This window comes from Zalophus californianus, chromosome 10, assembly GCF_009762305.2.
Source record: "Zalophus californianus isolate mZalCal1 chromosome 10, mZalCal1.pri.v2, whole genome shotgun sequence".
In the NCBI taxonomy this organism is placed as follows: domain Eukaryota; kingdom Metazoa; phylum Chordata; class Mammalia; order Carnivora; family Otariidae; genus Zalophus; species Zalophus californianus.
The window spans coordinates 107,905,137-108,479,112 of record NC_045604.1 but is presented as its reverse complement, the minus strand read 5'-3'; the positions used below and the strand labels follow the sequence as shown (position 1 = coordinate 108,479,112).

The 573,976-nt window shown below is 47.6% G+C and overlaps 7 protein-coding genes and 2 long non-coding RNA genes across 23 annotated transcripts; 4 read left to right on the top strand and 5 right to left on the bottom strand.

The window, feature by feature from the left end:
* The first annotated feature begins 35,103 nt into the window (after nucleotides 1-35,103).
* On the top strand, nucleotides 35,104-46,664 carry NPTX2 (neuronal pentraxin 2). The gene is made up of 5 exons (XM_027614194.2): nucleotides 35,104-35,730; nucleotides 37,319-37,535; nucleotides 42,087-42,331; nucleotides 44,172-44,351; nucleotides 45,211-46,664. Exons 1-5 carry the CDS (start codon nucleotides 35,305-35,307, stop codon nucleotides 45,436-45,438), a joined length of 1,296 nt encoding a protein of 431 aa, XP_027469995.1. The 5' UTR covers nucleotides 35,104-35,304; the 3' UTR covers nucleotides 45,439-46,664.
* Nucleotides 46,665-62,624: 15,960 nt separating this feature from the next.
* LOC113933404 (phosphatidylinositol N-acetylglucosaminyltransferase subunit P) lies at nucleotides 62,625-63,029 on the bottom strand. The gene has a single exon (XM_027613444.1). The coding sequence runs from the start codon at nucleotides 63,027-63,029 to the stop codon at nucleotides 62,643-62,645; it is 387 nt and encodes a 128-aa protein (XP_027469245.1). The 3' UTR covers nucleotides 62,625-62,642.
* Nucleotides 63,030-174,865: 111,836 nt separating this feature from the next.
* LOC113931964 lies at nucleotides 174,866-176,912 on the bottom strand. Its single transcript, XR_003522931.1, has 3 exons — nucleotides 176,799-176,912; nucleotides 175,613-175,681; nucleotides 174,866-174,963 (listed from the first exon to the last, which is right to left on the bottom strand). It is a non-coding gene; the product is annotated as an uncharacterized LOC113931964 (long non-coding RNA).
* Nucleotides 176,913-191,009: 14,097 nt separating this feature from the next.
* TMEM130 (transmembrane protein 130) lies at nucleotides 191,010-208,459 on the bottom strand. Of its 2 annotated transcripts, none has more exons than XM_027609898.2 (8): nucleotides 208,226-208,459; nucleotides 201,676-201,981; nucleotides 199,983-200,142; nucleotides 196,803-196,969; nucleotides 195,903-195,987; nucleotides 194,560-194,762; nucleotides 192,712-192,824; nucleotides 191,010-192,367 (listed from the first exon to the last, which is right to left on the bottom strand). In XM_027609898.2, the coding sequence occupies exons 1-8, from the start codon at nucleotides 208,308-208,310 to the stop codon at nucleotides 192,179-192,181; spliced, it is 1,308 nt and encodes a 435-aa protein (XP_027465699.1). In that variant the 5' UTR covers nucleotides 208,311-208,459; the 3' UTR covers nucleotides 191,010-192,178. The 2 variants fall into 2 exon arrangements, with proteins under 2 accessions (XP_027465699.1, XP_027465700.1); XM_027609899.2 differs by having other exon boundaries at nucleotides 191,010-192,331.
* Nucleotides 208,460-212,409: 3,950 nt separating this feature from the next.
* On the top strand, nucleotides 212,410-326,295 carry LOC113932077 (transformation/transcription domain associated protein). 12 transcript variants are annotated; one of them, XM_035722076.1, is made up of 73 exons: nucleotides 212,410-212,540; nucleotides 215,074-215,240; nucleotides 215,650-215,699; nucleotides 221,148-221,258; nucleotides 222,239-222,343; nucleotides 223,311-223,394; nucleotides 226,238-226,294; nucleotides 227,726-227,851; nucleotides 229,263-229,340; nucleotides 229,534-229,622; nucleotides 230,503-230,599; nucleotides 233,079-233,217; nucleotides 236,392-236,470; nucleotides 237,984-238,218; nucleotides 238,917-239,277; nucleotides 239,365-239,462; nucleotides 239,928-240,122; nucleotides 241,136-241,327; nucleotides 243,683-243,848; nucleotides 245,488-245,744; nucleotides 247,813-248,013; nucleotides 250,765-250,916; nucleotides 251,859-252,058; nucleotides 253,441-253,658; nucleotides 253,780-253,977; nucleotides 254,563-254,823; nucleotides 255,315-255,476; nucleotides 257,491-257,587; nucleotides 258,887-259,008; nucleotides 259,318-259,488; nucleotides 262,883-262,951; nucleotides 265,333-265,386; nucleotides 265,512-265,532; nucleotides 267,175-267,294; nucleotides 267,538-267,657; nucleotides 268,061-268,225; nucleotides 268,322-268,503; nucleotides 268,732-268,930; nucleotides 269,361-269,489; nucleotides 271,261-271,527; nucleotides 272,838-273,044; nucleotides 274,290-274,448; nucleotides 274,553-274,687; nucleotides 275,490-275,600; nucleotides 276,984-277,130; nucleotides 278,635-278,848; nucleotides 279,418-279,543; nucleotides 281,444-281,590; nucleotides 282,309-282,508; nucleotides 283,129-283,250; nucleotides 283,570-283,783; nucleotides 285,935-286,114; nucleotides 288,252-288,398; nucleotides 292,040-292,159; nucleotides 292,380-292,667; nucleotides 292,811-292,948; nucleotides 293,564-293,676; nucleotides 294,119-294,254; nucleotides 297,081-297,272; nucleotides 299,707-299,902; nucleotides 300,546-300,811; nucleotides 301,391-301,491; nucleotides 305,174-305,375; nucleotides 306,559-306,723; nucleotides 308,173-308,263; nucleotides 309,739-309,938; nucleotides 310,893-311,154; nucleotides 314,570-314,795; nucleotides 315,695-315,912; nucleotides 318,315-318,499; nucleotides 322,582-322,785; nucleotides 322,873-323,067; nucleotides 325,270-326,295. In XM_035722076.1, the coding sequence occupies exons 2-73, from the start codon at nucleotides 215,141-215,143 to the stop codon at nucleotides 325,552-325,554; spliced, it is 11,619 nt and encodes a 3,872-aa protein (XP_035577969.1). In that variant the 5' UTR covers nucleotides 212,410-212,540; nucleotides 215,074-215,140; the 3' UTR covers nucleotides 325,555-326,295. The 12 variants fall into 12 exon arrangements, with proteins under 12 accessions (XP_035577969.1, XP_027466308.1, XP_027466310.1 ...); XM_027610507.1 differs by lacking the exons at nucleotides 265,333-265,386; nucleotides 265,512-265,532 and having other exon boundaries at nucleotides 239,368-239,462; nucleotides 299,707-299,935; XM_027610509.1 differs by lacking the exons at nucleotides 265,333-265,386; nucleotides 265,512-265,532 and having other exon boundaries at nucleotides 255,315-255,461; nucleotides 299,707-299,935.
* Nucleotides 326,296-343,340: 17,045 nt separating this feature from the next.
* SMURF1 (SMAD specific E3 ubiquitin protein ligase 1) lies at nucleotides 343,341-452,001 on the bottom strand. Of its 3 annotated transcripts, none has more exons than XM_027611281.2 (18): nucleotides 451,898-452,001; nucleotides 374,641-374,679; nucleotides 373,382-373,490; nucleotides 371,775-371,908; nucleotides 371,550-371,615; nucleotides 370,230-370,305; nucleotides 368,493-368,734; nucleotides 367,697-367,781; nucleotides 365,944-366,090; nucleotides 364,672-364,870; nucleotides 362,615-362,718; nucleotides 354,913-355,027; nucleotides 353,601-353,779; nucleotides 352,248-352,385; nucleotides 350,930-351,050; nucleotides 349,785-349,986; nucleotides 348,702-348,786; nucleotides 343,341-346,630 (listed from the first exon to the last, which is right to left on the bottom strand). In XM_027611281.2, exons 1-18 carry the CDS (start codon nucleotides 451,950-451,952, stop codon nucleotides 346,531-346,533), a joined length of 2,196 nt encoding a protein of 731 aa, XP_027467082.1. In that variant the 5' UTR covers nucleotides 451,953-452,001; the 3' UTR covers nucleotides 343,341-346,530. The 3 variants fall into 3 exon arrangements, with proteins under 3 accessions (XP_027467082.1, XP_027467083.1, XP_027467084.1); XM_027611282.2 differs by having other exon boundaries at nucleotides 348,702-348,777; XM_027611283.2 differs by lacking the exons at nucleotides 370,230-370,305; nucleotides 371,550-371,615; nucleotides 371,775-371,908.
* A 443-nt stretch (nucleotides 452,002-452,444) lies between these two features.
* Nucleotides 452,445-456,752, top strand: LOC113932333. Its single transcript, XR_003523041.1, has 4 exons — nucleotides 452,445-452,662; nucleotides 452,778-452,904; nucleotides 454,017-454,058; nucleotides 456,698-456,752. It is a non-coding gene; the product is annotated as an uncharacterized LOC113932333 (long non-coding RNA).
* A 14,668-nt stretch (nucleotides 456,753-471,420) lies between these two features.
* Nucleotides 471,421-499,820, bottom strand: KPNA7 (karyopherin subunit alpha 7). Its single transcript, XM_027613421.2, has 11 exons — nucleotides 499,664-499,820; nucleotides 489,802-489,890; nucleotides 488,691-488,819; nucleotides 484,532-484,614; nucleotides 483,804-484,072; nucleotides 482,105-482,187; nucleotides 479,915-480,178; nucleotides 478,221-478,454; nucleotides 477,033-477,215; nucleotides 473,809-473,955; nucleotides 471,421-471,534 (listed from the first exon to the last, which is right to left on the bottom strand). The coding sequence occupies exons 2-11, from the start codon at nucleotides 489,865-489,867 to the stop codon at nucleotides 471,421-471,423; spliced, it is 1,572 nt and encodes a 523-aa protein (XP_027469222.2). The 5' UTR covers nucleotides 489,868-489,890; nucleotides 499,664-499,820.
* A 13,767-nt stretch (nucleotides 499,821-513,587) lies between these two features.
* On the top strand, nucleotides 513,588-573,337 carry LOC113932715 (myosin-16). The gene is made up of 43 exons (XM_027612024.2): nucleotides 513,588-513,797; nucleotides 516,665-516,808; nucleotides 518,269-518,425; nucleotides 519,039-519,066; nucleotides 519,399-519,495; nucleotides 520,282-520,374; nucleotides 521,409-521,472; nucleotides 521,752-521,850; nucleotides 523,230-523,333; nucleotides 524,108-524,246; nucleotides 524,609-524,877; nucleotides 526,720-526,890; nucleotides 528,329-528,508; nucleotides 530,141-530,267; nucleotides 531,185-531,243; nucleotides 532,123-532,210; nucleotides 532,970-533,087; nucleotides 534,263-534,383; nucleotides 537,934-538,070; nucleotides 539,402-539,483; nucleotides 541,898-542,071; nucleotides 542,987-543,214; nucleotides 543,719-543,823; nucleotides 545,995-546,081; nucleotides 546,310-546,455; nucleotides 547,599-547,689; nucleotides 548,116-548,172; nucleotides 548,864-548,950; nucleotides 550,659-550,904; nucleotides 551,792-551,909; nucleotides 553,444-553,571; nucleotides 554,134-554,330; nucleotides 555,582-555,714; nucleotides 556,790-557,006; nucleotides 558,986-559,122; nucleotides 559,216-559,319; nucleotides 564,006-564,198; nucleotides 565,152-565,355; nucleotides 566,364-566,489; nucleotides 567,509-567,679; nucleotides 568,256-568,456; nucleotides 569,460-569,691; nucleotides 572,948-573,337. Exons 1-42 carry the CDS (start codon nucleotides 513,588-513,590, stop codon nucleotides 569,658-569,660), a joined length of 5,838 nt encoding a protein of 1,945 aa, XP_027467825.1. The 3' UTR covers nucleotides 569,661-569,691; nucleotides 572,948-573,337.
* The last annotated feature ends 639 nt before the right edge of the window (nucleotides 573,338-573,976 follow it).

Genomic DNA, 573,976 nt, shown 5'->3' with positions numbered 1-573,976 from the left:
CTGCCAAATGATGATCTTTTAATATCATCATTCCTTTTGCAATTATAAGTTGACTTTCTACAGTAAAAAATTAGCTTTCTGAAATTAAAGATTGTCTAAATAAATGAAAAGATGTTCATGAATCAGAAGACTTAGTATTGTAAGATGGTAATCTTGGTAATATTCCCCCAAATTGATCTACAGATTCAACACAATCTCTATCAGAATCCCAGCTGGCTTTTTTCCCCCCAGAAATTAACCAGAATTAAGACGTTGACTCTAGGGGCGCCTGGGTGGCTCAGTCGTTAAGTGTCTGCCTTCGGCTCAGGTCGTGGTCCCAGGGTCCTGGGATCGAGCCCCGCATTGGGCTCCCTGCTCCGCGGGAGGCCTGCTTCTCCCTCTCCCACTCCCCCTGCTTGTGTTCCCTCTCTCGCTGTGGCTCTCTCTGTCAAATAAATAAAATCTTAAAAAAAAAAAAAAGAACTTGACTCTAAAAGTGACCCTTCTCAGGGTCCCAGGGCAGCCAAAACAATCTTGAAAAAGAAGAACAAAGTTGGAGAACTAACACTTTCTAATTTTAAAACTTACTTCAAAGCTACATTAATCAAGACAGTATGGTATTGGCATAAGGATAAACATACAGATCAATAGTGTAGAACTGAAAATCCAGAGATAAACTTTTACATTTATGGTTACTTGCTTTTCAGCAAGACTGCCAAGACACCTCAGCGGAGAAAGAACAGTCTTTTCAAATATGGTGCTGGAACAACTGGATATTCAATAAGCAAAAGAAGGAAGTTTGATGCCTATATTTTCATACCATCCTCCAAAAAATAAAAATGGATAAAAGACCTAAATGTTTGAGTTAAAAATAAAACTGTTAGAAGGAAACATAAAAGCAAATCTTCATGACCTTGGGTTAGGCAAAGGTTTCTTAGATATGACATCAAAAATACAAATGACAAAAGAAAATATAGATAATTGGACTTCATCAAAATTAAAAACATTTGTGCTGCAAATGGTGCCATCAAGAAAGTAAGAAGACCACTCACCCACAGAATGGGAGAAAATATTTTCAAGTCATATACGTGATAAGTGACTTGTATCCAGAATACATGAATAACGTCTACAACTTAATAATAAAAAGGTCAGTAACCCAATAAAAAATGAGAAAGGATCTGGATAGGCATTTCTCCAAAGACATACAAATGGACAATGAGTATATGAAAAGATGCTCAGCATCATTAGTCATTAGTGAAATGTAATTCAAAACCACAATGAGATACCATTTCACACTCAGCAAGACAGCTGTCATCAGAAAGATGATAACAGGATAAGGAGGAACTGGAACATTCATACATTGCTAGTGGCAATGTAAAATGAGAAATGTAAAAGTAGTGAAGCTGCTGTGGAAAACAGTTTGGCAGTTCCTCAAAATGTTAAACACAGAGTTACCATATGCCCGCAAAATCACTCCTGGAGAAATCTACCCAAGAGAAATGAAAACATATATCCACATAAAAATTTGTATGTGAATTGTCATGAGTTTGCACACATAAAAATTTGGACACATAGTTCATAGCATATTTATTCATAATAGCTAAATAGTGGAAACAATCCATATGTCCATCAAGTGATGAAGAGATAAACAAAATATGGAAAACACAAGTGAGAGAAGCCAGTGACAAATGACCACATACTGTATGAATCCATTCACATGAGATGTTCAGAGCAGAAAAATATACAAAGAGAGAGAGAGTAGACTAGTGGTTGCTTGGGGCTGAGGGGTGGGGTGAGAAGTAAAGGGTGAGGAGAAGTGAAGAGTGACAGGGTTTCTTTTAGGGTGATAAAGATGTTCTAAATTAGAGGTGGTGATGGCTGCACAACTCTGTGACTATACTAAAACCACTTAACTGTATACTTTAAATGGGTGAATTGTATGGTATGTGTATTTTGTCTCCATAAAACTACTGAAAAATCAATATATAAACATAACAAAACCAAATATATAAAACTCAAGAACGTTTCCTCACCTTATTATTTATTTATATGAATGTGGACTCATGGATTCAACAGGTTATAATCCTTTGACATTATCATTTATTTGGTGCTCAACTTGTCCCCTACTTTGCCACCAGGAACATCTTCAAGCTGGCTACTGTGTTCTTTTGACATATGTTGATAATTCCTTGAGCATTTCTTTACTATTGTTTTCTTTCCCTCTTGGCACATGATACTTCAGGCTTATCTTGCATTTTTCCTTTCTAGCCTGGGGCCAGCCATTTTTCCAAAGAGCACTGGTTCCTTGGTGGAGAATAGTATTTAGAAACCAAGATCTGGGCACTAGGTGTGCTCACTGCTGGTGGGGTGTTAGTACTTCTCTCAGCAAATGGAACTGAGATTTATAGATATTTGAATCATCATATGTACATACATATACGCATGCATACATATCCATACTCTCACAATCTATATCCATTTCTATATCCAACTAGATTAAAACCCACAAGTTTACACTCATACCTCCAATTTCAACATAATACTGTAGGGTTCATTCCATCTTTCTCTCTTTCCATATTTGTAACTCCTTTCTCTGACAGTAAAAAACCTGATATCCATTATCCACAATAAATGTACTTTTTAGCTCAATCCTAGGATATTCAGAAAGTAATTTCAGAATTGTTAGCTCATGCTTCTGAGAAAAATGAAGCCTACTAATTAGAGTTCAATAATCACTTAGAGTTTTTTGTTTTTAGCCCAAGGGTATTTAGTCCAAATACTGTGTTCAAAAGTTAATTGGGTTAGTTCTTTTTCCTCCATCTCAGTGGTCATGTTATTCATTTGAATTATGGTTCTGTTATTTTTGTTTGTATTCAATTTTAGAATTCCTCCCCATCCCTGCTGATTTCCTTTCCTTCCTCCCTTCCTTCCTTCCTTCCTTCCTTCCTTCCTTCCTTCCTTTCCTTCCTTCTTAAATTCTTTCTTTTTGTGTGAAATATTAATTGTTCCAAAGGCAGGACTGAACAAAAAGTTATAGTCAAGGAAGTGTCATTCTCCTTCTCATTCCCTCTACCCTTGTCTCTTCATTCCCAGTCATACCCTGTAAGTAACCAGTCTCATTAGTCTTTAGTTTAACTTTCCTTTATTTCTTTCTGGTCAAATGAGCAGATAGATACATATTTCCTAATTTACTCTCTTCTTTACAAAAAAGATGGCATACTATAGATACTTTTTTGCACTTTATTTTTTTTCACTTAACAATACATCCTAGAAATTACTCTCAATCAATTCATAGAGATCTTCTTCATTTTTTACAGCAGCATAGTACTGCATTGTGTGAATGTACCACAGTTTGTTCCATCACTCTGCCGTGTGTACAGTTAGGTTGTTTCCAGTACTTTCTATTGTTGGAGTGTACCTTCAGGGAAAATTCTCAGAAGTGGAATTGCTAGGTCACAAGGTAAAAGCACATGTAGTTTTGTTGGCTAGACAAATTCCCTTTATGAGGGTTGTAATGATTTGTACTCCTATCAGGAATCTGTAAAAGAGCCCATTTCCCTTTATTCACACCAACAGTGTGTTATGCTTCTTAATTTCTGTCAATCCAACAATGAGAAATGGGTATTTCAATGTACTTTTAATTTGCATTTCTCTTATCATGAATGAGGTTGAACATATCTTTATACATATGAGGACCATTTTTATATCTTTTTCTGTGAATTCTTGGTTCATGTTTTTGCCCATTTTTCTTCTACGGTTTTAAAATTTCTTTTCCTCAATTTTAAATAGTTGTTTATATATTAGATATATTAACTTATCTGTGATACATGTTGAAATAATTTTCCAAGGTTGTTAGTTGCCTTTTAACTTTATGTATAAGGGGCAGTCTTCTTTCTTTTTTTCCTTCTTTTTTGGGGAGGGTGAAGTCTTCTTTCATGAAATTTATTAATTTTTCTTCTATTGCATCTAGGTTTTGAGTCATAGTTAAAAGCCTTTCTCTATATCCAGGTTCAAGAGAAATTCATCCATGTGTTTTTTAATTTTTTTAGTTTAATCCATATATATTTATTATAACACTAACTTACTAGATACTATCCATGTTTTATTTTAGTACTTGTAGGGTTTTATTTGAATTTAGATTTACATAGCTTTTTAATTTTTAAAAAAATTTTAAATTTTAATTCCAGTATAGTTAACATACAGTGCGATAATTAGTTTTGGGTGTACAATATAGTGATTCAGCAATTCTATACATTACTCAGTGCTCATCATGATAAGTGTACTCTTAATCCCCTTCACTTATTTCACCCATCTCCCCTCCCCCCCCGCCACCTCCCTCTGGTAACCATCAGTTTGCTCTCAATAGTTAAGAGTTTGTTTCTTGGCTTGTCTCTTTTTTGATTTGTTCATTTGTTTTATTTCTTAAATTTCACATATGAGTGACATCATATGGTATTTGTCTTTGACTGACTTATTTCACTTGGCGTTATACTCTCTAGCTCTATCCATGTTGTTGTAAATGGCAAGATTTCATTCTTTTTTATGGCTAATATTCCATTGTATATTTTTATACACACCACATCTTCTTTATTCATCCATCTATTGATGGACACTTGGGCTGCTTCCATAATTTGGCTATTGTAAATAATGCTGCAATAAACAAAGAGGTACACGTATCTTTTCAAATTAGTGTTTCTGTATTTTTTTGGCAAATATTCAGTAGTGGAATTACTGGATCATATGGTAGTTCTATTTTTAATTTTTTGAGGAACCTCCATACTGTTTTCCACAATGGTTGCACCATTTGCATTCCCACCAACTCTCTACATCCTTGCCAACACTTGTTGTTTCTTGAGGTTCAGATAGCATTTTAGAGAGCTGATCCAGTTGGAATTTATTCTCATATATGATATGAAGTATGAGGGATCTAATTTTATCTTTAAAAAACATTTAAAGACATTTATCTATTTTTTTTAAACAGGCGTGTGACCTGTATCCTTAAGGACACCTGTAACTTGTTTACATAGGTGGCCTTAAGGATACATAGGTTACACAGGTTTCCTGCATTTAAGTCCAATGTCAACGTTTCACAGGGATGCTCCCAAAGTCTGTGAAGTGGGTGGTAGCTGCTTTCTTGCTTCATAAAAGATTATGTCCCTTCTCCATCATGTTTTGTTATTCTTATTTTTGGTGGGTTTCAAGTAAAGGGGGTAGAGTAAAAATTGTCTTTACTCTGCCAACTTTAACTGGAAGTCTGTTAAAATATATTTTCATTTTTATTTATCTTTTAACTTTTTAATTTTAATTTTATTTTTTAAAAAAATTTTTTTTGAGAGAGCAAGTAGGGAGGGGCAGAGGGAGAGGGAGAATCTTAAGCAGGCTCTGCTGGGGCAATGTGGGGCTTGATCTCATGACCCTGAGATCATGACCTGAGCTGAAATCGAGAGTTGGATGCTTAACCGACTGAGCCACCCAGGCACCCCTATTTTATTTATTTTTTAAAAGGTTTTATATTTTTTTAAGTAATCTCTACACCCAACGTGGGGCTCAAACTCACAATCCCAAGATCAAGAGTCACATGCTCCACCGAATGAGCCTGCCAGGCGCCGCTGTTAAAATATATTTTTAAATATGACATTTTAGCTTCACTAAAAATAATTAAAAGTACAGTTTGAATTTTTATAAAAAGTAGTTCAGTTGGCTGGGAGTAGGGAAGATGCCTCCTGGATTAACAGGGGGAGTGTTAAGTACAAATGAGAATGTTAAGGTGGGGTAAGGCAGCTAGATTTCTAGTAAAAACAGGCTTCAGGGAGTTCAAAACCTATGGAAGTATGGAAAATTCCAAGTTCCCTCCTACAGTCCTCCAACTGGCTGAGTTAGCTTGTGCTATTCTTCTCAAATTTGCAATATAACCAGACGGTGGAGATAGTAAATAGTCACTGAGCAAAATACTTGTATTTTCTTAAATTATGCTCTGAATTATAGACCATCCTTCTGAAGACAAACCATGCAAATATTAGCAATATTCTTATTAATTGACTATTTATTTTTAAAGATTTTATTTATTCATTTGAGACTGAGAGATACGGAGAGAGAGAGCATGGGCAGGGGGAGAGGCAGAGGGAGAGGGAGAAGGAGACTCCCTGCTGAGCAGGGAGCTGGATGCGGGGCTCAATCCCAGGACCCAGAAATCATGACCTGAACTGAAGGCAGACGTTTAACCAACTGAGCCACCCAGGTGCCCCCAAACCTTCTGTTTTAATAGAAATAACAATTGGGTGGAAAAGCATCCTAACTTTTGCTCATTTCTTATGTGTGCTTCTTATTCAGAAAGTCTGACCATTGGGACCATGCTGGAAGTTACTCAAATTTCAGGTAGGAAACCTAGAAAGAAATAAATAGCTTCTGTGTATAAACTCTGTCAAACCCAACCTATAGTGTGGCCAGTATTAGTCACTAAATCTTAATCTCTAAGACTTTACTGAGGATTATTTTGTCAGATCAGATGTGCTGAGAGACATCCAAGCAACTTGGGAGCAGTTGGCACACATGGGGTAGGAAGAAGACACACTGAAAACAAGCGAATCCTTCTTCACAATTTTGCTCATTGCAGGCCTTCTCCCAATTCCAAAGGGATTGTAATTTGTAACTCTTGTGGTACCAAAGAACCGGCCACGCATCTTCTTCCTTTAGGAGGGGGTTGCCGTGAACAGCAGGTCAAGGAGTACAGGTGACCCTGACTTGTCATTCTGCCTTTACTCTTCAGCTAAAGAAGAAAGTACGTTCGTTGGGGAAGAGCATGTAGAGGAAAAGATCAAGCGTTCTCATTTTTATTTTCAAGTTTAAGGTGTTTTAGGGTCATCATCCAACCTTTGTGGAGTCTTCCCATAACATAGAAAGGGCCTAAATTAGATGAGCAATGCAGTTTCCAAACGGAGAAGAGGTCATCACTTGGTAACTGGGCCCATCTCGCAGCCCACTGCACGACCTCACGGACCAGGGGTCCCTGAGTTGTCTCTTTACCACTCACTTGGTAAATGCCTACTGTCTACTCGGTGTGCTTGGCAATGTACGAAGTGCCATAATCTTGTGAAAACAGTTTGGGGGATTTTTGCAATATTTCTGTGTCAGTCTGCTCTAGCTGCCATAACAAAATACTACAAACTAGGTGGCTTAAACGACAGAAATTTGTTTTCTCACAGTTCTGGAAGCTGATCCAAGATGAGGGTGCCTTTAGGGCGGGTTTCTGGTTGAGGCCTTTCCTTCCTCTCTTGTAGACAGTCACCCTCTTGCTGTGTCCCCACATGGCCTCTTTCCTGTGCCCATGTGGAAAGGGAGAGAGAGATCTATGGTGTCTCTTCCTCTTCTTATAAAGACACCAGTCTTATCAGATTAGGGTCCTACCCTTAGGACCTCATTTAATCTTAATTACCTCCCCAAAGGCCTAATCTCCAAATTGTCATATTGGGGGGTTAGGGCTTCAACAAATGAGTTTTGGGGGACACAATTCAATCCATAACAGTTTACTTCTGGTATTTTAAGATTCTTTTTTTTAAAGCTTGAATCACAGATATTTTTGGTCTAAGTGAGATTTTACCTATTGGATTACACATCCACCCTCACCTAAAGTATGTGGGATGACGGGGCAAATGGCATTAAGGACCCTTATACTTCCAAATACCTGGGTGTAAGCAAAGAGGTGGATCCACACAGTAATCACACCTATAGGGCCAGACATAAACTTGTAGGGTAGAGAGTCATTTCAACAGTCCTGCCAGAGATCCCTTACACTCCCAGCATGGTGCCTTGCACATAACTGGGCACTCCATCCGAATGGGCTGAATGAGTAATTGAACAAATGAGTACGTGAACAGTGATGACTTGTGGGAATGTGGGAAATGCCAAATGTGTAGGGTTTTAGTAAAAGGAGGCTGGCTGTCTCCCTTCTGTCTGTCATTCACACAATTCTGCGTTTGAGCCTTGAACATCTTATCTTGAGCTCTGGGTTTATTTTACTTCATGTGCTTCAGGAAGGGCAGGGCTCCCTCCAAGTCTTTGTGAAGTGAGCCTTAGATAAACTGCAGAGGTGTGAAAAGTACTTGTCTAAGAAGATCTATAAGACATTTCCTGTAGGTCTTTAATCTGGTTCCTCCAGGGTGTGTGGCATTGGCAGTTCACGGAAGTTCAATCAAATGCCGACAGGTGGGAATGGATTTCCTCTTTACACAGCTGGCTAGATGGTAAGTCTCTTTCTTTCTTTTTTCTTTTGTTTTGCACTGCTCACAAACTTATTTTGAGCTCTATCTAAGATGGCTGGGACTCCAAAGGATCAGACTAATGCTGTCTGATAATCAAGGACGAGGTTATTTTAAAAATCTGTTTAAGGGGTGCCTAGGCATCTCAGTCGGTTAAGTGTCTGCCTTTGGCTCAGGTCATGATCCCAGGGTCCCCCTGCTCAGTGGGGAGTCCACTTCTCCCTCTGCCCCTCTCCCCTGCTCGTGCTCTCTCCCTCTCTCAAAAATAAAGAAATAAAACCTTTAAAAATAAAAATCTGTTTAAGGATTTTGCCTATTTAACTTTAAACTGCATATGAGCTGCACTGCACAGGAAAAGTGTTCAGCCCAGGTCTACTTCACAGTATTACGTTAATGACAAAATATTTCATATTTTTTTTAAAAATTTTATTTATTTATTTATTTGACAGAGAGAGAGAGACAGCGAGAGAGGAAACATAAGCAGAGGGAGTGGGAAAGGGAGAAGCAGGTTTTCTCACCGAGCAGGGAGCCAGATGCGGGCCTCAAATCCCGGACCTTGGGATCATGACCTGAGCCAAAGGCAGATGCTTAATGACTGAGCCACCCAGGCGCCCCTCATAATTTTTTGAGCTATTTGGGATAAATTAGGCAAATTAAGTCTACCTTGCAAAACTGGAATTAGAATAAAGCTATTAGAGTAGGATTCTGACTCTAGCAAAACTATATAATTAAATGTAGAAGACTTAATAAATATTTGATAAACTCAATTCAATTTAACATCTACTGAGTGCCTACTATGTATGTATAAGGCATAATGCTCAATGCTACAAGGTTTGCAAGAAAAGAAATAATTTCTCAAGTAGCCTTGGCTTCCTAAGTATTTAATGTCACCATAATATGAAAATATATAGTGTCTTTTTAAAAATCAGCTTGTGCATTGTATCTTTAAGGACTCATGTTCCCCTATAAACAATTTTAATCCTACTGTACTTCAGAGGAGTTTTGTGGAAATGAACAATTATAAAAAGTTCTGACCTTAAGAATAGCTTGTAAAATGGTACAGCTTAAATAATGCTGTTAAAAACATTAATTTAAACAGGGTATTCTAGCTGAGAGCCAAAACAAAGGCACGAAATTCATTTACGGGCTTCTCTGCCAGAGGTACACATACACACTGTCATTTGCTGATCTAATTCTCTCTTCGGCTTGAAATGTTTTCCCTAAGCTCACACGGAGAAATCTACCAAGAGAGAAGAGAGTTCTCTCACCTACAAAACTCAATCTGGATTCAAGAGCAGATGGATAACGCTAGTTCTTCTCAAAAAGGCCCTTATTACTGATAGGATTCTTTCCCCACCCCCTTCCTGCGCTCACCAGAAGGCTCTATAGAAAGTCTCCATAATTTGCTCCTTTGTGTTTCTCATTAGGGCCTGAGAGGAACCCTATTGAGCTTCCCTGACATTATCTCTGTCCACCTGATGCCTGGGTGTTTTGAAATGTCATATTGTTTGAGGGATAATACCAGCTCTGATTATGTCAGTCACAGAGCTGGGCATGGAATAAGTAAGTGAAGACGGACTACAAGGAAGAAAATCAAGGTCATTCACACACCTTGAAGAAACTGGGCTCTCCATACTCTACAGGATGTTTGGGGGCCAAACTGGCATTAGCGATGCAATCCTAGGGTGAAGTCTATGTATGCAATTGGCAACAGACTTCTTGGCCCCAGTAACAAGTAAGTTTGAGCCCCTTCATCACCAAGAGGGGGAATCAGGGGCATTGAAGCCTCGTAACTATGACAACCACAGACAGCAAAAGAGAGCAGTGAGCTGGATCTGTCAAGGTTGACACTAGCACAGTCAAGGCTGATCTGTTCCCAGGGGAATGGGTTTGAAGACTGCAGGTGGCTCCCACTTGCCTCAGTGGGTAACTGTACTGTAGACCCTGCCAAAAAGTACAGGCACTTCCTTCTGCTGGTTGCTGATGCTTCCTTCCCATAGCGTGCTGACCATTGCTCACAGTCTGTGAATGAGAGTAGAGCCTCGCACCCACTTCCACCTTCCCAGCCAGAACTCATCACTGCTTCGCCCTCCTTGGCACTGTGGACTGGGCACTACTGGGCAAGGCCAGCCAAGTGTCTAAGAACATGCAGGGCCAGCCAACCACTCCAGTTCTCTCACCTACTCTGCCCTCCTAGGGTCTCACATCTCCTCATGGGATTCCAGGGGGGGAAAAACACAATTGACATGGGTCTCAGAGATGATTTAATCCCAAATCCGCAATCTCAAATGCCTGCTGAGATATGTGCCAGGTGAGCATGTAAATGTGTAAATCAGGCTTACAGCAACAAGGAGGTGTGGTCCCAGCGTCTGAACTGGTCATCTTAAAGGAATGCAAATTTAATACAACCCCCTGAAAAACCAAATCAAAACAAAATAATACGTACAGCCTCAAAAGCAAACAAACAAAACACACCTGTGGGCTTCCAGGGTCCCACAGGCCACTAATATGCAATTCCTAATCTGGTCTATGCCCTCCTCTTATGGATGGAGAGACCGAGTCCCAGCGGGAAAAGTTACTTGTTCCTGGGAAGGGCTAGAACCCAGACTGCCTAAATTTCCATCTAGGGCTGGTGACATCACAAAGCCTGCCTCATTATTTGCTGGGGGCCAGCAATGGATATTGCTAGGCTTCCAAGTCCCAAACCTTCAGATGTGTGCACGCTAAGCCCCGGCTGACCAGGACTGCCTGGGAAAGGCTGAGCCGGCCATTGTGCACAGGGTTTCCACACAGCCTGGATGGCCTCTGGCTCAGTTTCTACATATGTAACCTGGAGATGAAGCTTCCCAATTTGTTTACCTTCTGTCATGAGAGGTTTCTTACCATTTAGCTTCCTCGCCTGGAGGATGGGGGTTCTTCAGTCAAGGTTGCTGTGAGGATGTAATGAGCTGACCATGGGAAGTCCTGAGAACAGTGCCTGATGCACAGTAATTGCTCATTAAGTGTCTGTTAACATTGTGGGGTTCTTGTATTGGTGTTATTATTTGATGTGGTCTAAAACATCATTGGTAGATAAATGAATAAAGAAGATGTGGTAATTATACACAATGGAATATTATTCAGCCATAAAAAGGAACGAGATCTTGCCATTTGCAACAACGTGGCTGGAACTAGAGGGTATAATGTTCAGTGAAATCAGTCAGAGAAAGACAAATGCCGTATGATTTCACTCATATGTGGAATTTAAGAAACAGAACAAATGAGCAAAGGAAAAAAGAGAGAGAGAGAGAAACCAAGAAATAGACTCTTAACTCTAGAGAACAAACTGATGGTGACCAGAGGGGAGGTGGGTGGGGGATGGGGGAAACAGGTGATGGGGAGTAAGGAGGGCACTTGTGAAGAGCACTGAGTAATGTACAGAATTGCTGAATCACTGTATTGTATACCTGAAACTGATATAACATTGTATGTTCACTATATTGGAATTAAAATTTAAAAATAAGTAACATAAAAAATAAAACACCATTGGTAAAATTGAAATGTTACCCAGACACCTAACTAATAGGAAATGACTCAAAAGATGCTTCGTATGTGATTCACACAGCATACCAAGGAAAATTACAAGGAGAGAAATTACATGGCCCAGCCAGGAAAAGAGAATAATGAAAACCAAGTAGTGATGCTATCCAGGGTAAAACTTTTCACCAGCCAGGAAGATAAGAATTAAGCAAATTTGTTCTCAAGAAAGATAGGAGAGTTTTCTCTGAAAAAGAAAAATTGAACAATCTGCTTACTAATTTCTCTTAGGAAAGAAAATTTCTTTCAGTAAATACTTCATATTCAGAATGATCATGAGCCACAGAAGGCATTTTTTTCCTTAAGTGAACTGAGGGGCATTTTCCTCAAGTGAGCTGAGACAGAGTTTCTTGTAAATTAAAAACTGCCCCCCAAAAATGGAAAGTGGAGGCAAATTCATTTTGAGCTATTAAAATGAACGTACCTTCCTGACCGTTTTAAGCTGTTTGTCGCAGCTGAGTTGCTGTGTACAGGACGTGTACTGGGGAGTGTTCACTTCCAAGCCTTTGACTCTTTCTTCCTCCTCTGCCACAGTGGCTCAGACGTTTCTGCTTCACTTGATGTGCTCCAGTGCCCTCTCCAAGTGTCCATGACCCATGCTGGCAGCATGCTGGACTTTCTCCAGGGGTTGCGTGTGGTGTATGGATATCAAGGTGCTTCCACATCAACAAACTCTCCCTCGTGCCATCTTGTACCCCTCTCCCTGGGTGATCCAGACCCCCAGGATCCAGTCTCTATGTACCCTTCTCCTGGGGACAGTCACCTCCCTCCTTTGGCAGGCCTTCCACTTCCCCAGCTGGGTTGTATTAAGACTTGACCCTTGATTTTGGTCCAGTGCTGGGAGGGCCCGCAGGGGCACACCCTGAGAGGGGTACACATTGCCTTGAAAGGCAACCCCGCTTCTGCATGGTCTTCCAGCTAACTCCCAGCTGAAGGGGTGGGCCACCACGGCAGGGTCCTGGGGTTTCGAGGGATCTGGGGCTTCAAGGTTTTCAAATGCATCCACCAGAACGACCCCATCTCAATCCTCAGGCTGCCTCCGTCCCAACTCATGTCCTGAGTTGACACAGGAGACTTGCTGGGGTTGAGAACTCAGTGCATTTTGGAGGGCTGGGGTTACTCCCACGACAAAGTCCTGAGCCTGACTCTTCCTGCCTCATAGATGCAGGAGATAAGAGTCTCTTTCTATGCTGTTGAGGAGGCCCTCTGACTTTCATACTCTGCTTTTTATAGGCTTTCTCCAAGGCATCAACGGCCCCCGTTAAAAAGCATCTCATTTCACTGGGATCATTCATTTCGCTATAGTATTATTTTAGGCACTTAACCTCTCAAAAGCCAGAGATATTGGCCCTGCCAGGACTCCTTCCCCCATCCCAGCCCCATTCGCCTTCACGAAGGTCTCCCAGTTTTACCACGACAGCACATCAGGACCAGCAGATCTCCACCTGCCACTGATACGGCCTTAGGCCACCCCACCGGTGGGTGACTAAGGGCCAAAGTCCCATTTCAGAGTCTTCTTCCTTGGACCCCTTCTGATCCCAGCTGTCTTAGGTGCCGTTCCCCAGGTAACAGCTCTGAGACTGAGATTTGCAGTCAGCAAGTTTACTGGGGAGCCTCAGAGTCCCACACATGTGAGGGACTGTAAGATAAAGGAGCTGGGCTGTGATGTGGCTGCAACAGAGGCCTCAGCCTATTCCACAGGAGTTCTGGAGCTGGACAGCCCTTCACAGTCATCCTATCCTGCCTTGAGACAACAAGGCCCGAACCCTGAAACTGTCCCATTGACCAATCACTGGATGTGGCTGCCCTGGGGAGCAGTGTGACTTTAGATGAGTCAGCTGAGGACAAACCCCAGAGAGGTTCTCAGCTGAGAACTGAGGAAGGTCACCTCCCCAAGCAGTTGAGGGACAAGTGTCTTGGCCCTGGGGGGGCCGGAGAGGTGCATACACAGGAGGTATACGCATGGCATACACTTCTTTTTTTTTTTAAGATTTTATTTATTATTTATTTGACAGAGAGAGACCACGAGCAGGCGGGAGGGACAGAGGGAGAGGGAGAAGCAGACTCCCTGCTGAGCAGGGAGCCCAATGTGGGACTTGTTCCCAGGACCCTGGGATCATGATCTGAGCCAAAAGCAGACGCTTAACGGAATAAGCCACCGAGGCACCCTACACCCTTCTTTTATTAATGCAGATGGTGTCTCATCACCTCCCTCTCCCTGGGCCCCTACACACTGCAGCCAGAGACCTTTACAAAATGCAAATCTGATCACATGATGGCTGACCTGCCTAAAACTCTTTTATGGCCTCCCAATGCCCTCAGAATAACGTCCAGTTGCCTTAACATGACTCATAAAATTTTGCAGGATCTGACCTCTGCTTACCTTCGCGGCCTCATTTTTCAACGCTTCTCTTGAACGTCTGGCTTCTGATCTTAGGAAGGTCTTTTAACTTTATGGCTGCACCAGGCCTGTGCATGTGTGTGTGTGTGCACATGTGTGCCCGGGGTGGGGGGAGGTGAGGGGTGTCTGTCTGGGACACTCTTTCTGCCCCCACCTCCTCCCTTCCCATGACCATTCCCTCAAGCACCTCTGACTGGCTCACTCTTCCTTATCATCTAGTCCTTACCTCTCACTTTCTCTTAGAAGTCTTCCCTGATCCCCCAGTGTCAGTTAGGTGTTCCTCTTCTGTGTTCCTCATACTTCCGGTACTTCTCCAGCAACCATGCTGCTCATACTGTGTTTTAATTGTTTGCTATTCAGTCTCCCTGAGAGGACAATGACCATGGCTGTCTTGCCCACTGTTGTATTTCGAGATCCTTGCAGGGTGCCTGGTGCATAGTCTCCTAAACAAATGCATAAATATATGGCAGCCAGAGTGGGGGGCATGTGGACCATTTAACAGAAAGAAAAGACAGAAATAAACCACTGAAGGTAATTAAACTTTTGGTCAAACGGGCTTAGAGAGAGAATGGAACTAGTTCTCAGTGCAGGCTCTCTCTCAGCATGAAGGCCACTGGTATCTATCAAGCATGCGATGAAGGTGAACTCACCCAGCAGAAATGGGATTCAACACTGACCTTTACAGAAGAGCTCGGTGCCATTCTGGATGCAGGAACTCGGGGGGAAAAGGCCAGAGATCTGGAAGGAATCTCAAAGAAAGCCAACCAAGTAGTCAGGGAATTGAAGTGATTCCTGCAGAAGAAAGAGAGACTGGACAGCTTAGGACCCTAACTTAGAAGGTTTAGGCCAAAGGGCACGGGTTGAAGTCTCCAGAAGAACACAGGATATGAACACAGACTAACGCATGGTGGCTGAAACACTGGAATTAGAGGTATCCTGGAGGCCGACATGACATTGACATAGAGATGTAAGGAAACTTCACATGGCAGGAAGCAGATATATAGACTTCACTTCCAAGAAGTGCCAGAGGCACAAATGCGCATGTCCATTGCTTTGAGAAGGCCTGTATAGTCACAGCACTATCTCGCCTCTCCAACAAAGTGGGAGGCACGGAATGGAGGGGTCATCCTTCTCTCAGTGCAGGTGCTCCTCACAGTAGCCCCACATAGCCAGGGTTGCATCCAGCGTAGGCATCTACCTGGCGTTTGCTAACAAGTCCTTCAGTTACTACAAAGACACAAATAATTTGGCAAAGTACCTTGGACTTTAGTAGGAAAAAAAAGAAACTCTAAGTAGGAGTTTAGAGCACAGAATGCCTTCTGAATGTGACATAACGTCTCTGGAGAGCCATCTATTGTTTCGTACCTGTTTCCTTCTCTGTAAAATTGGACTGTGATGAGGATTAAATAATTCACTATACGTAATAACACAATCTCGGCCAGCCATTTACCTCTCTGGCTTCTTCATCTGTAAGAAAGAAAATGGTGATGCCCCACACGGGGTTGTTATGGGTATCAAATGACAAAGCACCTAAGAAGTTTCTGCAGGTGTTTTAAAGTGCTGTCTGTGAATTAGAAGATCAGAGTGTGTGCGTTTGGGGGTGGGGGGTGGGTTGTGGGAGTATATGTGTTCCTGTAAGCAGTTTATGTTGTATGTCTGTGTCTTTTAAGAATAACCTCTCAACACTCGAGCGATGTCTGGTATGTGTTTCCCGAGAGGGGATGAGTGGGTGGTGGAGATGCCAAACTGGTGTGGATGAGCCCATGCACAGACCCCCGGGGTGGGGGGCAGCATTTCCACACCCTCTGTGGAACAAGGGCATAAAAATCTATCAAAAGAGGAGGGATATCACCTCTCTTGCCTGTCGCCATCCCCAGCCCCTCAGGCCCTCACCGACCCCCACCTGAGGACACCAGCTGCGCCCTGTCATGTGCTTCTGTTCTGGCTGACATGGAATCCTTCTCTTCTTATACCAGGGCGCCAGATGCCAAGCAAACATAAAACTACACGCTCAGGTGTGCTCACTCTTATTTGGGGTGTTTTTGTTACCTCTTGAAAACAGACGTTTGTATCTGAATTGCTTCTACAACATTAACCAGGTATTCTGCCTGAGATGTTTTCCGTGTTGCAGTGCAGTAAAAGACAAACTCCAAAGCCATGACTTGCCGTGAATGTATAGGATCATCTCCTAACTCATGCTCCCTCTCTGCTCCTCTCTTAATATATACGCCTAGTATAGACAAATCACGCCTATAAACTGTGTACTTGAATCTTTTCGAGATGCCGTAAGTATGATGTTAACAATGAGAAATAGAAAGAGAAGGCTTTCAAACCTTGAAGCCGTGTTTCAGAAATAGTTACAGATAGAGATATAAACTATTAGGCCTCTTCCTAAGAGAACATGAGTAGAATGAAAAATCTATCTCAGTATAGATGAAAAAATATATACAGGTTGTTTTTTGTCTTTTTTTTTTTTTTTTGAAGAGTATTGGTATAATAAGGGGCTAACTGAACCCTGAGCACGTATACGTCTTTGGCATTTATGAACTACCAAATCCAAATTGCTCAATGACATCACTTTATTAGACCTCTTTATTTTATTGCTAGTTGCTCTGTACCAGGCACCATGTCCGCCACTTAACATAATAATTCATCTAATCCTCACACCCACCTCATGAGAAGATACTATCCATCCCATTTTACAGGAGAGGAAATTAAATCTCAGCAGTTAGGTAACTGGCCCCAAGTTACAAGAAGGTAGTGATGCCACTAAGATTTGAACACAGACTATGTGATCTAAAGCCGGGATTCTTAAACTCTATACAATGCCACTGCTGGCTGAGGGCTTTCTTTTTCAGGATCATGTTCACAATTTAACACAGTTATCTTTTTTTAAGATTTGTATTTATTTATTTGAGAGAGAGAGAGAGAGAGAGAGAGAGCAGGGGGAGGAGCAGAGGGAGAGGAAGAGAATCTCCAGCAGACTCACCGCTGAGCCGGGAGCCCAACACAGGTCTCGATCCCAGGACCCTGAGATCATGACCTGAGCCGAAACCAAGAGTCGGACACGTAACCGACTGAGCCACTCAGTTATTTTTCACATTACGAGAGGCGCTGGATTCATGGAGACAGAAAACAACAGAGTCCCCTGAGAAGGGGAAGTGAGCCACTGGCTGGTCCCTCCAGCTAGCAGACTGCTGTGCACGGGCTTCAATGTGAGCATCAGTCACACTTCTGCCTTAATAAAGTGAGATGTATGGTGTTATGGACTTTCAGAGTAAAGTTTTTGTCTCCTCATTCACTTGGGCATTAGCCAATGGGTTTCAGCCATTCTTCATCCCTATGCTAGGTAGAGTTCCAGGAAATGTTTTCCTCGGAATTCTGAAGGCAATACTGCACTGCCTTTTAGAGTTAAGTGTTGCTGTTGAGAAGTATGATGCCATTCCAATTCCCGATCCTTTGTGTGTGAGTTGCTTGTTTCCTTGGGAGTTTTGCTTCTAGGGATTTCTCTTTGTCTCCTGTATTCTGAAATTACATGATTACGTGCTTAGTGTAGGTCTGTTTCTGCACTGGGCTCTTGGTGGTCCCCTCAATCTGAGCACTGAGATTTCTTGGGACATTTAGAAAAATAGCTTTATTGAGATATAATCTACATACCATAAAATTCGCCCATTGAAAGGATACAGTTCAATAGTTTTTCGTATATTTATAGAGTTGTGCAGCTATCCCCATAATCTAATTTTGGAACATTTCCATCACCTCCAAGACAAACCTTGTGCCCATTTGCAATCATTCCCTGGTCTCCTCCACAGCTCTAAGTAACCACCCATCTACACTGGGGGCCATTCTTTTGAATTATCACTTTAATAACCATCCCTTGATCGTCTTTCTTTGTTCTCTCTTTCTGGAACATCTACTACTCAGGTATTGGATCCCTCGGACTGATGTTTTATTTCTTACATTTCCATCTTTCTTTTTCTGTTCTGTTCAAGGGATATTTCTTCAACTAAACCTCCACACCCTTTATGGAAAATTGTATTTCCACCAGAATATTTTTAATTTGTGAGAGCTCTTTTTTTTTTTTTTTTTTTTAATTCTCTGAACTTTTTTTTTGGAACATCCTGTTCTTTTTTTCATGAATGGAATATCTTCTTTTATCTCTGAAGATATAATTTACGGCTTTTTTGAAGTCTTCTGCTCTTTGCATCACTTATTTCCTCTTGAGTTTTTTCCTTCTGTTGTTTCGGTCTCTGACTTTCATAGTAGAGCTTCCTCAGACATTTGGTGACTGCCAACTCATACTCAGGAGTGAGGCACTCAAAAGTGTTTCTGTGAATGTGTGGCTATAGCTTATTGACTGGTGATCTGCACTAGGAGTGTTTCTCACCCCTGGCTGTATGTTTTCATCACCTAGGGGGCCCTTAAAACCAATACAAATGCCAAAGCCACACCTTTGAAGCATCTGATTTAATTGGTTGAGACTTTGTCATTCATATTTTTTTTCTAATATTTTATTTATTTATCAGAGAGAGAGAGAGCACAAGCAGGGGGAGCAGCTGAGGGAGAAGCAGATTCCCCGCTGAGCAAGGAGCCCAATGCGGGACTCCATCCCAGGATCCCAGGATCATGACCTGAGCCGAAGGTAGACGCTTAATGACTGAGCCACCCAGGCATCCCTGTCATTCATATTTTTAAACGCTCTCCAGATAATTCTATCGTACAGGGGGGAGAACCTCTGCAGAGGGTTGTGGGGGGGACTGATCCCTTCACTGGGGAGCCCTCAGCTACCAATATAGGATATATTTTTCCTCTGGGGTAATCAGATCCCTCAGAAAAGAAACTTGCATCTTTCACTTTGCGGGCTAGGCATCTGGCTGCTAGCATCCTGGGACCCTACTGGAAGAAGGGGCTGAGGGTCTCCCAGTCAGTATGTAAGTACTCATATAACTCTTGTTTTCTGTAGAGTGGTTGCACCCTTAACTTTGCCCTGCGTGCCCATGTCCGGAATCAGAGAGGAAATCTCTAGTCCGGTGGTTCTCATTGTATAGTGTCCAGATCATAGAAATTTGTTAGAAATGCAAATTCCCAGGCCCCATCCTGACCTGCTGCACCCGAAGTTCTGGGAGTGGGACCCAGCAATCTCCACGGGATTCTGATGCCTGCTCACACTTGAGAACTACTTCTCTGGGCTTCTGTTGGGGAGGGGGGCCACGCGGTTGTTCAGAGTGGGGACGGGGATCTAACAATCCAGGAGATCTTGTGCAGGCTCTCATCCCATCTTGGGTGTCTCCCGCACATTCACGTTTAGAATTACCTGGGCCCCTACCTCCGCAGCCTGAGATTCTGAATTGGAAAGAAGTGGTTTGGGGACTTTCTCCGATCTCCAGTTTTCCTTGTTCTGGTTTCCTAAGATATTTGCAGCTCCTCCATTTGCTTTCCAGGCCCCAGATTTTATTGTTCTCTCCTTTGCTGGGCTCTTTATCCTTGCAGCTCATGTCCTTTTTTGTCCCTTGGCTGCCATTTTAAGTGAGGTTGCAGGAGGGTATTTAATACACCAGGCTTAACCGAAGTCTCATGATATAGATTAAGTGAATAAAGCACATTGAGGGTAGAATAAAAAAACCCCAAAAGCCCCCAGGTTTCTGTATTAACAAAGGAAGGAGGAAAAAAAGAACAAAACCACGATATATGAGCTCATACATTTGTATGTGCTTGTACATGTATTTTAATACATGGTACGGATGGATATACTTCCAGCTGTTAATGTTACCTCAGGGGAATTGTGTTAGGGAGGTGGGGAAGTGGAGACAGGAGGATCACTTTATATTTTTATTTATTTACTCCTGAATTATTTGAGTTATTACAAAAAACAAGTATTACTTGTAAATTTTTTTTTAATGTTGAAAATGTATTTGCTTTGCACTAACTGACCTTTTCAAAGTTACGCAGTGACCTGTGTGACCCATCCAGTGGTTGGAAGGCCTGGGTTTCAGGAAAGAAGTAGCCCTACTCCCAGATGTTCTCTTAGATTTAGGCTGGGCCTGAACAAAGTCACCAAGATTCAAATATTAAGTCCCTGAAGTACCTGCTTCTATCCTTATATTTGGCATGGAATAAAAGAAGTGTTCTCACTCCTAGCTGCATATTAGACTTGCCTGGAGTACTGAAGAATGGGAGCACAGCAGAAAACAACAAAACACCTCACTGCTCCTCCCTTGCACTAATTAAATCCCCAGGCGATTCTAATGTACAGCAAGGGTTGAGACTCACTTATGTAGATATGATTTTAATCCCTTTTTAAAATCAGGATCAGCTGATCAGAAGGATCAGCTCTCTAATGTCACTCACATCTTAAAAACAGGTTGCTTTACTAGATTTCTTAAAACTCTTCAGCTTTCTGACATCACATAGCACAACACCAGGGAAGTTTTTTAGTCTGTGTCTTAAAATACTGCCTAGTTTTGGCTTTGCTAGAACCACAGTGATAACTGAGCAGTATATCTCATAGCATTTGCAAGCTGGATGCTCTCTCATGGGCCTTAGAGATAATGCAACTCTTCATTTTACAGGTGAGGAAATGTCACCCAGAGGTATTCCTTTACAAATTTACTGTATTGGGGGGGGCGGGGGGAGAATGAGAGAATGTGTGTGTGTGTGTATATGTGTGAGAGAGAGAGAGAGAGATGGAAAGTGAATGTTGTAAAAGACTTGTATTACTTTTACAAGTTTATGTAACTGGTTTATTCTATATTATGACAGGAACGTTCTCTAAGGATCAGTTTTACTTAACCTTGAAAAAAATCAGTCAAGGTCCAAATGAATTAAGAATTGCTCATCTATTCTTCCTTGTAGATTTGTACGAACTCAAGTCCTGGCCTCGGCCTCTTGCAGAAAACAAAGAATAATTTTCTTTAAAAAAATTCTGTATCTTTACCCAATGTGCTTCTCTAAGCTTCTTCCTTGCAACTTTACTGAAAGTATTTTGTTTCAGAGAGAAATCCTCTTGCCTTAACCTGCAATGTCTCCGAACAAATGGTGGCTATATGAACAAGGCATTAGATTGCCAGCTTCCATGTCTGAGAGCCATGGAAGGCTTGAGGTCAAAGTGTTTTCCTTATTGAGGTCAAAGTGAGTAAGAAGACAAGATAATTCACAGTAGGAAACTGGTTACTCATGTCATGAGCCAGGACCCTAAGTTCAGGAAGGAGGAAGGAAATTCATACTCACTGGATGAAAATTTATTCTTGGGTTTTCCTCGATTACATTACGTTTCCATGATGGGCCATTACAAATGTTCTATCATGGGATATGTTATCTCAAATGTACATTTATGGCTTTTCAGGTATGTCTGTTAACCTGTATGAATACTTATTATCAAATGCTTGTACTATTTAGATGTACATATTCCCACCTGTACAAAAGTATGATCTCATGGACATGATCTCATGCACGTGATCTCACTCGTACATTTATTTGTGTTGCATCACATGTATACATGATCATTGGCATATTTATTTTTTACTAAGTTTCACTGAGGTATAATTTTCATGAAATAAACCTCATGTATTTGAACTGTACAATTTGGTGACTTTTTTTTGTTTTGTTTTGTTGTGGGGGGAGGGGCAGAGGGAGAGGAAGAGAGAGAGTCTGGGCGTGGAGCCTGACTTTGGGCTCGATCTCAGGACCCTGAGATCATGACCTGAGCTCAAATCAAGAGTCGGATGCTTAATCCACTGAGTCACCCAGGCACCTCTGGTAAGTTTTTACATACGTATACACCCATGAAACCATTACCACAATCAAGATAATGAAGACATTCATTATTCCCAAGTTTCCTTTTGACCATCTGTAATCCTTCTCAGCCCCTCTCCACTCCAATTCCCCTTGCTGACCTGTTTTAATTTTGCATTTTGTAGAATTTATTATAAATGGGATCATGAGTATTACTCTTCTTTCTCTGGCTCCTTTCAGTGAGCATAATCATTTTGAGATTCATCCATATTGTTACACATATGGATAGTTCATTCCATCTTATTGCTGAGTATTTACCACAATTTATTTATTCATCCACTTATTGATGAACATTTGGATTGTTTCTACTTTCTGGCTATTATAAAGCCACTATAGACATTCATGTTCAAGTCTTTGTACGAACTCAGCTTTAATTTCTCTTTGGTAAATACCTTGAAGTAGAGTAGCTGGTTCGTAAGTTAGGCATAAGTTAAACTTTTTAAGAAACTGTCAAGCTTCCCCACAGTGGTTGTACCATTTTACAATCCTACAGCAGTACCCAAGAGTTCACCCTTGCCAACACTTGGTGTGGTTAGTCTTTTTTTAATTTTAGACATTTTAGTGCATGTGTAGAGGCATCCTCTGGTTTAAATTTGCATTTCCTCAATGACTAACTATGTTGTCTATGTTTTCATGTGCTTTTTAGCCATCTGTATATCCTCTTTGGTGAAGCATCTGTTTAAATCTTTTGCCAGTTATTAATTAGGTTGTTTGTTTTCTTATGATTAAGTTGTAAGAGTTTTTATATATTTTGGATACAAGGACTTGGTCAGATCTATAATTTGAAAATATTTTCTTCAATTCTATGGCTTTAAAAAAATTCTTTTAACAGTCTCTTTTAAAGAGCACAAGTTCCTGATTTTTGTGAAATCCAATGTATTACTCTTAAAAAATGGATTGTGCTATTGGAGTCATATCTAAGAAATCTCTGCCTAATCCAAGGTCACTACGATTCTCTCCTATGTTTCTTCTAGAAGTTTGATAGCTTTAGGCTTTATATTTAGATTTATGATCCATTTTGAATTATTTTTTAATATGATGTGAGATATAGGTCAAAGTTCATTTGGGCATAGATATAAAATATTTTTTAAATTTTTTTAAAGTTTTTTTTTATTTGTCAGAGAGAGAGAGAATGAGCAGGGGGAGCAGCAGGCAGAGGGAGAAGCAGGCTCCCCGCTGAGCAAAGAGCCTGATGTGGGACTTGATCTCGGGACCCTGAGATCATGACTTGAGCCAAAGGCAGATGCTTAACCGACTGAGCCACCCAGGCACCCCAGGTATAAAGTATTTTGTAAAAGACCTTCCTAGGGTGCCTGGGTGGTTTAGTCGGTTAAGCATCAGATTCTTGGTTTCAGCTCAGGTCGTGATCTCGGGTAATAAGATCAAGCCCCATGATCAAGCTTAAGTTTCTCCCTCTGTCCCTCCCCTCTCTGTGAGTTCGAGCTCTCTCTCTCTCTTTCAAATAAATAAATAAATCCTAAAAAAAAAAAAAAGACTTTTCCTTCTCCACTAAACTTTGCACCTTTGTCAAAAATCAATTGACTATATATGTGGAGTCTTTTTCTGGACTATCTATTCTCTCCATTGATCTATTTGCTTACCTTTACTCCAAACCACATTATCCTCATTACTATTGCTTCAAATAAGACCTGAAATCACATAATGGAAGTCCTCCAACTTTGTTCTCTTTTTCAAAAGCGTTTTGGCCATTCTAGGTCCTTTGAATTCCCATATGAAATTTAGAACTAGATTATCAATTTCTACAAAATAGCATGCTAGAGTTTTTATTAGGATTGCATTGAATCAGGGGTGCCTGGGTGGCTCAGTTGGTTAAGTGTCTGCATTCCACTCAGGTCATGATCCAGGGGCCCTGGGATAGAGGCCCATGTGGGGCTCCCTGCTCAGCAGGGAGTCTGCTTCTCCCTCTCCCTCTGCTGCCCCCCTGCTGTGCTCTCTCTATTAAATAAATAAAATCTTTAAAAAAAAAAGGATTGCATTGAATCTAGGTCAATTTGGGGAGAACTGACATCTTAACAATGGTGAGTCTTCCAATCCACAATCATGCCATATTTCTCCATTTATTTAGGTTTTAATTTTTCTCAGCAGTATTTTGTAGTTTTTAATGCACTAGTCCTGCACATCTTTTGATTCATAGATTTCTAAGCACTTCATAGTTTTGTTGCCATCATATATTTTTAAAATTTCAATTTCTAATTGCTCCTAGTATATAGAAATAGCACAGATTTGTGTCTGTTATCTTGAATCCTGAAGGCTTCTTAAACTCACTTATTTGTTCTAGTAGCTTTTTCTCAGATTCCATAGGATTTTCTCTGTAGACAATCATGTAGTCTCCATAGCTACCATTTCTGGTGTTCATTATTTCTTCATAGACCCATATTATCACTTGGTATAATTTTTCTTATGCCTGAAGATTACCTTTAATGTTTCTTGTACTATGGATCTTCTGGTGACAATTTGTCTCTTTCTTTTTTTTTTTTTTTTGTTTGTTTTTGTACGTCTGAAATGTCATATTTTGCTTTTGTTTTTGAAAGATATTTTCCTTTGGTTATAGAATTCTACACTGACAGATTTTCTTTCAGTAATTTGAAGATGTTCTGGCTGCTTGTGAGATTTTTTCTCTTTATCAGTGGTTTTAAGAAATTTAATTATGATGTGCTTTAGTGTATTTATTTATGTATATTCAATTATGTTTATTGTGCTTGGGGTTCACTGAGCTTCCTAAATCTATGAGTTTACAGTTTTCATCAATTTTGGAAAATTTTTTTTAAAGATTTTATTTATTTGACAGAGAGAGACACAGTGAGAGAGGGAACACAAGCAGGGGGAGTGGGAGAGGGAGAAGCAGGCTTCCTGTGGAGCAGGGAGCCTGATGCGGGGCTCGATCCCAGGACACTGGGATCAAGACCTGAGCCGAAGGCAGACACTTAATGACTGAGCCACCCAGGCGTCCCCAATTTTGGAAATTTTTAAGCCATTATTTCTTCAAGCATTTTTCCTGTTCCTTTTCTCTGTCCTCTGTTTTGGACTCCAATGACCTCACTGGCTTATTTTAGATTACCTAAAAAATAAATAACTGTAGCCTGTAGATGGGACACAGAAAAGGTAATGCAATTGATCTTTGACATATCATTGCAGATAAGATGGAGAAAGAAGTAATCAAGGTGAGACGGGTAATGTGCTGGGTAAGAAGTCAGAAGTTCTTGTTTGAACAGCACCAAAGTTAACTATGCAACTTTAGGTTAGCCTCTTTATCTTTCTGGACATCAATATTCTCAACTGTGAAATCTGGGAGTTGTTCTAAATGACACCTGAAATTCTCTTCAACTTACATCTTTTTTGATTCTGGGTAAATTTTGGTGAGAGGAAGGGAAAAGAAAGGACTGCATTCATTCTCATATCCTCACAAAAGCCTAGTATCCATTCATCTTCTCCTTTCTTAGTGTAATGAGTTTGAGCAATTTGAACTCAACAGAGTTAGGGAACTTGGTTATTTGGACCAATCCTCTCATTGAAAACAACTAAAAGCTGGATTTTTAAAAATTCCTTAAAAACACCAAAGAGCCTGACAAGGTTGTATGAAATTACTAGGAAAATCAGGAACTTAGAGAAATAAGCAGTATACTGAGGCCTCACTTGCCTATCCAGGGAATTGATTTATTATTGGCCTACATCTCTGAAGATAGAGATGTTCCAGTGACTGAGAATTTGATGACATAATTTATCTTCATCCAATGGATGGGATGATGACCTAAGGAACAGGATCAATTTCCACAATGAATTCCTTATTTAATATTAGTTGTGTTCAGGATTGGATGTTCTGTCTGGACCAAAAACTGTCATTTTATAACAGGGCTCAAGCTGAGCTTTTAGATCACTAAACTACTTGACATGACCTCTAAGTTCTTATTTCACAACCAGAAATTCTTAAGCCATATTCCCTAGTCCTTCCACAGGTACTAGAAAAGATAGGCAACATCGTTGGCCAGGCTCTCCCCTTCATTCTGCCACTTACTTTTCCAGTTGCTTTCATTTCTTCCAACAGTAAGGCATGTTGTGAAACTGAGTTGCAGTATCATTCTTTTCCAATCTGTCAGCTCAGATACTAAACATGAAACAGGTCAATGTGTTAGCTTTTAACTAAGCATTTCTGTTTTAGATTTGCCAAAATAGCCTGCTGAAGGCATGTGTTTATAATGATGATTGATGGATGATCCAACAAAACTTCACTGGGGTCACTTCTATCTCCCAGTTGCCAATATTGGCCCACAGGGTTGGGGGGGAGGTCATAGAAATAACTCCTGTTCAACCCAGGTCAACCCAAAGATTCCCCAAGTGCTGTGCTTAAAGTAAACATTATAGCTCTAGAATTATGGCAACCAGGATATAAGCAATGCTGGAGGTAAATGTTCTCATTCTTTTGTTTTGCATTTCCAAGAATCCATTTACAATGTCTGTTACATGTGCATCTATGTGGTTTAGATGATGACTGAAGTTCCATAAGGCGTGTTAATTGCAACTGATATAGAGAGAATAGTTGAGGCTTATCCCAGTGGAAAAGCCTTTTCAGGCCTGTTCTCTGTTTTCTGCTCCTTCTCCTCAAAGGATGCCCTTTTAAAGTTTCCATTCTCTGGAGCAAGGCTATTCTTCCATTCTCTAATTCCCTAAGAGGCAGTCAAAATCAGGAGGGCTTCTGTTTCTGCTGTTTCTCCTGGACTCACACATTTCCAATGTATAGTTAAAACTGCAATATAGTGGTCTCGCCTGTAGTTTTCAGAAGCAAATTAAGCTATTAATAAACCTTCTGGATCAAGAAGTTAGGAGTCTTTTACTCTAAATTGGTATATCACCTATTCATAGGAATGATGTTTGTGAGGCATAGAGCCCCTCTACAACATACATCTTTCACAACAAATACTGACCATTTACAATGTGCCAGGCACTATTCTAGAGCTAGAGACACAGAAGTAAATAAAACAAAGTATTTATCCCTTATCATTATCAGTTGAGATAATATTTTCTGGTCAGTTTACTCCGTGAGTATAATCTTCAGCAAGACTTGAAGCATTGTGAATTCCATTTATGTAATAATTTGAGGATTAACATTGAATTCAATTGCAGAGGAAATAGCAATCTTCCCACCTCACTACCCATCCCGCCATACCACCTAGCAAACACATATATTCTTTATACTTCCTGGTTTAGGTGCTTTCCAAACCAGGACTCAGGCTACTGCTTATTTGTTTAAAAATAAAGATTAAACATCAAAACATTAGCTGCAGTTTCAAGTAGCATATTCAATGCATATTTATTTTGTTATAGGCTTTGGAAATTGAGAGAATTCTTTTTAGTGCCAAAATAGCAAAGAAAAATATGAAACACAGTAAAAAGAATGAAGTCTAAGCTTTGACCTAAAATGCTACACATTGACTCCAATTCTTTTTGCTTTCATATGCCATGAGAGGTTTTTTTCTTTTGGCATTAAATTGACCTTATCTGTCAAATCCAAAGACTCAAGGCTGCAATACAGCATTATGCCTTTGTTCTTATAACCCTTTTACTACCTTATGTAGTTTTCAGGAAGCTAGACTTAAAAACCAATCATAACACAGTATCTCTTTCCACCGAAGATTTTTCCTTCATTTTAAGAGTTTTTAAATATTTTGTGATGAATTCCAACTGGGATTCATTTGAGCTGGGCAGTGACATAAAGATCACTTAACTGGCTCTTGCTGAAGAGGAAAGAAAATCTTAGTAGAATTTATTTATTTAGGCTGCTTATATTTAGGGGAAATGTTCTCCACCCGCTTCCACTCAGATGGGCTGTTCATTAGCTAGACTGAATCACGTAGCAAAAGAAGAAAGAGTCTGGTTGGAATAAGCTGCCACCTCTGCAACAAAAGCAGCAACGTACATGCAGGGTTTAATTCACTTCATGTGGTCTCAGGCTGAGTGGAGATGGCAACGGGACATCTGGAACATAGATGAACATATTCCCTGATGGAGGCTGGTAATAGTGCAATTCCTCTCTGATTAGCAATCTAAAAAATGCAGTCTCTTTGCACTTTCATTCAGCTAAGGTGAGGCTGTTCCAGGTATGAACATCAAGATTCCAGGGGGAATAAATAATTCAGCTGAGATGAAAGAGGCAATAAGAATTTTAGCTCAAAGTTCAAGGAGGCACTGAACCTAACATGGTGAGAATAAACAACACTGGAGAACTTGTTTTGGCTCTGGCCCTCTATTATCAATTGCTCTTAGGGCTCAGACGTCTGATAGTGCTAGGAGAGAGGTTCATTCTTTTAAATTTCACCTTAACCCCCACCAAGTGGTGTTATAGAGCCAGCAGAAAAAAAATGCTAACCCTTCCTCCACCATTTCTGTAACACTTCCATCTGGGTATCCATCTGGGAGAATTTCAGAAAGTCTGGAATGTGTAGACATTTCAGACACAAATTCCCACTTCCCTTTGCTCAATTAAAAACTGAACATTGTTACTACTTACACTTTGTTCATTCTTGCAAGTAGCTACTCTGGTCACCTGGCCAAAATAATGACCCTGACTTTCCCTATGGAGGCTAGGTGAGTGATATCTTCTACCAGAAATGAGATAAATTTATCTTAAGGTATCCTTGGAAACAGAGAACAGATTTGGAATAGAGGACTAAAAGTCAGACATTACTAACTGTATATCTTGTTTTTCTCCAATGGCTTTGACTTTTCCTTCTCTTGCCTGCTTCTTCAATACCCACCCAACATTTCCTATCAAGTACACCTTCCACTATCTTCTCTAAGGGCCAGTTTAATTCCCAACTTCTCCATGAAAAGGTCCCCTGCCAATCTAACATAGTGACTTTCTTCCTGCAAAATCACAGAACAAATCATACATTGAGCAAAATCTTCTCTGTTTCTCTGCAACAGCACTATCACTGTTGTGTACATCCAACAAGATATTTTTTGAAAGGAGAATGTACATCAAACCTAGGTGTTGCTCTCAAGGAGCTTGTAGTCCAGTAGAGAAGATAATTATAATACAGACTGAAAGTAGTAAAAGAAATAAAGAATGCAAAGATACACTATTGTCCTTGACTATGTCGCTTCAGATTGAGCAAAATCAGAGTAAACTTTGTGAAGAAGGTAACATGTATGCACAGCTGTGAAGGATGAATGGGTTATGTGGTTCTAGAATTGGCAGAAAGATCATTCCAGATGTAGGAAACAACCTGGGCTCCAAATCTGGAGGATGTAAAGTGTGGATCATGTGTGAAGAGCATCAGATAGCTTCCTTGGATTAGTGTGAAGTGATCAAGAAAGATAATAGAAAATGGGGTTGGATAGGAAACTGGGGGGGGGGGCATGCACATAATGGAGACCAAAGAGTTACAAATTTACATAGGGAAACATGGAAGTTTTCTGAGTAGAAAAGGTAAATGCTTCACAGGTGTGCTTCAGGAAAACTGACATGGCGACAGAGTATACGCTGAAATGGAGATGGTAGAGTTGGTGAATTCAGCTAGGAAGCAGTTGCATAGTTTAGAACAGGAGTCATGAGGTTGTAGCAGTGAATGTAGAGTTGACATGTTGTAGAAGTACAACTGGAACTTAGAAACTGACTAGAATTTGAATGGACTAGGAGGGTGGGAGAGGAGACACAGGTAGCTCCAAAGTTTTCAATTTGGATGACTTGGAAAGCATTAATACCTCACAACAGGGAATACAGGAGGAAGGAAGGAAAGAGGGACGAAGAAGAGAACAATGAATTTAGTTGAGGACATATTGAGTTAGAAGTGGTGGTAGTATTTCCTTGACATGTTTGTCCAGCATGCAATTGGTTTATTATGTTCTGGACCTCTGTAGAGATCAGGGATAGAGTCATTAACCTAGAGATCATAGCTAAAAACATAAAACTTGTTAAGGTAGAGAGAATAGTGGGAGAAAAGAGAGAGATAATGACAACTCAATTTTGGGCACATGTATTGAGGGGGTAATGGAAAAAGACCCAGGGTGGAAAGAAAGAGAAAGAGAGAAAGAAAGGAAGAAAGGAAGGAGAAAAAGAGCTCTGAAAGCAAGGAAGAAAGCCAGAAGAATACAATATCATAGAAACCAACAATGGAAAAGTTTTAATTAAAAAAAAAAAGCCATAGACAACAATGTTGAATGTTATAATGAGTTCCAGGAGAATTACAGAAAAATAATCATTGGATCTGCTGTGGCAAATTGTTGATTTTTAAGAAAGTTGTTTTTGAAGCGGTCAAGCATTTTAAAGGGTTAATGAGTAAGTGAGGGAGCAGTTCAGAGGAAAGAACCCTTGACTGGGAACCAGAGAACCTGAGTTCCAGCTTGGTCCCGCTGTTAGGTAGCCATACGACTTATTAACCCCTATTAAGCTATTTCCTAGTCTTCAAAATTCTATAAAATCCCTTCTGACTCTCACTTTCAAAGATTCAAGCAAGCTATCTGTGTGCCTAAACTATACGGAAATAGTGAGCTACAAACTGGATATAGGTCAATTTCACTACTTGTGAAACTCGTGTAAAAGCGAGGCACTTTCCAAGTGTTTCCTAATATAGAATAATTCAGACTATATTCTTCAAGTATTTTCTCCACGCAAACCTTCTTCCACCCTCCTCCCACCCCCAGTCTACTAGTCTTTACTTTTAAAAACAGAGCTAAGATAGTATTCCTAGTTTATCCAGCAACTTGTTCTATTGCTTGAAATCAGAGGGTGCCACCAAAAGCCTTTTTTGTTCATTGAAATCTGTTGGGTAGCATTATCAATCAATCCCCAAATCATGGCTTTCCAGCCACGTGTGATCATATACTCGTACAGGAACACTGTCTGAAACTCAAATGTCTCCTATCACATGCTCCCCAAATTAAACCAGAAATATGTTATTCAAGAAGAACCCAGATGCACTGAAGACAGAACATTTGCTTTATTTGGGGGCCTTGAATCTATTTGGATCCCATAGCAATACAAACTCAGAGTCACTGAAATGTTAAGTGGAGAAGTTGGGAATTAAATTGGCCCTAAGAGAAGATAGTGGAAGGTGTACTTGATAGGAAATGTTAGATCTTTTGGTTGTGTTCAGGCACATGGTCTAGTGATATGTTAGTATAGGTGTGAAATAGTTTGGCTGAATCCTATGATTAAACACAATGCCTTATTTTAACACGCACACAACATGCACACACACATACACACACACTGGGATAGGATAACTTTCTCTGAGACACCAGTAAATTTTCCTGGAGTTCTCAACCCTTGCCTTTCCTCCAAAGAGGGTGGCCTGTTCTTTCTCAAGAATTCTTGCTTCCACTTAATTCCAAATGGATATTGTAGAAAATAAAGGAAAAATTTAAACTTTGTTTCTGAAAGAACTTATACAACTCAGCTCTGAATTCAGTGGAGAAAAGGAGAAGAAAAGGACAATTATCGTCTATTGTGCACCTGCTATATGCCAAACATGTTCACATACATTACCTCACTAAGCCTGACAATAATACTTTGTAGTAAATTTAGCTTTGGTGTTAGAGATACGAAAAATGAGGCTCAGAGAAGTTAAGCTATCCTCTCAAGGTCAAATGGCAAGTTATAAAACTAGGATTGAAACAAGAGCTGAAACAAGACTCCAAAGCTCAAGCATTTTCTACTCTACTATGCAGTTAGTTCAGTCTAGTGAAAAATGCACTCTCGAAAATGTCTTAGCATTTTAGGCATAAAAGAGTATTTGTTACAATTCACTAGAGCCTACAAATTCTGTTGTATCTGCACTGAATCCTATAAAAAAAGAGAAAAAAAGAAAAACAAACAAAAACACCCCAAAAACATCACACACTCTTAGTTCCTCTCCCAACTGAAATTCAGCAGTGAGGACAGTTACTGAGTCATGTTCACAGAAAGCTGTCCTTGGATTCTGTTATTGAGCTCACACCCCCATTCTTGACTTCCCAAGTGGCACTGAGAAAGAGAGAAGGAAATGTAAGAAAGTATAAGATGGGATCCTCTGACACCATGGTGGAAATTAGCACATTTCCCAGAAGACCAAGATAAAAATGCATGTGAGAAGAACAAGGGAACCAAACAGATGGGGCAATAAAATGGAGGCGGAATGAGCTCATCAGGATTTCCAGCACACGGCTGAAGTCCATACTGGGCTCTCAGCTGACCTGGGAGCCAGGAGACATAGTGAATGAGTGGGTGGTTACTATGCTGCAGCATCAGTTACACTAAGAGATTAGGTGGAGCTGATTCACTGCAGCAGATCTGCACGACTTTTCAAGTGGAGGAAAATCTGTGGGCCCTGGTCTCTGCCACTCACATAACCGTCCTTATGGATAGCATGAGTCAGATATGTAGGATCCTTCAGGTAGACAATGTGGTTGTGCTGTGAGTAAACCAAGGACAAGCTTTCATGTCGTCGAGAGCAGGTTTCAACCACAGCTGGAGCATATCTTTGTGTGAAGGTTTACCTGCTGTACACACAAATACCCCACTTTCCCAAACTCATCATTGGCTACAGGTGGTTCATAACACAAACAGGTCAAGGCTCCGGAATGTTCATCACACTGAACAGTGATTCTTTTTCAAACTATCAGCTCTTGAGCATAGCCAGAAGGGTTTTTGGAGAATCTAGTCTAACCCCCTTGTGTTATAGACAGGAAACTGAGGTCCAGGAAAGAGAAATGACTCGCCCCAAACCACTTAGCTAGTGACAGAGTTGGCATTAGGACTCGGTCCCTCTCTTTCTAAGCCAGCAGACTTTCCCACTGCACCAGAAAAACAGAATCAAACCCTAAATAGCCTATAATACCCTTGTGAGCTAAGCCCTCTAATTATACTGCCTCCAAAGGAAATAACATCTTAAATGCCTCCGTCTCTCCATCTTTGGCAATTTCACTGACCATTTCTCATATTGCAATCTCTTTTCAGAAACTTAAGAGTAATTATTTTGGGATATATGCTTTGTTATTTTCATGTCTCCTTATACACTGCTTTCTTTGTTCAGGAGAAAATTAGAATTCTGGAAATACACTTGATTTTATTTAATTATTAAAGGAACAAGCATCTATTTCAAGTAGTTGCAAATATAAATGTATCAGGCTGTGTCTAGAATGGATATATGGAACAATATAGGCTATGTTACTCTATTTTCACATTCAATTAAGATCCACCTAGGCCTCAGGAAAAAAACAAAAACAAACAACAACAACAACAACCACAAAAACCCATCAGACCTATGAGTGAAAGCTGAAAAGTGAAATCCTTATCTGGGTAATTCTGGACATGTTTGGATTTGGTGCCTTACGGAATCATCTAAAATGTAGTATCTTATAGCATGCTTTGCAACCTTACTGCCTTCATCATTGCAGTTTGCGTATATAGGGGCTCATTGGAACTTCTGGAGTTTTCAAGGAGCTGAAGTAAGGATGTAGGGGGAATGGGCCTGTTCAAGGTCATATTTACTTTGTGAAGCTGACACCCCCTGGTGATGCGGACCCACAGTGGCATTAGCCCATTACCCACTTCCCTCCATCCCCACCCCGTACCTTTCCTACCAACGAATATTCTTACCTGAACCACTTCCACTGTCCTCTGCTTTAGGTGTTGTATAGACCAGATTTTCTGTCTCTCATGTTTCTCCATGAAGAGATTTTCACGAATAGAACTTTTCTTGTAATTTACTTATATTGTCCTTGAAAACCCCACAAGTATTTACATAACAGAAGCTATTGTTTTAAGTGCAAAGCAGGTCAAAATTTGGTTTCTGGAGATTAATCACTGCAGTCTATTTTATATTATCATAATAATTTCATTTATTTTGACACAATTTGTTTTCAGAATCAACCTCAGCTTCTGTGCACAAGCGACAAATCCATTTGTTTCTGGCATAATGGATAATGTGATTAATGACCTTGCCACAGGATTTCTTAAAAACACAGAGGGAAAAAAAATAAAGTTTCCATTTATGATGTGCAGTAACCACCTCGGTCTGTAGCTGTGCATCAAAATCTCTCTGAACTTGTTGGCAAGCCACAGCCAAGATTCTGAAACAAATCTGCTCCCGCCTTTTGGGGTTTCTGTCCATATCTGGGCTCTCCAAGAACGTGAGGCCCGCGGCCTCACACCGGGAAACTGGACCTGGGGGCAGTCGGCTTACGAGGGTGGGGCTCGGCTGTACTACGCGGTGCCATCGCGATGGCTGCACGCCGATGGGCCCACGGAGCCCAGGTCTTGCTGAGTGAGGCCACCGCCTGCGGGGCTGTCGCCGGCCCCAGCACGGGAGAGCACTGCGGGGGGCCTCGTGACGCCGGCTCCCGCGCCGTGGCCCCGGCGGAGGCGGTGTGCGCGCGAGGCTGTGCGGGCGCCCCCTACGCGCAGTCGGCGTCTGGCGCGCGTTTCCGGTCCCCGAGGACCTGAGAAGTCTTCCCACGGCGGCGGGCGGCGGGCGGCGGGGGGCGGGGCGGGGGGGGCGGGCCGGGGAGGTGGACGTGCACGCGGCGGGCGGCCCGGAGGCGGCCGTCGTGCGTCTCCTTCCCGCCTTCAGGGCGAGGCGGCCGCGGCCCGGACGAGGAGGCCCGCGCGGCCCGCGGGGGGCTCTCGACGGCAGCCCGGGGTTCGAGTTCCTCCTGGAGCTCCTCCTCACTTTCCTCACATGGGAAGTGGGGGTCCCTCCCCACGGGGGCGGCGGTGACCGCGGAGCGAGGCGTCGCGCCGAGCCGGAAGCTCAGAAGCCGGCCCGGGGAAGCTGCCGGCTTCTCTTCAGCCCGCGACGCCCGCGTCCTCGGGTGGGTCTGGGGGGCGCCTGGACACGCCAGCTAAGGCTCGCGAGGGCACCCGGGCGGCCTTTTTTTTTTCTTTTTTCTTTTTTTTTTTTACCTCAGTCCTCCTTTTCTGGGGGCCCCACAACCCCGCGCTAGCGCCCCCGACTCGGGCCCACACACGCGCCCGCCCGCTGAGAGAAGGCGCCCCCGCCCCGCCCCGTCGCTGACGCGCGCCCAGCCGGGCCAATCAGAGCTCGCGGCGCTGCGCCCCACGCGCCGGCCCCCCCCCCCACCCCCAGCTTAAGAAAGGGCGCGCGGGCCGGGTCGGACCAGATCGCTGCGCCGGGCGGAGACAGCGAGTTACGTGAGGCAGGCGGTTCCGTTAGCTCCGGCGCTCAAGCTGCCCTCGAGCGGCGCGCCCGGCTGCAGCCCGCAGCAGAGGCGCCTCCGCGGAGCGCCCCGACGGCGCCCGCCCGCCTGCCTGCCCGCTGATGCTGGAGTGAGCGCTGCGGTGGCGGAATGCTGGTGCTGCTGGCCGCCGGCGTGGCGCTCGCCGTGGCCGCCGGCGCCCAAGACGGCCCGGCGCCCGGCAGCCGCTTCGTGTGCACGGCGCTGCCCCCGGAAGCGGCGCGCGCCGGCTGCCCGTTGCCCGCGATGCCCATGCAGGGCGGCGCGCTGAGCCCCGAGGAGGAGCTGCGGGCCGCGGTGCTGCAGCTGCGCGAGACCGTCGTGCAGCAGAAGGAGACGCTGGGCGCGCAGCGCGAGGCCATCCGCGAGCTCACGGGCAAGCTGGCGCGCTGCGAGGGGTTGACGGGCGGCAAGGCGCAGGGCCCGGCCGCTACAGGCAAGGACACTATGGGAGATCTGCCTCGGGACCCCGGCCACGTCGTGGAGCAGCTCAGCCGCTCGCTGCAGACCCTCAAGGACCGCCTGGAGAGCCTCGAGGTAGCCGAGCGCGGGGGGCTCTGGGGGGCGCGGGGTGGTGGTGGGGCGCGTGGTCCTGCCCGCCTGGCTGTGCGGGACACAGCGAGCTGGGCTTGGGGTCGGGGGGCTTGCTTCTCTGTCGGGCTCGCGAACTTACTTGCGGGGCTCGCATCCCGCCCCCCACCCCGCGTCTTGCTGGAAGGAAAGGGTTAACTCCCCCCGCGGGCCGGGACTGTCCGCCGAGTGGCCAGTCACTAACCGAGGTCCGGGTGAGCGGACCGGGACGGCCTCTTCTTTCTTGTAAATGTCCGAGTGCCCTGGGGCCGGACGCGCTCCCAGAGGCTGTGCCGGGTGACGTGCGGCTGCCGCGTGCGATCAGCTGCCCCGGGCATCCCGTGTTTCCTTTTATAAATCAGGTCGGGCTGGACCAGAGCGGGCGGAGACCCCAGGGTCTCGGCGGGGAGGCGAGCGCGGGCGGGTCCCGGGCCACACACCGGTTGGCGCCTCGGAGGAAACCTGGTTTTAACTTCAAAGAAGCTCTGTCCGCGAATTGTGCCAGTTCTAAGGTGCCCTTCCAGGCTGCTCTGGGGGAAGGGACCTTCTTCCGTTTCTCTCTTGGAGGGTGTGTGCAGTTTGGAACTTGGCAAGAGAAATCCTCATTTAACTTCCATCTATACTTTCGAACCCTATTTAAGAAGTGTGGACGTTTCTGTTAAAGACGTTTACCAGAATACTTATTAACAAAACTAGGTTTCAATTACAGGTGGTAATTATTGAAAAATTATTTGAGGATTTCCTGTGGCATGATGGCTAAATTCAGTATTTCCAGCATCTGTATATCCCTTGATTCATTATGATTAATAGCAGCTAACATTTCTAGTTTACTAAATATATACTAGGCGTGTTATCTCATTTTAACCCTTGCAACAGTCCTTTGAAGCAGATCCTCTTAACTGCATTTTACAATTTGGAATGCTTAGAAAGGGGGTAAATAGCTTGCCAAGGATTCATGGCTAGCCAGTGGCAGACTGCCTCCAGAGCCAGCATGATGGTAGAGGAGTAAGAGACATAGGAAGTGAGGATTTAGAAACAGCATTCAAAGCAAAGATTCCTGGAATTCAGAACTGTCATGTTTTAGGTCTCTCATTTTCCAGTAACATCTCTGCAAGCATAGTTATTCACCTTTGTGCCATGGGACTTGGGGGCTGTTTTCACTTATAGATGAAAGCTCATCTGCTTTGAGTACCATTTGGTTAACTTTTTTTTTTTTTTTAATCTTCACTGTGGCCTTTACCCAAGGATGGTAGATAGTGATTAAAATTTTGACTTGTTAGCAAGAGGAGGAAAATAGCTTTCTGAGAGAGGAAAATGAAATTCGTAAGTTTCAAATACTGCAGCAAGGTAATTCTTGTTTGACTTTGAAATCCTTTCCATACAAAAAAGAAAAAGGCATCCGTGAAGTGCTCCCCTTTGTGCCATTGGCACGATTTAATACTCCCGTTTTGGAAGCTTCTCCCTGTGTGGTTGGGCTTTTAGAGCTACATTTCACAATTTCTTTTTAAATGGCCTTAATACTTCTCCCTCATGTGTCCCTCTCCCCATCTAAAAGCACCAGCTCCGAGTGAACGTGTCCAACGCAGTGCTGCCCAGCGACTTTCGAGAGGTGCTCCAGCGGCGACTGGGGGAGCTGGAGAGGCAGCTACTGAGCAAAGTGGCGGAGCTGGAGGATGAGAAGTCCCTGCTCCACAATGAGACCTCGGCTCATCGGCAGAAGACCGAGAATGCCCTGAATGCTCTGCTGCAGAGGGTGACTGAGCTGGAGCGAGGTGAGTTCTTGGCTAGCTTCTCTGTCGCCCTCTGGCTGACATCCCTCTCAGCCCCCCCCCACCCCCACCCCATTGTCTTGGTGTTTGGCTGCAGTGTAAGGGAAGCTGGGCTCAGAGCAGGCAGAGGGGGCCTGGCCCACAGCCACCCACTTACAGACAGGCAGTCACTAGGGCCCTTGAGGGAGTGGTGACCTCAGCACCGGACTCTGCTTCTGTTTGCTGGGGTCGGCTCTGAGGCTGCTCTTGGGTCATCTCCGAACCTACCTGTCCTACATGCAGAAAACCACAGCACTCTTTACCAATCCCCAGCTCTCCACTTTCCTTTCTCTGTTTCTCAAATGAAGTGTTGCTCTTTCAACTTGAGGCATCTCTCCTGGTGCACAGGGGTTTAGGGTTTCTGCCTGACAGTTGCCCAACTTAACGGCCTTGTTGATACATCTTCCAACCTAGTGGAGACAGAAGGGGCCGATTGCTGCTGGGAGCAGCCTGGTTTCCATCCCTTACAGTTACCCCCCGGGGTGTCTACAGTGCCTGACCCTGCATGGAGATAGCTCGTGGCTGTTTGAGCAAATGATAAGCGTGATTGAGGATGGTTGTCTCAGGAATTAGCCCCAACCCCAGACCCCTGGCGTTATCGGGAAAGCCAGTGCCCTCAGGACCCGCTTGGACAAACCACCTAACCCCGTCCTTCTGCCATGTGGGCATTTCAGCCACTTCTCATCCTTCGGCGGATTCTGAGTATCTTTCTCTTCTCGGCTCGCACTGTGGTGGCTAAGTTTCTTCCATGGGGCACAGGAAGGGAAGGGATTGAGGGCCCTAAGTGATTGAGGCCTAAACTGCCAGGTGGCCTGAGAGTGAAGTTTAAGTTTGCCGATAGTGGAGATGAGATGGTAATCTTCTGAAATGCACCAGCCTGACAAAGACAGTTTCTCGTTACTCCATTTCATGAACTGATAGGAGTACGTCCAGTTATGCCTTTAGTGACGCCGGCGGGGGCGGGCCAGATGACCAAGGGGATGGTGTCTCTGTTCCATTTTACAGCACCTCCCCAGAAGTCACAGGTCTCCTCCATCACTTTCTGTTTTCTTCCTTCCTTATCCTTCTCCATAAGGGGTGGGTGACTTACCCGTTAGACTTGGATTCTGGAGTTTCTGAAAGAATGTCCTCTCTGCCTCACCTCTGCTGGGTGACCTCAGGAAACTCCTGAGGTCTCAAGAGACTTCCCTGAAGGCAGAGCAGCTGCAGCCTTTCTTGCGGACAGGAGGACAGAAGGGCAGCATTAGGTCCAAGGTGAGGGTGGCTTGCCTCCCCTTTCCCCAGCCTCACCCACAGTGGAACCTGGGGACACCACAGTCACTTAGTATCTTGAAGGGGATAGCTGTAGCACGAAAAGAGAGCTCCACCAGAGACCTTGGTGGCTGTGTCTTGCTTGGCTCGGTGGCTGAATTGCTACAAGGATGTAGGTTAATAGAAGCCTGCTGAATTAGTGTGTGCTGAGCCCATCACCCCTGTGAGATAGGACTTCTCTTATACCCATTATACAGATGAGAAAAATGCCCTGAAGCTTTCGGCCAGAGGTGTGTCATTTGGGGAGAGGGGACTGAGGTGGGACCTGGGCCACCAGCTGGTGAGCAGCAACAACATGGCTTTGACAACCCAGGAGCTGCCACTTTGTGACTGTCCCTCCCATCCCCAGCCCAATTCCAGCACCCACGCTCTTGATACCTAGGTTTTACAGGGAGCCCTCAGAGCTCATCTGGCACAGAAAGGAGGTGTCCGTGTCCTAGTGAGCGCCGTGCCCCACAGGGCAGGGGCCCCTGACTGGCCTTCTTGTAGAGCCCCCAGGGCCTGGTACTGACCCACCAGGAGAGCTCTAGAATCCTGCTGTGTGCTCCACCCAGCTCTGGTATGAGTCTGGGAGAAAAGTGATCATTTGCCAACCAGTTTGTCTTCTGGGTAATTTTGAGTTTCTATCTGTCCTATTTGTGATGAGAATAAAGGGATATATAAACTCCCAGGCCCCAGATAGACCATGAGTGGAAAATATACTCTGTTCCTCAAAGCATCCTGCTGAGCCTGGAGGAAATGGACCTCAAGCATATGCAAAGTAGGGGGCTTTGGGGACTCTGGCCCTCAGTCCATCTCCTGCCTGTTATGGGCCTGTTCCGGGCCAGACACCAGGCCGTGACTTCCACATTCTGTGTTTTCTGTAACCCTTGCAACAACTGTGTGAGGTAGGCAGTAGTTATAGATGAGGGACTGACTGAGTCAGAGAGCCAAGTGCATTCCCAGGTCCAGCAGGTTGCAGAGCTGGGGTTGAACTTGGTGGTGACCCCAGAGGACAAGAGCCTGGAGCGGTGTGTGGGCTCCAGCCCCACTGAGCAGGAGGCTCCCCAGAGCCCAGGGATGAGCATCCAGTGCTGCATGCAGATGCTCGTGCTGCCTGATCCCACGGATGCTTGTTTTCTCTGTCGTGGGATCTGCTCGTCTGCAGGGGCCTCTAGGTTCTGGGCCAGCTGGCCAGGCACAGCCCACCTTGGAGTTGAAGTAAACATTGCCAGAAGACAGAACCCGTCTCTCTTTGGCCCCAGCTGCCCCCCATTTTCACTTGTCTGCCACCTGCAGCCTCTGATTTATTGGTCAGGCCTTTTAATGCCTTAATTGGTTTTAACGAAGTTTCCTCTAAACCTCCAAGCTGTTTGATATAAATAGAGGTCACCAGCTTTCGGGGTGTGGGCCCCTCCTCTGCCCTTTGGCTCTCCCAGGTCTAATTAAACCTATCCGTTGTCACCTAGCTAACGATATTACCGACACTGAGCCCTATTAAATCAGCAGGCCTGCCCACCTGCAAGGATAGAAGCCATTTCTCTTTATTAGCTAATCATGCCTTTGTGAAGAACATGGCCATTTGCAGATTAAGTACTAGTGGCTGCACATAGTTGAGCAAGGGACTTCCACTCCCTGCTCTGTCCTTCATTAGCCGTGTGACCTGGGGTAAGTCCTCTCGCACCTCCAAGACTCTGTGCCTCAACTGCACAACCCGCAGAATCGGGAAGTGGGGCTTCCTAGCCTCAGTTTTGCTTCAGCCTAATGCGGGCTCAGTCCCAGCCTGTACCCGGCCTGGCCCCCCTCGGCTTCCCCGGGTGACCAAGTCTTCCCAACCCTCGCCAGGTACTCAGCGGCCCCGCATACTGGGAGCTCGGGATGGACTGGGCAAGACTGCATAAGCAGCAGATTCAAGTAAATAGTACCTGTGAAGCCCAGAGGCTAGTCTTTCTCTGCTGCCTGTTCCAGACAGGTTGAAAGGGTGATGCTGGGCCCTATTGCTTTTCTTTGCAGGTCTTCCATGGGTGGGGGTGAACCATGGCCCCAAAGAGCTTCTCTCACATGTTATTTTCTATGAAAGCAAAGGAGTTTGGGAGATTGCAGGGGAGAAAGGCTCATCTTCTGGCTTCTGTTCTGTAGAAGGGGCTGATTCATGCACTCGAGACCCAGGCACTTTGGCTCCGGTGGTTCTGGGTCCAGAGAGCCTGCCTGTTTTTCACGGTGACCGAATCCATCTGGCCCCTCGTGGATACCTAATAAATACTTGTTGAATGAGCGAAGGGTGTTTAGGCTCCTTCACCAGAAGCATCTAGTCCCCAAATAAGATGGAAGTTTCTGCCGTGACAGCTCACAGAATCGGGTGGGACCCTGCAAACTTCAGAATCTGTGATAACTCGAGACGGGGACTTGCCTTTTGTGTGTTTATTTTTATTGTTAATTTTGAGCTTAAATCAAGACTATTAGAAATTACTTAGACCCATTTAAGAGTACCAGTGGCTTTCAAAGATTTTGGAAGTGCCATTTACATGGGGACAGTCAGGGGGTTCTCATCAGTCCCAGGCAGGCCCCAAGGGCTCAAGACTCTGGCTAGGGGTGTTAACCTCAGCGGGGAGGGACACCTCTGTATTTCTCTGCCTCTGGCACCAAACCACAGGAAATGGTCGACAGATGCAATCTTCTCTCTAGGAGGAAAGGGTGAATCATGAGCAAAGTGGTTCATGTAAGGGATTTAGTCCAAAAAGCCACTTCTGAGTTAAGCTGTAATGTCCAGGTACCAATGTGGACTCCTTTGCTTGGGTGCAGGGATTCTGTAGGGTGAGAAGTGAGGGGCTTACTGGCTTGACGAGTGTCTATCAAGTGCCCAGGTCCCTGTTAGGACTTCCTGCCTCTAAACCCAAGTCCAGCAAGGCCCTGACCACGCCCTTGCTGAAGGAGCTGAAGAGACCAGGATTTCAAGAAAAGAGCTGAAGAAGGGTTTTCTGGCTTAATTTAACCAGAAAATTAAATCCAGCTTGTCCCTACCCGCTTCCTCAAGCTTTCAAGAGCAAGGCCGCTCTTGTTTACTCCTGGGCTGGTAACACTTTGCACCATGGCTTCCTGGTAGCAGGCGCTCTGTTGCTTGAAGGACCAACATGGGGGAAGTTGGGGTCCGGGTGAGCCGTGGCTGTGGGCTACGCTGGTGGGGAGTAGGCTCACACACCGCCGCCTCTCTTCTCCACCCCCCAGGCAACAGCGCGTTCAAGTCTCCCGATGCGTTCAAAGTGTCCCTCCCCCTCCGCACAAACTACCTGTATGGCAAGATCAAGAAGACACTGCCTGAACTATACGCCTTCACCATCTGCCTGTGGCTGCGATCCAGTGCGTTGCCGGGCATCGGCACCCCTTTCTCTTATGCAGTGCCCGGGCAGGCCAACGAGATCGTGCTGATAGAGTGGGGCAACAACCCCATTGAGCTGCTCATCAATGACAAGGTGAGGCCTGCTTGGACACCACCTGCCCCCATCACGGCGGCAGTAGTCAGGATGCAGCCGCGTCTTGACAGCCGGCCTTCTTGGCGGGCTCTCCTGCAGGGCTCTCCTCCTCGCAGTGGGGACAGCTCTGCACTGACTCAGCCCCGCTCTGGCTGGCTGTCTGGATAGGGGGCAGGGGCAGGAAGCCGTGGCTGGTGGAGATCCGAGCTGAGTCTGGCCTAGAAAGGGGCACAGGCTCCAAGCCAGACGGTGTGGAAGGAACAGAGCTGGGGTCTCTGTGGGCCAGCCTGAATGGTCACAGGCCCTTGGGCCGCTGAGTGAGGGCTGCTCCCTAGGGCCATACTGATTAGGGAAGGGGGGTATGTGTATGTCTCTCTGTGTAGGGTATTTATCAGCCTATCTTTTGGGGGTGGTCTATTGAGGTACAGTTTACAGTAAAACTTAGAGTTTTCAGCCAACAGTCCGACCAGTTTTGACAATTGTGTGATTACCACAATTGAAATATGGAAATGTTTCATTTCTCCCCTCCTCCCCCCATCAAATCTCCTTATTCCCCTTTGTGGTCCGCTCTTGCCCCTACACCAGCCCATGACAACCACTGATCTGTTCTCTGTCCCTACAGTCTTGCTTTTTCCAGAGTAAATATCCCTTTTTAATAGACTGGCTGGTTTCGACATTCAAGAGCGGATCTTCTCAAGAACTCTGCTCTGGGCATCTGCGGGACCTCCAGGAACTCCACTTAAACTTCCATTCTGATGTCAGACTCAACATAGCCAAAGAAATGTGTCCTCACGTCCTTGCTGGAGCTGAGCGTTTGAGTGACTGTTCCAGCCCCCTGCTGCCTCTGCCCTGGCCCCTTAGTCTGCCGTTACTGAACCATCCTGGGGGTAGTTTAAGTGGTAAATGCTGTGGAATCTCCCTGCTGGGCTCCTTCTGGCGGTGACCATGTCCCCAAGCAGGGATTAATTGTTCTAAATAACCGCCTTGGACACAGCAGGGCCCAGAACCTTGTTTTCCTCTTGGGTTAGGTGGCACGTAAACAGCCAATTCTTGGGAGGAAGCAGCGGGTTGCTAGGATACCAGCAGTAACAACAGGATGGTACCCGGTTGGGCTGGTCTGTAGTGCTCACGGGACTATGTGCAGACAATGTGGGTCAAAATGCCCTTCCTCCGGTTCCATATGGGGGGGTCCCTGTGTGCACCCCCCAGCACACACACACTCCCACATAATTGTAGGCCTTTGGTCTTCTGCACAGGAACACACACACACACACACACACACACACACACACACACACACACACACACACACACACACACACACACGGCCTTTGGTCCTCTGCACAGGAACACACACACACACACACGTCCCCAGGTGCCATGATAGAATTTGAGCCCCTGCCTAGAGTGTAGATGCCTGGTCTGGCTGTTTTCCAGAGAAGCTGGCCCAGTAGAACCCTGACTTCCCTTCAGGCTCTCTGGCATGACACATTCAGGCCCAGGCATGGCAGGGAGGGGGCTTGTCCTTCACTTCACATCTGCTCTGTCTGCACAGCATCCTGGACCCTCAGCTGGGGTCCCCTTGAAAGCCGGGCCACCCTGGGGTCAGGGGCTTGTACCCAGGCTGCCTGCCCCTTTCCTCTTGGCTGTCTGTGTCACCCAGTGTCTCCCCCCATCCCAGGCGTTCTGAGCGGCAGAGCTGCCCATGTCACCCACAGTGCAGAGAAGGGGAGACGAGCCGGGACCCTGCATGATGGGAGCAGCAGGACCTCCAGCCTCTCTGCAGGTCACACTTCTGGAAACCCTGCGGGGACCCTCACCTGCATGTCACTGTCCACAGGTTGCACAGCTGCCCCTGTTTGTCAGTGACGGCAAGTGGCACCATATCTGTATCACTTGGACGACACGGGATGGCATGTGGGAAGCTTTCCAGGATGGGGAGAAACTCGGCACTGGGGAGAACCTGGCCCCCTGGCACCCCATCAAGCCAGGGGGTGTGCTGATCCTCGGGCAGGAACAGGTGAGTGCAGGGGGTGCAAGAGGGGAGCATACTGGCCAGGCGAGCAGCACAAGGCCACACTTGCAGGCTGCCCCGGGGCCCCTGGGGTCCCTGGCCAGCTGTCTGCCTGCCGGACCTGGCCACTGAGGCCTGACACCATGCTGTCTTGTGGCCTGAGGGGCAGAGGGCGGGCGACCAAGTTGGTGTGATGGGTCAGATAGATTGCAGAATGGAGTCCAACACAGGTGATCAGGAGTGTCCCTGGGGTCATGTTATCAGGAAGGGACTTTGGCTTCTCTCCAGGTGTTTGGCCTCTGCCAGGCACAGCTGTGATTCAGGATGCCAAGAGCTGACATGGCATCTTCCAGGAGCTGCTGGCTCAGTGTTTTGGGGCACTTAGGGCATGCCTGTAGGGTGCTCAGCCTCCTGAGGGAGATGGGGGTGGGAAAGTGACTTCAGAAGCTGCCCTCAAGAAACACCCTCTGGGAGAGGGGAAATGTAAGTTGCTTGTCTGCTACTGGGCAGATAAGAGTTGATGTTTCAGCCTGTGTTTGAGGTTTGCTGACGGCCCATTCCTCCCCTCACTTCCCTGGGAGAGGCTGGGAGTCTGGAGACCTGGATCTAGTGCTAGCTTTGGGACTTTGGGCAAATATCTTTCCACTCTAGTCTCGAGGTGGTTTCACGTGTCCTGGAGCTCCGGGATGTGCAGGAATCAGGGGTTAGGGGGTGTGGCCAGAGTTGGGAAAATGCCCCAGTCTCCCCATCTCCCTCCCAAGTTGGCATCCCTTCCGGAAGGCCGTTCACGGTCCAGGAGAATTAGCAGGTGTGTCTGCTTTTTGAACCTGCACCGATGTGGTTCTGCTCCCCCGCACCTTCCCAGGACACGGTTGGGGGCAGGTTCGATGCCACGCAGGCATTCGTGGGGGAGCTCAGCCAGTTCAACATATGGGACCGCGTCCTTCGTGCACAAGAAATTATCAACATTGCCAACTGCTCCACGAACATGCCCGGCAACATCATACCCTGGGTGGACAACAACGTCGATGTGTTTGGAGGGGCTTCAAAGTGGCCCGTGGAGACCTGTGAGGAGCGTCTCCTTGACTTGTAGCTGCCTCCTGCTCTGTCTAGGAGGCCGGGGCTGGGCTGTTCCTGTCGGAAGTGCAAGGCCACCTCCTCCCCCAGCTAAACTGTGTAAAAGCCCCTGCCAGAATGGGCTGGGGCCCCCGAAGCTCATTCCCAGGGACTCTTGGAAGGCCGAGGCTCTGTAGCAGCCCTTGTTACTGGATTCTTTGTTCCTTACCAAGATTGTGTTGTTTTGAGGGGGGAAGAAGCCCTGAGCTTGCAGGTGGGCAAATCGGACTTCCTGCTGGGGGTAGGGGGGGGATTAAGGCCCTTGAGGCCCCGTACAGAGCCCCTGTAATTGCTAGCGCATCGCAGCCTTGCCCACCCTCTTGGATCCTCGATGTCCTGTGTGCACCTTCTGTCTGTCCCCTTTAAAGGCTGTGCGGCCATCCTGCTGGAGTGTCTGTGTCCCTTGTGTATTGAGTATACCCTGCTGTCCCCTGAGCACGCAGCAAAGCAGCCCCCGCTGCTCACAGAAGGGCCTTTCTCTTGGTGTTCTTTACTATGCTCTGAGGAACTCTTCAGCTCGAGGAGGAGGGCAGGCTGCCCAGACCACGCCCTGCCTTCTCCAAGATGGAGGGGGCAGCCAGACCTCCAGAGGGGGCTGGGAGCTGGAAAGCAGAAGGGAGTTCTGGAGGAGGGCTGTGGCAGCTGAGCCTCCGCCTCTGTCACCTCTCCCTCCGACGGATGCTTTGATGGACTCAGCGCTGGGAATGGCTTCTTTGCAAAGTCTCTTTTCTCCACCGGTGCCAAAAGTTCAGTTGCAGCTTCTACAACCATTCGGTATGGTCAGGGGGGATTTATTTTTTCCCAACAGAGAACAGCCATTAGCAGCCTTCCATTTTTGATGTCTCGCCCCACTGTGAGGAATGTGCTACTTTTAATTCATGTTGATTCCTGTAAGCGTTTGACTGTCTCAAGTATTTCCCCCAGAACTTTTTCAGGAAATGGAAGTCATTTGGCTGATATTTGCTCGGTGACTCCAGGTTGCTTAATTTATTGGACAGAGGTAGTAACTTATTTTAAGAAGAGTGATGAAGTGGGGAAATTTATAAAGCTAAATATTATATATTTTATTTTTCATACATGTTTGAAGTGCAAATCTGTGGAAATTCCATTTGTAGGACCAAGTTGACATGCCCATCCTAACACTGTATGCTACAAGAAATCTTATGATGACGGAATTTTGATTAAAGTGCACTGGAAGATGCCTCTGTATGTTTGCTCCCTGTCTGGGGCTGAGGGTGGGGGGGTGGGGCTTTGCCACAGTCCACAAGCCTGGGGCCTGTGTCTGGCAGACCCAGGGGCACTGAAATGCTTGGAGGTAGGGGGGCAGTCTCCAACCGGCCCCTGTCTTCTCAACCAGGAATCAAACTTACCTAGATGACACTCACCTCCTTGTCCCAGGCGTGACACCTGTTGGCCACCTGCTCTGTGTTCTACCGTATGTCTCCTTCACTCCTAACAACCCCATGAAAGTGAATCCCGATTTGCAGGTGAATGCATAAAACAAATTAGACAGTGACTTGGATCACGTGGCTAGTTAAGGGCAGAGCTGGGGTCAAACCGGCCTATGGCTCTGGAGGCCCTGCCCCTGTTGTGATTTCCCTCGTGATCTTATGGCTGACTGGGAGCCGTGGCTCACTGCCACTGCCCAACATCCCCAGTGTTGTACCACATATCACTCACCCGGGAAAAACCAAACTTCAAAAGTCAAACTAGGTTCTACTGAATATGTGTTGCTTTCATACTGCCATGAAGTCAAAAAATTGTAAGTCAAGCCACTGTAAGTCGGGGACCATCTGTACACTGAAAACTACAGAACGTTATTATTTTTTTCTTTTTCTTTTTTTATATCTAGAACATTATATAGGAAAAGAGGACCTAAATAAATGGAAATATATCTGTGTTCATAGATTAAGACTTAATAGCGTCAGGATTGCCATTGTGGACACACAGTGGGGAAAAATTTGGCTCAGACGTCCAGATGATAATACCACACACACTCAGGGTACGAAAAGGTTGATCATATAATGAGACTTTCTGGGGAGATCAGGGTATTTGCCCCCAAGGCACCCACACAGGTCTGAAAATGGCTTGAGAGAGCAGAGAAAGAAGACTGGCTTGGTTTTTTATGGTGGTAAAGGGAGTAGGTCCAGAGTGATGATTCCACCGTGTGGTTTGCACAACCCCCTTCCCCTCCCCCAGCCCCCGGTACCGAAGGATAAAGAATTTAGACTCTTATTACTCGCCCAGATGTGGGGCATCATGGGAAGGGGAGAGGTGAGGCTTAAAAGCTGTCAGCAGTCAAACATCAAAAACTGTAGACCTGTTGTTATAATTCACCTCGGATGTTTGACTGATGGCTGACATGTGCCATGTTACCTTTAATTGAATTTGAACTTGTTTAAGTCAGTATGAGGTCTGTAGCTTAAGGTTGGTAGGGGAGGTGAGGATTCTGTTGAATGCCTGTTCAAGGGCCCAGAACTGTGTATTTCGAGAAGTGCAATGAGTATCTTGATCGCTGTTAAAAAGATCTGGAACTCTGAAGGAGAGGAGTATCTTGAGGTCTTGTATTGCAGCTTCAGTAAGTAGAGAGATACGTGTGATCTTCATTTATATTTTGGGTGTCTGTGGGACAAGAGAGTCCAGAGTTCTTTACCCCAAAAGGGGCAACCTGGCTCAAGAGTCAAAAAATGTACACATGGGTCAATTGTAGGCCAGGGCGCCCAGTGCTAAGATGACTCTGAAGTTTGGCCAGTTGTGCTGACCCTTGGGTCCTATTCTTCGGGGACATCCCGGTTAAGGGATAAAAAACAGCAGCACCCCCATGGAGCTCTAGCCTGTGTCATGGTGGTTATGCTATCTGTAAAGCATGAGAACTCCCTTTGCTGTTCACTCAACTGATGGCAGGTGGCTTCGAGGAGTCCGAGAGAGGAGTGACCTTCAGCACCAAGGCACCTGGCAAGGGTCTGAGGACAGGGAAGGCCACCCCCTGCTGCAGATGGGATATGCCAGAGGGTCCAGGGTTAGCTCTATTATGTAGCAGAAAGGCCTTGGTGGCCGTACTGAAATTATTGCTGGGATGTTGCTTTTATGACCCACAACATAGAGACAGCTGGGTATGGGAGGTCTCAGGCCAGGGCTTAGGATGACTACTATTTCCAGGATCTCATAGTATGCAACCAGCAATTGCAGGTCTAATGGCATATAGCGTGAGGCCAAGGAGTTTCTTGTATCAGAAGCCCACGGATAACTTAGGTGCTCCAGAGGCTCCAGGAGGCATGAGAGGGGGTTGCTGAGGCCTCTGTAGTGAAGGACCCTCTGGGGGTACTGTTGGGAATGCCTGTTGCATTGCAGTTCGCACAGATTCTAGAGCCTTTTGTTGTGGGGCAATTTGCAAGTAACACAAGTGAGCTTTAAAAGATTTGTAAATGCAGAATGCCCGGCTTCCAGAACCCAAAGAAGTCCTAGGAGATGTTAGGCTTGTTTAAATGTTGTGGATGCTGAGAGAGATGATAACTCTTTTTGGGCCGTGTCAGAGATGGAGTGGCCTTCAGTTTACCAAAAAATTCTTAGGGATTTAGCCGAGGTTTCAGGGTCTTGCAGTGGTGGGGGAGAGGGGACACTGATCTGCTAGAATTGAATCAAGACACAGGATTTGGGGCAGCTGCGTGGCTCAGTTGGTTAAGCGTCTGCCTTTGGCTCAGATCATGATCCAAGGGTCCTGGGATGAGCCCCACATAGGGCTTCCTGCTCAGCAAAGAGCCTGCTTCTCCCTCTCCGTCTGCTGCTCCCCCAGTTTGTAATAAATAATAAATAAGTTTTTTTTAAAGACATAAATAAAATTGGTTTTAAAAGACACAGGATTCAGTTTGACACACATGGATAAGTGTGGGCCAAGACCTATGACCCAGGACCACTTTAAGGAGAGCCCCAATCCCACATTCCTGTCCAAAATGCCAATTATCTAAACTTCCAACTCAGTTAAATCTATAACAGTGCCTCCCAAGCTGGGCTGCACTTGACTTGAGGGCAGGGAAAGGACACTAATTTGGGATTTTTATGATGGGTAGAAGGTAGGACTGGGGTGGAGTTTCTGTATAGAGTTTGAACTTCCCAGCTGCACCAACGGAGAGAGCACCTGGGCTTTCTCATCAGAGGGAAGGAGAGGCAAATGTCAAAAAATGGACTCAGAGAACTTATTACAATGACAGTACTCCCCAAATGGATCTGCAGATTAAACACCATCCCTATTAAAAGCCCACCTGATTTTCTTCAGAAACTGATAAGCCAATCCCAAAATTGGTATGAAAATGCAAAGGATCCAGAATAGCCAAAATAACCTTGAAAAGAAAGAACAAATTTGAGGTTTCTTGATTTCAAAACAGACTACAAAGCTATACTAACAAGACTGTGTGGCCCTGGCTTAGGGATAGACATGTGGATTAATAGAATAGTTTCAGAATCCAGAAATCTATACAGTTATGGTCAATTGATTTTTGGGGAAAAAAAAGTGCTAAGAACAGTCAGTGGGGAAAGCAGAGTCTTTTCAACAAATCCTGCTGGGTATGCATGTGCAAAAAAAAATGAAGCTGGTTTTCTACCTCACCATACATAGAAATTAACTCAGTAGATCAAAGACCTAAATTTAAGTGCTAAAACTATAAACTCACAGAAGAAAACATAGCTATAAATATTTGTGACCTTGGATTAGGTCGTGATTTCTTAGACATGACACCCAAAACACAAGCAGCCAAAAGAAACATTGATAAATTGAACTTCACCACAAGTAAACCTTGTCTGCTTCAAAGAAGACTGTTTAGGTGAAAAGTCTATCAGAGAATAAGAGAAAATATTTGCTATTGTATATCTGATAAGAAACTTGTATCCGGATTATGTAAAGAACTCTTAACCACTCAACAACAAAAGTGGACAAATAATCCAGTATAAAAATGAACAAAAGATTTGCATAGATCTTGCTCCAAAGAAGATACACAAATGACCAACAGCACATGCGAAAGTACTTGGTATCATCAGTCATCAGGGAAATGCAAATTAAAGCCACAAAGAGATACCACTTCATATCCACTGGAGACAGTTCAGTTGTAATTTAAAAATAAGTAAATAAATAACATGTTGGTGAAAATGTGGAGAAATTGGAACCCTTATACATTGCTGGTGGGAATGTAAAATGGTGCAGCCACCTTCAGAAAGCGTTTTGTCAGTTCCTCAAAAAATTGTAAATAGAGTTACCATATGACTCAGCAATTCTACTCCTAAGTATATACCCTAGAGAATTGATAGCACATACCCATGCAAAACTTACACACAAATGTTCACAGCAGTGTTATTCACAATAGTGCAAAAGTAGAAACAACCCAAATGCCTATCAGCGGATGAATAGATTAAAAAAGTTGTGATATATCCATACAGTGGAATATTATTTTGCAATAAAAAGGAAGAAAATACTGATAGATACTATAACATGGATAGACCTTGAAAACACCATGCTAAGTAAAAGAAGCCAGGCACAAAGGACCACATATTGTACGATTCGTTTATATAAAATGTCCAGAACAGGCAAATCCATAGACAGAAAGTAGATTAAGCGGTTGACGTGGGCTGAGGGTGGGTGTGGGGTTAGAGGGAAGTGGGGAGTGACTGCTCATGGGTATGGAGTTTCTTTCTAGGGTGATAAAAATGTTCTCAAACGAGTTGTGATGGTTGCGAAAGTCTGAATATTTTAAAAACTACTGAATTGTACACTTTAAAATTATGGGTGAGGGGCGCCTGGGTGGCTCAGTCGGTTAAGCGACTGCCTTCGGCTCAGGTCATGATCCCAGGGTCCTAGGATCGAGCCCCACATCGGGCTCCCTGCTCAGCGGGGAGCCTGCTTCTCCCTCTGCCTCTGCCTGCCTGCCTGCCTACTTGTGCTCTCTCTCTCTCTCTCTGTCAAATAAATAAATAAAATCTTAAAAAAAAAATTATGGGTGAATTTTATGGCATGCAAATTTTATCTCAGTTTTAAAAAGAAAAAAGTGAGGTTTTGAACCTGGGCAGGTGATAGATGCCATTTCCTGAGATGGGGAGATGGGGGAGGGCAAAATGCAGGTTTGAGCAGGAGGAGAATCAAGAGTTGTGTTTTGAACATAGATCTGACATGCCTACAACACATTTTTGTGGAGCTGTCTAGTGGGCAGTTGGATTTTGCAAGAGGTCATGGGTGGAGATGAAAATTGGGGTTAAAAACATGGTCCCCGCCCTCTAGGCACTCCCAGTGTGATTACCCGGTCTCTGCACCTTTTGAGAGTAAATGTAAAGAAACATAGGTGTGCTCATCCTTAAATGGACAACAGGCTTGTCACTGGTAGGAACCATACTCACGCACAAGCCAGTTTAATTCAACCTGCAGTTATGGATCCTGTTGTGAGTCATATTTAGAAGGATGGAACATGCACATGTTACGAGACTATTAAACCAGTTAAGCCAAATAAGCAAATCATTGTCTCTGAAAACTCAGGGGTGGTCAATGCTGGGGGAGGGGCATTTTCCACATTCAACTGCAAACTGAACCAACCCAACCATTGCCCTTAACCTCAGTGGCTCCTAGAGCAGCCAGTTGACTCCGTCTGGAGTTGGCGTTGGGCAATCTTACAGAAGGGACTTGAGTGTTAGTAGGGATTTCGATAGGATAGGGAAGCTTGTCAAGGCCAGGATTACGCACGTTTGGTTATAGGACTTTGTCCTTGACAGGCTGCTGGCTTCCCATTGTTTTCTCAAGGAAGCAGAGGGGCAAATTTACCAGGTGGTTTTACTCTTCTCTCCAAAGCAGTCCTGCTCTGTGTAGTTGTCAGTGCAAATACTCACAAGCACATTTTAAAGCCCTGTTCAAGCAGAAATAAAATACAGAAGACTGCAGCTTGTGGGTAGATTGACATTTCCTTGTCACTCATCATCAAGCACCAGAGAGCACATCCTGAGGGAATAATGGGGTCATATCCTGGCTTTCTGTGCTTAAGGGAATAGCATAGATCATGAAAGGTCTGTATCTCTGCTCAAGACTCAGGTCTTGCAAGAAATACCACATCTGTTTTCCTCCAAGACTATTAGGAGACATCCTGTATACAACAGACTAGGTGAAATGCATGTGCACAGTTTAAAAATAATCATAAATGAACATTAGTGTACCAACCACTCAGTTTAAGAAATATCTGGGGCACCTGAGTGGCTCAGTCGGTTAAGCACCTAACTCTTGATTTCGGCTCAGGTCAAGATCTCAGGGTTGTGAGATCGAGCCTCGCATCAGGCTTCATGCTGGGCGTGGAGCCTGCTTAAGATTGTCTCCCTCTCCCCCTGCCCCTCCTCCTCCCTCGCTCTCTCTCAAAAAAAAATTTGTTCAGGGTCTACTTTGTGCCGGGTACAATTCTAGATACTTGGTGGACATCAATGAATGAAAGAGAAAAAAATTCCACCCTTGTGGATCTAATGTTTCTGGAGGGAGGAAGTTGACAATAACTACTAGAGGCATGAGTAAGGAAATTATATAATTTGTGAGAAGTTGATAAATGCTCTGGGAAAAGGACAGGTAGAGCAGAGTAAGGTGAATAGGAGTTTGATTGTGGAGCATGGGCTTTACCATCAAGGTCGGTTGATGGGGTAGGCTTTATCGAGAAGATAATGTGTGAGCAAAGACTTGGAAGGAGGCAGAAAAACTGACCACTCAGATCTTTACAGCATGATCGGACTACAGGCTCTTCTGGGATTTGCTTTTTTAAATAAGTTAATATGATGCTTTTGCTCTTTCTCCAGGATGGTGTGTGTAGCTGTAATTCTCTAATTTTCACCACCGTGTATCTTTCTTTAATGCACATACTGCATCCATCTATCCGTTCTTCTGCTGATGAACTTCTGGATGGCAGATATCTACTAGTGCAACCTCCAAGAATTTTCTCTAGGGCTAGTGCCCAGGAGCACAATGGGTGGGCTGAAAGATAGGAACATCTTCATGTTGAACCAAGTGTTATGGTTTGAATTATGTCCTCCCCCCACCAAAAGATGTTGTAAGTCCTCACTGGCAGGATCTGGGCATGTGACCTTATCTGGAAATCAGGTCTTTGCAGAGGATGGAATTGAAATGCAGTCATTAAGATGAGCCCTAATCTAATACGACCGGTATCCTTTTAAAGATGTTATTTATTTATTTATTTGTCAGAGAGAGAGCTAGAGAGCACAAGCAGGGGGAGCGGCAGACAGAGGGAGAAGCAGGCTCCCCGCTGAGCAAGGAGCCTGATGTAGGACTCCATCCCAGGACCCTGGGATCATGACCTGAGCTGAAGACAGACGCTTAACCAACTGAGCCACCCAGGCATCCTATGACCGGTATTCTTATAAAAAGAGGAAATTTGGATGCAGAGACAGACAAGTGTGGAAGGAAGACAATGAAGACCTAGAGAATGCCATCAGTAAACCAGGGAACATCGGAAGCTTCCAGAAGCGAGGAGACAGGCCTGGAACACAACAGCAGTCACAAGTCCCACATTGTCAACTGTACTTCTGGCCGACAGGCTGCAAATTATGGTCCTTACGACCTGCTCCTTGGGTTTGGTAGTTTGCCAGAATGGCCCCCAGAACTCAGGGAGACATTTACTTACATTTACTGGTTTATCATAAAGGATATAGTAAAGGATACAGATGAACTGCCAGATGAAGAGACATGGGGAAAGAATCCTGAGCTCAGGAATTTCTGTCCCATGGGGTTGAGGTGCACTACCCTCCCCACACGTGGGTGTGTTCACCAACCCAGAAGCTCTCCAGACCTCACACTTGGGGGATTTCAATGGAGGCTTCATTACATAGTCAGGACTAATTATTAACTCTTATTTCCAGTCCCTCTCCAGGGTAGGGGGGATGACATTTCCAAGCATCTAATCAGGACTTGGTCTTTCTGCGACCAGCCCCATCCAGGGGCCTCATTAAAACAAAGAATTGCCTCATTAAAACAGAGGATGCTCTATCACCCAGGAAATTGCAAGGGATTTAGGAGCTCAGTGTCAGGAAGTAGGGTCAGAAACCAATGTGTGTGTATATATATTATTATTTCATAGTGCTTCACTTAGCTTTTTGGACATACAGAACAGAAAAGCTTTGGGGACCTACTGAACAGTTATAATAATTGTTTTAATGTCCTTGTCTCTTTGTTTTACCATCTATATCACTTTGGAGCCTGGCTTCCAGGAGCCCTGCCCCACAAGTCCTCAGTAGTCTGGGAGGAGTGTGTGCATCTCTGACTCTGTCTGTCCCTGGACAGTGGAATGACCGAGCTGTCTGCCCAAGGCAGGCCTGACTGGGAGGAGCTCTCTGATGTCTTTCCTTTGGGTACATGCTCCATGAGGGCCCTGTAGCTGTTGCCTTTTGGGAGCTGGCCCCATGTGGCTGGGACACCATACCCCTGCAGATGTGTTCTTACCCATGACTTTCCCCGCAGGAAGCTGTCCCCCAGGGCCACTGGGCTGCTGCAGACACAGCCTTTATTGTCCCCAGAGCAGCGCTTCAATTGGCTCCCAAGCCGGGGCCTCTGGCAGAGTGGAGGGGAGTGGGGGTCACGTTGTCCTGGGCCCAGGCCAGGTCTGCACTGTATCGGGGTGGAGGGATGAGCTCAGGTCTCCCCACTCTGTGAGCAGCAGAGCCCCAGCTGCCTCTCAGCCCTCAGAGAGGAGCTTCTGCCTGGGACCTCTCCTCACGGCCCCACCTCCTATCCTATTTTAGGAGTCTCCAGTGCAAGAAATAGGGAAATGGAATAAATACATATATTTGTGTTCCAGCAGAGAGAGGGGGAAGAGTGTAGATGGCTGCAGGGAGACTCTGAGAACAGTGTCTCCTGAGAACAATCAGATTCCCTGTTTACATGGGGGAAACTAAGGCCCCGGCCTTCTAAAAGAGCCAAGACTCGATCCCAGACCTCTTAGTGGTGTTCCACATGCTGGGTCGGCACACCTTACTCTCTTAATAATAGGATGTAATCTTTTTCACTCCCTAGAATGTAACTTAAAAATAAATGCAGCTTTTGGCTTACTTGTAAGGTGTGTATGTGGACCGGTTAACCTGCGACCCCAGGTGATGCGAACGGCCCGCAGGGAGAGCCCGGGGTCTCTTCCTCAGGCTTCTGCGGGAACGTTCAGCCCCTCCCTGGCAGTGCAGGGTTATAGGCTCTGCTTCCCTGCCAAGCTGAGACACACTTGGCAGCTACTGTCCACACGCCTGGCACACCCCGAGCCCTGACCCAGGTTGTGGCTAAGCCCTGAGCACATCCACGGGGCAGCACACTGCCGCTATCATTCACGGCCGCTCAGCTGGTCAGGGAGGGCCTCATGCCCTGAGATTACAGCAGGGCTGGGTGGCTGGGTTCTGGGCTCAGCTGCACTTGCTGTGTGGCCTTGAATAAGCCACTTCCCTCTCTGGGCTCTCTGGAAGGTGGCCCGGAGATCTTGACATCCCTTTGTCCGGGAACCCAGCTGGGGTGGGGGTGGGGGTATCTTTACAACAATCCCTGCTGAGGATGTTTCAGGGGGTTGGAATTCATTTAAGCCACGTGATATCCCTGAAAAGGCAGGCAGGTTTGTTATTCCCATTTCACAGATGAGGAAACAGACTCAAGCAAAAGAAGGGGCTTACTGATGCAGAGGAGGCCCTCCCCCCAGGATCTGGCCTTGGACATGCTGTCCCAAGGGCACATTTCATGCAGAGACTCAGGAAATGGGGGCAAGAGGTGGGGCACATACCCCCAGGTGTTACTGGAGGCATCTTAGAGCTCCCCCCCGCCCCCCCCCCGGGACTGGGGAGGGCCCCCAGCCATCTGCAGGCCCCCAGGGCAAAGCCCCATTCCCATATCCTCAGGTCTCTTCCTTCCTTCCTGGCTCCCTCTCTCCTTTTGCAAATATTTGCTATTGCTCCGTGAGGTGCTGCCATGGTTACAGGCATCCTGGGAGTTAAGGGTCCAAGTTGGACTTTAAACCTCTTTAAAATTCAAGATGTACAGTAAACAGCTGCTTCTTGAAAACTCAGTCCCACAGGTGACAATGTACCCATCGCTCCAGGCTGGGAGCCCTTTGCCGGCTGCGGGGTCAAGAAGAGTGGAGGAGGGGATCCAGGCTTCCACCAGGCCCCACAGCCCTGGGCGGGGGAGGAAGAGCTTGAGGCCACACAGGCCTCCCTAAGGGGGACACCCAGAGCTGATTTCTTCTTTGAAGAGGTGCCTCCTCTGGACAGGAGGGATCCAGCTTCCAGTGACCCCAGGGGGCTGGGGACTGGGGCCTGAGTTCTGATAGGGCACCCTCCCTCCCAGCTGTGTGAGCCTGGGCAAGTCATGGTTCTCTGAGTCTCAGTTTGCTAGTCTGTAAAATAAGGGCAGTTAGCTCTCTGGGGCTTATTTTGAGGAGTAAAGCCCTCAGATGAGGACATGCTTTCTGAGTGTGCTTGTCAGCAGACGGAAAACCTGGAAGTCTGGTTGTATCAGATGCAAACACCCAAGTTGCTCTGCACCAGTATCCCCTCTGGGTGACTTGGGGCCGGTGACTCCACATCTCCAAGCTGCCGTGTCCTGCCCGGGGAATGGAAGAACAAAGCACAGTACAGAGTTGTTCCGAGGATTGAAGGAGCCAAGATGGGTGTATCAGTTATCTGTTGCTGTGTAACAGAATACTCTGAAACTTAATGTCTGAAGCCAGCAACTATTTATTGTCTCACAATTTTCTGTGGGTCAGGAATCCAGGAGTGGCTTAGCTGGGTGGTTCTGGCTCGGGATCTTTCATGAGGTCGTGATTCAGACTCTGGCCGGGCCTGCAGTCTCTGAAGGCTTGACTGGGCTGGAGGGGCCACTTCCAAGGTGGCTGTTGGCAGGCCTCAGGTCCTCACCACGTGGGCCTCTCCAAAGGGCTGCTCACGACAGGGCATTTGGCTTCCCATAGTGATTGATCTGATGGCATGTGGTATCTGTTGTAACCTGATCTCAGGGAGGTGACATGCCATCACCTCTGCTGTGTTCTACAGGGCACACAGACCAGCTCTGGTCTGTGTGGGGGTCTACTCAAGGCTGTGCATTCCGGAGGCGGAGATCATGGAGAAGGGGGCATCTTGGATGTAGGCAACCAGCCCAGGAAAGGACTCACCCAGAGCCAGCACATCTTGTATGGGAGGATGTTAATGAAGGATGAACTCTCTCTCTCTCTAAGAAGACAGAGGAAAGATATATAGCATCACACACATAACCTATGTAACATAACAGGGCATGTTAAGCAGAGACATGGTAGATAGAAAAGCAAAGACCTAGACTTTCCTTCTACAGATAAGAATCACAAGGTCTGAGATAAACCATGAATTCTCTATCCAGTGACTTTGGGAATGAAGGGGAAATAAAGACATTCTTAGATGCAGGAAAACTAAGAGAATTTGACATTAGCAGACCTACTGAGAAAGACTGGCTGAAGGAAGTTCTTCAAGGAGGAAGAATCTTGGAGCCTCTGGGAGAAGGAGCACTGGAAAGGACATATGGCTAATACACAGTAGACTGGCTATGCCTCTCCTCATGAGTTTTTAAATCATATTTGATGATCAAGACAAAAATTGTAACACCATCTGTTACACTAGGTAATGACATCTAAAAGCAGGGAAGGTAAAGGGACTGAAACAGAAGTAAGGTCTTCACGCCTCACTCCCAAGTGGCAAACTGTCGGTACCAGGAGACTGTCGTAAATTACACATGTGTATTGTTTTTTTAAAGATTTATTTATTTATTTTAGGGAGAGAGAGAGGGAGCAGGAGGAGGGGCAGAGGGAGACAGAGAGAGAGAGAGAATCCCAAGCAGACTCCCCACTGAGTGTGGAGCCCGACGCGGGGCTCCATCTCATGACCCTGAGATCACGACCTGAGCTGAAACCAAGAGTCAGACACTCAACCGACTGAGCCACCCAGGTGCCCCAAATTACACATGTATATTATCACGCCAGAGCGCCAATACAAAAGCTATCCACAGACACTCAGAAGCACTGCGAGCAAATCAAGATGGAATATTATGCAGCTCTTCAAAACAATCTGATGCATCTGTAGGTGCGTGGACATGGAACAGACATGTGATAGTAAAATAAAACAAATTTCGAAGCAACATACATAATCCCTTTTGTGTAAAAGTCACATCTGTGTGTATGTGTTATTTGGGGTCCTCTGAGGAACAATAGCAGCATGGGATTAGACAGGATCCAGGTGCAAGAAGTGTATTGGGGACATGCCCGTGAGGGAGGGCTGGGATGCTGGCTGACCCCAAGGAGGAGAGGGGGGAAGGAAGAGAGGTTAGGTAGGACACGGGGTTGCATACTGTCCCCCCAAAAGATACAGCCAGGTCCTAACACTTGGTACCTGTGATTATGACCTTAGTTGGAAGTTGGGTCTTTGCAGATGTAATGAAGTTAAGGATCTGGAGAGAAGATCATCCTGGATTAAGGGTAGGCTGTAAATCCAATGACCAGTGTCCTGCTAAAAGAGAAAGATTTGACATAGGAGGAAGGCCCTGAGAACACAGAGGAAGAGGGCGTTATGCAGCCGCCAGAAGCTAGGACACAACCACGGAACAGATTCCCGCTGGAGGTCTCCAGAGGGGACCCACCCTGCCCACACCTTGATTCCAGACTCCTGTCCTCCAAACTAGGACAGAGCAAATCTCTGTGGTTTTGAGGCTCGCAGTTGGTGGCACTTTGTCCCTGCAGCCCTAGGAAGCGAGTGCAGGTAGAAGTCTCAGACAAGCAATTTCCCCGAAGTGGATGGGGTGTCCAGAAGCCGCACAGCAGGCAAGTGGGTGTCCGGATCTGACTCCCAGAAGATTACTGTTGACAGAGAAGCTTTCCAGGATGATGACAATCCCTACGACCCAACTGTGTCCCCACCCTCCCCCACCCCAATTCATGTGTTCACGTCCTAACCCGAAGTGTGGCCATATTTGCAGATGGAGCCTTTAGGAGGTAATTTAGGTTAAATGAGGTCATAAGGAAGGGGCCCCCATCTGTTCAGGTCGGTGTCTTATAAGAGGAGGAAGAGACACCAGAGTCCTCTCTCTACCACGTGAGACCGAAGAAAGCAGGCATCTGCAAACCAACGAAAGAGGCCTCAGAACAAAACCTACCTGGCCGGCACCTGGATCTTGGACTTCTTGCCTCCAGAACCATGAGAAATGAATGTCTGCTGTGCAAGCCACCCAGTCAGTGGTATTTCGTTGTGGCAACCCGAGCTGAATAAGACAGTGATGACTTCAGCTAACATTTTGGGACACTCACTAGGTGCCAGGCACTGTTTAGATGCTGAGGATGCAGAAGGAAATAAAATAAGGAGAAATCTCTGCTTTCATGGTGTTTATAGTCTAGTAAACAGGTAGAGCAATATATATACAGAATCTATACGGTATCTATTGGGAAGCCACTGGAGTATCCAGACGACAGCACTGTCCGACTTCGGTTTTAAGGGCAGCACCCCGGCTGCTGCAGGAACAGGCCGTGGGGCCCCAGGGAGAAGGCAAGAAGGACGGGGAGCCTGTCTAGAAATTCAGGACAGAAATGGTGGTGGCTGAGCCCAGGGGGTTGGCAGTGCGAAGGGCTTAGCTTCCAGACTGACTTGGAAGGTCGAGCCACCAGGGTTTCCCTGAAGGTTGGTGGTGGATGCGTGAGGAGGGCTGGTGAGGATGACTCGGGTTTTGGCCAGAGCCGGGGCGTGGTGGTGCTACGTGCTGACACGGAGAACAGGGGCAGTGGGTTTAGGGACGTGGCATGGCCAGTGTGGGCCCTGGAGCTGGAGGTGTTTGTAGGCATCCGGTGGGGGTGTACGTCTGAGTCCAGAGACCAAGAGTCAGGTTGGGGATAAGAACGTGGGAGCCGAGGCACAGAGATACCACACACCATACCCTTAAGGTTGACCGTTAAATACAGGATGGCCAGTAAAATCAGAATTTCAGATTAACAACAAATAATTTCGTAGCATAAGTATATCCCATTGGGGTTGGCAGACAATAAAGGAGCCAATAAACAACAAAATTATTTGTTGTTTATCTGAAATTCAGCTTTAATGGGACATTTTGTGTTTTTATTTGCTAAATCTGGCAAACTTTCATTTGCCAAAGCTTGCTTCCCACACCTAGGATTTATGGCCAGGTCTTAGGAAGAGGCCATCCAACCACCTCTTGGCTAGAGAAACACGGAGTCATCCCCTCACCCACCTCCCCTCTCTCCACTCCCACAATTTGGTTCCTTGTCTGCCATGTGCAGAACACGCTTCCCTATTACACCTACGTCCCCAAATATGAGGAATCAATAACAATTTTAGGGAGAAAAATACAGTTGTCATGGAAAAAAATGGAGTGAATTCAGAGTTCATTAGACAAGTTAATCAAATTGTCCAGCTGTGCCTTGCTGCTTCATGGAGCCATCTGGCCCTCCTGGATCAATGCCTGGCCTGGTGGGAGGTGGTTTCCAGGGGAGGAGGAGCCCAGAGATGCCAGCAGGTAACAGGACAGGAGGTCCTGGCAGAGCCCGGGGGGCCCTAGGGATGCATCATCCCACGCAGGGCAGGAAGCTCCAGTCAGGACCTCCCACCAACTCCCATACTCCTTCTTCCCTGAGCTCCATGTGCAGAAGAGGAGCAAAGGGGTGCCTTTGGCCGAACAGCATCTGCTATCCCACCCATGTTTCTTGGGCTCCTGATCTAGGACGGCCGGCCGCCCTTCCATGCAGTGAGCCAGCTGGACCAGGTTCCTGGCCTCACAGGGCTCCTGGAAAGGCCAGGAGAGGTGGTCAGCATAGGAGCAAGGACTTGCAGAATGACCTACCTTCTTGAGCTGCAGGGCTGCGATGCCCCCCCACCAAGTGCCCTGGCGGGCCCCAACCCCCTCATTCATAGGGGCAAGCCATCTGCTATCTTGGTGGGTGCCAGCATCAGGCAAAGCCATAATTTGCTTTGCTCACATGTCAGACCCCAGGGTCAGAAAGCAGGCTCACTTGTCCGCCAGAGCTCCTCTGCTCTGGATTCTCAGGAATCCACTCCTACCCCCCTTCTCCCTGCAGAAGCTACCATCTGGACCCAGGTGCCAAATGGTCACCCAGAAGTGAAAGCTCCTCTGTCACCATCCTGTGCTCTCTTATCTGTATGCGTCTTAGTTTGGGCTCCCCAGAAGCAGACCAGGAACAAGGGCTCAGGTGCAGGGGGTTACTGGGGAGACGCTCTAGGAAGCAGGGATTAAGGAGCAGGGAAAGCAAGGTGGAAAAGACAGGGAATCCGAGAAGGACGTGTTAATGAGTAGGTTCCCATGGGAACTGGAACTCACGATTGTCCCACCAAGAGATGATTTCTCCAGGCTATTCAGCCACCCTTTCCCATTCCCCCACAGCTGATGCTGAGTCCAGGAGTGTTAAGTCCCCGGATGTCTGGGCGTCCCGGCTCACAGGCCAAGCTCCCCCCCAGGCACCAGAGGGGAAGCTGCCAGCGTGTCTAGGGGCTGCCCCTGGGTGCAGGTGAGGCCAGGGTCATCTTCCCAAACTGGAATTCTGTCACCATTAAACGCTAACTCCCCTTCCCTAGCCCCTGGCAACTACCATTCTACTTTCTGTCTGAATTTGACGACTCTAGGGCCCTCATAGAAGTGGAACCATACAGTATTTCAATTTTGGTGACTGGCTTATTTCACTTAACATAATGTCTTCAAGGTTTGTTGTAGCAGGTGTCAGAATTTTCTTCCTTCGTAAGGCTGCATAATATCGCACTGTGTGTGTACACCACGTTTTGTTTATCCATTCACCTGAGTCTACACCTGGGTCGCATCCACGTTTTAGCTATTATGAATAATGCTGCGATGAACATGGGCGTACTCACCTGGGATTTTTTTTTTGGAGGGACTTCTTGTTTTTACTGATACTTATTTTTTTAACAAGTCTGCTATATGGTAATGCAGTATTTTATTTATTCTGTTCATTAATAACTAATACTCAAGAACTTTTATAATATTAATATAACTTAATCTAAAAGAATCAACCTACTTTGTTTACATTTCAATATTGGGTACGAGAGAGAGTCAAAATAATTACGGTCAAAATTATTATATAAAAAATTACAGTAAATGCTCGGTGTTAGTCTACGTACAATTTAGTTTTTGGCATAAAGTTATTTAGTTGCCAGGAAGAACATTTGGTTTACTTCACTAATAGGAATATCTCTTAATGCTGGGATGGCCTCTTCTTGGTATTTCTTCTGCTGTTGATTTTTAGCATAGTTATCTGTGATTGTATGAATGGAGTTGAGTGGAGAGGTGCTCATCATGTTTATTCCAAATAACAGTACATAACCAATTACTATAGTAATGAGGAAGTAGACGGGCAATGCAATTGCCCAGTATTTTTGAGGCCAATAGGTTAATCCTAAGGAGTTTAGCCAAGATTCAGGAATAAATGCCCACACGAGATACAGGATGAAACCAAATTGGGAGCTTAAGAAAAGAACAAAGCCATAAATCGCTCTTTCTGGCAATAGCGATGGTGAATTTTCCACCATTTTCCCTGTGGCTTTAGACAATCGCGACCCTTGCCGTCCCAGAGTGCGCGAGCGCCGGGGACTGCCGGATCGCTCTGCTCGCCGCCGCGGAAGAGCTCACCTGGGATTTTTTTGAAGTGACTTTTGAATGAAGGGTCTGTTTACAGAGTTAGAGGGAAGATTGAAGAACCAACAAAAAATGGTGATACACCCAAAGACTCCTAAGAGTGTAAAGTCATTACCACCTCCAGGCCTGACGGACAAGGTCAGGGAAAGGTGTTAGCAGAGTCCAGGGAGTGTTTGGGGCTGCCCAGCAGGAACCGGAGCTTCTAGAACCACAGCAAGTCAGAGAGGGAGCAGGGCCACTGGTGAAGGGGCAGTGATATCCTGACATACTTGCCCCAGCTATCAGATCTGGTGGGTCCTTCCGAAGGAGCCTGGGTGTACTGGTCAGCTCCTGTCATTATCATGCTGGTAACAAACAACCCCAGTATTCAGTGGCTTCAGACAACAATCATTTGTTCTCATGTTCAAGGATATTAAGATCAACTGGGCAGTTCTGCTCCACCTGTCTCATATCTCCTTCTGTGGCCCAGGCTGGAGGGGCCACAGCTGCCCAGGGTGGGTCCTTGTCACGGCTGCGCGAGCACATTCAAGCCTGTGTTCCTCATGTCCGTTAGCCTCCCATTGGCCAAGTCATTGGGTGGGGAAAATCACTCTGCCTGCCACCAAGCCATGGCAAGGGTAGGGAGGTGTATTTCTGCTACTGGGGAGTAAGGAGGAATCATGACCAGTAACCCATCCACTAGGGAGGGGGGATGGTCTTCAGAGTCAGGCTCCGGATGCCCAGGGAGGGGTGGAGGTTGAATGAGCAAGCAGAGAGTAGCCAGCAGGCCCCATTCCTCGGCAGCCTCATCCTACCTCCTCCCCAGGTGAGTCTGCATCGTCCCCCCTCCCTGCCACCGGCACACACGTTCCCCAGAGGGACTTGGCATGTGATGCTCTCAGCCGCCCTGGTCAGAGGCCGGGAAGGGTTAACTGGAGAGGTGCAGCAAATCATAGAGAGAGACTTTTTCAAATACTTGATAAATAAATCACCAACTCATGTTTAATTCAAAGGCCCCACTGCCTACAGAGAACACAGGGAAGAAGCAACCTTTCAATTAAAACAGCTCTGAGGGGCTTCTCCTGTTCTCCTGGGGCTTCCTGGCCTCCCCCTCTGGCTGGAGGCCCCGGCAGGGAAGGACAGCATGATCCTGCAGAGCTCCCGGGACAGCTTAGAATAGAATGCAGATCCTTCATCCAGGCCAGCGGGGGGGCCCAGCCTGTGCTCACCGGCCACCCTCCTCCCTGGTCTCACCATCCCAGATTCCCCTCCTCTTCTCCATAGCTCTTTCCTTACATGAAACCTGTGTAGGTTTTGCTGGTTTCTCTATCATCTGTTTCTCCAGTTAGGATGTCATCTCTGCGAAAGCAGAAACTGGGTTCGTCTCACTCCCTGCTGAATCCCTAGCATCCAGAACCGCGCTTAGCACACAGTAGGTGCTCAAGAGTTGTTTGTCTACGTTTGTGCCTTTCCTCTTCAAGGCTAAACACCCTCAGCTCCTCTGGTTTCGAGCGCGGGGTGGGAGGCAGAGCATCGGCTTGCCCCCCTGTATTTCTCAGAGCTTAGGTTTCTGAGGAGCAGCGAGAGTGCCAGAGGAATGGGGGAACCCACGTTTACAAGGGCTTGCAACAGGCCAGCGCCACGCTGAAGCACTTTGCATGGATGGTCCAGCTCATCTTCACCAGAGCCCATTTTACAGATGAGCAAACCAAGGCACATTGAGATAAAGTCACTTTTGTCAGGTGGCACCATTAGTAAATGTGGTTGAGGTGGGACTTGAACCCAGGCCCAGGGCTTCTAGAACAGGCCCCCTGAGTCACTCTTCTAGAAGGTGAGAGCTTTTTATAACTACCGGGTGCTGTGAGGGATGAGTTACCACAAACCTCAGGAAATCCCAGGTGGCAAAAGTCAGGCTCAGTGACGACAGAAAGACCAACTATTCTTGTAAGCTGTACTCAAAATAAGCTCTCAATCAATATTTTGGGCTTAAGACCTATTCTTTCATATTTGTCAAAAAGATATCCTCTCCCCAGTATAGCACTCTTTTTTAGGAGTAGGTCTAAGTGCCAGCATTCAGCAAACCTTGGGTGATTTATCTCAGCAATATCATGCAATTGATATTTTAAATCTCTACTTTCTCTATAAGAAAACTGAGTGCCCAAAAGGCTGAGTAACCCAGTGACCCTGCTAGGGAGTGTTGGAGTTCTGACCTCAGAATCATGTTCTCTCTACAGCAATCCACAGCGACTGTATTGTTCTTTGTAATCATCATCACCAACATTGAATGGACGCTTACTATGTGCTGGGCCGTGTGTTCAGCAACTGAGCATTGGTAATGCAATGTAATAATAGTAATAAATGAGTTATGAACTCATTTGATCCTCATTGCAACCCTAGGAGGCAAATACTATTTTTATCCCCATTTTAAGGGTGAGGGATTTAAGGTCCAGATGGTTAAGGAACTGTTTGAAAATGTAGGTTGTATTATTCCGGTGTGGTGAGGCCAGCAGATCAGGACACAATTGCCATTGAGGAGAGAATTTGTTACTCATAGTTCCCAAGAGGCAGGGGCATGCCCCGCCCCGCCCACACCACACTACGCCCCGCCCCGCCCCGCCCCACCCCACCCCACCCCACCCCACCCCACCCCACCGGTTACACAAGGAAATACCAGCATCAGTCCGGAGGAAGAGGGAGTCGGGGCAAGACGTGGGTGAGAGACTTGACTGTGGTTTGCGCAGGAAGGCAGGCTTAGGACTGGCTAGTTTGGATAATCGCAGAGGGCTCTGGAATGTAGGGGCTGTCGCCAGCTGTCTGGCAATTAGGGCAGGGGTAGTGGCCCAGAGGGTGAGAGCCTGATTGAGAAGGGGGTCAAAGGCATGAGCTCCGGATTGGTTGGTCTGCAGGTAGATGACACACTTGCAAGGTGAGCACTTTACTTACTGTGTCAGGGAATTGGCTAACCCTAGGAGGGGCAGTCTCTCCCGGGTCAGCAGGTTCCAGATGTCAAAACGTCATCAACCTATGGTTCCCCCGGGGTCACCCAGAACAGGACTGGAAACCTAGGGCCGCTCGTTCCAGAGCCCTTGCTCCTAGCCCCTCTACAATGAGATTTCCTCTCTGCGGCAAATACTTGCAAATACAGCATGGGAAGAACTCAGGGTGAAGTTATGACAAACACCAATGTCTGATTGAGATGAGCCCGGGTGGAGGTGGCATGTGGGACCGGGAGGGGGCCAGGAAGGCTGTTCGGGGCTTTTCTTCAGCCAGAGTCCCCAAGAGGGCGGTTATGAGCTGGCATCCATTGCCTTTTGCATTTGGGAGAAAACCAGCGCCACCTGACGAGCTTGACTCCCACCCGCATCGCAAAGAGCCCAGATTGGATCCAACGGTCCCCACTGCGTGGCTGGGCCACGTCCTGATTGTTCTGACGCGGGAGTGCCACCACCCTGCATCCAGATTATTGGGATAATACGCCTTATTTGGGTTAGGCAGCTGGAAGGGGAGGCACAGCCGGGATGGAAATAGCAACATCTGTTGGAACCTCCCAGGAGAAAAATTCTCCTGTTGTTGTATATTAAGTCATTAAAACACAAAAAAGAAAAAGGGACATTAATTTCCCCACCATATGCAGACAATATTTTAATGCGAAGGTACCAAGGGATGGACCACCTGCCTTGGGCTGATAGTCTGTGGGAGGAGTGTCAGGCATGGGGTGGGGGTGGGGAATGGAGGGGTGACCCTCCACAGGATCCAATCTGTCCCCTGCAGGGAGGGTCCAAGGAGCCCAGACTGGCTCTGCTCAATCCCATATTCCGAGTTTCTTTCTGCTTCCCAGGCCTGAGCTTGGCTTCGAGCCCCAGGGACCACACTGGGGTCTCGGGCTTGGGCTTATATCCCTGTCCTAGATCTTTTTAGAGGCCACGGGCATTTCCCTGAACCTGGGTTCCCAGCCTCCTGTGTCACTGAGATAGGGATTCCCCTACTAGCTGTCCAGCCTGATGCCAACCACCCCCTGCAGGACCTCTGTGAGTCATCTGCTGGAAGGAGGACAGGTTTTGGGTCCGGCAGTCCTGCATTGGAAAGCCTGTTCCCCCCCTTAACTGGCCATGTGACTTTGGTTGGGACTTGGCATCTCAGGGCCTCCATGTCCTCTTCTGTGAAATGGAGGCTGACGTGTAACACCTGGACCATGGGGTCTAGAGCTAGTGCTAGCGCTTATACCTAACGGGTGGTTTCCATTGCTGGGGAGCCAGGTGGAGTGTGCAACTGTTCCCTTACCTTCTGATGGATAATCGATGACGCTCCTTCTTCCTGCGCCATCGGGCTCAGCTGGGATCACTGCGGACAGAGTATGCAGCAGCGTCAACCAAGCTGGCTCACAAAGTGTCACCTTGTCACGTGACCCCTCGTTGCAGGGTCTTTTTGCCCCACTGCGTCTGATAGCTGGCTTCAGGACGCCCCGGCATTCTGCACAGTGAGTATGCCGCACACCCAAATGAGCCACTGCCCATTTCTGTATTGAGGGAGCAAATTACCTGTGGGCTCTTCCCTTGTCTTCTGCCTTCCCCGACCTCCTGTGCGGACAGAGCCTCCTTCCTGTTCCAACTCCTTAGGCACGAGGGCCCCATCCCTGCCCTGAGCTGGACATCTGCCCATTGGGTTTGGATGCGCAGAACAGCTTCCCCGGATAGTGCCTTTCCAGGCCAGGGCAGCCTTTGGCAAAGTCTGTTTGCATCTTGTGCGTCTTGTGCACAGTCACTGCCTTTCGTGTGCCTGGGACGGCTCTCATGAATGGATCAGAACCAACATGCTGGGCCGGGGTTGGTGAGAATGTGGTAGGCTTCCAGCTTCCCCAGAGTAGGAGAGGGGCAATTGTGGTAGCAGCCCACCGGGACGCAAACTGAAGTCAGCACAAGGCTCCCAGCTCTCCTGCGGGGAGCAGCTTCCCTGCAGAGACTCCAAAATCTTTGACCCCAGTAACGACATGGTTGGCCCACTGAGGAAATGGAAATTTCCACCCCTAAAATTCTCTGGACACTCTGGTGGTGTTTTGTGGATCAGATTCCTTGGCTTTTGACAAATTGAAGTTCATTCTAATGTTTTCCAGGGCCCACTCCAAAGCCCCCTTGATGGGCAGCCTCAAAATTGTGTAACACCATGGGCTTTGAGGGGGCCAGGTGTCAATTATTTTTGTTTGCTAGTAAGAAACTGGAAACCCAATAAATGGTATATGAAACAAGTAAGAAATGTTTTTGCTTCATGAAACGAGGATCCTGGGGACAGCAGTCCACTAATGTCATCAGAAATCCAGATTATTTCTACCCTCCTACCCAGCCATCCTTGGCATGAGGATTTGACCTCATGGCTACAAGACGGCTGCTGTGCCTCCAGGTATCATATCTGAACTCCAGACAGAGGAAAGGGCATTTTTGAATGGCTGATTTTGCTCTAAGAGCTTCTGCCTGGTCCTTTTCGCTTACATGTTAATGGCCAAAACTGGTCACTTGGCCATTCTAGCTGCAAGGAAGTCTGACAAGATGAGTATTTTAGCTTTCCGTTCTCTTTAGAAGAGGGAAAGCAAGCTGGGAATGGCTTTGGGCATCCGATCCTGTCTGGTTGCCAGAGACAGGCAGATCTGGCAACATCACTTAGAATGACCTTGCACAAAGTATTTATTTGAACTTCTGTTTATTCGTTTGGAAAATGAGGACGCCAACAGCACCTCCTTCCCAGGGTTGCCATGCCTGGAATACAGTACTTATTTAATACATGGCAAATATTATTATAATTATTATAATGGGAAAACAATATTTACGTAAAAGGCGGGCAGCAGGCCCAGTTAATGTATTTCTGGAAAATTACTGAACTATCCCAAATTACAGAGAAATATATTCCAGAAATCCCTGTAGAGGTAGCTTAGAGTTCTATTTGAAGAGGCCTGAGGGCTAAGAGTGGAAACCGCTAACCTGCTTTCCTTCGCTGCCTGTAGGGGAACAGAGCTGGGAGAAAGCAGAGGGAGAGTGTGCCCAGTGGGCTCCCAGCCACAGCCATGAACCTGCCTGGCCCACGCAGGACTCGGAACCGGACCACAAGACAGGGTAGCCCAGCCCACCCTTTTCCCCACCCCTATTCCCACTTCTTGTGATGCATTTTTTTGCTTCGAACAAACGGATGAAAGATGAAAGCAAGCTGGGGGTGGCCGGTCGGCCAGTGAAGAGATCTCTGAGCAGGAAGTAGCAGTTGAGCTGATCGCCCTTTGGAACGGCGGGCTGCTGTGCGGGCTGCTGTGCGGGCTGCCCTGGCTTCTGAGGTCCCGTGAGGGTGAGAACCAGGGAATGAGAAGAGCAGCCAGCAGAACTCCTGCGTAGGAGAGCCCTGATCTTTGCTCCTCTGGCCCAGCGAGCCCCCAGGGGCTCAAGAGGGGGAGAGTGGACGGGACTGACTGTTTGGGACACCTAAGACCATTCTGGTTGGGGCTCGTCTCCTAGGAGCCCGGGCAGCCCCTGGTCCTGAGGAAGTGACGTGGACGCCGTGGCCTGGGGTCGTGTAGAGGCAGCACCCACAGTCCATGAGGGCCGAGTGGGTAAGCGCAGTATCTGGGACGTGGTAGTGCTCCAGAAATCCAGGTTGGGGTGGGAGATGCCAGGCGCCACTCCAGGAGACACAAGCAGCCACAATTGGGTTGGCTGGTCACCCGGCCTGACTCACTGTGATGAATGGCTTCTGTCTTGCAACCTCCTAGCTGGCCCACCTCCTCCAGTGCTCCTTTGCAGCAGGAAGGCCTGGGAGGGACTAGACACAGCATCCTGACTGGTGAGGTCATTCACGCATATTGAGCATACATTAAGCACCAATCTGTGTGCACGGCCCTGGGCCAGACAAGGTCACGGCCCAGCACTGGAGGCTGCCAAGTGTCTGTATGTAGCTCTTGGTTTTCATTTAAAAATCTGCTGGTTTTCACCTCCAGCACATTCTTCTCAGAGATGACTCGTGGAGTTAGTCATTCAGAGAGACACAAAGGAAGAATTGAATTAGGAGTATTCATGTCCTAATGGCGAATCCAAACAGACACCAGGCAGCTGGCTGTCTTGGGGAATCAGCCGCCCCACGTGGGGTTGGATTTGGGAAAGAAGTCAGAGGCTGTTGCCTGACACACGTGTCCTCCTTCTGGGGCTTGTGGGCTAAGCTGGGATGGGGACTAGCTGTCCATCATTCCATCCTCCCCCTAGCAGCCCCCACCCACCCCCAGAGCCTGACCTATAACCAGATTTGACTCATTTATTTGATCTTCTCTTTAACCTCCAAGGTCATTCCTGCCTCAGGGCCTTTGCACTTGCTTTGCCCTCAGCCAGGGAATGGGTTCTCCCCCAGATCTTCACTAGGCCCTTTCTCGGGCTTTAGCGGTCAGCACAGACATCATGACGTCCTAATGAGAGTGGTCACTCAGTCTCTCTTTCTCCTGTTTTCTTCTTTACCAGCACTTACCTTGAAATGTCTCCTTAACTGCTTACTTGTTTACTATCCTTCTCCCTTCACTAGGGGGCAGGTGCTGTGACCTCAGTATCTATGAAGGAACGGTGCACACAGTAGTGCTCAGTAAACATTTTTTTTTTCACATTTTATTTATTTACTTGAGAGAGAGAGCAAGCAAGCACAGAGGAAGAGGGAGAAGCAGACCCCCGCGGAGCAGGGAGCCCGATGCGGGCTTCCATCCCAGGACCCTGGGATCATGACCTGAGCCAAAGGCAGACGCTTAATAACCGACTGAGCCACCCAGGCTTCCTGTGCTCAGTAAACATTATCGGGCAAGTGAAAGGACCCCATTTGGCAGATGACATAATGGAGGGCCAGAGGCTAACAGAGTTGTCAACATTCACAAAATGGGTCAGTGCCAGGATTCAAATCCAGGTCTTGAGTCTCCATGTCTTGAGCTCCCTCCATCTAGACCGGCTCTCGCGGAAGCTCTGGGTTTCTTTTTGTTTCTGTCACAACTTGCCCCTCCGGTGTCTTGTTCCCTAGAGAAAGGCAGTGACCTTGAGGCTAAGCATCCCACCTTTCTGAAGTCCCTGAAGTCAACCAATGAATGAATCACGTCCTCCTGGTAGGAATGCCTTCTTCTTTGGAAAATCCCTCTCCACAGTTACCTCCTCTGAGAAGCCTTCCTGCATTCCTGCAGAAAGACACCTGTTGCCTTTGAGTCCCAGCGCCGAGATAACACAGGAGTGACACCACAGGGAGGCCAGGTGGCAGGGAACCAACTCACAAGCCCCATGGAGCCATTTTAGAAGCCAGTCCTCCAGCCCTGGGTGAGACTTGCCACTGGAAGCTCCCTTGCAACCTCCTAAGCCCGAGATCCTAAGCCCGAACCACCCAACATTGCTCCCCAGTTCCCAAACCACAGAAAGCAAGCTCATTAGTGCTCTCGTTTTTAAGGTAAGTGTTGGGATGACTTTTTAGTGTAGCAATAGATAACTGAGGTAACATCTAAAAACCCCGCCGGATAGCATTGTGCTCTGATGGGATAACGGTGAGGTGGTGCTCCACACTGGGTCCTGGGGTCTGCCCATGGGATTAATTCCCATATCTCACTTTCCAACCCTATCCCTTCCCCTCCCAAATAAATCACTTGTCCTCAAATTCTTTTTTTAAATTTTTTATTGTTATGTTAATCACCATACATTACATCATTAGTTTTTGATGTAGTGTTCCATGATTCATTGTTTGCGTATAACACCCAGTGCTCCACGCAGAACGTGCCCTCTTTAATACCCATCACCAGGCTAACCCATCCCCCACCCCCCTCCCCTCTAGAACCCTCAGTTTGTTTTTCAGAGTCCATCGTCTCTCATGGTTCATCTCCCCCTCCGACTTACTCCCCTTCATTCTTCCCCTCCTACTATCTTCTTCTTCTTCTTCTTTTTTTTTTCTTAACATATCTTGCATTATTTGTTTCAGAAGTACAGATCTGTGATTCAACAGTCTTGCACAATTCACAGCGCTCACCATACCACATACCCTCCCCAATGTCTATCACCCAGCCACCCCATCCCTCCCACCCCCCACCACGCCAGCAACCCTCAGTTTGTTTCCTGAGGTTAAAAATTCCTCATATCAGCGAGGTCATGTGATACATGTCTTTCTCTGATTGACTTATTTTACTCAGCATAACACCCTCCGGTTCCATCCATGTCATTGCAAATGGCAAGATCTCATTCCTTTTTATGGCTGCATAATATTCCATTGTGTATATATACCACATCTTCTTTATCCATTCATCTGTCGATGGACATCTTGGCTCTTTCCACAGTTTGGCTATTGTGGATATTGCTGCTATAAACATTGGGGTGCACGTACCCCTTCAGATCCCTACATTTGTATCTTTGGGGTAAACACCCAGTAGTGCAATTGCGGGATCATATGGTAGCTCTATTTTCAACTGTTTGAGGAACCTCCATATTGTTTTCCAGAGGGGTTGCACCAGCTTGCATTCCCACCAACAGTGTAGGAGGGTTCCCCTTTCTCCGCAGCCCCGCCAACATCTGTCGTTTCCTGACTTGTTAATTTTAGCCATTCTGACTGGTGTGAGGTGGTATCTCATTGAGGTTTTGATTTGGATTTCCCTGATGCCGAGCGATGTGGAGCACTTTTTCATGTGTCTGTTGGCCATTTGGATGTCTTCTTTGGAAAAATGTCTGTTCATGTCTTCGGCCCATTTCTTGATTGGATTATTCTTTGGGTGTTGAGTTTGATAAGTTCTTTACAGATTTTGGATACTAGCCCTTTATCTGATATGTCCTTTGCAAATATTTTCTCCCATCCTGTCGGTTGTCTTTTGGTTTTGTGGACTGTTTCTTTTGCTGTGTAAAAGCTTTTTATCTTGATGAAATCCCAATAGTTCATTTTTGCCCTGGCTTCCCTTGCCTTTGGCGATGTTTCTAGGAAGAAGTTGCTGCGGCTGAGGTCGAAGAGGTTGCTACCTGTGTTCTCCTTTAGGATTTTGATGGACTCCTGTCTCACGTTTAGGTCTTTCAACCATTTGGAGTCTATTTTTGTGTGTGGTGTAAGGAAATGGTCCAGTTTCATTCTTCTGCATGTGGCTGTCCAATTGTCCCAACACCATTTGTGGAAGAGACTGTCTTTATTCCACTGGACATTCTTTCCTGCTTTGTCAAAGATTAGTTGACCATAGAGTTGAGGGTCCATTTCTGGGCTCTCTATTCTGTTTCATTGATCTATGTGTCTGTTTTTGTGCCAGTACCATACTGTCTTGATGATGAGAGCTTTGTAATAGAGCTGGAAGTCCGGAATTGTGATGCCGCCAGCTTTGCTTTTCTTTTTCAACATTCCTCTGGCTATTCGGGGTCTCTTCTGGTTCCGTACAAATTTTAGGATTGTTTGTTCCATTTCTTTGAAAAAAGTGGATGGTATTTTGAAGGGGATTGCATTGAATGTGTAGATTGCTCTAGGTAGCATTGACATCTTCACAATGTTTGTTCTTCCAATCCATGAGCATGGAACGTTTCTCCATTTCTTTTGTCTTCTTCAATTTCTTTCATGAGTATTTTATAGTTTTCTGAGTATAGATCCTTTGCCTCTTTGGTTAAATTTATTCCTAGGTATCTTATGGTTTTGGGTGCAATTATAAATGGGATCGACTCCTTGATTTGTCTCTCTTCTGTCTTGTTGTTGGTGTATAGGAATGCCACTGATTTCTGTGCATTGATTTTATATCCTGCTACTTTACTGAATTCCTGTATGAGTTCTAGCAGTTTTGCGGTGGAGTCTTTTGGGTTTTCCACATGCAGAATCATATCATCTGCAAAGAGTGAGAGTTTGACTTCTTCTTTGCCAATTTGGATGCCTTTGATTTCTTTTTGTTGTCTGATTGCTGTGGCTAGGACTTCTAATACTATGTTGAATAGCAGTGGTGAGAGTGGACATCCCTGCCGCGTTCCTGACCTTAGGGGAAAAACTCTCAGCTTTTCCCCATTGAGAATGATATTCGCTGTAGGTTTTTCATAGATGGCTTTTATGATATTGAGGTATGTACCCTCTATCCCTATACTCTGAAGAGTTTTGATCAAGAAAGGATGCTGTACTTTGTCAAATGCTTTTTCTGCATCTATTGAGAGGATCATATGATTCTTGTTCTTTCTTTTGTTAATGTATTGTATCACGTTGATTGATTTGCGGATGTTGAACCAGCCTTGCAGCCCAGGGATAAATCCCACTTGGTCATGGTGAATAATCCTTTTAATGTACTGTTGGATCCTATTGGCTAGTGTTTTGGTGAGAATTTTTCCATCCATGTTCATCAAGGATATTGGTCTGTAATTCTCCTTTTTGATGGGGTCTTTGTCTGGTTTTGGGATCAAGGTAATGGTGGCCTCATAAAATGAGTTTGGAAGTTTTCCTTCCATTTCTATTTTTTTGGAACAGTTTCAGGAGAATAGGTATTAATTCTTCTTTAAATGTCTGATAGAATTCCCCTGGGAAGCCATCTGGCCCTGGGCTTTTGTTTGTTGGGAGATTTTTGATGACTGCTTCAATTTCCTTAGTGGTTATAGGTCTGTTCAGGTTTTCTGTTTCTTCCTGGTTCAATTTTGGTAGTTGATACATCTCTAGGAATGCACCCATTTCTTCCAGGTTATCTAATTTGCTGGCATAGAGTTGCTCATAATATGTTCTTATAATTGTTTGTATTTCTTTGGTGTTGGTTGTGATCTCTCCTCTTTCATTCATGATTTTGTTGATTTGGGTCATTTCTCTTTTCTTTTTGATAAGTCTGGCCAGGGGTTTATCAATCTTATTAATTCTTTCAAAGAACCAGCTCCTAGTTTCATTGATCTGTTCTACTGTTCTTTTGGTTTCTATTTCATTGATTTCTGCTCCGATCTTTATTATTTCTCTTCTCCTGCTGGGTTTAGGCTTTATTTGCTGTTTTTTTCTCTAGCTCCTTTAGGTGTAGGGTTAGGTTGTGTATTTGAGACCTTTCTTGTTTCTTGAGAAAGGCTTGTTATTGCTATATACTTTCCTCTCAGGACTGCTTTTGCTGTATCCCAAAGATTTTGAACAGTTGTGTTTTCATTTTCCTTGGTTTCCATGAATTTTTTAAATTCTTTAATTTCCTGGTTGACCCATTCATTCTTTAGTAGGATGCTCTTTAGCTTCCATGTATTTGAGTTCTTTCCGACTTTCCTCTTGTGATTGAGTTCTAGTTTCAAAGCATTATGGTCTGAAAATATGCAGGGAATAATCCCAATCTTTTGGTATCAGTTGAGACCTGATTTGTGACCTAGGATGTGATCAGTTCTGGAGAATGTTCCATGGGCACTAGAGAAGAATGTGTATTCCGTTGCTTTGGGATGGAATGTTCTGAATATGTCTGTGAAGTCCATTTGGTCCAGTGTGTCATTTAAAGTCTTTATTTCCTTGTTGATCTTTTGCTTAGATGATCTGTCCATTTCAGTCAGGGGGGTGTTAAAGTCCCCTACTATTATTGTATTGTTGTCAATGTGTTTCTTTGCTTTTGTTATTAATTGCCTTATATAATTGGCTGCTCCCATGTTAGGAGCATAGATATTTACAATTGTTAGATTTTCTTGTTGGATAGACCCTTTAAGTAAGATATAGTGTCCTTCTTCATCTCTTATTACAGTCTTTGTTTTAAAATCTAATTTGTCTGATATAAGAATTGCCACCCCAGCTTTCTTTTGGTGTCCATTAGCATGGTAAATGGTTTTCCACCCCCTCACTTTCAATCTGGGGGTGTCTTTGGGTCTAAAATGAGTCTCTTGCAGACAGCATATTGATGGGTCTTGTTTTTTAATCCAGTCTGATAAGCCTGTGTCTTTTGATTGGGGCATTTAGCCCATTTACATTCAGGGTAACCATTGAAAGATATGAATTTAGTGCCATTGTATTGCCTGTAAGGTGACTGTTACTGTGTCTTGTCTGTCTTCCTTTCTGATCTATGCTGCTTTTAGGCTCTCTCTTTGCTTAGAGGACCCCTTTCAATATTTCTTTTAGGGCTGCTTTTGTGTTTGCAAATTCCTTTAGTTTTTGTTTGTCCTGGAAGCTTTTTACCTCTCCTTCTATTTTCAATGACAGCCTAGCTGGATATAGTATTCTTGGCTGCATATTTTTCTCATTTAGTGCTCTGAAGATATCATGCCAGTCCTTTCTTGCCTGCCAGGTCTCTGTGGATAGGTCTGTTGCCAATCTAATGTTTCTACCATTGTAGGTTACATATCTCTTCTCCCGAGCTGCTTTCAGGATTTTCTCTTTGTCTCTGAGACTCGTAAGTTTTACTATTAGATGTCGGGGTGTTGACTTATTTTTATTGATTTTGAGAGGGGTTCTCTGTGCCTCCTGGATTTTGATGCCCATTTCCTTCCCCACATTAGGGAAGTTCTCTATTATAATTTGCTCCAATATACCTTCTGCCCCTCTCTCTCTTTCTTCTTCTGGGATTCCAATTATTCTAATGTTGTTTCGTCTTATCGTATCGCTTATCTCTCGAATTCTGCCCTCATGATCCTGTAGTTGTTTTTCTCTCTTTTTCTCAGCCTCTTTATTTTCCATCATTTGGTCTTCTATATCACTGATTCTCTCTTCTGCCTCATTTATCCTAGCAGTTAGTGCCCCCATTTTTGATTGCACCTCAAATAATAGCCTTTTTGATTTCGACTTGGTTAGATTTTAGTTCTTTTATTTCTCCAGAAAGTGTGTCTCTAATAACTTCCACGCTTTTTCCAAGCCCAGCTAGTATCTTTAAAGTCATGATTCTGAACTCTAGGTCCGACATCGTACTAATGTCCGTATTGAGTAGGTCCCTGGCAGACAGTACTACCTCTTGTTCTTTTTGCTGAGGTGATTTCTTTCGTCTTGTCATTTTGTCCAGAGGAGAATAGATGAATGAGAGAACAAAATGCTAACAGGTTTACAACGTCCCCAGCAAATATACTGTATACAAATCAGAAAAGACCTGAAACCAGGGGAAAAGAAAGGGAAAGAAAGAAAAAAGAAAGAGGAAAAAAAAAGAAAAAGATAAAAACAAACAAAAACAGAACAAAACAAAAAACCCGAATATGATCAAATATGATCAGGCTAGTGCATAGATCAGTGCCACACACTAGATTTTGGGTGTATTTTGGTCTGTTAGAAGAAAGTGCCTCCTAAAATTTTAAAGGAAGAAAGACTTATATATGTACAAAATAAGGGTTGATACAATGAAGGGATGGAAGATGACTGTAAAGATGAAAATTATAAAAGGTTTATAAACAGAATTGATAAGTTGTTTGAAAGAAGAAAGAAGAAGATTTAAAAAAAAAAGAAAAGAAAAGAAAGGGAGAGACTGTAATCAGGCAGGAGACTAGAACAAAGCCATACACTAGTGATTTATGGTATATTTTGATCTGTTAGAAGAAACTGTATCTCAAAATTTTAAAGAGAGAAGAACTTATATATATATGCCAAAAATAAGGGTAACTACTATGATAAAATATGACTCTAAAAATGAAAAATAAAAAATGTTTTTTTAAAAAAGGGATTGATAATATGTTGGTTGAAAAAGGGAAAAAGAAAAATTCAAAAAACCCCACAAAAAACAGTTAAAAAATTAACTTTGAAAAACTAATGAATCATGGTAAAAAAGCCATGAATTCTATGTGCAGTATTCCCCTAGCACTGGAGTTCTCCCATTCTCCTTGATGGGTAAACTTGGTCTTGGCTTGCTGGCTGTTGGAGCTGATCTTCTGGGGGAGGGGCCTGTTGCCGTGGTTCCCAAATGTCTTTGCCGGAGGCGGAATTGCCCCGCCCTTGTCGGTCCGGGCTAAGTGCTGCTCAGGTTTGCTCTCAGGAGTTTTGTTCCCTGCAAGCTCTCGGTACAGCTTTGGAGGACCAGGGTGAAAATGGTGGCCTCCCACTCTCTGCCCGGAGGAGCTGAGAACTCGGGTCCCCGCTCCTCAGTGCACCCCCAGAGAAAAGCAGTCACTCCCGTCTCCCCGGTCTCCGGCTGCACTCTGTGCTCACCCGGCCTGTGACCGAGCGTTTCTATCTCTGGCACCCGACCCCATGTGGAGCCTCCAAACCCAGCAGATCCCTGCGGTGCGCTCCCGCGCCGCTCCTCCCGGGGGAGGAAGGGGAGTCTCCCCGGCTCTGCCGCTTGTTGGGTCCCTGCTGGAGGCGCAGTGGCCCGACCGGGCCACGGATCACAGTTTATGGCAACCCCGAGCTGAGAGCCCGCGCCTCGGCTCCGTCTCTGCAGCCGGCTTCCCCGCTCCGATACCTGGGAGCTCTGCCGCACTCAGGCACCCCCGGTCTTTCTGTGACCCCGAGGGTCCTGAGTCCACACTGTCCCGCGAGGGTTCCACCCCCCGCTTAGCCACTGGAGTAACGTCCCTCAGCGGAGCCGGCTTCCAAAAGGTCCGACTTTGTGCTCCGCGGCTCTAGCACTTGCCAGAAGCGGCCGACGGAGGCCCCCTCCCCCGCCGTCTATCCTCCCGAATATCGCCTCGGATTCACTTCTCCGCACGTCCTACCTTCCAGAAAGTGGTCGCTTCTCTGTTCAGAGAGTTGTTGCTACTCTCTTCTTTGATCTCCTGTTGGGTTTGTAGGTGTTCAGAATGGTTTGATCCCTATTCAGCTGAATTCCTGAGACCAGACGAAATCCAGGTCTCCTACTCCTCCGCCATCTTGCTCCGCCCCCTGTCCTCAAATTCTTGTCTCTGAGTCACCTTCTAGAAGCCCCAACGCAAGACACAGGGAATGTCAGAGCTCTACCGTGTAGGCCGGCCTCCCCTCGGAGCATCACTGCTACCCTGGGTTACCTATGGCCTCTGCACAGAGCGTGTTTGGGGACAGCCCATCCAGCCCCAGGGACCTGCTTCTTCTATGGGTCTCATGCCTCCCAGGAAACTCACCTCCTCCATCCTGGGTGGAAGAATGCCTCCTGAATCCAGGCTGGTATTGGCACTCAGGGCCTAGGGATCCCAAGGGCATTCCAGACCCTTCCCTCTCACCTCCTGCTCCCAGCATGCTGCTGAGAGTTCCCACCATGGCTTTCTCAAATCTGCCCTCCACCCCCACTCTGCAGCTGGCACAAATACAGTCTCCCCACAATGGATTCAGTTTCACATGTATGGAGATGCTGTGATAAATCACTTGCAAGTTGTTTTTTAAATGCGCTTGAGTTAATTCAAGTTTCTGTTTGTCCTCTAATGGTGTCTCCAGCCACAGACACTCAGAGCACCACCACCATCCTTGGCTATGTGGATTTTTCTGACATGACAAAGGGGTTCTACCACTGATTGAGGTTGGGACCCCCTAGTGGCACACAGGCCATTAACCCAGGGTAGCAATGTGGTGATAGCTGTGGGCAGCGCCGGGTCAGGAAGGGAATTGGGAGGTGGGGGATGTCCAGGTTTTCCAGCACAGCTGAGACTCCAGATGGGGTTGAGTTTTGTTCTGAAGATGAGGTCACTGAGGCCTTGGTGGTACTGCATTGGCTGTCCCTGTGTCAGGACTTGCCCCGGTCCTGGTTGTTGGTTTTTCTGCTCTTAATTTGGGGAGCTGCACATCTGGAACCCCCAACAGGGCTGCCGTCCTACAGTGGAGCAGGTTATAGACACATGGTCCTGGTAGGCTCCGTGCACAGGGAGGGTTTCATCCTGTCTTCCTGCTATTTTGATGCTTGTTCATTTGCTTGTCTGTGTCCCCCCCACCCCCAACCCTGAGCCCCATGAGAGCTGAGACCGCATCACCCCTGTACTGAATGCCTAGCTGAGCCCAGGCCATCAACACTGCCACCAGAACCATTGCATGAGCCACACGTGTGATCAAAATTCTCCAGTAGCCACATTAAAACAACAAATGCAACAGAGAAGATAAACTTTAATACTATATTTTATTTAATCCCAAATACCCAAAATGTTTGTCATTCCAGTGTAGGATCAATATAAAGATTTATTAATGAAATGGTTTATACACTTACCGCATATCTCAACTTAGACCCCTAAATTTTCACCAGAAATAACTGATCTGTATTTAGACTTCATAAAACTTGCTGGTGAAAAAGCAGATTCAAACGTCCCAAGTTGTTCCAAACATCCTTGAGAGTTTTCCAAGAACTGTGTCAAGCATCTACTTTAAAATGTAAATGAATGGAAAACAAACGAAATTTTTAAATGAAAAGTTCAGCTCCTCTGTCACACCAGCACATTTCAAGTGTTCGGTAACTGCAGGGGACCACTGACCACTGTACTGGGCAGCTCAGATAGAGAACATTCCACTGGGCAGAGACTTCTCTTGAATAGAACAGATCCCAGCCTTTGTGTGCTTTGGGCAGAGGCACTTATTAACAATGAATTCGGACCTGTCCGGACACTGCCTCAGACCCTTCCCTCACCCCTGAGGGGCTTAGGGTGGAGGCATATGCTCCACGGGGCCCCCAAATGCACCCCCACTCCTGAAACCTGTAATACCTTTGCAAAAACCCAAACACGGTTCTGCAAACAACGTGGGCCAAGAAGCCCAGAATAAGAAGGCAGATTGATTCAATATTCCCCCTAGACCTTTGTCTTCCAGATGGGGACTTGAAACCAAAAAATTTCAATAAGCTTTTCAGAGACAAATGCTTCCAAGAACATGTGAAAAAGCAAAGTCTGAGACAAGCAAATCTTTAAGCATTTCCCGGGCGGGGCCCATCGAGTTCATTTTTGGTGACACTTAAGGGCGGTGAGGGGCTGTCAGCGCATTAAGCCGGCCACAAGCTGCCACTTTAATTTACTTTCCGCGATTCCAGGGCCTTTGTCTCCTTGTGCAGATCTCCTCTTAGCCTCCAACAAATAAATAATTCATCCCCAAAGTGGCACATTTGCTGGTATTGCTTAGATTAAAATCCCTAAAATATGTATTTAATTTGGCTTTTGGTGGGGCCATTATCAGCCTCAGATAGCACTGAAATGAAAATAAAATCTGGAGCTCTTATGAGATAACCCGCAAGTCAACTCCGGACGTTCTCTGCAACTGGCCTCTTCCCGCTGTGGTCTCTCCTAATGACCGATCTGCAGACGGTGAGTGGCAGTATTTTTATAGTTGAGGCTGGTCTCTGGCCGAGGCCACCTAATTACCAGTTGGAGTGCGTGTCGCACCTGCTTCCTGGGCTAGCAGAACCGAGGAAATGTGCTATGTAATATTTATGGTTCCTGTAAAAATCACGGAATAATTTGTGGTGCTTGGCATTTGGTGTTATTTTCAAAAAGAGGCTCCCCGTCTCGGCAGAGACGCACCCTCCCTGCCACCTTCCCTGGGGTCAGGCGCACACGCCTGGGGACGGTCCCCTCCTCAGAGTCGTGCGCCAGGGCTCTCCCAGCTGGCCCTGGCCTGGGAATTTGAGTCAGTCGTGGGATTCAACCCCCATTTAAGGATGCTCAGAAACGTATTAGCGTTGCGCAAGTTCATGTGGAGTCCTCACTACTGTCCTGTGTTGGCCTTTATCGTGAGTCTGGTAGAAGCCAGATGAAATCAGGGAGGAGGGGAGGAGGGGAGAGGGGTACCCCAGGAGACCCAAGGTTCTGCCCACCTTCCTCCCTCTCTCCTGCTCTCCCTCCCTTCCTTGCTGTAACATTTAATAAGCACCTACTATGTGCCAGACACCCATAAATATGCCAAATACTGTGGACAATGGAGCCATGTCCTTGCCCTCAGGAAGCGCACGGCCTGGGGGACGACAGGAACCATCCTCAGGAATTGCATGTGTACATTCACAGTGGTGCCAAGTGCTACTAAGGAGCATCCAAATCATCCTGTTTCTCGAACATCTCAAGGTCCAGGGAGGCACCGGCTTTGGTCCTCACTGGCCTGATACCCACGTGGGTGCAGGGTGAGGACTCTGGACTTGGGGCATTCTGGCATGGCGACACCAAGCCTTTGGACATCCATGTCATTTGTGCATTCATTCATTCCCTCCACCCACAAGCGTTCGCTGGGGAGGGCCCTGTGCTGGGTGCTGGGCAGGCAGATGTACTCACAGGTGACTCTAACTTGGCAAGAAGACACCAGTGACAGAGGTGAGCTGTGGACGGTGAGACCTCCCTCTCAAGGAGGAGGAGGTAGTCAGTGTGGACGTCATTGAAGGCCACCCAAATGAGGACAAGCCAATGCTCTTTATCCAGAGCCTCTGACAGCAAGTAAGCCCCTGTCATTTGTATTTGGTAGAGGCCCAAAGGCGGGCTGCCGGTGGGCCACAGGGGAGGCTCAGACATGCCCGGACCGGAGGGGGGGTGGGGGCGGGCCTGAGGAAGTTGGAGGCAGGCTTACTAAAAGTGGGACATCCTGTGTGATTGGTTAAGGGAGCATATTTGGTTTTCTCTGGTTTGTCCTAAATTGGAAGCAGGAGGAAAGCCTAGAGAAGCTGCCAGTCGATAAAGTCCTGGCTGTCTGGGGCTGGTTGCAGCGGGTTGTGGATTCAAATTCTATCTCCATATATGGTCTGGCCCGTGGTTGGCATTTCAGTCTCTCATCCTGAGCGCCCCTGCTCTGTGCCATCCTTAGGACGAGCTCTTCTTGCCACGTCCTCCGTCTCGTCAGGACAGCATCACGGATGTGGATACATGAGCTGAGCCTGGAAGGGAGAGGAGAGATGAGTCGTCCTGGGGAAGGGCACTCGGGGTGGAGGAAGCGGCATCTGGAAGGAGCACAGGACCCAGGGACTAGGGAGCACCTGGGAGCAGGAGAGGCAGGGAGATGGGATGAGGACAGAGAGAGCAAGCACTGGGTCATCCGGCATCTGGATGTTAGGGAGCAATAGGGAGCCGCCCAAGGCCTTTGAGCAAGAGCAGGCTATGATCTGAAGTAGGTGCAGCAGGGGGACAATGCACCATTGCGGGGTCGAGGGTTGAGGGCCATGGTGGTGCTCAAGAGGAGATGGGGCCTCTCTGGCCAGGAGACGAGGAGCCTGAGCCATAACAGGGACAGTCAGCAGAGACAGGATGGACAGGGAGCCATTCCCGTGGGGGAGCCTGGGTGCGGAGGTGACCTGGAGCCATTCCTGGGTTCCACACAACAACCTGGGTGTCCCTAGGATCAACTCTCAAGATGTGTGTTACCATATTCTCCAGCTTCTCCCCATCAACGTTTATGACAGCATTTCTCAGAGTTAGTTGACAGTAAGCTCCCAAAACTCATTTGGCTGAATGCAAAATGCAGGTGGAGCTGGCAGACAGGCTGGGATGTCTCTTCATGGAAATGTGAAAGTCTAGCACCTCGTCGGCTTGCACAAATCACCAAGGAGGCCGTGGCCAATCCTTGAGCATCTCCAATTTAGTATTATAAATGAATGAATGACTGAATGAATGAGGGAGGGAGTGAATGAATGAATGATATAACAAAGCTCCTTCATCCAACCAGTGTGCCTCCTTGCAAAGCAAGAAGTCAGCTTCCTCAACGACGAGGATGTAATTTAGTTCCTGATGAGGCCTTGAGAGTGTATCATAATTAGGGAGCACTGTGGCAGACCAACCTGTCGGCCGAACAAACCACTTCTTTGTTGAGTTGAGCTAGGATGGTGATTTACCAAAGCGAAAACTAATGAGATTCCACAGTCACCAGCTTTTATGTGCAGCCATTTAATACCGGTGTAATTAGACGTGTGCATCCATAAATTGGACACAAAGCTGCAGAGCAGGCTTTTGGTATTGGTAGCAAATGCAAAAAAAAATAGGTAACAAAGCCGTAAAGGACACACAGTGCCCACTGTGTGCATGTGAAAGCAAGCCGCCATGGTGGGGTGTGTGTTTCCACAAACTTGGTGATCTGGGGTCTCTTCTGTGACTCTGCAATCTTGCCCTTTCTTGCCGAAGTCAGGCAGTGCCCCGATCTTGGTGGCCTCCCTGCGTCTCGACCGCAAATGTCGGTGAAGGCTTTGGACTGGCCGCGAGCATTTCTTGTACTTTGTGTGGCTTCCAGCCGTGTTTTTGGTTAATCACGGAACTTAAAATGAGATCAGACAAGATCTGACTTTAGCCTTTCTAAGCTGGCAATTTTGCAGAAGGCCCCCGGAATGACATTCATTACATTAATTGTCAAACCCTTTAACTACTGGATCTACCTGCAAGCAGAGAGAGGCTGCTGGCAGAGAGGATTGTAAGCCTGCTCCCTCCTCCGAGCCATTCCTTCACCTGTAAACGAGGGCTTTGGTCCAGGTACCGCCTGGTAAGACCCCCTACAATTCAAAAACCCTAATTATGCCCTAGGACATGACTTCTGTATTTGTCTTAGGCCCACGTTGTATGAACCAGTCTGGAATTTGGTGAAAAGGTCAAGAAACAGACACCCAGGAGTGGTTTGGCCGCTTCGTGCTCAAATGACTCTGGGGAGACACCCTTGTAATATTCATTTGCAGAGTCAGGTTGATTCAGCCTGGCCCTTGAGTCGTCACTTTGCAGCCCTGGAGGGAGAGTCCATTTGGGAGGATGAGCTGGGATTTTGGGGGGTAGCCTTCCGTGCAAAACTCCCAGTTCTTTGTAGCTGATCCTATTGTGTCGGTTGCCCTCTGGGGAGGCTTTGGGGGTGTGTTTTTGGGGGGAGGATCCAGGCTGTGGAAGGCCCCTGAGGAGACAGGCTGTAACCTCTCTAGCTGGGGCGGATTCTGTTGGACAGATAGAAAGAGACAAGGCGTTCTGTGTTTTCATCTGGGTGGCTACGATGTGTGTATATATGTGCAAAAATCCATTAGCCCTTGGAATGTCCTGCCTGATAAGTGTCTTTGTTTACCTGGAGGCCTTGGGCCATGGCAGACAGTCTAACTATATGGTTTAGGGTGGGGGCCTTGGGTCCCACAGGGTCAGCTTGACCTCCAGGGGGCTGGAGACCGAGCTCGGCCACATGGGGAGTCAACCATGGATCCCCAGTAAAGACTCTAGACACCAAGGCTGGGTGGCTTGCCTGCTTGGCTGTGCCCCATGCATATTGTCACGTGTGGCTGGGGGACATTAGCACAGCCCTTGACTCCACTGGTGGGCAACAACTGGACATTTCCATGGAATTCCATGTTTGGATCTTGTCTACACCCTCTCCCATGAGCCTCTTCCCTACACTGATTTTAATCTGTGTTCCTTCACAGTCATAAACCCTGACCTTGTGTGTAACAGCTCTTGGCGGATTCTCTGAGTCCTTTAGTGAATGATTGAACCAGTGGTCTTGGGGACCACTGGTGTCAGAAGGGAGGGTGGTGGTTTTGTGGACTGTTCCCCTAACTTTGAAAGTGGCCAGTCCCACAGTTGGATTTTCCACCATGTGCAAAATATACCCTCAAAATACACCCTCAGTCCCGTCACATTGGCCACCCACACCTGGAGCACAGGAGGGAGGACCAGGGAGGAGTCCCTCGAGGCCCTTTCTGGAAGCTACTTCTCTTCAGAAGAATAGGTCACTACCATCTGGGTCCCCTCACAGAAACCCCCACTTCCCTGTTTCGATGCCAGCAAGCAAACAGACACACTTCTGATCTACAGAGTTACGGACCCTCCTTGGGACGCGGCCTGTAGCTTCTCCCCAGTCACGTGTCCCAGGAGGGAAGCGAGCATTTCCAAGAACCTGACCCCCATGTGAGGTCCGTTTCTTTAGATCCCGCTGGACACTCATCCTCTGGTGCCCACAGAATCTGAAAAAGCAAGTGAGTTCTGGAGATAATTTATTAGAACAGTAGATAGCAAACAATTATGTGTATCTGTTGGTTTGTTTTCCACATCTGGTCACCAGGCCAAAGAAACATAATTAATTTTTTGGTTCCAAAGAGACAATTCCACCAATGATACACATCTTTAATTAGCCCAGCTCAACAATTGTGCTCCAGCACTTTATTTCAGGGAGCTCCACGCTGACACGTTAATGGAAGACGGTGCCAGGCTCCAGGGTAAGAATAAAAGTGATTGCACGGCCTGAGATGAAGGTGGTTGCTTACACAAGATAAGCCCTGGGTTTCATTCTAGAAGTGATCTAATCAGCTGCGCATCTAAGGGAAAAATGCAAATGGGCGAAGAGCAGTGTAGAATCCATTAGGAAAAGAGGGGGAAGGTAAAGCGGTTTGGGGACTGTCTTTAGGAAATCTCTTGAAGGTAATATTTTGTAAATGGTGGAAAATCCAATACAAACTAGCTTGAGCATACGGAACTCTTTGTCATCTTAGAAAACGAAAGAGTCCATGGGGTGCCTGACTGGCTCAGCCAGGTAGGCGTCCTGCTCTTGGTTTTGGCTCAGGTCACGATCTCAGGGCCATGGGATCGAGCCCTGCATCTGGCTCTGTGCTCAGCCAGGAGTCTGCTCCCCTACCCCAAGGAGTCCCCCTGCCCCAGCTCACACTCTCTAAAAAAATAAATAAATAAAATCTTTAAAAATATAATAAATAAAGAGTCCTGTAGGAGGCCTCTCCGAGCAGGCGCTGACCCAGTTTCTCTGCTGTTCTCTCGTCTCCCTCCCTCTGCTTGTTGGCTTTTTCCTCACACTGGTTTCCCTCGTGGTCACAAGAGGGCTGCCAGGAGACATGCAGCTGCAGGCTTCCTCCTTCTCATGGTAGTGGGGTGAGGAGGGGAGGGGAGGGTGAGCAGGAGAATGGCCTCCCACAGCCATCAAAGAGCCCCAGAGCAGCTTGGCTCTGAATGGACCAACATGGTCGGGGCCTGATTTGCTTTGGTGGATGACCCACATATGTACCAAATTACCTAAACTTAAGGAACCGCACAAAGAGAAGCTGAGCGTGGTTAGCAAGGAGGGATGCGTTGATACCAACAGCATGTAGGAACACCAAACGATAGGATAATTTGAGGGGAGCGTACTAGAGATGTGTCAGAGGTGTGAGCAGGGGAGAGGAAAACCATGAGGCTGAGGCAGTGCCCTGGGCTCCATGACTGCCCCAAGACCTGGGCGGGGGGGGAGGGGGTGGGGGGGGGCAAGAAACAGGCATGGCCACTGAGACTGGCATCAGAGGGGCCCGAGGAGAGAGAGCCACCTAATAGGACCTGTGGCCCTTGTCAGAAGAAACAGCCAGCTGGTGGTGATGATGATGGTCTGATGAGAGACAGCTGAGAAACAAATACCCAGACCCCACTCTCTTCCCTCACTTTATCCCCTGCTGGGCTCCCCATCGCCAAACCTAACCAGAAGGCAGACAGCAGAGAGCCACAGGGTATGGCTGGCACAGGGCAGCCCTGGGAAGAGAGCAGCTTGGAGGAACGTAGAGGAGGGTCCAGAGGGGAGGAGAGGGAATCCTGCACACGAGCAGCATGGCCCTGGGTGTGGGGCCGTGACACAGTTCCTGGCTCCCTCTCCGTACAGGACTGGGCAGGGGGCATCAACAAGGGGTCAGACCAGGTTCCCCAGCAAGCCTGTTGGTCCTGATGGGTGAGCCCTGTTGGACCGATGGGAGAAGTTTGCTCGCATAATCAACAAGTTGCAATGTGAAATATAAAGAGCCAGATCAGTAAGAGACTGCCAAACTGTTTTTCCAAAATGGTTGTAGCATTTTACGCTCGGGCTGACAACGTATGAGAAAGTTCTAGTTGCTCCGGATCCTTGTCAACATTTGGTGTTGTCAGTCTTAAGTTTTAGCCCCTAGAGTGGATGTAGAGTAGTATCTCACCGTGGTTTTAGTTTGCAGTTCCCTGGCAAGTAACACGATGTTGACCATTTTTTAATGTGCTTGTTGGCTATTCATGCATTTGCTTTTGTGAAGGGTCTGTTCAAATCTCTTGTCCACTCCTATGCTTTGAAGTGTGCCCTCTACATAAACAAACAAACAAACAAACAAACAAGTCTGAGTGTCACTTTCCCAGCTTCCCTCGCAACTAGGCTGCAGTCATGAAATCCGGGCTTGCCCAATTCGATGCACCCAGCCCCATCTGTACATTGTGAGGTGGTGACTGGAATGAGTAGGGCCAGTAGAGTCCATTTTGGCTTTAGTGGCTGTCATGGTACCAGTGGCCCCACACGTTGGTCAGTGACCTGTATCAGTGTCAAGTGAAGTCCAACCCACTGGATATTTTAGGGCCCAGCAGCAGGGGCCTCACCATGCCAGGCCTGTGGCTGGCTCTGACCCAACCTCCCCCAAATCCTGCCTGTGATCCTGGAGCCACTCAACCTCCTTTTAGTGACGTCCTTTCCTGCACAGCTTTGAGTGCGGTAGGTTGATGTATTGATTTCTCATTGTGTGGGGGAATGTCCAAGATTGTGACTTTCTCGGTCGGAATGAGAACCCCTGAATTAGCATGCCGCTCATCACTGCAGCCATTACAGGCTTGGCTGGCTTTCAACTTCTTTGCCAAAGGGCTTGACAATAAAAGACACTGTTGGAAATGAAATCTTATAATTGCCTTTTTTAAGGAGGGCTGTATTCCAAGGCCTGGATCTCCGCCCGCATTTGGATTTGGGGAACCAGTACCGTATGATAAGTATTTATTTTTAATAATCTGATAGCATGCAAATACATTTCCCATTCCCAGCTTCATCACTAACCTTTGTGTCCCTGACAAAAATAAGAACAAGCAAACAAAGACTCGACAACTAAATATGCAGCTGTGGTTTTCTCCATCACTGTTCTTTGGGAATTGCTAGAAGTTTCAAAGTTACAGACTCGGCACCGTGCCTTAAGTACATTTTGGGATAGCACTTCCCAGGGGTGGGTCTGGGTTTTGCAGGATCCGAGGCTTATATGACGTGGGGGGATGCTCGTTAAGAAGAGAATTCACAGCTACCACGAAAGCATTAGAAGCAGGTGTTGGAACAGGCCCTTGCAAGGGAGGAGCTTGAAAACTGAATTTCATTAGCTTCATGGTAGGTCTATTTCTTGCTACCGCTGCCATTCTTCAAACAGCAACAAATTCTGGAGCTGTTTGCTTCCTCCTGTGTCACTGGTCTACCAGTAGGTTAAATTGCCACCAGAGCTCTGGGCTTCCTCCACTTTGGTCGGATCCCCAAACGACCAGGGGTCGTCAAGGCCTGGTGAACCAGGGGACAGAGATTTCCACGCTCTGTGATCAGGGGCAAGTACAAGATGCACACTTCTGCAAGTGGCATGGGGTAACTCCTGCTCATTCTCAGCCAAGACACTGCCTTCCTGCCCTCCCTGGTCATGGCTCCATCTAGGGGAACAGGGCTCAGGCAGGTCCTCTCTTAGACTCCTCTGTGGTCACCTCTTGGTTTTAGAACACGTTTTGCCTGTGCAGATAGAAGTCCTCCAGCTGTCTCGCAGCCTTGGATGACATGTCACTCTCCACTTTGCTTATGTTCCACACAGCACAGGCCTGGCCTATATGATGCGAGGAGGCAGGAGCTTTACTGAGGACCCCGCCAAACACTGCAGACAGGGCAAGTAGCTGAATGTATGTGCTACATCCTCACAACCACCATGAGAGCAGTGGATGGAACCTCACCACGTGACCACATGACTCACTCCAAGACTTAACACTAAGGAAGACAGAGCCAGAAAAAGATTTATAGCATGATCTTACATTCAAGACTGTGTGTGTTTAGCCATAGATACAGTTACCATGAGGATGACTCCATGTCCCAAAGATGGCTGCAACCTCATCTCCTATCCCACCAGCTCTTGGGCAGTGTGACCTTGCCACCCCCCTGCCAAGGTCTGGGAAGATCTAATTCTCCTGCCCTTGAACCTGGGCTGGCCTTATGACTCACCCTTAACCGACAGAATAGAGAAGAGAGGGATGCCCATGACTTTGAGACTCTTGAAACTCTTCCTCTCCAGATGGTTCCTCTTGGGACCCTCCTTGTGTGAATTAGCGGCCATGCTGTGAGGAAGCCCAAGCTACACACAAGGTCATGTTTAGGCGTTTCGGGCAACAGTTCCAGTTGGGCCCAGCCTTCAAGACATCTCAGTTCAGACAGCAGATGTGTGAGTGGAAGCCTCTAGATGATTCCAGTCACCTGTCGCTGTTTGCATCTTCCTTGCTGAGGCCCCACACATGTGGAACAAAAAAATGTGCCCCGCATGGGGCATTTTGGGGGCTCAGTCAGTTGAGTGTCTGACACTTGGTTTCGGCTCAATTCATGATCTCAGGGTCATGGGATCGAGCCCCATGTCAGACTCTGTGCTTGGCACAGAGTCTGCTTGTCCCTCTTCCTCTGCTCCGCCCCCTCCATGGTCTCTCTCTCTCTCCCTCCCTCTCTCTCCCAAATAAACAAAATCTTAAAAAAAAAAAAAAAAGAATGTGCCATGCCTGAATTCCAGACCCACAGACACCATGAGCTTACTGAAATACATGTGTTTCGTGTCATCTAGCTTAGAATGGTTTGTTAGGCAGCAATAGATAATGAGATATATGGTGATATGCTTGTTCAAGATAATATGAGTAGAGAAGGGATGGGTTGAGATGTTTACCAGGCTGTTAACATTGGTCAGAGATGAGGGAAGACAGAAGAGGGAAGGAATGGGGGAGAGAGAGAAGATAAGCAAAAGTTTTCATGATTTAATATGCTTGTATATGATCCCATTTATGAACCTCTGTGTGTCGATGTGTAAATGTGTAGACATTCATGAAAAGATGGTCTCCAAAATGTGATAGTGATAGAATTTAGGTGAGTTTTCTTCCTTCTAGTTGTCTGTGTTGTTGCAATTTCCTTGACAATTATCAGGCATTTGTATATAATCAGAAAGCAGAAAATGTTTTTTACTAAAAAAAATATTTTATATATATATATATATATATATTTTAAGCTATCCTGGCTGGGTAAAGTGCCATACTGCCGTGAGTCAGCCATCCCCAAGCCCATGGCTAGGTGGGACCTCTCAGTTATTGACCATTTCTTGGACCAGGGCCCCCGGCCTGGTCTGCTGGGGCTCTGCAGTGCCCTCCAGGGATGTGGCCTTCTGGGGTGGCCTCCACCCCCTCCCCCACACAGCCCTGCCCTTCCTGGGATCCTCTGTGAGTCCCAACATTGGCCTGACCAGCCAGCATCCTGTTAGGTATGGCAACCACCCAAATGACCCTCACCCTCCAACAGGACCTGCTTTTCCTTCCACAAATAGTAGAAGCAGGCAGAGGAGGCAGGGGTTGAAGGCCTATCTCTGCATCCACACCTGCTCCTGGATTTTTTAAACAGCTTTATTGAGATATAACTCACACACTCTGTAGCACACACACTTAAGGTGGACAAGTCAATGATTTCTAGTATATTAAATTTTTAAAAATCATGATAAAATACATAAAGAAAATAAAAATTTGCCATTTCAACCATCTGTAGATGTATCATTCAGTGGCATCAAGTACATTCACAATGTTGTGTAACCATCACCACCAAAACTTTTTCCTCACCCCAGACAGAAACTTTGTACCCATTAACCAATAACTCCCCATTTCCCTCCATCCCCCAGCCCTTGGTAACCTCGAAACTACTTCCCGTCTCTACGAACTTGCCCATTCCAGATATTTCACGTGAGTGGAATCATAGGGTATGTGGTCTTGTGTGTCTGGCTCCTTTTGCTTGGTGTAATAATGTCTTCAGGGTTCATTGATGCCCTAACTCCGGTCAGTACTCCATTCATTTCTGTGGCCGAGTCACGTCCAGTTGTCTGGATGTACTCCACTGTGCTGACCCATCCATCCATTGGTGGACCCTTGAGTTGTGCCATCTTTTCTGCACCTGGCTTTTTCGAGTCCCAAGAGTGTGTTTCTCCTTTCAGATAACAGCACACGTTTACCTTGATCAGGACTCAAACTCTGTCTCGGGACATTTCAGGTCAGGGTCGGGCAGGGGGAGGGTGAGGAGGAAGAGCTGTGGATAGAGGTGGTGATCACGGGCTGCTGGCCCCCACCTGTCAGTGTGACCCCTGGTAGCAGCCTGTGGCTGACACAGAGTCTGGGTCATTCCCTACACTTCAACCTGAGCTCATTCCTTTCTCTGTCTGGAACTCAGTTTCCTTATAAATACGTCCTCGTGGGCTGCTGGAGTGGGCTGTGCAGATAGAGCACTTAGCCCAGTGCCGGGTCCGTGATGAGCACACAATGCACAGCAACCGTGACTGCTAGGCCATCCTGCAGCTGGTCCCTTCCACCATCTGCGTCCCTCTGCCTGTGGCTTTCCTGGCAGCCAGAGCCCGCTCTGATGGTGCCCGTGGCACAGTGGATGAGCAGGAAGTAAAGCCATCCACTTGTCCAACAGCCATCTGCCAACCGTGTGCAAACACCAGCTCTCTTGCATTTGGATGGGGTTATCCGGATGCGTGTTCCCAGAGTCCCCAGTGGGGTAGGCTGGGTTGGCATCACACCCTCTGGGGGCTGCCTTTTCTTCCCGGCCTCACTTCCCCCTCTCTTCTACTGGTATTCCCTTGGCTTCCTGAATAAACTACATGCACTGACATCCTTGTCTCAGGGTCTGCTTCTAGGCAGAATTCAGAGTAAAACCCTTGTCCTACTAGTAGGATGAGGATGAGGAGGGGGGAGCAACTGCAGCAGTAGGGGTAACAGTAAATAGGGTCCTATCTCAAACTCCACCTCCTCCAGGAAGCCTCCCCTGGCTGCACCTACCCCAGGGACCACCCTCTCCTACAAAGTTCCAGCACTTGTGGCTCTAGCCTTCATTTCCCTCTTCCGCATGTCTGCCTTATTTTATTCCCCATCTCATCAGCTGCATGTAGAAAATGCTAATTTCGTGGGCTGGCCCAGGGGGCTGACAACCGCATGCTCTGAATCTATGATGAAGCCATCCCGCCTTTGATGGAGACGGAAGATGAAACGGGGCTGGGGCGCATCCCAGGGAGATGGGGGCCCAGCATGCAATATTTAAACGGCCCTCTCATGAAAGGGAGCTACCCAAGCTCTTAACATCGGTGTTCAAGAAAGTCAGACTCGATTTTTTAGCTGCAGACTGATGTTTGGGTGCACTCCGTGTTTTAAATACTCATTTCTATGGCCTTGATACTTCAATTCATTTCCTTTCAAGTTTTACAAGCCCAGAGCGCTATCCTTGGCGCTTTGTGGAGAGGCGGGCTTGAAAGGTGGGGACTTGAACGGGGTCTGTCACAGTCCCTCGGAGGTCAGGAAGGCGGACGCCTTCGACGCAGAGATAGAATTGTGTGAGCAAAGCCTGAGCTACTTGTTGAAAAGTGTGAAGTTGATTCGGGGCAGCATGTATGTTCTTCCTCCGGCTCGTCCCTCTTTGTTTCCACTTTTTTACTGAGATATAACTTATGATACAGTGGACAGATCTAAGTGCACAGCTCAATGAATTTGTATGCATGTGCCCCCTGTAACCATGATCAGATGAGGATGTAGAACATTCTGGCACCCCAGAGGGGCCCCCGTGTCCCTTCCCATCCAGGACTCCATAAGGTAGTATCTATGTTCTACATTCTTATCTGATGGTGGTTACATAGATACATAATATATATTACGTATGTAATGTACGTAATATATATTATGTTATGTATCTATGTAATGCATATAATATATATGCATATAATATATATATATATAACACATATATAATTTATTAACTTTACTATTGTTATAAATTCTCTAGGTTGTCAGAAGGCCAGGTATATTCTCCTGTGGAAAAAAATAAAATACCCCCAACCTATTACATGCAATAACTAAATTTTCTCAAATGCTTGTAAATGTTAATATTCTAACTGGCACCAATGAATGATATGTCACTTGTTTAACTAAAATACCTAAATTAGACATGCACCTTAAAATGAGCTCAGGCCATACATTTACATTAATGATTGGAATATTTGGAATTTTTTTTCGGGATGATGAAACTCCTCGTATTGTGAGTGGAGAATTAACCCTTCTCTGTGTATATTGAACAAACTCTCTTTAAATCACCCCACTTTTTTTTCTCCTCACCCCCAAAGTCAGAGGAAAAAAATCAAACAAAATTATCAAATGCATGTATGGGTAAAGTTCACATTTAGATTTTTTTTTTTAATTAGTTTCAGAGGTAGAATTTAGTGATTCGTCAGTTGCATATAACACCCAGTGCTCATTCCATCAGGTGCCCTCCTTAGTGCCCGTCACTCAGTTACCCCATCCCCTCCCCCACCTCCCCTCCAAAACCCTCAGTTTCTTTCCAAGAGTTCAGCGTCTCAGATTTTTAAAAATTGTGGCAAAATACACATAACATAAAATTTACCATCTTCACCATTTTTTTTGAAAAAGATTTTATTTATTTATTTGACAGGGAGACACAGCGAGAGAGGGAACACAAGCAGGGGGAGTGGGAGAGGGAGAAGCAGGCTTCCCGCGGAGCAGGGAGCCCGATGCGGGGCTCGATCCCAGGACCCTGGGACCATGACCTGAGCCGAAGGCAGACGCTTAATGACCGAGCCACCCAGACGCCTCTCATCCTCACCATTTTTAAGCATGCAGTTCAATTGGGTTAAGTATGTTCACACTGTTATGCAACCAGTCTCTAAAACTTTTTTATCTTGCAAAACTGAAACTCTATACCCGTTTAGAATAACTTTATTAAAGTATAAATCAGACATTCTCTCACTTAGAGCCCTCTGAAGATTTCCCATTTCTCTTACAATTAAATCTAGGCTCCTAACTATGATAAAGGCCTCGCTGCATCAACCAGGGCTCTGGTGCTCTTGTTTCTTGGCCTCGTGTAGCCTTCTCCACCTCCAAATCCTCACCTGGCTAGACCCTTCGTTTTCCATTCTGTTCACCACCGTCTGAAGTGATCATGTTCAGAGATTGATGTGTGATTCACTGTCTGTCCACCCTACTGAATGCAAACGATGGGCTGCCTTCTTGATTACTAAGTCCTCGGAGCCTAGCATGGGGCCCGATATTAGTAGGTGCTCAACAAGGGTTTGTGGAGGGACTATGCAAAGGAACGCGGTGGGAGAGAAGACAGAAAAGGTACCCTAGAGGGGCATACAACTCACTGACCCAAACATGCCCCCCCGAACACACGCAGAAGCACCAAATGGGTGAAAACGGGAAGACACAAAAAATGGGGTGGTGGCGTATTAGTCAGGCTTCAATCAGAGCAGCAGAACTTCTAAGACCTCTACATACAAGAGACTTACCGTAGGTGGTCACGGGCTGAATTGTGCCCCCCCCAACCCATTCACATGTTAAAATCGTAACTCCCAGTACCTCCAAATGTGACTGTATTTGGAAATAGAGTGTTTAAAGAGGTGATTAAAGTTACATGAGGTCTTGGGGCAGGCTCTACTCCAGTCTGATTGGTGTCCTTATAAGAGGAGGGGACCAGGACGTACATAGGCACATGGGGTGAAGACCATGCAAGGACTCAGCAGGAGACCGTCTACAAGCCAAGGAGAGAAGCCTCAGAAGAAACCAGTGCTGCCTGCCTCTAGAACTGTGAGAAAATTAATTCTGTTATACAGTAGGGTTTACCCTTCCACCACTGGGGGCCCCGAGGGGGTTGTGGCTTGGCAGGTAGCAGGTAGGAGCAGGAGGTGAGGTGAGGGAGGCCACACAGACCAGGCCTGCCAGGAGATTGGGACTCGTGGGGACCGGAGAAGCGGGTGCATTGTGTTGCAGAACCCAGGACGTGGGGGCCTGTGGCTCAAAGGTGGAGATGCTGAGGGGCTGTGGCCAAGCCAGAGGATCGCCCCCACCTTCACCAAGCACCCCCACAGCCTGCTAGCCAGACCCGACTGCCCAGGGACACGGAGCCCAGTGACCCAAGGGGGAGTCGAGCAGCCTGCTGGTGGGAAGATGGGCTGCTTGGCCACAGGGTGCCATCCGTTTCTGGGACTCCTGCAAGTCGGGTACAAAGAGAAGCCCACAGGCAGTGCTTCTGGGGAGCTGACAGGTGCCCTGTGGCCCAGGTGCGCCGATGGTAGAGGTGGTGGCTGCATGGTGCACAGACGGCCCTGTCGTCGGGTCCTTGTTCCTCGTGGCGTTTGTTCCTTCCATGGGTCATGGTGGGTTGAATCAGTTGCTCACTTGTTGGAGAATGAATCCATGGATTCTCTTTCCATTGTGTGTGCTGGCTACATCTTAATGGGAGAGGCCACATCTGACAGCTACTTATCAACAGGCGTGACTGCATCTCAAAACAAAAGACATATATGTAATTTGCCACAGATAGCACAGTTGAGAACTACACACGCTACAGGAATGTTTAGAAAGATGCTACCATGAGAGCATCACAGCTTTTCCCCGAATAAGCTTAGCACACAGGACATCCACGAGCCAACCTCATATCAGAGACCAGCCAGGAGGCATCTTCTGTTTGGCTGAAATGTTATGATAGTTACAAAAAAAGATCCACAAACCTTAAGATTTGAGCTTCTTTTTTCAAATGTATTTTTAAAATCTCAAACCAAATGATATTTCAAGCAGACAGAGACTAATTTTCACATAATCCAGTGATCATCCATCTCGGTGGCTCACAGACAAGCATTCATTAGCTGTTCCATAATATACTGGAGTCAAAACTTATCACTTACATTAAGCATTGCAAATTAAAGGAAAGGCCTGATTTCCTTTTAACAGAATACTCCATATGCCACATCAAAATTACAGAAATAATTTGGTGTCAGAAACAGTTTAATTTCAGATGTTCTGCCAGTGAAACAAATTACTTTTACTGAATTGTGTTTTGGAGAATCCAGCTGACCCTTTGACACCAGAAAGAAGGATTTCCCATAAATAAAAGCTTCAGGGCATTTTCACTTTGTGATTAGTGATTTTTTTTCCCTCATGCCACCGGATTAGTAATAGCTGGGATTTGTGTTTCATATCAAGCCAGGAAATTAATCACACCATGTACAGGACTTCATGTAAAGAAATACTTCATGAGGTCCCATTTATTTCAAAAAGGAAAACGTAGTTAAGCCTTTAAATTAAATAAACGGATCAATGTTATAGCAATTACTAGGGAATGATTTGTCACATGGCAAGGAGAATGCATGGAAGATATGAACAGCTATTTCTCAGTTTAAGTTTATAACATTTCAAAATTCAGGAAATGACTTTTGTGTTCTGGTTGGGTTCAAATTGCAACATTAACAGAACCAGCCCATAATATAGCATTCCGAATTATAGAGACATTTAGATATTTTTTTTGCCAAAGTACAATGTTTTGGCAAAATGATCCACTTCTCTGTAATGCAATTAAAGCAGGTTTCACATTAGAGTTACATATTATGTCAGTGATAATTTTCACTACAAAGATATCATTTATACACCAAATCCAAGCACATAGCTTTGTGTGGCAGTTGAAAGAAGAGCCAGAAATTACTGAATTTAACGCAACAGGGTAATTTAGTATAAAAGGTGAGTTGCTTTATTCTGAGGTTGTTCCAAAACTAAGATCAAGCATCTGAGGCGTAACAATCTTTGAGAGTTCTCCCTCGAGAGTGTTAAATATGCTGATGACAAATTAGATCGAGCAGACTTTTCAAATATAAAATCTTCATGTCTGAAGAGCAGAACCCCCAATCAGAGATTTCTCCACCAAACTCATCCCAGCTGAACTCTTTGGTTTGTGCTTTTTTCCATGGTCCTCACTAAGTATCTGCTTTCTTAAGAGAGGGAATTTTGAGCATCCGTTAGAAAAATAATTGCATTGATTGAAAGAACCAGTGATTTTGAAAATCGGTCAACAAAGGCAGGAAAAAATATCAAGCATTCATCCTGCTCTTTCTGAATAAACATTCCCTGAGAATAACCAGATGGTTAGGGGCATTTTTTTCTTTGTAGAAATCTTCCAGCTTGTACTCACAGAAGAATGCATAGATATTGCAACCTAAGCAATGACGTGATCTTAAAAAGATGCCATCTGACACAAAACATGCCCCCGATGGGAGGACACGCTGTCACTCATGAAGTGATCTTGCCAAAAACTCAGCCTGAATCTGACAGGTTTTGGATTTACTTGATTAACTTACACACAGGGGACAGGGGAATGGGTTACGGGACACCAGGCGGCTGCCATCAGCAAAATCCAGATGGGGGAATCCAACAGAACCAGCAACCAAGTTTCTCCAACAAGTAAATCACAAAGGAGGGGGCAAAATAAAGAAGATCCAGGGAGGGGAAATCCTCCAGAATAAAAGAGACGTAGGATGATCCAGATGTGGACCTCATCTGGATCCTGATCTAAACAGCCTGTAGAAAATATATACATTTTTAAGAGAATTGGGGACATGAGAAATTTGAATGCTTCAAACTATTTGATGATATTGGGGACTTATAATTTTTTAGATATGAGGATGAGGTGGCTATATTTTTTGTTTGTTTTTTTTTTTAAAGCAAGTCCTTATCTGTTAGAGACACAGTAACTGAAATATTTACTAGCAAAAGGTGATGGTCCGGAGTTCACTTCAAAACAGCCCAGGACGGGGATGGTGGGGCAGAGATGGAACAGGAACATAACCAACCCCAAGCTCGTTCTGCTCCCAGCACAAAAGACCAGTTGTCAAGAGGCAAGATGTTAGGGTGAGGAAAGCATCTTTATTCAGGAAGCCAGCACACCAAGGAGAGGGTGGGTTCTTGTCCCAAAGAACTAAGTCCTCTTGCCGTAAAAGCCAAGTTTCTTTTATGTCAGCATTAAGGGGGACACGTGGGGGGTTGGAGTCAAAAGGTGATTGACTTCTGTAGACATCAGAGGAGGGTCGGGTAACTTCTGTGTCCTCAGTCAGTTGATCTTTGGGTACAGGAATCCGGCCATGCTGTCTTATCTCCTCGGGTGAGGTAGATTTTGGGTAAAAAAAAAAAACAGTTTTGCCCATCTGAGCTGTAAGTAAAATTCTTTCGATAATTAACATGCCTACATGATGGACTGATCAGAAGTTCCTAAGCTAGAGGTCACAGCAGCAAGGGAAATAGAAGCCACATGGAGTCAGACGGGCTAAGTTTCGCCACGTTATAGGAATGACCATGAGTTGGCCATTTATTGAAGCTAAGAGGGGGGTACTTGACATTCACTTTCTCTGTTGTTATTTGTATTTGAAATTCTCCTTAATAAAAAGAAAGGTGGGTTTGCTTTTTTTTTTTAATTTAAGATGCAATGAAGTTCCCCAGCTAGAAATGACTTTTCAACCAAGTTCAGAAGTTAATTTTCTTAATTGGCTAAAATACCTGATCAACAAAGAGGTTTTCTTTTTGTGGAAAAAAAAATGTGATTTTTCCCCTCAGGAAAAAAAAATCTGCCTAATATTTTATGCTTATTAAATAGTAAATTAAAAAAAACTATATATGCCCGGCTTGAGGACCTCAGTGAACCTAATGTCTTACACACCCCACCCCCCCATGATGATTTCTCTAGAATGAGACTGCTCACCCCACCCCCCACACCCGGGGTCCCTGTGCCTGCCAAGGCGGTTCCCTGGATGACTCAGCCTTTTTTTTAGGTGCCAACATCTCCAAACCTTCTTAGTAGCTGCCAGCATTCGACTGCCCTGTGCCTCCCTTCAGCCTTTCTGTGCATCTCTGAGGCCAACTCCGTCCCTGGCTGTCATGGCTTTGTTAGTTAAAATTGTTCATCCTGGTTCTTGAAGATATGGTTTGTAAATGAATCCTGCATCCACTGAAGCTGTGGTCATAAAGAAACTGCTAGTAGGTCAAGATTCGCCATCGCCCTTGCAGGTTTCTCTACGAAAAGATTTGCTTTTTGCTTAAAGGCATGCCCCCTCTGGGCTGCGGGGCCAGTGTTCCCGTGGGACTTCGTCATCTGCTCAGTTCGTCAAAATTCGGGTGATTCGGGTCCCCAGGAGTCAAAAGTTTTGCATTGCATGTGTTGAAATGATTTTCCATAAGTGTTCAAAGACCTGCCCTAAAGTGGAGGTCTTAACGGCTCCAGCAGGCTGGGCAGTGTCTGGGAGGAGGCCCAAGGTCATGAGCACCTCCCAGGATCTGAGGGGTCCTTCACTGCCAGCCTGGCCTGCATGTCTGAGTCAGCTGCTGTGGGAGCAAGCACCCTGCAGAGAGTAGGGAGGGAAAGTCAGCCCTGACACAGCATTTCTGAACCTCAGTTTTCTTGTCTGCAAAATGGGCATAATAAGGGTACCTACCTGTATTGGTTGCCCGGGGCTGTTATAACAAATGACCACAGACTCGGTGGCTTAACACAACAGAAATTTATTGTCTCACCATTCTGAAGGCCAGAAGTTAGAATCCATTTCATGGGCCTAAAATCAGGGTGCTGGTAGGATTGCACTCCTTCTGGAGGCTCTAGGGGAAGATCTGTTTCTTGCCTCTTCCAGCCTCCGATGGCTGCCTGCATTCCTTGGCTCGTGACTGCATCACTCCAATTTCTGCCTCTGGATCTTGTGGTCTCCTCTTCTTGTGTGCCAGGCATCCTTCTGAATCTCTCTTATGATTACACTTTGGGGAGCATGTTAGAAAGGCAGACTCCTGATCCTCACCTCCAGAGATGCTGATTCTTCAGTCCTGGGCGCAGGAATCTGCATTTTTGAGGCAGGTCAGGTTGGACTTGGAGAAGTGCTGTTCCGGGCTCTCCAGGATCACGCATCCAGACTTCCTTCTGTTCACCGGGGAATGAGGCTTCTGCCCCCTGCTCTATGGCTGGGCCCCCAGCCCGGGGGTCAGACTTCTGGACCCTCAGCCTTCTGGAACACACGCATCAGGACCCGTGTGCCCAGCGCCCCATGTCTGCTGTCAGAGGCTGGGATCCCCCAGTCCCCACCCCCCCTGAGTCAAAGATTGCGTGCAGGCGGTGTATGTGAGAGGTGTATCCATTGCCGTGGCGGTTACAACAAATTAGCACAAGTTTGGTGGCTTACAATACAAATGTATTCTCGCACAGTTCTGGAGAAGTCAGGAATCAATATCTCTGTGCCGAAATCTTGGTGTGGGCAGAGCTGCCCTCCCCTTGAAGGCTCTAAGGGAGAACCTGCTCCTTGCCCCTCCCAGCTCCAGGTGGCTGGTGTTCCTCAGCTAATCTCGGCTTCTGCCTTCATGTTGCCTTCTCTTCCCCCTGCGTCAGAGCTCCCTCCACCTCCTACTTTCGAGGACACCTCTGATTATATTTAAGGACCCACCCAGATATTCAGGATAATCCCCTTGAACCTGACCCCTCAGCCTAAGCCCAGAAGCCGTGCTCTGATTCTCCCCCAGCACCTTCGTCCGCGTGCTTGTCTCACGATCCCTGGAAGCTTGACCAATGGCCCGTGGAACCTGCTCTGTGCAGCCCCCTAGGGACAGAAGGGCCATGTCCCATACAGACACTCTGTCAGCAAGCAGTACTGGAGTAAGCGAACTGTCAAGCGGAGCTTGTGAACCAGAGTTTGTTGGAGTAAACTTTTTCTGAAGCCTGGAACCTTGCCCTCTTAAATGCCTACTTCTTTAGAGCTTTTATGAAAATGTTTCTGAAATGTGTTACGTATTCCCCAGCAGTGTCTTGAAACGGGAGCTCAGCCTTTTGCGGCTAACACAGTGATGGCTGTCACATGATTCTTGCTGTGTCACTGGACCAGCATGAGGCAGAAATGTGGCAAGGTGTCTGCTCCAAGCTGAAAGCACCGGCCACCCATAATGTCCGGGTTCTTAATTTTCCTGTCTCCTTCCTCCTGCCAGGGTAGCTATTGTTTGCATCTGTAGGCATCCCTCCTACAGGCAGACACCACCCCCCCCCTTCACTTACCCTTATTTTGACTCTTCTGGTAACTGTGGGCTGGGAAGTGATGCAACTGAGGCTTGTTAGCACTTTTTGCAGAAGAAGAGGTAATGGTCTCAAGGTAAGAGTCTCAAGGAATTCTCTGAGGACAATCATATTTTTTTTAAGATTTATTTTATCTATTTGAGAGAGAGAAAGAGAGAGCATGTGAGCAGAGGGAGGGGCAGAGGGAAAGGGAGAGAGAATCTCAAGCAGACTTCACGATGAGTGCAGAGCCCGACGAAGGGCTCAATCTCACAACCCTGAGATCATGACCTGAGCCGAAAATAAGAGTCAGACCCTTAATTGACTGTGCCACCCAGGTCCCCCAACAATCACCTTTTATTATTATTATTATTATTTTCTTATGTACCTTCCTCTACCACCAAAAAGAAACTCTCACCTATTTTTAGCTGACATCAAATTTTTTCATAAATTGAAATGGTTGCAAAGGATAAACTGTCGTATGCTTTGTAAATATTAACACTGTAAAAATAACACGATGAAATCACTCCTTTCAATGTATCCAATGAAATCTGAATGCCATAGCAATTCAATATCCATCATCGTTCATTTAGAAGATACACAACAAGTCTTTTTTAAATAGTCAAAAATGGGGCGCCTGGGTGGCTCAGTTGGTTAAGCGACTGCCTTCGGCTCAGGTCATGATCCTGGAGTCCCGGGATCGAGTCCCACATCGGGCTCCCTGCTCAGCAGGGAGTCTGCCTCTCCCTCTGACCCTCTTCCCTCTCGTGCTCTCTGTCTCTCATTCTCTCTCTCTCAAATAAATAAATAAAATCTTTAAAAAAAAAAAATAGTCAAAAATGTTGCAACTTCCGTGTCTCTCCCTGAACTCCTATTTCCGTCCCATTTCTCACAGAATTGCATCTTAATGTAATATATTTTTATGCTTGAAAGTATTTTATTAATCATCCTATCATAATTCTCTCAACAAAAAGTACAGAAGTTAAAATTACATTTTTTAATTACCTATGACCGTAAAGCTCGGGAGTTAAAAAAATTTTTTTTCTCCTGGTTTGAGCTAACAGTACATTTATGAGTATCCAATTTATCAAAACCAATTCATTACACATTTTTATAAAAATTATAAGCATAAAAATAAAATTTTGTTAGAACTGCATCTCTTAATGAAATAGATGAGGCTGTCTTTATTTTCCGTTAGTTCGTGAAATCCCCAGAGGGGTGTAGCTCTAGGCTATGAAGACCCAGAATTTAGCATTGATTTTTCGTCTTCTTTTTTTTTAATTTATTTATTAGAGAGGAGAGAGAGCATGAGCAGGGGGAGGGCAGGAGCAGAGAGAGAGGGAGCCTGATGCAGGACTTGCCCAACTATCCCTGACTTCACTCTCCGTTTTCAAAAGTGATGATTTAGAAAGTCTGTTGACTGTTTGCCACCTGAACACTGGGGTTTGTGATTTTCAATCTTTTTTTTCCCTCTCTCTCTCTCTTTCCCCCACCCCTTTTGCCATCCCCCTTCTTCCTTTTCTCCTGTCTTTTTGGGTTTTGGTGTTTTTTTTGTTGTTTTGTGGGTTTCTTTGAGATCAGATTTATCAAAGCATAATTTACATACAATAAAATTCACTTCTCTGCTTGGACATTTCTAAGACTTTTCACAAACGCCTACAGCCTGTGCTATGCCACAGTCAAGATATAGAGCATTTCCGTTGTGCTACAAAATTCCCTCGCACCCCTTTGGAATCGACCACTCCCCCTGCCGCACCCCAGCAACCACGGACATGCTCTCCATCCCTAGAGTTTTGCCTTCTCCAGATTGTCGTATAAATGGAATCATATGGCATGTTGCCTTTCGGGTCTGGCTTCTTTTCTCAGCCTGATACATATGCGATTTTACATATGTACCAGTTTGTTTATCCTCTCCCCAGTTGAGGGACACTTGGGTCATTTCCAGGTTTGGGCAATTATGATTAGACTTGCCGTGGAGATCAGAGCACAGGCCTCTGTGTGGACATAAGTTTTCATTTCTCTTGGATAAATGCCCAGGATCGAGATGGCTGGGTCAAATGCTAAGAACTTTTAACTTAGTGGTTCTCGGCGGGGGATGCTCTTGACACTCAGGGGACACCTGGTGGTGCCAAAGCCATCTTTGGCTGTCACACAGTGGGTGCATATGACAGGTCCCGAGGCAGAGCACTATCAGGCCCAAACATCAGCAGGGCTCAGAGTGAGAAAGCCTGGCTTCAACTTTTTAAGAAACCGCCACGCTGTACTCCAGAGCGGCTGTGCCAACAACAACTGAGATTTGGTGGCTCCACATCCTCGCCAGCATTTGTTTTTTGTGTTTTTTTTTTAAAGGTTTCTTTTTTAAGATTTTATTTATTTATTTGACAAGAGAGAGAGACAGCGAGAGAGGGAACACAAGCAGGGGGAGTGCGAGAGAGAAAAGCAGGCCTCCCACCGAGCAGGGAGCCCGATGCGGGACTTGATCTCAGGACCCTGGGATCATGACCTGAGCCAAAGGCAGATGCTTAATGACTGAGCCACCCAGGCGCCCCCCTTGCCAGCATTTGGTGCCATCGTTCTCTCCTTTTAAAAATATTGTTTATTTTAGCTGTTCTAATAGGTGCATAATCGTGTCTCCTCATGGTTTTAATTTGCATTTCCCTGATGACTAATGATGCTGAGCATCTTTTCATGTGCTTATTGATCATCTGTTCTCAGCTGACCCTTGTACCAGGCAGGGATTAGGGGGGCCGACCCCGAACTCCCACCCCCACAGTTGACAGTCCACATGTCACTTTTGACCCCCCCCAAATCTAATTGCTAAGAGCCTACCGCGGACCAGAAGCCTTACGGTAACGTAAACAGTCAATTAACACATATTTGGTATGCTGTGTCTATTATATACCGTATTCTTACAATAAAGCTAGGGAAAAGAAAATGTTATTAAGAAAATCATAAGGAAAGGGGCACCTGGGTGGCTCAGTCGTTAAGTGTCTGCCTTCGGCTCAGGTCTTGGTCCCAGGGTCCTGGGATCGAGCCTTGCATCGGGCTCTCTGCTCAGTGGGAAGCCTGCTTCTCCCTCTCCCGCTCCCCGTTTGTGTTCCCTCTCTCGCTGTCTCTCTCTGTCAAATAAATAAATAAAATCTTAAAAAAAAAGAAAATCATAAGGAAGGAACAAAAATACATTTACCGAACTGTACTGTACTTATTGAAAAAAAAATCTGCATATAAGTCGACCCGTGCAGTTCAAACCTGTGTTGTTCAAGGGTCAACTGTACTTGCTTTGGGGGTCTGCCCAAATCTTTTGCCCATTTTTTTTCCTGAATTACTTGTTTGTTTGTTTGTTTTTTATCATAGACATTTCTTATCTCTTTCCTATTTTAAGCCCTGTAACAATCCTGTGGAGCAGATTTGATAACTCAGATTTTATATGTGAGGAAACAGACTTTGAGATGTCATAGGACACGTGAGAGGTCCCAGGGTCTCTGACTGTGTCCCCCCCTCCCCCAGTTCAGACGTGTTTGGTGTCACAGCCCATGCGCTAAGCCAAATAGAGCCTCCAACCACTTTGGTTCCTCCCTTCCTTCACTGCTCTGTCCCTCACCCTCTCCTTCCCCTTCTCCTTTGGCAGACACATTCTTTCTTTGAATGAACAAGAAGGAAGCCAAACCAATTTTTTCAAGGAAACAAATTCTGTGTACTTCTTGGGGTGCCTGGGTGGCTCAGTTGGTTAGGCGACTGCCTTCGGCTCAGGTCATGATCCTGGAGTCCCGGGATCGAGTCCCATGTCGGGCTCCCTGCTCGGCGGGGAGTCTGCTTCTCCCTCTGACCCTCCCCCCTCTCATGCTCTCTCTCTCAAATAAATAAACAAATAAAATCTTTAAAAAAAAAATTCTGTGTACTTCTTGATGAATGCTGGCCTACTTCACTCAGGGGAAGAATTTGAGACCAGAAATTGCTTTGCTTCTCCTGGCCAGAACTTGTGCTGAGATAGGGGAGGGGGTCATATTAGGATTTTGACAGAGCCAAGGATTATCTGGATGAAAAACGTATCCCCACTTGAGCGGGAGTGTGCTCTCACGGCAAGAACAGAGGGGTGAGGTTACCGAAGGCCTTGATATACTAGATTCCAAATTAATAACTTAGCCGCCCACTTCCTTGCAAACCTGAGACATTGGCCGTGTTTCCTTGGCTGTGACTTAATAATTACAACCTGTGTTCCAAGGAAGGCTTCCTTCTTCTCTAAATGAGCAACATAAAAAGCCAGTTTCCAAATATGTGCAGCGTGAGACACATTTAGTGGAGTTAGCATCAGAATCTCATCAACAACCAAAGAAAGAGGGTAACGCTTGGGGAGGCTGCTGGTTGGATTGATTTGATGAAATTCTCCGAACAAAGCGTCAGGGTCTCCCGCCTGGCGGCACGTCTGCCAGCGCCCGCGATGCCGGCCGCTGGGGGGCGCAAATGTGTGCAGCTCCTGGGCGGGAGCGGGACAGGGTCCCTGCACATCGGAAGCACCCCCGCCCCGATCCCCGGCTGCTCCCTTATATCTTCTTCCAAACGTCCCCGTTTGCATGCACTGCCTGACGTCTCTTTTTCTTCCCGACACCCCAAATGTGATGTCTTTTCCGACACCATCCCGTTCTCCGACTTTCCACACACCAACCGGGTGCCCCACCATTCAGTCCTATTCTGACACTGACTCCCAGAGTTGGCACGGAGCCCGCGTGTGAAGGGCTCAGCCCCACAAGCTGGCCCCCCTCCTTCAGACACCGGTCACCAGTCCCAGCGGCCATCTGTGCTTCCGGCTGACCGGCCCACACCGGTCCTTCTCGGGTTTGATAGTTCACTAGAACAACTCACAGAACTTGGTAAACTCTTGGCTTACATTTACTGGTTTATTGTAAAGCAGACAATTCCAGTACAGCCATGGAAGAGGCATGCAGGCCAAGGTATGGGGGACAGAGTGCAGCGCGTCCATGCCCTCCCCAGGCACACCTCCCTCCCAGTGAGTCAGTGTGCTCACCAACCCAGGAGCTGTTGCATTTTTATACCCCAAATCTCCAGCACCCTTTCCCTCCCCAGAGACCGGGGGGGTGGTGAGGCTGAAAGTTCTCCCACCACCTGATCCCATATTTAGTCTTTCTGGGGACCAGCCCCCCCCCCCCGAAGCTACCTAGGGGCCCACCCTGAGTTACCGCGTTAGTGTAAGTCCAGGTGTGGTGGAGAATGATTATAGCAATTTGTGATGAGCGTCCTGAGGGAGCGCTGGAGGGACAGGAGTAACTCCGAGTTGGGGTGTGGCCATGAGCCAGTGGGGCCTGAAGGTGGATGGCACTAAAAGTAAAGGGATGGGAGGAGGGAGAGCTGGGCTGGAAAGAGGCTGGAATCAGGTGCGCCACGAGCCAGACCAGGAGCCGCAGGCTCTACCTCAGCCCGCCAGCCCCTCTCTCTGCTTGCCCTGCTCCGGCTGGGCCAGAAGGTTTGTGCGTATCGGCAGGAGCGGGCCCTCAGCTTTGCCAAGGCCTGGGGGAGGAGTGCCCTACTGGAAGATGAAACCAAGAGAGCAGAATCACCAGGAGGGTGGGTGGGGTCAGGAGAGTCGATCAGTCCACAATTCTGTCAATCCAGCTGCCATCAGAGACCGCTGGCGTTTGATCCAGGTGTCCCCACTAGGTAGCTGACCCCAGGGACGAGACCAAGCATTAGAAGCCAGGGCAGAAGGGCAAACGTGAGCACCCACCTCCCCCCGAAGGCCAGCCTGCCCCAGGCCCTGGGCCTCACAGTATTCATAGCTGCCCAGTCCCCCAGAGCTGCAGCCAGATCTGCCAAAAGGCTTAGGGGCCGGTAGCCCACTCCCCCCGAGCCATTATGCTGGGTGGGGCCTCCAGACTCTAACACTGACCCCAACAAAGGCCAAGGCCCCTGGGGTGTCCTGCCAGCCCCCTGGGGGAATGGGTGGAACCAGGTGGTTCTTCTGGAGTCATAATGACACTGCTGCAAGCCCCCAACCATTGAGGTTCCTGGGGAGCCAGAGCCTGGAGATACCATGACTCATTAGCTATTATTTTTAGTTTTATGCCACAGAAGATGTGCAGCCACGAGATCAGCTTAAATGTCTTGCTATAAAAAGGATGATGGATGGGGGGCGGTGGGAAAAGAGAGAAAGCAAGCCAGACAGACATGGACAGACAGAGACCAAGGGGAAGAAAATGAGAAAGACACCAAGATGTTAGCAAGCATTCCCCCTAAGCGGCAAGATTCGGACTAATCTTAAAATATTTCTATAAAGAATTTGTTATTTGTATAATAAAAAAAAAAATGCATGTTAAATAAATACACAAGGCACGAGGAAGCCCAAGAAACCACTCTTAGAGTCAGCGTTATGCTGGCCTTCTACCTAGTTACCAGCCTTGCTGCAAAGAAGACCACCTCTCTCCCAGGGACTTCAAAGAAAGTTCTGGAACCAGCATGGGCCACATATGCACTCCTGAAACTGAAGGGGCTTTCTCACCTCCTGGCATTTCCACCATGTAATCCCCGCTCCATGGACACAGGGCTGGTCCTTGTCACCAAGAGGATGTTGCAGAAATGAGGGAGCGTGGCTTCGGAGATCGGTCATAAAGGACACTGTAGCTTCACCTTGTACATCTTAGACCTCCCACTCCAGCCGAAGCCAGCAGCCGTGTCATAAGGCCACCCCAGCCGCTCTGTGGAGAACTGAGGCCTCCTGCCACCAGCCGTCACCAACACGGCAGCCACACGAGAGAACCTCATGGAAGGTGCTCCCTCATCACCCGACTGCAACCTCGTGAGAGACTGGGAGCCAGAATCACCTGGCTCAGCCACTCCCGAATCCCTGAGCTACAGAAACCAGGGGATTATGCACGCTTTCTTCGTTCCCTGAAGCCAGTGAGTTTGAGGGAATAGATAATTAACACAAGTGGTGACTTCCATTGGAAAGGCCTGGGTCACCAGCCCAGCCCCAGAGCCAGGGCTGTGGGCCGTCCTCCCGAACCACGGACCCGAGAGGGAGAGAAGACACGAGGCTGTGAGACCCACGAATCCGAAGGGGCTGGGGTAGAGGGGAGGTGAGTAAGGCTAGTGAAGGCCCAGGCAGTGTTGGTCCTGTTCTTATAATTTTAGTATCTTGCTCATCGTAGATTTCTTTTTTGCATCCCTTTTGATTTTTTTTTAAAACATTGCATTAAAATATTGCTTACCTTAATTGCTGAGTTTTGGGCACCCCTTAAACTGGGCGTCACTCACCTGACCTCCCCCTGGCACTCCTCTGTGGTCAGACCCCACCCCACCCACAAGCCTGCATTATCCCCCTCTGCCCCTTGTCCATGGGGGTGGGGAGGGCAGCGAGTCACCCCCCTGCTCACTCAGAGCACCCGGTGTGGCTGAAACCCCCGGCCCTGCGTATCTGGCCTTCCTGTCTGATCATCAAGAGCTCCGCTGTCAAACACGGTGGCCTCGCCACACGGGGCTACTGAGCACTTGACTAGTGGCTCGTCCAAACTGGTAAGCGCTGTAAGTGTGCGTCAGACACACCTCGGATTCCAAAATAATGTCAAAGTCTCCATTCTGAGTTATCGTATTGATTAGTGAACTGATCTCCTTTAGAAATAGTTTAGATACATCTATCACATACATATTATATATTTTAGATATATTCCTTTTTTTTTCCGAGGTGGCCCATGTTCTGTTTTTTTTTTTTCTTTTAAGATTTTATTTATTTATTTGAGAGAGAGACTGAGCGCACATGAGAGGGGAGAGGGTTAGAGAGAGAAGCAGACTGCCTGCCAAGCAGGGCCCCCGGTGCGGGACTTGACCCCGGGACTCCAGGATCATGACCTGAGCCGAAGGCAGCCGCTTAACCAACTGAGCCCCCCAGGCGCCCCTCATATTCTGTTTCTGTTGGGTGGCACTCTTCTGGAAACTTCTTGGCTTCTCTCACCAGGATCATTTCCTGAGTGCCCTTCAAAAGCCTGTTCTGGAAGCTAAAGCTGAATTTCCCTTGGAAACTCAGCCTCAACCATCCTAATTCATCCCGAGGCTGCCTGAACGCCCCTAACGTCATCCAGAAAAGAAGAGCAGGAAGGTGAAGATTGTAAAATATCGCCTCCAGTTTTGCTTCTCTCCTCATCGCTCCCCTCTGCGGGAATGGAGCCACCGACTGTTCTCCACCACTTTCTCTCTGGTCTCTCTCTCTCTCCCCCCACCTCGTGCTCTGTGCCCTTAGCTGGCTTCTTTCCCTTCCTGCCCACTATCGCGGCCCATACGGGTGTCCTCAAGCCGCAGAAGCATGCTGGGAGGAGGAAGAGGGGGAGACCTGGAGGGTGCAGCCAGGACCCCAGGGTAGAAGCCGCAGGACGCGGGTTTCAGCTCCAAGAGAAAGAAATGCATGCCGTGTCACCTGAGACAGGCCCCCTCGGGAGGTGGCAAGCCTGTCACCCGCTCTGTCTGTGCAGAGACCAAATGACCAGTACCGGGGATACACAGAAAGTGTGTTCCAGAAGCAGATTCCCAGGGATCCACACCCCTAGAGATTCTGACTCATCAGCCCTGAGGTGGGGCCTCCAAGTCTGAAGTTTTTAAAAGAAGCCCTAAGGACCACATTTTGAGAAGAAATTCCTATGCTGGCTGGAGTCAACGCTCGTAGGCTATGGGGCTAGGTGCTAAATTACTGTTTGTTGAAAGATTCAATGAACAAATGAATAATGAATGAATTTGAAGACATATTAATATTCCTCCGGCCTCCTCCTGTGTTGGGTGAGGGAGACAACAGCTCTCAGAAGGGAGCCTTATCTCAGCAACGGTCCTCAGGGGCCTGAAAAACTGGCTGTCTTCAACAATGTTTTTCTTTTTTTCCCTTTATTTGGAAATGTGTTTTATTCCAAAGAAAATATTTAGGAAAATTTATAGAGGTTTTTCCTGAGTCCACAAAGAGAAGTATTCCCATTTGGAGCTGATTTTTTTTTAGATCTAACATTTTTATGGGACAGACAATATTTAAAGTAATACTTTTTAAAAAGTAAAGTAATGTTTTTTAATTAGTATGCATCTAGTTGTTAAATATAGAGATAGCAAGTATTATTTTTTTCTAAAAAGTATAATACACTAGAAAAATTTTATTTTTTAAAATTTTTTTGTATGTAAGATACATTTTAAAATTTTTTATTTTTATTATTTTTTCTTTATAAACATTTTAATAGTTGACAATGAGCCCATGTATGAGGTTATTATAAATTTTTTAATTTTTTTAATTTAAATTCAATTAATTAACAGTGTCTTCCTAGTTTCAGAGGTAGAGTTCAGTGATTCATCAGTCTTTTTTTATTTTTAATTTAAATTCAATTAATTAACATATAGTGTATTATTAGTTTCAGAGGTAGAGTTTAATGATTCATCAGTCTTATGTAATACCCAGTGCTCACGACATCAAGTGCCCTCCTTAATGCCCATCACCCAGTTACCCCATCCCCCCACCCCCTCCCGGCCAGCAACCCTCAGTTTGTTTCCTATGATTAAGAGTTTCTTATGGTTTGTCTCCCTCTCTGATTTCGTCTTGTTTTATTTTTCCCTCCCTTGTCCTATGATCCTCTGTGTTGTTTCTTAAATTCCACATATGAGTGAGATCATATGATAATTGTCTTTCTCCCATTGTCTCATTTCGCTTAGCATTCAACAATGTTATTTTAAAAATCTGGGCTAATGTGACTTTAGGATAGAATTCTTCTGGCCTGAGCATCCTCAGCATTCACAGATGAGCCCTGGGTCTGAGTTAGTGAGAACGAACAGGCTGCTTTAAAGATCTCCATTGGTCATGTGTGTATTATTTGCTCGGGCCGCCATAATAGGATACCACGGAATACCACAGATGAGGTGGCTCAAGCCGCAGAAGTTAGTTTTCTCTCAGTTCTGGAGGCTGGAAGTCTGAGATCAAGGTGTCGGTAGGGTTGGTGCCTCCTGTGGCCTCTCTCCTTGGCGTGTAGATAACTTGCTTCTCCCTGTGTCCTCAGTAGTCTTCCATCCGTGTGTGTCTGTAACCTAATCTCTTCTTACAAGGACACTAGTCCAGTTGGATGAGGGCCCACCCTAGTGACCTCATTTTACCTTAATTCCCTCTTTAAAGACTTCATTTCCAAATACAGTCATATTCTGAGGTCCTAGAGGTGAGGACTCCAACGTAAGAACTGGGAAGGGGCCACAGTTCAGCCTGTGGCCATTTGCGATCAGAAATTTCAGATTTCTGGGGCACCTGGGTGGCTCAGTGGGTTAAGCGTCTGCCTTCAGCTCAGGTCATGATCCCAGGGTCCTGGGATCGAGCCCTGTGTTGGCTCCCTGCTCAGTGGGGCGTCGGCTTCTCCCTCTCCATCTGCTGGTGCTCTCTCTCACTCTCTCTCAAAGAAATAAAATCTTAAAAAAAAAAAGAAAAAGAAATTTCTGATTTCCAGAGAGTTGTGGGTCCCCGTTTATTGGAATGGAGCCTATACCCCAAAGCCCACAGAAGTCAGGGCTCCTGTGGACTCCTAGAACCTACACACACCCACAAAAATGAAACGAAGTCATTAACATATGCTTGCAAATAGCGTGATCATGACAGTGGTGCCAGGTCTGTGGTCTAAGGAGGTGGCACATGGGGTGGTTCCCTTAGTCACCACACGGGGTGGGGGGGAGGGCTCTGTCCCACCTGCTCGTCTGCGCCACCGAGACCCTTCCCGACAAGACCCCCCTCTCTGTGCACAACCTCCCCCTCCCTGCACTTTCTCTCCCTTTTCTCACATTTGGGCTCGGGGAGGTTGAGTCACTCTGAAGGAGTTTTTATTTTCATAATTATCAGCCCCACATGCTTCCCCGGTGAGACTCCTCACTTGAGCTGTGATAAACACAGCAACCGGAAAGTCACTTTATTAAACGGTAAATGTTTGCCACAAATCACAACTAAATTAGCCCTTGGTGGAAGCTGCACAGAAGCTCCAGCCCGCTACTTTCATTCCGCGAGGAAGGGAAAGGTAACAACGTACTCCGAACACTGTCTCATTAGGCTTTAAAAATCCCCGGCGTCATTCTGTCTTGCGGGTTCGGATGTGCTTGACAGAGACGCACGTGCGCATGCGCCTGTGTCGAGGCTGTTGCTAGTGCCTTTGCTGCGCGCCCTGGTGCAGAGATCCCCATCACAGCCCCCCTGTCCGTCAGTCCCGCTGCCTGGGGGCGGGGGGGGGGTGTGGAGTCGCCAGCACCCAACTGGCCACGATGCGGTGAGGGTGGGGGTGTGGGGGTGGGGCAGGGGAAACAGATCCCCCTCCACCCCTGTAAAGCAATGGCCATCTAGAGACCCAACGCTGCAAAAACTAAGCCAGGAGCCCCTCTCCAACATGTTCTTGGGCATCCCTGCTTCTCTCTTGGACTCAGTTTTTTCAGCTGTAAAATGGAGGAAATGGAGTAAAACAGCGGTTTTCAAACCATGCGTCGGAACCTTAACAGAGGCACCTCTGAGTTCCCTGTGATGATCCAGGGGAAGTCAGAATGGGCAGGCTCGGAGCTCCCCACTTCGCTTCCTCCCGAACAATTCTACCTTTACCTGTTTTGTATGACGTGGTCCTGGAGGGGATTTTTTTTTTTTTTAAGGGGTCGGAAGTCAAAAACTGTTTGAAATACACTCGACTTAATGGCCTCTAAGGAGGTTTCTGGTTCTAGGTTTCATGAGACTGTGATTTGATCATGGGATTCTGGGACCTGGACAGACTTTTAGTGGGGAAGGTTTATTCTCAAGCTGCTCTTCGGTGGATGATCACCTCCACACCTGTCTGGTGGTAGGGTCTTGTGACTCTGCCTGGCATCATATTAGGGCTTGCGGCTTGTTACTATATCTGATTGCTCTATGTCCCCCGGAGAGCCTGGTTATGGTAAGTCAGAGTAATAAGGGTGCATCCGTGTCACTAGTCCCCATTTCTGTGTCTGTGGCCGGGGTCACTAATCAATTACCATGCTTTCCTGCTGAGCCCAGATTGGAGCTCAGCATCCTTCTCATTCCATTGCTCTAGATAGCCCCACCAATTGATATGCAAAAGCATGCAAGATACAACCTATATGCCAAGCTTTTCTCCCTCCCTTCTTGATAGAAAAGTCCCTGAAAACATGCGGACAGGCCTTGTTGTGGCTTGTGCATGATGCTCTTCAAAGCATTTCCTTTCCTGTTCATAGGGAGCTTGGGGAAGATCTGTATCTGTGGCGGTTCATATCCAAGATGGCCCCAGTGGTTCTCACCTCCTGGCGTGGTCCCCTCCCACAATGAATACAGCTGACTTGTGTAACCAATGGGTTATTGTGGAAATGACAGCGAAATGACAGCATGACTTCAGACATTAGATCATGTAAGGCCTTGGGGCTTCTGCCTTGTTCTTTCTCAGTCACTCCCCCTGGAGGAAACCAGCCACCGTGTTGTGAGGATACTCAAGCTGCCATGTGGGGAGGTCCACATGCCACCCACAGCCAACACTTAACTTGCCAGCCACGTGGGTGAGCCCCCCCGAGAGCAGACTTTCCAGTCCCAGGCAAGCCTTCAGATGACAACAGCACCAAAAGACAGCCTGACTTAACCTTGTTAGTGACCCCCAGCTAAGCCATGCTCCCATTCCTGACCTACAGACATTGTGTGAGATGATAAATGTTTACTGTTCTCCGCTGCTAAGATTTGGGGTGATTTGTTACGCAGCCAGGGGTAGCTGCTACAGTATCTACATCCACACATGCTAGGGGGACTCTAGCACAAAGAGAGGTACCACGGTGATAACCATAAGTAATCGTGGATTGCCACAGAGCTCTGTAAATAGACGATAATTTGGCCCCAGACAAGGTGGGATGTTGGTAAGGAAATGGAGTGGGAGTTTCTTTGACGTGGCTGTGACTCACCCAGTGATTCCTCGCTATGGCAGTGTTGCTTTTCCTTCTACCTCTGCCCATACAAGCACATCTCTGACCGAATGTACTAGTCAAAACCAGAAGGCCTCAGGTCTCTCACGTCCTGAGAACTTATCATCTAAAATCACAATGAGGAGGCCTAAATAAAGAGAAAAGAGTGAGCGAAAGGAAGAAAAACAAACGTTTGGGTTTCCCACTGCCCTTTCTCTTCTTTTTAAAATACTTGTCCGTCACGATTATGAACCCTGAACCCTAACAAGTCACCGGCACTGCCAGTGTTTATTGCTTTGATGGGAGATCTTTTTTTATTATTTGTTTGGGCTGAAGCCAAGTCATAGATTTACTGCTTTGCTCATGACCGGTCTTAAAACACGTGATTTAAGCTGTCAGAATGCAAATAACTCCAAATATCCTCATAAATGGAGACACCAAGGAGGGTTTTATTGTTGGAAAGAAAATAGTGGATAAGAAATAATGCTGATAACAGTAAAATGGTCCCTGTACCTACAAAAGAAAAAAAAAAAAGAAAAAGAAAAGAAACACAGAAAGGAGGGAGAGAGGGGAGGCGGACGTTGTAACAGCTAAAATTCTGACAAAACTTAATTTTAAACTCTGGAGAACCAGTATGAGGCCCCTCATATACTGTCTGTGGGGGTCTATGAGGTTCAGCACCCACCTTCCTGACCTGCCTCTGGAATGTTTCCCCCCCAGCTGACCTACAAACACTTTATGTGGAGAGAGAGAGGGCCCCATGGCCTCACAGTGGGTCTGATCGATGGATTCTTGGCCGAGTATCGGCGACCCTCCACGCCCAGCAGCCAGCATGCTGCCCGGTCAGCCACAGCTGCTCAGCAAATATTTGTCCAGTGACCGACTGAATGAAAGATGGAAAAAGTGGCTCTTTTCAAACTCTTCCTTCAGCTGTGTCCTCTTTAACCACAAAGGACGAGTGCTAATGATTGCTATTTAGGATTAGATGGTGCCAGATCACCTGCTGGCAGCCATTACTCTCTGTTAATGGGGGAAGGGCCTCCAGGGAGCTGCTGAGTCCAGGATTACGGATGTATATAGATGTCACTTCTCGGAGTCAGGTCTGTTATCCCTGAGGTTGTGGCGGCCCCCGTGTGGAGCTGACTGCCATTCCAGATCTGCCGGGATTGCTCCCACCCCCCAGTAGGTACATTTGGATATAACCAAACCAATGAGCGCTGAACCCCGCTGCGTGCCAGGCGCTGCACCAGGCCGGGGAGACAAACATGAGAGACCCTGGGCCAGGGGGGTGAGGAGCCAGGAGTAAACCATGATGATGCTACATGAGGAACGGACACCTAAGTGGTCAGGGAGTAGGAGCAGGAGGACTTCATGGAAGATGCAGCCTTGGAGGTGTCCTGGAGAAGGAAAGATTCCTTAGGTAGACACAAGTGTCACACAGATGGGACAAGGTGACACAGACAGGACAGGGTGACACCGGAGCTAGTCCCACGCTCTCCTAAAGCCACAGGGGCCTGATTGCCAGGGCCTTGAAGCCAGGACAGAGGTATAAGCCAGGATCCTAAGAGCAGCAGGGAGTCTTTGAAGGTGTTTAATGGGTGTTTCAGAAAAGGGACTGGCAGGAGGGACCTTCATCTCCTGCCCCTGGATGGATGAGGCTGAGGCATAGGCTCTTGAGTCTGCGGGCCGGGTGTAAACCCTGGCTCTGTCACTTCCGGCGGGGACTCCCTGGGCAAGTTCCTGCCTCCTCTTGGTTCATTCCCATTCCTTCTATTGTAAAATTGGGGTGAGGACGGTACCTGCCCCATGTGGGAGGGCGAGCATGAAGTCCCATGATGCCTGTGAAACATTCAGCATTAAGTCTGCTCCATGACGAGCTCCCAATAACTGTCATTTCTTATAATTATTCCCCTGCAGCTCCTAACACAGGCCCAAACACATCCTGATGTTCAGAACATATGAACGAATGAATGAATGAAATCTAACCTCATTTTATAAACATAGGACCTGAGGGGTATCTAGGTGGCTCAGTCACTGGTTAAGCGTCTGCCTTCAGCTCAGGTCATGATCTCAGGGTCCTGGGATCGAGCCCAGCATTGTGCTCCCTGCTCAGTGGGGAGTCTGCTTGTCCCTCTGCCTCTGCCCCTCCCCCTGCTCTTGCTCTCTCTCTCTCTCTCTCTCAAATAAATAAATAAATAAAATATTAAATAAAAGAAAAAAACATAGGACCTGAGAAGGTCAGGTCGTAACTATGGCCTAGGGCAACATAGGTATCAAGGAACAAGTGGAGACAGATTTGTACATTAACCATTAAGAGTCAAAAAAATAACCCAGAGCCCTCCTAGACACTTCTGTGCCTTCCTCAAAGCTCTCTCAGGAAAGACGCAGTAAAGTGATGGTCCAAACTGGACTTGTCTCTGAGTTTTACCATATTTCAGTTATGTTAAAGTTCTTGTATTAGTCAGTATAGGAGAGGCTTTGTGCATTAACAAAATAACCCTAACATCTCAATGACTTAACATAGATTTCTTTCTAGTTCACGGTATGTATCTGGCACATGAAGGCAGGGCCCAGGGAGGGAGCGTATATGTTTTCTCCACGCAGTCACTCAGAGATCCAGGCTGATGGAGGCCCTCTCAATCATCCAGCCAGGGGAAGGAAAAAGCCTGGAGGATCGTGTCTCCTTTTCAGTGCCTCAACTCAGAAATGATATACGCCACTCCTTGTATATCATCGGCCAGATCTGGCCTAACAATAAGGGTGCAACCGCCATGAGCTGGGAAGGAAAGGCAAACAGGAGATTGATGAACAAGAGTAATATCCACCCAGTTCTTAATCCCCCCCCCCTTTATTTTTCTAACTAGAACATTTAACCAGTGCACCTCATTCGAAGGATCTGCTGCAGCTAGGTGGGTCAGATTTAACAGAAATCCAATTCGAAAATTTCTGGGCCTCCTCTTTTCTTCAGGGGGGTACTGAGTTTTGCTTGAATGACTGTTCTCTTTCTGTAGTTTATAGAGTCAGAGAGAGAGCATTACGGATTTACTGTGGACCTTGCTATATGTTTTATGCTTTGACTTTATGTCCACACTCATGTTCATTATAAGGCTGCTATTCCCTTACTTGGCCAATTTTATGGCTACAAATACAAGTTGGGTGGAGATCAGAGGGTTAAATTAATCTGACAACAGTATCTTTGCTTGCTATTACAGTGGAGCTTATAACATCAGTTGGGCTGATTTAACAAAATTTATAATGTATTCCGCAGTTGATGGCTTGAGCCTAATTGAACACAAATTTATAATACCATCCAGTGTTGTAATTAAAATGTGGTAAAATTAGCCCATCAAATATTGTATATACACACACTCTCACAAAGCCATCAACGGCTTTGTTTTGTATACGGTCAATTACATTTTCAAAGTGGAATCCTCAGAAGAATCCATCAGACGAATCGAGATGAAAGGAAACCAATTGAGGACTTAAGGCTGCTCTAAATTGACAAGGAAGCACTTGGAAAATTGTTTTCAGACAATGAGAGAAATTAATTTTCCAACGTGGTGATTTGGAGGTACAATTAGTCTCCCATGTTATTTGAATGACCACAGGATCATGGGAGCCCCGAGGTGGCTCAGATGAATGGAGAGGGAGTTGTCCACATATCTCTGTCTGGAGTCCAGGCCATGCAGGAAAGAGAAAACCAGATGATCTTCCCCCTAAAAAACGATGACATTAAAAAGGCAGATCTGCTGCAGGGATGGGTCATTGTGTGGGCTTCATTAACTACAATTGCTCTTTGCTATGTGATGATTTATTCTATCATGGGGGCATCTTCAGATCAAAAATTACATTCTGAGTCTAGAAACACTCCTTCCTTAAATATTTTAAAAGGAGAATGAAAGGAGCACCAGGACGCAGTGCTAGTGATGGGGAAACTGTTCTCGCCATCAGGGACCCATGTTTGCATTTTTATTAGCCTTCTGCTGAGGTAGAGCGGAGAGGCTCTTTCTTCAACTCAGAAAAGCAGAGGAAGGGACAGACTAATAATGAGATGTCTTGGTTGCTCCTCTTATTTGGGGCATAAGTACTGATCTGTTGCAGGCAGGGGCCCTTCTGCCTGAGCTTGCCCCACTCTCTCCTCATTCTCCCCCTGCTGGCATTGGGTTGAACCCAGAGTTAGCGGAAGGCAAGGCTGACCTCAACGTCAGTTCAGGGATTTCCCAAAACCACTTTCAGGTTCAATAATTCACTAGAACAACTCACAGGACTCAGGAAAAGCACTATACTTACTAACAGAGTTTTGTCAGAACAGAAGAATACAAAATAGAACCAGCCAAAGGAAGGCTTTGGCTTTTGTACAGGACAAAGTCTACCAGGAGCCCAGACGTGGAGCTTCTGTGGTCCTCTCCCCACAGAGTCCTGGACGATGTTTCCCCCTCCCAGCTGCGATGTGTGACGATACTCACTGAGCATATTGCCAACCAGGGAAGCTCATGTGAGCTTCAGTGTCCAGAGTTTTTACTGGGGTTTCATTATGTGGGCATGATTGGATCCCTGGCCAGCTGGCTGAACCCAGTCTCCAGCCCCCTCCCCTCCCAGAGGTCAGGCCTGCTATCCCCTGGCTGAAAGCCCCAGTGCCCTAATCACATGGTTGGTCTTTTCCCTGTGGCCAGCCTCCCCCCTGAGTCATCCCCTTCACTTAAACTATGGGGAGGTCTACCAGAGTCATCTCATTAGCATGCACGATCAGGTAGGAGGGGTCCATGAATAACAAAGATCCTGCTATTACTTGGGAAATCCCCCATGCGTAGAGGTTACCTCCCAGGAGCTGGGACGAAGTCCAGACCTCTCTTTAGGGGAAGCCAAATTCCTTACACGTAAGATGACGTTCCTGTTCCTCCCCGGGAGGAAGAACTAACTGGACCTCGTCGGGTTTTACCAGGCAGACCCAGCCAGAGAGGCCCAGAGAAGCCAAGCTCCTCTGCCCAGGACCCCCGAGTTGTCCAAATCACTCACACATCAGATCCTGTTCCTCCACCCTCATACCTGGAGCCGTACCTGCCTCTCACAGCGCCCTCATCTTTTTTTTTTTTTTAAGATTTTATTTATTTATTTTAGAGGGGGGAAGGGCAGAGGGAGAGAATCTCAAGCAGACTCCCTGCTGAGCACAGGGAGCCTGACTCAGGGCTCGGTCCCATGACCCTGAGATCATGACCTGAGCCGAAATCAAGAGCCGGACGCTTAACCGACTGACTGTGCCTCATGACACCAGTCGTGTTGGATTAGAGTTCGTCCTAATGACTTCATCTTGATTACATTAGCAAAGATCCCATTTACAAGTAAGGTCACATTCACAGGTACGGAGGTTGGGACTCAAACACATCCTTTTTGGGGGACGTGATACAACTCATAAGACAAAGGAAGATTCCCGGTATTTCTGTCTTGCTTACATCCTGCCCTGGATCCTGCTCCCGCATCATCCCCACCCCCACAAAAGTCCCTACTGGAAAAAGATGCAACGTCATTACTTGGCCCCACCCATAACCAGTGCTCGTGCTCACCAGCTAGAACCTGCTCTGTGCCAGGAACAAAAAAAAGAGACCCCAGTGCTGCCCTCGGGGGCTCCCGGGCCACACCCACTTCCACACAAGAGTGCCCCCTCCCTGGTGAGCTTGGGGATGAGGCCTCATGTGTGCAGCGGGGCCTTTCTGGGGGCCCCTGCAGGGCAGGCAGGGCATCGGGGGTCAGCGCCCAAGCCGGACGCCCACTTACACAGCAGTGGATGTCAGCGCGGTGCGGGGTCACCCATCTCTCTTGTGGTTGGCACAAGGTCCAAGCCTCCACAGAGAGGGTAACCGCCCCAACCAGGAACCCCGCCAGGGGCCATTCACGCAGGGCGCAGTGGGGTGGGCTGCCGTCTTCCGCCGGCGAGCTGGTGCTCTGGGAGGGGACGTCGGGTCCAAGCTGGGTCTGAGAAGGGCCCGGCTTTCACAGGGAGAACAGCTACATTCCTCTCAGTAAACAGGTTCTTAATGACTTTAATCTTTCCCTCAGGTTTTTGTTTCTTTTACACAAGCAAGTCAGCTCCCCCACCGAAGCCTGGGAGCAGGTGGAACAGGAAGTCTGATGAAAATGTTCTGGAATTAGATAGCGGTGATGTTTGTGCAATTTTACGAACATACTGAAAACCACTGAACTGCACGCTTTAAAATAGTGAATTTTGTTGGTATGTAAATTATGTCTCGATTAAAATTTCTCTCAAAAGGAAAGGGACATAAGACTTCTCAGAAAACTATAAAATATTTTTAGCGAGCAACATTGAAGATCAAATAAGGAGAGAAATACTCTCTGTTTGCATGGGAAGGATCGGGATTGTGTAGACGTCAGTTGCCTTCAGATTGATGCGTAGATTCGGTGCCTTCCCGATCAAAACCTGGTCCCATTATTTCCTCAGTCCTCACCAAGGATCCCACGCAGTTTAGGAGCCCCTACTCTAAACGAGCCTTCGCTAGCGCTCTGGTGAAGGATGAGCGAGGCGCTGTGCATGGAATCCCTTTGAGGGCTCCCTCTTCACGGTGCAACACAAGGAGGCCAGGCTCCGCAGACTCCCAGTCTACTCCAGAACGGACTCAAAACATAAGAGCAGCGTCCACCTGAAACAAATGTCTTGCTTTTGGTACAGCAGCCTTGGGGTACACCATTTCCTTCAGAGCAGGGGATTCTAGGCTTCCTTCCAGCAACCTCTGCATAACTCCATTTCCTAACCAGTGCCCCCCCCACCCCCAACTCCTCCCCCAAAGACGGACAGGCCCTGCTTTGCCCAGCTGAGAGCGATGCAGTTGGAGCCTTGGGAACTCAACCCAGAGAACTGATGGAGGGCTGAGCTCAGGAGAAACAGGCAGCGCCCAAGGCATCTGTGCTGTGCCAGACCCTGTGCTGGTCCCCAGGGACACAGGCCCCAAAGCTCCACTGCCAGTCCAAGAAAGCTTCATGGAGGAGGAGTCTTGAGCATTCCGATACTCATTCCAGGAAGCAATCGGCTCACTCCCCTCTATCCTGATCTGTGCCACCGAGGCAATGTGAATGTTTGGGATTTGCACCTGGCAGTCCTAGCCCTATCCTCTGGTGGCAGTGCCCAAATTTTTCTTGGGGATCCCCGCTCTTTCCGCTGGACATGGTCTGGCAGGCCTATTAATCAGGGTCTCCCATCTACCCCGGCCAGAAGTCAGACACACGTCTCTAGTGGGCCAGGTCGGCCAGAAGCAGGCAACACAAAGGCTGAGAACATTTAAGTCTCTCTCGCCAACAATAGACTCAGACTCACTGGCTCCTGGCACCAGGTCTTTGGAGCAGACATGGTCCTATACTTCCTGGCGCCCGCCTCTTCCTCTTGTCCTTGGGTTTGGGGAGTCACCATGTCTTTCCAATACACCCCTTTTTTGTCAAATTTAGCCAAGAGTTGGACTCTTGTGGTGGCTTCTCCGATCTCTACCATAAACGCCCCCACTGGGTGATAGCCATAGTGACTGTGGCGGCTTGGCCCTACCTTTGGGTCTAGGAGTGGACTCTCATTGGTCTAAACCAAATCACAGCATCCCATTCCCCTTGCCACAGTGATTGGTTTAAAGGCAACAGAAAGCTCCAGTTGGTCCAATAGCCCAGGATTCTTGTTTTGCTTTGGGGGGAAAAGCTCTCCCTGTTTTATTAGATGTGAATGAAGACATGTGCAGCAAGCCTGCAACCAGCAGGGGGTGCATCTCCAAGAGGAAGTCAGCACCGTGGAAGCAGAGAGACAGAAACAGTCTTGCTTGACCTCATTGAGCTACTGGATCAACCCTCACCTGATACCCACATACCTTTAAACTTTTCCCACAAGCTAATGAATTTCCTGTATTGTTTAAGCCACCTGAATTGGGCTTTCACACGCAACCAAACCTTCCTAACTACCGCGGTTGGTTCCCTATTGCCAATAGAGAAAGAAAGAGTCTGTCCCTGTTCTCATTTTAGAGCTTAGAAAACTAAAGCTCCAGGAAATAATGACAATGAGGATTTTAACCCGGAAACTCTGATCCTACCCATAGCTTCCTAGTTCAGCACACTTCCCTAAAGGTCCTTGCTTGCATGAAGAGAGAGGGGGCTCCCGGCAGAAAATACTAGAATGACAGCCCGTGTGTGGTGCCTAGGGCTAAGAGGAAGGAGAGGTTGAGGTCCATGGGGCTCAGGCACAGGGCCTAATTCAGAAACGGGGCAGAGAGGAGGCTGGACAGCTCAGTCTGTTGTGATTACAGTAAGGAGTGTGAACTGAGGAAAGGGTGTTCTAGAACAATCATTGTGGCCAGACCATGAGGAAGGAGATGGTGATGAGAAGGGATGGAGGGAAGAGCTGCATTCAAGGGTCATGGGGAAGGACTGGCGGTGTGACCCACTCTCCCTGGTGCGCCCCGCAGGACACCTGCAGGATGGGAAGGCAGCCCAGGGCCGGCTCCGAGGACGTGCAAGGAGGGGACAGCCAGGCCCTGGGCAAGCTGTGGCCCAGGTGCAGCTGAGGCTGGGAGTGCAGTTTCCCATCCAGACACTTGTCAGTTCTCCAGGGAGAAGCCAGATTCTGCTTCGGAGCTGGGGATGTGCCAGAGACTCGGGGAGACACTTAGCCAAACAGGAGGGCTCTGATCCAGGCCCAAACCCAGCCCTTCCCAACGCTTGGCAAGACCCTGACCCGGAAGGCCAGAGGGGCGGGGAGGGCCCAGGAGTTCATTCTCATTCTCAGAGTTGGTTCTGTTGACCTTGGGCTGTGGCTCATCAGAAGAGAGGATCTCCCTTACGAGGCCTGGTCGCAGACAGAAGTGTGGGATCCAGATGCCCCCAGCATCCTGGCATTCACAGCCAGGCCTGGAACGCGGGTCCTCAGGCCCGTATGGCCCGAGTGCAGCCCTTAGCTGGTTAGCAGCAGCTCGGGGCCAATTCAGTTTGACTAAATCAACACCACCTCCAGGCCTCACAGCCCTCGGCTCCCTTTCACCTGCGTTCTGCTCTGCTCAGCTCAGCTCCCCAAGGGCTGCGAGCTGCACCCCACCTTGGGCCTTTGCCCGTGTGGTTCCTTCACCAGGATGCCCTTTCGGCCAGGCCTGGCTCTTCTCCTTTGCAGGACCCTCCACGACTGCAGGTAGGTAGATCCTATGACGTTGTGGGTTTCGTGTGCCTGGACCGACAGCTCTCCAGATAGAACCTGCTTCACACGGGCAGGGCCACCCCTGCCACGACCGTCAGCTGGGTCTTACTCTGGAGGTGCCCCAGGATTTTGTCCCATCTCTCTGGGCCTCTCTCCCCACTTCAGGCCTGCCCCACAGCCGTGCCCCTCACTCCCCTTCTGGCTGCGAACACGACCCCACCCCTCCCCGTGGCAGAGCAAGCAGCTCACCTCCCAGCGCTCCGCACCCACCGAGGCCTCCTCGCTGGTGTCCGAACACGTCCAGGATGCTTTCATCCCAAAAGCTCCTCTTGGAACGCTAGCCGGCAGCCCTCGGTGGGTGCCTCGTTTCGGGGCTTCACTCAGAGACCCCTGTGTCAGCTTGCTGGGGCGGCCGTAACAGGCTACCACAGGCTGGGGGTGCTTAAGCAGGAACTTCGGGTCTCCTGGTTCTAGAAGACTGACATCAAAGTGTCGTCCGCAGGATTGGTTCCTTCTGAGGCCTCCCTCCCCTCTGTAACTTGCCATGTCCCCCGTGTCCTCCTGTGGTCGCCCCTCTGTGTGTGTCTGTGTCCTGATCTCTTCTTAGAAGGACACCAGTCACGTTGCATGAGGGCCCCCCCCGTGACCTCGTTCAACCTTAATCACCTCTTTAAAGGCCTGTCTCCCGTTACCTAGGGGGAGACATATAAATTTGCCCGGGACGCAATTCAGCCCAGAACAGCCTCCTCCTCAGAAGGAGCTCCTCGGACCAGCCCTGATGCCAGTCTCCTCCCCTGTCGTGTCCCTCTTGGTAGCACTCAGCGCCCCTGACAGACCTCCTACTCTCCCCCGCACCCCGCCCCTGGCCAGCCACGAGCACGGAGGCCCCTCAGGAGCAAAGACTGTCTTCTGTTTGTCTCTGCCATCTGCAAGTTGAGGGTGTTGGGTCGGGGGAAGGGGGGCTACTGTGTGGGCTCTCTTGGCCCCTATTCAGGCTGTTGAAACAGGCCCTCCTGGTCCAGGGAAGGAGGGCACTGGCTTTCTCTGGAACCTTCTCCATCTCATGCCTGTTGTTTGGGAGGAGGAGTGGCTGCCCATCATTTCTGAAAACAGAATTTAATGGGGTGGGTGAAAAATATCAAACTCTCAGCTCCACTGTGCCTGCCTGCAGCCTGGTGGGCACTGGCAGCTCTCCCCCCCCCCCCCACCAACCCTCCATCCCAAACCCGCCAGGGGTGGGCCATCCTGGGGAGCCGGTGCTCCCCATGCCCCCTGCCTGCACCCAGGCCCCAGCATGCCGAGGCCTCTGCTCCAAGGGGCTACGCTTCCCAAACTCATTGCCTAATTAGTGTTCTCCCATCAACCCCTGACAGGTGATAACAATGGTGCAGGAGACCCCTTCCATGGCAGGTGTCATGAAGGTCCCCAGCGCATCCCGGGCAGGAGCCCTGCACCTGCACGCCTTAATTAAGCAAGTTAATTACTTGCCAACTTACGGGCTTGATCAGGCCTTTTGCACGGAAGGCCTCTGGGTCTGCTTTGCATCCTCGCAGCCCTGGGGCATCCCTGACTCCCACACAGGACCCAGCTTGGGGCTCTCTGAGCATCCCAGAATCCCTGTTCATCATTCAGCCAAGAAATGGCGGCCACAGACTCATGGGCAGAATGAGCAAGGATGTTCGTAAAGCCCAAGGCACAGGGGAGGGAACAAGTATGTCATGAAAATGTTTTCAGCAACAAGTGCACCTCACTTGTTCGTGGAAAGAGCTCTTCTCATTTGCTTTTGTACCTACTGTGTGCCAGCGGGGGTTGGAGGCAGGGGGCTCCCAGGTATTTGCATAACAGCACAGGCGCTTGCTGACCTGGCATTGGCTCAGGACCCCAGACAACCCCTTTGTCCATTCTTTAGTCCCCCTTGCACAGCTGGCTCAATCCTGGCACCCTCTGCCCAGACCCAAGAGGTTCCTTCCATAATAAGGACGTGCATGGCCCCCACCCACATTGCTACTCAGCACTTCACAGTTTACAAACTCTTTTACACACTAGGTTATTGGAATCCTCTCTGAGAGATCTTGTGTCCACTTTACAGGTGAATAAGCTTAAGTGTAGAAGGGGTAAGTCTATTAGAACATTTCTGGTAGCAAATAACAGAAATTGTTCAGTTCAATTAGATTATGAAGCTGGAGGTGGAGAACAACTCATCTCTTGGGTCATACAATTGAAGATTTAGGAGTAGGGTAAATTGACTTCAGGTATAGTTGGATCCAGTTGTCAAAATGGGTCTTCAATAATCTATCTATCCTCAGTTCTTGATTCTAGGACCTCTGGGCTGGCTTTATTCTCAGGCCGACTCTGTCCTTAAAGTGAAAAAGGACCAGCAGCCACTCCAGGATTCTGTCTCCCCCGTGTATCACCACACTGGGCAGGTCAAAGTGAGGCGGGTACTAAGACATACCTCCTGCCCTTGATACCTTGCTTGAGGATTCACAGAGACCCTCTCACCTGCCCCCCCCAACTCCTGGCGCGGGCTGGTCAGGCTTGCTGGCCCAGGCTCCCTGGGATCACCTGCCCGATGGGGCAAGACATCAGACTCTCTGCTTCTCCGGAATCCCTCCACGCTGCTGCCCACTCTGTCCATACCACCATTACGTTTGTTCCGTGGCCCAGCCACTGTGCTCCGCTCAAGTCATGCACAGTTAGCCTCTCGTCTGTGGCCAAGGCCTGCCTCCTTCCCAGCGATGTGCGAACACTTATCACACAGTCCCACCAGCCGGTATGCATATGTCTCAGCCCTCCCCACCCAGACCCCAGGAACTCTCTAGAACAAGGCTCTTTTCAGCTCAGCTTCCCCACCCCCCAACAAAGGGCCTGGCACGGAGTTCTGAATGAATGAGCCAGTGGTGGACGAGGGTGTCAGCTGAGGCAGCCTTCTACACGCACTTGAGGCCATGGGGCTCCTGACCTCAGGGGGTACCAGCCAGCAGGGGCCCATCTGTGGGGGAGGACCTCCCAGCTCACGGGATGTGCTCAATAAGCACCTCCATCTGCAACAGCTCCCTGAACCCGCCCGCCAGGAACCCTGGGGTACATGGCACGTGTTGGTCCACAGAATGGCCACCCAGCATGGAGCTCCAACCACAGTGGAGGGTGAACCAGCAGCCTCAGCAATGGGCATGGGGGTCATTAGGAGACACTGTGCACTGCACCCAGAAGTGGGGACAGTCCCGCCCGCAGGCCAATCGCAAGTTTAATGAGCTGTGCCCAGCATTGGGGCCCCCCACTCCTGGGGCTACAAGACAGTTTCTGGAACCCCACTGCATCTATCTGTCCCCCAGCACCACCCAGAATTTGAGGACTCCAAGCTAGGCATGCCGCAGAAACTCAACAGATGTTTGTGGAAGCTAAAATGTCTCTCATCTGTCCATCTTGCTCCGTCTGTAACACTCACCTCTTCTTCCCTCTTGCAACTTCCTGAGGGATCACCCCTCACTATCACGAGGCCTGTAGCACAGGGAGGGATGGCTGCCACGGCTTGGGAAGCAGGATCTGCTTAGATGTTCACCTAATTTCAGTTTTTCATCGATAACGTGGAAATATTAGTAGCCCTCTTTCCATTGCAAGTGAAAGAAATCCAAGTTCAAACATTCTTAAGGAGAAAGAGAAATTTAAGGACTCGTGTTACTAAAACGTTCAGAGTGAGGACTTCAGGTACTGTTGGATCAAGGGGCACAAGCATGGCTCAAGGCTCATTCTCTTGGCTATGCTAGCCTCTGAATTGGTTTCACGTGGATGGGCTCCTTCTGTGCCTGTGTCGGAAGTTGCACTCCCCCCGCCCCCCACGCAGATCCTGAGACAAACAGTTGAGTGAAATCATTTATTTGTGAGATCTGGGGGCTAGGAAGTGAGACCGGGAAGGGAAGCAGCCAACATCATGTGCATTGCAAAGCAAATTTCCCCGCTGGGCACCTGGAGCGTAATCCCACAGGGGAAGTCTAGGAGACTGTTGAGAACATGCCTCGGGGTTGTTCTGCCTGAGGGAGCAGGTGGAGTATTTACCCACCAATGTTTATCCATCCATCCGGTTAACTCCTGGCACATGGCGAACCCACTTCTGCAGCCAGGGAAAGCTCTCAGGCAGAGTCACAGGCACCTGTAGGAAGCAACGTCTGGGGTTTGCTCTGTTTGGACCAATAGAGTCATGGTCTCACCTGACTCCCAGCCAATCACGTTCCAGCCAGGCTCTGGAATACGCTGAACGGTTAGTGTTTAGGTCACATGCTCCACCCCCCCAGACCCCCACCCCCGACCTTGGCACACACTGGCTGAGCCCATGTCACATGCTCACCCCAGCTGCTGGTGGTAGGGACCACCCTCCCACCCCACACACACTTTATGGCCAGAGATTGGGAGAGGGATGGTTCTCCTAGGAAAACGGGGGTATTATAACCAGGAAAGGGGGGGTTCTGGGAGGTGGGTAGATGGAAACCAGAGATGTCACCCCCAGAGCCCCATTGGGTCGTTTGGGCATTAAGGGCAGTCAGAGGCGGGGTGTGGGGCACGAGGCTCGGCACCTGACAGGCACCTGGGGCACATCCGTGTTACTCAGCCACCCCACACACCCAACAGCATCTGCGGATGTGCCACCCTCAGCTTGCTGCCTCGTCTCCCCCTTTTCCAAGCTTTCCTTTTTCTCCATCAGACTTTTGCATTTTTCTGGAATCTTGGGCTTTGTTTTTTTATACAGGAAAGAAAAGGAAAAGGAAAAAAAAATTGTTTAATGCTTCAAGTTGGACGCTGTCTTGCGAGGGGCTCGCTCCTTCCGGCGAGCCGGCTGCCCTCACCGACCCTGCGTCTTGCTCCCTAGACAGAGGAGGCCGCCGTGGGGTCGGGGACAAGGCCTCGGCAGCGGCGGGCGGCCGTGATGGGGAGGTGGCGGTCGCCCACTGCCCCATTAACTCAGCGAAACCTGCCCCGGCGTGGGCGAGCAGAGTCCTCTCCTCTGGTGTGGCCCTTGTCAAGGGAACTGTGCAAGCAGCGGACTAAATTCTGCAGCCTCTGGCTCAAACACAGCCTCCCCGTGGGGTCCCCTAAAGTCTAGCAAGGCTTCATGGCATTATTTTGTCGTCCCATACATGCTTAATTGAGCAACTTCTATCTGCCAGGCACTGTCCTAGGCATGGGCGATCAGCCAGTGAACAGAGAAGCAAAATCCCCTGGCTTCTTGGAGCTTACATTGTAGGGGGGATAACTAATATAAATAGTAAAAAATGATTAGGTAAGTTGCATGGTGTGTTAGAGGAGAGTAAATGCTATTAAGAGCTAGGTGAAGGTAGCAGGGGTCTGGAGTATCGGAGTGAGGTTGAGGTTTGTTTTTTTGTTTGTTTGAGGGGCGGGAGGGGCAGAGGCAGAGGCAGAGAGAGAATCCCAAGCAGACTCCACGATCAGCACGGAGGGGCTCAATCTCACCGCCCTGAGATCATGACCTGAGCTGAAATCAAGAGTTGAATGCTTAACCGACTGAGCCACCCAGGAGCCCTGGGAGCGAGGCTGAGTTCTAAGTGGGCCAGCCAGCGTGGGCCTTCTTGAGAAGGTGACAGATGAGCAGAGATTTGAAGGAGATGAGAAATGAACTGAAGGTGTCTGGGAGACTGGTGTCCACCAATGCGGATAGCCAGTGCAAAGGCTCTGGGGTCAAGCATGCCTCTCGTGTTCCAGCAGCAGGGAGACCAGTCGCAGAAGGGACTTAAGTGAAAAGGACAGAGGTTGGAAGTGGGTCCTGCCGGCCCTTGTAAGGACTTTGTGACACAAAGTTTGTTGACACAGAGTTTGTATTCTGTACAAGGACACACCTCGTGCTGTCCCTCCGGCGGCCTGCTGAGATTAGACTTGGGTCAGCAGTGGACTCAGGAAAGGCTCATGCAGCCCACCCAGGCTACTGAAGAGGGCGGCTGGGACCAGGGTGGGAGCAGAGGGGGGTGGATTCTGGATCCATTTGGCAGGAGGAGGTCCTAGGGATGGATTAGGCAGGGGACGTGAAAGCCAAGGAGGTGAGGCAGGTGGCCAGGGATTGGGCCTGAGCAACAGAGAGGCGAGAGCGGAGACATCCTTCGCAGGGCTTGGGGTGATGCGGGGAGGTACTGGGAATTCAGTGTGTTGAGGGGGGCTAAGTTTCAGGCATCCAAGAGAAAAAGTCAAAAAGGCAATTGTGTGTGTGAGTCTGCAGCGTAAGAGGGATACACTCAGGGGTCGTTGACTGATGGTGGGTTTGAAGCTCGCCAGGAGGAGGGTAGTCAGAGGGGAGAGGTCCAAAATCCAAGCCCTGGGGCCTGGCTAGGACTTCAGGGAGGGCCGGGGGAGTGACATAGAAACCTGCCTGCGAGGCGGGAAGCAAGCTGGGATGTCTGGTCCAGGAAGCCAGGGAAAGAAAGTTCTCCCAGGGGACCGGACTGAGCCCACGAAGCTTCGGGAGCATCCCAAGGAGCGGCGTGGGCGAGTTTGCAAGAGGCTGGGAGGAGAGAGCAGAGCCAGGGAGGGTCGTGTTGCAAAGCGGAGCAGGCAGATGGGCCACTGGAGCAGGGGGTGGGGTGGGGAGAGCTGTCTCAGCTGCGGCGGTCCCCGCACCTCCCGGCATCCACACCGTGGAGTAAAAAGAAAGGGCCCATTCCTGATGCGAAGTCGTGCTTCCACCGCTCACAACCCCGGGGGCTTTTACCAAATTCAGAAGGAATCCAGGCGGCCCACAAGCTACCAACGGCCACCCCCAGACAGATGTCACCACTTTCCCGCCCGTGACTCCTTCAGGCTGATGCAGGGCCTGGCAACCTGTTCCTGCCCCCTCCCTCCCCCTCCCTGGCTGAATAATTTAGGCACTATTCTAAGTTCAAACTAAATAAAGCAATTTAGAGTGACTAATTCCTTGTGAATTTTATGTTCCCCAAGCGTCTTTGCTGGTACCCATGCTGGGGACCATCTATCCCCCTGATTTCAGATGCTGCGTGGATTCTGGAAGGAGCTTCCAGGCTGAGATGGCCTCATTTCCAGCAGCAGGAACCACAGCCGAGCCTCCGCCTCGGACTTCTCCCCACCTGGCACAGGGCTTCAGGAGGGACTCTGGGATTGCAGTTTATAGGGGCAAGTTTGTGAGAGATGCCATCACCCAAATGGCCGTTCACAAGGCCATCTGAGGACTTCACAGTTAGAGAGGATGGAGGGAAGTTGCTGGACCGGGCCAGAGACCCCTTCTCAGAGAAGATGGGACCTGAGCAGGACCCTGAGAACCAGGGGCTTCGGAAAGGTTACGAGAAGCAGTGGGCACACCTGCTGAAGGACTTGGAGTGAGCAAACACATGGAGGAGGGTCTAAGAGAACATGAGTGGGGCAGGGTGAGGAGGAGGGAAGGAGCCCTCTCCCTGGTCCCATCTCTGGCTGCTCAAATCTGCCCCTGCTCCCCAGGCAGAGCCCTCTCCCTCTCTGGGCTTCCAGTCCCTCATCCTTCCCTGACACCAGCTCTGTCCCCACTGGGTGGGCAGAGAACACGTGTGTCCAGACTGGCCTTCCCCTAGACTGGACACTCCTTGCTGTGTTGGAGTCTGGGAAAAGGAGCATCCAAGACAGGGAACAGCCGGTGCAAAGGCCCTGAGGTCCAGCATGCTTCCATGCGCTCACACAGCAAGGAAGCCAGTAGCCAGAGTAGTAGCATCCCAGGTCTGATCCATAAGCTGGAGCAGAGTAGGAGCCTTCAGGATGACAGGTGAATGAATGGGGGAGAGGGAAAGATAGAGAGATATACACGTGTGGGGTGGACAACCTCTGTCCGGGTTTTACTCTGGCTATATTATGTTCCGGCCCTGAAATGTGCCTGCTGCAGGGTGCCGTGACTGTGGGGGTGGCAGGGGAGTCCTGCTCTCATCTTGTTGGGTCCCACGCAAAGCTGTTGGGAGCTGGATATCAGGACTCCGATGATGAACCAAGGCTTATAGCACCTGCCTGCCCTGCACACAGGCACCCTCACCCCCAGCATGGGAGCCCATCTTCCGTGTAAGATGGGGAGGTTGGGTGAGGTGTCTGAAATGGAGACAGGAGCACAGGTGTCATGGAACCGCGATCCTATAAACAGCACTGTGGGGGAGGGCTAGCTTTCCTTCTGCATGCAACTGGGAATGGCGGGAATGTCCCTGGAGACCCCAGGAAGTTCTGAGTCACCTTTGGGAAGGCACTAGAGGCAGGGACAGGGGCCTGGGAGCCCTGCAATCCTCAGCATCAGGCTCTGAGTTGGGGCAAAAAGCTGAACATGGACCCTCCTCCATCTGTGGGAGGAGCGAGGGCTGCAAGTGTGGACCCTGGAGGCTTCCACTCAACTGAGGTTCAGTGCTGCTTTATTTCCTCCAGAAGGAACCAAGTCCTAGGGCCAAAGGCCTTGATTGCTGAGAGACCATCAGCCCTGGAGGCAGCGATCCATTTCCATCTTAAAAGTGGGAAAGAGGCCCAGAGAGGTTGTGTGGCTAGCCAAAAGTCATGCAGCATGGGAGGGACTGAGTTGAGATTCAAACCAAGATTTATCTGGCTCCTGGAAGATTCTGCCAACCCGCTGCTTATCAGCTCCCTAATCCTGGTCTCAAGGAATGGAAGTTTTGAGGTTGGAGAGAGCATTCGATTTCCACCTTGAGGGGATGATTCTCCCATCCCCAGAGTTCAAAGGGGCCTCAGTTATTCTTCCTACTGTCAGATTTCCCAGGATGAATCAAAGGCACTAAATTTATTGTATTTAATGGGACTTCTCAAACATCCCAATAATGGCTCTGATTTATAGCCAACACGTTGTTTTAACCACATTACAAATGATAAAAATCAGTCCTGCAAGTGCACCTCAAGAGAAACTGTATTAAAGGAAGAAAAGAAGCGGTGAGATTAGATGCTGCATTAAAAGATAGAGTGATGGATTAAGGCCCAAAGCGTAAATTTAGTGAGACTCGCCAGAAAAAAGTTGGAGGGGCAGTAAATCCAAAGTGACAATCTGTGTACAATGTACCAATATTTGTCACTTTTATTATAGTTTGTTCAGGAGTTGTAGATGGGTCATTATTTAAAAAAAAAAAAAAGGCACAACGATGTCCAATAAAGCTTAGAAATGAAAGCTTCTTTCGCCATGGATACCGGCTAAAACCTCAAATCCAGCCCACTGTGTCAGATTGGAGTGTTACATGCTGGAAGTTTCTTCCTGTCATGTCTGGAAAACATCCCAAACCCAAAAAGTGTGGGGAAGGCTCTTGGAGGATCCCAGATCATGCCCCAGAAGACAGGGAAAGGTAGTTCCCACATCTCTTAAAGTGGCAGAACCATAACCCCCCCCCCCCCCCCGTGCGGGCACTCTCATTAATAACAGTGACAATATCGAAGTGTCTGACATTTCTCTTGGGCATTCATTCAAGGCGCTTCTGAGAGCAAAGGTGGCTAGACCCCAAGGCCCACTGGCTCTATTCTGCTTTCCGAGGTCACAGGTCACTGTCTCAATCAGAGATCCTGGAGTAGATTGGATCGCCGTTCCCAATTCTTCCCTCCCTGTGACAGGACGACGCATCCATGCTCTCTGCTCCGTGATGTGTAGAACTTTCGGCTGTCATACACATTCCTGCCCAACCACGTTGGCCTTGGCCGTGCGATATTCTTCAACAGATGCAAAATGAGCAGAGGCTTGAGACATGCCTGTGTTTCCAGAACAGTGAAGGCATGGGGAACCCAACGCATGGTGTGGAACCAGGCCTGGCTGATCCCAGCTGAGCCCAGACATGACCCAGCTGACCTGCGAACGCATGCACAGGGAAATAAATATTTTTTGCTGTAAGTCACTGGGATTTTTTTTAAAGACAGTTTATTACGCAGCATTATTGTAGTAAAAACTGACTGATAGACCTCAATGAGGCCTAATGGGCTGGGTGAATCCACCCGTCCTCCATGATGCTCCGTGAGTTCCCTACCCCATCTCGTTGTCCTTCCTGGTCCAAGCTGACCCATCCATCAACCAAAGTGGGTATTATCAGTCCTTGTAGCTCCAGGTGGAGTTCTAGATGCTTGTGGGAGATTCCTGCTCAAAGCCTCTATTCTAGCTGCTCCCGCCACCCACTGCGCCTTCCCCCCAGCTTTTTAGAAACCTCACTGTCTTAATCAGGTCTACTCTATCATTTTTTAAATGCTCTGTTTATTGAGATGTAATCTGCATGTGGTGAGAGGCACAGAGTTTAAGTGTATAGTTTAATGAGTTTTGACAAATACGTGCAGGGTAAATATCACCCAAGCCCAAATACAGAACACTGACCATCCTTCTTTAAATTTCAAATTGTTGGGGCGCCTGGGTGGCTCAGTCGTTAAGCGTCTGCCTTCGGCCCCGGTCATGGTCCCGGGGTCCTGGGATCGAGCCCCGCATCGGGCTCCCTGCTCGGCGGGAAGCCGGCTTCTCCCTCTCCTGCTCCCCCTGCTTGTGTTCCCTCTCTCGCTGTCTCTCTCTCTGTCAAATCAAATCAAATCAATAAATAAATATAAATTTCAAATTGTTTCTCCTTCCCCATCCCCCACTGCTCGATTTTTTCTTTTCTCATCATCTCTTAATTCACTTACTGATTTTTATGTGTATTTATCTAGTTATCTATTCTATCTTTACCCATTTACAATATTATTGTGTATGGTCTTTTTCACCAAAATAATGTAAGGTCCACAAGGACCTTGCTATCTCTCTTGTTCACAGACGTAACCCAAGAGCCTAGGATAGGGCCTTGCACACAGTAGGTGCTCAGTAAATATATTTTGAATGAGTGAATGAATCCCCACTTTACAGATGAGGACAGTGAGTAAATTGCTCAAGGGAACACCATGAGTTCGTAAAGGAGTAAGAAACTGAACTCAGGTAGTCTGGCTCCAGAGTACTGTGTCTGGTCAGGGTCTCATGCTGCTTCTCAAGAATGAAAAGATCCACCTGGTTATCCTGGCCCCAGGCCTACCCAAGAGTCCTGCCTTTTCCCAGGGCTTCCAGCCACCAACCTTCTTCATAAGTCTCCCGTTCTCTCTGACTAGCTCCTCAGGCAAAACATAACATCCCCTGATGGCGGAGATGGGCCCATGTGCACCTGTGCTCTGGACTGTGAGTTCATCAACTGTGGGGGCCATGTCTGGGTCACACTGAGGTCCCTGTGCCCACAAAGGGGCCTCCCCAGGTTTGCCTCCCAGGGTATATGCCTGTCGAGTGGATGGATAGATGGGTGGATAGATCGGTGGATCACTGGAGGATAGACAATTGAATAAATAAAAACATAAATATGTGTTGTGCTTTGCAGAAAATCTTCTGGCATTACAAAGTATATCACCCATGATGGAGACATAATAAGGCGGTGAAGGGTAGGTGGAGACAGACTTGAAAAGCAGTTGGCATTTGTTTTGGGGAGATCTGCCCCCGGAACCAGTCAGAGCTCTCACTCCACATGAACGCTGGCTTTGCTTAGAGGGAGTGAAGGGAAAATACAGAAGCAATGGGATTGCACGAACGCCCACGACAGTGTGGACAACCCCCAGACCTCACGTCTAATGCTCCTGCGCCTGTGTGTGGACCCGACCTGGTGGCTCATTCCTAATGAATAGTGTAAGGTGGAAGTAATTGCATGTGACCTCCAAGACTCAGTCATAAAAGGCATTGCTGCCTCCTTCCCCACCCCTCCTTCCTCTCTCTCTCAGATAACTGACTTTGGGGAAAGCCTGTGGCCATGTTGTGAAGACACTCAATCAAGCAGCTCTATGGAGGAATTCCCACATGAGGAACTGAGGCCTCCTGCCAACAGCCATGTGAGTGCACCATCTTGGAAATGGATCCTCAGTCCCAGTCAAGCCTTCCGAAGGTGGCAGAGCCCACCCACATCTTGACTGCAAAACCTCACAAGAGACCTTGAGCCAAAACCACCCATCTAAGCCACTCCCAGATTCCCAACTCTTAGAGACTGTGTGAGATAATAAATGTTTATTATTTTAAGCTGGTAAGTTTGGGGTAATTTGTTATGCACCCATAAATAACTAACCCACAGAGCAAGAGATAACTGACATGGCCGGCGTGCTCTCACAGCACTTCACAGGTTGTTGACATTCTAGACTATGACACGGTAAATGGCCTCTGCTCCAAGCTTCCTGAGTGTCCCTTTTGTCTTGGCTCCCCCAGCGACTCCCCTGGAACCCCCAACCTTCTCTTGACCCCCCCTCCCCACTTATAAGAGACTCATCCCTGGCCTAGCTGGGGTCCCGTAGGACCCTGGACCCTGCTCTGGCATATGGCCATGTCTACCCAGAGAGGTCGAAGTCCAATTCATGGTGATGTGCACTATTTTGATGCCCACCCCTGGCCCCACTCATTTTGGGGGTTAGCAGAGAGTCATCAGAGGGTCCTCATGGCTGTCTTCATAAGGGAGACCTGTGGTCTCTCCCTCCCCTCCCTGCCCTTTCAGGGGGACAGCAGACAGGGTTATTTGGGGAAAGATGTCTCCCCAGGATATCTCCCTAAGAAACAGGATCTCTTGTGCAAGAACCAGAGAGCTATTTGACTCCCACCTTTTCTGGAGCCCCTCGCCCTGCCTAATTACAAGCAGAAAACATCCTGCAGACAAATCCACATTCACCTATCTGCTTTCCATCCTTCCCTTTGATGGATATTCCAGGGGGCAGAGGGATGCCATCAGGGCATCACCGAATGAGGCTCTATATAGATCTGCCCATTAGGATCTCCCCCACCCCCCACCAATCGGGCATTTTCATACATTGCTGGTGGGAGTACAAAATAGTACAACCCTCCCATGGAGGGAAAGTTGATCATAGCTAACAAAATATCATGCATTTCCCCCCAACCCAGCAATCCCACTTCCCGGAATCAACCCTGAAGATAACACTTCCAATGATACTACATAGATAAACCGTCAAGTTACTGCAGCATTATCGGTAATAAGCACTCATACATCAGAGAGTGACCGAAAAGCCTGTGGTACATTCGCATAATGGATACTATGCAGTTGCTTAAAAAACAAAAAACAAAAAAACAAAAAAACAAAGATCTCTGGTTTCCAGGATACATTGTTAAGTGGAAAAAGCAAGGTATGAAAAAATACTTACTGTGGGGTTGTTTTCTGTATAAGAAAGAAAGGGAAAAAATACACATACATACATATGAGCTAATTTTTGTGAACAGAAACATTGCACAGTAACCTCAAAATTAACAAGATTGGCTACCCCCAGGGGGTGAGGTGGATGGGCTATTTCTCTGAATATACCTTTTTTTATACAGTTTTCACTTTGGCATCAAAAATTAACTCAACAGGGATGGGGGAAACGCCCCAAAATGATTAAGAACATAAATAAATGAACCATACTATATATCAAACTAATGACATAACCATGTAGAGGAGAACTTTAAAAAAAAAAAAAGTTAATCCCAGTTTCTTTTTAAAAATCCCCTCAAGGGAGCCATGTAAGTAATTGATGATTTTCTGGGGTGCCTGGGTGGCTCCGTCGGTTAAGCATCTGCCTTCGGCTCAGGTCATGATCCCAGGGTCCTGGGATCAAGTCCCGCATCCAGCTCCTTGCTCAGCGGGAAGCCTGCTTCTCCCTCTGCCTGCCGCTCCCCCTGCTTGGGGACTTTCTCTCTCCCTCTCACTCTGACAAATAAATAAACTCTCTTATAAAAAATAAGAATAAAAATCCCCTCAAGCTTCCTTAATTGGCAAGCCTAGTCCACAGTAGGGATTCAACAAATGCTTTGTGAAGTGAGCAAGAGAATGAATGAGTGGATGGATAGATGGATGGATGGATGGATGGATAAATCAAGGACAAAGGCAGGAAGCTGGGCATTCCCCTTAGCCCAGATGACTCTGCTCTGGTTAATCTCCAATGGGAGACACTTCTTAATAAAACAAGTGCTATTTTATTTGTTTCCTAGGGCTGCCATAACACAGAACCACAAGCTACGCAGCCTAACAGAAGTCTATTTTCTTGCGGTTCTGGAAGCTGGAAGCCCAAGTTCAAGGTGCTGGCAGGGTCGGCCCCTTCTTCGGGATCTCCTTGGCTCATTGATGGCTGTCTTCTTCCTGTTTCTTTACACTGTCTTCCCTCTGTGTGTGTCTCTGTGTCTAAATTTCCCCTTATTATAAGTACACCAGTCATCTTGGATCGGAGCCCACCCTGATGACCTCATCTGAACTTGATCATCTGCAAAGAGCCAATTTCCAAATAAGATCACAATCACAGGTACTGGATCTTTTTGGGAGTTACACAATGTAACTCCCAACACTTGCAGATGACCTTGACCTGGACAAAAGCATTGCTGGTAACCAGCAGGACTACTATAAGGATTAATTATTAATACGTATAAAGCATCAACAACAGTGTGGCGGGACATAGCAGGTACATGATTGGTTTTTTTGTTATCATTACTACTATTATTATATACTGAGTCATGGTCTCCATTCTCGTGAATATCCTAAGTGCTCGCCATTGAGCTGATACCACCCCAGTGGGGCACCTGCCAGGCATTTCCCGCCCTGCCCTCAATCACAGCTGCTTGCCAGGTTCACCAGACCCACAGCCCAAAGTGACAGATTTGGTGCTGCGTCTTCAGGCTCGGAAGAAGTGCAAGCCACTTATTAAAAAATGTGAAACCAAGAAAGAAAAGTACCAATGCCACAAGGACAAAGTTTATTTTGTGTTTCAAATGGCAACAGCCTTGACGCTCTGTCGTACGTACGGTCATCAAAGTTTCAACCCTCCAGAGCCTCCCCATAATATCCACAACCGTACACAGGATTAGCATCAAGAAGATGCCCAAAGAGCAAGCATACGTGCTGAATTGGCAGATATCAGGGTCCCAAGGATCAGAGAGGAAGGTCAGCATTGCTCACACTGCCCAGAGTTCTGCCCAGGACAGCCTAGGAGGAGGGTTGGGGAGGAGGGTCCCCTTTTAGCACCCGAACCACACAGACTCGTGGCCCATTTACAGGGAACTCAGGCTGGTGTCCATCCGGCTCTGCCCAGAGGTGTGTGCCCTCGATCCACAATACCCTCAGGGTTTGAGAACCTAGACTACCCCTCCTCTCTCCCCTCATCAAATATTAAGGAATTATGTCAAGGGGAGGCTGAAACAGGAGGCCGCCCTTGGGGGTGGGGCCGGATGGAGGGGGTTGGCGGGGAGGTGGGGCTGCAGCTCTTGGCTGAGTTTAAGGTACAGGGTTCCACGTGCCACCAGATGACAGAACGCATTTGTGCATGAAAAGAGAAGCCTCGGAACAAAAGGCAGAGAACAACACGTGTCCCACTCTTGGCCTTGGTGATGCTTGACATTTCTGGGAAATGAATTTAGCGCAAAAACCAACAATTCAAAACCTTGTGCCAAACAACCCGATGCGAATAGAACCAGTGGGGGAAGAAAACAACGTGAAGATGAAGCAGGTCCTAAAATAGCCCTCGTTTGCTGCTGTGTCCACACAAGCGGAGGGAGGCCGGTTGTCAAGGGAGCTTTATGAAAGCAGGAAAAGAGGTGGGAGCGAGGGCCCGACTATTGAGGGAGAGAGTGTGCGTGCATGGGCGGTGGGGCTGGGGGCTGGGGATGTTCTGCTTTATTCAGATTCTTGGTCTGTAAACTCCCAGCCAACTGTCCAAACCCAACTTCTGATTCCCCCGAGGGCCTGGCCACTCACCAAGCCGTGCCCGGGGTGTCCCGAGGACTCTCCTCCCCAACATGTCCCAAGAGGACGTGTTCTTTCACTGCCCCCCCAACACACCCCAAACTTGCTCCTCCCCACCATTCCCCATCTCGGGGGCAGGGCTGGGAGGGCGGTCTCCCCCTTGATCTTCACCTCTTCCAACCTGCCGCCTCCATATCTTCCACGTGGAGGCAGCCCTGGGCCGTGGGAATGGGTACAGGCTGGGGAGGCAGACAGCCACGGCTCTGGGTTCAAATCCCACTCTCCCCCTTACTAGCTCCGTGACTTTGAGCAGGTTTGTTTCTCTGAGCCTCGGTGTCTTCTTCTGTAAAATGGGAATGATGGCAGAACCTGTGTCCGACAGCAGATGGTAGGATTTGATGAACTTCAAACTTCCACTAGTGAAGAGCTGTGCCAGGTCCACATGAAATACTCAAAAACTGCTAACAATTATTATTGCTGGTTTTAGTATTTCCTTACTGTCAAATCTGCCCCATTTCCCTGTCTCCACAGTCCCTTCTGCAGATCTGCTCAGCCCACCTGTGTTCATTCTTTGCCCCGCCTTTCCTCTCCCTCTGGGCAGCCAGGGTGATGGTTGGCCAGGAGGGCCAGCTCCTGGGCAGGACCAACCCTGCTCCCCATCTCGGAGGTTCGAAGGACAGCCCCTGCCCTCCCTCCCTTTAAGACCGCTCCAGTCCTTCCTGGCCCCCAGGGATTCTTTCTTACCTTGAAGACGGTAGTGTGTTGGATAGCGTGCCCCCCAAATTCACATCCACCCAGCACTTCAGGCCGTGTGATCTTAACTGGAAATAGGGTCCTTGCAGATGTCATCGAGTTAAGTTGAGGTCACACTAGATTCGGGTGGGCCCTCAATCCAATGATTGGGGTCCTTATCAGAAGAGGACATGACAAACACACAAAATACCCACAGACGGCAGCCACGCAAGACACAGGTGGAGGTCAACGGGAGTGAAGCAGCGACCAGCCAAACAGGCCCGGGATGGCAGGCAACCACCAGAAGCTGGAAGAGGCAAGGAGGGAGCCTCCCCCAGAGGCTGCAAGGGAGGGTCACCCTGCCGACACCCTGGTTTTGCAACTCTGACCTCCAGAACTGTGAGAGAATAAATTTCTATTGTTCCAAGCCACCTGGTTTGTGGTGATTTGTGACGGCGTCCCCGGGAAACTAAGAGCCCCTTCCGCCTCGCCCTCAGCACCTTCGAGAGCCTCTGGGCTCCTCCTTAAAGACGCTTGCGTCCAACAACACAGGAGTCACACCGCCTCCCTGCCGACCAGCGGCCATGATGTGACATCGTGTAGATGTGTAATTAAACTTGTATTGATTACGATTTTGCAATTTCTTTTCCATATTGCACAGCCCATGATGGCTTTCTCCCAATGCAAGTGTTCTCTCTGCCTCGGAAAAGCCTGCAGCGCAGAGGCCCTGTACCCACGAGGCCTGGTAGGTGGAATACCCCCACCTGGATGCCTCCTCTCTTGATTCAAAGATGTCCCTGGAGCCACCTGGGTTGGCCTTTCCCCCGTTTGGTTGCTCTTCTTTTCCATGTATCTGATCAGTTCTCGTACCCTTCCCGCTTCCCCCTTTGTGCATCAAATTGGCCTCCTCCATAGGTCCTGGAGCCTTCCCAACCACCCCCAACGTACCTGGCAAGGGACAGAGCTAAGGGAGACCTGTCCGTCTGTCAGCGAGCAGGGGCTCATGAGTACTGCAGACGGAATGAATGCAGTGGGTCTGTGCAGGATGGGGGCCAAGGGAAAGCACACCGAGGGGTTTGGTTTGCTTTCTTCACTGCTGACTTGGAGACATTGCTGGTGACCTGTCTCCTCTGTTGGGGAGGCACAGGAACCCAGTTCCCTCCCACCTCGGGACACTTAACCTTCTAGCGTTTCAGGGTGTCCGCCATTTGTGGGCGGTGGGCTCACTCTTTCCACGGTGGCTGCCCCTGCCCCCCACAACCTGGACCATTTTATCAGATCGTTACTTGTGGAAATGGAGGTGTGTGGCAGCGAGGCGCCCAGCAGCGAGGCGCCCAGTCTCTACAGCTCTGTCCGTCACGAAGCTTCGAGATCTTTATGTCTATGTTGTATAACTTTTAACTTCTTTTTAAGTAAGAATTAGCTCAGAGGTAATTGCTTAAATCACACTAATGAAAATCAATACGGAGTAAATTCAATGTAAAGCAAAATTTATCCTGAACGTGTTCCTGGTCGCCTTTGAATAATGCAATGACAAAGCAACAATTCTACCTCCCAGGCTTAGAGTTTTTGTCGTTGGACATCTCGAAAGGAGATGTAATTATAGGCCCCATTTATGAAAAAGATTAAGGAAATTGGGGAATGGGAATTGGTTTGCAACAGTTGCGGAAATGAGATCAACGTGACTCTTAGGTCTGCATTTTTCTCGCTGTGTCCAGAAAGTTTCTCAAATCGCGCCGTTTGCTGGCCTCCCTCCCAGGCCCACAAATCAACAGCCACACGCAAGGTTGATCCAGAGGGAGTGTGGGAGCAGGAGGCTGAAGCGAGGCCCCAAGATGGAAGCCTGGGCCTCTCCACACTGGCGGGAGAAGGACTTGCTTCTCTCGAACCACGTTGCCAAGGATACGGCATCCAGTCCTCCGGATCTGAATGAAAGAGCCTGGTTTCCGGGGGGGGTTTGTGCATTTCATAATTTAGAATGTGTTTGGCTTTCATTTGCAGCCCGGTCTGCCAGCCGATCCTCCCCGCAGCTCTGCAAAGCTAACCCGTAATGAACACGAATAAATCAAACCTTCTCCACTCCAGCTGCCTCATGGGGAGGAATTTGGGGTGTTGGGAGGATCAGAGGATTCTCCTGGTCGGGGGTTCTCGAGACTCACCCTGGGAGCATCACCCAGGGAACTTGTACAAAACGCACGCTAATGATCCCCGCTCACAGAGTGAGGCCTGGCTGGGTTTTGCTGATGTTGCCCGATGGTTTTGGCACACACCTTGCTTAAGAACCTGGATTCCAGCACCCTTCCTTCTGGTGAAGCAACTGATGCCCAAAGTAGGGGAAGGAAGGTCTCCAGGAACAGCCCTGCGAAGGTCATTAGCTGCCTCTCCAGGCCGAAAACCCCTGGTAGTGCCACGGAGATAAGAGGCTCTGTCTCTTTTCGGCTGTGTGGCCTTGGGCAAGTTACTTGATGTCTCTGTGGTCAAGTTCCTTAGCTATAAAGTGGGGACAGTGACAGCACATCCTCTGGCTGGTGAGCTTTACAGGAGATCGTACACATACACACAGGCATGTGGTGGGACCTCCATCAGGGTCCAGTATTAACTTCATCGTGTGTGTTTGTTGGTCCCGCCTCAGAATGAAGAAAGTGGGGAAGGAGGGTCTTGGGGATGCCTTCCTGCCTCAGCTGGCCACTCCAGATGTTTCCAGGAACAGTCATTTCCTAGCCCGACCCTGGCCCGGCCTGTCCTCAAGAGAGCAGTGAGCCCTGCAGGGTACCCCAAGGGCCCTGGGTACACAGGCCTCCCTGCCTACTAGTTTCTGAGCCTGGACCTGTGCACACAGCTCCCCCTCTTTGGCTGTGTCATCTGTGCACTCAGAGCCCATTCTAGAAAGCCTCTGGAAACCCTGGGAAATTATTCCCCATCTTGGAGGCGGTACGAGTTTCCTGAGGCTGCTGTAACAAATTGTCACAAACTGGGTGGCTTATAAAAACAGAAATTTACCCTCTTGTAGTCCTAGAGACTAGGGGTCCAAAGTCAAGGTGTCAGCAGGGTTGGTTCTTTCTGGCAGCTCTGAGGGAGAATCCGTTCCATGCCTCTCTCTCTCTCCTGGTTCCTGGATGTTGTTGGCAATCCTTGGTGCTTCTTGGCTGGTAAGAGCATCATTTCAATCTCTGCCTCTTTCCCCCCATGAGCCTGTGTCTTCTCTTCTGTTTCTTGTAAGAACACTTGTCATTGCCTTTAGGGCTTGCTCTGTTGATCCAGGATGATCTCATCCCAAGATTCTTTATTTAATTACATCTGCAGAGATCCATTTTCCAAATAAGAGCATATTCCCAGGTTATGGGGGGCTAAAACTTGGATATATCTTTGGGGAGGGTCACAATTTACCCCACTACTGAGGGGATTTCAATCTCTGCATTTCCTCAATTCTAAGATTCCATTTCCTCCCATAGTTTAATGTTCCTGAAATCTGCACGTATCTCGAAACCAATGACCATCTCCAATGCAGTATTTTTGCCTCCCCCAAGCTCTTATTAAGTCAGGGGTGATTGTCTTCTTATCTATGATGACTTGACAAGGAGGAGGTGGGTAGCTCAAGGCTCTGGCCAAAGGAATGCTCTGGGGCCTCTAGGCTGGGCACTCTTCTTGCTGGAGGCCAGCCCTGTTGCCTCTCCCTCTGCCACATGCCAGCTAACATGGGGCACCCCGCTTGCATCTCGAAGGGTTCTGGACCAGATCTCCCCTGTAGGCAGGACCAGCCTAGCTTTCTCACCACCCCGGGAGGGCTGTTGGTTCTATGGCCTACACACCACAAACTAGAGCTCTCCAGGCCCAGAGCAGAGAGGATCGGCCTCTCCTTTGTTCATAACCCCCCTTCCTCACCCTCTGGGGCTCATTCCTGATCCTTTGAATGTCAGCTATAAATGTTACCACTTCAGAGAAGACCACTCGGTCCCAGGGAGTGTCCCTTCCCTCTCCCCTTCTCATCCCACCATGCACACACACAGCTGATCCCTCTTGATCATGAAGTGGTAATCATTTTGTTAATTTTTTGCTTTTTCTCGGTCTTCCCCACTGGACTCTAGCTCCGGGATGGCAGTGCCCAAAACCCACTCATTCACTCCAATTTCCACATTTCCAGTTGGCCACAGGAAGGGCCGAGCAAGAGAGTGAATGAGCAAATGAACACATGAATGAAGAATGAATGAGTGAGTGACTTTGATCCACACAACACCCCTGGAGAGATGTTTACAGCCAAAGGCACTGAGCTCAACAAGTCATGCCCAACGTGGGGACTACACCGACAATACGTGGGGCTCCCAAGTCCTTTTTTAGCAACAGACAAGCCTCATCAGATAGAGTTGGCCGTGGAGTCAGAGCTGACCCTCGCCCACAGAGGGTCCCCGTCAGGAGCAGCTCAGGCTCTGTGCCCTGAAACTCAGCTCTGGTCCTCAGGGTCCAGCCTGGGGATCCTGTGCAGGGACGGCTGAGACCCCCAGTCTGAGAGTCTCCTCACAGACCTCTCCCTACAGGGAGCAGGACTGACCCAGGGCTCCCAGCTGGTGACGGAGGGTGACAGGGTGGGAGATGGGGGCTCCATACCTCCCCAGCAGCCTTGCCGAGCCTCCCTTAGACTATATAGCGTTTAGGATGCTCCACCCCACACCCTCTTCCCCACTCTTGCCTTTCCCTCGGGGTCTGCCTTGCACGTGGGCGGACCAGGCCCCCCAGCTTTTCCTGACTTCCTCCCCATTTTTTCCCACAAGCGTTTCTCCTAATAAAATCCGAACATGGGTCATAGATAGCATCCATTCTTGGGGGGTGCAGAGGAAGGTCTATCTGCTTGTGAGGGGACCTATAGGGATGAAGCTCCCAAACAGCCACTCTCTGGGGGAGAGAGGGCAAAGATAGGGGGCCCCGGGGGAGCCCCGCGAGGCTGGCAATGTGCTGGCAGCTGGGCCTGATGGGCTGGCAATGCTGACAGGCAGAACCTTGCAATCTAGAGCACTTTCAATTGCCAGCATTCCAACTCAAACCGGGAGACGTGAAAAACGAAAGGCTCATGTAGTAACCGAAGAGTCCAGGGAGGCCTCCCTCCCGACCCAGGCGGGTGCAGGGCTCCAGCCTGGGGTTCGCGTTTCCCGAGAGCTGCCCACCCTCAGGGAGGCTCGCCACACGCCAACTTCCGGCTCCGCCAATCTGTGGGGAAGCCCTCTTGGAACGCTGTTTCTGATTGGCTTGGCTTGGGTCACATGCCCAGCGCTGACCAATCACTTTGGCCAGGGAGATCAAGTGTTCTGATTGGCCAGGCCTGGACCACGTGGCAGTTCCGCGCCGGGAAGCCTGGGTGCCGCTACGCAGTGAGAGGAGCTGGAGGGTGACCGCCGAAGGCCGCGCTTCCAACCCTGGCGGGGGGCGTCCCACCCTGCCAAAGCAGGGCAGAGTGGAGCCCAGGGCCCAGGGGGGGCCGTCCGTTATGCAGAGTCTGGGCTCAGACGGGGACAGGACCTGAGACATGCCCGTACATCCCAGAACTTTCCAGAAGCTCATGTCTTCTCTCCAGGGTCAGTGGGAACACGGTGAACGTGAGGAGGGTCGGGGTGGGGCAGACTGCAGCAGGGACAGGCGTGGTCTGGAGGAAACGGGACAGATGTGTGCGGGCCTCTTTAAGAAGGAAAGGGACGAGGCTAGGAGAGCAGGGGGGGCGGGGTTGGGTAGCAGCCAGGAGCTTGAGCCCAGACGCGCCCGAGTGCATACTTTATACGTAAATGTCCCCTGAAAAAGTCCACTGTGAAGCAAGTAAATAACTAAACAAGGAACAGAAGTCTGACCAGCCAGGTTAGTCTTGATAAATGGGTCTGTCCCCGCGGCCCCTCATCCCTGACACATCAGAACCCACAGCCACCTTTGATGCCTTTCACAACTGGGCCCCAGTATTTCCTGGTTTGGGACAGGAGGGCATTTGGATTTTTTTAAATGGCAGAATCTAGAAGCTAATTAGGCCATTACTCTTCAAAGATTTAATTTGCTTTGATGGGCCCATCTATAATCATATTTCCAAACAGCTTCTATTTAATTACTGCACAAAATGAATGAGGTCCTTGAGCAATTTGTGTCTGATAAACTCACCTCCTGTTTTAGTTCCCGAGACAAAGAAAGACACGGGGTGAGGGTGGGGGGGACCCCAGATGGAGGAGGTGGGGGTAGGGGCTGACATCTCAGGTGGCCATTGTCCCCCCCCCCCCCAGGAAAAGAGTTGTAGGGATCTCGTCTCTGAGCACTGAAGTTACAGCAGGAAGGACCCTGGTGGGAAAGGTGAGGCCCCCCTTGCCTCTGGAAGGGGATCGTCAGAGGTTTCGGGGTGGAAGCCTCAGGAGGGTAGGGATTTCATCCGGCTTCTTTACTGCTGTAGCCCAAGCGCCTGAACAGAGCTGGACAGAGCTCTAGGTGCTCAGTAAATGCCCGCTAAGTGGTTGCCCCGGGTGGACTTGACTGAAGTCTGTGTTCTTGCTCCCTGAGGTGTGGGAGAAAGGTGTCGATTGACACCATGGCCCTCCGCCATCTGATCACCTGATCGGCTAGGGGGTCTCTTGTAGCTACCAGAGCAGCTGTGGTCTGCAGCCACCCAGCACTCATTCTCCCTTCTTCTGGGGATGGCACCTTCACTTTCTTATGAGGGGCCCCCTTGCTCTCTGTACTCTGTCTTGGTGGGTGTTAGAAGTTGAATCGTCTCCCCCTCCCCAGATTGGTATGTTGAAGGCCTAACCCCCAGTCCTGGAGCGTGTGACCTTATTTGGAAATAGGGTCACTGCAGATGTCATTAGTTATGGTGAGGTCATGCTGGAGTCGCTGGGCCCCTAATATGACTGGTGTCCCTGTCAAAGGGGGAGATTCAGACAGAGACACACGCACTGAGAGGGACCACCACGCGAAGGCTGGAGTGATATTACCACAAGGCAAGAAACTACCAGAAGCTGGGAGACAGGCCTGGAATGGGCCTCCCCCAGGGCTTGCAGAGGGAAGATGGCCCCGCCGACACCTTGATCTTGGACTTTAGCCTCCAGAACTGTGAGACAATACATTTCTGGTGTGTAAGTCACTCCGTTTTATTTTTCTTTAAGTAAGCTCTGTACCCAGTGTGGGACTCGAACTCACAACCGTAAGATCAAGAGTCCCATGCTCTACTGACTGAGCCCACCAGGCACCCCCGGTTTGGGGTATTTTTAATGGCGTAAAAGTCCATAGTGGGCTAGTACCGTGGGAACGTCAGCCACAGTGCCCCCACCTGCTCTGGCCAAGATGCTGATCCAATGCCCCATCCCTGAAATTTGAATCCCAAGGTTGTCAAACGTGAGCCCTGCCATACTCCGCCAGCCGGCTGATTTTCCTGTGGGGAACCCCCCTCCTGCTTCGCCTTCAACCCCGAGCTACCTCAAGCCTCCTGATAAGGAGGGGGGCTTACTGTATTCAGAATTTTTTGTCTGTTGCTGGCAATCAGATGTTCCTGACTGACCCCAGAACCAGAGAGCTGCCCCCTGTAAGGCGGGTCCCCAGGCAGGGAGGGGACATGGGGGTTGCTCACTGTGGAATCATCTGCTCCTTCCTGCCCCGACCACACACATTATTCAGCTAATTTAGATATGTTTGGTTCAGGGATGCTGCAGGGAATAAGGCAGCAGGAAGAGAGATGATTAAATAAGCCATTTCAGTACAGCGGGGTGGGTGTTAGGACAGGAAGAATGGGGCCATGTGGGTGCACAGATGAGGGGCACCGAAATTGCTGTGGGTAGGGTGGCTGGTCATTAATGAGGAGGGAGCAGGGCTGCCAAGGGCAGGAGAGAAGGGAACTAGGGTGACCAGCTGTCCTGGTTTGCAGGGACTGTCCCAGTTTTAGCACTGAAAGTCCCAAGTCTTGGGAGGCCCCGTGGCGCCAGGTATCTGGAGTGTTGGTCTCCCCAGGATGGGGCACCCAGAGGATCGTGAGAGGCTGGAGCAAAGAGTGTAGGGCAAAAGTACACAGAAATTGAGAAGGGGCAGGATCATCAGGAGCCTTGCTGTTCATGGAGGAAAGTACGGATTCTAGCTAAGAGAAAGTGAACACTTGGGGGCGTCTCATGCCAGAGTGGGGCATGTTGAGCTCTGTGACTTTTCCAAGAGCCGCTCTGGCTGCTGCGTGAGGAATGGAGTATGGGGACATGTGGGGGCAGGCAGACCCTCTCACATGGGTGCGCTGTGGGCGAGGCCCCAGGTGGCCGTGGAGGTGATTCAGGCAGTGATTCTGAGCCTTTTTGGGGAGAGTGGTGGCAACAGACTGGCTCTGAGACCCTGATAAGAGCCATGGATGCCCTCGTCCCATAGATGCACATGGCTGCATGCTTTCATATGCTCTTTCCTGTGTACGCCGTTTCAGGGGCTATATAGACCCCCACGATCCATCATGGTGCCAAGATTCTGAACCCTCCGTTAGAGCTCTGGGCAGCCACATACTGTGTTGGCATTTGCCATTTCTTTGTCAGTCCTGCGTCACACCTCCCCTACCTGTCCCTGCCTCCCACCGTGATGGCCAAGGCACTGGACCCCCAGCTCTCCTCCCCACATCAGCAGGGGCAGAGGAAGACCACCAGGCTCATCCATCTGGCTCTGACTCCCGGGTCTCGTCAGCCTTGGGCTGTGGGACGGTGCCCGAGTCGTGACCGGCCCTCTCCCAGGCTGTCACAATGGTCCCTGCTTCCTTGGTCCTGCTGAGCTCCCTGCCTCCTGTCCATTTCCGTCCTGGCTCCTCCAGTCACTGTCACCTGTCCCTCCAGTAAATCCTCCTTCACTTAAGCTAATTATCAGGTCAGTTTTGTTCAAGTCAGGTTATGCATATAACAAGTAGGTGGTGGGCCCAGGGTTCAAACTTGGCTAGATCTGATGCCCAGCACATCGCTTTTTTAAATACCTCAACACCTGCAACGTGTGTGTGTGTGTGTGTGTGGTGTGTGTGTGTGTGTGTGTGTGTGTGTGTGTGTGTGTGTGTGTGTGTGTGTGTGTGTGTGTGTGAGAGAGAGAGAGAGAGAGAGAGAGAGAGAGAGAGAGGAGGGGGATGTCCAACACTCTCCTTTTTATTTGAAGATGATATTACAGATGAAGGAACAGCCTGCACTTCACTGAAATACAAATGTGTAAGCAATTTTTTTCCATTCCAAACTCCACAGAGTAAATTGTGCCTGATGTGTTATGACAGATTCTTGGGGCCACGCCGTGGATGTGTTCTCTCTTCTCTGAGGGGAAGTCAAAGTCTTTGACTTTCCCACCCAGCATCCAGGCCCAGGAAAGAAATCGCATATCAAACGCACACACAATGATGCAGTCTCCAGGAAGCAGAGGGAAAGCAACTCGGCCAACAGATAATAAAATGACACGACCCAAGAAGAGAGAGGAGTTCCCTGCCTTCTCTTGAACACATGGGGACACTGATTACTGATGGGGTTCTGGGGTTTCTGGGAAGGAGACACAATGTTTGGAGCTCTTGGGGAGGTAGGAATCATGGGGACGGTGGCACAGGCTGAAGGTGCCGGATGCCCGTCGGGTGACTCCCGGGCGGGGGGGGCGGTGTCCAGAAACGAATGTGAACTATAAATTCCACCAGTAGACACTTCCTAAGGTAGGTCTTGAAATCACTTGGAATTTCCACAGCAAGCAGCCAGAGGTCTGGCCTTCCTCAGCAAAGGGCTCAGTGTGGACCGCACATGGGCCCTAGCTGGGCTGTACCCACGCCACCGCCTCTAGTGGGTGCAGACCCCACACTGAGATGAGACATGGCATTCTGGCCCCATATCTTAGCCTTTGAGCCTCGCCACTGGCTAAGTGCCAGGGACTTTCCAGAGACCCTCTAGCTGGTGCTTCCCTGACCTAAGCAGTGCTGTGGGCTTGGACCCTGGCCTGGCTGCCCCGCTGTCCTTGCTGCCTGCAGTTCATGAATCTGGAAGGAGCGAAGGCAGTGATCTGACCCAAATGGTCACTGAGGACACAGACAGTGCTTTGAGGCATAGCAGGAGGAGACACAACTTCAGCCACAGATCAAGGTGGAGGGAGACCCCGGTCAGTCCAGCTGCCAAGTGTCCAGCTTGAAAGAATCCCAGGAAACAAACCAACTCTGCTGGAGCCTGACCTCACCAAACCTCTTCCTCCCACCCCCGCCCCCCCGGGCTCTTCTGATGGTTAAAATATTCTTTCTTTCGGGCCACCATAACAGAGTGCCACAGACTGAGAGGCTTGTACAACATAAATATATTCTCCGACAGCCTGGGGGCTGGAAGCCCAAGATCACGGTGTCAGCAGGATTGGTTCCTTCTGAGGCCTCTCTCTGTGGCTTACAGACAGTTCTGCCTGTGTCCTCACATGGTCTCTGTGTGTGTGTGTCCACATCTTAATCTCTTCTTACAAGGACACAGATCATAATGGATTTATTAGAATGCAACCTGATTACTCCATTTTAACTTAATCACCTCTTTAAAGACCTTGTCTTTGGGGCTCCTGGGCGGCTCAGTCGGTTGGGCGTCTGACTCTTGATCTCAGCTCAGGTCTTGATCTCAGGGTTGTGAGTTCAACCACATGTTGGGCTCCACACTGGGCATGGAGCCTACTAAAAATAGATAGGTGATAGATAGAAAGATAGATAGATAGAAAGATGATAGATAGATGATAGATAGGGACCCTGTTTTCAGATAGTCATATTTTGAGATCCTGGAGTTAGGATCTTGACATATGAATTTGGGGAGCACATAATTCAGTCCATATCAAACGAAATGCTGCATAGAAACCGCCAGACACATTGAAGGTGGTTGGTAAGCAGCAGTGGGTATGATTCCTTTCTTTAGGGTAGTTGAGAAGGTAAGCAGAAACCGAGGATAGGAAATGCTGCAGAGTTCTGGCATCTTTCCCCAGGAAGCCATCCTGGGCTTCGTAGTTGATTGTTCCAGAGAGAAAATAATACAGTTTGTAGCCTTGTACAAGCCTGGATCTCCCTAGAGCTTCCAGTGATGGGCTAATGTGGCCTTGAGGCAGGAATCCCAGGCCCGCTGCCCCACGGCTCTGGCCAACGGCTGGTGTGGATCGTGGAATGTCAGTAGAACCTCCAGCCCATGTTGGGGTCATGGTGTCACTGCTCTGTGTCTGTCCTCCTCCCCATGTTGGAGTCCACTGGGTCAAGGGGCAGGGAGGCAATCAATTTCTGCCCCTCTGACTTTCTTTTTCTGACCTGAACCTGTTAGCAAGATTTCGTCCGGGGATACCCCCAGAGGCCCTTAGGACTGTTTACCCAGGAAGGGCACTGCCCCAGAAGCAGGAGGCAGGCTCCTGGGCTCCATTCAGGACCCAGCAGCCTGAGAGAAGGATCAGAAGGGAGAGGTTTCTTGGTGCATCAGATTCATTGCAAAGCAAGAAGATTTCAGAGCAGCTTCTGGCCATTTTTCTGGTGGTTTCCCATCCTCCCCACAGATTTTTAAATCTGCCCAAACCCAAGACAGGCTTTTCTATGCTAGTTGTGTCCAAAGTGGGGTCTTCTTGGCCTTCATTGGCCTTCCTTCCCATCACACATGGTTGTCCTTGTCTTCCGTGAAACTTAATGCATTGTATCAATTGGAAGATATTTTCCAAAACTGTCAGCAAATTGGTGATAATTTTCTGCCCCCCACAACACAACTAAGACTTTTTTTTAAAAACATTTAAATGTTGGATTGCCGTGGCTTCCCCCCCTCCCAGGGGGCCTGTATATATGAAAACAGTTATCTTGAGTCCAGTTTGACTTGGTGCATTTTACAAGGGCAATGCCCCAGCCATCACCACACGTGTTCATTATGCACAGAACCGGGTTCTTGCCCCCACTAAGCCACACTTTGAATAATAGAATTACGACTTCTTCCCATCCTGCCTGGTGGATCTCAAAATCCACAAACCAGTATTTGGGGTGAAGCTTCAGGACCTGAATTGTACAAGAGTGGAGCAAAGGCAAACTCCCCTCCGACTTTCTTCTTCCCCAAATCATGAGATTTCTCCAGAGGAGGCTTTGTGTCATGTTGTCTACCCATCAAACCTCCTTTTCTTCTTTCTCTTGGAAATTTGATGAGATCAAAGTGTCAGCTTTCACCAGCAATGCCTGAAGAAAGTGAGAAGGCAGATGGGCCTCGCCCACCTCCCCGGCCCCGAGCCATGCTGCCAACGCCTTTTGAAAAGAAATGCTAGACTCTTCCCGCATGCACCTGGCTCCCCTGCAAATTCATAAATGGCAATGCATGCAAGAAGTAGATGAATTCCTCAAAAAATTAAAAATAGAACTACCATATGATCCAGTAATTCTACTTCTGGGTATTTACCCAAAACACTTGAAAGCAGGGTCTCGAAGAGATATTTGTACACCCATGTTCCTAGCAACATTATTCACAAGAGCCAAAAGGTGGAAGCAACCCACATGTCCATCAGCAGATGAGTGGATAAACAAAATGTGGTCCGTCCACACAATGGAATATTATTCGGCCTTAAAAAGGAAGGCAGTCCTGTCACATGCCACAATATAGACAAACCTTGAGGACATTATGCGAGGTGAAATAAGCCAGTCACAGAAAGGCAAATTCTGTACAATTCCATTTACATGAGTTTCCTAGAGTAGTCAGAAAGTAGACAGAAGTCAGCAAGCTCTCCTCCCAACTCCCGACTGTCATTGGCCACAGGGCCGTTCTGTTGGCGCCCAGCACATGTGGATCTGTCCTGCCCCACGTGTGGATCAAGAGCATGCCTACGGCATTGGAGGTGCTCAGCCAGGCTGCCCCCCACATGACATGCACTGTGTGGCATAAGGATTCGAGGGGCCCAGACTGCTGCACTGGCTTCCACCTCAGGCCCATGTACACTCAGTGTTACGTGTGCGGGAAGATTCTGATGTAGTGAGTGTGGGATGGTCAGAGGGGACAGGAACCCTGTGAAGGTCGAAGTCCCCCAGTCACGGCTGAGTATGAAAGGGGGATCAGTAGAGGTAAAAAGAAGAGCATGGGCCTCGAAACCAGCAAGCCTGGGTTCACAATCAGCAGGACCAGGATGCATCAGGACATAGCCCAGACCCTTATCTCAAGATAATAAATCCTACATGATGGGGAGTATGGTGGGCAGCAATGAGACTTCACCCTTGTGCAATCCCCTCTGCTTGCGTGTGGGCTGGACCTGGTGACTCACTTCTCAGAAAAAAAATAGAACATGGCAAAATTTATGAGCTGTCACTTCCAAGATTAGGATACAAAAAGACCATGACTTCCACCTTGCTTGTCAACTTTTGTCCCTGCCTTGCTCCACGGGAATCAAGCTGCCATCTTGTAAACCACCCTATGGAGAGACCACATGGCAAGGACCAGAGGGCAGCTTCCGGTCAACAGCCAGGAAGGACCCGAGGCCCTCAGAGAACGGAATCCTGCCAACAGCCAAGTGACTGAAGGCGGACGTGGACCCACCCCAGTTGAACCTTTGGATGGGACTGCAGCCCTGGGCCACACCTTGATCACAGTGAGAGGCTGTGAGCTGAACATCCCAGATAGGCCGTGCTCAGATTCCTGACCCACAGAAAAATATGAGATAATAGATGTGTGTTGTCTTAAACCACTACTCTTGGGGTAATTTATTACAAAGCAATAGCCCGCTGATAGAGGGGGTGAGGAATTTGGCACACAGTATTATTTCCCAGCATTAGTTCTTTTTTTCTCTCTTCCTAACACAAACCTGTCTCATAGCTCTACCAGCCTTTGGTGCTCTTGCACCCAGAGGAATACCAGCACCACCCCATCAGAAACAATAGCATCAGAAACAGTGACCCTGAGTCATTGGAGCAGGTCACATTGTGCCAGCCTGTGGAAGGCTGAGTGAGTAATGCCATTGTGAAAGCTCTCCGTGAAAAAGAAATGAAATCATACTAAATGTAGTAATCATTAAAAGTCAAGTTATTTAGTCAAAGAGAAAGAGTTAGGATGCATCACACAGAATTGGGAGTCTCCCTCCTCACCTTACAAGTAGGGAAACTGAGGCCAGAGAGTGGGAAGGAACTTGTGTGAATAGCAGAATGAGTTCTAGCAGAACCAGACAGTTAATCGTGGCAAAGCAACACTTAACCAGGTGTGTCTTGGTGAGCAGAGAACAGATTCCCTGCAAGTGGGCCAAACTCAAGTCGTGATTCCTGGGAAAGCAAAGCCAGGCTTCAGGCGGTCCTCAGGAGTGCCTGAGATAAAGAGGATCCTTGGGAGGGAGAAGGGCCCCACCGGCTTGAGCTCAGGAGGACGGTGCCCATGTATGAGCGGGTGGTGAGCTGAAGGGGACAGGACTGAAGAAAGGACTCCCGTGCTTGGAAAACCAGAGGCTCCTGGACTCCCGCCGACACCTGCCAGAAGGAGGGGCGGTCGTGGCAGGGAGGTGTCCAGGGCTGAGGGGAGAGGACCCCCAGAGGTGCTTCCTGGATCCCCAGCACCTGGCTGGCCCTCAGCACACAGGTGAGCTCTTGGACCGTCTCCATCTCTCAGGAGGCCCGGCCACCCATGTGCGCACCTTGTGGCAGTCCCAGCCAGGCCTGGGAGGCCTCCCGCGGAATGGCAGAGGGCAGGGACCAGGATCCACCCTGGGGAGCCCAGGGGCTCCAGAGATGGCTGCAAACTGAAGCTGCTTGGGAGAAGGTGGGGAGCAGGGATGAGGTCTGGGTGCCACCAGCTCCCCAGCACCGCCAGGTGACGCCCGTGCTCCCTGCCTGTGAATCTTCCTCTCGCCCCTCACTGTAATGTCCCGTGCAGTGGTCCCTCCTCCATGGAGAACAGGATGGTGCTCCCTCCGAGTGGTAAACATGGAACTCCCGTGTGACCCAGCGCTTCCACCTCTAGATATGTACCCAAAAGGACTCAAAGCCAAAACTTGAAAAATATTTGCTCCTAGCACTGTTATTCACATGAGCCAAAAGGAGGAAGCAACCCAGGTGTCCATCAGCAGACCACTGGATAAACAAGCGGTGGTCTATCCGTATAATGGAACGTTATTCCACCTTAAAAAGGAAGGAAATGCGAACACGTGCTCTACCATGGATGAACCTTGAGGACACGATGCGAGGTGGGACGAGCCAGTCGCGGAAAGACAAATCTTGTATGATTGCACTTGTCGGAGGTCCCCAGAGTTGTCAGATACAGACGGAAGGAAGAATGGTGGTTGCTTGGGGCTGGGGGAGATAGGAACAGGGAGTCAGTGTGTAAGGGGTGCAGACTTTCATTCTGGGGAAGATGAAAAGCTTCTGGAAATGGATGCTGGTGATGGTAGCACAACAGTGTGAACATGCTTAATGCCGCTGAATTGCACCCCTAAAAATGGTCAAAACAGCAAATTTTATGTGTATTTTGCCACAATAAAAATGAATAAAGCAACTCGCTAATGGTTAAGGGGCTTTGCTCTCTCCAGGATGGGCACCCTCTTTTTGTCTGGGCAAAGCCAGAACCCATGGTCCCAGGTATCCTCATGCTGAGGCAGCCCACCCTGGGGTCTGTAAGAATAATCCCCACTCTGTCTCAATAAACCACCAGGCAGAGATAGCCCTGGGCGTCTGTCACTGGAGATTATGTTTCGAACTAAGGGCTCTAGGGAGGCATCAAGGCCAATGCCACACAAGAAGGCCACACTGCTGCATCCGTTCTTTGTGTCCAGCTGTGTCAGAGGCTGGCGGAGGGTGTGAGCAGTATACAGACCAGTCACTGTACATGTAAGGACAGAGGTGGGCAGGGCAGGGGGCATTGGGTCTGGATTGAAGACCACGAGGGAGGGACAGGCAGCTCTGTGTCCATGGAGCCTTTTTAAGACCATGCACTGTGGCTCAAGCCTGTCCTTCCCTGTCCCTGGTCCTCAGTTTTCTCTGCACAATGAGGGTGGGATGGTCCCTAAGAGCTATCCCAGGACAGCGACAGTCTGCAGTTCTGTTTGAGGGATGAGCATGTCCTAAAGGTGTAGGATGTCACAGCTGCAGTAATGTAGCCGACCCCTGTGCTGTCACCTGGCCAGTGGTTCCTAGTGACCTGGAGAGCTTATCAAATTAGAAGTGTCCCGCACTGCCCCTCCACCCCCCGAGAGTCAGCTTTGAGGGCCTAATGGTAGGCCCTGCTCCCATCTGCACTCAAAGGCTCTGACGATTGGGGTATAGCACCCCAATGCTTCTGAGCCCGAGGTGGCCCCCACCACTCACTTCGCAGATGAGACCCAGGAAAGGTGAGTGTGGCACCTGGAAAGATTTTCTGAAAATAACTAATCTGGAGGAGGCCGGTCCCGTTCCTTTTATTTCTTGGGATCCGGCTGGGCAGGGCCATGCAGGAGTTGGGGGAGGGGAGCATGGCGGGGACCAGGTCTGGAGCCATTTCTGGAGCCATCTCCCTAGCATCTTCATCGCCATGACAACAGCCATGCTCCCTGGAGTGTTCCACCCGTTGATGCTTTAACATGGGATTTCTAATCCCTCAAGACAGGTAGCTGCTACCGTCCCCATTTTATGGATGACAAAATCAAGGCTCAGGGTCACACAACAGAGAAGAGGTAGGGCGAGGATTTGAACCTGCACTAATGCCCCCACATCGCGCAGCCCCTGAGGTCCAGAACTCAAGGGACTCCCTGAGCGTGGTGGATGACAGGAGCTGAGGAGCACCCCTTGCCCCCCGTGAGTGTGGCAGGTCCCCATGGGCAGATTCTCAGCACTGGGCTCAGCGGGTGCTCCTGGCTTGAAACCCCAGGAGCTGCCCCCCCTGCCCCAGAAGCAGGCTACCGTGGAACACACCCACCTCACCCGAGAACTGCACGCTCCAGATAGCGCCAGAAGGAGGTCCCTCCACTGCCCCGCACATCTGCGCCCCCTGTTCCCAGCCAGCCAGCCTGCCCAACCCCCTGAGAGGCTCAGCTCTACCCACAAGTGTCAGCCCAGTTTCCAACCCTCTCGAGGTGCTGAAAGCTCTCAGCATGCACGGGCTCGGTTTGAATTAGGTTGCCGTTGATGTTATTATTTTGGGAGAAATGTTCATTTCCAGCCCCACGCTGCACAAACAGACGGGCTCATATCCAGGACTGAATGCCAACTGGTTCCAGGGAGGTGGCGGGAGTGAATTCCATTCCTGTGCTGGAGTCAGGGGTCAGGTTCAAGGCTCATGGGAGACTCCAGGGACTTTTGTGTGTAGGGCGGGCTGGTGAGACCTGTATGGGGTGGGGGGGGGAGAAGTAGACAGGCAGACTTGCCCAGAGACGAGGTTTGGAAACTGCAGCACCTGGTCTGGGATCCAGGTTTGCCTCCCCGAGCCACCAAGCCCAGTGTGTGAGTCCCACAGGGCGGCAGGCGAGGCATTTTCAACCCTGGAGGGGAAGCCTGGCATGTAAATTCAGCTTACTCTGAGCACCAGCCGCAGGCTCTCGGGCCAAGGGCCAGTGGTGAGAGAGGGTGGGTCTTCTTGAGTCTCTTGCAAGGATTGCTTCTCCCCTCCAGCCCCCTCTGGGACTCACCCTTTGGCCCTCCCCTCCAGGTCTGTCCACAGCTATGCTTTGGCATGCAGAAATCTCTGTGCATCGGTGGTGCTTGGAGCAGAGATGGCACGTGCCTCCTGGTCACACAGCTGGACTACACTTCCCAGCCGCCCCCCCCCCCCATGCCTGCGAGTCCGGCCCATCAAACCCTCCTCCACCCTCCCTCCTTCCCCAGATCCCAGGGCCCCGGGGGTGGGGGGGGGGGTTGGAGCCACTCGATGGGTGGAGCCTGGGCCCCTGCATGACTATGTGGAGCCGAGCACCCACTCAGCCCACTCCAGGCTCAGGTGTGAGAGAGAAGTCAACCTCTACTGTGGGAAGTTACTGAGACGTGCTGTGGGTTGTTGGCTTGCTGGAGCTCCCGGGGCCGGGAGGAGGCAGCTGGAATGAGGGCCACCCAAGGCAGTGGCAGCTTCTTGTGGCTTCACGAGCAGCAGAGGCCTCAGCCAAAGAAGGAGAGAGATGGCAGATGCTTCCTTACAGTGGCATCTGAGGACCCCCAGAACTACCAGGGGCCTTAGTGGGTAGGGGGATGGTCCCACGGTACAAGTGAGGCAAGGGGCCTGCACAGAGCAACAGTAGTGGCCAAGGCTCTTTGTGAGCAAACAGCCACAGTCCTGGGAGACCGGGAGGCTGAGGAGACCCAAGGCAGCACATCCAGTGACGACCCTACCCCATCGTCCCCATTTGCCCTTTCTTCTGAATGCTGTGGGAAACACTGCCCAAAACTTTGGGTGCCCCAAAGTTCTCCTTGAAGATGTGGCAGTGTCTTGTGTTGGGAGCCTGGGCAATCTGGATTTGAATCCCCACTGCACAACCAGCTCACTCCTGACATTTACTCTTGACCTCCGTCAAGCCTGTGTGCGAGCACACGCGTCTGGGCCTCTTCTCTTGTAAGGACATCGCTCACTGAATCAAGAGTTAAATCACATAAGTCACCTGCGCCCAATTCTCCCATCCATGGATGGGGGCAATGGGGCAGTCTCCTAAGATGGCCCCGGGGAACTACGGCCTCCTGGTGGTCACACCCTCAAGCGGTCCTTCCCCCTTGGAGCCAACCCTGTGACTAGAATGTGGCGGAGACGTGCCAGTTCCAGGTCTGGCCTGTCAGAGGGCTGCCAGGATCTTGCACTTTGGGGAGCTCTGTGCCCCATCTACAAAAAACAGGTCCCCTCCAGGAAGATGGCCCGAGAGGCGCTCTTAGATCATGTGGAGCAGAGAGAAGCCCAGCTGTCTCAGGGTCCAGTTGAGCCCACAGATGACAGCCCAGTGACTCTCTGGAGGCTTGAGGTGGAATCAGAAGAACTGCCCTGCTGAGCCCAGCCGGCCCAGCATAATAGGTTGGTGATACAATCGATAATAGGATGGCTGTTCGGGGCAGTCTGTTACTTGGCAGTGGAGAAATGAAATTGCAGGATTCACACTCCACCTCCTTTGGGGCTGAAATCTGCAGAAAACCCATTGTGAAACATCAGTGGGTGATGACCCCAAGAAGCACGTGTTCGTGTGGCCACCGTGAGCAAGGTGCTGGGGTAGGAGGCTCTTTGGGGAGGCTCCCTTTTCCCACGCCCTCTACTCCACTGTCCTTTCTTCGATATTTAGAACTAAGCATTGTGGAATTGTCAGAAGCAGCAGGGCCCCAAGAGACTGCAAACATAGGGCTACAGGGACACTGGGCATTGTTGGGATAATAAGCCTTCTCCAAGGAGGGCTAGCTCCCCCTCTGAGAGCCACAGTGTCACTGAGAGGCCACTTCGCCCGATCACCCAGGTCCAGGGAGCGTGACTGGGACGGTGGAGGAGGAAGGGCCGCAGGCAGGGGCAGGGTCTGGCCTGCTCCTAGGTCCTGTCCCCATCTGGGGCTCCTTCTAAGCCCCTGCACCCCTGCTGAGGTCGTCCAGGCCAGAGGAGTGGCATTCTGGGGCTCAGCGCTCCAGGCTAAACCCTGGCTGGGCAGAGAGCGGGGCAGGAGAGCCCCCCCACCCCCCACCCCCCCGCCAGTGTCCTGTCCCCTCTGGCTGCAGGCACAGCTGGACGCGGGCTGACGGACTGTCACGATTGTTCCTGCCCTGGCAACAAGCCAAGGCTGTTACTGAGAGTGCCATTGCCATGGAAACCCTGAGTCAGGGCCGCACTTAGCGGAGCCGCACTTGCCAGGGGCTCTCGGGGCCTCTCGCCTGCCAACACGAAAGGCAACACCAGCACGCAGCATCTCCTTGGGACTCGTTAACAGGGCGGAGTGGGGGTGACAGGGAGGGGGCAGGTGGGGAGGAAGCGGGGCGAGAGGTGGGGGGGCAAAGTAGAGAAACCGTGTTAGCCCTAGGACCGGCGTAGGGGCTGCCAAGCCCAGACCACAAAGACCAAGGGGTCTCTCCCAAGCAGCCAGATCTGCCACTTAGCAAACCCAAAAGGCCAAACTCCCAGAGACCAGAGCTCAGGGCTGGGCCCCACAGATGCAGCTTTTTCGCAACGGTGGGAAATCGGGGTGCCTCTGGATCACAGGGTTCAGCCAGAGAAGCCAACCAGCACAGCTGCTTGTTTCCAGGGGTGCAGGGGGGCTTAGGACTTGCCCAGGGTCATGCAGTGGGTCCACGTGGGGCCAGGAAGGCAAGAAGAGAAGAGCCCGTTCCCGCCCGCACCAGCCTCTTCCAGCTCCCCATCGTCCAGTGGTCAGGTGGGTGCAGGCCTGCCGGCTCCGGAGGAGGCTGGGTCCACACAGGAGTCCCCAGCGTGGCCTGGGCCCAGCAGGAAACAGCCCCAGCCCCCAGATCTGCCCTGGGCATCCAAGTTGTGTTGGTGAGTCAACTGCCAGGTTCCCACGGTAGCTCACACAAACCTCATTGCCACACCCCTTCTGCCCCATGGTCCAGTCTGGCCCTCGCAGGGAATCGGGCCCACCCCACCCCAGGGAGGCCCTAGCTGTTACGCACACGGCCATACGGGAGCTGCAGATGAGGACTGCCCTTACCTGCCCACCCTGGGTGACTCTTCTCTCACACCTTTACTGACGACGGCCGATGAGGTGGCTTACCACAGGCCACGGAGCGCGCAAGAGGGAGAGCTTCACTCTGACCCGAGGGCTTGGTGATCGCAGAAGAGCACCGTGGCCACTCCGCCTCCGGGCGCAGACCAGGTGGCTGAGCCGCCCGTGGGAATCCCCGATGTCCACCCTCACACACCCGATGCTGGGGAGGCTGCAGGGCTGGGGGCAACCCCTCTCTTGGCCACGGGGCTCCTGAGTTCCTGGGGGGAGGGCCCGGGGGGATGCCTCCTGAGGGGGATGCAGCCACTCAGCTGGGATGGAGGTGCTAGTCTAGCCCTTGCTGCCAGTTCGCTGAGCAAGCAACAAAAAGTTAGAGGAAACGTTCCAATTGCCGGGAAAGAAAGTCAAGCCTCATGTGCTGGCTCCCCGGGGACAGTCATTACCTCTGGTCCTGTAGCAGCAGAAACAAGAACTAAGGGACACTGGAAAGCCAACTGGAGGAGGAGCAACGTCAAACCTGTCCACCCCCGTGGCACAAGGCTGCGGGCTTCAACTGAGGAATGAACAGATCGGGGGGCAGGAGGGGGCATCTGTCAGGTTCCCTGTGGCCCTTCAGTTCTGCAACCATGGGGGCTCCTGGGCTGAGAGACCCACCCGTTCCAATGCTGGGGGCCTGGATCCAAAAGCCCCCTCCTCCCTTCTGTAACAGACACCTTGTCCCGCGGACCTGGGCCCCAGCCCCAGCTCCCCTCCCCAGTCTGGTAAGTGTGATCTGTGCGGAGCTATGAATGGGCATGGATGTGAGCTGGCATCACACAGGCTCCCTCAAGTCCAGCATTTCTCGCCTTTTTTTTTTTTTTTCCATTATCACTTTCCCGGGGAGCCTTTTTAGATGTTTTTTAAATAATTGTCCCATCCCCCATGAAACTAAATTCTAGGGAATATGATTTTATTGGTTAGCAGGTAGCGTTGAGGTTTGGATGGACACAGACCATTATAATAGCTAAGACTTCTTTGTGCCCTCCTAGTTTTAGCCCCTCAGGGGTGCTGTCGCCCCATTGAGAACGTAGGATCTGGTCGGCGTGTTGGCGGTGGCGCACGTTGGGCGATGGCCACCATTCCTTTGCCCATTTGGCGTTCTGTGGCAGGCCCTGGGACAGGACTCCAAGGCCAGAATCTCCTTACATCCAGTCCTTGCCCCGAGGTGCTCCTTGCAGAGGGGTCAACATGCAGGGAGGGGGCAATTCGCAGACGGGGTGCTGCAGGCTGCGCTCCAGCCTGCTCCTGCTGGAAGGGGAGCAGAGAAGCATCTTTTAGGAAGCAGGGAGCCTGGTCCCCAGAGCGTCACGCCAACACTGGGAACTGTCGGGGCGCTTGAGGGGACCCTGTGTCTCAAGAAGATGAAGAAATCCTTCCCGGATTGTTCACTGATGTCACACTCCAGTTGGCCCCCCAGGAGCCTTCCCCAGGGCAGCCTCCAGACAGGAGGCAGTGGGAGCCAGCACCGGGAGGGGAGAGGTGCGTTGTCCCGGCTGGCGTGCTGCACCAGCCCCTCCGCAGAGAACGGTTTTGTGGTGACCAAGCCACAGACAGGGCAGGACCGGACATGTGCCCCCAGCTCGTGTCTCCTGAAGTCCCAGCCCTGTGGCTGCACACTTGTCCTTCCCGCAGACAGGACTCCCTGCGAGGTTCAAGGGCAGATGCAGCGCCCGTATCCCCTGTGGCCTCTGGGCTTCCAGCGGCCAGCCTCCGCGTCTCGTGGCCCGAGGACTTTCTCTTGGACACGCAGCTGGCCTGAAGTCTCCAGAGCCTGTGCTCAACCAGTGACCGCTGAGGGCATCGGTGCCTCAGTTCCCCGCCAGCCCCTACCAGCGTGGGTAACCCCGAAGCGCGTGCTCCACACTGTCTCCCAGGACTTTCCAGAAGCTTTCAGCTTGTTTCCTGTAGTGTGAACTCGCCTGATACTTCACCTCTCATTGGCTGCCTCACAAATGTCCCCGGGACACCTCCCAAATAACTTGCATTCGACTCCTCGTCTCCGGCTCTGTTTCTGGAGGAGCCCAGACAGACGGGCTCCCATCCTGCCTCATCCTACGACCTTCATTTGAGGTCCCCCTTTGCCTGCTGCTTCATGGATCACACACTTGAGAGCCAGGGCTGATTTGGGGTCACTATTGGCAGAGGGCTGGGCAAAGCTCAGGGGTAGCAGAGAACGGAATTAGGGGAGGCTTGGCAGAGGAGGGGCCACTTGAGCAAGGTCCTGAAGGGTAAATAGGAGTTTGCCTGTGGAGAAGAAAGCACAGGAAGGCCTCCACCTCCCCTGTCTTAGCCCTGAGCTATTTGCAGAATGCACCTGGACAGCATTGCCCATCCCTTAGCCATGGGATTCTAGAATGGGAACCGGCATAGCTCTGACTGGTCAATCCTCAGCTCCGAAACCTGCAGTGACTCCCCATGGCCTGCAGCAGGTCCAAGTTCTTTGGCTTATAGTTTGAAGCCCTCTGGTCAACTGGCTCCACTCTGCTCTCATGCTGTTACTCCTGTCTTTGCGGCTGCCGACTGCCCTCGCCGGTGCGCCCAACCTGGCAAAATCCGGTCTGTCCTTCTGGGCCATCCAAACACCCTCTCTCCTACGAAGCCTTCAGTGGTGACCTCACAACAACAGCTCTCAATTTTGTGCCCGTAGAGCACCATTGCCAGATTCTAGGGCGCCTCCCAGCTGCAAACCAGGGAGAGTCACCGATCTGGGTCAAAAGGAAGCTCCACAAGGTCAAGACCCATTGCAGGGCTCCCCCGTATCCCCCAAATCCCAGCAGTAACGACAATGACCCAATGCTTCTGGAACATTTCAAAGCTCCCTTCCATCTCCCCTTTGACCTTGCGTGGAGAACACAGCTCCACCAACACGGGCTGGTTCAGATGGCCTGTAGGGGGCGCCCATGCAGCCCCACGGCTGGATTTATGGTTTGATTCATGGAATCAAAAGCAGCCATTGCAAGTGCTTTTTAATTAAGTGAAAGATGAGGGTCCCACTCTCTTAGAGAGGAACCCCTCCTTCCCTCTTCCTCCCGCCCCAATGTCACACTGTCAGAGGCGGGGTCAGGGAAGGAGACGCTCGGTGTGGACACAATCTAGGTGGCTCAGGACAGAGCCGATTCCCCTTGAGGGAATGAGCCTGAGGCCCAAATCAAATTTTGAACATACTCCTCAATTAGAGCTTGACTTTGTTCTCAGCGGCCTACCCGAGTGGGCCCCCCGATAAGACCAGGCAGCACTGTTGTCTTTATGCTTATGAGGTGGATCCACTGGAAGAGCACATTCTAAATGAGATTACATCTTATACATGTCTAATGTACTGTTCTCACCATTTAAAATGCAGCTCTATTAAAATAGCAGGGAGGGAAAATTGACTCTCGGAGCTGGGTGTGGAGAGAATAGATCACTAGTGAAATGAATAATATATTAACAGAATAATGATGTTGCTTCTCATATTAATCATATAAATCACAAGATTCTCAAGCTGCCAGCAGAAGTTTAAAAAAAAAAAAAAAAAGCCAACTTCTAGTTTTCCAGGCAGAGAATACCGAGGCCTGGGGGGCAGGGGTGGGAGCTGGCTGCCTCAGGGGTCACACTGGTTATGAAACAGAGGTTTCCCGGGCAGCTGATGGGCTGCCAAGGACCTGGGACTTGCCCTGGAGGCCGCAGTGATGTTGTGGGAAGGCCGTGACTCGTGACTCAGGTTCCAGCCTGCATCCGCAACTGAGGCCAACCGTTTGCAGGGACATGAGAAACGTGAATGAGACGTGGTGCCCCGCCCACAGGCCAGGCCGGAGGGACAGTAACGCGTATAGCAGGTTCCAACCACGTGCTACAAGCCGGGACAGAGCCTCAGGCAGCCGGGGTCAGGCATCCAGTCCTGCTTGTAGGTCCACAACTGTGGTCCTATGTTGAATGAGCATCGGGCAACACAGTGCAGACCTCCCAGTGCTCTCCAGAGGAGGAAGGTGCTGTAGAAATGTGGGAGGCCAGGTGTGGGGGTGCGCTGGGGGCCCTAAGGAGTGATTACGGTGGTTGCAGTTCTTGCAAAGGATGCCATGTGCATGCAGATATCTGCACACCATCTGCACGGAGCCCCACCCTGGGGGTTGGCATGGATGAGTAAATGCAAGGAACTGTCCTCGGAGGGGGTGGTGGTGAACCAGAAACTGGGGCTGGGAGCACGCTAAGAAAATTCCTCCCATCCCCTTGGGAATGCTTGTCATTGGGGCTCAGCCCCTCGTGGTCCCACTGCAGGCCCATGCGGAGCACCAGGGCCTGAGCTGGCTGCACTGAGGTCTAATTGTTTGGAACATGGACAAGAAAGCTCCCCCCATCCGCACCTCCGCTCAGCCGGGGAGCAGAAATCCCGGGATTCACGGGCAGCCCCAGGAATCGGCCACAGTCACTTCATGTGAGGGCCGGGCTGGAAGCCCCCAGGCCTGATCTTGGCTCGTGCTCACACCCAGCACCTGCTGCGCACGGTTTCCCACTTTACAGGGGAAGGAAGCGAGGCTCCCAGTAAGTAGGGAATGTGCCCATGGCTGCCCAGCTGCCGAGTGGCAGGATCATTTGGGTTACTGGGCACAGTGTCTACTCCCCCACGCACTGGTATTAGGCGTACCCTGGCCACCCAAGCAATGGGATGGAAGCAGAGGCTAGTGGAACAAAGACAAAAGGTGCCAGCCTTCTCCCACGTCTCCAACCACCAGGGAGGAGCGCTTCCCCCAGGGAGCCGCGGCCCTAGCGGCCTGAGCCCCAGGATGAACACACGCAGTGGACCTAAGCCCCACCTGCCTCCCAGAGCAGAGGTGCCCAGCAGAGCCCAGCCGCGGTCTGGGGCCCTCAGCAGATCTGCAGGTCCACGAGCATGAGCTTGGGCGCTTACGACTGTGAGCCACTGAGTTATGGGCTGGTTTATTATGCAGCATCATTGTGGCCCTTTCTGGCTGGTCCAGAGGCCGAGTCAGGCTCACCAATGTGCTAAACCACCTCCCCCGGGGCTGTAGTGGGAGGGTGGAGGCTCACACAAGCCCACCAACTCTTTCCAGCTTGGATCCCATTGCCAAATCTGAGGAATTAGCTTTCTGCACAAAACCCCCCGCCTGCCACGGCCACAGCCAGTGCAGGATCCTCACCATGGACGTCTGAGTCAAGTCTCAGGTCTCAGCCTCCTTCCCCACTGGACCTTTGGGGCCCTAGCCGCCATGTGTACCCACCAAGGCAGGAGTATTAATAATCCTGAGAACTCACATTTCTGAGCTCTGATAACGTCCACCCCTTTGCTCCACCATCTCTCACCATCCTCATTATGAGGTGAGCTCAATCACTAACCAGCCCCAGTTTTTGGAGGAGGAAAGTGAGGCTCAGAGGAGTCAAGCAATTTGCACGATGTCACACAGCTAATAAATGTTGGAGCTGTTTCTCCAACAGAGACGGGCATAACTCCCTGTGAAGTGTTCCCACACCCCGTACCGGGGGGTTCGGTCCAACACCCACTCCTCCACTCCAGGCCCTGGTGGTGGACCCCTCGGTCCTATCCAGCAGTCAGCCTTATTTCTCCCACCTGGGAGGTCAGCCCGGGCTCATGGCGGAAGTGGGTGGGTATGTTGAGTCCAGCCTGCCAGCTGGGCCACAGATGAGGCTGGACCAGGCAGACAGGTGAGCAGCCTGGGGCCTCACCAGGTCGGGGGCACTGAGTGCTTGTGGAAAAGGCACCACCTCTGATCACCTTCACTGCACTTCGCCTCACTGTCTCAAGGCTGAGGGCCCAGAGGTGGGCAAACCCCGCCGGCCGTCTTCCCACACGCCCGTTCTAACCGCCACCAGCTTCTCACCTGAGAAATCACTGGCAGGGCATCACTATGGGGTGGTTGAACGTGCTCAGGGACAGTGTCCCCCACACGTCCACAGCGGTGGCTCGCCCGGGCCTGTGGCCGCAGCCTGGCCCTCCAAGGGCACCCACCTCCCCGGGGGGCAGGGGAGCTCGTGGAGGTGCTTACAGAGAGCCTGGCAGGGTGAGCACTCAGCATATATGGCTCACGACAACTGCTGCCATTGGTGCAAAGCTAGACTCCCTTCGGTGCTGTGTGGCCCACCCCGGTTCCCCGGCAGGGACCACCTCCGAGGAGGGATCTCTGCCCAGCAGGGCCAGCCTGGTCTGGGCACAGATGCGGGAGGGGCAGAACTGGGGCTCAGCTGGCTGAGAGGTAAAAACGTCTCCATGGCAACCAAACCTGCCCCCCAGAGGGGGTCACTGGCCTCGGTTTTCCAGGCCACGGGAGGGCAGCCAAAGCCCACAAGCTGGAGAAAGTGGGGCACAGACCAAAGGCTCTCGCTGCCCCAGATCACAAGCTCCCCAGGCCCCTGGGCAGCGGCCGAGCCAGAGCAAGCTGGGAAAGTAAGCCAAAGCCCGGCAGTTCCATCTCCCCCTTCCCCACGCGCGGGGAAGGCTCTGGAGGGGTGGAACCCTGAGGAGGTGTGAGGCTCTGGTGGAGGTGGCTCTGAGCTATGACGCGGAAGGGAAGCTAGATCAGGCAGGTCAGGCCGCGGGAGCAGAGAGCAGCAAGGGCCCCCACGGGGAGGGCCGTCTCCCGTCTCAGGTGGAGGAGGGGGAGAAACCCTTGCCTCCTTGTTGGCTTTCCCGCCGCAGAGTCTTGGAATGCCCGCTTCTGCCAGCCAGGGGGGACTAGCTGTCCGTGCCCCGGGTGACGGAGAACAGGTCACTGTGTACCTAGTTCTGCCACGTAGGGAAACCTAAGGAACGCCCCAAGGACACCAGCTGGCCTCGGCATCACCCAGGAACCCCAGCGGTCTTGACTTCCTGGCCAGCCAGTGAAATCACCTAGGGAGATTTTTAACATCCCGATGCCCGGGCCCTACCCTGGGCCAATGAAACCGGGGTCTCTTGGCGACCAGGGCCCTGGGATTTTTGTCAGCGTCCAGGTGCCATCCCTGGCGTGCCATACCGCTGCTCCTCACATGCCTGCTCCCCGGCTGACCTCATCCATCGGCTTCAAGGTCCTTCCAGGGCTTGAAACACTCTTTCTAAAGCAGCTTATAGACCTTCTCCCTGCAAGCTTGTCTACGTTGCTCACTCACTTGGCAGACCACCTCTTCATGGATGGTTCCGGGGTCAAATTTAAGCGAGCAAAAGTTCTCTTGGGGCACCTGGGTGGCTCAGTCGGTTGAGGGACCACCTCTTGATTTTGGCTCATGTCATGACCTCAGGGTGGTGAGATCGAGCCCTGCTTTGGGCTCCACGCTCAGCGTGGAGTCTGCTTGGGTTCCTCTCTCTCCCTCTCCTTCTGCCCCTCCCCCCACTCGAGCTCTCTCTCTCTCTCTCTCTCTCTCTCTCAAAAAATAAATCTTTAAGAATAAATAAATAAATAATCAGAAGTTCTCAACAAGAGGAGAACATTCAACTTCCCTTCCTCTGCACAGCCTCTGCAGAATTACCGACCGCTCACACCCAGACCCCTTCCTGGGGGTTCAGTCTCTCTCTTCGGCACCCCCCCCCCAGGGGGGCTCCTCCTGGCTGTCCTTCCTGTCCTGGGCACTGAGCACCTGCATCCATATCACATCCCCCCGCCCCCACCCTCGGTGCGGACGCCGTGTCTGACTCACATCCCCGGTCCCTGGCATGCTGTTCCTGGCCAAACAGGTGAACATCGAGGTATACCCGTCATGATGATGACCATCAGATGAACTTGAAAGATAAACATGAGTTGCTGGGACATGCCCACTCACGGCTTCCATCCATTCTGCCCTGCCCATCTTGTCATCGTCTAAGAAAGCAGCTCCTTTGGAGAAGTGAAGCCCTGTGAATATTGTACTCTGCAAAACTGTGTGTAGCTTCCTTTTGGTCATTTTAAGAAAAACCTCCACTTCCCTTCATCCTAATTTACACAAGATGTGCTTTCTGGGTACTATAGACTGAATGTTTGTGTCCTCCCCTCCAAATTCATTTGTTGAAATCCTAATGCCCAATGTGATGTTTTTCGGGGATGGGGGGCCTTTGGGAGGTGATTAGGTCATGAGGGGCCCTCTGAACGGGATTAGCGTTCTTATAAAAGAGGCCCCAGTGGGATCCCTCACCCCTTTGGCCTGCGAAGACATAGGGAGGAGATGCTGTCTGTGAACCAGGACGCAGGTTCTCACCAGACACCAAAACTGCTGATGCCTTGCTCTTGGATTTCCAAGCCTCAGAACTGTGAGCAGTAAATTTCCCTTGTTTATCAGCTGCCCCCCACGTCTATGGTAGTCTGTTCTGGAAGCCCAACTGGACGAAGACTCTGTGTCAAGCACTCCATGGATGTATAAATAGTATTCAGCAGCAGAGGATCCAGCGATCCAAGGAAGCCTGCAAGGCCAGCAGCCGCAAGGTCCGGTGGGAAAGCTGACAGGTTGAGGTCCTAATTCTGGCTGGGCAGCTTCCCAGCTCCCGGGGCGTGGCCACTGCCTCCGCACGCTCACAGATGCACACCCTCATCCAGGGGCCGTCTGGGATTGGGGGCCAGGGTCTTGCCATGCACAGTGGCTCCACGTGCTGCCGGAGGCTCCACACGGACCAGCGCCCCCAAAGGCGAGCTCCATGGTGGTGCGTGAGGCTCCACCGGCCAGGACATTTGCAGGCACCATGCACCGTGCACAGAAAACCCACCCTGCTTTCCGTGGAGGAAAAAGACATGGAGGAGGAAGAATCCAGCATCGGGGGCCCATTGTAATTTGGAACGACCAGCTGGGATCCAGGCTGCCATGGAGAGTGGTCTGAAGGTGGACAGCGTCCTCCATATTCACGCATGTGGTGGGGGGGGGGGCCTTCTTCCTGGACCTGCCCAGAGCCAACACCAGCAGTGGAGCCTCTAAAGTCCACAGCCATGTTCTCACTTCACTGTGTCGGGCCTCCTCCACCTTCCTCTCTGGAACAGTTTCTCCAGGTGCCCATCAGGGAGCATGTGGCCCAGCGGGGGCCATAGTGGAGACTCAGAACAAGTCTGTGAAACAGAATCAGCCCCCAGGGATGCAGACTTGCTTTTTCCGTGCACTATGCGGGCCCCCATGCCCCTCGCTTCTAGCTTGGGCATCAGCAGAGGATGCTAAGAGCGTGGAGCCAGATCGCTGTTCAGCCCGGGATGGGCAAATCAAAGGCAGACTGAGAATATCTATGCCCCCTCAGCTCATGTGGTCAAAAGGAGATGGAAGATCAGAGGATTGGAACAGGTTAATGGAACATTCTAGGTCTCAGCTATGAGAACCTTTGCTCTAGGGTAGAATTGAAGGAATAAAGAAGGAGGAGGAATTTTTTCCTGGTCTCATAAAAAGGCCGTGTGAACGATCCTCAGCTGCTCCTAGACCCATTAAAGGCCTAATTTCCATTCACCTATAACTTTATTAGGCTCTTCCGAGCTCTTCATCAGACAAGCCTGTCTTGAAAAGGGTGGATAGTGGCTTTTATTAAAATGTCTTCCCGGTGGCAAATGCATTATGTTTTATGGCCCTGCACGCACATTTGCCTTCACAATGGGAGAGTTGCCTCACCATTGCTAGGGCCGACATAGGTTACAGGTGAGACCTAGGAGACCAGATGTCCCCAGACACCCATCCCCCGCACATGGGCCTCAACATCTGGAGCTGGTCCTTGACTCACCTCCAGAAGTTTCGGGTAAAATTTTCCATCTCAGAGAGCTAACCAGATGACTCGGGCACAGCACCAGCCCCCACCAATGCCCAGCTGTCCTGCCCTTCAGCCACGTGCTGGAGCCAATGCCTATTTTTGGAAACTGGTCCCAGAGTAGAGCCTGGAGAGCCTGGATAAGAGGTGGCCATCCTGCTGGAAAACTGTGACAGGCAGCCCTGGGGGACCTAGGGCTTGGCAGCTTTTGAAAAACGTGGAGGGAAAGTGGGTGGACGGGCAGAGAGCCATCCAGCGGTGCAGAGTCAGGGAGAAGAGTCCCCAGCGCTGGGGGAGGGAGGGAGGGCCTTCCCTGATTTACCTGTGAGGCTGCAGGTCTCCTCTGCTTTGGATACAAATCCCTCCTGGAGACAAGTAGTGAGGGTGATCAGAGTGAATCCCCCAGGATCAGGACCAGCTCTGCAGCTTTACCCCCGAGTGGCCAGGAGTGAGTGACTTAGACTCTTGGAGCCTTGATCTCCTCATCTGTAAAATGGAGCTCACACGCCCCACGACGCCGAATTACTGTCAGGATTAAAGCAGACAGATCTCACAAAGCATTTAGCGGCGGGCCTGGCACATAGCGAGCCCAGAACTCGCACCAGCTGTTAGTATTCGAGTCGCAAGAGTGCCCCCATGATGAGCAGGTGTTGAGGGGTTTTCCAACCCATGCTCAACTGGAGTGAGGCGGGTGGGATATGAACTCTTCCAGTTTATCCCAAAGCCAAGTGGCTACTGAGCCCCCGTTGGCCGCACTAAGGGAGGGTTGTGTACTAGCCCAGCTGTGTAGGGCTTCCCATATTTCTGCCTGCCCCGGGAAGAATTTCTAAATAATTAGTTGTTGTTGACAATACTTGCAACGTTACTAAAGAGAATATAATGCAAGCCGACACATCTGGAGATAGTAGTACTAACCTGTCTCATGGGCTGCTGTGTGGATTAAATGAATCGAATCACATAAAGAACTTGGAGCCAAGTGCTGGGTACGTGCGTGTGGGCGCCTGTGTGTGCATATTTAGAAAGTTTTCTTTGGGAGTCTGGCTGCCATCATGAACCAAAATGGCGGTCAGCATATTCCCCATGGGCAGATCTCTGCTTATTCGTGGGGGTGTTTTTTCCTGCATTGGTAGAGGTTGTAGAGAGAGGGGAAGACCCCCAGATGGAAGCAGCTCACCTCTTGAGCCCAGGTCTTCCTCTGGTGCCTGATTACAGGATGGGTGTCTCCAACAGGAGAGAACCTGAGCATTTCTTCCCATCCCCTTGCCCCCCTGCTGCCCACGACGTCCCCTTGCTGCAGTATAGAGAGTCCAGAGAGACTAGATCACGGACCCTGAGGGAGACTGGGAGACTTGGGGGAGGGTGGGTGTGCTAGGAGAGGAGTGAAGCATAATCCACCTAGGTTTTAACGGACTGAGACCAGACCATGAAGGGATGGGACAGAGGGCACGGCAATGATCCAGGCAAGAGATGATGATGCCTCAGACCAGGCTAGGAGATGTAAAAGTAGAAAGAAATGGGTCGAATCTGGATAAATTGTGAAGGTTGCCAATGGGACTTGTCAAGAAATAAATGAGCTAGTTGAAGAAGAGAGAGAGAGATCCAGAGCAAGCCCAAGTGTGGGCCTGAGACACAGGAAGGGTGGAGTTGCCATCAAATGAAGGGGGAAGCTGTGAAGAGCAGAATGGAGGTAGACCAGAGCTGGGAGGAGAGCAGACGTTCCCCCCACGCCCACTGGGAGCCCGTTTCAGGAGACAGGATGAGGAGGGCAGGGCAGGAAAGTGGGAGATCCAAGGACCCCACCAACCATCTGCTTTCTGAGTGTTCGTCTTCAGGAGGGCTGCCCAGGGGAGCCCTCACCAGAGAGCCAGGGTCTCCCACTCCTGCAAAGGCTCATGCCTGTCTTGGAGGAGAAAGGAAACACACACACACACACACACACACACACACACACACACACACACACACACACACACACCTTCAGGGAGGTGATTGGTGCAACTCCTCGTTGCCAACAGATAACACAGCCCCGAGCTTCTAACAGAGCAAAGAGTCCCCTAAAAGAAACAGTTGACCCCTGGCCCTGCTGCCCCCTCTGTGATGGGTCTCGTGTCTCCAGGCTCAGCACCTCTCAGCCTGGAGCCTGCGTGGACGTCCTGCACAAAGGTGCAACTCTCCGGGCAAAGAACCAGAATTCCTCTCGCTTCAGAAATAAAACATATGCATCTGCCAGTGGTCTTACATCTCTTCCTCTCCATTCTCAGCATGAGGCTTGGGCTTTTTATAATTCATCAAAAAGGCCATACATAATGAGCTCTGCTCTCACTCTGCAGTCAGGGCTGTCAGCTCACCTTTGAAGAGCCCCCTCACCCTGGCTGGGGACCCTTAGATCTTGTGGTCTCGAGGTGGGGGATGAATCACCTGTGAGGCAGGCAGCGGGCCGAGCCAGCACTGCCCTCTTCCTGAGGACCAGCTGTGTTACAGGGGACACCAGGCTGGGGGTTTCAGAGATGCCACCTCGCAGCATCCTCCTGACGATGCTGCAGGGAAAGTACCTGCATACCCATCTTACAGATGTGAAAACTGAGGCACCATGAGGTTTAACATCTTACCTGAGGTCCCTTGGCAGGTGTCTTGTAAAGAACCCAAACCAAAGAGAGTTCTGGTCTTTGTCCTCAGCTCTTGGGAGGTGATTTTTTTAGCCGTGGGAGCGTCCTGCCTGACAAGAAGGTTTTTGTTTACCTGGGGGCTTTGGGCCATGCCAGACAGCAAACAATGTGATTTATGGTGGGGACTTTGGGTCATGCAGGGTGAACTTGACCTCCAGAGAGGCTGGACGTTAAAGTCAGCCACATTGCAAGTCGACCATGTTTATGTGCCCGAGCCCCAATAAAGATTCTGGACACCAAGACTCAGGTGAGACCCCCTGGTGGGCAGTGCTCCGTGCATGCTGTCACATGTTGTTGCTGGACAATATGAGCACCGTCCTTGGCTCCCCCGGAAGGGGACAACCGGAAGCTCTGCACTTGGAGCCCTCCTGGACGCTACCCCACGAGCCTCTTCCCTCGGCTGATCTTCATCTTTATCCTTTGCTGTAATAAACCACTGTCATGGGTACCACAGCTCTAGGTGAGTTCTGTGAGTCCTTCCAGTGAATGACAGAACCTGAGGGTGGTCTCGGGGACCCCCAAATTGGCAACTGGTGTCAGAAATGAGAGTGGTCTTGGAGACCCCTGAACTCTGCCCCTGGGGTCAGAAGTGAGGACTAACTGGTCTCCTGTACTAGGAGAGAATAACTTGTTGTTTTAAGCCGACAGAAGCTCAGGACAAGGAGCTCAGCTCCTCTGCAACCAGCCAGCTGTGAGTTTGTGGTAATTTTGTGGTGGCCCCAGGCAACAAATGCAGGCCCTCCCCTCTAGAGGCTTCTGCTAGGGCAGCATCTCTGGCTTCAGCTGCTCCAACAGGATCTTTCTCAGGCCAAGAGCAACTTGGCCTTCATTGTCCATTCATCCCCTCAACCACGGTGTGGCCAAGGTGCCACAGCTGCCCCTGCCCCGAGGCCACCCTTCCCACGGGCGGCTCCTAGCCAGCCACAACGGTCCACAGTAGACCCGTTCCTGGGGTACCCAGGACTCCCACAACCAGGGATTCCCAAGAGCCTCAAGCCCCCCCCCCCCCCCCGGGAGCCTGCACCTCGGCTGAGCACATTTCCCTGCAAACCTCTCCCTCTTTCCTTGAGACTGCATCAAGCTGACGGCGCCCCCGCCTTTCCTCGCCCCCTCCCCTTCAGGCTGTGTCCGCGCCCTGGGGCCGTCATGACCAGTCACCCCAAACTGGGGGGCTTGAACAACAGAAATGTCTTTTCTTGCAGTTTTTGAGACTAGAGTCCAAGACCAAGTTATCAACAAGGTTGGTTCCCTCGGAGGCTCTAGGGAGAAACCACTGGACGCTGGCGATCCCGCTTCCCGTGGCTGCCAGCGATCCTTGGCGTCCATCATTCCAATCTCGCCTCCACTATCACATGGCTTTCTTCCCTGTGCATCTCTGTGTTGCCTCCTCTTCTTGTAAGGACCCCCCGACTCATTGGATTTAAATCGTCCCTAAATCCAGGGTGATTTCATCTTGAGGTCCTTAACTAATTATGTCTGCACAGACCCAATCCCAAATAAGGTCACAATCCAAGGTCTGGAGGGGACATGGCCCCTGGCCCTCATGGGACCTAAGATTTGGGAACCAAACAGGTGGGGAGGATCAGGTTGGGGATGGCGTTGCATTGTGCACCGGGACACCCCACCCCCACCCCCACCCAGGGCTTCCCTGCCTCCGAGGGGGGAGGGGCTCTGGTGTCACCACTCCTGCCCAGGGGAAGAAAGACCCAGTCCTGGAGCCAGGCCCCGGCTTCCGAAGGGTGTACGTGCCCAGGAGGCTGTCGTGTTGATGAAAATACCACAGAGCCGTCTGCCGGGCTCTTCCTGTCACTGCCTCTCCAGCGCCTGAAATAAATGAAAAAGAGATGTTCCTGGCAGAGTCTGTGGAGGAACTCCATGGCAGGAATGAAAATTGGCTGCGGCATCCAAGAAATCCTTGAATGGAAAGGGATTTCTAGGACAACACACCTCTAGGAACAGAAAGTGTCAGTGGTAAAGCCTGGGGGCGGGGGGAGGTAAGCCCGCCGCGGCGCGTCTGCGCATGTCTGTGGGCGCGCCCACGAGGGGCCACGGACGCAGGTGCACGCACCTGCCGATCGCGTGTGAGCTCGCGGGCGGGCGCGGGGGGGGCGCCGCCGAAATCGCAGCGTGGGCCTTCTTCTACTGTCAGACCATCTGTCGGCCTCTCCCATCGCCCCCGCACCCGCCGGCCAGCGGGGAGTCACCTTGTCCTGTTGCATTTGCACAAAATTGGCCTTGGCCCCAGTCCAGAGCCTGGGAGGGACGCCAGCCTCCTGCCGCTGCCGGGGGATCCGCTGCGGCTGACACGGCTCCAGCCCCACCTGGCGCCGAGCTCCGGACTTCCGCTGAATCCTCTGTCTGCCCTGCGCTGCCGTGCGGGCTCCTGGGGCAGCCGGCCCTGCCCCCTCCACCCCCCTCCCCGCCGGCCGCCCCCGCCCGCCCCCCCCCCCCCCCCCCCCCCCCCGGGCCTCACCTCCGCGGAGCTGCAGGGACTCGCTCCCGAGGCTCTGTCTCTCTCCTGGGTCTGTCACATGCCCTGCAACTAAAACAAGGCAACTCCGTGGCCAGTCCTCCTCTGGGAACTGTCCTGGCCAGAGAGCCCTCACCTACCCCTGTCAAGGCCTCACCAAGGCTCCTCTTTCCATCAGAATGACCCATTGGGGGTTTGCTAAACAAAGGCAGTCCCTGTCCTATCCCCATCCCTGCCTCAAATGGCATCGGCCTGATCTTGGTTCACCACCTGGACCAGGAACGTGCCCCCTCCCAGCCCTCCTCAAGGCAGCCAGTCCCTTGGTCCTTCTAGAAACACATCCTGGAGAGACCTGCTGGGCTTTGCCCCAACCTCAAGCTGCAGTGGCGAGAATCCAGGAATGCGTGTGCTAGGCAACCTGATCTGAAAGCCTTTTCTCACAGAGGGGAAACTGAGGCCAGAGAGGGAACCAGCTTGCCTAAGTCAGGCCGTGAGTTAACGGTCCCAGGCAACAGAGCGTCCAGGTCTCCTGACTCGGTATGAGGTCTTTATCCCAGTCCACGGGGGCCAGCAGGCACTCCCGGGCGCACAGAACTGTGAGTGGGCATTCCTTGAACACCCCAGAATCCTCCAAGGCCAGCTCTCTGAATGAGCTGCTTTCCCCGGCTGTTACAGCTGAGATCTCTGACGCAGCCAAAATTCCGTTGCAGGCAGGGCCTGGAGGACGCTTGGGAGCCCCTGTCCCCTCTCCAGGCCCAGGGGTGCTGGACTGATGTGGGGAGAATTTAACACCTTCCGCTCTTGTCCCTTCCACTCCAGTCCCCAATGTACTCAATGTCCCCATCCTCCTCTCCCTTGGAGGAGGACATTTTTGCCAAAACCATTATAAAACTGTTACAGACTGAAAGCTCGTGCCGTACCCCCCACCCCACCCCCGGCCACCACCAAATTCGTATGCTGAAGCTCCGATCCCCCAACGTGACTGTATTAGGCTATAGGGCCTATTAGGCTACAGGGCCTCTGTACATAAGGTCAAATGAGGTCACAGGGTAGTGCCCTTGACCCAACAGGACTAGTGTCCTTGTAAGATGGAATGTCACAGAGCTCTCTGCACGCACACGCTGAAGGAAGGCCAGGGAAGGACAGAGTGGGAAGGTGGCCGTCTGCGAGCCAAGCACTGGCCTCTCACCAGAAACCGAATCAGCCAGTCTTGATCTCGGACTTCCAGCCTCCAGAACGGTGAGAAAATAAATGTCTGTTGTTGAAGCTGTCTCATCTGCGGTATTGTTATGGCAGCCCTAGGCAACTAAGACCAGAACTGAAATATTTACAGATTGAATGACATCAAGTCGGAGAGATGCCTCAAAACAATGCAGAAGAGGAAGCCAGCAGAGGTGAGTCAGGATTGGCCGCAAGCTGTAATTGCTGAAGTCGGTGACAGGTTCATGGGGGAGGGGGAGAGTCATTTTTTTTTTTCTCTCTACTTTTATGTTAGAAATGTTCTGTAATAAAATGTTTGTCAAAATAGTAGAGCGGAGTGGGTCATGAAATCAATTGGGTGGGTCACACCTGCATTTTTTTTTAATGAGAAAGGATAAAATAGAATATACCAGAATGTGTCACGTACAACCATGTAATACTTGGGGACACTTTTTTTCAGGGCTGTGTGTGTGTGTGTGTGTGTGTGTGTGTGTGTGTGTGTGTGTGGGTGGTGTCTTGGGTCTGAAAGTAAAATGTACTTGTTACTGTGGGTCATGGTCAAAAGAGCTGGAAAGTTATTTCTCGTAGTTAATCTGACCATGGCCTCTCCAGATTGCCTGGGTTCTGGTTCTGCCACTTACTGGCTGTGTGGCCTTGAGCAAGTTACTAAACTTCTCTGTGCCTTAGTGCAGCTAATAATTCCACCCCCCACCATAGGACTGCAGTGAGGATCAAGTGAGCTAATAAATGGAAAGTGCTTCCAGCCATTCTCCTAACACATTGCAAGGGCTCAGTAGGTAGTAACTGTTATTCCAGTGGCCATAATATACATGGCGGCTATTTCCATAGCGTCAGGAATTTGTTGGCCTGCAATGGGAGGATGTGTGTTTCCCAAGAAGAGAAAGGCAATGCTTCACCATTGTTAAAGAACAAACACTCAACTGAGTAAATCTGAGGATCTAATTGGCTTTATTCAACCATTCATGCATCGGGCGGCATCCCATCCGGTAAACACACAGATGCTCCCAGGGGCTGTATAAACCGGAAGGCTTTGGTAGGCAGAGGGGCGGGACAAGGGGATTATTACTAGCAACAGAAAAGAAAGGATTCTTTTAGGCAAGGGTATCCTCCCTTAGGGGAAGAGATGTGGTCCTCTCGTACGGATGACCTCACTGGCCAGGAAATTCCAGACTGATCGCTTTCAAGTTCCACTCCAGGAGAGGCTGAGAACTCAGTAGTCTGCGATGTTTTCTGTCCTGGGGGCAGGTGACTCCACCTTGGGTCCGTTCTTTCTTTTTAAACACCATGGAGTGAATCATGGTGGAATCTCAGGTGGTGTGGCCCTTCCTCCATTTATGAATATTAGCTCTTTCACTCAGCATTATGGAATGCCCACTGTAGGCTAGTCCCAAGACACTGGCCACAGGGAGATGAACAAGACAGATACAGCCCATGCCCTCATGGAGCCCACCCCCACCCCTAGGAAGAAAAAGCAAACAATTAATTGTGCTGAAACTGTCATTATTGGGACGGGGAACCAAACGGGGTGATGGGGAACTGCAGAGAAGGGAGGCAGTAACCTGACAAGGAATTGTATTAAGACTCAGCCAAGGGCGCCTGGCTGGTTCAGTCGGGGGAGTGTGTGACTCTTGGTCTCAGGGTTGGGGGCTCGAGCCCCACGGTGGGTGTAGAGATGACTTAAAAATAAAGTCTTTAAGGGGCGCCTGGGTGGCTCAGTCGGTTAGGCGTCTGCCTTCAGCTCAGGTCATGATCCTGGGATCCTGGGATCGAGTCCCACCTCATGCTCCTTGCTCAGCGGGGAACCTGCTTCTCCCTCTGCCTGTCACTCCCCCCTGCTTGTGCTCTTCCTCTCTGTCAAATGAATAAATAAAATCTTAAAAAAAATAAAATATTTAAAACAAACAAAAGATTGAACCAAGAGGAAGACAGAGGGCCAAGGCTGGGAGGCGAGAGGTCCAGGTAATGATAGCAGCTTCCCAGTAGGGTACCCACTGGCTGTGCGTGGCCTTCACGTTTAAATCCGTGAAAATGAAACAGAATTAAACATTCAATTCCGCAGTGCTCAAAAGCATCAGACGGCGCAAGGGCAAGTGTATAGAGCATTCTCATCATCTTGGAAAGTCTGCTGGCCAGCGCTGGTGAGGACCCCAAGCTGCTCACTGGCCATAGCTCTAGAAACGTGGCTAGGGCCACTAAGGAAAGGAATGTCAAATTTTGTTTAATTTCAACTCGTTAAACTTAAAATTGAAAAATGGATCTTTAATTCTGTCATCGGAAGGCTTTTAACCATATTTGGAACAAGTCGGGTATGTGAATCTAGTTTTCCCACTGTACATTTTATGAAATCTAGACACAGAGCAAGTTGAAATGCGCTCTAAGAGGAAAATATACACACCAGATGGTGAAGCTGTAGCATGAAGAAACAAAGGTAAACCGTCTCATTAATAAACTTTATATTGATTATATGTTGGGATAATAATATTTTGAATATATTGCACTAAGAGAAGGTATTATTAAAATAATCTGGCCTGTTTCTTTTCATTTTTAAATGTGGCCATTGGAAAATCATCAATTACTTTTTTTTAAAGATTGTATTTATTTATTTGACAGAGAGAGAGGGAGCACAAGCAGGGGATGCAGCAGGCAGAGGGAGAAGCAGGCTTCCCGCCGAGCAGGGAGCCCGATGGGGGACTCGATCCCAGGACCCTCGGACCATGACCGGAGCCGAAGGCAGATGCTTAACCGACTGAGCCACCCAGGCGCCCCAGAAAATTATCAATTACTTACGTGGCTCAAATGTAGTTCTATGGGACAAAGTGAGACTGAGGTTTAGAGAGCTAGGCAGTGAGCTGAGAGTTTGTAGTGGGTGTGGAGGTCTTGTTGGCTCAACACAGAGTTTGAACTTCTTCCTGGCTAATGGGGAGCCACAGCAGGTGTTTGAGCAGGGCAGTGATGCCTCTGAAGGACCTGTCTGGCCACCTGGAGGAGAATGGGGGAGCAGCACACCAGTTGGAAAGCCACTGTCATCAAGCTCATCAGACAGGATAGTGGCTTGGATCAGAATGGAGAGGTGCTGCCTGTGTCTCTTTTAAGGGGACTTTCCAGATGTTTCACCCCAAACTTCTGCTTTTCTCTTGTCAGCCACCCCCAGCTGTAGGGGCACTGGAAAATATAAGTGAGTGGTTAGGTGGGCTCATGGCGGTCCACCAAAAAATGGGATTCCTACCCCTCCCCCATCCTAAGGAAAATGAAAAGAGAGGCTGGGTGGGCAAACAGCCGCTTCCACTGGGAGAAAGTCAAAGAAAGAGAGACAGAAGGCCCTGCCAGCAGGGTGGGAGGGAATCAAGGAGAACACAGTGTCCGTGGGTTTCTGGGAAGTGGCCCTGAAAGAGGACGTCACCCACCTTCATCTTGACCTCAAACTTTCTCACTGATAAGTGTTTCTTCCCAGTTTATCTCTTAATTCAGGCAAAAGACCCTGTGGGCAAAGCATCCCATGAGGGGAACGAAAGTACCCCCCCCCCCAAGCAGCGACCCCAAGACAGGGATTGACCTGACCTTCACTGCCCACCTGCGCGTACCCACCGACCTCTGTCCGCATTTTCCTTCTATAAACCGGGAAGCATTTTCAGCCCTTTGGCACAGTCTTTGCGACACTAGTCCACTGTCGTCCTGGTGTGGGCCTCGCTCAGATAAACCCCTTTCTCACTCCAGTGCCACTCATGTGTCTGCCTTTGGATTTTGTCAGCCGAACTTGGTCTGTTGGGGAGCCCCGGGGCCGGGTGCTCTTGCACCCCTGCTCCCCGGCTGCAGGCTGCTGCCCCGGACCCAACACCTCTGAGCGCCCAGCAAGATGAGGGCTGACAACTGCAGGAACAGCGCCTGGCTCCCACGAGGTGCTGCACAAATATTTGTCCGCTAATGTCCACTTAACCGCGTGAGCATCATCACTGATAACCTTGGGAGGAGCAGTTTAGAGGAGATGCGGGCGGGCAGAGGTATGAGAGGGAGGTGAGGCTGGAGTGGGCAGGATTCTTTCCAGAAGTTTGGCTTGGGGGTGGGGTGGGGACAGAGCCGCAGAGAGAGGCAGGTGGAAGGGGGTGGGGTGGAAGGAGGCACCGTGACCTGCTCGGCTCTGAATCTGAGGACCCGGCATTCTTATTATTTTTATCCCCATGCAGATGAGCAAGCTAAGGCTCCAAGAGTTGGGCCGACCGCCCCAGGTCTCCAGAGGGGACTGAGATTTGGGCCCGCCCTGCCCTGCGCCACCCCTGCCCTCTCGCACTCCTTCCCAGCATCCAATTTTTCTTTAATGAGTTGGCTCTTTGATAATCACAGTGGGCCTTTTATGAACTAAACAAACCGAAGCTGCAGGGTTTTTTTTTTTTTTTTTTAACAAAAGAGCTCATTGAATAAGCAATGGGTTTCTCTGCAACTATTTTTAAAGATGGAGCTGCAGGCGAGGCTGTGAGGAAAATCACAGAGAGCTATCTTCTGAAGGTCAGCCGGCACTTAGGGAAAAATCCGGAGCTGGGGGTGCACCTCACACCCCCCTCAGCTGGGCCCTAGAGGAGGGGGAGGTCCTGGGTGAGAATCCTGGAACCTAGCTCCATCCTGCCCCAGGGGCAGCCAGGGAGGCACTGGCCCAGCGTGGCCCTCCATCCTCCACAGTGTCCCCAGTTCGCTCCCTTGGACCAAAGGATTCCGCTTTTTTTTTTTATATATGTATATATTGTATTTATTTATTTATTTGAGAGAGAGCAAGAAAAGGAGCAGAGGGAGCGGGAACAAGCAGACTCCTCGCTGAGCGCAGAGCCCAACGCAGGGCTCGATCCCACGACCCTGACATCATGACCTGAGCCGAAATCAAGAGTCAGACCTTTAACCCACTGATCCACCGAGGCGCCTCAGAATTTTGCTTTCCAGGGCGCCTGGGTGGCTCAGATGGCTAAGCGTCTGCCTTCGGCTCAGGTCATGATCCCAGGGTCCTGGGATCGAGTCCCGCATCGGGCTCCCTGCTCGGCGGGAAGCCTGCTTCTCCCTCTGCTTCTCTCTCTCTCTCATGAATAAATAAATAAAATTAAAAAAAAAAAAAAAGAATTTTGCTTTCCAAAACGAGATGCTGCAACTGCCCCCCCCCCATTGCCTCCACCATTCCCTTCCCGCTTTGGTTCCTGCCTCTGGCGCCCAGAGGCCACGACTGTACCAATCCACTTGGCCCCTGGGCACCCCCCGCATAGACACGGCCGCCCGTATTTAGGGCATATTCACTGCATACACTCGTATACCCTGCTCCACGCTGGGAACCAAGCCCTCAGACCCGGTCCCTGCCCTCAAGGAGCTTCCAGGTGGGACCAACGTTTCTAGGGATAAAGCTTTCACATGCATCCCCACACCTAATTCCCAACCACTTCCAAGGCATCCTGTCAGAGAAACTGAGGCTCAGAGAAGTCAGTGGCTCAACCCTGGGGCTCTTTCTGTGTCCACGGTTCCAGCCTTCCTTATACACTGTAGGGAGCACCCTGTCCCACTATGAGCTCGGGTTCAGGGGACTTGGAAGGTTCTGGAACTTTGTGTGAGGGCCTGACCGGGAGGTGCTGCCAACCAGATTTTTTAGTCAGTCCTGGGGGGGGGGGGGGGCAGGTTCACTCTGGCTTGTGTGCCAGTACCCCTGACTCTGTGAGCCGGTTTCCTCTGCTTTAGATCGGGGTTGTTAATAATAGTACCAGAACCAGTGGTGGCCGGGAGTGTCACCGGTCCCCACTATGGGGCACGCGCGACACAGGGTTCCCCAAGGCCGGCATCCTTATTTCCCCCAATTGAGACAAGGAAAGTGAAACTCAGAAGAACAAAGTGACTTGCCCAAGGTCACACAGCTTGTAAGGGTTTGAACCCAGGCAGCCCTCCCTCCGCCTGCTGTTGGAAGGATGCCAGGATGCGGGCGGCGGGGCCTCTCCCTCCCCCTCCTCCGAGCCCGGGCGCCCCCTGGTGGTCAGAGTCGCCCCGGCACCTCACCTGCCGCGCCCGTCACTCCCAGGACAGGTGGGCCCCCTTGAAGGCCTGAGCAGCGGCAGCCTGGGAGCCCAGCGGGGGCGGGGCGTGGAAAGCGAAGAGCCAGGAGGTCAAATCCCAGCGGCGCCACCCCTCCCCCAGCTCCGAGACCTTGGGCGAGCTGCTCAGGCCAGAGAAAGCACTGAACAAGTAATCCGTGTTTCGTTCTTGTTGCGTTTTCCCCTTCCGTGTTCCGAGAAGAGAGCAGGCCTCGGTGTGCCTCTGCCTCCAGGTCTTTGTATCAGACAATGACCGTTTCCTGGCTTTTATGGTGAATGCCGAACTGGGCGGGTTTGCCCCAGGCCCAGCCGTTGGGGAGACGGGGCCGGAGCCTAGAGGGAAGCATCCGTTCCTTAGCAAGAATGACTGAGCTCAGCTGTGTTCCTAGGAATCCTGGCGTTGGCTTGTTGGGACACGAAAGCACTTCCCCCAACGTCCGGTGAGCCCCTGTGTAGAACCTAAGGCAGGCGGGCATCGGCGGCTGGCCCCCGGCGACTTGCTGACTTGAGTCATCAGCGACCAACTTCACGTTGCTCCCTCCAGAGTGTCAAATAAAAACAAATCCAGACTTGGTAAGAGCGATTTTAGGCATGAGGATTGTTGCAAGGGGTGGGGGAAGAAACTCTTGCGAGAGTGAGAAGGCGCTGACCATCGGGTCTGCAGGAGAGTGGCAGAGAGTTTCTCTGCTCCAGAAACGAGTGAACAAAGGCAGAAGGAAGCCGGCGTGGGGAAGTGGGATAGAAGATCAGAGAATGTCTAACCCTGTTCCGGGAGGCGCTGTCTGCTGGCTCAGGCTGAGGACTGAAGTTCAAGGCCCCGGAGGAAGGAGAGACATTTAACCAATATCTGGTTAACAAGCACTTTGCTCCGATTGACCAGCGGAGACAAGCAGTTCAGGTAACCATGTATGGGTCCATGAAGGTGATTTTGAGGGTCTGTGTCTGTCCTTGTCAGAGGTAAACAAGGGCGGCAAGGAGCATCTGTGAGTCTCGTCTAAGTCATGTGGAGGAAGTTGGTGCTTTGCAGCAAGTCACTTTCCAAAACACAAAGGGGGGCGGGGTTCCTGTAAGTCCTGCTGCTTTCCAGAAGCACGGGGCTGAGGGAAAAATCAACATGGTCAAGAGAACGCTGTATTCATTAGCCGATTGAATCTGAAGATAGCGAGAATGTTCTTTGTGTCCATAGTGAACTACGGGAATAAAGAGATCGTGGGCAATAATCTTTGTCCTAGTTGTTAAAATCTGGGAGAAGCAGGTATGTGGCCCTGGGAGTAGCTGATGGGGATGCTTGTAATAAGGCTCCTGCTGGACCATATGCTGGGCTCTCTGCCCCCCTTGAGCTCAGAGTCCTAGAGCATCTCCCTGGGAGACCTGAGTGGGGGTGGGGGTGAGGGAAACCTCATGGTTTTCTGCCAGAAGAGCCACAGGCAGTCCCCAGAACTCTTGTCACCCTGGTCTGGGCTGGAGTCGGGAAACTCAGCCTCTTGTGGACCAGACCCCGTGCCGGTCGCCAGACAGATTTCAGGCATGCTCCCCAGGCAGGCATGGGGACAGCAGGAACCACAGCCCCTGACACTTCGCGGCTGTTTCTGTGGTTCTTGGCCCGGTGTTGCGCCTCCCAGGGATAGGAAGCCCCAGGAGGCTGGGCCTTGCTGGTTCATGGCTGCATTCCCAGCCCTTGGCACAGTGGACGCTGGCCCAGTGAATGAAGGGGGAGCCCCGACAGCATTGGGGGTGTGGTTAGACCGCATGCCTCGTGGTGAAAGGGGGAATGTTATTGTGAATAAGGCGGGAAAGCCAGGCAGGAGGAGCGTGAATGCCAGACTAAGAGTTCAGAGTTGGTGCTAAAGATGATGGGAGGGGGAGGTGGGGGGCCTTTGAGGGTTTTGAGCTGGAGAGTGAGCAGGTCCAACCTCCATTTGTGGTTTGTCTTTGAAAGAAGATGCCATACCTGTCCAGTCTCCTCTGGGACCAGGCTAGGAGTGGCCCGGCGCCCAAACAGTCTTGAGGAACTGAGGGGGGAGGGAAGGGGGGGCAGAAACCACAGCCAGAGTGGGAGCCTCCGTCCGAGAGGGAGGCCTGGCTTTCCTTTCCTCGCTCTGCGGCTTGCTCCCTCTCAGAAGAGCTTATGGCACCCCCTGCTGCCTGTTCCTAGGCGCACACGGGAGCTTGGCGGGGAACAAAATGAGAAGGCAGGCAAGGCCCACATCCCCGCCCGCAGGACCTCTGCTCCAAGGGCGGTTTGCCCACCGCCCGCTCCAAAATACGAACTCAGTGCAAGACTCTCGTGCCTTTGCAATGTGTCCAGCATGCTCTCCATCACCAGCTCCTGAAGCCAATGTGAGTCTTCACGCTCCTCCCCGTGGGGGTCCGCTGAGCTCCTCTTTCACTCTGGAGGCCCTGGGGTCCCCCACACGCGTCACCAAGTCCTGGGTCACCCCAGTTTTGGCCTGTGTAGGGGGCTGAACAGTGTCCCCCGCCCACGGAAATCATGTCCACTTGGAACTTCAGAATGTGAGCTTGTTGGGAAATAAGGTCTTGCAGACGTAATTCTTTGAGAAGCTCACGATGTGCTCTGTGTGCCCTTCACTCCCAGGCCTGTACCCACACCCACGCACGGACACACGGGCATGCCCACCCACGTGCACAGGTGCACACACGCACAGGTGTGGAGACACGAGCTGTCACAGAGGCAGAAGAAATAGATGCGGAAGGAGCTTGCAATCCCAGGGGTGGAAATCGGGCCTTAGGGGGGAACTACGAAGTCCACCTCTCTCTCGTTTCAAAGTGTTTTCATCGGCTCAGAAGAATACCCACTCCCAACTAAGTTATCACTTCCTGTTTGGCCCTCCCAGCCCCCTGGCCACCACCCCGTCTGCTCTTTGCCTACGCACTTGCCTGCTCTGGACGTTCCTATAAATGGAATCATATATGTGGCCTTTTGTGTCTGGCTTCTTGCACGGAGTCTCATGCTTTCAAGGTTTGATGCACGTCGTAGCAGGTGTCAGTGCATTATTCTTCTTTAAGCCTGAATAATATTCTAGTGCGGCCATAGACCACAATTTCTTTATTCTTCTGGTGATGGATGCTTGGGCTGTTTCCACCTTTCGGCTATTGCGAATTGTGCCGCTGCTGTGAACGTTCACCGTGAGCAAGTTCTCTGAACATCTGTTTCCCGTTCTTTTAGGTGTAGACCTAGGAGTGGAATCAGTGCATCACACGCTAATTCTGTGTTTAGCTTTTTGAGGGACCGCCGGACCGTTTTCCGTTTTCCATTCTCACCAGCACAGCCTGGCCAATACTTATTATTTTGTTTCTATTGCGTTGTGTTTGGTTAGGTTTATCATAGCCAACCTAGTAGGCATGAAGTGGTATCTCATTGTGGTTTGATTTGCATTTCCCCGATGACTAATGATGGTGAGCATCTTTTCATGGGCTTATTAGCCATTTGTAGATCTTCTCTGGAGAAATGTCTGTTCGAGTCCTTTGCTCATTTTTTAATTGGGTTGTTTGTCTTTTTGTTGTTGCGTTGAAAGAGTTCACTCTTCGTACAAATCATGCAGAACAAAGAAACTAAAGCTCAGATTGTCACTTGCCCATAGTCTTGGAGCCAGACTGTAGCCCACTCCCCGCCCCAGCTGGTTTTTTAACTTGTGGCTGGAGTTGGCGCGTGCTGACCTGTGGACACCTCAGAAAGACCATTAGGGAAGGAAGAGATGATGCAAAACAAAGGGGGGGGTCCTCTCTTCCAGAGTCCCAGGAATGCCTTTTGTTTTAGAAGAGGGGCAATGCTCTGGAAGCTGATTCCCAGGCAAGCTGTTCCAATTGTGTGAGTGTGAGCTTGCCTCTGCATGTGGCGTGTACCTGTGTGTTCATGCATGTGCACAGGTGTGTGTGTGTCTGTGGGTGCCAGAGCTGTCTGGACCCGCACCATCTGTGTCCCCCCTCTGGCATCTGCAAGCCACCCCTGCAAGAAGGAAACTGCAGAAGGATGCTGGATGGGGCTGCCACCTGCTGGTCAGGCTGGGCGCTGCAGGCAGGCGGCCTGCTGGTAGGGGTGGCCCCGCCTGGTCTCCTGGGGCAGAGGCCCCGGGGGTAGGAGCCTTTCTTCTGCCCCAAAGAAAACAGAGTCCCCCCGCTGTTGCCCCGATGCCCTTTGAGCCTCTCTAAGGAACAGCTACAGGGGCCAGAGAGCTTTCTTTGTACCATGAGCTCTCCTCCGGTTCAATCCAGCCCCTTAGAATAGTTTTTAAAAAGCATATAGGATCACAAAGGAAACCGATTATACTGATATGCAGTTATCAAAAGAGTGATTGTAACATATGTGTTTAGTGAAATGAGATCCAGCAGCAGGTCTAACAGCAGCTGTAATTTTGAAGACATGATCAGCATAGATGACGTTTTGAGAGACCCGTAACAATTGGCATGTGATGTGAACACATTTGTGATTTCTACTGCCCATGAAGTCGCGGGCATGGCTAACGGCACTGCCTAGATTTACGGCGGACAGAACTGCCACAGTTTGATCAAAGGTTCATAACGTTGAAGATGCAATTTCTTCCCCCGCCCCGAGTTTGTGAATTCTCCCCATGAATCCCTTGGGGACTGGGCACCCCAGGTTAAGAGCCCCTGGCCCTGACCCTGCCTGGTGGCCCCAGCTCCTCCTCAGCCCCTTGGCCAGATGCCAAGCAGGTCCCAGCCAAGCTCACCCGTTTAGCCCCTGCCTCACCATCCGCAGCCTGGCTGCCTCCCTGCTTCTACCCTCGGATCCCCCTCCTCAGCACAGAACGAGGCATCCTCCTCAGAGCCAGCCCTGTGGCTTTCTGCTCTGCTGGTGGACAAATGGCAGAACCAGTTTCCAACATGCTATCACGTGAGGCAGCTCCGCGTCCCCCAGGCAGGGAAGAACCCCACCACCACCAGACAACGGTCCCTCTCTCCAGGATATAGGCAGGGAGGCCTCTGCATCCTGTCACCTGGACATCACCCCTTTGCCCAAATCAGGGCTTTCCAGGCCATTTTTGTCCTTCTGGACAATCTGGGGAGACACTGAATCTTTTCCTTAGCATCTTCTCTTTCCTAAATTCCAGACATTGTGAAGCCATACATGGGGGAAAGGGCATTTCCCCCCCTCCCTTCATGGGTGATATTTAATGAGCACCTACTAGGTGCTGGGCACTGTCCTAGGTGCTGGAACTGTAGATAGTGAACACGGTAGTCAAAGCTTCCTTCTTAGAGTCTTTATGCTATGAGGGAAGGCAGATTAAATAAATAAATTAGTAGAATTAATAGTATGCTCTGGGGTGATCATTGCTATTGGGGGCGGGGGATACAAGGTACGGGAGGCAGGGGGTGCTGGAGTTGGCCTCACAGGGCAGGTGACACTTGAGCAGAGGTGCAGAGGGGGAAGCCGTGTGTGTGTGTGTGTGTGTGTGTGTGTGTGTGTGTGTGTGTGTGTGCAGGGAAGAGTGTGGCAGGGGAACCGCCGAAGCAAAGCCCTGAGGAAGACAGAGCTGGAGGGATGAGCAGCAGGGAATGAGGGCAGTGAGACCAAAGGGGCCAGGTCAAGCCAGCCTTGGGCCGCTGGAAGGACTCTGAGCTGGGAGACATTGAGGGGTTTGCATGGAAAAGGACACGGTCCTGGTGCACACCCGTGGGGCAGGGTGAGAAGGGGACAGGGGAGAGGTGAAGGCTCCAGGGCGGGGAGAAGTGGCTGGACGCTGGATCTCCTGGTTGGATGGGTGGGTGCAGAGTGAGACCGGCTACTGCACAGACACTGGAAGCACATTCATTTCCTGTGGCTGCCGAAGCAAATACCACAAACCGGGTGGCTTCGAACAACAGAAATCTATTTTTTCCCAGTTCTGGAGACTAGAAGTCTGAAATCAAGGTGTTGTGGGTTGAAATCAAGGTGTTGTGGGTTGAACTGTGTCCAGCCAAATTTACTATGTTGAAGTCCTGAACCCCAGCACCTCATTAGGTGACCCTATTTGGAAATGGAGCCTTTTTTTTTTTTTAAAGATTTTATGTATTTATTAGAGAGAGAGAGGGAGGGAGGGGGAGAGAGAGAGAGAGAGAGAAAGCACAGGCAGGGGGAGCAGCAGGAAGAGGGAGAAGCAGGCTCCCCGCTGAGCAAAGAGCCCGATGCGGGGCTTGACCCCAGGACCCTGGGATCATGACCTGAGCCAAAGGCAGACGCTTAACCGACTGAGGCACCCAGGTGCCCCAGAAATGGGGCCTTTAAAGAGGTAATTGGGTTAAAATAAGGCCATTAGAGTGGGTCCTAATCCAATCTGTGTCCTTTGAAGAAATTAGGACACAGACATATGCACAGAGGACAGGGGGACAGAGGGGGACAGCCATCTACACGCAGAGGGCCCTCAGGAGACACCATACCTTGATCTCTGACTTCGAGCCTCCAGGACTATGAGAAAATAAATGTCTGTTGTTGAAGCCACCCGGCCGTGGTGCTTCGTTGTGGTGGCCCGCAGAGGCTAACCTGGGAGAATCTGTGCTGTGCCTCCCAGCTTCTGGTGGCACCGGCAACCCTCGGTGCTCACATCACCCAGTCCCTGTCCCCTACTGCATGGTTGTCTTCCCTGTGTGTCTGCCTGCAACTCTTCTCTTTTTATAAGGACACAAGTCATTGGGTTTAGGATACACCTTATCTCAGCAAGACCTCATCTTAATTTGATCACATCTGCAAAGACCCTATTTCCATATCAGGGCACATTCATGGGTCTGGGTGGATGTGCATTTGGGGGAGTCACTATTCAACTCAGTACAGGTGTGTTCATCCATGTTTCCTTGGAAACCCACTTTAATCCCATCAGGCTCAAATGCTCAGAATCCTTCCAAAAAACAATCCACGATCTCCAAGTTGACAGAGTGGGGGACTCCACTAAGTCCTGGACCAAGCTTCTCAAGGGAAAAACGGCTCTTCCCAAGTCCAGGTAAAAACACATCCAATTGATTCTACCCTTGACCCCTGTGGTCATAGGAACCCACAGCCTCTCATTGGCACTGTTTGGGTCCCTCCTAGAAGGGCAGGCTGGTGAGAATACCTACCCCGGCCCCTCATCTATTAGGAACACATTAAAATGACCTAAAGCAAGAACAGTGCCCCCCTCCACCCTCTCAACTTTCTCCAAGGTCTCATTTGATCCTCTAACCAGTTATCCGAGGCACAAGGGTCCCCTGCAACACTCAGGTGCCTTCTCGCCCCAAACCCTGACACACTGATCTCTGGCTGGGGGGAGGGGGTCCAGCGGAAAGGTGTGTGGCAGCATCCGCCCCACATGCTGATGCTGAAGTCTGAGAAAGTTCCCCAAATGCCTTGGCTCCTGAAAAGTGGGGCTTCCCAGAGTGGTACAGCCAAGGTGGGATTGGGGTCCATTCCCCCCACGCTACAGCTTGAGGCTTGGGGCACACCAGCTAGCTGGGTTGGGTGGTGAGGGTGACAGGAGAGCAGAGGCAATCAAGAAAAAAGCCCAGATCTCTTGTAGAAGAAAAGCTTAGGAAGGAAGCCGACTCAGAGGCATGTAACTCAAAGTGTGGTCCTTGGACCAGGAGCATCAGCGGCATCTCGAATCTTGTTCCCAGATTCCCAGGCCCCACTCCCGACCTCCTGAATCAAAGTATGTGGCTTGGCAAGACCTCTGGTGATTCTCAGGCACATCCAAGTTCAAGTGAGACCAGAGGCGCTCACCCTCGATGGTGCACCAGGACTCCTGTGGGCCTTCTGGGACCCAGGTGGCTGCCCCCTCCGCAGGCACAGATTCAGGTGTGGGTGGCGCCCCAGGATCTGCATTTCCAAGTTCCCTGAGTGTAGCCTTCCTCCTGGCTCTGATCCAGCGTCTGCCCGGGGAGCCACAGACTTGGCTACATGTTGGAGTCATGGGGGGGGACACCTGGACCCACCTCCAAGAGACCCCCCTCTGAGTCTGGTCAGTCTGCAATGCAGCCTGAGTGGACGTTTAAGGAGTGCTGGTCCAAAAGACCGACTGGGACCTGACACCCCAGGCAGCAGCTCCAACCACTTGCCAGAGAACACAGCGCCGATGCCCGTGCCCCCCCCCCCAGCCCCCCGTGCACAGAAAAGAAAGAGACTCTGGCCCCCTGGCATCTGCTTGGCTATTTTGAGAGCACACAAGCTTTATTCAGCAATAATGGCAGTATTTCATGAGAATGGGCTGCACGACAGCGGGAATGCTGTTGTCTGCACAAAGTCTGAGAGCAAAGATTACGGCAACAGAGCTTCGCCCCCACAGCCCTGCCCCCTCCCCCCCCCAACAGGCCCCCTTGGCTCCTCACGCTCCTGCACGGCTGTGCGGGGGGCCTCACTGTGGTCTCTCTCCACGCCTGGACCACCCTCTCCACCAGCTCTGCCTCCCCCGGGGCCACTAGGCTCCCCCCTGCCCCAAGGGCTCCCTGCAGACCTGCCTCCTCCTCCTCCAGACCATGCAGAGGGGCAAGAACACCATCCCCCACAGCGAACCCAATTCCCCACTGGCTCGCTCCTCCTTTTCCTCAGTGGAAGTTAACAGGGTCTCAGGACACGAAGGCACTCTTCATAAAGCCCTCTGCACTCACAAAGTGTTAGCCCTGCCCCCACCCCACCCCCAGCAAGCCGGCAGGAAACAGGGTGTCCTTAGAATGGGCCCCAGGAGCCACGGGGACCGGTGCACGAAGGGGAGCCGCGGGGGCCCAAGTGGAGAAAGTCCCATGTCCTTTTAGTTCTAATTCAGGACCCAGCAACCAACGTAACTGATACAGAGGACATCATCGGAGACGCCTGTGGGACACGTGTGATGTGTGTACCTGCGTGTGTGCGTGCATGCACTTGTCTCTGTATGTATGACCTTTTGTGACGTAGCCTTAACCATTGGTGACCTTCCTCCCGGTTCTCTGACCTAGGCAGGCCACCTGGGGGAGGGAAGCTCGGACCCCAGACGGACGGCAGAAGTGCCAATATGGGAAGAATGGGTGTGGGGCAGCCAGGCACCCCTGGGAGAGAGGAGGGAGCCCGCTGAGCGTCGGGGCCCTGCTTGGGGCTCTTCAAAGGCAAGGGGTGGGGTAGGGGGACTGAAAGGGGCTTGCAGCAGGGGCTGGACTGCACAGATGGACAGATGGTGGGGGTGTGGGGCTGAGGGGGGCTCATGGCGGCAGCTGGAAATACGGATGGATGGCCAGCAGGGTGGACAGCCCCGCACCCGTGCGCCCCTCCTGCTCGGCGGCTCGCCCTGTCCGAAGCGCCCAGCTGGCGGTCAGTTAACGCTGACACGGGATTGGGGGGCGCTCACACGGTGTACGTTTTGACGGATTTGTAGAGGGGAGGCAGCAACCCGTGGTTCTCGCGGACAACTTCCAGGTACTCCGAGGGAGTCTCCAGCAAGAAGGGCCCACAGCACATGTGGCAGCAGCACCGGACCCCAGCAGGCGGCTCCGGGTTCTTGTCAGACATGGGGGAAAAGTCAAAATCAGCCACCTATGGTGAACAAAACCCCACGGGTCAATCACCCGCCTGCCAGACCCCCGCTAGGTGGCCTCACGAGCTCAGCTGCCTGGCGGCTCACGGTGCTGCCCCGTGCCCTTGGCTTTTCTGCTCCCGGGTCGTCCCTCTTTCGGGTGCCCACCCCACCCCCCGGCACTGGGCACAGCTTCTCGGCAAGGGGTGAGCGCAGCAGTGAGTCAGATGGGAAGAGGCCAACTCAACGTGGTCCATCTATGAATGCATCTTGGGCACGTCGCCCCCAGCCCCAGGACCTCGCCAGGCCCCCCCTTCTCCAGGCAGGGCCCTGTGATCCAGCCTCCACCCTCCTGAGCACCCACCTCTACCATGTCCTTCTGGTGAGCAGCATTCCGGAGGGTCATGTACATGATGAAGGCCAGCATCATGGTGATCAGTGTGGCACACGGGAAAGCAAAGACAGCCGGCTGGATGCCTGGGAGTGAGACATGGTGAAGTCACGGGTCTGGGGAGTTGGTGGTGAAGGCCAGCTCTCAGACCGTGGTGAGGGACAGCTGAGTCAAACCCCACAAGAGCTATTATTTCCTTAGGTACCTGCATCCCAACGAGGCAACCCCAACAGGCTAATCTAAGAGTCTACAAACACCAAGTAGGGGTGTGTTAGGGGTGTTTTAAAATATGTCCCCATGTTACTTGATGGTCTCTTTCAAGAGGTGCAGCTAAATCCCCCACCCCGAGTGTGGGGGCTGGATTTAATGACTTGCCCTAATGAATAGCCATGACCAGGCCATCAAAGAAGTCACAGCTCCCTCCCCACTCTCTCTTGGGTGACTTGCATTGGAGACGGGAAGCCATGCTGTGAGGACACGCCACAGCCTGGTGACCTCTTGTAGCTGTCTGCACTCCACCAGCTCTAGGCTCCACCCCCTGACCCCCTGACCCCCCTGAGCCAGGAGGCTGCATGGCGGAACAGGGAGAACCCAGGGTCTGCAGTTAGGCGGTCCTGGGTTCGAACCCGGCTCTGACCCATGCTCCCTGATGCTGATGCTGACCCATGAGGCTGCTTCAGGGATGCCACGAGGGGAGGGGTGTGAATGTGCCAGGGGCGCGGCAGGTGATCGGCGAGTGTGGGTCCCCCTCATCCCTCCCCCACCCTGCCCCTGGTGTAGACACCACCGTGTGCCGTGAGGTTCTGCTTCCCAGGAAAAGTCAGCGCTGATTACCTGGAATGCTGTGTCCTCTGCAGGATTCAGGGGGCCCCGAGGCACTCAGTGCCCAGGAGAGGCTGGGGGCGGCAGGGCCCCAGACCCCCCATGGGGCCCACAAGGCCAGCCAGGGCCCAGAGTGGAGCACAGCGTCTGCCCAATGGCTCAGACAGGGACTGGGGAGACCGGTGGGGGCAGCAGTGCTCTTGTGGGTCCAACCCTGGGGACAAGTGCAGTTGGCGAGTTTTCCGTGTGTACCCTAAGAGCCGGCACCTGGCTAGGCACCTGAAAGACCATCCCTTAGGGTTCCTCCTCTAAGTAAGGAAGTGTTTTTCTGGGGTCACAGAAGAGTCCCCCCCCCTGGAAAAGAAGGGTAGAACTTCACGCCATCACCAGCTAATCCTGTGACGGCTAGCCAGTGGCCGGGCCTGACGGTGACTCGGGGAAGGACATTCCGGGGGCGGTGGCCAGGGCTCCTGACGGATGACAGGAACCCCACTTCACACTTTCTGAGCAGCGCCTGCTCCCTGGGGGCTGGTTTTAGTGGTGACAACAGTGCCAGGATCGGGGTGATGGCGGAGGAGGGCATTGTGATCGTGGGGGCCCAGCGGGGGAGTGCTCACGATGGGGACAGCGCGGCATTGGTAACACGTGGGAAAGGACACCGGGGACAGTGATGGTGGCAGTGAGCAAGAGCTCAAGCCGTCTTGCTGCTGGGCGGCACGGGATCGATGGCCCAGGTCCAGATGGTGCCGGAAGGGCCGTGGGGAGTGTGCGCGGCAATGGCGGCAGAGCCGTGCGGTCAAGTTGGCCGGGGGTGGCCGCGCCGGCCCTTGGTATGGCTTGCGGTGCCGGCGTTGCAGGTGGTAGAACCGGGGGGTGCTAGGGCTGGCCGGGGCAGGTCTGGGCACGCAGTCAACCGTGTTGGCTGGGCCAGTAGGCTTGGTGACGATTCTCGTGTTGGCGGGTCGCCTCGCATGTTGGCGGAAGCGCGGGGTCACTTACTGGAGGGCCACACCTGGATCCTATGGTACTGGTGCGTCTTACTGATGACGTTCTCAGCCCGGATGCTGAAGCAGTAGTCCCCAGGATCCCTGAAGGTGTGGGTCAGGTTGTAGGCCGTGCTGGCCACCGACGTGGGCTGGCATTCTCCTTCCTCCAGCGGCAGGCACTCGGGCTTGAGACGCCAGCACACGGTCAGAGGGGGGCTGCCGGGAAGTGGGGGTGGGTTTCAGCAATGGCCCAGCAGAGTGTGAGCACAGACCAAGGCTGAGAAGGGCCAGACAGCCATGAACCTAGCTGTCCTGGCCTCTGCTTCACCCCTTCCAGACCCAGGGAACACGATGGTAAATAAGAGATGCCCCCCCCCCCAGACCCCAAGGGGGTGCCGGGCTAGTGAGGCAAACAGGGATAGGCACAGAGTGCTGGATGAGGCAGAACGAGTGCTCTGGTGACACACAGGGTGTGCTGTGGAGGCACAGGGGACAGGTGGGTGCATTCTTAATGAGGAAGTCAGGGAAGGCTTTTCGGAGGAGGTGGCATTTGAATAGGATCTGAAAGGATAAGTAGACTTTTGACGGGTTGGGAGGGGCGAGGGCGTTCCAGGTTACCCACCTGCCACAGCACAGGCTCAGAAGCTGGAAAACACAGGTCCATCTCAGCAATGCGGAGCAGGCCACCCCAGGCCCCAGTAAAACACACACTCCTGCCACCTCAGCCATCGGGTCTGCCAAGCCTACTCTTCAAGTGCTAAGCACCTGCCCCCAAAGCTCCCTGAAAGCTTCAGAAACCTCCTCCAGCCCCATGGCTCATCTTCGTCTTATCTTGGCCACTGTGGTTGCTCCCCATCGAGCCTTGCTTCCCTGTCGTGGCCCTGTGTTGAGGGGTGGGGCCGATCCTCCCCACCCAAGTCCCTGCAAGGCTGAGCCTGGACCACCGACCTCTGCAGCTCCGTTCCCCCTGGTGCAGAGAACATGCCTGGCTTCTCGGTCCCTTACTACATACTCAGCCTAATGTTGTTCTTGCCAAGAGCTGGGCCAGTTCCTACCCAAGATGGTTTGCTTTCTGGGGGCTGTGCAGAGTGCTTTTCACCTGACCGGTTCCTCACCTGCCTTTGCCTTGACGCCCACACTGCAGACAGCTCCAAAAGGCCCGTGCTCTCTGCCCTGGACCTCGAGTATGGAGCCGTGCCCACAACTCTCCCACGGTTGCAGGGCAAGGTGGCAGAAGCTTCCACTGGCCCCCAAACTTGGGGCCCTGTGGGGGATGGAACTCTTAGGCTCAGAATCATCCATGGGAGAGTGGGCAGGGCAACGAGTCACCCACTGTGCACCCTGGGGTTCACTCACCTCCCCAGGAAGTTCAAGGTCACTGTCATCTTTTGGAAGGTCTGAATTAGGGTGGGCCCCAAGACCTGGATGCCTCGAAGGGTTTCTGAAAGGCAGAGAGGGCCCCATTAGACCTGGTGGCTGAGGACAGCGGTCTCAGAGCTCCTAGGGCTCGGGGCTGTGTGACCACCACCCTGTCAGGCTCTCTCCCGAGGTGGGGGTCGCAGGTCCATCCAGGGCATGCCTGGGTCCCGCCCCCCCCCCCCCACAACCCGACAGCAGCAGGTGCCGGAGCCGCTCAGAGTGAGGATGCTGGACGAAGCGGAAGCAGGAGGGGCTCTGGTAACCAGGATGGAGGGCTAGCTCTGGAGAACCCGCCCTCCCCCACCACCTGTGCAATGTGGGGTAAGCGCCACCCCATCCGCACGCACTGCAGCACAACTCAGAAATCTGCCGCAGCTGCCCAAGCACCCCCTCTGGCCAAAGTCGGGGGGAGGCAGGTTTGGGTGTTTCTTCTCTACAGGAGGCCAAGGCCGTCCCAGCCCCAACAGGCCAGTCCTCGACAGGACGCCAGTGTGGCCCGAGAACAAAGAGCCATGTGGACCCACCAGCCCACAGCACGGTGTCCGGCCACAGGCTCGGGCTCTGGGAGCAGGCAGGCCTGGGTTCAAACCCGGCTCTGCCACTTGGTGGCCATGTGACCTCTGCCATAGCCCCCAGTGCCCTCTCAGAAGTGGGGATAATGACCCTCTGCTCAGAGGGCTGCCCGGGGGGATGACAAGAGAGGATGTGCATCCAAGCGCAGCCCAGTACCCAACTGGAGCCACTCTGATCTTCATGGGCTCCAACCCGGGAAAGAGTTCTGCCCAGGGCTCCCCAAGGGGCCAAACATTCGACCTGCACCAACCCCTGGAGACCCACCCTGCAGCTTCAGCGAGGCAGAGAAGTCTCCTGTCTTCTGCATAATGCCCTTCCCGGCGTTCTGCGTTGCCTGTTCCCACTCGGCCACCACCTTGAGCTTCACAGTGAAGGTTCCAATGATGGAATAGTTGTAATAGACCATAGCGTCTTCCGTCACCATCTGGGTGCTGTAAGGTGACAGGAGGGAGATGACAGAAGTGACTCATGTGGCCTCTTAGCGTCAGGGGTGTCCGTGGAGTGACAAGCTCAGCTACCAATGCCTTGTGAGCAAACTGGGCATCATCACAGCAGCCCCCCGAGCCGGCTGGGATGCAAGGTCAGCCATGCTCGGGTGAACTGGCTGCTGGTCATCTTTGAGCTTGTAAGTGACGGGTGGGAGAACTCCTAGCAACAAAGTGCCTGTCACCTGCCAGGAAGTGCTCTGCCCCCTTCTGCCAGGAATCTAAAAGAGGCCCTGCATTAGAGACACGGACAATCCTGGGAGGGAAAAAATAGACACTTTGGAGTTAAGACATACTTGGCTTTGAATCTCAGTTCTAGATTTCCTATCTATATAGCTCTAAGTCTTACTTTTTTCATCTGTAAAACAGAATAATATCTCTATCATAGGTTATTAATATCATGCTTTTTCCTGCAATTATGTGAATTACTTCCAAAGGAAGTCTAATAACAATAAAGAAAATCTTTGTTGATTTCTCAATGCTCTTTACATATGAAGTTTAACAAACCTTTCTCTATTAAATATCTTCCAAATACTTTCTAAACCCAGTTTAGTGTTTGTCTTTTGGTTTGATTTACTTCTTTTTTCTTTGTTTGTTTGGTTTACTTCTTTCATACCCAGATTTTAAATTTCATGAGCCAAATCTAGCATTTTTTTCCTTTAGAGTTTCTGCCTCTGTTTCTCTGTTCTTAGAAATGCTTTCCCCACTGCCAAATTATCCAATTGCAGGGGATCATCTACATTTCAATCTAGTCCTAATTCTTTATGTTTAATTTTTCAATCTATCTGGAATTGCTTTTGTTACGGATCAGATTGTTTTTCTTCTAAATAGTTAACCAATTGCCCGAGTGCCATTTATTAAATAATCTATCTTTACTCACTGGCTAGAAATACCACTGTTACCATATACTAGGTGTGTATAAACTCAGGTTTGTGTCTGCCTTTTCTATTCTGTTCTGTTGTGCAGCCTTTTGTTGGTGCAAATTATTTGCGACTTCTTTTTAAGATTTTACTTTTGAGTAATCTCTACACCCAATATGGAGCTCGAACTCACAACCCGGAGATCAAGCGTTGCATGCTCTACCAACTGAGCCGGCCAGGCGCCCCTATGTGTAGCTTTGAAAATACATTTATGTATGCATTTCTAGTTCTTCTCCTCATCCCTGCTCATCATCATTCTGTTTTTCTGATCTTTCCTCCTTCTGACAATATTGAGACATTCTCTCTTCATTTTTTAAGTCTTTTTAAAGTCTAGGTACAATCTGCGGTTTTATTCACATAAATCCTACCATTTGGGGCTAAGTTTATTCTCTCATTTTTTATGTTTTATAACTATTGTAAAAGATTTTTTTCTACTACCATTATATGGAAAGGCTATGAATCTTTGTTTTGTAACTGGCCATATCACTGAAATCTCTTTTTAGTTCTAAGATTTTTCAGTTGAGTCTCTTGTGTTTCCCAGGTCGTCTATGTGTTTGATGGTTTTTGTCTTCTTCCTTTACAGTATTTATATTTCTTTTTCTTGTCTTATTTCATGGGCTAGTCAAAAATGTTCTATTTTGGTAAAAATAGTGAATAAAGTATTTACTGTGAAAAGAAGTGCCCCTAATTAGTATAGAGCCTGTCCCCTGGTTTGAGACACATGTTCCAGATGTTCTTTAGGTTGTAAAACCACATGTATGTTTATAATGACATATATTTTTATACATGTATATAGGCCTATATGCTTTCATGCATGTTTACATATGTGCATACTTAAACACCAAATTTAGATGAACTGTATAATCTTTGTCACATTCCAAAATTATACTTAATGGAATATATATTGAACTTGCATCAAGCTTACAGGATAACTGGAGGGAAATGGACATCTTTACAATACTAAGGTTCACCAGCCTGGACATGGTGTACAGAACACATCTACTCAAATCTTTAATACCTCTTAGTTGGGGCACCTGGGTGGCTCAGTCTGTTAAGTGTCTGCCTTCAGCTCAGGTCATGATCTCAGGGTCCTGAGATCAAGCCCCACGTTGGGTTCTCTGCTCAGCAGAGAGTCTGCTTCCCCCTCTCCCTCTCCCTCTGGGGTCTCTCTCTCTCAAATAAATAAAATCTTTTAAAAAAAAATCTCTGATACCTCTTAGTAGCTCTAGTTTTCTTCACACAGGATCTTGCCCATTTCCAGGTAAGTGTGGTCCTATGTTTATGTACTAGTTTTGCTATAATTAGGAGTTCCCACTTTGTTTTCTAACTTATTACTGTACATAAGAAAGCACATTGAGCCTGTAAGTCCCATGGAGGTGAGGAGTGATGCACGAGGATTACTAAACCTTTGATGAACTTGGAAAGTTGGTCTGTGTTTCTCTGCAAGCCTGAGAAATGTCTTAAGGAATGCCAACAAATGGAAGGTGTAAACATAGGGGCTAGAGTACGAAGGACCATCAGCCAGGGACTTGAAGGGACCCGAATGGAGTGAGGGGTCTCCGCAGAGTACCACCCTCACAGGAGCTCAGGGTGTCTGTGAGCTGCCTGGGCTCAGCGCCTGACCCGCCCTTCCTGACCTGCCTCCTCCAGCCTGGCTTGTTTGGAGAGGAGAAGTCAGGAGACATGAAGCCGGCACCCGTGAGTTCTACCACAGGAGTATAATTGCATGTGCCGTCAGCCAGGTAGGCTCTTCCAGAGTCAAATGGAGAAAAATCCTACTTTGACCTTTATTAAAGGGATGTTTGGGGCACCAATGACCTCCTGTACAAGGCTGTAGGCACCTTGAAGGCAGATCCCGTGACTGGCTCACCACTGGTGCCCACGTACCCCACACTGGACACAGAGCAGGAGTGGCAGGAAGGTCTGGAGCGAGAGAGCGTGAGCAGGTGAGGGTGGGAAAGTACAGAGCACTCTGCGTGGGACGATGGGGCCACCAAACAAAGGCCAAAGCTTTGGGGCATCAACGGGGAAGGACATACCCATCTCCGAAGTCCCAGTTGTAGAGAAATGAGGCCATCTTGAAGAAGTTGCTTGGGTCGTGGAGGAGGAAGGAAACTTTGAGGACCGTCTTGGTGAGGTAAGAGCTGGGCCAGGGCAGGGAGGTGTTCTGGGTGACAACGAGGTTCCCCACGAGGAGCTCTGGGAGAGAGATCATAGGCGGGTGAGTCCCCCCGAGGGGGCGGGAAGGAGGGGCCAGGGAGTGACCTCACATGCCAGCTGGCAGGACAGCCTCTCCCCACCCCCGACCTTCTGGCTGTCAGAGCTGAGTGGTGGCAGGAGGGGACCCTGCAGGTCACTGAACACAGAGGTGCACAGCCCCCACATCATTGCCCCTGCTGCATTGGACACTAGGACACTGGTGCAGACTCACGGCACACAGCACACACACAGCCTCGCTCCTACGGCACTTTCAAAACAGGATCCCGAACTTTCTGGCACAAAAGATGCCCAGGACCGGGAGGAAATGCATAGGCTTTGAAAGAAATTCCCTGGAGAGATTTCAGATTATTAGACGGGCCTAGAAAAAAATTAGCAGTTCTACTGATCACAGCTCTACACACAATGTGCTGGGCTGGGTAAGGACCACCGTTCTGTGTCTCCTTCTCTTAAAAAAAAAAAAAAAATTTAGGAGCTGATTTTTTTCATCCCAAAAACAGAAAGTAAGGCGTGCTCAATAAAGCTCATTTGGAAAAATGCTGACACATAGGATGAAAAGAAACTGCCTGGCATTCAAATACAGCTATTGTTGATGTTTTGAAGAATTGCAAAGCATTTGTGTGTATGTATTTAATGGAAATGGACATTACATATACATATGTATGTATATTAAACACAGTTGAGCAAATTGGTTATAGAAGTTTGTGTTTTGCTTTTTAAAGTTTTATAAGCAGGAGTATTCCCCCAGGACAGTACAAACTCTTTGTGAGGGTCATCGTTATTCATCATACAAATTATATCCACATACTTAACCAGTCCCCTTATGGTTGCAAACTTAGCTTGTCTAATATTCTTTTCTGTGGTTATAAACACCACTGCAATGAAGGGTAGGGGGATGGGTTAGCCTGGTGATGGGTATTGAGGAGGGCACGTTCTGCATGGAGCACTGGGTGTTATGAACAAACAATGAATCATGGAACACTGCATCAAAAACTAATGATGTAATATATGGTGATTAACATAACAATAAAAAATTAAAAAAAAATAAACACCACTGCAATGAACATACTTGTGCATAAAACATTACCCAAATGGAAATTTACTTCCTGAAGACAAATTCTTTAACAAATTGTACGGAAACTCCAAGTAACAATTGTACGTAAACTCCGAGAACTGTATGTAACAATTGTACGTAAACTCCGAGAGAGCAGGGACTTCCCGGAAGGAGAGAGGAGTGTTAGGGTGGGAGGCTGGAGCGACGAGAATGAACAGACCGGAGACTGAAATAGTGCATAACCATTGAAACATTATCGATCAGCTCCTCTCCAGAGGGTTGTGTTAATTTATACCCCCAGTAGCAACATGTGCTTTACGTGTCCATTCCAGCACAACGCTGACCAGCATCGGGTGGTAACCATTTTCTGATCCTTTGTTTATACGATTACTAATCAGGCTGGATGGTTTTCTCTGCAGCAAGAGTCTGAAGGCCAATTAGCAAACAGAAAAGGTCCTCACCTGTGATGGGGAGGACAAGGAGGCTCCTCGCCACAGGCTGGCACGTCCAGCAGTCGGCAGCGGTGACCCAGACGGAGACGGGGAAGTCCCCGGGCACGGTCCCCACGGCGCGGATGGTGGAGCTGAAAGCCTCGTCAGTCTTCCCCGTGAGCAGCAGTGGGGTATGGATCCAGTGGAAGCGGTAGAGGCGGGTGCCGGTGGGCAGGACCAGGCTGCCATTGTCACTGGCCACCAGGCTGGCTGTGATGGTCACCTCTGCCCCCGTGGTGGCAGGGCCATCGGTGGTGAGGTGCAGTTCATACAGCCCTGGGACCCCAGAGACAAAAGACTGTATTTCAGGAAAGGTGTGGTAAGGAACCCACTCTCACCCTCTGGGCTGGCTTCTATTATTCTATTTTATAAGTGGAGAAACTGAGGCCCAGGCAGCTCAAGTGACTAGCTGATTGTAAGCTGGGACTTGAACCCAGGCCCAACAGAGTCCAGAGATTTTCTTTTTAGGCCAGCCAAGCAGGGCCTTCCAGAGCACAGGCCTGACCTGGCCAGACTTATTTCTTAGCTATGAAAATGACTGCCAACGTATGTCATAGGAGGGATCACCTTGGCTGCTACCCGCACCCCCCCCCCCCCAAAATGTCCTCTATCACCTGTTCCTTCAGACTAGTCTTTCCATGTCAAACACAATTCTGATCTGAAACACAAAGCTGAGTCTGGAGCCTCTTAGAGGCCTAATGCCTAGACAGCAATGGAACAAGCCTCGGGCAAAGGTCCACTCTGATTCAAGCCAAGTCTTCTTCTACACTGCCCAACACAGCTGTCACTGGCCACAGCCACGGCCATGGCCACGCGTGGCTGTGTAAGTTTCAGTTAAAATGAGACAAAATTTAAAACCCACTTTCTTAGCCACAGTAGCTGCATTTCTTTCTTTCTTTCTTTTTTTAAGATTTTATTTATTTGAGAGCGAGAGCGCTGGAGAGAGCATGGGCGCGGGGCGGGGGGAGGGTAGGGGCAAAGGGAGAGGGGGAAGCAGACTCCCCACAGAGCAGGGAGCCCCACGCAGGGCTCGATCCCAGGACCCCGAGATGATGACCTGAGCTGAAGGCAGAAGCTTAACAGACTGAGCCACCCAGGCGCCCTGTGTAGCTGCATTTCAAGCGCTCAATAGCAAAGATACAGAATATCTTCCGTATCACAGGAGGTCCCACTGGACGGCACTGCTCACTGCTCTTAAATGACCTCCGTGATTCCTGCTGGGGCCAACGCTGAACTCTAGCTGGTTGACTCCTCAGGGAACTTGAACTGAAATATGGGGGATGCAGCTCTTACAGGGAACCCGAGAATCAGTCTTGGAGGATCCTAACAGAGAACAGGGCCTTGAGCATATGGGATGGAGGCCGGGTCAGAGGCCCTTTAAAATAACACTCCCCTCCCGACTGACTACTGCGTGGAAGGTAAGACTAATTGTAACCTGAAAATAGAGAAAATAGAGAATTAAAACTTAAACAATTTTGTTAAAAATAAAAGTAATCTGTAACAACCAGTGTTACCGTATATGGGCATTTCCTACTTTAAAAAAAAAAATCGTGCTTGTACTTTGGAATTCTATATTCTATTGTTTTCAATTCCGTATCGTGGGCATTTTCCTAAGTCATTATTCTTCAACTGCTTTACCATGTGCATAATATTTTATCATCTAAATAAAGTAAGATTTTTAAAATAAGGTTTCTTTCCATCACGAAAGTAATACATATGTATGTATAAAGAATATCGGAGGGGCGCCTGGGTGGCTCAGTTGGTTAAGCGACTGCCTTCGGCTCAGGTCATGATCCTGGAGTCCCGGGATCGAGTCCCACATCGGGCTCCCTGCTCGGCAGGGAGTCTGCTTCTCCCTCTGACCCTCTTCCCTCTCATGCTATCTCTCATTCTCTCTCTCTCTCAAATAAATAAATAAAAAATCTAAAAAAAAAAAGGATATCAGAAATGTCCCATTACCCTACTTCCAAAAAACAGCTGCAACCATACTGCTGTCCTCATGTCTCTTTTTCATGCATAGAATTTTTTAATTTAGACATAATCACATTCTTCACACAATTTTGAATTATTTTATTTTCACACGACAACACGTGTAAAGCATGTCCGTGGTCGCACTAATGTGAATTTCACTGTTGGTATGATAATCCCTCAAGCAGGTATATCTTTTTTTTTTTTAAGATTTTATTTATTTATTTGAGAGAGTGAGAATGAGAGAGAGAGAGAGAGAGAGAGAGCACATGAGAGGGGGGAGGGTCAGAGGGAGAAACAGACTCCCTGCTGAGCAGGGAGCCCGATGTGGGATTCGATCCCGGGACTCCAGGATCATGACCTGAGCCGAAGGCAGTCGCTTAACCAACTGAGCCACCCAGGCGCCCTTTTTTTCTCTTTTTTTAAAGATTTTGTTTTTAAGCAATCTCTACACCCAACGTGGGCTCAAACTCACAACCCCGAGATCAAGAGTTGCATCCTCCACCGAATGAGCCAGCCGGGCGCCCCTAATTTTTTTTTCAAGTAAACTCTACCCCCAATGTGGGGCTCAGACTCATGAGATCGAGAGTTGCACGCTCTACCAACTGAGCCAGCCAGGCACCCCAAGCAGGTATATTTTGATTCTCAGAACCCCTCACTCTTGCCAATAACACTACTGCACCTCTTGGTGACTATTTTGTTACAATTTGTATATTTCCTCTTCAGGTGAGATTTCTGAAGGGCTGCAGGTTAGAGAGTGTTCAGCCTGCAACAGCATACAGCTTCACCAGAAGAGGTGACACAGAAGGAAGGCTGGAGGGTCCCCAAGCCCCTCTCCGCTCATTTCCCTCATTCCCACCCACCTGCTCCCCTGGTTTCGAGTGCCTCCTAAATGCTGGCAGAACCAAGTAACCTAGACCTACTTTCTGGGCTCCAGATCTGCACTGAGCAAAAGAGGAGCTGCTAACCACATGTAATTATGTTTAAATGAATCAAAGTTAATTACTTAAATTGAACCAATACTAGAAATTCAGTTCAATTGAGCTAGCCACATTTCAAGTGCTTCATAGCCAGATGTGCTCAGTAGCTACTCCTCAGGGCAGGTATAGAATATTTCCTTCATCATCCAATGTTCTGCTGGACAGTGCTACTGGTCTAGGGTTCTCCCTTCCCCACACCTACCATTTTCAGCCATCGCTCTCTGTTGGGGCCGGAGGGAGCAGCTGTCCCAGGAATCCATCAATCCCTAGTCCTTTGCCGCTACTCCTCCCATCTGAGCGTGTTTGCTTGCTCCCCATCACTACTAGCATTGCTAAAGGCCAGCATTCAGCTATTACTACTTCGTCCTTGGCCCTGGCCCCTCAGCCTGCGGTCCTCCCGTCTCTCAGCACCATCCACCTCTCTGCCCCCACCAACAAGGAGCTTCCTCCACAGCTAATGTGTTCACGGACCAGCCTCAGTGTGGAGTCGGAATTCACATCCACGCCGGGGCTGGCCACTTTAACTCTTGCAGCTCTCTCGACATGTTCTGTCCTTCCTAACCTCAGGGCCTTTGCACATGCTGTCCCCCCTGCCTTTCTCTACCTACTCGTCCATGGATGTAACCTCTTCCAGGAAACCTTCCCTGAACGCCTTGCCCCCCTCAGTGCTCTCCAAACAGCCTGAGCACACAGTGGTCCCAACCCCACGTCGGCATGAAGCTTTCTTTGTCTCCCTTGCTGCACCGCAAGCTCCTTGAGGGCAGGGGTCACTGTCGTCTCCCCATGTGCCCAACAAAGTGCTTGGCACATGGTACGTGTTCAACACTGCTGCTGCCCAAGGCTCCCGGAGAGAAGAGTGTGGCAGAGGGACCAGCCCACCTAGCACTGCCCCCAAGGGACCGTTCACCCAGGTGATACTGACTGAGCCCCTTCCTTGTGCCCCACCCCACAAGTGCTGGGGGAACCCAGAAGTGTAGGACATGCCTCCTGTCCTCAGGGAGCTCGCCAGAGACCTGCTGGACTCAGCAAACCTGGGACAGGAGCAAGTGTGTCCTCAAATGTGTCCCCTTCGCCTTGTGGCAGTGTTGCCTGTTCCTGCCGGGGACTCCTGCTCTACCCTCTCCCTTCGTCCACGTAACACACTCCCTGTTCGGAATCCCCTTCCCCAGAGCCATTATTTTGGAGTGTGAAGTCATTTGGACTGGCACTGACAAAGGGACCTGCAGTGTCTTAATCCCAAAGAGAGAATTCCAGATCCTATGGCAGAAATTTCTGCAAGAAAATACAGTGCGTATTTTACATTGAGGGACATGAGTCCCCTGAGGTCCCCATGTAACTACCTGGAGTCACCAAGCAAATCTGTACCCACCCCTCTCCCCTGGGCTGATTTCTATTCTCCCTCCCTTTGGCTGTGAGGCAGCATTTGGCCAGGAAAGAAAGGCCATCCCCTCCCTTCTCCCTCTTGCTCCCTCCCGTGGCCCCCCAGGCGAGGAGCGTGGGCCAGAGCGAGGCTAGCAGGTGGCAGGGACATTCGGCTGCATGCTAATGGCCATCCAGCATCTGCAGTGAGACTGGAGACGGGCGCATGTCAGCTCTACGCAGATCCGTTGCCAGGGGAATGGACTGGCTGGGAGGAGGGATGGGGTGAGATAGGGTGGGGGGGAGGGGCTGTGGCTACAGCTAAGCTACGTTGCTGCAGACGTTGGCCCCGCTCCTGGGAGCCCCCACACCTGTCCAGACACAGGGAAGCTCCGAGGGCACTTTTCCTCCAGCTTTTTTTTTTTTTTTTTTCCCCCAAGCAGATGTTTCACAGCCCCTGGGTAATGTTGCTTCTCTCTTCCTTCGGGCTCTCAGAAGTGTCCAGGGCATCCAAGCTAAAATGGACCGTGAAGGCTTTGCCACGTGTGGCTAAAGGAACCAAACCCAGATCCTGTGGCCCTACCCATCCAAACCTCTCTTTCCAGGTTTGGGAGCCCAGGGGACATGGCCTTGGAGTACAGAGCAGCAGCTAAGGGAGGGGCTTAGGGGGCTCCACGGGGGCACCGAGTGACCCAGAGCTGAAAGGGCCAAAGCAAAAGGCAAAATGGCAACTGCCACGAAGCCTGGCCCATGGAAGCAACACTCACTCACTAGCAGGCCCCGTGGGCTTCCCCTTGGAGCACATCTTCCCTGACAACACAGCATGTGGGACCCTGAACATTCTGGAAAATGGCTGAATCGGGTCTTCCACACCGCACATGTGGATAGCCCCAGACACTTCCCAAAGTACCTCCAGAGTCTGAACAATGTAACCTGGAATTAATGAATGGTCCAGTGCTTGGACTCTGACCTTCACTTCTAGTGTGGGAAGCATCGGGTGCAGGCTGACCCAGACCCCAGGAAGAATGGAAAGGGCTTCCAAGTCTCTGTTTTTTCCCTGTGTGTGAGGGAGAAGGTATGCTCCCCAACCTCATTTCCCAGCTTATCTTGATCATATCTTGAATAGGCCAGGCTGGGAAGCAGACATGACTTCCAAAGAATCAATGTACTTTTTTTTTTTCTTTTTTGCAATTTAGGCCACGGTGATCATTTCCAGACACATGTAAACCCAATGGACAAGAGATCCCCATCCCTATATGACATTTCCAGGAGGGAAGCAGGGAATCCTGACCAAGCATAATTCCCACAAAATTCTCCTAATCCATCCCTAAAACGCAGGTTTTTGTTTTACCTTTTGGATTCTTTCACAATTTGGCATTAGATCTCTTTCTCTCGCTACCATTCTTTGGGGGGGGGGGTAGGGGTGTAATGAAAAATGTTGACTATTTAACACACGCACATCACCAGAGCTGCCCACGTCCCACCTGACCCCCAACTCTCCAACCCGGGTCGTTTTGTTGTCGCCAAAATGAGGCAGAAGGGTTGGTGCTGGCCTTCCGGCAGTGGGGAACGGTGGGGAAGTAGGGAGCATAGGAGCACGGCCCGGTGGGGCGGGGGGTGGGGAGGCGGCACCCAGCAGCACCTGTCAGCTCGGGGTCCATTTTGGAAAGACGAAATGGCAGACTGGCCTCTTGGGCGCTAAAATCGCAACCTCCCCGAAGCCAACACAAGCAGGGTGGAAAACCTCTCCGGATAAGACAACATTTAAAGGCAAAGACAGGTTGCTGCTCCGCGGGCAACCTGTCCGCGCTCCCTGGGGGGCTGGGGCGTGATGACAGATCCCGCACATTCCCGGTCTCCCCGCATCGTCCTCCCCGCCCCAACCCCCAGCGGCTGCGAGGACCCCAGGCATCCGCCTGGGTGCACCGGCAACCGCGCGCGGTTCCCAGGGCAGGGCCGATCTGGAGGTGGCAGCAGGAACCGAGGAGCGCGGGGAGCCCCCTCCAGTGCCGGGCCGACTTCTGGGGAGAAGGATGCGGGGAGAGAAGAGGGGGCTTCGAGGCGCCGGCTGGCCACGCTCCCCTCCGCCGCGCGCTGCAGAGGTTGCCCCGGGAGGAGGGAGGTGCGCGCAGGGCGCACGGCTGGACCGCCCCGAGGCCCCGGGCGCGCTGCGGCTGCAGGGGGACGGGCGGCCGGCCCGCGCAGCGCCTTACCTGCGGCCACCCTAGCCGGGGCCAAGGGCAGGAGGCAGGCGAGCCAGAGGACGCGGCTGAGGCGCGGCCAGAGGGCCGAGGCCATGGCTGCGCCCGGAGCTGCAGGAGCACCGGAGGGACGCGGCTGACTCGGCGGCTGCGGCCGCTCCTCCCGGCGCGCGGCGCGGGCTATGCGGGGAGGTGCGGGAGCGGCGCTCGCTCGTCCTCGCCTCGCGACGCTGTGTCGCTGCGCGCCGCCGCCGCCCACAGCCCGCCGCGCCGACCCCGGCCCACGTCAGCCGCGCCGCGCCGCGCCCCCTCCCCGCGTCCCTCCTCCCCTCGCCTCACCCCTCCGTTCCCCACGAACCCCCGCCTCCCGGAGCCCGCGCTCCTGCGGTCTGCGCCGCCTCCCGCGCCCCCTCCCCTCCCCTCTTCTCTCCTCCCTTTACCCCTCTTCTCCCCACGATCCTCCCCTCCCCCCCTCCCCTCCCCTCCCCCCCCTCCCCTCCCCTCCCCTCCCCTCCCCTCCCTGGGTCTGCGCTCCTCCGGTCTGCGCCGCTTCCCCGCGTCCGCGCCCGCCGGCTCTGACTCAGCGTCCCCAGAGGCGCGCGCCCCGCTGCAAAGCCGCGCGCCGGCCCCTGTGGGTTCTTCTCCAGTTGCCATTTCCCCTCTTGACGCACATGATTTGGAGATGCGGCTCCTCATTCACGTGGAGCCCCCACTGTGTGCCCGGCGCCGGGCAGAGGGACGGCAAACACCCCGTATCCCTCCTGAGGGAGGGACTCAAGCACCTACGCTGAGACTCACGTCATTCCTCAGTTTACCTTCTCCGTCCCTGCCTTCAAACTGCTCACGCTCACAGTTGGGCCCATGGTGCCATCACTGTCACTGAGGGCTTTGTGAGACTCAGACAACCGGCAATGAGGGGTGACCAGGCCCCTCCTGGCCTAGGCAGGCGCTTCCACCGCCGTAATAGAGTGGAGCATGTCTTTCCTCCTCGAAGGTGGCTGTGTCTGTCCGGTCTTCAAGACTGGAAGCTGGGGGCCTGGATCCTTGTCCCACCTCGGCCTCTGTTTAACTCTACTTTGGACAAGGGATCCCACCTACAGGGAGGGAAGTTGGATGAACCCCTCGGGCCTGGTGCGCACGGATGCACCATGACTTGAATCCCATATGGGAGCGAGACAACTACAGGAGTGGCCTCTGTCTCTGGGACAGCGGTGGCCTCCCCTGAGGATGGGCTCACTGGCCACACTGCCATCTCACCCTAATGGAGGGGGAACAGATTTGAGTGAGCCCCCCTAGGAAAGCTGAAAGTGCTAGACAGGTGTCACGCCCCCCTGCCCCAGTAGCCTCAATCACCATCCTGGGGACAATACCAGGCCTAGGAAGCAGGAGACTTTGGATTCTCCCTGAGAGTTATGTGACCTTGGGAAAGTCACTTTCCTTTATCTTTAAAATGGAAGTAGTTCCTGCCCTATGAGACTGTAGCAAGGACAAAATGAGTTAATACATAGAACAGTGCTTTGGCCGTTGCATTCTATCGGTATTGGCTGTCATCGTTGGAATTGCTTACAGACCTGGTAGAGTTTTGCTTGTCCATCAGGAATTGAGGAGAAAATTGTGGTTGAAAGAAAAAAAAAGTATGTTAAGGTTATAAGCCGAGTTTCAAATATTTAACTAACATTATTCAAAGGTCTGGTTATTAGCGGCTTTTAAAACAAACTAAATGCAGGAGCACCAGGCTAGCTCAGTGGGTGGAGCCTGTGACTCGACCTCATCAGGGCTGTTAAGGTTGAGCCCCATGCTGGTGTAGAGATTACTTAAAAAGTAAAATCTAAAACAAATTGTTTTAGGGGCACCTGGGTGGCTTAGTCGGTTAAGCATCTGCCTTCGGCTCAGGTCATGATCTCAGAGACCTGCGTTGGGCTCCCTGCTCAGTGGGGTGTCTGCTTCTCCCTCTGCCCCTCCCCCAGCTCATGCGCGCGCTTTTCTCTCTCTCAAATAAATAAAATCTTTATTTTTTTATTTGTTAGAGAGAGACACGGCGAGAGAGGGAACACAAGCAGGGAGAGTGTGAAAGGGAGAAGCAGGCTTCCCGCAGAGCACGGAGCCTGATGCGGGGCTCGATCCCAGGATCCTGGGATCGTGACCTGAGCCTAAGGCAGACGCGTAACGACTGAGCCACTCAGGCACCCCTCAAATAAATAAAATCTTCAAAAAATTTTTAAAAATTGAACTAAATGCGGAAAACAAAATAGTAAGATTTTGTTTTTTTACGTGTCACGTGATTGCATCAAATAATAATATTACAGTAGTCACAGATAGTCTTATCTATGTCACAGAAGCCACTGCGAAGGCCACCCTGGAACTGATGTTCAGATTACGAGGTTATTGGGGAGAAAATACAGTATTGTGAGTATTTCCCCTGGTGAAATTATTACAGTATTACAGTATTATGAGATAGTGAATGGGGGCGGTGGTGGAAGGAACAGTGGTTTTCTTACACTGGGCTTTAAGAAAGTTGTCTCTGAGGAGGTGACATTTGAGATCATCAAGGTGACAAGGAGTCAGTTGTGTGCCTCTGAGGAAAGAACATTCCAGAGGTCCTAGCTGGGCATGAGGCACAGCAAGGCCACTCCAGCTGGAACATCAAGAGTGAGGTTGGGAGGCACATAGGGCCAGGAAATGAGGATGAGCTGAAGTCTTCGGAGGGTTTTAAGCGGAGGACGGGCGTAATCTAATTTACCTGATAGGGATGGAGTTGACACTGTCTCTAACCTCTAGTTCAGGAGATGGACAAGAAAACAGGCAAAAATCGTAATAGTGTGTTGGGTACTTTGTTAGGAGAAGCTAGGGCCATGAGAAGTGCAGGCAATTAGCCAATATTAGAGCTAGGCTTAACTATAAGACTTTAGCCTGTGCAATTAATCTGAAACTTATCAAAAGATTTATCTATCTCCTGCTTTCTTTTCCACCCCCTTCCCACCAAACAATATGAAACAATAACTGTCTGCACACTGATTTCAGCCCTCAGATTATTAAACCTTCCCCAACTTTGGACCTATTACTTTCGGGGGGCGGGGTGGTTAGGAGTAGAGAGGATTTTGCTTGCAAGAAATTTTTCCATGGGGGAAAAGGTATTCTGACCCATTTTATTTCTCCCAGGGCAGAAATAAGTGACACTAAATACATTCATATAAATTCCCAGCAGTTCAACAGAGGGTTGTTCTTGAGTGGCAACATTTTTAAACAAGTAAGGAGCATGCTTCTGAATAAGGCACCTTTCTTCCCAGATACGTTCCAGGTACTGCAGGTTGCGTTTATTACAAAGTGTGAAATGTATCTGTCTGGGAAGGGAACACAAAGATGTTCCTTAGTGATGATGGGGGGAGGGGGGTGAGATATTGTCAGGAAAGGGGAGGTGGAGCCAGGTCCTGGAGGTGGGGGAGAGAGGTCATCACTTTATTGCTCTGTCCATCTAACGTGGTAACCATGGGTAACCCGGAGCCGCTCACTATTCAACCACTCTTCTAGATGGAGTCGTAGGTGAGGTCCAAGAGTACTTTTCCCTTCTAAGGCGTCTTGATCCTGCCCACACCATCTCACTTGGGCATCAGGGCGTTCTGCCCCACTGTCCCTCCTTCTCGTCACTGCCCCACCAGGCAGGAGCTGACAGAGATCGTCTGTGGTCCAGCCTCTGGGTGATGTATATGCGGAGCAAATGAGCAGGCCCACCACCTCCGAGCAGAACACCCGGGCTTTCCTTTGCTTGCAGGGTCTCGTTGTCTGTCTCTGCCTTCGCCTTCCCAAGGCCCCTGCTTTGCCTCCTCCCCTTTCGAACTTAAGTTAAGAATGACCCCAGGAAGGGAGGAGGGAGGAAACCCCGCCGGGCCTGCCACATTCAGTTCAGGGATGGACTCTTTCCTGGCCCGACCGCCGCCTGCTAAGGGAGCCCCTCGGATGCCCACCCCCCTGCAGCAGCCCCCGCTGTCCCTCCCCTCCCCTTCCCAGGCCTGGCTCCCGCGAGCATATTTTAGGGCAGAAGGGGCCCAAAGACGACCGGCACTGGCGGGCCTCTCCAACCTTGAAGGCGGCCCCGCCCACCAGGCGGAGGTTTAAAGGGCCGGGCGGGCCCACCCGGGAGCAACGCCCCTCCCCGCTCCCGCCGCCCGCCCAGGCCGCACCCACTTGGGGGCGGTGCGCCCGGACCTATTTCTCCCGCGGCGGGCGCAGCCGCTTTAAGCGGGGGCGGGACTGCACGGCGGCGGTGGCGGCCAGGGCTTCGCTGGGGGTCGCGGGCCGGGTCTGCAGGAGGCCGGCCGCCGAGATCGGGGTAAGCGCGGGCAGGCGCGGGAGGGCGGCGGAACGGCCCCGGGAGGTGCGCGCGGAGGCCCGGACCGGTGCGGCGGGGTCCGGCGTGGGGAGGCCTCTGCGGCGCGGCGGCTCTGCTCAGCAATAGAGGTAGGCTCTGTGTGCCCGGTCCCCAGGCCCGCCGCTCCCGGCCCCCATGAGTGTCCAGCCCGGCAGGCTGGAGCCGGCGGCCGCCCTGTAGTCTCCGGCTGCTTGGCCGCGCTGGGGAGCTTCTGGGAGGCGGAGGGCTAAGCGGCGCGAGAATTGGCCCTCGGCGCTCGCCGTACCACGGCCTGGAGGGGCGGACGCTGGGTGTCCGGAGACGGCGACAAAAGGAGGGAAGCGGAGAGCCGTTTGAGACGGCGGAGAGAGAGTGTGGGGTTGGGGCCCGGTTCCCCCAGAAGCGCCCGCAGGCCAGCCTGGCACCTCCCGGCCTCCACGCAGGCCCTCGGCTCGCCCGACCCGGCGCGGAGAGCGAAGGTAGCGGCGAAGACAGCGCCCCCTCTGGCCCGGCGGCGCCGCCCCAGGCTCGGCGCGGCGGGGCGGGGCGGCGGGGCCGTTTGTCGGTGCGCGGGCGCGGCGCCGGCTCCGGCCTTCCCACCTGGGCCGGGACGCGGGGGCCCGACGGAGGCCAGGCCCAGGCCCTCGGCCCCCGGCGTCTTCGAGTCGCTCTCCCACGGATAGCCGCGGTGGGCCGTTTTCCCTCCTCAGCCCCCCGCGCCCCCCGCCCCCCCCCCCACCCCCGGCCTGGCAGGACGCGGGGCCTGGCCTCTTGGGGCCCCGGGAAATGGAAGAGTGGACGACTTTGGTGAAAGAGGGGGTTCAAGCTTTTAAGGAGTTTGGGCACGACCACAAGTTTCGTAGGCACGGAGATGCCATGACCCTGATTCTTGGGTCCCCAGGGATGGGGGGCATTCGTGTTTGGAGGAGGGCGTGTGACCTGAAAGAGGAAGCAGTAGTCAGGTCATCCAGCGGGGCTGACAGAGTCCCCCTCTTCAGTCTCAGGGAGTTTTCCTGCTCTGAGCCGGAGGAGTGCGACAGAGCAGCAGTCGGGCGGCTCCTCTGCATCGGAGAAGTGCTTTGGTGTCTCGAAGAGAGTGGCCCGGAGAGGCTTTGTGGAGTCAGGGGGTCCCCATCACTCGGGGCAGCGGTGTGTGAGCTGCTAGGAAGGGCTTCCGGTAGGGAGGGCTTTTGAAAGGTCTGCAGAAAGAAGGAGAAAATTAAGTCATGAAGCTGCCTCTTGATCCAGAGTGGAATTAAGCGGTTATATATACAAGGAAGATGTGTAAAAGCAAATTCACCAGGTTCTCAAGAAACTTTTGTGAGTGCTCTTAAAACAAAAACCAGGTCTCCCTCTATGTAGGTGTCAGCCTGGAGAGGTAATTCTTCCTCTGGTCATCAACAACCTGAAGCATGCATGCATTCATTCATTCATTCATGCAAGCAGCGTTTTCTAAGTGCCTACTTTGGGCTAGCTGCAAGCAAAACTTACAGCTTCCTGGGCCTCTCACTGAACCACAGCCTCTGGGTAGCGCTTGGAGGCCCACCTTTGGCACCTCGTGATCTTCGTGCCCACTGAAGTTTGATAACCAGTCACCTAGGGTAGAGGTTGCCCAATCCAGTCAGCTGCCTGTTTTTTGTTGTTGTTTTAAGATTTTTATTTTTAAGTAACCTCTACACCCAGCGTGGGGCTGGAACTTAAAACCCTGAGACGAAGAGTTGCATCCGCAGATTGAGCCTGCTGGGTGCCCCTCAGCTGCCTGTTTGTTTGTTTGTTTATTTATTTATTTATTTTTAAAGATTTTATTTATTTGCTTGAGACAGAAAGAGAGAGAGAGAGAGAGAGAGAGAGCGAGCACATGAGAGGGGGGAGGGTCAGAGGGAGAAGCAGACTCCCTGCCGAGCAGGGAGCCTGATGCGGGACTCGATCCAGGGACTCCAGGATCATGACCTGGGCCAAAGGCAGTTGCTTAACCAACTGAGCCACCCAGGCGCCCCCAGCTGCCTGTTTTTATACAGCCCACAAACTAAGAATTTTTACGTTTTTAAATGGTTGAGAAAAAGTTGAAAGAAGAGTAATGTTTCATGACATTTGAGAATACATGAAGTTCAAATTTCAGTGTCCATAAATACAGTTCTATGGATCACAGCCATGTTCTTTCATTTATGTGTGGTCCGTGGCTGTTTTCTGGCTGTAACACAGCTGAGTGGTTGTGATAGAGCCCACAAAGGCTGAAATATTTACTGTCTGGCTTATAGAGAATTTGCCCACCCCTGGCCTAGGGAAAAAAGGATTTACAGTAAGGGGGGGAAGCCTTCATTTATAAAAAATAATGTTTAGAAATTAATAGGAAAAATGGATGCAAGTAAATTTTACTTCCAAAAAAGCAGAGGGAATAGTATTGTGGGTTAATTAAAAAGTATTTAGCTTAATACAGTCATTTAGGTAAGATTTTCATAGAGACGGTGAGCCTGTGCCTTCAATAAGTTGGCTAACCATACGCTTCTTTTCATAGGCTGGGTGAACTCATGGACCTGATACTTTTCTCTTGAGAAACAAACCAACTCAAAAAAAAAAAAAAAATGGCATTTGTTGCAACACAGGGGGCCACGGTGGTTGACCAAACCACTCTGATGAAAAAATACCTTCAGTTTGTGGCAGCTCTCACGGATGTAAATACACGTGAGTTGATCCTTCTTGTTATTAAGAAATGCATTATTGTGACTCATTGATATCAGTTCAAATGATGTGCACATTGAGATGAACAGCAATATTAACTCTTACCCTAATTTTACCATTCTCTGCCTTGTGGAGAAGCAAAGTGATGAGCGTTACTAGCTGGAGCCCCAAAGAGGCACGTGTGTGTGTGTGTGTGTGTGTGTGTGTGTGTGTATCCTTGTTTGTGCGTGCACGCGTACGTCTGGGAGTGTGAATGTGTGTGACTGGTTGTAGGGAACTAGTTATGTGCCTTCTGTTGGACCATGACAGTCAAACTGATAAGATCTGATTGCTTCTCTTACTAAATCCAATAATTTTATGAAGATCCTTAACATAATTTCAATTACCTGATGACTTGTCTTGTCATTTACAGCTGATGAAACAAAGTTAAAAATGATGCAAGAAGTTAGTGAAAATTTTGAGGTATGAGCTTAATATATTTTTTTCGTTGTGAGGTAAATAATCACGTGTACTTTCCAATCGCTTCTCTGTCAGTCTTACTAGTGAGTCACAAATCGTTCTCTCTGTTAATGTGGTTTATTGTATTTCAGAACTGAAATTTGATGTGTGCAGCGTTGTCCAATTTCTTCACACTAGTGACCGTGAACTTCAAGTGACGTTGAGGGATGTTGCTTTGGTTTTGGTGGTTAAACTTTTTTCCATTTTGAGGCATAAACTTTCCGGATGCACTCAGACTTATATTGTGGATTCATTACTTTCACGTAATAGAGGGTGTGTTACTGTGGACTGAGAGCACTTGCGTGACCTTGAGCAGTTCCTCTCTTCTGAGCCTCACGTTCCACGATTTCCCGATGTCCTATGGGTCCTTGGGCTCTGTTCACTTTTCTTCAGTCTTCCCTTTGTTCTCTGGATCGGATGATTTCTATTATCTGTCTTCAGGTTTGCTCACTGTTTCTGTGTCCTCTCCAGTTGGCTGAGAGGTTTTAAAAGTTTCAGTTTACTTTTTACGTTTTTTTGTTTCAGTTCTTATACTTTCAGTTTTGGAGTTTCCATTTGGTTCTTCTTTCAGATTTCCCTTCTTCACAGAGATCATCATCGTGTATCAGTACCATCTTGTTGTTATTCTTGGACCATTTTATAATGACTGCCTTTAAGTCTTTGCTAAATCTAGCATTTGGGCTAGATGAGGATTAATTTCTACTGACTCTGGGTCACGTTATCCTGCTTCTTGCATTGTCTAGTAGTTTTTGATAATGTGGCGAATACTGTAGGTGAAGTATAGGGACTTCTGTTACCTCCCTCTGAAGAGTACTGATATTTTGATTGTGATAGGCAGTTCAGTTCCTAGCTGACCTCCTCGAACGTGCATAGGTTTGGTTTTATGCTGTGGGAAGGCTAAGGTGTTCCCCAGGTCTCTCTAATTTGGCCAGATTCAACCTCCAAACTCCAGCTCCCATGGATATCATCAGAGGTTGATTTTAGGCTTGGCTTGTTTTAGAGGTCCAGAATAGGCTTTCCTCTAGGGCATGGTCCTTCCTCAGCAGGATGTCTGGGATGTTAAAGAGGTGGTAGGAAAGTGTTGGCACTGTGTCCAGGCTGGAACCCCACCATCCTCCAACATTGCTGGACCTCTGATACCTCTTGAGATCTCTCAATCCCGAAGCCATCACTGTCTGGTAAGCTTCAGGTGGTCTTACCTCATCTTACTTATACGTGCAGTCCAGTCCTTAGTCAAGGTCTCAGAGAAGACCATCTGCTATAGTTCCTGTTTCTCTGGGGCTCTGCTTTGTAGATTCTGGCCACCTGAACTGCTCAGAACTTGTGTTTGCTCCTCACTTCAGTAGGACCATCCTGCTCTCCTTGGGTGCCAGCCTGCTGAGCTCCGGTCAGGACATGTGTACACAGGCTGAGAGCCATGGTGGTCATTATAATCTCCCCTCCTAGAGGCTGTGGTCTAGCCCTGCCTCTTGTCCAGCACCTGAAAACTGTTCCCTGGTTTTTTGTCCAACTTCATGGTTAGTTTCATGCTGTTAGTTGCATAGGCAGGAGAGAAGGTCACCTTTCTTTCTTTCTTTCTTTTTTTTTTTTTTTAAAGTAGGGATAATAAAACATTTCTCAGTTAATGTGATTAAGAACAGCAGATAAAATGTTTTTAGCTTCTGGCATGGTCATTTGAATTACAAAGGATCAAATAAATGCTAGTGGGACTGAATCAGTGCCCTACTCTCTGTAGCACTGGGTAGTATTTCCGTTTGGTGGGAGGTTTTTTTGGTGGTTTTATTTTAAGTAGACGTTTTTAAGGACTTGTTGCCTTGAACTGAGCTGGGAAAAAAAATCCTGAGATATTTAGAGATTGAGCTAAAGAGCTTTCTCTTCTGCCCAAGCTGCTAACGCAAGCTGTTAAAAAAAAACCCAAAAAACAAAAAAGCTAAAAAAAGAGGTGGGAGGCAGGACATGATGGGCCTGCATTCTGTGTTTTTGGAAAAACTGCTCCCTGAGAACCATAGCCCCAGCGGGCTTTGAGAGGGTGGAGTCACGGGGGAGCTGGGGAGCCCGCAGAAAGCACGCGTGTGTCCGGCCTCTGTGGGCACTAAGTGTCCCACCCCTTTCTCGCCTGTCCTGTCTGGCAGTTAGCAAGTTAATTTCTGACTTTGGTCACAGACACGTTGATTAAATTCACAGAACTAAAAGGCAGTGAAGCAGTAAGTGTACTTGGGGCTTTCGAAAATTGTGACTTTGGAAATCTGTATGTTAGAAACGTTGGCCTTCCATGAAATTCGGATGACTCAGCCCTTCAAAGAATTAAATACTAGAATGACCCTCCATAGGTAATTCTAAATTACCACCACTACCACCCCAGAAAAATATCAGAATGAGCTGAGTGAGATTAAAAAAAAAAAAAAATCCTAATGGTTTCAGGAGTCTTAGGAACACATTTCGCTAAGCATTTAGGAATAAAATTGTGGGCTAGGTAAAGGTTCTGTGGGCCATCTTTCAGGACAGGATATAAAGGAACCTTCAAGTTAGAACTCACATGAAAAACTCATATGGATCAGAAAGCTGGGGGCTGAGTTGAAATCCTGGCAGAATAACCGGGCAACTTGTTGAATGAATCTTTTTTATCGGAGGAATTTGAAACTCTGTTTTGAAAACTATGGAAGCAGCGGTTGGTATGGGCTTATGTGCAGTTGAGCTTGATTTCTTGGCAACCTTGGTAATCTTCCAGTGGAAATCTTCTTCCTTGAATCCTTGAATGTGGGTATTTTGTAAAAAGTCTTAAGCTTTGGGGCTGAAAGGTGACATGCATGGTTCCCGCCCCCAGTGAATTCCCAGCCTGCTTGGGGAGAGGCTGGGAGGTACCTGAGGGCTTCTCCCACGGTGTTCTGTGTGAATGGAGCCCTGGGTTGGGCCGGGGAGCCTGGTGCTCAGGCACACATTCCAAGAATCACACGATTTTCTTTCCTGGCTCCCGTGGCAACACTTTTCTGGTTTTCAGGCGCCTGAAATCCGATTTTAGGCGGATTTCAGTGAAAAGACACTGTTTCTCTGTGTCTTCCTTCATAGACTCCTCTTCCAAGATTACCGTATAATGGTAGACAACCCCACGTCGTTATCTTCAGCTCAGATCAGTGTCTGGAGTTTCAGACACTTCTATTTAATTAACTGCCCAGATGCCTCCTCTCAAGGGCTTGTCAGGCTCACGATAGTATCAGTTGAACCCCTTGCTCTCGTGCTCCCATCCCCTGCGGTGCTGAATGAGTTTTAGTGCCTTTTACATCCATGCTTTCTCATAATTTTGTGCCTTTGCATAGGCTTTTCTTAAGAATCTTCTTCTTTTCTGCTTTTTCACATGGTTAACTCTTGCTGGCCTTTTAAGTTTTAGTGTAAACATCCCTTCTTGAGGAAGGCGCTCTCTGCCCTTGGTTCCATCCAGTACATTGTGTTCCCTTAGTTGCCAGTGTTTCCTCCATCGTAATTCTGTATTGTTCTTTTTTTTAAAGATTTTATTTATTTGACAGAGAGAGAGGGAACACAAGCAGGGGGAGTGGGAGAGGGAGAAGCAGGCTCCCCGCGGAGCAGGGCTCTGGGGTCATGACCTGAGCCGAAGGCAGCTGCTTAACGACTTGTTCTTTTTTTTAATCTGTCTTCCCAGCACTTGACTGCCTCCCCCATCTCCGAGGGCATGAATTGTATCTGCTTTCCTTTTTTTTTTATTTTTATTTTTAAAGAGAGAGAAAGTGCACGTGGGCAAGCACAAGTGAGCGGGGAGACGGGGCAGAGGGAGAGAGAGATTCCCAAGCAGATTCCCCACTGAGCGCGGAGCCTGGCATGGGGCTCAATCTCACGACCCTGAGATCGTGACCTGAGCCAAAGCCAAGAGTCAGACGCTCAACCGACTGAGCCGCCCGGGTGCCCCTCTATTTTCTTCGTCTTATTCCCACTGAGCACATGATTGAGCCTCAGTGACTATTTGTTGAGTGGGCAAGTGAGGCCTTAATAGGGGAAAGAACTTGGCTGTTAAAGACTCAATTTCCGAACACTTCTAAGCTTATGAACTGATAATTCAGCAAGTTTTATAACCTCTCTGAGCCTCTTTACCTGTGAAATGGAGATAACACTTACCTTAGGCTCTCGAGGACTGAGTGAGAACGAGTAAAACACACAGCTCAGTATTTAGCCCACAGGTGCCCTGGTAATAACACCAGATGACATTAGTGAGCATTTACCGTAGAGCATTCACTATGTCCTAAATTAACTCATGTAATCTTTTTTTTTGCCTTTTTATTTTTTTTAAATTTTTTATTGTTAATCACCATACATTACATCATTAACTCATGTGATCTTTACGTGATTCCATAAGGTGGGAAACAATATGACAGTCAACAGGTAGGGGCGCTGAGGCACAGAGGCTAGGTTACTGCCCAAGGTTCCTACTTCCTAAGCGGGATCCAGAAACTGCTTCGGAGTCATTTTACCGCACTGTCTCCAGACTAGAGGTTCGTTTCCCTTTCTCCTTTTAAAGTCAGCGCTGGGAGCGCCTGGGTGGCTCAGTCGTTAAGTGTCTGCCTTCGGGTTAGGTCATGATCCCGGGGTCCTGGGATCGAGCCCCGCATTAGGCTCCCTGGTCGGCGGGAAGCCTGCTTCTCCCTCTCCCACTCCTCCTGCTTGTGTTCCCTCTCTCACTCTCTCTCTCTGTCAAATAAATAAAAATCGTAAAAAAAAAAAAAAAAAAAAATCAGCGCTGGGATTAATAATAGATGAGGTTAGATTATCATCTAATATAGATCTGACCAATAAATTAGCTTTTCAGATTAGAAAAAGGTGACAGTTTGTTGAGGCACTTCATTTTCCACTTGAAGAAGCTAAGATCTAGAAGCTAAATGATTTTTCAGAGGTCTCATGCTTAGGTTGTGGTAGAGTCTCTAGAACAGGTGCCAGATTTCACGTTTTCCCCAGCATTAATATTTCTACCTTTTTTTTTTTAAAGATTTTATTTATTCACTTGACAAAGAGAGACACAGTGAGAGAGGGAACACAAGCAGGGGGAGTGGGAGAGGGAGAAGCAGGCTTCCTGCAGAGCAGGGAGCCCGATGCGGGGCTTGATCCCAGGACCCTGAGATCATGACCTGAGCTGAAGGCAGACGCTTAACGACTGAGCCACCCAGGCGCCCCAGTATTTCTACTTTTAACAGTAAATTTTCACATTTACTTTATATCTTAAATTGGATTTCAGAAGCAGTGATCCTTTTACTTAAACCTATGTTACCACTGAAGGTTCTAAAAGCATTAAAAATTACTGTTGGCTTAGCTAAAATGTTTTATATTTTCTTGAGATTATAATGTAGTGAATTTGAAAGGGAAATATATACACAAACTTAATGGGGTTTTCTTTTATTTTTGCATAATTAGAATGTAACGTCATCTCCTCAGTATTCTACGTTCCTGGAACATATCATCCCTCGATTTCTCACATTTCTTCAAGACGGAGAAGTTCAGTTTCTCCAGGAGAAACCAGCCCAGGTAATCTGTTCAGAAATATCAGTGGGGGGAGGGCAGGGGGAGGAATGTCATGCTGTAAGATCGCAAGCATTTATGAATTAAAACACCTGAGAAAATTTAGGGTTCCACTTTAAAATCGGATTTTGTCATGTAAGGATGACTCTGTCCCCGACCATGCCTCCTCAGTTAAGGTTTTAATTTAAGTCATTCACATTTGCCAGCTGATGACGTGTGTACACTGAGTTCAAATATCCACAAAATGAGGGAATGACCCTTTGGTGGCCCTCTCCATACCCAGTGCCCGCCTCTGCTCTTCTACTGTCAGTTCTCGTAACTTCTGACCGGTTTTATCTGAACCCCTACCCACTCTTTGCACCCCCTTCCCCACTTTGATCGTTGTAAGAGTCTTATCAATTTTTTCTATAACTATTTCAGCGTGTTTCTTAAAAATAAGTCTTTAAAAATTACCATAATGCCAGTGAGAGTTATGGCCAAATAAAGTTATTGCCAAATTTTTATGTTGTACCACTCAAAGGCCTACACCTTTGACCTACCTTTCAGTTGTCGGCTCCGTAGACCGAATCCTGAAAGCTTAGTCAACTGGTGGTGTAATCAGTTGTTGGGGAGAGGATTGTAGAAACCAAACCTGTGTTGGTGGGAGATCCCAAACCAAGTTCAGTTTGTGTTGTGCTCTTTCATGTGAAATCCACCAGACATTCACACACTGGTTCCCTTCCCCTGAAAATAATGATTAGTTGTGAAAGAGGGAGAGTTTGGCTTGTTTGATTTGGTGCACGACTGTAGAAATCTTGAATGGTTTGTGGTACATACTTGGGATTATGTTTTAGTAATTTACAGGATTATTTCTGAAATGGGGTCTGTCTTGTAGTTTGGTGGTTCCCCCTGCTGGGTGCAGATAGCCGTGTAACTTACAGACCAAAAGGATTATTTGGGACTTTTGGGAGGATTTGATATTTACATTTTTTATTTTTCCTCATCAGCAACTGAGGAAGCTAGTACTTGAAATAATTCACAGGATACCAACCAACGAACATCTTCGTCCTCATACAAAAAATGTTCTGTCTGTGATGTTTCGCTTTTTAGAGGTAATCTTTGAGAATTCTTGTTATTTAGCCATATCTAGATTGTCGGTGGTTTTCTTACTGTGGAATCTGGTATTACACAACTACTTCCCTTTCACTAAAGTTCTGATTCACATGGGTAAAAATTTTCTTAATGTCCGTTTCCCTCCCCATTTTGCTGACCAAATTACTAAGAAATAATTGATTGAAGATTCTTTGTTTTGAGTCAACAGGGAATTGACTAGTCATGGTGGAAATCTTTGGACAGGGCTGGGCTGACAAACTCAGAGTGCAAGGCTCTTTGGCTTTGTGCTGCTTTAGGCACAGTAGATGCTCATAAAAGAGTTTCTCACATTCTTCAGGTGAATCCATCTGGTACTTGCCTGTTACTTTGGCCTCTAAATTGTTTTCCTGTTGTTCTTAGTCTCGATATGTTTAGAATTCTGTTGTGTTTCTGGGCCCCTTGGAAGGATGAGCTTTGGAGGGGATAGAGCTGGATTCAGATCCCGGCTCTGCCGTGTGTTGAACTGTATCATGTTAGCCGTGTGGCTGACCTTTCTATGAGTCCTAACTTCCCATGGGTAAGGTGTGGAAGACACCCCATTCCAAGAATGTAAAGTGTTTAGCAGCTGGTCCAATAAAAACATAGTGGGTTTTTTGGACAGTATTTTCAAGCAATGAAGAAGTGTCGCTTGGACCATTAAGACCTTCGCTTATGGTGTGACTTGCCTTAAGTGCCAGTTTTTCATCTGTCAGAGTACTACTTTCCAAAGCTTACTGGCAGGATGCCCTTCCCATGGTCCACCAACGACCTCCAGAGCTTCTTATCTGAGATAATTATGTTCTGTGTTCTGTGTTCAACAAATCAAATCTGAGTTGGCTGATGCAGGGTGTGTATAACAGGAAAATGCTTGGAAGATAGTCTATAATCTTTAGATTAAAATAATCTCAGAAATATAACTCTTTTTTAAATGCTTTTTTTTTTTTTTAGACGGAAAATGAAGAGAATGTTCTTATTTGTCTAAGAATAATCATTGAGCTCCACAAACAGTTCAGGCCGCCCATCACACAAGAGGTAAGTGTTTATCCGGATAGCATTTATGAAAGTGTGTCAACAGGTTTTTTTCCGCCTTGTGGTTTATTTACTCTCTTAGAGTTGACAGGACATGTGCTATTTTCAAGAAAAGGATAGCCTAAGTTTGGGGGAAATTCTTGATGGGTTTCACAGTGACTTTTTTCTTGTTAATGTTTACATGAATATTTGGCTGAATTTGTACATTCGTTGAAATGTGGTAAACTACCAGACTGGCAGGGCTGTTTGGGTAATTCTGGTATGTACAGGTCTGGTGTGCTAGAGGGCTCCAGTCGTTTTCTGCTGTGTGGTGGTTTAAGATGTGTGTCCTGAAGTCAGACCTGGGTTGGAGTCTCAGCCCTGTAATTAGTAGGTATTGACATTGGTAAGTGCCTAGGCTTTTGGAGCCTTTTCCATACAATGAGGATTCTCACAGGACATATCCTCCACAGGTTGCTTGAAGAATTAAAAAAGTTTTTTTTGAAACATATAATTACAGTGTGTATATTCTGGCAAACATACCCTCCCACAAAATGCCTGTTTTTTATACTCATTCTTCATTGGTTCAAGTTAGATGTAAAAGAGTTCATAGTGGGCAGTAACCACGTTCATATAATGAGAGTGGAGAATCAGTCAAAAATCAGGTTTTCTTTTCTTTCTTTTTTAAAAAATTTTTTATTGTTATGTTAATCACCATACATTACATCATTAGTTTTGTGCATAACACCCAGTGCTCCACGCAGAACGTGCCCTCTTTAATAGCCATCACCAGGCCAACCCATCCCCCCACCCCCCTCCCCTCTAGAACCCTCAGTTTGTTTCTCAGAGTCCATCGTCTCTCATGGTTATCTCCCCCTCCGATTTACTCCCCTTCATTCTTCCCTTCCTGCTATCTTCTTTTTTTTTTTCCTTAACATATATTGCATAATTTCTTTCAGAGGTACAGATCTGTGATTCAAGTCTTGCACATTCACAGCGCTCACCATAGCACATACCCTCCCCAATGTCTATCACCCAGCCACCCCATCCCTCCCACCCCCCACCACTCCAGCAACCCTCAGTTTGTTTCCTGAGATTAAGAATTCCTCATATCAGTGAGGTCATATGATACATGCCTTTCTCTGATTGACTTATTTCACTCAGCATAACACCCTCCAGTTCCATCCACGTCGTTGCAAATGGCAAGACCTCATTCCTTTGGATGGCTGCATAGTATTCCATTGTGTATATATACCACATCTTCTTTATCCATTCATCTGTCGATGGACATCTTGGCTCTTTCCACAGTTTGGCTATTGTGGACCTTGCTGCTATAAACATCGGGGTGCACATTACCCCTTCGGATCCCTACATTTGTATCTTTAGGGTAAATACCCAGTAGGGCAATTGCTGGGTCGTATGATAGCTCTATTTTCAACTTTTTGAGGAACCTCCATAAAAGTCAGGTTTTCATTAAGGAAGTCACACAGGAGTAAAATATAAATGTAGTCAGTGTGGGAAAACTTTTGATTCTATGTCCTATTTTATGTGACACCAGAGAACTCGTACCGAGTTAAATACGTGGGTATGCGGTAAATAGGGAAACATGAGGATTTAGTGGAACGGAGGACTTCCATTTGGAGTCAGGATCCTTTCGGAGATTTTTAGCATATCAAGAGTAAACCCATGCTTTTCTGACTGCATTTTGATTTTGCCCATCGAAATACCACTCAGTGGTTTTTGGTTGAAGTCTTGAAAATGGATGAGAAGCCTCTTACCACCCTGAGATATTTGAAGAATTAAATACAAAAGTTAAAGTTCTTAGGGTGATTGGTACCTGCATAGTAGGCACTAAACCTGTTGTGTTAGCTGTAATTATCATACTCTTCTCTGTTGTGAACCTTAGTAGCCTATTGTAGGTTATTTGGAAATTAAAAGAATAAAGATGAAGTAGAATTCCCATCATCTAAAGAAAACTAATGTCTTGATTTCTTTTCCTTTTACTATCTTATGTATATTTTCTGTGTAAAATGGTAATATTGCATGGGGCATTTTATATCTTGTTTCCCTTCCCATCATGAAAGAGTATTTTCCAATCATAAGAAGTCCTTCATAGTAGTTTTTAATGGATGCGTAATAAATAGTCTTTCTTATGATGTCCTTGTGTTTGGATATTTAAGGTATTTCAAAATTTTTGTTCTAGGACTGTTGCTGAGTATCTTGTTGACAGTTCAGATTATGTCATGGACTGGATTTGAAAGAGTAGGATTATCAGGTCCAAAGTGTTCACGCTTTAATGTTAAGTCGGTTTCCAGAAAGCTTGAGCAGTTGCTGCTTCCCCTGGTAGTATGCGAGAGTCTCCCTCCCGTTGGACTCTGTCTTGCGTAGTGTAGCAATACTTTCTGAAAGGCAAGACGTGGCATTTATTTTAATTTTCATTCCTTTGCCCTTCCTGAATTAGAAACTTACTTCCTTTATATTTCCTTTTTTTTTTTTTTTTTAAAGATTTTATTTATTTGACAGAGGCACAGTGAGAGAGAGAGCATAAGCACGGGGAGCAGGCACAGGGAGAAACAGGCTTCCCCCGGAGCAGGGAGCCCGATGCGGGGCTCGATCCCAGGACCCTGGGACCATGACCTGAGCCGAAGGCAGATACTTAACAACTGAGCCACCCAGGCGCCCCTGTATTTCCTTTTTTGTCTGTCCGTTCACGTCCATTGCCTGTTTGTATTTTGAGTCTGACATTTTTCCTGCCTGTTTTGTGAGTTCTTATATAGTAAGACTATTAATGTTTTTGTTACTTACTATCAGCATTTTTTGTTGATAAATATCTTCCTTATATTGTCTTTTTTTAATTTTATTTTTAGATTCATCATTTTTTGGATTTTGTGAAACAGATTTACAAGGAGCTTCCAAAAGTAGTGGTATGTTTTTGATATTGTTTGACTCCGTTATTTATATTCATTTATTACTTCCTCGTTCTAAAGGGAATTCGGAATAGTTGGGTTGAAGGAATAATTGGGGGGCAGGGGGCATGCTGATTTTAGAATGAGGAGTGGTTAGTGGTGGTCAGAATGTAGATTGATAAATCAGCCATTTGAAAGAAGAATTCCCTTGCTTTCACAGTTTAAGTACATAATTTTTGACATAAAAACAGTAATATATTTTTATTTTAGAAATTTGCAAAAACAAACAAAAAACAAAAACCCAAGGTGAGTCCTCCATAATTTTTTCACTTGTAAGCAACCACTGATGTTGAGGGTTTTTGGTTTTGTTTTGTTTTTTCTTCACATTTTTCCTGCTTTTTGAAGATGGTTGCACTCCTATTGTGAAGCCTTTTTTGGGCAGGGGTGTACACTTTTAGCCTCCTTTTCAGTATCATTAAAATTCTTTCCTGTATTGAAAGAAGTCTTTCTGAGTGGTGTCAGCAGCGTGTGGAAGTGTCTGTCGTGCGTGAGGGTGGGCTTCTCCCGACCTTAGGCTCGCCTCGTAGACGGCGCCACGGGGACCGTTTGGAACGGTCTCTAAAGCGCTTCTGCCGGCAGTCCTAGTTCTTAGTGGCCCCATAACTTCCTGTCCTGTGCGTGTACCTGGACTGCCTCCTTGATGCGGCTCTTCCCAGTTTTCCTTTCCTAACTATCACAAGTACTCACAAGAAGTGGTAAAAATCACTCTGCTTAAATCTGTTCATGTGTCAGAGCTTTTATTCTAAAGATTTTTTTTAAGCTTTAAAAACAATTTTTAAAAATTATCAAGGTAAAATGGACTCCTTATGGTATTTTGAGGATTTTAACCTAAGAATGTGTAAAACTTAAAACTTAATTGAGTTCTGGTTACCAAGTCCTGCCACCTGTCACTTCAGTCAGAAAAGCTGCTTTTTATAAGAAGTGGTTTTATTTCACGGAAAGCCCAAATTGCACTGAGGTCTAAGGATGGCAGCGAGGCCCTGGCGTTTTAAAAATGTCTGTCCTTTGCTTCGGTTCTCTGTGGAGGAGACTGTTTGCAAAGTGGATTCAGTGGAGACCAGCTCCTCGGTTCCTACCACTAGAGGGATGGGCCACATTCTCCCCTGCCTGCTGAGGTAGTAATATATTATGCCATGCACTTCAGCTTTTACCAGCCAGGGAAAAAAGGTAGAAAGCATTTTGGGCAAGTTTTTGTCTTCTGTTGTTGGAGGTGGAGAATGTTGTCGCTGTCATGTTATCTTGGTCTGTAAAGAGGACCCCAAGTTGTATAGCATCAGCGCGACAGAGACGTGCACAACACTGGGTTTCGTCCACCACAGGTCAGGTGTGTTTCGCTGAGGAATAGCGTGTCTGACTTGAAGAAGAACGATTTGTGCTCTTTTTATGCAGAACCGCTACTTTGAGAACCCTCAGGTGATCCCCGAGAACACAGTTCCTCCCCCTGAAATGGTTGGTATGATCACCACAATTGCTGTGAAAGTCAATCCAGAGCGTGAGGACAGTGAGACAAGAACAGTAAGTTTTTTTCAGTTGTTTCGTTTTGTTTTTATCCCTGTCTTCTGTACTGGGTAGAGAATACTGACTTTTTATGCATATTTTTAGCGTATCGGGGGGGGCGGTTTCTTCTCTAAGCCCTGGACGCAGTTAAGCTAGCGCATGCGTGTGTGCCTGACAGCGCATCACTGATTCTCTGGGCAGCTTTGAAGTGCTGAACGAGACTGTTGCTCACCACGGATGCAGAGATCAGATGATCAAACCGTAGTGGAAATCCAGAATCACCTGTTGGAAAGACAGCTTCCCAGGCTACGGGGCCTCTGCTCCATCCTTAGCTTTGACATGAACGAGGTCTCTTTAAGCTACCTAGACATTTCTAGCTCAGTACCGAGAGCGTAGGCCCTGGGCACCATGTTCTAGCCCCACCACTTGGGCTTTCTAACTGTAGCAAAGCACATAATTTTGGTTCTGGCCTTAATTTTCTCTCTCATTATCTGAAAAACATGCCTTGTGTAATCTTGTGAAGGGAATGCTGGTGTTGTCTGCAGGTAATGTGTCGTATTTGAAGTATCGCGCACACTGGTAGGCTGTATGGAGCAGTTACAACAACTGTGTTTTCAGGATTGAATTAAGAATTTCATCTGTGTTTGTTTTACTGCAGTCATTTTGCAGTAAAAGTTTCAGTCTGTGCTAGGCTAAACAGGAATCTACATTTGAATGAAGCTTCCATTCCTTTTCTCTTCCTGAATCAAACTTGTTTTCAGTTTCATTTGTGTTTCTTCTCTTGCTTGTCTGCTCCTGTCTCTTGTCCTTCGGTATCTGAGTCTGACATTCTCCTTACCTGCACTAGGAGTTCTTATATATTTAGACTATTAAGTTTTTTCTTATATTTATCATAAGCATTCTCTCTTTACAAATATTTTTGAGAACGGGGCACCTGGGTGGCTCAGATGGTTGAGCGTCTGTCTTCGGCTCAGGTCATGATCCCAGGGTCCTGGGATCGAGTCCCGCATTGGGCTCTCTGCTGGGCAGGGGGCCTGCTTCTCCCTTTGCCTCTGCCTCTCTCTCTCTCTCTCTCTCTCTCTGACTCTCATAAAGAAAAAAAAAAACAAATATTTTTGAGTAACACTGGATAAACTTGTACTTTTTGCTGTTCTTTTGAGTTAGTTAATAGGTACCAATTTAAAATTTCCTCAAGTGATATGAATGTCTAAGTTTTGACAAATTTTCCTGATGTTTTTACTGTGGGTGATGGCATTGGAAAATATAAAAACCCTTATATTAAATGGTAGTTCTTTGTGCTTTGTCTTCAAAAATAGTTTGCTCTTTCACCACAGATACTTTCGCTTCATTTCGCTGGGGCGATGCTCAGTAGTGGGCTATGTTATGTGCCACGGTGATAACCATGGTCCTGCTTGCTTCTCTCTTACAGCATTCCATCATTCCAAGAGGATCTCTTTCTCTGAAAGTGTTGGCAGAATTGCCCATTATTGTTGTTCTGATGTATCAGGTATGCATATTGCTTACTAGTTTCTTGGGTTTGGGGTTTTTTGTAGTATGACAAAGTTTTCTTTGGCCAGTGGAAAATGCGTGGGATGCACACATGCTAACTAATGTAGTGAATCTTAGAGGTTTTTGGTATGCCACATTATTTTGCCATAGCAGAGTGTAAGAGCATGAAAATCTGGTATGTTTGCTTTTAGCTCTACAAACTGAACATCCACAATGTTGTTGCTGAGTTTGTGCCCTTGATCATGAATACCATTGCCATTCAGGTATCTGCACAAGCCAGGTGAGGTTTCTTCGGACAGCGACATGGCTGACTGCCACAGTGCTATAATTCCAAGTAAAAATATACTTACTGTCGTCTTTTGTAAGACATGAAAATTTTGGGTGATAAAATTTTGGTAAAATGATACGTACTTTTAACTTTTTGAGCTTGTATTTCAATAATGATGTGAATAGTTCTATCACTTCCTTATTTTGAAAAGATGAGCTAATACCTTGGGTTTGGGTGTCTTGTGAGTTTAGAATTAATCATTAGGTGTTACTGTGCTCACTCCCAGCTGTGGGATAAGCAAGCCTCTCCACCTTCAAGCCCCGTTCATGCTGTGTCTTTCAGCATGAGTGCTAGAATGTTCTATAGCCCTGTTCCCCGTCACCTGTCACCCTTCATCACTGAACATGTGAACTGTGCATATTCATCTTTTGAAGCCCCATTGAAGCTTTTCCATCAAACTTAGCAGCATTCTCATAAGACCCCTGTCACTCACTCTCTTGACTGCAGCCCATCTGGCTCTGAGTCATTGGAGGGCAAGATCGGAGGGTGAATCAGCTGTAACAGCCCTTGGTGGCCCTAACTGGGGTCTTTCACGGAGCAGACAGTCTCCTGACAGAATCTGCTGGCTGAGTGGATCAGTCTGGCCTGGGCTCTGGGATGCATGTTGTAGCTGCTCTGGAATGGCTTGGAGAACTGCTTGCTTCATGCCTTTAAACCCTTGTGTTATTTGGAACTGCACACAAATGTAGAGTATTTATGGTTGGTGCTGTGTTCTGGTCTGTGTAGAAATCACATTTTTAGGGCTTAGTAATTACTGTAGGCTTTGATTAATATTAACATCACCTAAAGAGTTAAGAGCTAATATTGTGAATTCTATTCACTTCTCATTCAGGCAACATAAGCTTTACAACAAGGAGTTGTACGCTGACTTTATTGCTGCTCAGATTAAAACATTGTCATTTTTAGCTTATATCATCAGAATTTATCAGGTAAGTTCATTGACTTTTAAGTCAGGTTTACTGAGATACAATTTACGTGCAATAAAATTCACCTTTTGTAGGTATTCAGTTCTATGAATTGACAGATGCGTACAGTTAGTAACTACCAACACAATGAAATAGAGAGCATTTCAAAATTTCTTTTATACATTTACAGTCCATTTGCTCCCCAGTCCCTCGCAAACACTGACTTGTTTTTTGGCACCTAGTGTTGCCCTTTCCAGAATGTCGAACAAACGAATCCCATAGTTGGGTAGTGTATGTAACCTTTTGAGTGTCACTTCTTTCACTCAGCAGTAGCGCTGAGATTCAGTCTTGTTATTTTATTTTTACTGGTAGTTAGCTGTCTTCGTCTGCTTAGGCTCCCTCACAAAATACCATAGTGGATGGCTCAGACAGAAAAAACTTAGCTTCTCACAGTTCTGGAAGTTGGGAAGGCCAAGATCGAGGTTCTAGCAAGTTTCTGGCAAGGACTCTGCCTTCTTGCTGTGTCCTCATATGGGGTGGTTGGGGGGTAATGAGACGGAGAGATTACTGTTTGTCTTCTAAGGCCACAGTCCCATTGGATTAAGGCCCCATACTTAAGACCTCATTTAACCTTAATTCCTCCCTAAAGACTCTGGTTTTTGGGTACGGTCACAGTGGGGGTGAGGGCGTCAACATGAATTTGGGGGGTGGGGGGGCACTGCAGCTGCAGTACCACCCCGTATGGGTGCACCGTGCTGCCTTTATCCGTTCACCAGTTGCTGAACATTTGGGTGGTTTCTAATTTTTTCTTTAAGCAGCTTTATACAATATAATTCACATACTAACTGTACACTTTTAAAGTGTACAGTTAAGTGGTTTTTAGTTTATTCGAGGCTTTATACAACTGTCACCACCATCTGATTTTTAGAACTGTGTCACCCTAAAAAGAATCCCCATCCTGATTACCATCGACATTCATTTTCCCGTGGTCCCCAGCCCCTGACAGCCACCACGGTCCTTTCTGTTGGTAGATACGCCGATTGCATTTCTGGACATTGTTAGTAAGTCCATCGTAAATAAACCCTGGCACCCAGATTTCCGTATGGATGTATTTGGTGCATCGACTTCTGCTGGTGTTGAAAGTTGTGTTACAGCAAGTTTTGAGGAGAGATTGGAACTTTAAAAAAATGGCATCATTCATAAGCCAGTGATAGAAGAGTTTGGGATGCTCTTTTGAGGAGCCTGAAGGGTGATTTTGTTACTGTTCTTCCCCACTCATAGTTGTAGTCTGTCCTGATTTCAGTCCCGAGTAGAGCTTGGAGGAAAGAAATGACACCTTATTTCCCGTTAGTCATACAATGTTTTTGAGTAAAATTCTGGTGTAGTTGTAGTTATGTATAGCAGTGGGGTTATGTTACCGTTTGTTATTTTTTTAAGGAAAAAACTTAATTTTCAGAAAGTAAAAACGAAAACACGTTGCCAAATTGTTTAGAGTAAAAACTACCTTTGAAAGCATTTGTAACTCTTTTTGTCCCTTTTATTTTAATTTTTTTTCTTTCAAAGATTTTATTTATTTATTAGAGAGAGAGAAACAGCACGAGAGGGGAGAGGATCAGAGGGAGAAGCAGGCTCCCCGCTGAGCCGGAAGCCCGATGTGGGACTTGATCCCAGGACTCCGGGATTATGACCTGAGTCGAAGGCAGTCGCTTCACCAACTGAGCCACCCAAACGCCCCTCTTTTTGTCCCTTTTAAAGGGCATTTGTCTAGATAATGATAATTTGCACTGAGAATAGGGAACTTTGGTTTTAAAAATCTGAATTAGGTACCCCTGGATATTTTAGTCAGCTTGAGCTGTGTTAATACTATCTTCATACTCCTCAGAAGGAAACTGATGAGAGCTTGTTCTGAGTGGAGGAACGATTCTCCTGTCATTCGCAACATAGGTTAATGGGACGACTGAGTAGATTATGTTCTATGAAATTTTCTTTTTTTTTTTTTAATTTTATTTATTTGACAGAGACACAGAGAGGGAACACAAGCAGGGGGAGTGGGAGAGGGAGAAGCAGGTTCCCCGCTGAGCAGGGAGCCCGACCTCTGGGGCTCGATCATGACCTGAGCCGAAGGCAGACACTTAACGACTGAGCCGCCCAGGCACCCTCTATGAAATTTTCAATATTCTCCCTCCTCCCCACCAATAATAAGTGATTCATATTCATTATTAGAAGTTGGGAAAATGCAGAAGAGTCCAAAGAAGTCATCCATAATCCCATTGTGTAAAAGAAACTGCTGTTTAACGTTGTTGTACATCCTCCCACCGTGGTAGTGATCACACGAACTATTAAAACTTTCTGGATAATAATTGTTTATTAGGATGATTACTTTATGAGGGTCCTTTGAGCCACAGTCTTACTGAACCTTTTTGAAGTTTGTAAAATTGGGGTTTTTCTTACCCTCTCCCCCCTAGTCTATATCAATGTGTTGTTTTCCTCCTCACTTTTACAGGAGTTGGTGACTAAGTACTCTCAGCAGATGGTGAAAGGAATGTTACAGTTACTTTCAAATTGCCCTGCGGAGACAGCACACCTCAGAAAGGAGCTTCTGATCGCTGCAAAGCATATCCTCACCACAGAGCTAAGAAACCGTAAGTCCGCCTTACCTTGCAATGCTTGTGTGGGCCTCCCTGCCTGTGGGACCGCGGACATCCCATTGTTGGGCTGAGTCTTGAGTTCACTCGGGTGTTTCAGGCTCCACGTGTCCTTTCTCTCCTGCTGTCTTGGGTTTACTCTTTCCCCTTCTTTCTCGGCCTTGTTGCCTCCGCGCTCTTGGTCTGCCTCTCTTCTTTGCCTGTCACCAGGGTTCTCCCTGTATCTTCCCAACAGCCTCATAATTAATGTGATCATTTCCTTAGCACAGTGCATGTCCTCAACGTCTCATGCTACTTCTCTGCTTTTTGGCCGCATATCTTTTGAAATTGCAAGGAGCTGTTTGCTTATTAACGCTCAGCTACCAATCTTTAGAAGGTGAGAAGAAAACAATGTTTTCTTTCTCCATACTGTGAAACGGTGGATGGGTCCTCTTCTTGTGCACAAGATTATTACTTGCTTTTTGCTAATCTGATAATTATACTTTTTCTATCAATTACTGATATATAATTTAAAAATACTTGTGGGCGCCTGGGTGGCTCAGTCGGTTAAGCGACTGCCTTCGGCTCAGGTCATGATCCTGGAGTCCCGGGATCGAGTCCCACATCGGGCTCCCTGCTCAACGGGGAGTCTGCTTCTCCCTCTGACCCTCCCCGCTCTCATGCTCTCTCTCTCTCATTCTCTCTCTTAAATAAATAAATAAATCTTTAAAAAAAAAAAAAAAAAAAAACTTGTATTTGCTATGTCCAGATCGTTACGTTGAAGTTCATCCTCGTTGTTTTGAGATGGTAACCCTCTTCCCCCAGTAAGGATTCAATATTCAATGTTTTGTTGGCCTGGCTTTGTAAATTGGAGTGTACATAAAACTAAGATTGCGCTTTCTTACATAGTTCTTAAACGTGAAAGGAAAGGTACAGTTCGAGTGATAATACATGACTGACTACAATAAAGCTCAGATATTTTTATGCTGTTAAAATACAAATTGTAGTGATACTGCAAAAGGATACAGCTGAGTAGAATATAGACGTTTTTAAAACCTTTAAAAAAAAAATGTAACATAGCAGAGTGCCCCAAAGAAATGTATGATTTTGCCAAAAATTACAGAACAAACACATGTGCACATCCCCCAGGTTGAGAGATTCTGCGTCACCGGCACGCAGAGCCCCCCCCCCCATCACTACGTGCCTCCAGGGCTGAGGACCGTTGGCGGTTTGTCCAGTCCCGGCTCCCTTGGCCGTATGTGGCTTTTCTACATGTTCATCTCTAAACAGTATCAACATAGAAGAATTTTAAGTGGGACAGTTTAAAATCGATTCACTGCAGTTCTCAGATTAACTATCAGCATTCCTGCCATTCAAGTCATGAGGCTCTGGGAGGTGCTTTTGGGGAGCTGTGTAGCAGGAGGTTTCTATAAAAAAAAAAACCTTTCCCATGCTTATCAGATAATCGTGTTCCATCACTTGCAGCCTGGCCCCATGAGCCGCACGGCTCTGTTTCGGTCTTCACGGTATTCCACAAAGATCAGTGCGTTTCCAAGGTGCTGCTCTCAGGGTTTGATCACATCAGGCTGGTTGAATTCAGCTTTTAGAGCCCCCCCGCCCCCCTTTTAAGTCTCCCTACTGATTTTTGTTTTGTTTTGTTTTTTTACAAGATACTTTAGGATACTTTATTTAGAAGCCCATAGTAGTTCTTGGACTTAAGTGGGTAAAAACATCACATCTCAAAAGGATTTTCATTTAAAGAAACACTTAAAGAATCATTTTAAATGTTAGTATTGTTATGTATTATATTATTATAAAATACAAAAAATGTGTTCATATAGCTAAAATTTACATATCCACTAATGTTTTCAGTTAGCCCTACTTTTTTTTTGGTATCTGAAACAGTATCAAATGGTAACCCATTTGCACTAATCCTGAAGAGCAGTAGTTTGAGAAAACCTAGCTGTTCAACAGTGTTAACCCGTTTTTCTGGAGATTCTGATGCTAGGTCATGGAGGGAATCTGGGAATTAGTGCTGTACAGCTTAATTTCTTACCACTTCCTCCTTGCACACTTTGCTTGTCCCTAGCCAGCCCACCAGCACTTGGTGCCTGAGTCCTTAGCATCTTTCCTTCTGTGCCTCCTTCCTCTGGGCCACCTCCTGAGGACATCCCAGGCACGTTCCGTTCTCTGACTTCAGAGGGATTGCTGGTTGTTTGCTTCCATTTGGCACTTCTCCCTGTGCTGCCTCGCTTTGGGAGTTACCTGGAGATGTGCATTGTGTCTCTCCAGTGCACACACTTCTGTTCGATCTTTGACCTGTAGTAGTTGTTAGCTGGTGGAGAATGTACTTTATTTACTGAAGCTGGCCACAACGTCAGGCTTGTTCCAGAATCTAAACATCCTTTGAATATTTGTGGCAAGAGTTCCGTGGGGGAGTGTGGAGGAGAGGCCTAAAACATGCAGGTTGCTCCCTATCTGCACATCCTCAGAATTGTGATTTGTCCCTGAGTGAAGACCAGCTGTTTCTACCCTGGTGAGGTCTACGGGCCTGCTGGGCACCAGGAGGAGGTTTGCTGATGATTCCATCTGCAGGATTAGACAGAACCCCTGTGAGTTTCTAGTCAGCATCACCCGAGGAGTGGGGAGACTGGGCCCCATGTCTAGGAGAACCCTGTAAAATTTTTAGACTTTTGTAATTTATTTCTTCTCTTCTCCAGACAGGCGTGGGTGGTTGGTGGCAGTTTTTTGTTTTTTTTTTTTTAATAAGATTTTTTTTTTTTTTTTTTTTAATTTTTAAGTAATCTCTACACCCAGCATGGGGCTCGAACTCTCAACCCCAAGACCAGGAGTCACCGCTCTTCCAGCTGAGCCAGCCAGGCGCCCTACTGGTGACAGCTTTTAAGGATGGTGGGATGGGCCTCCAGCCAAGTACTAGGGGCAGGTTCTCTGCCAAGAAAGGGAAGCTCACTTTTTCTTACTCATTATCTGATACCGAATGTGATCCTACCTGCGTCTTTGACAGCAGGTGGCTTGTGTGGCCCTGCAGAGCCAGTGTCTTAGACTGAAATACAGCATGTGGGGTTTTTTCCTCCCCACGCGTTTCCAAATCTAGATTGCTAATTGACTGTAGGTTGGCTCCTGTGTTGTTGGTGTAATTGGTGACATGTGCAATGGACATTTGTGTTCTAGAGTTCATTCCTTGCATGGACAAGCTGTTCGATGAATCCATACTCATTGGATCAGGATATACTGCTCGAGAGACTCTCAGGTATGGTATTAAACGTGCGGTATCTATTGACAAAATGCAGAGGGGGCAGTGAGCCGTGGTACTTCGTGTTATGAGTGTTTCGGCAGATGTAGGCTTTACTGTCCCTTTGGATTTAGAATTGCAGGAAGTTTGGAAATGCCTTAGGTTGGTTTTTGTGCCTTAGCTTACAGGGAAAAACCAGAATAGTTGTCTTGATTTAAATTGTACGTAAAACTGTATCTGACTTGTGTTAGTTTTTCTGTTGGCTTTTTTTTTTTGCTTTTTATATAACAAGTGTGTGTCTGTTTTATAAAAGAGTATTTAATAACCCAGCAAGAAGCAAGAAGGAAAGGAAACCTTTCGGTTCTACACGAGGAGTTCAAGTAACATGGATAATATTTTGGTGTATTCCCTTCTAGCTTTATTTTTTGTGGATTTTATAGAATAAATGTAGTTGTGATCATGTTTATCGTTTCTAAAGGAGAAAGTTAATATTTTATCATGTTTTACCACGTAAAATGAAGCAATGTTCGTAATTTTTTTTGGTTCTAACACGGGAGGTGTAATAGATCTTTTGAAAAATACACAGAACACTTTGAATATGACATAGGCCATCACTACGTTTTCCATATAAGGTAGTTACAAATGTGAAGACGCTTTTTTTTTATAACTTGCAGTTGAACCTGGCTGCAGTTGGACATGAGATCATGTCACTCCTGCTTGAGACCCTGCGGTGCTTCTCTGTTGTCCTTGGCAAACACCACCAGACTCACCACTTGTGTGGGATTTGGCTCTCTCTTCCCGACCTGCCACAGCCACACTGGCCTCTGTGGCACCCTGGCACTCCCCACTTAGGACCTGTGTCTTTCCAGTTTCCTCCTTCTGGAAGTTTCCCTGGCTCTTTGCCCAGTGGCCCTTTGTCCTTAAGGTCTCAGCATCAGTGTGACCTTTTCAAAGGGGCTTTGCCTGCCCCCTGAGAGTGGCTCCCCCTCTGGTCTTTGTCCCGGTGCATTTTCACATCTCCCACAGCACATTCTGGGGTGTTTCCCCTTCTATAAATATGCTTCCTGAGGGCTGGGGCTCTGTTCACTCTGGTCACTGGTAATCTGGTGTCTAGCTCATGGCTGGCACATGGCGGGTGTCCAGACCTTTAGTCAGTGAGTACTCAGGAGCCCAAATGTTCTTTTTCTGTCTCTCTAAAATGGTCACAATGTATAAGGTGTTAATTGACACACACTGATCTTTGAGGAACAAAACCCGTTCCGTGTGTGATTGAGCTGGTGATGATTTCTGCTCATGTACTGTATGTGCCCTTGTGACCATGAGATGCGAGAACTTGGAAAGTAAAGATTTAGGCACCGAGACCAGACTTGAGCCTTGTGGTCGTGTATTCTGGGGAAGCTGGAACCATAGAAAGCGTGCCCCAAATGTACCGCCCTGTGTGTTGCTGGGGCACGTGGTGGGAGAAACGGTGGCCTGCAGATGTGGGAACGTGGGAACTGACCCGCACGCTAGCAGAGATCTCTGCCCACAGGCCCCTCGCCTACAGCACGTTGGCCGATCTCGTGCACCACGTTCGTCAGCACCTGCCCCTCAGTGACCTCTCCCTCGCTGTCCAGCTTTTTGCCAAGAACATCGATGACGAGTCTCTGCCCAGCAGCATCCAGACCATGTCCTGCAAGCTGCTGCTGAACCTGGTGGATTGTATCCGCTCCAAGAGTGAGCAGGAGAGCGGCAATGGGAGAGATGTCCTAATGCGGATGCTGGAGGTACCGGTTCTCCTGAGAGGCGTCGGCGTCCTGCTCTTTCATCTCATCTGCTGCAAAACTTGTGCTTTACTGACAAGTTTATGCTGCCGTCAGATTGCCCAGCTGGATTCCGGGTGCCAGACCACCTGGGTTCAAATCCCCACTCCCCATTAACTAGCCAGGCGTCCTTGGGCAAGATATGTAACTTCTCTGTGCCGGCTTACTCACCCGAGCAGGGATAATCACATGGCAGACAGGGTCTGCCTCCCAGGATTGTCAGGAGAGGTCAGAAAGTAGTACGAGGTTGCTCCTAGCACGGTTCCTGGCGAGCACTTTAGAAGAGGTATTTCTGGGACACTGTGTAGCCAAGGGCTGGGTTCGCTGCGAACACCTGTGGGGAGGCACCCAGTTGGGTGTGTGGGTGCAGAGTAGAGCGTAATTGCCAAGGCCAGTGGGCGATAGTGTGGGTTTTGGAGTAGTCTGGGCTGCGTCCAGGCTTATCCGACAAGTCCCCCAGCTTTTCTGAGCCAGATTCTTCATGGCGACAGTGGCCGTTAGTGATGCCACTCTGGTTACCGTTGGGGGAAACGGCACACTTCCTTCATGCGAAGCAGAGTGACTTCCACAGGTGCTTTCCCGGTTCGTTTTTCTGTCTTCTGAAAAGGTTGGCCCGTCGAAGAGGAATGATTGTCTTTCTCGCCCCTTTCTCTTCCTGCCAGGTCTTTGTTCTCAAATTCCACACCATCGCCCGGTACCAGCTCTCTGCCATTTTTAAGAAGTGCAAGCCCCAGTCAGAACTCGGAGCCGTGGAGGCAGCCCTGCCCGGGGTGCCCACTGCCCCCGCGGCCCCGGGCCCCGCCCCCTCCCCTGCGCCCGTTCCGGCCCCCGCCCCACCCCCGCCCCCCACCCCTGCTCCCCCCGTGACCCCAGCCCCTGTGCCTCCATTTGAAAAGCAAGGAGAGAAGGATAAGGAGGACAAGCAGACGTTCCAGGTCACAGACTGTCGAAGTTTGGTAAAAACCCTGGTCTGTGGCGTCAAGACAATCACATGGGGCATAACGTCATGTAAAGCGCCTGGTGGTAATTCTGCTCTTGAATTATTTAGACGTGATGTTTCTCACAGAGTGGGTTTATTCGCAGTAACTGACTACGCTCTCTCTCTTCCAGAAGCTCAGTTCATTCCCAACAAGCAGTTACAGCCCAAAGAGACTCAGATTTACATAAAACTTGTGAAATATGCAATGCAGGCTTTAGACATTTATCAGGTAAGGCAGTGCCCTGGAACCGGGCTCCCGAGTGTGGAAGAGGGATGCTAGTGATGGAAGGGGTCTTGGGAGTCTCATCTGTCATTGTTTCGGCCGGTCGACAGTATTTGTCTACCCAGGTTTGCTTTTGTTTAGTGGCGTAGCGTTGCGTTAACGGGGAAGAGTCTCACTTGCGTCAGTGTGTACATTCTCCGGGCTGGCGGGTGGTGCAAATGGACGGCAGGAGAAACAAGATTTAAGTTTACTCAGTTTGCTCCTGTTTAAGGAAGCCTTCAGAAAGCTTTTTTGTTTGTTTTAATTATTTTCCAAAATTAAGCTGGGAATAGTGAATTAAAAGATGGGACGGGGCATTTATGATCTAATTGAAATGTTCCGCTTTAAATATGTAGGTAAAAAAAAATGTACTTACGGAATGCATTCAGAGATGCCTAGTTTTGACGTCCATGGGTTTTCTGCCTGTGCTAGGTCCAGATAGCAGGAAATGGACAAACATACATCCGAGTAGCAAACTGCCAGACGGTCAGAATGAAGGAAGAGAAGGAGGTATTGGAGCACTTCGCCGGTGTGTTCACCATGATGAATCCCCTAACGTTTAAAGAGATCTTTCAGACGACGGTACCTTATATGGTGGAAAGAATCTCAAAAAATTATGCTCTTCAGGTATAAAACTCCTTTTTCATATCTTTTCAACGTTAACTTTAAAGTTACTGGTTTAAGTGTTGAGTACTTGGCATTCTGTTTATTTTGAGGGCTTTCTAAGTAATGTGCCTAAGGATGTGCTCATAGAACAAAATATTTAGTAATTTTTGAGAAAGAGAGCACACACATGCACATGTACGAATGGGGGCTGGGGGTGGCGCAGAGGGAGAGAGAGAATCTCAAACAAACTGGTGGCTCAGGGGGTCAAACTCTTGATTTCAGCTCAGGTCATGATCTCAGGGTCATGGAATCAAGTCCCACGTTGGGCTGTGCATTCAGCAGGGAGCCTGCTTGAGATTTTCTCCTCCCCCTCTCCCTCTGCCCCCCCCCCCAACTCATTTGCTGAGTGCAAAGCCTGATGCGGGGTTCGATCTCAGGACCCTAAGATCATGACTGGAGCTGAAATCAAGATTTCAGGTTAACTGACTAGAGAAAAATTAGAGTATAATATTAAAATTTTCAGGGAGCCTACGCGGCTCAGTGGGTTGCTCGTCTGCCTTCGGCTTGGGTCGTGATCCCGGGGTCTTTGGGATCGAGCCCCGTGTTGGGCGCCCTGCTCTGCGGGGAGTCTGCTTCTCCCTCTCCCTCTGCCCCTCACCAGCTCATGCTTGGTCTTTCTCACTTTCTTTCTCTCTTTCAAATAAATTCTTTATTTAAAAAAATTGTTTTTTTGTTTTTTTTGTTTTTTTTTTTTCAAAATATCAAGATGTTTTGGATCAGTTTCTTTCATTAGTAGAAATGATGTAGGCTCTTGGTATTTGATGGTGAGGAGAAAATAAGGGACTTAAGTATTTGAAGTGAACTCCACTCAATGCTCAGCAGATTAATTAATTTTTTTCCCCTGGGTGGATAATTAATTTGTTGGAGTATCTGATACAGGTTTGGTTTTGTACCTTGGGACAGTTCATTACTTTGTGCTCAAGCTACTTTGAGGAGGGGATTATTTTTGTCACACGTATGTCTTGTTTGGACAGATCGTTGCCAATTCCTTCTTGGCGAACCCTACTACCTCGGCCCTGTTTGCTACAATTCTGGTGGAGTACCTCCTGGACCGCCTGCCTGAAATGGGCTCCCACGTGGAACTCTCCAACCTGTACCTCAAGCTGTTCAAGTTGGTCTTTGGCTCCGTCTCCCTCTTTGCGGCTGAAAACGAACAAATGCTGAAGGTAAAGCTCACTTAGATCCAAGTGTACTTTGTTTGGGGGTTTTTTTTGTTGTTGTGTTTTAATTCCTGTTTTTACTTTTGCACAGATTGGAGTTGCTTTTTTTATATTTGTAAAGTGCTCTTTGAATTAATAAATACTTGGAACCAATAAGGACCAGATGTGAAAAACATTTCATATATCTCTAAGCAGAGCTCAGTGTATCGGTGATTTATTTATTTATTTATTTAAAGATTTATTTATTTATTTATTTGAGAGAGAGAGAATGAGAGATAGAGAGCACGAGAGGGAAGAGGGTCAGAGGGAGAAGCAGACTCCCTGCTGAGCAGGGAGCCCGATGTGGGACTCGATCCCGGGACTCCAGGATCATGACCCGAGCTGAAGGCAGTCGCTTAACCAACTGAGCCACCCAGGCGCCCTGTATCGGTGATTTAAAGCAAGAACTTCAGAATGCCTGTGGTCGGCAGTGGGTTGCCAGTAGTATTGCCACCACTAATTTTTTTTTAATTCAGATTTCTTTCTCTGGGTTGATTACACAAGTAAAATAGGAACCCATTGTTCCTATTTTAAAAATTGAGCGATAGAGGAACAAAGAAGGAAAAAAATGTCTTCACCGAGTTCTAGCTGAAGAGAAGCAGTTGGCTTTGTAACCATTCTGATGACGTTAGTCTTCCTCCACTTTAACTCTGTTTCTACTCTGTTGTCTTATTTTCTGTGGCAATACGTGGACATCTCATTTCGAGACCAGTTGTTTATTTTCCCTCTCTATATCAAGAATTCTAACCATTTGTATTCCTTATTAAGACTGTCTTGGAGGGATGTGCGTCCTGACGTTTTTGTGGATGACTAATGCAGTATAATTTGATGTCATCAGTTATTTGATTTTAACAAATGGCTAAAAAACTTACCCGTGGTTCCATCTACCACCGAAAAAGCAGCAGATGGTCTAACAGAAAACCTAATAAAAATTCACTTTCACTGAAGGCAGAATATTTTAATTCTTGCAGAAAGTAAAATATTATCACCAGTTGTCTCTGAAGAGTGATGTCTTCCTCTGGTGGAATTCTGAGGAAGTGAACAAGATCTTTTTTTTTTTTTCCCCTGGAGTAGTAAGTGTACAGAAGGTGACAAGAGCACCGGTCATCTCTGCTTTTATGTGACTTGTTTCCTTAGGGAGTTTTTCAGTTCTAGAGTAATCACTTGTCAACAACCTTGCCATGACTTTCGTGTTCATATGAAAGAAAAATACTTGAATGTTTCTAAGAAATACTTGATTTCAGTCTGTGTCCGCACGATTTGGTATCGTCAAAAAATTTAAATTTTGCTGACGTTAGATACAGAACAACAATAACAAAAACAGAACAAACCCTAATGGTAGGTTGTTGGAGTATTGTTCCGGAAAAACACTCAATAAATTTCATAGAACTTTTTGTCAAAATAATATACATGGTTGATTTAGTCTGTAAAATAAATCTGTTGTGCCACCTATGACAGCAAATCGGGAACCATGTCATTGACCGTACAGCACTTCTCAGTTCACGTTAAATATGCCTGTAAAACATTTCACGTGCAGCCTAACCTGTCACATGTTCAAACCAGGACCCGAAAAGTATTAGATAAAAAGCTAATCTGGCTTAAAATATTAATTAAAGCTATTATAAGCTAATAAAGTGCTTTTTTTAATTAAAGAAATACCCATTTTTTTTCCGATTAAGTCTTCCAAAACCTTATAATCTCAGGTTTTTCCCCAAGATTTTATTTATTCATTTGAGTGAGAGCGCACGTACACAGGCAAGCAAGTCGGGGAGGGCAGAGGGAGAGGGACGCGCGGGCTCTGCACCGAGTGTGAGCCAGACCTGGCTCTCACCGCCCTGAGATCAGGACCTGAGCTGAAATGAGGAGTCAGACGCTCCCTTATAATCTCCATTTTTGCGGCTCTTCCAAACTGTGTGTGTATCATATTTGATAGTGAAGTTTCAGTTCCCTTAGGTGATTTTTGCATTTAGATTGTTACAGGAAATGGGCATCTTCATCTTGTTTGATGATTTAGTCTTATAAAGGAAGTGACCACATTCACAGGAATTGCAGGGCCAGAAGGGATGTCACCTTTTCAACATCAGGTAACTACACAGTAACGTAGGAACCTGTTAAATGCTTCTTTTGCGGCCACCCCGGTGGAAACCAGCATATATTTTGAGACCAATTAATTTGAGCCAAATAAAGGTTGGAAAGGTCTTGTTTTGTTTTTCCTTTTGGAATGAAGTCATCAGAATTACCTTCGTTCCTGTTTGCAGTGAACCGCTGGTGTGGCCCCTCCTCATGTAGAGCCTATTAACCTGCCTTTTCTCCACCCTGCAGCCCCACCTGCACAAGATTGTGAACAGCTCCATGGAGCTTGCACAGACTGCCAAAGAACCCTATAACTACTTCCTGCTGCTTCGGGCTCTCTTCCGCTCCATTGGGGGAGGCAGCCATGACCTCCTGTATCAGGAGTTTTTGCCTCTCCTACCAAACCTCCTGCAAGGTCAGAGCAGTGACTTCGGTTGCCTTTTAGTCTTGTGTGCACGTATGAGTTTGGCTGCCTGTGTTTGTGGGATTCATCCTCTGCACCCACGGAGGTCATGGTGAGGGGATGGACGTGCATGTCACCTGCCAGAGGGGTGTGTGTGTGTGTGTGTGTGTGTGTGTCCGTCCGTCCATCCATCCATCCTTGTGTCCTCTCTTTAAAGGCAGTGGGACTTTGAAGGGAGCCCTCCTGTTCAGGGATGGACCTTCTCCTCCCTGCTCAGAGTTGAACAGAGTTGGAAGGTTTTCATCACCCTGGTGTCAGGCTTTGGTTGTATTTTTGTAGCCTTTGGTAAACAAGCCTAGAAAATGGTTTCTAGGGCTGCTTAGTAATAATGTCAGGGATCCCTAGATTGAAAGAGAATTTGAGTAAGACAGGGAAAAGGCAATTATAAAGCTGATTTATAAGTTTATATTTTTATTTTTTTGCACATTTGCATAAGCAGAATCCTGTAATTGCCATGTAAGCAGGAATGCTTCCAAGATACAGAGCTAAAAAAGGGACTCCTTAAAGAGAAGCCGTTTACAACATACGATACTCAGGAGCCATTGGGAAATGGTTGACCACATTGCCTGTAACATGGCCTTAAGTCCACCACCCATAATCCAGCTCCACTGTCCACATTTAACCCCATCTCTGGTCATCCCCAGCCGAGCCCTCTGCTCTGAGGAGTCTGATTTCCTCCTCCTGCAGTCTCTGTGCTATCCCCAAGCTCATTTCTCCCTACCTCGTTGTATTCAGGTGGGTTCCCTTCTGGGAACTTGGTCTTTCCCTCTCCTCCTCCTCCTTTGGACTCTGAATCCAGTGATGCTGCGGTGGTACCTCTTTTCTCTGGGTCTCTCCATCCTTTCTAGCTTGTCTCTGAGCACTCGGGGCGCGTCCTGATCTGACATGTTTCAGTTAGGAAGGAGTTCAGGGTACCCTCACGAAGAGTGGGGAGGTTGACTTTGTAAAAAGGAAGTTCCTCTCTATTGATAGGAAACAAAAGTGGATTTTTTAAAGAAAATGTTTATTTTACAACATAGACCTCAACTGGGGTCGTCTGTTGGAAGCCTGATAAAAGATGTAAGGTTGTAAACCTCAAGCTTGAGGTGAATGCATCTTACTGGTCTGTGTCTTTGGGTTGGGCTTGTTAAAAACGTAAGAGGATTTTTATGTATTTTTTGAGGGGTGGGAGGGGCAGAGGGAGAGAGAATCCCAAGCAGCCTCCAACACTGAGCACGGAGCCCAACATGGGGCTCCATCTCATGACCCTGAGCCGAAATCAAGAGTCAGACACTCAGCCGCCTGAGCCACCCATGCGCCCCAATGTAACACGATTTTTTAAAAGATCTCTGTATAATATTAACTGTTTCCTTAAGATTGATGTTAAGTAATTAGAGCTTAAATTATAATTTAGAATTGTGTTCAGCCTGCTCTTGTTACTGTGAACATGACCGACAGAAGGGGTCATGGTTATAGAAAAGATTTAGCTAAAACGTCTTCCTGTCGTCACATTAATGTTGATAATAAAAGGTGGAACCGTTACTTGGTACAATTAACCCTGGCCTGTCTGGGAGTAACTTTCCTCTCTGACGTCCTCAAACCCCGTGTTTAGGGCTGAACATGCTGCAGAGTGGTCTGCATAAGCAGCACATGAAGGACCTCTTCGTGGAGCTGTGTCTCACGGTGCCCGTGCGCCTGAGCTCGCTCTTGCCCTACCTGCCCATGCTAATGGACCCCTTGGTGTCTGCTCTCAATGGGTCGCAGACGTTGGTCAGCCAAGGCCTGAGGACCCTGGAGTTGTGTGTGGACAACCTGCAGCCTGATTTCCTCTATGACCACATTCAGCCGGTCCGCGCGGAGCTCATGCAGGTAAGCTCGTGTTCTCACCAGTGCCAGCACAGGGCGGGACGCTGGGTGTTCACGTATCTAGTTTTTACTGGGAATTTTAGGCTAGCGGTTTCCAGAAGTGACGGGCCTCCATTGAGCTCCCTGTGCCCCACGTGGGGCTCTCTGCAAGATGAAGTGGTATAGCTTTCAACTTTAGGAGTCTTCTGGCTTAGGAAAAGATGTGAAGAAATACTGTATGTGTGGAGTAGACATTCGTTTTGTGGTATTTCCCTTTTTCGGAGGGCTTTCACGAGTGGCACATCCTCGTTCAGTTGATGACCTATGAAGGCAGGTGTTACAGTTACTACGTGCTGCCAGGGAGATCCTTTCTTTACCCACAGAAGACCTTGAGATACCACAGTAAAGAGAAGCAAACTCCTAAGGGAAGCGCAGGTGTCCACTTTGGGGTCAAGGGAAATGAAGCAGATAATCAAGGCGATTGTTGTGAAAACATTTTGTATTTTCTCTTCAGGAGAGTGTATGTTAAATATCAGGTATTTTCTTCGTGTTTCGCGGTCGTATTGATTCGTAACATACTCAGTAATTGTTAGAGGTTTAGGGCAAGGGTGCCTGTTACTTATTCATCTGCCCCTTTGGTATAGAGTATTTGGCCCAAGGAGGGGGTCAGAATGCCAGCTTTGTGTGATGGAGACTGCCTAACTCCTAAAAGACAGGAGTCCAGATTGGAAACTGCAGTGTGCACTTGAGGCTGAGCGTGGGAGACTTACCCCACCAGTCCTGATTTGGGCTCCATCTAGGTGGGAGAGGATGGTCCTGGAGGTCGGGTCAGGGCCCTAAGTCCACTCTCCCAGTCGTCATTTGGAGACTCGACCGAGAGCCTACCTCAAGAACAGCACTTTTGGTTCTGGAAGGCAGACCATGGGCCTGACTCAGGTGCGGGTGAAGCACCGTGCAGGAGGAGGAGGCGGCAGGGATGGGCTCATGGGCCTCTTGCCATTCCATGGGGCAGATAGCCCTAAGGAGAGACCAGGGCAAGGCTACTTCCCGCTTTTGGAGAGACAGTAAACTCCCCACCCCTGCCCCCACACTAGACAAGGAGCATCTCTCTCTGATCCCATCAACCAGCACTCATTGCCAATGCCACCCCCTCCTGGGGAGTGAAGCAGAATTTCCCTTTCCTGAGGATACATGAGGAGTGGTTGGGCTGGGTTCTGGGGTGGAGGTAGGGAGGCTTAGCATCTCTCCACAGGTATTCATTAAGGACAAGTCTTTTGGGACCTTTAGGGACGTAAGAGAAATTGAAATTTTGCTTTAAAGAAAAGTTCAAGATTTTGTGTTGTCTTTCTGACATTGTTATGGAAAGTGATGTAAGAAAATTGACTTAACTAGACAGACATAGTAATTTTTAGGACTTAAGATAGTCCAGGTAAGGGAATGTGGGAAAATTGGCAAGAGTTTTTTGAAACAGGTGAGTGCGTGTGGTCCTTAACACTAATTGTAAGTACGAGGTACACGTCCTTGTCATGTATTCCTGTAAGGCAGGTCCTGTCATGATCCGTGTTTCCCCTCTTCACCATCCTTTCTAATGTGAGGTTTGAAACGTATAAGAGAGTTTATTTGTCCTATTTGTAGGAATTTGTCATGTTTGTACATTATAAAGCCTAATAATAGGAGGAAAAACCTGAGAACTCACCCTCAAACCCCAGGACAAGAACTTGATCAGTAATGAGCATTTCCCTCCATTGCTTCTGATCTTATTTTGTATATATGCTTAAACCATATGTTGCTTAGTTTTCTTGGCTTTTGAGCTCTGCGATACTTACCATGTGCTACCGTCTGTATTTCAGGGGTATGGAAGGCTATTTATGTTTATGTGTGCATTTTCTTTAAAGACAAAATGTTCCTGGAAGGACACACAAGATTGATTAACAGTGGTTTTCTCCCGAGAAAGGGAAGTGCATGTTTGGGGGACAGAGACGGGAGGAAGAATTTTTGCTAAATAGTCTTTTATAACTTTCAAATTTTGATTTATGAACCATGAGAATGCATCACCTTGAAAGGATTTTAATGAAAGTATTTTGGGTTGCAGGCTTTATGGCGCACCCTGCGCAATCCTGCTGATAGCATTTCTCATGTGGCCTACCGTGTACTTGGTAAATTTGGTGGCAGTAACAGGAAGATGTTGAAGGAATCCCAGAAGCTGCACTATGTTGTGACTGAGGTTCAAGGCCCAAGTATCACAGTGGAGTTTTCCGATTGTAAAGCATCTCTTCAGCTCCCGATGGAGAAGGTAAATTTGGAATTTTCAGGAGCTTCTTAAAGATCCTACACATTTCATTTTAAGAACGCTGATTTGTATTTGAAAATATATAAATAAAACATGTACTTTCTTGAGAGGGAATTTTTTTTCTTTTTTTTAGAGATTGTATTTTTACGTAATCTCTGTACCCAGTGTGGGGCTCGAGCTCACAACCCCGATACCAAGAGTCACATGCTCTGTTGACTGAGCCAGCCAGGTGCCCCTTAGGAGGGAATTTCTAACTCAAAAGTACAGAATGTATTTGGGAACCAGCTTGGTTGGCCAGGGGCCTTTCATCACACCAGAAGGCCGGTGGAGGTGTGCTGCGTGAGAACTTTGGACGCTTGAGCAGTTTCGTCTTTCCTGACAGAGCAGGAGGTGATGACACCCAGCACATCCTACCCTTGAACTTAGTCTGTTTTGATGCCTGGCACGCTTTACTTCAAGTGTCGTTTAGAACCCAGGTTAATCCAATACTTACCACTCCTGAGCACCTGCTTCTCTCCCATTCTCTACCCAAACCTAGCACCTGCTGTCTCTCCTGGCTCCTTAGCCCCCTGCAGACAGCTCTGTGTTCTCTCTCCATCTGCCATTTAGAACTCCTGTTTCATTGGGTAAAAAATGGACAGCCTGTGTCCCCGGCATCTTGCCTGAGTGTCCCGCTCTACTACTTTTGCTTTATCTTTATTGAAAGCTGTTTCCCACTCACCTGACTGAGCCCTCCCCGTCCTTTGTCACATGCATATGGTTCCACTTGGTTCTCATCTATATTGTCAGGGTCGACTCTCCCCCTTATCACAGAGCCAGCCTTTTTCCACCTTGTCTTAACAGCTTTTGTTACCATTATCTAGCCATTATAGACTGGGTATTTTTTTTTTTTTAAGGTGTGAGAGTAGCCTTTTGCGTGCATCTGTGTGACTCAGCTGTTTCGTAAGCCAGATGCCAGCTGGGATTCCTGAGCTCCTTGAAGATCTGGTCTTAAACCAGCATTCTGCGGCCTAGAGCGACTCAGAGCTCTCCCTGTGCTCAGGCTAACTGTCCCGTTGTGTCACACCATGGAGCCCTGCCTGCTCACCTGTCTGTGTGTGGAGTTTACCCACTAGTGGCTTCTGTGGTGGTTGTTTTTTGTTTTTTTTTTTAACGACTTTCTTAACATCTGGAAGGAACGATAGCCATCATGGGTCAGTGTCCCCCTGCAGGTATTTTCCGTCATCATCTCAGTCTTCCTGCCCCCCCACGTCCTCACGCACGTGCGTTGTCCCTGACCCTCCCCCAGCCCCGTCCCATAGATGGGGGTCCTCTCCAGACCTCAGGGGAAGGTGCCACCCCAGCATCTCACCCAAGCCTTTTTAAAAAATAGCTGCCAGTTAAACACTAGTTCCCTCCTAAGAGACTACAGCTAAAAGTCCGTCTTTACATTGAAAGTTGCTATAGTGAACCTCTTGTGTCAGTAGCACATTCCCACATTGAGGCCATTTCCTTAGCACAGGATTCTGTTTGCTTCAGCCTTGTCAGGGCTGGTGGGTATTAGTAGTGAAAACTAAGGTACCTGACCTGTATTTGATCTCTGCATAGACTAAGCAGAGCCAGAAAATCTCTTTAGGAGTAGTTTTTCCTTCAAGAAGAAACCAAGTTTTTGTTTTGTTTTTTTTTAAGATTTTATTTATTCATCTGAGACACACACATAGAGAGAGAGAGCACGAGCAGGGGGAGAGGCAAAGGGAGAGGGAGAAACAAGCTCCCCGCCAAGTCAGGAGCCCGATGTGGGGCTCGATCCCGGGACCCTGGGATCATGACCTGAGCCGAAGGCAGACGTTTCACCATCTGAGCCACCCAGGCGCCCCAGAAACTGGGTTTTGAAGAGAGGCTTCCAAGTCCTCCTGCAGCCCCACACGGACTTGAGGTGCGCGAGGGGCCGGTTTCCCAGCGGCTGGCGGCTGAGGTTGCACACTCCCCCCCCACTGCAGCTGGAGGGGCTGCTGAGGCCAAGGGAAGAAGCAGCCTGGCCAAGCTGAGTGCCAGGGAATCCCCATTCACATAATCCCGCTTTGGGCACACTTCACGATCCTTTATTCTTTTGGCAGGGAACTGGCTCAGAGGTTACATTGATCCTTAACCACTTCCGAAATTAGCCCCGTAAACCAGGGGTGACTCAGCGAGGAGCTATGCTCCTGCTCAGTGTGGCCATGTGGGAGGCTGCAGGGCAGCTGCTGTCCCTGGCAGCCCCTCTCTGCTTCCTCGCACACAGCCTGGGGAAATGTTGCCTCCTGAACACAGATCAGTTTTTTGAGTGATAGGTGTGTAATTGTCCGTAAGGGTGACTAGCCTCCTAGCTGTTAAAGGCTTCACATGATTTTGTGTGTGATTGTGCCTTCCCCCGCCTTCCTGCTCAACCTGAGTAGGATAAAACGTGTGTGTAGCTATGTAGGTTTTCTGGGAGGAAAAAATAAAAAAGAAAGAAAACCCTTTTATCTTCTAAAGAGAGAGTTGAGTGGGACTCCCGGGTGGCTCAGTCGGTGAAGCATCTGCCTGCGGCTCAGGTCATGATCCCGGGGTCCTGCCCAGCAGGGAGCTCCTTTCAGCAGGGAGCCTGCTTCCTCCTCGGCCTGCCGCTCCCCGTGCTTGTGCACCTGTGCTCTCTCTCTCTCTGGCAAGTAATTAAAATCTTTAAAGATAGAGAGTTGAGTAATCATGTAATTTCTGCATAAACGTAGTGTTTGTGTTTCTTTGTTGTTTTTTTAGGCCATTGAAACCGCTCTGGACTGCCTGAAAAGTGCCAACACTGAGCCCTACTACCGGAGGCAGGCATGGGAGGTGATCAAGTGCTTCCTGGTGGCAATGATGAGTCTAGAGGACAATAAACACGCCCTCTACCAGCTTCTCGCACACCCTAAGTATGTTGGGAATGTGGTTCCCTGTGATCGGTGCATCTTACGTCGGGACGTAGGGGTGCAGAGGACCACCCAGATTTCCTAGCGCTAAGGATGCTCCTGCAAATCGGGAAGCTCACATGTTTACCTGCCTAGTGGTGCTTTTCTGGGCTTTTAGAGAAAATGAAGAGGAGGAACCAGGAGGTGCTTGAGAATTAGAGTTTACCTCAGTCGTTGTGTTCCTGTTGGTTGCCTCTCCTTGAGGTGGTCAGCTTCAGGAGGCAACGGTCCTGCCCTTTTCTCTCCCGTTGCTCGCTCGTGTATCCATAGTGCCTGGCACGTGGCGGACGTTCAGTGGCTCTTTGGCTTTTCTGGTCCACAATGATCCTTTCATTCCCCAAATATTTGTCCTATGATATTTGTGTTTTACTCTTACCAGTTAGGGCTGTGACCTTAGATGATGGTCTTGTGTGATCGTGTGTGTACATTACCTTGCTGTGTCCCACATTTCGGGGGAGGGACCTTCCCTGTGTGTTTTCACATTCTCACGGCATCAGTGACGGGTGGTACACATGCTGTTGGTGAGGTCTGTAACCTCGTCTGATTCTGTTCCCGTGGGGTGATTTTTCAATACATAACGGCCGTATAGCAGCCTTTAATGCAAGCTCTTTTTCATTTCTCTTTGCTCATCGATGGGGTTACATCTTAGAATTTGGCTTACTTAGTTAAAAAAAAAATAAAGTCAGACATGAACGTTCTTTAAAAACTATAAAAATACTGAATCTGCTGCCACGTTGTGACATGGCTCTGATTCATCACCTGTGCTCCGTGTTCTGTAGAACATACTGGGGGTCTCTAGAACCATCGGTCATAAATGTTCATAATGAAATTCATCACGTAAGTCCTGGTGGAATCATTAGCTTAGGACTTCAGTGTTGTGAGGATGGACTCGATTTTATCTTTCAGCTTTACAGAAAAGACCATACCTAATGTGATCATATCACATCGCTACAAAGCACAAGACACTCCAGCTCGGAAGACATTTGAGCAGGCCCTGACCGGGGCGTTCATGTCTGCGGTCATTAAAGATCTCCGGCCCAGCGCCCTGCCCTTTGTCGCCAGCTTGATCCGCCACTACACCATGGTGGCAGTTGCCCAGCAGTGCGGTGAGTGGGGTGGAGGAAGTGGTTATGGGACTTGCTTGGGCTGCTGCAGAAACACCATCAGGACGTGGTGCTTCGGGGGAGCCGTTTGGCTGGTTTCATTCTTGGCCTTTGTTTTCTGATTTCCTGCTTACTGCAGGGTAATTGGTATTTCGGAGACGGGTGCAATAGTAACTTGAAAATCGTTACCAAGTTTCTCTGTACGGCGCGCCGGTGGAAGATTTCCACCCTTTGTTTTTCATGAAAATGGGCGCGGAGTACTTTTGGACACTCTGCATATGAGACAGTTTGTGGTCTCCCTCGTTGCTGGTTTTCCCCCCCATGTGTTGTTTGCCAAGGCCCAGCCTCCCCTCCCTGCCCTTCGGCCGGCTTTTCTGTGCGGTGCTCATCCCTGCTGTTCCCCGCCTCTGCTGTGGGGTCCTCCAGCTCCTGATTGGCGGGGGGACCGCGCTTGTTCTGCTTGTTTCTCTCTCTAATCCACCGCTAACTGGTGCTCTTGCAAAAGACGATGAAAGTGTCCCAACACTGCCAATTGCTATAGAAGTTTCTGAACACTGGTCTGAAGACAGACGAGCGCTGGTCGGTGGACGCACTGGAACAGCACTGTGGCACTCTGTGTCCCCGAGGCCCCTCACCCTCCAGGTGGACGAAGCAGCTTTCTCTGAATGCTGCAGAACACCGCGAACTTTCCCCCTTGTAACTCTTCTTGCCCTTGGCCCGAATAGTCAGTGCTCATCCCGTTGATCTGAGATTGTCTCTCGGTGTTGCTCTGTTAATGTCTTTCCAGCAGATCTGTAAGCTTCTTGATAGCGAACACCCATCTTGCCTGGCACCTGCGAGGCATTAATTCTCAGCAGATTGTTCTCTGTGTGGGTTGGGTGTCATAGCCGGGTTGCTTTTTAATTATTCTTCGTGTCAGGAATGTCTAGAGTGTAGCCCATACTCATTTCTATGCTGTACCCCTTGGCCCTTAATGATTTTTTAAAAAGAAGATACATGGTTATCATCATCATAGAGAAGATCTAAAAAGAACATAGTTTATAATGGAGAACATTCAGAAAAAGAGCCTTAGTACGGATCAGACCACTTAGTTTAGGAGTAATTGCAGTTTAACAGAAGTTGTTCGAAAGTACCAGTGCTGGCTTTTACTGAGCTCCTAACCTCAAATTAAAAAACCTGGTAGTGCTGGGGCACCTGGCTGGTTCAGTCGGTGGAGCATGTGACTCTTGATCTTGCGCCGTGAGTTCGAGCCCCACGTTGAGTATGGAGATTACTAAAAAAATAAACAAAAGAACTTTTTAATGAGGTGGTTTTGCCATTGGAGGGACAAGAACGTGCGTGTAAATAAGCTCTCCTTTCTCCCATGGCCGCCGCCTCTCTTCCAGGTCCTTTCCTGCTGCCTTGCTACCAGGTGGGCAGCCAGCCCAGCACAGCCATGTTTCACAGTGAAGAAAATGGGTCGAAAGGAATGGATCCGTTGGTCCTTATCGATGCAATCGCTATTTGTATGGCGTATGAAGAAAAGGAACTTTGCAAGATTGGGGAGGTGGCCCTGGCTGTGATATTTGATGTTGCAAGTATCATCCTGGGCTCGAAGGAGAGGGTAAGGAAGGACTGAGGAGTCCCTGCTGTTCGGGGCGTGCTGGTGTCTGTGGGCGGTCACCCTGGAAGCCGGCCGCGCGCAGTGCGGGTGGCAGGACGGCGTGTCTGTGCTCTCTCCCCAGGCGTGCCAGTTGCCTCTCTTCTCCTACATCGTCGAGCGCCTGTGCGCCTGTTGCTACGAGCAGGCCTGGTATGCAAAGCTGGGGGGTGTGGTGTCCATTAAGTTCCTCATGGAGCGGCTGCCTCTCACTTGGGTTCTCCAGAACCAGCAGACGTTCCTCAAAGCGCTTCTCTTTGTCATGATGGACTTGACTGGAGAGGTAAGTGGTGGGTGACCCCCAAACTGAAACAAGCAGTTCCTGAAGCCGATTCGCCTAGAAAAGAGCATGAGGCGGCTCTGCCCACATGCTCTCCTAGAAGCTTAGATGTCATTACAGCATCTTTAAGACGAGGACAGATCAGGACCCCCAATACCAGCTTAGGACTTCAGTGGTTATCTGAGTATCTGCCTGTGTCGATAAAGAACCGCCGCAGACCAGGGCACTTAACACGGTACGTCTGTAGAGGGAAGTAATCCCGCTCACTCTTGCCACGGGGCTACACAGTGCACGTGCTGCAGGAGTTTCTCTGGAAGTTGCATTCTTCACGAAGCTGTACGCAAGTATAACTCAGACACATCGAATGTGGTGGACCTTGCCAGCTTATTCATTTGGGAAATACAAGGAGTTTGTCTAGATCCCCATTTTCTTTTCTGAGTGACATACAGGAACGCTAAGGTGATTTAGCCACTGAAGTACTGTATGAAGGTTAGGAAGTAGTCTTGTTAAATGAGCTCACCTGGGGTGGGGTGGGGGGTGGACCCACAGCGAATGACCCTTTCATTCTGAGGAGTCCCTCACCTGCAGGTTTCAAATGGGGCTGTCGCCATGGCAAAGACCACCCTAGAACAGCTTCTGATGAGATGCGCGACACCTTTAAAGGATGAGGAGAGAGCCGAAGAGATCGTGGCAGCTCAGGAGAAGTCCTTTCACCATGTGACGCATGACTTGGTTCGAGAAGTCACCTCTCCAAATTCCACTGTGAGAAAACAGGCCATGCATTCACTGCAGGTCTTGGCCCAGGTCACTGGAAAAAGTGTCACTGTGATCATGGAGCCCCATAAAGAGGTGAGATCTCTGTCCCCGGAACTAGGATATTTGAGCAACCCTTTTGAGACCTTTCTCCTTCAAATCTGAGTTGAAGAGGATACGTAATTTGTAATTTCGTGTCCACTTTACAAGGTGCTACCGTACATGTTCTCTTTGACCTCAGATAACGCAAAAAGCAATGTACTGGTATTAATGGCTATATCCGTAGTTGTCAGCATCAAAAGAACAGAAGGCTGGCTTCCTGGATCTCTGTAGCCCCAGTCTGGTCGCTCTTTTCTTATGTTAAGAGCGGTTACTCGGGAGACTTAGGAGTTCGGTGTATCTGACACGTTGCTACCCACCAGCCAGTTTTAGCATATGGAATGTACCCTCCCTTCCCGCACTAAAGGACAGCATAACTTTTCATCTCACGGTTTTCAGCCTGATCATTGTCTTAGGATATCGTGGTGAGCAGTGTTTGCTCTTTAAGGGATGGCTGGTTGGTAGTGCTTCCTCCTTGCCTCCCCCAGGTCCTCCAGGATATGGTCCCGCCGAAGAAGCATTTGCTCAGACATCAGCCTGCCAATGCGCAGATTGGCCTGATGGAGGGAAACACATTCTGCACCACATTGCAGCCCAGGCTCTTCACAATGGATCTTAACGTGGTGGAGCATAAGGTGTTCTACACAGAGGTAGGGGGGTGGTGGTGCGGCGTGGTGTGGATGGTGATGACGTGTGTCTGGTAACCTGTCTTTGTGCGCGAAGACCGGTCAGGCAGCGCTCAGAGAAGGCACGGGTGATGACCCCAGGTAATCAGCCCTAACTTGGCACAGCGCCCTGCGCAGGTACGTGATAGGAGGTAGGCCTGCTGACTGGAGATGTTCTACCAGACGTGGCTGTGTTCGGAGTGCTTAGAACTCTGTTAGCCTTCTCCAGGGCACCTTGCTCTGCAGAGCCCTAAGGATGTAGTCTGGACAAAGACGGACTCTCCGCTTTGATCACTGTCATCAGCGGGTGCCCAGAATAAGACTGGCTCAGGGAACGTGCCCGTGTATTGAATGTATTCGTCACTTAGGGACGTGTCGTGTGCTGTTGAGAACTGACTTCACATGAATGCCATTGTTTAGCTCCGACAGCTCTCCGGAAACTGTAGATACCGATTATTCTCGTTTGGGGCAATGGCAGATGGCATCCTGTAAGTGTTTCTCTCTGTAAACATTCTAGGATGGGGTGACATTAGACAGAGAGAAACAAATTGAACTGTAGATACAGTCAAATTCTACTAAGCATTAATTCGTAGAATACAGTAATGGTCTGGTGATCAGTCCCAGTGTGAAATTTTTTTTAGACTGAAGTCCTATGCTGGAGGCATTATCAGAGTAAACTGAAGTAAAAGTCATAAGGAGGCAAGTTCTTCTGATCCACGCTAAGTTTGAATTTCCAATTATGAAAAATTTGCCTCTTGAGTTCTTAAGTCCTGTGTATTTGCTTGGACATAGAATCCTATGATCACATGGTCTAGCTTTGATCTTTTATACCTTGTTGTATCCCTTGTGTAGGAGTCATACTTCATATGACCTGACAGAGGCTCTAGGAGAGCCACCGGAGAATGGGAGGAAGTCTCCCTTTGGTGGTTCCAGAGGCAGATGTGTTTTAACCTATGTGGAAAATTCCTCACTATGCTTAAGACCAGAACCTGGTAGTGTTAAGTGATAAATCTCAGGGAATGCAGCTGGTTTCCCAAGTGTTTATCAGTGCACTAGCTGCATCAGAACACGTGAGGGTCTTTTTAAAAACAGACTCCTGAGTCCTCTCCCTGGAGGTTTAGGGTCAGACCTACCAGTGGACCATCTACAAGTTTCCCAGGTGACTCTGGTGTATGTTCATGTTCTGGTATATGCTCTCACTCTGTCTACATAGAGCTACAGACACAGGTGTCTGTCTACGCTTGTGGGCATACACACCTGTGTTTATATAGGAGGAGAGTAGTAATGATGGAGTGGAGGAGGGTGGTGGCTCCAAATATCCAAATATCCAAAAAGGATATATATCCTTTTTTGCTCTTTGAAATCTTATACTAAGTAGGAATATTTAAGGGAACAAAGGTAACGGTAAAGTTTATACCATTTTCCCAGGATGTAAATAGAAGGGGAAAACAGTACTAGAACAACGTATATGATATTTTGTGTATTAGATATGTTAATACATACTGGGGTATGATAAAATGTCCAGAAAGATAGCCACAGGAATCTCTGAGTTATGATATTCTCGGTGACTTTCAACTCCTTTCTTTATACTTTTCTGGTCCTTGGGGGGAGAAAAGTATTACGACTCCAGTATTGAATTACAGCACGTGTTTGTTGAACACTGGCCCATGGCACTGGGAAGCAGCTCTGAATAAGGAGGGAGACGTAGCTGCCATCGTATTTGCAGTTCAAGTGATCCCCTGGGTCGAGAAACAGTGTTAATGGTATCAGAGTGGGTGAGAAAGTATCTAAGAATTTATTTCCCTAATGAGGTTGACAGAGTTTGCTTTAGAAGGAAGTTGTGTCACATTGGATACTAAATTCCCTAGGGTTTGAGTTTTTAGTTTGTCAGTTGTTAAGTGTGTTGTGTGTGGGTAAGATTGCTGTGTTCTGTTATTTTCAAGGTTACTGTGTCTTCACAGTAGGAGCTGGCTAAATTAAATTATTTTATCTTTTACAGCTCTTAAATTTGTGTGAGGCTGAAGACTCAGCTTTAACAAAGCTGCCCTGTTACAAGAGTCTGCCGTCACTCGTACCTTTGCGAATTGCAGCGTTAAGTAAGTTCATATGAATTAAGTCTGAAACAAGTCATGGGTACGAAGATGCAAGGAGACAGTGGCCTTTTGGGGGGTTTTATTTTTTTACGTTCTTTTAAGATGGGATGATTATGTTTGTGTATTTGTCAAATGACATAATGAGATGTCAATGGATTATGTAGATGGTTAGGGTTTAAACAGTTGTTTACTCTTACAAACTATGTATTTTACTTTACAGTAATTAACTCTGAATGCTGTAGGTCACTGATGAATCTACAACACTTCAACACTCTAGTTGAAGAAAGTAGTCCTAGCGTTCATTTGTTGCCAGTTTCACCCAAATTGGAGTATATAGGAAGATCTACTACAGCCTTCATAGGGTTTTCAGTGGTTTGGTAGCAATTGAGAATCCTGCTGTCCTTTAGGCTTTCAGTGAGCAATGTCGGCTGCATTGTGGAATTTTTACTCGAATTCTACTCGCTTAGAAGCATCATTCCCCCTCACTTTTTTTTTTTTTTTTTTTTTTTTGGTGAATACCCAGTACAAGTTTTTTTAGTTGGCTTGGTCTCTTGCTTTGTTGGTTTTTATACTGTGCGTGAAATGTTGCCAGAATCCTCCTTGAATTAGAGGTGGAGGAGCTGCGAGGCAGACCGTAATACCTGCTTGCGCACGGGTCTGGGGTGTGGAAGCCACGGCAGGTGGGAGGGAGGGAGGCTCGCGCTCCGCAGCCAAGTTTGGCAGCTTTTCTTCGGTGGGGATTCCTTTCTTCCGGCGCCTCTCATATGGTCCTGTTGGCTAATATGGGCGTTGCTCTTGGGCAGGTATTATCTCTCAGCTAACAGAGAGGATTGAGCCTTTAACCCCCCACGTTGGGAGGAGGCTGCCTGATGAGACACGGATAGTGGAGGAGAAGCCAGGCTGCGTGTGTGTGTTCCCTCAGCACCAGAGTTCAAGGCCAGCCCTCTGTGTCACTTCAGTGTGCGTCTGCCTGCAGCTCAGCCATCCTCTCGCCCTGTATGGGGGTGTCTTAGGGAAGGGGTGTCACTGGGGGTCCCCTCTTTTCCCCTCCAGCCCTTCTTCTATCTGGACAGGGTAATATCTGTCATGGCCTTTCTGACAGGCTGTTGACTTCCCTCTTAGATAACACTGAACACGTGCGTTAGGACACCATGTGTTCTTTGGTCTTTCTCGAGGCCAGACACTTGGGAAGTGCGTCAGTGATTGATAGTTGGTGTTGGTTGGTAAGAGCCTTTAGACGAGGAAATTGTTCATATGTTTTTCAGGTTAATAATGAAATTGTATTGATCTCTCTCCCTAAAGATGCGCTTGCTGCCTGCAATTACCTTCCTCAGTCCAGGGAGAAGATCATCGCTGCGCTCTTCAAAGCCCTGAATTCCACAAACAGTGAGCTGCAGGAGGCCGGAGAAGCCTGCATGAGAAAGGTGAGTGAGTGGCGTGTGCGTGCGAACGCGCGTGTGTTCTGTCTCCGGGGTTCTTCCCGTTCACCTGGTTGGTACGCCTGGAAGTCGGCCTCGCATGAGCACACACTGCATTCCGGTAGTCTCCGCTGGTTTCCTAGTCACGCTGAGCCTTTTTAAAATATTCAACAGTAATGACTAGTCTTCATTTCATCTTAAGTTTTTGGAATGTATGTGGCTAACATCCCACAAACTTGCTGCTAGAGCTGAATGAGTTTATTATAAAGTATATTCTGGTGTCTCTTTTCCTTTGTAACTTTTCTTTTTAAATAGTTTTTGGAAGGTGCTACCATAGAAGTAGATCAAATCCATACGCATATGCGGCCTTTGCTGATGATGCTGGGGGATTATCGAAGCTTGACGCTGAACGTCGTGAATCGTCTCACTTCCGTTACCAGGCTCTTCCCAAACTCCTTCAATGATAAATTTTGTGATCAGATGATGGTAAGCCAAATGCATTTAAACATAGTTTGTAATCAACCTGAAATTTTAGCTTATTTTTTTCTAGGTAAGTAATATACATGTGTGTGTGTATATATATATATACGTGGTATAAAATTCAGAAGTGTGAAAAGGGTACTGTGAAAGTCTCCCGTCCCTGAACTCCAGCAGCCCACCTCCCCTTCCTGGGGACAGCCGGTGTTAATGGTTTCCTGTATGTCCATCTAGAGATGTTTTACATTTGTAGTAGGACATACATATATTCTTTTCCTCAGAAGGAAGCACCATATACACACAGTTCTTACTTTTTCTATTTACTACTCGTCTTTTCAGATCAGAACATGAAGTGCTTCTTCTTTCTGTCTCATGGCCACGTGATATTTCAGTACGTGGACATGCCAGAATTCATTTCACCATTCCCCCACTGACGAGCATCTAGATTGCTCCCAGTCTTTCGCTATTATAGACAGTGATGTAGTGAAAAATGTGTAAGAACTTTAGAAGTCTTTAGGGTTTTTTAAAATTACTAAGGAAGTAATTATGCAAATAAAATGCCTGTTTGACAGTGTTTAGATTTGAATTATAAACAGATGCAGGAGATTCAGCTATTAACTTCCTTATGCATTTGTTCAATTTTGTTTCTGTTAAGTAGATGTTTATAATAACTTAGGATTTCAGGGTACATGACTGTAAACGTGCACGTAGTTTTCATGCTTATGTTTCTCAAGTGGCCTCTGGCCATTTAGACATCTCAGGGTCCTGAAGGTATTTGTTTCGGTAACTGCAGTACATGTAGTGTGTGTGGAGTGCAAATCTATGGCTGTGTGAGGACCACACAGCTTTTTACCTCACATACGGTTTTTTCATATCTGCAGACACCTAAGAAGGGAACAGTGACCAAAACACCTAACTAGGAGTTGGTAGTCTTATGGTTGGCCCTAAAAATTGTAGCTGATGCCCTATTAGAGTGTTACTGGGAAACAGTATTCCATGGTAGTAAATTTTCCGAATCGAAAAGCTCCTTCCTCTTTAGCTTCCAGATGTGTGTAACACACACGCCCTTCCAGTGTCCGCGCACGCACACCTTAGCAGGTGTGGTCACGGTCACTTCCTAATGCGAGCACATCAGATCCCGCGCACGCACACCTTCGCAGGTGTGGTCACGGTCACTTCCTGACACGAGCACATCAGATCCGTGCTTTATCTGCCATTACGTCGCAGCTCTTGGCGCTTGCAGCGTGAGACCCATGCTGTGTTCCAGATGGCCTGGCCTTGTTGTTTGCATCTCTTCCCTCTCCCCCGCCATTTCTTGCTGCCTTCGCCTGCCTGCCGGAGGCTACGTGTTTGTGGCTAGTTGGTGGGCTAACTGCTAGGCTAACCCTTCACGTTTGCTGTGAGCTGGGAATTCACTCAGTGACTGCTGTTGCCCAGAATTTTGAGAGCAGTCTGAAGAGACTGCTCTACTACCTTAGAGTCGTAGTTTCTGACGTAGGCCAGGAGTCTTTTCTCCCTACAGTGAAGTCCGGGGGTTTGTGTGTCCAGTTTGTTGAGGGGACTTCCCCCCCCCCTTTTTTGGCCTGAGAGCTGTTTTCAGAAGGATTAAAATTTCTCTGAAAGCAGATAGTGTTGACATACTTGGGTAAAGAAGGACTGAGTTGCCGTCTGTCCAGCCATTTTCCTCTGGCCCCCACCTTGCCCGGGTCCAGTCCGGGGTCTGTGCCAATGGCTTCTGATGTGTCCCGTGCCCGCCGCGCCAGGGTTGGGCGGGGAGGGTGGTGGTCAGGCACACACTGGCCCTTTTGAGTCTTGTTCTTTAGAGCCATGCTCAATCACTGAGCCTTTGTTTTCCCGCGTATGATATGTTTTTGAGGTTCACAGCTCAAGCCTTCAACATAATTTTAAGAGCTAAGACACCCTGCTGTGTAGGATGGGCATTCATGAAAACAACCCTGAAAATTTGCCTTTTTAAAAATGTGAACTGCTGGACATTTGACTTTCAAGTCTCTCATGTGGGTATTTGCTGTGGATAGCTCCTTATTGAGCTAGAAGTGAATTTATATACAGTTAGTGTTATTTTTTTTCCTTTGGGGCATCTGAAAGCAGAGTGAATAGGGGATGCAGCTGGCTGCTTCCTTCGCCTTTGGTTTTGTTCCTCTCTTATCTTTGGTAAAGTAGCTGTTGTAGTAAGATAGAGTTTTATGAACCTAGATCTTGGTGATCATTAATATCTTTCCAGGAATTTTACTGACAAATAGCTTAATGTACTTAGTTTCTTTGAAAGCATGTATATTTTAGTGTTTCTCAGTGTGTGTTCTTTGGAACGCTGGCCCAGTAAGTGTTTAGATGGATTTAAGTCATCTGTCCCCAAGCCTCTTTGACCACGGAGTCCTTTTTAAAAACAACTAGTTAACTTCCCGTAGGGCTTCAGTATGTGAAGAACAAGTTTGGACGGTGTGGGAAGTGAAGGTAGATCTGTTATTTGGATAGTCTTGTGGTTTTACCTGTAGGCTCTGAGTGCTTATCTGCCAGGTTTTGCTGGACACCATGGCTGGGAGCCTGGCTGCCGCGTGCCCCGGTCAGGCCAGAGTTGCTCTGGGCTCAGGGATCTCTTTTCTCGTGCTCTTGCCGTAGAACACAGAGTCTGATCACATAACGATTGCCCTGGTTCTGCACCGAAGGGAATTGCTTCCTGTTTGCACTCATCTGTGCAGCCTCTGACCAAATGGGATCCGTGCTCATCTCACCAGCCCATCCCCCACCCTCCCCTTGTGCCCTCTACTCCTCAGCCATATACAGCGGCCAGCCCTCCTGTTGGTGGCTTCAGGGCCTTTGCGTCTCCTTTTCTCTGCCTGATGTGCTTGAGCTTCTGGAGAGTCTGCCTCAGCAGGGCGGGGGAGGGGGGCCTCCCTGACCCCGACCCCCTTCTCCAGCTGATTCCTGTTCCTCCCCTTACCGTGACTGTGTATCTCACCTGGTTCTCCCCCGCTGGAAGCTGAGCTGGAATGAGGCTAGGGATGATGTCCGCCTGTTCCCCTCTCCCCCCCGGGGGCCTGGCCTGATGCCTGGCTCCTCGAGGCTCTCCACGAACAGGTGCAGCGCAAAGTAAGGTGGTCATAGGAGCACAGCAGTGAAATGCCAGCCTCAGAATGGCCAGGTTTCAGGACGTTTTTCTGTGACATCAGGGTCAATTCAGCCTTCTGCTCGTGCGACATGAGGCAAATGCCTGTTATTCCCTTTAGTTCAAAGGTCGGGCTGTTTTAGATTTGAACACTGCCATCTTCACATTGAATATGATGGAAAATGATGATTACCTATGAATCTTCACCTAAGAACAGCACGGAATTGAACTGATCGTGTGTGAGGGAAAGCTGTCTAAGGATGTTGTTTTTTTCAACAGCAACATCTACGAAAGTGGATGGAAGTGGTGGTCCTCACCCACAAAGGGGGCCAGAGGAGCGACGGAAACGTGAGTGACTTGTTTGCTTCTGGGAAGGGCAACCGCACCGGGCACTGCTGTTTGCAATGTTAATGTCGGAGCAGTGCTTTTAACTAAAATACCGGTCAGAAACCCAGTTTATGTAATTCTAGGCCTGTAAATTGTTGAACATCTTTTACTAGCCTTACGTTTTGCCTTTATTTTTCTTAATTATTGAACATTCCTTTTTGTGTTTCTTTGAAATCTCCTTTCTTCACTTAAATACAACTTTTTCGTTGATGAGAATTCTGGGAAGCTTGAAATGTTAGTATTTTAATTTTACTGGTTTTGCTGTAAAGTGTATAAAGTGTATTTTCTAGACTGTTCTTGGCAGCTGCTGTTTGCATGGTGGTGCATTCCTCAGCTATGGTTTCCCATGGCTTCCCATCATCACTGCCTCATGAAACTGAGTGTAGGTTTCAGGACTTTAGACACTGAGGATAACGTAGCAAAGCATCACATAAATACTGGCATGTATGTTGACGGGTCCGAATCCCCCATCCCAACTGTTTGCCAAAAATCAAATGGCCAGGACTTCAAAACACATTTTTTATGGCTTTAAGGGAAAACTACTTTAGGTAAATTTTTTTACGTGTCTGATGTTGGTCATTTTAAGACTTCACTCTTTAAACATAATGGATCTTGCTGTTTTGAATCTAATTTGCATATGTTAATATTCGTTTAAAATACTTTTTAAGTTGATGACTGTCCTATCGGTAGGATCGTGTTTTCCCTAAGGTCCTGTTACACCTGGTGAAATTGTACGGCAGTGTCCTAACGAGGGGATTCTCTAGCTCTTCAGGGGCATGATCAACGTGGCTTTCTGTCTTCCTGTGCGTATTTGTTGGATGCTGTGTTTCATCCCAACTTGGATTTTTTTTTTTTCTTTTCGGCTTTATTATGCTTTGTTTTGGCCATTCTGTGTCAAGGTGTTTTGTTTATGTAAGTGTCAATTCCTGCTGCTTCTAAAAACAGCCAACTAGGCAAAACTAAACCAGGATTTTACACTTTTTTTAGGAATGTTACACTACCGTGACCTCTGTGAAGGTTTGTTATTCATACAGGGAAAAACCAGGAACTCTTCACGGGGGAGAGCAGAGTGTGTGTTCAGAGCTTAAACTCTTGGCCGTAGGTACAGGTGCCTCTCTGCTTTTCCTCCCCACCTCTCAGCCGCTTAGCTATTTTTGCTCTAAGTTTTATATTTGTTTTATAGTCTGTTAATTCTCTGAAACACACAGCTAGTTCTAGAATAAACACTTAACAACCTCCAGGGGGCAAGTGAATGATTTCCATGAGATCAGAAAGATTCCATCCACGTTTACAGCGGGTTGTTTGGAGGGCTCCTTGGATGGGGCAGGGGCAGCGGGCAGGAGATGGAGCTGTGGGCACTGGGAAGTCCTCCAGCTCCCGCGGAAACGTGTCATGACCATCATAGGAGGCCACTCCCTGACCAGCCTGGGAACACCCAGCTCTGCGGGGGTGGCCTCAGGCTGTGCTGTTTGGGCAGCGTGCCCACAGTTTCATCACCTCAGCCCGGGGCCAAGCTGCCGTTCTGCTCTTGAGCTCTGATCATTTTTTATGGATGTTGTTCAGGATTGGGAATGGATCTTGGATCGTAGTTTGTCCTCATTTGGTTGAATCCCCAAATAATATTATATGATTGAGAACCTGCAACTGAAGACATGTTAAATAGTGGACTATTTATAAGAAAACAAATACAAGCTTTTCTGTGATGGTGGGTACCCTGATGATCAGAGCTTTGCACGAGCACCGTGTTTGAGGAAGGTTTGCTGTTTTAGCATCGCGCTCCCAGGGGAGAATGCCTGACCCCCTTGCCGTGCCATGTTTGTGTGCGTACACAGCTTCACTTCCCAAAATAACCCAGCTACCTGTGGGTGGCATCATGGCCTCCGGGTTCTTCCGGGTGTGGGGGCCTCACACATGCCCGGTTAAGGGGGCTGAACCACCTGGTACTCTCCAGATTTCCTCTGGGAAAGAGGAAGAAAATTTCTTTAACGTCAGCGCTGCACATAAAGATCGTAACTTACTCGAAACAAAAACAGGTTTTTAAATGTATTTGCTTACAGCAGTTTCTCCCCCTGGGCGAGAATTCCGAAATTCCTGCTTTTTAAATTTGATTTAGGGAAGGGATGTATGCTATTCTACACTATCTGAAGGGCTCTGTTTTGACATCTGAAGGGTGGACGCTGTACTTTTTTTTGCTGTTGAGCATTTGTTAATTATTGTGTGCTTTTTGATAATTGTCTTTACTGTCTTGTTTCCCCAATAATCCTTACTGTGTATGAGTATATGGGAAGTTTTTATGTAAATAACATAAATAGAAAAAAGATGATTTTCCTCCCCATCCTCAGGAAAGCATTTCCGAGTGCGGGAGATGTTCCTTGTCTCCATTCTGTCAGTTTGAGGTGAGAACAACCCTATTAAAGTCAGTTTATGACTTGCACTGTGAAGAACAGTTTATATTTTCTTTTCTTTTCTTTTTTACCTTTTTGTTGCCTTTTTTCATGCTGTAATTTTTGTTTTGGTTCAGCCTGCCATGGAAGGGGTAGAGGTGAGAATCTCAGTGGAGGTGCAGGAGGGGGTGTTGTCGTATTTGGTTTTGCTGTGACTTGTGGTTCTGTGGTGGACAGAGTGCGTTGTGCCTTGGAGTGCAGTGAGCCGTATCGTCTGTCTGTGGCAGAGTCGTATTAGTACCATTGCTGTGAACTGTCCGGATGCCACGCATGTTTCCTGTCAGGACGTTTTAAGCAAGATTCTAAGTTCTTTGGTTTTTACATGTTCGAATTGCAATTTATTTCAATACCATTTCAGATTCAACTGGGTTTTGCTCTCAGAATGTTCGTATGAGCTCCTATATCTCACAACCTCTTGGGAGGAAACTACACAAAGAATATTATACCTGCTAGGAATTGGGAGGAGCTCTGTTTTCTTTCACACTCCTAAGTGCCTGCCTACCTGGAGTTTAAGACCTCATTGCCCCTCCGCGCGCCCAGTCCCCCGCATCTCTTGCACACATACACCACACCGACGTAGTCCCGACACTGGGACTTCGGACAAACCCGGAGCTTTCCCTCTGCTGTAAAATGGGGATGATGACATCCGTCAGTCCTATCTGCCAGTGGTGGTGTGAAGACCAAAAGAAGTGATTTCTTGATTGTGCTTTGAAAACGAAAACCCGTAATGCAAAAGTGCTGTTATGAGTACGTTGTAATTTCAGAGTAGAGCTTGCTCTGTGTGCAGACCTGGAAATTCCATAGAAGAGAACTCTCTTTTCTTCTTCTTTCCCATTTTCTTCGTAGAGGCATTCGGGGAAGTATCCCAGATGCTACTGGGATGTGGTCCCTCCTGACGAGTGTTTATCATCCCCATTTTACTGTGCTGAGTGTGACGGACCTCCTGTTGTGCACAAGGCAGGGTGGCACATCAGGGAGTCTTCCCTTCTCTGGCCATGGCTGTGGCCATGTGGGATCTCTTTGAATTGCAGATTCCAAACTATGGGAACTGCCACTGAGAACAGAACGTTGGAACAAGAGCGATTGACCACTGAGCTGTTAGCACCTTAAAGAGTGCGGAAATGTTGGCATTTCACATTTTCCGTACGATTCAGTAGAGCAGTCTGCCAGCCTCATCTTCAGGCCTGGTTGACAAATACTTAGTACCATGGTCAGTCGTTTATTTACACAAATCTTGAATTTTCAGGATAAATACTGGAGGGTGTTTTGAAGACTTTGTTTGTGCTAAGTTTTGAGGGCAGAAGAAGTCTGTGCCCTCAGAACTTAGGGTACCGGGAAGACCCCATGATGTCGCAGCAAAGCGGGGGAATCGTGACACTCTCACAGCCACAGGCATGCTCGTCCCCTCCTCCACGAGGGGCTTGCGCGGGCAACCCCCAGCTCACTTCCAACACTTGGCCCTGTTCCTGAAAACAGACGCAGCCCAGTCACATGGGGGCACACAGCTCCTTCTCCTCTCCATTGACAGGGGGAAATCTGAAAGCCAAGGGCAGTTAGTTCCCTTGGGCCACAGCAGTAACCTGACCTTGGTAAATTGTGGCTTTTTACATGTTAATTCTTTGCTTCTGGTGGCTAGCCTTGCGAATGTAGCTAGACCATAGTAGGGTCTGTAGTCATGTTGGTATCTCTAGCTGGCAAAATTAATTGGCCTATTTTGTAATTTCTGGTTTTCTTCATTAGGAAATGAAAATTTGTTCGGCAATTATAAACCTTTTTCACCTGATCCCAGCTGCACCTCAAACTCTGGTCAAGCCTTTGTTAGAGGTGGTGATGAAAACTGAACGGGCTATGTTGATTGAGGTAATGGTCAAACTCAGGGTTACTTCTGATTCTTCCTCCATCTGTTGGCTTGTGATGTTTTCACTTCGTTAGATTTTAGATGGCTTGCTCTAACAGCCTGAAGATGTTTGATGTTAATATTTGCTTACGGCTGTAGCACACTCCGGTTACGGAGGGGAGACATGCCTCTTCCTGCCATGGTAGGTCTTAGACCAACGAAGCCTCAAGCCCCGAGAAGACGCCGTTTCCCCCCATGTTTTCTAGGCTGGCAGTCCCTTCAGAGAGCCTCTGATCAAGTTCTTGACACGGCACCCCTCACAGACGGTAGAGCTGTTCATGATGGAAGCTACCCTGAATGATCCCCAGTGGAGCAGAATGTTTATGGTAGGCACGTGGGGAGCTGGAGTCAGGCGCCCCTGCAGATTCGTGTCAGCCAGTGTGCTCTGAAATCTGAAATTCCTATTTCACTCTTCAGCGCCTCGGCTTTATTTTTTCTGTCGTGTATCCGAGCGTTTGAAACATCATTGTTGTGTATGTGAAAAGTTGGAGTGGAGGTGATCCTTCTTGAGGATTTTGGTGGTGGTGACAAATGAATGAGCTGCTGGGATCATGAAATCCATAATCACAAAGTGTTATTACTGTTAAGAAGCATTTTGTTCTTAAAAGGGTGTTTATAGCGACTTTTTAGCCTGCCTAGGGAGATTAGAAAGGACCTTAGAATTCAGAACATCTAAATCTTCTGTTGGTTTTGACTAGCTTAAAATGGCTCGTTCTGTTTTGTTTTCAGAGTTTTTTAAAACACAAAGATGCCAGACCTCTGCGAGACGTGCTGGCAGCTAACCCCAACCGGTTCATCACTCTGTTGGTGCCTGGCGGCACCCAGACCGCCGTGCGCCCCGGCTCCCCCAGCACTAGCACCATGCGCCTGGACCTTCAGTTTCAGGCCATCAAGGTAGCTTCTCTTCACCGAGCACCTGAAATCTTAAAAGTTTAGGCAAGACGCACAGAGAACCCTGTCAGTTCCCTAACCCTGTCGCTTCTTTGACAGATCATAAGTATCATAGTTAAAAACGATGACTCCTGGCTGGCCAATCAGCATTCTCTGGTGAGTCAGTTGAGACGCGTGTGGGTCAGCGAAACCTTTCAAGAAAGACACCGGAAAGAGAACATGGCTGCCACCAACTGGAAGGAGCCCAAGCTGCTGGCCTACTGTCTGCTGAATTACTGCAAGTGGGTGCATCCGTTTGTCTTCTCTTCACGTCGAGTGACTTGTTCTGGCCTGCAGGCGAAACCAGAGCCTGTCTGGGAGTTTGGGCTGGGCTGTGGTTCACTGGTCACGTGTAGTCACATTTGTTACAGAGAACAGCCTGGGACTTTGAGCTGTTTAAAGGCAACTCAGAGATCGTATGTAGCCATGAAGCGGGCCGTGACCTAATCTGTTCTTGTTTGGCCCTGCAGAAGGAATTACGGAGATATAGAATTGCTGTTCCAGCTGCTCCGGGCCTTCACGGGTCGTTTTCTCTGCAACATGACGTTCTTGAAGGAGTATATGGAGGAAGAGATTCCCAAAAATTACAACATTTCTCAAAAACGTGCCCTGTTTTTTCGCTTTGTGGACTTCAATGACCCCAACTTTGGCGATGAACTGAAAGCCAAGGTGAGTCCCACTGTGAGGCAGGGGGAGCTGCGGGTGTAGGAGCTCGTTTTCTAGGGAAGCGAGGGCACTGTTGGTGTTCTGCTGTGTCCACAGTGGTCTGGACTGTTTGTGAGGAAAAGGCCCTTGTTGAGGAGCACACGACAGATCCGGAGTGAACCGGTGTTGAGAAGTAGTTTGCTAGCGTCCTTGTGTTTAGAAAATGACTTATCAGACATGAGAAGATTAGACAGACTGACGTCGCATTTCCTCCTGTTTCACTGTCCCTTTCCAGCCGACTGCTTGAGTAAAAGACAGGATGATGGGTCACACCCTTGACTGAGCTCTAACTTCTCGGGTGCGAAGTGACCCGCTGGTGGCCCCACCCACCTTAGGAGAAATGAAGAGCATGGCTTTGCTTTTCCTTCTCCTTCATTTTTAAATTTCTTTGTAGGTTCTGCAGCATATCTTGAATCCTGCTTTCTTATACAGCTTTGAGAAGGGGGAAGGAGAACAGCTCTTAGGACCTCCCAATCCAGAAGGCGATAACCCGGAAAGCATCACCAGCGTGTTTATAACCAAGGTGGCATCACTAATAATACGTTGGCACAAAAAGTAACTTAGCAGATGAGTGAGTGAGAGAGAATGTGTGAGTGTGTGTGCGTGTGTGATGGGTTCGTTGAAAAACATATTTTTCTAAGGTTTTTATTTTTCATGCTTGCATTTATAGTAGAGCATTATAATTCTTACTGGTACAGTTTTAAAGGCAGCTTTACTTTAGGATGGATTGACTTTCCACACTGATAGAGTCCACTGAGAAATCGAACGTATGTCAGTGAAAACTCAGATTATCAGAGTTATTTTGTAAAAATCCCTTTTGCTGGTCGTATTGGAAGTACAGTTTTCAGCTTTAGCTTTGCAAAACAACCTACCAAAAATCAGTGGGAACATCAGACCAGATCTGGTTGTCAAGTTCACTAAACCGTGGTTGTAGCAGCAGTGATGTCTGAGGTTACCTTAGGTGTTACAGTCTCTGCATTTTTACGGTTGTGTTTCCAGTTTGCAGCAGAGGGGTGGTGTGTTTCTTTGAGAAATACCCGCCCAGTGTTCCTTACCGGGCCTGTCCCGTCCGTGCACGGCAGGCCTCCGAACTTTGCTGCCAGGTGCCACGTTTGCCTTGAGGTTGGTAGAGTGTTCCGTTTACACGTTCCGCTGGCGTGCTGTGAGCAGCGGGCATTCCTCAGCAGCGTGCCGCATATGCACAAATGCCCTTGGGAAGTACTCAGTTTCTCCCCTCGGTCGCTGTTCCGTCCTGGGGTGCAGGTGGAGGGGACTGTTGTTCTCACTGGCAGTTTATTGGTCCTTATGTAGTCTTTGTCCCTAAAGACAGGCCGCCTTCCTGCAGTTTTCACCCCACCTTTACCCTCTCTAGGAATGCGAGCTGAGCCCAAGGGATCTTTATGAGTCCCCATGCTGGTATTTGCCTTATTCTGGGCAACTGTGGGGAGATGGTCACCCAGACGCGGCCCCTTCCCCCGTGCTGCCTTCTCTACACTGTCTTTTGGGTTGAATGCTGCTGACGCGGCACAAGCGAGGAGCTGGGATTTGAGTGTCAGAGGACAGATGGCAGCGCGCAGGTGGGGGCCCCGGGGTGGGGCCGTCGGGAAGCAGCAAATCCAGGGGGGAGGGCGCTTAGGGGGCTCAAGGGGCCCTGATGAAAACACAGTCGTGGGGGAGACTTCAGCCTTTCAGAGCTTCCTGGTAGACGGAAGGTGGTCAGGATGCCCACTTGAACGATGCAGGTGTGCACTGGATTCAGGAGAGACATGTGGAGTGTTGGGGGTGCACTTTTTTTCATATATTCATAAAACGCGGAAATCTATCAGATATTTGATTCAATCAAAAACTAACAGTTTCATTAAAGTAGAGATTTGTTTTCTAGGTAGCGTTTTCTGATCATAATACTGAAAAATCAGGACTAGATAATAGCTGACTAGGAAAAATCCCAACTACTTGGAAATTAAGAAACTCCACCCTGAATCAGTCACCTTGTGTCAAAGAGGAGGCCCTCCTTGTCCCCTCAAGTTCCTTCACCCGCTGCAGGGGGTGCCTGCCCTCCGGCATTGAAATAAATTCAGTGAGTTTCTAATCCACGCACGTAAAAGGGAAATCGATGTGACATTATTGCTTCCCTTGTTGTGAAACTTGATGTTATGTACGCATACAGAGCGTGTGCGCGTGCGTGTGTGTGCGTGCGTGCGCACGGTTTAAAAGTTTCAAGCATGTCGTGTAACCCTTAGCGGGTGGCTCGATGCGGGGCCAGAAATGAGCTTTCCTGCGCGTGTCTCCCGCAGGTCCTGGACCCGGAGAAGCAGGCGGACATGCTGGACTCCCTGAGGATTTACCTGCTGCAGTACGCCACGCTGCTGGTGGAGCACGCGCCACACCACATCCACGACAACAACAAGAACCGCAACAGCAAGCTGCGCCGCCTGATGACCTTCGCGTGGCCCTGCCTGCTCTCCAAGGCCTGTGTGGACCCGGCCTGCAAGTACAGTGGCCACCTGCTTCTGGCGCACATCATCGCCAAATTCGCCATACACAAGAAAATCGTCCTTCAGGTACCGTGAGGCCCCCCACCGCCACCTCCCCCCGACACTCCGTGGGCTTGCGCACATGTACGCGCCGCCCCCTCCTACCGTCGCGGCCTCCTTCCCTGTTGTCCCTCCCGGCACCGTTAAAAATGCTCGTTCCTGCCATCTGACAAGTGCCGTGAACTCTCCCGTGACTGTGCATTCTCTCCTCCCTCCCCAGTTACTGCTCTGCTCTCTCGTTCCTCTGCAGCCTTGCCGTCAAAACAACAAAATATCTCCCTTGTCCACCTCATGCTCCTCTACGCATGTGCGTTCCTCTCCTGGCTTCCATTCTGCTGGTCTGTTGAAACCATTCTGGAAGGGCCCAGCCCACTCCTTAGCTAAAGATACGAGGCACTTCAGAACCTCGTGTTGTACTGACCCTCTGCTGACGCCGAGCACATGTTGCCTGAGTCCCTCGGTGGTTTGGGCCTTGATGCCAGGTGGCCCTGGATTTGAGTTTGTTATTTGCGGTCACAAGTTCCTGTGACCCTGAGTGAGTCAGTTCTTGTCTGTAAGAATTAAAGGTAGTGATATACTTCAGTGCTCAGCCTGTCTGTCCCATTAACATTTTATAAATGATCGCCCTCGTCCTGTCCTGTGAGGTCACTTCTAATTGTTTTCCTCTGACCGCTTCGTCTTGTGAGCTTCTGTGGTGTTAAACCCCAGACCTCGACAAGGCCCACGACCTCAGACATCACCTCCCACAGCCATGTCTCTGTGGCGCTGTCCCCCCAGCCAGAGACCCAGGGACCATCCCTGACACCCTCTAGTGCCCCCTGGTGTCCGATCGTGGGCAGATCCTGTTGCTTTCCAACACCTGTCCCGTCCCCTCCACCCTCAGCACCTGTCAGGTGGTCTTTGTGTCCTCTGACCTTACTTACCTCAGGACGTCACCTCTCACTTGCGCTATTCCGAGACTGCCTCTGACAGCAGCCCCTTCAGCTCCATTTGCCACACGGTGGCCAGAAAGAAAGGGTCTCTGCGCTTCAGCTGACTTCCCGTGGGTTACACTAGAGCAGGTTCCTGCGGAGAGCTAGGTCTCGCTCATCTTTGTCTACGGCACGCTAGCCCAGCGTGGGCCCGGAGTGGGTGCTCGGGAGGGAAGGAATGAATGTGTTCATCGCTCAAAACTTAAGGAGAAAGCAACTGCATTCTTTTCTAATGAGACAGCCCTAGGGAATTTTGTAAAAATCATTTTGCAGAAATACCCTGTCTTGGTTCAGAGTGATTGGGATTTTTCTTGTTTCTCTGAGCCTTTGTTCTCATCCCAAGTAAGAGTCTCTTCCCTGCGTTAGGTATTTCACAGTCTGCTCAAGGCCCACGCGATGGAAGCTCGAGCGATTGTCAGACAAGCGATGGCCATATTGACTCCAGCGGTGCCTGCTAGGATGGAGGACGGGCACCAGATGCTGACCCACTGGACGAGGAAGATCATCGTGGAGGAGGGCCACACGGTCCCTCAGCTGGTTCACATTCTGCATCTGATTGTGCAGCATTTCAAGGTGTGTAGAAAGTACTGTAGACAGGGCTGTTCTGCATGCTCAGCCATTGGCTTTGCCCTTTTGCTTATCTTCAATTTGCATTAATAAGGTGGCTGTTCATCTTTTAGTAAAGGTATTTCTGGTCCGTTGTGCGTTTGGGGACGGAGGGGTGCTTTGTCAACATGAAAATGGTTCTGGTTTAGAGACTATGTCCCAGGTATCTGCTTCTGTCTAGGACTGTGTTTTTCTTGTAAGTACTCGGGTAACAGTGAGTACCGATAATTAGTACTTTGGGAAGTAGTCATCGTTAACTCTAGGTTTTGGTAACTTGGCTTGAAGAGTTGTTTGTGTCGTTGGCACCTCCTTCTCTAGAGCCAAATCCCGCACTGTGTTAGATTGATTCAAATGTAAATATTTCTTGTAGATTTCAGGTAGAGGAGAAAATTCTTTATAGCCAGCTCTTTTAGAATTGGAGATTTGCCTCTCGGTATGGCTGAGTGTCTGTGACATCAGGTCTGAAGTTTGGTACATGTTACTAGTTTTGCCTACTTAAAGAGAATTCAGTGTTGCAAGATTTTTTTTTAAAGATTTTTTATTCATTTGAGAGACCATGCATGCATATGAGCAGGGGGGAGGGTCAGAAGGAGAGGGAGAAGCAGGCTTCCCCCTGAGCCGGGAGCCTGACACGGGGCTCAATCCCAGGACCCTGGGATCATGACCTGAGCTGAAGGCAGATGCTTAACCCACTGAACCACCCAGGCATCCCGGTGTTTCACCATTCTTTAAAGATGGTACTAAACGGGGGGTGCCTGCGTGGCTCAGCCGTTAAGTGTCGGCCTTCGGCTCAGGTCATGATCTCAGGGTCCTGGGATCAAGTCCCACATCGGGTTCCCTGCTCCGCGGGAAGCCTGCTTCTCCCTCTCCTTCTGCCCCTGCTTGTGCTCTCCCTCTCTCTCTGTGTCTCTCTGTCAGATAAATAAAATCTTAAAAAAAAAAAAAAAAGGTACTAAAGGGCTGAAGTACAGTGTTCTATTGGGATTCAGTGAGGGGCTGGGGTGGGGGGTGATAAATACCCACACACATCCATAAGTTGATGAGAATTTCTTTGCTAAGTCACAGGTCAGAAGTCTTGAGCAGGAGTCTGGGTAAAGTGCGCGTATATGTGCGTGCATGTGTGCGTGTTGGTGTGCACACATGTGCATCCTCGTGCTCGGGTGTCAGGCGTGGTGCCGCAGCCCTGGGGTGATGCAGAGCCCGTGCCCACAGGTGTACTACCCAGTGCGACACCACTTGGTGCAGCACATGGTCAGTGCCATGCAGCGGTTAGGCTTTACGCCCAGCGTCACCATCGAGCAGAGGAGGCTGGCCGTGGACCTGTCCGAAGTCGTCATCAAGTGGGAATTGCAGAGGATCAAGGACCAGCAGGTATGGCCACCAGACTTCTGTCGTCCCAGATGACATTCCTTCTGCTTCTCCCTAGAAATCACTCCTAAAAGTCACGTGTGTGTGTGTGTTTGTGTGTCTTTAAGCCGGATTCAGACATGGACCCAAATTCAAGTGGAGAAGGCATCAACTCTGTCTCATCCTCCATTAAAAGAGGCCTGTCGGTGGATTCCGCCCAGGAGGTGAAACGCTTCAGGACGGCGACGGGGGCCATCAGCGCGGTAAGCGTTGCGCGCACGCCGTGTGTGCTTGCTTTTATGGGTTCTGCACTTCCTTGAAGGAGTTCGTTCATTTGTTCCACAAATTCTGAGTGTGGCCTCAGTACCCGGCACCGTGCCCAAGACACAGCTGGGAAAGGCTGCGCTCAACAGGGAGAAACCCAGTGACGCCCAACTTACCCACGGGTGTTTCCCAAGTCAGCACACGTTTTTCTTGATGCATGTTTAATACCCTCAGAGTTCTGAGGAGAATGGTTCATTCCTTGCAGTAAGGCTCTGAGGGAAACTGTGAGGTAAGAAAATTGAGAACGTGCACCCATGTTGTGTTCGGTATTTTAAAAGATTATGTCCTATTTTGTTGGAGGGCAGCCGCCAAGAGAGCCCTGGGCATGCTCGCTCTCCTCGCCCCTTGTGGAGGTGATGACTCTGTCACTTTGTGCCTCGGTTGAACTGTCCCTCCCCTCACCACTCCTCCCGAGGACGTGGTCCCGGCATCCACCTGTGCTCAGGTTGGACTCCCGGAACCACGTGAGGTTTTGTCCATTTACGTGTCTGCACACGGCGGTGGCAAGCAGGTCTCCCTGGTGCTCGCCCTGCCGGCTCACTGCGGAGCCTCCCAGCTCCTCTCCCTCCTCTCCCACACACATTCCACAAAGCAGAGGACCGATGGCTCTCTTACCGAATCTGAGTCCAGGCAGCGCGCAGAACAGCATCTGCCCCCGGGAGGGCCGCATCCTGTGAGCTGGCTGCACAAGTGCCCTGCGTTGGGAATGCATCATTGAGATGCTCTTGCTGCCTCTTCTAGGTGTTTGGGAGGAGCCAGTCGCTGCCCGGAGCGGACTCCCTTCTTGCCAAGCCCATCGATAAGCAGCACACAGACACCGTGGTGAACTTCCTCATCCGCGTGGCTTGTCAGGTGCGGCTTCCCGGGGATGTCTTCTGCTAGGGGTTCCTGAGAACAAAGACTTTTTAGTAGAATCCAGAATGTTATCTCCGATAAAAATAGACAAACCAAGGTCTGAGGCTAGCTCTGTCACCTTCATACCAAATTTCACTGATTTCATGACATGCTAATATTTCTGAAACCTGCCTATGTTTTATGAGTGATAAGATTTTTTTTGAAAGGTTTTTTTCTTTCAGTGGTGATAAAATAATGGTGTATCTTTTTCTTTATGATTTTATTTATTTATTTATTTGACAGAACAAGTGGCAGCGTGGGGGAGTGGCAGCAGAGGGAGAGGGAGAAGCAGACTCCCCGCTGAGCAGGGAGCCCAGTGTAGGGCTTGATCCTAGGACCCCAGAATCATGACCTGAGCCGAAGGCAGGCGTTTAATCACCTGAGCCACCCAGGCGCCCCAATGAGGGTGTATCTTATAATTAAGGGCATCGTGGTGTTGGCAAAACAATGGCAGTAGATCAGTGATCTTGGGCACATTATTTAACTTCCAAGGTACCTGTCTCATAAAGGTGCTGCTGGGATGATCCAACATTACATAAATGATGTACAACATTTAGTCATTTAAGTGTCTTTAAAACTTGTGTTTGTGGGGCACCTGGGTGGCTCAGTCGTTAAGTGTCTGCCTTCAGCTCAGGTCATGATCCCAGGGTGCTGGGATCGAGCCCCGCATGGGGTTCCCTGCTCAGCAGGAAGCCTGCTTCTCCCTCTCCCACTCCCCCTGCTTGTGTTCCTTCTCTCGCTGTGTCTCTCTGTGAAATAAATAAATGAAATCTTTTAATAAATAAATAAATAAAATTTGTTATTCACATCAGTGTATTTTCATGGATTTGTTGGAAATCTATTTCTGAAACTTCATTTTTCCTTTCAAAAAAACGTCATAAATGAGATTTTTCTAACTAGTTTTTTTAAGAATTTGGGAATCTTAAGTTTGTATAATTATTAAACAGGATAGTAGGTCTTGCCATACTGGTGAGGATTTCAAAGTACTGAGGAGACTCTACTAAATTTTCGAACCAGTACCTTCTTGGTGCTCTGGCACGCTAGGCACAGCCCAGGAGATCTGTGGGGTTGGGGGTTAGCTCAGGCCCTGCTCTTGGGGAGCTGCCTGATACTGATCCATCCGTCACACAAATGAGTGCACATCCCCACTGACCTGACCCCTTAGCAAGGGAGCAGGAGGGCCCCGTCTGAGAGGGGCCGTGAGGCAGAGGAGGCCCCGTTGAGTCAGGTGGGAGAGGAGGTGGCTGGGAGGAGAAAGCTGGACTGCACGGGCGAGAGGCAGTGTCAGGCATGAGGATGTTCACGGTGAGACGGGGCCTTGAGTCTGAGTGCATTTTTCAGGTCAATGACAACACCAACACGGCCGGGTCTCCTGGGGAGGTGCTGTCTCGCCGGTGCGTGACTCTCTTGAAGACCGCCTTGCGACCGGACATGTGGTCCAAGTCTGAGCTCAAACTGCAGTGGTTCGACAAGCTGCTGATGAGTGTGGTGGGTGCCTGTGTCTATCCCCCGCTCCTAGGCTTGGGGCCGGGCCGCTGAACCCTGAACTCTCCGGTCCCTCAGCCAGTCGTGGCTGCTAAGGAGGAGCAGGGGGGAGTTTCACTCCCCGGAAAAGATTTTAAAACTTGAGCTTGAACCCCCAGCCCCAAGCAGTGAGGAGCTTTGGAACTGTCATAGTTCTCTTGGCTACTGAAATCTTGTTTCTTAAACTGACTTCCCAGCTGGCTTGGGATAAATAGTTTTAGTTGATTTATGCGACAACCTCTAAAATAAATGTGAATTTTTAAAGGGAACATATAATTTGTTATTGAGCGCTGTAAAGTCTGGTAGCAAAGAAATTAGCCCCCAGTGCTGATTATTTGGTGGGTTTTTTATTTGGTTTATTTCTGTAAAAACCATGATCCTGTAATTTCTGGCAGCTGCAACCCCATTTTAAATCTTTGTTATATTGCATTGCAAAGACTAACATAATTGCCTCAGTTTTTGAAAGGTTATAAAGATTCCCTGTGCTATGAAAACAGTGTGATCATAGGCTGCCTGTGTGCAGTACATGCTCTGATTCAAATTACTATCATACACAGTCACGGTTGAGTCAAGCTCAGCCATTAGTGGATGGCCTCTGGCAGGTAATAGGCTAACATTTTCATGATGCAGAGTGCCGAGCTCACAGCAACTTTCCACCTTGTTCCCATACTAAGTGGAAGATTTTATCTCAACCCAGTGAGCACACACGGTGTATGTGCAGGGCATCTGTGTGCAAGCCACAGAAACATACGTTTCAAGGAGCAATACTTGACTGCAAACCGTACACTGTATTTTCTGTTATTATTTTTTAATTTTTATTTATTTTTTTAAAGATTTTACCCATTTACCTGACAGAGAGATAGCACACGTAGGCAGAGCGGCAGGCAGAGGGAGAGGGAGAAGCAGGCTCCCCGCTGAGCAGGGAGCTGGACGTGGGGCTCGATCCCAGGACCCCAGGATCATGACCTGAGCCGAAGGCAGCCGCCTAACTGACTGAACCACCCAGGCGCCCCTTTGTTGTTGTTATTATTATTATTATTATTATTATTAATGCTAGCATCATCTGTTAGATTGATTTCCTGACCCACAGTCTCAAAGATACTTCCTTTTGGAAGGATATTTGTATTGTAAGTAAAAATGATATGAGAGAAGTGGAATTCAGTGATTGCTTTTTTAGACCAATTTTAGTGATTTTCCTTTTTTTTTTTTAAGTTTAATTTTTAAGTAATCACTACACCCAACGTGGGGCTTGAACTCACAACCCTGAGATTGAGAGTCACATGCTGTACGGACAGAGCCAGCCAGGCACCCCTGATTTTCACTTTTTAATATTGAGTATTAGTATTTTTCATGAGCTTTTAAAATAGGGGGTTTAACTAATTTCAAGTTGTGCTTGATTTGTGTTTCTGTAACGGACTGTACCAGAGTATTGATGTCGTCTGTGTGTGACCTGTGTTCTCCGTTCCAGGAGCAACCTAATCAAGTCAACTATGGAAATATTTGCACGGGGCTGGAAGTGCTGAGTTTCTTGCTCACTGTCCTCCAGTCTCCAGCCATCCTCAGTAGCTTCAAACCCCTGCAGCGAGGCATCGCCGCGTGCATGACGTGCGCAAACACCAAGGTTCTCCGAGCGGTCCATAGCCTCCTCTCCCGCCTAATGAGCATTTTCCCAACAGAGCCAAGTAGGTGACCCTTCCCCTGGTGCCTGAGTGGATGGGCGGGCATGGAGCGTGTCACTTGAGAGTGCTCATTCTCTGTTTACCATAGGGAGCGTTTTATTATCCTGCTTTTCTTTGTGCTTTCACCCTTCCTTTAAAAAAAAAAATACACATCAGAACTTAATGGCAGCAGTCATGACGTTGTATCTTTTGTTTTGCTTTGGAAATGCTGATGTTATTCATCAGGCAAATGTGACCGTTTCCTTAAGGCAGTGAAGGGGAACTGGGTTATAATGTGTTGTCAAATGTCGAGCAGCTGCCAAGATCGGATTTTGGCGTATCCCACATAAGTGTGTCTTGAGCGTGTTCTGGTTAGGCGTGGTGAGATAAGACGTCATTTAGCTTGGTCAAGTCAGAAGCAGCCCAGAGAGGAGCACCACGCATCCTGCGTGGGAAAGAAGCACCCGGGCCAATTGCCGCAGATCCCAAGAAAACTAAAGCTCCGTGTCTAGTGTGAGGAAAGTTGACCTCCCGGAGCCCAGACAGGTCTGAGAACCCGAACCACAGGACCCACGTTCTCGCTTCTGTTGCAGGCACTTCCAGTGTGGCCTCCAAGTATGAAGAGCTGGAGTGCCTCTACGCGGCCGTCGGGAAGGTCATCTACGAAGGACTCACCAACTACGAGAAGGCCACCAACGCGAATCCCTCCCAGCTCTTTGGTGAGTGTGTGTCTGCCCTGGTTTTTCTAGCAGCCATTCCATTTGGCGTGGATCTCTCTCTCCGTGCTCTCTGGATGAGCTTTCCTTCTGGGAAAGTCTCAGGATGTCAGAAAGACCTTTGAGCTGACGTGTGCTGTGGGTGTCTGTGTGGCCTGGTATACGTGAGGCCCCTGTCCCCTGTGGTCTTAGGGGAACGCTGTCCACATGACCAGTGTCTGTGCTCCCTCAGTCCCTCCCACCTCAGCCTCAGATGCAGGGTCGGGTTGTGGGGGAGCAGTCCCATGTTTCGTGGATCCTGCTGACCCAGTTCTACCTCGGAACACGGAGATGCTGCCAGAGCTGTGTGCCGATGTGGATAACTACTATCTTTCATAATATGCTCACCTGTTAGTAAACCACTCATGAGACAAGAACTAGTCCCTGTCTGCTTGGTGAGGCTCTGGTCGAAATGAAATGAAAGTTGGTTTCTCAGGTAATCGGGGCAGCTGACCGACTGGCCTCCAGAGTTACCCAGAAGTCTAATTTTTGTGAAAACTCCCATCTCTGAGGAGGATTAGACTTTGGGTTAGAAATTAAAAAGTTTTTCAAACTTAGTCATTGTATAAAATTTTGAAAGTACGAAGGAAGGAGAACCACAAGTTGCCTCTGTAATTAGTAACGTTTACTCTTAACATTTGGTGTGTTTTTTTTTTTCTATATATGAGGATATAAATATACGTACAGGTAGCGCTTGTCATGCAAACACTTATATCTGAATTTGCAAACTGAATACATTATTTTTTCATGAGTTTCTTGCTCTCCAAACTCTTGATACTTGCTATCTGAAATTCAGGAGCCAGATAAATTTAGTTAAAATTGTATCCCTAACTGTTCAAGTTTGCCGTCCCTGTTCTAGAACCAGATAGATTTAGATAGTTGAATACTTTTTTGACTTTTAGAAGTGGGATCGTACAGTAGATCCTGCTTTGCAACCTGGCTTCCAGAGCATAAACGTCTTGTTAGTTCTCCAGAAGACTCTCTTTGAGAAGAGCTGACCACCATTGGCCCTTCCTCCCTCCCTTGTGAGGGTGCCAGCAGGCCAGGGGCGGGGGCAGCACTGCGGCTGGTGTCTGGAGAGTTGGTCACACCAGTCCCCTCCCCATCCTCGACCTGGGGCTCAGGTACTGACCCATCGTCACAAGTGCCGCGGGTTCACCTGTTGTAGAATCAGACTGATCATACATTCACTCTCTACTGAGAAATCGTCCAAATCTGTGATGATTGCACCTATAAATGGCAAATAAATACCCTTTTATTGGTCTATAATGGGAGCCATGGATATAAATTTAAAATTTAATGTGTAGGTCAGGATGTTCATAAAAATGTCAGCTAGGAAAGGTAACGTTTTTTTCACATACTTCACGTCGGTGCTCTGACATTTTGCTCATTTTTATTGATCTTAGGCAGTTCTGCAGAATGGGTATAAATTGACTTCTAAAATATTCATCATGTCCAGATACTCTAGGTTTTTTTTTTTAAAGGATTTTCTTTCTTCATTTTTCTCCCCCCAAGCATATCATGGAACAAAAAACTTCTCTTAGGGTACTTTGCTATAAACTAAAGATAAAATCCAGAACTGAAGATATGAATGTTGTTTCTATTGAAGCGCAGAAATTGGCTCTCATGCCTGGTGTTGATCATGAATTAAGAATTAGGAGTGAAAACACAGCACTCCTCAAAGTGTAGCATGTGCCATACAAAAACTTGGAACGTTGACATTTGGGGCTCATCTATACTTTTGTCAGAAAGAGCACATTTTTGTTTAACACATTTTAAAATGTTTTAAACGGCACATTTTTGTTTGCCTTTTTTTTTTTTAAACTTTTCTTAAAAAAAACAACAGCACCTTTCTGCCTTTCAGGGACCCTTATGATCCTCAAGTCTGCCTGCAGCAATAACCCGAGCTACATAGACAGGCTGATCTCAGTCTTCATGCGCTCCCTGCAGAAAATGGTCCGCGAGCACCTGAACCCACAGGCAGCATCGGGCAGCACGGAAGCGACCTCAGGTGACAGCCGTGGTCCCCGTGGGTTTTCTCGGACTTTGTGTAACACCTCAAATGAATTCTGAACCGAATATGAATTCCTGTTGTTTTTAATGCAGTCCCTTGTCTGTTTGCTCTCAACAGAGGGGTTCTGAGCATTTCATTTAAAACCAAAGTGAGACTCGTTTTTAAAACGAATTGCCTTCCATATTTGTGACTGTGAGGATGAAGAAATTTTTAAGTGGTTGCACATTGCTGTGGAACATTCACCACTAAATGAGGGCTGTCTAATGAATGGTTAAAACACATTGCGTAACCAGGGCTGTTATGCCTGCTGAAGAATTAAGTTGCGGGTTCCGGGCCCGAGCAGTGGGCCCCAGGAACCTGAGTGATACGTCGGTGTGGGCGGGAGCTATGCTTGGCATCGCTGTTAGAGGCAGCTTGGAACAGAAGTGCCGTGAATGCGGCTTCGGGACTGGCTGTGTCTGGGTTCCCTGAGCTGCTCCATCTGCTCCATCGTCCCCTCGCCCGTGTGGAGGCTCTTATGAGGCCACCCTCACAGGGCAGAGCAGCAGGGAAGTGGTGAGGCAGCACCTTAAATACCAGAGCTCTCACTGGAGAAAATATTGGGGGGGGGGAGGGGTGATGGGCAGACTCCGACATGCCACATAATGCAAAGTGGTGGCCTGTGGATGCACGTGTGTGGATTGTTGGGGTGCGTTGTCTTTCTCTGCGTGACCAGGAACTGGTGAGCTGGTGATGCTAAGTCTGGAGCTGGTGAAGACGCGCCTGGCCGTCATGAGCATGGAGATGAGGAAGAACTTCATTCAGGCCATCCTGACCTCCCTCATTGAGAAATCACCAGATGCCAAGATCCTACGGGCTGTGGTGAAAATCGTGGAAGAGTGGGTTAAAAACAATTCCCCGATGGCAGCCAATCAGGTGAGCAGCCAGAGGGGCTGTGCCCCAGCCAGGCCCCCCGCCTCGGTGTGTGTGTATGAAAATTCAAGCACGGCTTTCTCAGCTCTTCTCCTGAAAATTCTCCAGCAAAACGTTTTCTCCCCTGTGTTGGCACTGACGGTATCTTTCCTCAAGATGCATTTTTCTCACTGTGCTTAGCGGATTTTAATTAGAAGCTTGAAACGAATGGTCACTTCTCTGAGTGTGGTTTTACTTGTATTAAAATGTTAAATGAACCTTACTTCTTAGTTTTTGTAGTGGTAAAGGTAAGCCGCCAAAATTAATAGTGAGGAACTATAATAGAATTAATTTAGTAAGATGCTTGCAGACTTTGATTTGTTGTATAATTTAGTTGCTTTCTCTTCAAAGTGAGCTGCAGCCCCTAGGAAAATTGGATCAGCAGCTGTCTTGATTTTAAGTATTTGCAGATAAAGCCAGGATCTTTGTGTTTAATTTAGAAATGACCTTGTCTTATTTTACTGACAAAGTTGTAGGAGCTTAAAAGATAATAGGACAGATGGCTGGAATACTTTTGAATGTGTCTTTTTGCAAATAGAAGTAATTGACCTTTCCTTTAAAAAAAAAAAACCCAATTCATACAGACGCCTACACTCCGGGAGAAGTCCATTTTGCTCGTGAAAATGATGGCTTACATAGAAAAGCGCTTTCCGGAAGACCTCGAATTAAATGCCCAGTTTTTAGACCTCGTGAACTATGTCTACAGGTAATGACAGCCATCAGCCAGATATTGCATGTATGTGTCCACGATGTGTCCTTGGACTAACCGATGTAACATTTAATCTTTCATGATAGTTAAAGCTTGACTGTCCATATAAACACTAAATGCCGTAATATATTTTGACATCGTTAACACACCTTTTGCTCAAATACTACATCAGCCCAGGGTGACTCGTGATATACCCGTGGCTTTTGTCCTGGCATTCCGGATCGTTGGCCCCTGCTGGTTCTCCTTGTTTGCTTGCGGCTTGCAGAGGCTGGCTCTGCTGCAGCTCTTCCAACCCGTGTTACTCCTTCCGTTTCAGGGATGAGACGCTGTCGGGCAGCGAGCTGACCGCAAAACTCGAGCCAGCCTTTCTCTCTGGGCTGCGCTGTGCCCAGCCTCTCATCAGGGCAAAGTTCTTCGAGGTTTTTGACAACTCTATGAAACGTCGGGTCTACGAACGCCTGCTTTATGTGACCTGTTCCCAGAATTGGGAAGCCATGGGGAACCACTTCTGGATTAAGCAGTGCATTGAGGTAGGACGGGCTCATCTCGGCATCTGTGGCGCCAAAACCAGGGGGTATTAGTACTGTCTGAGAGGGATTGGAAGCCTCCACCCTAACCTGCTCTAATCTCTTCTGGAAAGAGAAAAGGCTTAAAGCTGTGTTTTCAGCTCAAGGGGTTTTTTAGGGGTGATTTTAAGCTCTTAGTTGAATAGCGTTCCTTAGCTTATAGCTAAAAGATTCACTTTTTCTCAAATATAAAAATTGTAAGTTCTGTCTACGTGCCTTTAAGGATGTAATGTACTGTGATTGTGGGGTTCCGTCATTCTTAGAGCCAGAAAATAGGGCAGCCAGGCCAGAGCAGCCTGACCGAGCCACAGACTTGGAGTCCTTAGTATGAGGAGTCGGGGTGCTGGTGACAAGGGCCTTTGTAAACCCGTCACACCGTTTCAGTGCCTGGTCACAAGTTCATGACGCTGACAGGACTGTTGGTTTGTTATTGAAATCCGTGATCTTTCATTGGCTTAGTTACCTACTTGCTGCACCAAGCAGCCTAGTTTCCCTGGGTGAGCGGTGCTGGCGGGTGATCCTGGTCTGCTGGTGCGGAATGGGTGGAGCCAGCAGGTGACCTACCACGTTACTTCGTCCGGTGAGACCGACGGTTGTGAAGGTTTCTCCAGGGCATCAGGGAGAGCTTGCTAACGTGTTTGTGTTGGTGCCGCATGAGCGTTTCAGAGCGCTCTGTACAGCATGTGTTGGGAGCCTGGCGAATGGCCACACAGCGGGCAGTTCCTGATTGATTCACCTTTGGTTCAAGGGACCTGTCGGTTGCTGTTACGTGCCAGGCCCTGGGTCAGGTCGTACAGACGCAGAGGTGGAAACGACCTTGACCGCAGTAGGCACGCTGGAGCAGTTGGAGGAAGGATGGTTCGGAGGGCACCAGCTGGAGGCCTGCCCTTCCTTCCCGCGTTTGGCCTGTGTGTCTGGTCTGTCGCTGCGTGTTACCAGTTCAGGGCCACCTGCTTCTCACTCTTTTTTCTTCTTCCTCCTTCGTGTGGCCACCACCATTGCTCACAAGGGTGATGGGAGCAGTTGGCCCAGCGTCACCACTTTCCCTCCTACCCACCACAGTTGGCAGAATTGTCCTTAATAAAGCAGATTGTGTCCCTCCTTGCCTTTGTACTCGGTACAAACTCCAGCTTGCAGGATATGGTCTTTCTGGACCCCAGGTGACCAGACCCTTGCCCCTCTGTCCAGCCCTCTGCTGGCCTCCCTCCCTTCTTGGTCTCCAGCCCCACTGGCCTCTCGTGTTCCCAGACACGCCACGTTCCTGACACCCAGGCTAGCACAGGGCACCCTTTATTCTGTCCATCTCCTGGCTGTGTTACCACAGTGAGTGTGTGTCTTCTTAAGGTTTGGTTTGGTTTGGTTTGGGGGCTTGTTTGTTTGTTTTATTTTTTACTCTGTGTCTGTTGATGTGTTGGTGTTGGTCTTGTCCTTCCCTCTGACGCTTCAGCTCTACCCGGACAGGGGCGCTTGCCTATGAAGTTGACAAATGAATCCAGGGCCTCACACAGCACCAAGTGGGTGCTCAGTAAATATCTGCCCCAAAAATGCACGACTGCCTTAGTTGAGGGGCAGCCAGGTCTGGGGCAGAGGCCAGGGGGCACAGCATATTGGGATGTGGGGAAGAGTCACGGGAGTGCTGGCTGTGGGTGGGGAGTGTTATATTGCAGAAGATGTAATGCTCATGCAGAAGCGTGAGCCCCGCTGAGGAGCTTGCACTGTCCCCTTGGGACCGTGGGAAGCCACTGGGGGGACCCAGCGGGAAGAGCACTCGAGTTGGCTGTGTGTGAGGAGACAGGTCTGAGAAGAGGAAGTTGGTGAGTTAGGAACTTAGTCCAGGCAGGAGTTGATGGCAGGAGGAAGCCCGACTGGTAGGAGAGAAAGGTCCTGAGCTTACGCTTAGACACAGAGTCCGAGATCCTGACTAAGGGGTGTCTGGAAGGGAGGTTCAGGCTCTGTGTAAGCTGGGGAGAAGCATACAGCCGAGCTGTGGGCTCAGGAGTCTTCAGCACGTGTGCTTCGGTCGAGAGGACTAGGTCTTCACCGTGGGTCCCTGCACCCCACAAGCCAGGCGAGTGTCCTAGGTTTGTCTTCTTTCTCTCTATAAACCCTCTTCAGCTGCTCCTGGCGGTGTGTGAGAAGAGCACTCCCATTGGTACCAGCTGCCAGGGAGCAATGCTGCCGTCCATCACCAACGTCATCAACCTGGCCGACAGCCACGACCGAGCGGCCTTCGCCATGGTCACACATGTGAAGCAGGAGCCTCGGGAGCGAGAGAACAGCGAGTCCAAGGAGGAGGTAATGCTCCAGACGGTTGCCTCCTCTTCACAGCAGAATTCGTGTGTCTGTTGGTGGATTTTATATCAGCCTTCGATGTGGGGGAGGTGGGAAGGCAAGGGAAAAAAACCTGTCTCTGCCTCAAACTTCTGAATGTGGTACCTGCATTCAGTTAGATTTTTCTTCCTTTTTTGTCGAGGTATAGTTGACATAAATTATGTTAAATTTAGGTGTCCAACGTAATGATTCCGTATTTATTTGTATATATTACTGAACAGTCACCACGATAAGTCTAGTCAACATCTGTCACCACACAGTTACAGAAGTTTTTTTAATAATGAGAACTTTCACCATTGACTGTCTTAGCGATTTCAGATATGCAGCACAGCGTTATTAAGTGTGGTCACCGTGCTGTACGTGGTGGCCCCAGGACTTACTCTCCGACTGGAAGTCTGTACTCATTCTGCTCATTCCTGATCTCCTTGCCTCTGGCAAGCACCAGTCTGTTCTCTATGAGATTTTTGTATGAGTGAGATCATATGGTATTTGTCTTTGTTTGTCTGACTTACTTCACTTAGCAAAATGCCCTCAAGATCCATCCACGTTGTTGCAAATGGCAAGATTTCTTTTTTTTTTTTATGGCTGAATAATACTCCATTGTATATATGCACACCACATCTTCGTTATCCATTTACCTGTTGATGGACACTTAGGTTGAATTGATAAGCATCTCATATTGCCGTTTAATTTTGAGATAAATCACTTTATCGTGAGCTAATGCTGCTTTGTATAGGGTATTCTAGTGTTGGTGATTTTTTTCTCTCCAAGTGCTAGGTAGCCTGTGTTGTAGTAGACAGCACTACTCTGAGGAGGAGTGCCCACCATGGCTCTAGCAGGTTCCACCGGCAGCCTGCTGTGAACCTCCCGAATCTCCACTTCGTACTGGCAGGGGCAGCCCTAGAGCCAAGAACTGGCCACCAGGGCTGATACCTCCATCTTGACGGCCCTTAGCACTCCGAGAGGAGTGGCTGCCACTACTCCAGGCATAGATCTTTAAACCGTGTCTCCTTTAGTTTGTGGACTCTTAGAAGCTCAGTCTCTCCCTCGAGTGTTGGGTTTTGGAAGCAGCTACCCAGGGGCAGCTGGGGCTCAGCTGGTCAAGCATCCGACTCTTGGTTTCGGCTCAGGTCTCCGCTCAGGTCATGATCCTCAGGGTTGAAAGACTGGCCTGCATCAGGCCCAGCGTCAGGCCCCGGCACTCAGCAGTGAGGCTTGTCCCCCTCGCTTTGTGCCACCCCGCCCCCACTCGTGCGGGCACGCACACTTTCTCTAAAAGACATAAAATCTTAAAAAGCAGATAGCCGGGATTGAAGGAGGAGGCACACTCTTTGCTGTAAAAGGGATAGTTTGATCCCTCCTATATGTGGGGTATCTACTCATTTCATTAACAAGTGAGAATTTAAAATTGTCTTCTCTGTTGCTGAACACTAATCATGTAGTGATAGGATCTTTTCCTTCTGTAATTCTGTGTGAACTAAATTACCAACTCTAAGTGATTCTTCCCGCTTTTTCATGGGCACATACCAAATGGTCAGTAACTTGACTCAGAGGCTGGTTTGATGATTAGATTTTGGCTGTGACTTCTCAGAAGCTTCACACAGAAATAAGGTTTATTCCTTTCTGGGAATAAGTCCTATAAAACATTGTGCCAACAGGTTCTGCGCAGTGGCCCTGACAATATTCTTAATCTGAATGAGCAAGGCAGCTAGACAGCTCTGTTGCGCTTTGAGGAATGACAGGCCTTATTATCCCTTATTCCCTTATTATCCCTTATAATCTTTATTATTTTTGCTGTTTAAAGTTTGTACTTTGATTTTGCTTTCCACAATCCTAATAGAGCAAAACAGTGACCTTTTCATAGTGTTGCTTTTTTTTTTTTTTCTTTTCCATAGTGTCACTTAAAGAGAGGTCTGGTCCAGTTGGTCTGTTTGTTGTTTATTCTAGAACTCAAGATTATTTAAATAACTATGAACTTCCAGGAAACTAAGCAAAATTTTACTTGCAAAAATATAACAAGAAATTTGTAAGAGTTGTGTTTGTTGGATTTTCTGTAACCATTTGACCTTTTGGTTTTACCTATTTGTGTTTTGCTTTGCAGGATGTAGAGATCGATATTGAGCTGGCTCCTGGAGACCAGACCAGCACACCCAAAACCAAAGAGCTTTCTGAGAAGGACATTGGGAACCAGCTGCACATGTTAACCAACAGACACGACAAATTCCTTGATACTCTCCGGGAAGTGAAGGTCTGTGTGCGGGTTCGGAGGGATGGTGGTTCTTCTTTCCCCTGAGTATGTTGACTCCTCAGGCAGGACTACTCCACAGCAGTGTGAGGTCATCTTCTACAAATTACAGTTAACTTTCTTTCCTTTCTCAGTCGACACCATCATAGTTCTGTGAGACTCTGAAGTGGATATTCTATGCAAAGATTTGAGAAAGGATTTACAGTATCTTACGGGAAAAATAAGAAAAAGAAGTTAATTTTTCCACTGCTACCTGTTGAAAGAAATGGTAAAATGGTTTACCAAATACATGATGAGACTTGGCTGGATTATTTTTCAAATGCAGTAAAAAAGGAGAAAATGAGAATAGGTTCACATGGTAAACGAAATCCACCTCACTTTGCAGGGAGAGGTCCTCCACATGCATCTATTTTGAGATATAGCCGGCTAGAAACTCCCGCTTTCACAAACTCTCAGGTTAATTACAGGTATAATCATTTTTAGTTAAAGACTAAGAGAATCCAGGGGCGCCTGGGTGGCTCAGTGGTTAAGCATCTGCCTTCGGCTCAGGTCATGATCCTGGGGGCCTGGGATCGAGTCCCCTGTCGGGCTCCCTGCTGAGCAGGGAGTCTGCTTCTCCCTCTGCCTCTCTCCCTTCCCCCCTAATCATACTCTCTCTCTCAAATAAAATCTTAAAAAAAAAAAAAAGTTAAGGCTCCATATACCAAGTTGCTTTTGAGGTGTATTACAAAGAAACAGTGATGATTCTGTTCATAGCATGAGCTAGGTGAAAAAAATTAAAAACTAGTTATCACAGAGTTTCTGCGTTTAAACTTCTCTAGTGACCTATCCCGAATTTGTGCATTAAATTAACCTTTGAATTTTTTTTTTTTTAAGATTTTATTTATCTGACAGAGACACAGCGAGAGAGGGAACACAGCAGGGGGAGTGGGAGAGGGAGAAGCAGGCTTCCCGCTGAGCAGGGAGCCCGATGCGGGGCTCGATCCCAGGACCCTGGGATCATGACCTGAGCCGAAGGCAGACACCCAATGACTGAGCCACCCAGGTGCCCCAAGATTTTATTCATTTATTTGACAGAGAGAGAGAGATAGCGAGAGAGGGAACACAGGCGGGGGGGGTGGGAGAGGGAGAAGCAGGCTTTCCGCTGAGCAGGGAGCCCGATGCGGGGCTCGACCCCAGGACCCTGGGATCATGACCTGAGCCGAAGGCAGATGCTTAACGACTGAGCCACCGAGGCGCCCCAGCCTTTGAACTTTTATCTGAGTGATAGTGTGGCAGTTAATATGTGGAGAAACATAAAACATTTGGTCTTCTGGTGCACGGAACAGGAAGCAGAGCATTCTTACATGTAGATGTAAGGTTCTCTAGTTCACAGACTGAAGACCTTACTAGGCCCGTCTCTCCTGTCATCACTGCCAGAAGGTGGCATGGTGGATCAGTGACCCCAAACCTAAAGGCCTTTCTTGGCTGACAGTTATCAGGATAAGTCACCATGTAGATACTGACTTACTGGTTCCCTTGGCATAAGTTTGATGATCAGCTTGTTGTGGAAGATCAGTCAGAGTACATTTTAGCAGTGCTAGGTAACTGAATGAAACAGACAAGAGTAGCCAGCCCTCATGGGGCTTGTGTTCTAGTGAGGGCAAGTAATAAATGGAAAGCAGTAAAATCAGTATGTATGTGTTAGGTGGTGAGCGCTCTGGAGAACAGTAAAGCAGCCAGGAAGTTTAGGGAGTTGGAGTGGCGTTCATGTATGTTTGTATGTGTATATATATACACATATATATATGTGTATGTATATGTGTGTGTGTATATATAATGTATATATATATTTTTTTCTCGATGGTCCAATCCCATGTAAACATTTTTTTATTTAAATTCAATTAATTAACATACAGGGTATTATTGGTTTCAGAGGTAGAGGTCAGTGATTCATCAGTCTTATATAACACCCAGTGCTCATTACATCACGTGCCCTCCTTACTGTCCATCACCCAGTCACCCCATCCCTCCCCCGCCGCCCCTCCAACAACCCTGTTTGTTTCCTATGATTAAGAGTCTCTTAATGGTTTGTCTCTCTCTCTGGTAAGAGTCTCTTAATGGTTTGTCTCCCTCTCTGGTTTCGTCTTGTTTTATTTTTTCCTCTCTTCCCCTATGACCCTCTGTTTTGTTTCTTAAATTCCACATGTGAGTGAGATCATATGATGATAACTGTCTTTCTCTGATTGACTTATTTCGCTGAGCATAATACCCTCTAGTTCCGTCCACATCATTGCAAATGGCAAGAGTGTTCCTGTTACTGTATCATGTGTTTATGGAAGCTATTTTTTATAGAGCAAAGTAGGGTTAAAGTCCCTGCATTTATAGGTCAGTCCAACCCTGACATTTTCATTCCCGAAGCTCCTCTACCTGTGAAGTGGGCGCCTCCAGATTATTTGTTTCTAAGTCTAGAGGGACTAGGGGGTATCTGAACAGGTCCTTCACGAAACCAGGCACTCCTGCTCTCGTTTCTGCTGTGGGCGTCTTGTCCCAGAATTGACCGTCTTACTCTCTGTGGGAGATCTGTTGAGGCCATTGTCCCCTCCCTGCGTCCCTGGCGCTGCAGGGCCACACAGCATCCGCAACCCTTCTTCACGTCTCCCTGTGCTCGTGTGTGAATGAGAATGAGCCAGGAACCTGTAGAATCCTCCACCTTCGCTTGAGATGAGCATTTTTATCAGCAGGTCTGTGATCACGTGTGGCCCAGCAGTGCTCTGGCCTCTGCTAAATGACCCAGGGCTGGGGGACCGCTGACACACTGGCCGGGGAGGATGGAGCAGCCATGTCAGGTCATCCAGGGTCACAGGGTGGCCTGAGTGCCATCCGGGAGCGTCCTTCACTTAAGCGTTTCCCCCATTTTCCTTGAGATATTTATATCTTTGCTTTCTGCATTTTTGGTAGACGTGGACGTGAGGGTGACTTCCTTTCTTGGGTTTGCTGTCGGAGAAAGGAAAAGCATAATCATGACTCATCCATCACTGAAGCTCCGTCTCCTTGGGGATGTGGCCCCGTTGGCCCGGTGGCTTCAAGCTGGCTAGAAACCTGCCGGTTCATAAGGAATCTTGGCAGCTAATTCAGACTTTCAAAAACAGCAAAGCTGTGGACAGTCAGAGGCATCTGTGGATTTGGTTCACTTTTGGGGCCCTTTGTTTCCGACCCTCGCCCCTTGCGCAGGGTGTCCCATTCCAGCCAGGCCGCTCCCTGTCCGCCTCTCCCCGGCCCTCAGCTGCCGAGATGCTGAATTCTCAGTTCTTGATTTGTTCTTCAGAATTGTACTTTTTGGCCAGTAACTTACCTCCTGTGCGCATGCTCCTCCTCCTTCCTCTTTCACATTTCCAGCGGCCTCGGTTTTGAGGGCATGTCTGTGCCCCTCGTTTGCACGTCCGCATCAGCATCACGTTCCTACCTCTCAGACTTGGTTAGAAAATGCCCTTGAAAGTTAAAAAATGCAGGCATGCCTGTGGGTTCCTGATGCTCAGAATCTGTGTTTTTGCTCTGACCTGACACTTGCTCTGTCTTTGAAAGTTTGAAAGTGGAGGAGCGTGTGATGAAGCACGAGACCAGAGCGTCCCGCGTGGCTCCATGAATCTCTCTTTTTTCTGTAGACGGGAGCCCTGCTCAGCGCCTTTGTCCAGCTGTGTCACATTTCCACAACGCTGGCAGAGAAGACATGGGTCCAGCTTTTTCCCAGATTGTGGAAAATTCTGTCTGACAGACAGCAGCACGTGAGTATATGTTTTAAAGCCAGTCTTGGAAAACGTAGTTTTAGGTGTTGATAAAGATCTGTGGAAGAAAACCATCTTGTTAAGTGTCACAGGATGAGGGAACTAACTGCTCACTGTGGTCTAAGAGTGAATTCTCCAAAATACTGTCAGAGGCTGCGTGAGAGTGAGGCCGTGGAGATTTTTGAGTGGAGACCAGTTGTGATGCACTCTTGGGTTTCAGGCGCTGGCCGGTGAGATCAGCCCGTTCCTGTGCAGCGGCAGCCACCAGGTGCAGCGGGACTGTCAGCCCAGCGCACTCAACTGCTTCGTGGAGGCCATGTCCCAGTGCGTGCCCCCGATTCCCATCCGACCCTGCGTGCTCAAGTACTTGGGGAAGACGCACAACCTTTGGTTCCGCTCCACGTTAATGCTGGAGCACCAGGCTTTTGAGAAAGGTCTGAGCCTGCAGATTAAGCCGAAGCAAACGACGGAATTTTATGAGCAGGAGAGCATAACTCCGCCTCAGCAGGTGAGGCCTGCCTCATCTTCCGGGTCCTGTCGCCTTTGCCAGTGACCTCCCCGTTTCAGTAAACCTTACAGTGATTTTAAATGACAGCTTGGTGAAGTTGCCTTATTGTCATGAGCACTCAAGAAACCACACTCTGTTTTCAGGAGATACTGGATTCCCTGGCTGAACTGTACTCTTTGTTACAAGAGGAAGATATGTGGGCTGGCTTGTGGCAGAAGCGTTGCAAGTATTCAGAGACGGCGACGGCCATTGCTTATGAACAGCATGGATTCTTCGAGCAGGTAGCCAGCGTCCTGTGTCCAGTGACATGGCCGGGCCGCATGGCTGAGGAGAGGTCATTTCTAATGATCTCAAGTCAAAGTTCACGTTAAATTAGTTCACTGGTTTATTTCAAGCATTTATCCTACATAGAAAGGACCTTTGATTGAAGTCTTAGTTTAAGAGAAACCTACACACGTGACACGAACATTTCTGAACCTCAGTCCTAAAGCCTTTACTGTTAGTTGCTAATGTGGACGCTTTTTATCTGCAGTCAGTGGTGCTGTTGGAAATGGCAGATAGATTGTAGTTAGTGTTTAAACTGTAACCCTCATGTTTGTCCTTTCATTGATGTGTGGCCCCTTGTCCCAGGAAACGGTTCTCAGCCCCTCAGTGTAGGGCACTGAGCCACAGAAACTCTAGAAGCACAGTGTCCTCGCTGAAGGATGGAGAGATGCATCCCAGGGCTAGGCAGTCTCCACTGTCCATTGTCGGGGGGGGTGGCGGTGACGTGCCACCTCTGTTCCCTGTGTGTGCGGAGCCTCGGGCCAGTGATCTTCTAGAGAAGAGCGTAGGGCACCCCCAAGCCTGAGATCCAGCTTGCCCTAAATAATCAAGAGCGTTATTGACTTTTTCAGGCACAAGAATCTTACGAAAAGGCAATGGACAAAGCCAAGAAGGAGCACGAGAGGAGTAACGCCTCCCCTGCTATTTTCCCGGAGTACCAGCTGTGGGAGGACCACTGGATTCGGTACGCCCCGGTGCTTGATGTATTCAGGGCTCTGTTAGGGAACCGGTAAAAAAAGAAGTCTTTGAAATTTTCTTGTAATGAGTGCTTTTAAAAGGGAACTTTGCTACTTTCTTTACGGCCTTATAAAGAAAAGAACGACCTCAGAACAGCATTCGGTCCATGAGTAATTAAAAGCATCCATTGGAGAAACAAGAAATGATCTCTGCCTCCCACTGGCTCTGGCGCTTTGGGCTCTCTGTGGCGGGCAGCCCTCCGTGTCCAGGGGGACGCTTTATTTCAGACAGCAGGGTTGCTCTCTGCAGTGGGGCACCTTGGGAACCCACCCTTTGCCCTGTGGGGGGAAAGAATTTTTTTGCAATAAACAAAGTCTATCCCTTGCCCTTTCTGAATCTGTGAGTGTGTTGGTAACTGAACTTTTGCTCTTGAATCCCTGGTCTTCCAGGTGCTCCAAGGAGTTGAACCAGTGGGAAGCCTTGACGGAATATGGCCAGTCCAAAGGTCACATCAACCCTTACCTGGTCCTGGAGTGTGCTTGGCGGGTATCCAACTGGACTGCCATGAAGGAGGCATTGGTGCAGGTGAGACCACCCTCCCACCTCCGGGTGACTATCCCAGGCTCAGATTGTGTGGATCTCCAGAGAGTTCTCTTCACTTAGAACAAGCTAGGCATTCTGGCAGGTGAGCGATAGCTCTTGGGAAGCGAGCATTATCTCTGGTTCTCTAACACCTTTCCCAGGTGTATTCAGTTTGGGGGAGTTAGATGCAGCATTAGTTCATTGTGGCAGGTCCGGTGCAGAAGGGCTACTGGAGACGAGCGCGGCGCGGGTGAACCCTGCGCCGAGCCCGGTGGGTTAGTTGCTGCTGTCGGCAGAAGTCTGCCGAATGAAGCCGTGTTCTCTTCCGAGCATGTTTGTGGTGGAAGTGAAGGCAGAATGGTATCAGTGAGGCTGAGTCATGCACTGGGTTGAGCTCCACATTTTTTTTAATTAAACTCCATCCAGAAGAATTCGGTGCTCAGCGGGAGAGTGGGCACAGAGGCCCCATTCCCTTCCTCCCACTGGGGGGATCCAAAAGCCACAGTAAGGGACAGCGCAGCTCTGTGTCCTCTGAGCCCCATGACACGTTATTACTTTGGCCTTAGACGGTCTTCAGATGCGGCCGTTCTCGCTGCTCTTTATCGTTCCCTGCATCTGGGCCCTTCGCTCGTATTCTCCCTCGGCCCCTTTCCCTGCTTCTGCTCCTCGTCTCTCCACCTTTTCTGTGTGGTGGTCGTGGTTGGGCTTGAGGTGGAGGAAGTGCCACCTTCTTCTCACCTGCCCTTCTGCCCAGCCCGGCTTCGTTAACACTCACACAAGTGATTTTCCTTTCTTCTTGTAATTCGGAGACTGCAAAGCACGCTAAGATTATAGAGCTTACTGTCTTTGAAACGATGAACCTGAAATTTTAACCTGTACTGTGGCTACTGTGTTTATGTCGTTACTGATGTTGCTTTTTAACGTGGAAGATTGTAGAACTGAGATCGTGAACCACAGAGGGCGGAGACAACCCAGGGCTTGACTTTGGGCTTGGGATCTGGAAATTGCTCGTCTGATGCAGGGACTTTACTCCAGAGATAACCAGTCACTTGTATCAGTAAAATGTGTATTGTTTCTGACAAAACACATTTACAATGGATTCTTTCCTTGCTCTGATAGATGTTCTGCTGAGTAAATATTTATAGTTCACTCTGCTGTTTCCTTTCTTCTCCCTTCCCGGGGTTTCTCTTAGCTGGATGCGGGCAGCACCATGCTGTCTATGGGTCTGAGAAATAAGTTTCTTCTTTCAGAAACCCTTAATAATTTTCTAAAAATTATAAGCCCCTTACTAATTAGAAAAACTCAAAGTATACGAATAAACATTCTAGGTAGTCTGTAGTAAATTCACATAGTCTTGGTCCAAGTAGATGGTCCAAAATTATTTACTCATTTACTGATATTTCAAGAAAAAAAAAGCCACTCAAATTACTTCTGTTTTTGTTCCTATGCATTATGATTTCAGGGCTGCTCGCAGAAGTATGGTTTTCTTGGTTTGACTTAATTGATGGGGTAACTTGTTTCAGGGGGTGGGAAACAAGAAATGCCTTTGTTCTCAGTGTTTCGGAGGATAGATGTGTTGACAAAAGCCTATCTTGAATAGTGTTTAAGCCCAGAAAATGTGCGATTGGTGTGATTTTAGCGGATCGTGTTGGAAGCAGATGTTTTGACAAGTTTGTCTTCCTAAATTTCTTCATCGTTGGGTTATTGAGATCTAAGAGAGGCCATGAATGTGAATGTGCTTTAAAGAAGTAAAATGTCAAAAAAACAAGGCGGAGAGTTACATAAATGCAGGATGGCATCATCATCATCATCATTATACCGATCATCAATACATCAATACAGATCATACGTCAATACATCATACATCAATACAGATAGTATTTTGGCACTAAAATGTGTATATTTTTATTATTGCCCAAAGATGTTTCAGAATGAATGTTATGTTGATCTTGTTACAGCAAGTCCTGTCAAATACCTTCAACAGAGGTATCCTTTCTTCTCATACACAAAGAGATTATCTTTGAAAAGACCTTAATTTTTATCATTTATGTTTTTAAATGCTCTGTATAAGATCGGTAAAATGAGACCAGTTCTAATGCTTCCTTTAGAGGGTGGTGGGCAGACAGCTTTCAACAGTAGAAGGGGGAGCACAGGGAGCCTTTATGTGGCTCTGAGCCACGTGGGGGCGGTGGGGGTGGTGGGGGCAGGGTTAGAGCCGAGGAGAGGAAATCTGACAGTTCCAGGCTCAGTGTACTTCACGAGAGAGCTGACAACCAGAACATGAGAAGAAATCTGGGCGAAATTCTATAGTAGGTGACAGAGTGCGGCTTTGAATGACAGTCAAATTTATGAATGTTCTTTCACATTCTTATCAGCCGGAATCGTTGCCTTTTGCTTCCTTGTATAATGTGGAACAAGTTAGATTGATTTCCCAGGATAACAGTATGAATTGGAAACAATTCAAAATTATATTTATCAGAGTGGAGACGAATATATATTTAATACTTTGGAAATTTGCTGGCTGACTTTGTAGCCAAGGGGTGACCATTAATCTGGTTTGTCACATCGGTGTTGATCGGTTTCCCTCCTTTCTGGAGCTGCTGATGACTTAAGGCAAAGAACCTGTAGAGGCTGACTATTCGCTAGTATTCGGAAAAGGAGAGTATCCAGAAAATGCAATCTGAATGTTTGTCTTCTCCAAAGAAAACAAGTATCTATTCATAGTTTATCGCTTTGCATGATCGGCTACAAAAAAATTGGCTTGCATTTTTGACCCTTCGTACTGAGCAGTTTGCCCATTGCTTCCATGTAATGTTCTTTCACCACCAGGTGGAAGTAAGTTGTCCCAAAGAGATGGCGTGGAAAGTCAACATGTACCGTGGATACCTGGCCATCTGCCATCCTGAGGAGCAGCAGCTCAGCTTCATCGAGCGCCTGGTTGAAATGGCCAGCAGTTTGGCCATCCGCGAGTGGCGGCGGCTGCCCCATGTGGTGTCCCACGTGCACACGCCTCTTCTCCAGGTGGGTGTGGCGCGCATACCCAGCCGTCCTGGGGGCCCCTCCCAGCAGCACGCCCCCCATCCAGGCTGAGGTCCGTAATCCGAGCTGGACGGCAGGGAGGAAGATCCTTCCACTTGTCTTGTCTCTAATTTAAGCTCGTCCTCAGTGGAAGGAAGGCCAGAGTCAAAATACAGAGGAATAAAATGTTCTCGTTTTTGGAGCTTCCATGGGATTTAAATGACAGATGACATCTCAGGAGTGATTTTGATGATTCTCATTTTTGCTCCAGGCTTTTCTTTAACGGCCACTATCCCCCATCAGTGTGATGCCATGGTGCATCTCCTCCTCGCTGGATCATCTGCACCGTTTCTGACAGCTTGTTCCAGCCACACAGGCCACCATTCACTTGCTTGGCTCTCCCACAGTCCCGCACACGTGCTGCTTGTCTCCACAGAACGTACTTCTTCCCACCCCTCTGCCTGACCTTGAGGCTCCATACAAGCAGGAAGTGAAGGCTAAGGCAGAACTGTCAAATGCAGGTCGCAGTAGGCACACAGCCCTCAGCAAAGGCTGAGCAACTTAGTGGTTCTGGTCTTTAGGGACATCTTTGGCTAACTGGTTGACCCCTAAGCCACCTGAGCAAAGATGTTGGTGTTTGCATTCTGCAGATAAGAGAGACTTGATAGACTCAGTGTACCAACATACTCAGAGTGGGGGTCCCAGAGGGAGTGGAGCCAGAAAAGGGGGCAAAAGGAATATTTGAGAAATAATGGCTGAAGACTGCCCAAATTTGATAAGTCAATTTCATTTACCAAGCAGATACACAAATGAGCTTATAAGCATGGGAAAAACTGCTCACCATCATCAGTCATTAGGGAAATGCAGATCAAAACCACAGTGAGATACCACCTCACACGCACTACACTCAGAATAAAAACAATAACGAGTGTTGGTAAGGATGGGGGCGAAATTGGAGCCCACGTATATTGCTGGTGGGATTGTAAAATAGACTGGAGACAATGTGACAGTTCCTCAAAATACTAAGTACAGAGTTCCTAGATGACAGCGGTTTCGATCCTACACACACACACACACACACGCACACCCATGTTCACCCGTAGCGATATCCATAATGGCCAAAATGTGGAAACTGCCCAAATGACCGTCAGCTGATGAGTAAATAAAAAGTGGCAGATCCAGGCAGCGGACTGTTGTTCAATAAAAAGGAACGTGTACTGAGCCCTGTCAACAGCGTGGTGAACCTTAGCAACGCTCTGAGTGGAGAAGTGTCCATCTCTGAGGAGTGTCCAGGATGGGGAAAGGCACAGAGACAGAACTCGGATCAGTGGTTGCCACCCGCTGGGGGAGGGAATATGGGGGAGGCTGCTGACGGATCCGGGGCCGCTTTTTGGATTGAGATAGGCATTCCATACGTAGGTGGTAGTGAGGGTTCTACATTTCTAGGAACGTGTTAAAAACTGAATTGCACACTTTACAGAGTGATTTTGGTGATGTTTTAATTGTATCTCAGTAAAGCTGGTATAAAACAGATACCACACTGCTGTGCTTTCAGTAGGCTTTCGGCGGGAGGGAGGTTTCCGAAGACAGGGTAACGAACTGAACTTGAGGTGCAGATGGAAAGCAGAGGCCCTTGCAGGGAGTATCTACAGTTAAGATCAGTCAGCAAGATAGCAAGTACTGAATCTAGGTGCTGTGCTCGGGAGATTCTGACAAGTTCAAAACAAGGATTCTGCCCCAGAGGAGCGCCTTGCTGGAGAGAGGAGAGCCATAAGAAGCAAACTTCCACACCAGAGGGAGACTGTGATTCAGTGCCTTGCAGTAGGACGGAGAGGTCACCCAGGATTTAGAGAAGGGGGAGTGGGACCTCACGGGTGGAACTTGGATGGGCTCAGAATCATGGCCAGGGCGTTTGGAGCCAGCAGTGCGTCTGGGCTGTGAAAGGTAGACGGCTCAGGAGGGACGTGACGGAAAACCTATGTGCCAGCCCAAAGGGATGGCGCGAACCGTGTTTTGAGATGCTTAGTGTGGCCACGGTGTTGGAGTGTTGCTGAAAGGAGAGCCTGAGGGCGGGCGGGCCAGGCCAGGCCGTTCTGATCTGAGCCCACGGTAGGAGAGCCCAACTTAGGTGGTGGCAAAAGGAATGAGAAGGAGTTTGGGGGGCTCTCCGTTCACAGGGTGTGCCGCCTGCACCACTGTCCTCCCTCTCCTACTTTGCAGTAAGCCACAGAGCTGAACTTTTAAAAGTGGGGGGATCAGGGGAGCAGAGTTTGGGGTGAAGAGTAAATGAAATGTGGAAGTGAGGCGTCTGTAAGCGAGAGTGCTTCCTTCGGGAAGTGAGTCGGGAGACCTTGACAGTCCTCAGTTTGCTGAGGGGCTCTGGTTTATTTTCCTCACCGGCGCTCACTGTGGGATCCCTTGTGCTGGTCCCGTTCAGGCAGCCCAGCAGATCATCGAACTTCAGGAAGCTGCACAAATCAACGCCGGCTTACAGCCCACCAACCTGGGCAGGAACAACAGCCTGCACGACATGAAGACAGTGGTGAAGACGTGGAGGAACAGGCTGCCCATTGTGTCTGACGACTTGTCCCACTGGAGCAGCGTCTTCATGTGGAGGCAGCATCATTACCAGGGTAAACCTACCTGGTCCGGCATGCATTCATCATGTAATTTTCCAGACACCCCGCTGTTCTGGTTTCATGTCTTGGTTTTGTTGTGTTGTGTTTTGTTTTTTTTCCTTCTACCAGATGTTCTAATTTCTGGCGGGGTTGGTAGGTGTGGCGGTTGGTCTGGCAAGGGGAGAGGGGAAGGCGGTGGAAGATGGGGAGATTCCCTCCACCCGTTAGCACTCTTCCAGCCCGAACAGAGCGGGCGCTAGGGGCGCAGGCCGGTGGGGTCTGAGCTGCGGGGTATGGTGCTCGTTGTGAAGGGCCGCCCGAGGAAGAGCTGCTTGAAGGTGGCCGCGTGGAGCCTCCTCCGGCTTTCCGGGTCCTCTTTGTTCAACCCGCCAGCACCCCTTAGAGCCACATTCCTGATTTAGTTATAGCCACGACGGTAATGGTCCGCTCAGTAGTCGGTGCTTCTTAACCTCTGACTTTCGTATCAGGTATCTCCCTTGTGTAAAACCCAAGGAAAAGTAATGAGGGTTTATCTCAGAGCTTTCTGTTTTCATAAGCCATGTTGTGCGTGTTTTTCATTTTTTATTTCAGCCTTACTGTGGAACGCTTTGAGAGATGTTTGGCGTGGACTGATGGTCCTTTTCTTTGCTCTCTCTAGCTATCGTAACTGCCTATGAAAACAGTTCTCAGCACGACCCAAGCTCAAACAACGCCATGCTTGGGGTTCACGCGTCCGCGTCGGCGATCATCCAGTATGGGAAGATCGCCCGCAAACAAGGACTGGTCAATGTGGCTCTGGACATACTAAGTCGCATTCATACGATTCCAACCGTGCCCATCGTGGACTGCTTCCAGAAGATTCGGCAGCAAGTCAAATGTTACCTCCAGCTGGCAGGAGTCATGGGGAAAAACGAATGTATGCAGGTAGAGTGAGCACGGGGGCCGGCGGCCTCCCCTCCGCTGGGAGGTCCGGCAGAGCACGGGTGCCCCGTGGAGACTCCTGGTGCAGAGAGTGGGAAAGGAGGGTCAGAGCTTCCCAGAAACATGGCGTTGTTTGTGGGAGGCAGTCCCTTCACCACCAGAAAGGGAAAGGAAACCACTTTGAGTGTTTGTACATTTTACCGTCTCTGTTCTATACCGTCTTTGGTTGACATATTTAAGGAAAGAAAATGAAAAACTGTGCGTTATGAGGATGTAGAGTAGATTTCAATCATGTTCAGAGGAATAGTAACAAAAACAATGAAATGAACTAGACATAGAACGTTTTGGAAAAAGCAGTACCCTTAAGGTATCCAGGACTGAATGTGGCATTTAGTGATTCAGTTTACGCTTGTCAGTCAAGAACTGTTTGTGGTAGGCGAGGTCAGCCGTCAGCTTCAAGTGCACTTGTCAGTGACCTTTAGGGCTTACTGCCTAGATAAATATTGTAATGCAGTTTTAGCACCATTGTCTAGGAATTTCAAGAATTTTTTCCCCTACTTTTTTTTTTTTTTTAAAAAACAGGGTCTTGAAGTGATTGAATCTACAAACTTGAAATACTTTACAAAAGAGATGACAGCTGAATTTTACGCACTGAAGGGAATGTTCTTGGCTCAGATCAACAAGTACGTATGTTATACAGAAGGAGAAAAGTTCATCAGACTATTTTAATAGTTATTTACAACTCGAAGTCAGTGTGAAGCTCCAGCCCAAGGTCGGTATGATTTGGTGATGGTTGTCGGGTGTGATACTTGAGGTACTCTGTCTCTGTGAAGATAGTAACTTACAGCGGGTGGATAACCAAGTCTGCTGGGTAGGACTTAAAAACGCTTTTTAAAAATGAGTTGCTTTTGAACATAGGACTGCTGATGGCATAGATTCATTTCTCCCTTTTCGCAGCATGATATTTTGGACCAGAGTTGATTTGATTCCTTTTACGGAGATAGTTCCTGTTTTAGAGCAGGGCGTCAGGCTGTGGCCTGCAGACAAAATCCGGCCAGCGTCTGGTCTCTGGGAGCAGGCCCACCCCCGCTGACGGGCTTTATGGCGGCTTTCACACGACAGCCACAGAGTTGAGTAGTTGTGACAGAAATTGTCCGGCCCACAAAGCCTAAGCCCGTTTACTGTCTATGTCTAGCCCCTTCAGAATAAGGTCACAAAACCCTGTTTTAGAGAAATGAACATCAGGTGAAATTTTGTAAAAAGTATACAAATGAGATGTGCTTACAAGATGCTGCTCGTTGCCATATGTGGAGCTGTAAAGCCCACTTTTCACATTTTCAATAAAAGGGGTTGCGTTTTTAGCTTATTTTAAATAAGGAAGTGATTTTGTCAAGATAAAAAGGTTTTTTTTTAACGGTTTAAATTCACATGACCTAAAACGCACCATTTGGAAGGGTACCGTTCAGTGGGCTTTAGACATCCACAGTGTTGTACAAGCATCACTGGCTGCTCATTCTGAAACATTTCTGTCACCCCCAAGAGAAACCACGGACCTCTTAGCGGTTGCTCCCTATTTTCCCCTTCCTTTGTCCCCTGACAACCACTAATCATCTCTCTGTCTCTGTGATGTGCCTGTTCTGCACGTTTCGAATAAATGGAATCCTACAGTCTGTGGCCTTTCGTGCCTGGCTTTTTTCACTCGGGGTCGTCTGTTCTCGGGGTTGTCTGTGCTGTAGCAGGTGTCAGAACGTGGTACTCCGTGGTGTTCCTGTAGGTTTTATTTATCCACTCAACAATCAGTGAACATTTCGACTGTTTCCACGTGTGACTCCTGTGAGTAATGTTGCTGTGAATGTTCATGTACAGGGTTTTGTGGGAGCCTTGGGGGTGAAATTGCTGGGTCATGCGGTACTTATTTATCTTGTCGAGAAACTTCCAGATGGTTCTCCACAATGGTTATGCTGTTTTACGTTCCTGCCAGCAGAGTCTGTGGTTTCCAGCCTCTGTGTGTGTCTTTGCCAGCATTTGTTCCTTTCTATTTTTCGGACTGTAACTGTGTTCGTGAGGATGAAGTGGGGCCTCACGGGTTTTGATTGTCGTTTTCCTGGTGACTGGTGGTGCTGAGCATCTTTTCCATGCCATTTGCGAGTCTTCTTGACAGCAACGTGTATTCAGTTATTTTGCCCATTCCTTAGTTGGACTATTTGGCTTTTTATCATCTGGCTCTAATTCTTAGACTTTTGGATGTGTCTCTGAGGTGTGTGATTGCAGACATTTTCACACTTTGTGCAGGCTGTCTTCTCAACTTTCTTGCCCGCGCCCTTAACGCACAAAGCTTCTCATTTTGAAGTTGGGTGTACGTATCTGTTTTCTTGGGCTGCTCGTACTTTTAGTGTTGTAGCTAAGACACCATCGCCTAATCCAGGGTCACAAGGTGACTCCTCTGATTTCTTCAAAGAGTCTTACAGTCAGGCCTTCAACCGTTTTGAGTTAATTTTTATATGTGGCAGGAGATAGTGGTCCAAATACATTCTCTTGCACGTGTGTAGACTCTGTCCCACCACCGGTCATCGAAAAGACTTCTTTCCCCGTAGAAGGGCCTTGGCGGCCTTTTGAAAAGTTAGCTGACCAGAAAAAATAAAGGTTTATTTCTGGACACTCAGCTCTGTTCCACTGATTACGTCCATCCTTATGCTGGGACCACACTGTATCGCTTACTGTTGCTTTACAGTAAGGTTTGAAATTGGGAAGTGCTCTTCAACTTTATCCTTTTTCAGGATTGTCTTGGCTGTTTGGAATCTCTGACGTTCCGCATGAGTTTTAGGTTATTCATTTCTGCAAAAGAGGCTATTGGAGTGATTGCATTGAATCTTGTTGGTTAATTTAGCAAGTATTGCCATCCTAACAAGATTAAATTTTCCAGTTCATGAACATAAGATGTTTATCTTTGTTTCACTTAACAGTGGTTTATATTTTTTAGTGTACAAGTCTTGCATTTCTTACGCTAAATATGTTCTTAAATATTTTATTCTTCTTGATGTTATAAAATTTTTTTCCTAATTTTATTTCCAGATTCTCCATTGCTAAGGTACAGAAAATACAACTGAATTTTGTCTATTGCTCTTACATCTTCAACATTGCCAAATATTTATTTGCTCTGTTTTATGTGTGTGTCTTCTATAGGGTTTTCTGTATGTAAAATTATATCATCTGTAAGTAGAGATGGTTATACATCTTCTTTCCACTCTGGATGCCTTTACTTTTTTTCTTGCCTAATTGCTCCTACCTAGGACTTCTGGTAGTAAGTTCAGTAGAGGTGGTGAAAGTTCTTGCCTTGTTCCTGATCGCAGAGGAAGACCTTTTAGTCCTTCACCATCGAATAAGATGTTACCTGTGGGCTTTTCTGTATGACCTTTATTATGTTAAGGTAGTTTCCTTCTGTACTTAGCTAGTTGAGTGTGTTTATCACGAGAGGGTGTTGGATTTCCTGCACCAACTGAGATGATCATGTTTTCCTTTTTCATTCTGCTAATGTGATGCATCCCATGGGTTGATTTTTTTTTTTTTTTTTTTTTTTTTTTTATGTTGACCCACCACCTTGCGTTGCTGTGATAAATCCCACTGGGTCGTAGTGTATAATCCTTTTCACGTGCTGTTGGATTTGGTTTGCATTTATTTATAATCACAAGGGATATGAGTATCTAGTTCTCTTATGTCCTGTACATTGTTGGAAGATGTAAAACTCTCTCTCATTTGCAGATAGTAATGTGGTGCAGCCACTGTGGAAAATAGTTCATGAGCTCCTCAAAAAATTAAACACAGAATTCCCCTATGACCCAGGAATTCCCCTCTTGGGTATATACCCAGAAGAATTGAAAACGGGTGTTCAAGCAGGTTCTTGCTCATGAATGTTTGTAGCAGCACCATCCGCAGTAGCCAAAATGTCAAAACCACCCAAATGAATGGATAAGCAAAACCTGGTTAGATACACAGCGGAGCAGTATCAGGCGTAAAAGGGAATGAGGTGCCGCCGCCTGCTACAGCACGGGTGAACCTCGAAAACAGGTCACGTAATACAGGATTCCATGTCTGTGAGATACACAGATGAGGTCAGTCCGTCAGCCAGAAAGCAGGTTGGTGGTCCCCAGGGACTGGAGGCTGGGGGCGATGGAGAGTGACTGCTCCGTGGTATGGGGTTTTCTTTGGGGATGACAATAGAGTGTTTTGGCACCTGATAGAGTGGCAGTTGTATGACATTTTGAACGTACTAAAGGCCACTGAATTATTCATTTTAAAGTGGTCGATTTTATGTTACGTGAAGCTCACCTAAAAAAAAAATTATGTTTTGATTTTGCCTCCTCACAGATCTGAGGAAGCAAACAAAGCATTTTCTGCAGCCGTGCAAATGCATGACGTGCTGGTGAAGGCATGGGCCATGTGGGGCGATTATCTGGAGAACATCTTCGTGAAGGAGCGGCAGCTACATCTGGGCGTGTCTGCCATTACTTGTTACCTGCACGCGTGCCGGCATCAGAATGAGAGCAAGTCAAGGAAATACTTAGCAAAGGTGAGACCCAAGGCCGTCTGGTGGCCTTCAGGTTTGCATGAGAAGCCAGCTTCTGCCCAATCCATGCTGGGGGTGAGGCATTATTTCATGCCTGCCCGGTCCGTTCCCGTCCGTCACTCTTCACGGGATCTGTCACAGTTCCATTTGAAAGCTGAGAAAACGGAGGCCTGACATACTTGAGGTCCCAGGACTTTTAAGCAGCAAAACCGTGCCTGGAGTCAGTCCTGGGACTCAGTCCAGCATTCTCGGTGGGACCTCACCCCGGACAGAGATCCCTGCCCACTGACGAGGACGCTGCCAGGAGAACCCACCCGCCAGACGCCTGGTAGATTCTCCCCTCTCCCCTGCAGGGGAGGTGCCCACAGTCCCAGAGCTGCTCAGCGCTAGTCGCAGGTGACATGGGATCACAGGGTTTCTGCACACTCGCTGGCGTTCTTGTCCCCGGGTTGCCCCAGCGCAGCGTGGAGGGTGGGGCCGGCGGCTGACACGCACCTGCCCAGAGGTGACTGCTTAACACTGACATTCTTTCTTCGGTGTTGCTCCCTCTCTCGTGTCTCAGGAAACACATAAATAAAACCCAGAAGTCATCCCTGCAGAAAAGTTAGGAAAAAGTTGTTCTCCTTTTCTGTTTTGTCCCGTTAAAGGTTTAGATTTCTTAGAATTCCTTAGTGTCCAAATGTGGAATGAACATCGGCACCTGGTATTTAAAGCCGACTCCAGAAACACACCAGCTGTGATGACACAGAGAAGCTCCCTAAATATTTGACCCTGAATTTGCCTCCTTCTGGATGTAGTAGTTTCAGACATCCGTGGACACCAGGCCGCCAGCTTGTGGCCACCTCATTGCGGGGCGGTGTTCATCAGAGATTTTTAGCAGAGGTCCATTTGGTTTTGGGGAGGTCGTGAGTGTGAATTAGCAGGTTGGCAGGCCCTTGGGTCGCTAGGTTGGGTCGTTAGTGATTGGTGGTAATGCCTCATCTAGGTAAGAACTGTATTCACATTTGCGGTCTCATCTGTCTGTGAGACTTACACATTAAGTTTAGCAATATCGTTGGCCCTTTTTTACCCCTTTTCCCACATTGCCAGCAAGGATGTTCTATGTGCTGTTTTAATGTTGGGGAAAAGTCATTGACGGAGGGCCTCAGAATTTCCATTCACCTCTGGGATTTTCCTTCTGTCTTAGGTGCTGTGGCTTTTGAGCTTTGATGACGACAAAAACACTCTGGCCGATGCCGTTGACAAGTACTGCATCGGCGTGCCCCCCATCCAGTGGCTGGCCTGGATCCCGCAGCTGCTCACCTGCCTCGTCGGCTCCGAGGGAAAGCTGCTCCTGAACCTTATTAGCCAGGTGGGAGCAACAGGGTCTCTTTGTTCACAAGAAAATTACGTCTTCATTTCACATGCAGGAAGCTGTACGCACTTAGACGTCACTTGATCTAAAGCAGAATGAAAAGTGATTGGAATGAAATAACCCAAGGTTGGAAAGAAAATAATCCACTAGATCATTACAGTATTAAAATGCCAGTTTCTTTGCTTGCGTATGTTGCCACATAAAGATGCAAGTAAAACAGGTATTCTCTTAAAATTGCTAGTGAATCCCTTGAATTAGTGAAGTGTGTATGTGATTGATACTTCGTAGCCGATTTCCCCTGGTCAGTGCCTGAGCCCTTCAGAGCTTCCCTTTGGACCGAAGTCCTTGGAATCGCAGCAGTTCTCACCCCTCAGCCCTCGGGCGGTTGTTCGGAGTGAAAGTTGTGTGCCTTGGGGATGGGGATGATTTCAGGTTGTCCCTCCGTGTGAGGAGCCTGGTGGGTAGAGGAAGGACCCCGATGGTGGGAATTTGGAGGCAGTTCGGTGTCGCGTACAGTGCCTGTGACCGTGTTTCTTATAAAGTCAGAGAGTCCTGTGACTGACTTCTCATGAATGAAGAGCGTCCTGACCGAGCATTTAGGAGCATGCTGCTCATCATTCTGTCTGTCCAGCTTACTTTGCTCTTTACACGCGATGCGTCATCCACGTTGTACCCAGAAATGGTTTTCTTTTTCTCCTTGAGAGGCTGCAGCGATGTGCTGAGGACTGGCATTTGGCCTGGAGTTTGTCTGCTGGGATGTAGATTCAGTCTGTGTGGTAGAACCACCGTCCATCAGACATCTCTTTATGTTAGCCAGCTGCCTGTGGCCTGTGGCAGAGCTAGGTACCCCCCCCGTCGTCTTGTTATAGGTGCATTTGGAAGGGTCTCAGTAACATCAGAGCATCAGAGTAGCTACTCAGGCCTTTTGAAGAAGCCGTAAAACCCCAGTTTGGTAAGGCTGGTGTTTCTTACCTTAAAATTTTCAGTATCCTCCTTGCTGCAGTTACATGAAGTTAGTAACGAACCTATTTGTTAGTTAGAATCGGTTTCTAGTTCCCAGTGAATGGCGCCCAATATAAAGACTGACGTGTCATTTTGTGTTTTCCCTTTACTTGCCTGAGTAAGATCCAGGGACCAGTGCAGTTTGTCCTCAGGTTTACCGAATTAAAGGCAGGTGTGGTTTCTCTGTCATTAACAGTCCCCCAGGCAGAACTGTGGGCATGCACTGTGTTGATCTTTCTCAGATCTTTTAGGGGTAAACCAGGGATTTGACCTCCTGTTTAATCTGGGCTCGTGGATCAGCCCCGTCGTGCAGTATGTGCCTCCTTGGTTCACATGGAGACCCCAGCCCATTTACACATGGCGACAGTTATTTTCCATACAAATTGCCATCCTCCAGAAGCCCAGTGGTGAGCAGCGCTCTTTACACCCCATGTCTCTGAGCAGGTTGGACGCGTGTATCCCCAGGCGGTCTACTTTCCCATCCGGACCCTCTACCTGACCCTGAAAATCGAGCAGCGGGAACGCTACAAGAGCGGTATGTCTCGGCTGGGGCCGGCTGGCCAGACCACAAGGGGCTCAGTCCGCGGGGGCATCCCATGTCTGTCCTAAGCCTGTTTATGGTTAGCCAGTGAGAGAACACTGTGGGGCTGGGAGGCCAAGCCTGATCTCTGAAGCACGTCGATGGTTCTCCGTGGTTGTGGTTTAATAGGGTGTGGGTTTACCTAAGTGATTTGGTCCATAAGTAGGAAAAATACATGAAATTTTTAGCCTTGGAAAATTATAAAGTTTAATAATGCATGCTGGTAAACAGTACAAATGTCATTTACTATGTATGTCATTTAGTTTATAATGTCCTCAGCTGTCAAAAGAATCAGCATAGAGGGGCGCCTGGGTGGCTCAGTTGTTAAGCGTCTGCCTTCGGCTCAGGTCATGATCCCAGGGTCCTGGGATCGAGCCCCGCATCGGGCTCCCTGCTCAGAGGGAAGCCTGCTTCTCCCTCTCCTCCCACTCCCCCTGCTTGTGTTCCCTCTCTCGCTGTGTCTCTCTCTGTCTCAAATAAATAAAATCTTAAAAAAAAAAAAAAAAAAACCAGCATAGAAATCAGTCTTACCAGATTCTCTCAAGTAGAAGAGTTTTAATCTGTCCTGAATAGTCCTCGTATGTAAGAAGTAACTTAGCAGTGGTTTCCGTTGCCCGCTACACATGGTACCTTGTAAATCGTTAAAGCACCGTCAGCTTCAGGCCATTTTTAACACCCAGATGTTCATGCTTTGAGGCCAGAGACTCTGTAAGAAGGTGACCTGATCCAGTGGGCGTGGTAACACCCCCTCTGAGGAGCTGGGCTGGTCAGGAGACTGCGCGGCACGTTCCAGCTCTGGCCTCACGGGTCTACCTAGGTAGATGGGTGTTTGGGTCCTTTGAAAATTAAGGTGTTTTTATTCTGAGTGAGCCAGAGCTAGAGATATGGGCATTTGGGTTCTACAGCATATTTCTCATACTGCAGATGACTGTATTTTTCAAAAATACCTTTTTAACACACGATTGGGCTTTCCTAGATGAAAAAATGTAGAGCACTCATTAATTACTTTTAGATTCCCTGAGCTATCTGCAAGGAATGTATTGTGAAATATTTTTTCCAAACGTTTAAAAAATGCTCAAACTTAAAGTAAAGTTAGAGGACAGTGCACACTCGCGCCCCCTCATCTCAGTTCACCATGTAGCACACGGCCCCGTTTGCACACTCGCTCTCTCTCGACGTGATGTTTTCTGCTTTTCACTGAAACGTCTGAGGCCAGGTCGTAGGCAGTCGCGCTCCGTGTGCCCGAGCCCCTCAGCGCACGTCTCCTTAGAGCCGGGGCGGCTCCCACAGTCCCTGGGGAACCGGTCTCGTGATGTGTTAACACGCCTGCAGGAACCAGCGTTCCTTTGGCCGATGGGTCCTCTAGAGCACCGAGCACTCGCATCGGGCCAGCTTTGCGCTGACATTGGCGTTGTGTGTGTTACTCTCAGATTCTGGACAGCAGCAGCCAAGTTCAGTGGGTAACCAGTCCCATTCTGCATCAGATCCAGGGCCCATAAGAGCAACAGCACCAATGTGGCGCTGCAGCCGAATCATGCACATGCAGCGAGAGCTCCACCCAACCCTTCTGTCTTCCCTGGAAGGCATCGTCGATCAGATGGTCTGGTTCAGAGAAAACTGGCACGAAGAGGTACGTGGAGGGAACCTGTCATCCGTGTGCCGTGGGCTGTCCCCCCTTCAGATTCACTGCCAGGTCATGTCTGTGTTCTGCGTTGTCAAATTGAACGGTGGAGTGAGCCGATAGCTGATGTCTGGGTATTAACGTCACTTCAAATATTTGAAGCAGGATATGCCTGAAAAAGAAGATGAAATTGAGAAAGCTAGTTCTGGCCTTAACGTGCTTACTGTGCTCACGTCTGTGAGCTGTAATTAACTACCACCTAATACCAGTCAACCAGCAGCAGCCGTGGGTGTGAGCGGGGCCATGGGTGTGAGTGGGGCCGTGGGTGGCGATGGGGCCGTGGGTGTGAGCAGGGGCCGTGGGTGTGAGCGGGGCCGTGGGTGTGAGCAGGGGCCGTGGGTGGCGGCGGGGCGGTGGGTGTGAGTGGGGCCGTGGGTGTGAAGGGGGCCATGGGTGTGAGCGGGGCGGTGGGTGTGAGTGGCGGGGTGAGGTGTGAGCGGTGGCTGTGGTGTAGGTAATGGAGTTTTTCAGGGAGCTTTTCAGCAGCCAGCTTCTCTCCTAATGGTGTGTGCATAAGCTGATGACAAAAGGATGAGCCCTTATTATCTGGATGTTTATCTTGTTGGCCAAGAGGCGGCCTTGTGTTACTGTTACTTGATGTGTGCGTGCGGACACGCAGCTGTGACTTCAAAGCTGTCTGCATAGACAGTGTTTTCCCTTCGTTAATCAACAGAAGGGTAGGTGTATGCCCAAAAAAGTGGAGGTTTTTTTGTTTTACTGTTCAGGACACTTGGTCCTCATGGTTAAAAGCACAGCTGATGGCGCGGCCCAGGTTGCCTCTGTGTTGTCCTCACTGACTTTACCCCCATGTGCCGGGGGGTGGGGGTGGGACGTCCTGGGCCGATGGTTAGCTGCTGGCCTGGAGAGTTGCTGTGAGAATTGTCCCGGGTCTCTCCCCACCAGGTTCTCAGACAGCTCCAGCAGGGCCTGGCGAAATGTTACTCTGTTGCATTTGAGAAAAGCGGAGCCGTGTCCGATGCCAAAATTACCCCCCACACTCTAAATTTCGTCAAGAAGTTGGTGAGCACGTTCGGGGTAGGCCTGGAGAACGTGTCCAACGTCTCGACCATGTTCTCCAGCGCGGCCTCCGAGTCTCTAGCCAGGCGGGCCCAGGCCACCGCCCAGGACCCCGTCTTCCAGAAGCTGAAGGGTCAGTTCACAACCGGTGAGTCCTTTCCTGAACCCAGAGAAGGTTCCGTTCACTCTTCTTCCTCCGTCTTTTAACAATCAGCTAGTTGTTATTTCCTTGTTTTCGTGAGCATGGTCTCGGCTGAGCTTGCTGTTCTCCGTTTAAGATGCGGACTCCGATCACGAGGTCACGGTGACGCTCAGCAGCTTGAGGCTGCACAGCCTTCACTCCAGTGAAGGGTGAAGGAGTGGAGCCAGGCTCCGCGTGAGGGGACGGCGGGTGTTAGGAAGAGGAGAGTTTCAGGCTGAACACACCCTCTCTCGTCCCTCCCTCCACTTGGTGTTTGTGGGAAAACGGAACGGTGGGAGGTGAGACAGGCTCAGAGGTACAGGGCTCAGTGTGACAAGTAGAGTTCAAACCTATAGTGGAATCGGGTGGCAGAAAGACAAGGAGATTGTATCATAACCGGCCCCTGGTTTGGGTTCGTGCATTTTCTGAGACGCCCAGGAGAATGAACCTCGGCCCCAGCTCTGCGTGATCAGTGGCAGACCAGTCCAAGCTCCTTTGGCCTCAGTCTTTACCTGCCAGACAGGGGCCCTGGTTCCCGCAGCATGAGCACACACAGGCCACCGTGTCCCCTGCGTGCAGGCGATCCTGCCACCCGTGTCCCACCACCACCCCACTGACACAGGAGCCCAGGTGAGCCCCAGTTCTCAGAGCATCTCTCTGGCCGCCTGGGGAACTTCTGCAGGCCTTTATGTCTCGAATGTCAACCCCTGAGTGATCATCATGGGAAACAAGATTTGTCTGGTCAATTTTCCTGCTAAAAGAAACATTTTAGTTTAATTACTAAATTTTATAACTGTCTCCAGAACATTCTTTCTATACTGATACACTAAGTCGTAAAATAATGGTTCACATTGTTAATTGTTTAAAGTATCTTTTAAGAACTCGTATCACAGAGAACACAGCTAGAAATAAGTGCTGTGTAGACAAGGTTGAAATCCTGTAAAAGAAAATATTTATCCCGCTAATTGCAAAGGATGCTTTGCAGCTACAGCCATGACTTTCTTTTGATCCATGTGAGATACAGCATGTCCTGCTGTCATTCTAGGCAGCTCCGGGGCCCCGGGTTTCCTCCCCTTATGGTGTGAGAGGGGCACTAAAGGTAACGCTGGACTCGCCTTAAGGTCAAGGGGCTTCCCCCAATGCACCCACACCTTGAAGAAGATGCTCTTTGAACAAAAAAATATGAGCCTCTCACACCTTTTTCCACGGAAGCGCTTCTATCATCTTCGATTTTTTTCTTTGTGACGTTCACATGACGTGTTTGGTCACTATTCCCTGAAAAAAGGAAAAGTCTGAGATGAATTTTATGGAAACTCTCCTATTTTACTCAAGGGAAATGATACCTAGTATGTCTTTATCTTAAAATGTCCACTCACTGGGGCACCTGGGTGGCTCAGTTGGTTAAGCGACTGCCTTCGGCTCAGGTCATGATCCTGGAGTCCCGGGATCGCGTCCCACATCGGGCTCCCTGCTCGGTGGGGAGTCTGCTTCTCCCTCTGACCCTCTTTCCTCTCGTGCTCTCTATCTCTCATTCTCTCTCTCTCAAATAAATAAATAAAATCTTTAAAAAAAAATGTCCACTCATTAAATCAAATATAGTCTGAGATAGAGAATTCAGAGTGAGACAAGTCATTTGGATTTTGGTATAAAAAAAAATACAAAACCAGAAACTCGAAGGAAGACCGCTCTGAGGCTCTGACCTTCTTCCAGGCCTGGGCATTTCGTGCGTAACTCAGAGCTCTGCAGCCCCTCTGGTCCTCCATTTCCAGGAAGGACCAGCTCTGTGTTTCAGCACTGCGTTCTCGTCCACACAACAGAGGACAGTTACCCCACCTCCATCCTCGGGCAGCATCACTTCTGTTGGCTACTAACTCCCACCCCAGTAAGGAGGTGGAAGAAAGTTCAAAGACTGGACATCACATTTATCCCAGGGAATGAGGACTTAACATACATGCAGGAACTTGAACATGAATGTGGCAGCCATTTTATTTGCAAAAGCACCAAATTGAGAATGGATGAGCAAAGTGTGCCACATCCATACTCATGGAGTTAGCCATCGATAGGGCAACTTGGATGAACCTCACATCATGCTGAGTGCAAAAAAACAATCTCAAAAGGACACCTACTGCATCGTCCTTACTTAGGAAACATTTGTAAAATAACGTCAGGATGGAGGTGGAGAATGGGTTAGCGGTGGCCAGGAGTGAGGGATTGAGGGCAGAGGTGGGTGTGGCCATAGGGCTAAGAGGGGGTGTCTGTGCTGATGGACAGCTGAGCACCTTGATTGCAGTGCTTCTGGGCGTGCCAAGGTTGGGCTGGCATTCAGATGGCCACGGCCCCTCTGGGCCGCCGTGTAGGTGTTGATGGGGCCTCCACCGGCCCCTGGTTCCACGTGCACGTTGTTGACCCCCACTCCCTTTCCCTGCATTTGGCCCTGGCCCAGCCTGCTGCAGCCCTGGAGGGGGCGGTGGGGAGGAGGCAGTGAGGACAGGGGGCAGGAGTCTGTACCAGGCTCCCCCCATACCACCTGAGTCTGCAGAAGAGTGCCCGCAAGAGGCGCCACGGAGCCTTTCCGCTTGAGTGCAAGGGCCCCTGCCACGTCACAGATCCCGACCCTTGTCAGCGAGAGGACCGTGGCTCCCACGGGCTCCATTTGCGACAGAGAAGGTTCGGCTTTTCCTGACCTTCGGGCTCCGGCAAGTTGGAGTAACTCAGAGCCCCTTTGACCCCTAGTGCTTGTCTGTGTGGAACTGGCACTTTTTTAAAGGAGGGCTTTTCAGTTTAATTGACCTTTTAATACCGAGTGTCAGTAAAATCTGAGATATACAGCAATCAGGAGTATTTTAATTGCTTAAGTGAAAAGGGCATGGTTTCCATTTTTGTCACTTCACTGCCTTGACTTAATTTCTTCTAATGAACTGATTTATAATTTAGTATTCGCCGGGATTGGTTTCTTTCTCCTTTAGCCTCAAATTAATTGCGGTGTTGGCTTTTGGCACGGGGCTGTGGTTCCCCGGTGTGAGGCTTGCTGTCAGGCGGGGCTGCCGGTGGGCGGAGGGTGGTGACCTTCAGGGCTGGCCCAGCGGGCTCCGGGGCCCCTCGGAGGGCTCCATGGGACCTGTGGTGACTGGGGGTGAGGCTTCCTGTTGGCGGTTCACCCCTTCCCTCCTCCAGTCTCAGGGTCGGCAGACCAGTCACTCAGGCTTCAACTTACGCATTGAAGAGTGACAGGGACTGAGATGTTCTTTGCTCCAGGTTAGATGTAAAATAAAACATGCCTGTTTCCTACCTGGGAGGCTCTTGAGCATGGTCTTGTAGTGAATCCCAGATAGCCCAGATGATTAAAACTGTTTTTAATTATATTTTATTTTTTATTTCGAAGATTTTGACTTCAGTGTTCCAGGATCCATGAAGCTTCACAATCTTATTTCTAAGTTGAAAAAGTGGATCAAAATCCTGGAGGCTAAAACCAAGCAGCTTCCAAAGTTCTTCCTCATAGAAGAGAAGTGCCGGTTTTTGAGCAATTTCTCAGCACAGACAGCTGAAGTAGAAATTCCAGGGGAGTTTCTGATGCCCAAGCCGACCCATTATTACATCAAGATTGCTCGGTGAGTGAGCCCAGCGTGGCGGTTCGTCACTAACACACACTACCCCGGGCAAGCCCGCTGCGGGACAGACCTCAGGGCAGACCTCCTGCAGCAGTCCAGGCTCATTCCCTCCCCTGTGCTCTCCTTGCGCCTGAAATGGGAGAACGGGAGATTGTGCTCGGATTTCAGGCATCAGGTACTTGAAGGGTCTGGCCTGACGGGTGAAATGTCTTGAGTCAAGTTTGTGTTTCTTTTGCTTCTAAAAGAACCTTTTCTGAATCCCCATGGAATTGGACAATAGAAAGTCACCCAGTCCATAAAACTCCTAAAGCTCAGTATTCAAAACAGAATTGGACAATTGTAAGATTTATTAGAGTAGATGTTTTATCTTACTGTAAATGGCAGAAGTGCTGTTAACAAATGGTCATAATCACACCCAGAAGTCTGCTTCCTCGTGCATCCAGAATCGAGTTTCCTGGTCCTCCAGATGTGACTCCCCTCTGGCCAGCCCTCCCTGCTCCCTGGCCCACGGGAGGGAGGTGAGGGCGAGGGTGTGTAGTCCTCACGCTCGCTCCCCGGGCACCTGTCCACCCCTCCCCACCCCAGCTCTGTAGCTGGGGTTCTCAGAGCCAGTCGGCAGCTCTCCTTGAGCTCCTGAAGAGGGACCCTGTGGCTGATCGTTTTAAAACTACAGCATCCTCTTCTCTTCCTGCATTTTCCCTCCGCCGAGGGGTCTCCCCCGCGTCATAGAAGAGTGTCGCGCCGTTCATACCTTGTCAGAGTGGTGGCTCTACCTGCGGGAGTCTGGCCGCAACAACTCCGGATGCCGTGCTCATAAAGTTCCCTTTTCTTCTCAAAGAAAAGGACTGGAAATTGAGGGCTCGGGGAGCTGGTGTTTCATTGTGTGCCTGCTTGGGTAGGTTTATGCCGAGGGTGGAGATCGTGCAGAAGCACAACACCGCAGCCCGGAGACTCTACATCCGCGGCCACAACGGCAAGATCTACCCGTACCTCGTCATGAATGACGCCTGCCTGACCGAGTCCCGGCGAGAGGAGCGTGTGCTGCAGCTGCTCCGGCTGCTGAACCCCTGTCTGGAGAAGAGGAAGGAAACCACAAAGAGGCACTTATTTTTCACAGGTAGGAGAGGTGCCCTTTGGGGCACACGGCCGCTCCCATCAGCCTTTGCGGGTTTTCACGTGTGCCGTCTCCTGGGAGCTGAGAGTGCCCCGACACACACCAAGCAGGGGAGGTTCTGGAATGAGGGCCCTGCTCCCAGAAGAAGCTGCTCCCCAGCCTTTAGGCCCCTCGCTGCTAGACAAGTGTCTCATGAGTATTGGTTTGGCGAAGGGGCTGCTGTGTCTGCGCCCACGGCTGTTTGTCTCTGCCCGGGAGTCCGTCCATGCTCTGGTGAAACGTGGGCTCGGCACAGGCCGTGGTGTGAGCGTGGTGTGAGCGTGCTGACGGGAGGTCTCCGAACGACTCCTGGAGCTTACACTGCACCGCGTGGCCACGGCCGGAACGTGCCTCCCCAGCGGGAAATGCAGTGCGAGGGAGAGTCAAGAAGCCCCGTGAAGGCTGTAGAAATCTTGGTCACGTGGCGACCAGCAGCCTCTGAGTAAGGGGTTTCCGTACCAACTTGTGGGTGATTCGTGAGTGACCCATTTCTGTCTGTGACGGGGGCAGAGGTGCACTGTCATTCCATTCAGAGAAGAGAACCGGTTAAAACGGTTTAGCACCTAATCTCTGAGGTTAGGAGCCCATTGCAATGCACGTTACCTAGTCCCGTATGGAGCTTTCTTCTGACCACTAAGATTCCAACCCATTTTGACCTAAAATCTCTTACCCTTAAGTTTAACATCCCCAAAGTAAGAAGTAGATCTCAAAAAGAAGTCCGTAGGAAACTGTATGCATATTAACATGTATGTAATGGGATTTATAGTGTGGATCACATCTGGGGGTAATAGGTGGTTCTTTGCTTTTTCCAAAGAAACCCTTGGTCGGCATCAAACGACAGTTCAAATAGGTGCCCTCGAGTCACTGTGGAATTTCCCGATGGAGTGAAGACTTGCAGCAAGCTAGTACTTGGGCTTTAATGGACATTAGGCCGAATCCACTTTAGGCCCATTAGAAGTCAGAATCACGCGTGAATGTGTGTGTGTGTGTGTGTGTGTGTGTGTGTGTGTGTGTGTGTGTGTGTGTGTGTGTGTACCCACCACACTGACACCCATCAGGCCCATTAGAAGTCAGAATCACGCGTGAATGTGTGTGTGTGTGTGTGTGTGTGTGTGTGTGTGTGTGTGTGTACCCACCACACTGACACCCATCAGGCCCATTAGAAGTCAGAATCACGCGTGAATGTGTGTGTGTGTGTGTGTGTGTGTGTGTGTGTGTACCCACCACACTGACACCCATCGCGGGTGCAGCTGGTCATAGTGGCCTAAGGACAGGCTGGTGCTGGCACAGGGAGTCCACAGCTTCCGCTGGACCACTCAGCAGCACCCAGGCAGCTTGCCGCTGTGACCCCGTGCTGGACAAGCTTTATTTTGCTACCTTCTTTGCTATCTTCAGGAAATTTCTCAGCTCTCTCCAAAATATCTTCAACAAAATGTCTTCAGGGGCACCTGGCTGGCTCAGTCGGTAGAGCACGTGACTCTTGATCTTGGAGTCATGAGTTCAAGCCCCATGTTGGGCATAGAGCTTAACTTAAAAAAAAGTCTTAGTAACATTACCTTGAGCTAATATCTTTAAAGTATTATTTAGTCTGCCAGCAGCCCTATGGGGTACATGTTATACTTTTATTTACGGATGAAGAAACTGAAGTTCATAGACGTCCAGTGACCGTTCCCGAGGTCACATCACTGGGAAAACAGACTTGGGATGTGAGTGTGGGCTGTCTGGCTCCAGGGCGGGCACGCCCGGCACTTTCTGATTAAGTGCAGTCCCAGTGGAGGTTATCAGCATGTGAGGTGAACCACTTCATAAAAGGCATGTCCAGTGCGAGAGTGGTCATCGGGGGTCCCAAATGTGCCTCACTCTCAGTACAGCTCCACGAAGTAACTGGGTGGAACAATCAGATTCACTCTGGGAGCCTCCTGTCACTGAACCACAGAACACAGGAGAGGAGTGGAGCGTTTTCCTAATTTCTCCAAGATGGGGGCCACCCATCCCGATGCTGGAAGGCAGGTTAAGGTAACCACGCTCGATGGGCACCTTGGAGCGAGGGGGAAGATTGAACTCTGCTGATAGAACCCCGGTGAAGGAGGGCCTCTAAAGAGTGAACCGTTGGCAGAGTCTCTAGGTTTTATTTTTGAAGATTGCTTTTTAAAGAATTTCTGTTCCCCTGTGTCTTAATCACCCAGGAGGTCGGGCTTCCTGCCATGTGCCGAGTTAGGACGCGGTGTGTGACTTCCAGCTTGCCCCCGTCCTCTGCTCACCAAGGGCTGAGTGAGCTGCTCCGGGGACGTCCCTGGAAGTGGGGTCGAGCGCTGCCCGGGCGCGTTCTCTCGGTCTGCTCCCATTGCCTTCTCCTTCCTCCCCAGTTCCACGTGTGGTGGCGGTATCCCCGCAGATGCGCCTCGTGGAGGACAACCCCTCTTCTCTTTCCCTCGTGGAGATTTACAAGCAGCGCTGTGCCAAGAAGGGCATTGAGCACGACAACCCCATCTCCCGGTACTACGACAGACTGGCCACAGTGCAGGCGCGCGGGACCCAAGCCAGCCACCAGGTACCGAATCGGGATGGTCGGGAGCGCGAGCTGCCACCTGCGGCCTCGCGGGCAGCCCCGAGGTACCTTTTTCCCTCCTTGGCCTTGTGAGGTGGTAGAAATTAGGTGGCCACGGACCCTAATGAAATGACGTTTGCTGCAGAGTAACTTCAGGGGAAACTCATTTGGCAGCCAAACTTGGTCTAAGGGACATGAGGCTACTTACCCACTTAATAGTCCGTTCATCTGGTTCGCTGCCGGGGTGTTAGGGAACACACGGTGTCAGTGCTGCACTTTCTAAGTACAGAAAGCAGTGAGCGCTGAGACATGTCGGCCCAGCTGTGTCGGGAGGTGAAACTCGCGTGGGAGGGAGCATGGCGCCTGCCACAGGAGGTCTGGACGGAGGGCCCTCCCCGCCGGCAGGTTCCTGCCCTTGGCAGGAAGTAGGGGAGGTGTGGGGTCCGGATGAGGAGGTTTTGTACGGGATTGTGTGCATCACCAAGAGGCAGCTCTCCTGGTCTGCTCCCCAGACGCCACTGTGGTCATTCCTGTGCCTCCCGAGAGGGCCTCGCGGTTTCTGGGCGAGATACCATGGAGTTGGAAGCTGTGTCCTTGTCTCCACGCGTCCGGGTCTAGCTGGCCCAGTGGGACTCCACGCACACGGTCTCTAAGCTCAACCGTCCATCACCTTCATCAGTCACACAGCCGTTTATAAAACACTCGGGGATCCTCATGTCAGCATTTCAGTTAGTCCGAGACCTGGGAGACTTCGTTTGTATCAAGATGGAGCCCACAAGGTGCTGGTCTTGCCCATCTAGGCAGGGTTCAGGGCACAGACAGGGCCTGAGGCAGTCCAGGCCTTGGGGTCTGGTGCAGCCTCCTGCCTGCGTGCAGTCCCTCTGTGGACAGAGCTTGTGGCCTCCCTTGGGAGCTGGTGTCTTGGCTTCATCAGGTCACAGGCCACTGCCTGGTCACTCTGTGGACCAAGGACAGTTCTGACGTGTTTGTGGGAGATGAGTGGATTGTATTCTTCAGGCTGCATTTGCCTTTGACAGTGTGGAAACTGATGACCTCCATCTGCAAATATTTGCTGACATGAGGATCCCCTAGTGTTTTATAATCGGCTCTGTGACTGATGAAGGTGGTGGTTGGTTCAGCTTAGAGACCGCGTGGGGTCCTGGCGGGCCAGCTAGAGATGCTGACAACAGCACGAAACAAGCCAGCGTCATGGCCCCTTCTTACTCTTTGTACCCTTGCTTGTTTCCTTACTAACTCTGCTTCTTCATCCTTTGCTCTTTTTTTAATACCTTTATTGAGACATCATTTACTTGCCAGAAAATTCACCCTTTAAAATGTACAGTTCAGGAGTCCCTGAGTGGCTCAGTTGGTTAAGCATCCAGCTCTTGCTTTCGGCTCAGGTCATGATCTCAGGGTTGAGAGATCAAGCCCCACATCAGGCTCCATGCTGGGCGTGGAGCCTGCTTAAGAGTCTGTCTCTCCTTTTCCATGCCCCCAAATACAATAAAATAAAATGTACAATGCAGCGTTTTCAGCATATTCACGGAGTTGTGCAGTTGACACCACCCCAGGGGCGCCTGGCTGCCTCCGTCAGTAGAGCATGTGACTCTTGAGCTCAGGGTCAGGAGTTCAAGCCCCACATTGGGCGTGGAGCTTACTTAAGAAAAAAAAAATTAAAACATTTCAGCACCCCAGAAAGAAGCCTCATACCCATTAACTATACTCTCTATTCCCCTCTGCCCCCTGACATTGGAAACCACGAATCTTTTCTGTCTCGTGAATTGTGCTTATTCTTCATTATCATATGAAAGGAATCCTACAATATGTGCTCTTTTGTGGCTCGCTTTCACTTAGCATAATGTTTTCCTGGTTTACCCATTTTATAGCATGTATCAGTAGTCTGTTCCTTTTTATTGCTTAATAATATTCCCTTGTGTGACTATACCACATTTATCTGTTTGTCAGTTGGTGGGCTTTTGGATTATTTATACTTTTTGACTTATGACCAGTGCTAATGACGATGAACATTCATGTATGTTTCTGTGTGGACGTATGTTTTCATTTCTCTTGGACATATACCTAGGAGTAGAATTGATGGGTCACATGGTAAGTTTTATGTTTAACATTACATCGACTGCCAAACCGTTTTTCCAGGCGATTGCAGTGTATAAGGGTTCTCTTTTCTCTGCATTCTTGCCAGTAGTTACTACTCTTTTGGGTTATAGTCATTCTCATTCATTTTGGTTGATAACAAGTGATACTGAGCAGCTTTTCATGTGCTAATTGGCTATTTGCATATTTTCTTTGGAGAAATGTCTATTCAGGTTCTTTGCTCATTTTTAAATTATATGATTTGTCTTTCTATTATTGACTCTAAGAATTCTTTGTATGTTCTGGATGTAAGTGATTTCACTTTATTTACTGTGTATTGGCTATGTTTTCCTCTTCTTTTTTCTCACGATTTTTTGTTGAAAAATTGGTATTTTTAATAATAGGTGACAACTCCAGAAATCAGATAATTTTCCCCAAGGCTTGTAATTGTTGCTGTTTGTTTAGTGACTTTCCTGGACTAATTTGTAAAGTCTGTGTTTTTGTCATGTGCAGCCATTGAAATCTCTGCTCAGCTAGCTAATGATTTGACAGAGATTTTGTTAAATTCCTTGAAGCAGTAAGTCTTCCCCCTTTTTGAGGGCCTCTGTTTGTGTGGTGGGGGGGTGCCTTCAACATGTCCAAGTTAATTTACATCTCTGCCTTAGCTTTCACTTCCTGTTTATGTAGTCTCACGGTCAACAACATGTGAGAGCATAGGGCTTTCTGAGGTTTCTCATGAGCATATAAGTGATCTTCTAGATTTGTAGGAATATGTTGAAGCTTTTCAAAGCCTCTTCTGGTCGTCTCATTCCCTAGCTCTTCCTCTTGTTTGCCCTCATCTTTTGTGCTCCAGCTGGTGTCGCTGCCTCGGGCATCTACAGCATTAAATGGTTGTCAGTGATTGTTTTTAGCAAGTGCCCTTCAATTGAAATAGGATGCTCCTCATTGACTGAACTCTGAGTTCAGTCCAACAGACAAGCCCAGTGAATGGGGCTTTTTTCAGGAAGCTGCCAGTTAAATAGTGATAATTCTCTGGAGATGAGGTTTGCGGGGGCTCACTAAACACATTCGCCCATGCCAGTGGATGTTAGGCTGCCGGTTTCTACAGCTGCCATGGTTGGAAAGTTGTTGCTTTTCAAGGCCAGTGTGGAGATGGGTAAAAGGGGATGGGAATAGTGTAATTAAACTGCTGCAACGCTCACTGTCACTAAGATTCAGCCTTTCTTGAATAAAAGCTACTCAGATTGTTGTAAGCCTTTAATTTCCAGAATTTAAAGTTTTCCAAAGTTTATATAAAAGTGTTTTTTTTTTTTTTAATTTATTTTTATGATTTGTGCTAGTGTTCTTAATGGTCTGCGTGGTTCTTGGTTGCTTAGGGCCTGCACTCTAGTGGCTTCTCAGAGCCCATGGGTAGAACTTAGCCCAGAACAGACCTTGTGCCTTTACCATTTGGTCTAACAAGAACTAAATTAACTCTAGTAAACTTTTTATTGAGACTGTCTCTGAATTTGTGGTGTTGAAATAGTCTTATAAGACTTCCAGCACAGAATTCAGTGTAAAATGTTGTGTAACATCTGCTCTGCTTTGAGAAACTAGCTCCTTCAGTTTATAAGACTTTTGTTTTTAGGGGTCTTAGGTATGAAGTGTTGGTATCCAACTATTCGTTTGTTCTTTTTGTAAAGTGGTCTAGTTATATTCTGTAGTTAACAAGTTACAGTATTTGGATTTTATCTAAATTCTTGGTAAAACAAATACCACACATCGTGCAGCTAAGGCTTTTTTTCGATGGCTCTGTTGTTGCTTTAAGCATACAACGTGAGCCCTAGAAGAAAATTGACATCCCCATGTTTAGTCAAACGACATCACATATGTATTTGTCAACAGAATTCACTTTATTGGTGCCAAGTAAGTACAAAATTACAATTTGAGAGTTTTCCTTTTGAAAAAAAAAACAAGTTCGAGGGAAGCTATGGTGGAGTGATATATCATTTCAGGTCCTTCGAGACATCCTCAAAGAAGTTCAGAGTAACATGGTGCCACGCAGCATGCTGAAAGAGTGGGCTCTGCACACGTTCCCCAACGCCACGGACTACTGGACGTTCCGGAAGATGTTCACCATCCAGCTCGCACTCATTGGTTTTGCAGAATTCGTCTTGCATTTGAATAGACTCAATCCCGAGATGTTACAGATCGCTCAGGTAATTGGGTGTCACCAGACAGAGCCTTTCCTTCAGCGTCTGCATCGTGCTGTGTGAGTTCTGAGACTGTCTCCTTCTGGTGTTTAGGACACCGGCAAACTGAATGTGGCCTACTTTCGGTTTGATATAAACGACGCAACCGGAGACTTGGATGCCAACCGCCCCGTCCCTTTCCGCCTCACCCCCAACATTTCCGAATTCCTGACCACCATCGGCGTCTCTGGCCCGTTGACGGCCTCCATGATTGCCGTGGCCCGGTGCTTCGCCCAGCCCAACTTCAAGGTAGGCCACGATGGCTGGCGCACTGCACACGGGTCACTCGAACACCGCGCGGCCTGCAGGCTGCTGGTCGGCTAGTAAGGGGGGAGAAAGCTTGTTGTTACTGTGCAATTCAAGCTGCTGCTTTTTGGAAAAAGCATTTCAAAATGTTGACTGTTTGAAAGCATTTAGGATGTTGAGGAACCAGTTTTACACAAAGGACTTGGAAGTTTCTATTGGATGATTTTCCCAACGATGACTGTTGCTTGTCGGTTTTGTTTACTTGGTTTCATAGCTGCCTTCCATTTTGTGTGTATGTAAATCTTTCCGCTATAAAAGGGCGGAAGACGGGCGCCTGGCTGGCTCCGTGAGTAGAGCGCGCGACCCCTGATCTCCGGGCAGCGAGTTCGAGCCCCATGCTGGGCGTAGAGATTACTTAAAAATAAAAGGGCGGAGGTGTGTCCGCAGGATGGCACCTGTCTTACTCATGCTGTGGTTATGGGGCCAAAAGGGCTGTGACGTGCAGGGCACACCCTGGAGTCCCAGGTGGGAGACGCGACGGATGCCGTCGGCCACGGGAAGCCATGGGGTGGCTCTGTCGCGGTGACAGGCCAGGGGCCCCGCTGCCTTCCCCCAGCCGCCCGTCCCTGACTGCTGGGTGGCTTCCCGTCAGCTGCTCCGGGCGGTCGTACAGACGGGGAGCGAGGGCAGGGGAGCGAGGGCAGGGAAGGCGAGCGGCTGTCAGGGCTCAGGCCACTAGGAGGGCAGACTGGGATTCGAATCCAGTTCACGCTGACTCCCAGCCTGTCTTCACCACCAGAGTAATTCTCTCCTCGCAACAGGGGACTGAACGCAGGTCACTTTTCTTTTAACTGGAGAGATCAGTTGTGCCTCTTTTCTTTTTTCTTTTTTTGCATTGATGAGCTGTTGGTGTCTCAAGAGGCCTTCAGGTACCAGTTGCTTTCCGAAAGTGTTTACTCAGAGAAATTTTCAAATTATTAGCTAACTGCTTAACTGGGAGCACAGACTTTACATTATACACGTCTTGTGCTTTTCAGTGCTCGGTTGCACGTGTCCATCAGTGGGGAGTGCTTTTTGGGGAAAGCATAAGTATGAACGTGAGTAAAAATAGCCCCGGGATTTCTCCGTGAGGAGCAGTCTGTGTTTTGATGCCGCGAGTTCACGGTCACCTACCTGCGGCATAAGGCTTGAAATAGGAAGTCCTCATGTAGACCGAAATGTTACACTCCCGGAAGCAATCATAGGGCAGTCCTTAGCTTGGCATTTATTTGGAAACTTTAAAAAGAATGAAGGTGGCTCCTCATATTTCAAAGGCCTGTAACAACTTGGATGATGCCATGCGTTACTCTTTGTGTAGACAGTGCAGTGTAGACAGAAAAGAATCGGGCTGTCTCCAAACTCTGGACCCAAATTCCCTAACAGCCTAAATGTAGAGAATGCCTGTGTAGGTTGGCTAAAATGTAGACCATTTTGTATGGGAATCTCTTGTAAAAACACGTTTGGGAAGCTCTATTACTATGCCCTGTATATAAATGGGGAAACTGAGGCACAGGGGGCTCAGTAACTCTCCCAAGGCCGCCCAGGCCAGAAGTGGTAGAGCTGGGGCTGGAACCCAGAGTCTGTGCTGTGGCCACACGGAGGCCCAGGGTGGCTCTCCTTGGCCCGAGAAACAGGTCGTGTGACAGCCACATGCCTTGCGTCCTTGATTCCTTCCTATCTCAGCCCAAATGTGACCTCGTCACCAGCAAACCGCCCCCCCCGCCCCCTCCCGCCCAGAACCGCTCCGAGCCCGGCTCGCCTGCTGTTTCTGAGCTCAGTGCCCATCACCACAGGGCATGTCGGGCATGTCTTTGTCAGGAGCAAAGCCCCCTAAGGGCAAGGGGCTGTTGGTGTTTCTGTTTTGTTTACTCTTGGCTGCAGTGCCAGGAACAGGCCCTCGACAGGTGCTCAGATGCGTGGAGTGAAACAGACATTTGACACCAGGAAGCAGTGTGTCAGGAGCAGGTGCCATGGGACACGTGTGCCCTGCTCAGACCAAAATGCTGTGCCTTGTGGCCACTGGTGGACCCCAGGCGGCTTCCCTGGTGCATCAACGAGGCCCTGGGCACCGTGGCTCGCCGTGGCCAGGCCCAGCCTCATTAGGAAGCCGCCCCTCCGGGTTGCGCTTGGTTCAGCTGGCACCATTTTCTTCTCTTCTTCTTGCAGGTGGACGGCATTCTGAAAACGGTGCTTCGGGACGAGATCATCGCTTGGCACAAAAAAACACAGGAGGACACCTCCTCTCCGCTCTCGGCCGCTGGGCAGCCTGAGAACATGGACAGCCAGCAGCTGGTCTCCCTGGTGCAGAAGGCGGTCACGGCCATCATGACCCGCCTGCACAACCTGGCCCAGTTTGAAGGCGGGGAGAGCAAAGTGAACACGCTGGTGGCTGCTGCCAACAGCCTGGACAACCTGTGCCGCATGGACCCCGCCTGGCACCCGTGGCTGTGAGGCGCCTCTCCGCCTGGGGCCCGCAGCGGGAGCGGGAGACGTGGCCCCAGGGGCGCTGCCCGCCCGGGAGGGGGGCCGGGCCGTCAGCAAGGGCAGAGCGGAGACGTCCGAGCTTCTGCGGTCCCCTTCTAGAAACCAGGATTCCCTGGCCTGGAATTTCTTCGTGAATTTTTCATCGTGTTTCTTCCTCTGTGAATGTACAGCGTGATCTGTAGAAGATGGTTCTCTAATCGTTTTTAACTCAGAAGTAACGCCTCACAGGAGCTTTGTGTTTTTGTACAGACTTTGTAACAAGTGTACAGAAAACCCACTTTGTTAGAGAAACAGGAAATTATGAACAAATTGTGCTGGCTTTTCTCTAAGCACAAACTTCTCTGCTGTGTGGAACCGGCTCTGGGATCTCTGAGCGGCTGACGCGGCGCAGCAAGGCCCCCTCCGGCCCGCGGGAACGCCTGTGCCGTGCGTGGGGCCCAGAGTCCGCCGGGAGAGCGTGAGCGCTGGGAGCGGCAGGGGAACGGTGCGCTTTTCATCGTCGGGTTCTTGGGCGCCTTCGAGACATTTACTATCATTGTACTTGGAAAAACACTTTTCTCCTGCCTAATTTAAAAAGAAAACAGCCACAGAAATTTGTCGGTTCACTCCAGTCTGTTATGTTCACATTTTTATAAATAGGAACATTGAGAATGTTCTATCTAAATTTGTACAGTGTGATTTTTTTAGAATAAATATTTTATAAAAGGACGTGTCATCCCTTATGTGTGTGGAAATGCTTGTTTCTGTGAGGTGTTCCCTCAGCCCCTCGGGGACCGAGCCCCGGGGCCGAGAGGGGCCACACTCGGTGGTTCTCTGGTGACAAGCAGATGACACCTGGGAGGGGTCTCAGCTTGGAACTCCTGCGATGGTGACAAGGAAGGCCGGTTCCGACTCTGACGGTATGAAACATGCCCTCGAATCTGGTCCCTTGGACTTGATTTCCCCACCTCGGGGCTGCTGCCGGGTCACCTGTGTGCATGGGGCGGGGGTACGGGGGGCGGCACGGAGGCCTCGCCACCCCCCCCCGCCCCCCGCTTGGCCGCCTCCATCCTGCGGGTGGAGCGGACAAGGCAGAAGAGCCTGCCCTGGAGGACATGGGGGAGGGGGGGTCCCGAGCACAAGGCGTTGTGTCCGAGGGTGAGAAGTGGGATGGGGCTGTGGCCCACGTTGTAGAACGAGGATTCTGAATTTAAAAGGACGCACTGCCCTGGGAGGCAGTCCCGTCTGCCGCGAGGAGGACGCCTTCCCACCGCTCAGGGCCTGCCCGGCAAGACCCCTTTCAGGGCGGGGACTCGGAGCCCTTCCCGGGCCTTGCCTTTGTCCCTCGCTGTCCCCCCGATGCCCCAGGCCAGCACGGGGGGAAGCCTGCTGCTGATGTCATGCAGTGTCCCCACAAAGTCCAGTCCAAGGGGTGTAACCAGATGTGCCCGCAGAAGCAGAGGCGACCAAGGGAGGTGACCACCCTACGGGGTGGGGGTAGGGTGGCGTCCCAGTCTGTGCCTGGGAAGCAGGGGCGATGGCTGCGGGTGACCACAAGGTGGGGCTGCTGCACGGGTCACCGGTCCTGGGAGGCAGGTGGTCCCTGAGCCCTGAAGGGGGGGCCCTCCACTTCACAGAGAAGGGGCTCCCAGCTCAGAGATGGGGAGTCAGCTGTGGGACACGGGGCTGGCGGACTCGTGTGGTCGGTATTTGGAGGGAGGCTGGCGTACTGAGGGCCCCGGGCTCTGGGCCAGGCTCGCTCACACCATGCCCTCGGCACTGCCCCCCGCTTTCTAGGAATACCAGCCTTGGCACAGCGAGGGCAGAAGAGTGTCCCTCAGCGGAGCTCCTGCACCTTCTGCACTCCGTCTGTAAGTGGGAAGGTCGGGCACCTGGAGCGGGGCGGCCAGAGACCGGGTCTCTACGGAGCGCCCCCCATGGCGTGTGCCCCAGGTTCCCCAAGCGTGTTGCAAGGTAAGTACTGTTATTAGACACCTTTATTATGGAAAAATATACATAAAATTCACCACTTTAACCGTTTCTAAGTGTCCGGCATTCACATGCTCATGTAACCCCCACCACCCTCCCTTCTCCAGAACTTATTTTCATCTTCCCAAAAGGACGCTCTGCCTCCATTAAACACAAGCCCCCCCGCCCCCTGCCCCGCTCCCGGCAGTTTCTGCTTCTACTTTGTGTGGATGTGTCTACTCTGGGAGTTTCCTGTAAGTAGTACCATACGGTATCTGTCCAGTGGTGCTCGGCATACTTCCCCCAGCATCCATTCTCAAGGTGCGTCTGTTACAGCACGTGAAAGAGTTTCCTTTCTTTTTAAAGCTGGATAATCCTGTGTTGCATCTCTATACGGCGTCTGGTTCATCGTCTCACCCGACAGAGTGCTTTTGGTTATTGTGGATAACGCTGCATGAGCGTGGGTGTGCCGGTATCTGTTGGACTCCAGTGCTCGGTGCTTTGGGAATATGCACAGAAGTGGAGTTGCTGCATCTTACGGTCATTCTGTGTTGAATTTTTTGAAGGACTGCCATGCAGTTTTCCCCAGCAACTGCACCATTTTACACCCTGACCAGTGCTGTACACGGGTTCCAATTTCTCCACATCCTTGTCAACGCTTGTTTCCTTTCTTTGTTGGAACAACCATCCGAATGGGGGTAGGGTGGCGTCCATCTCATTGAGGTTTGGGTTTGCATTTTCTTTGTGATTAGTGATTTTGAGGATCTTTCCGTGAGCTTACTGACCATTTGGAGAAACATCTATTCAGACCTTTTGTCCATTTCTTAACTGGGTTGTTGGCTTTTTTTAAGTTATGAACTGGATTATGAACCCACCGTGAGCTGGTGCAGAAATTCTTGCCCATCAGTAGAAAGATGTTATATATTCTGGATACTGACCTCTTACAGGATTTACACTTACTTCTAGGATTTACACACACTTTCTCCCATTTTGTGGGCAGCCCTCACATACTCTTGATAGTGTCCCCTTCACGCATAAGTTTTACATTTTGATGTAGCCCAGTTTAGTTTTCTTTCGTTGCCATATCCAAGGAATCATTGCCAAACCCGATGTCACGAAGCTTTTCCCCTAGGTTTTCTCTAAGACTTTTATAGTTTTGTTCTTATATTTAAATCTTTGGTCCATAAGCTAGGGAGGTTCAAACTCATTCCTTGGCATGTGGATACCAGTTTTTCAAGTGCCATTTGTTCCCAAGAGCCATCCTCCGTGGAATGGTCGATTTGACCATATATGAGGGGTTTATGGGTTCTCTGTTCTTTTCCATTGGTCTATATGTCCGTCTTATTTATTTTTTAAGCATTCATTCGTTCATTCATTCATTCATTCTACTAATCTCTACGCCCAATGTGTGGCTCGAACTTAAGACCCTGAGATCCAAGAGTCACATGCTCTTCCAACTGAGCCGGCCAGGTGCCCCCTACATATGTCTGGCTTTATGTCAGTACCAAGCTACGTTTATGACTATAGCTTTGGTGTGTGTTTTGAAATCAGGAAGTGTGAGGCCTCCAACATTGTTCTTTTTCAAGATTGTCCTGGCTGGTTGGGGGTCCCTGAGATTCCCTATGAATTTTCAGGGGAATTTTTCTGGTTTTGCAAAAGTGTTGTTAGATTTTTGTAGGGGTTGCATTGAATCTGTAGCTCCTTTTGGACAGTAAAGACATCTTAGCGATATTGTCACCCAATCCGGAATGTCTTTCCATTTCTTTTGTGTCTTCAGTTTTTCATTTTGTAATTTTATAGTTTTGAGTATACAAGTGTTTCATTTTCAGGTGAAGTTTTCAGGTGAAACTTCAGGTGAAGTTTATTCCTATTCTTGATGCTGCTACAAATGGAACCGTTTCTTAACTTCATCTTTGGGTTGCTCTTCTTCACCTACAGAAACACAACTGATTTCTGCGTGTTTACTTCGTATCCTGCAGCTTCACTGAATTCGTCTTTTAGTTCAGACAGTCTTTTTGTTTGTTTTCATCAGGAAGAAAAGACATTTAAGATAGTGTTGGCATAAATTTTCTTAGGGGGAAAACCATTTTAGTTGTTGGACAAACATGGTAAAAAGCCTGACAAGCTAGGAGGATTTAGTTTAGTTTCTTGAAAATAAGAACTGACTAAAGGTTCTCTGAAAGGCTTCACTTTAAAAAAGATCGTGGGCGATAAAAGATGTGAGTTGGGTCTCAAGGAAGTGGTGGAGCTCAAGAAGCCTGGAGGAAGATGGGGGAGGAAGTGTGGAGGAAGACAGCTTGCAAAGGTGGTGGGGGTCCTTTGGGAGGGGAAACGAGTATTTGGATGGACACGTGGGCCAGCCCTGGTTAATGAACCAGCTGATGGGGGATGGGGAAAATAGGGGAAAAACCAGGGATAACAAATACTGGATTATGAACCCACTGTGAGCTGGTGCAGAAATTCTTGCCCATCAGTAGAAAGATGAGAAAAATCGATGCACCAAAGTGAGGCTCATAAAGGACAACCAATGAGTCTTTTATCATGAAAAGTTTTGCTATTAAAATGTCCTTATTAAATGAAATCCTAGTGATAGGTTATTAATTTTTTAATGTTATCTTTGACAAACCAAAAAATTAATTACTATATACCAGTCTCAGTTCTGGTCAGTATGTTTTCCTGGTCTGTAAGACAGAAGAGCTTGGGAAATACTAAACAAGCCATAATTATATGGGATTCTGTATAATAGTGTAAAGTAGTTCTTATCTTTAGCTTATTTTTAATTCCAAAAGTTAATGATGAGTCCAAAAAAAAAAAAAAAATGGACCTACATCGTGCATAGATAATAGATGAAAAGTCTTAAAATACTACCAAATATAATTCAGGACTATTCTGACTGCTACACCTCATGAATGTAGAGTGATAAAATTTTTTGTGTGTTTCTGGACAGCATGCATTGTGTTTAGTGAATTATCAAGAGTTACTGTGTTCCTCTCGAGCGGATCAGAGTCTGTGTTCAAACAGTATCATACCATACCACCTACGTCGGAAGCCTACAACGGTAACTCCCCATTTCTCCCCTCCCTTTCTGTGCTATTGACGTTACACTTTTTACTTCTGTATATGTTAACTTCACAACACAGTATTATTTTTACACTAGACCGTATTTTCTTTCTTACGTATGAAAGTAAGTAATCTCCACACCCAATGTGGGGCTCGAACTCATGACCCCAAGGTGAAGAGCAAGAGTTGCACGCTCCATCGACTGAGCCAGCCAGGTGCCCCTGGACCACACTCTCCTAACCGAAGTAGTATTGTTCCCTTGTTTGGGGGACTGAGCCTAAAAGGCTCCTTAGGAAGGTGGTATGTGTTTGTTTTTTAGTCCTAACAGTTTTTTGGTATGTATTTTCTTAGGTTTTTCTATATATGAGATTATGTTGGATAGCGTTCTACATGTGTCTGTTAGGTACGATTGGTTTATAGTGTTGTTCAAGTCCCCTTTTTCATTCCTGATCTTCAGTCTGCTGCTCCTGTGTATTACTGAGAGCGGAGTGTTAGCCTCTCCCACGATTACCTGTCAATGTTTGCCTGAGATGTTCAGGAGCTCTGATGTCTGATGCATATATGTCTGTAACTCTCTGATCTTCTTGGTGAATTGACCTTTTGATTATATGATGCCCTTCTCTGTCTCTTGAGTGGTTTCTGTCCTGAAGTTTATTTCATCTTAGATCATTATAGCTACCCCTGCTTTCCTGTCATTACCACCTGCACAGAATTACCTTCCTCCAATCTTTTACTTTCAAGCCATGTGCGTCCTTCTATCTAAAGTGAGTCTCGTGTGGACGGCGTCCGGATGGACCCTGGTTTTCTATCCATTCTGCCAGTCTGTGTCTTTTGATTATGGAGTTCAAATTCATTTACGTTTTCTTTTTAAGTTTCTTAAGTAATCTCTATGCCCAACGTGGGGCTCGAACTCATGACCCCAAGGTGAAGAGTTGCGTGCTCTTCCAACTGAGCCAGTCAGGCACCCCTAATTCATTTACATTTAAACTAAGTACTGATTGGAGGAGACTTACTTTTGCCATTTTATTTGTTTTCTATGTCTTACAGCCTTCTCCCTTCTCCTTTCCTCCGTTACTGCCTTCCTTTGTGTTCAGGTGATTTTTTTTTCCTGTAGGCACATTTTGGTTCTTTTCTCATTTGCTTTTGTGTATATCCTACAGGTATTTTCTTTGTGGTTACCATGTTTTCTTGTTTCTGCCTTGTGATCTTTTGTTGAATTTTGGGCATTTGAAAAATGTCCCAGGTTTTGTAGACCATTTCTGTGCAGAGGAAGACTTTCTCTGGGTGGCTCAGTTTGGAGGTTAAGGGGACCTGGCTGCCCTTCCCCCAAACCATGCCGTGCCACACCAGGGAGGGAGTGGGCGGGGGCAAGGTGAGTGAAAACACTTAGAAATTTCCTATCATTGCAAATGTGGCTTTTTCTTGACTGGGCATTTGTTTGCTTGCTGTAGATGTTTGTAGATGGTATTTCAGCCAGTCTGGAATTGTCTACTGCGTCTATGGGGGGTGGGGGCCCAGAGCCTCCTAGTCCTCCATCTTGGCTGACGTCACTGTCTAGGCCTTTCATTTAAATATTATATTTTATTGAGTTATAGTTGACAAAAGTGTAAATTAAAAAAGTTTTAAATGAGGGGCGCCTGGGTGGCTCATCGTTGAGCAACTGCCTTTGGCTCAGGTCATGATCTTGGTCCTGGGATCGAGCCCCGCGTCGGGCTCCCTGCTCGGCGGGAGGCCAGCTTCTCCCTCTCCCACTCCCCCTGTGTTCCCTCTCTCGCTGTGTCTCTCTGTCAAATAAATAAGTAAAATCTTAAAAAAAATTTTTTTTAAATGAAAACTCATTTATACAAATACATCAGTCTTAAAAACTAGACGAAATCCAGCCCTTGATTCACAGAAATGAACTCTGAAATCCTCAAGTACTCTCAGCACAGGTCCCATAGTGAGTGACCTGGCACCAACCAAAATCTGTCCTCCATCCTCACATTCTCTAGACCCAGAAAAAAGGAAACAGATTCACTCTCTTTTTTAAAAGATTTTATTTCTTCATTTGAGAGAGTGAGAGAGAGAGAGCACAAGCAGGGGCAGAGGGAGAGGGAGAAGCAGGCCCCCTGCGGAGCAGGGAGCCCGACACGGGGCTCGATCCCAGGACCCCGGGATCGTGACCTGAGCCGAAGGCAGACGCTTAACGACTGAGCCGCCCAGGTGCCCCGAGATTCACTTTTACGTCAAGTATAACTGTAAAGGAAGCTCCAGAGGATTGTAAATAACAGCAATAAAACCAAGAGAAAAGTTGTCAAAATTGTCTCAGAAATTATTGCTTTATTAATGGATTATTTTAACAGACTTAGTAAGAACAAAAATTATGTATTAACACTACGCACAAATAGAATGAAGTGGAATCATTTAAGTTATAAGATTCACATTCAAATATTCTTCAGTTATTTAATCATTAAGAATAATTTCATCAAGATTCTAATCTGAACCACTGTATAATCTCTGAACTAAACGCAATAAAGCTAAAGGAGAAAAAAACTCAAAGTTACTTTAGTGCAGAGATAAAGCTATCTAGGTAAGGTTCTGGATTGTCCAGCTGCCGCATCAGAAGGCAAATCCGTACCTCAGACTGTGGTGGACGGAGGTGGAAGCCAGCACCTGGTGCAGACATTTCTCTTGTCAGTGGAGTATGTGTTGGGCCAACAAAGACCACTGGAGGAGAGAATTCCTGGAGGGCAGCATCCTCATTTTCCTGAATGTAGGGAAGGACAGGTGCTCGTAGGCTCGGTCCCTGGGACCTCTTGGGCCTGGGTAACACCTGAGGCCGAGGGCGAAGACCAGCACCTCGGCCCGTGGTTCCAGGTAGGTGAGTGTCCGAGCATCGGGGTCTGCCCGTCCGTCAGGACGATGGACACACTCGGGGGAGGGTCCCTTCTCCAGAGGGCCTGAGTCTCTGGGGGACGCGGTCGCACCCTGGGTCCCTGTATCATCACAGCTCCACGTTCCTTCTTCCTCAGGAGCCTGGTTCTAGAGGATTCCCTGCTGGGCCTCTTGGGCCTCTGCCAGTTGCTTCGCCCGAAATATTAGGGACCTACGTTAAGCTTTTAATTCCTTGTGAGTAACTTTTGTCTTAAGTTTGCATTTTCTTTTCCTAAATTACTGTATTTCCCTCATGGGAAATGAGCTGGCCTCGGGAAAGGCCACTGAGGATTTCTGATGTTTCTGGAAGAATTTTGGTCTCTTGACCAGGTTACAGCTGTTCACAGATGTGTCTGACCTTTTAAATTGCTTCAGAAAGATTCCCCTTTCTCTTTACACAGGGAATTAATTCTTGATTGAATGTCAGTAGAGATTCATTTCTTCATCTTTATGCAGTTCCTGCCGGAACTCCTACCTTTCACTCTCCGTGACTTTTTTTTTTTAAGAGAATCATAAAAGGAAATGGGAAATGTTTAACATCCAGGTTCTGTGCCCAGCACAAGCTTTCTTCATGTGATCATGAGTTAATGTAAGTTGATTTTTTTTCTTCAAAGGAGTTCTCTGACTCAGGGATTAGAACCTGATTCCTACAGAGCTGCAAGAATGAGTCAGACACACCAACCCCATCCGGTAAATGCCAAGCCTATTTTAAATACTTTTTTCCAAACGCCGGGGGTGGGGGGATGGGCAAAATGGGTGAAGGGCAGAGGGAGAGGGAGAGAGAATCTCCAGCAGGCTCCACGCTCAGCGCAGAGCCCGACATGGGATTCAGTCTCACGACCCCGAGATCGTGACCTGAGCCGAAATCAAGAGTCAGATGCTTAACCACTGGAGCCACCCAGGTGCCCCAAACTTAGTTTTTTATGGAAGTTTATGAATTTTATTTTTTTTCCAGTTTTATTGAGCTACAAGTGACATACGACATTGTATTAGTTCAAGGTGTACAATATAACAATTTGATGGACGCACCTATCGCTGTTTTACTCTGCAGTGAAGCCTCCTCTGGGGATTTTAAACGGGACTGTGAAGAGCACTGATTTCTTTCCCTGCTGTTCTAGCACATATTTGGTTTTGTCTTTTCTCAAGACTCTTTCAAGTATCTAACTGAGCCACATCAGTGAGTGTCTTCAAAACTCCCTGTGACATGCCTTCTGTGGGCTTTCCACGTCCTGACGGAGCCTTCCCACCGAAGTCCACGCCCCCCCCCCCCCACGTCCTCCGTCCTGGGGCTGAGCTGCGGGACCGGCGGCGGGCGGCCAGCGTCCCTGCGGCGGGACTGACCCCGACTCCCCACCCCACGTGCCCTCCAGGCTGGTCTGTCGCTTTGCACTGTTCCGTGCGCTGACCGCCTTTTCTCCCCCGGCTTCCTCCTGCTTCTGGAAACAGCCCTGTGCTTCCCTGGAGAGGAGAATTCTGACGCGGGGCATCTCCCGGGGCTGTCGGAGTCCTCCCTTCATTCCTCCGCCGGCCTGGGGAGGCCGACTTGGTGGCAGGTCCTGGGTGCCGGGTGCGCTTGGAGGTCTCTTCTGCAGCCCGAGCTCGCGTCCAAGAGCTGTTGGCTCCGTTGTTCCACACGGTGAGATTTCTCCTCGCTTGTTCACTCGTGAAACTCTGGCCGTGAAGCCCATGGGAGCTTTCCGGATCATTACTAATGGCCTCCAGATTTCTTTTTCTTGATTTTTCTTCCAGTCTGGCTCCCATTCGTGTCGTTTCAAGGCCTCCAAACTGTGTGTGAAGCTAAGCTGCTCACAAGGTGCCGCCTTTCCTCCGGGAGGGCTCCTCGTCTTGTCCGCACCAAAAGCAGGCTTTTCCATGATGAGCAATCAAGTGTGACCCTAAGTGTCACCATCTCCCACAGCAATCTGTGTGGCTGGTCCCCAGCTCAGGTCCCCTGCAGCAATGTCACCACTCGGCCCCACGACCAGCACGACGTAAAGCGCGACAGCCATCAGCAGGCAGGTTTGGTGGGTGCTCCCCGGGCACCCAGGGCACAAGGACAGTCAGAGGTGCTCTCGCCCATCCTGCCCCCCGGGCAGGGATCCCGTGCCATGACCGACGGGGTCCCCTGGGGCCAGAGGTGGGTCCTGGAGCTTGAGGCTCCCCGGCCCTGCCTGATGGCCCATGAGCCGTGGGGGCCGGTACGCGGCGAGCGTGGCCCGCTCTTCCTTCCCGGCATCGTTCTGGGGCCCGGGGCCGCCTCCACTCTGCGGGGCTCAGAAAAGTCCCTCCTCGCAGGCCCCTCCTGGCTTGGGTCTGGCCGGCTTTGAATAACCGGGAGGGCTGAGGGAGGGGTTCTGGAGGGTCCCACCCAAGGTACCCGAATCACCTCCCTGGAAGCCCACGGCATGTTCGGTGTCCGCGGTTCAGGGATCTGCGGTCTGGCTGTGAGCAAGGATGTCGAACCCATCCTGCAAGCGGTGAAATGCTTGAGGTGGAAGCCCCTCAGGACGCTCCTATCACAATGGGGATCCCGGGGGGAGCTGAGCGCACCTCCTGGGGGCCGGGGCGGGGGGCGCCCGGGCCCGCAGGTGGCTGACCCCCGGCCGGCTCCCGGGGCAGCTCCACGCGGGCCACAGGACCCTGCAGGTCCCCGGAGGGTCAGCTGAGCCTCCCCGGGCCGAGAGGCGAGACCGGCCATCACAGGCCGGCCCCCACGCGGGATGGAGTTGGCCTCACATCCCTCCACCTCCTGTGGGGACGGAGCGGGTGCCCTGTGGTGGCATCTTCCCCAGCCCCTCTGCGGATGCCGTGGTGAGTGAAAGGAAGGGGGCACACGGCGGGTGGAGCCCAGTCAGAGGGGGCCGGTGCGGCGCTTGCACAGGCCTGTGTCTAGCCCACCGCTCCATCCAGGCACCCCCCCCACCCCCGTCTCCGCTCAGAGGACAGCAGGTGCCGGACAGCCGAGGGGGTGCAGGGGGCGGGGCAGGAGGACCCCAGGGTGGCAGCTGCCAGGTGAGTGACGGCTGCGGAGCTTGCATGGCCCTGTACAGAAATCGAAAGTTTTCGTATCAAGAATGGGGGGAGGCAGGGAGAGACTTCTAGATAATCTGCGGGCACAGAGGCTTCCCCGGTCAGCCAGCACTGGCCCTCTGTCCGGGGCAGGAGGCGGTTTGGATCCGGGTTCCCAGGCCTTGTGCGGAGCCAGGGAGGAAGAGGGCAGACGCCCCTCGGGGGTCTCCTGTCGGGGCTGTGGCTGCAGGTCAGGCTGCCCCTCTACTTCATAAGCGAACAACTTGCTGACTTTTATATCTGTATTCACTCACTCACCACCGGCCTGACCAAGGGACCCCGCGTATCAGTGGCCCAGACTCCTCCTTCGGGCCCCTTCTGGACATCATCGTCCTCAGCTGGAAGGGCTGTTCTGGCGCAGGCTCACTCTGATTCTTCCATCCACATTTTTGAGCATCTTCGGTGTTGCTGCCTCCAAGGCTCAAGAGTTAAGTACGCCCCCCCCCAAGTCACGGTTATGAATTGGAGCTGGACTCAAACTCAGGACTCTCCCAAGCCCCCCTCATCCTGCCGTCTGCCAGGAGGTCACAACCAGGGCCCCAGAAGGTGGTTGGAGACTCTGGTTCTCTGGTTCTGCAAAGTGCCCACCCACGCCTTCGCCCGAGTGCCCTGCGCTTCCCTGGGAGCGGACTTCTGTCTTCTGGCAGAGAGGCTGCCCCGGCTTCTCAGGACAGCTCCTGGCTGGCTGGGGAGAAGCAGCAACAGCCCAACGCCCTGTGGCCAAGGATGCAGAAAGGTAAGACCCTCGTGTGGAAAGCATGGTTTCCGTGAACTTACAACAGCACGGTGTGAGCCATCAGGATGGCGCACTTGCATGTCCGCATGGGACATATTTAAACGGTACAATGCCCCTGGGAGGAAGATGCTGTTTTCCCCACTTTACAAATGAGTAAACTGAGGCACAGGGGAGGTAACATGTTCAAGGGCAAGTTACAAAGCCAGGATTCAACTCCAGATCCTGACTCTCGATGATGCCATCTTGCCCCTTGAGGGCCTTCTGTGGAGTACTGATCCGTCTGTGTGTCAGGTAAGTGAGCGGTCAGTGTGGCTGCCCGAGGGAAGGCCAGTGTTGTAAGTCTCAAAAGAGCAGACTTAGGAAGTTGTTGAGATAGTAGGCAGGGCCGGTGTGGGGACAGAGGTATATACAGATTGTTTAAAGCCCCCATGACTTAGCAGTAACTGTGAACAGAGAAGCAGCCCCGATGAGCCAGACATTCCCAACCGGAGCATGGTTCCCTCACAGACAGACAGCAGAGTGCGGGATGGCCTGTATCTGCTGAGCCCACGGCCACGCTGTGTCCCAGTGACTGATGGGTGGGAGTTAAGGGCAAATATGACCAGTGATGTCAGGGAAGCTGGCAGAATCGGAAGCACCAGGAATCCATCTCCACTCAAAGACTCCAACAATTCTGGAACTCTAGCGTCCATTTGAACGCTTGCAACTCCCAGGGGAAAGCTCGGCTGGTAAATTCCAGTCTATTTCAGAATTTAGTGTGGTAATGGCTGCCCATCCCCTCATCCGAGTACATGGCAGCCCGGGTTCTTGGTGCAACTTGCCAGAGTCAGGGTAGGCAATAAGGACCCTGTCCTCCAACCCTGAGATTCTGTGCTGTGATCACCGATGGCTGCTTTTGATCAAAGAAGTGCAGATACAGAGGGTGGCAGCCATTGCTGTATCCCCCACTGGCTGATGTGGCTTTCAGGGGACCTGAAAGGAATAGCCCTAGTTGTTTTGTTATTTCTTTCCCGTTTCCTATTTGGGGAACCAAATATTTAAAGGAAAGGACATTCAGAAGCAACTGCTTGGACAGTAACTATGGTCTCAGCCTGGTGTGTAGCCAAAAACGAGTAAGAAGCCAGGACTCTCAGTCACAAAGCTACCAGGCAAGAATTTTGCCAGCAACCCCAAGGAGCTTGACTGAGGATTCGTCCCTGCTTGGGCGTCAGGAGGAGAATGCAGATGCAGTATGACTGAGACACCGGAGCCTGTGGGGCCCTGAGCAGATGATGACCAACTTAAGTTGTGGTAGTTCTGATCCATGAAAAATGGGAGTTGTTTCAAAAAGAAAGAAAAAGAAAAAAGCAACCATGTAAACAGGAAATTTAGAAAGCCACGCTCAACTTCATGGAAAGACACAGGTTCAAGAAAGACCAGAGAAAACCTCAAGCTTTCACCTCAGGCTGATCAGCGATACCTTCAAAAATTGAAAAGAAAAAAACACCGTGGGGAAAGAGGATAATCTCATTTCCAGATTTACATTATAAAATTCAAAGGTCCAGTTTTCAACAAAAAGTCACAAGGCATGCAAAGGTAGGACCCATTCAAAGAAACGACAGAAATCATCACTGAGGAAGGAAGCAGACAGCAAACTTACTTACTAGGCCAAAGAGTTTTTACTGGTCTGAAAGCTGCTCAAGGGGCTAGAGGAGGACATGGCCAGACAGGACAACAGTATGTTTCATACTATCAAGAGAGACAGGAATTATAAAAAAAGAACCAAAAGAAAATTCTGGAGCCGAAAAGTGCAATACCAAAATGAAGAATTCCCTAGGAGAGTTAGCACATTTAAATAAGAAGGACGAATCAATGAACTTAAAGATCGGACAATTGGAATTGAGAAAAAAGAAAAGTGCACATAACCAGAGAGTCCCATGGGACACCACTAAGCAGACAAGCATTGTGGGAATCCCAGGAGAAGAGACAGGGGAGAGAGGGGAGTCAGAATATTTGAAGAAACAATGACCAGAATTTCTCAATTTGATGAAAGATGTGAATCTACACATAGAAGCTAGACAAGCTCCAGATGGAATAAACTCAAGGACACAGAAGGACAAAGAATCTTGGAAGCAGCAAGAGAGGCGGCTTGTCATGGACCCTAAGGGATCCTCAATAAGATGGCCAGATTTCTCATCAAATTTTGAAGGTCAGAAAGCAGAGGGTTGATTTACACAAACTGACGAAACCGTCAGAATTCTCCATCCAGCAAGATTCCTCTTCAAGAGTGAGGGAGTTTGCTCCCACCAGAATTGCTTTCCAAGAAATGCTAAAGGAAGGCCTTCCCTTTGAAATGAAAGGGTGCTTGCTAGACAGTAACGCAAAGCTGTAAGCAGAAATCAAAATCTCCAGTGAAAGTAAATACACGGACTGTTATAAAAGCTAGTATTATTATAAGTTTGGTTTGTAAGTCTACTTTTTATTTTCTACAGGATTTAAAAGGCAAATACATAAAAACCTACATTATTGGGCACACAATATATAAAGATGCAATTTGTTGTGACAACAACAACATGGGGGAGATGGAGTTGTATAGGAGCGGGATCGGTATACGCCATTCAAAGTGGTATAACTTAGGTTGTTGTAACGTGAGGTTGGTAAGTATAATCCCTGTGGCAACCACAAAGAAAACATCTATAGAATATATACAAAAGGAAATGAGAAAAGATTCAAAACATGTCACTATAAAAAAAAAAATCAACTTTGTACAAAAGGCAGTAATGAAGTGAGGGGGAAAAAAGCTGTAAGGCACATAGAAAACTAATAGTAAAATGGAAGAGACAAGTCCCTTCTTATAAGTAACTAAAGGTGAGTGTATTAAACTCTCTAATCAAAAGGCAGAGAATGAAGATGCCCAACTAGGAAGCTCCAGGCCTGTGCTACCCCCATGGAAACACCGAAAATACATACATAAAAACAACTACAGACTCTGGAAATCAAAGATCTACAGCAACCAGGTGAATGCCCAATCAAGAAAAGGCCACAGTCAAAAACGGTAGGGAATTTTGTGGCAACTTTGCTTGCCTGTGCCTCGACCCTTCCTAGCACAGCAATGTGTGGTTGGGAGGAACCAGCCCAATTCCTGATTTCCTCCCTTGTGTTGAAAGAAGGGGGCAGAAGTCATCTGCAGTGTTCTGAGCTGCGTGGACTCCTGAGGGACTGGTTTCTGCTTGCCTGGCCTGGAGCTCAGGCAGGGAGGGTGGCAGAGTTGGGACTGCAGCCCGGCCAGAGCCCCGGAAGGCAGCAGCAAGCAACATGACGTGTAAAAGCCGCAGGGGGAGTGCAGGCCTGCGGCTGCGCGGGGCAAGATATTACGGGCAGAAGAATACGGTAACACGTCTGAGCTCCTGAGAAGCAGCTGGAGTGAGACTCTGGAAAACTGGGACTTTCTAAAAGCAGCCGTGTGGATGGGGAAAAAGAAGAGGGGCCTTGCGGGGAGGTACAGGCCCAGGGCGGACACGGTCCAAAACAAGACCTGCCTGAGACGTAAGCCACCAGCCTGGGTTGATCACAAGTCTTAGAACACACCCTGCTAATTAGTGACGGTCTTCCCGCCATCCTGCAAAGAACGGGAAGACATGGCTGTTTTTTCAAATGACGAGTTTTCAACAAAAGATCTCAAGGCCTACATAGAGGCAGGAAAACGGGGCACAGCCAAAGGAACAAAATATACCTTCGGAAACCAAAGAAACCGTCCCTAAAGAAACACAGGCATCAAACTTACTAGAAAAAAAACTTAAAGTAACTATTAAATATGCTTAAAGAGCTAAAGGAAATCAAGAAACATATATGAACAAAATGAAAATATCAGAAAGTCATGTACGTGTATGATGATTAAAAAGAACCAAATTCTGGAGCTAAAAAATACAATAAAGGGCTTTAACAGCAGACCTGAGCCGTCAAAAGAATCTGTGAACTTTCAAGAATTTCAAATGACCTGTCTTCAAACAGAGGAACAAAAGGAAAAACACTGAAAAGTGGAGTGGGCCTAAGGGACTTATGGGACACCATCAAATAAATATATGCATTACTGGGGCCCCAGATGGAGAAAGAGAAAGGGGCAGAGAACTTGGAAGTGATGGACAAAAATCTCTCAAATTTGAGTAAAGAAATGGACATACAATTTTAAGAAACTCAACACATTTAACAAAAATAAATCCAGAGACACCCACAGCAAACACTTGAAAAACTGAAGGGCAAAACGGACAGCTCTACAATAATAAGACTCTTCAGTACGTCACTCCCAGTAAGCTAGAGCAACCAGGTAGGAGATCAGTAGGGAAAGCGAGAGCTTGAACAACACTACAGACCATTGGGACCTAAACAACATGCCTGCCAGCAGCAGAGTAGACGTTTTCCTCAGGTGCACAGAGAACATTCTCCATAATGGACCACGTTCTGTAAAGCCATGAATCAAGTCTCAAAAAATTTAAAAAGACTGAAAGCAGACAAAATATTTGCTCTTCCCACAATGGAATGAAGCTAGAAATCAGTAACAGAAGGGAGAACGCGTAACTATGTAGAAGTTAAGCAATGTATCACAAGGGAAATTAGAACCTTTCTTGAGAAAAACGACCATGAAAACAGGGCATGTTGAAACTGAAAAGCAGTGCTGAGAAGGAAACTCGGTGCTACAGAAGCTTACATGAAAAAAGAAGAAAGGTCTGAAACCAAAAACCTACTTTATACCTTAAGGAACTAGGAAAAGAAGAAAAAACTAAGTCGAAAGCTAGCTTAGGAAGGAAACAATATCACAGCAGAGAGAGACAGAGAACAGAAAACAACAGAGGAAGCCAATGAAGTCAAGAGTTGGTTCTTCCAAAAAAAAAAAAAAAAAAAAATTCAACATAACGGCAAACCTTTAGCTGAATGCCCGTGGCGGGGAAGGAGGCCAAGGACTCAACCACCCACGCCAGGCACCTTACTGCAAGTATACAAAAATAAGGAGGATTGTAAGAGTTCTATGAATACTTGTATGCCAACAAAATGGATAACCTAGATGAAATGGACAAATTTCTAAAACACACAACCTACCAAGACTGAATCATGAGGAAACAAAGTCTGGATGGACCTGTGACTACTAAGGAGATTGAATCAGGAATCAAATTCCTCCCAACAAAGAAAAGCCCAGGACGCAATGGCTTCATCAGTGAATTCTACCAAACATTTAAAGAATTAACATCAATCCTCCTCAGACTCTTCCAGAAGAAAGAAGAAGGAATGTTTCCTAACTCATTCTTAGGCCAGCACCACCCTGATACCAAAGCTAGACAAAGACACTACAAGAAAACCATCAGTCCGTATCCCTCAGGAATACTGACGCAAAAACCTCCAACAAACATTAGCAAATTGAACCCAACACCACAGTAAGACAAAGGATTATACACATCACGACAAAGCTGGATTCCCGAAATGCAAGGATCACTCAGGACATAAAAATCAATCGATGTAATACGCCATATTAGCAGAATGAAAGGGAAAATAAATGATTATCTCAGTTGACAGCAAAATCATTTTGACAAAATTCAATACCTTTTCATGATAAAAACACTCAACAAACCAGCAACAGTAGGAAGATACCTCAACACAGTGCAAGGCACACATGAAATATCCCACAACTAACATCATACTCAAAGGTGAAAGACTGACGGTTTGTCCTCGAAGGTCAGGAACGAGACCGCATGTCTCCCTTCACTACGTATATTGAACATAGTACTGAAGGTCGTAGCCGGAGCAATTATACAAGAAAAAGAAAGAAAAAGCATCCAAATTAGAAAGGAAAAAATAAGAGATTCAAAACTTTCTCAATCCCACGAGTTTTTGCTTGATACAGAGCACTTTCAACTACCATGTTTTTATTAATCCCTTCTACAATTCTAAAGTTTGTCCTTTTTCCTTAGAGGGTCCTTGCCAGTATTTCAAACCACGGCTTTTCTTTTTTTGTGGGATTAAAAAAAAAAAAAAAAAAAGTCTCATTTCCACACCAAAAAAATGTAAAGTCGTGAGTTTATTGCATATGTAACAAAATGAACCTGACCTCCCGGGTCCAGCCTGCTGTACAATCACTGTTTGTTGTGTGTTTCCAGCTGGTTCCATAACCACATTAAATAGAACTAGTATTTCTTTAAATACTTCTGATTTTGACATAAAACAGAACATTAGTGTACAATTTTCACAAAATAAATCAGGAATAAAAACAGTGGGAGGAGTAACAAGGATAGCAGCAATACTTAAAAACAAGACATTACAAAATAAATTAAAAAATACATTATAAAGTGGTTGAGAAACAAAAATAAACAAATTTTAAAAATTCATACTATGTTTCGGGAAGGCTGCGGTGCGGCCCACACCTGGCTGCGGACGGGGCTGGGGGCGGGGTGTTTTCTCTGCGGAAGGCCATTCCCGGCAGCTCAGGTTTGAGGACCACCTCCCCTGAATTGGGACCACGCGGCCGAGCAAGCTGAGGGAGCACAACCCGCCGGGGGGGCAGACTCCCCTCGGAAGGGAGCTCTCCTTCCTGTCCCCCGAGCAGCCCCTTTGTTTTTCCTACCTACAGCATTGGCAGAGTGGTGGTTTGCTACATCCCTGAGGGTCAGCTGATGACCGCTGGTGAGGGCAAGCCCGGAAGTGGGGCCCCTGAAGCTTCTGGGCCAAGAGGGGAGGGGAGGGGGCCAGGTGGGCGGTCGGGGACTACCGCGGAGGGTGACGAACGAGAGCTCGTGGGAAACGGGGTCCACACGGACCCAAAGTGGCGCGATCGGGAGCTTTTACCAACCGTCGGCCACACTCCTCTTTGCGTGGCCCAATCCACTGTTAATAGTGAAGGTTCTAGAAGTGCAATGCCACTGACAGGCCCATTTGGTGAGAGTCAACCAGGGCTCTGGAACGTTCTGCTCTTTCAGGCTCCACTGTGACACACAGCTGTGAGGGGGCCCACGTTGCAAGTGTGAGAAGAAAAGCAGAGACCGCAGCCTCACAAGACAGGAAACACTTGCGGAGCTGACTCCGGACACACGCGAGCAGCCTGGGGCCGGCAGGTACGCTTTCTAAGGACTGTTCCCCTGTTTCTCCCAACAGCAGGAAGATCGTCTCAACGGAGCCAAACTCAACCTTCCCGCTAGACCCTCGTCTCCTCACTAACTCTTGCAGATTTTGGCCAACCCCACAGAAGAATAAGTGCTCCTTCCCACCTCAGCCTGGAGGTGTTTTCAGCTCTCCCGTGGAGGTCTCCTCCTCACACTATTGAGGTTCACCTCCGAGAGGAGGCCGATCTGGGGGCAGGTCTGTAGCTGACATTTCCTCACTCTGCCAGAGGAAGATTACGAGGGAGGACTAGAGAGTCAGGGGGAGCCAGCTTCTAGAACGCCCTCACAAGGATCATGGTAAACGAGAAACAAGATAAGCCCAACTGGGGCAAGGCAGAACTTCTGAAAGACCAAGCCCACAATCTGGCCTGGACTTCCTGGATGGATTTAATTTTCCTTCTGCAGCGAGTCGCACCGGACATCCTCTCTACCCTGGAACCTCCGTACGTAGCCCAGAAGTGCGCTCTCTCGCAACTCTTGGAACCCCCAGCCAGCAACCCATGGCCCACCAAACCAGGCAGACCTCTTGTTCCAAAGGGCGGTGGGGGGGGGGGGGGGGTCCTGTCTCCCAAGACGTCCCGGAGCTGCTCACGTAAGCCACAGACTGCTTCGGGGCCGACCGAAGAACCACAGCAAGATGAGAAGGGTAAGCAGGCCTCCAAACCCACCACAGTCCAAAGGTGTTAGTAGCAAAAAGAGTCGTCCAAAAAGCTCCTTCCAAACCCCTCTCAGACCCACAGCTCGATGCCAACACCTAACTCCAAAACCAACAGCAAAGTTTCAACAGTGAAGTGTCTTGCTAAGGAATTACCCCACACTTGCCCCCCAAAATAAAAACAACAACAAAAACCAAACAGGACAGTTTGCCGCTGCCGCCCTTCACAGAAGTTGATCTCCACTCAAACCACCTTGTTAAAATACTGCTTGAATGTCGTGTGCAAATTGGAAAGTGGTGTTAGAAACTGGGGGTCCAGGCTGGCTTTGGCCTTGCTCAGCATGTGAAGACGTTTGGGCAAGTGAATCGAGCGGTGACTGTTAGTGTCGCCCTCTGACACTCGGAAGATGACCGGTATGAGCCAGAGTGGAACTGTGTCCCCGCCCCCCCCAACACACACACTGTCAGGTTTGCATTTAACAGTAACGGGGGTGGGGGGCGGTTAAGTCAATGAGGTTATCCGCTCCCCCTCTCCCTTTGAGGTGAGTCTGCACCAGGCCAGCAGCTAGAACAGGCGTTTTTTTTGTTAGTTCAGCTCTCAGCAAGTTCCGCACGACACTTTGTTAGTATTCAGTGACCCAGCCGACACACAGGTGGTGCGGGAGCCCCAGCCCAGGACTGGCTGCGTGGATCTGAGGCTGGTTTGGTCTGTTCTTTTATAAGCTCTGTTATGTGGTATTTTCACTGGAAAAAATATCTTGAATTAGATAATGTGGCAAAAGGGACTCTTAAAAGGAAAGATCAGTTTTTTCTATGCAGAACAAATTTTTCAGCCAGGATACCCTGAAACACCCTGGGAAAAGGGAAGCATGCTTTTGATGCAGGCTTCCCGCTGCGGCAGACTTCCCCTAGACAATATGGTTATTTTTCAGTTAGAAATTCATCTGCTACCTGGAGCAGGCTGCTAGGATGCGATTGGAATTTGAGCTGCTGAACTTGAAAACGGGCCTTGGGACCGTTTTGACACATAGCGAGTCGAGCTACCAGTTACGGACCCTCAGTAAGCCAAGCTCAGTTCCAGAACTTTTGGGCTGATCCTCCTATAAAGACCACAGGGCAGTGAGCCGATCACCATATGGGTTCCAGTCATAGCGGAATATCCTGTGTGACCGAAGCCGAATGCTAAACCTGGCTGCATTTTATTGGATGGGTGATGGAAGGGGGTGGGAGTACTGTCATAAAGGAGGAAAGTATGGGTGGGAGCCACCAACCAAAGTCCCCCCACCCCCCTCGCTCCCCCAACGAAAAGGAGGGGAGACAACTCTTTCCCTCCGGTGATCTGGGGTTCCCAGGCCTCAGCCAGCTGCGTAGGAGGCACACAGAAAGCTTGCTTTTGGTCTGGTGGTCATGAGCTAGAATCTGTTGCCTTTGGTTGCTCTTCACTCCACAGCAAAGCCACAAGTCTCCTCCACGGCCGTCAGCAGCTTCTCATAGAGCTTCTCATACGATTCATAAGGTGGAATGTCAATCCGATTAAAGCTGGAACAGGACAAAAGAGCGAGAGAGTCACCGCTGGGGGTGATCCGGACGTAGGACCTGCTTCAAGGACAAGGACAGGCGGGAGCAGTGCATTTGTGGCCCCGAGCCGGCAGAGAGAGAGAGAGAGAGAGAGAGAGAGAGAGAGAGAGAGAGAGAGAGAGAGAGAGAACGTAGATAGGCAGGACGGAGCCAAGACGGGAAGCATCTCATCGCCTCGTTGGGATAAAGAGGTGGAGGCAAGTTTTCTACTCCCCCCCCCAACCAGTCCTTTTCTGCTTTGAAAGCAGAGATTTTTTTCATCGAACACACAGCAACATAGACCCCAAGATCTTGAAAACCAAAATTAAACTATTTACTATTTCCTGGTTATATGAGGACAAAGCTCTCAGCTGGTTTTGTTTGTTGTCTTTGGAAGAAACTATTTCTCGGTACGAGGAATACCACCTTTGCAGAGAGCTCTGTGATCCAGACCGGCCGGTAGTCAGATCACCACGAACAATTTACGGCATGTCTAGCTGATCCTCGTGACTTGATCTGAGACCAAACGGGGCAGTCTGGACTATTTCTTGCAAAAACAAGCTGTATCTCAAAACTTAATAAAATATCAAATCCCTGACATTGAGATGAAATCAATAGATGAAATGAGTGATGAAATGAATCAACATTTCCCTGGGGAAATTCATTTCTGTTGTATTAAAAAAAAAATACCCTTTAAGAAGGATATTCTCTACTACCAAAAAAATACGAATTCTGACAGAGAGGCCATAGAGTTACTAAATTAACAAGGGGTTAGGCAAGTAAGGATGGTTTTTCTCAAGGAAGAACTGGGCTGAATGGTGTGATAGTCTTGGGGGGCGGGGCGGGCTTTAGCATCAGAGGACACCTCTCACATCTGTTTTACTCTAGACACTGAACTATGAAAGGACAGAGTCTTACGGGGAGGAAAGCAGCTGCCAAGCATCAACACGGCGTGGTTTCTGTGATGGCCATGCTGGGCGAGGCGCTGCAGCCTCCCCATGGCCTTGGGACCGTGCTAACATTTGAAGCCACACCCCCGGGCTCCCACTCAGGAACCTTCTGTTACACCCCGATGCATCTGGATGACCGGGACCTGGCTCTCCTGAACTAGACATGCTGGTCTTTTCGATACATGGTTTCTGAGACAACATGTATGTAAATAACTTGATTTTTAAACCACAAATAATCTGCTATGGTTATTATTTAAAATTTGGGGAAGAAATATTTTTCAGTACACAAGATGCATCATCATAGACTAAGTTCCAAGAAGGAAAATGGGGTCTTAGGAAGTGAACTAGTAACTCCAGATTAAAACCTACAGTTTTGGGGCACCTGGGGTGGCTCAGTTGGTTAAGCGTCTGACTCTTGGTTTTGGCTCAGGTCATGATCTCAGGGTCATGGGATCAAGCCCCGTGTCTGCCTCTGAGCTCACTGCAGAGTCCGCTTGGGTTTCTCTCTCCCTCTTTCTCTGTGCCTCCCCCTGCTCTCACGCATGCTCTAAGTAAGTCTTTAAAATACAATAAATAAAAACTATAGTTTTGGGGGTGCCTGGGTGGCTTGGTTGGTTGAGCATCCAACTCTTGATTTCAGCTCAGGCCACGATCTCAGGGTCATGAGACTGAGCCCCATGTCACACTGAGCGTGGAGCCTGCTTAAGATTCTCCCTCTCCCTCTGCCCCTCCCCACCATTTGTGCGTACACACACATGCGCTGTCTAAAAAATAAAATAAAATAATTAAAAAACTAGTTTTCCTGAGAGGGACGTGTGCTCACGCACGCACATGCAAGACCCAGTGAAGATAAGACTGGAGTTGCTGGAGCGCCAGCCAACATGAATCCCATCTCGCAACACAACTGGTTTCACAACAGAGACGTCTGATAACCCTCCTGTGACCCACAGCCGAGTGCTCGTTCCATCTGACACCGGGGCCATCGCCAGGGGTCCTGGGATGCTGATAAGGGGAGCAGAGTGCTCCACAGAAGAAAAGAGCTTAGACAAGTCATGCGTAGGGTGGCACACCGTGGAGATGGGCTCCCAGGGGACGGGCCTTACCAGGTGTGGGCCTTCGGAAGGTTGTCTGTGTTGGCGTCGATCAGGTGGATGGTGAAGAGCCGGGGCCCTGCCGCGCCTGTAGAACCTTACGAGAAGACATTCTAGTTAATGCACGTCAGAGGCAGGGCCCGGGCCCCACCGCCAAGCACACCCTCGGCCCCGTGCCCAGGCGGGCCGTCCTGCCGGAGGGTCACAGGCACACTTCACGAGGTAGCGTGAGCCTCCACCTGGCTTCGCATATGCTGACAGTGGCCATCCAGGGACCTGTACCAGACGTTCTAGAAAACCACAGGGGCAGAGCGAGGACTGGTGAGGACGCTCCTCCTGTCTCCTCCCCGCTCAAGTGGGGGTATCTGAAGGGGAAAAATCCTTAAACTACCAGTGATGTGTTTTTGGTTGTTGTGTTTTTAACAAATTTTCAGCAAGCAGGCCCACTCCTGGCAGAGGCAGCAGAGTTATAACAAAAAGCAAGATACGGGGCCGCGAAATCTCCGCAGGCAGAAGCAGGAGGGGAAGAGAAAAGACACAGACACCTGGGACGAGAGCCCAGGGGATGGAAGGAACCTCTGCCACCCCGAGCAGTCCTCGAAATATGGAAAAGTCTACCGGGAACATTCCCCATGTGAAATATATCTGCTATCACTATTAATACGCAAAATTCCATTTACTAGGTCTTAATATACTATTATTATTCAACTTTTTCCTTCTGGCTCTCAGGGTTATCAAAAATCTGGATATCACTTTTTTTTTTTTTTATCACAGTCAGAAGGGCCGAGAGACAGGATGCATACCCATCGGTGGAGCCCATCAGGCAGTGCATGTGCACAGAGGACGAAACTGAGGCCCAGGGAGGGCCCCTGGCACTAATGACCAACACGGTAGCCAGAGACTCCATCTCCTGATGCCCAGGCCAGGCCTCTCCCCCTCACACTCAGGACTGCAGTGAGAGAGCTGCTATCAGAAGACTCAGAAACGAATCCACGGTGCATTTAAAAACTCTGATTTCTTTCCCCAAAGCCTTGCCAGAGGGACGTGCCTAGGGGAGATGCGTGGGGCCAGGAGCCCCGCCTCCAGGTCAGTCACCTTGCAAAGCCTTGAAGCCTTGGAGAGGGACCCGAGTGGACCCGGTCACGAACTGCAGGAGCCTGGCCCTCCTCTCCTCGTCGAAGGTCTCCACAGCCTGCCAGAACCACCGGACGATGTTGCTGTCGGCCACGCAGTGCTTCAGCCGCGTGTTGGACTTCCAGTCGCTCACGTCGATTTTATCCAGGCCACCGATGATCAGCTGGGAAGGCGTTCGGCAGCAAGTTAGTCCTCAAACGTATGAACCAGGGTCAAGACACCCCCCCTACCCCAGTTCCCAGGACATGAGAGGAGGGAACTTATTGTGTCTGAACAAACAAGCCCCAGACTTGGACAAGCAGGGAGATCAGCAGTGTGCCCGATGCTGCCACCCCAGGCTGCTTTCCGACCCCCAGCCTGGGGGTTTTGTTACAACCACGTCTGCGTTCACGGTGTTGCGCAAGGAGTCGGTACGAAAGAACCAACTGGCAAGACCGAAGGGGCGGACTGTAAAATGGGGCCACATCCCAGGGACTTCGGGGGGCTGGGACAGGCAGAGCTCGAAGGCTGAGCGGAGGGACCGTGGCTGGAGTCGTGTGCACATGTCTGCCCGCGGTGGGAGGTGCCTCGCCGGGGACAGAAAGACAGAAGGATTTCACAGCCCTGAGCCATTTGGCATCGGAGGTGGGTAAGAGATGAATGAACCGCTATGTTCAAGCAGATGAAGTGTGATTACAGGAGACAATAATACTTTGTTCCAAGGCTAATAATAGCCAGAACAAAAACAGAAAGCTGACATGCTGGGAGAATCTGGTTATACACGAGATAATTTCCTCGATCCAAGGTGAGTACACAGGAGGCGGTTCGGAACCTCCACTGCTAGAGATCCTGAAAAATAGGATAAGCCACAGAACACCCTGCACAATGTCCAGAGAAGGATCTGGGCTGGCTGCCGCCAAGCAGAGAGACACGTGGCCTGATCCTAAACAGGCTCAGATGCCCTCGACGCCCCGCTCACTCTAGCCCTGGTATCCTGGAACCCCAAAAACCCCTGGCCTTGCTGGGGAACAGGTGAGCCTCACTCTGCTGCCATGTGTAAAACAAGAAAACACTGACCACTTTCACAACCTTGCACGCGGACTTGGCTCGGCCCAGTGAGCACGTACCTCTAGTTCCTTCTGGTCAAAAGGCTTCAGCAAGTGTTGAGGAATGAGTTCATTAAACCCTTTCTGAAGAGCTAAGAACTGGGCTTCGATCCCTCTCATGAACCTCCAGTTTACATACAACCTGAAGGACAAATTCACAAGTTGGAGGCAATGCAAACGGTTCACAAGAACAACTTTTCCTCTGTAGTGGGTTCTGCCATCATCTGCTGAACCTAACGCCCTGCTGCCAGGCCTCCCGGGGTGGGGGTGGGGCCGATGGGGGGGAATGAAACCCCCAGCAGCTGTTAAGATCGGGTTAAAAATAAGTCAGCACAGGCCTTGACACATTCTGATGCTTTACTAAAAACAGGACTAGGAATTGACCTGACCTGTTACAGCAAGTGCCATCATTTTAAAAAGTAGACTTAGGGGCACCTGGGTGGCTCAGTCGTTAAGCGTCTGCCTTTGGCTCAGGTCATGGTCCCAGGGTCCTGGGATCGAGCCCCCACATTGGGCTCCCTGCTCAGCAGGAAGCCTGCTTCTCCCTCTCCCACTCCCCCTGCTTGTGTTCCCTCTCTCGCTGTGTCTCTGTCAAATAAATAAATAAAATTCTTTAAAAAAAAGTAGATTTAGGGCGCCTGGGTGGCTCAGATGGTTAAGCGTCTGCCTTCGGCTCAGGTCATGATCCCAGGGTCCTGGGATCGAGTCCCGCATCGGGCTCCCTTCTCCTTGGGAGCCTGCTTCTCTCTCTGCTTCTCTCTCTCTCTCTCTCTCTCCCTCTGTCTCTCATGAATGAATAAATAAAATCTTTAAAAAAAAAATAAAAATAAAAAAAAGTAGATTTAAAAATAAGATATGGGGATGCCGTGAGAGCCACACACCAGTCTGGCCGCCCAAGCACTCCAACGCGCCCATATGCTTCCAGATTTCCAGTGTAAGTGACATGTCATTTCTTTGCCGTCAGAGGTGGGACCACAATGGAGGAGACTTCCTTGAGACTGAGCTCAAGGAAACTTCTAGGCTCCATTCTCTCCTGCGCTCACCACCTTCACACCCAGAATCAGGAGGCCACTTGGCAATCCATTCCGCCACTTGGGCTCGGGGGTCATTACTGTCCCTTCAACAGGTCAAGCCTGGTGGCATCGGGCCTCCTCCATGCAGAGCTCCCACTGCTGAACCCGACAGTTATGTGATTCTGGCCACACATGCCGGCGGGGACAGGGAAGCCTCTAACAGTGAAGGAGCCTTGACCATCTAAATGTGGACCCAGCCATGCCCAAGACGGTCCCGGGCACCCGGAGGCCCCACCAGCGGCCACCAAGGTTCCCTGGAACATTACCGGACATATTCTTTCTTGTTCTCCTCTGTGACAGGAACGTTTCGGCCATTGGGTTTCAGTTCGTGCTGAAGAATCCTCCCGAAAGCATTGTGTTCCACACAGAAAGTGTGGTCCAGCACAGGGGTGATATCGTTCTCTCTGTCAAAGTTAGGACAGAAGACGGATGTCAGATCTTTGCCGCTTTTATACAGCAGGGAAGAGAACAGGAGCGGGAACAATCCGGGGCACAGACAGACAGATGGCATTTACTGACTGACACCCCGGAGCTGCAGGAGGGAGGAGAGAGGAGCCTCGGGCAGACACAGAGCCCGTGCCTGGGCAGGGGGGCAGGCCCTGGGAGGAGGCGGGGGACCCCAGCTCCACATCCAGATGTGCCCTTGACTCTCAGCTTCCCCCTTCGCAGGATGGTGATGGTAGCGCTATCATTCTGTGATCTTACAAGACACGGTGACCTGATTGCTTTGTCAACTGAGTCTCTGAACAGAGGGAGGGATTCATGAAGAGTCAACTGAGTCAAAGGAAAAGCAACCTGCAGGGAGACACACCTAGACGATACGGTCCCCCCCTGTAAGGCAGCCATTCACACAGAGTAGCCCTTGAGAGTTCAAACAGACTCCTCCGCCTGCCGCACTTCTTGAAACACAGAGTGAAAGATCTCCTACGTACGGGCTGGAGGCCCTACCCCCCGCAGACTGCCCGTTCCCAGCAGGGGCCGCGGGCCAACAGAGCGCAGGACGCAACTGAGTTCAGGTCCTCGGCACGTCCTCCCTCTGCCAGAGCCTGGGTCTCTCGCTCCCGTGGCATCAGCTCACTGACAAGGACCTGCGGCAGCACCCACGGTCACCGTGGAAGGGGGCCAGCTGCATTCAAGAGCGTTTTAGGAGAATTCTAAAACAAAGGTGACTAGAATTTTTCCTGATCCTCTTCTTGTATCAAATGTTTTGACATAAGGTACTTCGATACTAATTTTGTTTTTGATACTTTCCCTCCAGAGATTAACTGGAGACCCCCCCCCCAGAGAGTCAAAAGCAAAACACCCACCCACCTATGAGGCTCGGGGGACTAACACTTGTGATCCTTCCTTAATAATTTGAGGGGACAACAAAAGAAATCAGTCTATGAAGTGAAACTGGCCAAACATCATGAAGAACATTAAGTCAACTGAGTATTTCTTACTCAATCTACTTTTACGTTTCTGGTTGTAAAACAGCATTTTCTTTATTTCTCTTCTCCAACTTCACACCCACCCCTCAAAAAACATTCACATGCGCACACACACACGCATACAGAACAATTCTATCCGGTGTACGAGACAGTGGCAATGCATTCACTGAACAGTGAGGCTGTACTTACAGAATCCATACTAAGCTCTTATGTAACTCTGGGTCCACCGACTCCAAATCCGAGAGCTGGATGGGTTTTCCCAGTAGCTGCTTATAGAAGGGAACCGTGAAGCCCCCATTTATGTAGTGGCCGTGGAACACGGCGAGACCCATGATCCGGCCCACAAAATGGAAATAAGACAGATGGTCCTGTAGGGGGCACCAGAGAACACGAATTCAGTAGGAAAAGGCCGAGCCGAAGTAGATACCTTTGTGCTTTCTCCAAGCTTCTTGGGAGAACGAACTGTCCCATCTGACTCGGTTGGTTACTCACAGGTTGTGCTCACAGATGGAGGAAAGAAGGCTGGTCAGGTAGTCAAAACCCAGAGCACGTCTTTATAGATCATCTGAGTATTTGATAGGCCCCGAGTGCAAACACCTCCTCGGGATTGCTACATCATTTGTGGCACTCAGTGTAAAAGGAAAACGCAGAACACCCCTTACTCAAAAATTACGAATTCAAAGGGCAGCCGCAGACTCAAACCAAGCAGAGGCCCTTCTAAGTGCAGGGCGCCCGAGTGCACTGCGTTACCGAGAAGGAGAGCAGAGGGCAATTCCCCGCCTTCTACCATCCCTCCCGAGTCCCTGGGGGAAAGCGGAAGAGAAAAAAACCCAAAGAAGGAAGAAAAAACAAAAAAGGAACATAAAGGAAAAGTCTCTGCACATGAAGCAGAAAAACCAGAGCTGTACTGGTTTTTAACGGGGAAACACACACCTCTGCTTTCAGTCGGAATTAGAATCAGAATTCATCAAAACCTCACTGCCATCTTGGTAAAAGACTCTGCTCTGTCACATCTGAACGCTTGTAGAGAGCTGGTCCCCAGACTTTGCCTCAGGGGCCGTGGGCCCGGCAGCGGTGACCACGGGACACCCCACGGGGACAGTCCTCCACGAGCACTCGTGGCCAAGAAGGCCGATCATGGAAAATTCCACTTCTGACTGGGAGGAGGAGGGGCGTCATAGCCCACGTGTCAGAATGACACGGTCCACAAATACAGTCCTCATACCTCGGTTCCCCCAAATGGCAACAAAGGCCTTGTGAGTGTTCGAAGCAGCTCGGTTTCACTCTTGTTGTCTTTGACAATAACATACCCAGGGCTCCCAGGCACAGAACACACGGGAGAGAAATCAGCCACGTTACTCCAGTTCCCACTCTCCTTCTCAGTGTCTATTTACCAGAGACTCTTAAGTCTACAACGAGTAAACCAAGGATAGAGACCAAACCTGAAAATCCATTTTAAAAAATGTTCCTATTTGCTCCCTCTTTACTCGTGAATACTTACGGGGTTGATTGAAGAGTCTGGGTTGATCTGCAACATGTAAATGTTGTCCGTAGAATACTGGAAGAGTCCATAGTACGGATTCAACATTTCGTGGCACAATAAATAAAGCCACTCCCTAGGAAAAAAAAACAATGAGTCATTTTATACGTGCGGAAGTGTCCGGTCTTCTGTCTTACCCAAAGGACTGATTCCCTGAGCCCTGGAAGGCCCCACCGGCAGGATACCCTGCTCTGAGAGAAGGTGACTTGCGCAGACTGGGAAGTAACAACTTGCTTCTGGTCGAATGAGAGATGGCTTTTCTGGCCCAGATCCCCCACAGCTCTGAAGCTGAGGAAGACCCACGGCGGCCTAGAGTCAGGACCGCCTCCCAAGGGCAGTGTTCTCGACAGTTACCGTGTCACCTCAGCTAAAGATGTTCTCTGCTACTGTGCAAAGGTCCACATCTCAGGTGATGATGTTCATGATGCGGTAATAACGGACAAAAGTACGAGAGATCCTACTTTTATTTTAGAAAGAGTGCGCGTGCGCGCACATATACACAAAACAGGAAGGATATCTACGCAAGAAAGTGGAGGAAGATGTACAGGACACACTGACAGTAATTAACGATAATTAGCATTCCGGGGCATTTGCAGTTTTCTTTTGCTTCTTTCTAGAAAGTTTTTAAATTTCCAATTGCAACGTGTTATCAACACTTACGTGAGGAGAAGATATTTGTGGGAAGATGGATTAAGAATGACTTTTGCCCTTCATAATCTCCTATCTTGTCGAATTCTTATCTTTTGCCATAAACATTTACTGCTTTTCTTTTTCTTTTGAGAGAGAGAGCACAGAAGCAGGGAAGGGGCAGAGGGAGAGGGGGAGAGAGAGTCCTAAGCAGGCTCCACGCCCAGCAGACAGCCCAACGTGGGACTCGATCTCACCACCCTGAGACTGTGACCTGGGCCCAAATCAGGAGTCAGACGCTCAACCGACTGAGCCCCCCAGGCACCCCAACGTTTATTGCTTTTATAATTTAAAAAACAAGCTTAATACTTTAATTCTAATGGTTCTAAAATCTGGATGGGAGATCTAAGAATAAATTATTTTCAGAATTCCTGTATATTCCAATCATTATAAAAAAAAAGCCCCAAATCAGAAACCATCAAACAAAACAAGCATTCTCAATAGAATCTGCAGGAATGTGGGGAAAATGTGGGGAAGACCATACAGAAGCACCTGTGGCACTTTTAACAAAGACTCTTTTCTTCTTTCTATTCAAAATTCCTTTCAAATGGATAAATTTCATTAAGAAAAACAGCCCCAAGTTCTATTCTGGAATTTCTTACTCTGTCAAATAGAAAAGGCAGAGAATTGAGAAACATTATGAAAGGATAAGCACACGTGCAAATAATCCAAGAACACTGTGAGAATACACAAAAAAAGATCAGACCACAACAAAATTATGTATCAAACTCAAAACAGAAAGGACGTGCTGGAAGCAATGAGACTCCAAATGTTACAAAATTCTTTACTAAAAAGGCAGAATTCCCCAACTGTAAGGCCTGGATTCATCCCCAAGTTTTAGAGTTTGCGTTTGAGAAGAGTCATTTTCAAAAGCCAAGGACCTGCAACTGTCTAGACAGGAAATGATTAAAACACAAGCAAACATTCGGACCGCGTCACGCACGAGGTAGGGAGGCATATTGGGTATGTTAAGGAAGTGGTAAGGGGAGAGCTAACTACACAGGCAAAATGGTTTTTTAACAATACAGGAAATGGTTCAGAACCAAACACGGGGGAAGTGAGTGTAGACTGATTCTCATCGACCAGATAATGAATGCAGGCACACACACACGGGATTTAAATTTCTCCATGGCTCTCCGAGATAGGTCTGATCCCCTGTAGACGTGAGGAAGGATCTGAGGGGTGAAACAATGCAAGACCCAGCCGGAGGCAGGAAAGCCAGCAGTCACAGCTCTTTCCACTAGAGCACCACGTCAACCAAGGGAGCTCCCCAAAGACCTCTCCACGTGGAAGACTTGATAAAAAACGGGTTATGCGGAAGGAACAGAACTCCAACCACACGAAACCAAGCTATTCACATGCGTGCCGGAATATGTAATACCAGCCATGCAAAGGAACGACAGTAGGTTGGAACAGTTCAGGATACTGAATTTCTCAGACTATAAAGGAAATAGCATAGAAGAGAAAATGCAAGTGGTCTGACTTGAACTGTTGAGGCAAATATGAATATATAACTAGGAAGATTCTCAGCTACAAAGGGGGACAGAAAACCTAAACCTCTTGCCCAGGACAGAATTTGTGTTATCAAGGGCCAACAGACGTTACGTTTGCCAAAAGAAAGATGGTTGCTAGCATCAAGATTGAGAATTTCAAGGAAGAACCTTGGGGTAGTCGTGAAAGGAAAAATGTTTCCCATGGAGAGCTGGTGCTGATGTGAGCTCACTGCTAGGCAAACGCATGCCTGTCTGCACCCTTTATCCCCGGTGGACTTGGCAGGAGGGCGGGAGGAGGGCAGAGACAGGCAGTGGGCAAAAGGTGGAGGCATGATTCTATCCAGGGCCAAAGGGCAGATCGTGACTTCTTGCTTTTTAATTCTTTTCGTTTGGCTGCTGAAAAAAAATCCCAGCTCTACCCAGAAACCAATTATAATTGGGCCACTTATAATGCTTGTCAGAACATAATTTTTCTTGGGGTAGCTGCTGTAGGGCTGAGAATTTGCCCCTAAATGGAGAGCACATGACACTGTTCTGTCCCCCTGACTTCCCAAGACACAGGCGCCTCCTTGGTAGCCTCTACCAGAGCTGGGGTTTTAGAATTACTTGTGTAATTCTTTCATTAATGTCTGTACCTCATGAGACTGAGAACACCTTTGGATGGGGACTTTGGAGGGGTGAAGGGGCCAGAGAACACGTTAACTTTGTTTATTATTGTATCCCTAGTGCCTTGTACATGGTGGAGTCTTGACATTTAATGGTTAATGAATAGACACAATTCTTACAAGAGCACACAAATTATAGGGGTGTTCTTGAAGAACATCCAGTCATGTGAAGACTCCGTCATGGGTGATAATTTTTCTCATTTTATATTTTGTTACCATGGAATCAATACATGAGTATGTTATGATAACATAAAAAGATAAAAAAGTGCTGGAGCAATGCGACCACTGTGGACAACAGTATGGAGGTTCCTCCAAGAATTAAAAATAGAAATACCATGTAATCCAGTAATTCCACTACTGGGTATTTACCCAAAGAAAATGGAGACACTAATTCAAAAAAGTCATAAGCGCTCCTGTGCTTACTGCAGCATTATTTACAACAGCCAAGATATGGAAGCAACTTCAGTGTCCACGGACAGACGAACGGGTAAGGATGGGATGTACACACACCAGGGAATGTGAATCATAAAAGATGATGAGAGCTTGCCATTCGTGACCACATGGATGGACCCAGAGGGTATGATGCTGAGTGAACTAAGTCAGATAGAGAAACACAAATACCATATGATTTCACTTACATGTGGAATCTAAAAAATACAACAAAGCAAAGGAACAAAGCAGAAACAGACCCGTAAAGACAGAGAACGGATGGTTGCCGGAGGTGAGGGGGCTGGGGAGGGGGTCACGAAATGGGTGAAGGGGGGGGAGGTGCGGGAACGAGGCAGAATCACGGGGAGAAAGGGCACAGCATAGGGTCACGGTCAGCGGCCGGGCGGCAGCGCTCGCTGGACGGTGACAGGTGGCGGCCACACCTGGGAGCAGAGCATTTAGGAAACCCTGTGTTGCACACCTGAAACTAACGTCACACTGTATGTCAAGTATACTGCAATAAAACAACAACTCGGGGATGAGCAAGAGAAAATAAACTAGACTGCTCAGAACCACCGCTTCTGCTCACGTTAAGCAAACAGGCTGGAAGAAAACAGCACTGGAAGTCGGAATCTCCCAGAAGCAGGGGGAAAACAAGCCAAGATGGGAAATGAAAACAGGAGGGACCGGAAGGGTCCGTCCAGGGAGTCCAGGTCGGGGTAACAGGCCCTTCAGCAAGAGCAAAGCAGGGAGGCAGAAGACAGGAGGTCCCGTGAGCAGGAAGAGGCGCTGCTTCGGTGGACCCCGGACCCCTGTCGGGAGGGGCTCTTCTGGGACCTGGGGACCCGGCGGGGTCAGGAGCACTCCCGGGCGCACGGGCCATGCCGGCCGCGGCCCCGGGGGAACGCGGGGAGCTCGGGGGCAGGGAGGGACCGTGTGAGCAGACCCCAGAGGACAGAAGGAATAAGCTACGTGACAATCTCGGGACACTCTAGGCCGAGGGGACACGAAGGCAAAGGGCCGAGGGAGGCCGCCGCGAGAGAGCAGCGGCCGGAGGGCAGAGGCCATGGGCCAGGCCTGGGGGCGACCTGTGGGGTGTTAGCTGGGAGCCTGGGGCCGGGGGAGGACCGGCAGAGTCTCCAGAAAGCTGGCGGCGGCCTGTGCAGGGCAGTGAGGGGCAGCGGGGGGCGGGGGGGGGGGGGCAGAGGGGCCACAGGTGATCTGGACAGGGCTCTCTGCCGAGGGCCACGGGTGGAGCTCTGGGAGGTGACAAGGGAGGGCGTGAGGGCGGGCTGGGCACCGAGGAAGGAGAAACAAGAAGCTAGTGTGAGGGGCCATAAGAGATTCGGGACCATTAGGTTTAGGAGGCTTTACAAATCCCTAAGAAGAGCCCAGGACAAACAGGTGCGGGGTTGAGGGGGGCGAGGGGCGGGGTCCAGGCTCAGAGACGGAACCCAGGGCGCACTCAGGCGACCCCGGGACTGAGCCAGGGGCTGCTGATGCTCCGGGGTGAGGAGCACCCGCACAGGGCACTGGCAGGAGGCAAACAGAGAGAGGGTGGTGTCCCAGAATCGAGTGGAAAAAGTGCTTCGAGAATAGGGAGTGACCAACGATGTCAGGTGCTGCTGACAGAGCAGGACAGATGAAGGCCACAGAGTCATCGTGGGGTCGGGGGAGAGGGAGGCTGGGGGAGATCCCCGACCAGGGAGCTTCAGAGGCCAGAAACGTTTGCTGAGGACAGCGGGGGAGGGGGTGTGGAGAGGAAGCGAGGGATGTGGAAGCAGGGCTGGGGATGCGCACAGCTCTCGCGAGGGATTCTGCTCCAAGGAGAACAGAGAAACAGGTCAGTGACCGAGGGAGTAGTTTTTAACAAATTTGTGTTTGCCTTGGAATTTCTCATTGCTTTTCTTTTTACTTTGCTCTATTTGCCTTTAGGGCCTCCTTAAAGCGTACACAGGGAGGGGATACAGCGTCCAGCGAAGGTCGGGGGGGCATGTTTATTTAAGAAGGGAGCAGTGGTAGCGCACGCGTACGGAGATGAGACTGACCCGAGAGAAAGGAACATTCTGAGGAAATGAGATAGATGCGAACAACAGTAGGAGCATGAGGACCTGGCCGCGTTGTGCGAAGGGCAGGGCCGCTCTTCTATGGGAACACACCTGGGCCATTGAGGGCCACGCAGGGCATATGGGGCCCCATGGGTCTAGATGCTGGCAGACTGGATATTTGGTGGCAGTGAGGAAATACTCTCTACTTTGCTTCTGTGTCCTCAGTTAAAGGGAAGCAGAGTCAGCAGCTGAGAGCGAAGGTGGGCGGGAGCGAGGGAGAGGTCTGAGGACGCGCACAGGCGGGAGGCGAGAGAAGCATCGACAGAAGCACGGCACGGCTGCAGAGGCCGCTGAGCCCTCCCGGAGGCTGGCGTCCCTAAGGGGGACAGAGGCCAGCAGTGTGGCGGGCATCTTCCTCCAGCTACCCGCCGCTGCTCAGCCGAGGCCCGGCAGCCCCAGGATGGGACTGTTGGAGGTTTTGCTGGACAAGTGCAACAAATGGAAAGAGGAGCAAGGCAGTGATGATGGTGGTGGATTACATGTCAGCAGGAAGTAAGGAAGGGAAGGGGGGAGAAAAATAGAAAAAAGGCAGTAGACTCTGGATGATGGGTGGTCCTGGATGGGGCTAAATTACTTCTGGTGAAGGAAGGACTAAAATCAGATTGTCATCAGACCACCCGCTCAGTGACACTGGGTGCTGGAAGACAGGACAGCAATGTTTTCAAAGGTCTGAATGAAAATTACTTTCTTGGGGCGCCTGGGTGGCTCAGTCATTAAGCGTCTGCCTTTGGCTCAGGTCACGATCCCAGGGTCCTGGGATCGAGCCCTGCATCAGGCTCCCTGCTCAGCGGGACACCTGTTTCTCCCTCTCCCACTCCCCGCTGCTTGTGTTCCCTCTCTCGCTGTCTCTCTGTCAAATAAATAAATAAAATCTTTAAAAAAAAGAATTACTTTCTCCCTAGAAGTCTATAAAAAAAGCGAACTATTAACGTGCAAATTAACAGATATTTTCCATAAGACCTTGGAAGATTCACCTCCCACAGGCCCTTTCTAAGAAAGCTACTTCAGGATATACTCCAGTAACATGAGGGAGTAAACCAAGGAAGAGGAAGCTGTGGGATCCACAAATCAATGCTCTGACCTAGGAAAGCAGCAAAGGCCCATGACGATGATGGTGCAGAAGGCCCAGAGAACCACCAGTCAGGACTGGACAGTCTCCACAAGGGAGACACATGGAAGAAGGGGGCAAGGGGGGGGGTGGTAAAAGATGAAGCTTAACGGGGCAATAAAGACAAAGCCTGGTTGGTTTTTTTTTTTTAAAGACAAATATGAAGAAATTCTTGGAAAAATTAAAATTTGTTCAAAAGGCTAAAATAACCTCTAGAATACCACTTAACACCTCAGTGAACGATATTTACATGGTCACGATAATATAAACAATGTACTGATTTTCAACTCTTAAAAATAATAGGTAGACAAGCACAGGCTACAGAACAGACTATGAACCTTCAACCTTGATGATGCAAAAGTATGCCAGATGCCAGGATGTAGGAGGCAAAGGGGGAAGGATTCCTGAAGGGGAAGTCAGGAGGATTTATGTCCTTTTTGCTTATGAAAAAGAGGGTCAAGAGATCATGTCTCTAGTTGACAAACCAAAAATAATGGTGAAAACACAGTATGTAGTTACAAAGACAATGAAAGAAGATCTACAAATGGCGACAGCACCAAACTAGGAAGTGAGAGTATTAAATTAGATCCTCACCACAAGCATTACCCAAGTCTGTGTCTATGACCATACATCCTGAAGTCAACGCATAATGTCTGAACTTGGCCAATTTAGTGACATAACGTTACCTATTAGAAGAGAGAGTTAAAAGAGCAAAAAAGGCAGTTGTCTCAAAGGTGTAAAGAGGTAAGATGGGAAATAACAGTTTTTCATTCTTCTATTTTTAAGATCATTTGCATGAATGATTTTGACCAACGAGTCACTTTGCAAAATTCCTTTGACACCAGTGCCCCGGAAGTCCTCTCCTGGGAAAAGCAAGGCTGCTTCACTCCCAGACTGATTTCAGGAGCAGGTCCCTCGTGTTTCAGGTTCAGAGCTGCCAGATGAAGTGGGGGATGGGGAGGATGGTAGAAAAGCTGAAACCTATCTTTCCAAGAAGTAAATTCAGGGTGAAGGAGATGTGCCTTCTGGTGGATGTGACACAGCTTCGTTCCCAGGAGCACTGAAGGCCATGCGGGGGTCCTGACTGCCCCAGGACAAGCGCCCTCAAAAACCTCCCGTCCCGGCGGCCCAGAGCCCAGCGCAGTAGCAAGTGGGGCCACCCCAGCTCCTCACCTCGCCACTCCGCCATAATCCAAACCTTCTTCTCCCCGGAACTTCACCATCAGCCGCTTCTTCAGATCCTTCGGCCGCATCTTCATGATCTGGCGGTAAGACTCCTGCTCGGCAAAATGACAGTGTCAGAGAGAAGAACAGGTGGCATTCTTGGAGTTACAGAAAGGTGAAAGGTTGTCAGTGATGGAGCCCAAATCAGGATGCACATTCATTTAAATCCGAGTCTGATCTGGTTCCCATTCAGAGTGTTGATTTGGTGTCCCGTATGCGGCGGCTTGTCGCCGGATCTCCCCAGTCTCCCTCAGAATCGACAAGGCAGCCCGTGCCAGGCGAAACCGCACCGAAAGGACACACACACCCGCATTTTCAGCACGATCACTAAAGGCTTAACAGCAACCATCCTCACTACAGCCCATGTTCTCCACAAAATTTAATTTTAATGTGCCATACTAAGAACAGCTTATATATTTTATTTTTTCTTAAGATTTTATTTATTTGCCAGAGAGAGAGAACGTACAAGGGGGGACAGCAGGCAGAGGGAGAGAGTGAGGGAAGCTCCCTGCTGGGCAGGGACCCCGATGCGGGGCTCGACCCCAGGACCCTGAGATCATGACCTGAGCCGAAGGCAGACGCTCAACCGACTGAGCCACCCAGGCATCCCAACTTACATATTTTAACCAAAATGAAGACATCCCTAGAGAATCTGAACAGTAAAAGAATTCTGAGCCTGTTTTTATATCTGAGGTGAAGAGTCACATGATTTGCACGGAGTCAAAAAAGCAAAAAAAAAAAAAAAGCGTTTAAGTAAGACATACTACTAGCTTACCCAAAACACAGAACAGGTGGCCAGCCCAGCCTTCCCCCGGGTTCAGTCTTTTGAGTGGAACTCACTAAATGTTTGTAGATATTTTCAATGATAAGGCACTTAAGAATCTTTCCATGCTTTAAATGTAATGTAATTCAAGCTTTAGAACCCAAGAGTCTTGAAAGAGGATGCTGAGTGGAAATGATCTGGCAGCAACATGTCAGTAATTCAGCACTTTCCTCTCCCCGGCAACCACTGAAGACTGCTCAATGGCCATTTTGGCTGATCTGTCCATATCACCCAACGCTGGCTGAGCTCGGGTGTCGAGCCTGGCCCTGGGCACTTCCTCAGTGCCCATCACCAGGAAGACCTCACTGGGCTCCCCACAGCCCCCGGCCTCGCCCTCCGTGCCCCTCTCGCAGCCGCTGCAGCCCAGTGGGGATCTGAGTTCAGTTCTTCTCCAGTCTCCTTTGATCACTTCTGCCAGTGGTTCCACAAAGGCAGGCAGGATATGGCCCAAACATCACTGAGATTTTACCTTCTGATCAGAGGTGCCTGCCTGTTTAGAGGTCTTGATCCCACCGGGGAGCTGTATGAAGGACGGAACCCTGATTTTCAGGAACCACCTGATCGTCCTATTTCCAGAAAACACATTAAAAATATGGTGGCCAGCTGGCCACTAAGCTTCTCTGAGGAGGCAAAGCCATTAGGTGAAACTCTGTGTAAGACAACAGAAGGAATGACTGGTTCTAAAGAAACCATGCAGATAGCGGGAATATATAATCTGCACAGAGCAGATAAGAGGACTGACAGTATTATTTAGCACTAGTTTCCATATAAATCTCTTTATTTTCACTTCAGAAGTTCTTGAGCTTTTAAACTCTTACCAAAGGAGAAAAGTCTCTCTGTGGCCATTGGTCCTGAAAAAGACCTACAATTTGCTGAGTAAATAAAATCAAGACCTGAAGGGGCGCCTGGGTGGCTCAGTCGGTGAAGCGTCTGCCTTTAGCTCAGGTCATGATCCCAGGGTCCTGGGATCAAGCCCCACACCGGGCTCCCTGCTCAGTGCGGAGCCTGCTTCTCCCTTTCCTCCCCGCTTCTGCTCTCTCTCGCTGTCTTTGTCTCTCTCTCAAATAAATAAAATCTTTCAAAAAACAAAAAAATCAAGACCTGAAACACCAAACAGAAAGAACTCACTGTTAACAGAGTTGAACCGTCTATGCCTCACTGCTGGTTGCACTGAATCCCATACCTCAAATATTTCTTCTCTGGATACTTCGATGCGGCAATGACCGGCTTGGGGCTGCTGAAGTGAAAGTTCGTGTCTGAGGACCTTCAGCTTCTGGACTAAATCTCTTTCATATCTCTGGGCAGGAAGCTCCTCGTCTTCCACAGAGCCCTCACTGGGCAATGGCAGCGGTTGGCTGGGCTCCTTTAGTTGGCACTGGTGACTTGAGGAGAAGACAAGCATCAAGGTCACTCCAAAAGTAGCGGCCAAGGGAGCTGCAAGCAAGGGCCCCCCCCATACCAAGCAACTGAGAGTTCGTTACACAGAACTTCAAGAAGAAATGTTCTCTCTGCTGACATAACCACGTACAAAGATACGTAAACACTGACAGTGTCCACCACTGGCCTAAATAGAGAAGTCTAGATACGTCCTAAGTCAAGAAGATACCCCAATTCCAAGCCACTGCTTATCCCATACATCCTCACTGCTATGAATAAAAGCAGAAATTGCGATCATTTATCGTGCATCTAGTATGTCTCTGAGAGACTGACCGACGCACTAGGAGATGCACCTCGGTGGCTAGAATTGCATGGAGCTGCAAGCTGATTATCGTAAAGAGGGCAAACAACGCGAGAGTAGTCTACTGGGAACCATTCCTCAGTTTCACAACCCAGACATTTCTAAGCCCACTCACAAAATTCCAGTAAAATCAAGGACTAGGAGGAGCAGAGGGATGAAGTGGCATTTATCTTTTTCAGGTTCTGCCCCCAAGGTCAGCTGTCAATGAGAAGCGCTACGTGGGCTCTTACGTTCTAGAGAACACAACAAACCTGGGACACTGAACGTGGGATCCAAGGTAACTCCCAGGTCCAAGTTGTCCGGGAATGACGGGCACAGGAAAAGGCTCCAGCGAGGAGCATTACCGACTGCGGCAGCCCTTCTGGGTGGTGACGAACAGACACTAAGAAAAAGCCTCATTTCACTGCCCCTCACTCTAAGGGCCACGCACTCCTCAGAGAGCCACATGTGGAAGCTTCGAGAATGGAGCTAAGACTGCCCTCTGAGTGAATTTCACTGAGGCTGCAAGCAAGAAAAGGGGGCAACAATACAGCTCCGAACAGCTCACAGCTTACTTGAGAGCTTGAGATATGCACCTGTCCACCGACTGTTTATCATATTTTACTTACACTTATTCTCCACTAATACACAAGGCAGTAGATAAATTAAGAGAAATATTAGTAGAAAACATTACATTATAAATGTAAGAGGTCAACAAAGATTTTATGAAAGTCTTACTTCATGATGTGATGTAATCTTGGGTCTGTAAACTGGGTGGTTCGGTTATTATGATCTACAAAATATATTCTCCCCGAAACTGTACTTCTGACTTCCCAGCCTGGTGGCAGTGGTCCAAGTTCATCACAATTCACACTGTTAAGGTCTCTACCAAAATGGAAGATAACAGAGAGGTTTGTCCATCTGCGTGTGGAGGCATAAGACCAAAACTTCAGCGAGAGGAGCCACAGGAATCCCTGATCAATGTGGCCATAGCCCAGTTTCACTAAGAGGGACAGTCATGGTGCTACTTACGCCAAACTCCCACCGAGTCCAGCCCTCTGTGCCACAAGTGGCAGCGACACCCGAGAGAGAAAAACGGAGCCCTCAGAGCCTATAACCGTGATGGTGAACCTGGCCCACCCAGGGAAGAGCATTTCTTACACCAAAGAGGGCCAAGTAGCAGGAAGCAGCTGACTGCTGTCAGAAAACTCTCTGTATTTACGAGCTAAATTAAATGCTCCAAGGTCACAGAGGTGTCCTCACTGAAAAGCTCCCAGAAGCCCGAGAGTAAAGCTCATGGGGACATAATAACATGCCTTCGAAATCTCTCCGTTCCGAGCAGGTGCGCCGGGAAGCGGCATTCTCATGCTTTAGGGGACTCTGTTCCACAAGTGTTTCTGATCCTACCCTCGCACTTAGTGATTTCAATACAGTCCAGTCATGTGGGAGCACAACATCACCGACCAGGTCGCTTGTCTAATTAGCACAAAAACTGACATTTCTTACAGTGGGGACTAAAGAGACACCTCATTCATTTGCAGGTAGGTAATGAATCTGAAATTCAACAGAGACTCGGAAAGTCAGCGATAGGAAGCTTGTTCTCAGATGAAACAAATTATGAATAGAAAGGAAATGAGCATTACTAAAAACGTTATTAGGTAGTAATGCTGTTCTAAAACAAAACAAAACAAATTTTGAAAAGGAAAGCAAAACAAAGAAAAAAGAAAAGAAACAACTCCATTATGGGATGGGGGAGGGGTGGGGGTCTCTCTGACCTGGGCTCAGATGTATGGCCTTGTAGAAGGAATTCGTATAGAAAAGCTTCATCTCCCCCAGGAATGGTCCCCAAGGGGCTGAGGCAATAGGGACAGTAAAGTAGAAGAGAGAAAGGGTAATGGAGTCTTTATATTTCCTTTGTAACGTTTTCTGATGGAAAATTTTCAGCACATACAAAAGCAGAGAGAGACCATTAATGAGCAACCCACTTCGACCATTACCAACTCACCGTCCGCCTATTTCAAACACGCCCCTACTCGCTCCCACCCCCAGCCCCGATTATTTAAAGCAAACCCCAGCCATCCTATCATTTCATCCATTGCTTATTTTTAGATGAAAATGACAGCAACACACCTTGAAGGGCTCACTGATTTTTCAAGCGAGAGCACATCTGATTTCATCTAGGGACAAGGGTCTTTCCAGTTACGTGAACCGATTTCACAATCCAGGCCTGCTCTCTCAAGGACCCACTTGTGTGCCAACAGCAGGTGCCCAGGTACCAAAAGGAGTCTCAAGGGGGCAGCAGAGCTGGGACTCCAACCCAGAGAGCCTGAGTCCAAGCCCCTGTGACTCATCCTCTCGGCGCTGCCAAGCTTCTTCCAGCCCAAGGGGTGCTATCAATCAGCAGGGGGGGCGGCAGCAGGGGTGGGGGGAGGAAGTCCCCCCGAAACTGCTGGAGAAAGGGCTCTGACTGCACCCAGTCTAGAAAACTCACCTTGGTATCCTGGGGTCGTGCCAAGTGCTGACTCCAGTCTGTGTGTGCAAAAAGTAAACTTGGCCCTGCACCGTTGTTCTTTGTTCTGCATGAGAAACCAGAGGCGGTGGTTAGTTAGAGTCCATTCCAAGGAGAGTTGTCCAAGAATCTTCTCAGCACAGAGCCTAAGCTTCCTCTCGGTTTTCTTTTGAATCACGGAGACAAGAGGACAGCGGTGAGCTTCTGCCAGACCGTCTCACTTCACAAGCCCTGTGCGTGTATTTGGGCGGCTCGCCCTGCTCACCCCTGCAGAGCGGTGCTCCCCTTCCCCGGCCACACCCCGTGAGGCGCTGGATGTGTGTCCACCTGGGTCCTGACCTCCCCCTGACCGCGGGCACCTGTGGCCGCTCTCACGTCTGCTATAATCTGCACCTCTCCATTACATTCCTCCTTCCCTGGGTTCTCCTCTCGGGGGCAGTCAGATGCTCCTGTTTCCCTCGTACCCAGCGTGGTCATTCCCACATTCACATCACAGAGCGCCACACGTACCCTCATCCAGCCCACACATCATCTTGCATTTTTTTTGGTCTTCATTTGCCTAAAATTTTCACACGATTGCTAAACTGGGAGAGTGGAACAATTGCTGACAAATTCATGATGTATCACCACCTTCTTTACTTGTCTTTATTCTGACACAGCCGTCCTATGGCACAGCTTTGCCAACGTCAGCAGTTAGGGCACGGACAAGTCCCTAAAAATGGCTTCAACGGGGAGCCATGGCAGTTACCACGCGGGACGGCGGCGCAGATTCTCTCACCATAGCCTTCGGGGAGTTCTGGTGACTGGTGGCCGTGGGGTCGGTTCTGAGGCGTCTGGAGTGACCCCCGGACCTCGGGATTTCGGAGTCGCTGCGCCTGGAGTCTTTGATCTTGACTTGGGGACTCCACGAACCTGCAGTCCCCTCCCCCCGCAGCAGCACCAGTACTGTCTGTGTAAGGGGCCGGCTCCTCCATGAAGCAGCTGAGTGGCCTTCCAGGCCCTGAGTCTTCATACACGGTTCTGGAAAGGAGAGGAGCACAGTGTACATGGGGACCCCAGCCCGCAAGAAGCGCCTAAAAACCGATCGCGGCGCCCCCACACCCGCTTACTGCGCTTTCCCTCAATCGGGATGCCCCCAGTGCCTACTTGTACAAAATTTGTTCTGTCTTATTCAAACAGATAGACTTCTTCATGAGGCACAAGCAGCCAAAGGAAGCCATATGTCAAGTGCCACCAAGGGCACGTGTAGGAAGCCATCCTCGGGGAGAGCTGAACGACTGAAAAACCCAACCTTGCACTCTAAGAAGCTCGTGAAATGAGATTTCATTTTTCTTGTTTAAAATCAAATCCAAATACTCCATTTTCCTTGTTACTTTACTCTGTAATAGAACTCCTGGTTATATAAAGTACTGCAGTGACTTTAAGTACTCTCTAACATACGTCTCTACCTCCTGAACAATTCTGAAGACAATTTACCTTAATAGGCTATTCCCCTCACAAAGTATTTTTTAAAAACATCTTACATTGAAAACTTTCAAACATACACAAATTGAGAGACTATCTCCATAACCACCACACCCCAACAATGACCGGCTCCCAGCTACTCCTCCACGGTCCCCCCTCCACTGGATTATTTTGAAACCAATCCCAGAGTGATTGATTTCATCCTTAAATATTTCAGCATGTATCTCGAGAAGATAAGGACTTTTCCATAATCACGACTAAAAAAAAGGGACATTGATTTTTTCAGTATCATCAAATACCAGTGTCCAAATTTCTCCAGTCAGTAGTCTCATTTATCGGGATCTAAACAAGGTCCCCACACTGCAATTAGTAGGTATTTCTCTTAAGTCTCTTTTATTATTAATTTGTAGATTCCCTTCCTTTTTATTTATTTCTCTTGCGATTTATTTCTCAGTTGTCGAAGATGGAGCTGTCTTCCATACTCTATAGAGTGCCCCCTTTTGAATGCTGCTTAGGGCCTTCCTGCGGGGCTGGGCAGCACATTCCTCCATCCTCTGGATTTCCAAGAGGCGTGTTAATGTCAGATTACCTCTCTTTTGTGGTCTTTAAGCAACTATTAATGATTACTGCCCAGCTCCATTAAGGCATGGGGATCGCAAAACTGTGATCGTGACCAATGAGTTCTTAAGGTTTTTTTTTTTTCTTTTAAGTGTTTTCGGGCTTTTTTTTTTTTTTTTTTGCTCAGTGTTATGATAAACTCAAGAATTTTTGATATATCTGATGTGCTTCCATCCATTGTAGTTATAACTCTTAATGACGCTCAAACTCTTTGACCGGTGAAAATCTCTTTCAATTGGATCCCGAGTCTTGTGGGCGCGACCCCACTAATCTGTACAGCCTCCTTTATAAACAGGGAAACCAGACCCCGCCTGTATCCCAAAGTCCTTTCCTGCATGTCAAGCGTCAGCACAAAGGTGTGAAGGCTACTTCAGGAAGCACAAGAGCCCAAGGCAGCAGAGACGTGAGTGGGCACCACCAGGGGGATACGTACCCTTCGTTCTCTAAAAGTCCTCTGCAGTCTACCACAGAGCCTCCAGTGCCTATCCTGTCTCGTGTCTGTAAACTGACTAAAACAGAAAAGAACGTCTTGCATTAAAATCCAGTGGCATTTCATACAATTGTCATACAGTGAGCCATTGCGAATGTGTAACTTACATATAATATTATTATACAAAGCAAGGCACATACATATACAGAAACGTATCTACTCCTAGGCTCTCAAGTATGAAGCATTTACTCCATGAGCTGCAAGCCCCCGCATACTGCTTGGAACATTCCTGGTAAATGTGGAGAAGGGAGTGCTGTGTTTTCACCCACCCCATAAAAATAACAGATTCAAAATAGTCGCTTCCTCTAAGTTACCTCATTTTTAAAGAAGATCTTTAATAAGGACACAGAGCGCACTTCCAGTATCTGGGAAGTCTAGATGAATTTAAATATTTATCCTCTATCACTACTGTGAACAACAAAGACATTTATAAAGGTGCTTCTAGTTATTCGTTTTCCCCCTTGGCACACCACTCCACAGAGAAAAAGAAATCACAAACAGAAAAGCATTAAGTGAGAACTTTCTCATTATGACGGTTTTCAGGATGCATACCCACTGTTCATTTATTTTGAGTCAAGTCTCTTCCAGACAATGCCCAAAAGATCTGGGGTCCTAACTCACTCTGGTATGCTGCTGAAATCCTAGGTTTTCTCCGCCTCCTTGCAATGCATATAGTCAACATTGGAATTACCCTAACATGCTAATAAGATGGGATGGATAACAGAACAAGCCACTTGACAGATAGAGCGCTTCCAATGGGACACCTCCAGTCAAGGCTTGTAACTTTAGCACATTTTTTCTCCTCCTCCATACTTCAATCCTAACTCTATAAAATCCCTATTACGTGGAAGTCTTCCAAAGTCATCCCTGCTTTGTACATACACGGTAGGTCTTCCCAGAGAAACTAGTTCTCAGCCCTCGCATGTGTGGCCACCACTCTTACCATGAACGCTTGGAGGAGACAATGACAAATTAATCGTCCATGAATGAGGTGCTTAAAATTATATTTGAAATTATAACCCGAAATGTTTTTGGAGCCTAGTCATCGTAACTCAACTTGGGATGACGGGATGAAGGGAATTTGATAAAATAATAAAACCACACAAGATGAGCATTTTTAGTGCTGAAAAGATGGCCCCGGATGTGGCTTGTCCTTTGAAATCCGTCACCACTGTCAGTGCCTCTGTGTGCTTTCTCGCCGATGAAGCGCTGAATGTTAAAGTCTGTAAAAGCATCTCTTTATACAGATGAGAAAATTCTTACCCACTATTTGGCCACGAACTGCATCAGTATCTGAGGGATTTAGTTTGCATAGATCCAAACGCTGGTCTGCAAACAAACAATTCAAAACTTAACCCAGGGAAATGGTAGCTAGGGAGGAAGGCAGGAATTGTGTATTTCAGTATTCAAAAGGGGGGGGGGGGGGGAAAGATGCCTCATAAGCCTTCTTCAGTTGTATTGAGAGGCAGGAAAGCATTTGGTTCTTACATCCGGTATCTTTTAATCTGCTGATGGCATTGGAGAGCAGCCTCACGCAGCCCAGAAAGCCAGCCCCCTGCTTCTTGTGGATCTTCTTGTGGTTCCACACGCTGATGGTTATAGAATCCGTTTTCCCAACATACCTGAAAGCACGCAAACTCCTTTTTAATTGTCTTTCTGAATTAGGATAGCCCGCTGAGATTTAATCTGACTGACTTGTTAGTACAAGAGTCCTTCTCACGTGATGGGGGCTCTCTAGTCCCCATCTAACAGGCACTCGGTAAATACACACTGACTCACTTTGAAGAAGCAAATGGACCTAACTACATCGTGATGATAATATGAGAACAGAGATTTGCTATATTTGCGTAGTTCCAAAGAACAATAAGAGGATTCCTAAATTCCCACCCATCAGGCTTTAACGTAGAATACCAATTTGCACCAAGGGCTACTTAGAAACCCTCAGATCCACCCGAAGCACCCTACAGAGCACGAACTCAGACATCACACCCCCACCTACTCTCCATGCAAATCAACCACAGAGGGCAGCTTTCGGGATGAGGAGGGACCACCACTTTCCAAGTCACTTGAGATTCTTGAGTGTAACTGCAATGAGTCTTGGAATCCAGTTACTAAAAATCCCACCCAAACTCAGTGCAATCTGTATCATACAAAACCAAGAATCACTCTAGGTTCCTTCAATGAAAATTTCTCAGCAGGGACACAGAAATGTAGGTGGATATAAAACAGTGGTTTTCAAGCTGCAATCCATTTTAGGAATGAAGGTAAGAAATTGTCTGATGGTCGCATAGGCTGAAAGACATTCAACCACACCAAACTGTATTTACTCTTGTAGAAGATCTACTGGTACTAAAAAGTGAGATTTTAAAAGATGGAAATACATAGACCACATTATTTGCTTAATAGATATGAATAATAGTGCATTTTTTAAAAGATTTTATTCGTAAGTAATCTCTACACCAAATATGGGGCTCGAACTCACAACCCCAAGGTCAAGAGTCTCATGCTCCACTGACTGAGCCAGTCAGACGCCCCCAAAATAATGCATTGATTAATTAATTAATGTCTGCCTTCAGCTCAGGTCATGATCCCGGGGTCCTGGGATCAAGTCCCGCATCGGGCTCCCTGCTCAGCGGGAGCCTGCTTCTCCCTCTACTCTTCTTCCCCCACTCACGATCTCTCTCATTCTCCCTCTCTCAAATAAATAAATAAAATCTTTAAAAAAATAATAATAAAGTAAAGCTCTACTACCAGGTTTGGAGTTTCACTGGAAAAGACAAAAAACAAAAAAGAGTAGCATATAGAGGACCTGAACCACGGCCCCTTTTTTCCTGTTAGCATGGCCAGGAGATAGAAAAGTTTGAAAACCCCAGTTATGGAAGCAAACCATAAAAATCCATGAAAATGTCAAACACAAGAACTTCCAAGTATACGGATTCTAAAATTAGGCAGTATGTACCCATTTGGCCATCCACTTTTGTTATCAATAAGAAATTAGTAAATCATCTTTATCTTTATTATTAAATGCTTCTCTTAAAAGCTAGATACCTACTTTCCTGGGGCTCCCCAAATGGCTTATAGAATATTCGACTCACAGATCGTAGTGCTGGTTCCATTTGGGGTCCAACGTGTTTTTCACAGTGTCCGTTGAGTGGCACTGCCCAGATCCGTCCACCACAATCTTTGCAAAGGGATCAGGGAGTCCTAGAGGAGAGGGGACAGCCACACCTGGATGAGACTACAGCTCCATCCATGGGACACAGAACATGGTGTTACAGACTACAGAGAGCTTCAAGATCATCTAATTTAGTGAAGATTACCGTGGTGCATTTTACTCTCTAATTTAGGGTTAGTTTGATCAGCAAAATAAGTTATTGCTAGTTAGCTTCCTAAGAGAGGCAACCCAGTATGACAGATTTTTAGAGGCTAGAAAACAATAAAAAATAGGTTTAAGTTCAAAATTTCCTTTCTGATGATCACTAAGTGTGCTAATTAAATGGAAGAAAAGGGGTCTATAATTAATTGTATTTAAACTTTCTAAAAAAATAATACCTAGAAATCTTGTTTACTGATCTTTGTCTAGTTTATCTACGGACACGAGTGTTCACCAAGTCTTAATCAGGTAGGTTCCTGAAGGCTGGCGTTATGAATCACACGGATATATATAAGCCTTGGGCTTTAAAGATACACCTGGATGGGGGCCACTACTCCCGAGCTTCCTAGCTACTTGAATAAAGCCTGTAAGCCTAAGTTTAAAGTGTGAATAATACCACTTAAGAACTGAGCAGCACTCTTGTGAGGATCAGAAAGAGTGAAAAATTCATGCTACAGGCACCTACTTTATAGTAAGTGAATTTTTTTTAAGTTAAGGGGTGATTTCTTCCTGCAGAAAAGGATCCTCTCATTCTATGTTTTCCACTTTTATTTTTTTTACACTTCCTTTCATTATGAGGCTTTCAAAATGTGATTTAATTTCTAAAATTTGACTAACAATTTGACTCAAACCCAGCTATTTTATAGAAAAAAATGTCTCGTGTGTATTTGAGCTGAGAGCACTTCATCCAGCAGAAAGCAATGTATTCATGGGTGGAAAGACAGAAAACAGGGTGCGGCCGGAACAGGGAATGAGAGAGACCGTGTTCTTGTATGAGTTATAAACTCCATGCCTAGCAGCTAAGGAGCCTCTGCATTGTAGTCAACTTGGAAATGAAGCTGGTCAAACCATGGATCTATTCGGCAAAGGGCAGAACTCTTCCGGGGAATATACCCAGGGATTTTTTTAAAAAGTTTACATTGCAAAAGACATGTGAGGAATATTAATATTGTAAGAGAGCAAAAGCAGGTGTGTACTTACTGAAGAAGTCTTTCTTTGCAAGGTTCTTGGCACACAATACTGAAAACAAACAGAAACCTAGGTTTAGCATTTATGGAGAAGATGTTCAGGACAATTAGATGCTATGGACTGGATTGTGTTGCCCCCTCCCCTAACTGGCCCCGAGTTAATGTCAAAGCCCTAACCCCAATGTGATGGCATTTGGAGGTGGGACCTTTAGGAAGTGCTCAGGTTTAGATGAGGTCATCAGGGTGGGGCCCTCGTGGTGGGATTAGTGCCCTGACAAGAAGAGACCCTAAAGCTTGCTTTCGTTCTGCTCTCCATGAGAGGACACAGCAAGATGGTGGCCATCTCTATGCCACAAGAGGGCCCTCACCAAGACCCACATCTGCCAGTGCCTTGATCTTAGGCTTTTCCAGCCTCCAGAACTGTGAGAAATAGAGGTTCTTTAAGCCATGTAGCCTATGGTATTTTGTTACAGCAGCACAAACGACTGAGACACGAGTCTATATTTGCAATGGGAAAAAAAAATCTAGAAATTATCTTTGCCAATGATTATCTTTCAAGTTTAGTACTATGCTAAACAAAAAACCTGACAAGTAGAAAGTATTTTCTCCTCCAATTGGGAATCAACTGTAATATGTTTTAATTTAAACTTTAAATGTTAAACATACAGAGATAAATTTATCAATATGCTCTTACGACTGCACAGGATCACACGAAAGCCAATTCAAATTAAGACCTACAATATTTGGGGCATCTGCCTTCGGCTCAGGTCATGATCCCAGGGTCCTGGGATAGGGCCCCACATCGGGCTCCCTGCTCCGCGGGAAGCCTGTTTCTCTCTCTCCTACTCCCCCTGCTTGTGTTCCCTCTCTCACTGTGTCTCTCTCTGTCAAATACATAAATAAATAAAATCTTTTTAAAAAAAAGACCTACAATATTTACTTTATAGCTACTGCTAACAGCAACAAAAGGAACTGCATTTTGGACATTCAGATAAATAACACACTTTTGCAAATGCTAGATAACAGAAAGCAAGGGAGAATGATAGAAAGTATGGGGCCACCATCCAGTGTTGTGAAACATAAATGAAAAAACGCATATTAAGCATTTAGCACAGGGGCACCTGTGTGGCTCAGTCGGTTAAGCGTCCGACTCTTGGTTTCAGCTCAGGTCATGATCTCAAGGTCATGAGATGGAGCCCATCGCTGGGCTCCATGCTAAGAGTAGAGATTCTCTCTCCCTCTCCCTCTGCCCCTCCCGCTCATACTCTCTTGCTCTCTAAAATAAATAAATAAATCCTAAAAAAAAAATAATTTAGCACAATGTTGGCATATAGAGAGAATATAATAAATGTTATTATTTTAATAACAAGGTGGCACCAGGTACTGTGAAGAAATTTTGTCACCAGCTCTGTTACATGATTAAAGCTACCATCGCAAGGGAAATTATACCAATGTCACTTTTCCAGCGCTTCACAAATTTTGCCAGTTTTTAAGATTACAGTGTTTTATGACAAACATGTTATTTTATGTGTATATTCATATATATTGTTCTGCAAACTTTTCACTCAGTATATTTTTATACAACAGCCTTATCAGATATAATTCATGTACAATTTGTCTATTTAAAGCATATAATTCAATGGTTTTTAATATATTCACAGGGTTGCACAGCCACTGCAATCAATTTTAAATCATTTTCCTCATCCCCCAGAAGAGATTCCATACCCATTAGCTGTTACTCCTCAACTACCCCTCACCCTACTCCTAGGCAACCACTAATCTACTTTATGTCTCTGTGGATTTGCCTTCTGGACAGTTCATATCAATGGAATCATACTGTATGTGGCATTTTGTGACTGGTTTCTTCCGCTGTGCATGTTTTTAAAGTCCACCCATGTTGTAGCATGAATCAGTACCTCGTTCCTTTTCGTAACTGACACCCCACCGTATGGATAAACCACATTTTCTTGATCCATGCATCAGCTCAGAGACATCTGGATTGTTGCCAATTTTTGGCTATTATGAATAATGCCATACAAGGTGTGGTGTAGACCTAGATTTCCTTTCTCTTGTTGGGTACCTCTGAGGCATTACATCTAACATTTTGAGCAAGTGCTGGACTGTTTTCCACAGCATCTGCACTATTTCATTTTCCCACCAGCAGCATCTGAGGGCTCCAATTTCTCCACACCCTAATACTTGTTATTGTCTGTCTGTGTGGTTTTTCATCTCTGGGTTTTAATTTGCATTTCTCTGATGACTAATGACTTGGAGCATCTTCTCATGTACTTATTAGCTATTGGTAAATCTTCTTTGGAGAAATTTCTATTTAAAATTTTTTGCCCTTTTTTTTAATTGGGTGATTTGCCCCTTTCTGTGAGAATTCTTTATTCTAAATATATAGATATCTATAGATAAGATATTCTAATCAGATACAGGATTTGCAAATATTCTCCCATTCTGTGGGTTTTCACTTTCTTGATGGTGTTCTTTGAAGCAACAAAGTTTTTCATTTTGAGAAAAGTTCAATGCACCTATTTTCTTTGGTTGCTTGTGCTTTTGGTGTCATGTTTAAGAAGGCTTTGCCTAACCAATGGTGTTAGAGACTTACTCCTATATTTTCTTCTAATGGTTTTAATACTTTTAGCTTTTTTACACTTTTAACTCTTAACTAGACATTTAGCCTATGATCTATTTTGAGTGTGATGTGAAGAAGGGGTCCAAGTTCATTCCTTGGCAGGTGGGTATCCAGTTGTACCAGCACAATTTGTTGACAGGACTATTCTTTCCCCATTGACTTGTCTAGACCCTTGCTGAAAATTAATTCCCTGTAAATGTGAGAGCTTATTTGTGGTCCTTCAATCTATTCCATTGATCTGTGTGTCTCTCCTCATGCCATGATCACACTGTCTTGATTACTGTCTTAAGTCTGTTCAGGCTACTGTAACAAAATACAATAATCAGGTAGCTTATAAACAGCAAACATTTACTTCTCACAGTTTTGAGTCTGAGATCAGGATGCCAGCACAGTTTGGTGGGTATGCAGACTTCTTACAAATCCTCAGCAGAAGGGGCTAGGGATCTCTCTGGAACCTCTATTATAAGATACTAATCCCATTCTTTAAGGTTCCACCTCGAGACTTAAGTACCCCCAAAGGCCCCACCTACTAATACTGCCTCCTTTTGGGGGGAGGGGCACAAAATTCAGACCATAGTAATTACCATAGCTTTGTAGTAAATTTAGAAATTAGGAAGCATGAGTCCTCCAACTTTGTTCTTTTTCAAGATTGTTTTAGCTATTCTGGATCTGTCAAATTGTCATGAGTTTTATGATCAGCTTGTTAATTTAGGGGAGGAGGGGAGAGCCAGCCTGGAGTTTAGTAAGGATTTCACTGAATCTGCAGGAAACGTGGAGAGTAGTGTCATCTTAAATATTCTACTCCATGAACATGGGATGCCACCCCCCCATTCATTTAAGTCTTCTTTAACTTTGTTTTGTAATTTTCAGAATATAAGTTCTGTATTTCTTTTATTAAACATATTTCTAAGTATTTTAATCATTTTAAAAAATTTTTAACTTATTTGAGAAAGAAAGAAAGAGAGAGCATGACGGGAGGGGAAGAGGCAGAGAGAGAGGAAGCAGACTTCCCACTGAGCAGGGAGTCTGATGTCGGGCTTGATCCCAGGACCCTGAGATCATGACCTGAGTGGAAGGCAGATGCTTAACCGAATGAGCCACCCAGGTGCCCCCCTAAGTATTTTAAATCTTTTGGATGCTATTGCAAATAGAATTGTCTTGGTCCTGATCTCAGACTTTCAACCATTGAGTATGATGTGCTGGGGGGTGGGGGGGGGGGTTTCGTAGATGCCCTATACTTGGCTTGGGAAGTTTCCTTCTGTTCCTAGTTTGAGTGTTTTTATCATGAGCACTGTTAGATTCTGCCAAATACTTTTTCTGCATCTACTAAGATGATCACTTAGTGTTTGTCCTGTATCCACTGGTATGATATAGTACATTGATTTTCAGATGGTAAACCAACCCTGCATTCTGAGATAAATTCTACTTGGTTATGGTGCATAATCCTTTTATGTCCTGCTGTATTCAGTTTGCTAGTAATATGTCAAAAAATTTTTGTCTATATTCATAATGGATATTGGTCTATAGATTTTTTTTTAATAGGGGTGACACTGACTTCATAAAATGGGTTGAGAAGTGTTCACTCTTGTTTTTTTTTAAGTGAAGAAATGGTATTTATTTTTCTTTAACATTTAGTAGAAGTTGCCAGTAAGCCATCTAGGCCTGAGCTTTACCTTGTGGAAAGTGTTTTCAATTACTAATCTAATCTCTTTCTACTCAGATTTTTCATTTCTTCTTGAATCACCTTTGGTAGTTTGTGTCTTTCTAGAAACTTGTCAATTTCACTTCGGTTATCAATTTGTTGGCATATAGGTGTTTACAGTATCCCCTGATAATCCTTTTTATTTCTATATAGTCAGTAGTAATATCTTCATTATAATATTTATGTCCTTCCCAAGGGATGGACACACACACACACACACACACACACACACACACACACACACGCACGCTTTCTCTTTAGTCTCTTTCATGGATAATTTATTATAGCTCCTGCTACTGTTTTGTTTCTGTAATTACAAAAGTAATATTTACAAAAAATGAAAACTTGGAAATGTGTAAGTAGAAAATTTATGACCCTGAAATCTCATCATTAATTCTTTGCTTAGGATTCTCCCGGCTATTTCACATGCTTAGTATTCCCATTGAACTTTAGAATCATTTTGAGAAGTTTAAAAAAATTACTTAATAAATAAATTTGAGGGAATTTATCTCTTTACAATACTGAGTATTCGTTCATCAATTCTTTTTTAATGCTCTTAAGTGAGGTTTTTAAAGTATTTCATAAAAGTTTCCCACAATTTTAACTGGGTTTATGCTTAAGTGATTTCTGGTAATATTGTGAATGGAAATGTTCTTTCACTGCATTTTCTGTTATTTGGATATAGGAAAGCTATTAATTTTCTTACATTAATTTAAAATCAGCCACCTTTTTCAACTCTCTTCAAATGGACCTGCGATGTTGTTTCCTTCAACTTCCCTTTTCTTTCCCGCAGTTTGATTTTCTCAAAGGCTCTCAACATCAAACTCAAATGTCCAAAACTAAAGCTGAAATCTTCCCACTCTGCCTAAAAACCTGGTCCTCTCCCAGGATCCATTACTTCAGAGATCATCAGCTACACCCATCAGTTGCACAAGCCAGAAATCTATGTGTCATGCTTTTACTTCTCAATCTCTCTCAAATGTCTTGACTCCTCACCATCTCCACCCTTGTTCAAGTCCCCAACATCAGCCATCACCTAGTAAGCTTTTCAAAATTTAAATCTCCTGCCTCCTTCCACACTGGCTTCCCACTGCAAAACTCCAGCCCTGTCATGCTCTAACCCCGACCTACCTCACCTTTAGCCTCAAACCTTATCCACTAGCTCCCGGCCCTCGTTCTTCTAAGGTGCTGGTGCTGGGCTGCTTTTGACTGGAAGAATTCTGCTCACACCCAAGAAGATGAATCTATGTTCATATTTACAAGACACGATGCTTTAATTTAAGGCTCATTCCAGTGGAATTTGATTACATCATAAAGTGGACAAAGTGGCCATCAATAGTGTCAGCAAAGATAACCTTGACTCCATTTTGTGCTAAGATCATTTAGGGCCGTACTGAATCTGATTTGGTTAAGGGAATTATGATTTCTCCTACTAGAATAATTTTGTAATCTTGTCCACTCTAGGAGATAAAATGATAAACTGTAATTTATCACAGGGTAAAATCCCACTCTATCCAGAGACACCAATTCTGAGTGAGCTTCTGAGGATACAACAATTAACAGAAAATGAAGCCTACTTCTCTCAGCATAGACCACTGCCTGGTTGCTTCGACTCCAACTCTCAGGTGCCCCTCCACTTTGGACGTATCATGTCTCTTACATCCCATGATTTCCTAATCACATGCCAGAATTTCCTAATGTTGGGGATAAGTTAAGAGCAAATTACATAATGCTCACTTTGCATCTGAAAATACATAAGAGGGAAGCGCTAACTTGAGATAGATTCTGTTAGTAAGACAACCTCTTTACCAGGTCCTCGACAAAAGCAGTTTCCCGAAAACACTACTTGTGGTTTCCCCCACCCCCCGGGACAAGCCACAATGGCACAAATTTAGTACTTTATTATAATAATCAACTGAAGAAAAGTTCTAATTTGTGTCATTCCGTCCACTATTTTTCTGTTCTCCAAGGCTAGAGCCTCTGTCACTTTGATCTCTCCCTCTGCCTATATTTACATGTGTCACTGAGTCCTACCTTTTCCTCCTTCATAAATTTCTCTTGAATTTGCCCTTTCCCCCCTCCTTTTGGACCCATTCTCCCATTCTTAGCTTCAATGACTCACAGCTTAATTGAAGAGCAATGGCGCCCTCCCTCCTCAAGCCTCCCCACGCCACACGATGTCCAGCCACCAGATCTTCCGAAACGCCCTTTTCATGTTCTGAGGCCCAGAAGGCTCCACCAACAGCTCTGTGTTATGTTTTACTGCAAATCTGAATTTCTCCCTGGGTTCTAAAGTGTGCCGTCCCCTACTACCACCCGTTATTTCCCACCATTCTTCAGAGCACAGCTTGGTTTGTCACCCTCTCCTCCCACCCCAGGCAATTATTCTTGCTTCTCAACCCACTCAGCAGTCCTCTCTTTTTGCTGTGTTCCATCTTCACAGTCCAGGCCAAGGCTCTTTTCTCAGTGAGGCCCCATTCAGGCCAGTGTTTCTGGAACATCATTCCATGATAACATTTCCATTCATGCCAAGATGGGAAAAGTGAGGCCAAAATGGTGGGGATTTTGTAAAAATGGAACGAAATTATCTCAAATGCCTGTCCTTTGTCCTGGTGTTAGGCCTTTTCTATATTTTTTCACTTTACAATATCCTGTCTACAATGAAACGAGGTAAAACACTGATAGTTTCACCAATGACCTGGCAAAACAAAAAGCTGGAAATTTTGTGTTGAAGGCCATGTTTACAGAAATGTTTTGACTGATCTGAGCATCACTGCTCTCACCACCAGCAATCTCTCCCCTCCTGTTTTCCTATTTACTTTAAGAACCAAATGGCTGAGCAGTTGTTACTTTTCACACAGGTGGGCTTTGCCCCTCCAGGTAAGTGAAGTAAGTTCCCTTTAGACAGGGGTTTCGTGTGGAGCAGGCCCCTCGACAGCCACGCGACACAGACCCTGATGAACAAGAAACAAAAGGCCCGAGAGTAACAGGGATACAAACGTAGAACATTAAGGCATTTCAATAATTTAAAACATCTAGGTAAAATGTTCATCTATTAGAAAATATCATTTGCAACGTGGGATAGCTGCTAACACATGATATGCACGTAACGTATACCATCAGCGGTCTACCTCATCTAACTCCAAAATGCACGGTTTCTTATCAACTTAGGGGAAAATCCTTTAAGCTACAAAAAAGGAAGAAAAACAGAATCTCTGCTCAAGGCAAAGCAGAAGGTTTCCTGGTCAGTGTGTCACCAGCAGGTCACTTTGGAGGCCCTGAACCAGAGTCACTCACCTGTCAACTCTCAGACCAGTTTAAGAAATCTTCAAATTTGCATGGGGGGGGGGGGGCGGGAATCACATTTCAGTTACATCAATAGACTCAAAATGCCCATACCTTTAAATCCATATAGAACTGAACTCTGTGCCATTATTTGCTTCATGGAATAAACAACTTTTTCCGATCCTTCTCAATAAGCTTACAGACACACACACACACACGTTTCCACTATTCACACACCATCAGATGATAAAATGATTTCTTCTTTGCAGGGAAAATTGTCCAAGTGACCCAAATACATTTTAGCAGCCACCAGCCGTCCCTACTGGCTTTGGAGGCGGGGTGACTCTGGTAAACTACAATCCTTAGATGGGTTTTCCAAGCACCTCCTTGCTTAAAATCTGAGCATTGCAGCTTCGTCTTCTACAAACGTGTTAAATTAAGAGCTAAACGACAAAACTGTGTGACCTATTTGAACTCGGAAGTGTAGCAGAGTTGGGCTTGTACCCCCCAAATCCTGAAGGGTGTGGCAGGGCTGCCACGACAGAAACTCTGTGCGACACCCGCCCACCTGCCCCCCCCCCCAAATGCGCACACACAACACACAGCCCCAGCAGAGCTTGGCTCTAGGGACTAGGGGATTTGCCTCCTCTGCCTGCCACCCTGGGTCCCCACCAGCAGCAACACTAACACCATTCTTGTGACTTTAGAGGCTCAGAAGCTCTGCTATTCTCTACCTCTTCCTTACAGGATACAGCAAGCAGATATACAGGGCAGGTGTCATTTTTTTCCCACTTTCTTGGTGAAATTACTAAGATTCAGAAAGATTCAGTAGCCACCTCCACTTCTAGCCCATCCCACGTTACGCTATCACAGCGGCATCCATAGCCGTTACCACTTTAAAACTAAATCCTCTACTTGTATTCTGCTTCGTCTCTGTTTCTCCCTTACAAAAGTGTCCACTGGAACAAGGAACTGTGTCTTTTATATTCACCACTGTCTCCAGAGCTTGGTACGGAGCCTGGCACACAGAGGTTACTTTTAAAATGTTTGCTGAATAAATGAATTGGGTAATAACCTTTTTCTTTTTTTCTTTTTTTTTTGTTTTTTGAGAGAGAGAATGTAAGGGGAGGGACAGAGGGAGGGAGGGAGAAAATCTTAGGCAGGCTCCACACTGAGCCCAATGTGGGACTCAATCTCACAACCCTGAGATCCGTGACATGAGCCGAAATCAAGAGACGCTTAACCGACTGCACCACCCCAGCGCCCCTTGTAATAACCTTTTATTTTTTTTTTAAACTAATCTCTAGAACATAAACACCAAGAAGGCACAGACGATCCTCCTGAACCATGACATACATTCCTGCCATGGAGCCCAGGGCCTGGCATAAGTGAAATGCTCAGGAAATGTTTGCTGAGATAAATGAGTCCGTGCTTGAAGGAACAGATGAATGAAGGAGATCATTTTGCCGGAACCCCGGCTGCACTGTGTCTGCCTGCTATCCCGGGAGCCCCATGCCCGGCAGCTTCGCGTGCACACCGCCACCCGGCAGGTCCTGCTCTTTGGAACAAGTTCATGCTATTTCTTTTTTTTTTTTTTTTAAGATTTTATTTATTTGACAGAGAGAGACACAGTGAGAGAGGGAACACAAGCAGGGGGAGTGGGAGAGGGAGAAGCAGGCTTCCTGCGGAGCAGAGAGCCCGATGCGGGGCTCGATCCCAGGACTCTGGGATCATGACCTGAGCTGAAGGCAGACGCCCAGCAACAGAGCCACCCAGGCACCCCCATGCTATTTCTTAAGGTATCATTAGGGACATCCGATCGACACTAAGGGAAAAAAATGTTCCCCTGCAGTTTCAAGCCAGAGGTAATATTTCAGTGAGGGAGAAATAAAGTATTTGTCAAAAAAACAGTAATAAGGAGCTAGTACCCAGGCCTGGAATCTGGCCGCAATCTCAGCCGCACCTGCTGCCTGCCGCCTGCCACCGCCTCTGGACCATGGACCCCCGCAAAGTGAGCGAGCTTCGGGCCTTCGTGAAAATGTGTAAGCAGGATCCGAGCGTTCTGTACACCGAGGAAATGCGCTTCCTGCAGGAGTGGGTGGAGAGCATGGGGGGTAAAATACCACCTGCCACTCATAAAACTAAATCAGAAGACAGTATCAAGGAAGAAACAGATAGTAAGAAGGTGGAGGAAAACATAAAGACAGACGAACCATCAAGTGAGGAAAGTGATCTAGAGATTGACAATGAAGGTGTGATTGAACCAGATACTGATGCCCCTCAAGAAATGGGAGATGAAAATGTAGAGATAACCGAGGAAATGATGGATCAGGCAAATGATAAAAAAGCGGCTGCCATCGATGCCCTAAATGATGGTGAACTACAGAAAGCCATTGACTTGTTCAGAGATGCCATCAAACTGAATCCTCGCTTGGCCATTCTGTATGCCAAGAGAGCCAGTGTCTTCATCAAATTACAGAAGCCAAATGCTGCCATTCGAGACTGTGACAGAGCTATTGAAATAAATCCTGATCCAGCTCAGCCTTATAAGTGGCAAGGGAAAGCACACAGGCTTCTGGGCCATTGGGAAGAAGCAGCACATGATCTTGCCCTTGCTTGTAAACTGGATTACGATGAAGATGCTAGTGTAATGCTGAAACAAGTTCAACCGAGGGCCCAGAAAATTGCTGAACATCAGAGAAAGTATGAGCGAAAACGTGAAGAGCGAGAGATCAAAGAAAGAACAGAAAGGGTTAAGAAGGCTCGGGAAGAACATGAGAGAGCCCAGAGGGAGGAAGAAGCCAGAGGACAATCAGGAGCTCAGTATGGCTCTTTCCCAGGTGGCTTTCCTGGGGGAATGCCTGGTAATTTTCCTGGAGGAATGCCTGGATTGGCAGGGGGGATGCCTGGAACGGCAGCAATGCCTGGGCTCAATGAAATTCTTAGTGATCCAGAGGTTCTCACAGCCATGCAGGATCCAGAAGTTACGGTGGCCTTCCAGGATGTGGCCCAAAACCCAGCGAATATGTCTAAATATCAGAGCAAGCCAAAGGTTATGAATCTCATCAGTAAATTGTCAGCCAAATTTGGAGGTCAAGGATAATGCCCTTCTGACAAGTAAAGCCCTTGCTGAAGGGGAAAAAAAAAAAACAGTAATAAAAATCGAGAGGGCATCTGGAAATTTCATTTGAACAAAGCCCTCATTAACGAACAAAGTCATTTTTACATAGTAAGGGATGGTTGTCAGGGATTGATTAGGCCACTGCATTCCAAGAAGATGTAGAACATATTTAATTTTTAAATTTTAATCTTAAAGTGCTGCTTTTCTTGACACCGTGGATTTGCCCCCGTGGAATGGACAGGAGGACGACCCCTTCCTGTGGCAAGAATGAACTTAGCCAGCCTCACGGGAAGCCATTTCCAAAGCTGCTGCTGGCTTCTGTTTGAGTTCTTCTCAAGCATCATCATAGGCCAGGCAACTGCATCTCATTTAAAGTCTCTTTTACTTACAGATCGTGTTTCTGTCTTAATATCAACCAAATGGAATGTTTTTCAACCATGAGAGTGGACCCAAGGCATCAAGGGTCAGGGTGACTATACAGGTGGAAGCGTATCCCCTTGCCTTAGAACACAGGAAAACCCAGGTTGTTTTTAGAGACAGTTTTATCTCAATATTTAAGGTTCTATTCCAAAAGTAATCAGTTCCTAGATCAGGTAATTATCAATGTTGTCTCTCTAAACATGTTTGTTTCTCCTTTCCAATGTCCTCTTTCAAATGCCATACGCAATGACATTTATTAACTCCAGCACTTGAGCCCCCAGCGTCTAGTGTCTCAGCTCCTGCAAAGCATGTGGTGGTTTTAACAACCAGGAATTAAGGAGCACTTTGCAACGTGAGCTTCCAAAACCACCCTGGCAGGCAGACTATCTCCCAGGCAACCATCTGACCAAAAACATCCGATGAAACCTATCCATGGAATCAAGGGGGACAGTTTGGAAGATCTGGAAACTTTGTCATTACTTTGTGAAACTTTAAAAATACAGTCTAACACAAACAATGAATCATGGAACACTACATCACAAACTAATGATGTAATGTATGGTGATTAATATAACAATAAAAAAACTTAAAGGAAAAAAAAATACAGTCTAAGTCCCTTTAGTGTAAAGACGGCAGCTAAAATTTATTGAATGCTCACCTGGTAATCTGGCACTATATTAAGTATCTGACATGCATGATTGCATTTACTCAACACCACAATTCCATGAGGTAGTTACTGTCATTATATTCATTTTCCTGATGAGAAAGCTAAGGCTTTATAAGATCATATAACTTGACACACACACACACACACACACACACACACACACACACACACACACACACCCACACCCCACCCACCCACCCACCCACCCAGGTCAGGCTAGTACATAAAAGCTGCTGCTTCTGAGCAGGGAATCCATTTATCCTCTTAACAAATGTTTGGTGATCACCCACAGCAGGTGGAGCCCACTTCTAACCCAGAATATTCCATGAAGCACAAAAAAAACGCCAGTGCTTGCCGTCAGGTTACTTCCTCAGGGGTTGACGTTTAAGAAAAGTAAATTAAGATAAACTTTTTTTTTTTTTTGAAATAGCAATTGCTTAAAACCAACTTCTCAAGCATGGACTGTCTTCCGAAGGTTATACAAATAAAATAAAACTCAACTTAGGAAGGAAATGAATTTTAACCCCCAAAAGCCTGTCATTAAGTAAACTATATCTGATCGTCACCCTAAGGACGAAGGAAAGGAATGAACTCTGTTAATAGGAGATAATCCAGGGCTAATGGGCAGGAGAACCGCACACGGTTCCAAACATCCTCACCTACCTGAGCTGTGTCCTTCTGATGAAGTCATTTTAAACAAGGTGATAACCACTGAGAGTGAGGGAAATGGAGGGATTTAGGGGAAAGAAAGCCAGAAATAAGCAAATTAGTCTACAACCTGATCACTGGACCAGACAGAAAACGAACAGGTAAGGGGGGGAAAGTGTTAACAAATAATAGCAGGAGAAAGTTCTCTGAGCATTTTCTCTCCTTCAGTTACTAAGCTGACAAATGAGGCTTTATTAATTTGATAGAGAGGTCAACAGCAAACCAAAAAGTAAGCAAGGTAACACATTGCAAATATCCCCATGCCTAGTTATAAAAAACCCATAATCTTCTAGAACAAGGTCCCTTATAATTTCTTTCCTATTTATCATTTTACAGCACCAAGTTCTATAACACTGAAGCATTTAAAGGTATCATTTTGCATGATTTTATCATAAAATCTTTTATAATTATTTAGCTAATCATTATTCACATCACAGCGTAAGTCAGGGCAAAATCTTTATGCTCAATTTAGTTGAGAAAAATAAAAGCTCAGGAGATTGAGCAACTTGCTCAAGGTGACCCAGCAAAGTTAGTGATGGAGACAAGAACTTGAGCCAGTCACGAATGAAAACCACATAGTTCACTGAATTATGCTCCTTCATTAAGATAACTGAGTGCGAAGAAGGAAACAATCTGCTACAACATTAAAAATTTCAAATCAATGTGGCCAACACTGGATTCATAAGATCATTTAAATTAAAAACAACAACAACAACCAGGGACACCTGGGTGGCTCAGTCAGTTAAGTGAGTGACTCTTGCTTTTGGCTCAGGTCATGATCTCAGGGTTGTGAAGTCAAGCCCCACGTCAGGCTCCACACTGAGCATGGAACCTGCTTAAGATTCTCTCTCTCCCTCTGCCCTTCCCCCGACCCCGCTCTTAAAAAAAAAAAAAAAAAAAAGTCATGACCCAGAAAGTCCACCCTTAGGTACATGATCAACAGAAATGCACAAATATACATATGTTCACCACACAGACTGGTTATAGCTGCAGTTAGCAATAGCCAAAGGCCGAGAACCAATGAGACACCCATCAACAGTATAGTGAATAAAGAAGTTGTAGTATTCACAAAATGGAATATTGTATAGCAGTAAGAGAAACGAACCACAACTACACACAAAATTAGGAAGGACTCTCATAGAGATGATATTGAATGAAAGATACAATACATGTTATATAACATATATAACATATGTTATACAACGCCATTTATACAAAGCACAAAACCAGACAGGACTAATGTATACTGAAGTCAAGTGTGATTAACCTTTAGCAGGGACAAGGTAGGGACTGGAAGGGATTATGAGGAAGACGTCTGGGGAACTGGTCAGACTCTGTCTCCTGATCTGGGTGCTGATGACACCTGTGTGTTTGGTTTGTGAGAATTCAGTGAGCTATACACTTAAATATTTATAAGTCAATCATGAAAATCAATGGAACAGAATAAAAAGTCCAAATATAGACCCATAGGTATGAGATCAATTGATCTCCATCAAAGGTGCCAAGATAATTGAATAAAGGGGCGGGGGGGAAAGGGTGGTTTTTCCCACCTGGAAGATGGGATATCCAGTTGGAATAATGGGATATCCTCAGGGTAAAAATAAACAAGCTTCAACTCTTGTCTCACATTATACACAAAAACTGACTTGAAATGGAGCACAGACTTAAATATGAGGTAGCATTAAAAAATAAAAGGCATTGTCCCCCAGTCAGGGAAAAATCTTCATAATATATATATCTGACAAAAGATTTGTATGCAGAATATATAAAGAACTCTTACAATGCCATAATAGAAAAACAGCCCAACTTAAAACCGGGCAAAGAAAACTACGACGCTTCACTGAAGAAGATATCAAATGGCCGGTAAACACAACGAAACATGGTCAACATCACTAATGATCAGTGAAACGCATATGAAAACTACAATAAGGTGTCACTACACACCCACTAGAGCAGCTAAAATTAAAAAGATGGACAATACTACGTGTTGGTGAGGACATGGAGAAACAACTCTCATATGTTGCTGCCGGAAGTAGAAATCAGAACAGCCACTTTGGAGAACTGCTCAGTAGACATGTACCCTATGACCTAGCAATTCCACTCCTAGATTCTTATCTGAATGGAAAACATGATAGCCACAAAAAGATGTGTGCATGAAAGCTGACAACTTTATTCATAATAGCTAAAAATGATAACCCAACATCCATCAACAAGTGAATGGACAAATGGTGGTATATTCATAAAAAAGAACGAATTACTGATACAAGCAAAACATGGATAAATCTTAGAACTATTAAGAAACACTTAAAAATGGGGCGCCTGGGTGGCTCAGTCGTTAAGCGTCTGCCTTCGGCTCAGGTCATGATCCCAGGGTCCTGGGATCGAGTCCCGCATTGGGCTCCCTGCTGGGCGGAGAGCCTGCTTCTCCCTCTGCCTCTGCTTCTCTCTCTCTCTCTCGACTCTCATGAATAAATAAATAAAACATTTAAAAATATATATATATAAAAAAAAAAGAAACACTTAAGAGTAAGGCGCCTGGGTGGCTCAGTTGGTTAAGCGACTGCCTTCGGCTCAGGTCACGATCCCAGGCTCCTGGGATCAAGTCCCACTTGAATCCCTCTCCCTCTGCTCCTGCTCGTGCTCTCTCTTGCTCACTCTCTCTCAAATAAATAAATAAAATCTTTAAAAAAGGAAACAAGAGTACATGCTATATGACTGCATGTATATGAAACTTTAGAATAGGCAAAATTAATCAATATAAAAAGCAAATCACTGGGTGGGTGGGTCCAGGAGCTAGAGAGGGAAACTAGCTGCAAAAGGTCATCAGGAACTTTCTGGAATGATGGAAAGGTTATAGATCCTGACTTGCATGGTGGTTATATGAGCGCCATACATTTGTTACAACTTACAGAACTATACACTTAAAATGAGAGCATTTTATTATAGGTAAATTATATTTCAATATAAAATATTGAAATATAAAATATAAAAAGTAAAAAAAAGTCATAGTGCTCTACAAGAATATACAATGACATGAGAAGATGATCAGTAGAATATTTAATTGGAAAAAAGTCACATTTCTAGTATCATCATCCATTAAAAGAAAAAAGTGCTCCATGGAGAAATGTATGCTTCTAGGACCAGGACACATAATATACAAGGTATCTTGTAGTGACAGAGGTAAGAAAATGCTCAAAAAAAAAAAAAAAAAAAAAAAAAAGAAAGAAAGAAAGTGAAAGAATCCCACCACACTTCTAACTTGAATAAAAGTGATATGTTGGGGCGCCTGGGTGGCTCAGTTGGTTAAGCGACTGCCTTCGGCTCAGGTCATGATCCTGGAGTCCCGGGATCGAGTCCCGCATCGGGCTCCCTGCTCGGCGGGGAGTCCGCTTCGCCCTCTGACCCTCCCCCCTCTCGTGCTCTCTCTCTCTCACTCTCTCTCTCAAAAAAAAAAAATACTTCATAAAAAAAAAAGTGTCATGTAGGTTTCCAGACTGACAAACAGAACACATGGTGTCTGCCCCTTCCTCCAAAACCAACAGGAAAGATGAAATAGATAGTTAAGACACATATACCCATAGCTCTGCTCACAAATTAAAGGAACCTCTAAAAGATGGAGAACAAACAAGAAAAAGAGGGAAACCTTAGCTGTCAACAGAGGACACAGCCACATGCAGGTAACTGTGACCGCAGAAGGTGGCACCAACACTGTGGCATCTCAGGTGAGGCCACGAGTGTGGGAGCTGGGGCATGAGGAGCCACTGCGGTGGGTGCAGCTGGGCTCCTCGTCAGGCGTGCACACCGTCCAGTGGGAGCCAGTGACCCAGGGCCAGGCTCTGCCTCCGGCTGCAAGAGTGACTGCAGCGCGTGGCTCTGGGACACAGGACAGTGTGTCAGCAGGGAACGGATGACTCAAGTTCAGAGCTCATCCAGTGCACAGAATAACAGCCTCTCCTGCAGCTCATCTCCCCCTCATCCCTCCATCCCTCTCGCACCTTGACGGAGAGGCAGGAAACCCCAGCTGCAAAAACATATAACTAAGAATCACTAACCATTTACAGGAAGTCACATCATGAAAGAGAAAATAAACTCACTAAAATTGTTTCCCTAAAACACATTCTTTTCAAACACACATGGAATTTAGAAAAGCAGACTGTGTTCTAAGCTACAAAGGAAACTTAAATTTCTCAAGTTGATAAACAGTCCACATTCATTCACTAAATGTAATAAAACATCCATACCATATATAGCCTAAACAAATCTGCACATCTGGAAAATTTTTTTAAAAGATTTTATTTATTTGAGAGAGAATGAGAGAGAGAGCATGAGAGGTGGGAGGGTCAGAGGGAGAAGCAGAGTCCCCACTGAGCAGGGAGCCCGACGCGGGACTCGATCCCGGGACTCCAGGATCATGACCTGAGCCAAAGGCAGAAGCTTAATTGACTGAGCCACCCAGGTAGCCCTACACATTTGGAAAATTTAAAACCTATTTTTAAATAGCCCTTGTGGTCAAAGTGGAAATGAGAACCTATTTACAATTGAACGAAAACAAAAAATACTATATATTAAAACGCATAGGCTTAACTTCATTCACTAAAAACCCAGAAAGACGGAAAATATATGAACTAAGTCTTCAACTCAAAAAAGATAAATAATCCAAAGGCAGCGAAAAGAAGAAATTAATAAAGATAACAGCACACATTAATAAAAAAAGAAAACAGTAGAGCTGCCAAAAAACCAGAAGCCAGTTCTTCTAATTTTTTTTTTTTTTAATGAACAAATCTTTTTTAAGTAAGCTCAAGAAAAAAGAAAGGCGGCATACATAACCCTGGCAAAGACAAAAGGAAGAGATAAAACCAGGAGAATAAATCTTACAAATCACAACGGTACACCACAGGAATAACTTTAAACCAATGGCTAAAATGAAAACTTTTCTAGGAACATTTAAGTTGCCAAAATTGGGCCCCAAAGTAGTAAAACCCTGACCATTAACCATAGTTAGTTGAAACAGTCATTGAAAATCTACCCACAAGGGGCGCCTGGGTGGCTCAGTCATTAAGCAACTGCCTTGGGCTCAGGTCATGATCCCAGGGTTCTGGGATCGAGCCCCACATGGGGCTCCCTGCTCAATGGGAAGTCTGCTTCTCCCTCTGCCTCTGCCCTTCCCCAACCTCCCCCCTCCCCGCTCCTGCTTGCTCACCCTCTCTCTCTCTCTCTCAAATAAATAAAATCTTTAAAAAAAAAAAAAAAAGAAAAGAAAAAAGAAAAATCTACCCACAAAAACAAGGCATCAAGGGGCGCTTGGGTGGCTCAGTCGTTAAGTGTCTGCCTTCGGCTCAGGTCATGATCCCGGGGTCCTGGGATCGAGCCCCACATCGGGCTCCCTGCTCAGGAGGGAGCCTGCTTCTCCCTCTCCCACTCCCCCTGCTTGTGTTCCCTCTCTCATTGTGTCTCTCTCTGTCAAATAAATAAATAAAATCTTAAAAAAAAAAAAAAATACAACAAGGCATCAAGCCCAGATGGTTTTACAGGAGAATTATATCAAGATTTCAAGGTACGGATAATTCTCACCTTATAATAACAAGGGAAGCCACTCCAACTGAGTTCACGAGGCTGACATCAAAACCAGAAACTCTGAGCAAAGAAAATGACAGACTGTGTTAGACATCCCTAGTGCTCATCACATCTAGTCCTCCTCTCCCTCATGACAGAGGGAAGAGCACACTTCTCCGCTCCCTTGAGTTGGCCGGGACCATGTGACTGTGGTGAGTGTCACTTCCGGGCCAAAGTAGAGAAGAGCTGCTAAGAGATCTCCATGCCTCCATGAGACAGCAGATCAGCAGAACCTCCATCTGCCTGGATCGCTGACTGACCATGTGGATGACAGCCCCCACCAACTCAAAATGAACATGAACAAAAAGTAAATCATGGTGACCTGAGGGTGGTACAGGGAGAACCCCAGGCTTGGAAAGGGCGACTAGGGGGCCTTCAGCCTGCCATGTGAGTTCTTTCAGAAGAAGAATGTATTTATTTACAGATTGCTTTTAAAAAAATAAATCTCATAGGTCCCAGAAAAAGAGAGAAAAAGGAAAAGACAATAGACATGGAAGAGGGAAGGAGGAAAATGTGAAAGAGACCAGAAATCCACTTAACATCTGGAGAATAATCTCATAGTGTGTGTAGAATCTTGGATTAGAAGAACTTTTGAGACTACCCTTTTAACAGATAGGGGACCATCTAAACTATTACTGGTGCTCCCCCCCCTTTATCTTCTTTTTAAACCGGGGGGGGAAATAAACATGATAAGATTAATTTTTTAAAAAAGTTTCCAAGTTTAAAAAAATTTTTTTAAATTTCTAGGTTTGATTTTGTAGGAAGCCATGACCATGGTGTGGACACACATCTAGGGGTAGATTTAATAATTATTAACTATAAAACTAACAATTTCTGATATTTAGAGAACTTACTCTGTGCCAAACACTCTTAATAGCACTTTACAGATTATATTTTACCTAGTATTCACAGAAGATAAGGAAACCAAGGCTAGGTGAGCTTCAGTTATTTACCCAAGACCACAGAGCCTGTAGGAGGAAAATCTGGAGTCTGTCTGCCCTTGAAGGCCGAGCTCTACATGGCACCAGACTCTAATACAGCCTGTTTTAAAAAGGTATAATTATGGTGACAAATTGACATACAACACAAGGAAGCCAGAATACTCTAGAGAAACCTGTATTTTTTAAAAAAGCAAACAAACATGACTTAAAATAAAAAGGGAACTCTTGCTTCTAACTAGAGGATGGAAAAAAAAATTGTAAAGTAGTGGTATCTCATTGAGCACACGTTTTAAAATACACACCATCCTGTTAAGATAGACTTCGCAAACCACGAAACTCGTACTTTTAAAGTATGACTACAATTCAGTGGGTTTTAGTATATTCAGTTGTACAGCCATGACCATTTAATTTCACATTTTAATCATCCCCCAAAGAAGCCCCCAACCCATGAGTGGTCACTTCCCATTCCCCTTTTCCCCAGCCACCAGCAACCACTGATCTGCTGTCTCTATGGATTTGCCTATGCCAGACATGTTGTATAAATGGAGTCATACATATGTAACATTTATTTTTTTTTAAAGTAGGCTCCACACTCAACGTGGGGCTCGAACTCACAACCCTGAGATCAAGAGTCGCATGCTCCCCCTAGTGAGCCACCCAGGAGCCCCATATGTGACATCTTCTGACTGGTTTCTTTCATTCAGCATAATGTTCAACGTTTCATCCTGAAAGGTCATTCATGTTGCAGCAAGCATCAGTAATTCACTCCTTTTTGTGGTCAGGTAACATTCAGCTATATGGATATAGCCTCGTCTGCTTATCTGGTCCTCAGATAACCAACATTTCAGTTATTACCACATTTCAGGAGTTGTTTGGGCTGCCGCGAACAATGCTGCTAATGCACATTCGTCTAACAAGGTTTTATGCAGATCTACGTGTTCAATTTTCTTGGGTCTCTCTCTACATAGGGGGCGACTTGTGGGGTCACAGAGTAACTCTATGTTCAACGTTTTGAGGAACTGCCAAATTGTCTCCCAAAGTGGCCGCACAATTTTACATGCCCACCAGCCGTGCATGAAGGTTCCGATTTCTCCACCTCCTTATCGCTCTCATTATCTGTCCAGCACCATTTGCTGAAAAGACCCTTCTTTCATCCCATCTAATGGTCTTGACACCACCGTCATTATCAGTTCACTATAAATGTGTGGATTTCCAGACTCAGTCTCATTCCATTGACCTACATATATCTGTCGTTATCATGGGTAACATTCCAAAATCTTGATTACCATCACTCAGCAGAACGTTCTGAAGTTGGGAAGTGTTTCCCACTCTGTCCTAGTTTTTCACGACTGTTTTGGTTATTCCGGATCCCTTGCATTTCCATATGAATTTTACAATCAGCTTGTCAAATTCTGCAAATACAGCCTCTTGGGATTTGGCAAGACGGGTCCTGCGTGGCATCTGTCGAGGAATCTGGGGAGCACTGCCATCTTAGGTCTTCTTGTTTATAAACACAGGACATCTTTCCATTTACTTAGGTCTTCTTCAGTTCCTTTCAGCAATGTCTTGTAGTTTTCAGCATAGAAGTCTTGCACTTCTATTGTTGAATTTCTTGCTTCATTGTTTATGCTACTTTAAAGGGAATGGTTTTTAAATTTCTTTTCCCGTAGATTAGTGGTTGCATAGGAAAGGTGGGGATGGTTTCTTTTCGGGGTGGGGAGAATGTTCTACAATGGACTGTTGTGATGGTTGCACAACTCTGTGAATATACTAAAAACCACTGAATGATATACTTAAATGGGTGGATTTTATAGTATGTGAATTAAACCTCAATAAAGATGAGAGAGAGAGAGAGAGAGAGAGAGAACAAACCCTACCAGGTAGATGAACAAATTCTTAGCATGTTGTACTTTTCCATTTAGATCAAAAGGAAAGATGCTCCACTTCCCTAGGCCAATGTCAAAGATATTGTTAACACACTGGTGGTTTGCTTGGAAACATTAACTCCTATGAAATCGGTCTCAAACAAAGCATGATGGCCATAATATTAAACTAGGGGAAAGGGGAAAGAAAACTTCTGCTGTTTACTTTTCTAATGTTGATCAGGTATATTTTAGAGTGACAAGTAAGTAACCTGCCCATTAAGCAAACCACCTAATGACTGCTATGATTATGTCAAAATTGTTGGAACAGCCTCTCTATTGAAATTCCTGCTTCCTCTGTTGATTCAAGCCCAATTATTCTTAAAGCATTATCAGAATCCTTTTTGATAATGCCTGAAGGGTCTATGTCACCTACAAACTGCTTTCTTTGGAGTTCAAAACACAAGATACAGTTTCTCTTGATCTACTTTGCCAACTTTCCCACCCAACTATGGTTCATTTAACTGTTTCTAGACAACATAGCATTTTTTTTTTTACCTCTGGGTCTTTCTTCATGCCGCATGCTGTCCTCTATGATATCTAACCAATGTCTCCTGAGCTAGATGTGGGCTCAAGTATAGTGCATGCACACAGTCGGTGCTCAGTCAGTACTCGCTGGGGCACCTGGGTGGCTCTGTTGGTTAAGAGTCTGCCTTCAGGTCAGGTCATGATCCTAGGGTCTTGGGATGGAGTCCCGCATCAGGCTCCCTGCTCGGCGGGAAGCCTGCCTCTCCCTCTCCCACTCCCCCTGCTTGTGTTCCTGCTCTCACTGTCTCTCTCTGTCAAATAAATAAATAAAATCTTTAAAAAAAAAAATAAGTGTTTAGTGGCTCTAAGGGGCTGAGGGTAAAGTGATTAGGGCCTGATTGCCAAAGTACGTGGGGTTTGCTTTGGGGATGATGAAAATACTCTGAAATTAGCTGGTTATGATCATGCAACTCTGTGAGCATCCTAAAAACACTGAATTGTACACTTTAAAGGGTAAAATTTATGGTATGATCATTATATCCCAATTAAAACATAAAATACAATAGTAGTTTGAAGACTAAGCAATACTGGTTTTTTCATAAGGCAAACCCTTTGGCCTTAGCTTTATCTTGTTAGTGAGTTCCAGGCCATTGTTTAAAATGTCATGCATACTGTGGAGAATAATTCGTGTTACATAAATTCTTTAACAGGAATAAAAAGATAATGGCCACCTATGACAAAAAGAGTAGAAGATGTAGAGTCTGTTCCAAAAGAGTTTATAGTTTAACTCCAGAAACAAAACGCATCAACAAGAAACCAAACAATAGTGCAAAGCCTCTCACTTTTGCCAACCCACATTCAATTACTCATCAAGTCATATCAATTCGTCTTTTGTAGTATCTTAAATCCATTCTTTGCAGTCCCAGCACCACTGCTCAAATGCAGGAGACTCTTGTCTCATGTCTAGATTATTACAATAGGCTCTGGCATCTCTTTCCCCTAATTCATTTTAATCATGAAATAATTATTTGTTGGATAAGTGAACAGAACACTCTTCATTATGTAAACCGCCCTACACATAAACCTCTGAGCTTAATCCCACTTCCAAAGTGAAATATAAATTTCTCCCTGCCCCACACCACTCTGCCCAAAAATAAACAGAGAGGGAGAAAAAGTATAAACTCCTAGCAGCTAGCACTTAAAACTTTCCAGAATCCTGTCCCACTCACTTTCTGGTCTTATCACCACCAACCCTTCCACTCTGGTCACTCTTAGATTTGGCTCACGCATTCCCACCCCACAACTCCTTTGCTGAGGTCCCACCCCCCAGCGCCGCCTCTTCCTCATCATCCAGATCTGTGCTTCTCAGCCTAGTTCAAGCCTCCCTTCCTCTATCAGCCATCCCCTATCCTGTACTGCCCTGTGAAGTCAGTTTTGTTTTGTTTTTTTTTATTTAACGTATTTATTTGAGACAGAGAGAGAGAGCAGAGTGGGGGGGTGGGAGATGGTGCAGAGAAGGGAGAAGCAGACTCCCTGCTGAGCAGGGGCCAATCCCAGGACCCAGAGATCATGACTTTGACCTGAGCCAAAGGCAGACGCTTAACTGACTGAGCCACCCAGGCGCCCCTGAAGTCACATTTTTTATTAGTTACTTATATAAGTCTTCAAACAGACTTTAAACTCATGGAAAGTAGACCCACGCCAGAGGTAAATCTAGGACTAACATCTTGCTCCTCAAACACTGCCAAATGGAATCAAACTCTACAGACAGATTACCAGAATTCAGAGAAACAATATTATTGTGGGAGGCTTAGGCTGTGTTTGCTTGTTTTTGTGGGGGTGAGACAAGCTGAATTTCAAAGGGCGGGTGGGCTTTTGCTTTATGAAGAGGAAGTCGTGTCAGAAATCAGTTGCGGCGGGCAGGGGGAGGGAGGCGTATCCCAGGATCCATGTGCCAAACATATTTTGCAGGGAGGATCTAGACACTGATAACACAGTGAATCTTTAAAATACAATTCGTTGGGGCTTTTTGTCTTCAAAACCTTCCAAAATTCTACACTATTCGTGAAAATCACACTGGAAAGTAAACCAGCATTGATCTCCTGAACAATTTAACACTTGCGCTGACAGAGAAGTCTACGTTTTCAGCCTGTTACTCACCTGTAATAAGATTTGGGGTTAACTTTTTTGTAAACCCACCTACATGGACCTTTTTTATCACATTACTATTTTCTGCCCAATTTAAATCTCCAAATAAATCACGTGTGTGTGGTAGGAAGGGGCTCATTCTTCATATTATATTATCACAAATGCTTAAAGGACACTGGCCTTCTTAAAAGAGCTTACTTCCTGAAAAGAAAAAAAAAACAAAAAAACCCATGAATTTATGAAGACTGGCAACTATAAAAAAAGATTTTTGTGAACATAAATTACAGTCAGTTTAGAAAGGGGTGGTAGAAACCAGGTGGATAATAGTTGATGCTTCTCGAATGTGTACTATTTTTCCCAGCAGTCAAACATGTGACCCCTCTGTGGCCAAGAGCAGGTGGTACGGGGTTCTGAGTGTAATCTCACGTGTTTTGAGAAGGGGGCATTAAAACAAAGCTCTTACAAAATGGATCTTCTACTCGCTCATCATGATGGACCAACCATCGGGGGTCAAACAGGTTGCTCAGGGCTTGAGAGCGCTCAGCTTGCCCCCCTTTCCTGCAGCTTACAGCCACCTACCCCAGCTTGCTGTCAGGACCAACCCCCCCTCCCCCACCATCTTGTCTGCCCACATAAATCCAAGCCTCCTACAGTCAGCTGCTCTAACCCAACATGTGCGACAGGTAGGAAAGGAAAGATGGAAAAAGGGAGAGAGAATACACTGCATTTTAGGGGGAAAATTAAGTAGTAATCTCTGCCTTCTGTCCTGAGATATTAAATACCCTCAAAGTTTGTCATTAAATGCACAATTTGTAGCAGAAGAAAAACTAGTGAAATGTGAGTAAGCTGTTACAGTTCCTGGTATTTAATTTCAATTTTCCTTTCCTAACAAAAACAAAAAAACCTAATATCTTGGTGGGGCGCCAGTGGATTAAGCGTCCAACTCCTGATATCACCTCAGGTCTTGATCTCACAGTTGTGAGTTCGAGCCCTGCATTGGGCTCCACACTATATGGAGCCTACTTAAAAAAAAACAACAGGGGCACCTGGGCGGCTCAGTCACTTCAGCATCTGCCTTTGGCTCAGGTCATAATTCCTGCGTCCTGGGATCGAGTCCCGCATCAAACACCTTGCTCAGCGGGGAGCCTGCTGCTCCCCTCTGCTTGGACTCTCACTCTCTCACTCTCTCTCTCCAGAAATAAATAAAATTAAAAGAAAAATAGGATACAAAAAAAAAAAAAACACTTAATATCCTGGGATCAAACTTTTTCTTAGAGCAAAATTCATAAGTGATGACAGGTTTTCTATATAATGTTACTTTCACTGCCCAAGGTTACAATGCAAATTTTAAAATGCTGTGCACACACAGAAAATAAAAATAAAAATAGATAAATAAAATGCTGCACACATAAAATTCTGCTAGGGTTTAACCCTACAAAGGAATTACAAAGGTCTTAAAGTAAGAGCTTTGCTGTGGACCAGGGACTGGCTAACGATAGCCCGTGGGCCAAATTTTGTAAATGGGCCTCCTGCCTGTTTTTGTAAATAAAGTTTACATGGAACACAGCCATGCTTATCTGTTCACCCAGTGTGTGTGGCTACAATGGCAGAGCTGAAGAGTAGTGACAAAGACCATATGGCCCACAAAGCATAAAATATTTACTCTCTGGGCCTTTTCGGAAGAAGCTTGCTGGCCCCTGCTCCAAATATATAACAGTACTGACTTCATATACATAATAACCTCAGTGGCCAAGTTTCTTGGGGATCCATGAAGAGAAACATATCCCCAAAATACCACCCTGGCTTTTGACGGCTTATTCATTTATTTATATGGACGCTAAATACAAACACAATTCGAAATTTATGCAATGCATATCCACCGAACTTGAACCAGATGTAAGAAATAAGCATCCCACAAGAACACCATGAAGCATTCCTCTCAAATTGCCATGTTGTCGTCTACTGAAAAACACTTGCAGACTACAAGTAGAAAATGATAGAAAATTTCCATGTGTCTCTCAGAGTCTGGGCATTCACAACACTCTGCTGAGGCTTGGCTCAGAAAAATCTCTATGTCACTGTCGGATGGGGGAGTGGAAACTGCTTTTGGGAGGCCTTTACTTACCAAAGCGCCAGACCCTAAGGGCTCTGAGAACTGGGACGGTTCCCAGTTCACTCCACCTACAAACACGAACTGTGTGAATATGGGAAGCCCTTCTCCAGAACCATCCAAAAAAAGGACTCATCTCTGGAAGACTGAGGAAAACACCTCTTAAGCCGGTAATTTGGAGCACTTAAGGAACAAAGAACTTTCCGCAAGTGCTCACTTTCCTATAGATATGAGGACCTAGGAAGGTCAGCAAGACATACAGAGAAGCAATTGTAAGTGCTGTTCTTTACAAGTCCAGTTCTGGACAGCTACGAAGGTGACCAAAGAGTCTCAAATTCATCACCTCCCTCAGCTGTAAGGGTTCCCTGCCCAGGTCCTCGTGCCAGCTGAACCCTAGCTAAGGTAGGTCCCTTGGCCTCCACCCCAATCTATGTTATAATTCCATGCCTCTGCAGCCCAAGACCTGTTATGTGGATCACTCTAGGCGCTGTCTTGCTCTGATCTCTCCCACTCTGGGCAGGAAGCATGAGCCCCAGCCCTCCTAACACACTCCTCTTTGCCTGATGGCCTCGGCCCTTCACCCGGACGTACAGATCCCAGCTAGATCACGAGGGACCTGATGCCATATATAATCTTTCTTCACTTAAAATGATCATGCTCTGGGCTCAAACTGCAGCTCAACCACTTAGCAGATGGATAACATGGAGCGAACTACTCAACCTCTCTGGGCCCGCATTTTTCTCATCGGTACCACAGAGATAATATTTCCTATTTTCTAGGGTTATCGTGAGCATCGTGAGCATCAGAATAGGTACTCAATAAAGATAGTTGCTATCAGTATTAACTTACTAATTACTACTAACACGACTAATTATCAAGGACTTAACTGTATATGTGGCAATGTGAGAGCAACTTTACTCATTTAAATTCACTAACTTCTGATATAGGTAATATTTATCCCCAATTAACAACTAGGAAAACAGACACAGAGAGGTTAACTTGCTTAAGATAACAATACTTGTATTGCATGGTGGCGTCAGGACCCAATCCCAGTCGTGCAAGGACCAACCAACCGTTGGTCCTCATTAGTCGCGAATTCTGTATTTGTGAATTTGCCTACTTGGTAAAATTTACCAGGGTGCCTGGCTGGTTCAGTCAGTAGAGACGTGACTCTCCATCTCAGGGTCATTGAGTTCGAGCCCCACGTTGGGAGTAGCGTTTACTTTTTAAAAAATTTACTTGTGGGGCACCTGGGTGGCTCCGTCGGTTGGGGGTCTGACCCTTGATTTCTGGCTCAGGTCATGATCTCAGGGTCCTAACATCCAGCTCCAAGTCAGGCTCCACACTAAGCATGGAGTCTGCTTGAGATTCTCTCTCCTTCTGCCTCTGCTCCTACCCCTCCCCCACCCCGCCATGCTCACTCCCTCTCTCGTGCTCAAATAAATAACTAAATAAAATCTTTTCTAAAAATTTATTTGTAATCCTAAAATCAATACTCCTGGCACTTTCCCAGTCATTCACAGACATGTGCAAAGCAACAAAAAACTTGAGTATCCCAATGTACACACTCCTAGCTGCTGAACGAGGCAACATCTTGTTTCAACGCTCATGCTACAAATGAGTATCCTTTTTGCAGTCTATTTTAGGGACTCCTTTTCCACATTTTTGTGTTTTGTTGGTGATTTTGCTATTTAAAATAGCCCCTAGTGTTCCTAAGCTCAAGAAGGCTATGATGTGCCTTGCAGAAAAAAATACATGTAATTAGACTGGCTTCAATCAGGCATGACTTACAGCACTGTTAGCCACAAGTTAAATGCTAATGAATCAGCATTATTATTAATTATTAATACAGACTAAATACAGTGTCTTTAAACAGGAGCACACATGAAACAGGCTCAGTTGATGAAAATGTGACCGGAAGTTCACAGGAACCAAATTCTGTATTCCTTAGGAGCAAAGGACCAGGGGTCACTAACTCAGTATTCCTGGAGACTCCCCAGAACGCAGCTACCATGAATAACAGGAATCAACGGTATAGGCCTTGTCCTACTGTCAGGGCTGGAATTATCCACACACCCTCCCCAGACAGTTTCACTCCCATGGCCACCAGCACACCGCCCACCAGACATACTGGTGGGAGGCTGGGGGGGGGCACTGGCATTGGAAAGAACAAGAGGAAATGAAGAAAAGCTAGACCAAACATGGCGTTCCAATAACCTACTGCTGGAAAAGGTGAAGGAATCTAAGCTACATACTAAAAACAAGCTTGTTACTCTCTGCTCCTTCCTACTTCCAGAGTTATAAGCTTTGGGAATCTTAGGAATCCCTATACTCAGAAAACATTTCCAAAAATGAATTACGAATTAATCAAATTTAAAGCTGCCTTCAGTCCTGGAATTCTCAATAACTGTCAAATTTCCTTTCCTCTCCTTGCCAAGCCAACCTCCTTTCTGTTTTCAGCTCTAGCTATAGCAATTAGGAGAGAATACGAACAGTACTACCACCACAAAGATGTATTGTGTTTTGAAAACAAGGACTGCCCTGGAATTTACTTCTCCAAAATTCAGTAAAATACAACAAAGCAAACTGCCTATAATGACATTAGATTATTACCAAATCGCCAGAGCCCTGCAGAAAAGGGACCCAAATTTTGAGGAGTTTTTGCAATTTCATTCCTAAAATTCTCATGCAAAAACCATTTCATGCCAAGCTAAAGAGTTTGCTTTCTTTTCTCCTCACATAAAGGGCTGCTCTTGAAGACATTTTCCTCATTGAAAACACTATCCATGCACCAATGCAAGCACTGCTAGAATTTCCACTTTGCTGTGCTTGTCCTTTTAGTACCCAATTTAGCAATGTCCAGCCACACTGAGATATTCACCTAAGTGGTCCAGGTAATCGTCTGAGGTACCAATTATTACTTTTGCTAGTAGCTACCAAGCTGTGTAGATTTTGAGAGATCTCCCACCACCTTATTTTTCTTATAAGACACTATTTTTAGTGAATGATTTACAGAATGCAAGATTTTTCAGGAACATAAATATTCCATTATAGTAGAAAGAATGATAACTATTTCTCAAGCGCCTACCTACTATGTACAGGCAATGGGCCAGGTACTTAAACTTCAGGACCTAATTTTCTTAAAGATCTCAACTTAAGAGAAACGAACATCTCTTCATCAGTTTGCTAGAGCTGCCATAACAAAGTACCAGGTACTGGGTGGCCTTAAACCACAGAAAATTTGTCTCACGTTTCTGGAGACTAGAAATCCGAGATCAAGGAGCCGGCAAGGTTGGTTCCTTCTGAGGGCTCTGAAGGAGAATCTCTCCTAGCGTCTGGTGGTTTGCTGGCACTCTCCGCTGTCCTTGGAGAACTGCCAATGCATCTCGTAACCTCTACCTTCATGTAAACACGGCATCCTCCCTTTCTGCTCATCTGCATCCAAATTTCCCCATTTGATAAGGATACCAGCCATAACTGGATTAGGGGCCCACCCTACTCCAGTATGACTTCATCTCAACTAACTGCATCTGCAATGACCCAATTTCTAAATGGGAAACCACGTTCTGAGGTACAGGGAGGGCTGAGACTTTCACATATGAATACAGGAGGGTCAAAAACCCAATCCATAACAACCTCTGATTCACAAAGTGGAGAATACTAAACACTGTATTTCCAGCCCCTGGTAACGGCCGAAGAGGTCAGTCGGTTTGCTCGAAACCATAAAAGCTGAGGGAAATACGAAAAGTGTCTTCCTAAAAGCCCCAAATAGCTAACACGGTAGTGAGTATGTACTGAACCCAGATTCAAGTCAGTACTTGCCCTAGAGAGAAGGAAGAAGTCCAGCTGCTTTTTGCCCTGCAGTCATTTGCTAAGAGGTGTCCTTTCAGGACTGTGGGGGATGAGGGCTAGTTAATAGGTATTAACTACCAAGGGTCCTGGCGAAGGGTATCTCAGTTTGGGCTAGCCCTTAAAAGGCAGCAGGCTGGGGGTAGGAATTGAGACAGAGCCCAGCTTTGTATGAGCTGGGTGACCAAGAAAATATCAAGCCCTGATTCTGGACCACTAGTGATAACTTTGAAGTACACACGTCCAGTACACCTGAACTACGGAGTAGACCACTGGCACACAAGTCAGAGACAACACTGCAAAGGTTATGAACACAGAACTGACACTGAAACCACAAGCCACAGAAGGCTGTTTGGAACATATACCCTGAACCCAACTAGGTCAATGCCTGCTAAACAAACACATCAACACTCACCACAGGATTTGAACAAGATGCAGAGCCTCATAATAGAACATTCAAAAGGTTCAGGATATAATCCAAAATTACTCAGCATACAAAGGACGAAGAAAATTGCCACTCACCTGAGGGAAAAGATAGATACACCACGCAAACACTCATCATGCAAACACCAATCATAAAAAAGCTGGCATGGCTCCATTAATATTCGACAAGTGGACTTCAGAACAAAGAAAACCAGAGGGGATAAAAAGGGACATTCCAGAATGATAAAAGGGTTAATTTGCCAAGAAGACATAACAATCCTCAATATGTATGCATCTCACAACAGAGCTTCAAAAACACATGGGAGCAAAAACTGACAGAATTGAAAAGAAAAAGAGAAAAATCCAAAATTACAGCTGGAGACTTCAGCACTTCTCCCAGTAATCGACAGAACTGGTAGACAGAAAGGACCGAGTGCCATCAACTAACTGTATCAAACTGACATTTCTCCAACACTCCACACAAGCACAGCAGTAGACTCATCCTTCTCAACACACATGGAACCTTCATAAAAAAATTATAACAGATGTAAAAGAATTGAAATTGTGTAATGTTCTCTGATCATAACGGAATTCAACTACAAAGCAATACAAAAAGACAACAGGAAAATCGCTAAACACGTGAAGAGTAAACACCACACTTGTAAATAATTCATGGGTGAAAGGGAACGTCTTAAGGGAGATTAAAGAACATTTAGAATTGAAAGAAAAATTTTAAATTAACATATCAAAATCTGTGGAATTCAGCTAAAGCAGTAGTTAGAAGGATATTTAGAAATTTTTTCTCTATTTTTCTAAAGTAAAGGGCACAGTGGGGTCATATCTGAAAACTGAAATTTAGTCACTTTCTGGGACTTGATACCCCATACTGTAAAAGTGGGCAGGGGACCCACCACTAGGTAAACACATTAAGATTAAAAAATCAATACCCACTAACTCTAATTTAAGCTGCACTTCTACAATTTCTCAAACATCACTAACAAACCTAAGTCACTAAGAAAAACTATAACAGAATGTTTGAAGTATCTTCTGTTGTGTGTCTCAATGTCCAAAGGGTGTCCCAACCAATCTGGCTTGAAATTTTCAACTTAAGCTATTTAATAGGCTATGTTTCCAATCAGACTGAATAAAATAGGAATTCTGAAAAAAAAAAAATCTCCATTAGCTAGCTTCTTGTGATTAAATACACAAAAAACAAATTTGCACCTTTTAAAATAAATAACCAGAGGTCACGATAGTTATCCATAAAATGTTACACACACACATTTTTATTAGAAAAGATGCACATGAAAAATCCAACTTTATACCTTAAGAAATTAGAAAAAGGGCAAAATAAACAGTTACAGTGAGAAACTCCATGTTAAGTTTACCTGGAGTCTAAGAGAGAGGAGAGTTGAGAGAGGCCAGGGCAGCAATGAGAGAGATTCTGGCTGGGAAATTTTCAAGAAGTGATGAGAAACATCAACCCATAAATTCGGAAAGCCCAGGCAGAATAAATAAAAGGAACACACATGGGGGTATATCACGGTGACACCACAGAAAATAATAAACAAAAAGAAAAATCTTACACGGGGCCACAAAAAAGGAATGATTACTCCTTCCAAGCACTGACAATGGACTTCTCAAAAGCAATGGGGGAAGTCAGAAGACAACAGAACATCTTCAAGAAAATAACTGCTAACCTAGAACTCTCTACCCAGCAAAACGTACCTTTTAAGAACAAAGATGGAGTAAAGGTCTCTTCAGACAAAACCTGAGTTAGCCACCAGTACAATTTTCATTGTTACCGTCACAAGACGCCTCTATCTAAAACATACATAGACTAAAACACAAAAACGTTTCCAACCAGTGAATTTTATAAAGTCATTATACAATAAAGCTAAATTTACTATAAGAATAAAGAAAAGAATCTACCCTCTTCCCCTTCTATTCAGGAGATAAAGCTGATCCTCAGATCTGAACTGTAACAGATAATTACCTTATTTTGAGTAAGGTAAAGAAACTGAGGTGGGGCCAGGGAAACTATACTAGTTCAGTCCCAAATGAACATCTTTTGGTCATTACAAAGGGCAACTGCATTAGAAGGCCCCCTGTTTATAAACATGTGCACCAAAACTAGATAATAAGCAAACACGGTGTGCCGGGTGGTCTCACAACATAGACGGAATAGTTCCTAAAAACCTGATAGGACATGACTGGGCCGCTAATACACAACAGTCTACTTTCTTGTTTTCACCACTAATTGATGCATATTTCTGTCCTGTGTCACCACACATCAGCCCCCTAGTCGCACAGATACTCTGCTGGGAGCTTTACTGAACAAAGGATAGCCACAGAAAACACACACAGTGTGCCTAGAAAGTGCACGGAACACTAAGCTCTGTGGCTGAGTAACACTGGGCAGATTTCTATTTGTACCATACCCGGTCCAGAGAAACTGCAGTTTAGCCGCGTAATACACGGCTTTCCATCCAGTCATGTATGAGGGATTTTCAGTCTTGAACGTCTTCCCAGCTCATTAGATTATCAGGTCCTTTGAGCAGCTATTCTACCTCATTCATTTAAAATAACATTTAAGAATTGCTTTGGCCAGGCCCTGGGCCACTGGAGAGAGAGAGGGGATTGAGTCCCTGCCTCTCACCTTCGGCAGCAGCAAAGACAAGGACGCGTAGAATACAAATAAGGTTGTGCGGACCCTGCTATATAGGAAGATGAGAAAGGAGGACTAGCCCCTGCCAAGCAGGAGGCTCTGGGGGAGGTCACTCCATGTGGACAAGGAACGTGGACAAGGACATGCTGGAGAGGCATGATGCATTCAGGGCCAAGAGTGTGCTCCTACGGGATGTTTGGTTTAGGAGGAAGAGAAAGAGATAGGGCCAGACTAGAAAAAGTCTCACCTGCATTTGCTCAGGAATTCGGACTTTACCCTGTGGGCAATAAGGAGCCAAACAGGATCAGATTGGCTTTTTTTAGGAAGCTATAAACTCTGGCACTGGAGTAGAAAGTGAGAAGGAATGGGAAGAGGCAGGAAGGAGGCAGGAAGACTGATCTATCTGGAGGCTGCTGAAATAGTCCAAGGAGGTCTTATTCTAATTTCCGACCCCATGGCAGCTAGCTCAGTGCCTTATGCATAGCAATAGAACAATGTTGCACTGACCTGACGGGAAAACACCTAAATTTCTTACAAAGGGCTTTCCTGCTTTCGAAGACAATTCCATCCTCAAGACGGGGGCAGTGGCGGCCACAACACCAGTTACCTCTGCTAAAACTACCAGTGCCTTTCACACCATTCTAATATACAGCTAAGATCCTGAAGAACCCGAGTTCTCACAGATTCTCCTTGTCTTCATGTTATCATATTTTCACTCATCTCAAAACACTGGTGGAAAGAGTTCTGAAAAAACCTGCAAAGCCAATATGCTGACCAGAGGATGCCACATATACCTTTTTAACAATGAAACCAAGGAAGGGCTTCAATATATAGATTGTGCCAGTTCAGTGTTTCTCCAAATAATCTAATTTTGGAAGTGCACTGATTTATCCACCAAGATAAAATCTTCAACGCATACTCCCAATAACCGCAACCTGTTCCAGAAGTTGAATGCAATCAATAGTAAAGACTTAGTAGACTACTTAAAATAAGATGGCATCTACCCAATGCATTCCCTTTCAAAGTTCCAGCTGGGTTTTGGGGTTTTTTTCAGGTTTGGGTTTTTTTGGGGGGGTTTTGTTGGTGGGGTGGGGGGCTTGTTGTTTTTGTTTTGTTTTGTTTTGCCCAAACTGACAAGCTGATCCTAAAATTTGTATGGAAATTCAATGGACCCAGAAGCCAAAACAATCTTTTTTTTTTTTTTAAGATTTTATTCATTTATTTGACAGAGAGATAGAGAGAGAGAGCACAAGTAGGCAGAAAGGAAGGCAGAGGGAGAGGGAGAAGCAGACTCTCCACTGAGCAGGGAGCCCGACGCGGGGCTCGATCCCAGGACCCTGGGATCATGACCTAAGCTGAAGGCAGCCGCTTAACCGACTGAGCCACCCAGGCGCCCCGAAGCCAAAACAATCTTGAGAGAAAAAGAACAAAGATGGAGATTCACACTTACAATTTCAAAACTTACAACCAAGCTAAGGTAATCAAGATGATGTGGGACTGGCATAAGGCTGGACATCCGTAAGTCAATGAAATACAACTGGAAGTCCACAAATGAACCCTTACATTTGTGTCACGTGGTTGTGGACAAGAGTGCACAATAATTTAATGAGAGAATAGTCTGTTCAACAAATGGTGCCGGGACAACTGAATGTCCACATGCAAAAGAATGAACTTGGAGCCTTACCTCACACTGTACATAATAGTTAATTCAAAATAGATCATGCAAAGTTAATGCAAGAGTTAAAACTATAGAACTCTGACAGAAAGAATATATAGGCCTGAGTCTTTCTGATCTTGGGTTTGGTACTGGTTACTTAGATATGATGCCAAAAGTCTAAGTGACAAAAAAAGAATATATAAACTGTACTTCATCAAAATTAAAAAGTTTTGTGTTTCTGAGGATACTATCAAGTAAAAAGAATCTAGAGAATACTTCAAAATTATTGGAAAATAGGGGCACCTGGGTGGCTCAGTCGTTAAGTGTCTGCCTTCGGCTCAGGTCATGATCCCAGGGTCCTGGGATCGAGCCCCGCATCGGGCTCCCTGCTCGGCGGGAAGCCCGCTTCTCCCTCTCCCACTCCCCCTGCTTGTGTTCCCTCTCTCGCTGTGTCTCTCTGCCAAATAAATAAATAAAATCTTTAAAAAAAATTATTGGAAAATATCTAATAAGGGACTTGTATACAGAATATATTAAAAAGTCCTACAATCCCTTTTATCTACAGAGATACAAGATATAGATATCTTTATTTATAATAAAAAAGAATTTTTTAAAAAGATAAAGGGGATTATGAGGTATGAACTTCTAGTTATAAAATAAGTCACAGAGATTTAAAGTACAGGAGAGAATACAGTCAATAATATTATAATAATGTTGTTTGGTGACAGCTGGTGACTACACTTACCATGGTGAGCAATGAGTAACGTACAGAATTACTGAATTACTGTACACCGGAAACTACTATAACATTGTATACTTCAATAAAAATGTTTTTAAAACTCCTAAAAGTCAGTAATAAAAGGCAATCAATTAAAAAAGGGGCAAAGGATTTGAAGAGATTTTTCTCAAGAGAAAACATACAAATGGGAAGTACATGAAAAGATGCTCAACATCATTAGTCATCAGAGAAACGCAGATCAAAACCACAGTTAGACACTACTTCTCACCCATTAGGATGATTAAAATAAATACGACAATATCAAGTACTGGTAAGGATGTGGAGAAATCAGAACACTTAGGCTTTACTGGTAGGACTATAAAATGGTTCAGCCACTTTGGAAAATAGTTTGGCAGTTCATCAAAATGTTGAAGACAGAGCAGCATATGACCCAGCAATTCCCCCACTTAGGTATATTCCCAAGAGATTTGAAAACACAGGTCTACATAAAAACTGATACATGAATTTTTATCAGTGGCATTATTTACAACAGCCCCAAAGTGAAACAATTCAAATGTCCATCAACTGATGAAAGAACAAAATAGGGTGTACCCATACAATGGAATATTATTCAGCAATAAAAAGGAATGGAGTGCGAATACATACCACAACACGGATGACCCTTGAAAACACTATGCTAAGTGAAAGAAAAACCCACATATTGTATGATTCCATTGCTATGAAATGTCCAGAACAGATGATGTCCATATAGACAGAATATTAGATTAGTGATTATAGGGGCTCAGGATAGGGGCATGGGGAATGCCTGCTAATGGGTACAGGGTTTCTTTTCAGAGTAATGAAAATGTTCGGGCTTACTTCAGCAGCATATATACTACAATCAGAACGATACTGGGGTACCTGGGTGGCTCAATCAGTTAAGCATCCAACCCTTGATTTCGGCTCAGGTCATGATCTCAGGGTTGTGAGATCAAGCCCCAAGTGGGGCTCGCACTGGGCGTGGAGCCTGGTTAAAATTCGCTCTCCCCCTCTCCCCCACCATGCACCTTCACTCTCTCTAAAAAATGAATGAATGAATGAATGAATGAAAGAAAGAAACTGGAATGGCCCTGCACAAGGATGACACGCACATTTGTGAAACGTTCTGTTTTTTTCTTGCCATTTGCAACAACGTGGATGGACCTAGAGAGTATAACACTCCGTGAAGTAAGTTAGAGAAAGACAAATACCATATGATTTCACTCATACATGGAATTTAAGAAAGAAACGAGCAAAGGGGCTGGGGGGGGGGGGGGAGAGACAAACCAAGAAACAGACTCTATACTATAAAGAACTGATGGTTACCAGAGGGGAGGGGGTGGGGAGATGGGTGAAACAGGGGATGGGGATTAAGGAGCGCACTTGTCGTGACGAGCCCTGGGTGATTAAAATAAAAACTTAAGAGAAAGTTGTTCTAAAATAAGATAGTGGTGATGGTTGCACAACACTGTGAATACACTAAAAGCCACTGCATTGGATACTTTTACAGGGTAAACTTTGTGGTATATTAATAAAGCTGTTACACCCGTATATATGTTTGAGACTGTACCTACCTGTTTATCAATCTGATTGGCATCTGCATCCATAGGTTATTTTTTCTTCTATTAACAATCAGCTTAAAAATTATTCAGAAAAATACTGAATCAAAACATCGTCACAAGGGTGGGATGAACAGCATAGAGATACCACTCTATGAAGATTTTTACCCTTAAATAATACTAACATGTTATACTCTTTCTAAATATACACAGTAAGATCGTTTTGATCTTAAAACCGTCAGGTTAGTCTCGTCAATGTGATCAACAGACTCTGTTTTCATGAAGTGTAGAGCTCTTTGGGCATGTGGGCTAACACCAAAGGGGGAAAAGTACATGGTGAAAACGTGAGCTTTAACAACTGAACCAGAATGGTTTCTGAGGAACTGAAGTAAACAATGCTTGAAACTAAATGAGTCTCTGCCTTGTATTTTAAACAACTAGTCTAGGATCATTATTAATAACTGAAGTTTATAAATACTTGTGAAAATTACTAAAGGGAAACACGGCTAAAGTGGACTCAGGATGCCAGGAGGGGAGGCTCGAAGGTGGAGACATACCACTCAGTGTCAATTACAGACCCTTAACAGAAGAAACCTTAACAGGAAAAAATCCTCAATTACAGGCCCTGACACTGAAATGTAAACATTGCATCCCCTGCAAGAAATGGATCCTCCCGGCAACTCAGCCAATGAGAAACTGTCATCACTCTGAACTCCTGCTTTTCTCCATTGGACTTTTGTCCAAAACAACCCCTCTCAACTTCCTCATTCTTCTCCATAAAATAACATTCTTGTCCTTTGTTGGACTTGCCTACGGTTTTATCATTGCTTGCTTGTCCTGAACTGCAATTCTGTTATTACCAAATAAAACTATTTTTGCTGGTAAAACAAATGACTGTTTTATTTTTAAGGTTAACGTACTCAAATGTTCACTTAGAAACAGTGAGGTTAACAACAGGCCAGATGGCAGGATATCTATGAATTTAGTGCTGGAAAGATGTTGTACTTTATCTAGTAAGAAAGGAAGAGAGCAATAAGCACCTCAATTTAAAAATGCAGTTGCAAGTTCTGAGCCAAACATTATAGAAATATATATCCAGCCTTCCCAGGTGATGTGTGAAAAGCAGCACATTTATTTGAATAAGGTTTGTATCTTTGTTAGAACGACAATCATTAGCTCCCAGAAATAGTTGATAAGTTACTACCAGACACATTCTATCAATGATCAAACTGAGACTGAACTCGTAGACAAGGAAGACCACAGGATGTGGAGTGGAGAAGAAATGTAGATAGACTCATAAAGCAACAAGAATATCCAGAGTCAGGGCGCCTGGGTGGCTCAGTCGGTTAAGCGTCTACCTTCGGCTCAGATCATGATCTCAGGGTCCTGGGATCTAGCCCCACATCCGGCTCCCTGCTCAGTGGGGAGCCTGCTTCTCCCTCTCCCCCTGCTCATGTGCTCTCTCTCACTCACTCTTTCTCTCAAATAAATAAAATCTTAAAAATTTTTTAAAAGAATATTCAAAGAGAGATACAAGATAATACTCATCAAATCTTAAACCCAAATCCAAGAAACAAAGGCTAGAGATAAATCTGGCAGGCAAAAGAACCCTTTACTTAGAAAAGTGATTTTTTTAGACCTTTTTATTTTTTAATAATTAGATGAAGAGGTATCCAATTTTTAACCGTGCTCAAATTTTCCTGCCATCTATTTTCATTTTAGAGCTCAGTTCAATCTCCTGAGAAGTTACCTATGAACCTGATTCTTTTTTTTTTTTTTTTTAGGATTTACTTATTTATTTGAGAGAGAAGGAGAGCGTGAGCATGAGCAGGGGGAGGGGTAGAGGAAAGGGGTGGGGGTGAGAGAGAGAATCCTCAAGCAGACTCTCTACTAAGCATGGAACCCAACATGGGGCTTGATCCCAGGACCCTGAGATCATGACCTGAGCTGAAATCAAGAGTCAGCTGCCTAAGGAGCAATGCTATTATTATGTCCTGAAGAAACTGGCGAGGAGGCAGGGAGGGAAGTAGTGATAAGAATGTTCCAGCAATGCTAACATGCCGTTTCCACTAATTTAAAAGCTGAGATATGGTGTTCCTGGCTCATATTTGAGTGGAGGTTTAAACATACAAATGAATACACTACAGGAGACATGCACAATTAAATCTCAAGCTGAAACACAATAGATACATATATTTATTTTTAGATTTTTATTTACTTATTTGACAGAGAGAGACAGTGAGAGAAGAAGCAGGCGGAGTGGCAGGGAGAGGGAGAGGGAGAAGCAGGCTGCCCGCTAAGCAGGAAGCCCGATGTGGGGCTCCATCCCAGGACCCTGGGATCATGACCTGAGCCGAAGGCAGATGCTTAACTGACTGAGCCACCCAGGTGCCCCCACAATAGATATATTTATTGTACGATGTGCAATCAATTTTTGTAATACAAATGGGAATTCAACATCTAAAGATCCAAACATTTTGATCTCACATTAAAGGGGGAAAATAATATATACAAAAATATACAGTAACTTCGTTTTTCTTAGTTTGCATTCCCATGTCTAGACAATCTTAAGGACTATTTTAATATGATACTGGGGAGGGTGGAGGGGAATAAAAATTACGTATCTCATGGTGTGTACTTGAAATAAAGACAGGGAATCATAAGTTATCTCCTTTTATAGGAACATATTAGGATTATGAATTTTGATCCCATTTAAATCTATACTCTGCACAAAATACAGGCAAAATATGATTTTCTATAAACAGGAACTTGACATTTTTAGATCTTATTCTAAAATTGCACTAACATTTTAATGGAATCATCTCAATATTTTTCTATTCTTTGTACAGAGTACTAACATCCCACACATCTGTCTCTTAGAGGAGTTTTGAAAGAGAATTTACCTACTACGGTCCATATCAATATTATAACAAAGGCATGCTATATGGTGGCAGGGGGTAGGGTGGGTAAATTCCTGGATTCGCTGGTGAAAGAAACCAAGGAACAGGGAAAAACAGGTCTGGCAGAAATTCAGTAATGGAGCAGGGACTATGTGCTGGTCTGACGAGCAGATGTGATATGTATAAACAAAGCGGGTAGGGGACAGTGATGGAAAATAAGAACTCAGGTGCCAGCTACCTTTTAACAGAATCTAGGCAAACCTGAAAGTTCTCACAGCAGGGTCACGTTGTTCTGCAAAATTAAGTAAACACTGAGAAGCATATTTGTATTATCTGGAGTTACCGAAGGAACTAAAGATAGAAACTCAGGGGCCTGAAGAAAGGCAGGAAAAGGTATTGTCAATTTTTCAACCAAATCTCTTCTGTACTGCTTTATTATTTTATTTATTACCATATGCAGGTATTCAATTTTTAAGAACAAAAATTTTAATTAAGGATAAAATAAAATGACATTGTTAGCTCTCTTTATGTATACAGTAGATCTGTTTCTAATTTGAAAAACAAATTAGAAAATGTTAGTATGACCCCATGAGAATGGAATATAATGACAATAAAATGATAGTAATAAATGTTGATATAGGCAAAGAACAAAATCTATAGGCTCCTATTTCTAACTCATATACCAAGTTACCTTATGGGTTAATGGGGCAAGAGCACGGGGCGGGTGGGGGGGGGAGCAACAAGCAGACAGCTTTCGCTTTCTACAGCAAATATTACTGTAACTTCAAAATTGAATATATATGACTTTTGTCAGGGATCCTAAAGATGAAGAATTAAACTAAAACACGTATGCCTGGAAAACTAACTGAGAAACAAAATCAGAGTAAAGATTAATAGCAGTATTTCTAAGAGAAAGAGAGAATGGGCAAGTTATTTTTTCCTTCATATTTTCATGGGTTTTGCCCCAAATACTATACGAACAAGATGTATTCCTGTATAACAGAGAACTCGTATTTTTTACAAATGATTTTTAAGAATATATTCAGTTGAAAATCTTCTGAGAGGCATGCTGACCCACCACTTCCTTAAAGGTATCCAGCTTTATGAAATACCAAAATACAATACTTAATCAATTCTAAGGCCTGTGTCTTAACCTCTCTGAAATCAAGACGCATCTTACAATCAGCCAGTGACAGGTGGGATTTAGCTGTCATTGCCTGTACATGTGTGGAGATCAAAAGTAACAGCATTAAAACAGAGAGACAACAAAAGGTAAGCACAAAATGACCATATGACCCAGCAATTCCACTCCTAGGTATACACCCAAAGGAACTGAAAGTGGGGGCTCAAATACATACTTGTGCAGCCATGTCATTGCAACATTATTCATAATAGCCAGAAGGTGGAAAGAGCCCAAGTGTCCATCAACTGATTAATGGATAAACAGATTATAGTATATCCGTGCAATGAAGTAGTATTCAGTCATAACATAGAAAGAAACTGACACATGCCACAACATGAACGAACCTCGAAAACATTAAGCTAAGTTGAAAGAAGCCAGACACAAAAAGACAGATACCGTATGATTCCACTTTTAAGAAATATCTAAACCAGGCAAATTCATTCAAAAAGTAGATGAGAGGCTACCAGGAGACTGGGGAAGGGGGAAATGAGCAGTTATTACTTAATGGTTACAGAACTTGGGGTGATTAAAAAAACATTTTGGAGATACAGAGTGGTGACACTTACAAGAGCATCATGAATAGAATTAATGCTACTGAATTGTATATTTAAAAATGATTAAAATGGTAATTGTTATATATTTTACAATTTTTAAAAATTAATAATGTAATATACCAAAAAAACCACTGAATTTTACACTTAAATGGGTGAATTGCATGGTGTGTAGACTGTATCTGAATACAGTGGTTTTTAAAAACTTACAGAGCTAAGAATGGCCCACTCTTTTTTTAAGATTTTATTTATTTATTTATTTATTTATTTGACAGAGAGAGACACAGCAAAAGAGAGAGCTCAAGCAGGGGGAGTCGGTCCCGCTGAGCAGGGAGCCCGAGGCGGGGCTCGATCCCAGGACCCTGGGATCATGACCTGAGTCGAAGGCAGACATTTAATGACTGAGCCACCCAGGCACCCCAAGAATGGCCAACTCTTCTAAAAAAGGTGCACTGTCAACATTATTTATGACACAGTATGTGGAAATACACAAATATTTTTGATTCTAGTCAAATAGCTAATTCATGAGAGATGGGCACTGAATATGAAGATATTTTAAGAATTCTTTCATCTGTTTTGCTTTTACTTTTTCATTATAATGCACAAGAATAGTACATGATAAAAATCTATACTTAAATAAGTTACCCTTGCAAGAGTATAAATAAAAATGAAAGATAGTAAGAAAGCTCTGCTAGGGCACCTGGGTGGCTCAGCCAGTTAGGCGTCTGACTCTTGATTTCAATTCAGGTCTTGATCTCAGGATTGTGAGTTCAAGCCCTGTGTTGGGCTCCACGCTAGGCGTGCAGCCTACTTAAAAAAATTTTTTTAAAAAGTGGGCGGGGGGGCACCTCAGTCGTTAAGCATCTGCCTTTGGCTCAGGTAATGGTCCCAGGGTCCTGGGATCGAGCCCCGCATCGGGCTCCCTGCTGCGCGGGAAAAGCCTGCTTCTCCCTCTCCCACTCCCCCTGCTTGTGTTTTCTCTCTCTCACCATGTCTCTGTCAAATAAATAAATAAAATCTTTAAAATAAATAAATAAATATTTAAAAATTAAAAAAAAAAAGAAAGCTCTGTCATTGTTTAATTTACAGCATTTCGTCTCTTCTAAGGGTGCCCATAACGGTGCATCTCACAATCAATGTGCACACACCACTCACAGCACCATATACATGCATGCCCGTCTGCATACACATGTGGACCCTTTTCCTAAGCATCCTGTGAAATCAAACATACATTTGCATTCCAATACAGTCATTTCTGAAAATTAATTAAAAAACACTGGGAAGAATACCTAAAATGAATGCGATTTTGCCCATTCAACGTGTTTGCCATTGCAGGTACTAAAAGAAATGCACTGGCTTCATGTGAAGGTATGACAAAGCAGAAATCTAATACAGATATAAGGTCTATTACTCATCTGGATCCATGACTCAGAGCATTTTAAGTATACATATGGAAACCAGAATCTTTTCATAACTAGACTACAAACGAGAAACTCATGCCAAGACGTGACAAACACAAATCTTAAAAAGCTTCACAGATTTAAATCTTCCATTTAAAACACAAACTCTTTTATCAATGCTCTGATGTAATCCTGAAAATGCAGCAACCACAGTTTCAAATCCCCATAACATTTTCTGGTTTTGATGATGGTAATCACTTGTCCAATTAATGGTAAATATACACTGCATAACACGTACAAGTTCAGAGGAAATTCATCTATTAATGGAGGTGATTATTGGGATTTCTTATTACATAAAAAAAATCTGCAGTGAATACCTCTGGACACAACTTTTCTATTGGAAGAAATGTATTCCAAACCTTTCCATTTTTACAATAACTTCATCAGTTTGGTCACTATAGAAGCAACACATGCTCATCAGAGCTATCTGAGTAAGTACTAGAAGCGCCCATAATCTCACCACCTAGCTATAATCTCTCCTACTGTTTTCATATAGAGCCTTTCTGTGTATGTCAGAAAATGAGCCACAAAGTGGCGAAGGGCCCATTTCTAGAGCCTAACTTGCAGCTTCAAGTCCTGCCTCTTCTACTTACTGGTTGAGTGACCGTGGGCAAACCAGGCAATAGTTCTGTGCTTGTCTGTCCAGTAGGAATAATTGTAGCTCTTCATCCAATTCTTAAATATAATGATCCAACCCACACAGTTTTGCTACCTGCCTTTTTCCGCTTAATAAAACGTGTGAACGGTTTCCATGTCATTAAACATCCTTCTATAAAATGTTTAAGGGCCACAAGGCATCTCATTACTCAGCTGTGCCACAAGGCATTCTGATCCCTACAGCCAGGCACTTTAACCATCGCCAATCTTTTTGCTATTCCAACAGGGCATTTACACAAGGAGACCAGGAACGGTTGGGAGGCAGGTGTCCCAAATCTCAGTGACGACAACACTACATACACCAAGACCAGGCCACTAGCCTAGGAGACGGCTGTTGTGCCTCCTGGCCACCCAAGATACCTTAGTTTTTGTCTTTTCTCAAGTTTGGTGCCCAACCTTCTAGCCATTCTACGAGTTCCCAACAACCTTCCATAAATTCCCTTATGCTTATGTTAGCTGAAGTCCGTTTCTGTTGCTTGTAACCAAAATGCTTTACTGATATAGAAGACCTCTTTTATAAAAAAGATTTTATTTATTTGAGAGAGAGAATGATATAGAGAGAGCATGAGAGGGGGGAGGGTCAGAGGGAGAAGCAGACTCCCCGCTGAGCCCGATGCGGGACTCGATCCCGGGACTCCAGGATCATGACCTGAGCCGAAGGCAGTCGCTTAACCAACTGAGCCACCAGGTGCCCTAGAAGACCTCATTCTCTCCCATAATATTCCATTACACACACACACACACACACACACACACACACACACACGTAAGTACACAGCCAACCAACCTTCCCAGGTCAGCTATATCCCAGGAAGCTGTCAGTAAAACCAGACAGCTATAATGCAAAGCACAAAAGTTCTCCAAAAGAATTTTTCATTCCAGTGAAAATTCTGCTGTGAGACTCTGTATGCATTTATAGGCCTGGGATGCTACAATTTCAACCATGCAAAATTACACCAAGAATATAATCTACAGAAACACTGATCCAATCCTTCTCAGTATTAACTAATACTGTTATTACTACTAATAATAATTACTAATACTCATATACCATGCTACTATATGCCAGGCACTAATTTACCTATTAGCTATTTCATCATTGCAATAAACGTGTAAGTACTATTGTTATCTGCACGTGATATGCAAGGAAAGTGAGGCATCAGAGAGACTGAGTAACTTGCCCAAGATCACACAGCTACTCAGGGATTTGAACCCAGGCCATCCAACATCAAAATCTATGTTCTCAACCACCATATATACTGCTTCTTGATTTTTGTCTCATGACAGATTTTTAAATTATGATCATATATTAATTACATTTTCATTATGATATTGATATAAAAATTAATACGTAAATGGCAAGAGGATATTTACCAAGCAGATGGGCTCCAATAAATACTTCGTCTTCTACTATAGCTTCTCCCACTAAGACTATGATCCCATTACCCAAAACCGCGTATCATCCCCCTTTCTCCTCCAACAAATGCCATGTGCTGTTCCCCTCCTAAGCCTTCACTCAAGCTATTTCCATTATTTAAAATGCCCTCCAAACCCATCACCCGTCTGCCTATTTCCATCCACTAATGCAATGGCAAGCTCAAATACCACATCCTCCACAAACTTTCCTCAGGCCCATCTAGATGGAACGACGGACTCTGCCTGCCCCCATGTTCCTGTAATTCTGTTTGCCTCCAGTGGAACATGTATTGCAATCTGCTAGTTTTCCTCCCAATCCTTCTCTTCCCAGTGTAAGATTCTAGAAAGCAGAGACTACATCTCATAAATTCCCTTCTTTTATTTAGTATCCTCCACCATACAGAAAAAAAGTTGTCACAAGAAGTAGTTTAGTTGCTCCATTAATGACTACTGAGATGAAGGGAATCAGGGCGTTGAAGTCTATCAAGATAGACTATCCCGAGGAAGCAAACTGGAAAATATCAAAGATCTAGAAAAATTTAACCTATCATTACTCTAAATCCCTGTAAATCGAAATCTAAAAACCTATCATTAAGAGACACTATCATTTGTGGAATTTTAATTTTATTTTTTTAAAGATTTTATTTATTTATTTGACAGAGAGAGACACAGCGAGAGAGGGAACACAAGTAGGGGGAGTGGGAGAGGGAGAAGCAGGCTCCCCACCGATCAAGGAGCCCGATGCGGGGCTTGATCCCAGGACCCCGGGATCAAGACCTGAGCCAAAGGCAGACGCTTATTAGCAACCGAGCCATCCAGGCGCCCCCATTTGTGTAATTTAAACATGCATCTCAATAGGTCCTTTTATGGTCTGAATGTGCACACTGTGGAAATGAACAAGGAAATTTTTTGGAAAACTATTTAAAATATTTGGTAAATACTGGGAACACAAGGTCACATAAACCACGAAGAAAAAGCCTAAACTCTGGCCGCCCCTATAGCAAGGAGTGAGGGGACTAACTGCAGGTAAATCAGAGAGGTGGCCAACTCTCACTCTAAGAATTCCATTGCCTTCTGCAGCTCTTGTCTTCCTTCTATGGGTTTTCCTCAAGTGATTTATGGACTAAATCAAAGCTAAGAAGCTCTTTGCATTTTTTGAGTTACCTGCTCATTGCTGCAGTGAAGATGAAATATTCCCCTTGTGTTTTTCCTATATTGGATAAGTAAGTGTGGAAAACAGTAGGAAGAAATCCGCATACTTATAATTATTAACCAAATGGAATTAATAAACTGTAGATTCTATGATAAGTTTGGGGGAAAGGTATATTCCTGCATCACCAAAAGAAATAAGACAAAAAAGGCAACTCACTGCCTACACCACCTGCAGATCAAACACAGAAGGAGCTCTCCCGTGCCATCTGTAGGAAGAGAATTGAGATCCATCCTTACCACCTGATACAGTAACTCCTCTGCCATCACGAGGAACCCTCACCAGCAGGAACATCTCCAAGAACGCTTTCTCTTCAGAAAACTAAGGCCTTACCTTTGTTTTAAGATTTTATTTTTAAGTAATCTCTCCACCCAATGTGGGGCTCAAACTGACAACCCCGAGATCTAGAGTCACATGCTCTACTGACTGAGCCAGCCAGGAGCCCCTCGCTTTTAAAAATATAAAACCTACATTGAGATCTTTCTGATGGGGCTTGGTTGATTCCTTATAATCCACACTCATTAAGAGTTCCTGGAAATCCCTTGCACCTAACACAACAACAGGAAAACAACTATTCTCGGATACAGAGAAATCTGGGTACACATGACCTCCAAGAGTCCCTACTGGAAATGATCTTTCTGTTCCATTTGCAGGGCTGCCTGTGCCAAATAGCACAGTTATAGGAAGCAAGCAATATTAAGCTGGTTCCAGCCTTCCCAAAGCCAATTCCAAAGTGGCACCAAATGGTAGTCCCAAAAAAAAGAGGTTACTCTTTTATTTTATTATGTTATGTTAATCAACATACATCATTAGTTTTTGATGTAGTGCTCCACGATTCATTGTGTATAACACCCAGTGCTCCATTCAATACGTGCCCTCTTTAATAACCATCACCAGGCTAACCCATCCCCCCAACCCCCTCCCCTTTGGAACACTCAGTTTATTTCTCAGAGTCTATAGTCTCTCATGGTTCGTTTCCCCCTCCGATTCCACCCCCCTTCATTTTTCCCTTCCTACTTTTTTTTTTTATATTGTCTCAGAGGTACAGGTCTGTGATTCATCAGTCTTACACAATTCACAGCGCTCACCATAGCACATACCCTCCCCAATGTCCATCACCCAGCCACCCCATCCCTCCCACCCCCCACCACTCCAGCAACACTCAGTTTGTTTCCTGAGATTAAGAATTCCTCATATCAGTGAGATCATACAATACATGTCTTTCTCTGACTTATTTCGCTTAGCATAATACCCTCTAGTTCCATCCACGTCGTTGCAAATGGCAAGATTTCAGTTTTTTTTTATGGCTGCATAAATATATATATCCATTGTGTGTGTGTGTGTGTGTGTGTGTATCTTTATCTATATATATATCTTTATCTATATCTTTATCCATTCATCTGTTCATGGACATCTTGGCTCTTTCCACAGTTTGGCTATTGTGGACATTGCTGCTATAAACATCGGGGTGCACATACCCCTTCAGGTCACTACGTTTGTATCTTTGGGGTAAATACCCAGTAGTGCAATTGCTGGGTCGTAGGGTAGCTCTATTTTCAACTTTCTGAGGAACCTCCATACTGTTTTCCAGAGTGGCTGCACCAGCTTGCATTCCCACCAACAGTGTAGGAGGATTATCCTTTCTCCGCATCTCTGCCAACATCTGTCGTTTCCTGACTTGTTAATTTTAGCCATTCTGACTGGTGTGAGGTGGTATCTCATGGAGGTTTTGATTTGGATTTCCCTGATGCCGAGCGATGTTGAGCACTTTTTCATGTGTCTGTTGGCCATTTGGATGTCTTCTCTGGAAAAATGTCTGTTCATGTCTTCTGCCCATTTCTTGATTGGATTAGTTGTTCTTTGGGTGTTGAGTTTGTTAAGTTCTTTATAGATTTTGGATACTAGCCCTTTATCTGATATATCATTTGCAAATACCTTCTCCCATTCTGTCGGCTGTCTTTTGGTTTTGTTGACTATTTCCTTTGCTGTGCAAAACCTTTTTATTTTGATGAGGTCCCAATAGTTCATTTTGCCCTTGCTTCCCTTGCCTTTGGCGATGTTTCTAGAAAGAAGTAGCTGCAGCTGAGGTCGAAGAGGCTGCCTGTGTTCTCCTCTAGGATTTAGATGGACTCCTGTCTCACATTTAGTTCTTTCAACCATTTGGAGTCTATTTTTGCGTGTGGTGTAAGGAAATGGTCCAGTTTCATTCTTCTGCATGTGGCTGTCCAATTTTCCCAACACCATTTGTTGAAGAGACTATCTTTTTTCCACTGGACATTCTTTCCTGCTTTGTCGAAGATTAGTTGACCATAGAGTTGAGGGTCCATTTCTGGGTTCTCTATTCTGTTCCATTGATCTATGTGTCTGTTTTTGTGCCAGTACCATATCGTCTTGATGATTATAGCTTTGTAATAGAGCTGGAAGTCCGGAATTGTGATGCCACCAGTTTTGCTTTTCTTTTTCAACATTCCTGAGAAGAGGTTACTCTTAACGAAATCTCACTTGTTCTTCTGAGTAACAACACCAGGGTAGTGAAACATTTGAATGTCCACCTCAACAGCAAACTTATTTCCACTTATCTACACCTGGCCCAGAAAATACATGACAAATATGCCAAAAATGTGACAAGGAGGAAAAGTGAGGTCATTAATCTAATTTGCCTATCTGAGAACGCTTTCAAAAGTCATTCTTAAAAAAAGAAAAAACATTCATAACAGACATCTCCAAACTCAAAAGTTTTAAGAATATCCCTTTAAAGTATGTGAAAGGCACTAACAGAACAGAGTTAAGCAAACTACAGTGAAACTCACCCTGGTCGCAAACTAAAAAACACTTGGCCATTGTTGCTGTGTAGAGTCTCAACAACTGGTCCATACCAGGCATTCCCTGTTACGCCCTTGCACTCAAGACTTTCAATTTTTAAAAGATTAATAGGATCTCTCATCTTGAAAAGAATCATTCCTTTAATAAAGTATAACAACACCTAAAAGAGAAAAATATCTTTTTTAGAGACATACACACATCTGGAAGGATGCATGCACATCACGTGACAGCACACATGTTGAATGAAGATCCTCACGTGTTATGCCTACAGAGCTACATATGCCTTCAGTCACAGGCCCTTCTGTTAACCTCAACCCCAGACTTTAGCCTCTCTCTGTATGACTTGCCCACAAGGGGACACAGCTAACATCTCAGAAGTTTTAGAATTTCTCAGAATAGAACTAGACCGGAGAATATGGCTTAAACATCAGTAAGATGGGTAAGTTTCATATCCAGTGACCATATCAACCAAACCAGGGCACGTTTTAGAAAAAGAAAGGATATTATTATTGATTACGCCAGGACAACAAGTTTAAAACAGAATTGTTCCAAGCAGAAACAAAAAATATGGTCACTCTAGACTATGCCCACCAAGTGAAACTTTTTTTTCCCACTTCCAAGAGATATTTCTACTGTTCTATAGATGCCAAAACACGCAATTAGTCACCTCCTTTTAGGCATGTTATTTGATAACGGCAGAACAATAGGAACCATGTGGAAAAGGAAGGTAAGATTTGGCAAAGACCTGAAATACGCTGTCCAATAAACTAATGCAGAAACGGACAATACTTCTGCTCATCCAAGATTTGAAAAGGACACAGCAGAATCGTCCATTAGATGGGTATCACTTTGCAGAGCCATTTTTTCAAGTCAGTCACTAAAGACACAGCTGTAAGCCTAAAGTAATATGCACAGCTTGTCAAGAGAGAGGCTTAGTAAGAACCATGGATGGAATTCAGAATCTACAAGATTAACAAATTTGTGATGTGAAGAGATTAATTTCTCCTAATTGATATTAAGAAGTTAATTTCACTTCAGTCTGCACTTTTGGAAATAAGATATTAAGAGAATATGATGATTTCTCATATGCAATTATTTGCCCATCCTCTCTCCTCTTCCCCACTCTGCTATACTCTACCCTGTGACACTGGGGCTAGGGCTCCCAGACACCAAGCCGGCTGGCTCCCTGTTCACAGCTGCCAATGGCAAGTCCTAGAGAGAGGGTGAGAGATGAGGAAGAAAAAGGGACTTCTTGCCTGTTTCCCAATTTCTGTCAGCATCATTCCAGCAGCAGCTGAATTTCCATGTAGAAATATATCCACAGACACGCTTACAGATGTGTAAAATGACACACATTCAAGGATATTCACTGCAGCATCATGTGTAAAAGTGCAAGACTATAGACACCCTACATGTCCATCAAAGAGGGCCAGGTGATTTAATATAAATAAGGAATAATGGAGGAACACAGTAACCAAAAAAGGGACAGAAGACATACAGAAAACAAATATCAAAATGGCAGAAGTCTTTTTTTTTTCCTGCTAGTGACAATAATTAGCATTTTATTTTCTTCACAATGGACCCAACAATAGCACCTAAGCCGCATCTAATTATAGACTCCTTAGTATAAATGCTTATGTAACACAAATGTAAAAGCTCCAGGAATATTGACAGATGTCTTTATCAACAAATACATAAATTTAAATGTTAAACTCTTCAACTAAAAGGTAGGGATGAACAAAATGGACAACAAAACATGATCCAACTATATGCTGCCTATAAATGATTCATTTTAGATTCAAATACACAAACAGGTTGAAAATAAACAGATAGAAAAAGATACTCCACACTAACAGCAACCAAAGACAACAGTTCAAGTGGCTATATTGACATGAGACAAAGCAGACTTTAGGGCAAAAATTGTTACAAGGGACAAAGACAGACCTTATATAATGATAAAAGAGTCAATTCACAAGGAATATATAAATATATATGCACCTAACAATGGAGCCCCAAATATATAAAGGAAAAATTGACAAAATTGAAGGGAGAAATAGAAAGTTCCACAACAATAGTTGGAGGCATCAACACCCCACTTTCAATAATGGATAGAACAATTAGCGAGAAGATTAAAAAGGAAACAGAAGACTTAACACTATAAACCAACTAGACCTCACAGACACTCAGAACAATCACAACAGAAAACACATTCTTCCCGAGTGCATGTGAAACGTTCTCCAGTATTAACCATACATTAGGCCATAAAAAAGTCTTAATAAATTTTAAGAGACTGCAATAATTCAAAGTATCTCCTCCAACCACAGTGGAATGAAATTGGAAATCAATAACAGAAGGAAATCCAGAATTCACAAATAGGTTGAAGCTAAACAATGTACTTTTAAAAACTACTGGGTCATTGGGGCGCCTGGGTGGTTCATTCGGTTAAGCATCCGATTTTGGCTCAGGTCTGGATCTCAGGATCATGAGCTCAAGCCCCAAATGGGGCTCCATGCTGGGCATGGAGCCTTCTTGAGATTCTCTCTCTCCCTCTGCCCCTCCCCAACTCTACACTCACACGCACGTGTGCGTGCTCTCTAAAAAAACAAAAAAAAAAACAAAAAAAAACGGGATCAAGAAAAAAATTACAAATAGAAAATACTTTTGAGGTAAGTGAAAATAAAAATACCACATATCAAAATGTATGAGATGCAGCAAAAGCAGTGCAAAGAGGGGAAATTGATAGCTGTAAATGCCTACACTGAAAGAGGAGAATCTCAAATTAATAACCTAACCATCCATCTAAAGGAACTAGAAAAAGAAGAGAAAACTAAACCCAAAGCAGGCAGAATGGAACAATAAAGATCAGAGCAGAGATAAGTGAAGTAGAAAAGAAAACAAAAAATCCTCAAAACCAAAAGTTGGTTCTTTGAAGAGATCAACAAAGCAACAAACGTTTAGACAGACTGACCAAGGGAAGACTGTTCATAATTAAAATAAGAAATTAAAGTGAGGTCATTCCTACTGATCTTCAGAAATGAAAAGCATAAGAGAACACTATGAACTGTTGTACGCCAGCAAATTAGGTAACCTAGATGAAATGCAGAAAATCTTAAAAACACAGAAACCACTAAAGAGGACTAGAAAAGAAACAGCAAATCTGAATAAACCTAAAACATGTAAAGATTCTGTAATCAAAACACATCCCAAAAAGAAAAGTCCCAGGACCAGATGGCTTCACTGGTGAGTTCCACTAAACATTTAAATAAAAATTAACCCAAGCCTTCATAAATTCTTTCAAAAATAGAAGAGGGGGGACTACTTCCTAACTCATTCTGTGAGGCCTATATCACCCTTATACCAAAGTCAGACAAAGACACCACAGACCAGTATCTCTTATGACTATAAATGCAAATAATCCTCAATGAAATACCAGCAAATTGAATACAATAGCATATTAAAAGGATTCTATATAGGACCAAGTGGGTTTTATATCCCAGAAATGCAAGGGTAGCTCTACAATTTAAAAAATCATGTAATGTAATATATTAATAGAATTCTTAAAACTGGAATATCATTTGAATTAATGCAGAAAAAGCATTTGACAAATTCCAATACTGGTTCATGGTAAACAAAAAACAAAAACCACTCAACAAACTAGGAACAGAAGGGAACTCCTTCAACTGGATAAAGGGCATCTGTGAAAAACCCACAGCTAACATCATACTGATGAAAGACTAAATGGTTTCCCCCTAATAATAGGACTAAGATTAGAATGTCTGCTCTTGCCTGATAAAAAGCATCCACACTGGAAATGAAAACACACACACACACACACACACACACACACACACACACACCCCATAATCTTATCTACAGAAAACCCCTAAAGAATCCACACAAAAACTATGGAAGTTAATAAATGGGCTTTGTCAAATTGCAGAATACAAGATCAGCATACTAAAATCGTTGTATTTCTCTACACTAGCAACGAACAATCCAAAAATAAAGTTAAGGAGATAATTCCATTTTACACTATCAAAGAGAACAAAATACTTACAAATAAATTTAACCAAAGAAGTACAAGACTTATACACTGAAAACTATTAGTATGTTGTTACAAAAAACTATAAAAGACTTAAATAAATAGCTATCCCTGTTCATGGATTGTAATATTAAATAACGTTAAGATAGCAACAATCCCCAAATTGATCTACAGACCCAAAGCAATTCCTATCAAAACCCCAAGTGCCTTTTTATAGAAATGACCAAGCTCATCCTAAAATTCATATGGAATTGCAAGGAATGCTGAATAGTCAAAACAATCTTGAAAATGAAGGGGGGGAATCGGAGGGGGAGACGAACCATGAGAGACTATGGACTCTGAGAAACAAACAGAGTTTTAGAGGGGAGAGGGGTGGGGGGATGGGTTAGCCGGGTGATGGGTATTAAGGAGGGCACGTACTGAATGGAGCACTGGGTGTTATACGCAAACAATGAATCATGGAACACTACATCAAAAACTAATGATGTATTCAAAAACTAATGATGTAATGTATGGTGATTAACATAACAATAAAAAATTTAAAAAACTAATGATGTATGGTGACTAACAATAAAATAAAATTTCAAAAAAATTTTTTTTAAGATTTTATTTTATTTATTTGACAGAGAGAGAGCATAAGTAAGCAGAGAGGCAGGCAGAGAGGGAGAAGCAGGCTCTCTGCTGAGCAGGGAGCCTGACGCGGGGCTTGATCCCAGGACCCCAGGATCATGACCTGAGCCGAAGGCAGCCGCTTAACTGACTGAGCCACCCAGGTGCCCCAAATTTCAAAAAAATTTTAAGAAGAGCAAAGTTAGAGACTTACACTTCCGATTTCAACTTACTATGCAGCAATAGTTATCAATATAGTGCGGAACTGGCATTAAGAGAGACATTCTAGGGGCACCGGGGTGGCTCAGTCACTAAGCGTCTGCCTTCGGCTCAGGTCATGATCCCAGGATCCTGGGATCGAGCCCCGCATCGGGCTCCCTGCTCTGCAGGAAGCTTGCTTCTCCCTCTCCCACTTCCCCTGCTTGTGTTCCCTCTCTCGCTGTGTCTCTCTCTGTCAAATAAATAAAATCTTTAAAAAAATAAATAAAATATTAAAAGAAACAGAGAGAGACATTCTAGATCAACAGAATACAACTGAGAGTCCAGAAATAAAGCAATATATTTATGGTCAAATGATTTTTGACAAGGTGCCAAGTCCAATCAATAGGGGTTTTCAACAAATAGTCCTTTCAACAAGTGGTGCTGGAACAACTAGATATCCACTTGCAAAGGATACATTTGGACCCCTATCTCAGAACATAATACAAAAATTATTTCAAAATGAATGAAGGACCTATTTGTAAGAGCAAAAAGTACAAAACTCTTGAGAAAACATAAGGGTAAATTTTTCATTACTTTGGATTAGAGTGGTTTCTTAAATATGACACCAAAAGCACTAACAACAATAAAATAAAAATATACAATAAAATAACAAATAAAAAATAAATGACTTTACCAAAATTTTAAAAAAATTGTGCATCAAACGACACTATAGGAGAGTGAAAAGACAACCTATAGACTGGAAGAAGATACTTGGAAATCATATACCTAATAAGGGTCTAGTATCCAGAACATATTTTAAAAACTCTTAGGGCGCCTGGGTGGCTCAGGTCGTTAAGCGTCTGCCTTCAGCTCGGGTCATGATCCCAGGGTCCTGGGATCGAGCCCCGCATCGGGCTCCCTGCTCCGCGGGAAGCCTCTTCTCCCTCTCCCACTCCCCCTGCTTGTGTTCCCTCTCTCGCTGTGTCTCTGTCTCTGTCAAATGAATAAATAAAATCTTTAAAAAAAATAAAATAAAATAAATAAAAACTCTTAGAATTCAAAACAAAAAGACAACCCAATTGGTAGACATTTCTCTAAGGTAGATACAAAAATGGCCAATAAGCACACAAAAAGATCCTCAACAATCTTGGGCGCCTGGGTGGCTCAGATGGTTAAGCGTCTGCCTTCGGCTCAGGTCATGATCCCAGGGTGCTGGGATCGAGTCCCGCATCAGGCTCCCTGCTCCTTGGGAGCCTGCTTCTCCCTCTGCCTCTCTCTCTCTCTCTCTCTCTGTCTCTCATGAATAAATAAATAAAATCTTTAAAAAATAAATAAATAAATAAATAAATAAATTGCTTCGTGTTGATTTAAAAAAAAAAAAAAAAAAGATCCTCAACAATCTTTAGCCATTGGGGAAATACAAATCAAAACCACAATAAGATAACACCTCATATCCATTAGGACAGCTATAACAGTAACTCTAAAAAAGAAAGGAAAGGAAAGGAAAGGAAAAAAATAAGCGTTGGCTAGGATGTGGAGAAAATGGAACTCTCCTTCACTGCTGGTGGGATGGTAAAAGTGTGCAGCCACTATGAAAAACAGTTTAGCAGTTCCTTAATATTTAAACATAGAATTCCATATGACCTAGCATTTCTCCTCTCAGGTATATATCCAAGAGCACTGAAAACACGTTCACACAAAAATCTGCACATAGCAGCATTATTCATAATAGCCAAAAAGTGGGAACAAACCCAAGTGTCCATCAACTGATTGGATAAATGTGGTCCATCCACACAATGGAATATTATTCAGCCATAAAAAGGAGTGAAGTAGTGATACATGTTACAACATGAATGAACCCTGAAAACGTTATGTGAAGTGAAAGAAGCCAGACAAAAAGGGCCACATATTGTAGGGTTGCATTTTTATGAAATGCCCAGAAGAGGCAAATTCATTGAAATGGAAAGCAGATTAACGGTTGCCAGGGCTAGGGTTGGGGAGATGGAGAGTGATGGCCGAGTGGGTATTGGATTTCTTTTTGGGATAACGAAAACATTCTGGAATTAAATAGTGATGATGGTTACACAACACTGGGAATATAATAAAGCCACTGAATTATACACAGTTAACTTTTACCTCTATTTTTTTTAAGATTTATTTATTTGAGAGAGAGAGCGCCAAAGCGAGAGCACAAGAGCAGGGGGAGCAGCAGAGGGAGAGGGAGAAACAGGCTCCCTGCTGAGCAGGGAGCCTTATATGGGGCTCGATCCCAGGACCCCGGGATCATGACCTGAGCCGAAGGCAGATGCTTAACGGACTGCACCAACCAGGTGCTCCAACTTCTACCTCGATTTTTAAAAAGAGAAGAAGAAGGGGGCACCTGGGTGGCTCAGTTGGTTAAGCACCCAACTCTTGATTTCAGCTCAGGTCATGATCTCAGCGTCGTGAGACTGAGCCCCACGTCCAGCTCCTTGCTCAGCGCAGAGTCTGCTTGGGATTCTCTCTCTCCCTTGCCCTCTGCCCCTGCTCCCCCCATCCCTACCCCCTGCTTGTGCGCGCACACTCGCTCTCTCTAAATAAATAAAATCTTAGGGGAAAAAAGAGGAGGCAATTCTATATATACTGATAGATATGGAAGCTTTCCAAAGATACATCATTGGGTGAAAAAAGCAAGGTACAGAACTGAGTCTATGTTTTCCTTCAAAAAGAGGGGTAGGGAAAGGAAGAATATATAAGCATTTTTATCCAACACATCTTTGCAAAACTAAACAAGAAAGTGTTACCACCGGAATGTCTCTGGGGAAGAGAATTTCAAGGCTAGGGGCAGGTGTGAAAAGACTTCCTTTTTAAAAGAAGTCACCTTACCCAGTCTACATGATACACCATGCACAGATACTTTCCCCCACCCCCACCTCCCCACCCCCCACGCCAAAAAAAAAACAAAAAACAAAAAACAAAAAACAAACTGACCTTTGTAAAAGAGGAAATACTGAAATAAAGGGGTGGTTATATAATGAAAATATGCTCATGGGAAGATTGCTGATCCATGCCGGGGGAGAAACTCTGGGTGGGAATGAGATTCTACATGTATGTGTCTTAACAATGAAAGGTACTGGAATACTGTTTTAGAATATAATCACACCACTCGCAAATATAAGGGCATATGAATAGTGTGACGTTGCCACAGTAGAAACTGGAAGGCTGTCTGCATATGTTGCCCAGCAGGCAGTGCTCAGTCTCCCCGGCCCCTCCTGCCTCCCACTTGAGAATCTAGCTCTCTAGTCTAGGGCCTGTGGACACTGACAGGTAAGGGAGTTCATACTGAAAGGATGTGAAAACATGTATTCCAGAATAGAGGGGGAGATTGTGTAACACACCATGACTGTCCTCAACACCCCGCTTTCAACCCTTTCTCTGGACTCTGAAGATCTTCCAACTGTATCACTCTCCCTAAAAATTAACTGTACTGGTTTAATTCACGGCTTCTAAGTTTCCAGGTCAATTTACAGGTGTCAGACAAAAGGAAGTCCTATCATTACCCATTACTACCTACCACCTACAATACAACCCAAAACAAAGTGCTTGTTTTAACCATACTTCCTCGGACTGGGGACTGTTTTCCATTTTTGTCGGATTACCCGTCAAACCTTGTCCCCTGATCCTTCAATTCCTTCCAGAAGCTGCTAGTGATTCTGGCTACAATGGCAGGACCACCTCTCCCACCCCGCCTCAGGCAGCTGGGAGTGACAGCCCGTCCCTTCCTGCCCTATCTTCTTTATATAGAGAGCAGGAAAACAAAACAAAACAAAACACCACCAAACCTGGAAGCCCCACACAGCAGCTGCTTTTGCGGTCTGTGACTTAATTTAAGGAAGTATTCTATGAAACCTCTGAAAAGAATCTAAATTTAGATCGAAGTCTTTCACCACCAATACCAGACTCTCCAGCTAGGGAACCCACACACACAGCAGCTCAGTGAGGGGAAAACAACAAATTTAAAATACATGTGAATGTGTCATCACTGAGGGAAGTGAAGCTGGCATTATTCAGGCCAAAGAAATTTTCTTCTGGTACCACCAACATCTGAATTCTCGAAAAAGGAGTAGTGACTACAAAAACTTATAGGGAAAGAAACAGTGACATAAGGGAGACACGTTTTCTTTAGAAGATTTCTACTAAGAGAGCAAAGAAATACTCTATATACCAGAATGTCTGTAATGACATAAACCCAGCATCGAAGTATTAAAATCAACATATTGTCTAAAAACAGTTCTCTAACACTGAGTCAGACAGGAAGGAAAAACCATCTACTTAGCACTATTTCCCCAACACCTCACTCTTCCCAAATGTGTCAATTGAGACCTTGAACTCTGAGATAAGAGTCACAGCAAAAACACTGGGGTGACTCGAGATTAACAGCAATTAACAGGGAGATAATGCTCTTTTGTCTGCATTTTTTTTTTCACCTTGAAGAGTAAGTCTGATCCATTTAAAAGCTGATCTTCCAGGACGCCTGGGTGGCTCAGTTGGTTAAGCATCTGTCTTTAGCTCACATCATAATCCCCGGGGATTATGTCCTGGGATCGAGCTCCGCATCGGGCACACTTTTTGTTGGGGAGTCAGCTTCTCCCTCTCCCTCTGACTCTCCCCCAACTTGTGCTCTCTCTCTCTCTCTCTCTGACAAATAAAAATCTTTTAAAATAAATAAATAAAAGCTAATCTTCCCAGTGTTCCATTCCCCAAATAAAAATATTATATATAATTTTCAAATTAACATTTAACAGGGGCACGTGGGTGGCTTAGTCAGTTAAGCGTCCGACTCTTGATTTCCGCTCAGGTCATGATCTCAGGGTCCTGGGATGGAGCCCCGTGTCGGGCTCCACACTTAGCCGGGAGTCCGCTTGAGGATTCTCTCTCTCCTTCTCCCTCTGCCCCTTTCTTTCTCTCTCTCTCTCTCTCTCTCTCTCAAAAATAAAATAAAATAAAAATTAACATTCAACATCCTATCCTACTTCGTACTCCAGAAAGTTCCTATTTTACAAGCCATATCCGTAGACAGATTTCAGCAGATAACTGTGTAAAAAAGATAAAAACGAGAGTGAAATTTCCCTGTTCTCTCAGGCTTGCATCCTCCTCTTCTCCCCGCCCCCAATCAGCTGGGAAACATTCCCAGATTCTTCTCAAGCTTAGTTTGGAAGTAAAACTCAGCCTTGATAAACACGTAGCCCAGGAAATGCTTTGGATCAGAGACCACTTAGAAGACTCGGTCTGTCCTCCCCCAAGAGACCTCTTTTCAAACTCTGTTTGAGAGGCGGGCAGGCAGTTTTATATTTTCACTAAAACCTCCTGGAACATTGCTGAGAGATAAAATCATTGCATCCTGACAACTAAACAGTTGTGGAGGGAAGCACCACACCCAAGAACAAGCTCCTCAGACTTCAGGGGAAACTACTGTTCCAGTGGGCTCCCCACAGCACTTACTCCCTGTGGAGATCAGGGAGCCAGGAGAACAGCCTCCACTGACTGAGCATGTTTCCGACGAGGTGCCATCTTGGTAGCTGCCTGATGCTGTCAGGACATAAAGAAACAGCTGCATTGACTCGTTTTTTAGTATTTTTGAAGTGTTAATGTCCTTAGCCCTGCACTACCAAAAAGAAGGACTCAGTCACACAGATAGCAACTGTATTTCTTTTTACATAACCATAATTTCAGATCATTCCTCTTGAGTCTTCAGGACAACCGCTGGTGTTATAGTTGGGTACTGTTCAAAATGTCTCCAAGACCCAACAATTATCCATACTAGCAAATTCTCTCCTCAACCTGGTTCATGAGTTCACACGCTGGATTAAGTGGAACCACAGAATGCTCTATCTCAAAGTGACAACCAGCTTCATGACACTATTAAATAGAATATAAAATTCTTTCACAGAGAGTGGGTGGTGAGGAGGCCTGGGGACCAAACCAAATAGAAAAATATCACAGGGATAGCCTAAACAATGTTCAAACTTTTACAAACTGATGGGTACCAGAGGGAGGGGGGTGAGGGTGGGGGAAAATGGGTGAAAGGGAGTGGGAGGTACAGGAATGAGTGAGTCATGGGGACAAAAGGGGAGTCGAGGGAATATAGTCGATGGCACTGTGATATAGCATTGTATGGTGACAGATGGTAGCTACCCTTGTGGGGAGCAGAGCGTAATGGACAGAGCTGTCGAATCACTGTTGTCCACCTGAAACTAATGTAATATTATGTGTCAATTATACTTCATTAAAAAAAAAGTTTAAATTTTCAGAAGTCACCAAAATTTTACAGTTGACCCTTGAACAACAGGGAGCTTGGGGGGTAGGGGCACTGACCCCTCCATCCCTGTGCAGTTGAAAATCTGTGTATAACTTCTGACTCCCCCCCAAAACATAACTACTAACAGCCCACTATTGACTGGAAGGCTTACTGATAACATAAACTGTCAATTAACACGTATTTTGTAATGTTCTATGTATTATATACTACAGTCTTGCAATAAAGCTAGAGAAAAATTAAAATCATAAGAGAAAATACATTTACCGTACTGCACTGTATTTATTTAAAAAAAAATCTGTAAGTGGACCCATGCGGTTTAAACCCATGTTGTTCAAGGATCAACTGTATTTATTTTTTAGTGGAACTATAATTACAGAGTAATGTTTCAGTGATATATATGTGATACATAATAAGGCAGTTTATTCTGATTTTTAGTAAATAATCAATGGGAATGTAGGCCAAGTCAGAAATAGCAATAAAAAATAAATATTAAATTGGTAAGAGGAGGTGGAAATTTGAGAATATTCACTTTCCTTTTTATATTGTTACTTATCTTTGTCACAATAACGCTAGTGCCATTTTCCCCCTCCATAAACAACCTTCGAAGTGGAAAGGTCAATCGAAAAAGAGAGCTCCTAACTGAATGATGTTTAATGACAATTCTAATTTGGAGACAAAAAAAAAAAGAACTAGATTCAGAAACAATGTTTACACCAACTTATAAAGTAAGAAGCAAAGTAAAGTAACTTCAAAAGCGGTTAACTTTAATCCACTTACAAGAGATACTCGGGGAAGCCTCCAGCAATGTACACCCTAGCAAATGCTGGGAAACAGATGGGTGCCAAATTACTCCATTTAGTCCTGACAATAACCTTATGAGGTAGGTATTGTCTGAGGCCTAAAGTCGAAATGCGTGATTTGCCCAGACACCGGTATGTGGTGGAACTGGGTGGACTGACTCCACGGTCTCCAAAACAGGGACAAGAATAGTACCTACTTTGTAAGTTTATTGAGAGGATAATTCATGAAACGGTGCCTAGCATAGTGCCTGCCTGGTGAGTAATAAAAGCCTCGATAATTGACAAATATCTTCATTATTATTGCCTGCAGTGACCCCAATCCTGAGCAGCAAAGCTGGACAGGAAAACCCAGGTCAGGTGTGTCCTAAAACTCACAGTCAACCACAGAGTTCACCTCAGAATGCTACAGTATGTAGTTTGTACACCTGACCTAGTTTCCATAAAAAGAGCCAAAGGGCAGAAGGGGCACTCCAAAGAGTAACGTCCCAACACTAATGGAAGTAGTCCCAGTGTCCAGGAAAAGGGGTGGGGGGGGGGAATCACTACACAAATACCAACTTATCATTCATACTGGAGGAGCCATCGCTGGGCTCCACTTAGAACTTCTAAGAAGGTCTTAAGAAAGCATGTTGCAATAAACCAGCAAGATACTTGAGTACATCATAGGAAGGGCTAAGGCAGCTTTCCCGCAGCATTTTCTCAGGATGTCCAATGCCATTTAGTACCGACATCACTTAACTTGCTTTACAGACTTTTCTTATCCCTTCTAGCTGGAAGGGTTTTTCTAGGGCCAAATAAGGAATGTGATGTTAACTTTGTAACAATGCACAGACTGGGTAAATAACAAGTACTTTCCTTCATCTGATCTCTGTCCCCTTCCTGATGTCCAGTATGTTACTTGATAGGCAACCTAGCACTTAGTAGTTTTTCAATCAATGTTTGTTAAAAGAAACTTTGTAGACCATTTAGTCTAAACTTGGCCCCAACAAAGGATTCCTTGTAAAGCCCCTAGAAAGTCGATCATCCAGCCTTTGCATAAGCACAGTCACACACAACACTACCTCGTAAAGGGGCCAAATTTAGTCCCTTGTTAGACAGTTCTTTCTTGCTGTTACCAAGCTCCCCTCCCCTGGCAGCCATGACCCGGAGGCATCACAACTGACCTCCTCAAAGCACTTACCCTGTGTACCCTTTTTCTAGCACTTTCCACAGCTAGAAAGTGGCAAAACTAGAAGTGGAACACAGGCCTGCAGCGTACCTGGCTCTTTGCCACTACACAACTCCATTTACTGGATCCTGTGCTGCCCTCTGGGCACGAAAGAGCCCCTTCGTACATGGCAGACCTCTAAAATCAGAATTCCCTATTGAATGTCTCTACTGCGACCCAGCCCCCTCAGCCTGTCACTGAAGCCTGGGTCCTCTGTTGCCCCTGTCTGGCCACAGTCTTGCCCCATTCCATATTTGCACGTGCTATTACCCCATGGTCCCTCTCCCCATGCAGATCTTTCCAGAGCTACTTCAAATTAGGCCTCCCCAGCAGCTAGACCTCTGTAGCCCACAAAGAGTTCTCTTTTCAATCTGGCACCTTTAAAAAAAAAAAAAATTTTTTTTTAATGCTCAACTGTTTCTAGTGACAGTCTCACTCCCTACTGTACTGTTAAGTTCCTTGTAGAGACTATTTTTGTAACATTCCTCTCATCCTTAACACACTTAAGTATTGTGCTCAATCCTGAGTAAGGCAGCGTATTGACTTTGGTGCTTATTCTCCTTTAGAAATAATCTGACTAGAAAATTAATATCAAATTCAAATGCAAAAATTATGAACTATAATGTTAAAGAATGAAGTGTCACTAAAATAATACAGTGCTTATTTCTCCTTTATATTTTTCAACAGATATCTATTCCTTTAAAGAAATAGACAGATATGCTACACTTGAGTAGTAACACACTGGGGGACAATGTATTTCTCTGATATTTCTTTAAAATGATTCTTCTTTAGTGAGATGCCCTTTTGTCCTTAAGCTATCAGATAATCTGAACTGGGTTTATTTGGTGTCTATTAAAAAGAAATAGGCAACATCAATCAGGAAATGCTGATATGATGCAGAAACAAATCAACATAACAGGTTTTTACCCTGCTATCACTACATATCCACCATATAGGCTGGGTCATCATCAGGGCAGTGGTAGGGGGTGGTGTGTGGGCCAGGGCAGAAGGGGACTCTCTGCTCCACACAATCATTCAGGGACCCAGGCTGATAAAGCCTCCACCATATGCCACACAGTTCCCAGGGCTCCACAGAAGAGCTGGAGGCTCTTACTGCTTCAGCCCCACCATAGGACAAATCTCTTCTCAACAGTTCACTAGCCAGAACTAGTCACGTGGTCCCACCTAACCACAAGGCTTCTGAAGAGCAGAGAAGTTTCTGCTACAGAGGCAGCTGTGGGTGTATGAAAATGGAGCAATCCCTGTATTATGTGAAAAAGCAAGATGCCGCACATCATATCCTAGATGCTGCATATCCATATCCTATCCCATAGCCTCTGTATTAGAGAGAGGGAGAAAAGGAAGGGAACAGAGAACCTTTGGAAGAATACAAGAGAAACTAGCAATGCCATGATAATAATAGTTACTTCTCTAGAGGCAAGCTGGCTGACAAGGGACAGGGAGGGTAGGAGACTTATTTTTAATGAATACCCTTTTATATCATATGCATACATAATCTATTTAAAAACTCTCACTGAAATTTTTAGGCTGTGATATATACACTTCAAATTAATGAGTTGGGTTGTTTTTTCTGAATAAAGTTCCATCTATTCTAATATAAGAAACACCAAATCCTTGACTCATACTGCCTGAAATTAAACACCTGGAGTAACACTGACATCATTGTATCCTTTTCTAAAGCCTTGCTGAGAGATCTTGACTGGCTTCTGTCTATTCTAAATATAAACAGGGCTACTGTGCAAGTGATAAGAAAAGTGCTTATGTTGATAAACGGTTTCCTTTTGGAAATAATATTTCTGTTATTTCAACATAGGTACCATTTCCTAAAGTAAAACTCCTTTTCTGAAATAAAAATGTATTTTTTTTTCTACTGCTAGGCTGAACCTTATGCAAAATACAGCAACCAAACCTGGGTTTCCAAAAAGAAAACAGCACTGCTATCTCAGAATGCATTAAAATATGAAATGCACAGAGACAGTCTTTTTCAAAAAATCATAATCAGGGCGCCTGGGTGGCTCAGATGGTTAAGCGTCTGCCTTCGGCTCAGGTCATGATCCCAGGGCCCTGGGATCAAGTCCCACATCGGGCTCCCTGCTCCTTGGGAGCCTGCTTCTCCCTCTCTCTCTCTCTCTCTCCCCCTCTCTCTCTCTCCTCCTCTGTCTCTCATGAATAAATAAAATCTTTAAAAAAAATCATAATCAACACCCTTAAATAATATTTAAATGCTGTATGTGCCAAATGTGCCAGGGGACAGCCTCTGGGGCTTATGACAAGGTAACCCAAGGGCACACCTGCTCCTCTCCTGTGTAGTTGCCTTAAACAAAAGTGGAATCCCGCTGACATTCAGCTGATGAAGCAAGCCATAAATAATGCAATAAGTAAACAGGTAGGTCAAGTCTCCACAAAGACTTCCATAATTCATTTCAATCTTAATATCAAAAACAGGTCTAAAAAAAATAAAAAAGAGCCAAAGCAGGCTTATACTACTCCCATCACAACACCTGAAATACCAGGCTCCAAGAGAAACAGAATGCTATCAAGGCTATGTGCTATTCCTTATGGATTTTACTCTAAATTCCAGCTTAGCATATTACATGGCGACTTTTCACTGCACTAAGTGTATACTTAAGTAGCCTGTGACTATCACTGAAGCCCTACAATATACTTTCACATTTAAGTTTTAGTGGAGGGACGCCTGGGTGACTCAGTCGGTTAAGTTGCTGCCTTCGGCTCAGGTCATGATCCCAGGGTCCTGGGATCAAGTACCGCATCAGGCTCCTTGCTTGGCAGGGAGCCTGCTTCTCCCTCTGCCTGTCTCTCCCCCTGCTTATGTTCTGTCTGTCTCTCTCTCTCTCTGACAAATAAATAAATAAATAAATAAATAAATAAATAAATAAATAAATAAATAAATAAATTTTAGTGGAAAATCAAATACCATGTATTGCTTTCAAGTATCAATATTATGCCTTCTAAACTGAATGTGTTTGGGTGTATTAAACGCGTTTTCCTAAGCTGGCTTTCTGCCAACAACCCGGGTGTTCTAAAAGGTTCTGGGTGCTATCATTTCACCTACCCTTCATCTCAAATAGCTTTATCCAACCGATATTAATGATCTCCAAAAATGTGTCTCAATTTTTTTTTCTAAATCGCTGAAGAAAAGCAAATCATCAAAGTTCCCAAGCCCACCATGGGTCTTGTATTATTAAACCTACAGAATGAACTAGCAATTATTAAATTGCCAATATTGCAATACAGGAGGCCAACACCAACGTAGGTGTGGTGTTTTTTTAGGACAAAAAGAAAGAAAGAAAGAAAAGAAACTTCAGGTCACACTGCATTATATTTAAACTGAAGACAGATGGCATTAATTTGTGGGTATGCAAACAATTTCCAGGACTTGCAAGTCAAAGGCGGCCATAATACCATGTATCATTGATTCTAAGACATTTTTTCTGATTTTAACATCTCTGAAATCTTCAAATGAATCACATTGTAGTGTAATTACTGGTGTTTCTTTTTTAGTGGTACGTAAAACAATGGTGTGACTTTCAACCAAAGTCATCTCAGATTCACTGAAATATAACAATGTTAATATTAGCTAACATATATTGAACCCTTACTATGGACCAGACACTGCATGTGGATTATTTTATTTAATACCTACAAACTCTAAAGTGGCTCCAACTAGTTCCCACCCTTTTTTTTTCCTTTCTTTTTTTTTTTTGGCTGAGAAAACTAAGAGGTGAGGTCACTCGTCTTAAGGCACAGGCTGGCTCCAGCCCAGCTCCTAACCACCCCACCTGCCTGATTCCAGACGCAAGAACCTGGAGGTCTGAGAGAACTAACCATTCTCTTTGGAACATGGGTTCAAAGCTCAGCCAACCATCTTATAAGCCCCCCTCGCTGTTTTTTGTTTTTTGGTTTTTTTTTTTTTTTTAGGAAAATAGCAAAGAAAATACAGAGCTCCAAGTATCAAGAATGGGTATTAATCCAAAGCTTTTACTAATAAAGAAGAGTTGGTAATCACCTATCTTATCAAAAAAATTATACATTCTCATAAAAACCAATTTTTTTCTTTCTATTCATCCTAAGTTCAATTTACAAACAATTAACATGCATTTTTCCCCTCTCAAAAACACCCTACCATCTCTAGAGAAATGACATAAGAATTTCTAGAATCTGTACCTGAATTTTGTTTAAAATCTTAGTCTTGAAATAGTCCCAAATAAAACAACACTACACAGCAATCCAGAAACATTCTATAATACAAATCAACAATGATATCTGTTGGGGTAAGTTTACATATAAAGCTACCAATCCCAACTCTCAGGAAAAACATTTGGCATCTTTATAAGAATACATCTTTTGCTTCACACTACTATAAAGAAGGCATACTTCTTTTTCATAAGTTCAGTCAATGATAGTTTTATCATCCTCACACTCAGCATACACAAAGCTAGCATTATACATTTTTTTAATGGTATTGTCTAGTTATTTGTTGGTTGCCCTCCTAGCATCCATTTTTCTGTTCCCTCAAAATGTCCCAGTTGTGTGTGTTGGGTGGGACTAACAGCGTTACTAGATCCAAGATGGACCCTACTTGTCCAACCAGCACATCCCATCATCTTGCCACAATGGTTGGTTCAGAGATGGACACATGATCCAAATCGGCCAACCCAACAACAGGATTCAACTGCAGGACTTCTACTCCAGCAATGAGCTGTTGGTAAAGTGGACTTTGAACATTCTGCTGGTTAAAGCTAGAAGCAAATAGCCATGGGAGCTTCTAATAGCCATCTTTTGACCATAAGAAAAAAAGAGATAGCCCCGAATGGCTCTGAGGTCACAGCACTGAGTGCCAAAAAGAAACTGGGTCCTTGTCATGCTATTAACTACTTCTGGACTTTTCAGTTAACTTACTGAATAAAATGCTTCCTACTGAACCAATTTAAGCTAGGTTTTCTGCTACTTACACATGAAAACATCCTGGTTTGTTTGGTTTTTTTTTTTTTAACTAATAAAAAAAATCAGTATCATGAAGTATGGTATTGTAAATACAAAACGGAAGCAAAAATGTGAAATTGGCTGAAGAAAGGAGGCAGGGTAAAATTCAGTGAACACCCTCCCTGGTCGATGATGTCACTTACTGAAATGGGGCAGACAAGGATCAGAGCATCTTGGGGGAATGACTGGGGAGGTAGAGGGTGAGGAGGATAAAAAACCAGGAGTTATCCAGAGGCAACCACTGTGTTGTTCCTGTACAAGAGAATGTAAGGTGTTCTGAACCATGAAGACTGTGTATTTCCCATTCTCAACTCTTTCAAATAGTAGTCTTCAGTTTGGCTTCCTGACTTCCCTCCATGGTTGCGCACAATTAAACTCGTCATCAGCCGTCCCTAAATCATCAGACCATGAGAAGCTCCACGTACCCTGACAAAGACAACTGGCCATCCTCACCAATACTCCTGGAACTGAAGCTAGAGGCAGTGAACACAGAAGTGGAGGGTGAAGGAGCTGCACTAGCCAGGAGAAAGGGCAATGCTAGCAAATCTCTTTCCAGCTCCCCCTTTAGAATAAGCCAGAATGAGGACTTTCGGAATTAATCTTTTAGCATCTTTGAAAGAGAGAAATAACTGATACTGTAGCAGCGGGAGGGTTGTGGTTGCAAGTGACATTTAAATCAAAAAGGGCACAAAGCAGCTGTCCAAGCAAGAGATGGCCACAGCTTAACCAGGATGGAGGCAACGAGCATGAAGAGCAGACATGCTCCAGATGAACTGTGGCGGCAGAGTCAAGAGGGCCGGAGGATTAGAAGCAGGTACGAAGAATGACAACAGGTCTTGGTTTTTGGTTTGAGCAACTGAGTGGACTTAATGAAGCGAGGAAGGTTTCTAGTGGGGAGGGAATCAGGAAGATTGTCTGGGACACATTAAGCTTAAGGTGTCTACTAGGCGTGTTTGGGAAGAGGAATGCCAACTTTTCAACCTCGCACAATCAAGGAGGAAAAAAAGGCTAAGAAAAGTTAAATCAATGTCCCATGAGGACATGTGGGCCTTCTCCTACACATGACTATTGATTATTGTGAACATATGAATTCATTATAGTTGGATTAAGTGTGCTTCTGAGTATTTCTGTAACTGCACATGGTATGATTATCCATTTAGGACAAGAGAAACTATCCTTTTCTGTCCTGTAAAATATGCCTTTAAAGAGTAAAAGAGGGCGCCTGGGTGGCTCAGTTGGTTAAGCGACTGCCTTCGGCTCAGGTCATGGTCCTGGAGTCCTGGGATCACGTCCCGCCATCAGGCTCCCTGCTCAGCGGGGGGTCTGCTTCTCCCTCTGACCCTAGCCCCCCTCATGTGCTATCTCTCATTCTCTCTCTCTAATAAATAAAATCTTTAAAAAAAAAAAGAGTAAAACAAATTGCATGCTATTTTTTTTAACCTAGAAATAAAAACACATACAAAACAAAACAAAACACACCAGCCTCTTGGAGCTTGGCTCGAGAGCTTGGCCCCAGCGAGGAGACAGACAGGTGGACAAGGACACACAGACAGAAGGCATTAGTATCGCTGCGGTGTATGCGCAGACACTGAGCACTCCTCAAACCCACCATTTGTAGGTAATATACGCAGAAACACAATTCAGTAGAACTTAGAATTTTTATCCCAAAGATTTAGAAGAACAAGAAGGCAATAAATTACAGGTGATTACAACTTTTTCTACTTTTATAGTCAGATAGTTCTTTTTTAGGCACAGCTGAAATTAATAAAGTAGCCCTTTAAAAAGTTTAAAGCAAACATACTGATTATAAATACTTAGGGAATATACCAAGTTATTGTTACTGCCTTATGCAAGTTAGCATTTTTACCCCCCACTTTAGAGATGAGGTTATTTTCTAAAATTACGTCAGAGATAACCCCAAATGACATTCCAAATAAAGGATATAAACCAGTACTATTATTCAGAATTAAGACACCCCAGTCTTTCAAAGGACTCACTATAGAAAGTAGGCTTCAGGAGGACCTGATTTCTGAATGTGGAAAGAATCATTTGGGCTTACTTAGTATAATGCTGGAACGATGCGGGGGGGGGGGGGGAGCTAAGTATCAGAACACACATATTCTCTGGGAAAATAAGTTTGTTGAGATCTACAAAGTATGCAGAGTATTTTTTAATCTCCAGAATCCAGGAATCTTCCTGTGAAGAAATGCACATAAACATGGATATATGCCTTTAGATGCCATTTAAGCCTTTTAAAATATATTTGGCACCATTATTATGAATTTTCAGAACACCTACATATGATAACAATTACTATTGGCAATTAATGTACTTGTTGCCCTCAGAAATTCTTAAGAGCTGTAGATTCTTAGTTTTTAACATTTGTAATTGTTGAAAAGCAATCTATTCTCAAGGAGGAAGAGGGAGACAGATCAAAAAATACAAAGAGGAATACAGGGAAAAGATGTCCCTCTCACTTGGATCCTCAGGCCCTGGTTCTCCTTCCCAGAGAAAATCACAATCCGTATTTTCAGAGGTATCCCTGTAGTAACGTTCTATACAAATAGATCTATATAAATATCCCCTTTTATTTTTTATTACTCACACAGTATGTAAAATATTCACTCTTTTGAATCTTTTCCCCCCACTCAACAATATATCTTAGAAAATGTTCCATATCAGAATATAAAGCACTATTGGGGCACCTGGGTGGCTCAGTCAGTTGAACGTCTGCCTTTGGCTCAGGTCATGATCCCAAGGTCCCGGAATTGAGTCCCATGTCAGGTTCCCTGCTCAGTGGAGAGTCTGCTTCTCCCTCTCCCTCTGCTCTGGTCATGCTCTCTCTCTCAAATAAATAAATTTGAAAAAAAAAATTTTTTTAAAGAATATAAAGCACTGTCTTATTCTGTTAAACAGCTACACATCCCTGGGGATATAACATAATTTCTTTAGTGCTCTACTGATGCACATTTAGGCTGTTTTCAGTCTTTCATAATCTCAACAATGCTGCAATAAATTTGCATGTAAGACTTTTAAGTTTATTTACTTATTCATTTTTAAGTAATCTCTCCACCCAATTGTGGGTGGGGCTCAAACTTACAACCCTAAGATCAAAAGTCTCATGCTCTTCCGACGTAGCCATGCAGGCACCAGCAGCATGTAAGACTTTACACAAATGTGTGAATGGATCTGGAAAAAAAAATTCCTAGAGGCAGAATTGTTTGATCAAAGGGCATATACATTATCTGATAGTACCAAACCGCCATCCTTACCCTATTGTGTCAACTTAACATTTCTCAGCCAACAGTGTGAAAGAGTTTCTGCTTTTCCACACCTTTGTCATCCCTAACATATTTTCAAACTCTTTGGTCTCTGTCAGTCTGCTAAATGAAAAAACGGTTGCACTCCTGGTTTTAACTGGTATTTTGTTTGCTATGTAGGGCTGAGTATCCTTTCGCATGTTTGAAATCCATTTTTTTCTTTTCTGTGAAATGTATTCTTTGCAAATAGGTTATTGGCCTACTCCTAATTGATTTCGAAAGCTCTTTATATATTAAGGAAGCTAGACTTTCATTTTCACATAGATTGCAAATTGTCTTTCCTAGTTTGTCTTTGCATATTAATTTTTATCCATTTTCTTTTTCCATGGAGAAATTTCCTATCCAACTACTTTTTAAAATTGTTTATAATTGTTAATCAGCTGATTCTTTTAGATTTCTAAAACTATAAAATTTTATCATTTGCAAATAGCAATTTTGCTTTCTGATGTCCTTCTCTAATTAATAACAATTTTGACAGTGTACATCCCTGTATTGTTCCTGATTTTAATGGGAATGCTTCCAAGGATTCACAATTAAAGATGATGCTGGCTTTGGCTTCTAACACTATTTCTCTAAGGAACTTTCTGAGTGCATAGAGAATTTAACAGTTTGTTCTTGAGTACATTTTTCATGTTCATCAATAGGTTTTATAGATTTTCTTCAGTGTCAAAGTATACCATTAGCTTTAGCATTTACATAATTATTTAGGAATAAGAAATAACAGGAACCAGGGCGCCTGGGTGGCTCAGTTGGTTAAAGCGACTGCCTTCGGCTCAGGTCATGATCCTGGAGTCCCGGGATCGAGTCCCGCATTGGGCTCCCTGCTCAGCGGGGAGTCTGCTTCTCCCTCTGACCTTCCTCCCTCTCATGCTCTCTCTCTCTACCATTTTCTCTCTCTCTCATTAAATAAATAAAAAAAATCTTAAAAAAAAAGAAATAACAGGAACCTATGACTCTGTATTTACACCATGCTACTCTATAAATAATTCATAACTACTCATCAAAATATTTAATCCACATCTAGTCCTTGTGCGACGTGAAAAGGCAGGTGTCTCGCATCACAGGTAGGCAAACCGAGTCCCTAAAAGATTATAATTCCACCCACCCCCTTTCCCCATTGTGGCACTTCTGTGAGCTAGAAGTCAACTTCAGACCTTCTGACTCCCAACCCAGGGTTTAAGCCACAAGAAAGCACCATGGCCTTTAGAGAATTTAGCGAATGCCCAACATACGAAGAAAAAAGCAGGCTGCCGTCTACAACCCGCAGCTTCACAACGTTCTCTCTTCCAGACTCCTGAAACCAACCTCCAAGTTGGACTCAGGAGCTTAAAACATCTGAAATGCATCACCCAGCAGCCAGCATAATAGGTTCATGCTCAGTGATACACAGTGTTGCCGACATTCCTCAGCCAATTAGAATTCCTTTCAGCTGCGATGGAGGTGAACACAGCTGGAATTAGGTGGGGCGCATTGCCAGACGCATTGATTGTACATTATTTACGCCTTGTTTTAAAACAATAAAAGGGTTTTTTTCCCCTTTAATCCAGAAGTATGGAAACAACATTCCCCTTAGTTTAAATATCCAAATGGATTAAACTGCATCTGTAGACACAACAGAAATTCTAACATTTTAAAAAAGAAGATATGCCTGATCCACATGGCTAGGTGCTTTTGTTTTGTTTTTCAACAGAGCTCTCCAGCTCATCTCTAAGTAGCATGCCTTAGGGACTGTGGTCAGCTAGGATGAGCATGCAGTGGACGACAAGCCAATTTAAATTAGGGGCTCTCTCTCAATAAAATTCACTTACAGAACAACAAGCAAACCAGTCACTTAAGTTGTCCAGGGACAAAAATAGCCACATACTTTTAATTCTCTATTTGTTTAAAAATATTTAACCTCTAAAAGTTTTGAAATTACAAAAATGTGATCCAAATAAGAATTCTAAAAGTTAGGGTTTCTCAACCAGAAAATCAGAGCATTGCCAAGATCCTAAATTATTTCATCTATTTCGGAAGGTTCTTGAACTTCCCTTTTGCTCTTGGCACTCAATTAAAATGCACAATTCAGCTATTTTAACTTTTAACCAGTGCGCACAAACATGTTACAAAACAGCCAGTCTAGTTAAGTGGATCACTGAGCTGATGTTGAAATATTATGGGTCAGTCTTTCTTTTCTTATTCATGAGGAAAGACTTCTTCCCAAGTGACTCAGCCCCCAGAACCTCCCCTTACACCCAGCGTTCCACACTAGGACCCAACAACGTGACCAAACAGAAAATGAAAATTTGTAGATGAGAAGGAACAACTCAAAGTTCAGACACCACTTTCATGGTTGCAAAAACCAGAGTTTTGACCTCAAATGGTTAAACTTTTAGGCAAAAATTCTAGTTGGATTTCACTACAACTGCTATAAAGATACAGATAAAAATAAAGTGTATAGGGGCGCCTGGGTGGCTCTGTGGTTAAGCGTCTACCTTTGGCTCAGGTCATGATCCCAGGGTCCTGGGATCGAGCCCCGTATCGGATGCCCTGCTCCGCGGGAAGCCTGCTTCTCCCTCTCCCACGCCCCCTGCTTGTGTTCCCTCTCTTGCTGTGTCCCTCTCTGTCAATAAATAAATAAAGTCTTTAAAAAACAAAGTGTATAAAGTATTTCATTGCTCAGGTCAGTTAGGTGGATCAAGAAGCTTTAAAAAATGGATTTGAGGGAAAAAACGTTGTCCCTTAAGACAACCTTAATGTGATCAAATCACAAATAAAATCAGTAATACAACCTCTGTTTGGCAGAATGTGATTTCTTTTAGAGTAAAACTGAAGTTTTTATTTCAACAGTTACTAGATTTAGCTCATCCCACACCCTTAGCTAATTCAGCTCGAAGAAATGCCTTGACTGTACCTTCAGAAACTTGAGGCTGACCCTGAGGAAAATGTTACAGAAACTCAGGAGCAGCTCATGGCTAAACACCAATGACTTATTCCATCCTATCCCGGTTACAGTTGTTAAAACCAAAAGTTCTGCCTGCCTTACATAAGCGAGGTTCCCTGCTGGCATAACCTGACAAAGGCAACACTCTTAACAGCTTTCTTAACCTTTCAGAGAAACCAAACTAGCCCAAATCAATTAGGCCACCTGTTATTGATAAATTAGAGTTATTAACAGCTATTAATACAACTATTTCTCTCCAAGTTGCATCATCTGGATGGCCAAACCCCCCCAAGTCTGCCTTACTTCCCATGTGCTACAACTTTAAAAATAGCCTCCATTTCCACACGCTATCAAGGAAGGTCTCTTCCCCCCTCTACTTGGAATTAGAATGTTTCTCTCTTCACAACACGCAGTCACGCTCCAAAAGCTATAAAAACACAAGGAGGTCTGAGAGTATTTCAAGGCATAAAAACACAAAAAAAGTTTATGGGCATTTGCCATTTCAACTAACTGGTTAACATGAGAATAAAATTTAATTTGCTTGAAGAGCACTGTGGAACCCTTAGAGCTCAAAATCCCATTCTTTACCCAAAGTGGCCTAAATAATGTATCTGGGATTCATTTGCGTACCACATAAGAACAAAGTTTTTGCAAATCTTGCTTGAATTTAAAATAAAAACGTTTCCAAAGTGTTTGATTGCCAGTGAACTCTAAATGTCTGCAAGATAATGTTCTTTAAAACCTGATTTTGCACATTTTATGCCCCAAACCTACTGAAACTATTTAAAAACTATTTTCCTGTTAAAATACCACAAAGACATTCATTAAAGCTCAATTCTTTTAAATATAAAGACTCAAATATTCATTTTACTGCACAGGCCAGTCTTCCAAAGCAGTTCCATATACCACCCAATAGTTTCCAAAAACAGAAAGGGTTCCACAGGAAGAAAAAAATATATCCCAACCAATACACAAAATGAACGCTTTGCATAAATCAAACACAAGTGCTGTGTTTTAACACAAATTTCTGAAAATCAGCATTGAGACTCATTAACAGAAAGCATAAGTACCCAACGAAATCTGGAATAAGTAGGTAGCCAAAATGAGAAAGAATCAAAGAATGTTACACTAAAGTTGAAATCTCATTTTATACGAGGAAACGGAGACCCAGCAAGGTTACATAATTTGTTCCATATCATGCAGTATGGCAGGTCTGACCAAAATCACGTCTCTTAATTTTAAATCCAATGCTCTACTCACCACCAAATACAACTGTGGACCCCAAAGTTCTAAAGGCTCTTTTATACTCCAATGTCTTCAGATGTTGTCTTGAATTATGCCCTGTGTGATACTACTGACTGGTTAGAAAATCTCTTGGTTTAAAAAAAAATTTTTTTTTTCAAATATCACCTGTAGTAATAAATTCTGAAACCTGTAACAAGAGTATACAACTTTTGAAAGATGGCTACCCAACATACCAGAAATGAAGAGATTTCAAACTCCTGACAACCTCAAAGATGAGACCAAAACCTACTCTATCTACAACAAAATATCTGGTTCTAGCGTCTCAACATCAATTAACATTCAACAGACAACACACGTGGGTCACAGGGGTCTGCAATCACCGCTAAACTCAATCCTGTTGCTGGGATGACCACACTCACAGCTCATCCCAGACCCTCATTAACACCAACAGGGGTGAAGGGAAAAGGGGCTTTGGAAATAACACTCATCACCTGATCCTTCAATAGCAAATGCCATCCAAAACTCTTCAAAGCATTTCTATATCTTTGGCATCTAAATTTCTAAATCCAAAAATAATTTGGGAGGACAGACCAAGCCCTCCCTTTGACAAGGGAAAAGCCCAGACCTGCCAACTAGGTTTGATTAATATATATATACACCTGACACAAACATTGTAATTAGAACCTATTCCTTCTGAAACATTAATCACATTTCTACCAAAACTCATGAAATCAGTTACTTCTGCTTTTAACAAGAAAAATGAAACCAATCTGATGTCAATTACAGATTACACTGTAAATGAGAATCAAATTAAAGTTGTCAGTAATTAAAGTTTTACAAGCATTACAAAGTCAAAAACATGGCTTTCATATAACCATAAAAATAACAATGTTATACACTGTATCTACACAGTGAGAAGCGTTTCCTACTAGCCCTGGAATAAAGGATTATGTTCCGCCAGAAGCAAAGATCCCTGGGATACATAGCGGTTACTTCACAAAACCAGGGTCTGGATTTGGGTCCAAATCATTATCTGATCATATTATCTTATCGCAACCTAATCTGACATCTTTATACCAAAAAGGAAAAAAAAGAAAGAAAAAAATATATATGCCCCTTTTCTTGAAAAACATAATCGTGCAACAACTACGTACTTTCAAAGGAAACTTTAGTTTGAAAGCAATCACCTATTGTTATTTTCCTGGATTTTACCGACGAATTAGGGCTATGCATCTGCCATCAAGTGTCCACAATGCTCATTGGCTCTTTGAAAGGATCTGACTTTGGGTCCTCACCCGACTGGCCACTGAACAGAAAAATCCAAGGGAAAGCCCCCTGACAGGAATCAGCCTGAACTTTTTATTTCCCCTCCAGAGCTGTAAATACTCGAGGTCGGAAAGTCCCCCGGCAGGACCGAATCTGCAGCCCTCCAATCGGGCCTCAGGTATGATTCAAGCTGGAGGCGAGCCCGCGAAGGGGCAGATCTCCGGCGCCGGCTAGCGAGGGGCGCCTCCAGCAGACAGCTGGCACCCACACTCGCCCAAACCACCGCGTCGCCGGCCCGCAGCAGAGCTGCGCGCTCCCCCTTGAAGGTGGCACTACACAGCCTCCTAGGGGACACGGGCACTTCATTGAAGACTCAGTGCGAGTGAATCGAGGAGCCTGCATTAGTGCAGCTGCCAAAGCCTCCAGCGGGGGGCGGGGGTCCCTAAGCCCTGCTTAGGACTCAAGGATGTTGCGGGGAGGGGGGCGGGGCTGGTAAAGTGCAATGCAGAAAAGAACCGAAGAAGCACAGTCAAGAGTAGATAGTGGCCTAGCCTGAGTCAGAAAGGAAGTGGACTAGACCGAAGAGGTCTGGACCAGCGGGGAAGTGAGAACAGGACCGGGAGAAGCGACACGATAGGACTGAGGAATTCGAGGCTGAAGGAAAGGGTGGAGACAGCGAGACCGAAGCAAGGGGGCGGGGCTGCGAGATAAGCGAGGGCGGGACTAGGTGGAAAATGAGGGGCGGGGCTTAGGGGGAAAGTGAGGGAGGGCGGCCAAGGGAGAATAAAGGGGCGGGGCCGGGAGGGGAGAAGCCAGGGGGCAAGTTGGGGGTGGGTAGAGAGAGAGGAAGGGAGAGAGTATGGGGGAGGGGGTAAGAAACGGGGGGCAGAAGGGAGAAGCGCGGGGCACGTCGGAGGAGAGACCCGAAGGCGAGAGAGGGTGGGAAGGTGGTGAGAAGCGAGGGGCGGGACCAAGACCAAGGGGCGGGGCCAGGAGGGAAAGCGAGGAGGCAGGTGAGGGGAGAGGGAAGAAAGCGACGGGGAGGAAGGGGGCTGAGCAGCGGGGGGCGGGGCCACGAGGGGAGAAACGAGGGGACGAGGCGGGGAGAGGGAGGGGAGCGACCAGGACGGAGGGGGTGAAAACGGGAAGGGGCCCGGGAGGGGGGCCAGGAGGGGGGACGCGACGGGTCAGGTGGGGAGAGAAGGAGGGGAGCCAGAGGGCCGTAGGGTGGGGGTGAGAAGCGAGGGGGCGGGGCCGGGAGCAGCGAGGGGGCGGGGTCGGGAGCGAGGAGCGAGGGGCACTCGCCGAGGGGGGTGACGAGGTCCTGGGACAACGGCCGGCGTGGGGGAGGGCCACTCCACCGGGGCGCTCTGCGGGAAATTCCGGGGCTGCTGGGGGGCCATGCGGGGCGCCAGCGGGCGCAGGGCCGTGGGGGGGGGCGCCTGGGGGGAGACGGGTGGGCCTCCCGCCGGCCGTACCTGTCAGACGGATCTTGATGCTGGAGCCGTTCCTGCGCGTCCCGGGGTTCGACATCTCCCGCCAACGATCGGGCAGCCGCGGATCCAGCGCCGCCGCCCCCCGGCCCGGCCCGGCCCGGCCCCGCCGCCGCCGCCGCCGCCGCCTCAAGGTTACGGCTCCGGGCTGGGCGCCGGGGTCCGAGCCGGGACACAAACTCCGCGGCCCAGGCGTCCGGGCGGCGGGAGGATGGTCGACCCGGGGGATCGGCGCTCGACCCGGCGTCCCCGACCCTTGCCCGCTCCCAGCCGAGCCCAGTCCGGAGCCGCCGCCTCCGCCTCCTCCTCCGTCGCCGCCACCACCACCTCCTCAGAGCCGGACGCCCGCCGCCCTCGCCGCTTCCGCCGCCGCCGCCGCCTCCCGGAGCCGCGCGCGCTCCCGCCGCCGTGCCGGCCCGGCCCTGCGCGTGCTCGCGCTGTGCGCCCCCGCGCCTGCGTGCGTGCGCGCGCCCGCGGACACGTCGGGGCGGGGCGGGGCGCGCCGCGGGGCTACGTTGCCGGCCCGGGTTGGGGCGCGCGGGGATTGGAACCTGTGGCCGGGGCTTCGCGCGTCCTCCCGCCGGGTGCCGGGCGCGGGAGATCCCGGCTTGGAAACGGAGCACGCCCTGGAGGCCCGCGGAAGGGGAAGCGAGCGTGCGGGGCCCCGTTTGGGCCCGCGAACCGTCGCCCTGGGTCTTCACATTCCCCACGGGAACGGGTCTGCAGATGCGGACGGAATTGATTTTCCAGGTCTCTTTCAAACCCCTGGGCCCCCGATAGCTATTGAAGAGAGGTTATAAGGCCCGTAACTGCACACCAAGAACCTTGCGCAAATAGTCATGCAACACTTTTTTTTTTTTCTTAGAGAATGCAATTTCAACGGAGACACCTCAAAGACACAAAGTCCCCTAGGTGTGTTCTGTGCAACTAGTGCGCTCTATTGACCCGTGACAGAGTTGCCAGAATGGCTGGAAGTGCCATACATGGACAAGGTAAACACGCTGGTAGAGAGGGATAAAGTTGAGAGGTAGATGTTTGTTATCCAATCTGCACACAATTCAAACCAACAAAAAGGCAGCTTTACGGCCTTGTTTCCCCGCTTTCTGCTAGCACTTACCCTCCCAGATTTGCAGTTTAACTAAAGCTAATATTTCCCCTCCCCCCAGAGTTGCAGGGTAGAACTAAAAGGCTTTCTAGGCTTTCTACAGCAAACCAACTCCTCTCTTTGTTAACCCCTAACGGAGAGGAAATATGTTAATAAAGAGGAAAAGCTGGGCTTGTTTACCAAAGTTGTTTTTAACCAACTACCTAATTCTTCGAAAGCCCTTATTTGGTTTGTATCTTAAGGAAACCAGGCTCTGAGCCTTTGCAGCTACCCCGTGCAGTCAGGGACCTTTCCTGGGGTCACACTCTTAAGAATAGAGACCTCTCCCGAGGGCTGCTAGACATGCCTCCCTGCCTCAGGCTGAACCCAATGAGAGCGGAGTGTCTCCTGGGCTGGATTCAAAGCTGCCTCTTGGAGGCTCAGTCAGTCAAATAAAAAGACATGCCCTTGGGTGGCTGACTCTTGATTTCAGCTTAGGTCCTGATCTCAAGCCCTGCGCTGGGGCTCTGCACTGGGCATGGAGCCTGCTTGAGATTCTCTCTCCCCCTCTGCTCCTCCCCTGTTCTCACTCTCTCTCTCTCAAATAAATAAATATATCTTTTTAAAAAAATGGCCCAGATCATTTCTATGGCCCCTTGCAGCTCAGAATTTCAGTAATTCTAGTGAAATATCCAAGATATCAAGCTATGTTTAAGCAACAGAGCAGTAGACCCAGAATCTAGATGTAGGCGACTGTCACTAAGAGTGAGTCCCTGGGGTCTGAATAAATCCATTTAGAGTCTCTAACCCCTGCCCCGAAGTGATCCCCATTCTTCTTTCAGTCCACCCAGTATGTCTCCCTTCTCTTCATTCTCATATTCAAGAAGTCTCTTCTCTCTCAACCAGACTAAACTTCTCCCTCTCTGCTTAGCCGAGTGCTGGCCCCCACTTCTGATCCCTAGCTGTTCCTGACCTAAAATCCTTCCATTTCTTAACCTCATTGTTTTCTTACCTTCCTAGATGTCTGGGCCTTCGAACTTTTCCTGATTGTTTCCTCAACAGGTGAGTCAGGAGGTCACGGAAAGGCATTTCATTTACTCATTAACAAGTAATTGCCGCTGTCATTTAACCAGACACACCTAACCGTGTCTTTCAACACAGCCTGCACAAGGAGGGCCTTCCTAGATGGAAGCTAATGTTTTATTCATTGGCAAACTCCAGCCACCTACTATGTGGCTAGGGACAAGGAATACAAAATAAGTCACAGGTATAGCATTTCAGAGGCTCAGTGGCCCGGATGAAACAGACACAGGAACCACTGACAAGGACACACTGATGGAGGTGTGTACTGAGGGACAGAACACATAGATGACAGGACCGTTCTGCCTGGGAGGAGAAAGATGGGAAGATCACAGCAGAGTCACAGAAGACCTCCATCCAGGACTTAAATGCAGCATTCAAGTTCATTGGACAAGGGCATTGCAGGCAGAGGGAAGGGCTTGTGCAGAGGCAGGAAAATGAATGTATTTTCCAGCACAGATTTCAGTTCAAGTGCTGTGATGTTACAGCTGCTCGATCTTCTATCTGCACACCTGACTCTATCAAAAAGTTGATAAAGATGAGGAGCGCCTGGGTGGCTTAGTCGGTTAAGCATCCGACTCTTGATTTAGGCCCACACCCTGATCTCACAGTCGTGAGATCAAGCCCTGCATCAGGCTCTGTGCTCCGCAGGGAGTCTGCTTGAAGTTCTCTCCCTCCCTCCCTCCTTCTACCCCTCCCCCGCCCTGCCCTGTGCATGCATGCACACGTGCACTCTCACGAGCTCTCTCTCTCAAATAAATAAATCTTCTTAAAAAGTTGATAACGATGATAAAAGGTATTGGCGCACATAAAATTCATCAGCCACAATTTTGTGCTAAACCTGCGGACCAGTCCTTATCCTGAACTTAAGGTACTTTGATATCCTTTCACCGTATATCAAATTTGTCAAAAATACTCTCTTTCAAAGATTCCTGGAACAAGTAGATGGGAAGCGTTTAACAATTCTGCTGAGACAGAGATGAAATTTGGTGAGTGTCTTCAAGTATCCTCTTTGCAATGACTTTACAAAAGAGCAGTTTTGACCCTGCTTTCTATGTAGGATTTGGCAGCTTATTTTATTTCTCCCAAATGTATCACTTGCCTTTGTCGGTGTTATTGGGCATTTGAAACACTTTCCGGTGGGGGTAAAAAAAAAAAAAAAAAAAAAAAAACTCTCTTTAGATCTAACTGCAGTGGTTCTTAACCTGTCTTTTGATTCGCAAACCTCTTCAGGGAATCTGATGGAAACAATGGAGCCTTTGCCCAGAAAAATTCATATGTGCAAATATGCACCAAATTTACATTCAATTTCAGTGGGCTCATGATCTCCTGAAACCAGTTTGTGGATCCTGTAAGGTCCCATAGCCTCTAGATTAAGAACTCCTAATCTGAAGGAAATGATCAAGCAAATCACACTGGGAATATCCCGTATGTGTACGTTCAGGAACCAACACAGCAGAAACCCCTTTGGAAGGCAGTGGGTATGCATCCTGAAAAGAGGGCAGCTGTGGTACACACACACCCACACTCTTCTCTGGCTCCCCCACGTTACCAACTGGTGCCAGAGCAAGTTAATTAAAGTCGCCAAGCCTCAGTTTGCTCCTCCGTACAATGGAGATAATAATGCCTCTCACCCGAAGTCATCATGAGGTTTAAATTAGATGTAGATTTAGCAGTCTACTAGAGCAGGCCCTTGGTAAATGGTAGTTCTTATAAGTACATGTAAAATGCATATGCTAGGCTTTCCCCCAAACCTACTAGTGCTATTACCCTAGGGAAATCGGGGACATTGTGCAGAGGGTCCCTGGTGGCTATACCAAATACCTCTTGGGAGTACGCTGCTGTGCATGAGCCTCTGTGACCAGTGGCTAGAACAGACTAGCCTTTAAGATCTTTCCTAGGTCTAGGATCTGGGCCTCTTCTGCTTTTCACCCAAACATTAAGTTTTTAAAACAATCAGATATACAAAATTGTGATTATAATGATATAATCACATATAAAAATGGGATAAATGAATAATTAGCATATTCACTTATCCTTCTATGCCTGGAAGCCTTAAATTACACCCTAAGCTTAATATTACCAATATGCAAGTCTTACTATAGTATTATAATTGATAGGGTTTATTATCTTTGATAAGATCTTTTTGTTTTATTTATTTATTTTTTATTTATTTGAGAGAGAGAGCACATTCATGAGCAGGAGGAAGGCACAAAGGGAGAGGGAGAGAGAAAATCTTAAGCAGGCTCCACGCTCGGCACAGAGCCCACATGGGGCTCGATCTCACAACCTTGAGATCATAACCTGCGCTGAAATCAAGAGTTGGCTGCTCAACCTCCTGAGCCACTCAGGCACCCCGGTAGGATCTTTTTTTAATTAAAACATTTATTGACATCATTGCAGACTTGCATGTAGTTACAAGAAATAATACGGACAGATCCCTTGCACACTGTGCCCAGTTTTCCCAACGGTAACATTTTACAAAACTATAGTATAATATCACAACCGGGATATTGACATTGATACAATCCAATAATATTCAGATTTTCCCCTTTTTAACTTGGACTTATGTGTATTAAGTTATATACATTTTTTTAGATTTTTATTTATTTATTTGACAGAGAGAGACACAGCGAGCGAGCGAGAGAGAGAGAGAGAGAGCACAAGCAGGGGGAGTGGGAGAGGGAGCAGCAGACTCCCCGCCGAGCAGGGAGCCGGATGCGGGGCTCGATCCCAGGACCCTGGCATCATGACCTGCGCCAAAGGCAGCCGCCTAACCGACTGAGCCACCCAGGCGCCCCGAGTTATATAGATTTTTAACACCTGTGTGGTTCAAGTGTCCACCACCACAAACTACTGAACACACCAACACCATGCCTTCCTCATTCATGTCGTTTTGTCCCATCACCAACACCTGGCAACTAATCTATCCTCTATTGCTAAAATGTGGCCAATTCAAAAATGTTACATAGATGGAATCATATACAATATAGTCTTTTAGAATGGGTTTCTCTCACACAGCATAATCCCCCAGGAGACTCATCCAAATTGTAACCTGTTTCAATAGTTCGTTCCTTTTTATGACCAGGTAGTATTTCATGAGTTGGCTGTATCACCTTTTGTTTAACCATTCACCCACTGGAGGGTACCTGGGCTAACTCCAGGTTTTGGTTACTGTTAATAAACTACTGTGAATATTCACGTGACGTGACGACATGTATGTGAACATAAGAAGTTTTGATTTCTCTGGAATAACAGCCCTAGAGTACAATTGCTGAGTCATACGGAAGTTTGGTGTTCTAAGAAACTGCCAAACTTTTTTCGAGTGGCTATAGAATTTTACTTTACCTTTCTTAAAAGATTTTATTTGCTTGTTTGACAGAGAGAGAGCACGACCAAGCAGGGGGAGTGGCAGGCAGAGGGAGAGAGAGCAGGGAGCCCAAGGCAGGGCTCAATCCCAGGACCCTGGGATCATGACCTGAGTCAAAGGCAGACGCTTAACACACTGAGCCGCCCAGGCGCCCCAGCATTTTACTTTTCTACGAGCAATGTTTCTCAGCATCCTTGCCAGCATTTGGTATTGTCACTGTCTTCCCTGTTGGCCGTCCTAATAGGTATGTGGTTGTGTTTTATGGCTGTGGAATTATTTGAGATTTAGATTATTTCTTCAAATATATGCAGCCAAGTAATTAGGGACAATTCTAGAAAAAATAATTTCTTTAAAGATCCTAGTTGTGGGGCACCTGGGTGGCTCAGTCAGTTAAGCGCCTGCCTTCGGCTCAGGTCATGATCTCCAGGTCCTGGGATCAGGTCCTGGGATTGAGTCCTGGGATCGAGCCCTGCATTGGGCTTCCTGCTCAGTGGGGAGTCTGCTTCTTCCTCTCCCTCTGTCCCTCCCCCTCAACCCTGCTCCTGCTCTCTCTCAAATAAATGAAATCTTAAAAAAAAAAAAAAAAGATCCTAGTGGAACCCCACAGTCTATGTTCAGAAACAGATAAGGTCATAGTGAAAATGAGAAAATGATTAAACTGCTATTATACATTTAAAAATGTAGTTTTTGTCTATAGAGTAGTTCCCACTTGGATGAGCAGTGTTTTAAACAATTGACTATCCTAATAAAAGTAATTAAGATACTGCTAGGAATATAATAAGCTCATTTTTAAAAATTCAGACATCACATTTTTACCGTAAATAAACAAAGGCAATGCCCAGGCTTCTGGTCTACTACTCCCTCAGAATCTCATGATTTCTATTGGTCTAGAAAAATAAGGTAAGTATTCTCTAAGTTTATTGTATCTCATCTGTAATATATAAGCAACAATAACCAGGGAAATCAACAAACCAAAGGAAATCCCAAGTAAGACCCTGAATCATTGTTCATTGGCTAAAAACTGTTGCTGGTTTTTGGACAGGGCTAGAGGAAGCGCTCCTGTATTCTAGGCCAATGGTTCTAGAAAGTATGGTCGCCGGAGAAGCAGCATCACCAGGGGACTGTCAGAAATGCAAATTCTCAGGCAGCACCCCAGACTGACTGCATCAGAAACTCAGAAGGTAGACCTAACAATTCACAGTCCAACAAACCCTCCGGGTGATTCCGATACAGGCTTGCATTTGAGAGTCACTGTGAAAGGCACGTAGTTACCTTCCTATTGTCCTAATGTACGAAATCCAAAACAAAGATACTTTGGCCAGAATGTCAAAAACAACTATAGGTAACTTAATCAAAAATGGGATATATTAGAAGAGTTTCAGGTGGGGGGGGTGGGGGGGGTTAGGTCACAGAATCCTTGCTAGATTTCATGAGAGAATATGGGCAGTGATCAAAACATCCGGACAGCTAAGGAGATTTTTTTCTTAATGAGAAACAGTATGGCCAGGACGCCACCCCTGCTCCCCTAGGACTTAACACCATCTGTCTGTACATCTCAGGATTGTAAGCACCAGAAGGAGTTCCCAATTGGCTGAGTCTAGACCAGGCCCCACGCCCTGGCTGCCAGGGGGCAAGAGGGAAAGATAAAGCCACTTTGACTTTTGTAGTGGGAACTGGGCCACTGCCTCCTGCCCAAACTACACACAGTAGGGCTTTCTCCCTAATAGGAAGAGAACTGAACAACTCCCACGTGGCTAATGTCTGCCCCAGGAACGTGATGGGGGAAGGAGAGCCGAGGACTAACATTTGCTGTGATTGGAATAAACTGATAACCAGGAATTTAGAGTTCAGTATTTGATTCCCCAAGCACATGCTGATTCTCATGCGAAGACAGAGGAATCCTGACAAGAGGAAAGGCTGAAGGAATTCACTGGAAAATTCATGAATCACACACTCTTGCGCTAATTATAAAAAAAAAAAAAAAAAAGACTTGTAGTAAGTGCCCATCTGTGACAAATATTAACCAGGGCTTGTGCTGGCAAGGAGGTGACCCAATTTCCCAGTCCTGCAGATGCGCTGAACCAGTCACCAAATCATTGCTCTCTGCGTTCTGCACAGTATTTGAATCACTCATCTTTCTGCGGAGATCCAGCAAGGCTCTAATCTTATCCTGATTGTGCAAAAATAGAAACAAGTGCAGATGAATGTGATAAAGATTCCCCTAGTACCAAGAAAGGGGCGGGAGCTGCGTACCTCATTATTTAAAGGCATTCATATAAACAAATTAAGTTAATTTGGGGTTCTGTTTTGTGTGAGGGAAGGATGCTTATATAATTATTAGCTTCTACTCCTGCTAAGTGAACATGATAAAGATCTTCAGCGATAGCTATTTCCAATCCAAGTTCATCCTTTCTTCGGTGCCTGTCCATAGCACTGTCCATGTGCTGCAAATAGACCCTTTGTCCATCTATCCATCTCTCTAGACTGCATCAATCCTCTGTCTGCCCAGGATCCCCCTGGAGGGATAGGGGAGGATGGGGCTTAGGCCACAGAATAGATGCCCATTTTTTCTTTCCAGGAATACGGTTTTGTCATTTGTATGCACCAACTTATAATATAAGTTCACTTTTCCTCTTTATTGCACAGTAGAAGATAAGCAAACATTTATTAAGAAACTTCAATGTGCCAGGCAACGTGCTAATGTGCAAGGAATTTTTTTTGCTATTATAAACATTTTTGTTGTGAAATATAACACACGTAAGGAAAGGTGAAACTCCTATGTAGTCACCAGGAGGTAAAGAAATAGAACATCGCCAGACCCCAAAAGACCCCTACATTCATCCGCCCAATCACAATCTTTCCCAGCCGCCTTCCCGGGTAACCACTCTCCTCTTATTGTAATCATTTCTTTGCTTTTATTCATAGTTTTATTAATGAAGTATGAATCCTTAAGTATATGGTTCTCTTTTGCCTGTGTTTGAACTTTCTGTAGGAGGAACTAAACAGTATGTACTATTTTGCATCTGAGTTTTTCTAACTCAACATTATGTTTCTGAGATTTATCCACATTATTGTGTTGTGGCTATAGTTCATTTATTTTTATTGTTTGAGTAGTAGTCTTTGTATGACTATACCTCAATTTATCCATTCATAGACATTTGAATGTTCCACTTTGGGGCTAATATAAGCATTATGTTAAACTGCATTTTTACTAATATGAGCATTATATTAAACTGCATTTTCTGATTACTGATAGGGTATTACTTTGGCTCTTTGGGATCCCTTTAGCGAAGTGCATATGCAATGTTTTGGGTTTCTTCATTTTTCTATGGGATTTTCTGTCTTTCTTACGGATTTACAGGCATTCATTACGTAGTTTGGATATGAGCTGTCGGATTTTTTCCCCAATTTTTTTATTGTGGCAAAATATGCGTAACATAAAATTTACCGTCTTAACCACCGTTAAGTGTAAAGTCAGTGGTATTAAATACATTCATAATGTTATGCTTCACCACCATCATCCATCTCCAGAACTCATTTCATCATGTAAAACAAACTCTGTACCCATTCAACAACTTCCCATTGTCTCCTTCCCCCAGCCCCTGGCAATCACCATTCTGCTTTCTGTCTCTGTGAATTTGACTATTCCAGAGACCTCATATAAGTGGAATCATACAATATTTGTCTTTTTGTAACTGGCCTGTTTCGCTTAACATGATATCCTTAAGATTAATCCACGTTGCAGCAGGTGTCAGAATTTTCTCCCCTTTTAAGGCTGAATGATACTCCATTGTTGGAGAGACCATACTTGGCTAATCCATTCCTCCGTTGATGGACATCTGGCTTGCTTCCATGTTTTAGCTATTGTAAATAAGGCTGTTGTGAACACAGGTGGACAAATCCCTCTTCAAGACCCTGCTCTTGATTCTTTTGGGTAGATACACAAAAGTGGAATTGTTGGATGATATGGTAATTCTATTTTTATTTTTTGAGGAATCACCGCACTGGTTTCCATAATGGCCATACCATTTTACATTCCTACCAACAGTGTAAAAGGGTTCCAATTTCTCCACATCCTCACCATCACTTGTGTTTTCTGGTTTTTGATAGCAGCCATCCTAGTGTCCGTGAAGTAGTATCTCATTGTGGCTTTGATAATGCATTTCCCTGATGACTGACATTGATCATCCTTTCATGTGCATGTTGGCCATTTGTAGGTCCCTGGAAAATGTCTATTCAAGTCCTTTGTCCATTATTGAATCAGGCTGTTTGGCAAAGAATTTTAAAAGGTGGATAAGGTATGGTCCCTGCATTTTTGTGGCTCGTGTCTGGTAGTGGAAACCATCACATAAGCAAATAACATATAAATAAGGCAGAAGAGCCACAGTAAGGTCTTCCCTTTCTTGTGGACATCAATATGCTATCGGTGTCCATGGACAAGCGGAAGGGTTTGACCGCTTCACCTGGATGCATGTGGAAAACTAAACGAAACAAAACAAAAAACTTGCACATGCCTTAAGCAGCAAGTTTCTAAAGAGTTTCAGAAACGAGCTGTGATCCATTCAGAAACATCACCAATTTAAATTTGATACTCAGGATGTATGGTTGGTAACTTTATTTCTCATAAGGCAGCCCCAAAACCTTTGCTTTTTAAAAGACTCGAGCAGCTTTCTCAACAAGCCACATCTATTTCTGCTGTGAGTTTTTATCTTAGGTTGTCACTTAGAGGTATAATAAATTTAGACATTGCCGTTTTCTCAGCAAGCAAAGTCTGTGATGTCTTAACCAAGCACAGGACAGGACTGCCATGCCTCCCTCTAATAAGTGAGAGTCTTTGGAATCAAATGGGAATACAGTTTTATTCTGAGGAAAGTACTAGCTGCAAAGGAGAAAAACTGTACTTTCTACAGTTGCATTTGTGGATTATGGTTGGATTCCCTACTCATTGATGAACACTAAGAATCTTGAATATTGTTATCCCAAATAAACTATATTGCATCTGAATGGAATATTTTGATAATAAAGGGTTGGTCGTAGGAGAATGCCTTCCTTCAAAAAAGGGTAGAGCTAAGAATCATTAGAGATGTTTCATGGAACCCATCAGCTAATGCATCCTTCGCCTAAAGGAGTTTCCATACTCCGAAGGCAATCCTTTGCAGAATAATTCCTATTTAAGCAGGAGGGGGAAGGGGGTGGGAGATTGGTGCCAACAATGAATGACTCAGGCAAGCTATGAACTTGCCAGTGCCTGCAATACAGTATTGGGGTAGCACTAGGGTTTTCTCTTTTTTTTTTTTGACAAAGAGCTATTTCTCTTCTTATTGAAAAGAATTGGACTGCAGGTTCAAAAGAAAGAGTTGCCAATTTGACCCCCAATCACTCAGCTTAGAACATTCCTGGGGTTTTGATAGAAGAGTACCTATAGTTAGGAAGCCAGATTTATGGCCGCAGGCAAAGAGAAAGAATACCTGGTTATTACGGTAGGTATACTCCTTGGAAATCCTTCTAGAGAAGTCCTATAAAAATCACTTTGAAGCCTCCCACATCTGCACCTGTGTCTTCACCTTCCCAACAGTAATGGCGGAGGGCCCCTTCATCAAAAAAATCACCTTCAAGCCTCCTTTGGATCCTGATATCTTGATGACCCAAACATTACCTTCCCTACCTTTCCTTAAGACTATAGACGTGTCACAAACTCTTTAACAATCACCAGAGTTTCCTTTCCTTGAAATGCACAGAGAACTAAGAACCCAAGGCATATAAGAACCAGGGTAAACCCAGAACAATTAATTCCCTAGCAATCCTCCCATTAGGGATACAACTGGGAGTGGGTTTGGCATCAGCAGACTGAGCTTAAATATCCTCCTGTTTGCTGGCTATGTGATCATGGGTGATTCCCTTACATCTCTGAGCTTCAATTTCTTCTTCTATAAAATAGATATAATACCAACATCATGCTTTTATAAGAATTACTGGCATGGAAGATGTTATCTGTGAAAACCCTTTGTAAAAGTGTCATTTAAATAATTGTTCTTAATCTAGGGGTGCTTGTATCTAAACCTGCAGCCTTCCAGAGAAGACTTCCCTTTATAAATTTACTCAACTGAATGTGTAGGTAGTAACCAGAACTTTATAAATAATACAAGTTCCCATAAGTTTTAATTATTGTTAAATGTTATGATTCTCCCACTCCCCCATCTGCCCCTGCAAACAAAACAAAACAAAACAAAACAAAAAAAGCGTTCTAAACAATCACATTTCTCAAAAACAAGCAAATCAGAGATATGGAATCTTTTCCCTTTTATGATTCACCCGAACCAAGCGAAAGGGTGTTTACTTTAGAGAAGAGAAACTCACACACTGAAACACCTTTTTATTACTGGTAACTCCCAAGTCATTCACCAGACTTTCATTGTGTGGAGTTATGCCTCAGGAGTTTAGGACTCAAATTCATATTTGTGCAATACACCATGAGATTACACAATTCTAATGTCTTTGAGGTTTTCTATTTTTAATTATAATTAAAACACTACCAGTGACAGAATTGGGACTCCCCCTCTCCTCTAGCCAGAGGTTATCAACTTGGTGGATAGTCTCCCAGAACGTTTTTTCTATACATATATTACCAGATATATAATATTCTCACAAATAATAATATATATACACTGGCATTTCTTCATTCAGTTTAAGACATTATCTGTTTCCCCATTATGGAAGATAAGGAGTTCCCTCCTCCTGACTCCATTTTGGTACTTGCTTTGTATTTTTGCTTCTTCTATTTGTACTTTAAAATTATTTGAGCTGGTGTTTGCTCTTCCACCAGCCCATAACTCATGATGCCCTCCACATTAGATGAAGATATCAATACCCTTACCTTCTCTTATAGTTGTCCTCTATACTCCCACCTCCATATTTATCAGCTGAACCCTGATAATGTCAAGGATGACAACATTCACATTCTCTTCTGCAAGCAGAGTTGACTTCCCTGTTTTGTCTGCTGGTTCCACGAGTTGATTGTTGCAGGACAAGATTAAAATCACACCACATTTTGGTTTGCTTCCTGTTTGGCCGTGAGTTTCTTACATAATTTTTTACCTGTTATTTTTTTTTTTAAGATTTTATTTATTTGACAGAGAGAGAGACAGCGAGAGAGGGAACACAAGCAGGGGGAGTGGGAGAGGGAGAAGCAGGCTTCCCGTGGAGCAGGGAGCCCGATGCGGGGCTCGATCCCAGGACGCTGGGATCATGACCTGAGCCGAAGGCGGACACTTAACGACTGAGCCACCGAGGCACTCCTTACCTGTTATTTCTAATTGCCTTACTTTCTTCTTATTGATGGAAGAGATTTATGTTTTCTTCATCAAGTTATGAACATAATCTGGCTTCTTAGTCATTCTGTTACTTTGGTCTATTTCATTTCTCTCATTGAAAACATTCTATCTGGAGATGTCTTTCTGTTCTAATAACGAACAAACAGATTTCCAGCCTCACTGTACAGCTGTTATCCTGGGATTGCATTTCAATGGACTTCTGAGTTGATTCCACTATTTCTTGTATCTTATGTTTTTCTTTTTGGTGATGATGGGGGGGGGTGTGGGTAAGATTGTTTTCACCCTTTTCTGATGGTGTACATTCTCAAGTAGCTTACTTAGAATGTACTTGAAAGGTAACCCTCCTGAGTTTATATCTGAAAATACCATTGTGCCTTATATGACTATAGAATTCTCAGTTGTAATTTTCCCTCAGAACGTTCAAGGCTTTGGGGCGCCTGGGTGGCTCAATCAGTTAAGCATCTGCTTTTGGCTCAGGTCATGATCCCAGGGTCCTGGGATCGAGCCCCACATTGGGCTCCCTGCTCAGCAGGGATCCTGCTTCTCCCAGCTCTTGCTCTCTCTCTCAAATAAATAAAATCGTAAAAAAAAATAATAACTTTCCAGGCTTTGTCCCATTATATTCTACCATTCAGTACCCCCAGAGAGAAATCTGATGTTAATCTCATTCTTTTGTACATAACATTGTTTCTGTCTGGAAATTTTTTGGATCTTCTATTTATTCTTGGTCTGAAATTTCACATTGAATGTAGATATTCATCTTTTTCTCATTTATTCAGCTTTGCGTTCCAAATGAGTCCTTCAACTCAGAGATTCCTTCAACCTAGAGATGCCTTCAATTCTGATAAATTTTCTTTTCTGATTTCTTTGATAATATCTCCCCCTGTGTTTCCTCACTCCATTTTTTACTTTTTTTTTTTTTTTTTGGAACTCCAGTTATTCAGATGGTGGGCCTCCCAAATTGATCCTCTCTCATTTTTCTCCCAACTTTTTCATCTCTGTTCCTTTCTAGTCTATAGTCTGAAATCTTTCCTTATGTTTATCTTCAAACCCTTCCCTTGAATTTTGTCCCGATAATTATTCAATCTCTGAGATGGTTCCTGTTTCATAGCATCTTCTTGTTTAATGCCTGCAGTCCCTATCTTCTCAAATCTGTTGAAATATAGAGTAATTCCTCTAGCTTCTCTGAGTTATGTCTGTTTCTCCTGGGGACAGTTGTTTCATTCACCTTGGTCTTTCTCTTTTATCAGGCTGGTTTTCTTCTTGTGCCTGATCATGCATACTTAAGAATGAGAGCCTAGGTTAATTTTTCTGGACAAATGGTTCCGATTTCTTAATATATACACACACACACACACACACACACATATATATACACACATCTGTGTGTTCCCATTAGGATTCTCCTATGAATAGATTAGCTGACTGGGTGTCCCACAGAGTGATAAAAGATTTAACTAGGTGGGTAAGAAGAAATGCATTCTGATTCTTGATCTTGTGTACATGACTTCTTTTTACTCTCTTGAAATTTGTAAGATCTTTTCTTTTCCCAGTTCTGAAATTCTACAATGATGTGCTTTGGCAAAGGTTAATTTTAATCCATTTTTCTGGGCTACCCACTGGAAACTTTAAATTCGGAAATGCCTACTTCTGCTTTGGAAAATACTCTTGAATTATTTCTCTGATAATTTTCTATCCTTTGTTTCATTCTCTACTTCTGGAATGCCTCTATTCAGATTTTGGATCTCCTAGACTTCCAGATTTATATAACCTCATCTTTTCTATGTTTTTATCTTTGTCATCTTGCTCTACTGTATGGGAGATTTCCTCAACTTCATCATCCAACCCTACTGTTGAATTGTTCACTTCTACTATCATTTTTAATTTCCAAAAGTCCTTTTTGATTTTGGACTTTTAAAAAGAGCATCTTATTTTTGCTTCATGGAAGCGATATCTCATCTCTTGAGTATGCTGGTATTGTTTTTTGTTTAATTTTCTTTCCTTTGCTTGGCTTTTCTTTCAAATCCCCTACCAGCACTATTTGTTTTCGTCTCTATTATGTCAGAAGGCTTCCTCAAATGTCTGGTGGTTCTTGATCTATTTATTTAAGTGAGGTACTAAAAAGCTGATCAGAAGTGGGTACCTTGGGGTAATCTAGTTGGGTTGTTTCCTTGTGGAACTCACAACGTCAGTGTCTTTAGGTCTTTCCTCTTGGGAAGGTCATATTTCCCAGAGAAAGATCTTCTAGGCTCTTGTGTGGAAGATATACACCTGTCTGGTAGCATTCCATTTACCCAGTAGGGTGTGGGGTAAGTGGGGGCTCACCATTCCCTAAGCAATTTACTTAATCCCCCTGCACTCAGCATGAATCTACTTTTAACCTTGCCCAATGTATTCTACTACAGAGACCTTTTTTTTTTTACCCAATTGAGGAAACAAACTTCCAGTTTACTATCCGGGGAGGGAAGGGTCAGATAATCAGCTTTGGGGAGTAAAAGGATATAATGGTTTTAAAATTTTTTTTAATTATTGGGGAATTCCTATGTTCACGGGGGAAAAAAACAGAAGGGTATAATACCCACCCCCCATGGCCCCATCACCAGATCCACCAGCCATTATCACACTGCAGGTTCTACCCTATATCTCTCTCCCTCTTCCATTTCCCTTATCCCATATTACTTTGAAACAAATTTCAAACATCATTCCATCTGAAATCATCCAGTACATACCACTGAAAGATAAGGACTTTTTAATAAACATAACCTCTACATGATCATTCAACCTTAAAAAATTACCTGTTTTGATATCAAACCTCCATTCAATGTTCAAACTTCTAGTTGTCTGTCATATGTTTTATTTATTTTACATTTGTTTATTACAATCAGAATAGAACTAATAATCCACACATTCTGGCTGGTTAAATCTCTAAGTTTCCCTCATGTGCAATTTTTTCACTGGAATTTATTCAATGAGGAAACAGAATAGCCTTGCCGAGTTTCTTAGAGTCTGGATTTTGCTGATTGCATCTCTGAGGTGTAGTTTAACACTTTTCTCTGTCTTCTGTATTTCCTGTAGGTTGGTAGTTGGATCTAGAGGTTTAATTGCTTCTATGGGTCTATCTTCTAGTTCATTAATTCTTTCCTGTCTGCTCCATTCTGATGTTGAGCCCATCTAGTAAACTTTAATTTCCATTATTTTATTTTTTAGTTCTAAAATTTCCATTTGGTTCTTCAACTCTTCTTTTTCTTTGCTGAGACTTCACTGACCCTAGGCTATCATCTGAATGATGTCTTTTAAAATGTGAACACATGGTAGAGTGGCAGAGTGGGGTAGTCAGCCTCCAAGGTGGCTCCCAATGATCCCTGTTTCCTCGTCTTCACATTCTTGTGCAGCCCCTCCCACATTCTAGCAGGGTTAGTCTGTGTAACTAATAGCATATGGTGGACGTGACAGTATATTAACTTCTGAGATTAGATTATAAAGGACTGTGGCTTCTGTCTTGAGCACTCTTTCTTTCCCACGTACACACTCTTAGATCACTTGCTGTGGGAGAAGCTAGCTCTCCTGTGGTCAGGAGATTCAGGTGGTCTATGGAGAGACCCATGTGATGGAGAACTGAAGTCTCCAGCCAACAGCCATGGACAAACTGAAACCTACTACCTACCACATAAGTGAATTTTGAAGCACATCTACCCCCAGTTAAGCCTTCAGATGAAAATGCAGTTCTAGCAGAAGCTTGAATGTAATCTCATGAGACTTTGAGCCAGACCCACCAGCCAAGCTGTCTCCAGATCCTTGACCGACAAAAAATGTGTGCATTAATAGGGTTTTTTTTTTTTAAGCTGTTAAGTTTTAGCAAAATTTGTTATATAGCAGGTAATACATCAGGGTTTGTACCTGAGTCTCTGCTCTACCACTTAATAAAAGATGCAGCACATACTGAGTAACCTTCTAAGCTCCACTTTCTTTCATTGGAGACTGATGACCATTTTTGCCACACTTAACTTTTCAAGGTTATGAGTTGCACATAATATATGAAAACGTTATACAACTAGTAATTTACCAAACACAACCTCCCTATTTTGCAGATAAAAACCGAAAGCCCAAAGAAATGAGAAGAACTGACAGATGAAGCATTAAGGAACAGAGAAATTATAGGATTTGTCCAGGCTTCAACGGTTTAGAAAAAGAGCCAGGACCAGAACCCACAGCCCACAACTCCACATCTGGTTATTTTTGCTACTATGCCTAAAATATCATGTGCTATTATCATTAAACATGGTCATTCCATGTTTCAGGAACATAGACACCAAGTAAATTATGGATTGTAGGGTAGACGGGAGAATTGCATTTCTTCCATGGTACATGACAAACTTGGGGTTAATGCAAGAGAGTCAGTTGTTCCAATTCAGCCTTTACATCATAAAGCTGACATAGGGACAGTTACTCCTTTCTGCTGCTCTGCCAGTCATCCCAACACACCGCCTCCAAGCACATGGGCACCCAGCCAGAAGGTGACCAACAACACCTCTTTGCACCTAAGCCACGTACAATAGGCAGATAGCTCCTTTAAAAACAAAACAAAACAAAACAAAAAAAACCTCGCTAGACAAGTTGGTATCAGTATCTCTACACTACAAATGCTCCTTTGTTATGCAATTTTAGTAAAAATAGTTGACTGGGAGAGAAGAAAAAAGGCTAATAGTATTTTGAGCCAACAAGGTCAGACCATTTGGGCAATGACTAACCTCTACAGGGTTTCAAACTTTTTTCATTAAAAACCTTTTTTAAGGTATTTTTGTAAACCACCTTACCTTCTGCCTTCCCCTCAACTTCAGTCTTCTGAAGGGGGGGAAAGGGGGCATTTTAAAATGTTGAAAAAGATAAAAGAAAAAAAAAGGTATATGTGGACTCAAACTGGAAAGTAAACACAAACATAAAAACAGCTGTGTTGATGGGAACACCCTGCTGGCTCAGTCTGTAGGACATGTGACTCTTGATCTCAGGGTCATGAGTTCCAACTCCACATTGGGCATTGAGATTACTTAAAAATAATCAATCCAGAATAGTTGTGTTGAAGTGGTGGGATTTCTTTTCCATTCTTAGTTTTGTTTTTAATTTAAAAAAAATATTTATATAGAATATATAATAACTATTATATATACCATATAGCAATATGTACGATTTGTTATGTTACTTGTGTTTTTAACTTAAGGTTCAAACTTGATACAGTGTCTATCTTGACAAAATGGGATTTAATAGATCTTTTGGATTTAAATAACCTAGTTACAGTTTAGTTTTTCACCCCATGTGTGTCAGTTAAGATTCTTCAGTTGCAAGCAACAGAAACTAATTCTGGCTACTTAAAAAATCTGTTGTAAGAGTATGGGAGAGCAGGGGCACCTGGGTGGCTCAGTCAGTTGAGTGACCAGCTTTGGATTTTCATTCGCGTTGTGATCTCAGGGTCATGGGGTTGAGCCCTACACATCAGGCTCTGCACTCAGCAGAGTCTGCTTGTCCCTCTTCCTCTGCTCCTCCTGCTGCACTCATGCTTGCATTCTCTAATAAGTAAATGGATAAATAAAATATTTAAAAAAAAAAAAAAGGAGTATGGGGGAGCAGACAGGACCAAAGGCAAGCCTTGGAGAAGCAAAGGCAGGTAACCACTGAGAAGGTCTACTCCACTGGGTGTAAGGTCCTGCTGCTGGAGTAAATGAACACTTGCCAATTATTTGTTTCTTCTGCACTCGATCCCTGGGTCTAAGATGCAAAGTCCTTGTCAAGTGGGATTCTGCTTGGTCAGAGATGTACCAAGCTAGGATGTCCCGAGTTGATGAACGAAAGAGGGAGTTGAAAAGGATTTCCATGTAGGAGAGCAAAACACTGAGGATCCCATCCCACCAACACAGCTCTCAGCAGCGAGCATGGTTACTCCAGAAGTTGATGAGGATGCTTACTGGAATATCTAATGTCCACTAAATCGCAGATTTGTTCTCACCACTCGATGAGATGTTTGGGAGAACATGAGTGGTCTTCCAGCAGTATTTTAGATGGACTCCCACACAGCTTTCCTCCTCACTTGTCAAGGACCAGCAAAGACCTGCTTTGGGCATGACATTTTGGTGTGATGCTTTAGAGCCACAGTAGAACTTGATCCACCTCTACACTCAGATAACACAAATCAAGTCCAAGCCTCCTTAAAGTGTACCCCACGTCCATCACAACGCTGCCTAGTATCGTATTCCTAGGTCCTTCCCAACCTACTCTCACTCTCCTTTTAACTATTGTCCACACGGCTTTCCCTGAAGAATGTTCTGTATTAACGGGCATTTCATGACAATGAAAAGGAAAGGGGAAAGAAATATAAGAATTGCTGGTTAAACCAAGTCTACAAGTCAAGATTTGTCTAGATAGCTATAGACCGTTCTACTCTGTTCTCAGGGTCTTCAAGATCCTTAAAGGTAACCGCTGAACCACACATTCTTAGGAGATGACTTCCACATGACTTTAAGACATAAGCAGTTTAAAACAGCATTTTTGATAGATGGAGGTGAAGGTGTCGACAATTTTATTAACATTTAGTTTAAAAAGCTTTACACCTGTGCCATGCCAAGACATAGAAGGTTCTTAAAGCAGTTACCCATTAGGGTTTGCTCCTTGGTTTAGGACTCGTGGGGTCTTGGTATTGTTTTGTTAAGCGGTTTAAGAATTCATGATCTTGGTCCAGGGCTGGTAATACTGTGCCACTTTCTTCTCCCTTCAGGGAAGAAGAGACAGGATTATACCTGTAGGCTCTCAGCATATTATTGCTGCACAGTTGACTCCTTAACATCTTCTGTGGTTTAGCAATTTGCTCTAAAATTGGCCTCAAGTCTCTCTCAGAGGAGAGGAGCATGGAAACATTGCTCAGGCTGGATCTTAAATGCAGTGTGTGTGTGTGGTAAAACATACATACCATAAAATTTTCCATTTTTAACCATTTGCTCAGAGGCATTATGTTCACATTTCTGTGCAACTACTACCATCCATCTGCAGAACTTTGTCATTTCAAACTGAAGCTCTGCACCTATTAAACACTAGCTCCCTATTTCCTTCTCTCCCCCAGCTCCTGGCCCTCACCATTCTACTGCGTGTCTGAGTTTGACTCTTCTAGGTCCCTGATGTAAGTGAAAGTGCACACTATTTGTGTTCTTATGTCTGGCTTATTTTTAAGTGCAGTTTTGATACACAGAACAGTGCCCTTATGGTGAGTAAGGACACAGCATATGTAGCTGTTACTTCCAAATCAGAAGTCTTTAGCCCGGAGCCCTTGGATGAGTCCTAGAGATCTAAACCTCCTTTAAGAGATGGGTTTCCTAAATTACAAGGTGTTCGTAGGAGTCTTAACCCAGAAGATGCCGATTGCTGTTCTGGGTCCTCTCTGCTTCGAGAGCATCCTCTTGGTCCCAAGCCAGTATTGGCTACCTACCGTCAGGTAGCAACACACCACGAACCTGGTCATATTTACTGTATGGCTCTGGATTTTGCTGATTCAAGTTTGATGCCTCACGTGGTGTCAATCACTCTATAAACCCCTAGCCTCCTGGCCACTTAAGAACTTTGAGCTCACCTTCTTCCTCTGAAGAATATCTAATGCAAATGCAACACAAAACCACAACGAGATACCACTTCACACCCATTAGGATGGCTATGATCAAAAAAACCGACAAGAAGTATTGGCAAGGGTGTTGGAAAAATGGGAACCCTCATGCATTGCTGGTGAAAATGTAAAATGGCGCATTCACTATGGATAACAGTATGGTGGTTCCTCAAAAATTAAAAATAGAACTACCCTAAGACCCAACAATTCTACTTCTGTATATACACTCAGAAGAACTGAAAGCAGGAATTCAGATATTTGTACTTCCATTTTCATAGCAACACGATTCACGAGAGTCAAAAGAACAGTCCAAGTGAATATCTATGACGAATGGATAAACAAAATGTCATCTAGCCACACAGCGGAATATTACTCAACCTAAAATATAAAGGAAATTCTGGCACCTGCTGCAACACGGATGAACCTTGTGGGCCTTATGCTGAGTAAAACGAACCAGTCATAAAAGAACAAATACTGTAGGAGTCTACACTTAGAATAGTCAAATTCACAGAGATGAAAAGTTAAATGGTGGTTGCCAGGGGTTGGGGGGGTGTAGGGAAGAAGGATGGGGAGTTAATGTTTAATGGGGACAGAGGTGCATTTTGCAAAGATGGGAAAGTTCTAGAGAGGATGCTGGTGATGGCCACATGGCAATGTGAAGGCACTTGAGGACCCTGAACTGTACACTCAAAAGTGGTTAAAACGGTAAACTTTTATGTTACACATTATGATACACATTTTATGTTACATATTATAATAAAAAAAATAAAAAATAAAAAGACACCTGGGTGGCTCAGTCAGTTAAACGTCCAACTCTGGATTTCAGCTCAGGTCATGATCTCAGGGTTTAAAGAAGTGTCTAGTGCTGTCTGATCATTATTCCCTGCTCCCACAGAGAAGTTAAAAGCCCTGTTTACAGTTTATTCCAAACCCCATCTTCTGGGAAGAGACAAAATGTGTTAAGTATCAAAATGTTTGTCAAAAGCCGAGCCTGCCTTAGTTGTTTGTGTTTCTCAGTAAAATAAATAAACAAATAAATAAATAAAAATAAATGATCACTTCAGCATCATATCCCGTCCATCTGTCCAACCCCATCAAAAGAAGCAAGGGGTGAGGAGCAAAAAAAACAAAAACAAAAACAAAAACGAAAAACAAAAAAATTCTAAACCAGAGGCAGCAGGACAAGCTTTTTTGGGACTAAAATGGTCTCCAGGAGCCAGGAAGCTGCCACTCAAAGGCGGCCCAGTCAGCATGGATGGGAGAGAAACTCAGAGCTAAGTCACAGAGAGAAGCCCAGCTCACAGGAGGAGCATGGGCACCTGCCCAGTGATCACCGGCTAAGGCGGCGCGCCAGGAGGTGTGGGCACTCCTTTCCACTCTGAAGTCACTTACCTCAGAAAAATGGTTCTCGATAATGTTCAAAGCAGTCAGGGCAACCTGAGGGTTCTCATGGAGTTGCAAAGCCTCAATTTTATCAATGCCACCCATTTCCTCTATCAGAAGACACAGGTTTTCCTTCTCTGAAAGCTTCTCCGCTGCCTGTGGGCGTATAAGGAAAAGCAAGACTCTGGGCAAAAGCCCTTCGGAGGTGGAGCTGCACCCCGGTGGAGTCAGACCAAAGGCTCCTGTTCCAGACTGGCAGCCACAGTTCTTCCCTCATTAAGACTGCAGGATCAGGGACACCTGGGTGGCTCAGTCAGTTAAACGTCCAACTCTGGATTTCAGCTCAGGTCATGATCTCAGGGTTGTGAGATTGAGCCCCATGTTGGGCTCCGTGCTGGGTGAGAATCTTTCTCTCCCTCTCCCCACCCCCTCTTATCTCTCTCCTCTTAAAAAAAAAAAAAAAAAAAAAAAGATTTCAGGATCTTCCTCCCCTTTTAGATAATTATAGTACATATATTTAGGTTTATATCATTTGCACAAAATACAATTTTTGCCAAGTATGCTGCCCTCCATAAATACATTGCTGTTATTGTCTAATAGGTATCTCCCTTATAATTAATGGAAATTGTTTAAAATACAGTTTGAAAGAATGTTCAAGTAATGCTATTTAAATGCAGGGGTTCCGGCCCTGCCCTCACCTCTTAAGGAAAAGCCTTAAGAGGTAAGACTAAGGGGACCCTTAGTAACACCACGGCAAATAACCAGGTCCCTGGAAACAAGTAACATGAGTGGATTTAATCCAATGCGGATCATTGGATTTATCATCTAGGGCTATTCCTTCACTCAAACACTTGTACATATACCGTGGGCAAGGCCTACAAAACTAGAGATCAAGATGTGATTTAGAAAAGGCCTTTTTGTAACTCACGTTCTTGGGGCAGACAGGTAAATAATTGTTGTAGTACAGAAAGCAGAATATAGTAGATGATCAGTGGTTTACGTTATAGAAGATGTGCATAAAAGGCTTGGAAAGTAGCACATGTTCCTGATGAACAATGCTGTGCCAGGGTCAACCATAGGATCATCATGGCGTTCCCAAACCAAGAAGGGGCAAGGACAAAGATGTGAAGGAATACGTGTTGCATATTAGGAGAAGAGGGAGTAATTCAGCTAAACAGTCTATTTGGAGGAAGTGAAGAGAAATAAAGAAAAGGCTTTGGTGTCAACTCCTGAAGGGCTCTGCTCTCTATTTTGTGAGCAGTAATAAGAAAACCCCCTGTGGTTCAAATTAAGCATGATTTAGGCCACACTGTCTACCTGATCAGAGGGTGCACTGTGTGTCTAAACCCTGCCACACCCTAGTCCGATCCGCAAGTCCAAAATGAGGTTTTTGGCTTTGAGTAAAGAAGCCGAGGCAGGACCAATGGGCTAGGTTAGCCTCAGACAGAATGCTGGAGAGTGTGGGATGACCAAGGGCAGTCAGAGCTCTGGAGAAGGATTCTGGATGTCGACACCACAGCAAACGGCCCCAAAGTCACTTCAGAGAATTTCGGCTACACTCTGCCGCCCATCTGAGGCTCTCTCCTGCCTCATCCTCCTAACCTGCTATTAAAGTGCCTCTCTCTGGTCTATCAGATGCGGTTTTCCCAGACTCCCCCCAAGGGGGAAAAAAAAAAATCCCAAATGTTTAGTTCAAATGAAACAGATGAAGTTAAATTTCTAAAGCCCACAAGTGCGCTTTCACAAACGTGTTACGTCGTTTTATGCAACCTTGTCTATGGGCGGCCAAGTCTCTGTTCTTCATCTGTGTGATTTGCTCAATCGTAGGGTCTAATTGGGTGCTCTTTCAGTTCTGTTCCTGACTCAGGTCAGTTCTTTCCAAGACAGTTACATGAAAAGGATGCTTAAAGTGAGCTTTTAAAAGGAGTCCCCTCATGTTACTTTGAAATTTTTCAAACAGCTTAGTTGCATATAAAAGGACCTGAACCAGATGAATATAGCCAGCCCTCAAGATGGCCTCAGATGATCCCTACGTCCTGGTGTTCGACACCCTTGTATAGTTTCCTCCCATGTTGAGTGGGGTTGATCTGTGTAACCAATTGAATGTTGTTGAAATGACTTCCACGGCTAGATTATAAAAGCCATTGGGGCTCCCATCTTGCTTTCCTAGATCATTTGTTCCAGAGGAAGCCGGTTGCCATGATGTGAAGACACACATATGGTCCTATGAAGAGGTCCAGGTAGTGAGAATAACTTTCCAGGCATGTGAGTGAGCCATCGTGGAAGCTGACCCTCCAGCCTCCATCAAGCCTTCAGATGAGACCAGCCCCAGTTGACACCTCGAACCTCCTAAGAAACCCTGAGCCAGAACCATCCAGCTAAGCTGCCCCCAGATTCCTAACCCCAGAAACTAGGTGACATAATAACTGTTTGTTCTAGACCACTAGGGAGTAATCAATTATGCAGCAATATAGAACTGACACCAATGGTTTATGAACACTGGCTTTCTTCCAGAAATAAGGCTTTTCTAGATCTCTAATTCAAGTCTCTGGAGTCAGTGTGAAGATCTATTCCTACTGCTGCTCTTTCGAGCGTATCCTATGTTTTAGCCTTCTAAAAGAGCCGGCCATGTGGTTCATGGACTCTTTCCCCGGCTTCGAACCTTTGACTGGTTTCTCCATCTCACTCAGAGTAAGCTGAAGTTCTCCCACACCTCATGTGATCTGGATGCTCTGAGCCTGACTACCACCTTCTGTCCATTTGCTCCCACTCATCCTCGAGTGCTCTTCCCCAGATATCCACAAGACTCGCTCACTTCACTCCTCTCAGGGCTTTGCATAAATGTTCTTCCTGAGACAAGTTTCTCCTGACGACTACATACAAGGGATCACCATGCTCTCCCCGCTCTGAGCCATCAGTGACGGTCCTTTTAGCAGATAAACTCTCAGCTGTTGTGTCTATTTCCCTCTCCGTTAATACATAAGCTCAATCAGAGCAAGGACGTTGTTCTGTTGTACCCTGAGCATCTGAAACAATGCTGGGCACACGGTCACTCATCTGAAAAATGAAGAGGGACCTTCTTTGAAAGTCCTCTTGTTTTTGTTACCCATAGGATACCAGGAGGAGGGGTAAAGGAGTGGAAAGAGAATCCGCATGTGAGTTTTAAGAACCAAATTAAATGCCTCAAATTTGGAGACTGCTCTTTACAAACCAACCTGCTTAGAAGAGCTCACCTGGAGGATAAAAGAGATAACATCAAGGATGATGATAACAATTTTGGTGTCTTGGATGGTAAGCAGATTCACCAGTGGCTCCAGGACGCCAGCGTGGACAAGCTGGATCAACTGGTCTATGGTGCCTCCAGTTGTGAAGTTAGCCACGGTCCAAACAGCCTCTTTCTGGACTTTAAATTCTCCCTGCAGAAAGAGAACGTTTACATTCTTTATAGATCCTGAGGAACTTAAGTACAGTGATGCTAACTTTGTTCAATTTCTAGGTAGGCTAGGGACAGCCAGGATGGTCTGTGCAATGTACATAGAACACCTCGGCATCCTGCCTCTAGTTCCTGAGCAGAAGACAGCATCTTTGAGAAGCCCAGAAGTAGGCAGGCAGACTTCCGTGGGGCCTTAGAGGGAGGTTTCAAGTTTGAAGTAGTCTCATTTCCTTAGGTCAGGTTATGGGGAAAATAGGCATTATGCTTGGAATTTTAGGTTACAGTGACCTAGGTCAACATTTCTGGTCTTTCTGTCGCAGGAAAACGATGGACAAGAAGCTCCCTAGCTACAAAGCTGAGCACACAGAAGTGACCTCAGGGGACTGAGCCAGTGTCACATGTAAATGATTTAAACAGAGCTCATCCAGTCAAAGGTGACAAAAAGAAATGCTGACCGATAGTAGTTGTCCCAGGCAAGGGAAGTGGGAATCAGGAGGAAGAAGGAAGCTTCATTGTATTTCCACTTTTATATCTGGATTTTCAGTGTATATCACCACTCTAATTGATGTGATTTTTACACTGAAAAGGCCACTTTCTTCAGCGTATATCACCAGAACCTCATATGTTTTTCCTCCTAAAACAAAAACACCCCCCCACCCCCGCTTTTGGCAAGTAGAGGGGATGGCACGTTCTTTTAACACTAAAGATAAGCCAGTATTTACCAGCTCAAGATTTTTTCTGAATATTGGAGCTGTGGGGGATCACCTTTTCATTGAACAATGCCTGTTAAGTCTCCTAGATCTTTAATGGGTTGTCCCAAATGGGATGCCTCTTCTTTTTTCCAGGGAAAGTTAGGAAACCACGGCTTCACAGCTCTGTTGTGATCTCAGTTAATTTGCTTCTTAGCCTGTCTCCGAATTACTGAAGGAGTTCAACACAGGGCCAATCGGAAAATAGCCTCATCACGGACACGGAGCGTACCACTTACGTTTTTCAGCAAAGCCACCAAAGGAGGCAGCATGCCGCAAGCTATTAGCCGCTGGATGTGCTGGTGAGGCCCTGCAGCCACGTTGCTCAAGGCCCAAGCTGCCTCCTTCTGGATGGAGGACTTGGGGTGCATCAGGAGCTGGGGCAGCACGTTCAGCATGCCCGCGTCGATGGCCACCTGGGTCTGGTGATCCATTCCCGTGACGATGTTCCCCACGGTGCGGAGGGAGGGGGTCTGGAAGAGCAAGGCTACACGTGTAACCAAGCATTGCAAACTTATGGTAACAGAAGGGGACCATCACACCAAGCTCTGCGCATTCCCCCATATTTGTTACGCAATGTTGATGGCGCTCGGGGAAACCCGTGAATAACGATTAAATCCATGATCCCTATTAATTCAGCACATCCATGGCCATTTGCCTAGTTTAAAGGTACTTGCTAGCCTCTCAATAGTTCCGGCTCACGTAAGAGAGAGGTCCAGGGATGCCTTTATTAAGAAATAATGCTGCCCTTTTTGTATCCTTACGCTGGGAAAATCGGCAAATTGATTACAGGGTTTATAATGTAATAACTTCTACCGAATTTGTATTTAGCACCAGTGTCAAGTTTCTGTTGTATATTTAATTGGAGCTAATGAGATCCCAACGGCATTTTTTGTTGTTGTTGCTGTATTCACAAACTCCCTCTCAACTCTGAAGGTCCGCAGGATGGATCTGCGATTGGGCTCAAGACAACCATCCTCTGAGGGCTGACTGTGCATTTATTTTTGTTTCTCTGCACCGCAGTGACTGCCCCCACACAGACCATCAACAGTTCTAGAGTTTTCCTAGCCTTTTATGCTGGGTATTTGCTACTCAAGTGAGAGGTGAAGTAGTGCTGTAGGCCCATCACAGCCTTGGCAGGATGACTCCAAATGGGCCCTAGACCCCTCAGGACAAGCAGCTTCTCATAGTCTCCTTGTACCCTCCCTCTCCCCAATACCATCCCCAAACTAACCTTGACGTCTGAGGAATACTATGCTAACCTAGGCATAGAGGATCACTAAGGCTGCATAAATATACAACCCTAGCCACAAAGATCAAAAGGGCCACCCACGTTTCAAGGCATATCTTCAAGAAGCATATTATGTAAGGGACAAGTTTCATATCATAGCAAAGTATTTGATGTTAGTTTTTTTTTTTTTCCACTTTACCTACACTGAAGTAGTCTAATAACAAACTGGGGAGAGGATAAGAGGGAATTTTTTTTTTATACCTGAGTTAAGAAATTCAAATGTTACAAGCTTTATGTTTGTACACACATGTGCGCGCACACACGTGCACACGCACACACCCTGTGTTAGCCAACTTGTTAACATCCACATGCACAGACCCCCAGAAGGAGAGGCCACAAAAGAAGAGTTTACTGGGTGGAGGGATTATTTTAATTTGGTGCTTGTCTAGATTTTCTAGTTATCAGATTAAGACAAGTGAGTTATTTAACATCCACTAGGACTTCAGATCAAAATTAAATTCAAGTCTTAAGCTAGAGAGTAGCAGAGACCAGGGAAATGTAGATGACAAGCTTTGTTCTAGATAAAGTATGAGACCCAACTGTGGAAGACCAGAGTTGGGAGAGGTCTTGTTCAAGGGAGTATGACTCACACATTCTCACCTGAAGGCCCAGACAGAGACAGACAGGACCAGGGACATTTACCAAGACATTGAGCTCTGAGCTGGTCATGAGCTGGACCAGCCTGGGCAGGACCCCCATGTTGACCACTTGGCTGATGCGCTCGTTGGAGCCATCAGTGAGGTAGGACAGGGCCCAGCAGGTGTCCGAGAGAACCTCGCTGTCTTGGTGCTGCAGGAGGTGGGACAGGACAGGCAATATCTGCTTCACAGCTTTCACAGAAGGGTAAGGGTTCTTGTTCCGGCACAAGTTGGACAAGGTCCACGTGATGTTCCGCATAAATGTGATCTGTAACAAGGAGAGTGCTTCCAGCATTGGGTGCAAAGGAGGAAAAGTGCCAATGGCCTGGTCTTTGCCATCCCTGATCAACATTATTAACCAGCATGAAGCAAAGCATTTGAGCTTCATGCAGAATCTGTTCTCGACAGTGACGCATACTAGGGAGACCAAATGTTAGGTGGAGGTTTCCTTGTATTCTTCCAAAATCCGCCCCCCCCCCTTGACTCAGCTGATGACCAATTTCATTTTTCATTGACAAAACAAACATGAAGCAGGAGTTACTTGGTCTGCCCATCAGCCAGTCACCCTACCGACACGTGGTAACCACATTCCTGATCTTTGTGGGAGGGTCAGGCCTCCTACCCCACATCTGGATCCCATTTTTGCCTTTGAAGATTCCCTTCCCAAGATCACCTCTCCCCCCTGATCCCTCCCACACTCTGGGACCCTCCACCTCTCTAGCCATTATCCTGCCTCTATTTTTCCAGAGTCCACCCTCAAGGATGCATCTCTATTCACGGTCTACCTTGCAGCTTCCCATTTGTTCTTCCACTCCTTCTAGTCTGATTTCTGCCCCTACTTCTTTGCGTTGAGTGATGAAATTGGCTTCTTCCAAGCCACCAAATCCAACAGCTGCTTTTTCAGTCCTAAAGTTACTGCCCCTCTTGGCAGTCTTTCGTACCCCCCCCCTGGAAAAGCTCTTCTTGGCACCTATGACACCACACCTGCATTTCTCTTGCCAAATGGGCTGTTTCTTCTCAGTCTTTTGGGCAGACTCTGCCTGACTTCTGACCGTCAGAGCCCTCGAGACTTGGTCCCAGGCTCTACTCTAGGTCAGGGGTTGGCAAACATTTTCTGCAGAAGGCCAGAGAATAAACACGTCCAACTTTATGGGCCATAGGGTCTCTGTTGCAACTAGTCCTCTCTGCCCTTGTAACATTACAAAAGCCACAGACAGCATGGGTATAAAGAAATGGTGACGGCTGTGCTCCAATAAAACTTTATTTACAAAAGCAAGCAGCTGGCCCCTGCTCTAGTTGATCCTGCCTAGCTGGATGACGGATGCACGCACAATCATTTGGACTGCACTATCCATCCACCTGATCTTGCTGCAATGGTGCCTCTTACTCGCTTCAACTTAACACGTATAACTAACGCTCAGCTTCCTTCTTCCCTCTATCTTCCCCATTTCCCTAGGAGGACAGTCATCTAAACAACCTAACCTGAAACCAAGGGCATTCTTACTTCTTCCACTCCCCCGTGTCCAGCGTGGCAGCATCCCAGCTCCCTCCACTCTCACTTTACAAGCAGCCAGAAGGGTCTTCCCAAAAGATCAGATCACTTCACTTCCTGCTTGCCTCTGCCAGCAGGTGGATGTCTAAGTCCTTCATCCTCCTTGTCATCTCGCTCTGCTCTCTCCTTGCAAACTCCTTAATCATGCCAGCCTCTTACTGGTCCCACCATGTCAGGTTTTCTCCCACCTTGAGGGATGGGTATTCCCTGGGCTTTTTGAAGCTACCTTCCCTTCATTTTTGTTTGGGGCAAATCTAGAACGAACATTTTCCCCAACACTTCCCTGTTGTTGCTACATCAATCAACTTTGACTTTAAGCTTTGAACCTAGACCCGGTACCTAGGAACAAAACTCGTCACCCATTAACTGCCTGCGCCCCCATCTACTTTTGCAGGATTGTAAGCTTAGAAAAACTTTAATGGACCTCTTCCAATGCCCCCTGAAGAAAAATTAGCACTAGTGGCCCTTGGGGCCAAATGAGGATCCATCTCTGCCCAATGTGATATTCAGTCCTAGGCCTTGCTTATAATTGCTGTCCGAAGGGCAAGGCAGCAACCGTATGACCTAGCATTGACTTGAAAGTACTCCCCCAATTTCAGAAACTTGTTACCTGGCTAGTTCTTCTACTTTAAAAATACTTACTGGTATGGTTGATGAAACGAGGGCCAGCAGATGTGGAATGGCATTGCTCGAGATAACGAGGTCTCTGAATTCTGGGCCATCACCTACAAATAGATAAGAATGTGACATTCGGGGGACACCTGGGTGGCTCAGTCAGTTAAGTGTCTGCCTTCAGCTCAGGTCATGATCCCAGAGTCCAGGGATGGAGCCCCCGCATCGGGCTCCCAGATCAGCAGGGAGTCTGCTTCTCCCTCTGCCCTTCACCCCACTCATGCTCTCTCGCTCGCTCTCTTTATCTCAAATAAAGTCTTTAAAAATTAAAAAAAAAAAAAAAAGAATGTGAGATTCTAACAGGGAGCAAAGAGAATCCTGGACTAAGTGACTAATTTTTTAAAACCCTGTGCAAGGGGTGAGAAGCCAAAACACATTCCTGGGCTGGACAAGTACATAGGGTAGCCATGAACTAGATCCTGGGTCTCCATCATGTCAGTTGGGTAGATGGGTCAAACGTGAAAAGCAGACACCACATAGCAGCGACCATTATAAGCAGTCTGTGGACACCTAAAGGAGCCAGCCAGTGGGCCCGGGAAGTGCCCTCAACACTCTAAATGCTGGTGGCACTGCACAACACAGTTCTCAGGAAGATGAATTTGGCTATTGCAGGCCAAATGGTCTTTCCAGGAGACTCTGGCATGGGCTGGAAACTTCCCAAAGCAACTCAGAATCTAGCCTGGGAGATGGGTCAATGCTAGCCACCTGCTATCTGCTTCTCAGGCAAGAATACCAGTTTGAGACCTTAGAAGTCTACGTTTATAATTCTTCAACCATGAAGGCAAGGCATAGGTTACTTTACACTACCCAATTTTGCCTGTTCCTTACTGAACCAAGCAAAATGAGAGACAAAGTCTCCGCACTCATTATACATGTTATACATGTTAAATCCTTTCTGCAAGCATTTAACAAGCAGACTTATTTTATATTCTGTGTTTGCTAATCCCAGTATCTGAAGTCCTTGGAGGTCTAATCATACTGTTTGTTTCTGCTGACTCAGTCATGATGGGTTGTTGATTCTCTGAACTTGAAACTGCTAATATTTGGCTGATTTTAATTTGTCAAAATCCTGAGGGGCCCAATTGAGTTCATATCTCCCCAAGAGCATCGTATTTATATTCAGCCAGGAATCCTGGAGCTTCCAACCCTGCAGCATTAACTCCTCATTTTATGCTTTCCTGGACCATGCAGGGAATACAGCATCAAGCCCCAAATTCACAAGGCCATTTTGGGACTGCGTTTACAGGCGAGAACTTTACCCCACACTGAGCACACACTTTTCTGGTATGTTCCCTTGGCAACTTTCACTGGAGGTAGAATTCTGTCAGGCTCCTGGGTGACGCAAGGGTCTGTCCTAAATCCTGCACGAGTCAAAGACTTGTCTTTTGTTCCTGAAGCCATTAAGACCTGAGGCTGTAGGATCCCGGTATTGACAGATGTCACCAGGCAGCCTGCAGCTTCGGTACACACTGCATCATCTGGTCGCCACTTTAATTGTTGGCCTCCGAAATTGACTCTGGATTTTGGAAAAGCCTGGCATACTTTTTCCAACGTTTCTAGATATTTATACTGAGAATACTGAATCTTTATCTACCCAAAGAACTCGCATAGCATGCCAGACACCTGACCCGCTGGTTTCCTCCCCCACCCCACCCCAGGGGAGTCTCACCTGCTATATTACCAAGAGCCCACACTGCCTGTTCACACACAGTCATGTGGGGGGAAGACAGGAGCTCAACCAAGGGTGGGATGGCCCCACCTTCCACAACCGCTTGAGTCTGCTCTGAAGTCCCGGAAGCAATGTTGGTCAGAGCCCAGGCTGCCTCGAACTGCAAGCAGGGCTGAGGTGACAACTTCAGGAACTCCACCAGCCTGGGAATGAGCCCTGCTTCAACAATCAGTTTTAGAGGAGGGTTCCTTTCCTGGGACAGCATTTTCCTTTGCAATGAAAGAGGGGAAAAAATTATAGATATACACATACACACGCACACACACATAAGTCATGTGAGGCTGATATTAAGAACCTTCTTTATAAATGTTCTTGGCATTCCCAGCTATCAGATGAGACTAACATCTGGGCCAGAGCTACTTAAGATCCTAAAATCCAGCCTATAGCACTGTGCAGTGACAAAGCAACATTTTTCCCTTTAGGTATTATCTATGAGTTGAGATTCCTATAGAGGCCAATTTAAATTAAGCAATTCATCTCTGACAACACTTGCATATCTTAAGTTGTCCTCAAGGATGGTGTAGAGGAACAGTTTAGTCTCGCTTTCGAATGGACTTGCCTCTTCTTATATTGTGTGGGCATTTTGCCACTGCCACAAAACCAAATAGGCCACTGGAGCTCATTTCTAGCTAGGAACCTCTAAACTGCAGAAGTCTCTCTGGCAGTACCTGGCTTCCTGGGTGGCCTGGAAACATAGGTCTGGATCTGAGGCATTCACACCATTGATTATTTCTTGCAGGGTGAGGCTGACCTGCAAGGAGAGACACATTTAGGTCAGAGTCTCTGCCCACAGGAACCATGAAGGTCATCTAGTCCAGCCATCTATCTGATTAGAACAGGCTGGCTTGGACAATATGTCCCAATCTGCACACTGGTCTACCTTAGGGGAGAGAAGAATACTTGGTGGTCTTATAGGTCTCATGAATCTGTGAGACACCTCCCCATGCTCTGGGGAAGGGGTAATTCCTATCATCACTTGGATCCCCACCACCTTTTCATCCCCTGCAGTAAGAACATGTTAGTGATGACCAGAAAAAATGGCAGAGTAAGGACCTCCAAAAATGCTCTCCTCCATAAAAACAAGAAAACCAACACAAGTAGATCAACCTTCCAAACTCTAGAAACTGACCAAAGGCTTGTAGCAACTTTTCTTTGAGCCATAAAGAAATTGTTCAGGAAAAACAGCTAATCTCAGGAAGAAGTCTAGGAAACAAAATGCATCAACATATGAACAGGATTATACATCATGTCCAACCGGGATTTAATCCAGGAAGGCAAGGGCAGTTCAACATATGAACATCAGTATAGCAGGTCATATTAATAGGATATAGGGGGAAAAGCACACAATCATCTCAGAAAATGTAGGATAAGCATTTAACAAAATTCAGGCACACTCCCATGATAATAAACATTCAGCAATCTGGAAATAAAAGCCAACTTCCTCAACCTGATAAAGCCATCTAATAAAACCCCACACAGCTAGCACCATACTTAATGGTAAAAGATGGAAAGTTTTCCCCCTAAGGTCAGGAACAAGACAAGGATGTCCACTCTTGTTGCTTTTATTCAACATTGTATTGGAAGTTCTAGACAGACTAATTAGGTAAGAAGAAAAAAAAGTCATCCAGATTGGAAAAAGAAAATTATTGCTATTTGCAAAATTCAAGAACTTATATATGGGAGATCCTAAGGAATCCCCCCCCACACACAAAGAGAGGTTCAGCTAGGCTTCAGGATTAACATATGAAAATCACTTGTATTTCTATATACTAGCAACAAACAATCCAAAGCTGAAATTAAGAAAATAATTTTATTTTCAATGACATCAAAAAGAATAAAATACTTGGGGGGCGCTTAGGTGGCTCAGATGGTCAAGCGTCTGCCTTCGGCTCAGGTCATGAACCCAGCATCCTGGGATCGAGCCCCGCATCGGGCTCCCTGCTTGGCGGGGAGTCTGCTTCTCTCTCTGCCTCTGCCTCGCTCTCTCGCTCTCTCTCTCTGACTCTAATGAATAAATAAATAAAACATTAAAAAAAGAATAAAATACTTGGGAATAAATTTAACAAAAGTACATGACTTATATGCTGAAACTATAAAAAAAAATTAGAGGGGATCTAATAAATTTAAAAAATACCCATGATCATGAATTGGAAGACTTAACATTGTCAAGATGGCAATACTCTTATAAATTGATCTATAGATACAGTGTAATCTCCATTAAAATCTGAGCTGTCTTTATAGAAGAAATTGACGAGTTGGTTCTAAAATTTATATGGAAATGCAAGAGATCCCAAATAGCCAAAATAATCTTGGAAAAAAAAAAAACTAAGTTGGAAGACACTTCCCAATTGCAAAACCTACTACAAAGCTACAGCAATCAAGTCTGTGTTGTGCTGAATACGATACACATATTGATCAATGAAAGAGAATCCAGAGTCCGCAAATAAACTCTCACATTTACGCTCAATTGATGTTAGACAAGGGTTTTAAGGCCATTCGATAGGGGAGAGGATGGCCTTATGATGCTGGGACAACAAGGTATCCACATGCAGGACAATGAAGTTGGACCCCTACTCACACCATTTACAAAAATTAACTCAAAATGGATCAGAGGTCTAGACAAAAGAGCTAAAACCATAAAACTCTTAGAAGGAAACAGACATAAATCTTTGTGACCTTGGAGCAGTCAATGGATTCTTAAATATGATATCTAAATCACAAGCAACCAAAGACAAAAGTAGACAAATTGAGCAGTTTCAAAATTTAAAACTTCTGTGCTCCAAGGATTCTACTAAGAAAGTAAGAAGACAATCCACAGAAGAAGAAGAAATATCTGCAAATCATATCTGGTAAGGGTCTAGTCTCCAGAATAGACAGAATAAAGAACTCTTACAACTCAATGATAGAAGGACAAATTACTCAAGTTTAAAAATGAGCAAAGGGTTTGAATAGACATTTCTCCAAAAAGATCTACAAATAGCCAATATGCGCATCAAAAAATGATCATCATCAGTCGTTAGGAAAACATGTTGAAATTGTAACAATATGGCCCTTTGTACTCACTAGCTACAATCCGAAAACAGACAAGTGTGGCAAGAATGTCAGAATGTACAATGGTACAGCTACTTTGGGAAATAGTTTGGCTACCTATTTCCTTCCTATTTTTACTGTAAAAATCACCACAAATTTAGTGGCTTCAGACAACACATTCTCTCACAGTTCTGCAGGTCAGAAATTCATCATCAGCTTCACTGGACTAAAGGCAGGGCTGGCTCCTCCTGGAGGCTCTGAGGGAGGAATCTGTCTCCTTCCCTTGTTCAGCTTCTAGTGGGGCCCCCTGCCTTCCTTGGCTTATGATCCCCTCCCTCCATCTTCAAAGCACAGCATGCTAATCTCTGCTTCTGTGGTCCTATCACCTTCTGCTCTAACTTGTCCTTCACCCTTATTATAAGGACCGATGTGATTGCACCGGGCCCATCCAGCTAATCCAGAATAATCTCCCCATCTCAAGATCCTTAACTTAATCACACCTACAAAGTCCCCTTTGTCATACAAGGTAACATTTACAGGCTCTGGGGGTTGCGAGATAGAGATATTTGGGGGGGAGGGGCACTATTCAGTTTACCACAAGCAGTTCCTCAAAGAGTTAAATGGACTAATCATAGGACCCAGCAATTCTACTTCTAGGTATGCTCAAGAGAATTGAAAACATGTCCACACAAATACTTGGACACAAAGCAGCATTATTCATAATAGCCAAAAAGTGGAAACACAAGTCCACCAACTAATGAATGGATAAACAAAATGTGGTATATCCATACAATGAAGTATTTTTTTAAGATTTTATTTATTTGAGAGAGAGAGAGAATGAGAGAGAGAGAGAGCACGAGAGGGGGGAGGGTCAGAGGGAGAAGCAGACTCCTCACTGAGCAGGGAGCCCGATGCGGGACTCGATCTTGGGACTCCAGGATCATGACCTGAGCCGAAGGCAGTCGCTTAACCGACTGAGCCACCCGGGTGCCCCCATACAATGAAGTATTAATCAGCTATAAAAGGAATGAAGTACCAACACATGTTATAACCCGGACAAACCTTGAAAACATACTGAGAAAACAAAATAAACCACATAAGGCAACTTAGAGAATGTGTACAGCCATTCTGTTTGAGGACCACCACTGGGTCATCGGGTCCACTGGCCCAGATTGCACTCACCTCTGCCCCATAAGAGTCCTAATCCCCGCAGGGTGCAATGATGCATGTGGATGGCTAAGGAGGGACACAGATGGTGACAGATCATAAAAGGCACGTAGATACAAGTCTATTGGGGTCAAAGAAGAGAAACTCCCTCATCAGGTCATTCCAGAAAGGATTTGCAAAAACAGTGCTGGCCTGCAAATCAGCCCAGAGCTTGCACTGAGGGAAGTTGGGGTGGATGGGGAATGGAAGATAAAGGACAGCATTCAGGTCCCAGGCAAGACTTTGTATGATGAGTGACTGGATGCTTCTAACGGAGAGAGAACATTCGTAACCCCTCATTTCCTGTTTCTGCCAAGCGGTGGCAAGTGAATTTCCATTAGAAGCAGCACCTTGCGTACCCCACGCTGCGCAGGACACAGATCCCAAACTCACAGCCACAAACCGAATGCCCTTTAGCTTTCTGAAACCACCAGCTCAGCTCTAACCATGATCTTTCCACCCCTTTCCTCAAAGACTCTCAATTAGAACTTGCAAGTTCTGAATCTATTAAACATTTTCGAGCCAGAGAAACTTGCTAAGGACGTGTTTCTCACACACCCAACTGTCCTGAACGCCACATTGCCAATGTACCCCTTTGGTTAGTTGTCCAGAAGCTGGGTCAGGGGAGAAATTGGTGATATTTCTTCTCTTTAAGGCCTGCTCATCTTTCTTGGCCTTCCGGAGCTCCAGGCTGACTGCCATCCGCTGTTGCCGCCTCATCTAGTGAGGAAAAGAAAGAATTGGAGCCCTTTAGAGCAGGGAAGTCAGGTTTTCACCACATGTAGCTTTTAGAACTCTCATCAAAGCGTCAGATTTCACTCTTACAGATGCAACAGGCTGGAAGAGTTAAGATCACACAGTAAATAGTCTCAGCATGGTTTACTTCTTCTGCTTTCTCCTACTGTACCACATCCACAAAAAAAGTCACCCTTCTTCCCAAAGTGAAGGAAGCCTATCTACAGTCTTGGCAGGCCAGGAGTCTCTCAGCTGCAGAGCCATCTGAGCAAAGCATCCCATTGCTCCGAGTCTGAGCCCATCTTCCTCAGTGCTGATTGGCCCCTGAACAGCAGGCCTGGGCCTCCCAACTTTGGGGATCCAGGCAGGTCTGGGGACTATGAAGTCCATGAAGACAAGCTTCGCATGCCCCTGACCATTTCCACTGTTAGGGATCAGTCTACAGGCCATTCAAGCCTTGATCCAGTCCCAGGAGTCTTACTTGGATGCCAGACTGAGGGAGATTAAAATTAAAAACACAACAAAATATACCCTTTTTTTTTTCTGGGATCAGAAGAAACTCATAGACTTTAGTAGCATCGAGAATCCTGGGGGAAATGATCTATTCTTTAGATTAGATCTCTATTTTGCTATATTTGCTTTGTCATCCCCATATCCTGATCTTCCACTCTATTTTTTTTTTTTTTTACACAAGGAGCGCTCATGTGCGTGAGCGTGCATGCACGTGAGCAGGGGAAGGGCAGAAGGGTAGGGAGAGAATTTTAAGCAGGCCCCACCCCCAGTGTGGAGCCACCAGGGCTCAATCTCACCATCCTGAGGTCACGTCCTGAGCCGAAATCAAGAGTTGGATGTTAAACCAACTGCACCACCTAGCCACCCCTGCTCCACCCCATTTTTGATGCGTTTCAACCATGAGATTTTCACTACACTGCTCCTCCATAGAGTGAAGTGGTGGCTGGGTACTCACAGACGCATCTTTGCCTCGGTACTTAAATTTTCTCAGCCTCTCTTCAGGAGCATCTAAAGTTGGCATATTGACTGGAAGCAGTAAACCACCTGCCGGTAAGACAGTTGTCAAGACAGTGTCAGTGCCCAGTGTGTGGGTTCTTACGTCACCGCCATCCTTGCTCTAAGCCCTGGAAGGGCTCATAGTGGATGGGAGAGCAGCTTCCATAGGCATTACCACACTGGCTCAACAGGCAGCGAGCACCATGGGAGCCAGAGGCCAGCCCTGGGCTGCAGGAGGGAGGGATACCTCTTGGAGTCAGTTTGGCTTGAACTGGGCCTTTGATGGCTAGGGTAGGTTGGAAGGAAAGCCCAGAACCCTCTCACGTGGCTGTGTCCTAGGAGTTCTGTACAGTGCGTATGCGCAGGATGGTGGTGCCCAACCAGGACAGGAAGATGGCCTCTTCTCCCACACCCAGTCCACCAGCCCTCGGGTCACAGTGGTCTCAAGCCTGATACATTCCTTCTAATTCTTTGATTGATTGCCTCAACCCCGGACCAGGCCACCCTCATCTTCCAGCTACTCTACGGCAACTGCCTTCCACCTGTTCTCCCGGCTTCTACCATTGCTGTATTCCAATCTGTTCTCCACACAGAGGCCACGTGATCTCTTAAAGATAATTTTCTCTGCTTCAAAACTCTCTAGTGGCTGCCTGCTGAGTTCAGAAGAAAACTCAGACTCTCCACGATGCCCACCCTGTGTGAGCTGGCCCCAGCCTGCTTCACCAACAGCAACACTTTGAATTTCCATTTAAGAATCGAAGTATCAGCCCAGTCGGTTTTTATATTCCCCAGAGCTTTTACCACCACCTAAAATCTTCTTGTTCGTGCATCTTCCTTCCCCTCGCCCCAATGACAATGGGGTCATGTGTGTCTTAGGTACAATTCCTCAGCCCTTTCACAATGCATGACATAGAGTAAGTAGGTACTCAAGTGTTTGTTGGATGAGGGTGGTAGGTAATAGGTCACAAAGGGAGCTGGTCCCTAATTAGAGGAGGTTATTCAAATCAGGCCACATTTTAACTTTCTACAAGGCAGCGGGGAATGACATTTCTTACAAGGGTGCAATGAGTATCCATCTGTTTCCAAGTACACGGGAGGAGCCAAACTACATTGCAGAGAAAAGAAAACTGGATAAAGATGACCAGAGTCTATTGACTCTAGTCTTGAATGTAGAACAGCTGGGATTAATTTCGGGAGGAAAGACTAATTTAGACACATCAATTTGGATGGGACAGTGTAGACAAGGAGGAGAATTCCAGAAGCAGAGAGCCAAGACTGAGGTCTTAAGAAGAGAGATGAACTCTGTGAGATGACCGAACAAGAACTCAGTCTTGGTGATGTTCCCTACTAGGGCCCAAAAGAACGAAGAACCAGCAAGGGACCAGGAAAAAGAAGGGAATTTGAGTCAGAACAAAAGAAGGATAGTGTCCAAGGCACTGGTGGTAGCAGCAGCTACCGGGCTGGGCACAAGTCCCTAAACAAAGTGCCACCAGCCACCCACAGCTGGACAGAGCCAATGGGCTGAGCCTCAGAGCAGAGGCACAAGCAGCTCAGGACAGAGAGTAACCATGTCCTATACTTTCATCTACCTTTAGGTAACATCAAAATCTGCTCTATAAGGAAGAAGAGTTGCTTTTGGGGACCAAAAGGTAAATCAGAACACCCCTTTACAGTTGTTTTTTTTTTAAATTTTAAGCAGGCTCCACACCGCACCCAACATCAGGCTTGAACTCACAACCCTGAGATCAAGGGTCACATGCTCTACTGAGTAAGCCAGCCAGCTGTCCCCAGGACATCCTTTAAAACACCGGCTCAAGAGTTTTCTAGTTGCTCTAATAACCAGGGTCAAGAGAGTTATCAGCTAGAAATGGAGATTTAGTTTGGAGCGAGGAGCTATACCCTACATCTCCAAGAGATCAGGCTCATGGCATTTTCTAAATCTGGAGTAGAGTAGTATTCAGGGCCCGGTTCAGGGAGCAATGCGCAAAACACATTTATCACATGCCAGGAATGTTGCACACTTGGGATTAAATGAAGCAACGTTAATAGTAAGGTAGAGATGGGGCACCTGGGTGGTTGAGTCGGTTAAGCATCTGACTCTGGATTTCAGCTCAGGTCATGATATCAAACCCCACTTTGGGCTTCGTGCTCAGTGGGGAGTCTGCTTAGGATTCTCTCCCTCCCCCCAACTTGCACACACTCTCTCAGGTGTGCGCTCTCCAAAATAAATAGAATCTTTTTTTTTTTTTTTTAGAAAAATAATAAGGTAGAGATAGCCCCATTTTACAGATGGGGAAACCATCTCAGAGGTCACTTCCCTCGGAAGCCCAGAGTGCCCACAGCTGTCAGGCATCAGCACCAGGACTTCAGCCTAGATCGGACTCCTGCGTCCGTGCTTTGGATCACTAAGCTCTGCAGCCAACAGTCTGTAAGTAGTTCTGATGAGGAAAACAAGTCACCCCCATGGGTGGCACTTAACACATGGAGATGCTGGAAATAGGAAAGCACAGGTCTCTGGCAAGGGAGGCCACTTCTGAAATACTCCGCTAACGCATTGCCACTTCACTGCTGTCTCACTCACGGTTCGCAGCCTGACCGGCTCGGTCCACGAGACCCTCTGAATGTGCCTCAGAATGAGGCCAGTTTGGTACAAGGGGATGAAATGCTTTGGTTTCTGGCGAGACCCAAGACCGTGCCTGGTTCCAGGACTATTCCATGAGAACCACTCATCTTTCGGCCACAGCCCAGAACGAATGGCCATTAAGGAACCTTGGAAGGAGGTCCAGAGGTTCAGATGAGTGCTACCTTCCTTCAAGTATCAAGGGGAAGGCCGGTATGGCACAAGCAGAAAAAGCTCAACTTCAGAGGGAACAGTGTCCTCCTCTCCTCAGCCACCTCCCCTGTGGGGCATCTTGAAGGAACAGTTTGAAAGTCACAGATGTAGCCAAACCACTCATCTGGGGACAGTCTGCAGAACGAATTCTTCTGGCTTTCACAGGTTTCTCTAGTCACAGCTCAGAGCGTGCTTCCTTCCCTCACATCGCGGTTTGTGGCACCCAGGAGAACCACTACCCCGCCACCCTTCACCAGTGGCATCGAGAGCCAAGCTGGAGGCTTTGAGTTAGGTACAATATCAGAGTCGGAACTTTTCGTCATCAGTTCCCAGAGTCTGAGATCCGAAGAAAGCCAAACTGGTTATTTGGGCAAAGAGCATCAACTTAGGGGCTTTACTTACACACACGCCCGGCTCAGGCAGCTCTGCAGCTCCCCGCACACTAGGAGACTCTACCCTGGGAGAGTCAGGCGGCAGAGGCCCCACCAAGGGACCCTGGCCATGCTCATGGTCTTCCAGGCTCCCAAGCGGCTCTTGACCTTTCATTCTTTTTGACTGAAGAGAAACTAGGGACTCCTAAGTCTCGTTCATGGCACTGAGTCACTTTCTCTGGTTGGAGCATTACAGGCCATTTTTAAAATACTTTTTCTAGATCTAGCCAAGCTTTGAGTGTTAGCATCTTTCAAGAACTGAGAACTATTTTAAATTAAGATCGAGATCATCCAAGAGTTGGCTTCTAGAAAGGAGCACTTCTCTGATTTTACATTAACACTCATGGTATAGACAATTTAATGCCTCAGAAATGTATTGAGCATTAACTCCCATAACCTACCCTCCTCCAACTTAGCCTTTAAAAACTCACACCCGCCCTGGGGGGCTAATTCTGGAAGAGGAGTTTCATAGACACGGTTTGGCCACATATTTCTCCACTTGCCTGTACTGTGGATTTTTTTTTTTTAAGATTTATTTAAGTAATCTCTACGCCCAATATGGGGCTCAAACTCACAATCACGAAATCAAGAGTCACATGTTCTACCCACTGAGCTAGCCAGGCACCCCAATTGGGGACATCTTTTGATGTCAGAATGCTCAGATCTGGGGCACCTGGGTGGCTCAGTCATTAAGCGTCTGCCTTTTGGCTCAGGTCATGATCCCAGGGTCCTGGGATCGAGCCCCGCATCGGGCTCCCTGCTCCGCGGGAGGCCTGCTTCTCCCTCTCCCACTCCCCCTGCTTGTGTTCCCTCTCTCGCTGTGTCTCTGTCAAATAAATAAAATCTTAAAAAAAAAAATGCTCAGATCTACATCACTAACAGCCACTTCTTCAAACCAAGAGGGATTTAAGCTAAAACTACACCCGGGGTTGGAGTGAGGGTCATTCCCTGGGAAGACCCACTGACCTCAGCCCCAGGGACGGGTCAGCAAGCGGGCATGAGTACAGGGATGAAGCCACAGTCATGGGAGTGTGCAGGGCTGGGGGGGCCATAAGGGCAGGGACCCCACTGGCATTCACGGGGCTTTACCAACATGAGCAAGACGCGTCCAGACTCGAAGTTTGATGGAGGGAGACACACAGTCAGGCGTCCCTCCAAGGCTCACGCTGGCCCAGAGGGGAGGCAGAGGTCACAGCAAGAAAGGACGCAGGACCCCAGGCCCTCTTCCTGGGGATCCTACCTCAAGGCTTGGGGATGCTCTGGGAGGGGGTAGAATCAGCCGGGGACGATTCCCACGGGCAAACACGTCCCTGGGGACACTTCAGGGAGAGGAAAGACAGGTAAAGCCACAGACACACAGATCTGCAGGCTCCTGTGTGGTCAGGCACCCCGTACCCTGCCAGCCCCCATCTGGGCTCTGCCGAGTAAACAGACGCGCAGCAATTGCCACATCCTCATTACCCACCCAGAAACCAAGCCAAGCGCCACTTCGCACAATTTCGTTAAACCGAGACGGAGTTCAACAAGGAGAGACCCAGCTTAGGCCTCCCGGAAGCCGTCCCTCTGAGCAGGCCACTGGCTTTTGCCCGGGGGGAGGGGGGCAGGGTTGCCAAGACTACAGCAGCCTCACCCAATCCCCCTCCCCCCTCTGGCAGGAGCTAGGTGTCTCGTCAATACCCAGACAGAGGGATCTGGGAGGACACCGCCACGTCGGGAGCTCCCAGCACCCACCCTCTCACCGCTCACCTGGAAGAGAGCCACAGCCTCCAGCTCCCTGGCCGGCCTTAAATGCCCTCAGAAGGCAGCAGGTGTTTTGGGCATTTGACCCTCCCCCCCAGGGTTGGTCTCTGACCGAAGTCAATGGATCTTAGCGCTGGGTGCACATTGGAGGCACCTGGGGAGCTCTGAGCAGCGGGCCGCCTGGGCCCCAGCCCTGAGGTTGATTGAGTTGGTCTAGGGGGGAGGCCCTGATCTCCAGGTGCTTCTCATGTCCAGATGAGGCAGAGACAGCCTCAGAGCTGCCATGAACCTTCAGCCTCTGCAGTTGCAGCCTCCCTCTGGGAAGGCGTTTGCATGCTGGGAGTTTAAGGTTTCTGGGATCTGGCTAGATTGGCCTCCTAAAATTGGAGTATTAGGGTTGATGCTGCCGCGAACAGTTAGCAAGTGTTTATTCCCAAGGCAGGCAGGGAGATTGGGTGCTGGTGAGAATGGGTTGGCTTCGTATCAAACTGGAAATCGGAACAAAATTTCACATGTTATTCAACTGGGGTGCCTGGGTGGCTCAGGCGGCCGAGCATCCAACTCTTGATCTCAGGGCTGTGAGTTCAAGTCCTACATTGGGTATGGCGCCTAGTTTAAAAAAAATAAATAAAAATGTTAAAGGGCATATGCTTCCAGAAATTTTGGGATGCGTGCCTGGCTCAGTCAGTGGAGCGTGTGACTCTTGATCTCAGGCTTGCAGGTTTGAGCTCCACATTAGGTGTGGAGATTATTTTAAAATAAAATCTTTGAAAAAAATCCAAACAAATATTTACCGAGTCCTCACTGTGTGCCAGGCCCTGACATGCAACAGTGAATATGATGAGTGGGAGCAGGATCAAAATTGACACAACACAAGGCAAGGGAGGTCAGGGAGGGCTTCCGGGAGGAGGTGATGCCAGAACCAAGTCCTCAGGAAAAGCAGAAATTAGCAGGTGAAAAACTGTGAGAAAAAATGCTCCAGGCTGAAAGAACAGCACAGGGAAAGGCACTGAAGCAAGAAAAATGGCCATGGTTCTCCTGGGAACAGAGGTCATTCAGGATTGCCAGAGGGTTGGGCACCTGGGTGGCTCAGTTGGTTAAGCGTCTGCCTTCGGCTCAGGTTATGATCTCTGGGTCCTGGGATCGAGTCCCGCATCGGGCTCCTTGCTCAGCGGGGAACCACCTTCTCCCTGTCATGCTCCCCCTGCTTGTGCTCTATCAAATAAATAAATAAAATCCTAAAAAAAGGGGCGCCTGGGTGGCTCAGTCGTTAAGCGTCTGCCTTCAGCTCAGGTCATGATCCCAGGGTCCTGGGATCCAGCCCCGCATCGGGCTCCCTGCTCCGCGGGAAGCCTGCTTCTCCCTCTCCCACTCCCCTTGCTTGTGTTCCTGCTCTCCCTATCTCTCTCTCTGTCAAATAAATAAATAAAATCTTTAAAAAAAAAAAAGATTGTCAGAGGGATGACAGTGTCAGGTGAAGAGCAAAGGTGACCTGATATACAGGGGAGGGGGCAGTGGGAGCTGTCCACCCTGGTCCAGGCACTGAGGGGTTGCACTGTCTGCAGGGGATTTGAAACCAATGATAAAACCCAACTACAAGTCTGGTGCTTTTTATCGTCATGAGCCTGGAATTCTGCACAGTGTCAGTGAGTTGCACCCCACCTGTCACTCACTCTGAAAGTGTTTGGAGTTGGTCCAGAGAACAGGAGAGACCCCACCCCAAGGCCTCTATTTGCATTGTATTTGCTTTTTTATTATGGAAAGTTCCAAATCTGTAAAAGTTGAGAGAACAATGCAAACAAATCCTCAAGTACCCGTCACCCAGGTTCCATAATTACCAACACCATCTTAATTCTTCTTCCACCACCTTTTAATCTTTGAATTTATTGATATTTGTTGGGTGTGTGTGTTAAGATTTTATTTATTTATTTGAGAGAGAGTGTGTGCACGAGCAGGGGGGAATGGCAGAGGCAGGGGGAGGGGCAGAGGGGGAGGGAGAAGCAGGCTCCCCGCTGAGCAGGGAGCGCGATGTGGGGCTCCATCCCAGGACCCTGGGATCATGACCTGAGCGAAGTCACCCACTTAACCAACTGAGCCACCCAGGCATCCCTATTTGTTGTGGGTTTTAAAGGAAATAGAAGTCATATTACTTCACCCATAAATATTCAGAATGCATCTCTCACACATAAAGACGAAAACCTAAAACCAAAATACCATGATTCCTCCTCGCGAAATCCACCACCCCTCTTACTGTGTCACTTTAGATTGTCTAGGCTAGCCTTGGGGAGGTGAGAGGCAGATTCTTTCCAGGGCAGGGCCAGAGGGAGGAGGGGCATACGGGGGGGTGGGGGTGGTCGGTGGTGGTGGCCGTGGGAGAGGAGAGAGGAGGGTCGGACCCCAAGACAGCCTGGTTCCTGGAGGGGAGGGATGGGGAGAAGCCGGGCTCTGAGTGAGTAAAGCATGGAGCTTCAGGGTTGGACCCTCGCACCCAGATGCCTGGAGGACACCAAGGTGGGAATGCAGCAAAGGCCAGTCGGTTCAGCGTTGGGCAGGGCTCAGCGGCCCCCTGGGTGTGGTTGGTGGGTGAACAATGACAGAGACACATGAGCTGGTGTGTAGTTTCAAACCAAGGTGGCTGCTGTGGTGTTAGAAGAGAGGGCATTCAGGATGACATACGGGAGGCCTGAACGTGTGGGATCCAAGGCTATATCAGAGGGACTGGCCAGGCCCCCTGCTCTGCACAAGGCACTTGAGACCACCCACCGGTCCCCCTGCCCCTGAGTCCCCCTCCCCTCATCATCGCTAGCCCTGCTTTGGCTGTGTCCCTTCCCCTTCAGGCTTTTCCGCACACACACAGCTAGAGGGATCCCTTGAAGATGGAGCTCTGGTTATACCACTTTGCCCCCCAAACACTTCAGCGCTCCCCAACATACCCACAATCGCATATGAGGCCCTCTGTGCACTGCCTTGCCCCCCCATCTTATTCCTTTGGCCTCACCCCCACAACAGTCCCACTCCAGCCTCCCCAGCCTCCTCTCTAGCCCCTCAAATTCATCAGGCCCGTGCTGGCCTCAGGGCCTTTGCACCCGCTGTTCCCTATGCCTCCCTCACTCCCTTCAGGTCTTGGTTTTTGGAGACCATTCCTGATCACCCTGTCTCAAATCCAACCTCGAATTCCTGTCCGACTCCCTAGCAGCACTGGTTAATATTTGGGTTTTTTTTTAAGATTTTATTTATTTATTTGAGAGAGAGAGAATGAGACATAGAGAGCACGAGAGGGAAGAGGGTCAGAGGGAGAAGCAGACTCCCCGCCGAGCAGGGAGCCCGATGCGGGACTCGATCCCGGGACTCCGGGATCCTGACCTGAGCCGAAGGCAGTCGCTTAACCAACTGAGCCACCCAGGCGCCCAGCACTTGTTAATATTTGAAATGCAGAACAATTACCTGCTTGCTTGTTTTCCATCTCCTGCTTTGCCACCGCCCCACGGAACTTGGTAAGCTCCGAGGGTGGGGGAGCCATCTGCTTTACTCGCTGCTTTATCCCCAATGCCAGAAAGAGTCATTGCTCATTATATTTTTTGAATGCATAAGTGGGCACACCAGCCCCAAAGCCAGGCTCTCCCCTCTACCCTCACTGTGTTATAGATGTCCCTCCCCCATCACCCAGAACGTGCCCAGGGTGTACACAGGGCATGCTCAGTAACCTTCCCAAGCCAAGCATTGAGCTGAGCCAGTGTTCTTTGAATAAACCTAATCAGTGCGCACAGCAGGGCCCACAGGTGCTACATAAAGGACTCAGAGCAGTGGGAGGAAAAGTGCTTTGGATGGAACCTGAGTCCTTAGTTGGAAATCACTTCATCCGCCCCTATGCCTAAGCCCCAATCATGAGTATCAGCCACACCATCTGACCCGCAAGGAGCCCCCACATCTGCCTCCCACTCCCCGCCTCCTTCCTCCATCAGCCCCACCCTCTGCTGAGCCCTGCTCCTTGGCCCTCCCAACCTCTGTTCTGCTGACCGTGGCAGGCCATTTGCCCACTGGTCTGGCGACACTGTCCTAGAACACCCGTCCAACAAGCTCTTGCATTAAATTTTCAAGAATGAATTACCAGGATGCGTTTATTTCCCTGGTTTGTTTAACCTGCCTTGACTCCTCTGATGTAGTAGGAATCACCAATCCTGTTTCACAGAGCGGGAAACTGAGGCTGCTGACATTGACATGACTTGCCCGAGCTTACATGACGGGGGAAGGCCAGGTCTGTGTGCCCCAACTTTGCCTCGGTGCTCAGACCTGGGCTGGGATGGTGCCTGACCCCCTTCCTTCCTCCCTCCCTCCCTCCCTTCCTTCCTTCCTTCCTTCCTTCCTTCCTCCCTTCCGTCTTTTATGGTGGTAACATACACACAACATAAAACTGACCATTTTAACCACTCTTGAGTATACAGTTCAGTGCATGAAGTACATTCACCCTGCTGGGCAGCTCTCACCACCATCTATCTCCAGAACCTTTTCCACTTCCCAAACCGAAAGTCTGTCCCCATCAGACACTAATTCCACAAGCCCCTCCCCCAGCCCTGGACACCCAACCTTCCTACTTTGGGTCTCTGCGAGTTCGACTCCTCTAAGGACCTCATGTAAGTGGAATCATACAATGCCTGTCATTTTGTGACTGGCTTAATTCCACTGAGCATAAAGTCCTCAAGGCCCATCTATGTTGCAGCAGGTGTCAGGATGTCCTTCCTTCTGACTTCTTTCTTTGAAACAGGAACACATTTTTTTTTATGTTGTTGTAGTTAATATTGTTGTTTATAGTGACATACCAAGTGCACGGTGCAGGGCGGACGTCCTCCCAAGCAGGGAGGAATATTTATCATTGACTTCGCTTCTAATGGCCAGAGCAGGGTGGTAATAAAAGCAGGCTGATTTCTAGCCAGTTTTCATTCTTGTTTCAAATCCTCTACAGTCAACACACCCCCTTGTCCCCATATTCCTGGCCAACTGCTCTCATATAACCCTCCCAACTCGGTCCATCACCGATTATTTATAGTTGTCTGTTCATCATATTATGATATAAAAGGAGTTTAAGAAAAAGAACCCCAGAATTAGAAAGCTGATGTAACAATTCCCTGGGGGGGGGGGGGGGTTAGGAAAAGTTCCGTGATTGAGGTCAGTCTCTGGGAATCCACTGGCTCCTGACAAATGTAGCCATCAACATGCTTGGCCTCTGCATGTGAGAGCTTGTGTGGGAGTGTGTGTGCGTGCGCACACAAATGTGTCAGAGAGTCCCTGGGGTCTAGGAAGACTTTAACTTCCCCGGATGATGACCCTTAAGGAGCTAATTTTGGATTCTTGGTCGATGCTATTTGGCCCAGAAGTAGGAGATGAGAAAAGGGGATGTTAAGGAAAGGAAAAGGCAGGGTGGGAAGACAGCAAAAGACAACCAAAGACCGATTATTCATCAGGTCGGAGGGCTCTCTGGTAAAATCAGAACCTGGATTCCTCAGTACTGTAGTTATTTCCTAAAAGCGTGTTCTATTTAATGGCCTGACCCAGCCCCACTGCTCCCAAGTCTCCTCATCTGCCTGATTACCCTAAGCATTTTCTTTTCCAGGAGTGTGGGGGCAGTCTGCAGACATTTCTCCTCTCTGGGGCCTCTGAATAGCAGAGGCACAGATCACACCCAAAGCCCAGGGTCCTCTGTGGCTTTCATCTGATGCTATGTGACCCAGGAGCTAGGCCGTGGACAAGGCTCTGTAGGGACCAGGGACTGGGCACCCACTCTGCTGGTTCTGCGAGGTGCAGGAGTGAATCAGACAGGGTCCCTACCACCAAGGAACTTAGAACTCACCTGTCAGCACTTGAGCACCTGGGCTCTAATAATCACACAAGGTCTTTCTCTCTGCCATTCGCACCTCACCTTGTAACAACTTGGTGAGATGGATATTATTATAATCCCAGACAAGGAAGTGAGTTAGGTATTCAAAGACAGCACTGTGTGTCTAGCACAATGCTCTCACTCCCTGTAATGGCTCCATGGAGAACATGTTCTCCTCAGAGAGTGCAGGAAAATAAGGCAAAGGTTCACTCCAACCCAGTCCCTGACTCCAGAGGGAGGACCTGCTGAATGGACAGATGGATGCATGACTGGATAGATAGATGGAGGGGTGATGGATGGATGATGGATGATGGGTGGATGGATGATGGATTATGGAGGAATGATGGATGGATGATGCATGATGGATGAGTGGATGATGGATGATAGATGGATAAATGGATGATGGACAGATGGATGGATGAATGAGTGGATGATGGGTGGATGATGGATGCGTGATGTTTGGATGAATGAGTGGATGATGGATGGATGGATGAATGGATAATGAAGGATGGATGTTGGATGGATGGATGATGGGTGGATGAATGAGTAGATAATGGATGGATGATGGCTAGATGAATGAGTGGATGATGGATGACAGATGGATGATGGATGGATGAGAGATTACTCAGCTGAGTTGGGGTTTGAGTCGACCTGGGTTTTTCAGACACTGGGCTTTATTCAACCTTGGGAGACTCACAGGAAATAAAGAGACTCTCTCCTTTGGGAAAATAAGAATAAATACTTCTTGGCAAAAAGGCATGATGCCAGGAGGATGAAAAGTTGGAAAGATTTTTAGATATTTTTGAAATAATAAAATAAAAATGGTACTTCAGGGCCAAATAAAATCAAATTGAGATATAAGTCTAAGTGCAGTATGAAAAAGAAAGAAACGCAGCTGGAGACATTTATCTCCAGCAGCCTTGACCACCATATTTGTGGGATCCCATAAAATTCACCATGAATGAGGAAATCTCCAGCTGGCTTGGAATCAGAGACTTTTCAAGCTGAGCTGACTTCGGAGAACTCCTTGTCCAGGTCCTAGGTTCTTTCTGTCCCAGCTGCAGAGCACTGTGTTCAGAAGAGCCTGTTTTAAGCCCTCTTTTTCAGTTCAGAGCCTGCGAGGAAGATTCCAGCAGTGGCCTGCCGGGGCTCACCCTTCCCTGAGATGACCCTACAGGATTCCAAGGGTCTCTGGGGCAAGAGGCTATTTCGGGGCCTCAGGCTCTGTGTCCATGTTTGGTCTTCAAGGAGCACACTGTGAACTTTCCTCCACCTGCCAAGGCTTCTTCCCGCAACCCTCCTGGGAAGACACTGATCCCCTTTCCTCCAAGATGGCAAACAACAGCTGAGAATGTAGCTTCTGGACCTTATCAGGAAGGACCCTGCAACCACCACCCTGGGGCACAGAAACGAAGGGAGCCTCTTGAGACACATTGATTGACATTTGTTTCCTTTTTTTCCCCCCTAAAAAAATAATTCCAGATCCTAAAAACAGGCCTCATTGAAAAAACTTCAGGCAACACTGATAACGTTTAAAGAAGGTTTAACTTGGGATGCCTGGGTGGCTCAGTTGGTTAAGCATCTGCCTTCGGCTCAGGTCATGATCCCAGGGTCCTGGGATTGAGCCCCACATCGGGCTTCCTGCTCAGCAGGGAGTCTGTTTCTCCCTCTCCCTCTGCCCACCCCCCACTTGTGTGTTCTCTCTCTCTCTCTCTCTCTCTCTCTCTCGTTTTCAAATAAATAAAATCTTTAAAGAAGGTTTAACAAAAAATCACCTGAAATTCTACCACCCAGAGCTAATGGGTGTGATCATCTGGCTGAGCATCCTTTCAGACAAGCTCTTGGCACATCTGTTCATACAGGTGCCATTTTGCAAAAATGGCTTCAAGCTATTCCATAAACTTTCTTAAAAAAAAAACAACAACCCAACATTATGCAGTGGACTTTGCTGAATGCCAGTGACTATGAATTTACGTTGTTGGTTTAAAAAATATTCATTGTACTTTATTTAACTTTATATTTATATTATTTATATTATACTATTTGTTATTATTTATATTCATTTTATTAACTAATCCCCTACAGATGGATATTTAAGTTGTTTCCAATATTTTGTGGAAAGCCAGCTCAGAGCTGCCTGAGAAAGCGGGGAGGAAAGTAGGAAGGATGACCCTTGGGCTTCTAAAGAGGTCATCCAAGGGGCTGAGGCAGAAGCCTGGGGCTGGGCGATGCCTGGTCAGGGGCAGCTCTGGGCCCAAGGCTGGAAGTAGGTGCCGAAAGCCTCAGGCTTGTCTCAGTGGCTTTTCCAGATCAGAGGGTTCTGGAGCCTGAACTACCCTAGGGCTGTGGGTCTGGGCGGACTCTGCCCCACCGGCCTAACAATCACCCACACACTCAAACTGCGTGGAACGTGAGGCTGGGACAGAGAGGTGGCAATGAGATGCGCCCTTAGGAGGCAGGGATCAGGCTGCTAAGGACATAACCCTGCAGACACCTGCAGAAACCGGCTGAGGAACACGGAGGCATATTAAATACATTCCAATTCTGTTCCCTCTTCTCCCACCTCCAGCCCCAAACCAATGTATCAGAACTCCCAGCTCCAACCCTTGACCTTGCACAGAGGAGCCCAACGTGCTCTATGGAAGCACCCTAGGAGATAAGCATCTGTAGATGGAGGTGGAATTTCTTGGGGCCTCCATTCTGTGTCATTTGGGGAGACCCTTAACAGGTAGGCAGCATATTCCTGCTTAAAAGCATTTGCAAGACAAGCCACAGGCTAAGACAAAATATTTACAAAATACATATCCAACAGTGGTTTTGTATCTAGGACATATGAACAGTTCTTAAAATTCAATATAAAAGGGCGCCTGAGTGGCTCAGTTGGTTAAGTGTTGGCCTTCGGCTCAGGTCATGATCCTGGGGTCCTGGGATCTAGTCCTGCATCAGGCTCCCTGCTCAGCGGGGAGCCTGCTTCTCCCTCTGCCCCTTCCCCCGCCTGTTTTCTCTCTCTCTCTCAAAAATAAATAAATAAATCTGCCATTCATACCTCATAGAAGTAAAATACCCCTAAAAACAGATTGTGCTTGCATGGTAGAGAAAAACTGAACTTTTTAATATTTATTCCCTTTCTATATTTTGTACTATATATACATCTAATAAAAATAGGGGCTTTTATAAAATGAAGCTTCAGAAGAAAAAATTTTTAAAAGTCACATTTAAAAATATATATATTTGGTATAATAAAGTCATTTCCAAATTTAAAAAATAAATAAATAAATAAGTAAATAAAATCTTTTAAAAAATTCAATCTAAAACACACAACTACTTGATGACAAAACACAGGCAAAAGATCTGAATGGACACCTCATCAGGGAAGACACGTAGTTGGCAAATAAGCAAGTGAAAAGATGCTCGACATCATGAGTTGGTAGTGGTTAGTGAAAAGTTTAAGAAAGCATTTTCAAGTCCATAATCCCACTTGATCTATCAATTCTGGGAGGTCAGTAGTCATTTATTATTATATTATTAATTATTATTATTTCCATTTCACAGGGAAGAAATGGAGGCTCATGGAGGTTAAGTCACTTGCCCAAGGGCAGAACTGAGACTCAAAGCCAGGGCACTCTTTCCACTTGGGAGGTTTCTGTGTTCTAAGAATGTTCTAGAAGCACTTAGTATCTGATTGGACAAGGCCACACTTCTCATTTCAAGCAAGGAGAGAAGGCCACGCCCCACCCACATTACACGCCCCCCCCCTCCCCCCAGCCACCATCACGGATGGACAGGCCTATCTCGTAAGCAGTAGGACCTTGAGTAGGGCCTGTCCTTCTGGGTGCCAGGAAAAGCACTGAGCGAGTGGCTGTTGAATGTCCAATAGCAGGGGCTCTCACAGGCTGGAAACCACCCCCTGTGGACCTTCCACAGCTGGCCCTTTGCTTCATAGAGAGGAGAGCTATTCCAGGAGGCACTAGTTCCCAGCCCAAAGGCTGGCACACACAGCCCAAAAGCTGTAACTTTGGCTTCCTGGCCCTGGACCTGGACAGGAGTCTGATTTTCTTCAGTATCCCTTGACTGAGAACTCTGTTGTAGCTGAGGTTCTGGGCCCTGGTCCTGGCAGTGGGGGGCCCTCCTGGGGTACTGAGTGTGGGGGTCTCAGGCTGGCACAGGATTGACCAGGTGCCACTCCTCCACTTTTATCTGCTGCATCTCCTCTGCCCTCCCCAGTTTTCCCCCCAGAGGCCAAGGGGCCACCGTGCAAAGGCCTCCAAGGCAGAGAAGTGTCTAATTAATTGTATATCATTGCTAGGGTCTAGCAAAGAACTTAGCGCAGAGCTCACAGAACTGGGAGAAGGAAGGAAGGCACATTTCCTAAGCCAGCCATTTGGGGGCAGGGCCCAGCCCCGCATGTATCTAAGTCCAAGGGTTTCTGGCTGTAGATGCCAAGAATAATCCCCATCTCGACTACCACCCGAACAAGAGTATCATGCTTAGAGTATTGTTCCCACCATACAGTTCCAGCTTTCATTCATGCAACACATATTTATTGATCATCTAATAGATGCCAGGCACTTTGTATACATGAACTCCCTTCATTCTTAGAACAAACCTATTTGGAAAGTACCTCTACCATCCCCATTTTACAGACAAGAAAATTGAGGCATGGCGAGGTCACAGAGCTAGTAAAGAGCAAACTCAGAAAATTTCGTTTCAGAGTCCAGTTTTTGATCAACACACCCTATTGCCTCTCAGGCCAAGCCCTGTCCTCGCCATGCTTACATTCGACGAGGGAAAGAGCCCAGAAACCATCTAACAGATCCAAAATGCACTGTTGAGAGTGATAAGCACTAGAAAGAAAAATAGAGCCACATCTCAGATGCTGACTCCCTGTGTGTCTTTGGGCAAATTACTTCACTTCTCTGAGCCTCTTTTCTCATCCGCTAAAAGCAGGTCATTACTCATCTGCCCCACCCACCTGCCCAGGTCGTTGGAAAGATCCAAATGAGCTAATGGACACAGGAGCGCTTTGTTTTTATTGTTGTATCGCTACCAAGCCATGACTCCAGGGAATTTTCTTCCCCTGGAGGATCTAAGTCATCCTGCTTTCTATAGAGAGGCATAACTAAACTTCCCCCAGATACGAGCCAGATAATTCCAAGCCCAGTGCTATGCTTACCACATTTTTAAAAGCAGAGAGCATTGCGTGTACCCACCTACTCTTGGGAGGTAGTACTCACCTGACAGTTTGAGGGCCTTCTCCCGACCAAGCACTCTTGCTGAAATGGAACTTTCTGGAACACTGGCCACTAAAAACCCCCTGGTGAGAAGCTTAGGAGAGACAGAAGGGCAGGTTCTAGATATCTTATGTTTGCTCCACATCCATATTTTATGTTTCCTCCACTTGTCCTGTGTCCCAGGAGGCTGGCCTCCACCGGCTGCCTCCCCAGGTCCCTGCTCTCCAGCTTCTGGTTGGGTGCGGCCAGAGGAGATGAGGGGAAGAGATGGGTGAGCGGGTGGGGAGATGTGAGCAAGCCCCTGGCCCTGCTGGGTCTGGTTGGGCAGTAGCTGGACCGTCCCCCTGAGGACTACACTTTTCCCACTTTTCCTACACTTTTCCGGGGTGTGGTGGCCTTCCCATTGCCTCTCCACCCCCTGCCGTTTCCCCTAAACCCTGTCCCACCTTATTCAGTAGTCTCTCCCTTAAACTCCAGGCTGTGACCCCATTGGAGTGTGCTCTCTCCTGCTGGGTCCCAGACTGAAAACCTCCTGCCAGGGAACATTCCTTCTCCCGAATCACTGTGAGTGGGGCCCCATTTCTTCTCGCTGACCCCTGCTCCCATCAACCAGAAGATGAAGATCATGTGGGAATAAGCTGGAAGCAAGCGGGCTTTGGGTGGGGCATTCTGAGGATGGACTCCAGGCCCCAGCGCCCCCTGCAGCCTCTCCTGGATAACTGTCTTCAAAGGCCCCCTGGGAGGGTGCTGGGGTGTGGTGAGACCTCCCCTGCTCTCCCCAGAGAAGCTCCACCTATCTCTGTTGATTCTCTCTCTCCCTCTGCCCCTCCCCCCTTCTGCACAAAGCTCTGCCTGTTAGAAGTTCTGTCGCTAAAGAAATTGAAAACGACCCTCTCAGGTGATCAGAATTTGGGGAGCAGTTGATTGGCGGGAATAGCACCACAGCAGCATTGACAACAGCCATGCTTGGGGGCGTCTCAGCCAAACTCTCATTTTACCTTTGGGGAAGCTGAGGCCCGGCACGGAAGAAGTGCGGTCCAGCCTCAGGTGTGAAGTATTCAGGAAGAGCAGGTGCTAGGAAAGGTTCCGTGTCGTAATTGCTTATTAATCCAATTCTTCATTGACAGATCCCAGTTTTCAGAATACAATAATAATGCTGCAGGGATCAGTTGATAAAAGGAAGCGTCTGCAAAACATTAATGTGTATTAAAAGTTCTTTGGTTACCGCAGTAAAGTAGCAGCTTCCCAGGCCCAAACCCAGAGGGGCAAAAAAGGAAATCAGCTCTGCGCTCAGGTGGGTTCCTCTTTCCTTTAAGAGTGCATTAAGGCATCTACAACCTAAATACAAAATCTAAAACCGTACAACTCTTAGAAGAAAATGCAGGGGCAAATCTTCACAACCTTGAGTTTGGCAGTAGTTTCTTAAATATGATGCCAAAGGCACAGGCAACAAAAGAAAGAAATAGACTGGACTTTGTTAAAATTAACTTTTGTGGGGGTGCGTGGGTGGCTCAGTTGGTGAAGCATCTGCCTTCAGCTCAGGTCATGATCTCAGGGTCCTGGGATCAAGCCCCGCATCAGGCTCTCACTTTCACTTTGGGGTCCCCCCCCAAATAAATAAACAAAATCTTTTTAAAAATTAACTTTTGTGCATTAAAGGGCATTATCAAGAAATTGAAAAAGCCTACAGAATGGGAGAAAATATCAAATATCATATATTTGATAAAGATCTAGTATGTAGGGGCCCCTGGGTGGCTCAGTCGGTGATGCGTCTGACTCTTGATTTCGGCTCAGGTCATGATCTCAGGGTCATGAGATCGAGCCCCCCCATCAGGCTCTGGGCCAAGTGTGGAGCCTGCTTCATATTCTCCCTCTACCTTTCCCTCTGCCCCCCCTTCCTCCCCCCACCCCCGCTCACACGTTCTCTCACTCTCTCTCTCTAAAAAAAAAAAAAGGATTTAGTATCTAAAATATATAAAGAACTCTTATGACTCCACAACAGAAAGACAAACAACCCAATTAAAATATGGGCAAAGGACTTGGATAGACTTTTTTTTTAAGATTGTATTTATTTATTTGACAGAGAGAGACAGCGAGAGAGGGAACACAAGCAGGGGGAGTGGGAGAGGGAGAAGCGGGCTTCCCGCGGAGCAGGGAGCCCGATGCGGGGCTCGATCCCAGGACCCTGGGATCATGACCTGAGCCGAAGGCAGGCGCTTAACGACTGAGCCACCCAGGCGCCCCATGGATAGACATTTTCCCAAAGATATACAAATGACCAACAAGCACATGAAAAGATGCTCAACATCATCAGTCATTAGGGAAATATAGATAAAAACCACAATGAGATAACATTTCACACCCACTAGGATGACCATAATTTAAAACACAACAACAAAACAAAACAAAAAGGAAAGTAACAAGTGCTGGTAAGGATCTGGAGATATTGTGAATCACCGGCAGGAAGGTAAAATGATTCAGTCGCTGTGAAAACAGGTGGTTCCTCAAAAAACCTGAACACGGGGTGCCTGGGTGACTCATTCAGTTAAGCATCTGACTGTTGGTTTCGGCTCAGGTCGTGTTCTCAGAGCTGTGGGATCAAGTCCCACGTCTGGCTCTGCACTCAGCGGGGAGTCTGCTTGAGAGTCTCTCTCTCCCTCTGCCCCTCCCCCACTCCCACGCATGCAGGCGTACTCTCAAAATAAATAAAATCTTATATATATATAAAAAAAAGAACATAGAATTACCAACTGACCCAGCAATTCTGTTCCTAGGTAAATATAAAAAAAAAAAAAAAATTGAAAACCGGAACTCAAGTAAAGGTAACCATATGTTCATAGCAGCACAACTCACAGTAGCCAGAAGGTGGGAACAACCCAAATGTCCATCAGTGGGTGAGTGGATAAAATGCTGCAGATTCATACAATGGAAAACTGTTCAGCCATAAACAGAATGAAGTCCTGACACCTGCTAGAACTTGAATGAACTTTGAAAACATGATGCTAAATGAAAGAAGCTAGGCACAAAAAGGTGACATGTCATACAATTCCGTTCATACAAAATACTTAGAATAGATAAAACCATAAAGATAGAAAGCAGATTGGTGGTTGCCCAGGCTCAGGAGAAGCTGTTTAAACGGTACCAGGTTGGGCGCCTGGGTGTCTCACTCAGTTAAGCGTCTGCCTTGGGCTCAGGTCATGATCACAGGGTCCTGGAATCGAGTCCCGTGTTTGGCTCCCTGCTCCGCGGGGAGCCTGCTTCTCCCTCTGCCCCTCCCCCGCCCACTCATGAGCACGCTTGCTCTCTCTTACGTGCTCTCTCTCTCTCTCCCAAAAATAAATAAAATCTTAAAAAAAAAAAATAAAGGGTACCGGGTTTCCTTTTGGACTGATGACATTTTGAAACTAGGTAGGGATGGTGATTGCACAACGCTGTGAACGTACTAAATGCCATTGAGTCACTCACTTACGGTGGTTAATTTTATGTTAATTTGTCTCAGTTAAAAAAAAACAAAAACAGTGGGGGGTGGAGATAAGGGTGAAGGCAGAGCTAGGAAGAAGGTCCCCCTGGCAGTTTGTCCTTTCAGACCCAGAGGACATCTCTGAGCTCAAGAAGGGTACAGATGGGAAAGGCAAGCCCAGCGAGGGCAAGGACTTGTGCAAGGTCACAGAATGTGTGGGGATCCGTAGGGGAATTGGAGGCAGGGCTTTAAGACTCAAAGCTGGCACTGCATCATGATGCCTCCACTGGCCATGGTGGGCTGGAGGGGGCCCGTGGCCGTGATCAAATGAGTGAAGTCCAAGCTCACACTGGCCTTCCAGACGGACGAAGTCATCGACCGGTTGGTTATCTGGGCTCATCCATGCCAAATGCTTTGGATGAGTCAATTCGGGTCTTCCTCCTTGAGAGTCAGCCCCCTCCATGGGCAGAGTCCTAGCTTTAAGCAGAAAACTCATTAGCCTGCTGTTCTATTTCTGCCCACAGCTTGCACCCCCGGGCTGAGGTCATCAGTTTCCCCACAAGGGTAATGGGAGGAAAGAGAATGTCCTAAAATTATAGCATTCACTGATCCCCCCTGAGGGACCTGGGAGCATCCAGTCAAACTCTGGAAGGTGAAGCCAGCTGAGCCACCAGAGCCCTGAGGAGTTCTTTTCTTTTTTGAGGTTTTGCTGGCTCAGACCTGTTGGGCAGGTATAAAAGGGAATGGCCAGCCTCGGCTGGGCACCCAGTCTCTTCCAGTGTGGTCTCAGGTGGGTACCATAGGGCCTGCCGGGGGAGATGGGAAACAGGGAGGTGGGTGCTCTGGAGGAGCCACCTGAGGAAAGTGGGTGTAATGATGGGAGATTAGCAAGGGGGAGCAGGAGGTGAGCATTTCTTGAGCACCTTGCCTGCCCCAGGGGCTGCAGAGGGAGCATATCATTCAGTGCTCCAAGGGAACTGGACCTGCAGGTGAGGAGACAGCTGTTGGGGCTTGTGCTGCATTCCACGGTGAGACAGGAGCAGTTGGGATTCGAACCCGCATCAGCGCCACTTCACTGCACCACTTGCCTTCCCTGGTTGTCCGGAGGGGGTCGGGGCGGGGGGGAGGTGCTGGGTTCACCCAGAGCTCGATCCCAGCCGTGCCCTTCTCACACCGTAATGCATCTCTGCTCCCCCGCCCCACCTCACACCCAGGACCCTTGCAGCTTTTGCATCCCTTGAGCTGAATGTTTTCTATGTTTTGGGGTTTATGATTTTAAAAATGGGGTCTGAGTGGTATCTGGCTGGTTTAGTTGGAAGAGCGCATAACTCTTGATCTCAAGCTTGGGAGTTCGAGCCACATGTTGGGTGTACAAATTACTAAAAACAATAAGCTTAAAAAAATTTTTTTAATACAAAAAGAAAGACAAAGTGGGTCTTAGTTATCAAAGATGCCTGGAGAGAGCTGTTGTCTGGAGGGACAGGAGTAGATGGAATATGTAGGGGGGCCTGGGAGGAGGGCTCACTACTGAGCAAGGGGCTGTGGCCACTGAGAGGGGTGGGACCTGGTGTCAGAGGCCTGTACGGCCCTGGGGTGCAGCGCCTGGTCCCAGGGGTCTGTGCCCCAGGCCCCCAGGCCAGGACAATAGCAATGACACCTCAGCTTATGGTTCCTGGCAAAACCATCACAAAAACAAAACAAAACAAAACACAGAAGCAGCCTAACTGGACTAAGCAAAGGAGAATTTCTGGCCTTTCCTCCCACATTAGAACAATTTAAAAAGGTACCTAGCCCTCAGACACGAGCAGTTGCTTTGTTTTAAAGACAAGTCTAATGCATTTTAATCTGACTTTGCTGATACTTGCATTTCTTTTTCATGTGGATTTTGGTCTCATTTCCCTGGTGACTTCCATCTGTGTTAAACAGACGCAGGAAAATGAAGCAGCAAAAAGACAATGCAACTGAGCCAATGACAAAAGGAAGTTTATGTTGAGCAATCCGCTCTTCCAGGAGCGGGGAGGCCCAACGCAGCCTCAGCGCTGCCCAAGGTGACTTTTGGCAGAGTCGAGGGAGAGCCAAGTCTCCTGGGTGCTGGATGGACGGCTGGAAGCTCTCAGGACACCAAGAACTCCTAGCGCAGTGCTCCCCGAGGGAAGGACTCAGGATGAGTTAGGCAGGGTTCTCGCCCTAGGTTCCGGGGTCTTCAGTGGGGAAACAATTCCATCCTTTAACAGAAACGTATCATTCCCTCCCCTTTATAACACAGGCAACCAATCACGGTCCCCAACACCTGTGACTTTGTCAGCAATGGAAATCACCGTGATTTTCATATCACTGGACCATGTGGCAGAGAGTTTGAAAGATTGGCAGTTCCCATCACGGCTTCAGAATGATGTTGGGTTGTTAGACCCGAGGTCAGATCGTGTCATTTAATGCATTAGTGAAGAAGTACGCATATCACTGTATCACACAGGCTTATTTACCATTTTGTTAATTATATTTTATTTTATTTTTTTAAAGATTTTATTTATTTATTCATGAGAGACAGAGGGAGAGAGAGAAGGGGAGAGAGAGAGAGAGAGAAAGAAGCAGAGGGAGAAGCAGGCTCCCAAGGAGCAGGGAGCCTGATGCGGGACTCGATCCCAGGACCCTGGGATCATGACCTGAGCCAAAGGCAGATGCTTAACCATCTGAGCCACCCAGGTGCCCTTGTTAATTATATTTTAATACCATTTGTTTCCTTGGTGATCCTATGCATTTTACTACCTGCATTTAAAACGTTCATTTTGTCCAATGGGAACACAGGCATCACCAGATGGCACAGGACGCCCACCCCTTTCCTCTCGTTCTCATTTCCTGTGAAATAGACCAGCTTTGGGGTTGGGGAACCCACAGAGAGATGGACCCCACAGAGAGATAAGACCAGGAGAAAGTGTCTGGCTTTGCTGACACATCTTGCCTGTCCTGGGTCAGCGTCTTCTGGAAACACCAGAGCCCTTGACAGGAAAAGCTGGAGCCCTCCTGAGGATAGCGCGGGGCAGCAGGAATTCTGGGAGGCACAGTCTGAGACCCTCCATCCCCAGCTGGCTTATTTAGAGCTGGAGGCTCTAAATACTCGGCCTCCAGAACAGCATTGCTGACAAAGAGGCTCACAACCACACCCTCCCCAAACTTTTGAGAAGGTTCTTCACCCCAAAACAAACTGGGATGCCCCTGACTTCTCTCTTTGCTACCATGAGTCCCCAGTTCTTCTTCCTGGTGGTTTGGTGAAATTGTCTGGATTTGGAGACCGAGAGGCCCAGGCTTGACCCCAGGCTAACCTCATCTTAAGAGAGGTAATCATTGAATCCGGGCAATTATTCTGGACCAGGCACTTCCTTAGCATCTGGCAAAGCCCGTAGACCTCAGCTCAGATTAGCGTTTTTAAATGCATTAAAAAAACAAAACAAAACAAAACAAAAAAACTACATAGGGTTACAAAGGAAACCAATTGTATTAAAATGTAGTTACCAAAATATTTAAAAGTGAACCTGTGATATAGTAGTTAAAAGTCTACTTCTTCGTGAGTAGATTTAAATAACAGCTGAGGATCTAATAAGACCGTGATTTCAAAGTTGAGATGAGGGTAAATAATATTTTGAGATTTCTGCAACCGTGCAAAAATGAAAGGAGACTAGCTGTGGTTTCTGTTGGGGACTAACCCAATAGAAACTGTGTTACTGGTGTGCTACTGGGTCTTGTGGCCTCTGTTCAAACCTTAAGGGAAAGAGAAAACCAAGTAGTAATTGTTTTCCTGTCCCAATTTCATGGTTAAAATCCTTGCTTTAACTGCCCCAGGCTCTCATCTTCTCCTCCATAAAATGAGTTTCCCGATCCCTACCTCACAGCCTCAGTGTAGGGGCATACGAGAGGGCAGAAGCAAAAGTGTTTTGCGGTTGGTGGGAGTGGGTACACAACTCTGAGGAGCTGTTACCTTGTTTCTAATTCTTGATTTTTAAGACGTAATGGCACCAAGACACCCAAAGTGACATGAGAGAAGCAACCCCCTCTCCCTCTCAGCATTTGTCCCGGACTACCCATCAGTCTTGGCAAACCGGCCTTGCTCTTCCCTACAGCACCCAGGGAAGCCCTGGTTCCCTCCCTTGGTTCCTTCCTGCTCCTCCGTCAACCAAGCCGCGATGCCTGGTGGGTACAAAGGAGAATGCGGGGACGATGTGGACCCGATGCCCTTCCTGGCACCTCCGGAAAAGGAGAGGATCGAAGCCATGAACAAGCCCTATGACATCAAGAAGTCCTGCTGGGTCAAAGACGAGAAAGAGGGCTTCATCGCTGGGGAGATCCAGTCTGAACAGGGTGAGCAGGTCACCGTGAAGACAATCAACAACCAGGTGAGTGGGGAATAATCTCCAGGATGAAACTGAGCGTAGGGAGTGGCAGACACCCAGGCTCTGCTGTCCACCCTCAAGAGGCAGGATGGTGAGAGGAGCTGATGCCTCTGAGTCCTGGGTGCTGGGTTCAAGTTCAGATTTGGCTACATTCAAACTGTGGCCCTGGGCAAGACACTTGCCCTCTCTGAGCTTTGACTCCCTCCCAGTAGAGATTCCAACATGGTAGGACACACGGAAGTACTCTGTATGCTCTGAAATAGCACACATGTGCACGAGATTGTCGTGGGAGTTACTTATCTTTAAAGTCCCAAAGAGCTTTCATGTGGCGTGACAGTGAGCATCCCAGATGTCAGCAGTTGCACTGTGTGCCCACAACAGCACGAGGACTGTGAGGCAGGGCCCAGAACACCCTGGCTGACCTGGGGAGCTCTCCACCTGCATGCCCACAGATGGAGGCTCAGAGCCCCTTGCTGCACGGTGGCAGCGTGCTGGAGCTGGCTCGAACTGGCTTGCAAGGACCCAACACCCAACGCTAAACAACCAGGGGCTTTGCAGCCAAGTGTTAAACTTTTGGCAGCTTGATACCTTGGCAAATGTTATAAATCAGGGATTCCCCCCTCCCCCATATAGCTGGTTTACCAGCACACCACTCTCTCCACTGGTCTACACTGTGTCTGACTGTGAGGGTGACTTGAGAGAGGGGGTAGTAAGGTTGGTTCATTAAACCGCTACACTGCGGCAGACTCCTGGTAAGGCGCTGGATGTTTTGTTTAATCTTTCAAAAATCTTATGTAGTAGGATTTTAGGAGTTCCTATTCTGTAAAGGATCAGGGAGGCACTAGGTAACTTGCCCGTGGTCACAAAGACAGTAAATGATGAGCTCATATTCAAACCTAGCTGTATTGGGCTCAAACGCCCACGTGCCCCCACGTCACCACACCATCTCCCCGTGGTGGGCCAAGCAGCAGGAGTGTGAGGCCATCCTCGGTCAATGTCAGGAAGACAAGAGGCCAGAGACCTTCTGGGATCAGAAGCTGCAACTGCTGAGTTGAGCTTTGTGCCTTGCTTCACTTCAAGGGGAGTGGCAGCAGGGAGATGAGGCTATCCCTGGGTTCCAGGGGGTTGGAACACGAAAGTCAGGTTTACTTCTCCAGAGAACCTACTTTTCAGAAGGGCAGAGCACCGCAGTGTTATAAGGAGTAATGTACGAGATCGCGGAGCCCCAGGGCCCTGGTTTGGACACACGTTAAGGACAGCACGTAACTTCTGTGAGCACCACCGGTTTGGGACAGAAAGACTGACTCACCTGACAGAATTCTAAGATAAAAGGCAAAGGGCCCTGTCCTCTGCCTGAGCCAAGAGAGAAGGTTTGCCTGAGGGCGAGGCCCAGAGATCTGGGAACTCCGGGAAGTGGACTCTGAATAAAACCCAGCTTGATTTACCAGGGGTGTGGTGACCATTAGTGGGTAGATTTTCCAGAACTGTCAAGGTTTCAAATTATCCGCCTAGTGAACTCATAAATTATTAAAAGTCCCAGAAATCCGAGCATGTGTTCAAGCCTCACATCTCAGGCTGCAGGCAGCTCAAAGACGTTTGTTTTCTGGATCACATGTCTTGAGCTTTGGTCCCAGATGCTGGAACTGAAGAGCTGGTGCTAGTTTTCATTTACAGATGAAGAAATTGGAGGGGGGCGCCGAGGGCGGATGGGGTTTGCCTGCCGTGCACAGGCGCTCCAGACTCCTAACCCTGTGCTACTTTCACCCTGACACATTTACTGCTCAGTACTCATTGTATTATTGTTATTATTATTATTATTATTATTATTATTGTCTTGTTTGCTTGCTTGCTTGCTTGCTTGCTTTCAATTTTATTCTTCAAGGTGGCTTGGGGGGAGCAGGGAAATGTCTTTTTTTAAGATCTTATTTACTTAATTTTATTATTATATTATATATATATTATTACTGTTATACTGACAGAGCCACTCAGGCAACCCCTTATTTATTTTAGAGTTAGAGAAAGAGCAGGGGGAGGTGTAGAGGGAGAGAGACAAGTAGACTCCATGCTGAGCACAGAACCCAACGGGGGACTTGATCCCACGACCCCAAGATCATGACCAGAGCTGAAATCAAGAGCCGGACCTCAAGGGCCCCTGGGTGGTTCAGTTGGTTAAGCGTCTGACTTCGGCTCAGGTCATAATCTCAGGGTCCTGGGAGGGAGCCCCGTGTCAGGCTTGGCACCCAGTGGGGAGTCTGCCTCACCCTCTCCCTCTACCCCTCCTCCCACTCGTGCTCTCTTTCTCTCAAATAAATACAATCTTAAAAAAAAAAAAGTCAGACTCTCAACCAACTGAGCCACCCAGGCGCCCCCCGCATTTTTTTTTCAATGAAAAATTCACTGCTATTTAGAAACTACCACCAATTCTCAAGGCAGAGAGCCAAGAGTCACATCTCCGCAAAGTGTCCCTGAGATTGAAGAGCAAGTTCTGCTCAGCTATCAGAATGGACTTGGCAGGAAGAGAAGCAGGGCCCAGAGGTGCTCTGAATGTAGGGATGAAATTTGATAGCTTATACGGTGTTTTATGGGATCCCGCTTAAGTTAATATAGTTCGCCCAGCAGCGAGCCAAGGAAGCTCCTGTCATCCCTACTTCAGAGGGGAGGCAGTCAGGACTCAGATGGCCTTGGAGTCCCTCCTCAGCCCAGGCTGCACAGTGGGACATGGCTGGACCAGGAGTTGGGCCGACTGGTCACCTGACTCCAGCTCCTTCCAAGATATCAGAGAGTGTGTGGTACCTTGTGCCAGAGGTTGACATGGCTGTTGACTGTACTATTTCCTAACTCCTGTTGTGTCTTGACACTCCCCCACCCAGACTGTCACTGTGAAGAAGGATGATGTCCAGCAGATGAACCCCCCGAAATTCTATCAAGCCAATGACATGGCGGACATGACTTTCTTGAATGAGGCCAGCGTCCTGAACAATCTGCGCCAACGCTACACCAACATGAGGATCTACGTGAGTGCCCGGGGCTGGCGGTGGGGATGAGGGGTGGCTGCAGATCTTCTGAACCCCTCTCCTGATGGGAAAGGTACAGCTGCCACTCTACCTTCCCAGCAACCATCACATGGTATGGCTCAGACAAGGGCACGGGGACCATGTTTCTGACACGTTAGAACTTCCACTCCAAGCCTTCAATGTCTCAGTGACGGTGCCACCTCCACAGGCAGCTGATAACACCTCTTGCTGAGGTTGTCATCTGGAAGTCTTCCTCCCCACCACACCCCTGGAAACTCTCCCATCAAGACACCGTTTTCCCCCTGCTGACTTCATGTGGCCCTGTTAGATGTCACCCCCGTCCGTCCAACCATCCAGCCATCCATCCGCTGTCCACCCCGCCCCCACCCTCAGATAGGACTGGTGGGAAAGAGTGACTCAGAGGCAGGAGTCCCAGGGTGATACACTGTGTGTCATGCTCTCAACTCCTTAAGTGGGCTCTATCTCATCTTCCTTTCTCTTTCCTTCTTTCTTTGGATCACTTTCTATTTAATATGATTACTTTTAAAAACTCAATTTGTATATGGCAGCTATGCTAAGAAGAAGCTGGGGCAGGGTGGGGAGGCGTTTATTCCCATTTGGGCCAAAGCGGAAGGTTTTAAAGTTGAACTGAAAAGAGGCACGGGGTGGGGGGCAGGCAGGGGTATCAGGTGGGTGTGAACGTCCAGCAAGGAGGAGGACAGTCTGGCACTTATGGATGGGGACCCACAGACGTGGCCATTTTCTGCCCTCCCTTATTCCCCCTCAGATCATTTCTTCTCCTACCTCATTGGCTTTCCCGATTCTTTTTTTTCTTTTCAATGGGACGATTTCCTTACAAAATTGCCTTGTGATGAAAAGAGAAGTCGGTGCCCCTTCTTAAAAGTAGATCAAACCCAGCTGCTCACCAGGAGGGATTGTGCCCACACAGGGAGGGCTTTGCAGCTGTTAAAACACCCCAGAAGTCTCTCTGTGAACTCATGGAAAATCTCCCAGATAGATTAAACGGAAAAGGCAAGATATAGAACAGTATTATAGAAAGCTATCTTTTTGCTTTAAAAACAAGAAGCGGGGTGGATAAGAAAGCATGCCTGGATTTGTATGTATATGCAGCAAAAACCATGGCGGGGGGGGGAGGAGGCGGGCACCGAGCAGCTGGGGGGACTTTTTCCCCCGAGTATTTGCCCATACGGTGACTGTGTTATCTATGCAAATAATTAAACCAAAGGAAAATGAGACAAATATATAGATGAAAGCAAAGGATTGTTTTGCTCGCTGACTAGACGCTCAGATACAGATTTTGCCTCCTGGAGGGGAGGCCACTGTATGTCTCCAGGCTGGCAGCGCCCTCCAGCCAGGCCGCTCTAGGGCAGGCTAGGGCTTGGAGGGAAGAGGGCACCAGGAGGAAAGGCCAGCTAACTGTCTTCCTCACCTCCCACCAGACCTACTCGGGCTTGTTCTGTGTGACAGTCAACCCCTACAAGTGGCTGCCCATCTACGGAGCCCGTGTGGCCAACATGTACAAAGGCAAAAAGCGTACGGAGATGCCACCACACCTCTTCTCCATCTCTGACAACGCCTACCACGACATGCTCATGAGTGAGTGCGGTGAGGCCTGCTGGGGGTCTCGGGGTGCGCCACAAAAACTCTTTTTGCCATCGACTCCAAACGCTTTAGAACCACGCGCTACCCAGTCCCAACCCTGACTCCATACCACCCACTGAAGTTGTCTGCTACGTGCTAAGAAGCAGCAGCATGTGATGATAACGCGGGGTACCAGGGCTCAGTGAGGGCTAAGTACCAGCCCTACCTCACGCCGCATCTCATCTGAGCTTCACAGAAACACGGGATACCAGGCTAAGTAACTTGCCCAGGATTCAAGTCAACACTTAACCATTCCCCGTATGATCTCTGCTGTATGGCATGGTGGCCCATGAAATGATTTTTATTATGTTGCTTATGACTGGGTAGCTATATAGGATGGGGATGGTAAATTCTGGGCCCTTCTGCAAAGGTGCATGCTGCAGCGGCAGGCATGTGGCCGTGGACCCCAGAGGACCCAGGTGTTTGGGCCTCTGCTGGTTGCTGCAGCCCACCTCCAAGCTGGGTGGGATGCAGGGAGATGCAGACTGATTGGCCAGGGTGATGTCAAATGTCTAGTTTCTAAGTGTTTCCTAATTACATCTTCCTGTTGCTGTTTTCTTCCCTGCAGATCGTGAAAATCAGTCTATGCTAATCACGTAAGTGTCCCTTCTGTCTCTGTCTATATACATATAATTAGGTTTGTGTCTTACACATGTAATTAAGCCTTCTTAGAATTAATTGGTGGGACTTTGTATGGAAATCTGCAGGCTGTGAATGGGCTTAGCAGGACATCGAGGCTGCACTTGTGAAACTGAGGGGGGGGGGGAGGGGGTTCTGTGTCCTCAACCCCACCCCCCAACTGTCTGTCCCTGTCCCGGCTGAGGGATAAATCATGGCAACACTCAGCCTGCACCTTTTATTGCTTTGCTTCTCTGTGGCCAATCCCCTCTTCGTGTTTCACTAGTCTGCTCCTATTTTCCACTTGCAGTGGAGAATCTGGTGCTGGCAAGACTGAGAACACGAAGAAGGTCATCCAGTACTTTGCCAACGTCGGAGGAACTGGCAAACAGTCCTCAGATGGAAAGGTAGGGCTGATGGGCACATTCAGTCTATCACCCCAGCCCACCCTGTCTGTCTTCAGGCACACACGGGAGGGCACACACAGGTGGGCACACACGGGAAGGCACACACAGGGGGGCACACACGGGAAGGCACACACAGGAGGGCACACACGGGAAGGCACACGCAGCAGAGCCCATGTGACCCTCGCAGCTGTCCCGTGGGTTTGGGCCATTTTACAGAGGAGTAGACAGGCTTGGGGAGAAGGGTGAAACCACATAAGGAGAAGGGGGCCACAGACGTGGGGTCCTCCTACAGGATGTATTCTACTGCCCCAGGTCACGTCCGTCCCCAGAAGGGCAGATGGCAGAATCGCTGGTGCTTGGCAGGGGAGAAAGGAGAACACCAGCTCCTCCTTCAGCTGCTTCCGCAGACCCTGCAGCCCGGGGGCACAAGGAGCAATAGCTGGGCCAGTGGCATCTATAAAAGCCCACAAAGCAGAGGAGAGTTTGTGAGGAAGATCAGGGATGCCTAGGAAAGGGTTCTCAGCTCACTCAGGAGTCTCTCCGGCAATAGCAAAGCACGGAACAAGAGCCAAGAAGCAGGGCCTGTCATCTGCCAGGTGCCCCTCCCATGTCAGGGCCGCAGAGGGACAGTCATCAGGTGGTGGCCCTCTTCCCAGGTTCCTTCCTGCCCTGATTTCCAGGCCTCCCAAGGTCCTTCCCCTCCTGGCTCCTGGCTCAAAAGCCACAGTCCTTTGAAAGCCCTGAATCCCCAGGCAGCACCCAACCTTGTGTTTCTCTCTGGATTAGGGGTCCCTGGAGGATCAAATCATCCAGGCAAACCCTGTGCTGGAGGCTTTCGGGAATGCCAAGACCATCAGAAACAACAACTCCTCTCGCTTTGTAAGTGTGAGCAGCAGCAACGACAGCGGGCGGCGGGGGGTGGGGGGGGTGTCATCACCACGTTCCAGGTAAGGAAATTGGGGCCGATTTAAACACACAAATGGAATGAGGTGAGTCACAGCATCTCCTTTCCAGAGATTTTTAAGGTCTTATCTGTCGGGGTCTATATCAAACAGAGCCCACGTCAGTATTTAAATCCAGGAGCTTGAAAGCAGAGACTTGGTAACACGGTGATGGAGAGGCTGAGAAGTCAGACGGGGGAGCCAGAGATTCACATCGGCTGGAAGCTGCAGACAACTCCCCTCATCCCTCCCCTCCACCTCCTCCCTGTTGGGAGGGATGCAGGAAACGTGCTGTTCCCCAGGGCCCTGGTGGATTCTGGAGCTAGCTCAGCCCTCTCGTGGGAGCTCCACCTTCCCACTACCTGAGGGCTGTCCAGGGAGGACAAATGCCCGGGCTTCCCTCCTGATTCCCAGTCTTCTGCTCAGGTCCCTCATTGTCTGAGCCAGTGGGCTGGCAGGGAGCCTAGGTAAACAGAGCTGGGCGAGGAGGAGGGGAAGGCAGGTGAGAAACAGAGGTGAGGGGCAGAGGGGCCAGGAGCAGCAGAGATGGAGACACAGAGACACCTATTTCTGGTGAGAATTTACCAGTGCTTCTAGCAAAGGTCAGGGAGAGGGATGCAGTGTCTCAGTAGAGAGACTCAGGAGTGTGCCCCCTACACCCTCTGGCCAAATTCCCACCCTGCCTGCCTCTGAGCAGACTTCCCAGTGGTCCCAGCCCCTCCTGCCAGTGCTCCTCTCCCCACAAATGTCCACAAATGGAGCTACCCCACAGAACCTAAACTTTGCTCTAAGCCCTGTCCATCTTCTCTACCCCTCTGCATGGGTAGTCCGCGGCTCCACGTACAGTGACATCTGGCCCCGTTACGGTCCAAACAATGAGCGCCCTTGGAATTCATGGGGGCTGCCAATGAGGGACTGTGTTGCTCTAGAACTACCTGCATCCTCCCTCACGACCCTCTCCTCCCTGCTCAGGGCAAGTTCATCCGAATCCACTTCGGAACGACAGGCAAGCTGGCTGGAGCTGACATTGAGAGCTGTGAGTTTGGCCCGCTTGGGAGGGTTCTTCTGGGGCGGGACCAGCTACACAGTGTGTGGAGTCCAGTGTTGTCTCGTGCCCGGGGGGGCTGGCCCTGCTCCAGGGCTCCCCTCCGTGGGCAGTCAGGCTCCCAGAAGCTGTGTGCGGGGCAAAGGGTACGGCCCCCAGACTGGCTATGGCGTGGAGCTGTATGGAGAGGGGAGCCCATTGGCCACGGCACGCCGTGCTCCAGACAGAATGGGACTGTATTTATGGACATGTTTGCATCTTCCTTTCCAGATCTCTTAGAGAAATCTCGTGTTATCTCACAGCAAGCCGCTGAGAGGGGCTACCACATTTTCTACCAGATTCTCTCTAACAAGAAGCCTGAACTCATTGGTAAAGATCTTTATGTCTGTCTGCCTGCCCCTTAACTTGCTTTGCCTCTTGTTTCAGTAACAAAAAGTGTCCTGAGGACAGAGGGTCCAGGGACCTCTCCCCACCCCCCGGTGGTTCTGCAGCAATCCCTTTGAGTTACATGCATAGGTTACAAGGAACTTTCTCAAAGTTCTACTCACATCCCATCTTCACGACGGCCTCGTGAGACTTAACACCACTGTTGGCCCATACCACAGATGGGGCGTTGGAGTGCCTGCAACTCATGGCTGAGACACAGACCTGGAGAATGGGGCTTGGACCTGCTGCCTCTGGGCCCAATGCTGCCTCTGGGCCTAATGAGCAGAGTATACTCACTCACTCACTTAGATGTTCTTGTGCAGGCACCAACCTGCTCAACTGTTCATGGCAGACCTGCTCAGGGTATAAAGTCAGTGGGGGAGGTGAAGACTCAGTCTTCCACATACACACCTCCTAACCCTACCAGAGACTAGGTACCATTCCCCACTCACAACTGGGCTTTATTTGCATCAGACACACTGTCCTTTTTGATTAATGGATGGCATTTTGAAACTGGAAGACTTCACATAAAAAGCAAAGCAAAACACCATCAACTTCTTGGTTTCTCTGGAGTAGCAAAAGATCCGGTAGCCATGGGCCTGCCCTCCCACATGGCACTAATCAAGGCAGCTGAGTGGTGGTGGCCCCCTTGGATGGAGCACAAGCTCTCTTGTCTACCACACTCCCCACCAGGCCTTATTACCTCCCTGACCCTAGAACAGGGTGACGGCCAACATTTATCTTCCTTCTCAGTTGGGCTCTAGTTTTTCTCAACAGTAGAGATGAAGGAACATGAACATATTTCTCGCACCCATGTCTCTTCCCAAAGTAGAAAAACAAAGATAGACCAAGAGAGGCACATGAAGAAAAATAGAAGTGGGTATATTCCTTTGTAAAAGCAACCATATCCATGCATATTATGTGCAAGTGATTGTTGCTGTCCATTGCAGACATTATGTTACCTCCTGACTTAGAGTATAAACTGTTCTTTATAGGACAGAGGAAGGAGAACGATATGAATTAACTTATTCCAAAAGTATCCACAGGGGGCCCAGTAGGCTCCAGGTACTGGGCCAAGTACTGAAGGACACAACCAAGTTGCTGAGACCCTCTTGCCGCCCTAAAGCTCATTGTGTGTCCCATTCAAGTCCCTCCATGACTCTGGGTGATCCCAGACGGGCCCTGTCTTATCCAGCTCTGTAACCCCACGATGCCCACCATATGCCGGGCACAGGGGAGGCATTTAGGGATCCAGCTTAAAATGGAAAGAGAAGGAAACCACATGTCACTCAGCTGCCAACCTGCTTTCCTGCTCCTGGCAGAGACTTTGCTGCTGGTCCCCAACCCTAAGGAGTACCACTGGGTGAGCCAGGGCGTCACGGTGGTGGAGAACATGGACGACGGGGAGGAGCTGCAGATCACAGATGTGAGTGGAGCGGTGTGGCTGGCACATGGCAGGGAGAGCCAAGACAGAGACTGTGGGGGCCCTGCATCACTGCCACCAGAATTGGGGTGGGGGCCACCCCGAGTGGCCGGGCAACAGCCCAGACCCTCCCCTGGAGATCTCTGATGCTGCAGCTGGAACTTCTCTCCAGCCTGTCACAGCAAGTGGAACCGAACCAGGATTCCATGGAACTGAAGGGGCCATGTACTCCCGCCTGGCCAGAAGGGACCCTCCTGTCTCCTCAGTTCCCACTGCACCCCGTCTCTCCTCCTACGACATTGAGCACCTGTAACTTCTGTTAGGGTCTGACAATAGAATTGATTCCTGATGCGCCCCCTTTGCCTTTCCCTCTCCTGGTTCCTAGCATGAAGCCTTAGCAGTAATGATGATGGTGAGGATAATGCGACTTCCCATTTGTTATTATGTATCAAGTGCTATGTGTCAAGCATTGGACTAAACATTGACACATCATTCTGGTTTATTCTTATGACCACCTATGATCCCCCTTTTGCAGATGACTAAACAGAGACCAGGGAGGGTAAATAAATACAATGACTACATTGCAGAGCGTCTGGTCTGAGCCCCTTGGAGGGAAACTGACCTGACTCCGGGCCAGGGTGTGTCTGATCTCCAGAGCCCACGCCTGTACCACCGTGGCCACCGTGGTCCCCAGGTGCCACCCCCACAACTGCAGGGCCACGGCTCTATTCTGTGGAATGAGAAGCCAGGAGCGTCTTGCCTTTCTCTTCCCTGCAGGTTGCCTTTGACGTGCTGGGCTTCAGCCCAGAGGAGAAGGTCGGTGTTTATAAGCTGACAGGGGGCATCATGCATTTTGGGAACATGAAGTTCAAGCAGAAGCCCAGAGAGGAGCAAGCTGAAGTGGACACCACGGAGGGTAGGTGTTTGGCTGGGGCTGTTCATGGAGGCGGCGGCCAGTGGCAGGGGCTCACGGCTCTCTGAGGCTTCATGCACATTTCGGAGACATGCTGTAAACCAAGAATGTTCCTTGGACATCCAGACACTGATAATCTCAGAGAGATGTGACAGAGCCACGATTTTGGTTTCTATGCTCTGCTTTGCCACTTGACCTTGAGCGAGTGTGGAAACCATCTCAGACGTCTCTTTTCTCATGGGCAACACGGCGTCTCTGCCACCTTCTCCTCCCTCCCTTCCCTAACCACAGTAGATGGTGCTGGGTTTCTCTGGGGTAAGGCGTCATGTTTCTCTCATTCACCTGCTTTTTCTGTCCCTACTCAGTGGCTGACAAAGTCGCCCATCTCATGGGTCTCAATTCCGGGGAGCTCCAGAAGGGCATCACCAGGCCCCGGGTCAAAGTAGGCAATGAGTTTGTGCAAAAGGGCCAGAACATGGAACAGTGCAACAACTCCATTGGGGCTCTGGGAAAGGCCATCTATGACAAGATGTTCAAGTGGCTGGTGGTCAGGATCAACAAGACCTTGGACACCAAGATGCAGAGGCAATTCTTCATCGGGGTGTTGGACATCGCTGGCTTCGAGATCTTTGAGGTGTGCCTGCCCTGGCATTCTGTTTCTGCTTTGGGGTGACCATTTTCCTTTTAAAAGCTACTTTTCGCCATGGTTCTCTTGTTTCTCCTCTTGGACCTGGGGCAGGCCAATCTCAGTTGTTTGCTCTTGGGTCTCTGACTTTTGGCATCCAGAAAGTTCCATCTTCCTTTGTATGGCACCAAATCATAAAGAATGGGGTGAACATACTGGATAGAATGGGTGGCGTGCTAGAGCCGGCCTGTACTGGCTCGTGAGGGCCGATTGTTGAGTTTTCAGGAATTTTGTGATTCAGTTGATATCATGTTGATACATGACATCATGTTGATTGATTTACACCATGGAAATCGGCCAACAAACACGTCAAATCAGGCTCCTTCTTTCTTTCTTCCTTCCTTCGTTTCTTTCCTTCTTTCTTTCGTTTTTGAGAGAGAGAGTAAGCTGAATTACCAGCACAACACTGTTAGCCTCCCACTTCTTTCCTACACAAGAGAGACTCAAGGCTCCTCACAGACTGGTGTTGTGGGTCAGGAATATTTTACCTTTGTAATTGGAGGCAGCATGACTAGGAGTCAGTAGATCTGGTTCTGGACTCAAGTTGGCCCTCAACTAGCTGTATGGCCTTAGGAAAGTAGCTACCCCTCTCAGAGCCTCAGTTTTCTCAACTCTAAAATGAACAGGCTGGAAGAGATGATCTATAAAGTTCATTTCACTCCACCATCCTATTATTTTAAGATTTCCACTGGCCCCAGATAGATTTAAAAAAAAAAACAAAAAAAAAAACAGCTTGGCCCGGAGGCACCTGGGTGGCTCAGTTGGTTGAGCGTCTGAGTCTTGATCTTGGCTCGGGTCTTGATCTCAGAGTTGTGAGTTCAGGCCCCAAGGGCTCCATGCTGGACATGGAGGCTACTTTAAAACACACACACACGCACACACGCACACACACAACAGCTTAGCCCAATTTCTTTCAGGCTCTAAAAGGTTAATTTGACTGCTGTCTACAGTAGAATCATTTAATTTCATAGGCAGAAGGAGGCTTAGAGTTTCCAAACTGTGCTCCCTGGCATCCTGGGAAGCCACTGATGGCCAGCAGTGGAGGGCCTAGGGGAAAGGAGGATGCTCTGCGCCAAAAACAGAGTGTGTGCAATAAACAAACAGGGTTCGAATCCCGGCTTGGCCACTTCCAAGCTGTGTGCCTCTCTTTCTCCACCTGTTAATGGGGACACTACTCATTCTTGCCTTGTAAGGTTTTGAGCAGGTGCAGCTCACTCAGGGTCTGACACAGGGGCGGGCTCTGTGATTACAATGGCACCTCTGCTTTAACCTATTTTTCATGCGGCTGGAGCATGAGATTTCATTAAGAGAAAGCACTCTCTGATTTTTTTTTTTTTTTAAGGCTTGTAAACTCCTCAAACCCTTTCATCCTACAGATGAGGATAAAAAAAAAACTGCACACAGAGAGAACTGTCCCAAGGCACACAGGGGGTCAGAAGCATAAAGCCTCTCAAATGATTTCTATCCTGGAAAGAAAATGATTCTTTCCACAATGATGTCATTAACCACACAAGGTGGGATCTGAGGTTTGGGCCCCACTCCCCCACAACCCTGCTCTGCAGGTGCTAAGCTGCTCTGGGCCTTTGCAGGGGAGGGTAACCGAGAAGGGCTTCTTGCAGGGCTGATGGAGGACTGCCCTGTGGTCAGCATTCAGGCCTCTGGGGCAGCACCTGACAAGAGCTGGCCCTCAGTAAATTTGAGCTCGGCTTGTGCCTCAACCCTCAGTCCTGGTCCCAGGGAGGCTCTGTCTGGGTCCTGGCTGACGCCCCGCTCTCTGCCCTCCCACTCCAGTTCAACAGCTTCGAGCAGCTGTGCATCAACTTCACCAACGAGAAGCTGCAACAGTTCTTCAACCACCACATGTTCGTGCTGGAGCAGGAGGAGTACAAGAGGGAGGGCATCGAATGGGTCTTCATTGACTTTGGCCTTGACCTACAGGCCTGCATTGACCTCCTGGAAAAGGTAACCTGCTGCTCAAAGGTGGGGCTGAGAGAGAGAGGCCAGGGCTCTGTCCGGGCTGTGCCTCAGATGGGGATTTCACTGGGGCCTGCGGGGAGGTGGCACTAGCAACATTGCTAATGACCTTGGTTGGTCTGGCCTCTAGCTTCCTCTCTGCAAAATGGGTATGACAGTGTTGCCATGACCACTATTAGTTGGGCTATTGGACGCCTAGAGTCACTGGCTCATCCTAAGCTACCATATGTGCATGTGTGTGTGTGTGTGGGGGGGGGTGATGTAGTACACCCATTTCACAGATGGGAACATTGAAGCACAGAGAAGGGAAGTAACTTGTCCAAGGTCACACATCCTGTGAATGGCAGAGTCAGGTTCTAACCCAGGCAGTCTACTGGCCACCCCTGTAAACACACCGTAGGGAACGTTTTAGCAAAGGGCCTACTTCAAGAATATATATGGTTTGATCAAATGCAGAAAAGGGATAGAAAAATGACATTAACAGGACAGATGACAGAATCTGAACAGTCTGCTCATAGTATTGTAACAATGTTAATTTCCTGGTTTTCATTATTTTTACCAAAGTTGAGTTAACATTTCGAGAAGTCCGATGAAAGATACATAGGAATGCTTCGCACTCTTTTGCAAGTCTAAAATTACCGTGAAGTAAAAACTTAAAAAATAAAGGAAAGAAATAACAATATGTTGTCTCTGAGGCTCAGCCTAGGGGCCATCATAAAGAAGCTGTCAGCAAGGCGGCCAGGGGTTTCTGATGTGAGACCAGCCTTAACCTCCCAGGAAAAAAGTCTCCAAAAACAGGCTGTGTGTACAATCCACCTGTCCCCTAACACCTACAAACACCTCCCTGTCCAGCTGTCACAGAACCTGAAATGTCCTCAAGTTTGAACTTTGGGGTTAAGCATTGCCCTCTTCCAGAAATCTTCCTTAGAAATCCAAACCCTCCATAGTTTGGGGTGCGGGGGACAGCGTTTGTGAGCTCCCTCGTTCTGTGAGAAGAGATCTAGAACCATCTGTGGCCCCTGGTAGCCAGGAATGTCCTTGAGGGCAAGAGCGGATAAGAGAGTTAAATGCAAAGAGAACAGGGGTCACTGGCTTTACCATTTTCCTGAGGGCCAAGACTGCCTGGCACCACTGTTTGGGAGGGATTAGCATTTGGGGAGCCATGTAGCCCCTTCTGACCTCCATCTTTCCGTCTGTTAGAGTCAATGAATTCTAGCCTCTTGTAAGTCTGAATGGCCTGGGCATTTGAAGACCAGACTGTGGAGCTACTGCACCATTACCAGGGCTCCTTGCCCACAGTTCTGCTTCCTGGCCAGCCACCTGGGTGTCTGGGGCACCCCTCCCACTGCCCCCAGGCCAACACCTGAGTGGCCCCCTTGGGGTCCTGTGGCCTCCTGTAACGCCATCCACCGCTCTTCCCTTCTAGCCCATGGGTATCTTCTCCATCTTGGAGGAACAGTGCGTCTTCCCCAAGGCCACCGACGCCACCTTCAAGGCAGCCTTGTACGACAACCACCTGGGCAAGTCCAGCAACTTCCTCAAGCCCAAGGGGGGCAAAGGCAAGGGGCCCGAGGCCCACTTCGAGCTCGTCCACTATGCAGGCACCGTGAGTACCCCCTCGGTGCCCCCTGTGGCCACCTGCCTGCTGCATTCGGCTCTGGCTACTGTAGGTCCTTCCTGCCCTGCCCTTCCTGATGCTTCCTGCTTCTAACTAGCACGGCCGCCATATAGCAGGGTGATCGGCTCAGTGAAATGACCTCTGACTCATACTTCCTCATCACTTCTCCCTCTGAGATTTCCAAAGCAATCCAGGGAGCAGACCGCCGTTGACGCCCTCAGACCCACCAGGGCCACACCATTGTCTACAGCCCTTGGTTTGACGGCTGAACTGAGATCTTGGACAGAATTTCCAACACTTGCAAAAAGAGAAAAGAAATGCCACGAGCCCACCAATTATGCCCCAATTGATTAACTTCTTGCTCTGGCAGCTCGTGGCCACCAAACCAAAAAAATGACATCTCTGGAGTGGCTTTTTCCACTCATGACAAACTTAGTCCTTGGGGAAGAGGGAGTTAAGTGCCGCCAGGACTCGGGTTCTATATGAATAATGGATAGGGGAGACAAGGTTTGTTCAGCCAGCTTTTAAGAATGAGTTTCGTTTCCTTGGGATTGCAGTATTGCCGTAAATGCTGTCACCACCGGCGTTCGTCGAGCCTCTGTGGGTTTAACTGCAGGCAAACAGCAGCCTTAGAACAGAGCTGTCAGGAAAGCTGCTGTTGGATTGGGCACTGGGGCCAGGAGTTGATGATCTCATCAACCATAACAATGCCAATCACTTGGAAAATGAACCGTGCCAATGCCTAGAGCAAACGGCAGGTTGGGAGCCTGACTGAGGTCCTCTACCTCACCCCCCTCGATGAAATGAGAAAAACTCCGTATTTGTAGCAATGGAATGTTCAAAGTCCAATGGGGCCTCTGCACCGCTAAGAAGGCTCTAAAGTAAGGGCCGGGGGTGAGGAACGTCTATATGCTATATAGGAGAAGGAAAGCCCAAAGGTTTTGGCTTCTTACCTGCTTCTCTCAGTTCCTCATGCTCAGTGGGAGAATCTGAAAAGCGCTTCCTCTTTGCCTCTCCAGCTCGGGTCATGTGGCAAAATGGGAAGCAGAAATTAATGAGGACTGGGAGCCCCCAGTTCTAGATGGATGGAGCCCCCCCTTCAACCAGGCAATGGCCAGGGGATATGCGCCCTTAAGCAGGGAGAGACCAGACACCTGTGTAGGGAGCTCTTCATGTAGCTCGGGATTTTGCTGGTCAAGGCCAGTCACTCACAGCAAGGGCTGAGCCTGGAAGAAGATCAATCCACCTGGGTAGAAAAAGAGCCAGAGGTCAGGCAGGCTCAGAGTAGCCAGCAAAGCAAGACATGCAAGAGGAGGTCACAGCCTGACAGAAAGTAGCTAGAGAGTCATGGTTTGTTGGAAAAGCTCGGAGACAGGGTGGCCTAAACAGGGAAACTGCAAATGCCCAAGGAAGCAGATAACAGGGACTCCACCTCATACTGTGGTTCAGGGACATCCCAGGACTCCAGAAAAGGTCAAGAATGGAAGCCGCCAGAGATGGGGTTGAAGGTTGGTCCTGGGAGCCCAGAGCAAGCTGAGCTGTAGATAGAAGTTCTGGCTGTGGGACCTGGAAGGCAGAGTCTGGACCTGAAGGTAACCACTGGCACTTGCCCCCCTCCAGGTGGGTTACAACATCACTGGATGGCTGGAGAAGAACAAAGATCCCCTGAATGAAACAGTGGTGGGCTTGTTCCAGAAATCATCCCTGGGACTCCTGGCCATTCTCTTCAAAGAAGAGGAAGCTCCAGGTACAGCTAACCCCTTGTTGTGTACAGTCTCCATGGGCTGATGCCCTTTCGCGACCAAAATGGAAATAAGGAAACAAAACTCTCTTATTCGACTCTTGCTAAATGGATGAATGAATGACAACTTGCTTGAGGTAGGCCATGGATGATGGTGCAGTGGAGAGATGCAGATGCATTCTGGGAAATTCCATCAACTGAATTGATCGCTGGGCCCGTATCACCTGTAGGTGGAGCGATACTGCTTTGGAAGAGTTGAGGCCCAAATGCTGTGTTCTTATTTTCTGCTCCCTGTTCTCCTCTGTCTGAGGCAAAGGCCAAGCCCAGCCCTGGGACACACCCCAGGGTGGGAGCTGTCCAATGTGGCCACCACTCAGAGGGGCAAGAACTACAAATTTCCTCGAATTCAGAGATGTTTTCACCATCAACATGCAATTCCTCCAGATGGTCTGTGGGCTCCTCTTCCTTCCCAGTGGGAATAGTGTGTCCCCCTGTGTAGCCCTAAATCGCAAAAGGATACACACTCTTCTGAGAGCATAACACCCCTTTTGACAATTAGGCCACAGTCATCCGATTCATGCATTTCCTGGTAGATCTCCCTTTCCTGGTGTGAGGGCCCCACCTTAGTTTGTCCCAAGAAACGCCCCCCCCTTTTTTTTTGAGAGAGAGTGCAGGGAGGGGCAGAGGGAAAGAGAGAATCTCAAGCAGACTCCCCGTTGAGCATGGAGCCCAACACAGGGCTCGATCCCAGGACCCTGAGATCATGACCTGAGCCGAAACCAAGAGTCAGATGCCAACCAGGCGCCCCCCAAGAAAAGCCTTTTTAAACCAGAGAATGCATTTCCTTGACAGAGAACACTTAATAGGGCTGACTGTCCCCATGCTGTGTTCTGACATGAAATATGCTTGTCTTTCTTCCTCAGCTGGAAGCAAGAAGCAGAAGAGAGGGTCTTCCTTCATGACAGTCTCCAACTTCTACAGGGTGAGTATGGGGCTGCCCCACAGGCCACTTTACATCCAGTGAACCCTCCCCTCCATCAAACCCTCCCTTCTAATGGTGTGGTGGTCTGCCTGCCACCTCCCAGCCCAGGACAGGATGATTTCATTTCTATGCCTATGGCTGCCACTTTCATTCGAGGAGTTTGCTTCCTTCTGAGGGGGGTCACAGAACCACAGGACCTGAGGGCAGAAAAGACCCTTAGAGATGGTGCAGTCCAACCATGTTATTTCAGACTGAAATCCAGAGAGTGGTATCAATGGACATATCAGTGCCTAAGATCTTGAGCCCCAGAGTTGGCTGGCAGATCTTCTGGGCTGATCACAACTTCTACAGATTTGGGGCATGACTGGGGACACATTCCAAAGTGCAGAAGGGCAGCCAATAGGGAGATGTTGCACGAAGAAAGATTTCAGTATTTCCCAAGGATCTAGCTGCCCTAAGGCAGAGCGGGCTGCCTCATTAGAGGTATCCAAGCAGAGGAGGAGGGACCATCCAGTGGGGAGGGTAACAACAGGCAGGGGTTTGTCCTCACAGGCATACGATTCCTCCCAGGACTGAGACTCTATGATGAGCCAGCCCTGAGTCAGGAAGGGCCCTGCTTACTGAAAACTATGTCACCTTGGGCAAGTCCCTCGGAGAGGACAGCCACGGCCCAAGATGCTATCCATTATGATAGTCCGTAGCCCTAGGTGGCGGGTGGGTACTGGGGAAGAGGCTGCTGTGGCAGAAGAACTCAATTTGATTTTAAATTTTAATTTAATTAATTGAACTCTAAATAAACCCCTCTGCTGAGCATGGGTGTCCTGCAACACCAATACTGAGCTCTACTCAGTCCTTCTGTTTTGTTTTCCTCCATCCCAGGAGCAGTTGAATAAGCTGATGACCACCCTCCACAGCACCGCTCCCCATTTTGTCCGCTGTATTGTCCCCAACGAGTTCAAGCAATCAGGTATGTCATGGGGCTCTGTGAAGTTAGTGTCTGCTCAAATGAAGTCCCCCCCCCCCCGCTTTACAGAAGTTTAATTACTTTTGAAATATGAAGTACTGTCTCTCTTTTTTTGCCTCCTTCTCCTCTCACCAATTTTTTCAAACTTGGACAATTTTGACACACCAAAACAATAACAATTAATAAAAATAGCTAACATTTGTTGAGCGCAAACTGTGAGCCAGGTATGAATTAAGTCGACTTTTAATTGCCAGGGATGACTGGGGCAAAGCAGGGCACCAAAGGATCCCCCCCAAAATGGATCATCCAGGGGTGCCTGGGTTGCTCGGTTGGTAGAGCATCCGACTCTTGGTTTTGGCTCAGGTCATGATCTTAGGGTCCTGGGATTGAGCCCTGCATCGGGCTCTGTATTCAGCACAGAGTCTGCTTGTCTCTCTTTCTCCCCCTCTGCTCCTTCCCTCACTCGCACACTCTTTCTCTCTCTCAAATAAATAAAATCTTTAAAAAAAAAAAATGGATCATCCAAAAGTCATGTTCTAGCTGCTTTGTAAAGCAAAAATCATGTTCTGGCTGGGTGGGCACCAGCTGGAAGTCACATTCAGGGGGGCCTTTGGGTCTTGGCTGAACTGTGGGGCCCCCTGGCAGTGATGGCGGGAGACTGGGGTTGACGACACAGATGCTCAGTTAGCTTTCTGCAGTGGCAAGGAGTAGCCTGCCCCACCAGAGAGGCCTGACAGCATTCTGTGCCCACCCCTTTGGCAGGCGTGGTGGACGCCCACCTGATCATGCACCAGCTGGCTTGTAATGGAGTCCTGGAAGGCATCCGTATTTGCAGGAAGGGCTTCCCAAACAGGATGCAGTACCCAGAGTTCAAGCAGAGGTGAGTGGTGTCTCCCTGATACCGTGAGTCTACAGTTCTCAGTTTCCAGGGACTAATTGAGAAATATGGTCCTGTTGTCGCAGACGCTACACCTCACAGCAGATACCACCGCACTGCCATTACTTTAGTATGCTTTGGCCTGACTTTCAACTGCCAGAACCTGCATTTCTTTGCCTGAGGGCCTTCTCTGGCTCTGGAGCCTGCTTTGCTACTTGGCAGCTGAAAGTCTCAGGAAGTAATGCCTCCCCAGGAGAAGCCCTCAACCAGTGACTGAGGACGATTGGCATGTAAATACTTCCAACTTCCTCACCCTTCTTGGTGGGCTAACTAGGAGGCACGTTCTATACTGGCTTCCAGATAAGGATCTAACAATAGGCTCTCCAGGTTAAATTTTTAAAAATAATAAAAATTTAAAAGCCCTGATTTGTAGTGTCTTTGGATTTCCATGGGATAAACACTCCCATGGCTGATTTCGAGCCATCAATGTGACGTCACTGAATGACTGAATGTGGGTTGGGAAGAGATGCACACAGCTGGCTCTTGCAGGTTCCGGCACACCACTGTTCCCAGTGTCCCCCAGTAGCATTAAGCCCCAGCTGCCCATTGTGATAACTGGTCTGATAACATGCCTCTTATTGACTTCCCTGACCCCCTTCCCAACTCTGCAGCACCCCCCCCCCCAACAAATAAACTATTTGCACTTGGATCCTTGTCTCAAGGTCTGCTTCTGGGGGAACCCAAACTAAGACCTCCACCTTAGGCATTGTTTTCCTTCTACCCCCTCCCTGCTAGAACAAATGACCACAGATGGACGGAGCAGGACAAGTCACTAGAGGCCATCTTGTTCAAGCCCTCTGAAGGCTCTAAACAGGGAAGGACCTGCTGGCAGGTCAGGAAAAACAGCGCCTCTCCTATGCCTGGAAGGAAAGATCAGGAAGGAAAGATTTTGGTGTCTTCATTTCTAGGAGCACCTGCCTCCTCCTGAACTCCTGACCCACACCAACGTTCGCTCCCCAAGGCCTCCTGTCAGTACCACCCCACGGCCTACCGTGGCCATCCGTAAAGCAGGTCTAACCCTTGACTCCGAGGCCATCGCAAAGATCCGCTGTGAGGATGTGCTTCCTGAGCTACCAGCTTGGGCACGATGATGACTGTCATTGTCTCTCTCCCACCAGGTACCAAGTGCTCAACCCCAACGTGATTCCTCAGGGATTTGTAGACAACAAGAAGGCCTCAGAGCTGCTGCTCGGGTCCATCGACCTGGATGTGAATGAGTACAAAATCGGGCACACCAAGGTAGGGTCTTCCGGTGGCACTCCCTCCCTATGCCACCCAGCCTTGTCCCCAGAAGGTGGGCTTCAGGAGGTGAATTCCAGCTCGGCCGCTGACCAGCTGCCTGCCTTGGGGAAGCCTCCCCCCCCCACAGCTGCTGAGAGCCTCAGTTTCCTCCTCTGAGAAAGGAGAGCTGATACAGCTGATCTCATGGGATTTGGGAGGTGATTAGCAATATTGTGGGTGAGAACCCAGCTCAGACAGGTACTTAATAAATGGTAGATTATTTCCTAGACCTGTATGAGCCCCAGTCAGAATCAAGGTCCTGGGTTTGACTGGGGCATGAAGCTGTGTGTGGTGGGGGGTGAGGTCTGAGAGTGAAGCACCATAATCCCAGCCCACCCACACCGAAAGCTCCAGGCCTGAGCTGGCAGGTGAGTCGGTGCTGACTCAGAGAGGCTGCCCGATCCTAACTCACAGGGCCTGGGCTGCCCTGTGTCTGTCCCACTTCCTGGCCCTGCAGAGTCCTGTTGGGATCAGCAGGGCCAGCCAGGCTAATGGTGCGAGGTGTCCATCTACAGCTGCCCAGGCAGACTGCACCCCAGCATGACAACCAGGGTGATCCAGGAGGGGTCCCAGCTTTGCATTCAGGAGCATCAGGCTCAAAGCCTGCCTCTGTATAGCCCACAGGCTGGAGCGCGTGGATGCTCCAGGCTGTGTGTGTGTCCCACACATCTGGCCGCTTAGCAAATGCTCAAAGAGCACCTCCCATGCCAGGTGCGGTTCAAGGCTCTAGGGATACGCCAGTGAACAGAACAGAGTCCCCAGCTCCTCGGAGCTTGCTTCTGGTAGTAAGTGCTGGCAGAATTGTTCACGCTGCTGTAGAATCTGCCAGAACTATTGGCTTTGGCCTCCTTCACAATTAAGAGGTGCTGTGTACAGCTAAACTGACTTAGAGGGACACTTCAGGTTTTGTCAGAATCACTGAATACCAGCTGCTTCCGCCACCCCCACCTTTGAAGGATGGGAAACTCGAGGAAGTGGGGACAGGGGCACGGAGCTGATGTGCCCAGTTCCACAGAACTAGGCGGGAGGGAGCAGGCCTCGGGCCCCATGACGCCGCTCGCGGGAAGGGGAGCTGGGGCTGCCGTTGCCAGCATGCGACACAGCCACTGGCTGGGCAAACGGACTGCCGTTGGCGGTTGTGCAAGGGTTGCATTGGGAACCTCGGGTCCAGATAAAGGCCTGGGGATTCTGGGGACCGCTTCGCTCCCCGAGGACCGGGCAGGCTCTGGTGGCAGAGGCAGAACAGAGAACAGGATGATTCTGCCTGTCAACTGCGTCCCTTATCCCCATCATGGGCGCGTGTGGGCCCCAGCCCCAGCCCCGTGCTCACCTCACTGCTCCTAAAAGGACACACCTCAATGAGCAGCCATTGTGAAACATCAAGAAACATTTCATGAAATCAAGCCCAATGTCTCAACCCCATGATGGCTAGCTCTTTGGGTTTTTGTGGGGGCGGAAGGTAAGGCGAAGGAGCATTCTTTTCCATTCTTCTCCGGTTGGCATCCGTAGCACCCACGTGAAAGGTTAGCTGGGGGCTCTGCTCCCTGCCCCGACATGTGGAATCACAGACCCTCGGGGCTGGGAGGACTCAGGGTCCTGCACTCCCACTGAACGGGAGGAGAGATCAAGGCCTCCCCAAGGAGAGTGGCTTGGCTAAGGTCACATAGCACATCCAAGGCAGGCCGACGCCAGGTACAGTTCTCCTGGCTCCTTCTATCCTTCTAGAAGTTTCTATCATGTCCTACGTGAGGCCTATAAAAAGATGTTACATTATGAAACATACTAACAATAAAACAACCACCCACGAGCCCACTTAAAAATCCAGAACTTCATCTTTGCATCTCTTTCCTCTCTTTCCGCCCCACCCCCAGGAGTAACCTTTGTCCTGAATATTAACCGTCCTCCTGCCTTTTAAAAAACAGTTTTATCACATTGCATCTGGCCCCGGGTTTTGCCTGGTTTTGAGCTTCATGGAAGATTCATACTTGATATACCCTTCTGTAACATGCTTCTAACACTTCATTGTACGTCCAAGATTCATCTTTGTTGTTTGGAACATGACATTCATTCATCATCATTGTCATACGAGGCTGCCTCAGAGAGCCACGCCACAATTACCTTTTCTTCTCTCCTTGGAAATTGATTTTTTTCAGAGTTTTTTTTTTTTTAAGATTTTTTTTTATTTATTTGAGAGAGAGAGAGAGAAAGCACCAGTCAGGGGAGGGGCAGAGAAGCAGACTCCCCGCTGAGCAGGGAGCCCGATGCGGGACTTGATCCCAGGACTCTGGGATCGTGACCTGAGCGAAGGCAGACGCTTAACCAACTGAGCCACCCAGGTGCCCTGGAAATGGATTTTTTCCCCCCTGCAGTTATTAACAATGCTACTTTGAATATCTTTGTGCATGGTCCTACATAGGGGTTTCTCTAGAACAAAATTCTCGGCCTTGGCTGTACATTAGAATCCTTTTGGAGAGAGATAAAAATACCAATGCCAGAGCCCCGCCCCAGAAATTGTTTGAAATCACCTATGTCCAGGTGTCAGCATCTTTCCAAGGTCCTCTAGGCAGAAACAACGTGCAGCCAGGGCGGAGATCAATATGTTAATGCTGAGGAGGCTAGCTGCCTGTTTCAGGGTGTGCAAACATTTAACTTGACAAGGGAATGCCAAACCACTTTCCAAAACTGTTGTACCAACTCACCTTGATCCACAACCTTGCCAACACTTGCCTTTTCGGAAGTCTTAAAAGTTACAGGTGGAGGGAGGAGGGATTGCCACCTTAATTTGCATTTCCCTGAGGTTGGGTCTTTCCTGCTCTTTCGAACACATTGCAAAGCTGGCCCTGTTTTCCCGGGGATGTTCCCACTCACACATCAGAGCTGGGTGCCCGAAATTGTGCAGCATTGGTAAAACCCTGTATCCTTTCTACAAAGTCGACCCCACCCCCGCCCTCACTAGCCCCTCTTCCCACTCCCAGATCCCTGGGGGACCGGGACGGTGCAAAGGCTGTTTTGCATGGTGGTAAAAGAAGGCAGGCCCCTTGCCACCCTGGCTGCTGGGCAGTCACCATAGCAGCGAGGATCATGAATATCTATTACCTTTCACTTACAGCTTCGCAGTTTATACAAGACTTTTCCACCAAATACCTCTGTCTAATTCTTATAGCAACCCTCAGGGAGGGATCAACATCCCCATTTCACAGATGAGGAATTGAGGCCCTGAGATGTGAGGAGACATGGCCAGGGTGACCCGGCTAGGAAGTGCAAGGCCCACAGGAGGAGCCAAGGGCAGGGGGAAACCAACGCTGGGGCTGGCAGTGGTCCTGCTACTGGTGGTGTCCAGGCTGGGGCCAGCTGTTCCCAAGGGGCCTCAAACCGCCAGCACCAGACTGGCTCTCTTAACTTTCAAGGACCTTTCCAAACCTCTGGTGCTTGAATTTAAAACTCCCCGCCAAGTGGCTGTGACCGGTGATAGCTGGGCTATTTTTAGGTGAGTGTGTCTTTCCCCTAGGTATTCTTCCGAGCCGGCATCCTGGCTAAGCTTGAGGACATGCGGGACGAGCGGCTGGCCAAGATCATGACAATGTTACAGAGTCGCCTCCGGGGTTTCCTTATGAGGATTGAGTTCAAGAAGATGCTGGAACGAAGGTAGCACGCTCACAAGCACCAACGGGGCAGGACCACGGAGGCCACGCTCACCCACACGGGATGACCAGCGACCCCGCCACACACGCAGCCCTCAGCTCCATTAGCGACACCGGGCAGTGAGATGATGCCAGTGTCTTTGCCGGCCCCAAGAACCCTGTTGGGGGTCTGTATTAGTTTTCTAGGGCTGCCGTAACAAAGCACCACAGCCTGGCTACCTTAAAACAGTGGAAATGTATTTTCTCCCGGTTCTGGAGGTCGGCCCTCTGAAATCAAGTTGTTGCAGGCCACACTCCCCCCGAAGCTCTAGAGGAGGATCCCTTCTTGCTTCTTCCAGGTCCGGTGGCCCCAGGCGTTTCTTGGCTCGTGGCCACATCATTCCGATCTCTGCCTCTTTTTTTGCAAGGCCTTCCCTCTGTGTCTGTGTCTCCACGCCGGCTTCCTTCTTTTTATATGGACACCAGGCATCTTGGGTTAGGGGCCCCCTTTCTCTAGTATGACCTCTTAACGTAAGTACTGACAACTGCGAAGACCCTATTTCCGAGCAAGGTCACACTCACAGGTACTAGGGGTCAGGACTTCAGTGTTTCTTTTGGGAAGGGACACAATTCAACCCCTAACAGGGACCACCTAATATAAATCCTTCTCCTACAGCCTACCAGTCACTGCCCCTTATTTATCCGTGTGACGATACTGTGACAGGGATGTGGTAGGGCCGGCGCCCCATGGAAACTGAGGCCAGAAGGGTGAAGGGCCTGGCCCCGGTTCATGCGGAAAGAGTCAAGCCTAGAACCCAGAAGCCCTCACTCCAAGTCCTTGCCCCTGGAATCATGTTTCCCAGCGGTCTCTCTAAAACCAGCCTCAGAAAATAGCTCAGGCTCCCCTGGCTGTCCTCTGGTTGACTCTGGCTCTTTGTTGTAGTGTTAGTCATGGCATTAGTAATAATAACAGTAATGAGCAGGTAACAGCAGTAATGAGCTCCTGATATCCACCAGGCCCTCTTCAACCCTGACTGAAGGCAGGGACCCCAGTTAGGGGCTGAGGGTAGGACAGCGGCCCAACCCAACCCGGGGCCTTGGCAAACAGGAAGTCCTCAGTAAGTCACAGTCCGGTCAAGGTACCAGGGACAAGGAGGCGGACTCCAGAGACTGCAGATGGATAGGATGCGGAGAGTAATGGGGGATTTCCCGCGAGGGATCAGAGGGAAGGGAAGCGTAAGAAGAAATGAGTGGTCTGTCTCGGCCTTGTGCTGTCTGGGAGGAACTGTTCCATCAGGGAGGCCGAGCCCCGACACCTAAGCTTTAATCCATGAGACACCGGCTTCCTTTTTGCAGAATCGGCCTGAAAGTCATCCAGCGGAACACACGCAAATTCCTGGAGCTGCGTTTCTGGGGCTGGTGGAAGCTCTACAATAAGGTAGGGCTCGGGGGCCAGGCCAGCCTGCTGCTGTGGGGGGACGGGGGGGCCTTGGGCCTGGGTGGGAGGCCACAGGATGCTGCAGGTAAGGTCCAAAAATGAGTCGAAGGAGGAATCTAGCCTCCTTCCAGACAGGGGTGGATTCCTCCCTGAGGAACAATCACAGTGTGTCTTCCCGCCTCACCTCCTCCCTCAAAATAACAACCTGTTAGGATGGAGAGCCTCCGCCTGACACACGCTACAAAAAGTGGGCTTGGGTATCAGCACCTCTCCCTGGGCATGTTGAGGCATCTTCAACTTCTTTAGTGAAGTCCTCAGCTTTAGAGCTGGAGTGACCTCAGGAAATCATGGGGTCTGACCTCCCAGTTCTCAGGTTCTTTCAAGACAGCACAGAAGGCAGTGAGCCAGCCAGGTGTTGGGGCTGCAGGACCCCCAAGCAACCAGCCTGCCCTTAACCAATGCAGGAGGCCGTGAACCATCCTCCTGATGCAGGTGGAATCATAGTGGGTGATGGTGTCCCCGCCCCAGGCCACCGTTCAGGGGGGGACAGCACGAGGAGGCTGGATGCAGGGCTGCCACATTCAGGACCCGGGAGGATGGAGGATGGTGATGTCTCCGGGGCCATGTGCGGGGGGGGGGGTCCTCTCTCTGGCCCTGCGGCCCCCATGGCTTGTGCAGAAGCTTCTTTCCCCTCCCCGTGGGAAAGTGCTTTCTAACACAATCCTGGCCACGTGTTCAAAGGAGGGAGAGTAAGTCCTGCATCTCCAAAGGCACCCACACGGGCCAACCCCCTCGAGGGCCTGAGATGGCAGAGGAGTCCAGATGAGCATTTCTCAGAGTTCAGCCATCACCGCTCGTTTCCCCACCTGTTCTATGGTGGACCTTCTTTCCTTATGTCAACTCACTTTTTTATTTTGAAGTTTTTATTTTAAAAGGAAACTTTGTACCCTTATCTGCTTTAATCTCATCCTAAGCAAGCATTATCCATTTTTAAAAATTATTATTTAAAAAAATGATTCCTTCCATTTCTTATTTTTAAAAGTTATTTTTAAAGTAACTATGTAACGGTGAATATCAAAGGTTTCTATGCAATGCCCAATCTATCTCATCTGCCCTCTTGGTATTGGCACTGCCCCCTGGGAAGCTCCAGACCAACAGCCTTTAAGATTCTTTCAGGCGGGACACCAGTTGTCACAGACGAGGAGACAAAGCCTGGAAACCCCCGTTCTTTACTAGAAAGTAAAACCACTAATTAAACACGGTGGAGCAAGGTCCTGTTCCAATGAGTAAAAGAGTAAAATAAAATAAAAATCCTTTGCTCTTAGTTTTTAATTAGGCTCTAATCTTATTTAAGCCAGATAGGATGAATCAATGGGGGAAAAAACACATTGTGGGAGGCTTTCACGGAATAAAAAGGGTTATGTAGTTGTGTGTTTACCTGGACCTGCCACCATGCCATCCCAGGTCCCTACAGCCCAGGCTGACAACGAGGCGTCCCTGTCATCTTCCAAGAGAGGTGATGCCTTCTTCCAAATCCATCTCCACGGGGAGTTTGCCCTCTGGAGAAACGCAACCATTGGTCAGGAAATACCCTGAGAGCCTGTCCCGCCAGCTCTGCTTGGAGGGCACGAGGGAGATTTTCGAAGGGCTCAAGGTCTAGCAGGGCAGAGGAGTATGAGTGGAGGGAGCTGATGGACCCAGGCACTGATGCAGGGTAAGAAGGGCCAAATGCGCAGACAGGGCCGGATGGGTGCAGCGGGTGCTGCCGAGGAGCAGGTACTCCCGGCCAGCTGAGGGACAAAGAAGGCCCAGCCCTACGGAGCCGAGAGCAAGAGGGGCAGCGGCCACGAGGCACGACGTACCAGCTGAGCTGGAGCGGGGTGAGTGAGGCTGGGTCGTGGGAGGCCCGGAAGATCATATAGGGGAACAGATGAAAGAAGTAAGTGAGAGAGACACTAAGAATCTACACATGACAGAGAGATAGAGGCAGAGACACTGAGAATATACATAAGCAGAGATAGAGAGATAGAGAGACAGAGAGACAGAGAGAGGGAGGAATCAGTAAGGGAGAAAGGCAAGGGAAACCAGAGCTTGAATTCAGCCAGGGCTCCCAAGCACACACAATTTACAGAACAGATGTAAGCACTGGGCGTGGCTAGATGCCAAGGAACTCGGTGTCTCGTAGGGTCAAAGAGCACCCTGAGGATTGGTCCTAAGCAAGGATGGGCCTTCTCTGTGGAGGCTAGGGATGCTTTTGGGGATCTGTGGAGGGGTTCCACCTCACGGCTGCAAGAGCTGCTTTCCACCCCAGTGGGGGTGTGAGGTCCCATCTGAGGCAGAGCCCCCACAGCCCACCACCGAGCCCCTGGCAAAGCCCATGCCCCTGACACAGTAGGGTGTTGCTCACCACTCAGGTCAAGCCGCTCCTGAATGTGGCTCGGCAAGAGGAGGAGATGAAGGCCAAGGAGGAGGAGCTGAGGAATGCCATGTCCAAGACACAGGAGCTGATAAACAGGGTAAAGGAGCTGGAGGAGAAGATGGCCACGCTCAGCCAGGAGAAGAACGACCTCACCATCCAGCTACAGGCCGTATGTGGGGCCCTGGAGGGCAGTGGAGGGAGGGAGCAGGAGCTGGGGGCCCTGGCAACTACCGGAATCCCCAGGGTCACTGAGAGTCAGACCCAGGGAGGGAGGGAGGGCTGGAGAGCCTTCTGAGAAGCCGTGTACGAACGAGATCACAGCGGTAGAAAACCACCCACTGATAGAAGTACCTTCATGGGCTCTACCCCCTTATGCCTCACAATGATGATTTCCTGCACTGTGCAGACAAAAAACTGAATTTCAATAATGTTATGCCATGAACCATACGTCACACAGCTAGTCTGGCTCCACTCTGCGGCCGGTTGTCATCCTACACCACACCCCATCTCGGGAAGACCCCAGTGGGCACCCAGATTGTCCCTCTTCTGCCCCTTCCCGTCCACTTGACCTTTGACAACCCCCCCCCCTCCTCTGAATATCAGTTCCCTCATCCCTAAGCTGTAGCTTATGGTAACATCTGCCTGGCTTGCCCCTCAGGGTTGTTATAAGGAGGAACCGCGGATGGGAAATGGCTTGTTAACACAAAAGTGCTAACTCAGCGCTGGGAGCTATTTGGGCGGATGGCCCAGGCCTCACTGACAGATGGAGGCACAGGCACATCCGGGCTCAGCAGATGGGATGGCAGAGCCGGCACTAGCAGTGCGGCGCCGCCTGAGTGTCCTCCCCTTCTCCTGGACCACCTCTGCTAACAACACCTTAACTGGGATCTCGTGAAAATGCAGATTTAAATGCAACAGGTGTGAGGCCTGAGACTTGGCATCCTAACCAGCTCACGGGTGATGCCGCTGGTGGTCTGGGGGCGGCACTGCTAGACGATGTTTTGTCGCACACGTCGCGTGGGGCTCGGAGCTCATGCCTGGACCCCTTTGGGACCCCTTTGACGGGCGCTCACTCTTCCGCCAGGAACAAGAGAACCTGATAGATGCTGAGGAGCGCCTGACCCAGATGATGAAGACCAAAATGGAGCTGGAGAGCCAGATCTCAGACATGCGGGAGCGGCTGGAGGAAGAGGAAGGCACGGCGGCCTCCCTGAGTGCCACCAAGCGCAAGCTGGAGGGGGAGATGAGCGACCTCAAGCGGGACCTGGAGGGCCTTGAGACCACACTGGCCAAGACGGAGAAGGAGAAGCAGGTGAGGAGGCCCTGGAGCCTGACCACACTCCTCGCCAGAACCGGGAAGCCCATGGGGGTCACACCTAGAGTCCCCACTGTAGGACTGCCCAGGACCCTCGCCATCAGCCACATGGGGCTATTAACTTAGCTCGATGCAATTTAAAATGTGGTTCTGCTGTTGAGCTAGCTGCATTCTGAGTGCTCAGTAGCCACACATAGCTGGGGCTACCATGTCAGATGGGCAAGTCTGGTGGGGCCCGAGGGTCTAGTCTCTAAGACACCGCTGACACCTGAGGACTGGCGTTGAATAGCAAAGGCCTGAACTGGTAGCTCTCACTGATCCCCTCACCCTAAGATTCTGACGTGGTTGGCTGGAGTGTGCCCTGGGCCTTGGCATTTCTCAGGCTCCCAAGTGACTCTGGACCATAGCCAAGCTGCAGGGCCCTTCTCTCAGAGCAAGTGCCTCCCCCAGGGGTGTTCCCAGCCTTAAGGGCCTGTCTCTCTCTCCCACCCCCATTTCCAGGCCCTGGATCACAAGGTCCGCACCCTGACTGGGGACCTCTCGCTCCGGGAAGACTCCATCGCCAAGCTCCAGAAGGAGAAGAGGGCCTTGGAGGAGCTGCACCAGGTAGGCATCGCCGGTTTGCCCTTGGCAGAGCAGGTGAAGCTCAGAGACTGGAGACCCGGGTTCAAATCTTGGCTTTCCTGCCCCTCAGCTGGGGCCCGTAGGGAAGGCACAGAGTCTCCCAAAATCTCAGGTTCCTCATCAGTGAAGTGGGTGTTGTCATGTCTTATTGCTGTTCTCCCAGGTTTGTTGTAAGTGGGGTGACCCCATAATTTATCACCCAACTAGGACAGTTTGACAGTCCCAGGTGCGCTGGAAGGCATGGTTCCCAGACTCACCAGGATGAAGTGAGGTACACAGACGTGCCCTATGAGTAACACACCAGTGAACCCTGATATAGCTCGGCAACAAAGGGCATGAGCTCTTGTCATGGGGAGACCCACTCGAGTGTTATGGGCTCAGGGTCCTGAACGCAGAGCCAGCTCTGACCAGCCACCCGTGCTGACCAGGGCACAGACCACTTCCTAGCTCTGGAGACACAGGTACCAAGAGCAAGTTGAGGCGCAGAGCCAGACAGTGGACCCCTATCGCCATGTTTGCTGACACCATGATTGCACAACAAGTCCCCCAAGGACCTCCCTCTGTTGCCTCCAGAAATACTTCCCCTTAGACTGTGACTCTCAACCATTTCAAACTCAGAGCCCCCTTTTATAACAAATACAGTCAATTCTCATTATTCGAGAGAGTCATGGTCTATAAAGTCACCACAAACACTGAATTAGCAAACACTGAACCTCAGTTTTAAGGGGAAATAAAGGGTTAAGTTCCCACAAGCCTCTGGTCACATTTTCATCGGCCACTCAATACATAGTATGTATTGATTACAATCAATACATTGCCTTGTTTTATGTATGTTTCTGTTGAAAGACACTATTTGGTCCGTATTGTGGGTTCCTGAACATTGAGCTCACAGTCAACAGCCCTATATCTCATGCCTGAGCAAAGCTTATCTGACACACAGATTTCCTCTGTGAGGCACATCACAGCCTTATTGTGCTTGGGAACACTAGACAGGATGGCAGAATGTGAGTGGGGCCATTTTATAAAGCAAAAGCACCAAAACAAAAGCACCAAACTGTAGAAACCACGGCACTGAATAGCCTCTGAAAAAAGACACTTGTTTGCAGTATGAGCGGAAACAAGAAGGCGGGGCACCATCTTATCTGACCACAGCTGGGAATGTGCACCCTGGGGAGGCTCAAATTTTTCGATGTTCTGCGCATGTCTGCAAATGACCGTGAAAGCACCACAAGTATTGGTTTGGGATTACAAAATAAATTTTAGCTGGTAGGTAAATAGGCAAATAGATAATCGGCAAATAATGGGCACAGACTGTATTTTGGAAGCCTCTCCTACTATCCTAAAATAAAAGTTATTATAACTCATACATAACTTCAAAAAAAATCAGTAGTGTACCCCTTCTTTTTTAAGGGGGAAGTGAATGGAATGTAATTTGTAATAAATTCTGGGGCCGTCGGCGTGTCAAAGCCCAGGCAGTTCCCCTAGAAGATGTCGTGAGCAGTAGGCCATCCACCCAAGCCTGCCTAGGTGGCTGCAGACGGGCACGGAGGGTGTGTTAGGGATGCAGATAGCAAAGTGCGGCTGCTGCATGTGATGCGAGTTTACAACATGGTGAAGAACTCTCAGGGAGATTTTGACAATAACAAATCTCTCAGTTTTCATGGTAGATCCTTCTTTTAAAAATGTAGTCTATGCTAAGTGGAAAAAAAAAATAGCTGCACGCTATGGAAAGTGGTGCTGGGTGCTCGGTTCAGAAGAGTCTGTTGTTTTGCTTATGTGAATGCCTGGGTGGGGCATCAGGTGTGTGGACTGCAGGATTCTTCAAGGTGCTGGATTATCCAGAGCAAGGCAAGATGCCCAGCATCCCTGGAAACACCCACTAAGTGCCAGTGGGGCCCCCAATTGTGGTGACAACCAGAAGTGCCCCGCCCCAGATTTCCAACATGCCCCACGGAGAACCAGAGCCCCACTGACCAGCGAGGGCCCACCTGCAGCTAACAGGTGCTCGGGTCTGCTCCCCACCTCGCCTGGCACCAGGGGCAGATGCTCAGTAGCTGTCCACTGAGCTCAGAAGTGATGGCAGAGAACCAGGTCTATTCAGCTGCCCCCACGTGGCTCGTGGGACACACGTATATGTATATCTTTTTCTCCAGAAAACCCTCGACGACCTGCAAGCTGAAGAGGACAAGGTGAACCACCTGACCAAGACCAACAGCAAGCTCAGCACCCAGATCCACGAGGTAATGCCCTGTTGCCGGGGCCAATGCTATAGCTCAAGGGCCAGGCCCATGCTGGGGCACAGGGTCCTCAGATGCATTTGGGGAACTGGACTGACCCATGCCCTGGGGAAGTGAGAGCCTCTCTCGAAGCTACAGTGAAAGAACCAGGCCCAATCCAGTTCCGCATCGCACTCTGGCCTCAGACTTACCCCCCAACCCCACTCTCTCTTGTTTTTCCTCTTTCTGCAGCTGGAGGATAACTGGGAACAAGAAAAGAAAATCCGGGCGGAGGTAGAAAAGGCTCGTCGCAAAGCAGAGAGTGACCTGAAGATGACCATTGACAATCTCAATGAGATGGAACGGTCCAAACTAGACCTCGAGGAGGTGGTGAAAAAGTATGCCCGTGCAGGTGTTCGTTCCGCCCATGCCAACATTAGCAGTATCTAGCACTTCCTGGGTGCTGCCCGGTGCTGGGCACTACGCTGAGGGCTTCACATGCATTAATGCATGTCCCCAGCACCTGCTATGTGCAGGCACCGTGCCCAGCACAGTAGAGGGAGACGCCGAGTAGGTGCTGCTCGCGCACAGGGAGCCCCCAGCCTCACACAGGGCCTGTGCGGCGCTGGAAAGGAGACAAGTATTAAGCAAGGCGTCCACCCCAAAAGGCACGGAGTCTTTGTAGAAACCCATAAGCTGGGCTTTCAAAAATCACAAGGAGTCGAGGGGGTATCTTCATAGTATCGCTCTGGAAATAACACGGGAGACAGGTGGGGTGGAGAAACACTGGAAGCAGGAAAGCAATGGGAAGGCCACTGCAGCAGTCTGGGTGTAAACCTGAACCAAGCAAGAGGCTGAGGAATGGAGATGAGTCAGACAAGGAAAGCTCTCAGGGAGTGGAATTTGGACAACGCCTCTTTGAGGAGCATTTTGCTAAGGCAGTTTCAAAGCACCATGGACTGCTAGGAGGGTGCACAGCTAGCTCTGCATCCCACACATTTCCTCTGTGGCACGCCAGGAGGTGCCCGTGACCTTGACCATCCTGCTCACCCACTTGGTCTCGCATCGGAGTTCTCACGCGTGGCTCCTTGGCACATGGAACCCACATGTCAGAAGGAGACACTCTTTGGGGGAAAGGCTTTAGAGGAAAATTTTCCCTAAAAAGGCAAAGCATCCAAGGGATTCTGGAGCCCCTAGAATGTAAACTGCACCAGAGCAGTGATTTCTGTCTGGTTTGTTCACTGATGTGTCCCCAGAACCCCAAACAACGTCTGGCACATAGTAGATCTACTCAATAAACTTGTACCAAATTAAGATGCGCATGAGTGAATGAATAAGCAGATGGAAAGCATGTGCAGCAGATTCTGGGGTTCTGCGGGGTGAGACCTTCTGGGCGGCCACCCCAGAAGGCCAGATACTGGGGGATGAGTGGGTTTCAGCAGGTTCAAAGCCTCCTCCGGCAGCCCAGGTTCTGTTCCCTTGCCAGCCGGCTGATCTCTCCTCAGAGCTTTTCCCTCAGGAGATCAAACCTTCTCTTGCAGAAGGGATATGGAAATCAATTCCGTCAACTCGAAATATGAGGATGAGCAGTCTCTGAATTCCACACTCCAGCGGAAACTAAAGGAACACCAGGTGTGTCCAGGACCGAGAGGACGGAGCTCCCCTTTTGAAATGCACTTCCAGGCACCTTTGCTCCCATCAGCTGCTTGGCTACCTGGGTTTCCTGAGGAGCAAGACTGCCCCAGAGCCCTTGAGACTGATCCATGTTCACCTCACACAGTCTTAAGAGTCAAAGCCCCTGTGATGATTACAAGACCCTCCACAGTCTGCCCCTCTTCCCTCCCGGACCTTGTCACCCGGCCTTCCCCCACCACTCCCCAGCCTCCCTCCTGCCTCAGGGCCATTGCACACACTCTCTGTGCCCAGTTTCCTTTTGCAGTTGATGGTGTCCATCACATGCTCAGCAACTTGCCATCATTTCCATATTAAAAGGCCAAACGGTTACGTTTGTAACTTCACCCAGAAGAGATAACCCCCCTTTGCTTGTTTGTCCGCTAGGCCCGAATTGAGGAGCTGGAGGAAGAGCTGGAAGCTGAGCGGGCAATGAGAGCCAAGGTAAATGAAATACTTCTGCACTTTTTGAGTCTAAAGACCCAGCACCAGTCACAATCCAACCATAAGCAGACAGGCACTCCACTCAGGAAAGCGAGAGAACAGGTTTCCAATTGAACGGGCCTCACTGATTCTCGAGCTGTGCACGGGGCCCGGCGCTCTGTGTGCAATATTAATTATGATGTAAGATACTAATATTCTATTTCTGATGTGAGTCCAAGGAGAGGAGGCTAGTTCTGCCTGGGGCGGGTAGAGGGGGCAACATTAGCCTGGGGACTCAGAGACTGAATTCAACAGACGGATGCCGGGAAGAATTTCTAGGCAAAGAGAAGAAATAGCACCTCTCTGCACAGTGACGAAGATGTAAAGAGAAAAGGAAAGAATGGAATGAGGCTTTAGGGTAGGGATCAGATCCTGCAGAGGATGAGGCCGGAAAGCTGGTGGGAGGTGAAACCCTCACACACCTAAACTCCAGATTCAGCCCAACCGGGCCGGGGGTAGGAAGGGCAGGTAGACCCACCCAGTGCAGAAGGACACAGGCATCCTTCACTGAGCGTGCGGGGTGGCAGGCAGAGGGCGGAACTCCCCAAGTGCAGGCCCCCAGCCTCACAGACACCATGTGGTCACTGCAGTCTTTACCAGAGAAAGGGGAGCTCCTGCACGGCTCCCGTCATGCTCATTCCATCTTCCCCAGGTGGAGAAACAGCGCAGCGACCTGTCCCGGGACCTGGAAGACCTCAGTGACAGGCTGGAAGAGGCTGGGGGAGCCACGTCTGCTCAGGTACCATCCTCAGGCGACCCAGGAACCCCAATTCCTGCCCGCCTGCAGGGAGAAAAAAAATTACTGGATGATGAGCCGTGGGGAAAAGATCAGTTCTTGCTGAATTTCTGGAGCTGACATGAGGAGAAAACAATAATAAAGAAGAGGCAAGAGAAGGGCTGGTTTGGTCTTCTTAGCTCGGTGGTGTTGACAGAAGCAGCACTGGACTGAAGGCAGAGGGCAGGCGTTGTACAATTCGTGCTGATAGAAAATGTGAGCTGCAGTAAGACCAGCAGATCGAGAGAGGATTGCCACTAAAGAAAGTCTGTGACAGTTCCCAAGAAGAGGGGCATGCCGTGCAGGGCTACACGGGGAGGCACCAAGGTCAGCAGGAGGCCAGGGCAGGGGGAAACTGTAGGCAAGAACCTTTACTGTGGTTTCTGAGGAAGGAACAAGGGAGGCAGAGTAAGCAGGCTTAGGACGGGCTAGTTTCCATAATTTCAGCAGGCTCTAGGGCAAAGGGGCTGTCCCTAGTTGTCTGGTACCTGGCCATGGGGGTACTGAGGGCAGGTCAGAGTGGCTGAGAGTGTGAGTTGGAGGTGTGGGCTCTAGATCCGTTGCGCTTTGCATTGGAAATCCGGTTGTTTGCTATCTCTAGGAGTTAGCTAACCCTGGGAGGGGCCGTCCTTCCAGGGTCAGCAAAGCCCCAGATGTCAAAGCATCAGAATACAGAAAATAAGGACATGGTTAATGCATGGGGTGACCCCACACTCCCAGGGCTGGAATCCAAGCTGAGCCTCTGGTGTGGAATTCAACTTCCTTCGATTCAAATAAAAGGCATTGTGGAGACTGACAGGAGACACTTGAAACTCTCCTTCTAATTCCGTGTAGTCAGGTCTCTTATAAAGGTGGACCCTGGGTCAGAGCTGAGAGCAGGAATGTGGATGGTGTCCCTCAGCACCGGAAGGCTCCCTGGACTCCACGTCCCACCCCCTCACCATTCTGGCCACAGTCTGCTCGCTGTTGGAGGGGCCTGCTGAGCTGATGTCCAGCTGTGGTCAAGGTCCTGGGAAAGCAGGCATTAAGAAGGGATGTCTAGCGATGCAGGGAAAGTTAGGGCAACAACAGGATTCAGGGTACCAGGGGAATGGGAGGAAGCGGGGTCATGGGGCTGTGGGACATGGGGAGCCACGGAGCAGGGGCTGCCTGGTGGCCTCCTTCTGGAGGCTCAGGGAGACTGTGTCCCAGGCCTCTCTCCTGGCTGCTGGTAGGTTGCTGGCAAACTTTGGTGTTCCTTGCTTGCAGCTGCATCCCTCCAATCCCTGCCTCCGTGGTCACACGGCCTTCTTCTTGTGTGTCTCCCTGGATCCAAACATCTCTCCTCTTAGAAGGACAACCAGCCATTGGGTCAGGGCCCTCCCTAATCCAGTTATGGCATTTTAACTTGTTTATATCTGCAAAGACCCTGTTTCCAAATAAGGTCACATTCACAGGTATCGGGGGTTAAGAATTGAGCATATCTTTTTAGGAGGCGCAATCCAAGGCACAACGCTATCTAAATGAATCTGGTGGGCAACCCTCCCAGAGGCTCAGGACGGATATCTCCATCAAGACATCCTATCAGTGGGGTGCAGAAATAGCGGGGGATTGCTGAGCAGGTGGGCAGTGTCAGGCCCCAGGAGGCCAGCACCGGTCAGTTCCACTAAGCAGCGCTTCTCCTCTCTCCCAGATTGAGCAGAACCGCAAGCGGGAGGCAGAGCTGCTAAAGCTGAGGAGGGAGCTGGAGGAGGCGGCCCTGCAGAGCGAGGCAGCGGCCTCCACACTGCGTAAGAAGCACACGGACTCCATGGCCGAGCTGACCGAGCACGTGGAGAACCTGCAGAGGGTCAAGTCCAAGCTGGAGAAGGACAAGCAGGTCATGAAGGCTGAGATCGACGACCTCAATGCCAGCATGGAGACTGTGCAGAAGTCCAAGGTGAGGGAAGACCCCCTACAGAGCCACAGGGAGGTGCCCCAGTGTCTGGCTGCTTCGCAAATATTTCCCGAGCCCCCCGGCAAGCCCGAGGCATGTTCTGAATGAATGTTGTGAAGGGAACCGAGATGAGCCCATCCCAGACCCCAAGTTCATAACCTAACTGTGCCTCAGTTTCCTCATCTGTAAAATGGAGACATTAATAATCCCCACTCCATAGCACTGGTGTGAGGGCTGCAACCATCCCTGGCATATAAGAAGAGCTCGATAAAAGTGAGCTATTAAGATGACCGTTACATTAGGACGACTACATCCTCAAGGAGCTGGGAGACTAGTTGGTTAAATGCATATATCACCACAATGAAAAAGGGATAAATGGCAAGAGGGAAAATCAAGTAAGCCATTCAACATGCGTTTACCAAGCATCTGCCACATGAAGAACCTTCTTGTGACATGAGAGAAAGGGGGGCCCCAAAGGTGAGCAGGGAGGATGCTTTTGGGGTCCCTGTCGCAGCCAACTACTATTCCACATTTTAGACACTCACGAGGCATCTTCGCAGCCCCTAGTTTATCCGCAGACCCCTGCACTAAGCCTAGTATTTTTTCTTAAACGGACCTGTTGCATTTTCTTATTGGGTGAGGTCTGCAGCGGTCCGGAGTGGCCATAAAAGGGAGATGAACCGGAGAGTGAGGGTCTGTGTGCCAACCAAAAGGCTCCAGGCTTATGTTGGTAGAAATGGTGAGCTGGGGTTGGGGGAAGATGGTTCTGAGACAGGGATGTTCTAGAAGGACCAGGCAGGCAGTCTGGGAGGCTGCACTAGGGGAACCCAGGTGGGAAGCAGGGAGGGCCGGTTCCCCATTTCCCCATGGGGTTCATTCTTCCTGAGCAGATGAATGCCGAGGCTCACATCCGAAAGCTGGAAGACAGCTTAGCAGAAGCCAATGCCAAGGTGGCTGAGCTGGAGCGAAACCAGGCAGAAATCAATGCCATCAGGACCCGCCTGCAAGGTGAGCTGGCCCCTCGCTGTAGCTTCCTGAGGAACCGTGCATGGAACACAACAGAGATCCTCAAGAAAACTGAAGGAGTAGCTGGGTCCCCTTCCCAGAGCTTTTTTGGCCTTGGAAAATTCACATCCCCTGTGATGAGACAGGAGATTTGATTCCACCCACTGAGCGTTCCAAGTATCATCTTTACAGTGTCTAACAGGGAACACTATTCAAAGCATTTCCCTCCCAGTTCTGTCAACCCCCCTGTGAGATCAGCAGGAGGGGCAGCAGACAAAACACAATTTTTTTCCTTTTTTTTTTTAAAGATTTATTTATTTATTTTGAGACAGTGAGAATGAGAGAGAGAGAGAGAGAGAGAGAGCACATGAGAGGGGGGAGGGTTAGAGGGAGAAGCAGGCTCCTCGCTGAGCAGGGAGCCCGATGCGGGACTCGATCCCGGGACTCCAGGATCATGACCTGAGCCGACGGCAGTCGCTTAACCGACTGAGCCACCCAGGCGCCCACAAAACACAATTTTTAAACATTTTAAAACATGACCTGCATACTAACAGACAGTGAACATGTGTCACTAATGAAGGAGCCAGAAAATGGCAAACCTGCCTTCTAAGAGCATCTGAAGGGCAGAGATTTACACAGTCAGTTGGGGAAAGGACGCCTATATATAACTTTGCTAAGTTAGACGCAAAGCCAGTTAATGTCTTACAACATAGTAATACTGCAACCTCTGGGTTTGGTTTTGTTGTTGTTGTTGTTGTTGTTGTTTTTACCAGAAGAGATCGTTTGCATCTCTAAGGCAAAAATAACTTGCAACTTACCACTTTTCACTTAACACCTCACTTTGCAGAGGCTGGGCTCTTACCTGCAGTAAACAGCAAGCCAAACAACCACGCTATTCCCTGAGAGAAGTAAATACTCCCTAGACAGGCCAGTTAGATAATGTTCCACTGTGACACCCAGAGAACCTGCTGGCATCCTTTGGCCTTATTTCCCACACCCTGAATACTTTCGAAAATCAACATCCCCATTTGATAAATAAGAAAAGGGAAGCTCAGTGAGGGGAGGTAACTTGCCACAAAACTAATGACTTCCAGAGCAGAAACTAGAAACCCTTGCTCATCCTCTCCGGCTCATGCACGTCTTCCTGGCCTCTCGCCCCAAGAATCAGTTCACAGACGACTAGAGTATAGGTTCGGGGACCGTGACAGTTAATTTTTCAAAGTAAACACTCTCTGCCCCACTGTTTCCTTCAAACTTCTTTGCTGTATCTCATGCCGGGGGCTGGGACTTCATGATCGGAAGCCCTGTACCCCATGCAACACACCTGGATGTTGGCAATGCTTGGACAATTGCTCCTCTCCTGGGCTCACTTAAATTTGGGTGGCTTGTAATGGTTCACCATGCTCCCCTTCCCAGCTCAGTTGGCCAAGTCACCATATTTATTGGGTACTTTGGGAACGCTGCACTGGGGGAGTTTAGGATCTGGCTGGGGAGCCAGTTTTCCATCCAATATTTCTCCCATTCCCTTCTCACTCAGCTGAGAATGGGGAGCTGAGCCGGGAATACGAAGAATCCCAGAGCCGGCTCAACCAAATCCTGCGGATAAAGACATCACTGACGTCGCAGGTGGACGATTACAAGAGGCAGCTGGATGAGGAATCCAAGGTTTGTTTGGGGAGGGGGTGGGGGTGAGGGAGCTGTCTTTCTGAAGAAAGTTACAGCTTATAAAGATGTAGAAGGAACATGAAAAATATGATTCGGGGCGCCTGGGTGGCTCAGTTGGTTGAGCGACTGCCTTCGGCTCAGGTCATGATCCTGGAGTCCCGGGATCGAGTCCCACATCGGGCCCCCTGCTCGGCGGGGAGTCTGTTTCTCCCTCTGACCGCCCCCCTCATGTGCTCTCTCTCTCATTCTCTCACTCTCAAATACATGAATGAAATCTTTAAAAAAAAAAATATGATTCAATAAAAACTTAAAAAGTTAACTACAAGACTGTGGTATGCCATGTGTACAACGAAATGAAAACTGACAAAATTCCATATCCTCGTGGCCAGTAACTGGAACAAAACAAGGAAAATAAACCCTAATGGTTTGGGTTGTAGAGTCAGGTGCCCTTTTCCCCCTTTACTTGCTGCAATGTTGATCCAACACTGTGTATATCTAAGCCATGGCCCGGGGGGCCATAGGGACCATTGGTGCCTCTGACGGGCTCGGCTGGTCCCCGCAGTCTCGCAGCACGGCCATGGTGAGTCTCGCCAACACCAAGCATGACCTAGACCTGGTGAAGGAGCAGCTGGAGGAGGAGCAGGGAGGAAAGTCAGAGCTGCAGCGCCTCGTGTCCAAGCTCAACACTGAGGTGACCACCTGGAGGACCAAGTATGAGACTGATGCCATCCAGAGGACCGAGGAGCTGGAGGAGACCAAGTGAGTGTCACCCTGCACTGGAGAGCAGGAAGGCTGGGGTGGGGGTGGCGCTGGGGGGGTGCAGGGGTCTGACCATGTCAGCCACCGTGGAGGCCAGGACCACAGCCAGGAGAAGGCAGTTCACCAGCTCTTCTTACGGGGGGGGGGGGGGGGAATGTGTGTCTAGACAGCGAAGCCCACTTTGTGCCCTTGGCAGAATACCCAGCCTTCGGGTTCCCTCTTTAAAGCTCTCTGTGTCCTCTGCCCTAAAGTGCTCAGGCTCCCAAGCAGGGAGGTCAGGAGCAGGGTCTCCACCTCCAGGCAGGGTTTCTCTGCCCATAAAGTGCTTGGGAAGCTTCCACAGGTCTGGTGGGTCTGGAGCAAGGCCTCTGGGTGATGCTAAGAGTATGTGGACCACACTCAGCAGCAAGGGCCCTCACACTGGCAGTTCTCCTGCTCTGTGCTAAACGCCCTCAAATCTTGTGAGCTTTCTTCTTCATTTGCAAACTAGGAAAGTGGACACTCTGCTTGACAGGCCTGAGGAAATAAGAGTGAACACGTGAATGGGGCGCTGAGCCGCCTTCTACGTATAGGAACAGGCTGCCTTGGTCGCCCACGGGAAGCCCTGTGTGTGAGCCACCGTGAGGCAGGCAGGGAGGGGACCCCAGCCTGCTTGCTGGTGCCTCCTGCCCACTGGCAGCTGTGGCGACAAGATAGCAATAAGCACAGTGGCCTCCAGCTGACATAAATCTCTTATCAAAAGCTCTTTATACATTGAGCCTAAATCTACATCCTGCCACTCCCCACCTCTTTGCCCTCCAGCCCTTTTTCTATTTTCTGTTGAGAACGTCCAGGAGCTGCCTGCCTAATCCCACTCCAAAGCTCAGGCTGAATCTCAGCCCCTCCCCTCTCTCTGCCCGGACCTTCTTCCCCAGACACCCGCAGGGTTCTCGCCCTCCTCTTCCTCTGCTCATGTGTCCCCTTCCTTGCCTTATTTCCTCCATGCTCCTCATGTCTCTGTAACTATCCGCCGACGAGAGCAGGAGTTTCATGAGGGCAGGGGTCTTGGTCTGTTTCTCTAATACCTAGAATGATACCTGACCCAGAGTAGAAACAATAAATAGTTGTTGGATGGATGGATGGATGAACGGACAGACGGACAATGACTGCTCTCCTCTGAACACTCTCTATTTCGTCTGCATCTTCGCCACTGTGGCACCACAAACCCAGCTCCCGTGTTTCCCTGACGGCCTCTCTTGCCCTCGCCCACAGGAGGAGACTGGCCGCCAGGCTCCAGGAAGCAGAAGAGACAGCTGAAGCCGCCCAAGCCCGGGCTGCCTCCCTCGAGAAAAATAAACAGCGACTCCAGGCAGAAGTCGAGGACCTCACCATCGACTTGGAGAAGGTCAGGGGGTTAACTGCTTGCTGGGTCCAAGAGACCCCAGGGAGTTGGTTGAAACTATCACATGTCTGGGCGTAGCAAGAAGAAAGAGTTGGCCCAACAAGATGGAGCACAGGGTCCGTATTCAAGCTTCCTGGACACAGGCTCCTGCCCGATCTTAATACTCAACAAGCCACTATTCAAATAGGTCTGTGATGAGGACAAAACAGTCCCAGGAAGTCATGCAACTACTGTCTCTCTTCCCCTTTTCCTCACGCAAACCACAGCCCACACACTTTGTGTGGCTAAATATTCTTGTTTGCATCCCTGGTGCAGATTGATCTGCAAGGCTCCAGGCCGAATTAAATAAGATTTCCACTGGCACACAGCAACCTGGTCTTGGTCTAGATAGGGCAACTGCTTCAGGCCAGTGGTGATGGGCATGTAGGCAGAGGGTCATAGCCACGTGAGAGGCTTCGGGAAAACAGTCCCAAAACCTGAAAACCATTTGCTCCCCTCGACAAGCAAGAAATTTAGCAGAAATTTACAAAATCCAACATTGCACAGCAGCAAATACATAGTTGCCAGGCAGTTATGAAAAAACGTGACATAGACCTATGAAAAATAAGGTCTGAGAAAAATCAGCTTTGATTCACAAGAAAAATAACACCAAGCCCATCTGTGAGTTGGACGATGACGTATAACACATATTAGTAAATTACAGAGAGACAGGCTATGGAGAGTTGGGTGAATGTTTAAATCTGGGAAGGCTGCTGTGGCCCAGATCCCTCATTTTACACCTAAGAAAATCTGAGCCTGGGACGGTAAGATGGACTGCCCAAGGACAGTAGGAGTAGAAGCTAGTAGCTTCTAGTAGCTAGAAGCACATCTAGTAGTAGAAGATGAAGAAGTGGGACGAGGCTCTTTCCAGACTCCCTGCCCCGTGCTTGTGCCATACCTGTGGAATTATTTCTCAGTCCCCCAGAAGTCTGAGGTCACCAGAGTTACTGGGGAGGGGTGGGGAAGGCAGGGAAGAGAGCAGAGGAGGGGAAGGGGCTGGAGAGTCAGACCCGCGGAGACCAGCCGCGTCTCTCCCTAGGCCAACGCTGCAGCCGCCGCCTTGGACAAGAAGCAGCGGGTCTTTGACAAGATGCTGGCTGAGTGGCAGCAGAAGTGCGAAGAGCTGCAGGTGGAGGTAGACAGTTCGCAGAAGGAGTGTCGCATGTACATGACAGAGAGCTTCAAGATCAAGACTGCCTATGAGGAGTCCCTGGAGCACCTGGAGTCGGTGAAGAAGGAGAACAAGACTCTGCAGGGTGAGTCGGAGGGCAGGGTCAAAGACACAGGGCCTCCTTCCTCCTGAGTGCGTCATGGGTTTGAGCGCCTGGTACATCGTAGGCAACCAATAAATACATACTACCAACACTGTGCAGAAGCACTCGGGCATTCAGCAACAGGACGTCAAGCAGGTGAGTCGCTTAACCTTTCCATGCCTCAGTTTCCTCACCTGTAAGTCGGGGAGATACTGCCTTCCTTGTAAGGTCGGTGTGACAATGAAACAAGATGTGTGAAATCTTCACTCAGTAGAGTGACTGAAACAAATAAGGGCTCGGTCGATTTTGTGTATTGAGCCCTTACATCTATCATATGTACATAATACACATACACGTGTAAGATTTCCTACGTACGGGGTTGGAATTTCATTCTGTCGGATACTATTTGAAGAATGCTGCCTATCTGTTGAAGATCATTGTGCCATTCAGAGATCTGCCTGCATTGTTTGCTTTTATGGCAGGTGCACATTTCTAATCTCAAAATCAGTTGTGCAAGAGATGTCAGTATTTTTATTTTCAAGAACTGTTTTGGGATCCCTGTTCTGCTGAGCAGCAAATGAAATCTCAGCCAATACAGGGTTTCCTCAGTCCAGGTTAGGTGCCTGATGTAGGGTCACTCCAATGGAGGGTAGAAGCAGATGGTCCCTGATTGTCCCCAAATCTGCCCAAGGCCCTAGCAGCCCCTCCCTGGGGAGCTGTCAGGTTACAGGGGAGAATTGTGAGAGCCCAGCGTTTGAGGTATGAAGGGCCCTGCTTTTGTAACCTCAAAAGTCTAAGTACTAAAGGACTTGAACATAAATACACGAATTAAGATTGGGGAGGAACAGCCAGAACACCCGGATCAAGGTTGTCTGGACTAGGAGAGGACAGAAAATAGGAGGGAGGTGATGAGGCACTGCTGAGGGTCCCTACCAATGGCCCAGGGCCCTGCCTCCTCCCCTACCCACCTCTGTTCCCCACCCACACCCTCCCACCAGCTCCTGGTGCAGATCATAAAATTCCCCGGTAACCCAGCGGTTAGGAGGAATATGTACCTCACCTGGCAGGTGAAGCATAGGTGAGGAAAAAAAGTTGTAAAGTAGACCCAGCCTGGTGGGAGCCCTGGAGGAGAGCGGCCAAGCAGCCTGTCTGGGCTGAGAGCGTGTGAAGCAGCACCACAGTGTTCCTCACGGTCCCAGAGCAGTGCAGTGGGGAATGTTCTGGAAACAGCCACCATGTTCAGGGACAGGTGATAGGAAGACATGTGGGCTATAGGTGTGTCTGTGATGCCAGGCATCACTGGGGGACACAAACAGCTGAGACTTAGATGATGCCCCTAATGCTCTCCACAGAGAGCATTCTGGAACTCAGGAACCCAGGCAGGGAGACCCTGGATTAAATGAGATTTCTCTGAACTCAGGGAGACTTGATGTAGAAATGGAGTTAGGTCACGGATTAATCAGGACACTTACATTTCCTGGACACCTCTGACTGTGGGCTGAGATTTGTGACTGCTCCAAAGTGCTGTAGGTCCCTGGGGGTTCCTCTGGGTGGGCAACAGAGAGGTCTCCCAAATGAGGAAGGAGATCAGAAAGGCTCTAATCCACCCACCTTTTCTTGTGAGGCTGGTTTTCAGACCTAGTGGCAGGGAGGCAGAGAGAAGGGGCTCTCTGAAAAGAAGACCCTGACTGAAGGCCTCACAGGCCCGGGGAGTCCTGGGCACTGGCCCCAAAGCTGCTCTGTGCTTGCTCACTCTTCTCTGGGCCGCAGCCTCTCATCTATAAAATGAGGAGCTTGAACCCACTGTTCTCCAATGTCCAAGCCCTGATGCGCCTTGAGTCTATGACTTGGGAGTATATTGCTTCTCTACAGATACAGTAAAGCTAGGAGTGCCTGCTTCTGCCCTGACGTAGCAATGTAGCCACATGCTATGACCCTGGGAAGCTGGATGTGCCTTACTAATGAGAATATTCCTTCCTCAGAGGAGATAAAGGAACTGATTGATCAACTGGGTGAGGGAGGACGGAGTGTGCATGAGCTGCAGAAGTTGAAGAAAAAATTGGAGATTGAGAAGGAAGAACTCCAGGTGGCCTTGGAGGAAGCTGAGTCTTCCCTGGAGGTAACCACATGGCCATCACCTTCGAGGCTGGACCCTTGGCCAGGGACCACGCACCTCCTCGGCCAGAAAGACTGATGTTTATATTCCCGACAGGTTGAAGAGAGCAAGGTGATTCGAATTCAGCTGGAACTGGCTCAGGTGAAAGCTGATATCGACCGGAGAATCCACGAGAAAGAAGAGGAATTTGAAGCTACGAGGTGTGGGGCTAAGGCAATGGGAGGCTGACTTGAGGTAGCATGAAGGAGTAGAGTCCAGAAACCTGGGCCTCCGCCACCCACTAGTCATGTGACCTTAGGCAATTTAGGTGACTACTTTGAAATATAGTACTTAAGTGATCACCAAACCCCATGAGGTAATAACCTGTAATAATTCAAAAATGGACAAAGGACCTAACTAGACATTCCTCCAGAGAAGATATACAAATGGCCAATAAGCACATGGAAAGATGCTCACCATCACTTGTCATTACGGAAACACCAATCAAAACTACAATAAGATACCACCTCATACCCAGTAGGATGGCTACTTTCCAAAACAAAGAAGATGATAAGCATTGGCAAGGATGTGGAGAAACTGGAACCGTTGTGTGCCGCTGGCGGGAATGTACAATGGTGTGAAAACAGTATAGAGGTTCCTCATGAAATTTAAAATAGATTTAATATATGATCCAGCAATTCTACTTCTGGGTATCTACCCAAAAGAATTGAAAGCAGGGTCTTGAAGAGAGATTTATACACCTGTGTTCATAGAATTATTCAGAAGGGCTACAGCATGAAAGCAACCCAAATGTCCACTGACGAATGGATAAACAAAATGTGGTCTGTACATACAATGGAACTTTTTTAAAGATTTATTTGAGAGAGAGCGTGTGGGCACGCACGAACGAGGAGAGGGGCAGAAGGAGAGGGAGAGAAGCAAGACTCCTTGCTGAGTGTGGAGCCCAGTGCAGGGCTCAATCTCACGACCCCAAGCTCATGACCTGACCCTAAATCAAGAGCTGGACGCCCAACTGGCTGAGCCACCCAGGCACCCCCCATACAATGGAATTTTATTCAGCCTTACAAAGGAAGGAAATTCTGACACCTGCTATGACATAGATGAACCCTGAGGACATTATACTAAGTGAAAGAAGTCAGTCACAAAAAGATACTGTATGATTCCACTTACAGGAAGTACTTAGAGCAGTCACAGTCATAGAAACACAAAGCGGAATGATATTTGCCGGGGGCTGGGGGAAAGAAGGATGGGGGCAGTTAGTGTTTATTGGGGACATGACTTCAGGTTTATAAGATGAAACGAGTTCTGGGGATGGGTGGTGGCAAGGGCAGCACAGCATATTATATATTTAATACCACTGGACTGTGCACCTAAAAATGGTTAACATAGGAAATTTCACGTAACAAGCATTTTCCCACCATAAAAAAATTAGGAAAACCCCCCGTGAGAGAGGTGCAATTGTCCCATCTAACAGATGGGAATGATGATAGCTTCCTCATCCCGGCTCTGGGGCGTGGGGAAGATTAAATGAGATGGTAGATATCAAAGTACACTGTAACCTGCAAAACCACACAGCTATGTCACTAATTAACATTCATGAACCCTTAGAGAACATCACGGAAAAGAATTGATTTGTTGGGGTGCCAAGGAGTGCTGGATTTGGAGATTTCTTTTTAATCCAGTATCCTCTGTTGCTGTTTGAGGTTCTAAGAAACTTCTGGACCCAGCACTAGGTTTTGGTTTACAGAAATATGATTTGTTATGATTCTGGGAAGATCAACACAGTTGCAACTGTCCATATTGGCACCCTTCCTAAACGGCCTATCTGAAATCTCCCCGCACTGTGGCTTCCTGAGTTTACAACATCCCCCACAATCACTCCTACAGGCTTGTAGGAGAGCCACTGGGGAGAGAAGCCCCATGACTCTGCAGCCATCAGGCTAAACCTGACTCCCACCCTAAATATCTAGCTATGCCACTATGTGGTCCGTGCATGTGTGTGTGTGTGTGTGTGTGTGAGAGAGAGAGAGTTTGCAACAGATTTGAGATATAATTTACATATAGTTTGCCCATGGCAAGGGAAAAATTGAATGGTTTTAAATTGTGCAATCATCACTACAATTTTAGAACATTTCATCACCCCCCCCCAAGATAAACCCCATATCCCTTAGCAGTCATGCCCCCATATCTCCCCACCACCTCCACTCCCAGCCCAAGGCAACAACTAATCTAGCCAACGACTTTCTCTGGACTTGCCTAGTCTGGATATTCCATATAAGTGGAATCATACAATGTGTGGTTCTTTGTGACTGGCTTCTTTCAGCAGAATGTTTTCAAGCTTCATCCACGTTGGAGCATGTGTCAGGAAGTATTTCATTCCTTTTTATTCCTGAATAATATTCCATTGTTTCGGGAGGTCACATTTTGTTCATTCATCAGCTGATGGACATTCGTGTTGTTTTCACCTTTTGGCTACTGTGGATAATGCCACTATGACCATTCATATGCAAGTTTTTGTGTGGATCTAGGTTTACATTTCTCGTGGATATATACCTAGTTCTGGTCGTACATTAACTCTATGTTTAACTTTTTGCAGAACTGTCAGATCCTTTTCTGAAGCAGTTGCACCATTTTACATTCCCTGTATTAAGGACTGCAGTATCGCCAGATCGTCTCCAACATTTATCATTACCTTTTTTATCATAGCCATCCTAGTGGATGTGAGGTAGTATCTCACCATGGTTTAGAACTGCATTTCCATTATAGCTAATGATGCTGAGCGTCTTTTATGTGCTTATTGGCCACTTACATATCTTGTTTGGAGAAATGTCTATTCTAGTCCTTGGCCCATTTTAAAAACCAGGCTGTCTTTTTATTGTTGAGTTGTAGGAGTTCTTTATATATTCTGAATGCTAGACCCTTGCTTTATCAGATATTTAATTTGCAAATATGTTTTCCCATTCTGTGGGTTGCCTTTTAACTTCCTTAATTTTTTTAAAGATTTATTTATTCCAGAGAGAGAGAGAGAGTGAGTGCACGAGCTGGGGGTGGGGCAGAGGGAGAGGGAGAGAATCTCAAGCAGCCTCTCTCCTGAGCAGGGAGCCCCATGCAGGGCTCCATCCCAGGACCCTGAGATCATGACCTGAGTCAAAATCAAGACTTGGACGCTTAACTGACTGAGCCACCCAGGCAGCCCCCTTCTCACTTTCTTAATGATATCCTCTGAAGCACAAATGTTTTTAATTTTAATAAAGTCCAATGTATCTGGGTTTTGTTTCCCTTTGGTAGCTTGTATTTTAGGTGTCCTATCTAAAAACCCATTGCCTGATCTAGTCACAAAAATTTCTGCCTATGTTTCCCAGATGAGTTAAGAGTTTTATAGTTTTAGCTCTTACATTTAGGTCTTTGACCCATTTTGAGTTAATTTTTGTAGAAAGTGTGAAGAAGGGGTCCAATTTCATTCTTTTGCATGTGGATATCCAGCATCACTTTCTGAAAAGACTGTTCTCTCTCTACTGAATGGTCTTAGCAACCTTGTTGAAAATGAATTGACTAAGGTTTATTTCTGGATTCATTGATCTATAAGTCTGTCCTTATGCCAGGACCACAATGTCTTTTTTTTTTTTTTAAGATTTTTATTTGAGAGAGAGAGAGAGAGAGCACAAGCGTAAGGGGCAGAGGGAGAGGGAGAGAGAATCTCAAGCAGACTCCATGCCTAGCTTGGAGTCCAACACAGGGCTCAATCTCACAACCCTGAGACCATGACCTGAGATGAAACCAAGAGTCCTGATGTCTAACGGTGCCACCCAGGCACCCCCACAATGTTGTGATCACGGTAGCTTCACAGTAAGCTTCGAAATTGGGAAGTGTGGATCCTCCACTTTGTTCTTCTTTTTCAAGATTGTTTTGGTTATTCTGGGTCCCTTGCATTTCTATATAAATTTTAGGATCAGCCTGTCAACTTCTGCAAAGAAGTGAGCTGGGATTTTGACAAGGATTGCAGTGAATCCCACCTTAACAATAGTAGGTCTTTTTATCCATGAAGATGTATGTCTTTCCATTTATTTAGATCTTCTTTAATTTTTTTCAACCTGTTTTATAGTTTTTCTTGAATTTATTTTTTAAATCAAAGTGAATCAAAATTTTGTTCCCTTCTGAGAATGTTAGGATACCTTCTCCCATGTCTAGAAATCAAATACATCTCCAAGTGCTGCAAATCCAGTAATGTGCAAGCACATAGAAGGTGTTCCAGGTGGAGCAGGAGTGAACACAGCATGGGGCAGGTGACAGGATCTTTACGTGCTACCCATTTATCTCCCTCAATGAAACAATTATTTTTTGGACATCTAAATTACCTCCTCTGGTTCCCTTCTGTGAAAGGAGGTTAGCACCACCCCCAGCTTATATGAGGGCTTTATGAAAATGTTCATTACGTTGACTACAATAAAATTAAATATAGTAAATACAATCAAACGATGACTGCTGTTTTAAAGAGAGACATAAATCTGACCTGTATTGCCAAGGCTCACATTTTGTAATTTAAAAAACAGGCTAGCATTTGGGTTTCAATCCTGACTCCATGGTGGGCTAAACCTCTGCCATGTTTTTTGTCATCGTGGAGCCTCAGTTTCCTTACAAGGCTGTTTTGCATGTTAAATGAATTGAGATCCCAAAAGATAGGTGGTAAACATTGACCTTCATTTCTTTTCCCAAAGCACAATACTCCCCCACTTACATGTTTAAGGGGAGATACGGTCTGATTTCAAATATGATATGATGGCCATATCCATGTTGAAGCTCTCAGACCTCTCATCTAGGGAAGATTAGCACAGCCTGACCAGCAGGCCCAGCATGCCAAGCAAGGCCTTCTCTGTTTGGACTTGCAGGAAGAACCACCAGCGGGCAATTGAGTCATTGCAGGCCAGCCTGGAGGCGGAGGCCAAGGGCCGGGCAGAGGCGCTTCGGCTCAAGAAGAAGATGGAGACGGACCTGAATGAGATGGAAATCCAGCTGGACCACGCCAACAAGAACAACAGTGAACTTGTAAAGACACTGAAAAGGCTGCAACAGCAAATCAAGGTAGCAATCTGGGAGAAGGAAAAATAAGCACAAAGGAAGCCTTCCCCAAGCCTGCAGGCTTCCAGGAAGCTAACCGTATGCATGTCTGCAGCTAGGATAAAGGCATGAAAGTGACAACGTGGGGAGTCTGGCAGTCCAGGGAGCAGGGGACCTGGGGACTACATACATGAGAGGCCCCAACCACCACTGAAAAGAGGGAAGAAAACAGGAAAACAGAGAGTTGCACGTGTCTTGGTTTTTAAAGTCATTTTTGACTTATTAAAAGTGAATTCAGGCACAGAAAAATAAAGAACATAATACACACCCCTATACCCACCACTCACCTTAAGAAATGAACGTGAATAGAGTTGAAGTCTTCCTTCATCCCTGTCAGGCTGGTCTTTCAAGCACCTGTAGCTGGATCCATGCCTTCAACACATGGTTAGTAAGAGACCCGCCCAGTCTAGGCACTGTATTAGGTCTAGGGGATACAAGAATGGACACAACAAACAGACAGCCCTGCAGATAGGCAACAAACAACAAATAAATAAAATTGTAGCACGAAAAAATATGATAAGTGCTCTAGAGAAATAATAGGACCAAGAGAAGGGAGATGTGGATTAGCCGGCAGCGGTGTGATGGTCAAGGTCATGGGGGAAGGCCTCCGTGAGAAGGCCCTGATGGAAACCCCAGGTGCTCTATCATCAGAAAAGCCTTGGCCTCATGCTAACTGCCCACTGGACAAATCCTCTGGACACCTGGGCCCTGGCCAGATAGGCCTCAACCAGACCGTGAACGCCCCAAGGGCAGGTCTACACCTTGCACTCTCTTCCTCTATGGCCGCCATCTCCCCAGCCCCACCCCAGCTCCCTGCTGAGCCCAGTCCCTAAAGGTCAAGGCACCCTCAGGCCTGGCCAGCCCCACGCCATGCCAGGGCCCAAAAGGTTGGCTCAGGCCGGGTCCTCTTGCCCCAGGACCTGCAGGTCCAGATGGATGAGGACGCTCGGCAGCACGAGGAGCTGCGGGAGCAGTACAACCTGCAGGAGCGGCGCCTGAGCCTGCTGCAGACGGAGCTGGAGGAGGTGCGCTCAGGCCTGGAAGGCAGCGAGCGCTCCCGCAAGCTGCTGGAACAGGAGGTGGTGGAGATCACCGAGCGGCACAACGAGGTCAACATCCAGGTAGGATGGTGGCTTCCTGGGAGGGTGCCATGCAGACTCACACTTGGGGCACTGGGACAAGGCCAGGATGGTGCCCAAATCCTGTGGGCTCCCTTCAGAACTTAGAGGCCGACAGTTGTCCCCACTTGGGAAATCCTCAGAACTCACCCACCTGAGACTTTACTTATTACGGCAAGAAGCCCGTAACATCAGATGTACCATCTTAACCATTTCCAGTGCACACACAATGTGTGCACGCACAGTTGTGCAGAGCTTTCAAAGACAGACTCCCAGACTCTCCCTTGGAGACTCTGATCCAGTGGGTCTCTGGTGGGACTCCAGAAATCTAAACTTTTAAATTCAAACTCCTCAGGAGATTCTGATGATTTAGCCAATTTTAAGGATCACCTTATCTTCAGTGTAGCTGAGGACAGAACTTCAGAACTGGAAGGGATCTAGAATATTCCAAAGTCTGACATTCACTTTGCAAATGAAAAACCGTGAGCCAGAGAGTTCCATGGCTTATCCATGGTCAACAGTGGGGACCCCCTTCTACCGCCAGTGGTAACACCAGTACTGCTGATAGTGTAATCCTTTACCAGCACAGCTTAACTCTTAATAAGCATCTCATGTGAATTCACCAAAAGAAAAAATGTGCATGGGACATATAGGAATTATAACCCCATCTTAGAGATAAGATCAAAGCCTAGAGGTAAAGAATTTATCCACGTAGGTGAAGTACTGGGGCTTGAACCTGGGTTTTCCCAGCTCTGAGTTCAGGATTGTTCTAGAGCTGCCACCCACCCCAGGCCTAAATGACAGTATTCTTGGATTCCTTGTGACATAAGTTCTGCTCTAAAACCCAGAGAAAAATGCGGGGAGAGACCCTACCCCAAGCAGGGAGCCCAGGGCAATTTCCTGTTGAGGGGTCTGGCAAATGTGTCTGGGCAAGGGTTGTTTTTCTTTCCTGGACGCGGGAGGGCTATGCAGACTTCCAGGTCACTGCGATGTCTTCATTTTCTCCTCCAGAACCAAAGCCTCCTTGTGGTCAAGCGTAAGCTGGAGTCAGATGTCCAGCGCATCTCCAATGAGCACGAGGAGCTCATCAGTGAATTCCGCTCAGCCGACGAGAGGGCCAAGAAAGCCATGACTGACGTCAGTGTGCACGCTGCCTGGTGCTGGTGGGAAAGGCCTGGGTGCCCCCGGCCAAGCAGCCCGCTGAGGGCCAGGCCACCCTCGGCAGGGAAGGCCGCCCCCACCCCTCACGGGTCACTGTGCATAGGGCCCTGCCAGTAGGATTGTGGTCCTTGCTCTGGGGAGTCTGGAGGCTTTTCTGAAAAGCCAAAGAGATAAAAATAAGGAATAATTACAAGCTACACATGACCATGTGAGAGATCAGTGCTTGAGGCCTGGGGCCTGGGTCAAAGGAGCCATTGAAAGTGGGCTATTCTGGGCAGGCCTTTTGGCAAGGAGGAGTGTTAAACCAGCCTTGAGGGGGGCGTTAGTGAAAGGAAGATGGGTGCCATGTCCGGGGGCTCAGGGGCAGATTCAGCAGGACGTGCTGCCAGTGGTTTTGTGCCAGTGTTCCTCTGGGGGCACGCAACCTTGAGTGGCATAAACCATGTACCCCACTTTAAAGATGAGGGAATACAGATTTTATTGCCAGGTTCCTTGCCCTTGATTGAAATGCCAGGAGCTCAGGAATATTGCCGGTCTTATTTGGTGCTATGTCCAGAGAGCCCAGACCCATACCCAGTATGCAGATCTTCTGTGAATATTTGTGGAATGAATGCAAAGAATGAGAGGGCAAAATGACTTGCTGAAGGCCACACAGGGGCTGGATGCAGACCTTCATCTTCCCCCTCCAGATCTGTGCTCTTCCCACACTCTGCGCTGTGTGCCTCATGGAGGAGACAGCAAAGAGGGGCTGGAGAGCCGCAGGCTGGAGGAGTCAATGGACTGAGAGGCCTGGTTGTGAGTGCATGTGCCTGCCCCCTCCCCTCTCACTCAGAGGGACCCAGGAGTGTGGGGCACACCCTCTCCCAAAACCCCGCAGCACTCATCCACCACTTGGTCTCCCAGAGACCAGAGGACAAGGTCCCCCATCTCTCACAAGCACTGTGAGGCTGCACAGGAACCCAGCTCCAGCCTCTCACTCTTCTCCCTTCCCATAGGCTGCCCGCATGGCCGAAGAACTCCGGCAAGAGCAAGACCACTGCATGCACCTGGAGAAAATCAAGAAGAACTACGAGATCACCATCAAAGACCTGCAGGCCAAGATGGAGGAGGCGGAGCAGTTGGCTCTGAAAGGAGGGAAGCGCATGATCATGAAACTGGAAGCCAGGGTGAGGGCGCCCCTGAGCTAAGCCAGGAGAGAGAAAGGGGAGACGTGGCTGGGCAGGGGCCTTTTCCCAAAACCACCATGCCCAGCGCTTGATGAGGAATTGGGTTACTCAGATGCTAGGAAGGAAAAGGAAGTTGAGACAAGAGCTGCAATTTATTTAGACAAAGGTCTCCTCTCCTTCTGCCACCTCTCCCCCAGAATGTGATTCACCCCCAAGAAGAGACGGAGGTCTGTTTCCAACATTGTTCCTCCCTTGTGACTTACTTAAAACAAGCCTTAGTCTTCACCTGTGGGGTGTCAGAGCTAGAGGGGCCAGGAGGTTCAGTCACCTTGTCCAGCCTCTGCCTCCCCCGCTTCCCAGAGGAGTAAACTTGAGGCTCAGGGAAAGGGACCCATCTGACAACCACAGCAGGTACATGAAAGGCAGAACCCACCTGACCCTCCTGGCCAGGGCTTGCCTGCTCTCCTCTGGGGAGGAAGTGGACATGGCAGCCATGACACCCCCACCCAAGGCCACTGAGCTCCCAAGTTCAAAAACCTGCATTCCTTCAGCCATGTCCCTCTCTTCTCCCCTCAGATCAAGGAACTAGAGACAGAGCTGGATGGTGAGCAGAAACAGCACGTGGAGACGGTCAAGACACTGCGGAAGAATGAGCGCCGCCTCAAAGAGCTGGTCTTCCAGACAGAGGAGGACCACAAGACCAACCAGCGCATGCAAGAGCTGGTGGAGAAGCTACAGAACAAGCTGAAGGTCTACAAGCGGCAGATCGAAGAAGCGGTAGGTGCCTGCGGTGTGTCCCTAATATGCCCTCCCTTCCCAGCCCAGGTCTCAAGGCTTGGTTAGAATTAACCACAGGGAAGGAATCGGGTATTGGCCAAAAGACGACCCGAGAGCTTCATGTCCATGGCACTTCATTCTCGCTATCGTGTTGGAAGCAGACTGGACACTATGCACTGAGGATAAGAACGTGTAGAAAATGAAAAGATCCCCTAAGAACATCCGTGCTAACTAAGGCGCCCACTGCAAGGTGCGCTCTAAAACCGGGGAGGTCTTGGCTGCCTTTGTCGTGCTTCGGCCGGCCCTTGAGGCCTCTGCCAGGATAACTTCTCTTTCCTGCTCATGCTATTACACGCAAGACCCTTCCCTTATTTGATCCTCCCAACACAAGGCAGGAAGACTGATATTCTTAGTCTATTTCACAGGTGAGGAAACAGCCCAGAGTAGGTTATTTATGTTATGTTAGTAAACGTTAACATCCAAGTCAAATAGGTAGCAAAGGATGGCTTCGAGTCTCAACCCTATACCACACGTCCACCTACCAGCACCGACGGCCCCTCCACCCTCACCCCGACATAGATATTTGACCCTGCCATTGTTCACTGCCAATTCTGGGGCTACCACCTCGAATCCATCAGCCACCCACACAACTAATGCCTTTCCCGAAAGGCTCGATAAAGACCAGGCTGACAGTTAATATGGTTCTAATCAAAGCAGCACTCTGACTCTCTTGGGGAGACAAGAGTCTCCCCAAGACTAGGGAAAGTGCTAAACCCACATCTTTCATAGTGGGGCACCACTAGCTGACATCTAAAACCACAAATGACAGAAGCAGCAACAGATCACATTTTATTTAGAAATACAGATGTCAAGGACAAAAAAGAATCAGCTGAAAGTACGGAAAGGCTGGACCCTTACGTGTCTGTGTAGAACTGATAATGATGCACATTTAAGCCAAAACAGCCAGGTTTACACCCTGTTTTCCACCATGCCTTTGTCACAGGAGGAGCAAGCCAACCAGACCTTGGCTCGCTACAGAAAGACGGTGCACGAGCTGGACGACGCTGAGGAGCGGGCCGGCATGGCAGAGACCGCCCTGAACAAGCTGCGCACCAGACACCGCGTGGCTGGCAAAGGCATCACCTCTGTGGAGATCATCCAGGTGTCCAAGACAGGCTCCGCCAAGACCCTTTCTGAGGAGTGAGATTCTCCACGTTCCAGCCGATAGCCAGTAGGTATCGACTCCACTCTCCATGCCCATGCTCCAAGTTTCCCTTCCCTGCTCTGCTCCTTCTGACTTGGATGCTTCCTGTCTGCCATGCCCTGAGCTCATGCAGTGGGAATTCCAAAGCTCCCCGGTCCCTTCAGCAGCAACACTCCCTCTCTGCGTTCCCGAAGCCCTCGGGCGTGGTGCTGTCCACCTGTAACACAGGTGCTAGGGGTCATGATGCTCCCCCATCTGGGTGGAAGCTTTCTGAAGGCAGGTTCCAAGTCTGATGCCACTTGACATTAGGCCTGGCAGACAGGTGCTAATGCTTGTTCTCACTGGAGAACCATAGGGACATTTGCAAGCTTACAGCCAGTGTGTATGCATCTTTCACATCCTCACGTCCCCATTCCTGAGGATTTCATCAATACCGGTTGAATTTAGACTTCTTACATGAATAATAATAATAATTACTTGCAGCTACCTTTTCTGAGCACTGTCCCAGAGGGGACAATATAAAATAGTCCCTTCCTATTTTCTTTAATCCAGAATCAACTGAGGAAAAAAATTAGAGCAAACAAATATATAAAAGTCGAAATGCTATTATATATATAGAATTATTATATTATATTATATTATATATTATATTATATAGAATTATTATAATTCTAGATTAAAAATTTAATGGGTATCCAACCTGGTCATCCTTGTATTTCACCCCACAATGTAAGGGACCTGCAGAACTGAACCACCACAGCCCTGCATCATAAGAAGCAACCCCTACTCCGAGGGGAGGGATGACCAGAACTCATCAAACCTACAGGCAGATCCAAAAGGAGAGAGCAGATGGGGTTCATCCCTTCCTTACTGGTTCCTGCTTCCAAACACAGGATAAACCACTCGTCTTCCCATTAGTGGAGCAAGGGAAAGATCAGGAGAGAGGCGAAGAACATTATTCCAGAGCAGTGGTTCCCCCAAAATGCGGTCTTTTTGACCAGTAGCAATATCAGCATCACTTGGGAAATTGTTAGAAATGCAAATTCTTAATAAGCTTCACTCCAGACCTACTGAATCAGACATTATTGGGAGGTGGGTCCAGCATCTGAGGTTTAACCAGCCCTGTGGTGACCAGACGTACGATCAGGTGTGTTAGAACCAACGCTGTAGCAGAAATCTTCCCTTACAGAAACGCAGAGCCAGGGAACAGAGGTTCCTCCTACTTTTACCAGAACTAGACGCATGGTGATGTCTATCACTATCTTCTTTATCCTATGGTAAGGAGATATAGAAATATCTCCATTTGTCCGGTGAGGAAAATGAGCTCAGAGAAGTTCACCGATTTGCTCACCTTGTGCTATGGAAAGGCAAACTGTCTTTTATTTTAATTAATGCAGAGATGAATAAGTCTGCCCTCTGTTTAGGATTAAGCAGGACAACTCAAGATCAAGGACTTGGTTTAGGTTGGGAGGGGATGGGCCTGAAGTCTCAGTGTACCGATGGTCCAACCTCCATGGATTATGGGAATTTTCTTCTGGCCTTGTGTTCAAACATCCTGATGGATCAGCTCCCCAGTGAGGGTAAGGTTCCCCACTCACAGCTCTCTTTCAGTACTGGGTCAGTTTGGGTTTTAGTCCAAAGTGATAACCCCACTGACCTTTGAATTCAAGCTGAGCCTTTTCTTACCATTTGCTTAGGGAGGAAACAAAAGATAGGAGATAATCTTTTTCTTTATTCTCTAATTCTTAAATCATGGTTAGCTCAAGAAGTTAAGGAAACCAGAGGCTTGCCTTTGGATGAATACTACAATTAATGTATAACCATCTCCTCTTGGAGCAAAAACCTGCAAGGGGTCTCTTCTGTTGAACTCTCACCTTGGCGGGGGTTAGTCAGGAGGCTCCCTCTACCACCCAGACTCAGGAGATATTTCAGTCCTTCCACCTACTAAATCTCAGCCTCCAGGATTTAGCCATCTTGTGAAATAGATCCTCTGCCCTGGCTTGGTGACTGTTTATTCCTGGAGTGCTGCTATTGGTCCAATAGCTCTGTCTCCACACCACAAGGCCACCATCCTGCCAACAGCACCCAGAGGTGATAAAGCTCTTTCATCCCATTTCCCCTGGCTGGTCACAAGGCTAGGTACGCCATGAGTAGCCACGAGATGTCTTAAGCATCTGATCCAAGACCCCACAAGAGTTTAGTTTTCCAAAGTGGCCCCACAAATACTGACCAAGCTCTGAATATGGACTAGGCCTGGACTCAGAATCTGGTGAAGAGACAGCAGCATAAACATCACCACAAGGCTGTGAGTGAACGTTCTGTGATGCTATGTTTGCATCTCACCTGGGAGGATCACAGGGGAGAAGTGACTGGTTTAAACTGAGGTGGCTGGGTAGAGCAGACCATGGAGGAAAAAGTCTAAGAAAAGTCTAAGGCAGTGACACTCAGTGAGTGGTCCGTTTGTTACCTGCCCAAGACAACGAAAGTACAGAAACTAAGAGGAAGTTTATAGACATTTTTACAGCAGTTGATACTGTCCTGACATCCAAATGCATGATTAAAGTATTTTCTAAAAGTATTTGTTTGATATTAAGTAAAATAAATGAACAGATTTTTAATGGAAATTAAAAAGAATAAGTAAAATTGATCCCTCACCAGATAGAGAAGAAAGGAATTCCAGATAGAAGACCCAACATATGCCAAAGTGCAGAGGTCAGATGCATACAAGGAAGAGCGTGACTAGGGAAGAAGGGGCTCAGGAAGAGGAGAGAGTGCTGGATGTGGTAGGAGACGAAGCTGGCAGGACAGGCATGCATGAGGCTGTGAAGGGCCCCACTGGGTACAAGTATTCCATAATTTCCCTAAGGAAATCTTGCTAGGTTTTTAAATCCACGTGTGGGATGTGATGAGCAGTAGCTTTTCTTTCTTGGGAAGACGTATCACAATGGCAAAACAAGCCTGTGGGCCCCTCATGAGACACCACAGGCAGGCTTGTGGTGAGCACTGTATCCCCAGGGGACCGCACTCCAGCTCTCGCAATGGCCTGTATGGAGTCCAGGCCCAGTTAGGCACCCCGGGCCCAAAGGTGTCTCTAACCTTCACAACCTCACATAGAATGAACCAGCTATGACCCAATAATGGTGTCCATTATGAGGAAGGAAGCCTGTGCAGCTGCAGCTCAGGCATCTTGGGGACACTGTCTCTCTAGCAAGAAGGAGGCAAAGATGTCAGAACCCCCAGCTCTGGTCCACAAGGATTTTCTCACCCTCTCTCTTTTCTTCTTCCAGGGTGACACAGATCTCAACAGCAGACCATTGAGAGGAAAAACATGAAAATAGAAAACTGGATATCCTGAGAATATTTACTATGCAAAAGAAAGTGCAAGCCAGAAAGAGACAAGTGCTACAGAATAAAGATAGCTGTGGGGGGAAAGGGTTTGAGGATGTAAATACCCAGCCATTAGAGGAACTAAAATTAGTGTGGCTTCTCCGAGACTGCATCGAGCTGTGTAAGCACTTGGATAACAGTAACAGTGGGTCTGTTTCAGTTGAGATCCTACATGTTCATGTCAAAGACGGAATATGTAGTGTCTGTGTGCCCGGGCTGTTTTCTAGAAGTAATTCCTCATGTGGACAATTTTAATGCCCTGTCCCAATGCAGCTTAAATAAAAGAAACACGAAAAATAGACTGGAGATTGTAAGTGAAGAAATTTTATTTTTCTACGGCTTCCAAATCCAAAGGCAATTTTCACAATATGTTAGAATTCTGTTTTATCCCTATATCCTCATTCACAGGCTTATTTCCATTGGAAACCATGAGAACTATGCCATCTTGGTGAGGTTCACTGCAAATTTTGAAAGGGTAGACCAGAGATATGAAGACTAACCAGTTTTCGTAAAGCTGAGAAATCTACAGAATCCCTGAATGGATGTTATAGGATCCATCCAGGCTAAAGACCCACAAGGCCCCCACATGCTCCACCTCGGCATCTCCCAGGATGTTCAGACATGGGCAAGTTCTCCTTAAATCAAGATTTAAGTTCTTCCTTAAATCAAGTTGAGACCTGCCCCCTGATGGCATCTACTTTTTAACCCTCATTTTGATACCCTGCAGAACGACCTCAGTGGCAGACGGTTCTCATGTCCCTCCAAGATTTCTCTTCTCCAAGGCTGAATATCCCTGGGTCCTTCAACCTTCCCAAGTGTGAAAGGGTTTCCATTGTCACCTTTAACATCCTGGACCCTGTTCCTCCCCTCACTGTTCTAGTCTTTAGAGTGCAGGTTTGGAGGAGACAGCACCATGAGGGCTCCCTGCC

Excerpts from the sequence above, each read along its gene's own strand:
- SMURF1 (XM_027611281.2), bottom strand. The coding sequence starts at position 451,952 with ATGTCGAACCCCGGGACGCGCAGGAACGGCTCCAGCATCAAGATCCGT. Across the intron at positions 373,491-374,640 it reads TGCAAAGAAAGACTTCTTCA|GACTCCCTGATCCCTTTGCA; the intron begins GTAAGTACACAC and ends CCTCTCCTCTAG. Across the intron at positions 367,782-368,492 it reads AGAACTCCCCGAAGGCTATG|AACAAAGAACAACGGTGCAG; the intron begins GTGAGAGAATCT and ends TTTCTCATGCAG.
- KPNA7 (XM_027613421.2), bottom strand. The coding sequence starts at position 489,867 with ATGCCAACTTTAGATGCTCCTGAAGAGAGGCTGAGAAAATTTAAGTAC. Across the intron at positions 488,820-489,801 it reads ACCGAGGCAAAGATGCGTCT|ATGAGGCGGCAACAGCGGAT; the intron begins GTGAGTACCCAG and ends TTTCCTCACTAG. Across the intron at positions 482,188-483,803 it reads GGCTCTTGGTAATATAGCAG|GTGATGGCCCAGAATTCAGA; the intron begins GTGAGACTCCCC and ends ATCTATTTGTAG.
- NPTX2 (XM_027614194.2), top strand. The coding sequence starts at position 35,305 with ATGCTGGTGCTGCTGGCCGCCGGCGTGGCGCTCGCCGTGGCCGCCGGC. Across the intron at positions 35,731-37,318 it reads ACCGCCTGGAGAGCCTCGAG|CACCAGCTCCGAGTGAACGT; the intron begins GTAGCCGAGCGC and ends CCCATCTAAAAG. Across the intron at positions 42,332-44,171 it reads AGCTGCTCATCAATGACAAG|GTTGCACAGCTGCCCCTGTT; the intron begins GTGAGGCCTGCT and ends CACTGTCCACAG.
- TMEM130 (XM_027609898.2), bottom strand. The coding sequence starts at position 208,310 with ATGGCCTCGGCCCTCTGGCCGCGCCTCAGCCGCGTCCTCTGGCTCGCC. Across the intron at positions 196,970-199,982 it reads AACTGGGACTTCGGAGATGG|CACCCAGATGGTGACGGAAG; the intron begins GTATGTCCTTCC and ends GTCACCTTACAG. Across the intron at positions 195,988-196,802 it reads TGCCTCGCTGAAGCTGCAGG|AAACCCTTCGAGGCATCCAG; the intron begins GTGGGTCTCCAG and ends TCTGCCTTTCAG.
- LOC113932077 (XM_035722076.1), top strand. The coding sequence starts at position 215,141 with ATGGCATTTGTTGCAACACAGGGGGCCACGGTGGTTGACCAAACCACT. Across the intron at positions 288,399-292,039 it reads ATACTCTCCGGGAAGTGAAG|ACGGGAGCCCTGCTCAGCGC; the intron begins GTCTGTGTGCGG and ends TTTTTTCTGTAG. Across the intron at positions 300,812-301,390 it reads GGAAAAACGAATGTATGCAG|GGTCTTGAAGTGATTGAATC; the intron begins GTAGAGTGAGCA and ends TTTAAAAAACAG.
- LOC113933404 (XM_027613444.1), bottom strand. The coding sequence starts at position 63,029 with ATGGTGGAAAATTCACCATCGCTATTGCCAGAAAGAGCGATTTATGGC.
- LOC113932715 (XM_027612024.2), top strand. The coding sequence starts at position 513,588 with ATGCCTGGTGGGTACAAAGGAGAATGCGGGGACGATGTGGACCCGATG. Across the intron at positions 553,572-554,133 it reads AGCTGGATGAGGAATCCAAG|TCTCGCAGCACGGCCATGGT; the intron begins GTTTGTTTGGGG and ends TGGTCCCCGCAG. Across the intron at positions 566,490-567,508 it reads CCAAGAAAGCCATGACTGAC|GCTGCCCGCATGGCCGAAGA; the intron begins GTCAGTGTGCAC and ends CCCTTCCCATAG.